This window comes from Stegostoma tigrinum, chromosome 14 (assembly GCF_030684315.1).
Source record: "Stegostoma tigrinum isolate sSteTig4 chromosome 14, sSteTig4.hap1, whole genome shotgun sequence".
NCBI lineage: Eukaryota > Metazoa > Chordata > Chondrichthyes > Orectolobiformes > Stegostomatidae > Stegostoma > Stegostoma tigrinum.
The window spans coordinates 24,446,410-25,023,125 of record NC_081367.1 but is presented as its reverse complement, the minus strand read 5'-3'; the positions used below and the strand labels follow the sequence as shown (position 1 = coordinate 25,023,125).

The 576,716-nt window shown below is 40.2% G+C and overlaps 4 protein-coding genes across 11 annotated transcripts in view; 3 read left to right on the top strand and 1 right to left on the bottom strand.

Annotated features, from left to right (window-relative positions):
• LOC125457983 (uncharacterized) overlaps positions 1 to 26,475 on the top strand; it is a 347,795-nt gene extending 321,320 nt beyond the window's left edge. The window contains exons 8-10 of one of the 3 annotated variants that reach the window (XM_048542816.1): positions 15,172 to 15,296; positions 23,180 to 23,298; positions 25,808 to 26,475. In XM_048542816.1, coding sequence (XP_048398773.1) covers positions 15,172 to 15,296; positions 23,180 to 23,298; positions 25,808 to 26,071 — 508 coding nt within the window. In that variant the 3' untranslated portion in view covers positions 26,072 to 26,475. Of the gene's footprint in view, positions 1 to 15,171; positions 15,297 to 21,508; positions 21,608 to 23,179; positions 23,299 to 25,807 lie in introns of those variants that run through there. The other 2 variants (XM_048542817.1, XM_048542818.1) reach the window with 2 other exon arrangements.
• Positions 26,476 to 93,032: 66,557 nt separating this feature from the next.
• Positions 93,033 to 413,307, top strand: dock10 (dedicator of cytokinesis 10). Its single transcript, XM_059651053.1, has 56 exons — positions 93,033 to 93,338; positions 214,781 to 214,900; positions 226,163 to 226,252; positions 262,256 to 262,338; positions 263,009 to 263,081; positions 264,228 to 264,353; positions 265,854 to 265,988; positions 280,633 to 280,828; positions 281,278 to 281,354; positions 285,301 to 285,384; positions 294,445 to 294,600; positions 296,510 to 296,743; positions 301,514 to 301,636; positions 301,928 to 302,010; positions 304,897 to 305,019; positions 305,126 to 305,205; positions 307,784 to 307,971; positions 309,320 to 309,385; positions 310,519 to 310,611; positions 311,955 to 312,078; positions 314,538 to 314,659; positions 315,941 to 316,027; positions 316,290 to 316,382; positions 316,740 to 316,858; positions 318,268 to 318,337; positions 319,829 to 319,948; positions 321,636 to 321,710; positions 322,060 to 322,206; positions 323,292 to 323,375; positions 324,489 to 324,597; positions 324,927 to 325,105; positions 325,622 to 325,738; positions 325,973 to 326,090; positions 326,640 to 326,761; positions 329,551 to 329,668; positions 331,971 to 332,037; positions 333,555 to 333,602; positions 336,164 to 336,265; positions 336,881 to 337,005; positions 338,792 to 338,907; positions 340,426 to 340,563; positions 343,202 to 343,384; positions 348,659 to 348,769; positions 350,294 to 350,509; positions 353,767 to 353,824; positions 356,197 to 356,295; positions 358,864 to 358,970; positions 364,770 to 364,892; positions 366,669 to 366,782; positions 385,625 to 385,771; positions 390,080 to 390,290; positions 390,883 to 391,073; positions 393,261 to 393,361; positions 400,553 to 400,691; positions 406,004 to 406,079; positions 412,115 to 413,307. Exons 1-56 carry the CDS (start codon positions 93,231 to 93,233, stop codon positions 412,183 to 412,185), a joined length of 6,585 nt encoding a protein of 2,194 aa, XP_059507036.1. The 5' UTR covers positions 93,033 to 93,230; the 3' UTR covers positions 412,186 to 413,307.
• Positions 413,308 to 465,713: 52,406 nt separating this feature from the next.
• LOC125457434 (guanylate cyclase soluble subunit beta-2-like) lies at positions 465,714 to 530,048 on the bottom strand. Of its 6 annotated transcripts, none has more exons than XM_059651052.1 (16): positions 529,793 to 530,048; positions 528,838 to 528,911; positions 527,859 to 527,953; positions 520,841 to 521,001; positions 517,042 to 517,141; positions 496,941 to 497,161; positions 494,072 to 494,174; positions 493,633 to 493,736; positions 489,717 to 489,933; positions 487,376 to 487,696; positions 484,919 to 485,067; positions 484,565 to 484,711; positions 484,250 to 484,404; positions 483,850 to 484,055; positions 475,279 to 475,389; positions 465,714 to 465,807 (listed from the first exon to the last, which is right to left on the bottom strand). In XM_059651052.1, the coding sequence occupies exons 1-16, from the start codon at positions 529,793 to 529,795 to the stop codon at positions 465,728 to 465,730; spliced, it is 2,247 nt and encodes a 748-aa protein (XP_059507035.1). In that variant the 5' UTR covers positions 529,796 to 530,048; the 3' UTR covers positions 465,714 to 465,727. The 6 variants fall into 6 exon arrangements, with proteins under 6 accessions (XP_059507035.1, XP_048397574.1, XP_048397575.1 ...); XM_048541617.1 differs by lacking the exon at positions 465,714 to 465,807 and adding an exon at positions 475,006 to 475,196; XM_048541618.1 differs by lacking the exon at positions 465,714 to 465,807 and adding an exon at positions 475,006 to 475,196 and having other exon boundaries at positions 528,838 to 528,884.
• Positions 467,304 to 470,989, top strand: LOC125457989 (putative coiled-coil domain-containing protein 195). Its single transcript, XM_048542824.2, has 3 exons — positions 467,304 to 467,880; positions 468,994 to 469,261; positions 470,473 to 470,989. The coding sequence occupies exons 1-3, from the start codon at positions 467,643 to 467,645 to the stop codon at positions 470,603 to 470,605; spliced, it is 639 nt and encodes a 212-aa protein (XP_048398781.1). The 5' UTR covers positions 467,304 to 467,642; the 3' UTR covers positions 470,606 to 470,989.
• Positions 530,049 to 576,716: the final 46,668 nt, after the last annotated feature.

Sequence of the window (576,716 nt, the reverse complement as noted above, 5' to 3'; positions counted from 1 at the left end):
GAATATTGTGTTCAGTTCTGGTCACCTCATTATAGGAAAGATGTGGATGCTTTAGAGAGGGCACAGAGGAGATTTACCAGGATGCTGCCTGGACTGGAGGGCAGGTCTTCTGAGGAAAGGTTGAGAGAGCTAGAGCTTTTTTCATTGGTGTGAAGAACGATGAGAGATGACTTGATAGAGGTGTACAAGATAATGAGAGACATAGATATGTAGATAGTCAGAGACTTTTTCCCAGGGCAGAAATGACTATTACGAGGGGGCATAATTTTAAGCGATTGGAGGAAGGCATAGGGGCGATGTCAGAGGTAGGTTCTTTACACAGAGAGTGGTGAGCGTGTGGAATGTGCTGCTGGCAGCGGTAGTGAAATCAGATAGTTCAGAGACTTTTAAGCGACTCTTGGATAGGCACATGGAGGATAGTAAAATGTAGGGTATGGAGGATAGATTGATCTTAGTAGGATAAAAGCCGGCACAATGGTGTAGGCCAAAGGGCCTATACTGTGCTGTACTGTTCTATGCTCTATGTTCTATGTTCACGCTCAGGTTTGAATGATGATAGAAAATTAAGCAACTAACAGGAAAAGGAGTTTCTACAAATAATGTGATTCTCAACAATGGGGGAAGTGTAGCACACTAGCACAGAAAACAAGACAAAGAAATTGGTATAAAAAGCAATCACATTTTGGCAGGAAGTACCAAATAGATGATCCATCTGGAGTATTTTTGTGACTGGAAGGTAGTTCCTCGTGGGGTACTATAAGGATTATTCCTAGGTGTCCTGCTTAGTGCAGTCATTGAATCATAGAATTGTACAGTACAGAAGAGGCAGTTTGGCTCATTGAAAGTGTATCAACAAAAGTATACTACAACTTACATTATTCCTTCACTTTCCCACACTAGGCCCATAGCATTGAATGTTATGACACTTCAAGTGCTCATCCAAACACTTGTTAAACATTGTGAGGTTTTCTGCCACAACTACCTTCTCAGACAGTGCATTCCAGAGCCCCACCACTCTCTGGGTAAAAAAGCTTTTCCTCAAATCCCTCTAAACCCTCTGCCCTTCATTAACATTATGTCTCCTTGATGACCCTTCGACTAAGGGGAATGCTCTTGATTCATCCTGAGCCTGTCCCTCATAACATTATACACTCCTGTCAGGTCCCCTTCAACATTCTCTTCTCCAAGAGAAACAACCCGAGCATATCCAGCCTTATAGCTGAAATGCTCCATCCCAGGTGGATATCCTTGTGAATTTCCTTTGCAGTCCCACTAATACACCACATTGTTCCTAAAATGTGGTGATCAGAACTGCACGTAGTCCTTCAACTGTGGCCTAACCAAAGTTCTGTGCCACTCCAACGTGACCTCCCTACTTTTATAAGGAGCAATATGTATGAATCTGGAGGGAAGGCTGGGAAGGGGTACTGCTTGTATTGCTCTTTAGGGCAAATGTGGACTCAAGGGACAAATGGCTTTATACTTTGCTGTATGAATTCTACATTCAACGAGTATTCATCTCTTGACTCCTCAAACGCTGTCCATCATCTACAAGGTACAAATCAGGAGTGTGTTGGAATACTCTCACATTCCTGGATAAATCCTGGAGGAGGTGGCATAGTGGTTGTGTCACTGATCTAGCCATTCAGACTAATGAACTGAAGTCATAGGTTCAAATTCCACCATGACAGATGGTCAAATGAATTCAATAACAATCTGGAATTTAAAAAAAAACTTGGCTAATGGCAGTCATGGAATCACTGTTTTTTTTAAAAAAAGAAGCTTTTGTTTCACTAAGATAACAAAGTGTGGAGCTGGATAAACAGAGCAGGCCAAGCAGCATCTCAGGAGCACAAAAGCTCCTGAGATGCTGCTTGGCCTGCTGTGTTTATCCAGCTCCACACTTTGTTATCTTGGATTTTCCAGCATCTGCAGTTCCCATTATCTCTGATCACAATTTGATTCACTAATGTGCTTTAGGAAAGTACTCCACTATTCTTGAGATAATGGGAACTGCAGATGGATGAAGGGTCTAGGCCCGAAACGTCAGCTTTTGTGCTCCTGAGATGCTGCTTGGCCTGCTGTGTTCATCTAGCTTCACACTTTGTTATCTTGGATACTCCGCTATTCTTACCTGGTTTAGCCTGCACATGACTCCAGACCCACAGCAATGTGGTTCATTCTTACCTACTCTCTGGGAAATTAGGGCTAATCTTGTCAGTAATGCCTGTATCCCACGAATGAATAGAAACATGGAGTTCCAACAAAACACCATCAAGAAGCAGGTGGTGAGGTTTCAACTCGAACTGCTGCAGTCCTTGGGATGTAGGACACTGTGATACTGTGAACTCCTTTCCTAAAATCACTTTAGATGTCCCTGCAACAGATTGATTGTAATGGTCCAAGAAGGCAGGTCATCACCCCCTCCTCTGGGGGCAATTATGGATGGGCAAAATATATTGGCCTTATCAGTGACATCCACATCCCACTATAAATTGAAAAATAAATCCAGGACAAAGCAGCCTGCATGATTTGCACCCATCCAGTCCATTAGAAATTCATCTTTTCCACCACTGATCCACAATAGCTGCAGTCTGCATAGTCTGCACGATGCACTGCAACAACTCACCAAGGCGTTCTTAGTAGCATCTTCCAAATGCTCAGTTGCAACCACCCAGAGAGACATAGGCTACATGGGACACCACAGCCTGCAAGTTCTCCACCAAGTCACACACCATCCTGATGTGGAACCATATTGCAGTTCGTTCACTGTCATTGGGTCAAAGTGCTGGAACATCTTTTGTAATAGCGCTTCGGTGTTTTTGCACCATGTGGACTACGATAGTGCAAGACATTGTCTTGCCATGATCTTCTCAAAGGCAGCTAAGGATGGACAATAAAAGCTGACCAAGTTAGTGACATGCACATGCGTGAAAAAAGCATCAGGCATGGCTGGACCTTAAGAGAGTAGTACCATGGAGATAGACTATTAAGGAGAGGAGTTACGCAGTAGTCTCTTTGAGAGATTACGAATGAGCAATTCACTTGTGCTTTTGAGCTGTAACTCATGACCCTAGGAACTTAGTTCAGAATGTCCTATCTAACTTAATGTAAAATCTTTTGCATTCTTATAATACTCAACCAGAAAAGGCATGCATATCAATTGGAACTGAATTTGTATTTGATACCAAAGTTGAATTTAAATGCCCTGCAGTTCAGAATGGCACGTTATTGTACTTCGCTAAATGTTCAATGTAAGTATCAACATGTGATAAAATAAAAACAAAATTCAAAACCATTTATCTATTGTTACTGATATTAAAAAGTGGTTACTTCTCTAATGAATGAGAAAGTAATAAATATCCTCTGTTAAATTTAGCCTTGCAAGCTGGCACTTTCCATTATAAATAGGTGAATTAGTACTTCTATGCCAAACCATTCAACATCTTGTATATTATGAAAGTAATCATTATCAGGCAGTAATTCAATATGGGGATTCTGCCATAGTTCAAAATGTTGTCAGAATCATTCAATTGAATTTTTATCTGTTAAATTGCTACCAGACGTCTATTATCCTAGATACAATACGAAGTTGTTGATATTTCATTGGCTGTATTCTGCTGACACTATAAATTGCTATTGTATTGCCGTGGAAGCTTAATAGATGTGTACATTTATAGCAATATCTTTCTGATCACTGATTAAAATCTACTAAGTGCAACTGTTCTGAACATTGCCAGCTATTGAAACACAAAAAATATAGTGTGATGCTCAAATTTGAAAATGACCATGAGGCTGTGGAAACTGAGTGACGTGACATGTAGTAGCTATTAAGATAGAAATAGCTCACAGCAACATTATCAGGTTAACTCTTGATATACTTGGACCAAATTTCTGGAGGTATGAACCTGTTAATGCAGTATCATTAAAATGACAGAGAAAAGAATCTCAATGGCCTGGCCACATTAAGTATTGCCATCCATGAAAGTAGAAGAAACTACTCTGGAAGACTTGTGGGACTTCACTTCATAATGATACCATATTTAGGATGATATCCATCATGCTGAAGATGAGTTATTTTTAGCATATTTATCAAAATTGTGTTTGAGTTAAAGATTTAGTGGTACACTTTGAACAGAGCAAAATTTCCTACTTTGTGAAATGAAAGCCATCCTTACTGAACTCACCCAGTACCACATTATTTTAACAATTGTAGCACAGACCAAATGTCATCAAATAATGTGAACCCATTGATTTGTTAAATAACTAAGGGTATTGACTTATCTTGGGAGCACAAAATGACTATTAAAGGCAAATACCGAGGATTGATGAGATCAATCTTTTAAAGTGAGCAATTACTTAAGTTCAAATTCTCCGTTCTCTCATGTCTCACAGTATTCAACTAATAAGATCAATAGAAAATAAAAGAACTCTACATTCTTATTTCAAAGATTCCTCTGTAACACCAAAATGGAAAGATAAAAATATGGAAACTGCTGTCACTAGCTTTGACTAAATGTGCTCAAAATCTAGTCAGTATCTCTATGGATTATTTTTCAAATGGAAGTAAGAGGCCCTAAACGTAGGCTCAACTTCAGTATTTTTGGGCACAGGCTGTCTATGTTTATTGTTTATTCAGCTAATTGTGAGTTAAAATGGACATTTAAAAATATTTTATTAGTTAATATTTTAGATGTGTAACTTTTTATTTTTTAATCTTACTTTGCACAATGATCTTGTATCTTACACAATAAATCTTATTATCTTCTGCAACGTATGTTTGTCCAATCATTCTTACAGTGAAAGTAATATTTCACATTAATTTCACATCATGAAGTATTTTACTGACCTTTGCTAATTTAGTAGTCAAGATACATTGTCATTCAATATGCATTATCTGTTTACACCTGCAGACTGGTAGCTCTACATAATGGTGAGTCTGTGTATCTGGAATACTCCTAATTATTTTGGGCAGAAGATTTTAAAATTGGTTTATACCTACTCAGCAATGCAGCTGTGGATATTTATAGCATTAAAACATCCTAATATTTTGAAAATAATGTAAACCTTATCGTATATACTTACCTTGCAAACAGATTATCCTTTGTTGTCTTAACATTGACTTCACTTTGGAAGAATAATCTATGACACATTTTTAAGAAAAGAAGCTAAGGGAAACATATGCCTGATTGAAAAATAGATAGTGAAACAGATAGCTAATGCTCATGGAACTATTTAACAAATTAACCCAGGCCTCAGATGTTTCTTGTCTCCGTTTAGTAATGTTTACAGTCTTTTAAACATCAAAAAGCAGTAGCCTGAAGTTAAAGTACTGTAATTTAATACAAAGTTTGCAATTTTTTTCGTGATGTAGAAGTTTCTGCAGTCCTAAGATCATGATCATTAAAGAAAGTTCATGTCTGTATTTCCTCAATCACACACAAAAGGAAAGGATAACCAATTGACTCTGTTTAAACTAATCTTATGATTGGATTGGTGATGAACTTTTGAAAAAATATATGTTTTGGTTAATTAGTACAGCAAAACCGACTTTCGGAATATTTTACTTGCTGTGAGTTTTAAAGGACAAGGTTAATTCTATCTTGACTGTTGACTAATTTCTGAGATCTATACTTGTGATATTATTTGGTTGATGACTTACTACATAAAAAAATGAAGCCTTAAATATTTCTGCTCCATATTAGCAAAGCAAAGGGGATCTGAAACAAAAGATTTCCTCTTGTCAGTTTCACTGTTACAGTAATTTTAAGCTGCCAAATCACTGAGCAGAATTTAATTAGAAGTAACGGGGTACGGTATCTGCTCTGAAAATAATTGCAATCACTGAAATGAGTGAAAATTGTGCCAATGTCTGAGCTAGGTTTTGGAAATCATTCTTCTTCTCATGTTCCTGCTTGTCATGATTCATAATTTCCAACATAAAACCTGTCAAATACCCATGAAACTGGGAAATTCTTTTAGAACATAATCTTTTCAAATATGCATTTAAAATTATTCATTGATAGTTTTGAGGTCAAACTGATTGCAGTTTGCTTAGTACAGTGAATAATGAATTTAAAGCTCATCTAATCACTACCTGTGTAAATAGCGAGTTTTGAGAAGATTTGTAGCTCAGGTTGAGGTTCTGGATGTGAGTTTGCTCGCTGAGCTGGAAGGTTCGTTTTCAGACGTTTTGTCACCATTCTAGGTAACATCATCAGTGAGCCTCCGACGAAGCGTTGGTGTTATGTCCTGCTTTCTATTTATCTGGTTAGAAAGCGGGACATAACACCAGCGCTTCATCGGAGGCTCACTGATGATGTTACCTAGAATGGTGACGAAATGTCTGAAAACAAACCTTCTAGCTCAGCGAGCAAACTCACATCCAGAACCTGTGTAAATAATTGAAAATGATCTTAAAAATCTATATAAAACTATTTTCTAGTTATATTGGTTTACAATAGTGAGTTTCTCAAGTAAATTACACTATATATATATATATAGAAAAGTTTTAAAATACACCTATTAGTGTTTTTCTGCCTAAGAAGACGTTAATTTTAAGAACTTCTTGAGTGCAATTTAGCAGGACTGCACAGTAGTAATTAGTTTGATTTGGGGTCATGTTCATTTTTAAGAAGGGGTCAGCTTCAAGCACTTTAATGAAGCACAATGATTATAGAAACTGGAGTTGCTCTCAATCTAAGTGGTTTCAACCATTTTGAGTGACTTGTTCCAATAGAAGCAGCGTAACTCAGCAGTAACTGTCTGGTATTGATCAGATAATGGTGGCAGTAAAGTTGTGAAATTGTGAGGGTGTCCTGAGTGGAAGAGTGGAATAAAAGTATTTATAAGAGACACAAGTTTGAGAAAACAATGTAGAAAATATGAGATAGAGAGGAACAACTGTGTGAATAGATGTGCAAGAGAAGGAGAGAAAGCTATACTAATGAAATGCTTGTTGACATGAAGTACAAGAACATAAGATGCATGCTATTGCTCAGGAGAATTGCTAATCCCATGGAAGTGAATGTTACATATAGTTGAGCTGTGGCTGCCCTTTAGTAAAGTTGGGAGTAGAGGAAGACTAAGTAAGTTCTGCACTCTGCCTTCACTGCAGGTACAGGTCAGTGTGATTGCTTTTAAAAAAAGATTTTGTTCAGACATTGAATTTCTTCATATGGGTCCAAATCATGATTCTGGCCAAATTATTTACAGGTAATCATGGGATTTGGTCAGAACAGCACCTTTGTATTTCTCTTGGTTAAGTTCATTTATCAGTGAAATTGCGCAAAAATAATTATTTCTCAACAACTGTGTTCTTGTAACTTTTTGGTCACATTTCTCTTGCTTCAAATATTAAGAAAGTTTTTTCCATAAATTGAAACATATGGCCATCCAGTTCCCCAGTATCCAGTGATATATAAAATTTCATACTTGTCTTTTGGCCAGTTACTTTAACTTCGTTTGTTGGTATTGGAAGTACAATACATCAATATGTTTTTATAGCAGTAGGTTGGTTAATTTAGAAAAGGATTATGAAGTTACTAGTTTCACTCTTTCACATAAACGATTTAGTCCCCAATTCGCCATTCATCTGATAAATATTGTAAATTGAGCTTGGAGTCGTTCTCATCTTGCACATATGAAGAGGTCTTGGTCTGTTAGACTGAGCACTTGTATGTTAGAACACTGTGAAACAACAATAGATGGAACAAACGTGGGTGCAGAGCTACATTATTTAATCACCAGACTTTTCTTTATTTGTGCAGGGGATATGGGTGTTGCTGAACAGACCAGCATTTATTGTCCATCCTTAATTGACTTGCAAAGGTTTGAGATATCTTTTTAAACTACTGCAGCTCTTGGAGTATAGGATCACTACATCACTATTTTGAAGGGCATTCTGGGATTTTGATTTTGTGATAATGAAGGAACAACAATATAGTTTCAAGCCAGGTTGGTACAGGGTTCAAAGGGGAATTTGCAGTGGTGATGTTCCCATGTGTATGTTGCCTTTGCCCTTCTTGGTGGTAGAGGTTGTGTGTATTGAAGGCACTGTCGAATGAACCTTTGTATTGAAAGAACTGCATTGCAAAGTCTAGATGGTCTATACTGTTGCCACTGTTTATCAATAGTGAGGAGAGTGAATATAAAAGTAGTGGATAGGACGCTGGTTTTTTTCTAGATGGTATTGAACAACTTGAATGTTGTTGCAACTGTACCTATTGAGGCAAGCTTAGCATATTCCACCTCCTCCCTCACCTCCATCCCCAGGCCCCAAGATGACTTTCCATATTAAGCAGAGGTTCACTTGCACATCTGCCAATGTGGTATACTGTATCCATTGTACCCGGTGTGGCTACCTCTACATTTGGGAAACCAAGCGGAGGTTTGGGGACCACTTTGCAGAACACCTCCGCTCGGTTCACAATAAACAACTGCACCCCCCAGTCACTAACCATTTTAACTCCCCCTCCCATTCTTTAGATGACATGTCCATCCTGGGCCTCCTGCAGTGCCACAATGATGCCACCCGAAGATTGCAGGAACAGCAACTCATATTCCGCTTGGGAACCCTGCAGCCAGAGGTTTCAATGTGGACTTCACCAGCTTCAAAATCTCCCCTTCCCCCACCGCATCCCAAAACCAGCCCAGTGCGTCCCCTCCCCCCACAGCATCACACAACCAGCCCAGCTCATCCCCTCCACCCACTGCATCCCAAAATCAGCCCAGCCTGTCTCTGCCTCCCTAACCTGTTCTTCCTCTCACCCATCCCTTCCTCCCACCTCAAGCCGCACCTCCATCTCCTACCTACTAACCTCATCCCACCTCCTTGACCTGTCCGCCTTCCCTGGACTGACCTATCCCCTCCCTACCTCCCCACCTAAACTCTCCTCTCCACCTATCTTCTTTTCTCTCCATCTTTGGTCCGCCTCCCCCTCTCTCCCTATTTATTCCAGCACCCTCACCCCATCCCCCTCTCTGATGAAGGGTCTAGGCCCGAAATGTCAGCTTTTGTGCTCCTGAGATGCTGCTTGGCCTGCTGTGTTCATCCAGCTCCACACTTTATTATCTTATATTCCACCACTTTCCTGACTTGGTGCCTCGTAGATGGTGGACGGGGATTAGGGAAACTAAAGATGAATTACTTGCCACAAAATTCCAAGCCTCCGGTCTGCTCTAGCCGACTCAGTATATATTTGGCCAGTCAGTTCAGTTTCTGATCAATGATAACCCTGAAGATGTTGATAGTGTGGGATTTCAGTGATGACAGTGCCAAATGCCGTTGAACATTAAGGAGCTGTGGTTATATTTTGTCTTATTGGAGATGGTCATTGCCTCACGCTCGTGTGACACACATATTACTTATCAGCCAAAGAGTGGATGTTGCCCAGATTTTGTTGCATATGGACGTGGAAAACAACAGTGTCTGCGGGGTCATGAATGATGCTGAATTGTGGAATCATCAGCGAACATGTCCATTGCTGACCTTATAATGGAAGGAAGGTCATTGATGATATAGCCTACAACATTATCCAGATGAGGTCCTTTCACTATATCTTTGGTCTGATGTCAGAGGGTATCATATAGATAATGTACACCAGTCTGTCAGTATAACCTTGAATATTGATTGTGTCCAGTATTGGACACTAACTTGTACAGCAAATAGAAGTGTTTTGGAAGATAGGTGGAGGATATGGTAATGTGGTGGTTACTAAACTGGAGCTTTGGGGGAGTTGGGGAGAACATTAATTTAGAGAATGAAAGTCTGAAAATTTGTGTTAAACAAAACTGGGAAATGTTTTTTAAAAAATCAGTAAAAGTAGCAATAAAACTGTTCGATTGTTGTACAAACAAATTTGGTTCGCTGATATGCTCTGGGGAAGGACACCTGCTTTTCTTACATTGTTGGGATAATATCAGTGCCCTTCAAGTCTGCTGAGTGTCCCAGGCAAACCATTCAGCTCATTACAACTATAATGATTTAAAAATTGAGGTTGATACCCAGAAATTGAGAATTGAACCAAGATGGAAGGTGAGAGAAACCACTCTGATTTATCTTTCAATTATTTTTCAGAGCGATGACTCTGATATATTTAATGGTATTAAAAACAAATTCAAAGCAATATTATGGCAAGTCATTATAATAAACAATATTTGAAGGTTGAAGGTTCTGAGCAAATTTAAAACTGGCATCAAAGTAGTTCATTTCTTTTGATGATGAATCTATGCTAAATGCACCAATTCTTCTTGGTTTAAATTGTACACAGAGGCACTGCTCTTTTCAGAGTGTGAAGTCATATCATTAAATCTTGCCCTTTTGGGTTTAATAAAATAAGGTATTCATTCCAAAAGGAATAAATTGCATTTATATAATGTCTTTCACTTCCTTAGGACGATATTGGTTCAACATCTCGTCCAACAGTGCTGTACTCCCTCATGACTGCGCTGCAATATCATCCAGGATTATATAGTCAATACTCTGGTGGGGGAACTGTACCCACTACTTTTTGACTCAGAGTTAAGAGCTCCGCCAACAGAATGACATCTGCTACGTTTTGTTTTCCAAGGCAACTTCTTCAGTCATGGCTTCACTATTCCATCTGACCTCAAATTAATATCTCCTATCTCATTGATTGAAGTTCAGTCCAAGAAGTTTGTTCATTTTTTCGTGCCAAATTCCCTTTTCTCAAATTCCCCCACCATTGTGCTATGGTGGCACAGTGGCTCAGTGGTTAATACTGCTGCCTCGCAGTGCCAGGGACCCAGGTTTGATTCCAGCCTTGGGCAACTGTCTGTGTGGAGTTTGCACATTCTCCCCGTGTCTGCGTGGATTTTCTCCAGGTGCTCCGGTTTCCTCCCACAGTCCAAAGATGTGCAGGCTAGGTGGATTGGTCATGCTAAACTGCCTGTACTGTTCAGAAATGTGTAAATTAGCTGGGTTATAGGGGGATAGGTCTGGGTGGGATGCTCTGAGTCAGTGTGGACTTGTTTGGCCGAAGGGGCTGTTTCCACACTGCAGGGATTCCATGATAATTCAGTACTCCTTTTAGAAAATTCATGATTGTGTATGATTGGAGTACTGTTTTAATTTCTCTTGATTAAAATTATGCACTTGAACAAACCTATCATCTGAGAGAGGATTTTGTTTTTCTCTCTTGTCCTCCAACTTGTCACAATCTTTCATTCTGTCTCCTTATTTTATAATTACTCTTAAGGCTCGTGCTCCTCTGTTATATTCTTCATTTCTTCTAACTTCAAAATATATGCCATGTATGCTGTTCCTTGCGACATCTCCATTGTGGGGAAATGAAGATTAATTTTTATTTCATTTCTGTAATTCCTTATTTTTCAGCATCTCACAACTGTGAAACCTTTTAGTTCCCTTAATCTCTATTTCAACAACAATCTTCAAGAGTTTAAAACCAGTGCTTGGCATCAACAATTTAATGTTGTGATAAACTATTTTTTTCAACCTTGACAGTGTCTCTTTACCTTCGTTCCTTGGTAAAATTGATGAGGTTAAGAACTACATACAAAAGTAAATGGTTTGATTTTACTCAGACAGATGAAATGAAACAAAGCTATATATCAATGGGCCGGAGCTGAAGCTGCTGTATATCATGAATTCCCTGTAGGTGGATAATTAGCCAGGATAAAAGCATCCTGATAGACTCCTGGGAAGCGATATTGGCATCACAGACTATCTGCATGTTCACAAAGTAATAGTTTTTCAATTGCAGAATTGAATTCCAACAGCGTTCATGGTGTGACTTATATAGAATCATTAGTTCCAGGAACCAAGTGAATGTTAAATACTCATGGACAATTTCTCTGGGTGAGAATTGGGGCACTTTCTTGGTATGATGGAGGGCGGGTAAGTTAATCAGGCCCACTTTTCTACGTTCCTTGAGAGTTGTTACAGAGCCACATTAACTGGGATTGGAAACATGTTTATCCTCTTAGTCACAGATGTATTTGAGAAAGTGTATACTGAGGAAAATCCAAAATGAAAGAGGAAAATATTTTGTAACAAACATATAATTTTAACTGCGTCAATCAGAAACTTTCCTCTATAATTTTGTTGCTTGTAGTTGCATAATAAACAGCTTTTACGATTTTCCATCAAGGGCAACATAATTCTATTTTGCCCATTTGTCAAAGTGGGCTTGATAATCCATGGATTTGAAAAATATTAATAAGCAAAGTAGGTATTGGTGCCTTAAATAACATTGGTCAAAGGATTCTCACAGATGAATGTGGTCTATGTTATATCACAACTGTTGACAAGTCTAAAATTCATTGCTTATTTATCTAGTATCTCTCTTGCTGCATTTTGTCTCATTTTGGAACAAGTAACACTTGCATAATATAATTGCCATGTGAGGAGTGCAGTATGAATATATACCACTTGGCAGGAGCTGCAATACTGAAGAACCTTGATACAATTTGAACGAGACAACCAAAACAGACAAAAAAATACAAATTCACATGGTGTGTGCAATCATTTCCCTTGACAATTGCTAAGAGGCGTAGTTGGCTGATTTACATATCGGTAATGTAGAAGAACATCTTTGTAGTAAGGAACTAGATATTTCAATGTAACAGTAGAAACATGTCATCTGCAAAATTCTGGGACAAATACATGTTATTTGTGAAATAGCAGAGCAACTGAAATTTATTTGACCAACAGTCACATCTGCATCATTTGTTTAACAGCAGTTACACACTCTAGATGGAATCCCTTTGCCAATGGGAAATGATTTTACTTTTGTAGGTTAATGGTGGACCAGAAGCCTGGTAACCTGCCTGCCAACTTCCTACTCTTTCCAATGGTAAGTTTTAGGCAGGCAGACCCAAACTCCATTACCTGTTCTGCCACCAATTAAGGCCCATAACTGCTCAATTACTGATCACTTAATATGCTTGTCCTGCCTGAGCTGGACATAGTTGCTGAAAGCCACCCTTTAGCCCTTGCTTCTAGCCTCCTCTCCCAGTGAACTCCAACACAAGATCCCCCACTGAAGAACATTGTCTTTCTCATGGCACATCCTTCATCCCAGGAGAGAGGGAGATTGTTGTACCAGCAGCAGCCAATGCATCTGCTGTGGTGATGCTGGAGCTCCTGCGTATTTATTGATGGATGGGCAGCTCTGAAATCTCTCCCAATTTAGCCTGAAAGTGACAAAATTCTGCAATTTCTTTTTCCAATACCAGTCTACTTTGTGTTCTTTTCTTCAGCCAACCCCTTAGCAGCACTCATTGACGATCATAAAGAGTTAGTGATTGGACTCCAAAGACACACCACAGGTTAACAGGGCACTATCTAAACGATGCAACTTTGTCAGTCATAACAATGGTTCAACAATGCCCCCACACCCACTGAGTCTGACATGAAGAGGAACAATGTTTGCCGTTTTACACAGCCACCCCTATATTGCCCTCATTGACTTGTACATGTGTTGCCCCTTTTATTGGCACAATGTCAAAATCCAAGAATTCTCTATTTGACAGTAAAAGTGTCTTTAATACATGGACTGAAGCAATTCAATAATAAGGCACAGCCTTTTGATTCAACATATGGGCAATAAATACTGATCTTGCAAGCACAGTTCATATCCCAAGAATGAATTTAATACCACATAGACAATTAGTTCAGGAAACTGGGCTGGAATATTCTTTATACTAGGCAAATAGTATGACTTGGCTCCTTAATTAAATGAATGAGGGAACATTATCTGGGTAGAAATGCTTTGCATCTGCATGAATATCAATCAAGATTTGTACAGTATGAATGCTAAAAGAAACTCAGTGTCCAGAAACAGCACTTGCTCGTGAAATAGATGGCAGTATTGATTTAGCAGCACATTACGAGAATTTAAAACGGTAATAAATGCTTATCATATTATACAGCACTAATTTTAATGAGGGAGACATCTTTAAAACCTATGTTAATCACATGGATAAGTTTGTATGCGTAATCAGATGTTTGAACTAACTGCTGTGTATGTACAAAACTGTGGCTTGGCTAAAGAAATCCTTGTTCAATTTTTCAGCCTTTATCTCAGTGTTAAAGGCTATGCTGTTGTTACTAACTATCACAATCACAGAACAGAAACATAGAATGGCATCCTCCTTGCTCAAAACAATCAGCGCATGATCAGTCATGGGCTGTCCCTCTGCAGTAGCCATTAACCAAGCATCACTCCCCTGCCTGCACAATTACCTTGCCAGATAATAATCTAAACACCTTTTCAACTGCTCGGTTGACTCTGCCTGATTACATGCTGAAGCAGTGTATTCCAGATCCTAACTACATGTTGCTTGAAAAAGCTTTTGCTCATGGTACCATTGCTTCTTTTGCCAATTACTCAATCTGTGTCCTCTCGTTCTTGGTCCTTCAGCAATATGTACAGTTTCTCTTTATCTCCTCTGTCCAAATTCCTCATGATCTTGAAAACCTCTATCAAACCTCCTCTCAATCTTCTCCAAAGAGAACAGATTCAACTGCTCCAGATGCTCTGTGAGAAACATGTCAGACATGATCAGATGATAATCATAGGCTGCATGGCCCAAATCCACACCTATGTCTTACGGTAGCTAAAACTCTTCATAAATGGTATCATTCTTGAGATTCTTTTCTGCATTGTCTCCAATGACTTTACATCCTTCCTAAAAATTGGTACCCAGAACTGGATACATTATTCAAGAGACTGAACCAGAATTTTATGTCAGTTCACGGAACTTCCATATTATGTGCACTTTATCCCGTTTTACAAAATCCAGGATGCTGTCTGCTTTATTAACTGCTATGTCAACCTGTCCTACCATTTTCAATGATTTACAGCCATGTCTGTCAGCTGTCATACCCAGAAGAGACCTGTACCGTTTGTTTTGTATTGCCTCTCTGTGTCCTTCCTGCCAAAATGAATCGCTTCACACTTTTGTGTGTTAATTTTGATCTGGTACTTGTTGATGCTTTCCACAATCTGACTATTTCCCTCAAAGTTCTACACTATCCTTCTGGCAGCTCACAGTGCTTCCAGGTTTGATGTTATCTTCACAATATGAACAAATTTTGTGACATCTATAATGAAATAGAATTTTTAGCACTAAGTTTCGAAATGACTTCATTTAATGGGATTTACTTCTTTTTTGATTTGAGTTTAGAACAAATTACTTGGATTCTAAAGCTGTAGAAAGACATGGTCTATTCATCTGTCGTAACAAACCATACATTCACTTTATCGTGGATCATGGAAGAAAACAAAATAAAAAGATACAGACACAAGAAGGTAAAATATACTTACTGTGATATTAAACTGGATTAGGCTATGTCTGCAATGCAGGTAGATGAAATATGAATTAATTTCATGAGCAGCAAAAGCTCATTGGACCCCCAGAAACCAGTTTGCTAACATGACATTGTCTACCCATTGCACCCTTGAGTTTGTTATATCTCTAGAAATGTACCCAGTTCTTTCTTGAATTCATGCTGCCTGCTTCATTTGACCAGCATGGTAACTCCATTGGGTGAAAAAAAAATCTGTATGACTGACTTTATTTAGACCGAACTTCAAACTTTTGCCCTTGATATTTGAATCAATAAAATTGGGTGAGCTAGTTTAACATTTAATTCAGATTTCAAATTTCTAAACTTCGAAACTATATTGATATTTTTAAAAGGGAACACAAATCAGCTTCCTTAAATCCATGTTGATTTAAGATTTCCAGGTTCTTTTCCTTTCTATCCCTCCAGGAGCATAACTTACTTCATCCGATTTAATATCCAAAACTGTGCTCATTAAATGTGCAGGCTGGATGGATTACCTAGAGTAAATGTGAGGGTTACAGGGATAGTATTGGGAGCTAGGTCGGGGTGGGATGCTCTTCGGAGGGTCAATGCAAATTCAATGGGCCAAATAGTCTTTCTCTGCAGTGTAACGATTCTATGATTTGGAATTAACATAAGATTTGTCTAGTAGCTTACATACCAACAATGCAATCTCTTCAGAATATAGGACTTTAATTAAACTATATTTTCAAAAGTAATTAAGGTAGGCAAACAACTGTTATTCTTTCGAATCATAGAATCAGCTCAAAAAGAGGCCATTTTACCCATTATCTCTATTCTGGCTCTTTAAAAGATCAATCCAATTAGTGGTATTCTCCTACCCTTTCCCCATAGTTATGCCAATCTGCCCCTTTGAGTGTTGAAGATTATTGCATTTACTTCTGCTACCCTTGTAAAGACCATATCTCAGATTGTAGAACTTCTCATCATTCCACCACGGTTCTTCTGCCAATTGCCTTAAATCTGTGTCCTCCAGGTATTGACCCGTCTGCTCTCAATCTTTTGTCAGCTCAACTCCCCAGGCTGTGTGTGTTGTCTTCTGAAATTTCCTACTATCCTCTGTACTATTTCCAACATTGTCAAGTTTTACATAATCTGAAAATTTTGTTATTTACAATCAATATTCCAACCCATTTACATTTCCATAACTTTAGTGGTCCTAATACTGGTTTCAGGGTAACACCACTGCACACTTGCCTTCACTCTGAGAGATATCTAACTATTATCTCTGTCTCCTACTAAAATTAGTATCCTGCTGTTATCTCCTTTCTAATTCCATTGACTTCAATATTGCAAACATGTCTATAATGTGGTACTTTATATTAAATGAAACTAAATTATGGTTAAAGAGGCATTCAAAATCACTGTTAACATGACAAGTAAAAAGTGCACAGAGGCATTGTTGCTTTAAGAATAAATTTTAAACAAATATTAAACAATGAAAATATTTCATTAATTCTTTTTTTAAAAAAACTAACAGCTCTGCAGTCATAGAACATAGAACATTACAGCACAGTACAGGCCCTTCGGCCCTCGATGTTGTGCCGACCTGTCATACCTATCTGAAGCCCATCTAACCTACACTAGTCCGTGTACGTCCATATGCTTATCCAATGACGACTTAAATGTACCTAAAGTTGGTGAATCTAATACCATTGCAGGCAAAGCGTTCCATTCCCTTACTACTCTCTGGGTAAAGAAACCACCTCTGACATCTGTCCTATATCTTTCACCCCTCAATTTATGGACACCAAGATCTCTCTGCCCCCTCGTGCTCGCCGTCCCCATCCTAGGAAAATGGATCTCCCTATCCACCCTATCTAACCCTCTGATTATTTTATATGTTTCAATTAAGTCACCTCTCAACCCTCTTCTCTCTAATGAAAACAGCCTCAAGTCCGTCAGCCTTTCCTCGTAAGACCTTCCCTCCATACCAGGCAACATCCTAGTAAATCTCCTCTGCACCCTTTCCAAAGCTTCCACATCCTTCTTATAGTGCGGTGACCAGAACTGTATGCAATACTCCAAGTGCAGCCGCACCAGAGTTTTGTACAGCTGCTCTTGGTTCCGGAACTCGATCCCTCTATTAATAAAAGCTAAAACACTGTATGCCTTCTTAACAGCCCTGTCAACCTGGGTGGCAACTTTCAAGGATCTGTGTACATGGACACCGAGATCTCTCTACTCATCTACACTACCAAGAATCTTACCATTAGCCCAGTACTTTGCCTTCCGGCTACTCCTACCAAAGTGCATCACCTCACACTTGTCTGCATTAAACTCCATTTGCCACCTCTCAGCCCAGTTCTGCAGCTTATCTATGTCTGTCTGCAACCTACAGCATCCTTTGTCACTATCCACATCTCCACCAACCTTAGTGTCGTCTGCAAATTTACTAACCCATCCTTCTACGCCCTCATCCAGGTCATTTATAAAAATGACAAACAGCAGTGGACCCAACACCGACCCTTGCGATACACCACTAGTAACTGGTCTCCAGGATGAACATTTCCCCTCAACTACCACCCTCTGTCTTCTTTCAGCAAGCTAGTTTCCGATCCAAACTGCTATATCTCCCACAATTCCATTCCTCCGCATTTTGTACAAACAATTCCATTCCTCCGCATTTTGTACAATTCAATGTTTGTAGTATTATGAACACAACATTGCAGCTAACACTGCCTTCAAATGGAGTTTTCATGAAAAACTTTTTCATGATTTTATAAGGTGAATGAGAATTTGCATGTGATAACAACAGTATTTTATCAATCATGGTGTTCTAGGTTGGAGAAACTATATATCTAATGACATCATTCTGAATCAATTCAAAGATTTCTTAACACTAGAAACAAAAGGAATTAAATAAATGTCAGAGAGTAATACAGTGCGGAAAAGAACCATTCAGTCCAACTCATCCACGCTGATTAGACATCCCCATCCAACCTGGTCCCATTTGCCACTGTTTGGCCCATATCCCTCCGAACTCTTCCTGTTCATATACCCATCCATGTGCCTTTTAAATGTTTTAATTGTACCAGCCTCCACCACTTCCTTTAGCAGCTCATTCCATACATTTATCACCCTCTGCGTGAAAAAGTTACCCCTCAGGTCCTTTTTACATCTTTCCCATCTCACCTTAAACTTATGTCCTCTAGTTTTGGATTCGCCAACCTGGAGAAATACGCCTCACGATTTTATAGACCTCCTTACGATCACCTCTTAGTCTCTGGTGCTCCAGGGAAAATTGCCCCAGCCTATTCAGCCTCTCCTTACAGCACAAATTGTTCAATCCCAGCAACATCCTTGGAAAACATTACTGAGCCCTCTCAAGTTTAAAGACATGCTTCCTATAGAACGGTGACCAGAATCGTACGTAGTATTCTAAAAGTGGCCTCACTAATGCCCTGTACAGCTGCAACATGACATCACAACTCCTATACTCAATGAAGGCAAGCATAACAAATGCTCCTTTGCTGCCCTGTCTACCTGCAATTCCGTTGTCAAGGAACTGTGCACATGCACCCCTAGGTCTCTTTGTTCGGTCACACTCCCCAGGGCCCTCCCTGTCACTGAGCCATTTTAGATCCAGTTCAACACATTTCCCATTGGATTGTATGCCATTGGCTTTAAATTTTCTGATCAGTCTGCCTTTTAGGATTTTGTCAAAAGCATTACTAAAATATATGTAGTCAACACCCATGGCACTACCTTCCCCAATCCTTCTTGTTACTTACTCAAAAAATTCATTTAACTTATTAAGACAGTGAAATAGCACGTCATGAGGCTGACCTAGGTCCTAGATACTGTTCAATTGTTAAGCATTAAAGCTAAAATGATTGCATCATAGCATCATATGTAAGATATGGGAGTCATCAAATAAATGATGAAGGTATCCAATGAATGCCAACGTTTGAGAGAATTTAAAAGTAAAGTGACTATAGATCAAGAACAACATAAAATATTCATAGGGCTTGTCATGTTTTGTTATTCTAAGTCCACTCTTGTCTTAGCTGATAGATTCACTCGATGCGCCACTGCTCAAAAATGAGAAAGATTGACGGTGCTCTGTTACGTTTCAGAAAGGTTTTGAATTTATGAAAAAAATACAGAACAGTGATGCTGTTTTGACACACAGTCTCCCAAAAAACACCTTGGTTTTAATATGTGGTGCCTCACCAAAGGGGTTAGGTGCAGTTTTATCTCATATAATGGAAGGAGGTGTGGAGAAACAGAGACATTCATGATCATGTATAGTGTTATGAAGTTCCACAAGTACTTCTATGGTATGAAGTTCACTTTGTTAATTGATGACCAAGTCCCTAGAATCAGAACAGCAACACAGCGTCAGAGATGTGTATTGATTTTGATGCCTATCAGTGCAATAAATGTTGAGAGTCAGCAGATCAAGGAAATAATAATGGAAGCAGATACTCATATGCAGCTGGGAAGATAAAGAAGGTGGATACATTAATTATAAGCACACAGGATTAAAGAAAGATCAAGCTTTTTTTTAATTTTTTCTTTTCAGATCTGTTTTATTTTTTGTTAAGCATATATCAGTGTTTAGGAAAACTTTTTCTTTTACATGTAAATTACTTTAATAGTATTGAACATGTGTGTTTTGGTTATGATTACTGTAATGACAAGCAAGCAGCATAACCTGTTAATTCTCAGATATTGGATTGATGTTGGTATAATCATATCACATTTTGGGAAATTATGTGCATGTATCATTTTTAATGTAATAAAATGTGAGGCTGGATGAACACAGCAGGCCAAGCAGCATCTCAGGAGCACAAGATGCTGCTTGGCCTGCTGTGTTCATCCAGCCTCACATTTTATTATCTTGGAATTCTCCAGCATCTGCAGTTCCCATTATCTCTCATTTTTAATGTACCTGTTTTTTTTAAATGGAAGCTGCCCATCCGCTGCCCTCTCCCTGGAGGTGTCAGTAAAGTTAGTTCCACAGTAGTTGTTTGGACTGAGTCCACGTAAAGTGTCTTTGCTTGGTGCAATACACAATACAGACGGAGATCTGTAGGTAGGGAATTCTAGAGCTTCATGCCTTGGCTGCTGACGGCATAACCACCATCGGAATAGAAATTAATATTAGGGATGTTCAAGAAGTAGAATTAGAGACACACATATCTCAAAAGATTGTGGAGCTGCAGGAGATTACAGAGAAATGGAGTGGCCAAATCATCGAGGGATTAGAAAACAAGAATGAGAATTTTCAAATTGAGATTTTGTTTGACGTAGAGACAGTGTTAATATGTATAAGTATAGGGGCGATAGGTAAATAGCTTTTTCTGAAGAAGGGTCTAGGCCCAAAACATCAGCCTTCCTGCTCCTCTGATGCTGCTTTGCCTGCTGTGTTCATCCAGCTCTACACCTTGTTATGTCTAGTCTGGACATAACCATGGTTTTGTTTCAACAGCAGTAGATGAGCACAGGCGGGGGTTGGAGATCGATTATGTTATAGAGAAGGAAAGAGGTGGTCTTAGTGATGGTGCACAAATATGACTGAAAACTCAGGACCAAATGATGCACAAGATTGCAAATAGTCCAGTTCAACCTTCAAATGGCTGTCAGATAGCACGAAGGACTCAGAGTCAGGAAATGGAGTTGTGGCAGGAAGCAAAGATAATGGTTCAGTTTTTCCAATATTTAATTGGTGGAAATTTTGGGGCATTCAGCACTGGATGTCAAATAAGCAATCCAACAATTTGGAACCAATTGAGGCATTAAGGGATGGTGGTGAGATGGAGTTAGATGTAATCGGTGTTAATGGAAGAACCATCGTAATATTTTCCACTGGTTTGATAAAGGGCAAGCATGTATCTCAGAAGTAAGATTGGTCTAAGAATGGATCATTGGAGACCACCAGAGGTTTCTGTGTAGGGACATAAAGGAAGACTTCTCAGTATCCTTGTCAAAATTTAATTGTTCAACAAATATCAAAATTAAAAGAGACCTTCTGATCATTGTCTCATTGCTGATTGTTGGACCTCACTGTGCAAAAAGTTCAGCAGTTGTGTTTCCGATGATAGTGACTGCTCTCTGAAAAGCATTTAAATGGCCTTAAAATGCGTTGGGTCATCTTGAGGTCATCTAAATTTCTGAATAAATTACAAGTCTTTCTTCAATTTGCAGAACAACATTAGCAGAGACGCAGTATAGAAATTTACACAAAACAAGGACATTCAACCTTTCATTCTTGCACTAACTATTTGAAGATCTGCCAGTGATGAAAATGGAGGGTGAACAAATGAGAAATAAGGAGGAGGAAACAACTTGAGGAAATGGAGGAATTCTCATCTTCACTCAGTGGTTACAAGGTCAGAGGCTAGGAATCCTCCAACACCTCTAACCTCTCTAACAATCCTCCAACTCACCTCCTGACCATCCCTCTTTCCCCCCTCACCCCCGAGTATGTCTACCATCCACAAGGCACAAGCCAGGAGTTTATTGGAATACTCCCCACTTGCCTGGATGAGTGCAGCTTCAACAAGACTCAAGAAACTTGACACCATCCAGGACAAAGCAGCCCACTTGACTGGCATTCCATCCACAAACACCCAGTCCCACAGTCCAAATAATATGATAAATTAATTGCTGTCAGGGCTGATGCGATGACTAGGAGGGTACCTAGGGTGACTGAATTTGGGAGAGGGTGGGATCAATAAACTGAACTGTGACTACCTACAGCTTTTAAGTAAAACAAACAACTGGTTACCAACTCCTAAATTTTCTACAGGTGAATCAAAACCAGATGCTTCTGAATCAATGCTTTCCCAAACTACCCAAGCCCTGCTCATTAAATCCCTAATGACAGCAACCAAATCAGTGACTGTTCATTGTCATTGTTCGCAATAGCTTCTTCTTTCCCAGCTCCACACCAAACCCTTGGTGCTTTCTGACTCTCCAATTGCAGACTCCTACTTCTTTCCAATGTTTGCTGACCATCCATTCAAAACTTTCTCTCCATTTGCTCCCAACCTACAATAATTTGAGTTTACCCTCTCCACCCTTACCCCTAGTCCTGTGACCCGTTTTCTACCATTGCTTGTGATTTTTGAATTGCTCATGCTCAGCAGTTCACTGCTGTCCTTTATCCCAAACACTCAACTTCATTCAATGATCTGCAGTGTGATAACGTTGTGCTCCTATGCTCTGCAGCTCAAAGACAAGCAACTGCCTTTGATCTGGGAGGAACCTGAGAATAAAAGGAAAATCAGAGGGGCAGAGGTTTCGCTTCACAACCTGGGGTAGGGAAGTGAGATGATATAATTTTATTCATACTGATGCACAGTACAGATCATTTCAGATATTCGTTATGTGTGAGCAATGGGTAGTACCAATTAATCAAAATGCCAGCTACTTAACAGTTCCAGATTTTCAGTGAACTGGAAAACTTCTGCGTGTTCTCATAGTGATGTAGATTTTAGGGTGAGAGAGTTGACCATGCAAATCTGGCAAGCAGTGCTGAGAGAATGTGGTGTAGTAGAACAGGGGAAAGCTGAAACTAGAACAAGGGCAGGTTGCAAATTGCTATCTGAGAGTTTAACACTTTTCAGCATTTATTAGAGAGTGCATTTGAATTTCCACCTGTATTCCTTTTAGAAAATTCAGTGTGGTGGGGGTAGGCAGGCTGAAGTTTCACCAAAGACACTATATGCTCTTGTAGAGGCCGTGGTACATTTGCATTGTAGCATTTCATCTTGACATTTTAGCTTATCAATCAAACTGTAAAAATAGCCACACTTGAATATTTGCATTATGCTTAAATAATATTAGTTATTTCTTGTATGATAATTCCCACAGTATCGACATTGCTAGAAGAACCTATTGTACAACTTAAGCAAGGCATTTCACCAAAGTACAGAAGTGAAAATGATGTCCCTCCTGTCCCTGAGATTGACCGCTTAAACAGCAAAGTCAAGGTACCGTGGGGAATTTCAATCAAAAAGTTAAATAGTGAAATCCATATATCAAATGAGATACTGATGTTAAAGTTAGAAAGTTCAGCCACAGTTTTAAACAATTGTCTTTTTTAGTATTTGATCTGATATCTTTATTTTCAGCAATTTGTTTTAGCAAAAAGATTTTTTCATGCTTTTTAATTATTTTTGTTTTTAAAACTTGATAATGTTTAATAAAATTTGTTACAATATTTATACTACTGGATTTCAGATCATTCCTTATTGCTTGCTACAAGAGTATGAATATTTTTTAAAAATCATATTATAATTTATTACACCCTTAAACTGGCAATACATAACAGGAATTTTTGTTATTTTCTAATTTGGCTTTCATGTAGCTATTGTCAAATTACTCATCATTTCTTTTTGATTAGAAAGACTTAGCTTTGGCACAGTTGAAGAGCTCATTAATTGAATGTTGTGGTGTTAACAGCACTGCAGTTATTTCCTTCCGCACATTCCAATGGTAATCTTTGCAATATATGAGCCTAAATTTCATCAATTCTTATCAATGTCGAGTTGCCTGGAAGAGTTTGTAGCCAAAATGGTTGCACCATCTGAAACTAAAAATGGAAAACTTTAATTTTCATCAGATCTAGCCATGACGAACAAATATCCACAAACAGAATTCTTAACAATGGATTGTGCTGTTTTCTTTCTGATTTATTTAACAATGAGATTAATATTTGGGTTTGACATTCTATTTAGTATTTGTTTGTCTCCCAGGAATAAATATGCATTCAAAGCATTCTTTTACTCTTATTGCAGAGCTGTCACATACTAGCAGGACTGCTTGCTTTGTTAGTTTTTGGGTTGACAGTGACTGGAACACTGTAGCTAGCTCCATGGATCTCAGAGTTCAGCATTTATTCAATGAATTGATTTAGAAATTGTTACCTGCCAATTGTCTGATGAGCTTAAATGGCAACTAGCGTTGGCAGCCTGGAAGGGAGTTGAATATGCCAATAGTATTCTGCCATGAAGAAAAGTGCCACAAAGTGAAGTCCAACAATTGTGCAGCTCCTGTTGATAATAGTATTCAGCCTCAGTGCACCATTCAACATGTACAAAGTGATTTTAATGTAAGATTCACATATCAATTGGTTGCAGCAAAAGGCTCATTGTCTGAAGTTGCCATATTCCAACATTAAAACATATGAAAAATGTGGGAGCTGTTGTGGGGGATTCAGATGTTCTTTTATTGTTGTTTTCTTGCCTAAAAATTAACAGATAATAGGGAAAATTTTCATAGGTGTCTTTTGGAACATCTGTGATTGCACTCCAAAGACATAGTTGCTTAAGTTATTTTTCTGTCTGTTGTGCTTTTTGTTTCACTCACTTAATTGCCCACGTAAATGGGAGGTATGTGCATTGAGTCCAGAGCAGGTCGATTTAAATTTTCAATGCTGCCTCATTTCTGTTTTCCTCAGCATTTGGAAAATTGAGAGTGAACTCATTTATGATACAATGAAGCACATCACCATATTTTCCATTTTTTTGTGAACTCAGAATATGTGGGCATTGTTTTGCCGATTCATAATTGTCCTGAGATGGTAATAATGAGCCATCTCCTTGAATATATGTGAATTATTTCATCAGCAGTTTCAGAGGGTAGTGAAGAGTCAATCATATTGCTGTGGATCTGGAGTCGCACCTAGGTCAGAACTGGTCAAGACAGTGTATCACCTTCAGTATAGTACATCTGTGAACCGTGTTGATTTTACTATTCAAGGGTTACAGACCACCATTTCTGATGAACATTTTATTTCAGATTGAATTAATCAACAAAATTTAAATCCTCCAACTGCCTTGGTGAGATTTGAACATGTGTATGCAGATCACTCATTCAGACCTCTGGATTACTCCTGCAGTTCCTCAGGAACATGAGAAATATGTAAACCATAGGTCACTTTGCACTGCTAATCGATGGTCCGCTTTCTGCTTTCCACCAAACTGCCTGCTGGTGTGTCCCAGATTCCCCAAGAAACCAAAATTTCTATTGTTCTCAACCAATAAAGGGATCCAAGCTCTAAGATAGAGAATTTAACAGATTCACAACCTTCAAAATAAAGAAATTTCTCCTCATCTCGGTCCTAAATAATTGGCCTCTTATTCTGAAACATTGCTTCTGCATTTAAGAATCTGTGGCTCAGGGAAATGCTGTTAAGACCCTTCATATATGGTATATTTCAATGTGATTCCCTCTCAACCTTCTAAGCATCAGATAGCATAGGCCCAATCTCCTCTGTCTCACCAGGAAACAACATTAGCCATCCGGGAACTGATTTGGCTCTTCTTTTTCAAGGCAAGTGTATTCTTCTTTAAAAAATGCCCCCATTACCACTAAGCTATTGTGTCCTTAAATTTATCATTACAATCATTAATCATGCCATGACTTTTTGTCATATGGGATAAATGTTGTTCATTTTAATGCTACTCAGAATATTTCTTCCTTTCTATTTTTATTCAGAAAATGAAGAAAAGTAAAAATCAGAAACTGGGACATAAGAAGCCTGCAGAAATGCTCACCAGAAAACTTTCTGAAACCTCCAAAATGCCTAACCAGATGTACAAAAATAATAATTCAGTTATGCACATGGTTCCGAACAAATGTCAGTACAGAACAATTGTGTGTGCTGCCGCAGATTTGAACCACTCTTCCAGCTTGTTGGTAAATGCCATGAAGCCTTTAGTCACTTGCCTAGTGCCTCCCACAACTCGTTCTTCAAGATAAAATCCATGGAGCTGTTCAATTGCTGATGAAATATGTAAAGAAGTTAGAACAGGTGGCTGTTGAGCACTGAGCAAAATCCCATTAATCTAAGAGCAAATGATGGCCATTTTGCAGAAGAAAAGGATTCCTTTAGTGAGAGACAATCAGTAGAGTCTTTGGAAAGGTTTTAAATCAAGTGAAGAACATGTAGCAGAAAGCAGTCATCTTCATTTTCCACAAGAATCATATTTTGTGGTATGAAGCAAGAGATTATGTAAGTCTTTGTCCTTTTGAACAAGCAGATCTAGGACATGGTTAACTCAATGAATGGTAATAACAGTGATTCCAGGGACAATTAAATAGTGCCATTTGAAATCTTTTAATGAGTTGTAATCACATAATAGCTTTGGTATATTTTATTTCGAATGAAGGCATACAAACACATGTTTGTTTGTTTGATGTGAGGTGGGTAATGTTAATTAATCCATCATTTATCCACATATAAAAATATCAATGATTATATTATTGTACATGATACTTCTACTAATCCATTTGATTCAAAACCATTTAAATCCTTACCTATCATGGAAAAAAATGATGTGCAAATGTATTTTTCAGAAACCTAAAGTGACTTTAAACTAAATTCTCTTATTAAAACTCACCTTTACTTTATTAAAACCATTATTGTCTCAGTTTATTACAGCACAATAATATTTTTACTTATCAGCATGGCTGAGTTAGTAGTGTTCTTACCTGAGTTCAAGTCCCACTCCAAAGACTTGAGACAGTCTGAGGGAGTGCTGTGCATTTTGAGGTGCTACTTATCATGAGATGTTAAATCTAGGCCCACCTACCTTATCAGCTGGATGTAATTCATTCAATGACACTGTTTCAGCGAAGAACAGGACAATTAGCCCTGACTATTCGACCAATACTTATTCAGTCAATATCACCAGAAACAGTTTATCTGGTCATTGCTGTTTGTGGGGAATTTGCTGTGCATATGTTGGTTGCTGCATTTTACAAATTGCAACAGTCATGACACTTTAGAAGTACTTGATTGACTGTAATGTGCTTGGGAATGTCCTAATGTCCTAAGGATGTTCTATAGATGTACAGTTTTCTTTTTTTTCCTTACTCATTGTGTGGATATGTTTGCTTTGGAGTCTCCTAAATGCCTTGTATGTTCAGCTTACTTTCTGGTGACTTGTTCAGGGAAGCTCATTTTAACTCCAATTATGAGATTCAGGTAAAACATAGGCACTCTGAGGGAATTACAGACTTTGGGCCATAAGGATGATGGACAACTATTTGCCAGTGGTAGGTCAGGACAGAGGGTGTGAAGTTGAAGCTGAAGAAGTCCAAGAACAACCTGCAGTGTTGCTGAGGAAGGTTATGCTGCTGTTCCTCTTGGTCTCAGAAGAATAATTTTAATTTTCTATTCCAAGGCAGGCCTATCACCAGGGAAACTAGTTGGAGGATGGTGACTTTTGGACTGTATATATGGCCTCAGCTTTGCGAGAGGTTTTTCACTTCCACTTGGGTCCAGGGTGGATTTTCATGCATGGTTGCATACTTTTCAGCACATCATATGTGAATTGGGTGGGCTGGATGTTCTGCTCCTAGCCAGGCCTTCTGAGGCCAAAGGTCCTGGCACCATATTTAAACGCCACCCTGATGGCCCTTCTGTTACTGCAAGCCTGAAGCATAGCTGAACCCTGTTTCATCCATGCTTCATGCAGACCAGACTGAACCTCACTCCAAAGTTCAGTGATATCTCGCTAGATGGCTGTTTCAGGGCCTTTCCTGAAAGAAGGAAGGTCATCTTCCACAGGGAGGACAGCTGAGTCCTATCAGCCCCGGATAGTGTGACCTGGGACGTGGATCCAGTGCAGGAGTAGGACAAACAGTCTCCTACAGACCTTGAGGTTCAGTGACACCATCTTCTTTGTGCAAGCTCACACACCACGGCAGCATCCAACCTAACTGTATCTCTGAGCAGGCATATCATGTTGGATGATTGCCTGCAAGCCCAAGTACCACATGATTGTAGGGCTGACAGACACCTCATCTGAGCAATATCAGGCTGTGTACTTGCAAATCAGTTACTGGAGAGTGCTCAGGACTTGCCTTGACTGAATTCACAGGAAATGCTCATACACCCATTGCCATCACACTGAATCCTTCTCTTTCTGAGCCCACAACAGGAGGAAAAGGGCTTGGGTTGGTGGAGGAATGCCTGATGTACATGTCTACATCCCAGTACAAAGAGCAGGGCACAGAGCTGGCAGGAGATGACTTTGGACATATCCTGTGCTAATTGGAGACATGGAAATCTCAAGGAAACCTCAAGGATCTGCAGTGAAGACAGTATCTGCCATTTGCCCCAAAACGATGGTATCTTTACCAACTAGTTCTTTCTTCACTACAAATGCCAGTGGCTAACAGAAATGGAAGAAACACAGAGTGCAGCAGTCTTCCCCCAATAGCAGCAATGACAGCACCACCACCTCTGAAGATGATGTCACTGACACCTCATAAAAGGCACCATTACAGCCTTCACCTGTACCCTCCACCAGCACAGGCATTCACCTTGAGTGGTGGTGGGGGAAGGTGGGAGGTGGGGTGGGTGGGTGGTTAGTGTCTGGTTGCCACTGCTTTTGCTGTTGTATGTTGATAGTGGGTCGGTGCATTGAGCAGATAAGTTAAATCCTTTAATACTTTCTTCAAAGAAAAACTTTTCTGAAAAGAACTAACAAAGACTTCACAGTTGGCATTACAGTCAAAAAGGAAAGCAAGATGCAGGATCTCTTCCTCCAAGAAATCATTTGCATTTTCAGCAGCTTAATTCTCTTTCACTCTTCCCTGAATGAGGAAGCCAAATTAAGGTTTAAAATGTCATCTTGCAGCTGTTCACCAACATTCTTGGTGCAAAGCTTTCCTGCATGTTCTAGTTGTTCTGCAAAGGGAATTGGAAGATCTCCAAAATACTCCTGTGATACAAAGATCATGTTTCTTCAGTGAAGACTGACTCATGGTACAATGAGTCACTTTCAATATCTAATGCAGCTGGTAAATAAAGAAGATTCAAGACCACACAACTTCTCTGCTCATTAAACAACAATGTCGATTGGGAATGACATGCAAAACAGCTCCCATTTCAATGAAATGTAATACATGTATGCCCTGACGCTTGTACTGGAATTCATCCTCTAACTTGAAGTTAATGTAGGATAGTTGGAGACATTCCTGCTTCAACCCTAGTGTTATTTCTGAAAACATGGCTAAGCATGCTCCTGTATCCAATTTAAAAAGAGATTTCTTGCCAGCAACCATACCAAAAATCCCATGGTAATTCTGCAATCTTCTCTAAAAAGATTACAGCTCATTTTTTAGTATTCTCCTACTTCTTGGACAATTGCAGCTTGGAATACTTTCTTTAAGTTTTAAAATTTAGCATAGAGTTATTAGTCCCATATACTTGGGCTAGTCGGAACTGCAGGTGCTGGAGAGTCTGAGATAACAAGGTGTAGAGCTGGATGAACACAGCAGGCCAAGCAGCATCAAAGGACCAGGAAGGCTGACGTTTTAGGCCTAGATCCTTCTTCAGAAATTTCTGAAGAAGGGTCTCAGCCCAAAATGTCAGCCTTCCTGCTCCTCTGATGCTGCTTGGCCTGCTGTGTTCATCCAGCTATACACCTTATTGTCTTAGAACTTGCGCTCTTGTTTTCTGAGTGGATCAGTTCAAGTAGGTATATTGTTATGTGGATGAGGAATAAGCTTTTGAGTGGTCTATGATCAGTTAATACTTCCAAACCACTTCCATTCAACGAGAGCTGAAAGGATAATAGATGTTGTGAGATTCAGAGCATTGCTCTCTCTTTGTGAATAATGTTACTTTGCAGGTTTGAGTGATGTATTTGTTGATGCTACAATGAATAGGTTGCTTTTCTCATCTTTCTGCATGAAAATTAAATTAGATTTAGATTTATTGTCAGACATATATAAAAATACAGTGAAATGTGTTTTTTCACATGCTATACGCAGTGTTGCTATGCTCCGGCACCATCTTGAAACCCTGAATATAGTGGAAAATTTTACCGCAGATTGAGTTCATGTTTCTCTTTTCTTCTTATTCCTCATCCATTGCTCCTATTGATGCTGCTTGACGTCAGTACAGGTCTCTAGGGTCTCGGTTACAGGTTTTTGCTCCTGCCACTCCTGTGACCACTTCGTCTGAGCTGGAGCCGTGGGCATGGGGATTTGTGGATTCCGTTACTCTTCTTCCCCATCCAACACTCCTCCACATGATGCTGCTAGTCCACATCCATCCCTTTCACCCAGGTTTCTGTTCCTCCAGGCACCTGGGCCTAGCTGGGGACCTTGGAGCCTTGGCCAAGCCTGCGTGCCTGGGCCAAGGTTTTCTGCCTGAGAGCTGCTCCTTGCTCGCCGGGAGACCCCAGGCTGGGGTGGAGCCATGTTCAGCTCATCCTGGCATTGCTACTGCTGCCGCTGGTGGCCTCTTCCTTCACCCGCCATTCTCCAGGTCTCAAAGAGAAGCAAATCAAGAAAAAAAAGACAAGAAGGAAGAAGAGCAACAGTAAAAAGAAGGAAAGAAAAGAGAAAGAAAGCAGACGGGAGCAGACAAGCCTTGGGTTCAGCCCTACTACTCCGCTGCCATCTTGAAAGGTGACATCCACTTTACCCAACCAGCTGGTTATCCACTGAAAGATGGGTGATTTTCTCAGGGTCATGGAAGACATGTGTCCAATTTTCTAGCAACTGATATTTGCTCTGCAGTATGCCTGTTTCTGTGATGTAGTTCACTCTCATTTGGAGACTCTCTTATATCATGGTGTGGTTAGATAGAGTAACGAGGTAAGGAGTGAGAAGCGATTGATGCATGATGAGTGCTAGTATACACTGGACATCCTAACCATTTGTTCAAGGTGAGGTTGCACTCCACAACATTATAGCGTATAGGTATGTCTTTAGTTCAGCTGTAGTGCAACAGTAGATGAGAAGCTCATTACTGACATTCAGACTTTAAGTCCACCAAGTGCAAAAATCTGCTTTATTCATTAGTTATCTTTCTAAGTTCACCCTTCCCATTTCTATGCTCACTAGCACATAAGACTGTGAATAATCCCTATATTTACGGACTCCGAGGTCCTGCTTTTCAATCTCCTTGCAGCTCCCTGAAATCAGCTTCCGGGGTCTCATCCAAAATGGACCATGACTTTTGGCTATTCACCCTGCCCCAGAAGAATGACCTCCATCACCTTTCACCCTGAGATGTCAGAGGCAATGTAACGCTCTGCAGTCATTATTACAGCTGCGGAAACTCCTGCCTGCTCCCCTAACTAATGAATCCGCTGCCATTTCAAACATCCTTCTTTCCTGAGCAGCTGGCCTGTCATACCACTGAATCTGACTGCACTCCTCTGATCAATCCCAATCTGCATCAGTGTCCAAAGCAGAAAACGGATTTGCAAGCAATAACATTTCAGGGGATTCTCGCACCACCTGCCTGGTTCTTTTGGTGTGCCTGGTAGTCATCCATTCCACAGGTGACTCTCATATCAGCTCAAATTCAGAAACCATGAGTTCAAACTTGTACCAGCGGTAATATTCCTACAGATAGGATCATATCAGACACATGATGCAATTTGAATTTCCCACATTCCATAGGCTGTGCAATCCACTTGGCCAAGTGCTCTGCCATAGATGAACTGAACTGGCTATTTATTGCATTTAGATTAGCTTAATAGTTATTCACCAAATAGCTCCTCCCACAGCACTGAGTAAAGATCTAAATGCTGGGCGATGAATAAAGTAGGTGGGGGGGTCTGGAGGAAGAACACTTCCTCTCCCTTTCACACAGTTCATCAGCAGCAAATTCACTCTTCTCAAAATCCACAGTCTGGTTGCAAGCTGCACTGAGACCTCTGTATTTGCACTCTGTGGAGCTATGCTGCAGTAACCAGACTGAAGTGGTTTCCTGAATTAACTAATCAGCCATGCTGCATTGGAATTTTATTGCAGTGGAACTTGTTTACCTGATTTAAGGCTGAATGGCATTAACTTTGTTGAAGAAGTAAGGTCTTTATTCTTCAGTCATCTATGATTGCAAACCTGCTACATACCTTTGAAACTTTGCAGACAATTTTGGAAGACAGATCATTGCTCTGAATACACATCAGCTGTCTTATACTAGAAATAGAGAACACCATCTTAATTTGTAATGCAGTGATTAGTTAGGGATTGTGGATCAGGAATTGCACTCCTTTGAATAAAAATCATCTTTGTAATAATTTGACGGAAGGTTTTTTTCTTTGGATATTTATTTTGGTTAAATCAGTGTACGTGTGTGTACACTGTGTCTTACTGTGTCCAATGCTGAGCTGGAGTATCTTGGGTTTGACCCTAACAGCTACAATGTATTTCATAAATCACCAACATAAAATGCTGTATGCATAAACAATTGCCTTACGAAAGTTTCAACAGCTGAAAGAAATGTTTCCTATTTTTCGCCCTCTTCATTGCTCTAGCAAAGCTCTTGGGAAGAAACAGGAAGACACAATCTGTAGCAGAACTGCAAGTGCTCTTAACACACGGGCTAGTTCATTCTTCTTCTGGACTCCATTTGCTGGTTTATCTGTACAGTACCCCTAACTATACAAAATGTGCATTGCAATATTTGAAACACTAATATGTTCATCATATGGCATTAGTTTGGTGATGGAATAACTCGCATAAAGGAAATCCGAAACAAAAAGACTCTTTGGCCAGTCAGTGTTAGGCATCTATGAAATTATCAATGGTCTAATTTTCAGGCTTAACTGGACTGAAAGTCTACCAGTTCCATTTTTTAGGCTTTTACCAGCTTGCTAACATCAACTGTGGCAGCTTTAAATCAATCCTTCTGTACATTAAACCGATAATGATCTGAAATTCTGCTTGGCAGTGAATAAATTTAACATTAAAAAAACAGGCATTTGTCATGACTATGGTTGTTTGGACGCACTTCTTCTTTCTCCAGTCCCGGTCCTCCACTGGTCACAAAAAGTCTTCAGTGTGATCAGATTGAAGATATGGCTAATTTAATTTGTTTCAAATTGTGTCAAGTTTAGTATGGGTCTACCAGATGCATTTAGGCTAGCCATGTATAATTGTCTTATTATGAAAACAAGCTTACTCAAGCAAAGATGCTAAGATTTTTGACAAAGAGTTTGGACCGTGCAAATGTACATCTCTACTCTTTAGAAACGTGTGCGCAAGTGTGATGAGATATAAAATCTGCAAACTCAGCAATGCGTTAACTTAATATACTTTGCCTAAATAATAAGTGAACAAGTGAAGAATAAGTCATGGTTTGCCCCAAATGGTGTTTTGATTCCAAAAATATCATGCACACACAAGCTGCTGGCAGTAGTGTGTCTTCCTGGAGCAGTTGCACTTGGCTGAGTATCTTTTGCAGGAGATGGTGAGGAATATTCTGATGAATCGTCCTTAGGAATCCTTTACGAGTGGTGAAGATGAATCCTGGCATGTCATCAGCTTACATGCTTTGCTGAAAGGAGGTGCAAGATAGGGGAGAAGGAAAAGTGGGCTGGTTTTCTTGAGGCTGGTCAAATTTCCTCCCTGAATTAAAAAAAGGTAGGTTATACCACATGCAAACACATGGATATTTGACCTGTTTCTAAATGTTCTTCGGACGGTACGATTCCATCTGAGCTGCTTGTTTCTTGCAGGTACGTTTTAGCAGTTGTACAAAGTCCCTTTTTACTTGCAGTATCTTTTGCTTAAAAGTTCAAAGTATACTTATATAGTTTATATAATAGTTTAAAAATTATATTTAGATTGCATGTCATTATGACAATGTTTATTTGTCACAGTATCTGCTGTCAATTGTTTTTTATTTCCATTACATTGAAGCATAGGCCAAGATTTACCAGGCCTCTGGCTGTGGGCTGGAGGCAGCAGAGCTGGCAGAATGGAGTCAGGAGGGAATCCTGAAATCTTTCTATCACAATGGGATATTTTGAATAACAGTTCAGCAGCCCACCGATGAGAGTAGGCTAGCAAATTAATTCAAGTAACTGGCCTGTGGACAGCTATGTTACATCCCTGCCAACGTTTTATCAGCATTGGAGCGACCCTCATTATGTGCGGGGACCATCAGCTACATCAAGGCTGCCTCCCAGGAGCTTCTCAAGGTGAGAGCTCTCCTTCCTTCCTGCAGGTTCCGCATCTCTTCATTTCAACACCACTGTTTCAACCTCCATACGCATGCCTGCCTGCCCCAGCATATTGAAAAATTTCTTACACACCCATCAGGGGTGCTTCAACATGGAGGCAACCTCTTGTTCCACCTGTAATCCCAAACATGTCCACCTTTCATGATGGCGCTGCTGAGCTGTTGGAGCAGACTGGGCTAGCAGCTTGGAGAGACAGGCTTCTATTTTTAGTTGGAAGGTTGTCACACTGACACCCTCTTAATAGACTACGACCCATAAAAATCTCCTCTGTTCTTCCATCGCTCACCCAACCACGCTTGGGACCCATATTCATTTCATTAGAAGAGCCTATGGCATGTCAGTAAAATTCCAGGCATGGTTAAAAATGCAGAAGTGCTGAATTCTATTAACTTCTAAACTACACAAACTGAGCCATCATTTATTTTTACAGCTTACTGGAGCAAAAGCCAAATTTGTGAGTCATGATTTTGTAAGCTGTGTTTTAAACTCTATTTCGTAAATGGGATTTAAACAATCGATCTTTAGTACAGTGTTGTGTCTCCACCTTGTGGCGCCAGCAGGAAAGCACCTACTAAAAATATCCGGAAGGGAGATCGCTTCTTGCAGAAGGTCATTACCAGAAACACCAAATTCCTCAGCGTTTCACAATATCAGAATTGTCATTGTTTATTTGGATGTTGGGCTTGACTATTAGTTTATGAAGTTGCCACATTGCAACATTGCACCCAGATTTCAGGTGAAAAATAGGAAATATGCCAAAGTCTGAACAGCCATTATTTGCAGATATTATGCAGGATCTGTACTGAAACGAGGTATGTTTAAATTAGTCATACAGAAATTTTAGAAAATTTTAACAATGCTGCTTACATTGTTGCTGTTGTGCTCTTCAACCATAAAAGGATGCAACTAAATTTTGAATAATAAAGGCAATAGAAGGGTCATTTCACCTGGAGCATTTTTTTTTCAAATTAAAGTCTACAAAGGAGCAGAAATGTTGACAAGTAAGTTTCAAACTTGTAAGGAAATTCTTCATCACGTCAAGAGTGATAGGTACATGGAGCGGACTATCAGACTTGGCCCACCAGATAAAAATTCTGGAGCGAGCCAATTCTGTTAAATGGGAAAGCAAGATTTTTAATGGGTGGATGAATTAAGAAGGGAGAAAGTGCAAAACAAATCACAAGCATGATACCAAAATAGGATAAATTCTCAGGTAAGACAGAACCGACTGGGTCTCTATTTTCTAGAAAAAGATATTTAGGGTAAGCTGAGGGGAATTTATAAAATTATGAACAAGATTTACAGACTCAATAGACTGTGGATTTGTTTTGGGTGCAAAGTTTAAATGCCCGAAATCACAAACAGCCAGTCCACTGGTCCTGAATATACTTGGGCTTTGGGCACCCAGGGCAGGTGACCTGGCACAGGAGTAAGCTATTCAGCCCATTGAGTCTGTTCTACCGTCCACTGAGATAATTGCTGATCCAATAATCCTCAACTTCACACCTTTGCCTTTTCCTCATAACCTTTGTTATGTTATTTGTGACCTCAACTTGTCCATTTTTTCAGCTTCCACCTGTATATAAAAAGTTCTGCAAGCCTGCATGGGATAAAATTTAATAGGAATAAACATATATCCATAAAATCGTCAAACTATCTCTTGGGAAAAAGAATAGCAATCATGCCTAGATAACAAGGTGTAGAGCTGGATGAACATAGCAGGCCAAGCAGCATCAGAGAGGCAGGAAGGCTGACATTTTGGGCCTAGACCCTTCTTCAGAAAGAAGGGTCTTCATTTCTGAAGAAGAGTCTAGGCCCAAAACGTCAGCCTTCCTGCTGTTCTGGTGCTGCTTGGCCTGCTGTGTTCATCCAGCTCTACACCTTGTTATCTCAGATTCTCCAGCATCTGCAGTTCCTACTATCTCTGAAGCAATCATACCTAGCAGTCCCTTTGTGTGTGTTTTGGCTTACCACCTGTGTGCAAGTTTTACACAGTGGAGTTAAAATAATTACATTGGCATGAAAATGTTCCTGAAAAGTAGTATTTGATTATTTAGTCCTGCAGTATTTCTTTGGTATTGTACAAGTTGAACATAAAATTTATTGAGTAGAATCAATTAATGAGATATTAATACTGAACTGAAAAACATTCTACATTTAATTAACAATTTTCAAAGGCTGGGTCTCCTTGCAGACACTTAAATTAGTTGAACGAAGAAAGTGCGAGAAGACTATAGACTATAAGACTATAATACTGAACTTTAAAACTAAATTTAGGAGTCAAAAAGTAATCATTTCCATTTACGAAGAAGATTAATCATAAATCGAAAATCACAATCTCTTTGCAATAATGCATCTGACCAGAAATTAAAACACATTATTAAAACATTGGAATGTTGGTGTATGGCTTCACAGAGTTAAATCGACTGTACTACAAAGCTTATGATCAATTTAATGTTTAAAGTAACATTTCTGTGCAAAACATTAGAAAAGTTAAATGTATTTTGTTTCAGTTGGAATACTTACATATGAACTAATTCGGAGTTCATCATATTTGGATATATTGTGCTGCATTTCTTCACTATTGTTTTTTGATAACTGTTTATTGACAAGTTTGATAACACCTGGGTGGACAAAATAGTTTATTACAATATTGTTGGCTTTTGAATAAGCTGGGAAGAACCTCTAACCGAATTAAAAGTCTAAAGCACATTCATGGCATGCTAAGATTATGCCGAATTCTCGATTGAATAGTTGAGTTAAAATCATCAAAATCTTTTGGTGCTCTGTGATTTAAAGATGCTGAAGGGTCAAACAGGTGTCACCATGCATATAAACATAATTTCATAGTAGTTGCAATTCAGCCTGCAACTTAGCTTTGCATCTGATGTTATTACAAATGAAACAATTATGTTCAGTCAGTACCCAACAAACAACAATGTTCACATTTTACCCCTCAGTTTAGCACACCATCTGCACATTTGTTGAATGAAATCCCTCTCTACTGATTTAAATATCTTGTTCCACGCAGAACCAGAGAGCAATGCATTGCGCCTTTGACACAGAGAAATCTAGAAATCTGTTAAGATCAAATTTGAGGTTAAATAGTTGCTCAGATATTGTATTTTGATGAACAGACAAGCATAGAAATTTTAACTTTGGCAATAGCATGAACCTCTGAAATTTTATTAAACTGTTTCTTATCTCAATCTCTGGTGAAAGTTTCCAAGCATAAAAGTTAAGCATTACAGCTTGACATTATTTCTTTCGGCCTTTTTTCCAATACACAAGGTGGCTAAGATGTAAAAATAAACCTTTCAGGAAATCTATGTTATATTGCCAAACATTTAACATAACTTTTGAATCAATAGTATTAACATCGAAGCTTTCACAAACACAATGTATTCACAATCATAATCACAGAAAGCAGTTTTACAAGTCAAGCGGCTCAGTCTATTCCAGAATATGGATATGAAAATTATTTTATGTGAGCGAAACTGTTGATATTTTAGACTTTAATTAAATATGAATTCTAACTCAATAATCTGATTGTAAAGGTAGCTGAAAAGAAACAATCGTCATTTGGAAGCACAGAACTTGAACGTTGCTGCAAAACGATACATTTTGACCAAAGCTTTTATCTTGTACTTCCAGCAGAATTCACAAGAACACCAATTTCAAGGAGAAAATCAACATTTCTACCTGCTTGAGTGCTGAGGATTGGCAAGTGATCTCTGACTGACAGGGGAGCTGCCATGGATATTGCATCAAATTTGAAGTTTAAACTATTTAATAGACAGTTGGCCTCATCATTGGTGTATTCTGAATGACAGCTTCTCTGATGAATGGAGTCCGCTTGCCAACTGATCAGCAGTCTCCTCTCAAGAGGTTGAAATATGAGTTGTCCCCTTGATTTTGTATTCTTGTGAATTGTCCTGATGAATGCAAGATGAACAGCTCGCTCAAACTGACTAAATGCACACTGATGAATAAGTGTATGGCTGTATAAATATAAATATATTATATAAATATATTTGTATTCTTGTGAATTGTCCTGATGAATGCAAGATGAACAGCTCGCTCAAACTGACTAAATGCACACTGATGAATAAGTGTATGGCTGTATAAATATAAAGTCTGTAGCTGTATAAATTGGCTTCACAATGCGATAGTCAGCATTCAGTCAATTTTGCATAAAAACAGAAAAAGCTGGAGATCTGAAACAAACACAGAAAATGCTAGAAAAGCACAGCAGGTCGAACAGCACGTGTGGAGAGAAAAACAGACTTATTGTTTTGAGTCTAGAGTGACTCTTCTTCTGTACTGAAAGGTTTTGGAAAAAGGTTTGTTTTTTGTACTTTTGAGAGAGGTCGATGAGGAGCAAGACAGTAGACAGTGTAAAGGCCCAGTGCAAAAGACAAATTGGTTACTGTGAGAAACAGTCCCTGCTCACAAATTCAGCCTGCGAAAAGCCTTGGAAACAAGACGATTTTATTCTGTACGATCTTGCAAGAAAGTGTATCTGCTAGACAGGCACACGCTACAAAGCATGTTAAACATTCTTATACTGTTTACAAGTTGCGGAATCACGCCTCCCTGTTCCCATTGGTCTTCTCTTATCCTATCATTCCCCATCCTATCGGACCGCCCTTGTTTATTGTTCCCTTTACTGCCGGCCGAAGGCCCCATTCCCTTGTTTACTGCAATCCTTATTTGCTATCCTAAAGAGCGCTAGACATGCTGTACGTGCGAATCATCAGGTTTGCAGAAATAAGCCTCTGCTATAACACCCTTATCTCTACCATGTCCTTGTCTGCAGAAACAATATTTCTGGTCATGCTAACTGCCGCCTTTGCAGAACCTAATCTCTGGTTAATGATAAACTTCTGCTACAAAATCTTGTGACCATAATGTTCTTCTTTTGCAAGACCCCACCATTCATCCTTACCTGCAGAAACGACATTTCTAATCTCTCACAGTTACTAATTGCGGAGAAGGGAAACGACAGACGTAAAATGCATGTAAATTAAGGTACGAAAAGGAGAAGAGTCCTCTCTACTAGATGCAAAGCAAACAAGGCACAAACAGATGTGTGTGGAAGGAGAAGAGAATGTAAGAAAAATGGGGACCAAACATGCCATGGTAATACCTGAACTTGCTGATTTCAGTATTGAGACTTTGAGGCTGAAGTGCCGAAGCAGAAAATTAGGTGTTTCTTGAGCTTGTTCCAATGTTTTGTTGGAACATTGCAACAGGACAGAAATGTTAGCATATCTATTTTCTACCACCTTTTAGTTCTGAAGAAGAGTCATACCAGATTCGAAACATTAACTGTATTTCTCTCCACAGATGCTGCTAGACCTGCTGAGTCCAGCATTACCTTTGTTTGTTTCTATCAATTTTAACTTGATAATGGTCGTAATGCAAAGATATTGTGATGAATTAAGCTTGAAAAGTGACACATTTGCACTACAATCAAATTATTTGATCTTGTGTATTTCGTGTGCCTAACAGGTGAGATTTGGTGTCACCATCAACATCATAAAGCATTTAACCCATTATATTAGCTAACAGCATTTAGCCAGCTAAAAGGTAATTTTCGAAGACAACCTATTTTTATTTCTGTCCTGTATTGGAAAGTACCCAGTTTCAGAAACCATATTAGGCTGTGTCATATGCTGAGACCATTTCCTCTGCCCGATGTCGTTAGACAATTCTTTTCATTACTCAACATAGTTTGAAATAATTGTTGTGACCATCTGATTAGGCTTGATAGAGACCATTGGAAAAAAGATTTGGCACTGAAAAAAATTAGCAGAACGCAAAATGGGTTGGTCACCGTCAAAGTTCAGGAGGAATAACAAGAATGGGAATATGCAGTCTGCTGAAAGCTAAGGATGAATAGGGAGTTTTCAGAATTCAAATAAATATTTCTGTGAAAACTAGATAAAACCAAAATGGTTAATAGAATTCATTTTTGCAAATAAATGAGTAGAAAACAGAAACAATAATTAATGATACATTTGCACAAAGCAGTGATAAGGCCTGAGATAAATATGCATATTTTTGAGGCATCATTACTGAAAGGACTTGAAAGCCATAGGGAACATGCAGTATGAAATCAGCAGGATAATAAGCATGATGTGAAACTAAGGGCTTAATATTAACCCCAGTCAAGAGGGATGTCATAAAAAAAATGCAAAATATGACCCACAACCTGACATGTACACACCTCCTGCCATTTTCATCCTAGTGAGGCATATGACTGTCCTGTCTTGTATTTAAATCAGGCTCCTGCAGTACAGTTGACAACCTTATTTAAATTTAATGCTCCTGGCCAGGTTTCTGAGGGCTTCAAAAACACATCAGCAAAATGGGGAAGGGAGATGTTGCCTCCAGAAAATAAGTTCATTTTTATAGCAATTCTTGTGGGCCAAGAAGAGCAGAATGTTATCCCTTGAGGCTATCGTCTGCTGAGTGTGATCCCTCTCTCCCCACTGGCATAGTAGATGGCCTCCCTCTTACCAAGACTTAGTTGGTAGTCTGCCCACTTCCCAGCAACAGCCAGTTCTTCTGAGGAAAGACTTGAGAAACTGGAACTATTCCATGCTGGTAGTGACAACAGTAATTAGAAACTGAAGATTAAGTGGGCTGACATCGGAGGAGAGGACATCTGGCAGCAAGGCAAATTGATAGAAAGTTTAACAATGGCCTCACTGCTGGACATCAACAGGCTGAAATGTCATCATGGTCTTGCATTTCTTGGGATGCCGATTTGCATTTATTGCACTCCAATGAAACAATTATTAATTGCTAATACCAGAGGTCTTGAAATTGCATAGGAGTAGCAACAATGTGTAAAATGGAGGTGCTGCATTTTAGCTAATTCCCCATTCATTTCCCACGAATCACAAAGTGTCGAAATTCCTCACCAAGTGAGAAATTCTGAAGGGTATTGTTACATTAATGTTAAGAGGAATTTAAAATAATAACACAACTTGCTGGAGAAACTCAACAGGTCTGGCCGTCTCTGTGGAGAGTGAGGAGAGTTAATGTTGAGTAATCGTTAAATATTAATTTAAAAATGGTCAATCAGAAAATTAAGGAAATAGCTTGCCACATATTTAGTTGCACGGAATTCAGAATGGAGTCTTTTGGATCATTTTGTGATCGAAGAAGAGACCCTTACCTCGGGCAAGAAGTGGTTCTGGATTAATCTCAAAATGTGACAACGTGATTGTGATGGGCTGATATGCTTCTTTCTAGAATAAAAAGAAAGGATCAATTTTATGGTTATGCATTTTTTGTGCAAAATGTCACATGGTTATGTCACATAATGGAAATTCGGGCATTGAAACCTTGTCAGTTTTCTGTGAAATTGTGATGGAAACATTCAGTCATCACTTACACCCCCTTAGAGTTTTACTTGTTGAATGCAGCTAAATAAATAAATGCCAACTAAATAAATGATAGATTTATTAATCAACCAATTTGTATATATTACATGGGAACAGATGTTTTCTTTATTGCTTTGGGACATCTAGTTATGAAAACTAAATACACAAAAATAATCTGCACAATTATTTTCTTTGCAAAATATCGCTGCAGGCATTCTTATTAATACAAAGAACCTGCTTGAATAAATGTCTTAAAAATGTAATCTCCTTTTCTGAACATCCTTCAAGGCTTAAATTATTGTTAAGTGAGGACAGAATGAAGAGGGAAGTAATTCCAACAAGAAATTATCAATGGGGAGACTTCAGGGTCATTTGCTTCCTGGGACCTATCGCTGCCAGACTTGTACACAGTGATGCTGGGAAATGGCAGCAAATGGAATTGATGGGCTGGTTTTCACCAGAGACTTCAGGAACTTGACATCTCAACCTAATGGAGCTTGTCAGCCCAGACTTACCAGCAAAGTTCCCAACTGATCAGTCTTTCTTCTAACTGGCTGCCTTCACACAGAGCATTTTACTAAGATGGGCAGCCTCACTGTGACATGTGAACACCACTGAGGTAGGTTGGTGATCATGAGGGTGGCTCAGCATAGAGGCTCACTAAGGAGGCATTCACTGAAAATAAAAAATTCAGAGTACCAAAGACATTAAGGGCCTCATAGCTGAGGAGAAACATCTCCAGGGGAATCATTTACAGATGGGGCTGTTCTTGCCCTTGACCTCTTTTAAGACCTGGAGCCTCCAGCTTTAATAAATCCTCAACTGCCTGCAGGAAGACAACGTCCGCTGACCCGTTGCCTCCACATGAAGTTGGAAGCTGCTCCACCAGTAGCAAAATGCTGGTGAGCCTTCAGAAGGGCCTTGTAAGGCCGAAAATCAATATAATCCTACTTCCTACTCATCCATGGAAAAGTTCCACGACCTCAGGAATGTGTTGAAGAGCTGTTCCATCGTGACCCTAATTTGCTCCCCTTTCTGCTCCAAGCTCACCGCCACAGAACCAACCAACCTCAATAAAATCCGCAACAGACTTGGCTCAGGCAATATCTGCCTTTGTCCTGGTGTTCTTTCTTAAAGCAGCCAGGGAAGCAGAATGGTTCGTAGAAATAGTTCCAGAGGGATTCAAGGGAGTAAAACCAATGGAGGATAATGAGGCTGCAGTCAGTCATTTTCTTTCAATCAGCAAACTCTCCCCCCAATTTCAGTGGCATCACAGTGGAGAATACAGCTTGGGATATCCAATTAAAGTCTAATATAATGAAACAACATGTGTCATGGCAGGCAGGTAGATATCTTGAGATTTATGTTTGATTCTTAATATCTTATTTATTTGCTAAATTGATTTTTTTTATCTGTTATGTATTTTCCTTTTAGCTCTATTTCTAATTCTCCAAACAAGACGTTGCTGGATAACTGAGCAATTTCCATAATTGCAGTTCTCACACAATTTTCCGTTCTCCTTTTGATGAACTGCTTCATGTCTGCTTATGTTTCATTAATAGCCCTGCAAAATATCAAGCAATTGGAGTGTGAGGAAATGTGTATATAAACTCACATGTAATCATTTTCACTACTGATGTACTAATGAACTGCAACATTGCACCATTAGAAAATGCTATATTTATTTTCACAACTGTTTGGATGCTTCATGTATTTGATGAAATTTCCTGGCAAAAGTTCAATAGATATCAATAAGTGGGACCTAGAGGTTCATTTAAATTTACAGCATCTCCACAGAATGACAAATCCTGAAATTGCAGACTGTGGTTGTACAGAAATCAAAGAATTCTCATGAATCTGCTTATTACAAATGCCCATTTCTCTTTAAAAACACAGTTGAGAACGTCCATTAAAGAAAAGATGTTTTACTTTTTTATTGCACATGAATATTCAATGTACATTTTAGAAATTCCCACGTTATTACAGACAGTTGTGTATCACCATTTATGAAGTTCTTTTATAAATCATATAAACTGTATAATTGAATAATTGTATGCAAAAAAAGAGTGAGACTGGTGTTTGGTTATTTTAAGAAAATTTTGTGAAATATTTCTCATAAATCAATGTGCTTCATTTCAACATTTGATCGTTTGAAGTAACATACCAAAAGACATTCATCTGGTTTACAATCAGCCATCTTGACCTATTAGCCTCCTTTTTCCTTCCCCCAGTATAATTTTTTTTCTGCTACTTGCTGCTAAATATTCATCACTACCTGTCATGAATACAAGAAAAGAGCAAATTAAAATCTATAAATGACTGATTTAAGCGTGAGATTAGAGAACACCAGCCACAGCTACTTTCTTATTGGGTATCTAATTAATAAAATCCAAAGGCTTTGTATCAAATGGTTGGAGATTTGTCCAAGGAAGTTTTGTATGTGTATCTCACAAAAAAGGCAATTGTTTGTTTCCGGCATTACAAAAATATGCATTCATATACACAGTGGTGAATAGTTGTGGCAATGTGTCACTTATAAAACAGAAGGTGAGATTAATTTTGTCATTGCCAATTATCATCTACACAAGTATGGCCAAGTGATGATTCTGGGTTATATATTAGAAAACAACAAATCTCTGACCTTGTTTACAGCAGCATTTCCTATCTATTGTATTCATATTTGCATTTGTAATATTTATGTGTCTTTTAGATTCCAATTTGGGTGAGCAGCTTGCAGTGGAATTGCTATCTTGTTTTTGTCTTTACAAATTCCAATGTGTAGTTTCAAAATTTCAAGCTTTACTTCCAATTTTTAATATCTGGTAGCTGAGCACAATTTATGGTCAGATCAATTGCAATGGAAGACCTGCCAGGGGGAAAAGCTAAACAAAGCCATTTCTTTTAGTTTAAGAATACAGTCAGTTTAAAGGTGTTGCAGCGAGGGAATGGCATAGGAAGGCATACTGGTGGTACCAGCACAAAAATATACTGGACTTATGCCACTAAATCTGATTTCAGAAACCGATATTTCTTCATCTTTGACTGAATTTAGTGTATAATTTCTATTTCATTCTGCTGAAATTTTAGCCTGCTTTTCAGAAGTGGGGAAAGTGATCTGAATATTTTCTTTTTATATTTGTTACAATTTTGTTATCATGCAAAGCCATATTTACAAGATATGACAGCTGTGAGATAAATGAATAACTAAATTGATTTGAACATGTCCGTACATTTTTAGGAGGTTAACATGAGAAATGTTTAAAGCGCATTGGTTCCTTTTTAGATTACCATCCAAATTCATGTTTGTTGGCAATGCACAAATGATTTGTAACTCAACAATATCAACTCCTAGATTTGCAAAGGTAAATATATTGTTAATTTTTTTGCAATCTCCTTCTTTTTCCACTGCTTCTTCACAACTCAGGTTCTGTACAGCTACAGGATGTAGTATCTTAATCTATTTTTCCTCATCAACCTATTCAGAGATATTCGTACATACCCCTGGAACAGGTGGGAAGTGAATCTGGATCTACTTGGTCCAGGGGTAGGGACACTACCATTGCATCACAAGAGGGCACCTGTAGTATGTTAAAACATTTTGTGATAATAGTTATCAGGTATTCTAGTTATTTCAAATGAAAGCAAGTTCCTGCCAACAAACTCTTTACAACTTAGCAAGGCTTTAGGTTAGTGTGTGCGGTGAAGAGTCATCACAAGCTAACTTATGCAACACATACACAGTCTATACTCCTCGTGGAACTAACTGAGACAAATATCCCGTCCTGATATGGGCCAAATCACATTGGCAAACACAAGCATGGGACTCCTACTCTCATTTTGGCACCAGCTATTTTGTTTGGAAATGAAGGTGGGGTGCAAGTCTAAATGCAGCTGTACGAGCCCCTTTGTGGAAGTAAACATTTCAGAACCTCTGCGATTTTTAGTCAGTCAAGTCTGGAAGATAATCCGTATCGGTGCTTTTAGGTATTGTGAATTATGGGGACATTATGGATTTAATGGGGAGCCATTAGAAATGTAATGTGATGATTACTTCAACAGTGAAGTACTGCGTCATAAGTTGGATATGTTTTTGATAGTCATTAATGATAGATCTGTGTTTCAACTGATAAATGGTCAACAAATTTAATAACAGTGAATGTGGAAAGATGCTTATGTGCATTTGAGTGCATAATCTTGATATTCCATGATTTTGCAATGCACAATAGGGAAATCCAGATTTTATTGTGTGAATGTTTCCTTTCTTTTCACGACTTTCCCTTGAACTACAGTTCAGTCATCTGCTTGGTTTCTCGAACCTTTGATGAGCCTTCACTACCATTGAAGTTCAGCTCAATCATCCTTTTAAGTCTCTCTAAGTGTTAGCATGTGATTAAGCTCCTGACTGTCTTTTAAATGCTAAATTGTATTCAACACTTGAGATTTTGTTGATACAGGTGTTCACTGTTATCTTATTATAACCCTTTTAGCTGAGTTCCAAATGACAAATGAAGTCAGCTCAGTAGGAGTTGTAGGCATAGCTGGACTGTGGTTAGTTATTTTGAAAGGTCTGTGTGTTATTTTGAGGAGTATTACTTTTTGAGTAGATTTCCAGTACTGTTTATTTATCTTGATAGACTGATGAGATGATAAGATTATTTCAAGTCAATTTTCATGTCTAGTTTGTTTTGATAGATTTATGTGTTCCTCAAAAATGTCCCAATGTTCTCCAGAGTTTGCACATTCTGTATATAGATGATAATGTGTAAGTGTGTTTGGTTAAGAGTAGGAATACAGGTGAGGTTGTTTTTTAATTCATTTACGGGATGAGGATGTTGCTGGCTAAACCAGCATTTATTGCCCATCATTAATTGCCCAGAGTCAACCACATTGCTGTGGGTCTGGAGTCACCAGACCAAGATGGCAGTTTCATTCCCTAAAGGACGTTAGTGAGCCAAATGTTTTTTCTGACAATCGGCAATGGATTCATGGTCACCATTAGACTCTTAATTCCAGATATTTATTGAAGTCACATTCCACCATCTGCCATGGTGGGATTCAAACTCAGGGCCAGAGAACATTACTTGAGTCTCTGGATTAACAGTCCAACAATAATACCAGGAGGTCATTGCCTCCCCCTTGCATTGGTATGGGTGGGTATTGGTTAATGAACGTATGAGATTAAGGAGGTATAGGGTAGGGGCTGTGGAGTTGAGGGTTATGATGGATTCATGTTATTATTACTGTCGGGGATGCCTGAGACCAAATCAAATGAAGGAACGGTTGATGTCTGTAAGTTAATTTCAGAATATTTCATTGAACTCATGAAGGGTGAACAAGTCTTCTATTCATCCAAGGAATGTGAGTAACACTAGCTGTGGCAGCATTTAATGCCCAACCCTAGGTGCCGTTGAGAAGATGATGGTGAGCTTTCATCTTGAACTGCTGCAGCCCATGTGCTGTAGGTACCCCCACAATGCTGATCGTGGACGCATTTCAATAAAAAGAAAGCAGCAAAAACCTTAACTTAACTAAGTAGGTACAGTCAGCAAGGAAGTAAATAGAATTCACCCCAGAGAGAAAGGGAACAGTGCAGAAGAAGCTTGCTGCCTGCTCTACCTTGAAGGAATAATGTAAGTAAAGAGCACACTACTCAGAGGAAAAGGTTTTGAGATAGGGACTTGGTTGCGGAAAGAAGCAGGCAGCTTCGGGAATATCTTCTTCCCAACAGAAAAAAACAGAGTAGTACTAACATTTTTGTGGTACATTGTGCTGTGCAGGTCCTTCAGATTTGAAACAGAAGGCAGGAAATATGAGTGCTGTGGGAACACATGATGAAAATACAGAGAATGCTGACACAGAGAGATTCTATTGTGATGTTCAAGTTAAGAAACTTGAAACACATATAGTTATTCCCACATTCCTGAGTATTATGAAGTGAAAAGCTTTTCACCTCCTGAGGACTGGATATAGGCAGAGAAGTTGGGTTCCAAAGTTTATGAAGAAATAGTAGGAATCCAACCACCTTTCACCAGAAAAATTGATGATTGTTGAAAAGTTCAGATTCCATAAATGCAACCAGCACGGTGGTTAATCTATCTCCCAGTTTGTAGCAATTTTAAGGAAGTTAGTAGAATTCTGCAAATTTAGTGACAGTGTAAATGATGTTCTCAGAGTCAGACTGGTATGTGGTTTAAGACATGATGCAATTACTGAGAAGAAATACAGAAGAAATTACAGAGAAAAAGGAGCTGAGACTTAAAATAAAGCACTGGAAATAACAGTCTCTATGGAACAAACAGCCAAGGAAGATCATTAGCTAAGCTCGAGCATGAGATTTCAAAAAATGGCACAGGACAGTCAAACACCAACGTAGAGTCAAAACTGCCGTCAGTGTGGGAAAACAGGTCACGCAGCAGAAACTTGCTGATACAAAGAATCTGTATGCAGAAACCATGGGGAAAAAATGGTCACATTGAACAAGTCTGTTTGAAGAAGGATCATAAATAACACACCATAAATGTACAGAAACCAAAGAGTAAGAAGAAAATTTACAAAAAGGGCACGAGAAAACTTTACACTCACTGTGTGAACAGGAACTGTATCAAATATATTCACCATTGCTGCTGACACCAACTGTCACTCCCTTACTGAATGAAAAGCTGTGAACTATAGAAGTGGACACTGGAGCAGCAGTTTCACTGATATTCGAAAATGTGTCTCAGATGCAGTTGAGTCACATTGCATCGCAATCTTCAAAAACTGTACCAAGAATGTACACAGCTGAAGTGGTGCCTTTAAGACACTGTATCAATATAAATGTTCAGTTACACAGTTCATCTGAAAATTTCTCCTTACATGCTACTAAAGGAAATTTTCCGGCTTTTTTGTGGAAAATCATAGTTGGAGAAAATCAAATCATATTTTGAGATTGATCTGTCACAAATTCTAAAGAAACATAGAATTGTTTTCAATGAGGATATAGGAAGCATGGAAAAGACCTCTATCAAATTGAAAAGGATGAGAATGAAAAAAAATGTTGTAGGGCTAGATTATGCAATCAGGGCAAAGGTCGAGACAGAATTAGAGAGGCTGGCCAGGATGAGAGTCATCGAACTCGTAAATGTGAATGATTGGGCAATGATTTTCATACCAGGGATGAAAAAAAAAGGATAGCTACACCTCTGTAGTGATTTTTAATCTCATATTGTTTTTAATCTAATACTGTGACCTAAGCAGTGTACTTTACCTTTCCTCAATGACCTACTTACTCTATTAGCTGGAGATAGTAGGAACTGCAGATGCTGGAGAATCTGAGATAACAAGGTGTAGAGCTGGATGAACACCGCAGGCCAAGCAACATCATAGGAGCAGGAAGCTGATGTTTCAGGCCTAAATGACAGCTTTCCTGCTCCTATGATGCTGCTTGGCCTGCTGTGTTCATCCAGCTCTACACCTTGTCACCTGTATTAGCTGGATGTCAGCTTTTCCGTAAAATTGACCTTAGTCAAACCTACCTCCAGACGAATGTGGATGCTGAGACACAAATATTATAATACCCAAAGGACTATTCAAATACAAGAGAGTTCCTCTTCAGAATGCATCTACATTATTCCAATGTGCCATGGATCAGGCTTTAAGTGGGTTGGAAGAAGTCCAGTATTACCTAGATAATATTTTACTCAGTGGGAGAAAAGAGAAAATGCATCCTCCACAATTTAGATGCTGCTTTGCAGTGATTTGAAGATTATAGTCTAAGAGTGAGGAAAGGCAATTGTGAATTTTCTAAATTTTCCATTGAATATTTCAGTTACGTCATTAATGCAAAGGGAGTATACAAGTTACTATAAAAAGTAAAAATCATAACTGAGGCACCAGCACCTAAAAATGCAAATCAGCTGTGGTCATTTTTGAGATTGTGAAATTACTGTGGAAGGTTTGTCCCAAATCTTGAAATCATTCTCAAGCGGTTATTAGAATGTACTAAGTCAAAACAAGAATTGGAAATGGAAAGATCAATGTGAAAGAGAATTTACACAAACCAAAGGGACTCTATACAAGTCAGAAGTCCTGACTGGTTTTGAGCCCAAAAATATTACCATTTCAACTAGCATGTGATGCATCACTGCAGGGAACACAAGCAGTCATTTCTCACATAATGACCAATGGTGAAGAGAAGCCAAAAGCTTTGAATCAAGATCATTAAACAAAGTAGAAATGAACAGTGCACAAACATAAAAAGAAGGTTTCAGAATCACTTTTGGCATTAGATGAATCTACCAATACCTGTATAGTCAGGAATTTACCCTACCGACATTCCACCCTAGTGATACAATTACACAACAAGTAATGACTTCAATGATTTCAATTTTTTCCAGTTCCTCATTAGCTGACTGTTTGTTTTTGACAAGTTTCATTCCTTCCCTAACATGCTCCCTCACTCTCCCAACTGCCGCTTTATTGGTACCCAGGAAAAGTTAGAGGATTTTAAAAGCCTGTTCTAACTCTTAGTTAAGCAATAAACTGAACCTCTGACTCATTGCTGGTCTCTGCCCATCTATACCCACTGACACCTGACATCCTGATTACAATATCAGCCCTTGAACTGACCCACATCCCTCCCCAACCCTGTTAACCTTCTTCCCTCTCACTCCCTGACAATCCCATCCTCCAGACCCACTTGGAACTCAGCACTCCCCCACACCCAAATGACTGAACATACTAGAATCCCCCCTGTCCCTCACTTCCACACCTGATATACCCTCCACCCATCTGCCCTTCTGCTGGACTCAAACTGAGACACCTCCAACCTCCAAACCACCCTGATGGTACCTCCCTCCTCCACTGGACCTGACACTCCCTGGACCCAGCATTCACATCTGCACACCAGACTCGAACCTGACTCACATAACTCCCCATGGGACTCAGAAATACCCCCACCCAACCACAACCTCACCTCAGCAAATCCTGTGCCCCACCCTCCCTGCACCAACTCAGCGTTCTCACTGCCCAGGCACACCCTAAGCTGCTAATCATTTAACACACAATCAAGCACCCTACTTCATACCACCTTGCACACAGCATTCACGTGGCACTCATCCACCTTCCACCCACTTGCTTTGAGCCAAATGGCACCCTACCACCTTCCATGCCTTACTCTAGTAAGTACTCACCTGGCATCACACAACCATCACCTACCTGGCCCCCTACCCTCTCACCCATATAACTCCCTGGCACTCCACCCAATGGGCACCTTCGGCACCTCAACCCTCTGCAACTCCATCCTTCCATTTTCCAACACCAGCCCCTTTCATACTTCCCCTTTTGCAATCTCTTTTTAAATGTCTGGTGGATTTTTAGACATCCGAATACAGCAATAGTTTATTAAATTTGTGGTTGGATTGCTGAAAATAGCAACATTTAGCAAAAGGACTTTCACTGAAGTGCGGTGCCACATAAATCAATGTGAAAGCTCGGTTCCCTGGGATATTTCTCTGTGGAGATAAACAAAAGTAAAGGCTGAAATGCTGTACCATACGTGGGCAACATTGAATTCCTACCTGAAATAAGTTGCAAACTTAAATATGAAATGAATACAATTATGAAACATGATACCTTTATTGTGCACTGTTCGATTGGCCAAGCTCCATCTAGTGGCAGTGGTTGGTCAGTGCAGCTGGACTTACAAGACGACCTGAACATAGAACATAGAACAATACGGCGCAGAACAGGCCCTTCGGCCCTCGATGATGCGCCGACCTGTGAACTAATCTAAGGCCCTCCCCCTACGCTATTCCATCATCATCCATATGCTTATCCAACGAACCAACTTTTGCCACTAGACAGAGCCCAAGACTTTGGCTCCGATTCAGAATGGACATGAGGACCAAGGAGTGAAGCCAGCAAATAAGAGAATTTTGGATGTGATATAATGCGCAAACTTCACAGCAAGGCTGACTCAAATGAGTTCTCAGAGTGGAATAAATTCCAACCAAAGGGTGAACAGCCTATCCGCATTGCGAACATAACACATTGTGTGGACAAAGTCAGCGAACTGAAAAGTTTAACATCATTTCTCCAAAGAAAATTCATAAGCAAGGCCTCAAAACCAGGATCTACACTGGAGCTGGTGCATATATTCCACTAGTCCACTTTCTTAAGGACATGAATCAGGATTGTTGGGATGCAATAGTACACTCAACAACCATTAAAATAACTGCATCCAATGGGTTGCCAATTACTCTCATTAGTACACTAGCAATACATTACAACATTGGGAATTTGACATAGAAACCACAAATATTTTACATACAAACCAGCAGTGGCAGGACTACAAATGAGTAGGGCCTTCAACATCACGATTAACCAAGAGATAACCAAAACACTCATGGCAACAGGAGAGTCCAATAATGTCTGCAGAGAGGCAGTCCAGGATTTATAACAATTACATCTGGACATAAACATTCACTGCATGACAAGGGACACAGTGGAATCATTTACCCTGCGGATTCCCAGCAGATTGGTGTAATTCATTTACATACACACTAAAGAAGAATGGCATAATAAAAATGTCTGAATCCAAGATGTCTAAAATGCTCTCTAAAGAGATGCCCACACAAGATTCCAGCATGAGAGAAGTTGGAACCTAAGTTCACAGGAACCAAATTTGACTCCAAGCTAGACACCAAGCATGCATATTGATCAATACGCATACGTGAAGAATCTAAGGATGCCCCTATTTTCAGACGACCATTTGGAAAATATTGCTTCCAGAGACTACCTTTTGATTGATCTATCAGTCATGATGAATTCTAGTAGCTTGTGGAAAGAATTACAGAAAACGTGCTTGGTTGCGTGCCCACTGCCAATTATATTGTGGTAATGAGCAAATCCGAAAAATAATGTTATTAATGCTTGGTCAACAGGCTATATTGCTCATTGTCTTGCCTGATTTCTGACCATATGCCTTTGATGTAATTGTGAAAAGTACCTTGGGGGACAACTTCAGTTACAGGTATTCATTTGCCTTTGAAGATCCCATTCTTAGAGGGACCAAATTCATCCCTACAAAGCCGAAGGCATCTGAGATTGAACTCCACTCAATGATGGCAGTAATTCATCACAAATAGCTTGTTTTGAATAGCAAGAAGTGCTGGGTAGATTAAGACAGATCAATTTCTTTGGTTCCCCAGACTGAGAAATATGTCCTAACCCCGGTAAAATCAAAGAAAAGAGACAAATGATGTCTTGAATTTTCCAACTTCTTGGCACTATATATTCCAAACTTTTCTGTCAAAGCATCATCATTGACATAGCTTCTCGAAGAAGATATAGCATACATATGGCAGGAGGACTATCAATATATATCACCTTAAAAATGCACCCTAGTATGGTATGATTCAAGGAAGAAAACAATGCTGAAAGTTGACGCTTTGCAAAATGGGATCTGAGTGTATATTATGTAAAATGGTAAACCAAACTGAATTTGGATCCAAATGTCTATTAAAAGAAAATTCAATCATGCAGAAACTAACTATGCACAATTGGAAATTATTTGCTGCACTATCTGGACTACTCCAATTTCTTGTCGAAGTCCAGGGATTTGAATTTGGCAACTGCTAGAAATGTGAAACCAGAATAGTCACCTCCAATACACTGAGCAGATTGCCAAACTCAAACAAGGATGCAAGCTTTCCATTGCATCCATGTATCAATATCATGGACATCTTTCTTCTAGATGTGTTCAAGATCAGTCTGATGCATTTTGGTCAGCATAAATGTGACCGGCTTCAATCAGAAACCAGCTAATGACCTGCATCTGAAGGTGCTTTGGAAAGGTGGCTTGATATTATAAAAAAGGTGCCAGATACACTCAGATGCTTTTGCCCTTTTAGAGATGAGGTTGGTATCTTAACGGATGGTATCTTCAAAGGCAAATGAATGCTTGTTTCTGAGGTTCTCCACCATGACATTTTATCATAATTACGCCAATGGCATATGGACATAAATCAGATGGGACAATTAGCATGTGATATGTCCTATTGGTCAAGACCAAGGACCAATTAACAATGACATTGAAAAGTTACTGAGGATGTAGGAGTCATGCCAGAGCTACCAGTTACATCAATGAAGGGAGAACCTTTACAGCAGTACAAGATTCTGTGTGTCCCTTGATTGAAAATTGGCACTGACCTATTTACTATTAATTGTGATGACTTCATATTAGTCACTGAATGTCCAGTTATCATTGAGGTAAAGATAGCTCCAAGTGTGTCCGTAACAGACGCATTTGTGCTATATACAGTCTGTTTGGTGCACCCGGAGAAATTACTCCTTACAATGCTCCAGTGTACATGGGCAGACCTTTCAGGGATATGTGCTCAGCACATTACCCTAGATCAAACAGTCTCACTGAACTGTCAGACTGAGCTATCTTGAAATAGTTTTAACTTGACTAAAGAAGGTAAAATCAACACAATTCTAGGGATCATAGGACTGCTCTGTCATTAGAAAGAGATAACTAGTGGTGCTTAAAATAAAGGATCACCACACTCCTGGTGAGGGGGAAAGGACTCTGAGAAAGAGAGTCCTTCATGGTAATCTGGCTTGATTACTTGATTAAGCGTGTGGGGATTTAACTCCTGTTCTGTTAAATTGTGGCTAGATGTAAACATTTATAGTAGAGAAGAATAGAGAAATGACTCATGTCAGAAGTTAAGTAATGAGTTTATGATATAATGATTGGCTGAGCCATAAAAACGGTGTAAACTTAGGCCACTAAACCTTAAAATACTTTGAGATAAAAGGCTTTTAAACAAACATTTTTGAATTGTACCAACTTTGTAATGTAAAGTAAGGGTAGGGAAAATGTCTGTATATTAGTTAGGAAGGTTATTTTGACCCTTAACCGGTTGTAGACTTCAACAATTATTGTGGAGTCACACATGGTCCTTTGACCTGAGGACAGGTCACTTGACCTAAAACGTCAATTCAGATTTCTCTCCACAGGTGCTGCCAGATGTGTTGAACTTTTCCACAAATGTCAGTTTTGGTTCTTTGAGCTGTATTGTTACCGAGTGCACTCTGTCCTGTATTTGTTACTAAGTGCACTGTGACCTATATTTGTTATTGAGTGCACTCTGTCCTGTATTGTGCACTCTGACCAAATAAAAACTGAAAGAACTGTGGATGCTCTAAATCAGGAACAAAAACAAAGTTGCTGGAAAAGCTCGATGTTCTGAGAAAGGGTCGCCAGACCCAAAACATTAACTCTGATTTTTTCTTCACAGATGCTGCCAGACCTGCTGAGCTTTACCAGCAACTTTGTTTTAGTTCCTGATCTACAGCATCTGTAGTTCTTTCGGTTTTTATTAGGTCAGAGTGCACTCTGTAACAATACAGCTCATTGTCTACTCAGTCACAATACACAAAACTTTGTTTTTGTTGCACTTTGACCTGTGTTGTTACTAAGTGTTCTCTGTCCTGTATTGTTACTAAGTGATCTCTCCTGTGTTGTTACTGAGTTCTGTCTGTTCTGTACTGTGACTGTATTGCACTTTGATCTGTATTGTCACTGAGTGCACTCTGTCCTGTATTTGTTAGCGAGTGCACTCTGTCCTGTATGTGTTACCAAGTGCACTCTGTCCTGTATTTGTTGCCGAGTGCACTCTGTCCTGTATTTGTTGCCAAGTGCACTCTGTCTTGTATTTGTTACTGAGTGCACTCTGTCCTGTGTTTCTTACCGAGTGCACTCTGTCCTGTATTTGTTACCGAGTGCACTCTGTCCTGTATTTGTTACCGAGTGCACTCTGTCCTGTATTTGTTACCGAGTGCACTCTGTCCTGTGTTTGTTACCGATTGCACTCTGTCCTGTGTTTGTTACTGAGTGCACTCTGTCCTGTATGTGTTACCGAGTGCACTCTGTCCTGTGTTTGTTACCGAGTGCACTCTGTCCTGTATGTGTTACCGAGTGCACTCTGACCTGTATTTGTTACCGAGTGCACTCTGTCCTGTATTTGTTAATGAGTGCACTCTGTCCTGTATTTGTTGCCGAGTGCACTCTGTCCTGTATTTGTTGCCGAGTGCACTCTGTCCTGTATTTGTTAATGAGTGCACTCTGTCCTGTGTTTGTTACCGAGTGCACTCTGTCCTGTATTTGATGCCGAGTGCACTCTGTCCTGTATTTGTTGCCGAGTGCACTCTGTCCTGTATTTGTTACTGAGTGCACTCTGTCCTCTATGTGTTACCGAGTGCACTCTGTCCTGTATTTGTTACTGAGTGCACTCTGTCCTGTATTTGTTGCCGAGTGCACTCTGTCCTGTATTTGTTACTGAGTGCATTCTGTCCTGTGTTTGTTACTGAGTGCACTCTGTCCTGTATTTGTTACCGAGTGCACTCTGTCCTGTATTTGTTACCGAGTGCATTCTGTCCTGTGTTTGTTGCTGAGTGCACTCTGTCCTGTATTTGTTACCGAGTGCACTCTGTCCTGTATTTGTTACTGAGTGCACTCTGTCCTGTATTTGTTACCGAGTGCACTCTGTCCTGTATTTGTTACTGAGTGCACTCTGTCCTGTATTTGTTACTGAGGGCACTCTGTCCTATGTTTGTAACCGAGTGCACTCTGTCCTGTGTTTGTTACTGAGTGCACTCTGTCCTGTCTTTGTTACCGAGTGCACTCTGTCCTGTATTTGTTACTGAGTGCACTCTGTCCTGTATTTGTTACCGAGTGCACTCTCTCCTGTGTTTGTTACTGAGTGTACTCTGTCCTGTATGTGTAACCGAGTGCACTCTGTCCTGTGTTTGTTATCGAGTGCACTCTGTCCTGTGTTTGTTACGGAGTGCACTCTGTCCTGTGTTTGTTACCGAGTGCACTCTGTCCTGTATTTGTTACCGAGTGCACACTGTCCTGTGTTTGTTACCGATTGCACTCTGTCCTGTGTTTGTTACTGAGTGCACTCTGTCCTCTATTTGTTTCCGAGTGCACTCTGTCCTGTATTTGTTACTGAGTGCACTCTGTCCTGTATTTGTTACTGAGGGCACTCTGTCCTATGTTTGTTACCGAGTGCACTCTGTCCTGTATTTGTTACTGAGTGCACTCTGTCCTGTATTTGTTACCGAGTGCACTCTGTCCTGTGTTTGTTACTGAGTGCACTCTGTCCTGTGTTTGTTACCGAGTGCATTCTGTCCTGTATTTGTTACCGAGTGCACTCTGTCCTGTGTTTGTTACCGAGTGCACTCTGTCCTGTATTTGTTGCCGAGTGCACTCTGTCCTGTATTTGTTACCGAGTGCACTCTGTCCTGTATGTGTTATCGAGTGCACTCTGTCCTGTATTGTTATCGAGTGCACTCTGTCGTCTATGTGTTACCGAGTGCACTCTGATCTGTATGTGTTATCGAGTGCACTCTGATCTGTATGTGTTACTGAGTGCACTCTGTCCTGTATGTGTTACCGAGTGCACTCTGTCCTGTATTTGTTATCGAGTGCACTCTGTCCCGTATTTGTCATCGAGTGCACTCTCTCCCGTGTGTGTTATCGAGTGCAATCTGATCTGTATGTGTTATCGAGTGCACTCTGTCCTGTATTTGTTACCGAGTGCACTCTGTCCTGTGTTTGTTACTGAGTGCATTCTGTCCTGTGTTTGTTACTGTGTGCACTCTGTCCTGTATGTGTTACCGAGTGCACTCTGTCCTGTGTTTGTTACCGAGTGCACTCTGTCCTGTGTTTGTTACTGAGTGCACTCTGTCCTGTATTTGTTACCGAGTGCACTCCGTCCTGTGTTTGTTACTGAGTGCACTCTGTCCTGTGTTTGTTACCGAGTGCACTCTGTCCTGTGTTTGTTACCGAGTGCACTCTGTCCTGTGTTTGTTACTGAGTGCACTCTGTCCTGTATTTGTTGCCGAGTGCATTCTGTCCTGTATTTGTTACCGAGTGCACTCTGTCCTGTGTTTGTTACTGAGTGCACTCTGTCCTCTATGTGTTACCGAGTGCACTCTGTCCTGTACGTGTTACCGAGTGCACTCTGTCCTGTATTTATTACCGAGTGCACTCTGTCCCGTGATTGTTACTGATTGCACTCTGTCCTGTATGTGTTACCGAGTGCACTCTGTCCTGTATGTGTTACCGAGTGCACTCTGTCCTGTATTTGTTACCGAGTGCACTCTGTCCCGTGTTTGTTACTGATTGCACTCTGTCCTGTAAGTGTTACCGAGTGCACTCTGTCCTGTATTTGTTACTGAGTGCATTCTCTCCTGTGTTTGTTACTGAGTGCACTCTGTCCTGTATGTGTTACCGAGTGCACTCTGTCCTGTATTTGTTGCCGAGTGCACTCTGTCCTGTATTTGTTGTCAAGTGCACTCTGTCCTGTATTTGTTACTGAGTGCACTCTGTCGTGTGTTTCATACCGAGTGCACTCTGTCCTGCATTTGTTACTGAGTGCACTCTGTCCTGTATTTGTTGCCGAGTGCACTCTGTCCTGTATTTATTAATGAGTGCACTCTGTCCTGTGTTTCTTACCGAGTGCACTCTGTCCTGTATTTGTTACTGAGTGCACTCTGTCCTGTGTTTGTTACCGAGTGCACTCTGTCCTGTATTTGTTACCGAGTGCACTCTGTCCTGTATTTGTTACCGAGTGCACTCTGTCCTGTGTTTGTTACCGATTGCACTCTGTCCTGTGTTTGTTGCTGAGTGCACTCTGTCCTGTATTTGTTTCCGAGTGCACTCTGTCCTGTATTTGTTACTGAGTGCACTCTGTCCTGTATTTGTTACTGAGGGCACTCTGTCCTATGTTTGTTACCGAGTGCACTCTGTCCTGTATTTGTTACTGAGGGCACTCTGTCCTGTATTTGTTACCGAGTGCACTCTGTCCTGTGTTTGTTACTGAGTGCACTCTGTCCTGTGTTTGTTACGGAGTGCACTCTGTCCTGTGTTTGTTACCGAGTGCACTCTGTCCTGTATTTGTTGCTGAGTGCACTCTGTCCTGTATTTGTTACCGAGTGCACTCTGTCCTGTATGTGTTACCGAGTGCACTCTGTCCTGTATTTGTTACTGAGTGCACTCTGTCCTGTATTTGTTTCCGAGTGCACTCTGTCCTGTGTTTGTTACCGAGTGCTTTCTGTCCTATATTTGTTACCAAGTGCACTCTGTCCTGTATTTGTTGCCGAGTGCACTCTGTCCTGTGTTTGTTACGGAGTGCACTCTGTCCTGTATGTGTTACCGAGTGCACTCTGTCCTGTATTTGTTGCCGAGTGCACTCTGTCCTGTATTTGTTACCGAGTGCACTCTGTCCTGTATGTGTTACCGAGTGCACTCTGTCCTGTATTTGTTACTGAGTGCACTCTGTCCTGTATTTGTTGCCGAGTGCACTCTGTCCTGTATTTGTTACTGAGTGCATTCTGTCCTGTGTTTGTTACTGAGTGCACTCTGTCCTGTGTTTGTTACTGAGTGCACTCTGTCCTGTATTTGTTACCGAGTGCACTCTGTCCTGTATTTGTTACCGAGTGCACTCTGTCCTGTATTTGTTACCGAGTGCACTCTGTCCTGTATTTGTTACTGAGTGCACTCTGTCCTGTATTTGTTACTGAGGGCACTCTGTCCTATGTTTGTTACCGAGTGCACTCTGTCCTGTGTTTGTTACTGAGTGCACTCTGTCCTGTCTTTGTTACCGAGTGCACTCTGTCGTGTATTTGTTACTGAGTGCACTCTGTCCTGTATTTGTTACCGAGTGCACTCTGTCCTGTATTTGTTACCGAGTGCACTCTCTCCTGTGTTTGTTACTGAGTGTACTCTGTCCTGTATGTGTAACCGAGTGCACTCTGTCCTGTGTTTGTTATCGAGTGCATTCTGTCCTGTGTTTGTTACGGAGTGCACTCTGTCCTGTGTTTGTTACCGAGTGCACTCTGTCCTGTATTTGTTACCGAGTGCACTCTGTCCTGTATTTGTTACCGAGTGCACACTGTCCTGTGTTTGTTACCGATTGCACTCTGTCCTGTGTTTGTTACTGAGTGCACTCTGTCCTCTATTTGTTTCCGAGTGCACTCTGTCCTGTATTTGTTACTGAGTGCACTCTGTCCTGTATTTGTTACTGAGGGCACTCTGTCCTATGTTTGTTACCGAGTGCACTCTGTCCTGTATTTGTTACTGAGGGCACTCTGTCCTGTATTTGTTACCGAGTGCACTCTGTCCTGTGTTTGTTACTGAGTGCACTCTGTCCTGTGTTTGTTACCGAGTGCATTCTGTCCTGTATTTGTTACCGAGTGCACTCTGTCCTGTGTTTGTTACCGAGTGCACTCTGTCCTGTATTTGTTGCCGAGTGCACTCTGTCCTGTATTTGTTACCGAGTGCACTCTGTCCTGTATGTGTTATCGAGTGCACTCTGTCCTGTATTGTTATCGAGTGCACTCTGTCGTCTATGTGTTACCGAGTGCACTCTGATCTGTATGTGTTATCGAGTGCACTCTGATCTGTATGTGTTACCGAGTGCACTCTGTCCTGTATGTGTTACCGAGTGCACTCTGTCCTGTATTTGTTATCGAGTGCACTCTGTCCCGTATTTGTCATCGAGTGCACTCTCTCCCGTGTGTGTTATCGAGTGCAATCTGATCTGTATTTGTTACTGAGTGCACTCTGTCCTGTATTTGTTACCGAGTGCACTCTGTCCTGTGTTTGTTACTGAGTGCATTCTGTCCTGTGTTTGTTACTGTGTGCACTCTGTCCTGTATGTGTTACCGAGTGCACTCTGTCCTGTGTTTGTTACCGAGTGCACTCTGTCCTGTGTTTGTTACTGAGTGCACTCTGTCCTGTATTTGTTACCGAGTGCACTCCGTCCTGTGTTTGTTACTGAGTGCACTCTGTCCTGTGTTTGTTACCGAGTGCACTCTGTCCTGTGTTTGTTACTGAGTGCACTCTGTCCTGTATTTGTTGCCGAGTGCATTCTGTCCTGTATTTGTTACCGAGTGCACTCTGTCCTGTGTTTGTTACTGAGTGCACTCTGTCCTCTATGTGTTACCGAGTGCACTCTGTCCTGTATTTGTTACCGAGTGCACTCTGTCCTGTATTTATTACCGAGTGCACTCTGTCCCGTGATTGTTACTGATTGCACTCTGTGCTGTATGTGTTACCGAGTGCACTCTGTCCTGTATGTGTTACCGAGTGCACTCTGTCCTGTATTTGTTGCCGAGTGCACTCTGTCCTGTATGTGTTGCCGAGTGCACTCTGTCCTGTATTTGTTGCCGAGTGCACTCTGTCCTGTATTTGTTGTCAAGTGCACTCTGTCCTGTATTTGTTACTGAGTGCACTCTGTCGTGTGTTTCATACCGAGTGCACTCTGTCCTGCATTTGTTACTGAGTGCACTCTGTCCTGTATTTGTTGCCGAGTGCACTCTGTCCTGTATTTATTAATGAGTGCACTCTGTCCTGTGTTTCTTACCGAGTGCACTCTGTCCTGTATTTGTTACTGAGTGCACTCTGTCCTGTGTTTGTTACCGAGTGCACTCTGTCCTGTATTTGTTACCGAGTGCACTCTGTCCTGTATTTGTTACCGAGTGCACTCTGTCCTGTGTTTGTTACCGATTGCACTCTGTCCTGTGTTTGTTGCTGAGTGCACTCTGTCCTGTATTTGTTTCCGAGTGCACTCTGTCCTGTATTTGTTACCGATTGCACTCTGTCCTGTATTTGTTACTGAGGGCACTCTGTCCTATGTTTGTTACCGAGTGCACTCTGTCCTGTATTTGTTACTGAGGGCACTCTGTCCTGTATTTGTTACCGAGTGCACTCTGTCCTGTGTTTGTTACTGAGTGCACTCTGTCCTGTCTTTGTTACCGAGTGCATTCTGTCCTGTATTTGTTACCGAGTGCACTCTGTCCTGTGTTTGTTACGGAGTGCACTCTGTCCTGTGTTTGTTACCGAGTGCACTCTGTCCTGTATTTGTTGCCGAGTGCACTCTGTCCTGTATTTGTTGCCGAGTGCACTCTGTCCTGTATTTGTTACCGAGTGCACTCTGTCCTGTATGTGTTACCGAGTGCACTCTGTCCTGTATTTGTTACTGAGTGCACTCTGTCCTGTATTGGTTTCCGAGTGCACTCTGTCCTGTGTTTGTTACCGAGTGCTTTCTGTCCTATATTTGTTACCAAGTGCACTCTGTCCTGTATTTGTTGCCGAGTGCACTCTGTCCTGTGTTTGTTACGGAGTGCACTCTGTCCTGTATATGTTACCGAGTGCACTCTGTCCTGTATTTGTTACCGAGTGCACTCTGTCCTGTATGTGTTACCGAGTGCACTCTGTCCTGTATTTGTTACTGAGTGCACTCTGTCCTGTATTTGATTCCGAGTGCACTCTGTCCTGTGTTTGTTACCGAGTGCTTTCTGTCCTATATTTGTTACCGAGTGCACTCTGTCCTGTATTTGTTGCCGAGTGCGCTCCGTCCTGTATTTGTTACCGAGTGCACTCTCTCCTGTGTTTGTTACTGAGTGCATTCTGTCCTGTATTTGTTACTGAGTGCACTCTGTCCTGTCTTTGTTACTGAGTGCACTCTCTCCCGTGTGTGTTATCGAGTGCAATCTGATCTGTATGTGTTACCGAGTGCACTCTGTCCTGTATGTGTTATCGAGTGCACTCTGTCCTGTATGTGTTATCGAGTGCACTCTGTCCCGTATTTGTTATCGAGTGCACTCTGTCCCGTATTTGTCATCGAGTGCACTCTCTCCCGTGTGTGTTATCGAGTGCAATCTGATCTGTATGTGTTATCGAGTGCACTCTGATATGTATGTGTTATCGAGTGCACTCTGTCCTGTATGTGTTACCGAGTGCACTCTGTCCTGTATTTGTTACCGAGTGCACTCTGTCCTGTATTTGTTATCGAGTGCACTCTGTCCCGTATTTGTCATTGAGTGCACTCTCTCCCGTGTGTGTTATTGAGTGCAATCTGATCTGTATGTGTTACCGAGTGCACTCTGACCTGTATGTGTTATCGAGTGCACTCTGTCCTGTATTTGTTATCGAGTGCACTCTGTCCTGTATGTGTTACCGAGTGCACTCTGTCCTGTATTTGTTATCGAGTGCACTCTGTCCCGTATTTGTCATCGAGTGCACTCTGTCCCGTATTTGTCATCGAGTGCACTCTCTCCCGTGTGTGTTATCGAGTGCAATCTGATCTGTATGTGTTATCGAGTGCATTCTGTCCTGTATTTGTTACCGAGTGCACTCTGTCCTGTGTTTGTTACTGAGTGCATTCTGTCCTGTGTTTGTTACTGAGTGCACTCTGTCCTGTATGTGTTACCGAGTGCACTCTGTCCTGTGTTTGTTACCGAGTGCACTCTGTCCCGTATTTGTTATCGAGTGCACTCTGTCCTGTATCTGTTATCGAGTGCACTCTGATCTGTAAGTGTTATCGAGTGCACTCTGATATGTATGTGTTACCGAGTGCACTCTGTCCTGTATGTGTTACCGAGTGCACTCTGTCCCGTATTTGTTATCGAGTGCACTCTGATCTGTATGTGTTACCGAGTGCACTCTGATCTGTAAGTGTTATCGAGTGCACTCTGATATGTATGTGTTACCGAGTGCACTCTGATATGTATGTGTTACCGAGTGCACTCTGATATGTATGTGTTACCGAGTGCACTCTGGTCTGTATGTGTTACCGAGTGCACTCTGATCCTTATTGTTACCGAGTGCACTCTGACCTGTATGTGTTACCGAGTGCACTCTGATCTGTATTGTTCTTGAGTGCTCTCTGACCTGTATGTGTTACCGAGTGCACTCTGATCTGTATTGTTCTTGAGTGCTCTCTGACCTGTATTGTTACTGAGCGCTCTCTGACCTGTTTTGTTACCACATGCACTCTGACCTAATGTTGTTACCTTGTGCTGTCTGTTCTTTGTTGTTTCCTGATCATGTCTGAATCTCATGGATTCCTCATGTTCTCTGACAAATGTTGCTTAGCAGTGTGTGAACAGCTCAAACGTAAAGCTTGTTCTCTTGCTCAAATTATTCCCTCATCCTCCCCCAAATCTCGATAGCTTGCATGAGCACTTCATCCCCCCAGGAACTCTGCATTTCACCATCTGTGACTCCTTGCACATTTCCTACTTCTTTTTTCTCATCGTGCTTGCCTTATTGATCCTAAAATGTAGTATATCATCCCTTAGAGCTTCTGCATAGCAATCTGCTTTTACCTTCCTTCAATACGATTTCTTCGATCATGTTTTTAATTCCTTCAGGTGTAAGATTTCTCTCCTGGAATCAGTGTCAATGTTGAGCCCATCTCACTCCTGCAAACTGGCTTGGTTTTTTTTTCTGATGCATTAACTGGCATAGCTAATTAATTGCATGTCTTTAATGTACCCATGTTTTACCATGTGGTGCTTGCATGGGCAATTATGTTCTGTTACTGTGTGCAGACGAGATGCAGTGTTGCTCAGGCAAAAAAGGATGAACTATATCATCCACAACATCAATTCATCACCGTGTCCTCATTTGAATACTCTCAGGCTGTCTGCTTCTGTCTGCTTCTGGCAGTTACTATCACTTCCTGCTGAAAATAGGTCAGATGCAGATGTAAACACAGCAGGCCCTTGTGCATTTTTTTTTTGGTTCACTCATCTTTTTAGTTCCAAACCAAGCAGTTGAAACCATTTCAGCTGCTAAGGGTCAGTTCTACTCAATGAAGGTGGGTCAGCTCAAACAGAACTCTCCACTCCATTAGTGTGATATTTTTCCATGTGTGGCCCTCTCAAACAGGTTGTCACCCTCATGAAAATCTCAGTTGAGAATCAGTGAAGTGTTTGCATAACTTGAGCTCATTTTGACACTAAGAAGATGAAAGTGTTACATTATTAATCTCATTGTATTCAAATCGAGGTTCTCTAAAGATTTTACTGGACAATGGCACAGACCAGCCCCCTCATTCTTAGCCAGGATCAATTGCTAACACAGTTCTATTAAAATTATTTGTGAAAACCTTCTAGACAGAAAAATTTCAATGATAGGATGTAAAAATTATTTGCATCTGCCAGTAAAAAAATAACAGCGCGTAGAACGCTATACTTCAGTATTTATTGTTAAACATTTGACAGCCAGATGGTGAAGTGGGAAACCAGATCCCAATCTTTCACTTAACACTAGATCCCTTTACAGAATGCCCCATTTCAAATGTCAGCCTCCTTCTAACCAGACCCAGTGTCCCAGAAGTCTCTTTTCATTCACTTTGGAGAACACTGTGAACAATAAATGATGAACTGCTATTAAGGGGGCATCTTTACATTATTGTAACTGTTCAAGTTCCAGTTATGGGAATATTGGACCAGCTGATATTAGTTAGGATCTGGCTTGATAACCAGAATCATTTGACCCGTAGAATGTGTTGAAGAACCAAGGTTAAGAAAATAAGTTGGAGAAATTCTAGGATTAAATTGGAATGCCAAAAGAACTTTTAATATACAAACTTGAACAAAATAGACAGAAGCAGTAATGACTAAATGGATTTGAATAGATATGATAATAGTTTAAAACCATATATAACTTAAAATTTAACATTCAGGATCAACATGAGATAAAACAGGACTTAACAGGCAAATGTGGTCAAATGTCCTAGAGACTCCACTTTAAATGGCAGTATGTCAAGTCACTCCAGGACTAGATGTTACACTATGGCAGACAAAATCACATTAGAACTACTGTCTTCTTTCCATGGGTTTCAATTCTTCACTTTTGCAGATCTCCCATTGGAATACTTTCAAAGCATCTGTGGCTCATACTGAATCAATAACTGTTCACACCAGAATAGTTCAATCTCTTTTCCTTAGAACAAGTTCCCCAGGCCTCGCAAATCTGTCCCCAAGTGTAAGTTCCATTCACAATTTTAGCTTTTATCAAATGCCTAGCTTCTCCCAGCTGCTGCTAAATATTTACGACTTTTAGTCTTTCTCAGTTGCATCAAATAACTACTGTTTGCATACATCCTTTGTCCCACTCTAAGCTCTTGTTGATACTTATCCAATTAAGATGCCATTCTTCATTTTGATGATGCACTCCAGTTTATGTGCACCTACGAGCAGTGGAAGGCCTCAAGCCTAATCTTAAAGACCATCAGCTTTCTTTGGGACAGCTTTGAGCATACATACACATGATAGAGAAGCAGATAGTCAGAATGAATGATGTTCCAGACATGTTTATGGCCACATAGGCCAGGCCCAGGTGCAGGCTAACAGAGGTTCTGTGCTCTGCTATCTGCTCCTAACCACTTGCCTCATGTGACTAAAGATCAGAAGTGTGGACCTGCAGTGCAAGCAGAAATGGAACAGCAGCCCCCATGAGATATTAGTATAGGGATGCAATCTCCTTAAGGCTGCAGAAATTTACAGGCAACCTCGGAGCCCATGAACTAACTTAATCTTTTGTTGCACGAGCCTTCAGCCTTAATCACCTCCATAGCAAATCCCCAGTGGTGAATGGAAGTAATCTAACTTCTAGACTCCTGCACCATGGCCACATATTCTTTGAACTGCAGATGGAGCACCACTCATGCCTAGACTGCTGAGGAGGATGAGGAAGTGGAGAGCGTGCAGCAGAAACCATACAGGAAATTTCTCTGTATAAAATGGAAATGTAACGGATTTCGAGAAATGCTCAGATTGTGGGGTTGAGGCTCCTAAAGGAGTTTTCAGCTCCTGGACCAATGTGAAATTCTAACCAGTCATGAAATGAATCTCTTATCATTTGTGTTTAATCAATCAATGACTGTCATCTGTATATCCTTAATCTTAATAATACACTACAATTAACATCTTATTAACACATATTATTACGTGGTTATGCTTTCTCTAATATTACCCTTCTAATTGTCAGCACTTACTTTCTCAGCAATGGAGAAGTGTGTTGACTGATGTAGATGTAGAGTTACATTCTGATAGGAGTGGTCCATGAAGATTTACACTGTACATGAAATTACTCCTTGATGAGAGTAATCAGATCATATCAATTGCCTCATATTTTGACTTGTACAAAGAGAAGATTCTAGGGGATCGAGATATTAAGAAGCAAGTAGTTGTCATCTCACCAATTTGAATGATTACTCATACATACCAAGGATAAAAGACCAAGACTATTAATAAAATATCATTTCAGCAGCTATCACTGAAACCTTTCTTTTAATCATACAAGCATTGGTTTAGAAAATCCTCAGAGTATTGAACCAGAACTAATGAATGAGAATGTAGAAAGATTGCATTTTATTTATTCTGCAACTTGCAATATATTACTTGTCAGATGACTGACATAATTGTTCATAATTAAGGACTTGAGTTGCCCAGCCTAAAAGCGAAATGAGTCAAGAAAGGCCAAAAACCTTTTGGGTCCAAACTGACTTATTTTGAAAAGGTTTGTATTTAACAAGGAGAAACAAAAGAGCATGTTTCTTGGTTTGTGGCAGACCTGTGGAAACTGTAACATGTTCTTTGCAATGCTGTTAGAGACACTTTGTCTGTGGTTTGAAGGAAATATTGATACAGAGGAAACTGTTGGTAGGAGACAGACCCACATTTGCAAGCACTCTCTAAATAGCGCTAAGTGATGGAAATTGTTGTCAAGAGTGTTTATGAATTTCAAGCTAGAAGTTCAGCAGCTCTGAGCGAAGAAAATCACTTAACCATATTTCAGCTATATCTTGCAGACCAATGTTTTTGTAAGAAGTTGAAATGGCATATCGGCAGTGTTTCAGACAATATAACTCAGAGTTGATGGAATAATAGGTTCTGCTAGTTTGGGAGTAATGACAGGAAATAAAGAAAATGGAGAGGAATTCATATCTGAAGGCAGTATAGTAGACAGTAAGTACATTTCCTTTTCATTTCCAACCTAAGAGAAGAACAGCTGAAAGCAATAGTCCCTGACAGGAGAAGGGGTTGTTTTATCAGTGTTAGGTAAGAACGCAGAAATAGGGTCACAAGCAGACTGAATTGACTGGGTTTGTAATCATTGGAATTTAGAAGAATGAGGGGGGATCTCATGGAACATATAAGATCCTGATGGAAATGTACAGGCTAGATGCAGGAAGAACGTTCCTGATATTGGGAAAGTCCAGAACTAGAGGTCACAGTCTAAAAATATGGGGTAAGTCATTCAAGATGGAGGTGAGGAAGAATTTCTTCACTCAGAGAGTTGTGAACCTGTGGAATTCTCTCCCACAGGAAGCTGTTGGGGCCAATTCATTAGATACATTCAAAAGAGAGCTGGACGTGGCCCTTGGGGCTAAAGAGATCAAGGTGTATGGGAGAGTATGGTAATGGGAGACAGAGATTCTATGATTGTATTGAATGGTGGTGCATGTTCAAAGGGCTGAATGGCCTATTCCTATGCCTATTTTCTATGTCGCTACGTCTATCAAAGATATAGAGGGATCATTTTGAAAAAAATGTCTAACAGCTTGACATTTTCCTGACAGTTTATTCCATAGACAGGTTGCTGGTTCTTGTAAAAATAAACATTCAGGTAAAATGTGAAATTCAAAAGAAACAATTGTCTCTAGTTATAATTTAAGGATAATAGTCCTTCATTTCTGGGCTAAGATTGGGTTTTCTTCCTAGATGTTAAAATGAGTCAAGGTTAAAGCTGCCACCCAAAACCCGATGGAAGAGTAAAAGTCTTTATTCAGTGCTTAGTACAATATACGGGTTCCAGATGCACATTAATGTCAGGAGGCGGCAAATCCTGAGCAGATTTTGAGCCTAGATTAACATCCTTTACTTGAAAGGAAATTATCTCAGTGGATGCTACATGGAATATATTTGAGAAAATTTACCATAATGCCAAGAAAAGACAAGACCAAATGTGCTTGTGGTAAACCCTGAACAAGGATATTTTGAGATGATTTCTATAAACGAAAGCACCTTAATCACTATCAAAGAATGCCCTCTACAAAGAAGAGTAATGGACAATAGTAGATGTTTCTCTGTATTTGTTGGAATTTCTTCTTAGATTCCAGTGCATGCTAGGCAGCAGTCAAAGATAATCTGTTTCTAATTAACAGTTATTTTCCTGTTAAGAAAGCTGGAGAGTAAGCTTTAGATAGGTTGCTTAAATCTTTTCAAATTTGTGACAACTTCAGACATATGGACCGTGACTCCAGTGCGAATCATGATAAAGTTTGGGGGCATTCATCGAGGATTTTGGAACAAAGCAAGTGGTAAGGGAATGAAAAGAAACACTAGGTTTTGTACTATAACAATAGGATGACATTAGAAACTGCTATAACTTCTTGCAGGTGGAAGTGGAATTCCTGACAAACATACAAGAGAGTACAAACGTGAGGAGGATTGAATTTACAAGTAAACTAAAAGTGGTACTGCTGACAGGCCTAAGAAGTTCGTAATAATTGAAACACTATAACATGGACTCAAATACAAGAGAAACAAGGTACTCCAAGTTGTGAGAAGTTGGAATCAGTTTGTAAGAGAATAGAAATGAATATGAGAAGTTTGAAACTAGATATATAAAAGATAGTGGGGGTTGGTTAGCTCAGTTGGCTGGACATCTGGTTTGCAATGTAGAATGAAGTTAATAGCATGGCCTCGCTTGCTGCACTGACTGTGGTTCTCATGAAGGACTCAATGTTCACTTTCATCTGATGTGCAGGAGCCCTGTTAGTAACCAATCCTATGGTCTAATAAGACTATGGCAATTTTACCTTTTACCTGGCTTCCCTTCTTTCACATAGCTTCTGTTTTGCTCTTCTTGCCCTCACCCCTCTTCGATGACTTAAAAACTCTTGCACTTCTGTCTTTCCTCAGTACTGCTGTAAGATCGTCTTAACCTGAAATGTTAACTGTGTTTCCCTCCACAGATGTTGCATGACCAGGGTATTTCCAGTGTTGTTTTTGCCACAGGTGACTAGGATTTCTGGGACCAAGCCTGTTGTGTCAAAGTTCGCAGATGACAGTAAGGTGAGTGGTGGAGCAAAGTGTGCAGTGGATACTGAAAGTCTGCAGAGGGATGTCGATAGGTTAAATGAGTGGGTAAGGATCTGGTAGATTGAGTGTGCAGTGTTTGCAAATGTGGGGTCATCCATTTTGGTAGGAATAACAGCAAAATGGATGATTATTGAAATGGTGAAAAATTGCTGTATGGTGCTGTTTAGAGGGACCTGGGTTTCCTCGTATAGGAATCAGAAAAAGTTGGTTTGTAGATGCAGCAGGTAATTAAGAAGGCAAATGAAATAATGTCCTTCATTGCTAGAGGGATGGTGTTTAATATTAGGGAGATTCTGTTGCAGCTGTATAGGATGCTGGTGAGGCCACAGCTGGAGTACTATGTACAGTTTTAATCTCTTGACTTGAGAAAGGATATACTGGCACTGGAGGGGGTGCAGAAGAGGTTCACTAGGTTGATTCCAGAGTTGAGAGGGTTGGCTTGTGAGAAGTGACTGAGTAGACAAGAACTATATTCATTAGAATTTAGAAGAATGAAGGGGGATCATACAAAAACTTATAAACTTATGAAGGGAACAATAAAATAGAAGCAGGTAGGTTGTTTCCACTGGCACGTGAAACTAAAGCTAGGGGACATAGCCTCAAAATAAGCTGGAAGAAGATTTAGGACCAAATTGAGGAGGAACTTCTTCACTCAAAGGGTTATGATCTGTGGAATTCCCAGCCCAATGAAGCAGTAGAGTCTACTTTAGTGAATGTTTTTAAGGCTAGGACAGATAGATTTTTGAACAGTAAGGGAATTAAGGACTATTGAGATTGGGTGGATAAGTGGAGCTGATCCATGAAAAGATCAGCCATGATCTTATTTGAATGGCTGAGCATTCTCAACAGGTCAGATGGCCTACTCCTGCTCCTGGTTCTTATGTTCTTATGTTGAATGTGGTCATCTTCTCTAAGGATGAAAAAGAAATTACTTAGTTCTAGTATTGTTTTAGTAACATGCAGGCTGAATCATGGCAAATGGTCATCTCAGTATTTCACAAATTAATAATTGCCTAATAAGTAAGGATAGCACCGTATTTTGTATTCAATAAAAGTAGGGATTTATTTTATTGCATTCACGCTGGGAATTGCTGTTATACTGGGCCTATATCCTTGTTGGTAGCATTAATTTCTGATTATCAGGACAAATATTGTGCATACTAAATGTAGTCATGAAAAGCGGAAAGATTTGACAAAACTTAGCTGAGTTGCTGCAAATGTGGTCTTTTCTGTGATACTCTGCATGCTGAAGTCTGATCAGTATCTGAATCTTCATCTTGTTAATTTGCATGTGACAGTGACAATGGTTTTCTTGTCATTAATTCTGTGCATGAGGATGTGAAGTCTGTAATCTTTTCGCAGCCAGTGTTTACTGCTTGAACTCCTTATACATTCAAACATCAAGCTTTGCAGTAAAAGTTTCGTAATTTTATTTTTTGTAATCAGCTGTCTGTGATTGGATACAAATTTGAAATTGATTAATCCAGAAATTTAAAATGCAGAAATGCAAACTTTTTTCCCTCTATGCCATTATCTTTATTGTTACCATGTATAGAAAATCTGAAATCTTTGTTGAGAAACTTGTTTACTATTTATACTTTCTTGAAGTAACTGCTTGTATTTTCATGGTCTTGGTGACATGCTAAAGTGATACAAAGTGGTACATTGATTTATGATTTTTTTCGCTGCAGAGAAAGAGTGAGCAGTTGAAAGAGCAACTTAGGGCATCAATATTATATAAGCATTTGGATTTGTTCAAATCCCTCCTCACAAATCATCATGCTGTTGCTTGCCCTGAGTCCCAATATTGCTTTTTTCTTTTGGTTTCCTGTTGCAAACAGAAGGAAACAAAATTTGGATTTAAGTTCACACATCTTGAATCCATGAATAATTTATATTCAGTTTTCTGAATAAAATCAATCCACGAACACACACTGCGACCATTAAATAGCTCATTTTCTTTCTGCGAATACAATTACAGAATGTGTTATGTGGAAAGTCAATGTCAGTAATATCATTGAGTACGACTGTCTTAAGAGGCAAAGCCAAATACTGCAAATTGGAAATAAATTCAAAAATTGTTGGAAAACACACAGCAGATAAGCAGAAGGAAGAAACAAACTTAATGTTTCATCTGACCTTTTACCCAAAACTCTCCTTACACTTAATAAATTTTCAGAACTTTTCATTTTGCATTGACTTCAGAAAGTAGTTATAAAGTGAGCAATGAAAATGAGGACAACATAGTATTCCGACAGTTACTGATTTGAATTACTGTTATTATTTTATGCATTCTCCTGCCTGCTCCTGAACAGATGTGATAGAAACTTGATTCTGTATTCACTGAGCTGGCCGAGAAATAGAGTAGGTGATTGGAAGGACGCAGCTGCATGAGGAACAGCCCACCCTGAGCCAAAACTGTAAAGTAGCAGCCGTGCTAGTTTGATTCAAGCTTATTGTATTTTTAAATGATGTGATTTTATCTTGCAGAACATTGTTGATGGAACCACAATGTCCCAACGCAAGTACAATTCTTTTATACTTTCATCAGTTCTTTTATACTTTCATCAGCACTGAGGATTGGTATTTAATTTAAGGTTAAGATTTGGAAATCTCAAAATTTACCTCTTTTGCCTCAACTCAAAGGTTTCTTCCATCCATGAGCTCTGCCTCCCTCTGCTGCTCCTGCAGATAGACACCCACTCTCTCTTCATTCATTATTTTTATGTGAACCATGCGCAGTGCTCAGCAGAGAAATCCAAGCCTTCAATTCTTCCATTATTATATTTTTGATTTAACTATTCCAACAGAAACAATATTTTGCTGTTGCCATTATTGAATAATTCACTGCTGTACATTTTGTTCAGGAAAAGATCCAGCATAACTGTGTGGAATTGGATGTAGAATGCCATATTTTAATCATTTGTTTCAAAAGCAATTTTAATTCCCCTGCAAAATTAGAATGTGCATGTCACATGAATTGTGTCTTGACATAGCTTTAAGTTACACAAGTTTGTTTTGTTCAACTTGTAAACAAATCTTTGTTACATACAGTGTAAGTTAAATCATTTCAAGGTAAATTATTCCATTGCTAAAACTCAGCTAAGTTTTTGAAGTAACATTTTATATTCACCAGCACAGTAATTGCAGCTTTAATTGTTCCTTTCCAGGAATTGATGATTAACTACACTCTCCTGCAACTATCAACATTTCTTTTCTAATATCTATTGTTAGAAACATGATATACAATAAAAATCATAACTTGGAAAGTGAATGCAATTATTCCAGCTCAGTTTGGCATAAAATAACTGAAGCAGTTTCTTCTGGATGCCACAAATCTGAAAGCTAACCTGCCCATTATTGAACTGTTGTTTTTAGTAAACTGCATTTTAGATTGTGATATGAGCGTGTTGCTTTCTATTATATAAGTGGAACTTATATAATCTAGTGCAATGGTCTGACAAATCTAACTTTTATAATTCATACTACTGCCTCTTACAAAATCTTATTTAATTGCTTTTCCTTTTGATCGATGAACCAATGTAGTCCCTGGTGGGGTTTAGAATACTCAGCTGAAATAATGATGGTTTAATTATCAGTAATCATGACAGAATAATGTGTGATAATTGAAAAAGAATTCAGCATGGGCATAATTATTAGTTATGATTCATAGCCCCTGAACATAATGCATGAAAAGTAGGCATGGCTAAATTTGATAATTTCTGAAAACAGGTATAGATATCATGATGCTGATTAAATTAAACCCATTGACAGTAACACAGGCAATACACCAACTTTGTATTGCCTACTGTTTTAAATTATATCAGAATTTAGCCAATACCAATCGCGCTATTGATTGCCTGGTTTCTTGAGAAGGGGACCAATATTGTGAGTAGCCAACGCCAGTTAAAGTTTATCTACACCCATGAAATGGGCATCTGCTGGCAGTTGTGTAGGAAGTGATTCTGACATTGAATGATGGCACATTATGGGAGAAAGGAGGCACCAAGATGTTTAGAACCTGCACTGGAGGACTTGGTGAAGGAAATATTCGATGGGGAGACATCATGCATCTATAGAAGGAAACCCAGAGACTGGCTGAGAAGGCTGTGGGAGCAGAGAGTTGTGGAGGTCAATGCCTCAAGCCAGGAGAATTTGATGTAATGTTTAAAAAGGTTAAATGATCTTGCACAAGTGAACAAGGTTAGTGTTGAATCTTTAAATGCTATAGCTCACCAATTACACCATCGGCCTCAGAAACTGTTCAGTTCATTACAGACTAATCATTCATCGAGCAGCACTGCCTATGAATTTTGACTTACTTCATGCATTTATGTGCTCCACTGAATCCTTATAAGACTGAGCATTGTTGCATGCTTTACGGCCATTTTTACAACCTTCACTATCAGCTGTTCAATATTAGTAAAAGGATTACACAAAGTGATTTCAAAAAATTGCCTGATACACTTCTCTCTTTCTTGCTGGGCTAAGTGGCATGTAGCATGAGATAGCAGGGGTTAACCAAATAGGGACTGGCATGCCTGCATGCCCTTAACCCTGTGGAGGTAATGTGCTAGCCAGCTTTGGGACACTCATTGCTGAAGCTGGTGCAGAGTGGCTGAAAATTGATAGCATCCTGATATCTTATTCTCCATCTTACTTACCTTCTACTCCTTTTCCCCTAATAATTATAAATTTCAATTGGTTTCCTCCTTGGACTGCATCTTTACCCTTAAACCTTTTCTTCAAATACCCAAAATGTCAAAAGCTTGCCAGGCCATAGAGGAACATCAGGAAGGCAGAGACAGTAATGTTGATGAGACACAACTATTTTGTTTAACACTTAGCCACCAAATCAAATTCTGGTAATGTGCACAATTTAGAGAATAACGTTGAGGCAGAATATGCACATAGAGAGCCACAGGGCAAGCATAGCAAACACCAGGTTGGGAGTCAAAGCTAACCCAGGTTTCAACTGTGATGGGGCTGAGAGCTCATCTTTTCCAGTGTCAAAGTGGTAGACAACACCATCAACAGACATATGGACTCAATAATAAAGTGTGAAGCTGGATGAACACAGCAGGCCAAGCAGCATCTCAGGAGCACAGGGACCTCTGATGAAGGATCTAGGCCCGAAACATCAGCTTTTGTGCTCCTGAGATGCTGCTTGGCCTGCTGTGTTCATCCAGCCCCACACTTTGTTATCTTGGATTCTCCAGCATCTGCAGTTCCCATTATCTCTGGACTCAATAATGATTTCTCTTGATTTACATTGCAGCAGAGGCAGCTTCCACCAGATGTTTCAGTGCTGAAGTGGAAGCTGAACTTGCTGACATGCAAGCTTATAATGCTGCCGTAATAGCTGTGCACAGTATTTGCAACAATCCACAGTAGCCTATTCATCTGTTCTTCCGACAGATTACTGACATTGCTGAGGCACTGCCCTGAGGGAGATTGGCAGGGGCCGGTGGAGCATGAGCCTACTGTCTTTTCTCAGGAAAACAGCATTGTTCCTTACACAGTTGCCAGTCCGTTAGCGTCCTTGCTGTTTCTGGTCAGCTGGTCAGGCCAGATTGCTGCCATTCTTGCTATGAGGATACAGTCCTTAGCCAGCCTTTCACATTCCAGCACTCCACGAGGTTATATTTGAAGTCTGCTGTACTAAAACTCAGACATAGAAAGAACTACTGACACTGGAGTCAGAGATAAGACAGTGTGGAGCTGGAGGAGCACAGCAGGCCAGGCAGCATCAGAAGATCAGAAAAGTTGATGTTTTGGTTTGAGACCTTTCTTCAGAAAACGTCAACTTTCCTGCTCCTTTGATGCTTTCATGGCCTGCTGTGCTCCTCCAGCTCCACACTGGGTTATACTAAAAGTCAGTCGCTTTTCATCAGCCAGGTTCCTATGTTAGTGCCAGGTAATAGTACTGTGACAGACAAAAGCAGATACAAGACAGGCACCAAGGAAATGCACCACAGTTGAAAGTTGATTGTTTTGTATGAAATGATTTTATTTCCAATTTAGGAATGGAAAATTTATTTTAGGGTGGCATTTATTAGTGCAATCCAAGCTGATGCTGTAGTGCTCAGAGACGGCGGGGGGGGAGATAAGGTTGCAGACTGATGGTGTCTGAAATTGCGGTAACTGGCATTTCAGGGAATTCTGAACTTGGCCAGTTAGGTGCTATCTAGGTTGTTTCCTCTCTTCCTGTTCCTCCTTTTTCTTCTCATGCTTTTGTTCCTGAGCTTCCCACTTTCTTGTTTTTGGCAAAGGCTGTCACCTCATGATGACAAGGTTGTTCAGCATAATACAACAAATCAGAATACCTGCCCTGCCAAATTCTGCAGAGCCCCTCCAGAATGATCTGGGCAATGGAAGATTTATTTCAATGCATCGATGGTTTGCTCTATCCCACTTTGTATGATAGCATGTCTTTCACTGTATGTTTGCTGTGCATATGTGTATACATTGCATGCTGGAGTCATCACCCGTATGGTCAGTGAATAACCCTCTTTTATAGTCATTCTTGGTTTTGTCATAACGTCTTTGACATAATTGCCAAGTGGAGTGCTGCAGAATGAAGGCATCATCCATAGTGGGCATTGCTTGTATGATGGTCTGTGGTCAGTAACAAGCTGGATGTTGAAGGAATGAAATCTTTTTCAACCCCAGTGTATGGCAGAGTTGACATGTGACACCCGTATAGTGATGCACATGCTGTCTATAGTACTGCACCCCCTGAGGAATCCTGAATAGTAAAACCAGGTACTCACACAGGCTGCTTCTTTCTGATAAGTGAGCATAAATTGGAACTGAGTCTCTATAAAAAACTGTCAGCTATCTCCCTTCTCCTGTACTGAGCAACAAATTGTGAAAGCATACAAGTATCTTGATCTTCAGCATGGAAGGAGCCAGATATATTAAAGTTCATTGATTATGGAGGTAGCCTTAAATTTGGTCATTTTTTGTTCTGACAGTGCAGTTATATGTGCAGCCAGTAATAGGCTACATTGAGAACACCTTCGTGAAGTTCAAACACCATTCAAAATAGTTCTCTGTACAGTGTATGTTGGAGAACTACCCTCTTAATACCCTGGCAGAAACGACTGCTTGATCAGAGTCCTTTAATCTATTTCTCCGCCTCTTCCCTCTTTATGTAGCTAATCTTGATCAGCAGGGCTGCTGTTCATTCTCCAAGGCCTGCTGTATTCCAAGTGTAGTGTTTTCTAGTGCAGCACTCTCTGTGAGTAACTGATTTGTGCAGATACCTTAAGGTCAGCAAAAGATCGTTCAGCAACTGGCACACCAGTCCTCGTAAACCTTTTCAGTCAGTGCATATTCTTTGATATCTAGTGCAGCACTCTCTGTGAGTAACTGATTTGTGTAGATACCTTAAGGTCAGCAAAAGATCGTTCAGCAACTGGCACACCAGTCCTCGTAAACCTTTTCAGTCAGTGCATATTCTTTGATATCTTGACTGGCCTGCTTTTACAGACTATTGTGCTGTTTGCTGAGTGTATGATAGCATTGTCAAAAATATGGTATCCATTTTGGTACACTTTTTAAAAAGATTTGATTCAGTTGGTGTGAATGTTCTAGGCCTGAAATGAATTCTGCTTTCATTCAATTCCACAGTTAAACGACTTTCTTACTAAAAGGGTTAAATTTCCAAAGTTGAATAAAGAAGCAAAAGAAGAAGCAGTAATCAGGTAGGTTGTGGCCAGCTTGTATTCTAAAAGGAAGAAAATATTGCATTAGTATTTAATGTCATAGAATGCTATTGCTTAAATTAGTCTAACTCCTTGACAATGTTTGGATGCAGTTACATTGGTAAAAAACATTTAGATGCTTAGCTTTTAAATTAATAGGACAAGGTATCATGTGCACATATATTCTACTGTGTTCAACCAGTCTACAAGTTAAATGTGTGATATTGAACTTTAAAGATTCAATACATTTGGAAAAAAATATATAAGACAGTGAAATGTAAATGCTATAAGTAGTGAAATCATATATGACAAACATGTTACGTTTTTGTACAATGTTGCTTTGTATAAGTTCCAAGCAGCTATATTTCTAGATGATTTGTTTGGGTCATATTTGGTATACCAGCTCATCATGACTCCTTAAGAAGAATTATGGATGATCCAAAGATGCTTGACATTTCACATGGAATGCATCACATGAAGATTATTCCTTTTGCAATCTTTCAAAATGCAACAGAGTAGTCATTAACAGCACATTCAACTGAGTCCCCTTTAAAGTCATCCTTTCTCCACAGCACATCTTAGGTGGTGTGAGCCTACTGCCTGTTGACTTCAGGTCAACTAAAAGATCTGAGCTATGTTGAATGATGAATGATACCTACTCATTCTCCAAAGATTCATCACAAAATTTAAATTGGTTACATGAGTAATAAGGTCAGATAAAGTAAATGGCCCAGAAAATGTGACACCATTCACTGTCAGCAAAAAGCTGGTGATTGAAAATGGATATGATGGAGACATGTTTTCAGAAGACCCACAAAGTACTATGGCCTAAAATTTGATTGTGCCCAAAATTGGATGAGCTTAGGATGGAAAAGTCATTGCAATGCCAGCATATGGTTTTTTGAGAGGATGGACGAAATCTGTGTAATTAATGCCGGCAGTTCAAATAATGATTTAGATTATTAGTCAGCAGTTCCCACATTATGCACTAGCTGTCTATGAGAGATGTGGAGAAGCTGGCATATCTCTTTGCACTTAAATGGCACTGTTTTTAATGGCTCAACGAGGTCCACTCAGAATACATCTCATTTTTCTGATCTGCATAACAGACCCTGAACCAGGAAAAATCTGCTGTTCTCACCAAGCTCAGAAGGCCTCCAATGCATTGCTTGTAGAAAGCAATTGCAGAGGAGGCTACTGTCAATAGTCCAGATTCAAGCTGGAATGCCCAAAGAAATTTAAAGACCTCACCAAACTTTAAAAAATATTCATGGATTCTCTGCTCAGGTGGCCACCTCTGCCAGCTTCCCTTTTCATACTTTCCTCCCCTCTTCCCTACAATCACTGCATCACATCTCACAACTTTTCCATATGCACACATAGACATCAAAGTTACAAATCTCACATCCTAACATGCTCCATACCAACTATTATACCAAAACAGGCATGCTTCTAAAACTGAAAACATGTAGGAGCAAATTATGGCAGATTCTGGAATCTGTACTGAAAATAAAAAGTGCTGGGCATCACAGCGGGTCAGGCAGCATCCATGGAGAGAGACAGACAGAGCAAGCTAACGCTTTGAGTCAGATACTTCCGAGATGGTCAGTAATACACACGATTCTTCCTTGATGGAGAACATTGTTCGCACTGACAGCAGAAAGAGGAGGCCTATTATAGACTAAGTCTGCTGCCTTTGTAGAGTTACTATGTGTGAGCACTCAGGGTTCTGAAGAAGATTATTCAAAATGTACAACGGAATGTGAGGGACATATTGTGAGTAATATGACTAGAGCTGGTATTCCATGTAGAACAATTTATAGTTGCTTCTAGCTTAAAAAGCTTTTCTCTGATAAATCTCTAATTTAAAAAATATTTAACAATATCTACTGTATACTTTGAACAATCTATAGTTGCTTCTAGTTTAGAAAGCTTTTCTCTAATAAATCTCTAATTTAAAATATATTTAACAATATCTACTGTATACTTTTTACCATGTTATTCCTTATCGTAATCCTAATGCTTCCAAATGTCGACTGCTGAGCTTGGGTGGTGTATAGTCACGATGAAAATATCTGCAGGTTGTGTGATAGCCTTAACATGCCGTAGAAAGAACACATGATCGCAACCCTGTCTGTTAAGGGATGAAAGGGGCAAATCCCTTTGCAATCCTACTTGCTTGCAGACTTGCTTGAAAAGAATAAAACTCCTTTGCTTCCATCCCTGTTTCTCAGGGCCCAAATCTGCTCATATTGACAAACCGAATCAAGCAATGCTTGTTCAAAGAAGACACTGGCAATGCATATAAAACAGTAAAAAATGTGCCTCACAAAATCATGTTATTCAAGGTTGTTCCTTGCTATATGGTACTAGTGTTCACTATATTTTCTGTTATTGATTTCTTGTTACTAGCAGTCACTGAATAAACAATTATTATCTAGTAGTGGCATCCTTCCTTAGGTTTGGGACTTTTGTATACAAACAAATTTGAGGAACCTAGTCATTCTGACATTGTGTAACTCTGACTCCACTCTGTGTTTGCAACCTTTCTTATTCGCTATGATCCAATTTTCTGCCCCTTTCCATTCCTCTTTATTTGGATCCACATATATATGTAATTATGCTATTCTGTGTGGCTAGTTGTTTAGATTGACTGTCTACAAATAAATTGTCAGTTTGATTGTATCTTTCCTACTCTGTAAGTCTATATTGAATGCTTTGCTGATGACACTGGTCTTTTAACGATATAATAGTATGCTTACATTTGTTATTCTTTGTGATGTTTTCTTTGGCAGCCTACAAAGATTTACATGTTGCTCTCATAAATAGTCTTAGAGTTTGGTTTCAGTCATGCAAAATTCTACAGGTGGTAAAAACATCCTCTGGGACAATTGTGATTTAGACATACTTTCTATTCTAACTGAGCCTATAGTTTCTGCTTAGTAGGTAAAGATTAAATCCCTAAGATATGGATTACTCAGCTAGTACTCTCTACAAATGCAAACATATTTCACAGTAATTCCTTTCAAATATTGCTTATAGAGAAAGCTTCTCATTTTCTCCCATCTGTTGTACACCTCTACTGGGTGCCAAGTAAGATATCTTGCACAACTGGTGAATAATTATGATTCATTTGTATTCCAGGCATAAAGTCATAGATGTATACAGCATGGAAACAGGCCCTTCGGTCCAACTTGTTCGTGCAGACCAGATATCCTTTATAAATCTAGTCCCATTTGCCAGCATTTGGCCCATATCCCTCTAAATCCTTCTTATTAATATACCCATCAAGATGCCTTTTAATTGTTGTAATTGTACCAGCCTCCACACTTCCTCTGGCAGCTCATTCCATACACACATCACCTTCTGCATGAAAGAGTTGCTCCTTAGGCCCCTTTTATATTTTTCCCCTCTAGCCTTAAACCTATGGCTTTGAGTTTTGGACTTCCCCACCCCAGTGAAAAGACTTCACCTGTTTGCCCTATCCATGTCTCTAATGATTTTATAAACCTCCACAACGTCACCCCTCAGCCTCTACTCCATGGAAAACAGCCCCAGCCTATTCAATGTCTCCCTATAGCTCAAACCCTCCAATCCTGGCAACATCCTTGTAAATATTTTCTGAACTCTTTCTAGTTTCACAACATCCTTCTTATGGATTGGAGACCAGAATTGCATGCAGTACTCCAAAAATGGCTTAAACAATGTCCTGTACAGCCACAACATGACCTCCCAACCCCTATACTCAATACACTGACTGATAAAGACAAGTATATCGAATGCCTTCTTCACTATCATGTCTACCTGTGACCCCATGGTAAACATATGCTCTTTTTACAATCTACAGACTGTATAATTCTAAATGAAATGTCTTCAAAGTCGCAGGTTAAATTTGAGTGGTATCACAGTGCAGTATTTGGCATCTTGGAACTGACATGGCCATTTAATTGTCCTATCGAGTGAGAATCAATTGAAATATGACTACCTCTCACGTATAAGTAGTTTTCTAATATTAAAACCCATTGAACAGAATCTTCTAGCAATTTGAATGATATGAGCTAATCAAGGCATGCGGCAAAAATGGGCAACGAGTGTATGTGTGGCCCATCTTGATATTATGATCATCTTGCTCCATCTTTTATGCTTTTCACAAGTGGTGTTGAAAGATTCTGGGCTGGGCAGTGGTCAGATGTAATTGACAGGGGTTAGCACCTGTTAACTGCTGTGTAAATGCCATGACTTACCAATATTCAGCTTTCTTTCTTACCATACTCACCAAACAAGCCTGACATCAGGAAAGCTCAAAAAGGAAACCAAAGTGAGCACCTGATGGATTCAGGAACCTGCAGCCAGCTCATGGATTGAATCAGACTGCATCTCTGGGCTCATTACTTGATGCCATGGCACCAACGTACTCTGGCCCTACTGAGATGCTCACAGTATTCTTGCCTTACATTGTATTTCCTTGCCTTTCTCCAATTTTCCCCATCAGTGAGAGTTATCAGGCTCATGTTACTGCTGTCTTGTTGTTTAGTGAAGATACAAAGCCAACAGGCTTGTCATAGTTGTCAGCAATCAACAGCCAAGTTAAGGGGAACAGCTTTTGTACAGGGATTTCAGTCACAGTGAGTCAAGGGTAATACGTGATGTCAGTCCAGGCCCTGTTCAGGGGCACTCAGTGTCAGGGTTCCTCCTCAAGCGGGCTGAGGAGCCAAATGTCATGCAGCCACCAGCTATCTGGATTCTTTCTGCATTACTGGAGGCTGTTTTCCTCCTGGAATGAGAGAGAGCAGGTACTAAGGGAGATGCAAGTAGGTGGTACCAGTGTTACTTTTGGTACAGATGGGGAACTGGCCCGAGCAAGTGAACAAGCAATGCAGGGGTTTGTGTGGGTGACAACGAGGGGGCAAGATAATGCAGCCAATAGTGAACGTGTTGGAACATGGTTATTGTTGGGAATTTGGTTCAGTAAAAGAGTTAAATTGAATGTGAGATATTGAAGAGTACATGGTGGAATTTACACCACAGGAGTTGCAAAGGACATTGACCTTCCTTCTACATTGCTGGGCATTTCTCCAGATGGCTGAGAGCACTTTAACCTAGGTGGTTACTTGGACCAGGCTGGCTTGGTCTTGTGTGGCCTCCACTGCTAGTCCTGGGGTGGTGTAAGCTTTACATTGGCACCATTTGATCCAGCAGGGCCTCCAGAACCCTGTCTGAAAAGGGTGCCAATTTCTGCCAAGAGTGGGGCGAATCTAGGAACTATGCAGGGCAGCTCCAACTAACAGAGCTTATCTGGATGCTCAACAGCTTTTAAAAATAGTAAGGCATGGCAAGGTATACAGGACAAATCCAACACGGCCAATTACTAACTCATCAGTCTACTCTCAATCATCGTGGTAAAAGGTGTCATTGACGGTGCTATCAAGCAGCAACTGCTCAGCAATAACCTGCTCAGTGACGCCCAGTTTGGGTTACCATCAGGATCACTCAACTCCTCATCTCATTACAGCTTTGGTTCAAATATGGGCAAACGAGCTGAATTCCAGAGGTGAGATGAGAGTGATAGCCCTTGACATCAAGGCCACATTTGACTGAGAGTGGCATCAAGGAGTCCTGGCAAAACTAGAATCAATGGGTATTGGGGCAAAATCTTCACTGGCTAGAATCATACCTGGCATGTAAGAAAATGCCTATGGTTGTTGGAGGTCAATCATCTCAGCTCGAGGACATCTCTGCAGGAGCTCCTCAGGGTAGTGTTCTAGACCCAACCATCTTCAACTGCTTCACCAATGACCTTCCCTCTATTGTTAGGTCAGAAGTAGTGATTTTAGATACTGAAACATTTGAGTTCAGATGCAGCAAAATCTGGACAATATCTAAGCTTTTGCTGACCAATGGAAAGTAATATTTGTGCCACAGATATGCCAGGCAATGACCATCTCATCAGTGCCCCTAGACATTCAATATTGCTACCATCCCTAAATCCTCCACTTCAACATCTGGGGGTTACTATTGACCAGAAACTCAACTGAACTTCACAAAAACATAATGGCTAAAAGATTAGGTCAAAGGCTAGGAGTACTGCAGCGGGTAATTCATCCTCCGACTCCCTAAACTCTGTCTACTAGCTTCATGACACAAGTCAGGAATGTAATGCAATACTTGCCTGAATGGAGGCAGCTCCAGCAACACTCCCCATGCTTGATAACATCCAGGATAAAGCAGCCTGCTGATTAGCATCACATCCACAAACGTCCACTCCCTCCATCCCCAATTTCAGTAGCAGCAGTATGTGAACAAAGAACTAAGAACAATACATCACAGAAACAAGTCCTTCCGCCCTCCAAGCCAGCACCAACACATTCTGCCCTTCTATACTAAAAATGGCCGCACTTACAGGATTCTTACCGCTCTATTCTCTTTTTATTGGTGTATTTGTTCAGGTGCTTCTTGAATGCTGCTATGGTGTCTGCTTCCACAGTCTCCTCTGGCAGTGTGTTCCAGGCACGCACCATCCCTTTGTGTGATAAATGTACCTCACATATCTCTTTTAAACTCCACATGCCCACACCTTGAACCTGTGACCCTGAGTAATCGACCCCTCCACCCTGGGAAATAGCCTCATACTTTCTATTCTATCCATGCCATTCACAATCTTATAAACTTCAGTGAGGGCACCCCCTCAATCTCCTGTGTTCCAGTGAAAACAAACCCAGTCTATGCAACCTTTTTCCATCACTAAAATCACCCATACCAGGCAACGTCTAGTAAACCTGATCTGTACCCTCCCAATGCATCCACATCCTTCTAGTAATGTGATGACCAGGACTGTATGCAATATTCCAAGTGAGGGCTAACTGAAGTTTTATAAAGCTGCAGCATAACTTGCCTGTCCTTATTCTCAAGCCCCTTCCAATGAAGGCAAGCATGCCATAGGCCTTTTTAACTACCTTATCTACCTGTGCTGCCACCTTCAGTGATCTGCCAACCTTGAGACCCAAATCTCTCTGCATATTGATGCTGCGAAGGGCTCTGCCATTCATTGTATAAATTCCACACGTACGTGACCTTCCAAAATGCATCACTTCACATTTCTCTGGATAAAACTCCATCTTCCATTCTTCTGCCTATACGTCCACTGATCTATATCCTGCTGTATCCTCTGACAAACCTTCTCACTATCCAAACTCCACCAATCTTTATACTGTTCGCAGGCTTACTTATTGGAACAGCCATGTTTTCCTCCAAATCATTAATGCAGACCATGAACAGCAGATGTCCCAGCACTGACCCCTGTGGAACACCACTAGCCACAACCTTCATTCTGAAAAGCATCCTTCCACCGCTACCCTCTGTCTCTTATGACTAAGCCATCCTATCTACAAGATGCACTGCAGAAATTCACCAAACACCACCTTCCAAACCCACGACCACGTCCATCTAGAAGGACAAAAGCAGCAGATACATGGGAGCTTCACCACCTACAAGTTCCCCTTCAACCCACTCATCATCCTGACGTGGAAATATATTACAATTCCTTCACTGTCACTGGGTCAAAATGCCAGAATTCCCTCCCTAAGGGCATTGTGGGTTAACCAACAATATGTGAACTGCAGTGATTTAAGAAAGCAGCTCATCATCGCCTTCTCAAAGGCATCAAGGGAGGGACAATAAATGCTGGTCAGCCAGTGATGCCCACGCCCTGTGAGTGAATTAAAAAATGCAGTCATGTTAACCTAAAAAAAACATAGACTAAATTGTTTTGAAATTAATTGAGTGTGAAAGCTAACGTATAAATTCAACTTCCTTCTATCGGTACTTCAAAAAAATTCTTCTTTCAATCTTTGTTTGCAAACTTTCTTAAGTTGTAACTTTAGCTTACTTCAAAAAGGTATTCATGTCGGTTGTTTCACATTTCTACGATACAGTTATGCATGAACATATTATTAGCATGGATTTATAATCCCTATAATGGAGCATTGACCTCATATGCTCTTTTCTTAAGGAATCAAGATAACCAGTCAGATATTAACAAGTAACACCAGAAATATTGAATGCAGAGAAAAGAGAATCTTGGTTGGTTCCTCCATTTTTTTCTATTTTTTATCACAATAAGTATACATCTGTACATGTTTAACAAAGTTCCTCAGCATTATGTTTTAGGAGATTGAAAGTGTTGGTGGAGGTCAAGTGAGGCCAATTTTTACCAAATATACAGATAGTTAATGCTTAAAGGACTGATTAACTTTTTCTGCTTTAATACTTTTGTTATATTCTTAGAAGGCATGCTGTGTTAATGCTGTGATAACTGCATTGTCAATGTGAAGGACTCACAGTGAAGGGCATTGGTTCCCTCAGTGCCTTGGTCACATCTGTAGTTCTAGCTGAGTTGTAGAAATGCTAGGTTGGGCATCTGTTGCAGCCTCTCCATGCCTGTTCAAATCCTGCTGATTATGCTTCTCCTCATGCCTGATTTTACTGGGTGCTCTGTTGCAACTAGGTGAGGAAGAGCTCACAGCTCTTGGGGGTCACAACAATTTTTAAAACTGTTTTGGAATGTAATGATCACACTCCAATTAACACTGTTATCGAAACCTAAAATGAAAATGAGCCAATTCAAGCATTTTTGGTAAATCGGATAACAGGTAATCAGCTAACAAAAGGGGAGAGGGGTGTTTATACTGACATGAAAATAAAGGCCAATGCAGATACAGAGCTGAAGAAAGTACCTTGAGTAGTGAAAATTAAAAGACCTGAGTCCAATTATTTAGTTGTTGACCTGCACTTTAGCATTGGTATAGTTTGAAAATCTTGAGTTCTCAGAGTACAATATTTTCTCCAAATTGGTTCTTCACTGCCGTTGGTTTCTGTGTTTGAGACTGAGGCAAAGAATGAGAAAAAAACTTCCAGTATCCTTTCTGTTATCAATCCATGTCACTTTCTCTCTCTTTTTGCTCAAATGCTGCTGATGATATATTGTTCCTTTCTGGATTCTGATGTTTGTGTCATTGTTTCATTAGAAGCAGGATGATGATTGGCAATCTTTCATCTCTTAATATGTACAGTTATAATGCAAGTGTGAGTAAAACAAGAGCTATGAATTTCTTGACACCTCCCTGAGTCACAGAATCTCTTGAGTAAAATATTAGTTCCAATGGAATTAGTTACTTATATTCCCCGTAAGTTGCCTGAACTTGTCAGGTGGTCATAGCAGATAGCTTAGGTCAACAGTGTCCATTTAAAACTAGTTTTAGTTAATGAAACGCTCGAGCCTTAAAGTAAAATGATGAAAGTTGAATATTACTAGTCCATTTTCACTCTGATTGTATGAATTAATTATCAGTTAAATGTAATGGTAAAGTTTTGAAATACCCCTGTATTAGAGTGCATTATCCCTACAGCAATGCTGTCATCCAATGTTAATCTAATTTTACCACTAGCCAGATCCAGAGGAATCCTGAAATTCCTCAGAATAGACTATCATCTCCACACTGACGACATTTTTGAAAGGCCATTGTGCACCTGGACAGGAACTACCACCCCAGGGCTGCAAGGTAGTTGATAAGTGCCCCGAACATATCAAAGAAGGGGATATTGTGCATCACTTTGTGAACAGGGTCCTGGAGGACAGGGTGATGTGGAGAGAATCTGTCCTCCCCCAGGACTAACAGTGGAGGTGATAACACCAGACTCTGCCAGCCAGGACTAAAGTTTCTATACAAGTCAGTGCAGTCTGGAGGAATGCCCAGCAATGTAAGCAGAGGGTCAATGAGCTTCTCCAGTCCATAAGGCTAACAGCCACCACCTTCTCTCTGCTACCTCGTGTTCACTCTATCTCTACTCACGCACCTACACCCCACTAAGGCTCATGCTATATCGTTCTCACTATGGTCTGTAACATCTCCCCTCAGTTACCCTCAGCTACCCCCAATATGCCCTCACCAACTCAGCATACCCTCAGTGATGATTATGGACTTGTTTGGGGCCGTTTGCCACTTTTATCTCATTTGCACCAACACGAACATTTTCAGCTCACTCAGTCCCTCTTTTTCTTTCATTCCAGGAGAATATATCCCACATTGGGGCATAAAGAGACAACACACAATGTGCTGCCTGACAGATGAGAGAGGAGCCTGACCCCAACAGTCCTAAGTGGCCAATGGACTGTGCCCGACCCTCTAGACTGACATAGCTGGCTGCTCTTGACTTACAGTACTGAAGGCCGTCTCCTTTGACTTGACTGATGACAGCTTACAACCCTGACAAGCATTCTAGCTTCAAGCCTGGACTAAATACCAAGACAAAATGGAAAGTAATGTGATCCACATGTTAGTTCCAGAATGCACTGTTCTTAGAAACTCTCAATAGCATTCTATGAACTATTCATACAGGCAACCATTTTCCAGTTTACATTTAGATTAAAATCACCCAAGTCATCACAGGAACCATTTATTTATTTAGAATTTAAAATTTATTTATATGGTTAATTAAGAAACACATTAAGGATGACAGGATAGCTAATGTATTAGGGCTGCAGCATGTTGGAGCTCCTGGATACCACTATGATCCATGCCAAACACGTCTGCTCATAGTGGTTACAGTTCAAGTACCTTCAATTCAGAATTTACAAGCTGGAAATTGAACTATAGAAAATACAACACGTTAGGGAGGGGTAAAGTTAACTGGATATTTTGTACCAGGATGTGGGCATACCACTTATGACAGTGTCTCCTGATTATTCCTGGGGTTCTTTTCTCTACCACTCCTCTAGGTGCTGCTGACTAACTGACTTGGGTTCCCTCTCTTAGCTGGTCTACTGTGAGTTGCTGACTGCTTGCGTTAGGATTCTCCTCTCAACTGTCTAGGTGCTGCTATCTGCCTGATTTAGGGTCCTAATCTTGCCTGCTACTTTATGTACTGCATTCTGTCTGTCTTAGGGCAATGTCTCACTCACTCTTCTAACTGTTGTTGCTGATGCCTGTCTCAGGGTCTGCCTCTTGTTGATTCCCCCAGAACTTCTGGGCTTTTCTTCAACATTGCCATTACATCTTCGGCTGACACCTCATCTAAGCAAAGTACCTCTGACAATCTGGTGCTACACTGAATCCACAATTGAAAGTTTATATGTCAATCTTGTCTTTCTGGCTCTGAGACAGGAATACAATGTGAAGCATATGCTGACAATTGTGAGTAGCTGTAGCCTACAATGAAGAGTTAGGTTATGAATTAGCACTGTCTTTGATGTCTACTGCAATAATTCTCAAAATGTAAGATAGAATGCAACTGTGGATAAGATCAACTAAAGTATACTCAGCAAAACAGGAAAACTATTTTACACAACCTAATCACTACATTCTGATTGAGCGTGTACACTTCACAACTTCCACTGATTAGGCGTCAGCACCACCCCACCCCCACCCTTGCAGACGGATAAAACTTCAGGCATTAATATAATTCTACAAAAATCGATCTGCAACAATCGATCTGGTTTAGAGGGGCTGCATAATGAAGTCCCATGGGATGTAAGTTACAACCAATGAAAGGCCCTGATACCTCAAAACCTCAAAAAAATGATATCATGCTGGCCTTCAAGTTGCATTCACTTTACAAAACTGTGTAGAGTTGTCCAAGTACAAAGGCAAAGTGTGGGTATAATTATGGCTTTTGGGCAGTGGAGGCAGCACGGATGCAATTACATTAATCTTATATGTTGGCTTTTAAAACAGCTAAATTTTAAGTAGTCTCTTCACATGCCAAGGCAAACAAAGCTATGGGCCAATTGTTGGAAAATGGGATTAGAATGGTTAAGTGGTTGCTTTTGACTGATATAAACTAATTGTTTGAAGGGCTTTTTCTATACTGTTGACCTCTATGACTCTGTGAATAATGCCAACTCAGTCAATTTCAACCTCAAGTACTGAAGTAGAATTAGTATAGTACAGTAGAATCATTGTAATCTGAACTCTGATTTCAAGAGAACATTTTCCTCTCAATATTAATTTAAATTTTAGGAGTTTATTTAAGGCCTTGAAGAAATTGAATGTAAAGATGATTGAATATTCTATGTTGGGGACACAGAAATGCTTCTTGAGGAATAGAAATGACCAGAGATTGTTGTATAAAATAAGAGTTGATTGATCCTGTGATATTCCCACACAAATGTCTCTGGGTTGAAGGAGAAATTTGCAGCTTTTTATCTATTGTTATTTATATTTCTTTGTTACTTGCATAAAGGCAATGATTTACATGAATTATTTTTATCCATGATTTTATTAGTAAACTGCTATGTTAAAATATTTTTGACAGTTCATCATACTACAACTAAAATATCCAGTATTAATCCATTTGAATATTAATATATTTACTTTTATGTGCATTTGACCTGGATTTTACTGCATGATGCCTTGATATTAATGACTAAGAACATTCTGAAATGACGGACACAATTAGGAAAGTAGGAACAGGAGGAGGCCATTCAGCCCACTATACTTACCCTGTCATTCACTACAATCATGGTTCAATGTCTTTTAGCCACCCCACATTCCTGTATGCTACTGGTAATCAGAAATCTTTCTCTACTTAAACATACTTATAGACTGAGCTTCACAGTCTTCTGTGGTAGGGAATTTCAAAGATTCACAACCGTCTTAATAACACTGTTTCTTTAGCATTCAGACCTAAGTGGCATTACCCTTATTTTAAAATTGTTCCCCTTGTTCTCGGCTCCCCAGCCATAGAAAGAAATCTTAACTGCACTGATCTCCAAAATCAAAATTGAACAATCTTTATAAATTGAACCATCTATCACTGTTCTGCAAACATACGAGATATCGGCACATTAGTCAATCTCCTAATTCAGTGATAAGGTAAAAGTTACCAGATGACTCAAATATCACACAAAAAAAGCCTTAAAAGTAGCTTAATCCACAGTCATCCCCAAGGCTTCCCAGAGAGCGGATCAAAGTGAAGGAGTCTGAGCCCTTGCAAGGACTGCACTTAAGAAAGACGGTTGAACTTTTACCTTTATTCCTTTATTCCTTTATTTTTCCACTTACTACTTAGAAGGACTGTAATATTAGCTTTTAACTTTAATTCTTTCACGTTCTACTTATACTAAGCACAACATTAATGCTTGACTTTTAATTATCTGTCTATGTTACGACTTGTACCTAAGTTTTGTCCCTGGGTACCTTTGTACCTAAGATGGTGTTGTCTGTGGCAGCATTGTATACTTTTCATTGTACTCCTGTAGTTCAGCACTATAAAGCTTAAATTAAATCAAAGCAATTTGTAAGCATCAATGTCAATGCTAGGTAGTGGAATAATACAGAATGTATGTAATAATGCACACCATTTGTGCTTTCATTTATGCCAACTTAGCTCTTCTTGACTAATTCCTGAGCTTAGTAAGTAGATATAAAATATTCAATTAAATCATCCACTACATCTTATTCTGAAATGTGATGGCAGGTATTCAGATATGAATGAAGCAAGCTTGTGATTATACACTTTAAGTTATTCTTCCAGTTTTGGAGAAGTGAATCCCCAGCCATGTATAAAAACCAAAAGAACTGTGAATGCTTTAAGTCAAGAACAAATACAGAAGTTGCTGGAAAAGCTCAGCAGGTCTGGCAGGATTTGTGAATTAAAAAATCACAGTTAACATTTCGGATCCGGCGGCCCTCCCTCAGAACCGTATATAGCCATATATAGTGGACTTAAGCCGACAGTCTGAGCCAAGGAATGAGGGAATGTACTTTAGTGAATCACAAGTATCAGCAGTGGCTCATTGGTCCTCCATTCAAATTAGAAGGTTATGATTTTTGGTCGCACCCCAGAATACAGGCCTCTTATGAAGTATTATGTCCAGTTCTGGTTGCACTGTTATAGGAAGGATAATATTAAACTGGAGAGGGTTCAGAAGACATTTACCATGAGTTGAGCATTTAAGTAAAATGGAGATGCTGGATAGGTTGGGATGTTTTTCACCGGAGCATAGCAGGTTGAGCGTGACCTCATAGAGGTTCATAAAATCATGAGGGCGTGGATAAGCTGAGTGGCAGGCATCTTTTCCCTCAGGTGGCGATTTCAAGACGAGGCGGCATATTCTAAGGTGAGAGGAGAAAGATTTAAAAAAGACATGAGGCAATTTCTTAGCACAGAGAGTGAATCGTGTGTGGAATGAACTTCAAGAAGAAGTGATGGATGTGGGAATGGTTACAATGTTTAAAAGAGATTTAGATAAGCACATAACTACGAAATGTTTGGAGGGATATGGGCCAGGTGCAGGCAGGCGGGACAAGTTTAGTTTGGGACTGTGGTTGGTATAGACTGGTTGAACTGAAGGGACTGTTTCCTTGCTGTGTGACTCTATGACAATGGGATAAACTGTATGGCACATGCTGAGAGCTTTCATGTTTTTCTGACAGCATCTTCTATTCAAAGCTTTGAGTGTCCTCTTGGAGCCTAGGCATGGGCAACCACTCTGCCGAACTGTATAGCACATCTTTGGCTATGTTCTATCTGTGCATTTATCCAACCCGACAGAGCCTTTGTTTGTTTGATTGGCAATAGCATGTTCAGCACTTTTTCCTGAAAGGACCAATTCATTTGCGTCCTTTCCTTCCTCGAATGATAAAAGGTCCGGAATGGAAGTTATTGAGCCTTCATGGAAGTCGCCCAAGTTTAACTACCAGACAGGCAGTGCCGGCCTTTTAACTGTGAGTCAGTTCGCTGCCTTTTCACGTCCATTGCGTTCCTCAGCATATGTTGGGTGGCTGCCGTTGCGATAAATGCATTGAGGCTTTGGGCAAGACTGTCACTGGAGCTTCATGGTAACAGAATTTGCTGACAACTTTCAGTGATGCGTTCAGCTAGTCCCCAGAGAATATACACAAGATCCACGAACTTAGAAGTAGACTTTGGACTACTTTAGGCACATTTTAAAGTATGAAAAGAGACCTGTCAGCGCCAGATTTTGAACTCTTCCAGATGCTTCCTTCAGGCCGTATTGAAACAGCTGTTTCGGAGCCATGAGCCAAGGAGTTTGCACTGAGCTGTACTTGGGGAGTTGGGGTCGACTGGTTCGTCCATGCACTGCTTACAGCCAACAGAACGCGTCCAGCACAATATTCTGCGGAGTGTAACACGGTCTGGGCTATTCCTAATTTCTATCTAATCAGATGAACACGCGACGTGTTTAACATTGTTGCATTTTTCCATTTCTTTATTATTTAAAAAAAAACAACCCGCCAACAAGCCCGGGGCTATGTGTGTGTGATTTTTTTAAAAAAAGATTTCCAACTTTTGCAGTTATTCAATCATTTTAACAAGTGATTTTGTCAAAGTTATAAAGCGAACGGTCGCCAGGTGGTGCTAACCATTCAGAAACTGGAAGTGAAAAAGTTGCGAGAAATTGAATTCCACAATTTCCAAATGTGTTCTCACATTTCTCCCTTACTGTAATTGCACCAAGTACGATTTATGACCGGCTTCAGTGATTTAGACTGGATTATGGAGGAGCTAACTGTGAGCGAGCAACTTTCCCCATTGGTATCTTCAAATATTTTCGCACCGTCAGTGGCAAAAGTAACAGGCATGCGCCATGTGCAGTGGGGAGTCACGAATTTCATTTTCTTAGTAACAGTTGGGTGAAGTGATGTTTACTTGAAAAATATGAAACGATTGACGCTGGTAGAAAAGGACCCTGTTGTCACTTGTGGCTAGAGTTCCGTTTCCTGGTTGACTGACGCTGGTGAGAACGAGAGATCAGACAGTCAGAGTGTGTGTGGGAGAGAGAGACACACTTCGCGTGGTTTCAAAGCTGTCAGAACGGCACTGTTCTGAACTGGAAATGGGAGAATCTACTCGCCGCTTCACCAGAGGGCTGTTCAAACCCGGGACAGCTGCAGAAATCCGACAGAGTGCCTCGGTAGCTGTCAAAAGACCATCTCTGCTTGTGGTCAGTGCTTTGTTTTTGTTCTAAGAAATCAAGTTGTTGCTTTGTTGGAGATACATGAATGCGATAACGTGTAGATGATTCGCGGCATCTTTGGAACCTTGTAGTAATATTTTGCTGAAAGGGTTGCGTTTAAAAGCGACGCAACTAAACAGGAGAGAACGCATTTCATTCACATTTCTTTTAAAGGCGGTTTAAGGGTACTTTGTGCCTTCTGTTAATATTACCGTTAAGCCGCAACATACGTGCGTTATTTCCCACGATTTTCAAAATGTTTACTATTTCTCATTGCTATCGCTTAAGTGATTTCCACGGGAAATTCCTCGATTATGACTAAACTACTAATTTGCGATAGCAACTGAATTATAACAAGATACGAAACGGACTTTTTTTTTGCTTTCCCAGTGAGTTTCGCATCATTTCTCGGAAACCATTTGTTGATCAGATTGTCGGGGGTGATTCCAGACCCTGTGAAGTTTATGGGTGAAGAACCTTAATCAACAAGAGAGTTGCTATCTATTTCACTGAAAGCAGTTCACAGGTTCAGCTCTGTTACATGCTCCTACATAACGTCGTCAGCTCGGTTGGCTTTTTAGTCTGTAAACGATCTTAAAACAAAAACAAATGGACGGATTTCCATTGAAACTTGGTACACATATAAGGAATGACCCAAGGAAGGGGGATTATTTTTTGATGAAGATCCTGGATTTTTTTTCAAGGATTTTTTTAAGAAGACAGCTTGCCACCACCTTCTCAAAAGCGGTTAAGAATGGGCAGCAAACGCCGGCCTAGCACACATACCTTGAAAGATTTTTCTAATAAAAGTTAGGGTTAAGGTGAATGTTTAGTCAACATTCATATTAGTCAACATTCTGGGTTGATTGAGTTAGAATGGTGTCGACCATTTCGGAACATTGTATATTGTCACAGCTGCTGGTGGATCAATTTATCACAGTTGTCAAAATGTGAGCAAAGTTTTCAGAACCAGTTACTGAATGTGGATTGACCTGAAGTCTCCTTACTAAATTAATAATATCGATACAAAAGTATTTACAGCTTTGTAGCACATTGACCGGGAAAAGCTTGAAGGAAGAGCTGAAGAATTGTTATAACGTAAATGCACTTTGCCAGAGGGAGGTTCCATATTAATTGGCCGCTTCACCTGTTTTAGATGAGATGGGGGGGGGGGGTGGCCAGAGGTGAATTAAAATATAATAGTTGTGCTTTTTTACACTTTAGACGTAATAGGAATTTATTGGAAAGAGCTTTCTAACCATACCTTGTAAACATAAGGATTTTCCTTGAATAATTGCGGGCAAAATATAAGTTCTAACATGTTGGTAGAGTCAGTCCACTGAAATCATATTGATAATCCTTCAAGCACTAATAATCTTGCCTGCTTTTGGATTGTTAAATAATAGAGGCATAGGAAATCAAAATAGTAAAATAGTCAAGATTCACACTCCTCCCATTTAAAATCAGTGCCAAGCACTTTTTCCTCTGTTTACACAATTGCTGGACGACACTTCAAAGTGGAGATTTGTGATTTGTTCATTGATAGCACCGTGTAATTGCTGCATGATTTTGTTCTCTCAACATCCTCTAAAGTCACATTTGAATTGTGCAATGTATCCTCTTCTTGTTGTCTGTGATTGCAATCTGTTATTATTGCACTTAACATCCAAGTACAGCTGCATTGATGTTTAACCCGAGAACAGTAGAGGAGATCATTGAATAAGAGACTGCTACTGTTAATTACTCAAAAACAATATGCAAAATGTCCTTTTTGGGATAAAACATTTACTTTCTGAAGTCATTGTACAACATTGAAAGGTGCTAGATTTCATCTAGCAGAGTTCAACATACTTCCAAATGAATGTGTTAAAACTCTTAAGTAGCTGCACAGTTTTTCAAAATTTAATAGGGTGATTTGTTTGCTGGGTTTGTCTCATTCCTTGATGAGGTTACATCTATTTCCGGTATAACATTTGATTGCTGCAGGAAACATCAGCCCAAATAGATGAGGTATTTATTTGAAGTATTTATTCTTGTTCCAATAACCTCCTTTTGTCAGAGATATCAAGGATTGCAGTTGCTGGAGTCAGAGCAGACCTGATTTAGGGTGTAAACCCAAAATGTCAATTCTCCTGCTCCTCTGATGCTGTCTGACCTCTGTGAAACTCCATCTCCACACTGTATTGACTCTGACTTCAGTATCTGCAGTTCTTGCTATCTCCAAGTGACTGAAAACCCTAGTGCAAAGCCTCTGCCATAGATGCCCACCTTGAAGAAGTTGTCCTTCTCCCTCCAAAAAGACGTCAATGGATCTTCTCTCCCACTGCAACCCTCTGTTGATCTCCTCTGCCATGAAGCTCTTTGACCACTTTCTGAAACAAACCCAATACAACTGCCATGTCTCCATTCTCAGTACCTACCTATGCAACCGGCTTCTCCTGTATGGACTCCAGACAACTTTTCAGACCATCCCAGTTTGCACCAAATTGTGACAAATGGTACCTATAGTACCTCCAGGGTCTCAGAAATCATTCTCCCTGTGGATCCTCAGCTCCACACTTGCAGCCATGCACCAACATCTTCTCTCACTACAGTCAGTCCTACCTCAGTGCCTCTCGTTCACAGACCCACAAAGGACCTCTTCTGTTTTTCATTCTACATAGGATCCACAACCTCAAGCAATACTTTTTCTCTACCCAATCAGTCATCAAGGATCATAACACCTCAGGTGCTCCAGCTTATGCTGTTGACAATGTCACTTCCACCAACGCAACTGACAACACTGCTTCCACTGTTGACGCTGACTACATCACTTCTGCTTCCACCCATGTAACCATTCCCATATACACACCCACTCCAGAGGTAGTCTCCACCCCCACTCCCACCTCCAGCTGTACATCTAGCCCCAGCCCCAAGCCCTGCCAGGTATTCACCGTCCCCCCCACCCCCAGATCTTCCCCTCACTGAGGACAAGCAGTTAGTTCTCAGCAAAGGGCTCACCTTTCATTTCCCTGTGCCCACACGTCAACAAATTCTGTACACGTCTGGATGTTGAACTCTTTTTCTGCTGCCTCTGCCTCAGCACCTATTTCTTTGACCAGGCATCTAACCTACCCTTCTCCCACCTCCAACAAACCCTATCCTCCTGGACACCACCCCACGGCCTCCTACTCTCCCTTGACCTCTTCATTTCCAACTGCCATCAATCGCCTGAATCTGTCCACTCCTTTCTCACTCACTCCAGCCTCTCCCCAATGAATGAGCAGTCATCTGCTCCAACCCTAACCTCATCATCAAACCCACTGATAAGGGGACTTGGTGGTAGTATGGCGTACATCGCAGAAACCAGGCGCTAACTCTCCGACATCTCCTCCTACCACCTCCTCGATTATAACCCCGCCCCTAATCACCAAACCATCGTCTCCCAGACCTTCAGTGACCTCAGTGGTCCTGATGAAGTGTGTAAATGCAAAACGTCCACTTTCCTGCTCCTCTGATGCTGACTGACCTGCTGTATTCCTCTAGCTCCACACTGTAATGACACCTTCTTTTGTCAGTACCTGCAGCTAAAATCATCTTCACACACCTCTTGAAGGTTATATTTCTGGGCCACTCTAAGCTATCACAGCACCATCAGACATAGTCATCCATACACTGAAGATATGTAGCAAGTGATGTGCATACAACCAATTTTCTATTCTTCTCCATCAATAACTAGTTGCACAATATGTAGATTATGTAATAGCAGGGTTTCTGAAATTCTAGTGCATAATTGAGTGTAGCCATATGTTCGCTTGCAGACTGCTGTTATTGAAATGAATCAGTCTGAGATAATGCAAATTAGTTGATTAAGAAAGCCATTACTCACTTCCCAGATAATTGTCACAATGCCTTTACCTTAAGGTGGTCGTAGTATTTGACTCACCAACAAGTCTAATCCTCTAGAACTATATTGTATCAATATAGGCCAGAAAGATGAACAAACATTGTTGTATATACTTTCATAAGAGAAGATACAAATTACGTGCCAGAGGAAGTAGGTAACCAAGGATCTAATGTGAATAAGAAACTTAAATTTATTAATATTAACAGTAAAGTTTTTGGAGAAACCTAAGGGACTTAAAATTGATAAACCTTCAAGATCTGTTGACTTACAACTTAGCATTTAAAAGAGGTAACTGCAAGACTGGGGACACAGTGATTATGATTCTGCAAAATTGCCTAAACTCTGGAACAGTCCCAGCAAGTTGGATATATCAAATGCAATTTTGCAGTTCAGGAAAGAATGGAAACTGAAATTTGGAACTACAGACTAGTTAACCTGATGTAAGTCATTGAGAAAATGCTCCAATCTATTATCAAGAAAATCTTAACAGTGAATTGGAAAATCATAGTTCGATTAAACGCAGTCAACATTGTTTTTCAGGAAAGGGAAATCATATTGGACAAAATAAAGATTTTTGAGAATACAGCTCGTCGTCAAAGTAAGGAGGACTAAGCACATGTATTATACTTGGATTTCCAAACTAGTTTAATAAAGTGACTCAAAAAAGGTTCATTTTCAAGATAAGGATTCATGGTGTGTGGGATAATTTATTAGCATGCAGTCTACCAAGGAGCATGTCACAACTTGAAAATGCTCTTTTTACCCTTATTTTCTGCTCCCTGTCTTTAACCAAAGCCTGCATCCATTCTGTCAAGAAGAATAAAAAATAAGAACTTCAGTGAAGCATACAAGACTCTTAAGATGCTTAGAAAGGTAGACGCTGTAAGGTTGTTGGCATATGGGCAATAGTTGAGAAAGTGGAGTTGAAGCAAAAGATTAGCCATGATTGTGTTGAATGGTTCATCAGATTCAAGTGATGTTATGGTCTACCCCAATTCATATTTCTTTTGTTCTGATGGAGGGAGAGCAGAACTAATTATATCAGTGAGATCAGTGCAGCTTTGACTCACGATTCTCTGGAGCTGTTCTCCAAGATACTGTACAAGAATTGGATTTTCTAATTGATCCTGAAACTGTGGACAGTTATGGTAGCATTCTCAGAATTCCATGGAGGACAATGATTGCCCTTGGAACTTGTAGTTTACAATGGAAGCTCCAGATATTGCTGAATTTGTCACATGCTCCATGCGCTGCAGTATTGCAAAAGTATTATGTAATCCTGCACACAATTAGCTGATGAACTCCCACCTATGAACTACAATCTACAACATTATTGTCTGTTTTATAGTGGGCGCTTGAGAGAAGTAGATTGAATGCTGGCGTCTTTGTAAAGTATCCAAGATTCCAATGGCCTGGATTTCATGCCTTTGGTATACTTTGAAAACCAGAAGAGGAAGTAATATTGGTATTCATTTGAGAATCCTTCTCTAATTGCTTCCAGAAAGTACATCTTGATAAAAAGCTTTATCGGGTACTTTGTTGTTCCAGGATATAAAGACAAAAGTGTGCTTTGCAAATCTTGCGTTGTGTGCAGATGAAGTGATCATTGCCTCGGTGGTTGAATTCCTGCCTCTAGTCAGAAGGGTTGAATTTGATCCCTACTCAAGGCAGCCCTGGAAAGTGGAGACCTGAACACCTGTGTTCAATTCTGGATTGGCTGGCATTCAGTGAGAGATACAGATGTTCCACTGCCCTTCCCCCCGCCCCCCAGCAATTAGTACAGATAGGGCACTTTATTTTTGACAGTAGCCAAATCGAAGAAGATACTGCTGAAGATGAAAATTGTGAAGGAAATGAAGAGAAACCGCCATTTATTTGTCCAGGATTGGTGGCTGAAGAATCTCACCTGCAAGACTTACAATAGGACCTACTATAGGGTCAATCACAACAAATGAATAGATTTGACTCATTGACAGCAAATAAAGACAAGGTTGATAGGAGAAAAGGAGCAGATGAAAGTGTTCTACTTCCTACATCCTCTAAGTGTATATGCATGAAAGATACCCCTTATTTACGTTTATTTTCTCTTTGCAAAGAATCTCCCTGTGTAAATAGAAAGTGAATGATTGCAATTTGCATTTTGCTTGTTACATCAGTAGGAATCCCACTGTTTATGATAGTGCTGTATATACCGATCTCATGCAGTTATGTTAGATAGGGTGGTTACTTTGACTTGAATATATATAACTTAAGGAATACTGACAGAAAATTAGTGTTTGTACTAAATGGCATCAATGAGCAGCACTGGATTTCATTGAAGACAGTGTGAAAGGGTGAATGAAAAGGAACATGCTTTGTAAATATACGTTCTGCTGCAGTATGATTAAGTAAGGTAGGGATATGTGTTAGTCAGAGATAGTAAGAACTGCTGATGCTGGAGTCAGAGATCTGTGAGCATTTTGGTAAGGTTACTCGGCTTGTGATCCAGAGGCCTGCACCAGTGATCCTCAGAGACATGAAATCAAATCCCATCGTGAGAGCAGGGGTATTTGAATTTGCTTATTTTTAATTGTTTTAATTATCAACTTACCTGGTTCAGTAATATCCCTTATGGAAGGAAATTTATGATCTGATATGTGAGTTCAGAGTCACAGTAATGTTGTTGACTCTTAGTTGCCCTCTGAAAAGTCTGAGTAGCCACACAATTACATTCAATAGATGCTGGGCTTGAGCAGCTCACAACTGATGAACAAATTAAGAAAATGAAAGCAATAAGTTTATAGAAGAATGTGGATATTGGCAGAAAGAGGAGAAAATCTAAAAGGAAGATAGAGAGTTCCATAAATCTGAGGTGCTGGAAAGAATTTTGCAGCTGAAAGATCTTGCTGGCTGCGTACCCAATTTAGTTTTGACCGGGTTGTCTTCTGAAATGCTGTCTGTCTGAGACAGGATGTACAAGAGTTTTGTTAAGCATTCAAATAGGAAAGCCAATGATTTATGTGTTTTTCCACAGAGAGCTGAGCTCATCCAATTAACATCAGCATGAAAAGCCAGCAAACTTAGTGCCTGGAGCTTGTTTTTCTTTCTCTTTTGTTGCTCCATTGCAAGACCTGAGTTTGAAAATCAGTTCTCATGCATAAAAATGGAAATAATTTTTTTTAATGCTGTTAGATGATATTCTTTCCTAATGTTGATGACCTTGCTGCCTTTTTAATACTGAGCATTTTAGCATTACATAGGCAAACTGCGAGGAGGTCTTCTTGCAGAGGCAAATGTTCTCTTCGCTCCTTGCTAATGACTTCCTTGTACTAACCATTAGCCTTTAAAAGAAACTATAAATAAAACAAAATCTATCTTGTTACCAGAATCCAACAGAGCATATTCTTTTCATTTTAACGTTATGCTCCAATATAGCATGCTAGTGTTTGTTCAGGGTTACCAAGACCAGCGTTGTCCACATTCCTGTGTGCAATTCTGAGTGGCATCATCATAAGGAGCTTAGAGGTGCAACTGATCATTTTCAAAACTGACAACTATTTCCCATTCAAAGCTAATGTTATAGTCCCAACTGATGGTACTACAAGTCAAGTCAGATCCCAGAATTAAAACAGGCTTGATGGACTTTTGATTTGTCTCGATAGTTGCCCTAGTGCTTAGGCACTGAAACTGTTCATACGAGGCTGCAGACTCTCTTTCATCACAGAAATTTATTAATTTAAAAATAATCTATAATCCAGAAGACAAAAACTTAAAGCAGACAGCAAAACAGAATCTCAATCTGTTTCCCAAAATTATCGATTACTGAGAATCAAGTTCGGGGTAATTACACTCTTTCCTCAGTTCTTTAAAAGTTTCTGTTTAACTGACTCCTTGTAGTTTGTTTGCTGTGGACTGTGGAGATAATTTGTTGAGTACTTCCCCAAGTTTATTCACATGAACTCCTCAGATATCTGAGAACCTACATTTTCTCAGTTTTAATAATTGGCAAATCCTGAACAAAACTTTCCTGGTTTGGAAGCTATGCAAACTAAACTCCTATACTGAGAAATCTGGTTCCTTGAATTGTCCGAAACTCTTCTTAGGAGAGAATGCTAAACTTGCTTCTGAATTCAACTGTGACGTTTTCTGAACTACGTTTTTAGAAAAAGGTTCAATCCTAGATTCCTCTAAACTGAAAACAAAGCAAATAGCCTTAAATGTTTACTCTACCTTTCCTAAACCCAGCAATGTAAACATATTATTAACACCACAGGAATCTATAGTCACCTAAATTTGGAAAATGATGGCTTGGACCTATGTTCTAGCAGAGCTCTTTGTCCTCGTTTTCTTTTAAAACTCAATCTTTGCAGGAGTAATCAACACTCATCTGCCTCTATTTTGAGATACAAATTCCAAAAATGATAATTCATATAATACTTATGCAATCATTATTTATCTTTCATCACATTAGTGTTGTGCCTTCTTCAGCCACTAACAGTTCCATTTGGTTCAATTGCTTACATGGAGCCTTCAGAAGACACTTCAGAGTCACTCACATTCGTGTCAGCCTTGGGTCATGTGGTGCGAATTGGTGCAAAAATGAGTCATTTCACAAAAAAGTGCCATTCTGGATCGTGAAAATGTACAAGATTCATGTTGGAGATTGATAAAAATATAGGACATGTATACAACACTCATCTTATAAATGCTTAGATCCTGCCTACATGCTGCACCTCTAAACTGATAGGAAGAGGCTTATACCATACTTCCTGTCTGTTGACCTCTATTAGACAGCTTGCAATAATGCCCTTTGGCATAAACCTTTATGACTGTGCTGAAATAACAATGTTGAAAATGAGCACAACCAAGGATAGCAGTAATGAACATTCTTGAACAGTTGAATTTTGACATTGGTACTGCTAATCAACTGCTTATTTCTGCATAGATATTGACCAGGATGATGCTGGGAATGGAGAGTTTGACTTATAAGGAGAGGCTGAATAGGCTGGGACTTATTTCACGAGAGCGTAGGAGATTGAGAGGTGACCTTATAGAGGTTTATAAAATCATGAAAGGAATAGATAAGGTGAATGGCAGGTATCTTTTTCCTAGGGTGATGGATTTCAAGACAAGATGGCATATTTTTAAAGTGAGGAGAGAAAAATTTTAAAAAGACACGAAGGGCAATTTTTTAAAGCAGGGAGTCGTTCATGTGTAGAATGAACTTCCAGAGGACGTGGTGGATGTGGGTATAGTTACAATGTTTAAAAGACATTTAGATATGTACACAAATAAGAAATGTTTTGAGGGATATGGGCCAACTGCAGGCAGATGGGAGTAGTCTAGTTTGGCTTTACAGTCAGCATGGACTGGTTGGATCGAAGCATCTGCTTCTGTGCTGTATGACTTTAAGTCTGAATTCAATTTGTCAAATTCCTTTGGCAGAATTTATAATTATGTTCTCACAATCATTAGACTATGCCTCTGAATTATTTGTCCCGTAACATAACCCTCTTTATGTTCATAACTTAAAGCTGTTATAACTTAGCAGTGGCACAGGGAATTATTGGGTAGCTCAGTTTGACAGTTTACTCAGACATGCTATCTTGCACATTTATTTACAAATTCTGTCGGTTCCTTCTCCTGATTACCAACCGGCACCTTCATTGTGGACTGCTGGTGAGAACAGATTGGGCTTGGCTATAATGTATCCTGTGGTTAAAAAATTTGCTGACTCATGCTACCAAATATCTCGCATTCCTATGATACTACAAGGAAAGCAGTGCTCAAGAAATTATATTTTCACAAAGAATGAAGTAAAGAAATTGGTGTGAAAATGAGTCATTTCACAAAAAAAGTGCCATTCTGGATTGTGAAAATGTACAAGATTCATGTTGGAGATTGACAAAAATATAGGACATGTATACAACACTCGTCTTACAAATGCTTAGATCCTGCCTACATGCTGCACCTCTAAACTGATAGGAAGGGGCTTATACCATACTTCCTGTCTGTTGACCTCTATTAGACAGCTTGCAATAATGCCCTTTGGCATAAACCTTTATGACTGTGTTGAAATAACAATGTTGAAATTTGGATAAAATAAACCATCGTATCAGTAGTGCTGCCTTTATAAACATGACTTCTAATATCTTTGTGCTCATGAATTTTTCAGAATCAAACTGATTCAATCAACTGTAACAAAATTTTGTTGTTTATTCTCTCTGACTCTGAAATAGTTCAAGCTAACTTTTGGATTCAGTAGCATCGAAGCAAAGTATGTACTTTCAGGCGAAAGCTGCAAGCCACTACCTTGGTTATGAGACTTTTAAAATAAAGGTGGTAGATTGGATTGCCAGTCTATTTCTGCACCAAGCTCTTAAAGATGGATATCTGGTTTATGGGTAAATTATAACTTGAGCATTAAATTTCTCAACAACTAATTGCAGGCTCTTTCTTAAAGCAACATAAAATGATAGCACCTCAACTTGTTCCCTTGTGTGAATATCACACATTACAAATTTACTCACAATTTGTGTCTGCAGCAGCATTGTGGTTGGTGAATAATCTTGACAAAGAGCTCCACATGCATGTATTAACCAACATTTCCTCCATTGCTTAATCATAGTCTCATTTGTATGTTGTAAAATAAAGATACAGATTTATTACAACCTTTATCCTTCAGGGACTGTTGCCTGCCTGAGCTTTCCCAAATCTATTTCTTAATTTTGTCTATCATTTACTCGAGAAGAGTTCAATGAATTCAAGGAAAAAATGTTTTTTTAACGTTTTGTTCTCTATTATGTTAATTGTCCAATGAATTTCACTTAGAGTTCCTTGATGTATTACACTGAAACATTTCAATTTAACTCAGTGTCAGTTTGTTCTTTCTGACATTGAACATTCAAACAATCCCCATAATACCAGCTAAACCTAAAATCAAGGCCTCCTGTTAAATAAAGGACAATTTCTTCTTTGGGTTGACTTTGTAATCTGAGCCATAGGGCTGGATTTAGCCTACTCCCACCAGTGGGCAGGGAGCCCATGGAAATCCTGCCAGTGGTCTTCCTGCCGGATACCTACCAATTGTTGGCCTTTCTGAAATTGGATGGGGGATGGGAGAGGCATCAGGCACTCCATCTCCAGAAGTGGTTAATTAAATCATAAGCACCTTGGCATGTCCCTATTAGTAACATTCCTTTGTTGAGGGGATCTATGCTAAGTGTGCAGGCTTGTGTTGGACAGAGGTGGGGGGGAACCTCCTTTTCTGAGCCCCTGGGAACTTGGAGGCCCCTTTCCAAAGGTCAATCTCACGTTTCACCTTCCCCATGATCTCCCTAACCTGGCCTCCAACCTCCACTCCCCCAGCTCCTCACTGAAAACTCACACGGTTAAAATATCTGGACTCCTCAGTGGGGCTTTAATGGTGCACTCTCCTGGCAAGTGCTTATGGACAGAAGAATTGCCGGTCACCTGAGAAATGGGCACACATCTTGCCTTAAAGCAGTTAGTGCTGCTCTCAGCCTTAAAATATTTTGGAGCAGCCATGAGGATCATGGATGATTTCTCCTCTACTTGATGTTTTAACCAGGGTGGGATGCAGCAGCTGTGACGCCCAGTAAAACCCAGATGATGGCAAAGTAAGTGAAACTGAAATATTTCCATCCTCTCAATGTTACATGCTAAAATTCAAGAATTTTTTTTATTGCCTGAAGCAATCAATTTGGTGTTCTCCTGACTTCAAAATGTTTAGAGTAATTATAAATTATTAAATAGACAGGTAGTTGAGTCACATGCTTTGGTAACATGAAAAGCCGGATGAATATTTCTCAAGTGAACATCAGAACAGAGATAGGCACTTGAACATGTTCCATTATTTGATATGGATCTTTGCTGACCTGTACCTTCAGTCCCCCTACCCAAATTAGTTCCATTGCTCTTTTACGGTAATCTGTTGATCTCAGTGCCAACATTTTAAGGAAGCCTATGTTTTCAAACGTTTTGGTAGAGAAAGAGTTCCAGATTTCCACTCACCTTTGTGTGAAGAAGAGCCTTATGTCACCACCTCTGATAGATTTAGTTCTCTTTTCAAGTGTCTGGAATCTATTGCCAAACTGAACACTGAACTGCACCCTTTTCGGATGGTTTAGGAGGCAGGAAGACTGGCAAATTGTGCCTGGAACCTGGCACTTCTATTTTCCTCCTATCATGCCATCTTTCCGATGAAGGGGAAAGTGGCAGATGGCACTGCTACTGGAGTCCGATAAAGCCACTTAAGTTGCCAAGTAAGCATTTCTTCCCATCCCTGTTAGCATCTTACTATTGCTGGGATGGAAAAGGGCCATGGTCACTTTTGGGGAAACCTTTGGGTAAATCCATATGGCTTTCTGGCAAGCTTCATGTTGAGGAGTACCTTGGATTTGGGTTTTTTAATTTCAAAAATGTACTGTATTCATAAAAAAATCATTATATAACTAAGCACTTCAATTCTGTACAGCCTTTACATATGGAGAACAAATAAATGTATTGCTTATTTATACAGTGCTATATTTACATCCATTTGAGGCATAGCGAAGGCCCAATAGCTGAACAGACCATCATTTAAGAGACAGCAAGAACTGTAGATGTTGGAGTCAGAGAAAACACAGTGTGGAGCTGGAGGAGCACAGCAGGCCAGGCAACATCAGAGGAGCAGGAAAGTTGACATTTTGGGTTGGGACTTTTCTGAAGAAGGATCCTGACCCAAAACATCAGCTTTCCTGCTCCTCTGTTGCTGCCTGGCCTGCTGAGATCCTCATTTAACTTTGGCAGGAAAATCTTAGTTGGTGGTCTTTCTCCAGTGCATCTTGGCAGCAGCTATCCCAAGCTTTAGTGCGTCCCTCAGCACATAGCCCTGGAAATGTGCTAGTCTGCAACATTCAGTCAAAGTAAACTCCTTGCTCAAAAATACCAACGTGACTAAAGAACATATTTCGCTAACTTGATGGTCCTCAAAGTGCAGCTGATGTTTGGGTCAGTGTGTGTCCTAGGGAACAGACCATAGAGCACAGAATCCAGCATCATGGAGCTGCTTAGGACAAACCTTGACAAAATCCACTGCATTTCTCTCCAGACTTACTTTGCAAAGGGACAGACCAGAAGGAGATGTGTGACAATCTGCGCCCTCCTCCCACAGCCGCTTTGAGGACAGCCTGAGGTAGCACAGACAGTCCGGGCTTGCGTGAAGGATTTCATAGGTAGTGCCATCCTCACCAAAGCTGAGTGATGTCTTGGTGTTTGTTGGAAAGTTCTAGTGATGAGGCATTGTGCCAAATGAATTTGGTAGTCTTCTCAGGCAACCGACAACAGGATCAATCATCCTTTTCCTGTAGGGCCTCAAGGACAATACATGCTGACTACCTCCTGATGGACAGTGGCTCAGTGGTTAGCACTGCTACCTCACAGTGCCAGGGGCCTGTGTTCAATTCCAGCCTTGGGCAACTATCTGTAGAGAGTTTGCACATTCTCTCCGTGCCTGTATGGGTTTCCTCTGGGTGCTCTGGTTTTCTCCACATTTCAAAGATGTGCAAGTTAGGTGGACTGGCCATGCTAAATTGTCAATAGTGCTCAAGGATCTTTAGGTTAGATTGGTGAGACATGGGAAATGGGCCTGGTGGGATAATCTTTGGATGGGCAGAGTGGACTTGTTGGGCCAAATGGCCTGTTTCCACACCGTAGAACTCTATGATTCTATGACTCGTGGTCAAAGGTGTTTTTCTTTGCAAATTTTTCCACAAAGAACAGGTGAAATGGAATGATCCAACTGCTTGGAGTGTTCTTTGGCAGTGAGGCCAGCCCTATCCCTCGCAACTCTGGGTACAGGTAGAACCTCAGTATGCAGAAACATGGTGTTTGCATACCAAGGGTCTACGCACAGCTTGAAGCAGCCATACACGAAGGTGGCCATCAGGATGAGGGCAGCACTGGGAACCTTCTTCCCTCAATTTGTGCAGGGCTTTGCACATGGTGTCCTTGCGGACATGGTCTACCTTAGACCTCCAGATGAAGTGGAAGATGGCTCATGTGACTGCAATGGCGCAGGTTCTGGGAATGGGCCAGACCTGCTCCATGTATAACAACAGAGAGAGTGCCTCACATCTCATAACCAGCTTTTCGTCTGCAATGGAGAGGGAGCAGTGCTCCGAAAAGCCGAGTTTCTACCACGCTTTGCCAATACGCTTTGCCAATTGTGCAGGCCTAGGCCCCTCCAGACCATATTCCCAGCACCTTCAGGGAATCTGCCCTGACAGTGAAGTGATAAAAGATCGGTCAGCCCAGTTCCCAAAGAACATGGCTTCACTCTTGCCGTGATTTACCTTGGCTCCCGAGGCTAGTTCCAGCTGGTTGCAAATACTTATATGTCTGCACACTGACAGCAGAACTGAGCAGAAAATGGTAACATCATCCATGTACGGGGAGGCTTTGACCTGCTGGATTCCACTGCCTGAAATGGTTTTCCCTCTCAAGCTCACATACTTCCTGATGGACTCAGCAAAAGGCTCTATACAACACACAAACAAGGCAACAGAGAGTGGGCAGCTGTTCCTGACTCCAGATCTGATCAGGAAGCTCTCTGTTGTTTGAGACTGCCCTGCTGCTGCACAGCACTCGGATCCAATTGCAGATTCCCTCCCCAAAGCCTACTTTGGAGAGTATAACCCACATGTAGATATGTGATATCATGTCAAAGGCCTTCTCCTTGCCCAGGTTGATGAGGCAGGTGTACACCCCACTGTCCTGCATGTAGGAGATCATAAGCTTGCGGAGCATGAGGCTCTCAGAGATCACTTTGCCCAGTACAGCACAGGTTTGGCTGGGGTGAATCACCAATCCCAGAGGAGACCTGACCTGGTTAGTGATGACTTTAGACAGGATTTTGTTATCTGCATCAAAATTTGTCACCAACTCTTAATTTCCTCCCTCTCACACTTCTTTTAGCTTAGGATGATGATAATTTTCCTCCTGGATTTGCACATGCTACCTGCCAGAAGCACACTGTTGTACACCTCCAACAGGTCCTGGCCAATCAAGTCCCACAGAGGTGAATACAACTTGGCCGGTAAGCTGTCGCTTCTGGGAGTTTTATCCTTTTCTAAGGACGCGAGGGCCTTGGTTAGCCTGTCAGAGGTAACACTGGTCTAGTCTCTCCTGTGTGCTAAGACCTCCAATACAGAGGACAGGAATGACTAGAAGGCCATGCTTTCTGTAGGCTTTGTGTTGTACAACATGGCATGAAAGGATTTGCTGACCCTCACGGTGTCAGTCTGAGATGGTGTTACTGAGACATCTTCGTCCTTCAGGCTGCTGAGCGCAGAGCACACCTTGTGCAGCTTCTGGAAGAAAAAACATGAACACAACTCATCCTGCTCCATGGTGTGGATCCTGGACCGAGAAATTATTTTGGAAACCGCTGAGGCAAAGGGCAAGGCTTGCTGGCTTTTTACCTCCTGGTGATCCTCCATGACATTATTGGCCAAAGAAGAATCCATTGGTGCAATGGCATGTGGCAGTGGTTCCAGTTGCACTGACCACTGGCTTGTGACCTTGCCCCCATCATTTACCTGTTGGCCTGCCTGGCACTGATATCCTCACACCCAGCTTACTAAAATTGACCACTGCAAGCAGCTGAGGCTGCTGAGCTACTAGCCTTAAGATTGGTCAACTACTCTTGAGGACAGGATGATGTCCGTAATATGACAGCAGGCTGCTGCTGATAAGGTGCAGCTCCATTCCTTCTGATTGCCAAAATCAGTTCATCCTTTGGCCACTGCAGAAGTACCATGGCTGTCTCCACAAAATCCGGGAAACTTTCTATCGATCTGTCTTAATGCCTGCTTTAATTACTTTAAGCACACAGTTAATTCAGCCTTCAACCTTCTATACTCCAAGGAATGCAAGCATAGTCTATGCAAACCAACCTTCTAATTTAACCTTTCTAACATCAATAACATTCTTTGAATCTGTACTTCAGCCACTTGAAGTAAATCCTTCTTGAAGCACAATCCCCAGAACTGAGTACAGAACTCCAAATGGGATCTCGCTTGAACTCCGTACAGCTACTTTGACCTATTGCATTTCGGTGCTCTTGATAGAAGAGCCATAATTGCTGTTAGTTTGTAAATTATTTATAGACCTGTCCAGCTACCGTCAGTGATTACATACCTAGGTTTCCAAGTGTTTCTGCTCATCCACTGTTCCTAAGTGTTGCAATTCAGAAAATATTTGGATCTGACCTTGATGCGTTCAAAGTCACTGAGCTCACAGCGATCCAATTTCACGTAGTTAAAGTCCATCTGCCAGAATTTTGTCCAGTTGCCGAATCTGTCAGTGTCCGTTTATTATGTTCTACTGCTGTTAACTCTGTTTACTATGTTACCTAAATTATCATTCTCAACAAATTTAGAAGTGTACCCTCCTCTTCTTTCTAATTCATTTATAAATATCAGATTATAGTTGTGTGATTTTCAGCTAAATGAACGGTTCAGATTGAATGAACGTTTACACAGTTGATCTGTGATTATCAACTACACATTATAGACGCCAAATAAATTTTAAATGTATAGTGTTTTCATATTTTATGAGACTTTGTTATAACCAAATAAGCACCTATGAGGTATTGTCATGTTAGAACAAATTCAGAAAGCTAATAAGACCCTTGAACATTTTAGCTGGATTCTTTAGCTTTGTGTTTGGTGTCTTGCTCATTTGTTCAAGAGTTGATGGGACCATCCATCATTATTCTTCAGAGGAAGACCTACTATACCTCCTTCCAATTGGGAAACTTACAGGCCTCTCCCTGAAATCAGCTCCTTGAGGTGAAAGTCCTGCTTAATGGGGGTCACCAGAAGGACAACTAAGCTTATGAGGATTAAAGTATTAAATAAATGCTTTTCATGGTTGGGAGGAGCAGTGGTTTCTGGAGCTGGGATTCATGGGACAAGAAGACAGCGGTTTAGACACCAGAGAGGTGCGATGACCAATTTCCAAACTATCAATTGTACGTAACTTAAAGCAAAGTGAGGGACCAAACTCTCTCCCAACTAACATATTGCCCACACTGATTTTGTTTTCATATCCAGAAGTGGTCTTGCACATAACTGAACACTTTCTTTCCCACCACCACATCACCTTTTTTTTTCATCTATTAATCACCACCAGTAGATCGCCCATATTTTCCAATTGATTAATATGTGTGCAATCCATACTGGTTGACTAGTCGGTCCCATTATATATCCCATCTGAAGCTTAGAGAATTCCAGCCCAGGCAGGAATAGGCCTTTAATTTGTTTTAATTTACATGTAATTAACCACCTCAATTGTGGGCAGGGGAGGAAGGTTGCACATAAGCCTGCTGTCTCAGAATTTACTCCTGGTGGAGGTGGGAATATGGTGGGATTGTAGAAAGCTACCACTGCACGATTAAGTTGCTCTTCTGTATCCAGGTCCACCACCTCTGGGACCAGAAGATTCTGCCTGTATCGTTCAATAGGTTAATAGCTGATCTGTCTCCTAAACTATCTTCAAAGTTCATGTTCCCTCATGCTGTTGACGAGAAAAGTAGTTTGATCTCAGATTTAGAACTTCTAATTGAGCATTTATTGTGTTTATTGAATGTGTCTGTCCCTCCTGCATGATTGTAACAGCAGAAATTAAAAAAAAATTCCTTATCTACGTTAGTAATTCTTTTCAGTATCCTAACAAAGCTAAATCAATTGCTGCTTAATGCTTCATTTTCATAACACAGAAGTCAAACTGGACCATTTGGTGCAGATCATGGCTGTTCTGCCACATCAAATCTAATTTCTTGTTGTCACCCGATATCCTTTGATTCTCTGAATATGCAAAAGCTGCTTGTTTTTCATGGCCTCAAATATGCTTAATGACTGAGCAACATAGCATCTGAGGTGGAGAATTCCAAAGATTTGCAACTCTTTGGTTCATTGAAGAAATTTCTCATCATGTCAGTCCTAAATTGTGAACTCTTTATTCAGCAAATGTGAGCCCCAGTTTTAGGCTCACTAGAGTTAAACATCCTTTCAGTGACTATTTTCATAAGCTTTTTAAACATTGTACATATTTCAATGAGATTACGTTTAATTTTTCTAAAGTCTGAGCTGTATAATTTCGACAAATCAATCTCCTCACTGAACAACACTCATATAATTGGAATCAGACCAGTGAATCTTTACTTCATGCTATCTGAAGTGAATATACCTGGTTTATGTAAGGAGATAATACTGCAAATTGTGTCCTTGCTAATTTTTACCAGAGCCCTATATAATTGGAATAATGCTTTTTTATACCACAATTTTTTTCTCCAGTTCTGAAGAAGAATCATGCTGCATGCTCTGTTAACTCGCTTTCTCTCCATAGATGTTGCTAGACTTGCTGGATTTTTGCAGCATTGTTTGTGTTTGTTTCAGATTTCTGGCATCAGTAGTATTTTACCTTTATTCTTTAGAAAGAAGGCTAACATAGTTTTTGCCTTCTTAGTTTCTTGCTGCGCCTCCATGTTAACTTGTTGATGTTCATGTACAAAACTTGCTAAGGTCCTTTTGAAATCAAGTATCTTCCAGTCTCGAACCATTTAAATATATTTTGTTTTAATATTGTTTCTTCTGAATTACATGGCTACATGTTTCTCCAACATGGAATAGGCTGGACATCCTAATCAGGAACCAAAATCCTAGCAGGATTAAGTTCTTACTGGATTTTGGACCATAAAATCAAGCAGCTTATACCAGGCCAAATTCAATGCATAAGAAAATAGTGTGAGTACAATGACAGCACTAAATGAATGAACCGAGGTTGGACAGGTCAGACTGGGTAAGTTTGCAGTCATTTAGGTCAACTAGAAACTCGGAAATTAAACCAATTCACTATTTCAAAATAATCAAATATTTTGTTCAGCTGTGCCTTGCACATCAACTGGGAATTCTATCTGCCATGCTCTTGTCCATCTACTTATGCTGAATTTATTGCATTACTGCCTCTATATGTTCTGCACGTAGCTTATTTTCCTCAGTCCTTCTTCAGGTGTTAGTGAGAGAGGAAGTATCAGACACAGAATTTATTAAGTAAAAGATCAAAGGTTCACACCATTGATCAGGATGTACTAAACAAACCTAAGATGTTGTTAAATCTTTAATCAGTTAGAAGGTTTTTGTTGATTAATATGCATATATAAATTCCTGAATTCCTATCAAGTCACGGCCCTCAGAGAACTAAAGGTTTTATCAGTGTAAAGAAGAGATGACATTTTTGGTCAGACAATGCATGTTAGGCATGAGTTCTTATTTAAAATCTGTTTGTGTTTTAGTTTGGTGTCAGACTGGTTTTATTTCTAAAGTAGGAATTTATAAGACACCATATTGAATGACTGTCTATAAATTGTGTGCTTTTTGAACGTGTGCGTGTGTGAGGGAGAGAGAGAGAGTGAGGGGGGTGAGAGTGTGTGACAGCAACGGGGGTAGAGAGAGTGTGTGTTGAGTGAGGGGTTGAGAGTGTGCGTGTGTGTATGGGGAGGGGTTGTGTGAGCATGGGGAGTGTGTGTGTGTGTGAGATGGGGGGAGAGAGAGAGTGTGTGGAGGTATGGGGGAGAGAATGTCTGTGTGTATGTTTGGGGGAGAGACAGTATGTGTGTGTGTGGGGTTAGGGGAGAGAGAATGTGTATGTGTAGTGTTGGGGGAGAGATAGTATGTGTGTGTGGGGTTAGGGGAGAGAGAATGTGTATGTGTAGTGTTGGGGGAGAGATAGTATGTGTGTGTGTGGTGTTAGGGTAGAGAGAGTGTGTGTGAGGGTGGGGGAGAGAGAGTGTGTGGTGGGGGAGGGGGAGAGAGAGAGAGTGTGTGTGTGTGTGTGTGTGTGTGTGTGTGTGTGTGTGTGAGAGAGAGAGAGAGAGGCAGGGAGAGTGATTGTGTGAATGCGTGGCTCAGAGTGTATAGTGTGGTGGGGCTACCTGTAGCGCGACATGAACCCAAGAGCCCAATTGAGGCTGTCCTCATTGGTGCCGAACTTAGCTATCAGCCTCTGTTTGGTGATTCTGCATTGTTGGGTATCCCAAAGTCAGCCTTGGAGAACATTTACCCAAAGATCCGAGGTTGAACGTCCTTGAACGCTGAAGTGTTCCCCCACTGGGAGGGAGCATTCCTGTCTGGCGACTTACTTTGCCAAAAACATGACAATTAGAATAATGGGACATCAAATTTCAATAAAAAACAACAGTAGCTTAATTGCATTGTCTTAATTTATACAACCTAAATTCAGTAATTGATGAGAATGTAATTCGTGATGGTTTTGAAGTTCAAGGTGTCAATTTATCATCTGCGCAAAGCAAATAGCATTTCTGCTCAATGCTGGATGGTTTCTCTTGTTGACCTGTGTATTAGACAAGTTTCTTTTTTTATCCTTTGTTGCTTTGCAGCATTGAGGTCATGTGTTTTAGCTTGGGGCAAGAATATAGAAATCTTAAGAGACAAACCGGAAGACCCACATTTTGTCTGGTAACTTTTAGAAAATATTTGACAAACGCATACTGAAATTCTTTTAGAACCCTTGAGTAGATTGTTCATCGCTGTCTGTACTGCTCTGAGAATTGTTCCTATTCAACAATGGCCACAGGGCAATGAGCAATAAAGTGAAAAGAAACAATCTTTCATTGAAAAGCCTTGTTAAAGGCCATACATAAGCAACTACAGTAGAATTGCTGTGGTGAAGGAAACAAAATAGAAATGAAAGATGAGTATTCAAAGCAGGTTCTATCCTGATGTTAGTAAATAGAATGAAGAGTAAGGTTTCGAAGTGCCTTATTCAAAAGACATAAGTACCACATCAACTCAAAAATTCATTTTTCTAATCATAATCTAATCAGGACACGCCCTATCAGAGAGATTTAACTGAAAGATTAGAGATAGTGCTTGTCTAAATATGTAATTTTAGTAGACAAATTAGCAGAAAACAGTAGATAAGCCTACAGAACAGCACGCTATAAACCACATGGGGAAATAATTGTTTACTCTGATAACTGGCACAATTCTTCAAGTTTACTTGTGGTCATCTAAAGTTCCTGTAAAAGTGGACATCACTCACACTTCATACAAAATGAAAACATTCAACTAGGGAGTCTCATTTACTGTGTCGTAGTCTAACTCAGATTATATCAAAGCTTAAAGTTAAAACATCGTAACAGAGTAGTTCAGATATGTATCTGGGAAGCTTGCAATCATATCTGAAAATGTCTTAGAGGTACAATATTAAGTAGCGTGCTGTCTGACATACAAGATTTATTGTCAGGTTCCACATGTAGCTGTATCATTGAAACCATGGAAGGCATCATACTGTTGTTTTTTGTGGCTTTTTATAAATTCAACCTTTTTTCTTGGTTGACATTGGCTAACAGTAATCAATTTCCTTCCTAAGGGCAATGTGGGTCTACCTACAGCACATGAAATGGTTCAATAAGGCAGCTTGCCACTAACTTCTCAAGGATGACTAGGGATGGGCAATACTGTCTGACCAGTCAACCAGCAATGCCCACATCCAATAAGTGGATTTAAAAAAGTCCAATTTAAACCACCAGAAGTATACATCACTGTAGTGGCCAAACACCCATTTCATTTGACAGTTTTGCTATCAAAGGTAAAAAAGAAAAAACAAAAAAAAATTGAAGGTTTGCTGATGGCCTTGCACCTGTGGAGAGAAGAAAGAAATTTAATGCTTCAGATGTTACATTTTCCAAAAAGTTTTGCTTAGGCTAATGAAAAACCAACTTGCCTTCTGGTGCAGACTTAATGGGCTGACTAGCTTCTTTTCCCACTGCAGGGTTTCCACAATACATTCTTATGCAAATTATCAGATTGGTGGTACCTGTTTTATTTCCCAATGCTAAGTTTATACTCGTTTGTTTTACATTGTTTATCAATTATATCTTATTGTACTGTTTTGCGCTTGAATTGCTTCCATTCCCTTCTTCCTTCAGTTAAGTAACAGGACATTTTGTTGTTTACTATCAATACTATTTGGTAGTTGATTGATAGAAACAATGTGGAGTGTGATACTTGATGACCTTCCCCACTTTGAGCTCCCCACTGCCGAACGTACAACCAGACAGCAATGGTCCGGCCAGCACTGCTTGCCAGTTAAATGTTCTTGAGTTTAAATATTTGTTAGAGCTAGAGCTTGAATGTCTTCACATTTATTAAATGCCCTGTTGAATTAAAGATGAGTAAAATAACTTTTATAAATGCAAACCTATATATTTACCAGTTGACATAATGTTGCAGTAATTCCTTCATTCAAAACATACAAGAAAGTTATTGCATTTTCTGAGAAATATAAGTTCTGAGGAAAGGCCACTTGACCCAAAATGTTAACTCTGATTTCTGTCCACAAATGCTGCCAGACCTGCTGAGCTTTTCCAGCAATTTCTGTTTTCGTTCTCTCACAGTTCTCTCGGTTTTCGTTTTAGTCAGAATCAGACTTTTCTGCATTGTATGAACTTTATTCCATTTATCCTTTATTGACTGATGAAGAAATGATTTACAATTATCAGGAATGTATGAAGCAATAATAAGCCATAAACTGGTCAAAGGCTGACAATGGATTACCTAACGGAAATAGCTTATTGGTTGCGTATTCTTGCATAAATTGTTCTGAGGATTAAAAATATAGCTTTGAGATGTTCGGATAACAAGATGGCTTTTAAATTGATGACTGTAGGTGGTGATGATCTCCACAAGTGATATATTGATCAGTTGTATATTATGATTGAGTGAGTGATTCTAATTCACTATTTGTCACTGTACTGTCAGCACTTGTAAATGACTCATGCTCCAGCAGGTAGTAGGAACTGCAAATGCAAGAGAATCTGAGATAACAAGCTGTAGAGTTGGATGAACACAACAGACCAAGCAGCATCAGAGGAGCGGGAAGGCTGATTTTTCGGGCCTAGATCCTGCTTCGGGCCTAGACCCGAAACATCAGCCTTCCCGCTCCTCTGATGCTGCTTGGCCTGCTGTGTTCATCCAGCTCTACACCGTGTTATCTCAAACACTCTGGCAGGTGTTGGATGTTGCTAATCTCCACAGCAGACTAGAATATAATGTCTGTGTTACAATTTTCTGTTGTTTGGGAAGATAAAGGTAAGTGATATAGATAACCAAAGTAATAAAATGTGAGGCTGGATGAACACAGCAGGCCAAGCAGCATCTCAGGAGCACAAAAGCTGACGTTTCGGGCCTAGACCCTTCAACCAAAGTCCTGTTTTTGTTAAGTTTCCTGTCCTTCTAATGGATTCTGGAGGCATCTACGTAAAGTACAATCTAAAAAGATGTTTAGAAGTTGGCATCTGTTGAAGACACGCTCCACAAATGCACAAGTGTCAATTTAATAACTACTGACTGTTCAGCACAATTTTTCAGATGTGACTAGTTTGTGGTTACATCCCAAAGTATAACAGAAGCTATGATTGTGGGTTTATAAAGTTGATTTGTGACTCTTGTTTACATGTTTTGCATTTGAGATGCAGGCTTTCAAATCAAATGAAATTGAAAACTGCCTGAAGCTGGTTGACTTGGCACAAACCCGAAGTTCCTGAAGCAGCCTGGAATCTTCCATTTGTATGGGTGAAAGCATGAGGGCGCATGTGCTTTCACTCATTGAACTGGAAAGGGCATTCAGCTACTGACTGTAATAAATACATTGAGGGTACTTTTGGTTTCCCATGGTTGTCAGATTTACGTGAGTTAAATTTTTATATGAATGGTGCAATGCTGACATGCCTGATCAGCACTCGAATAAAAGTAATTTTTCAGCAGTTCTAGTCATATAAAGGATCATCTTGAAATTTTGTGAGACTGGTAGATTTTATATATGATAACTAAAATGTCTGTATTTTCTGTTGATTGACAGTTATATTTTCACTTGCCTCAAATAAGTAGAATGATTTTGCTCCTTGCTTTACACTGGTTCTATAAACAATTCATACTGCATTTTAGACTGAGTGTGATGCATTGAGAAAAGGTAATAATTTTGTTGTCAAAGAACCTTTAGGGAATAGTGCCCATAGTGTGACAAAATATTCCATTGAGTTTGAAAAATATATAGTTTGATCTGAACGTAGAGTCTTGAATTTAAACAAGAGCAAACATGAAAGCATGAGCAGGAAGTTGGTTGTGGCAGAAAGGGAAATACGCTACAATGTTCGGCAGATAGTTAACAGCTAATATTCAAAGAAGTAATGCTTGGTTTACATTCCTTCAGCGAATTGAAAGTGTAGGGGATTGAAGGTAATATACTCGCATGGTTCACGAGCAGAAGACAAAGAGTAGAACTAAATGTGCTATTCTTCATTGGCAGGCTGGGTACTGTCAACATTGGTGGATGAGCTCCAGCTGTTCACAATAAATATCAGTGGGGAGGGGATGGGGTGTCAGTTGTAATATTCCCAAATTTGCAGATGATACATAATTGAATCGGACAAGTTTGGAGGGATATGGGCCCAATGCAGGTAAGTGGGACTAGTTTGGTTTGGGAACATGGTCAGTGTGGAAGTTGGATCAGGTCTGTTTCCATGCTATATGACCGTATGCCTCTACAGCTTGGTGGGAATCTGAGTTGTGGCCAGACTTGAAAGCGGTTTCAGAGGGATATAGCCAGACTGAGTGAGTATGCAGTTACATGGCAAAAGGAGTATTATGTTGATAAGTATGAAGTACTTCACTTTGGTCAGAGAAGCAAAGATGCAAAGCACTTCTTAAGTGCAGATAGATTTGAAAGTGTTGATTTTCAAAGGGACCTCGTTGATAAGTCACTGAGAGGTAACATGCAGATCAGCAAGCAATTTGGAGGGGGAAAATGTATGTTAGCCTTTATTACAAAAGGATTTGAGTACTACAGCAAAGAAATGTTGCTCCAATTACAGAGAATACAATTGGGGCCACATACAAAGTATCACGTGCAGTTCTGTTCCCTTGCCCAATGAACAATATACTTGCTATAAAGGGAGCACAATGGAGATTAACCAATGAATTCTGAGACTGTCCTATGAGCAGAACTTGAGGATTTTTCATGCACAAATATCCATATATTGAATTAGACAGTGAATGACTTTCAGAGATTTAGAAAGGTTTTATTGTAAATCTACAGTGTAGTGCACACACCACTGTCAACCTTGTCCAGAAGGCAGCATCCCCTGGGGAAGAACTCAGCTCTTTGTTTTAAAGGAAAAACATCAACTTGATCAGGCGATCTTGATCATGCCATACCTCTGGACTAGGTGGAACTTGAACCTAGTTCTTCTGGTCAGAAGCGGAGTTGCACCATTAGAACCCTGAAGTGTCCAGCTCCTTTAATAATCTGTTTGGAGGTGTTTTTACGCACCTCTGAACCCTTTTTTCCACACGCCAAATTGCCTGTGTACTAATTAAGTGACCGATCTGCACACAAAGACCATCAAGTCGGTGCAAAAACAGCAAAAATGCAGAAAAGGTAGGTAGGAAGGGAGAAGGCTAAATTAAAATGGATTTAGAGAGAAAATAATGCAGTGTTTTTGTTTGAGTTTTATTTAGAGGTATTATCACCTATAACTCTGTAGCAAATTTTCCCCAACTACCAAAGGAATAACTCAGAGGTTTTAAAAAAAAAACTGATGAGGAAGAGCCTTTTCACTCAGTTTGGTGACTGTTTGGAATTCATTACTCCAGAGTTCTGTCAAAGCTGAAGAAAGATAGAAGTGGATAGATTCCAGTTAAAGTGGGAAGAATGCAGAAAAATGGCATTGAGGTAAATAATCATCCATGATTCAGAATGGCAGAGCAGACTGAAGTGTCTCAATGTTCTCCTCCTGCTGTTGTGTTCGTATTTGCAACAGCAGTCAGGTAGGGGTGCACCTTTTGCACAATGCAACAGAAACATTTTGTGGCTATTGTTACACCTCTCTTGATGACTGAGCTGGAAATCAAGCTCCACTTTTCCTGAAGTCATCACAAAAGTTTAAGATCTTAAAATGTACACAAACTCCCCAATTTACTGGTGCTTTTTTAGGCCCAGGTTGACAGAAAACATAGACCAGGTTTCTGTACTTAATGAAAATTGCTATGTGTTACATTTATGGAACATGCCATATAACTCTACTAGTTAAAACTCTACACCACTTGTAAAACTTCCCCTGTACAGATGGATGCTGACACAAGCAGACAAATACACAAACAATGAGTGGATTGGGGGAGAGACTGGGGAAAGGCAGTTCAGTAGTCCCTCTCCACAGGGTTTGCTGAGATGATTCTTTTGCTAATCAGAACGCTGTTTCTCAATCTCCCTTCTCTAGATACTTTCACAGGGTGACTGGTTCACACATATAAAAATCTATAAATTATTAATTAAAAAATACGGGTTACAGCAACTGAGAAGGAGGAAAAATGGCTATATTCAAGCTTGAGATGCTTTTTACTGCAGAGTAGAAACACAGCTCCTTCATTTCCAGGGATTTGATGGCTTCTTCCCAATCATTCACAGCCTGAAGGAGTTCAGCTATCTGGGAAACAGTTCAAATGTTGTTGGCATGTAGAAGGCCTTTGTCATTGATAACTAGTCCACAGGCCAATTAACTGCCAGTTGCTGGCCAACTCTTCCTTTGGACTGACCCTTTGGCTCCAGCTGGTGTGCAACTAGACCTTCTCCGAGAACTTGCACAAACAACTGTGTAAACAACAGTTAAAATGAGTATCAGGCAAATGGCTCTTTAAAACCCTACAGCAACCCTTCAGTAATCTTTGGGTTTTAAAACAGTTTTGTTCTCATTTTAGCCCTCAATCAAAAATACAGAAATATAAAGAAGTCAAGGTCTTTATTACATGATGACAAATTTGATTTCAGAAATGCAGCATTATTTCCTTTCTCAATTCTTAGGTAATGTACAAATAACTTACTATCATTAATTTTACTAATTAAAGTACTTTGATGTTAAAAATCTTGAAACTGTTTGTGGTTGTAACCTTTTGATATTTTTGGGACTCCTTCCCAAGGATATGTTTGGCATCACAGTTTAATGAGACAATGGGCAAGATATGAAGTCTCCAACTAAAGTAAACAAGGCTACAGAACCCAGAGTAAACCATGTGTCTCATTTTTGTTGAAATTGTAATTAATGTTATATACTCAAGATCCTATCGCTAGCCTGGGTGCCTATGGCAGGGATTTGGCTCTTTGTAATAAGCAATATATGATTGTACAAGTTACATAGATCTGCTGTTGCCACTTTAGGACTCAGTTGAATGAAACATTGGAATCCAGACAATAAGTTTTAATTTATTTCTGTGGCACCATATTTGAGTTTGTACCCTATGCTCCTGAAACACTACTCCCTGTACTGAGGTCAGTTACTAACCTATTCCTCTGCTGTTTAGAGCCCTCCTCAAATACCAGTTTACCTAACCAATTTCCACGTATTTGCCTTCAATATCCTCCTGACAGTTTTTCTTTACTGATGCTATCAGTTCTCCCCAACATTGTCTCTTTTTCTCTTGTTACTTTTTCTCCTTGTAAAATGTACTGAAATGCCATGCTTAGAGTTAGTTACCTGGCATATCGCTGAAGTACCATTCTCTTGAGAGATCTAAATGCTGAAAACCAGGACACCAATGTACAATAATGGGAAGACGCATCTGAACCAAAGTTAAAATTATAATTAATGGATGGTTTATATTTTAAAATATATATTCAGTGCAGATTACTTTACTTTTTATCAATAGTTTAAAATACTCAAGATCTGTTTGTTGCCACTGCACACCTCTCCTGTTTCTTGTTTCGATTGAAGTCATCAAAATTAAAATTGAGGGAAATGCCTCATGTGTTTAGAATAGAGATTCCTCAATTTACACTTTCACCTATCATAAAAATTGCCCTCAATGTCTTGTTCAGAAAAGTACTAGCAGTTTCCTCTTGAACAATCCTGGGAGTCACATACCGAATGCTACGTATTTCTGGATCTGTGGACCAAATAAGAAAGTGAAATTATAATTTTGTTTAGGACCTATTTGTTGCTACGCAATCACTACCTTTCTAGAAATGCCATGTGTTCCACAGCTTTCAAGTTTGGCATCTATTCCCACTGGGTCAGACTTCAACACAGTACGTGATAGTTGTCATGTGAGTGACAGTGAGATGCACTTATTAGTTCAATGTGCACTGTCTGAAACTCTTCCAAGATCAATCGGCTGTCTTCTGTTTGTCTTTTTGTCTAAGTATTAACATCATTTGTTGGTGCCCTTTTTACATGTGAAAGTTGTCCTCCTAGCTAAACAAGCGTCAGACAACTTGTTTTGTGCATTGAAGTATATATGAGGAAAAAAAACCAGAAAAATATGCTAAAAGCACTAGATAACATTGTTCGTGTGGAGCATAAATGCTGGCATATTTCAGTTGGACAAATAACTTTCTGGGCAAATAACCATTCTGCTACCTTCCTCTTCCATCTCTTTCTCTACAGCTCCCCCTACCCCCACATTCAGTCCTGAAAGAAGGTAATACCTGAAACATTGACATTACCTTTCCTCCAGATGCTGCCTTGCCTGCTGTGTTCTTCCAGTCTCCTGTTTGTCTGCATCGGATTCCAGCATCTGCAGTATTTTTTTGTCTCTAACTTCTTTTCTGTGCTGCATAATTCTTTGGAAGAAGAATCTGTTTATAGACTAGTTAGATTTGTGGGGCAGATAACACCATGAGCTTCTGCCTATGTAGCACAGTGAATTTAGAGGACTTTTCTATGCTACAAAATGTGAAGAAAACTATTCACTTAAGGACAATCACAACAAAGGTCAGTGTAGAAGTAACTCACCGCCATTTGCCCACCAACCTGTTGGGCTAAGTGGGCTTTTACTGGGCTGTATATTCATGATAGTAAGGTAGTGTAACTTGAATCCTTACCACATCATTCATCATGACCTGTATCTCATGATTTATAAATGCTTACTTTCCTGTCATTCAGTTGGTTCATCAGTAATTTTAACAAGTGCTGAACAGTCCATGCATTCAATATTAGGATACGCTAAAAGCTATTAAAACACTTAATTACCATAAGTACAAGCATTTTGTACTTCAGCAGCCCTTCACCAGCTTTAGTATAGTTAGATGACACTATTTGGCCAATACTAACCAGCAACTGTTACCCGAAATTGGGTAATTTTCTTGTGAGACTGAAATCATGTGTTAACTGTAATGTAATTTCTGAAGGTAAGGATTGGGTATTCACAAAACATTCTGTGTTCCTAAATTGGTAGATCTTGCTGGTGGTGTTGCTATAGACCCATGTTTGTCACTGAGTGGAGGGTTATATTCAGGTGAGAGTTATTTTAGTTTACCATGTAGACTATTGAGTGCAGATGAATTCTTAATCGAGGTTATATTGGCTGTAAGTGTATAGAAATCAAGCCACCATTTATCATTTAAATGCTTTGCCTCCAGCATGTGATTTATTTAACTATTTGCAGAGTTGGAAGAGAAGGCACAGGAAAGTGGAAGCATACTATAATCTAGCAAGAACTTTGAAGAGAATGAAAATGTTTATTCAGGTCTGAGAAATACATTGGGCCATGTCAGCAATCAATTGACAATGTCTTCTGACAGACATCTTGCCACTGTAGAAACTGGCATTGTGTTAGTTTACTGGAGGAAAATATATTGCTTTGACCAAGATGTTGGTTATCTACCCTAAAATACCCTTTGGTTTGATGTGGAATCTTACTTTATAATATTCTTGTGAAGGGCACTGTCATGCTCCATTATGTGAAAGTATATGTGTAAGTCTAAATTATCATTGTGGGAAGATTTGAATTCATTTCACACACACATACAAATATGCAATTGCCCTACCACTTCATGCAGTTTTCCTCCATTTCTTTAAAGCAACATATTAACAGTGTACAAATGTCTTGGTAACAAAATAAATCAAATTATCTATTTTGAAACTTCTGTCTATGCTGCCAGTGTATCCCTGTGCTGTTGTACAAGAAAATTCATTATGAGATTCTGCAGTGGTTAATCAATCAATTAAACTTATTTAGATCAAGGTGTATGAATAACAAACAGGGGCGTTCTTGTAGCTCAGTAGACAATGCTCCTGCTGTCAGACAGAAGCTCCAGATTGGCTTCCAAATCCAAGACTTGATATCTACCGAAGGAGCATTCTTGATGGAGCTAAACTAGTCAATAATTAATGTGTTAAACTTCCAAATGTGAATGCCCATGACAGGCAGTTTCCAGTCAGCTGTGTCTGTGGAATTGTGCCCCTTTATGCATAACCATTTTTCAGAGAAAGATGTTTATGGCCCTTTGTGGACTACGGCTGAGAGAAAGAGAGTAACCAGATAAATATTTCATATATCGTTATACATGACTTGTTCATTCTGAGCTATTGAATTGAATGTGAGTTATTAAATTGAATGACTTGTTCAGAATCGCATCCAGGAATGGGAAGCCTGTGATCTCTGGGTCCATGGAGATTACTATCATAAAATGGCTACTTACTGTGGAATTCAGAAGGATAGAATGTATCATTTTACATTTCAAGAAATGATTTACATATCAGTGCTTTTATATTAATGAAATTGCTGGCAATTGCTCACACACATCATTACAACACACAACCTCTGCAGCTCCTTACAAATATCTTTTATAGATTTAAATGAGGCAATTAACAACTTAATAAAGGCAAGTCAGAATGGTTTTCAAATACTAGCACAAACTGAATTTCCATCACTCAGATAAAACAGTGACGGATTAATCAACTTACTTTGCAGTAGTTACTTTATTGCAGTAGCTAGAAAAATTATTTTGTCTCTCAAATAATATGAATTGGTTCCATTTTATAATTTCCAGCAGAGCAATACTTTGTCAACAGCTAAAAAGGACATTAATTAGCCTTCAGGGCCATAACTTTACTGCTTCCAAATTTGTTCATTTCCAGTCAAAAATAGATGCTAAAATAATGTATTTCATGGTCTCATTTTGTCCAAGTTTCATTTGGAGTTCTTCATACTTCATGAAAAATAAGTTATCCCACTGGACATACATATGCTCATCTTTTGTCCACAACATTGTCAAAAGAAGCGAAGCCTCTTTCAAAAACAGCTTTATTTCTGTGTGGCAATGCAGAGTTGTTTTCAAACCGATCCAGGATCAGATAATTTGACTGGTGCTCCTCCTACTGGGTTTAACATGTATCCACTGCACCATATTTTGGCTGCAGTGTGTGATCCACAGGATTCCTTTGAATAAATTTTCGAGGTTTGTTCAGTGAAATCTCTCCCCTTTTCACATCCATTACCAAAGAGTGCAAGAGCAGCAATTTTGTAGGAATGTACAATTAACTTCAAATGCTCCTGGAAGACGCATAAATTTTTCACTTAGAAATAATACGGTAATGTCTTCAGCAGGGCAGGAACTCTCTACCTAACACCTCACTGAGCATCCCACCTGGTCCCACATTTTCAAAGGCTAATCCACCTAATCTGCACATCCCTGGACAGTATGGACAATTTAGCTTGGCCAACCCACCTAATCTGCACATTTGGACTAATGAGAGGAAACTGGAGCACCTGGTGGAAATCCATGCAGACACGGAGAGAATGTGCAAATTCCACAGGGACGGTCACCTGAGGCTGGAATCGAACTTAGGTGCCTGGTATTGTGAAGCAGAAGTGATAATCACAGAGACACCATCCTTCTGTACTGTACTCAACAAGACACTATTGGTTAGACCAGAAAAGTAAATAATATAATGAACACGAGACCACTTGAGCCAGAAGGAACCCACACACAAAGTGGAGACAATGGTGGGCCTCTGCCAAAATGCAAGGGGATGCAATGACCAGCAGTGTGTTTAAATGGTGCCAGGGGAAAGTCATGTGTTGATGATGCAAAAGGCAACAGGAGAAACTGATCCTGCTGATTGTTGATAAAGATGAACGTCACAAATCATGTGGCAACTCTCAACATGGAAGAATACTTTGAAGACCAGCAGAAAGCATTTCAGAGCCGATAGGGAATGCCCAGCTGCAGGAGAAATCTGAGGCAGAGTGGATATCTTAACCCAGGGCACTTTAGGCTTGAAGGAACACATGCACAAACAACACATTGTGGGGAGAGGGTGAGGTATGGAGTGAACACTATAAGGGGGGAAAGGGGAGGAGAAACAATGTCGAGGAGTGAAGGATGGGTGTGAAGACTAAACAATGAAATGCTGGCCACTGGGTAACTATTCATTGCACATACAGTTTAAAAAAAACTTCCTAATGTGAAACAGAGCTGGAGACACCACAATTAACATAACGTTTGAGAATTTCATCTCATTCCCCCACTTCCTGCGCCATGATGGAACAATTGGATTTCAGTGGATTACTACTCCTTGGAAGATTCACACCATTGAGTTCAACGATGCAACAGTTGTTTCAAGGCTGTTCCTTATATTTTACTTCTCTCTGAGCAATAAGCCCAGTGAAGTGGAGAACATCAACATAGTAGCACGCGGGAATATTTTTGGGCAATTTCATTTCACAGCACTGGCAATGTAATACTATGAGGCTTGCTCTGGACTAACTATCAGCTGAGATTTTGTATTTTTGAGACTAATGTTTCCAGGGACCAAACCAGATCAGTCTCAGAAATTGAATTTTGCAAGTTATTAGCATTTATATAGAGTTGAGCGACGAAAATAACAGTAAACTGGTTACAAATCAACATTTATATTGACAAGATTTGCTTTCCCAACAATTTAAGACTGCAGCTTCTGCTTATTTTTCAGTTTCTTTTCTGACTTGACTCTGCTGATATTTTTCTCAATACTGCTGTAATAAATAACCTCTTCTTTCCTAAGTTCCTCATACTGTTGATTTTCAGTTGACGTTTCATTACTTTATTACTGTGGATATTGCTGCCCAATCCTTGTCCTCATTTGCTTCCTTTTTTGGGTGCATTAAGAAATAATTATGTATTGCACACATTCTGTGCGGGGAAAGCACCCTCTGTGCTTCCTACTCTCAAAGCTACCTGACCCTTCGGTTTTTTAAGTTCAAACTTCTGTTTATGTCTGTCAACCCTGGGGAATGCATGAAAATGGTCGCCGTATTAGCAGATATTATAGACAGATACAGACAACATATTCAGCATAAGCCGAAAAGACTGCAGATGCTGTAAATCAAAAACAAAAACAGAAACCTCTCGAAAAGCTCAGCAGGTCTGGTGGCAGCTGTGGAGAGAAATTGGAGTTAACATTTCTAAGGAAGGGCCTCTCAACCTGAAACGTTAACTCTGATTTCTTTCCACAGATGCTGCCAGACCTACTGAAAGTATTGAGCATGTTCACTTGACTGAAGCTGAGTCAACTTAACAGACCTGTTGGTAGAGCACACCTTCAAATGTTTGACATGTTGCTGGGTCTGAGTGGATAGCAAATTTTTTTGAATACAGCCAATGGAGACCCACCCACTTGTGTCCTATCAAAATACTTTTATTGAGTAAAATCATTATTATACGTTACTTCACTAATGTTTTGACAAATGTGATCTCAATGTGTGCCCTCCATTTAAGGTGGAAATTTATTAGGGCCTGAAAAATGTGGGCTGTTGTGAGATTTGTGGCAGAATTGGACGCGAAGTCCAGTGAGAACCCTCTTAAAGTCAGGTGCATCCCACTCCATCTTTAATACTTTTGACAAGGAGCATTGTGAGCTTCTCATTAGGTAGCAGTGAATCGCTAATGAAAGGGGATTATTGCTTGTTAGGTGATGTTTTGATGGCCCAACTCGCCCTGTTCAGTTTTCTATCTTAGATAGAAATTCTATCTTACCAACTATCCAAACAAGCTACTCAGCATAGAAATTAGACAGGTTCAGCTCTCCAGAATGCAGAGGGGAAGATAACAAAGTGAGAATCTGGATGAACACAGCAGGCCAGGCAGCATCTCAGGAGCACAAAAGCTGACGTTTCGGGCCTAGACCCGCAGAGGAGAAGAGGTGCTTTCTGCTTGCTTTTTTAGTTTTAGTTTCTAAGTTATTTTTAAGCAGGATTGGCGCCTAGGATCAGGGGCCAAGCACAAAACAGTTGCATCACAGGAAAAACATTGATTCTTTGGCTGGTAACAGCTACTACTTTGAGTATCTAGTACAGGTTACTTTCAAATTGAAGGTAAATAGTTGAAATACTTGCAGGTTACAAAAAGACCAGTAGGAAAGTTTTAAAAATCAAATTAGGATCTAAGTAATTAAAATAGAGATGCCAGGCCAGGGAATGTGCCTGCAAGGTGTGGGAGCTGGTGGACGCCATTGTGGTTCATTGTGACCACATCTGCAACAAGTGTTTGTTGCTTGAGGAATACCGAACGAAGTTGATGAGCTGGAGTCTGAGCTTCGAACACTGCGACACATCAGGGAGGGTAACAGTTACCTGCACCCTTTGTTTCAGTAGACAGTCACACCCCTTAGATTAACTGCCTCAAATCTGGCTGGTTACCAGGGACTAGTAAGTGTGACTATGAGCACGGCAGGTAGAGGGATCCAGAAGGTAGTGCTGAAGGAATCTCAGCCCTTGCGCATGTCTAACAGGCTTGAGACTCTTGTTCCCTGTGTGGATGAGATTTGGGTCTGCGGGCAGGATCAGTAAACTGACCGTAACACGATGGTACAGGGAGCCATAAAAGAGGGGGGAGCAAAGAGAAATGTAGTTGTCATTGGGGTTAGTATTGCCAGTCTCTGTGACCAGGGTCAAGAGTCCTAAAAGCTGTGTGGCCTGCCTGGTGCCAGGTTCAGGATATCTCACCTGGGCTGCAGAAGAACTTGGAGTAGGAGGGGAAGGTCCACATTGGTACCAACAGCATAAGTAAAAAGAGGAAAGAGGTTCTGCTGCGGAAATATGAGCTGGATACTAAACTAAAAAGCAGGACTAAGAAGGTAATAATCAGGAAGGCACAGCAGATATGGAGACAACTATGAGAAGGGCTGCAATCAGCACAGTACTGAGGGTTTTGTACTTAAATGTACACAGTGTATGAAACAAGATAAATGAGCTTGTGGCATAGATTGAAATTGGCAGGTATGATGTTGTAGGCATCACCGAGATGTAGCTACAAGGGTCTCAGGGCTGAGAACTAAGTATCCAAAGATAAACATCCTACTGAAATACCCTATCCCTACAGGCAGATGGACAGAGGAGGGGGTTGGGGGTTGACTTGTTAGTAAGAAATGAAATTAGAAATAAAAAAATAAATTTCTGGAAAAGTTCTGAGGAATGGTCACTCGACCCAAAACGTTAACTCTGATTTGTCTCCACCGATATCACCAGACCTGCCAAGCTATCACGGAAATTTCTATTTTTGTTTCTGATTTACAGTATCCGCAGTTCTCTTTGTTGGAAAGTGAAATTAAATCGACAACAAAAAATGCTGTAGGTCTGTGTGGGTATAGTTGGGGAACCATAAAGGAAAAATGACCCTGTTGGGAGTTACATACAGGCCTTCAAGTTATAGTCCGTATGTGGGGAAGTAAATAAGTTGGTCGATAGAAAATAACCGTGGACACTGGAAATAAGGAATCAATCAGAATTTGCAGGAATAATGCAGATCTGGCAGGTTTACTATCTCTTTTGACTTCTGGCCCTCTGATGCACAACATGGTGTTGAACTTTTCACTGTTGCTTCCACCTCTATGCCCACTTCTTTGGACAGGAGTCCTCTCCCCATCCCACAGACCCTTTCAGCTGCCTGCAACATTCTCCCTCCACTTAGACCCCTTCCTCAGGCCTTTTACCTGCACTCGACCTGTTCTTTGAGAACTGTCGATGTGACATTCGGGTTCACCTTAATTCCTTTGCCCATCTTACACATTCAAACCTATATTCTTCTAAACTGGTTGTAATCCATGTGCTCAGATCCAACCTTGATTTTGTAATCAAGCTCACTGACAAGGGTGGTGCTATTGTTGTCAAGTGGACTGACCTTTACATTGCAGAGGCAGAGAGCCCTGAAAGGGGATGAGTGTATAAAGGGATTGCATGTTTATGGTAAAGAGAAGGCAGCTGGAGCCCGCGAACTGGAATTTCTGAAACGGATGTAAAGAGTCAGAAGAATCACAGATGTAAGTGAGAAGTGACTGGACAGGGGATGACAAAATCCAATTGAGGTAGGAAGAGATGAGTTCTGTGGGGCAGGCAGAGACTATCGATTTTGGGAAAGAGATAAAAGCAGACTGTGCAGGATTGGGAGACTATGAGCTGTATGGGGGTGGGAAGGGAGATCACCAGATGTAATAAGGTTAGTGACTGTTGTGGACACAATGACCCGATGTTCCATGTGGGACCATGGTCCAGGGGAGATAGGAGGAGGTATTTGAGAGCTGGTGCTCAGTCTCCAAGCTCATAGTCTCCCAACCCTGTATAGTTTGCTTTTACCTCTTTCCCAAAATTCACAGGACCTCCTGGGCAGACCCATTGTTTCTGGCTGCCCCACAGAACTCACCTATTCCTACCTCAGAGATAGTAGGAACTGCTGATGCTTTCTGAAGAAGGATCTCGACCTGAAATGTCAGCTTTCCTGCTTGTCTGATGCTGCTTGGCCTGGTGTGTTCATCTTCCTATCTCAATTTTGATTTTGTCATCACCCGTCCAGTCACTTCCCACTTACATCTGTGATTCTTCTGACTCTTTACATCAGTTTCAGAATTTATAGTTTGCGGGTTCTAGCTGCCTTCTCTTTGCCATAGACATGCAATCCCTTTACACATCCATCCCCTTTCAGGGCTCTCCGCTCTTTCTTGGAGAAAAAGACCTGAACCGTCACCATCCATCATCACCCTCCTCTGCCTGGCCAAGCTTGTCCTGAATTTGAATGACTTCTCCTTTAATTCCTCTCCCCTTTTTCACGTCAAAGGGGTGGCCATGGGTACCCAGGTGGCCTCCAGATATGCCTTATTCCAGTCCACAGTGCTTCCTCTGATATATCAATGATATCGCTGGTGCTGCTTCCCTCTCTTGTCCAGAATTGGAAACATTGATCAATTTTACATCCAATTCCTGCCCTCTCTCACCTTTATCTAGTCCATCTTTGGCTCCTCCCTTTATGTATTTGTTTCCATTTCTGGGGGTAGATTGGCCACCAATATCCAGTACAAATCTACTGACTCCCACAGTTTCCCAGGCTATACACCCTCATACCTTGCTTTCTGTAAAGACTCTATTCCATTCTCCCAGCTTTTCTGCCTCCATTGTATCCGCTCCGAAAATTGCAGCTTCTACAAGTGTCCTCTGAAATATCCACTTTATTTCTCAACCAAGGATTCCCCATTACCATGATTGACAGGACCTTCAGCTATATCCAACCCACCTTCTGCCCTCACCCCTTCTCTTCCCTTCCACAACAGTGATGGGGCCCCCCTTGTCCTACATACCTATCAGCTCACCAGCATCCACATCAAAAAGATCATTAGCAGCCATTTTCACCACCTCCAGTGGGATACCAACATCAGACACATATTTCCCTCCCCTCCCTTGTCAGCCTCCAGTAGGGACCCATCCCTCTGGAACACTATGGTCCACTCTTCCTTCACTCATACACACTGCCACAGCCCCATTGCACCTTCATAGAAGGTGTAACACCTACCCCTTTGCTTTGTCCCTCCTCAAGATCCAAGGCCCTAAACATACATTCCAGGACCAACAGTGGTTAACTTATACTTCATTCAATCTAGGCTACAGTATTTGCTGCCCACAATGTGGTCTGCTTGACGTGGGGGAGACGAAATGCAGACTGGGTGACCGCTTTGTAGAACACCTATGTTCTGTTGCAAAAAAGACCCTGAGCTTCTGGATGCCTGCCACTTCAACACATCACTGTGTTCCCTGGCCAACATCTCTGTCTCAAGACTGCTGCAGTGCTCCAGCGAAGCTCAGTGCAAGCTGGACGAACAGCATCCTATTTTCTATTTGGGGACGTTGCAGCCCTTAAGACTCAATATCGAGTTCAATAATTTTAGGGCCTGAGCATCTTCTCTCAAGTCCCTACTCCAACCTCCTCAAACACCACACTTTGTCATCACATGGGCTGCTACTACAAACAACCTATTGTCAGCGACTAGTGATTCCCATGAGCAGCTATTGATTCTCCCAAGCTGGCCATTTCCCATTCCTTTGTCTCCCTAACCGTTTTTCTCTCTCTATGCTTCAACTCCATCTATTGTTTACTCAAACCCCCATCCTCAATCCTATCTTCAGCAGATATACCAACTGTTTCCTCGCTACAATCAAGCCTGAAGAAGAGTCACTGGACCCTGAACATTAACTCTGATTTCTCTCCACAGATCCTGAAAGATGTGTTGACTTTTTCTGGTAATTTCTGTTTTTGTTACTATTACAACAATCATGGAGACTTCAACTAACTGGCGGGCTGGGAAAATCGGGTTGGTAGCAGATCCCAAGAAAAGGAGTCTACAAGATTGGTTTTTTGGAGCTGCTTGTGGTAGAGCCCACTGAGGAACAGGCAATTCTGGATTTGGTCATGTTTAATGATTCATATTTGATTTGGGAGCTGAAGATTAAGGAAACCTGAGGGGACAGTGGTAGAATATGGTAGAATTCACCCTGTAGATTGAGAGGGAGAATCTGGAATCACATCTAATAGTATTACAATTGAGTAAAGGTAACTATAAAGACATGAGGGAGAAGTGGGCCAGAGTTGATTGAAAGGGAAGCCTAGTAGGGAAAGACAGTGGAACACCAAGGGCAAGAATTTGTCATGTTAGTTTGGGAGGCACATTAGTAATGCATCTGAAAGAAAAAGAAACATTCTAAGGGGAGGACAAGGCAACAATGACTGACAAGGGAAGTCAGGGCAGCAAAAAAGCCACAGAAAAGGAATACAATGTGGTGAAGATTAGTGGGAAACCAGAGAAGATGAAAAATGATGGTAAATCAGCTTGTAATATAAAAGAAGATTGCTAGGGTATTTTTAATATATATATTATATATATATATAAAGGTTAAGAAGGAGGCTAGAGTAGACATTGAAATGATGGATAATGAGGCTGGAGGAAATAGTAATGGGGAACAAAGAAATGGTGAAGGAACTGAATAGGTACTTTGCAACAATTTCCACAGTAAGGTTACACCAGTAGCATACCAGAACATCAACAGAGTTAGGAGGCAGAGTGTGAGTGTAGTGGTCATCACTATGGAGGAGCTATTAGGAAAGCTGAAAGGTTTGAAGGTAGATGAATCACCTGGACCAGATGGACCAGCTTTCTGAAGGAGATTAATGGTGTGTGTAGATGGTGTGTGTGAGATTCTGTGTAGATTGATGATGATCTTTCAGGAATCAGTGGTCCCAGGGAGGGTGCCAGAGGACTGGAAAATGGCTGAAACTACACCCCTGTTTAAGGACGGAGTTAGGCAGAAGACAAGAAATTAAATGTTGGTGAGCCTAATCTCAGCTGTTGGTAAGATACTGGAGTCCATTATTAAGGAGGAGATTGCAGAGCACTTGTAAGTACATGGTAAAATATGGCTGAATCAGCACAGCTGCAAGGGGAGGTCATGTCTGATAAACATGTTAGAATTCTTTGAGGAGGCAATGAGCAAGTTAGACAAAGGAGAGCCAGTGGACGTGATGAATTTGGATTTCCAGAGGACCTTTGATAGGGTTCTGCACAAGAGTCTGCTTAATAAGACAAGGCTCCTGGGTGTTAGGGGCAAGATACTGGCACGGATAAGGATTGGCTGGCTGGCAGAAGGCAGAGAATATAGATAAATAGGTCTCATTCAGGAAGGCAGCTGGTGACGAGTGGAATTCCGCAACTACTTGTGTTTTACATCAACACTCCACGTGAGTGAACTGAGGGCTTTGCTGCCTAGATTGCCGATGGTGCAAAGTTAGGCGAGGGACAGGTAGTGTTAAGAAAATAGGAAGGCTGGAGAAGGTCTTGTACAAGCTCAGAGAGTTGACAAAGAAGTGGCAAATGGAGTACAATGCGGAAAGTGTGAAGTTATCCACTTTGGTAGGAAGAATAGAGGCATAGACATTTTTTTAAATGGTGAAATTCTTCAGAAATCTGAAGCACAAATGTACTTTGGAGTCTTTGTTCGGGATTATCTTAAGGTTACTATTTGGGTTCAGTTGGCAGTTGGTGTTCAATTTTAGAGGGCTAGAATCCAACAGCAGAGATGTGCTACTGAGGCTGTTTAAAGCTCTGATCAGAATGAATTTGGAATACTGTGATCAGTTTTGGGCCCTTATATTTCTCAGGAAGGATGTGTTGGCATTGGAGGGGGCCGAGATGAGGTTCACAAAATGACCCTTGCGATGAAGGGCTTATCGTATGAGGAGCATTTGAGGACTTTGGGTCTGTACTCAATGGAGTTTATAAGGATGAGGGTAGATCTCATTGAAACTTACAGAATACTAAGAAGCCTGTTAGACTGGTCAGGGAGAGACTAGTGGGAGAGACTAGTATCTGAGGGCACAGCCTCAGCATGCATGGATCACCTTTTGAATCTAAGTGGAAGAGGAATTCTTCAACCAGAGAGTTGTTATTCTATGGAACTTATTGCCACAGAGGGCTGGAGAGCCTAAGTCACTGACTATATTTTAGACAGTTTTTGATTAATAAGGGGATCAAGGGTTACAGGGAGAGGACAGGAAAATGAGGTTGAAAGACACGTTAGCCATGATCTAATGACAGAATAGACTGATGGGCAGAATGACCTAATTCTCCTTCGACATCTTATGGCCTTATGTGATAAACGTCTGTTGCTTTTCCAATGCTACGATATCCAAAACCAATTTCTTTTACCGGAGATAACATCAACATTGTTGAATTAGGTAAAATTCACTTTTAGAAGCAAATGCATACAGGTAGTTCTCCTATAACGCGATAGTTGCATTCTTGCATAACTTGCGCTATAGAAAACTGCCTTAGAAAATTGCGTAATAGGGAAATCGCTATAGAAAATTGTTATACCTGTACAGAAGAAAGTTCACGTTATCCAAACAGCATCCACTATTCATCAATGACGTTACAACCAATTCGCATTAATGAAATATCACAGCTACAGAAGCTTCCATTGTCGAGGAAGATCTGCCTACTGAGTCAGTATGGGTGGAAATTAGGAGCAGCAAGGGAGTAGTCACCTCGTTAGGGGTTTACTACAGGCCCCCCAATAGCAGCAGGGAGATTGTAGAAAGCATAGGTCGACAGATTTTGGAAAAGTGTGGACGCAGTAGGGTTGTTGTAATGGGTGACTTTAACTTTCCTAATATTGATTGGAACCTCCTTCGAGCAGAAGATTTGAATGGAGCTGTTTTTGTAAGGTGTGTTCAGGAGGGTTTCCTAACGCAGTACGTTGACAGGCCGACGAGGGGAGAGGCCATTCTAGACTTGGTGCTCGGAAACGAGCCGGGGCAGGTATCAGATCTTGTGGTGGGAGAGCATTTTGGTGATAGTGACCATAACACTCTCTCATTCTACATAGCTATGGAGAAGGAGAGGATTAGGCAGAATGGGAGGATATTTAATTGGGGAAGAGGAAACTATGATGCGATTAGACACGAGTTAGGAAGCATGGACTGGGAGCAGTTTTTCCATGGTAAGGGAACTATAGACATGTGGAGATTGTTTAAGGAACAGTTGTTGGGAGTGATGAGTAAATATGTCCCTCTGAGACAGGCAAGACGGGGTAAGATAAAGGAACCTTGGATGACGAGAGCGGTGGAGCTTCTAGTGAAAAGGAAGAAGGTAGCTTACATAAGGTGGAGGAAGCTAGGGTCAAGTTCAGCTAGAGAGGATTACATGCAGGCAAGGAAGGAGCTCAAAAATGGTCTGAGGAGAGCCAGGAGGGGGCACGAGAAAGGCTTGGCAGAAGGAATCCGGGAAAACACAAAGGCATTTTACACTTACGTGAGGAATAAGAGAATGGTCAAAGAAAGAGTAGGGCCGATCAGGGATAGCATAGGGAACTTGTGTGTGGAGCCTGAGGAGGTAGGGGAAGCCCTAAATGAGTTTTTTGCTTCTGTCTTTACGAAAGAAACGACCTGTGTAGTGAATGAAACCTTTGAAGAGCAGGTGTGCATGCTGGAACGGATAGAGATAGAGGAAGCTGATGTACTGAAAATTTTGTCAAACATTAAGATTGACAAGTCGCCAGGCCCGGATCAGATTTGTCCTCGGCTGCTTTGGGAAGCGAGAAATGCAATTGCTTCGCCACTTGCGAAGATCTTTGCATCCTCGCTCTCCACTGGAGTCGTACCTGAGGACTGGAGAGAGGCAAATGTAATTCCTCTCTTCAAGAAAGGAAATAGGGAAATCCCCGGCAATTATAGACCGGTAAGTCTCACGTCTGTCGTCTGCAAGGTGTTAGAAAGGATTCTGAGGGATAAGATTTATGACCATCTGGAAGAGCATGGCTTGATCAAATACAGTCAACACGGCTTTGTGAGGGGTAGGTCATGCCTTACAAACCTTATCGAGTTTTTTGAGGATGTGACTAGTAAGGTTGATGAGGGTCAAGCTGTGGATGTGGTGTATATGGACTTCAGTAAGGCATTTGATAAGGTTCCCCATGGAAGGCTCATTCAGAAGGTCAGGAGGAATGGGATACAGGGGAACTTAGCTGCTTGGATACAGAATTGGCTGGCCAACAGAAGACAGCGAGTGGTAGTAGAAGGAAAATATTCTGCCTGGAAGTCAGTGGTGAGTGGGGTTCCACAGGGCTCTGTCCTTGGGCCTCTACTGTTTGTAATTTTTATTAATGACTTGGACGAGGGAATTGAAGGATGGGTCAGCAAGTTTGCAGACGACACAAAGGTCGGAGGTGTCGTTGACAGTGTAGAGGGCTGTTGTAGGCTGCAGCGGGACATTGACAGGATGCAGAGATGGGCTGAGAGGTGGCAGATGGAGTTCAACCTGGATAAATGCGAAGTGATGCATTTTGGAAGGTCGAATTTGAAAGCTGAGTACAGGATTAAGGATAGGATTCTTGGCAGCGTGGAGGAACAGAGGGATCTTGGTGTGCAGATACATAGATCCCTTAAAATGGCCACCCAAGTGGACAGGGTTGTTAAGAAAGCATATGGTGTTTTGGCTTTCATTAACAGGGGGATTGAGTTTAAGAGTCGTGAGATCTTGTTGCAGCTCTATAAAACTTTGGTTAGACCGCACTTGGAATACTGCGTCCAGTTCTGGGCGCCCTATTATAGGAAAGATGTGGATGCTTTGGAGAGGGTTCAGAGGAGGTTTACCAGGATGCTGCCTGGACTGGAGGGCTTATCTTATGAAGAGAGGTTGACTGAGCTCGGTCTCTTTTCATTGGAGAAAAGGAGGAGGAGAGGGGACCTAATTGAGGTATACAAGATAATGAGAGGCATAGATAGAGTCGATAGCCAGAGACTATTTCCCAGGGCAGAAATGGCTAGCACGAGGGGTCATAGTTTTAAGCTGGTTGGTGGAAAGTATAGAGGGGATGTCAGAGGCAGGTTCTTTACGCAGAGAGTTGTGAGAGCATGGAATGCGTTGCCGGCAGCAGTTGTGGAAGCAAGGTCATTGGGGTCATTTAAGAGACTGCTGGACATGCATATGGTCACAGAAATTTGAGGGTGCATCCATGAGGATCAATGGTCGGCACAACATTGTGGGCTGAAGGGCCTGTTCTGTGCTGTACTGTTCTATGTTCTATGTTCTAAACACGTTATACCAGAACTACCTATTTCAGGGTTCATATGGGTGCTTGGATTGTAATAGCCTAAAAGAGGATCTGTTTGGATTCAATAGCAAAAAAAACTGGCTTCAAAAACATAAAGTTACAATTACCCACAGTACAATTTTCTATTATCTGTACAATTGTATCTCAAATCACACTTTTATGCACCAATAGTCCAATTGCAAACAAAACAATTTTTTATCTATATATTAGTCATAAATTGGATTGAGATTGTTCTTTAGTATCAGAGATAATGGGAGCTGCAGATGCTGGAGAATCCAAGATAATAAAATGTGAGGCTGGATGAACACAGCAGGCCAAGCAGCATCTCAGGAGCGCTCCTGAGATGCTGCTTGGCCCGCTGTGTTCATCCAGACTCACATTTTATTATCCGAGATTGTTCTTTGTTCTTTTTTCTTTCTTACACATGCATTAGGGATCCTGACATTAAAACTGAAAATGTTGCTAATTCGGTGCCGAAAGCATTTGCTACTTAGCTGCTAGAATCATTTTTAGATTTAAAATATCTGTATATCTTTATGATTTGTAATACTGACTTGGTTCCAAACCGAAGGTTCAATCTCACATTGAGCACTAGGTGGCAGGAGGTGCACAACTTTCATGATAATAATGGGTAGTGCTTTATTTCACATTGTTATGAAGAGATGGAGAATCATTTTAATAAAAACCAAAAGAATGGTCACTGGACCTAAAACATTAACTCTGATTTTTTTCTTCACAGATGTCACCAGACCTGCTGAGCTTTTCTGATTTTGTGGAAGAATTGTTTTGTTTGATTTGTACTTTAGAACAACTTAACTAATATTTGACCTCTTACAATATTTTGTGCAGCTTCAGAATAGCATTTAATTTACAGAAAATATCTATTCAATGTTCTGTTATCCTGTAATCATGGCAATGACAAAAGCTGCAAATATCTTGGAAAGGAAATTCTTCAGGTATGTTTCGTCCACAAAAAATAGAATGAATCCAGTCGAGCCATTTACTGTCTCTGGGAACAGTGAGTCTGACTGACAACACCTTCCCCCCGCCATTCAATGATATACCCATTACTAAAGCCCCGCTACCAACATCTTGGGGTTTACCATTGAGCAAAAAGTGAGCTGAACTAGTTGTTTATATATTGTGGCTACAAGATGAATCATATGAGAGATAAATTAATGTATTCTTGATGAAAGATTAATGTTACTTCTAGCATTAGAACAGAGACTTTCCACTCAACCCATTTGGAGATGTCATTACATCTAGCAAGAATACACCATTTCACATTAATTCTAATCAAGTGTCCCCTGTGCCACAATATGGAAAGTGAAAGAAAGATTGGATTAATCAAACAGCTGATGCTATAGCGCCATTGTTCTCTCTTGAATGTAAAGCTGAAATGATACTTTACTCCAATAATAACGCACAGCAATTTATTTCATTCATGAGATCTGAATGTTGTGAGCCTGGCCATCTCATCCTTAACTTTCTTTGAAAGGTGGTCATGGGCAACCTTTTCTAACTGCTACATGTGGAGTATGTTCACGCACGTCATGTTAGGGAGAGAGATCCAGATTTTTTCACTCCACAATGGTAAAGAACCCGGAATACCATTCTAATTCAAGATGATGTGAGATTTGGACGGGATCTGGGACGGGATGGTGTTCCACGGCCTCTGTTCTTGTTATTGTAGGTGGGAAAGATCACTAGTTTGGATGATTGAAGGACTTTTACTCAGTTGCTGCACTGGATCTTGTAGCTGATACACATTATTGCCAGAGAGGGTCGGTGGTGCATGGAGTGACTTTTTAAGATGGCGCTTGGTATGCCAAACAAATGGGATGCTTTATTCTCAACACTGTCAACCTTCTTTAATACTATTGGAATAGCACTTAACCAATACTTAAAGAATACTTCATCAAACTTCTGTCATGTTCTTTATGGCTGGTTGACAGGAGGCACAAGGTGAATTATTCACTGCAGAATTTCCAAAATCTGTAATACTCTGCTGTGTCATTTTTAATATTGTCAGCAACAAAAGCTACTCTTAGTATTCTGCCAACATTTTCAAGGGCAGCGCTTGTTGAACCAGGCATTATCTGCTGAAATGTTACTCCCAATAATGAGAACTTTTAAATGGAAATGATCTGAAGTTGGATCTTGTGGATTTCAAGTGACAGGGCTATTCAATTTTCTTTGGCAGTTTGTTCCATTGGGATGTTAGACATGGGAGAAAGAATGTTGATACACCATTGTAGAAACAAAAGGAGTTTGTCGCTTATGTGAATTTCTACCATTTGTTTTATCATTGCTGGAGATCACTAGGTATTTTTTTCCACTAATTCCCACCAGTCCATTGCATATTCCATAAAACAGTCAGTCTACATTTTCTCCTTCTTTGCTCTGGTGATTGATATTCCATTAATCACAAAATGATGTGCATGAACATACTCCACATGTAGCAGTTAGAGAAGGTTGCTCATGACTGCCTTTCAAAGAAAGTTAAGGATGAGATGGCCAGGCTCATGATATTCAAGTCTCATGAATGAAATAAACTGTCTTGTTATTGGAGTGAAGTTTCATTTTAACTTTACATTCAAGAGAGAACAATGGCGCTATAGCATCAGTTGTTTGATTAATCCAATCTTTCTTTCATATTGTGGCACAGAAGGTACTTGATTAGAATTAATGATTAGAATTACTGTGAAATGGCGTATTCTTGCTAGATGTAATGATGTCTCCGAATGGATTGAGTAGAAAGTCTCTGTTCTTGTGAGAAATAACATCCATCAGAAGCTTCACAATATCAAGCAAACTATCTGGAATGCTCATATCAAAGTACAAATAACATAGAACTGTGAAATAGTGGAACATTGCCACATACCAGGTATAGGCTTGTAGCACATCCACGGGAGGTTACTGAAAATTAGCTGTTTCTTTGAGTATTCTGTGAACAAATTTACAGGACCCTAGAGGTCTGATTTCATCGTTTGTGATTGAATGAATGTGGCTGTGAAAAAAATTAAATAAACTGGAAAAAGAGAAAATCGTCAATGAGAAATGGAAAACGTTCTCCTCATTGTCCTAATTAACTTGTTCATGAAATTTTCTAAATATAAAAAGCACCTCTTTGACCAAACGTTTGGCAATGCAGCGTAACATTCGCCTGTGTGGCTCAGTCTCAAACTTTGTGAAGTGCCTTAGTATATTTTATTACATTAAAAGGTGTATGTATATAAATAAGTCATTGCTGGTGTAAGATATGTCATTTAAAGCCACATATTCCCTTTGCAATGGTTATGATGTTAGTAAGCTCTCTTCCTGTGCGTGCATGTGGTTCTGCCTCTGTTAAAGTAACCTTTTCCATTCCCGCCTCTGTGTTCTAGTTATCAAGCAGCTCAGATGATTGCCCATGATGGATCTATACACATGAAAACAGTTGTTGTGTAGTAATTATGTAAATACATTGACATAGATGCAACAAATTGGTCAGAAGTAGATTTTAGCACAAGTAGGCTTTCTCAAAATATGAGTAATGTAGTCTTTTGCAACACTTCTGTTTTCAGTTTCATTTTATTGTAACTTGTATTGGGGTCCTTAAAAAATACCATTAAAAATGGATGCACAGTTTAGGCAATTACCAAATAATTCTGCTTACATTGTACTTAGCCAAAACATGCATTAAAAAGGTTTTATTTTTGATATAATTACTGAAATGTGATGTTCTAGTGTAATCACTTTCAGCCCACTCTTGTTGTGAAATACACCCAGTATATTCATTTGTCTAAACAGTAACATCAGTTGGCATCGAACCTCCTTTGAGTATCGGAGCTGGGAAGTCGTTTTGAGGCTGTACTGGACATTGGTGAAGCCACTTTTGGGATAATGTGTCCAGTTCCGGTTGCCTAGTTATAGGAAGGACATTATTAAGTTGGAGAGGGTTCAGAATAGATTTACCAGAATGTTACCGGAATGGAAAGTTTGAGTTATAAATAAAGACTGGATAGGCTGGGACTTATTTCACTGTTTGTAAAATAATGAGGGGTATAGATAGAGTAAATGGTAGTCATCTTTTCCCCAAGATCTAAGGGGTACATTTTTAACAGGGGAGGAGAGAGATTCGAAAAAGAGACGAGGGGCAAATATTTTACACGGAGGGTGGTTCGCGTGTGGAATGAACTTCCTGAATAAGTAGTGGATGTGGGTACAATTATAACATTTAAAAGACATTTGGATAAATACAAGAATAGGAAATGTTTGAAGGGATTTGGGCCAGGAGCAGGCAGGTGGAACTAACTTAATTTGAGACTATGTTCAGTCTGGACTTGTTATACCGAAGGGTCTGTTTCCATGCTATATGACTCCATAACTCTATGTGTGTAAGTTATGATATCATAACATTGTAAGTCGTTGGGATTGTAATTATACTTTAAGATATCTGACTCAACAGAACCGAACTATTTGTGGTTTATGTCAAATGGGCTGACATATATAAGTAACCTTGGATTTTACCCATTCAGCTCTGACCTCATTTTAGCCTTGGTTTAAGCATGGACAAAGATCTGAATTCTAGAGGTGAAGTAATAATGGCTACTGTTGATGTCAGGCCACATTTGACTGGCTGTGGGCCAAGGAGCCCCAGCAGAACTCCTAAAAGGCCAGGTAAATAACAATAACACTATAAATAAATGGTTGCAGATGACAGCTCTGCCCTCAAATGCACTGAACCTGCCCAATTAATATACATGAATCCTTTCCCCACCATTTCTAAAATTGACTACTATAAGAATTCTGTAAACCAGAGATGATCACTTTTTGTGAGTTCTTCAATTCAGCATCAAAACCAACCAAGCTTCCATCTTTGTAACATGATAATTGTGCTGGCAGCAAGAAAGCTGCATCTTTCACGTTTAGTTGGAACTAACAGTCTGTAGAACTGTTGATTTAATGTTTCAGCACAACCTTTTATGGCACCGTAGAAAGGAGCTGGAGTAGCAGAAGGTAACACAGTGTGGAGCTGGAGGAATACAGCAAGAGTAGGAAGTTCGACGTTTTGAGTTGGGACCCTTCTTCAAAAGAATGTCTTTGTTATTCTGAGTGTCTCTCAGCTTGAGATGTGACAGCGATGACCATGAATCCATTGTTGATTGTCAGAAAAACACATCTGGCTCACTAAAGTCCTTTAGGGAAGGAAACTGTCATCCTTCCCTGGCCTGGCCTACATATGACTCCAAACCCACAGCAATGACTCTGAATTGCCCTCTTGGCAATTAGGGATGGGCAACAAATGCTGCCTAGCCAGCAAGGCCCTCATCCCATTACTTCCTGAAGTGACTTCTTTGGCTTTGGGACCAATTTGCCATCCATGTGGTGATTTAAACCATGACCAGTAGCAAGCAGCTCGTAATGAACTGGAGTGGAACGGATTTCACTTGTTGGGTTTTAAGAAATCTGTAAAATCCTTACACTTCCCTGGAAATTTTTATGCTCCTTTGATACTTCTGCCTGGTTCAGTTTCCAGTATCAAGCTGAGATGGGCAGTTCATAATGTGAAAGGCTTTTTGAAGCAAACTCACATTTTGCATAAATGTCGATAAGCTTGTATACCCTTGTAAGGTAGCTGAAAATATTTTATCATTGTGCTTAACTCCTACAGTTATACTGTCATAAGCAAAATATCCTTTTTGTTTCTACACAATGAAACAGAAAGGTACTACAGGCAAAAAATGCATTCTAATAAATGAGAATTTTTTTGAGAAATTAGGATCCCATAGGAATTTTTTGTGGCCAAATGCTTATTATTGTTTCATAAATATTGAAGAAAATAAGTTTTATTGATTATTTGACAATTTAAGTGACACAATTTTAAACACTGCAGTTTCTTTTAAGTTCCAGAACAGATGATAACAGATGATAACCTTCAAGCAATATCTGTGCTGTGTCAATTAACATTATGCAGATATTTTTATTCTGAAAAGGTTTTGTGATCGTAGAATTATACAGTGTGGCAGAGGACCTTCAGCCCATCAAGTTTGGACTGACAAAAACTAAAGCTACACCAGTTCCAATTTCCAGCACTTGGCCCATAGCCTTGAAAGTTATGCCATTTCAAGTGCACATCTAGGTACTTTTCAAAAGCCCTGAGGTTTCTTGCCTCAACAACTTTACCAGACTCTGCATTCCAGTTCCCCACTACCCTCTGGGTGAAACATGTTTTTCCTCAAATCTTCTCTAAATCTTCTATTTTTCACCACAAAATTAAGCTCTCTAATTACTGATTCTTCAACTAAGGGAGTCAGTTGCTTCCTGTCCATCCTATCCTTATCTGTCTCAGGTCCTGCCTCACCCTTATCTGCTGTAAAGAAAGCAACCAGAGTTTATCCAACCTCTCTTCATAGCTAAACTGCTTCATCCTAAACAACATCCTGGTCAATCTCCTCTGCAGGCCCTCCAGTGCAATCACATCCTTCCCTTAGTGTAGTAACTGGAACTGCATACAGTACTCCAGCTGTGGCTGAACAAAGTCCAGTTAAGTTCAGACAAGACCTCCCTGCCCTTGTAATTTTTGCTACAACCTAAGACCTTCTTCCGCATTGTCAACCTCCTGGCTAATCTTTGTGTCATCCGCAAACTTATTTATTATGTCTCCCCAAATTCTCTTCTATATATATCATGTGTATATATATGTCACAATACACCACTGGAAATTGGCCACCAACCACGCAAACAGCCTTCTTTCTTTAAACCAATTTTTGATCCAGCTTGCCAAGTTACCATGGATCCCATGTGCTTTTACCTTCTTTATCAGTTTCCCATGTGGGATCTCGTCAAGTGTTTTGCTGAAATCCATAAAAACTACATCAACTGCAGTACCGTTACCTACTTCCCTTTGAGGGATAAAGGTCATCTCCTCAAAAAAAATTCAATCAAAATTGTTAGGCACGACCTCCATCTGCTGAAGCCGTGTTGACTATCCCTGTTCATACCTGGACTCTCTGAGTGGCAATTGATTCTTTCCTTCAGAATTTTCTCTATCACTGATATGAGACTCACTGGTCTGTAACTCCCTGATTTATCTCAACCACCCTTCTTGTAAAATGGAACCACATTTGCTGCCCTCAGTCTTCTGGCACCACATGGAGATTATTTGAGTGTGACTCAAAAAGGTCAATTATTGATGAGGATGAGTTTTTTTTTGGTTTACAAGTATAGGGTACTTTTTTAAATTTAAAAATGTATTTACAAGTGCAAAGTTACCATGTTTTGTTCCAATGTTACTGCTTTAAATGTCGGTGGTAAGCTGAAGTTATGATTATTTTGATTCTTTTTAGATACTGTGAGCTTGTTTTAAATCCTATGATACTTGAGTAAATTTACTGGGTCTTCTTTCTTCCCATTGAATTTTAGCATGAGTAAAAATGCATTTGTCTTGAGTCTGTACAAAGCCTTGCTGGAATTCTCATTATCTCCTACAGGTAACAAATAAGTTGTCCCGCCCCTGAAATTTATAAAGATGTTATAATGTTTTAAATTAGCATGGGGATTTCTATCCACACACAACAACCATTTCATAACCTACATAGACATGTAAGCACAACAGAGACCAAATCACATCTTCTTTGGATGGCCACAGAACCATGGATTCTGCTAGGTTAATGTACATTTTCATCTTTTGTGAACTGAATGTTTTCCATTCGTTATGTGATAAAATTATTGACATTTCCTGTCTGGTTTGTGGACTTTGAACAGAATTGACTGAATTTTGCCAGACATTGGTTAAGGGTCAATTTAAATGAGTTTTATAGACGGTTTAACCTCTGCCAAGATATTTAATGCTATTCTCTGAAACTGACTTCATTAGTTATGCACCGTGCTACTTAAGAAACAAGCTACACAGCTTAGCTTATCCATCCTTGGCCTCATCCCATCTTAGAATCCTATCTAAGGGAGTTTTACTATTTGCTGCATGCCCATTTAGCCCAATAACCTTGTATTCTTCCTCATTTGACTATCAAATACTGGAAAATCTTCAAATGGTTGAAAACATTCACTTTTACTCAGCAACAAAGCAAAGGAAAAAAAATCAAACCAAAGCTTTATTTGGTTCTGGTAACAGCAGGGGCTGCTTGCCTTTCAAGCCACAACAAGCTCACAGTCAATGTGTGAGCATTGCACCAGCTCACATCTTCTCCAATTGGGTGCCCTGCCTGGCTTATCGTGTTTATCAGTGCTGTTTTCTATCATGCAGAACATGACGTTCTTCTTGTTCATTGTCTTCATCTTCCTCAGAAGATTGCTGTCAGTCTCCCAGTCTTCAGAGACCATTACAGTTGGGTAGAGCACAGCTTGCTGTATCAAGTTTACTACAATTTCCCCTGGACCAATAAGTATCCAAATATCATCAGCAGATCTGTCATCTGCTCCATGATGGCTAATGAAAGAATGGCTGCATCACATCTACACTTAACTTCAGTAAGGGCTTTTGTAATAAGAGCCATCAGCCATGGTCACAACCCTTGTCTCCCAGGAACCAGCCTTGTCGGGCATCCAGCCCTTGAAATGAAGGAGGAACCTGAGACTTCTCAAGGATATAGGTGTCATAGGAGCTCCCATGGTCGCTGGTACTGATGATCACAGATGGCCTGTACGTTGATAGAATGGAACTCTTTTCTATTATAGTCATCCATATTATGGAATGGATCTTTCAATGTAATGTGTGTACAGTCTGTAGCACCCTGCCCTGGCAGCATTCAGCTAAGTTACTGAACCCTGCTGCCCGGGCTGCAGCTTTGCACTCATTCAGAACAAAGTGGTAATGATCTGGCACAATTTATATTTGTAAATACCTTATCATATTTGTGGGTTGAGGGTTGTGAGATCCGACACACTTCAAAGCTCATGTCTTCTCTGCCACCTCCCCCCCCCCCCCCTCCGCAACACTCTTATATGTGGAGTTTCTACCCTTCACAATTATTTACCCCTCTACATCCTGGTATGTTGCCTCCAATCCTGACTTGCCAAATTTCTCCAGCACTGTAGTGGTACCTGATAATCCACTTGAAATCTATTGAGCTTGCTCAAAGGAGGCACTGAGACCCATCCCCAAGATTGACTGGCGAGACGACTGATTTGTTTGTAGCTCCCCGACTGGCTTATCAAGACTCCCTGCACTGGTTACACTGGATTTATAGGGCTGATATGGCCCAGCTTCTGGAATGTGGAGATAATGAACGCTTGACCCAGACCAGTCCAAGTGGCTGACCGACAATATTGAAGCATCTGGATTGATAGTGACATTGCCCTTAAATTACTGTGTTGGCACCTTCTGACAGAACACCTTCTGCCTTGCTAAGACTAAAGACTATGCCTCTTAGAGTTTCTGCCATGGCCATTTGGTTCAAGCACATTGAGTGTGTTTGCTGCATTTATTACTGCGCATGCTTCAAATATTATATTAATGTACCACGGAGCCACACAGCAATATGTCTACCACCTTGACTGATCGCTGCCTGGCTTTGTATCTGTGTCAAAAGGAAAGTCAAGACAGAAGTACAGTGAGCCAATTAAACTCTGCCTGAGGGGACAAAACACAAATAGATAAGACATGCACGATAAGGCAGGCAGAGATGTTTTGACAATTGAAGTAAAGGGTCAAAGTGAGTAAAGCATTAACATAGCAAGTGAGGAACCCTGAAATCCACCCTGGTCAAATCCATGATCTGTGTACCCACCCCGTGTCCAACGTGTCCTGGCAGCAGCATTGCAATGAATGGTGCCGATGTGCTCCAAAATGCAGCCTGACGTGCAGAACATGGACGTTGCATTAGAAAGCGGGGAGGCTGGTAAATGCCTGATGCCAGTGTCCATGGACAGAGCAGACTTGGCTGTTGCTACCCATGGATTGGGCACTGTGATATTAGTGACTGCTGCTGAACATGGAGGGGGCCAGAGGAGCAAATGGTAAGTTGGAGTCACCAGGTAACCAGTCTGACTTTCGAGTTGGGAATTGTTGCTAGTATCTATCCAGCAGGTGGGAAAATGGAAAATGGCATATAGGTGAGCTGAGGTTAGATGGTAATGACAGGATAATCCACACAATTGGATGTAAGTGGACCTCTCAACTTGGTTGGATAATCGGCAATTTTGCTCTTGACATGAGAATCTTATTACTGGTGGTCTTACCCTATTTTTCCAACTTTCTTGCCAATGATATTCAAGGACTGGGAAGATTTGACCTGATGGGTGTTTCCCTTTTTGAAACAATGTGAAATTTCTAAGGACACAAAGACATTTAGCATTATTTCTACCTGGAATGAAAATTGTTTCATAAAAAATGATGGGCTAAAGTGTTATCAGCAATTTTTTTAACCAGCATTTTCCAATTCTGTGGATTACAAAAAGAAACCAATTTACAATTAAATAGTGCATTATGACATGCTGATGAAACCTTTTAATGGGAGCAGCTAAAACAGCAAATTATTCAATTTATCTCGTTGTTTTGGTTAATCAGAGACAAGATCCTATGGGGAGTTAATTGGTGCCTGCGGTAGTGTTCTTTATAAATGACTATTCTCATTGACAGGATGCCATTACCTGGCGTGCACTGAATTATCAAGCATGTGTCTTCATTGTTAGTGTTCCAAAAAAAGCCTCTAATTTCATTCTTGTGTTCAATTGCTTTGCATTTAGAAAACTGCATTTACATTCCAGTCTCCAAGGGAGTTTGTAACTTGTAGTATGCAAACAGAAGCTTTCTGTAAATGCATTGTGCATTCAGGCAGTGGGGCTCATAGGCTTTTGAAGAACTACATTCATTTATCAATCTTTGGCCTTTGAGATTTGGAATACATGTTACATGATGGAGTAAATGCTGGTTGTAAGGCAATATTTTCATAAGCATGAGGAAAATATAATGATAATACTTGAACTTGTGAACTGTTTCTACCACTAGTCTATCAATTAGATGAACTACTGTATATTTCAAACAAGGCATCTATTTATGTTGTATTCATAAAACCTCATAATTCCTACCTGATATATCACACCTGAGGAAAGCTGGCCAAGAATGGGATCATGTTAGGATCGGAAAATAATATAAGTGACCGGGCTTTAACCATCACACCAATTGGCAACAGCCTGGAAAAGTTCCACCAATATGAAATCCCATCATATATTTCTTGAAGTAGCTAAACCAACTATCAACCAAGATCAAGTAGGCCACAAATGCGCCACTTACAGCAACGTTACCTCTCAATTTCTTTATCTTGAACAGGTAACAGATGCATCTGAGGTCAATTTTCTTCTTGGTATGGGCAGATTATGTTTTAAAAGTCACCAAACTTTCACCAAGTTGTGAGCTGCCTACTTATTTCGATCCATGGTACAATCCAGATTGATATGTTGCACTATATGCATGCACCTCATGGAAGCTAAGCTATTTTCCCTCCTCACTGGTCCTCCTCAAACTCCACACACCCTGATCCCAATTTACTGTTTCAATGAAAGGTCAGATTATACTCCTACTTGTCCCATGTCTGAACACTCCCAGTGACCCTAGTCTTGCTCCATTATCACTGATTTGATTCTGTTTCTCTCCTGTCATATTCCATTTGTGTTTTTTTTGTTAGCTGTCTACTTCTGGTCCCTTGTGGTATTTGCCACCTCTACTGGTATGCGAAATTGGTTGTTTCAGCTGGTTTACTGCCACCAAACTTGCGTTTTATTGCTTTTTCTACAGAATAGGCCCTGTTCCTCAGTAACAAGAAGTTTTATTATATGACAGCAATAGATGTAATTACGTTTGGTCCGGCATACTTACTAGGACCTTTGGGAGCTTGTACAGATATATTGGCTTCTTCTGAAAAGTAAAGTAGAATTTTTTGCTTCAAGCAACAGCCTATGTGTAACATCAGGAGAATGGATGGAGCCAATGTAACATCAACATCAACATTTTAAGAGCCATCACCTTATTCAACACTGTTTCCCCTCTCCTCATGTGTCCTACAGTGAGATTTTCTGGCACAAGAGCAATGTTTTTTGGAGAGTGAATAAAATGTGAGATGAATGAAAAGAATGCACACAGGTTGAAAACTTGGAACTAGATCACAAACCTTAAAACATTTATGCAGCTTACCAAACAGTGAAATAAAACTCTCATAATATGGTCTTTTCTACTTTATCTATGAATCTATTGATATGTAAAGCTCTGGCTGCCTCAACCAAAATGCACTCATTATTCTTATCTTCACTTTTGCTGTGTGCCAACTTGTTCTGCATAGAGGTAAAGGGAAAGATTGAGTGTTTAATGGGAATGGGTGTAGCAGAACTTTGTGAGCGTCCAAAACTCTATGAGGTGGTGAGCTACCCCAATAAGTGACCAGAATGTGCAGTGCCCACAAAGAATTAGAGATTTGAGAGGATGAGATGAGTGTGAGCCCTTGAGCGCATCATGTTTGTGATACTGAGGCTTGTAGGATATATCAGACATGTCTGGCAGCCAGAGTTAAACTGAATGATGCCCCCTTGATTGTGAAGTAGCACAAGGAAAATGGTGCCACTCACCCTTGTAGAGTGCAGCAAGATTATTCATTTTTTTATGCGGCACTGTTTGCTGTTCATTTTGTGTAGGCCATTGACACTTGCGCTGCTATTTTCTTCTGGCCTAGACCGGTCTAATGAGGTGGCCTTTTGGTGCCATTCCCAGCAAACAGGATAGCCCTTCTGGGACCTGCTGGCATTTCTGGGCTTAAGGAGGTGATCACTGTATCTGTCTCACAGTATACAGACACTTTTCTTTGTATTTAGCCACTTAAGCTATTGACCAATGGTTATGATACAATTGAAGGCTGTCAAACTTAAATGGTTGGACATCTAGTTAGTAAAATTAAGTGAAGTCAACAGCTGGGGTTCAATTCCTGCACTGGCTGAAGTTACCAGGAGGGCCCACTCTTCTGAACACTACCCTTTACCTGAGGTTTGGTAACCCTCAGATTAAACTCACCACCAGCTGTCTCTTTCTAATTCAGGAGCAGCTGTATGAAACTATGAGGACTTCACCTCTGAAGCCAGTGATATTTCATTTAATCTCACACAGTCCTGCTCTGTGTTTTGCATTTTAACAAACGTATGTGTATATAAATGATAGTCCCCATGTAAAATATATTTCTCAGACACAGCAAGTTAGAATGCCCCCAAGGTTGATAACAAATATGGTTATGCAGCAAATAGAATCAGGTATTGCAATCTATTTCAATCTTCAAAATCATTTTTCCAATTTCCGGTTATGCCGTCTGAACAGAGTAAATGCGATAGAAGTTCATATTAAATTTGTTGATGAAGTTCAGCAGAGTTTATGCCCTTGTTACTTTTGCTTTACCAACCATTTTGCATTTTTGCTTTACTTAGCATATAAAATACCTTAATATCAATTTTACAATCTTGTCTTTGGATGTATCCAATCCAAATTACTATATTAACCATACTCACGTCACTGTTATAAATGGAACAGAAAAAAATACTGAGAATGTACTGTGTTGCTCGTTACCATTCATCTAAACTGATGTTGGAACAATGATACATTAAATAGTGATCTCTAAAATCACATAAGTACCATTACAAGGTTGAGAATTGCAAGGAGTCGTTTATGTTATTCTTATCATAATTGATGTGTCAAAATACCTCTGCCTAAGTTGCATTTTGCTCAGTGAATTTTCACAGCCGTTGAAGTATTTGAAGTGTGATACTGCTGTAATATAGGGAAATTCAGCACCATTGACTCCGTGCCCATCAATTTTAAATTCTCATCCTGATTCAAATCCCTCCATGGCAGGTGCCTCGCAATCACTGCAACCTCCTTCAGCTCTATTATCATCCTCCAATTCTGTTTTCAACCAACTCTCATCTCTTGTGCAATGTCCCAGTTCTGCCTATCCTTGGCTATTTTTCCTTCAACTGTCTAGCCTCTATGCTTCAAATTCCATCCTGAAATCTCTACACCTCTCTATCTTGCTCAGCTTCTGTTAAGGGCTTTCCATTCCTGGAAAGGATTGGGTAAATTCCCTTATTAATCAGTCACAGAGGCTGCACTTCAGAAAGTGATTAGATTTGCTTTTAAATGTAATTTTTATGCATATAATGTGATACAATTTATCCTCTAATCCATTCATTGACACCAGGAATTAATTAAATGACACACTGTTGTAAATGGACACTGTACTTTAAGACACTGTACTTGCTTAAAACTTGACTTTTTGATCAAACCTTGGTTGCTTGCCCAATCTATTCTTCTTTGGCTTGGTGTTTGATTTTAACTGTCTATACTTCTGTGAAGTATTTTGAGTCCTTTGGGTTATTTTACTATGGTTAAGGCACCATATGAATGTAAGTCATTTTTGTTAAATACACACAAGTAAAAATTCAGTCAGGATTGTGATTTCTCTAAAGGAATGATAATGTTACAGGAGGTACTCCTGCAAGCTCTGGTATGCCTTTGACAATGTAAAATAAAAATGGTAGTGTTCACTGCTTCAGATCTTAATCATCACACAACTTTTTAGCATCTCATTAATCCCATAGGCTATATTCCTAAAAGCTTTACAGTTGTAAGCTGTTAACTGTCAGTGATATCTTCCAATAATTATGCATTTCTTGGCATTAGCCTATCAAAGTCTTCCGTCTCTGCTTGTTTGTGAGAGAATGCTGTGGCAGTTCACTGCGAAATTTAATTGGTCTATGCTTCACGGAAGAGAGCCCTCTGCATTTACTTAAAATTGAGTAGTCTGCAAAGCATCTGCATGTGTGGGCTCAAAACAACCGATCCATTGAAAAGAAATTTGCACAAGTAACACCAGAGCTGTTTGTTTAGGAATATAATTTTCTAACATGGAACTGTAGAGTTCAAAATGAGAGAAACAAAACACTCATAGAACCTAAAGCACATTCTAATGTTAATGTGAGCAACTGCATCAGATGCCCACTTCATCAACATTATTATCATCATCTTGTGATGAATATGATCAGTTATAATTATTTCAATTTTATGCAGTAGTCATTACTTGATTAGATATCCTTTTGCAAAATAAATCCCCACATGATGAAATGCTTTAAAAATTCAGATACCCTAGTGTTAGAAACACTGATTGAACCTTGGTTATTACGGAATGGAGTGCACTTTAGTACACCATATTCCAGCTGTGCCCTGGCATTACTTTATAGTGCATCAAAGCAGTATAGTTGCTTGTTGTCAGCTGACCTGAAAGCTGATCTGGATTGGAAATCTGTGCTTGCAGCTGCAATGTAGGCTGGTTTCAGGGACAAGGTTCCAGTGTCTCTCAGACATAGCATGAGCATTGAAAAAGTAATCCTGTAGGCTTCAGGATGCAGATATGGGTTGCACTGCCAGCATTGTTCTGCTTGAAGCCTTTCGTTCCGTGGTTCATAGGAACTGTGCACATATCTGCACCCGGCACCAGGAGCAATTGTCACTTGAATTTTTGCCACTGGATGAATCTGACGGAATGAGCAGACCCAGAACTCTTCTAATTATGGTAGCGTAACCTTTTATGTATTATTAATTTTAAAATCTTTGAAATATTGTTCTTATTTTGACTTTTGTACAAACAAGAAAAATCTCACAATCTTAATGTTATCATGAAAAGTCAAAGCCAGTATTAAATTATGTTTTATTTTGAGCAGCAGATAAACTGAGTTCTAGTGCTACAGTATATTACATTATAAATCGATGCAAATGGAAAGCTGAAGTCTTTCATTTTCTTCAGTTTTACAGTAAATAAAATGGTACAAAGGGAAATCATGTTGTATCATTATCCAACAGCGTTTCAGAGTGCCTGTGAGGAAAAAAATCACTACGTTGTATCTGTTTTCTTTTACTTTTGTTCTTATAATCAATTTGTTTATGGTCTTAATTCATTGAAAAAGAATTCACCTATCTTTTACCATTATTCACACATGTTTTGATGTCAAATTATGTGATACGCTTTAAACTATATTGTGATGGTCAACTTATGTATTTTGTTACATTGTGGCAAAACAATGGCATTGGAGTACTCAGTGGATCATTCTGATAGAAATGAAGAATTTCTTGTAAATATTTCTCATCTCTCCGGACTGTATGCCTAAAATATTTTTGAGATCATTTGATTAAGGCAACCCAATATTCACTGAAGGAGGTAGAAACATAAATCTTTTTGTACTTTGATGTGTTTGTGATATTCACCATGTAATGATTAATGTCATTAGTCTGTTTAAAGTCATTGGAGCCATTAAATCTTTTTGTTAGAGTGCGGTGGTAGAAAAGACAGTAAGGACGTATTGTGCTTGGATCTATTAACCAGTTGTGTTATATAACAGCTGTTAACCCATGCGAAACATCAACTTTCCTTATTCCAAGGCATAGCCATCTTGAACATTCAGTGTCCAATTCACACTCTCTTGAGTTTAGGTCAAGCATCCTTAGACTTAGCCAAGTGCTGGGTGACCTCGTGGCTAATTGTAAATTTAGGTCAGCTACTCTGCTTGAATCCAACCTGGATGGCTCCTTTCTTATGGTCCTGTCTAGTCTGTTGAACACTTGAATGCTGCACAGACCATATATGTGAAATAATTGCCATATGTTTTGGCAGTTTGCCCTATGAACTATGAAGACTGTGTTAAGACATGGCCATTGGATATATTGAAGAAAAATCCACAAATTCCATTTCTTGAGTCAGGTTACTGACGGTATAGAAGAAGCCACCACGAGTTTAGGCAGAATGAAGGTCAATGAAGGGCTTAAAAATACCTCACCAATAATTTTGGCAGATTTGACCTCTGTTTTCCCTACTTAGAATTAAAAAAGTGCCACTTAGAGTTTCTTTTCTTTAGGCTGGGAGGTTACCTTTGTTTCCTCAATATAAAAAGAGGCATCTTCTCCCAAAATATACATAACTCTGTCCTTGGGACTTAAGATGGGATCAAAATGAAAATCAATATGTAAGGGGAACTTCCATCCTTCTTGTAATACACAAAGTTTGGCTGAAAGGCAACAAGAAACTAATAATGTACCTTCAGAAACATTTAAGATTTTGGGAGTGTTTTCTCTCTGTCGTGGATGTATGTGCTTAATATTGTGTCGGCTAATGTTAAAAGAAATCTACTTAATTAGTAATAAGCATAACACAATTTTCACAGGGATAATTGTTGACAGAAATAAATGCGTGCTAGGATTACATTATGCAAAGGATGCTGAACTGTGAAAACCTAATAAAAGAGAAGTTAAAGATAGATAGAGATGTGGCACTACTTCTGGAGTTGATTTCTTAAGAGGAGAAATTTAAGGCTGTAGTTCTATTGAACTATTAGTCCGACACTGTAAGATATAAGACCAGAGTTATACTGCTCGGCTGCAACTCTCACTATTTTCTAGGACAGAACTTTGCATACACATGGCTGCAGCACTTGGCTTTGTCATGGACTGCAAGCAGTTTAGAATCTTACTCCTATGATTTTTTTCATAACTGATAAGTTCTTCATAACAGTGAAAGTTATATTTGCAGCCTGACAGATTAATGGAGATAGCATGTGACTTTGCAAGTTACTGTTCTCACACAGAGCAAACATTCAGGATCCTATGACCTATTTGATAAATTACTTGGATTGGATTGGCTGAGCTTGGTTTATGGACTGATACTGGAACTCAAGAGTTACTAGTTTATTTAGTGATATGTCTAAATATACCCTTTGTAGCTAATTTATGCTAAAACATTTGCTGCAAGATCTGTTTCTTGTAAAAAAAATTATCATAGGGAACAAAGCACTGAAATATGTTAATCCCTTATGCAAGAGGAGAGTTTCAGAAGTGTTTTTATTTGTATCGCTCTTTTCACATCCTTGTGGTATTTCAAAGTGGCTAACAGTCAAGCTTTATATTGGAAGTGTCGCCTGTATGCGATGTAGATGAACAGGACATCCAATTTCATTTCAAAGACTCTTCCTTCTACAGATTATCAAGGCTTTCTACATTCAGTTTGCTGGAATTGGATTTCATAGCTTGACTGTAGGTTTATTGATCTACATTTTCCCGGGTGTATGCTGTGATCGGTTTGACTCTAGAGTGCAGCTGACAGCAGGAGGACTTCCCACTAAGTTGGCAATGACCAAAGTCATTTTATATATGAGAGATAATGGGAACTGCAGATGCTGGAGAAACCAAGATAATAAAATGTGAGGCTGGATGAACACAGCAGGCCAAGCAGCATCTCAGGAGCACAAAAGCTGACGTTTCAGGCCTAGACCCTTCATCAGAGAGGGGGATGGGGAGAGGGAACTGGAATAAATAGGGAGAGAGGGGGAGGCGGACCAAAGATGGAGAGAAAAGAAGATAGGTGGAGAGAGTATAGGTGGGGAGGTAGGGAGGGGATAGGTCAGTCCAGGGAAGACGGACAGGTCAAGGAGGTGGGATGAGGTTAGTAGGTAGATGGGGGTGCGGCTTGGGGTGGGAGGAAGGGATGGGTGAGAGGAAGAACAAGTTAGGGAGGCAGAGACAGGTTGGACTGGTTTTGGGATGCAGTGGGTGGAGGGGAAGAGCTGGGCTGGTTGTGTGGTGCAGTGGGGGGAGGGGACGAACTGGGCTGGTTTAGGGATGCAGTAGGGGAAGGGGAGGTTTTGAAACTGGTGAAGTCCACATTGATACCATTAGGCTGCAGGGTTCCCAGGCGGAATATGAGTTGCTGTTCCTGCAACCTACGGGTGGCATCATTGTGGCACTGCAGGAGGCCCATGATGGACATGTCATCTAAAGAATGGGAGGGGGAGTGGAAATGGTTTGCGACTGGGAGGTGCAGTTGTTTGTTGCGAACTGAGCGGAGGCGTTCTGCAAAGCGGTCTCCAAGCCTCCGCTTGGTTTCCCCAATGTAGAGGAAGCCACACCGGGTACAGTGGATGCAGTATACCACATTGGCAGATGTGCAGGTGAACCTCTGCTTAATGTGGAAAGTCATCTTGGGGCCTGGGATAGGGGTGAGGGAGGAGTTGTGGGGGCAAGTGTAGCATTTCCTGCGGTTGCAGGGGAAGGTGCCGGGTGTGGTGGGGTTGGAGGGCAGTGTGGAGCGAACAAGGGAGTCATGGAGAGAGTGGTCTGGATGAACACAGCAGGCCAAGCAGCATCTCAGGAGCACAAAAGCTGACATTTCGGGCCTAGACCCTTCATCAGAGAGGGGAATGGGGTGAGGGTTCTGGAATAAATAGGGAGAGAGGGGGAGGCGGACCGAAGATGGAGAGAAAAGAAGATAGGTGGAGAGAGTATAGGTGGGGAGGTAGGGAGGGGATAGGTCAGTCCAGGGAAGACGGACAGGTCAAGGAGGTGGGATGAGGTTAGTACGTAGATGGAGGTGCGGCTTGGGGTGGGAGGAAGGGATGGGTGAGAGGAAGAACAGGTTAGGGAGGTTACGGAGACCACTCTCTCCGTGAATCCCTTGCTCGCTCCACACTGCCCTCCAACCCCACCACACCCGGCACCTTCCCCTGCAACCGCAGGAAATGCTACACTTGCCCCCACACCTCCTCCCTCACCCCTATCCCAGGCCCCAAGATGACATTCCACATTAAGCAGAGGTTCACCTGCACATCTGCCAATGCGGTATACTGCATCCACTGTACCCGGTGTGGCTTCCTCTACATTGGGGAAACCAAGCGGAGGCTTGGAGACCACTTTGCAGAACACCTCCGCTCAGTTCGCAACAAACAACTGCACCTCCCAGTCGCAAACCATTTCCACTCCCCCTCCCATTCTTTAGATGACATGTCCATCATGGGCCTCCTGCAGTGCCACAATGATGCCACCCGAAGGTTGCAGGAACAGCAACTCATATTCCGCCTGGGAACCCTGCAGCCTAATGGTATCAATGTGGACTTCACCAGTTTCAAAATCTCCCCTTCCCCAACTGCATCCCTAAACCAGCCCAGTTCGTCCCCTCCCCCCACTGCACCACACAACCAGCCCAGCTCTTCCCCTCCACCCACTGCATCCCAAAACCAGTCCAACCTGTCTCTGCCTCCCTAACCGGTTCTTCCTCTCACCCATCCCTTCCTCCCACCCCAAGCCGCACCCCCATCTACCTACTAACCTCATCCCACCTCCTTGACCTGTCCGTCTTCCCTGGACTGACCTATCCCCTCCCTACCTCCCCACCTACACTCTCTCCACCTATCTTCTTTTCTCTCCATCTTCGGTCCGCCTCCCCCTCTCTCCCTATTTATCCCAGAACCCTCACCCCATCCCCCTCTCTGATGAAGGGTCTAGGCCCGAAACGTCAGCTTTTGTGCTCCTGAGATGCTGCTTGGCCTGCTGTGTTCATCCAGCCTCACATTTTATCATTTTATATATGATCCTGAGCAGTATTTATTTTAGAGCAGAAAAGGCATTTTTGTTTTCCATTGTGCTTTGTAGTCACCATGCAAACATTTTTTTTGTATTAATTAATATATTTATTTCAATTCTGGATAAATTTGTGTATTTTGTTTCTGAGGCTTGTGTCAAATCTACTCCAGAGCCATGTGAAAAATGTTTCCTGGATTTAAACACTGAATGTGTTGCTGAAATGAACCTGAATGAATTCCTCATGTGCATGAGCCACACCACTAAAATATAGTTTGGTACTAATTTTGACTTCATATTAATTGTCACTAAAACAGCAAACTCCTTGGACAGGTCACAGGCTCTTGTAACTCTGTCTCCCAGAGGGACACTACAATTTTACTTGTTTTGTGGTTAATGTGATAAATAATGCAAAATCTACAGAAATGTAAAATGCTCATTTGCATCCACAAAAGCAACAACTATTCTGTCCCTGAACAGACGGAAAGCTGGTTTGTTTTTCAAATCAATGCTCCTTTGGTTATTATGCATGTCTCAGTGCTTCAAACATTTTTCTTCCGATTTTGAAATGTACTGTATTTCCCTTCAGTGAATGTTTATGACCAGCTGAAATGTTCTGTGAGTTTTGACAATTCAAAGTATAGACTGTTACATTTGGTGTGATCACATCTTCTGAAGAAAGTGAATGTGTGACAAGTCTGCATTTCTGCAGAAATTTACACTTGTCTTTTCAGGTAATCTTTGGATAAAGGAAAAAGCAATTGACAAAAGTGCGCATAGTTTGTGCAAGATAAAAAGATGTATTACAAATATGTGAACAAGTTTGAAGAGACAATTTTATTATAAGTAACTGGCTCTAACAGTGTTCATCACTGTGTCGATCAACAAAGAATCTGAAAAATGTCTCACCTGGAATAACGTTGTTCCAGTTTTGATGTATAGAAACATAGAGGTTTACCAGCACAGAAGGAGACCATTCAAACTATCATGTGTGAATTGACATAAAAACAACATGCTGGAGAAACTCAGCAGGTCTGGCAGTATGTGTGGAGAGAGAAGCAAAGTTAAAGTTTTAAGTCCAAACATTTCTGAGGAACTGAACTGGCTGCTGAAACAATCTGCAACTAATCAGTGTCTCTGAGCTAGATTTTATGTGTGATCACCTGGTGTTTTTCAGTGGGAAGGGGGCAATTAAAATAAGTCAGGTGGCTATCTCACCAGCTTTTCATCCATGTCCATCATACAACAGATGGGCAGGTCCTAAAATCGACTGTCCCTTGCTGTTCTAATGGTAATTAAATGCCAATTAGGCTTGTTAACAAGCTTATTCACTTGAATAATGCACTGATCATTTCCATAACATGGCAGAATGTGGCAGGCAAATTTTAAAGGATTACAGGGACAAAGTCAGAAAATAAAAGGCACTTCAGTCAGTATGTGCTGTTATGTTTTGTGGCATCCTGCTTTCAACATTGCCTGCCTGATTAACTTGGCTCCCTACATCACTCACCTTCCTCCTTGTTCTTCAGAAACAATAAAATTACCACCATACATGGAGATATAGCTTAACATGAAGTATCACCTCAGGAAGTGTCTGAATGAAAAATCAGAGAGTAAATACGAAAAAGAAATTACAGAAGAGGTAGTTGAAGTTCTTCTATTATATTTAATACAGTGGTGATTTTATACCAGAGAATAACATTTGTTTAAATCCCCCAGATTTACCTTTTCATGGCAGCCATGATATTCTTTGAACATCTTCCTGAAGTCTTGAACAATGGAGCTGCTGAGGCTGATTGGATTGACTGGCAGCTCCTGAGGTTGGGAATTGGTCCTGACTGAGAGGCAGTAGTCCCACCATTAGCCAATTTAGTTTGCCCTTAGCACGTTTGTAGTTTGGGCTTGCAAGGAGCCCAGGGTTGTGAGCTTCTAAATTCCGTAAAATACAGCCCTCTGGTTCTTCCCTGACTTAGCAACCCTGCTTCATTAACATAGGGTTTGCAAAGGTCACTATTTTGAGTAAACCAATGCTGATACAAGACTTACGTGCTTTCTCACTAAAGGGGTAACACCAGCCCGTTGCTACATTGAACAGATGCAAATATTCCCATGGTCACCTTTTTGAAAGCAAAAACAAAGGGATTCAATTATTCACTCTCTATTCTCTGATATAAAAGCCATTGTACTTAATATTAACTGGCGAATTCAATTAACTTTTCTGAAGGTGATGAACCATGTTAAACTTTATGTGAGATAATAAAGTGTGGAGCTGGATTAACACAGCAGGCCAAGCAGCAGCTCAGGAGCACAAAAGCTGACGTTTCGGGCCTAGACCTTCATCAGAGAGGGGGATGGGGTGAGGGTTCTGGAATAAATAGGGAGAGAGGGGGAGGCAGACCAAAGATGGAGAGAAAAGAAGATAGGTGGAGAGGAGAGTATAGGTGGGGAGGTAGGGAGGGGATAGGTCAGTCCAGGGAAGACGGACAGGTCAAGAAGGTGGGATGAGGTTGGTAGGTAGGAGATGGAGGTACGGCTTGGGGTGGGAGGAGGGGATGAGTGAGAGGAAGAACAGGTTAGGGAGGCAGAGACAGGCCGGGCTGGTTGTGTTATGCAGTGGGGGAAAGGGATGAACTGGGCTGGTTTTAGGATGCGGTGGGGGAAGGGGAGATTTTGAAGCTGGAGAAGTCCACATTGATACCATTGGGCTGCAGAGTTCCCAAGCGGAATATGAGTTGCTGTTCCTGCAACCTTCTGGTGGCATCATTATGGCACTGCAGGAGACCCATGATAGACATGTCATCTGAGGAATGGGAGGGGAAGTTAAAATGGTTCGCAACTGGGAGGTGCAGTTGTTTATTGTGAACTGAGCAGAGGTGTTCTGCAAAGCGGTCTCCAAGCCTGCGCTTGGTTTCCCCAATGTAGAGGAGGCCACACCAGGTACAATGGGTACAGTATGTGTGGTGAACAGTATGTGTGGGCCAGATGTGCAGGTGAACATCTGCTTAATATGGAACATCATCTTGGGGCCTGGGATTGTATTGAACAGGAGTTTGGCAGTTGAAGACTCAGCCTCTGTGAAAGGAATATAGAGGAAACTAGAGATGTGGGCTTATGGGATATTGAGATAGAGGAATTTGCCAACTTAGTGTTTTGAGATTGGTCAAATACATTTAAGTGTGAGAAAGTTTATATTGCAGAGTTGGAAGGAAGAAGGCTGAGAGACATCACATTGGGTTACAGGAAAATAATATTCTCTCAGTATATTGAATATTTCTTTGAAGTCTGCTTTGTTGACAATCCTGATATAACACTCACTGAAGCATCAATTGAGTCATTTAAGTGGGTCGGGATGGTCTGGTATGATACATCAGTTGTTATATCAAGTAGTCCTTTTGATGTGGAGCAACTTTGTGTTCTGCATTTACCATTGAGAAGCATGGCAATATTCAAAACTCTGCTTTAAGACGTTTATTCATGTTCTGCTGGTCCTAGCAGCAGTGGCAGCGACAGCCATAATGTCAACTCAAAATCCACACATGTGATATGATTGGCACATGTTAACATGAGGGTTCATGTTATAGGTAGTCAAAGAGTATGAGTGGGTGGGTGGGTGATAAATTATAACAGTTGGTGAGATTACTTTGTATCATATTTGTACAAAAATGGTATCAGAATAAGGAATAGAATGTATGCCTACTTGGAAGAACTCTCAATTATGGGAGACAGATAACACATGCAAATCCTTGTACATTTAGCTCAGGTGCAATGTGACCCACTGAATGGGATCTTCCTAGTGTCTGAATGATATCGGCAATGGTGAGAAAGTTGGGAGGAATGTGTGAGAGCAGCAGTAAGGGGATTCCCAGCGTCAAGAGCAAAAGATCCCTTTTTCCAATTAAGTAGTGAACAGTGAGATGAGATGCTTGCTAATGAGCAGTGAAAGATCGACTTACATCTGTAACATGCATTAACATTCTCATTGTTAAGTCAGGCAACATCATAGAAGTGGTATTTCTCATTCTCCCACCTGCGTAGAAATCTTGAGGTGCAGCCTCAACTACATTCTGACCAGTTGTACCAAGACTTCTCTGTTTTTAAGCTCCAGCTCCCTTTCCAAGAAATACAAAATTTTATTGGCCTTCCCAATTCCCTGCATGCTGATGTTTTAAGATCAAGAACATCCAAATCCTTCTGTAATGCACTGGTTTGGGGTGTCTCTCCATTTAAATCATATTCCCATCATATTCATATGACTGATCGTGGCGAACCACTGGCCTGGAATCAGACCTGTCCCCAACTGTGGTTGTACTCCTTGATTGACTACAATCCATCTTGGCCCCCGTAAGGATGGGTCCCCTTTGACTTTCAGAGGTGTCTGTTTGTTTGAAGCATATGCTGTGCTGACTGTATAAGCTGCAGGTAGAAGCTATAGGTGGGATATTAATGTAGCATGTTTCTGTACAGCAACATGCTCATCCCTTGACTGTTCAGTGTCCCAAACTGTGATGCGTTGCTGCCTCTTGGTATGCATGAAGAAACAATACTAGCCACAGAGGCTGAAAATCTTGAAGTAAATCCAACAGAGTTTGGCAGAAGCAAATCTTAGATGCCCTGAGTGCCAAAGTGAAGTACTGAACTGGTGTGAGAGTTGATTCGACTGCATGCACGAAAATGCTGGTGGTTTGCTGTCGCTGATTTACATTGATGAGGATTGGAGGAAGACAGTGTCATTGGAGCATGTGGGGACACTGTAGCGAAGATAGAATTGGATGAAGATCCCAAGAAACAAACATTGAGCTGCTGCTATCATATTACTGTTGTAATGTTCATGTCAGGAACTCACATTATATACTTTCTTGAAGAAGGAGAGGAGAATTGAAAGTTGTATGGAAATTAAATGAATTTGGCTATTAGTGACACACTAACACACAGAAATGAAGTAGCTGCCATTCATTAACAAGGTTCTGAACTTGTGATTAAACCTTCAGAAGAAAATACATTGCTTGGCATTTTGATTTGTACACTGTGTTTTCCCACATTTCCCACCAGTGCCCACGTCACTTAAAGGACCAGAAGATCATAAACAAAGTTGCTGGAAAAGCTCAGCAGGTCTGTCAGCATCTATGAAGGATAAAACAGAGTTAACATTTCGGGTCCGGTGACCCTTCCTCTGAGGAATTCCATCAATTTTGTTTTTGTTCCTCATTTACAGCATCCACAGTTCTTTTGGTTTTTATTTGACCAGAACATCATATTTATTTGCAAATACTTATTGCATTCTGGTTTCAACATTGTAATAGACTGACAACATAAATTTGTGATGAGGCTATTCTATATTCCTAAATTTCTTCCATGTAAAAAAGATCTTCTATCTTTCCATTTAGCTGTTCAATTGCCTCCTTGGATACGACTTCTAATTCTCTTCCCTGCAGCAAGAATGATGGTTGGCAGGAATTAAATTCATTCAAGTCCACTTCCTGGCTGAGGCCCCAGTGACCTTTTAGCTTACCAGTTGGCTAATGCCCTTGTTGCAGACAGACAGGGCCTGATTGAAAATTGTTTTAGTATTCTGGGATGCATACAGTTCAGGTCTGGTAACGCTTCTACTTTTAGCTCCTTTTCTTATACAGGTCCGTCTTAAATTAAGAAAGAAAGCTTGCATTTATGCAGCAGATTATTGCACCAAGGATGCCCAAAGCTCATCACAACCAGTTAATTAGATCCTGGTGTACTTGATCATTATTGTTGCTTTGGCACATAAGGCTACAAATTTGAAACTTTCTCCAAATTTTGCAAGAAAACTTTAATGTAATTTAATGAGCTTTTTTTTCTGGGCTCAGGAAAATGGTAGCTAACGGGAGGTTTGAGACAATGGATCCACCAACTTCGCAATCCCTCGCAGTCACTCTTCCTCTTACTCCCAGCTCACTCGTAAATGTAGGCCTGTGAGCTCTCTCACCCCTTCCCAGGAAATTGACTGTTAAGGTCCAGTTGTTTCAATCAGCAAGCACTACACGTTCTAGGAAACTTTATGGTACTCCTCATTCCCTCCCCTACCCCAAAGCTTCCTTTCTGCTTGCAAATATGCAGGGCCTGTAATGCAGCATTTTGCCCATCGCCTTTGCAAATTAACCAGCACTTCACAGATCATTTTGGGCAGTTGTTGGTCACATGTTCAGCAGACATTTTGGGAGGTCTTCCTTTTCTGATGGTGTAGCAAGAAATAAAACATAGCTTAAGCAGCAAACTGAGAGACAGGTCGGGAACAAAGCCATGGGGAATTAGAATAGACAGAGGTGCGGTCAAACTCATTTAATTCAAATTAGGAAACCTGCTGCTTAAGGGAGGGATTGCATAATTAATTATTTTGTACTAATACATGAAAACAAGTGTACAATTGGAACTCAATTAATTTTGTCCAGGCTGTCGCTCTCAATGTTACTGGTTACAAAATGAAGCAGCACAACAATTCATCTCATCTGATAGTTTCTGGATTCACTTTGAAGAGATTCAAGAAGCAAGTGCGGGAAAAAGGGAGCTTTCCAGTGCAGATGATAAACATGCCTTTGTAATTAGATATCAAGCAACGGGAGCCAATTCCAATGAAAGACAGATGTTCTGACTATTTATTAGAGAGACTAATGCCATGCCTGTTTATTTTATTCACTGTTTTTCCACTTAAAGTCTTTTATCTGCTGAAACAAAATGTCTCTATGACTTTTCAGATTATACGTTTAGCTTTCATTGATCTTCATTCTTTGGCCTCTGCAGTGTGCTGTCTCTTTGCTTACATTAACAAGTTTAAGTTGTTGATGAAAGAACAAAGTTTGGAAAATAAAGCATGGGGTGAGAAAGGACTGATTCATAAAGTGGTGATTGGTTAGAAATGCAATATAGGGAGTTTAATGGGGTGAAAGAAGAATGGAGAAATGGAATTGGAGTGAGGGGTGGGAGGTAGTGAGGCACTCATATTTAGACCTCATGCGCTTCTGCTTTTGCACTACTGTTTCATTGGAAAATGCATATATTCATGTATAGACATGATTAACAACATACCTATTTGATGCATTGTTAGAAATGCCTATAAAATTCTGCAGAAGTGCAGAGTTTTCCAAAAGTAGTTTGGATCATCAGTTACTGTTTCGGGTCCGGTATCCTTCCTCAGATCAAGGTCTGCTGCCCGACCTGCTGAGCTTTTCCAGCGACTTTGTTATTGTTCCTGATTTACAGCATCCACAGTTCTTTTGGTTTTTATTTAGATCAACAGTTATTCTACAGAGGCCAAATCATAATACAGTTTCTAAATCCTCTGTGGAAACTAATGTTAAAGTCTCATGGAAGAGTTTGAGATGATAGCAAGAATGTTAGCTTTCAGGTTTTGCAAGCAACTTGTGAAAGATAACGTTATAGTCTTAAAATCATGAAACAGCATAATAAGTATAAAGTTTAGTAAATCATTGAGCAAAATTCAAGCATTGGTCCGAGAGCCCAATGATTTGGCTCTTTTCTCATCACTTCACCAAAAATTAATTTCTTATGTGGAGGCCACCCCATAACTGCTGCACAATTATACAATCGACCCTTCCCTGATTTCAATTACTGTATTTCATGAGAATAGATTTCCATATTTGAATCCCGGAACTGCTGTTAGTTATGATGGCACTCCTCCAACATAAATGTAAACCTCAAATAAGTAACATCAGTATCACCATTTACAAATAGGAAGATAAGCAAAATGTGCAGAGTGAAAATGATAATTATTTCGAAGCTGCAGACAGAGTATTGATCATATATAATGATTACAAAATATATAATTTATTACAGGTGACAAAAATGTCCTATTTAACTTAACTTTTTTCAATTTGCTTTGAATTGCATCAATACTTGTTTTGGCTTCATCCCCAAGCAACTAGATCTCTGTGACGATGCATTACTAATAAAATGATGGTGCATTTTAAACCTGATTTAATTCCCAAATGCTTCTTTTGTTAGTGAACATGTGACTGTAGAAAGGGTAATAAGGTTCATTTCTAGTTCAGTAGTAACAGTGAGGTAACAGTGAACCTATAACAAAAACTTGGCTCAGCCACACTGAAAGTATTCTGTGTGGGCTACTGTACATTCTACAAAAAAATCCGAGAAAATGCAGAAAATATTTACAAGCATGTTAGTGGAAAGAGAGCATGCAATTATGAGGGAAGGTTGAACATGTTGGTTTAATTGTCTGCAACAAAAACTAGTAGAATACTACTTTTAAATTATTGATTGGGCGGATGTGAAAAAGATTGAAGGTGCTTCCAGAACAAGAGGCATACATACAAGATGGTTTCAGATAAATCACATAAAGATATAATCAGAATTATGTTTACAGAAAGAGTGGTGAGGGTGTGGAAGTTGTCACATGAAGTGATTGAAGCAGTTAGCATTGATGTATTTAAGGTAGGGCTTCCCAAACAGGGGACTGGGATTACAAGTGAGATCAGGAATTAAATTATTTATGTTGCAAGCTGTGAAGCAGAAATGGCCAGTGTGGCACACTGACCAAGTTATAACTGCTGTGTAGATGTCCTACCTATCTTACTGTTCGCACTGAGAGCTGTGACAATTTTCAAACCTCACTGCTCAGTTAAAAAGGGCAAATGTTTAGAAAGCAACAGTTTAAGCGGTAATGACACATTGCTGAGAATGCAAGAAACAGAAGGATATTGGGGCAGGCTGGGAATAATTCATTGAAGTGGTTGGAGGTTTGTGTAGAAATCATCTCCAGCACAGATCACTTAGACAAATGACCTGTTTATATGTAGATCATAATATCAATGAACCTGCGAACACAAACTCAGTAACAGAAATGCGCATTGTCAATTTTACAGTAATTTTGCAGTTTTTTGTTGTATTTATCTGGTGGCACGGTGGCTCAGTGGCTAGCACGGACGACTGTCTGTGTGGAGTTTGCACATTGTCCCCGTGTCTGCGTGGGTTTCCTCTGGGTGCTCTGGTTTCCTCACACAGCCCAAAGATGTGGGGGTTAGGTGGATTGGCCGTGCTAAATTGCCCGTAGTGTCTAGGGTGGGAAATGTAGAGTTATGGTAGGGGGTGTGTCTGACTGGGATGCTCTTTGGAGGGTCAGTGTGGACTCAATTGGTCAAATGGCCTGCTTCCACACTGTAGGAATTCTATGATACTATGATTATTTAGATGACGGACGCTGGCTTTGGAAAACTGGAATATTTTCAATGTCAGACTTATTCTCAGCTTCAGTAAAGAACTTTACTACAGCTGCAAGGTTCCTGAACTGGATGGGAAGCTTCTCTGCTGTAAAGTAAGTAGCAAGAACGTAATGCTGTACTTTTACCCATAGGGGGTCCCCAGCAAGGCTACCAAAACAGGCAAATTGTGTACCACCCAGGTCAAGTGGCAAAGTTACCTAAAGAATCGGGTTTGTAATAAATTAGTTCAAGAATGAAGAATTGACACAGCTAAATTGGATCACTGCTCCAAAAGTAGCCCCAATTGAGACAAAACTCCAGGCATATTATCACCATTATCTCTTGTATCACAGATGTGGATGAATGGTGGGGATTGAGGTGGTGCCCAGCTCCTTATTTGTACTGGTATTTTCCATGAGTCCCAGGTAATCTATGGTGGATTACCCATGTTGGGATCTAGATCAGTCAGGTCTTAAGGAGTTGGAAGATTGATAGCCCTCATTTCTTAAAGTGCTGCCTCTTGGTAAATCACCCCTGTTCCATCTCCCAGGGCTGGAGTTGGCCTCCCCACAGTGGATACAATCCTGGGAATCACAGCACACAGGTAACCTCAAGATTCCTCATTATTATCCACCTCTACTGCAGTCACACATAGACAGTTCCAGTTCTGTAATCTGCTGATAAGCTGCTTGCTTCCACATCATCAAATTTTTGCATCAAACAATTCCCCGCTGTGAGCCATTTTCCAAGGTCTCTTTCCAGCTATGGTGCAACAGCAGAGACCTAGCCACCTGTGCCTACTTGCTTGATAACTGTGGGGGTTCGGGATCCCAGTCATCTTGCACCTTATTCCAACCCCTGAATAACTTGCACCAAGTGCAAAATTCAGTCCTGTCATCCTTGTGATCATTTAGTGTTTTCCTTCTCAGTACTTCTGTGTCAAATCCTCATCAGATGCTCAATTTTCATGTGGTGAGCTGGCCATCGCCGTCACAAGGTGTGGTGAGCCCAAGGAGATGGCCCACAGGGGTCAGAGTAATGACTTTCAGATGGTATCTCTCTCCAAAGACCTCTGCAGGTAATCCTAGTCTTCCCCCGGTGTTGGAATGGGACTTGACAGTAAGGAACCTTTACTGGATAGCCATCTTTGGTTACATTCCTATGGCTTACCAAGTCACCACACTCAATACCATTACCACCGTTACTGAAAGCCATCCCTTGTTTGGTGAGGGTAGAAACTGGCTGCCTGTTCTGGTTCTTCTACAAATTACCAACGTCTAACTTTGAAATGAAGTTAGAGACAACTCCTTCAGTTGGTCTATTTTGCATGATAATGACTAGTTTAGGACAAGTATGGGTATCCTTGTTTGAAAGTATGCACCTTTGTTGCTGAGCATAGTGACAAGGAATTGCCTTCTTTGTCTGCCTGATGGCCGTGGTTGTTGAGTCTAGTTTGTAGTGCTCAGCCCTGTCACAAATCCAAAATCTCTTTATAGCAAACATTAGTTGGGATCAGCCAGAAGGTTTATCATGAAGATGTAGGAGAAAGGATGGATCTGTTCTGACTGCCTCTACCTCTTCAGCCTGAGATTTTCTACCCATCAACACCAGCAGTCATTGTTCTGTTAGTAGCCTTTGTCTGGTCTGAGGAGTCTAATCTTTCCCTGTGATCTGGATGATAAGATCCTGTAACTCAAGAGGGAAGGTTGAGGTATATCTCTATTAGGCATTCTCAACTCCATTCAGGCATTCGTATCTCTCACTGCTTCAGCTAGAATGTCTTTGAGTTTCATGTCTCTGATGGACATGGAGGAGGATTCTAAGAGGCCTGTATAGTCAAACAACTTCATTGGTTCTCAGGACACAGAGACAGTGTCCTCCCCTTTGGCTTGCTCGTATTCATGAAATCTCAGCTGTAGCTATGCAATGTTACTGCTGCCTCCAAAAACTCTCAGATCCACTGTAAGTTTGTTTGCACATCTATGCTGCTTCCCAGTATTTCCTGATGGGTTTTCCACACAAATATCCTGCTGGGAATGCCACATACTTGCATTTGTTGAAGCTACTGGATGTCATAACCAGCTGCATATCCTCAATCCTGTCTTCAATTCCTGGATCATAGGGTGTTTCTGGTCAATGTTTTAAAGTAAATACTGCCCTTTCCAGATGGAGATGAGGGGCATTTCTTTCTCTGGATAGTTTGCAACTTTCGAATTTTCTGCCTCAGAAGGAACTGCAGACAGAGTCATTGAACATTTTTAAGAGAAAGGTGGATAGGTTCTTATTAGGCAATTAAATCAAGACTTATTTAGGTTTCATGGATATGTCAAATTTGTAAGGCAATCAGATCAGTTGTAATGTTGTTGAATGGTGGAACAGGCTCATGGATCGAATAATCTATGTCCATATGAATCCACCCAGATTTCTACTAGTTAGCAAGTACAATATCTGTCTGGCTCTACTGCCTCCTTTCTCCACAGCATCAAGAGAAGCCTCCATTTGGAGTTGTCCTCAAAATGGGATTTTGTCTGCTGATGCCCAAGCCTCCAAATGGATGAGGAACACCTCCAGCTTCCCTCATAGGCATTACTAGTTTCAGCTCCTTCACCATTCGCTCCACCTTGGACAGGCACATTTCAATCTCACTCACTGTGACTTGATGCCTACACCGGTGGTCCTGCTGACTACACTTGAAATGTAATGTGTGATTTAAATACATGGAGGCTTGAAGATCATGAAACAGGGATTCCTTACTTTACTAATGTCATGTTTTTACAAGCATGATGGGAAATTAAGGTTAAACTATGAAAACAATTTTTAAATGGAATTAAGCCTGTTGTTCATTTCCGTTTGAGGAGATCCTTTATCTGTCTCTCCATCTCTCCATGAGGACTTTTCCCAACAAAAAATCCTTTTCCTCCATAGAAGGTCAGCTCAGTGTCTCTTGTTTGTTGCCCTCCCTGACTGTCGCCCCTGTTGTTGGAGTTCTTGTTAATTGAGGCAGCAAAACGCTGTGATGCAAAAATATGATTAAAAATAAGTATGAGATTTGTCTTTTGATTATGTCCCAGTGAAATAGCTTGGAACTTGTTGGAGTCATTTGTTGAACCTGCCATGGTTTGCAATATTTGAAGCAATATAAGAAAGTGATCTCACTTGGAAAATTGGAACTAGATTAGGAAGTAAGCAATAAGCTCTGACAATGTTGGGTGTACAATACACCCGTGCATTATGTAAGATGTTTAGTACAAGGCCAACCATAAAACAAGCATCTGTCACATTTGTATGGTGTCATAATCATGTGATCTGAGCAAACTCTCGAAGGCAGTTCAACCACTCAGCTGAAAGGATCATTGTTGCTTTAGGTGTCGAATGACTTTGCAACAGGAAAAGCAGAAGTATAATGCAGTTAAAAGATTTACTCCAGTGTAGCTTCCCTTTTAGAAAAAGATAAATCTGTCACATTATTGTATAAGCAGTTATTTTTGAATGGTGCTAATTTTGCTGCCCGGAGAACAATTTTCCTTTATGTAATCTTCTATCAATCCAAAATATTTGTTGCCATCTTCAAGTCTTTCCTTCTCTTTCAATTAGAATGGTAGGCATCTGGACCTATGATTTATTATGGGGCCACACAGCCAGGCACTTCTAGTAGATTGTATTTGAGACGAGATACCATTTTAACTTGCCCTCGACGTTTGACTTCAAATGCGGCAGAATATCATTATAATTTCTTTTAAAAAATATTTAAGAAGGAAGATGAAGAAGAAAACTTGAAAATGATTCTGTCTCCTTTAAGGCATGAGCTCACAAATTAGTCACCGTGAATTTCACTTGTGATGTGTTCTTACAATTCAGCCCAACTGCAAAGAGATGAGAAAGAGCCAATCAGAAGGATGCTTGTAGCACAGTAGTAGTGTCCTTACCTCTGAGCTAAGAGGCCCAGATTGAAGTCCCACCTGGTGTATCATAACACGTGTGGAGAGGTTGATTGGAAATATTTTCGGAAATGTTCACTTCAGAAATTACTTTATTTGCCCTGATGAAAGTTGCCTCGGGTAATGTCAGATTGGAATGCCAACACACCACGGGTTGTCTGGTTAATTGCCATGTAGATCGAAAAGCAGGTTATTTAAGGCTATTATTATTAGTGGCTGAGGGCCGAGTGAGGCCTGTCTCAATTTTGCAGAAAGCACACAGAGGCAGTGTCAGATCCCTGGCAGATCTTGGGAGAAGTTAAGGTTAGTGCTGTGTTTGGCAGTCATTGATGTGTTAGCCTGCTTTCGCAGGAGGACTGGACAAGCACAGCCATAATGATTAACTGCAGGACATAGCAAGAACTGCAGATGCTGGAGTCAGTGTGGAGCAAGAGGAATACAGCAGGTCACACAACATCAGAGGAGCAGGAGAGTCAATGTTTTAAGTTGGGACCCTTTATCATGACTGGGGAGGGGGAAGGGAGCTGGGAAGTGAATTGAGAGAGGAGAGGTGGGGTTGGGGAATGTGGGTGAGATGGTGGTAGGTGGATGCAGGTAGGGGTTTTGGGGATTGTTCAGTGGGAAGGGTGGGTCAGACAGGTGGGGAAGAAGATTGGACAGGTGGTGACAGGTCAAGGAGGCAGAGATGAAAGGGAGGGTTGGACATGGGATGAGGCTGGGGATGGGGAGAGTTTGAAATTGTTGAATTCAATGTACAAGCCATTGGGCTGTTGGATCCCGAGGTGGATTATGAGCTGTTGTTCTTCCAGTTTGCGTGTGGTGTCATTGTGGCAGAGGAGGGGGCCCACGTTGGACATGTCACCCAGAGAGTGGAGTGAGAGTTTCTATGAGTAGTAACCAGAAGGTGTTGTTGATTATAGTGTACAGACAACAGATGTTGTGGAAATCAGTCACCGAGTCTGTACTTGGTCTCGCTGATGTAGAGGAGGCCACACCAGAAGCAACAGACAGTAGACCAAGTTGGAGGATGTACAGGTAAACTCGTGTTGGATGTGGAAAATTTGTCTTGGGCCTTGGATTAAGGTGAGAGGGGAGTTATAGGGGCAGGTGTAGCACCTCCTGTGGTTGCAGGGAAAGATGCCAGGTGTGGCGGGGTTGGAGAGATATATGGAGAAGAAGAGGGAGTCACAGAGTGATCGGGCCCTCTGAAAAGGCAGATAGTGGTGGGGAGGGAAATATCTCTTTCCTGATGGGGTCGGATTATAGGCCGCTGAAGTGGCAGAAAATGATATGCTGGATGTGGAGGTTGGTGGGGTGATATGTGAGGACCAAGGGGCTCTGTCTTTATTTTTGTGGGGGGAGGGCTTTTGAAGGCAGAATTGCTGGAAATGGATGAGATGCAGTTGAGGGCAGTTTTGATCAATGAAGGGGAGATGTTGCGGTCCCTGAAATAGGAGGACATCCAGGATGTTTGGAAATGGAACGCTCCATCTTGGGAGCAGATTTGGCAGAGGGAGAGGCATTGGGAATAAGGAATCGCATTCTTGCAAGAAGGTGAGTGAGAGGAGGTGTAGTCTAGTTAGCTGTGGGAGTCAGTGGGTTTGAAATAGATGTTGGTTTTGAGGTGGTCACCAGACACACAGACAGAGAGGACCAGGGAAGAGAGAGAGGCATCAGAGATGGTCCAGGTGAATTTGAGGTTGGGATGAAATGTGTTAATAAAATTGTTGAACTGTTCAAGCGCCTCATGGGAGCACAAGGCAGTGCTGATACAGCTATCAATGTAGCAGAGGAAGAAATGGGGGATAGTGGCAGCCTAACAGCAGAAAAGGGACTGTTCGGCATATCCTACCAAGAGGCAGTGTAGCTCAAACCCGTGCCGGTGCCCATAGCCACCCCTTTAGTATGTAGGAAGTGGGAGGAGTTAAAGGAGAAGTCATTCAGGGTAAGGACAAGTTCCATTAGGCGGATGAGGGTGTCAGTGCAGGGGGACAGGTTGGACCTGCGGGAGAGGAAGGAATAGAGGGATTTTAGGCCATCTGCATGGGGAATACCAGTCTACAGGGGTTGGATATCCATGGTGAAGATGAGGTTTTTGGGGGCCGGGGAATTGAAAGTTTTGAGGAGCAAATGGAGGATGTGAGTAGTGGCCTGAATGTAGCTGGGAGTTGCTGAACCAGGGGTAAAAGACAGAGTCAAGGTAGGCGAAGATGAGATCACTGGAGCAGGAGCAGAGATAATCAGTTGATTGGGACACTCAGGTTTGTGGGTTTTGGGAAGGAAGAAGAACTGGGTGCCGTGGGGTTGGGGAACAATGAGGTTGGAGGCTGTGAGTAGGAGGTCTTCTGAGATGATGAGAGTATGAATGATCTGAGAGATGATGCACGTTGTGAGTTCAGGTACCCAGGTCTTTGGAATCAAACTTCTATATTGCCAGCTGAATGTTTTCCCAATCACTTTCAAGCTGTGCCCCGCACTAAGCATTTTTCTTGCTCAGATAAAAATGTTTTCCCTGTCCAGTCTATCCAAGCCCCTCATTATTTTACAGATCTTGGTTTAAGTCACCTCTCAGCCTCGTACATTTGAAGGACAACACCCTAGCCTATCAAATCTTTCCTCATTACTGCAATTTTCAAGCCCAGGCAAATTAATGTCAACCTCCTCCATAATTTCTCTGAAGTAATTATATCCCAACAAAATTCCAGCCTTGGCCTAACCAATGTCTTATTTGTTCTGATATTACATCCCTGCTCTTGCATGCAATATTTCGCCCAATGAAGCGAAGCATTCCATATGCCATTTTATCCTTCCACGTTCAAAGTCCTGTCGACATGAACTCCGAGATCTCTTACTTGCTCTGCCCATCTGAATATCCCCACATTTGTTGTTCATTACATTGGCTTTGTTTGTACTCCTAGAAGTATTACCTCATATTTTTCCTTCTTGAGTTCCGTTTGCCATTTTTCTACCCATTCAACCCATTGATTTCTTATTGAAACTGACAGACATTCTCTGTCACCAGGGTAATTTTAATGCCACCTGCAAGATAATTTGTGTTGAGGGTATGAGAAAGCTACAAGAAAGATATTGATAGGCTTAGTGAGTAAGCAAAGATCTGGCGAATAGAGTATTATGTGAGAAAATATGAAATTCTCCATTTTGGTCAAAAGAGTGATAAAGAAGGATATTATCTAAATACTGAAAAATTTTATTACTCTGAGATAATTAAGGATCTGGGTGCATAAAGGGCATAAATCATAGAAGTTAGGATGAGGTACAGCAAGGAATAAGGAAAGGTAATAGAATGCTGTCATTTACTGTGAAGAGAATTCAATGTTACTCTATGAAGGTAGTATATAATTGATACAGGTTATCGGTGAGATCACATATGATGTATTGCTTGTAGCTTTGGCCTCCTACTTAAAGAAGGATGCAAGTTTGTTTGAAGTACTTTGGACACCACTTTTATGTTTCTAATGGGTGTGTTGCCTTATGAGGAAAGGTTGGGCAAGTTAGGCTCGTATCTGCTGGTGTTTAGAAGAATAAGATGTAATTTGATTGAAACAAATAAGATCCTGACTGGTTTTCACAGAGTGGATGTAGAAGGTTAGTTTCCACTTCCAGCAGAGCATCCAGGACTAGAAGTCACTGTTTTAAAACGAGACTTTTAAAGATAGAAATATTCTCTTCTTAAGATAGAAATCAGGAGAATATTTTCTCATAGAGGCTAATAAATCTTTGGAACTCAGTCCATGAAAAGGAAGTTGAAACAGAGCCTTTGAACATTTTTGAGGAAGATCCTCATTATGGCAAATTAAGGATAGATTTAAGATGAGGAAGGTGATGAAAGGTTATTAGGGAAGGAGGGGAGGCTGAAAAGTAGAATAATCAGACAAATTGTATTGAATTTTGGAGCAGCCTTGGTGGGCTGAGTGGCCTCCTGTTCCTAATTTATATGTCCGTTTGATTCATTCCAGGGGCTTACAAGATTTCCCAAATCATGGCATTATAAACAGCATATATGTGGCTGTGAATCTTGTATGGACCTATCAGTAACCTTCACTAGTAAGGTCTACAGCCTTTGCAAAGATTCCTGGAGATATTTGAGCATTAACCTGGTAGCAACCACGAAACCCACATACTTTGACACTCCCAGGTGCCTGAGCTTTACATTTTCCTGCGTCTCCTCGCTGTCTGCCTTGAAAATTGAACTCTTGGTAATAAGAGTGACTCATTAAAAAGATGTCTACTAATATCAGTGAGGAGCCTCAGGGCCAAAGCAAAAGAGATATAAAACACTAACCAATGTGCAAGCTGAGCCACCATCAGGAAGACTATAGATCTTCTGAAGGTGAGATTCAGTTGCCTGCATTGTTCTGATGTGAAACTTCGATATGACCCGGTGAGAGTCTCCTTGTTCCAGATTTATAGAGGCCTGCCACACCCTGTGTAACTGGGTGCTGAGAAAGAGGAAGGCCCTCATGAATGAGCATACAGTGCAGCATGAAGTATCCTCAGATAAGTAGAATGTTGAAGAAGCTGATGATCATCAACAGTATCCTGAAAGATATGATGGGCCATATGGAAGGCTTAATGACAGAGTTATTAGGGAACTACAAGAGGTGCTAAAATATATTTTCCAGATGACCTTCCTCACATCACATGAGCAATCAAGGTCCTCCTTCCCCGCTTTGTTGCCATTTATCTTTGTTCAAAGACCATGTTCTTGCACTGAAGATTTTGAAACCTGCGCCACTTCCTCAGTAGCTCATTAGCCTGTCCTATCCTCCTATTTATAGCCTTGCTAGTGCATGATACAAGTAGTAACCTTAAGACTGAGATAATGGGAACTGCAGATGCTGGAGATTCCAAGATAATAAAATGTGAGGCTGGATGAACACAGCAGGCCAAGCAGCATCTCAGGAGCACAAAAGCTGACGTTTCGGGCCTAGACCCTTCATCAGAGAGGGGGATGGGGGGAGGGAACTGGAATAAATAGGGAGAGAGGGGGAGGCGGACCGAAGATGGAGAGTAAAGAAGATAGGTGGAGAGGGTGTAGGTGGGGAGGTAAGGAGGGGATAGGTCAGTCCAGGGAAGACGGACAGGTCAAGGAGGTGGGATGAGGTTAGTAGGTAGCTGGGGGTGCGGCTTGGGGTGGGAGGAAGGGATGGGTGAGAGGAAGAACCGGTTAGGGAGGCAGAGACAGGTTGGACTGGTTTTGGGATGCAGTGGGTGGGGGGGAAGAGCTGGGCTGGTTGTGTGGTGCAGTGGGGAAAGGGGATGAACTGGGCTGGTTTGGGGATGCAGTGGGGGAAGGGGAGATTTTGAAACTGGTGAAGTCCACATTGATACCATATGGCTGCAGGGTTCACAGGCGGAATATGAGTTGCTGTTCCTGCAACCTTCGGGTGGCATCATTGTGGCAGTGCAGGAGGCCCATGATGGACATGTCATCAAGAGAATGGGAGGGGGAGTGGAAATGGTTTGCGACTGGGAGGTGCAGTTGTTTGTTACGAACTGAGCGGAGGTGTTCTGCAAAGCGGTCCCCAAGCCTCCGCTTGGTTTCCCCAATGTAGAGGAAGCCGCACCGGGTACAGTGGATGCAGTATACCACATTGGCAGATGTGCAGGTGAACCTCTGCTTAATGTGGAATGTCATCTTGGGGCCTGGGATGGGGGTGAGGGAGGAGGTGTGGGGACAAGTGTAGCATTTCCTGCGGTTGCAAGGGAAGGTGCCGGGTATGGTGGGGTTGGAGGGCAGTGTGGAGGGCACCTACACAGGCCCCAAACCCCACCTCTTCCTCCGGTACATTGATGACTGTATCGGCGCCGCCTCTTGCTCCCCAGAGGAGCTCGAACAGTTCATCCACTTCACCAACACCTTCCACCCCAACCTTCAGTTCACCTGGGCCATCTCCAGCACATCCCTCACCTTCCTGGACCTCTCAGTCTCCATCTCAGGCAACCAGCTTGTAACTGATGTCCATTTCAAGCCCACCGACTCCCACAGCTACCTGGAATACACCTCCTCCCACCCACCCTCCTGCAAAAATTCCATCCCCTATTCCCAATTCCTCCGCCTCCGCCGCATCTGCTCCCACGATAAGACATTCCACTCCCGCACATCCCAGATGTCCAAGTTCTTTAAGGACCGCAACTTTCCCCCCACAGTGATCGAGAACGCCCTTGACCGCGTCTCCCGCATCTCCCGCGACACATCCCTCACACCCCGCCCCTGCCACAACCGCCCCAAGAGGATCCCCCTCGTTCTCACACACCACCCTACCAACCTCCGGATACAACGCATTATCCTCCGACACTTCCGCCATTTACAATCCGACCCCACCACCCAAGACATTTTTCCATCCCCTCCCCTGTCTGCTTTCCGGAGAGACCACTCTCTCCGTGACTCCCTTGTTCGCTCCACACTGCCCTCCAACCCCACCATACCCGGCACCTTCCCCTGCAACCGCAGGAAATGCTACACTTGTCCCCACACCTCCTCCCTCACCCCCATCCCAGGCCCCAAGATGACATTCCACATTAAGCAGAGGTTCACCTGCACATCTGCCAATGTGGTATACTGCATCCACTGTACCCGGTGAGGCTTCCTCTACATTGGGGAAACCAAGCGGAGGCTTGGGGACCGCTTTGCAGAACACCTCCGCTCAGTTCGTAACAAACAACTGCACCTCCCAGTCGCAAACCATTTCCACTCCCCCTCCCATTCTCTTGATGACATGTCCATCATGGGCCTCCTGCACTGCCACAATGATGCCACCCGAAGGTTGCAGGAACAGCAACTCATATTCCACCTGTGAACCCTGCAGCCATATGGTATCAATGTGGACTTCACCAGTTTCAAAATCTCCCCTTCCCCCACTGCATCCCCAAACCAGCCCAGTTCATCCCCTCCCCCCACTGCACCACACAACCAGCCCAGCTCTTCCCCCCCACCCACTGCATCCCAAAACCAGTCCAACCTGTCTCTGCCTCCCTAACCGGTTCTTCCTCTCACCCATCCCTTCCTCCCACCCCAAGCCGCACCCCCAGCTACCTACTAACCTCATCCCACCTCCTTGACCTGTCCGTCTTCCCTGGACTGACCTATCCCCTCCCTACCTCCCCACCTACACCCTCTCCACCTATCTTCTTTACTCTCCATCTTCGGTCCGCCTCCCCCTCTCTCCCTATTTATTCCAGTTCCCTCCCCCCATCCCCCTCTCTGATGAAGGGTCTAGGCCCGAAACGTCAGCTTTTGTGCTCCTGAGATGCTGCTTGGCCTGCTGTGTTCATCCAGCCTCACATTTTATTGTAACCTTAAGACTACTCCTTTTTCTGGAATCCTGCTTTTTTTTAGCTTCTCCCTTAACTCCTTGACAAGTGGGCACTCTTCTTCCATGTGTAATTGGTCCCAACATTGGCCATGTCTCTCACCACTTCACTTTATTCCCTCAGAATATTCTGCACCATTTCTATTATGTTTCTTCATGTTTCCCAATTAATATTGTATTCCTACATGTCGTTTTGCCACTGTATGTTGTCTTTAGCTTTGCTGTGCCGGACTCAGTACGTCTATTCACTAATGCTCAATGCTAAATAGCAATCTGAGAATGCTGTACTTTTGGAGGATCCCTACACTTCCTCTTCCTGTCCTTCTGGGTGTGCAGTGGGTGCCAAACACTGGTCTGAACTCTTTCTGGTTGTAGTGGGACCTGTAATCCAGGAAACAGTCATCCATGCGCATAACCTGCACTAAGTCAAGTGGCTTCTCAAGCTTAGAAACCCACAGAGCCTGTTTGAGCAGCTTGAAGCACTTCCTGAACACGTGACACTCAGTTGTAACTGTTAGTCCATTTTAATTAGAAATGTATGTTGACCTTATATTGAAGAATATATTTTTAATGTATTCACTGGTAGATAATTCCATTGCTATTTTCCTTCCCCAAACTGAACTAATCAAAGACAAGTTAATTATTTGCTTGAGCTTAATAAGAGCCACTGATATACTAAACACAAACAGCCTAAATATTAGACATTTAAATATTTTGCTAATCTAATGTCTGCTTTGAGTTCGGCATAACATGTACCTCTCTCCTATCATCAAATCCTCAGTTTCCACTTGAATGCAGTCTATTCTGACTATGATTGATGCAGTTTTGTCCTTGTGTACCTACCTTAAAATGGATGTAAAATGAAGAGCATTTTTTTGCTGTACTGTTTCAGCTTGTTATCTTAGATGATGGTCAAACACACCTAAATTTCCAGTTCGACTGTTGAATCTCAGTATATTAACAATTGGTTTAGTGTGGAATTCAGCAGTATATAATAAATAATTGGGAAAAAAGTCTCAACCATGACTTGCTGATTTTCAATGTTGTTGTAAGTTTACTCACAAACATCTAGATCCTCAGCATTGATCTCCAGAAGAGTTATAACAGTATGCTTGCTACAAATTTGAGGCAGAGACAAGCTATGCTGTCAATTAGTTCATCTCCTGACATTCAGTTCCTTTTTATTTTCTGCAATGCTCAAGTCCCATATGTGATGACAGATTCGCGTTCAACTGGACCCACTCTAAAATGTTTGACACCATCCAGAACAGCGCAATCCATTTGCTTAGAGTCCTTGAGATTGAACCAATTATTAATGTTATTTCTCACAAACTTCAACAACGCCCCAAACCAGCTGCTGAATGAAATCTAAAACCTCACCAAATTTACTCCATCAGGGCCTTCTTTAAGCATAAAACCTACTTTGAGAATGAGTAAAGCACAAAGATCATCACAGCACCTGCAATACCCATCCAAATTATATGGCATCTTGATTGAGAGATTATTACTCATCCATCATTACTGCGGGGTCAAAAACCTGGAATGTCTTATCAAACTTTGTCATAGAAACAGTATTGCCAATAAAGTTTAAGAAAAGAGTTTATCAATCATTTTATAGGCAATTTATTCCACCATATTGTGAGATCCAATAAAAAATGCTTTAAATTGCTCGGGTAACTATGATAAAAAGATGCCAGATTTAGATCGAACTGGATCAGTATGCAGTTATTATTGAGAAGGCAAATGACAGTAAGCAGTAAATATATGCATTATGCAGATTTAAGGGGAGTGCATGCGAGATGGATTAGCCATGGGAAACGCAATTACAGGGATAGAGTAGGAGTTAGGTCTGGGTGGGATGCTGTTCGGAGGATCAGTGTGGACTCAGTGGGCCTGCTTCCACACTGTAGGGATTGTATGATTCTATGAAAGTTTGTCAGCTGCAAAAACAATGTAGCATAATTATACTTGAGATGCAAAGGTTGATGCTGATATCAGATAGTTGGAATGGATGATGTTTTGTTCTTGACTTAAATCATCTGCTTAATGAACAGAAAATCTTCAAAGGATGCAAAAAAAGGAATACACTAAGTGGTTTCATTACTGGGCAGTTTCTACCTGGGAGACTGTGCATTTCTGACCCCTTAATGACAAGTTAGAGAGGTTGGGTTTATTTCATTTAGAAAATGTAATTTGATGTGATTCAAGTTAATTTTTAACGTTAAGATGGGAATTGACAAAATGATTGCAAACGAGTTGTGCTCAAGCATTAAAAGGCTCACACCATGCTTCATTCCTGACCAACATTTTAATTTCAAAACATGGCTTACTTTTTTAGTTTTAAGATAAGCTTTATTTTCTTTTGTTTGATGGTCAGCTTGTGTTTTATGCTCACTAGAACTTATTTTGCATTTGCATAATTCTAATCACTTCTTCTAAGAGTGGACGAAGTTGCTGTCATTTTGTTTTGAAGATGCGGAGAGTGCTGTTGATTACTGATGCCTTCAATCTTTAGGTCTTTAATTGATTACATAAGGCTATGAGAACAGATCAAAAAAAATCTGATAAAAATTGAGGGGTTTCCAGCATGGGACCATACTTAGCTTGGGTTTGCACTGAAACAATAGACAGTGGGAAAATAATACAACACACTGTAAAATAGAATACTTTCAAAATTTATAAAATAGATTACTAATAAATGTTGCCCCTTTAAGGGAATTGATTTAAGATGCCTTCCATGAAGATAATTTCTACAATTTTAGTTCTGGGTACAAATTATTCCAGGCCTCGAGGCCCAGGTTCAAGTCCCACCTCCTCCTGAGGTGTGTAATAATATTTCTGTAACATGTTGGTCTGAGATCTACAAATATCTACCATTTGGTCCATTGTTATGCTGATAAACATAAAAGTTTCAAGTTCTGGGCATTAGAAGTAAAGATGGAATTAAGGAACTGTGTCATTCAAGGGAAATCGACTTGTGGTATATCTTACTATGGACACAATATGAATGTCTTTGCAGAGAAATAATGAGGTAGATACGAGTTGTAAGAAAAAAAAAGCCGTACAGTCTGAGATGTCAGTGTGTGCATTTGTAGTTGTAAGTCCCCCAGTAAATCCCCAGCTGCTTCTATGTTGCTTACTCAGAGAGTAGTAAGGGAATGGAGCACTTTGCCTGCAACGGTAGTAGATTCACCAACTTTGAGTACATTTAAGTCATCATTGGACAGGCATATGGACGTACATGGAATAGTGTAGGTTAGATGCGCTTCAGATTGTGCCGACCTGTCAAACCAATGTGGACGGCCAAAGGGCCTGTACTGTGCGGCTATGTTCTATGTTCTATGTTCATTGCCACAGGACTTAAGCCATGATGGATGACAGATGAAAGAATGCTGATCAATATGGCTTGCAAGGTTAAATTGGATTAGAGCGAGGGAGAGTTGTACATTGTCTCGTTCTCCCATCCCAGCCTATCTTGGGCTAATGGCAAGACATGTCTGGGCAGTTGAGAAAAATCCAGATGTCATCAAGATATCTGCTGCATCTTGTCAAGCTCAATGTTTTCTGTAACATTGTCTTCAAGACCTTTAAACCTTGGACAGGGCTGATGAGACTGATTCCAGCAGATCGGTCTTCTTGCGCCAGGCTAGACAAATCAGTTCTGAAGAAGGTCACTGGACTCAGACCATTAAGACCATAAGACTAAAAGACATAGGAGTGGAAGTAAGGCCATTCGGCCCATAACTGTGCTTACACTCCACAGATGTTGGCAGACCTGCTGAGTTTCTGCAGCTGTTTCTGTTTTTGTGGTTGCCAAATCACTAAGTTTCTGAAGGGAGGAGATCTGATCGCTACTTTTACTCGGCTTGGTCCAACCATTGAAGTGGTATATTGGGGTGTGCCCATTGTCAGGTGTTGACAGTTACATGGAGCCACGGCTGAGAGTTGGGTGGAGGTACAAACCAATAGGAGATTAAATTAGTAGTAAATTAATAATATTATTAAATTGGAGAGAATACAGTAAAGCCTTACAAGGATGTTACTGGAACTGAAGGGTTTGAATTATAAGGAGAGCATGGATTGGCTGGGACTTCTTTCACTGGAATGTAGTAAGTTGAGGGTGACCTTACAGAGGTTTCTAAAATCATGTGGGGCAAAGATAAGGTGAATAGTAAGGGTCTTATCCCTACGGTGGGGGAGTTCAAAACCAGAGGGCATAATTTTAATGCAAGAGGAGAAAGATTTATAAGGGACCTGAGAACAACATTTTCACACAGAGGGTGGTTGGTATGTGGAATGATCTGCCACCAAACCCCAGGATGTCCCTCATATCCCATTGTTGTCCCATCTTACTACATACTGAAACACCTTGCTATCATCTATAACCTTCACTATAATCCTATTCAGAAGGAATCTCTTGCTATCTTTGCAGGACCACTCTTCACCCAGACAAACAATGACAATCTGGCATTACCCCTCACTGGAAGGATAATGCCACAGGAATCATAAAGCTGGCATGACTGACACTCCCAAACAAATTCTCTCACATTAGCTGCTGTTTAATGACCATATTTCACAATTTACCTGTCCTAAATTGTATCCCATCTGAAAGAGCTTTCTAAGTCAATGCTACCTTCTCCCTAATGCCCACTCCACATATGCATCTTGTCATCGTCCAGTAAGGGAACATCACAGGAATCAGACAATTTCAAACACAAACATGAGCTTTTATTTACAGAAAGGAAAAGGAAACAGAAATGAAGCCACCAGAGGCTGAACTGCAGCCCCATAATACCAATCAGATTCTGGCATTAAAAATGAACAGAAATTAAGTCAACGATTGTATGCAGCACCCAATTCTCTTCTGCTGGAAGTGGGTTTCGATGAGGCTGTGATCAGAGATAATGGGAATTGCAGATGCTGGAGAATCCGAAATAACAAAGTGTGGAGCTGGATGAACACAGCAGGACAAGCAGCATCTTAGGAGCACAAAAGCTGATGTTTTGGATTAGACCCTTCTAGGTCTGAAATGCAGGCTTTGTGGTCCTAAGATGCTGCTTGGCCTGCTGTGTTCATCCAGCTCCACACTTTATTATCTTCAATGAGGCTGTGTCTGGATTGTAGCAACTATTGCAGCAGAGCAATGTCATAGACAATGCCAGCTTACTCCTCCCCAGGGGTTTTATTCCTATCCTCAGCTCCGGTTTCCCTAATTTCTCAGCACCCATGTACACATATGAAGCTGAAAGGGCCATATGACAACTATACAGAATTCACCAACAGGATGGTTAGTTTAATTCCTTCGTTGCCTGCTTCAGTTGCGCAGAGCACAGTGCAGCAAGATGATGCAGCTCATTCTGTTCACACTGTTCTGGAGGTCCTCTACTCCAAAGAGCAGAACAACATCTTCAGCAGCCCTGCACTGACCTCCATCATGGCCTTTGTTGAGACATCAGCAGCATTATACCAGTCACCTTTCTCTAATGAGAATGCAGCCCTATGTTCCTCTGGGATTATGGTGACTTTACCTTTACCTTTATTATATCTTCACTCCAATCTTTCAGGGATAATGCATGGTTGTCTGAGTCATGGTTGCAGTGGGCATCCATTGTCCCCCAGTGACCAGCCTTGTAAGGCCCTTAGATCCTCAAAGGCACCAGGTGCATGACAATGCTCTGGAAGGCAGCTGCCAAGGTAGTTGGCACAAACCTCCACAAAGTGATCACAGTGATCTCTTGAACAGTCATTAAACTAACCTTCCTGTAGATGAATTCTGTATAGTTGTCATGCGGCCCTCTCAGTGTCATGTGTTTACACACTTCACTTGGGGGAAGCCATCTATGATCCTGAATTCCACTGCTTGGTCTGCAGTACTGATCTCATCTTGGGGGAGCAAACTGATGTGTGATCTTGCACATCGATTACTGTCCTGATGCTTTTGTAGGTGAACATTTGATAGAATCCACACAGGTCAACCATCACTCCCTGAAAGGAGACATTCTGATAGAATTTCCAAGTCTCAGTAATCTTCACAACCACCAGGAGTGGACAGCCTCCCACCGCTGCAGCCCTTCGGTCCCACTCCAGTATCCAGCACAATTCCATCACTTCTTCCTGGGGTGGAGGGACCTTCCATCAGCAGTGTGCTTCTTGTATTCCAAGGAAATGGAGATGGGGCCAGAAATCTTTGTGCCTCCCACTGAGATTGCAGATCCTCAGGGGCTCTATGGCTGCAGCCTCTCCTTTAGCTGGGTGCTCTTCATCCTTCACACTGGCCTGCTGCTGCCGTCCCCTGGGCCTGCAGCGGCCCCCGAGCCCTGCTGCTGTCCCCTGGATCTACTGCTGCCTCCTGGGCCTGCTGTTGGACCCTCGACCTGCTGCTGCCTCTTGCACCTGCTGTTGGCCCCTAGGCCCGCTGCTGTTCCCTGGGCCTGCTGCTGTCATCTGGGCCTGATGTCGGCCCCTGGGCCGGCTGCTGTCCCCTGGGCCGGCTACTATCCCCCTGGGCCTGCTGCTGCCCCTGGGCCTGCTGTTGGCCCCTGGGCCTGCTCTTGGCCCTGGTCCTTTGAAAAAGGACTAAATGGGGCACAGAAGGAGTGAAAGGTTTTGTACTACCTGAGTATAGCCAGAGGTGGCCTACCCTGCAGATGAGTGTTGAGTACACTTCACCACACAGTGAGACATGGTTAATGGGCAACATGGTGGTGCAGAGAGTGGCTCAGTGGTTAACACTGCTGCCTCACAGCACCAGTAGCCCAGGTTTGATTCCACCTTCAGGCAACTATCTGTGTGGAAATTGCACATTCACCCCATGTCCGTGTGGGTTTCCTCTGGGTGCTCCAGTTTCCTCCAACAATCCAAAGGTTTGCAGGTTAGCTCGATTGGCCATGATAAACTGCCCATGGAGCAAGTTAGGTGGATTAGCCATAGGAAACGCAGGGTTACCGGGATAGGGTTGGGGGTTGAGTCCGGGTGTGATACTCTTTGCGGGTTGGTTTGGACTCAGTGACTGAATGGCCTGCTTCCACTCAGTCGGGATTCCATGTTCAAGCTGCATCTTGCAACAGTTTGGGAAGGCGTTGCATCTACCCAATGTCACTGAGAAGGGAGTGCCTGCAATGCCGTACCAACTGTGAACCCACATGAAACACTAAACCACACACAGCATTCAGGACAGACCATCATGGCATTTAATATTGCAGTTGAAGAAGCGAAGTTGTGTGGCTTACATGGGACCCTTGGAAGTTGCACAAAAAGTGTCTTCCCTTCTACCAGCAGTGACCTTTCATGCAGTTATTGCCGATCATTTCAAAATAATTGAGACACCTGAGTTCGATCTGCAAGCACCATTAACATGTAGCAAATTGCCTTTGACCAGCATCTCACCCCTAAATACTCTCACTCTACATACATAGTAAATGGACAATTAAATGACAAATTAAAAGTAAATGGGTTTTGCAAATGGCTCCTTTATGTTTTTGTTGCTCCAATCTTGGTGCGTCCAACAAACACCTTCACCCCTCAAACTGATACTTATCCTCCCAACCGAGATGTAGATGCCCCTAGATGTGATTGCTGATATGCAATTCCACGATTGCTTGTGCTGGTTCTACAGGACAGACTGCTGTCACCCCTTGGACTGTTCTGGGATATACTCAGTGATGAGCATCCCAAGTGGATGAGTGACTGTGTCAAAAGCCCTGGACTGTGTGTGGGCTGTGCCCATGACTGATTATACTAAGACACTCGATCGAATGTGCACCCCCTTGACTGGACTGAGTACTAACACCCCCAATTTCTGACATGGTCATTTTGTTGAATAAACATGCAGCGTGTTTGCCATGCAGGCACATGGCATATACTGTGGATGTTAAATTGATATCTCAGTATTCCCGTCACCAAGATTTGTCCTTTTCAGGATTGTTCCACTCAGGTAAGCCTGTCTCTGTGTCTGCTGTAAAGATCACCTCAAAACGACAGAGATGACAGCCTCTGGCTCTGGCTGAAGCACCAACATGTTAACAGGTGTAGTACAGCATAGCTTGGCAAGGCAAAGCATGGATGGTGAGAGTATGCAGGTAGGGATCATGTGCGTGAGCATTAATTGTGCAGATGAGCAGCACTGAGTTGTAGCCTAGTCACTGCTTGTAAACTGTTCCTGCTGCAGCCTTCTCAATGTCAGTCGCCTGTTTGCCTGCAATGCATATCTGTGCTTCCTAAGTTGGCCTACCAGTACTTTGGAGAGGTACCAGATGGTTGTAATGGGTAGATGCCAAATGCCAATATCCTTGGACAAATGGCGCGTGTGGCTGGTGCTCATGGTTGGTGTCCTGAGATATTGTCGCTCACTGTTCAAGGTTGAGGTCATGTGGAACAAGCAGTGAGTAAAATCTTCCAAGTACCCTTTGGTTTAATTGTGGCATTAATAAGGTGATTAACAAATGTTAATCCCTGTAAATTGGCATGTCACTGCTGTCTGATGAGGAACACAGCACACTGCTTGTGGAAAACTCAGCTTGGAGTGATGGATTTCGCTGGACTTCTCACCTGATTCTGTCACACGTTTCGCTATAGCTCACATCACAGCCCGCAAGAAGATTCAAGTCTACAGTTTAATATTCCAAAACACTGAGAAAATTTGGCCTTTTGGAAATCAGTGCCCTAGCATTTCAGTTTTTCATGTTTGTCAGATCAGCCACCATGTTGTAGAACAATTATGCTGTGATAAAATTAACTTTGCCACAGAATATTTGCAAGTTTTTCATGGAATGTTTATACATCACTTTGATCTTACAAAATGGAGAAAAAAGTATTGCTTAACTTATTTTGAGGATTTTAGTCTACAATTGTTGTTTTTTACTGAGATAATTTTTTATTGGATGGTAACTTCACCTCTTAATATATATTAAGTGCCATCAGTGATGACTTAAAATATATAACATTTTTGCATTTAGCTCAGTGAAATGGAGACACAGGAAATGCCAAATTAGTGATGTGCATGATAATGGACAAAGCTCAATATTTCCTGTATACTTGCATGGTATTAAGCAAAATATAATGTGGTTTGTGGTATTAATCCCTGTCATGATTTAACATTTATAAATGTACTCTTAGTTCTGTACGGTTATTTGGAAAGGTTAAAAAATGTGCAGTTGTCCGGTGTGGAATCAAGCTTAATAATCACACAGGTTGTGTAGCCCAAGAAATAAGTGTATTTGAATGCTTTGCAATTTACTCTAACTCACAGTATTTTTGGATATTTCAGTAAGTTGTATGCTTATTCTGTATGTTCCATTTATTAAATACTGTAATGTGATTTCTCATTGAACTTCTGTCACATTGATTAGTTCAATAATATTAGCTGACTGCAATCTTAATAAGTCTGTACATGCACTAAGAGAGGGACTTGGTAGCAAGCCAAGTCCCCATTTGTAATTCTATAATTTAGATACAGTATTAACGTACTACATTTAAGTTTCCCAGCCAGTCGGGTAGGGCAGACATGATATTGCTCTGAATCTGTCCAAGGAATGATCCCGAGAAATTCTTTCAAGGTCTGAATAGCTGAACTGTATAATGATTCCTGAGGCTTCCTTATCCTGAGGAAAAGGGAGGACACCTGTGATGGATGCTATCCAGTCTTTTATGCTTAACTGGGAGTCCTCCTGTGGGAGCTATGGGGTTAAAGTGACGTTTTCCAGTAGTGGCAGGAAAAAGCCAGCTTGTCTAACCAAGCAGAGTTGGATGGGAGGACTGCAAAAATCTGCAGGACAAAGGGAATTTGGGACTCTTGTGCATGAATCACAAAAAGTTAGCATTCAAGTTCGGTGGGTAATAGGAAAGGCAAATGGGTGGTTGGCCTTTACTTAAAAGGGAATGGTGTATAAAAATAGAGATGGCTTGCTAATACTGTATAAGACACTGGTCAGACCACAGCTGGCATACTGTGAATAGCTTTCTTCCCCTTCAGTAAGAACAGAAATACTGATATTGGAAGCAGCCCAGAGAAGGTTCACTAGATTGATTCTGTGTATGGAGGGATTTTCTTTTGAGAAGAGGTTGAGTAGATTGGACTTGTGCTTATTGGGATTTAGAATAGTGAGACAAAACTGCTGGGCATATAAGGGAACTATAGCATTCTTAGGGGGCTTGGCAGTGCAGGTGATGAAAAGTTGTTTCCCCTTATAAGAGTACCTAAGACCAGAAGTTCTCAGAGTAACTGATCGCCCGTTTAAGACAAAGATAAGGGGGTATTTTAGCTCAGAAGATGGCAATTCTGTGGAATTCTTTATTCCAGAGGGCTTCTCATTGGTGGGTCATTAAGTATAATCAAGGCTGGGATTGACAGATTTTAAGCAGTAAGTGAATGAAGAGTTATGAGAAAAAGGCAGGCAAGTGCCGTTAAAGATTATCAGGTCAGCCAAGATCTCATTGAATTGTGGAGTAAATTGAAGATTCCGTTGGGCAATTCCCCTGCTCTCTGGAATCCTGTAAAAATATTGAAGTCTGAAAATTCAGAGGGTTCCACTGAAGTTGTTACCTAAGAGAAGTTAGACCATTTGAAACCTACTCTAACTCATGGGGAACTATTAAACTGGTCCTCCAACTTACCATTTATCACCCAACTACATTTCCCGTGAACCCTTACTTTCCCAAGTCCCTGACCCAGTACCTCCCCTCTCCCCTACTGCAGGACCCAACATCCTCCTGGGACATGTCACATTCCCTCCCCGTCACCCAAAATGTCAGATACCCTGCCCAGAATACTTACCTCCTGCTAGCCTAAATACTGAATCACTTGCCTAGCACCCTACTGACTGGAGCTGAAAATTCACACAGGTTCTAGCAAACTGGCCATGCTGCTGGATATTTCGCTCACAAAATGCAGTGACCACTGCTGTGTAAAAAGGTTTGACTTCCTCTGACGATACTGCACTTTGAGGACACTGTTGGATTGAAGTTATGCTCTGCATTTCTGCAGCATCTATGAAAGAAGTCTCTTTTCTAATGTAAATAACCTGTGGTTGCCACTCCTCAGAAAATGCAGCCATTCTCACACCTGCACCCAAGCCTGCCCCCTCTTGACAGTTAAAATTCTGCTTAATATTATTGCTCATCCATATTCTGTACTCAGTCTTATGGCCTTTGCTTTCTTTATTCCTTAATTGTTCAGAATATATGGAATAGATTCTTACCAGAAGTATTTTCAATGGAAGGCTAATGAAGATTTTAAAAGCACAACTACTTTATTCAGCTTAGAGTTGTATATTTTGGGAATAATTATTTGTCTGGAGAATCAAACCCACTGTGGGACTGACTAACTCTTGTGCCACTATAGATACTATACAGAAATGCTATATGTGATTTGCAAATATTCAGATTAGATTTCAGAAGTTCGTATGGTGAGATTTAAGACTCTAGAATATTGATGGATTTTGTGAAAGAAAGCTCAATGGAAATTTTAGCCACTTTTCTTCCAGACATCATGTCTAGGCAGAAGAGCTGAATGATATATCATAGCAGTGATAATGGGAACTGCAGATGCTGGAAAATCCAAGATAATGAAATGTGAGGCTGGATGAACACAGCAGGCCCAGCAGCATCTCAGGAGCACAAAAGCTGACGTTTCGGGCCTTGACCCTTCATCAGAGAGGGGGTTGGGGTGAGGGTTCTAGAATAAATAGGGAGAGAGGGGGAGGCGGACCGAAGATGGAGAGAAGATAGGTGGAGAGGAGAGTATAGGTGGGGAGGTAGGGAGGGGATAGGTCAGTCCAGGGAAGACGGACAGGTCAAGGAGGTGGGATGAGGTTAGTAGGTAGGAGATGGAGGTGCGGCTTGGGGTGGGAGGAAGGGATGGGTGAGAGGAAGAACAGGTTAGGGAGGCAGAGACAGGTTGGACTGGTTATGGGATGCAGTGGGTGGAGGGGAAGAGCTGTGCTGGTTGTGTGGTGCAGTGGGGGGAGGGGACGAACTGGGCTGGTTTTGGGATGCGGTGGGGGAAGGGGAGATTTTGAAGCTGGTGAAGTCCACATTGATACTATTGGGCTGCAGGGTTCCCAAGCGGAATATGAAGCAGAGGTTCACCTGCACATCTGCCAATGTGGTATACTGCATCCACTGTACCCGGTGTGGCGTCCTCTACATTGGGGAAACCAAGCGGAGGCTTGCGGACCGCTTTGCAGAACACCTCCGCTCGGTTCACAATAAACAACTGCACCTCCCAGTCGCAAAGCATTTCCACACCCCCACCCATTCTTTAGATGACATGTCCATCATGGGCCTCCTGCAGTGCCATAATGATGCCACCCGAAGGTTGCAGGAACAGCAACTCATATTCCGATGGGAACCCTGCAGCCCAATGGTATCAATGTGGACTTCACCAGCTTCAAAATCTCCCCTTCCCCCACCGCATCCCAAAACCAGCCCAGTTCGTCCCCTCCCCCCACTGCACCACACAACCAGCCCAGCTCTTCCCCTCCACCCACTGCATCCCAAAACCAGTCCAACCTGTCTCTGTCTCCCTAACCTGTTCTTCCTCTCACCCATCCCCTCCTCCCACCCCAAGCCGCACCTCCGTCTCCTACCTACTAACGTCATCCCACCTCCTTGACCTGTCCGTCTTCCCTGGACTGACCTATCCCCTCCCCACCTCCCCACCTATACTCTCCTCTCCACCTTCTTCTTTTCTCTCCATCTTCGGTCCGCCTCCCCCTCTCTCCCTATTTATTCCAGTTCCCTCTCCCCATCCCCCTCTCTGATGAAGGGTCTAGGCCCGAGACGTCAGCTTTTGTGCTCCTGAGATGCTGCTTGGCCTGCTGTGTTCATCCAGCCTCACATTTCATTACCCTGATATATCATAGCACTTAGTTTACAATGTCAAGAACAAAATGTAACAATTTTACCAGCTTTTTCTGGCAAAGAACTCGGATTTATTTGTCTATTCTTAATAAAAAGGTGTCAGGATTATTCTGTTGGAAGAATTAACCATCTGCAGTATGATCTGCGTTGCGTCACCAGATAATGATGTGAGTTTTGGTTTTTGTTTCCTTCTGTACATTTGTGCTGTGACATAGGTTTCTCCTGTACATTTACGTACTTCCCCTTCCACAGCAACTGTCTATGTAAAAGCAGATTCTGTACTGTCTTCAACCTGAGAGGCTGCAGCCATTTTTTTAGATCAAATTGCCATTTGGCTTTCCTGTGGATGTGTATACAAACATGAGTTTCAGAGTTAAAGTTTTCAAAAGAGATCACAGCATTGACTTTCGGAGAAAGCGAAGAACTCGCAAGAGAATAGGCCAAGTTGAGGAACAGAGATTCAGTACAGTATGTACTAGCCTTAATTTTCTGTAGAGCTGTAAGAATATGACACTGTAGTTATAAGACATGTTAATGTGACTGCAGTCACATACCTTTGGTCCTTTATATCTTTCTGGTGATCATTGTAATTTGAAAAAATGATTTTGGTTTATTATAGAACATAGTGCTAAAATTGCTTTATGTGTTTACAAGCTATAATTCAATCTGGAGCTTAAAATATAGGTGAACCCGATTGCACGAAGAAATTACATGGCGAGAATAATTGCCACATAAAAACAATTGCCACATAGTTTGGAAGAGAAATCTGCACCAAATGCAAATCTGTGGATAGCTGCTTTCAAGGATTTTTTAAATGTTAAAATCAAATGTATGGGGCATGATTCTCATACATGTAAACAATTTGGCACGTTGATTTCAAATTGTGGTGACCAAGAATAAAACTGTACAAAAGGTTTGTTGAAATGTCGGTCTATTATTTTAAGCAAGCAGCTTTGTATCACAAAACAGAATTTAGTGCGTATTCAAGCAATAGATTGGCACCTGAATATCTGTAGAAAGAAATTTATCAGACTGAATTATCTTCACATAAATTAACATAAAATAGAAAGTTAAAGTATCTGATAAGTTGTCCTTGTGTGTAGACTTTGCTCTGAAAGAGGAATCAGTTACTACAAAGTATCTAAAGTCACTGATTTTTTTAAACTTTCCATATATAATTTTGCACAACAATGTTACTTTAAAAGTTTAATGGTTGAAGCAATGGTTGAAACAAATGGGGATCATCATGTTGGCAGAACAATTTCATCTTGTGACTGAAAGACTTCATTAATATGGATAGTATTTTCTCTTAACATGGCTTCCTGTGCTATCTTATTTGTTTTTAAGCTGTAACTAACAATTGTGTCCTTTTGGTTCTAACTTGTTGGAAGTGTAGGGCTAATGCATAAAATCTAAAGTATGTTATTGGTCATGACATAAAGCTTAAAATTGTTATGGTTTCTGACGAAAAATAAGATAATTAAATTTGTTAGATCCGAGTGAAGCACTCCTGGATCTCCATTTCAATGTTTTAACTACAATCTTTCTGGTTGTGTTGATTGTTCTCATTTTGATTGTGTGCATCTTTCGATAAAGAACTTGCACTTCCGGGTAAACACTTATTCAGGAAAACAGTTTAATTTCACCTTCACAGCAGATTATTTTTGAGAAAAGTTAATTACAGATTTTTTCAACTTGATGGAAGTAGTTTGGAAGAAAGCACTGGCTACATAAATATCTGTGTGCAAGCTGATTCTTTTTAAATCCATGCCAAAGGAAAGAAACATCATTGACCATCTGAAGATTAATGCAAAACTTGCAAAGTGCAGCAAGTATCAACTTCATGTTGGAAATGGGAGGAATGTAACTCGGAGTGAATCTTGGTACACAGCAGGCAGGAGCGCAGGCCAACAGCCCTCCACCTGTAACATCAATTTGAGACATGGGCTGTTTTAATTCTTGAACCTCTTTAATGTTCTACTGGTCAGCGTCTGATGTGGATATTGCGTCAAGCAGGTAAAGCATAGGTATATGAAGCCGCTTACTGGCACTCAGGTAAATCATGGGAGATGGGAGAGTTGGGAAAGAGGGCGGACAGTAAAGTCGGCAACCCAGACTTTTCTGTTGCATCTCCTACACCTTCTGTGATAAATTTAACCCTTTAATTTTTCAGGCCTTCATGTCTTCCATGACGGATTTAATTGATTCTATGGCTGTGAGCCATTTGGGCGTGATAGTGCTCCATCTGAGTCTTAACCACATTCCAGGATCTATGCATTAATGAAGATAGCAGCTAAATTAGGCTAGTGCTTTGGCCACTAAAAAGTCTAGTTAATGTAGCAGTGGAGCGGAATGAAACAGGAATGGGGCTGTAAGAATTTCCACGATGATTTTACCTATGTGATAGTGCTATATTCCAGCAGTTAAAATGCTCCTACCTTACAGCATGGTGACCCAGAAACAGAGTCATAGAGTGGTATTACATGGAAGCAGACCCTTCGGTCTAACTCGTCCATGCCGAACAGATATCGCTAGATAAATCTTATCCCATTTTCTAGCATATACCCATCCAGATGCCTTTTAAATGTTGTAATTGTTCCACCCTCCACCACTTCCCCTGGCAGCTCATATCATATATGCACCACTACCTGTGTGAAAACATTGCCCCTTAGGTTCCTTTTAAATATTCCCCTCTCACGGAGGCTACATAGCACTGACAATGCCACTGACGAGGGAGATGATACATTTGCATGAAAACTAGTCAGCGCAACAAACCAACCAACAACTCCAGCAGCAACCTGTGCTACAGATTCTTGTTAAGACATTTCCCCTCTCATTTTAGGTCTGTGCCCTCCAGTTTTGTACCACCCCACCCTGGGGAAAAGACCTTGTCTATTTACTCTATCTATCCTCTGATGATTTTATAAACAACTATATGGTCACCCCTCAGCACCTGATGCACCAGGGAAAATAGCCCCAGCCTATTCAGCCTCTCCCTGTAGCTCAAACTCTCCAAACCTGGCCACATACTTGCAAATCTTTTCCGAACCCTTTCTAGTTTCACAACATCCTTCTTGCAGGAGGGAGACCAGAATTGCATGCAATACTCCAAAAGTGGCCGAACTAATATCCTGTATAGCTGCAACATGACCTCCCAATTGCACTGACCAATAAAGGCAAGCATATCAAATGCCTTTTTCACTATCTTGACTGTCTGTGACTCCACTTTCAAGTAATTATGAACCTGCACTCCAAGGTCTCTTTGTTAGGCAACACTTCCCAGGGCATTACCATTAAGTTTATAAGTTCTGTCCTGTTTTGCCTTTCCAAAATGCGGCACCTCACATTTATCACAATTAAACTCCATCTGCCACTCGTTGACCCATTGGCCCACTTGATCAAGATCCTGTTGTACTCTGATGTAAACCGCACTGTCGTGTTCCTGCGATATAGTTAAATGATCATTTATGCCTCTGATTTGATTATTGGCTTTTGCTGGAGATTTTAAATTTCTTCTCCCTGGATCTTCCCTGCTGGGTTCACTCTGATAATAATCAGCATATTGAACCTGAAGTGAAGTTAGGAAGGGGAAATTTCCATTAAAATGTCAAATTTCAATACTGTTTGGAATAACTGTGTCAAGCATAGAATGGGATGGTGACTTTGCTGGATCCATTAGTCTTGTCCATGAGGGAAATTTGGCAGTGATATATACATATGGAAGATGCACTACTTCTCACCACAGTCATATCAGCCTGTATACTGTACATTGTTCATAAAATAACTTTTCTGTTGAAATCTATGTGGTCAGCCTGTCATTAAATTCTCATGCAGCTAAAGCCCAGTTTTATTTTGGCAACGTGATTTTTATGTTCATCATTGGGTCTCTTCATTAACAGTTGTGGTGAGATTTAAAGATTCAGTTTGAAGGGCCAAAGTTTAGTGTTTTGTTCACCCAACTAGAGGAACCTGTTCTCAGTTTCGGTGGCTAACTCAAACAAGTCTGTGCTGACATCTTGGAAAAACTGGAAATGTTCACTTCCTTCCCACCAAACCGCAGGAGAAAACGCATGCTCGTTGCATTTCTTTACAATGTTGCAAACTGGTGAAGAGGAATGAATTGGCTCCCTTCTTTAAACCCCTTCACTTTGCAGCAAAACAGATTTTCAGTATTTTTGCTTCGCGGATGTAAAACACTTAAAATGTAGTTTGCTGGTTCAACAATGAAGGAGACAATTGAAAGGTTTTTTTAATGAGAGGAAGATGAAATGAATTGCTTACTTGAAGAAGAGTAATAAAAATGTCATCAGATGCATCCACAAGCTCAGGAAATTTTTTTAGTGTTTAATGCAAAAAGAATATGCAGTTTAAAAGTGCTTTGAGTCCTAGATGTACTGGATTTTGATCATAGTTGTTTAATTTGTTAACTTGTATTTTTCATAGCAACAACATTTGTAGGCACCGTTGAGTTCTCAGTGACTGAATGTTCCTCCAATGTGCTTTTTATTGGGTATTATCTTCTGCAAGGCTGAAAGAAAAACACAAGGAGAAACAGAGTGAAAGCAAGCCTTCCTGTTCTGCTGTTCTGAATCTATCATTATTTTGTCTGTTCTGCCTAAAATATATTGTCTGAAATGCACCTTATTTGTGTATACCTGTGTCAGGTTTCATTGTTTTTATTTTCAATCTTGATAATCTGAAGGTTAGTTTTTCATCTCAGTATGTGAAGCCTCCAGAAAAATAGAAATCAATCAGGAGATACAGTCTTCATGACTGTTTTAAATATTTTAATGACATGCTTTAAAAACACTATAGTGTATGAAACTTTCCAGGTATCAAAAACTAGATAATAGAAATCAAAAATTGATTTTCTTTACAACTATTATAACAACAAAAGAGTATATAGGACCAAAATCACTTTGCCCACATATCTTGCAGCAGAACAACTTGAAGCCAATTCCACTTTGCACTGTACAATGAACAGAATTAAACTTTCTTCTGTTTGTGTAATTGTCATATGTGCTGGTCTAAACCTGGCTTACTTCTGGGTAAATAGCGAGTGAAAGTTGGTCATGTATAAAGTATTCTGTAGAGGTTATGAGTTAAGATTCCACTAAGATTTTAAATTAGGAATTGTTAGATATTGTTGTCTTTGCATCTGAAAGAATTAATACTGAGGAGAGCCATAAGTACCACCCACTAAACAATTAATATATTCAGTTAATGTTCAAGCCCAATGAACCTTTTTCAGAATGCTCTGAAGTGTGATATCACTAAATGAAACAGAATTCGTCTATCTTGTAATAGCAAGTTGAAAAAAAAATTTTCATTATTTCTTACATGTTTGGTTGAATATTATCCATAGTGGTGAACTAGAAATATGCATACCTAGCTTCATTTTGATCTGCTTTATCAAGACATGTAAAAATTAATTATATAGGTTGCATATTCACTGTAACTGGAGGCAATGTATTCTTAATCATGTACTCTGGTCTTGAAATTTGGAAGAATTTTACCTTTGAGAATATGTCCAAGAAAATGTTTCAATTTTGTTGGTCCCTCAGAATAATGCCCCAAGTAATGAAACAGTAAGGGACTGCTGAATCTACTGACGGTGTTCTTAGACATATTTGAATTTTAAGCACATCCTTTGACATGCTAATCAAAGAGATACATTTCAGGCTTTATACATCATAGAGTAGTAGAGTTGTACAGCAGACAAACAGATCTTTTGGTCCAACTTGTCCATGCTGACAATACATCCAAAATTTATTTGGCCTCACTCGCCAGCATTTAGCCCATACCTGTCTAAACACTTCCTGTTCATAGATCCATTCAGCTGCCTTTTAAATATTGTAATTGTACCCGCCTCCACCACTTCTTCTGGCAGCTCAATATATAAATACACTACCCTCTGCATGAAAAAGTTCTCCCTTAGGTTTTTTATCTTTCCCCACTCACCTTAAACCTATGCCCTGTAGTTTTGGATTCCCCTACCATGGGAAAAAGACCTTGGGTATTCATTCTATCCATGCCCCTCATGATTTTATAAACCACCATAAAGTCACCCCTCAGCCTCTGACACTCCATGGAAAATACCCCCAGCCTATTCAGCCTCTCCTCATAACTCAAACCCTTCAACCCAGCAATATCCCTGTAAGTCTTTTCTGAACCCTTTCAAGTTTAGCAACATCTTTCCTACAGCAGGCAGACTATAATTTCACACAGTATTTCAAAAATGTTCTAATCAACATCCTGGACAGCTGCATCATGACCTCCCAACTCATATACTCAATACAGTAACCAATTAGGAAAGTGTACTAAGTGCCTTCTTCACTATCCTGTCTACCTGTGACTCCACCTTCAGGGAACTATAAACCTGCACCCCAAGGTCTCTGCATTTTTTTTTTCTGAAAGAAACCTTGCTAAGAGCTGGTCAAAGTATCTCATTGTACCTCTTTTGTTCTGACCCCCATATAATCTGAGCGTCTGCACGACCTATGACTTTTGCCTGTTTTTTTTGCTTTCTATTTCCAATGTGCCCCAATTGAATTTCCCTAAGGAGTCCGAGACTGTGGATTACTGATTTTGGTAGCGTACTAACGCTTCCTGGTAGTATAAGGCCCAATGCCAGGCAGTGCTAGCAGCATGTGACTGGAAGTTTGGTGTTTTTGGTTGTGGTCAGTACTAAGCAGGTGGAAAGTCCAGGAAAATCTTTTCACTAATGGGGCAGAGCAATGTGACTGTCATGAAAGCATGCTAGAATTAAAGAAGCCGAGAGCCTTAGTAACTTGTAGAAACTTTGCTTCCAAAATAAAAGTCCTTGTTCAATCATTAATATGAGCCAGAGGCATCACGCTGGAATAAAGGGACGAATGGAACAAGTATGGAATTAGTTAAGCTTCTAGAAGTTTCACTATGATTACTTAAATAATATAATTGCTGGACTACTATGGACGTCAGAAGAGAGAGTTGAGTTAATAATACTTAAAGATCAGAGGGAGATTATAAAGGAGTCAAGGCTAAATTGGCTCTATGAATTGTGTTGTAAGAGAGCAAAGGCAAGTAATATGTGATGGTGGATCGGAAAAAAGACATAAAATAAGTTGTAAAACATCGTCTGTATGAGTTCACTCCAGTTTTGGCTACAAACCATTCTCTAAGCAAATGTATTACTTTTAATATCTATTTATATTTTTAAAATTTCAATTAATTATGTTTTGAAACAATATTCTAGTAAATTCCTGAAAAAAACAAAAAAAAATTCCTGTGGAAATGACTGGGGATCAATGTTGGTCTTGCCATTTTCCGTATTATTGAAGCAAATGTGGAACTTGTATCCCCCCGATATGACCTTGGCCATGATGAAACTGCAAAAACCTTCTTGGTGTGAGTCCTGTGGGAACTCCCCAGAACTCTCTTAGAAATAAGGGTTGAGGCAATGACCCAATCCAACTCTTTCTTTGTGCATTTCTAGACAAACTGGCAGCCCACCAGTATCCCTTCTATATAGAAATTTAAAGTTATCTGCTTTGAATATGAATGGTAAAAATATGACTGACAGTCAGATGTTTTCTGTTACCTAGCTTAATAATTCACATATTAAATATTACATCCTGTCTTTGTTTCCCAATCATCTGTGAAGTTTCGTGTCTGTTATTTTCTATTGCATTTTAATGTAAAATAAATTGTACCATAATTGAATACTTTTTAAAAAAGATTGAACTTACCATAAAAATCAATCTTCTGTCAAAATTTTTGATCACTTTTCCATTTTCGACTCTATGATTTTGTCTTTTGATTTGATTTTGATTTCTCTTCTCTCTTCTACATCTCTTATCTAAATAAATGTTAAAGGTATTGTTGTACTTCCATTAAATGGAAACTGCATTTAATATTCATGTAGTATTACATTTGTTATATACAGCTTTTTACAGAACATATTGCAAGATTTGATTTTGAATATAAACTATGTTTGAAATATAATTCATGCAATCTTTCAGTCAAACAACTGGCTTAGCTCAACAATAAGAGTCTACCCTTAATTGTTTAATCAGTTTCTCTTACTCTTTGAGACATTGTATTGTACTACTGGTTCTTTGTAGCTTCTAAAAATCAATACTGCATTGCAATGACGCTGACACCAACGCAGTAAGGGAAGTAATTAGCTGACACTAGCATACATTACTGTTCATTATTAGGATATCCAAAAGTAGGCCTGATTGTTTGTAAATAAAACACATACATTGAAGCTTCAGATTCATTTCTGATTGTGACTGTGGTGGACAAATTTTTCATGATTTGAACTCTTCTCCTGTCCATTACTTGGCGTCATATACTTTCCACAGGCAGTTTGAGAAGAGGATTCATTTGTGCACCATTGTGGCAGGTTACAATTTAAACTACTTAAGGCTCCAATTAAGGGTTTTTTTAATATCCTCCTCAGCTACTCAGCATTTTGCCAGCTGAGTGCTCACCTCCTACTATGTGCTGCGATATCAGCTGAGTAGAGCCACCCCTCCTTCCCCTGTCTTCAGCAGGCAGGAGGTAACTTGGAGCAAGAGACTCAATACATCGTTGATTGGTGCCTCAAGCAGAAATGACTAAAGCTGTGTCCTAATCCCAAAGAAAGAATTTTTTCATCCAGCCCAATTGACCTGCTCAATGTTACTAATTTCCAACTGGTGTGCAGGCCAACAAGGCCACCTACATGTTGACCTGCCTTGGGTTTTTTACCCCCTGGAGGTTTTCACTGGTTTGTAAGCTGTAGAGAATGACAGATTCACTTGGAAAATATCTCTAATTTATCAATTCAAAAGTCACAGCTCACAGCAATTACTCTAGGAATGGCAACGCGTTTTCTTCAGTGTTAAATTGAGTTTTTCTCTACTGCAGAGAATAGACAGCTTCTGCTGGAGAGAACAACAGCATACACTTCTGTCTTTTTCGTCTCTCTGTGTCTACGTGTCCGTAACTTATTTCCAGTTTCAACTTGCTCAGTAGGTGAAAGCCACTCAGCTTCACTTGTAAACAACTCCTCAGCTCTGAATCATCAGCATGTTGGATGAACCCATATTCAACATTACAGTTTACATCAGGTCTCAAATTTCTTGCTGTGAAATTATGTAACCATCCTAGTAAATCCTTGTCTTTTTTTCTAGAAGAAAATGGTTCTTCCAACTTGCAGCCCATGGTTTTTAAAGACACAAAACAAAAGAGTCAGTTTCTTACACTCTGGGTCTGTAGCATTGAGAGTTTGAAGTAAATTCAGAGGGAGCTAGTAAATGAGGCCACCTCCTGTGAAAGTTGCTCAGTTAGTTATCTGCTGTTAAGTGTGGCCTCAAGACCCTATTTGATCTTGTCAGAAAAGCCAAACCTACCCACATACATAAATGAGAAATACTTTTGATTCTGCAACTGGTGCCTTTTGAATTGATGCTAGAAACACAAAAATTATTTATTAACAACTTCTTTGTCTGAACGCTTGAGTTTATAATAATGGTAATTTTGGGAATGGATTTTTCTTGGGGCCACTGAATGTCAATTGTTCCCAGATTCCTAAACTCTGTTCCAAATAATGTGTCTTAACTTAACCTCAAAAGCACATCCTTTATAACAGAAATACAAAGTTGTAGAGAAGCTCAGCAGATTTAGCAGATCTGCGGATAAAGAAACAGGATTAACATTTCAAGTCCAATATGACATTTCTAGTTCAAAAGAAGAATCATATCAGGTTTGAAACTGCTTAGCTTCTCCAACATTTCTGTTTTTAATTTAGATCTCCAGTATCTGCAATACTTTTATGCTTTTGGAAAATTGGAATTTATCGGAAAATTGTAGCATTTTCTCTTGTGTCACACTGATCATCCTGTGGCTTATCTGAGTAACATTCTCAACATAACGGAAAACGTCTTCCAACTTCTGCATTGGCAGAGACCAGATGTGTGACTAAAGATACATGGTGGAGTTCTGCAGAAGTTCTGACACGTGGAATTATGTGGGAATTGGCAGAAATTTCAGTTTCTCTATTTCTCTAGTTATTCAGCCCGCTCTGAATGAGCTATGCAGGGATTTCAGACAGTTCAATTTTTACTCACCTGGGGAGTTACCCAGGACACGTAACATAGATTAAAGCCTTGTCTGATACCTGGGTAACTATACGATTGACCCACCCATTACCCCTCATCTACACTCGACCCAAATGATCATTCCAAACCAACTACATCCTTGATCTATCCACCACCCACCTACCAACCCCACAGTCTGACCTATCTACCCTCCTGACCTGACTATGCCTGTAGCTAACCACCTAATCAGCTGACCACCACCCACCTCACAAGTGCCCACCTGTACATCTCACCAATGTGCACCTTTTTACCTGTCAGCCAACTACTCCCTCAACCACCTACCTACTTCACTCACCCACCTTCTTACTTGTCACTCATTCTAATCACCCCACCTGCTAACCATCCTTTCCAAATCACCCATATACCCAATTATCCATTCTCTCATCCACTTTCCATTCATTAGCATTCCAAATCTGGATCCTTAAGCATATGATACAGCAAGTACTGCCATAAAAAGGGGATATTTCCTGTCTTCACTTCACGTTACTTTGCTCCGATGGAGTTTCCTGAGGGATGCTGAGCTGTACATTTCTGTGACAACAGGGATTGGAAGACTTTGGAGAACTGTTGAATCTAATGAAGATTTTCACTCCTCAGAAGGTCTGAGCTGATAACACTTCATGTCCTACCCTTACTATGGACTACATTGAGATAATCCAAAATATCTTTATGTGAGATGTTTGCAGATAATGAAGGGTTTAAATCCACATTTCATTTGTGAAAGGTCACTGTGGTTCCGATTTCCCATATCTCGATTGCTTATTATAGTAGACAAAGAGGAATTTGTTTGTTGGGTGGTATGCTTGTTCATTTAATGTGAAAGCACAAAAGGTGTTTTCCAACAAGGGGAACTTCTTGATATTTGTGTTGGGTGGCAAGCAAGTTCAGCATTGTCTGTATGTAATGAGAAAATCATATATGAATATACAGCTCCTGCTCAGAAGCCTAGAACAGGTCATTGTACTGCCCACTTAACCTGCAAGTTACTTGTTTGGTAGCAAACAAGTTGGAGAAGACAGAACACATTGTTTGAACTGAATTTACCACAATAAATGTGGTAAAAACAAAGGTATTTTCAGGATAGTTTTACAAAAAGAAAATCACAGCATTATCTTATTTATCATTTTGACGTGTTTATTTGACTTGACGTCACTGTCAAGACCAGCATTCATCAGCTATCAGCCTTAAGAAGCGGTGATAACCTGCCTTCTTGATCCACACTAGTCCACGCAGTGTCGGTAAACGCAATGTTGTTCAGAAGTTCCAGGACTTTGACCCAACAAGAAAGAAGGAATGGTGGTATTGCCTATTCTTTTGGAAATGATACATTTTGGTTAGTGGTAAAACATTTGGATGGTATTCAAATGAAAATCATGCTGCCTGTGTCCCAGTTAATCATTGATTGAGATGGGGAATTTCTGGGAAAACTGAAAAGATTGTAACCAAGAATATTGTGACATATCTGTGGTTTAAGAATCAAACTGGTTGTGTGCGATTGATTTATAGCCGTTTTACAAGATCAATCATATGCCCAATAATTTCCATGGTTTATGAGAACATCAACTGAAACCTTCTGCCATTTATTTACTTAGAACCATTGCCCTGGCTCCACTCTCTCATGCAAAAGGCCAGTTTGTGCGAAAATCCTGCAATTATGTAATGCATGACTTGGATTTACTCCACAAGCTCAAACACAACATGTCTTATAGCAACCAGCAATTGGTGTAACAAAGGTTTCTGAGGTTTAATTGATTTTCCCAGCGTTTTAAAAAAATCTTTCTGAGATCTGCTCTTAAAATGATACCAATTTCAGTGAACCCAAAATGTTTAACTCTATTCAAATGAATTTCTTTCTTCATAATTGTATTTCTTTGTAGAAAGCAATGGTATCTTTATCTCAGTTAAGGTGGAACTTGGTTTGGCTTCTGCGCCCTCAGGGCTTACTTAGAAATGTTGTCATATATGCATGACAAATCACTTGTTTTGAAAGAAGAGGTTTGAACTCACTGTGACTTTTTAGCTGGGCCTGCTCACCACCTAATTGGGAATAAAACAGCTTTTCTTGATGCATCGAGAAAAATAAAAGTCATCGTAGTGTATCATCAGAACAAGCATATTGTCAAGCATATTTCAAAATGCAGTTTTATACATTTATAATAATTATGGCTGCTTTGTTGACAAGATTACTGGATAATTTAAGTAGTTGTTACAGAATTCAAACAATGTATGCAAACTGTTCTGTAGCCGTTTCTCAATAATACCACAATGCTGCCAGGTGCCTGTAACTGCAGCTTTTTTAGGCCTGACTTTCAGACTTCTCGCTTTCTCTTCTTTTTCCATTTAGTTTTTCCTAAAATGCAGTTTACATTACAAACGCACAAACTTCATGTGTCTAGTTTGGAAATTGTCTTTTATTTTGTAGCAACTTCTAATTGGCCCACCCTTTACAAATATTTTCCCCAAAACATACTTTCTTCATAACATTTATAAATGCACAGACCTTGAATGTTCACAGTTGACATTACATCAATCAGGTTTGTCAAATATAGTAGGTCACTCATTACATTTACAATTTCTTTTAATCTTTCCAGTGCTTAGTAGATATCAAACAGAGGATGACTTTTTTTTCAGTCATTCGTGTATATGCTTTTCCTCAACATTCCATTCTACAACTCTGCCTGGAGGATCTTCAATTTGATGAAAGATATTCTTTGGACTGCCACAAAACTTTCTGGTCTTCCAGTGTTCTATAGTTGCAGACCAGCACATTTCCAGATGCAGTGCAATGTGCTGAGAAAAAAGCCGAAACTGTCACAGACATTACAGGGAGAGACCACTCTCTAAGGCCCTTCAACTGCACAGTATCCAGAGACTGGAAATTTTGAAGTAAAGAGGGTTTTCAATTATTTATAATGTACGTGCATTACCTCAAGTCTGACACACACTGCTAATGCTGAACTACTCACTGTGAAGTTCCATTTAAGGTAACTATTCTGAAGAGGAAATTGAAAGTGGCTGGAGCTGATGTAAACCTTTTGAGACCATCCATTTCCTCACTGAGCTTATTTTACATCAATGGCAAAGATTGTATGAGTTTGACCTAGATTGTGATAGATAAGTGATAGATGCAGAATTTTTGGGTACTTTGAACAGATAAAGGAATAACGCGCATGGGAATAGATCATTCAACCTATTGAACTTGCTCCACCACTCAATACAACCGTGGCTGAACAAATGCTTCAATACCCTTTTACACTCCTCATCTGCAAAAACCTATTTGCAATTGGTAATCAGAAATCTACCAACCTCTACCTTAAACATACTCAAAAGACTGAACTTCTCAGCCCTCTGTGACAGAGAATTCTAGTTCACAACCCTCCGAGTAAAAATAAAACCTCCTCGTACTGAAACTAAGTGGCATCCCCTTTATTTTTAAATTATGTCCTTTGGCTCTACGTTCTCCAACCAAAGGAAACATTTTACTTGCGTCTACCCTGTCCATCTGTCTAAACTTTTTTTACGTTTCAATTTGATCACCTCCACTTACGCTCATGGAAATATCTTGAGCAGTTGTTGGTTTTGGGGGTGTTGTTGGGTCAGTGCAAGAGGAAGGTTGAAGATCTATTGCCAATCTAAGTCTATTTGAACTTCTATGTTTAAAAAGGTGTTACATGACAAGCAGGTATTTCTTTTGCTAATTCACCTTGTCACCTTGAAAGCTCCTTGAGAGGCTTAATCTCTTCTGCCCTGCATCCGATGGAGAAGAGTGCAGAAGCAAGTCTGAGTAGAAGGAATTATAGAAAGGAGTGGAATGGTGATGGCCCTGAGAATGACATTGGCTGCTTCTGCTGCACCACTCACTCTCCTGAAATGTAAAACCACCGACAAGGGCTGTTTTTGGGATGGTGTAAGGTGGGCTTGCCAAACCTTGTGACAAACTATCCCTGCAACATTTACACAATGTCACTCCAAGTGACATGCACTCTACCGACAAAAGTTCACATCCTGAAAATCAACTGGCACGAACAGATTATCCAAGTTTAAAACTTTAAGCTCCTTTCCTCCAAGGCTAGCTAGTTTCATTTCATTTATTTTGTGATGCTGTCTCCTGAACTTGCTAGATCAATAGCTTTACCTACAAAAATTGTCTAAAGTTTTAGTTTTCTTTGATGTATCAGAGCTTTTAAAGCTTATGTTCTGGTTAAATTTGTTGGTGAGTGTTCAAGTGCAGCTCCGAAAACAAATGGCTGCCTGGCCTGTGAATTAATTCAGTGTAACTAATTACTCGGTTAAGAAAAAGGCCTTTTCATTTCATTCTTGATAATGCTGATTGTTTCAATTAAAGCAAGACAGGGGATCTTGGGCTTTACTGCCATAAGCCTTCTTCCCTTTTACTTAGAGGACTTATCTTGGGAATCCATGCTACCACATGCCTTAAATTAAAGGAAATGACAGCATTGGTATAAATGGGAAGTGGGTTTTGGCATAGTTTGCTCAAGTCAAGGAAGCCACATCTCTGTCTGATTCATTCATTCTCTATTCAAGGGTCACGCATGAATACCAGAAATGTTTCAAAGCAGCTTATTTTTGATTTGAAGCGCTCAGCAGGTATTTTGAAATTTGCAGTCGGTAGCTTAGATTTATTAATCTCAGCAGGGATACTTCTTCTTTAACTGATGCACCATTTTTAAAAACAAAACTAAATTTATGACACTTAGCACATAAAACAGTTGAATCACTTGAGATGGCTGCCTAATAATCACTTCCCTTTGCAACTAACACCTTCAGTTTCCAAATATATTCCCACTTCTTATTTATTCTTTTCTGAGTACACCAGATCCCATTGTTTGTCTTGAAATTTCACATTGTATTTCATTCCTTCAGAAATCTTCTTGAGTGGGTTGAAATAAAGAAGGTGCTTGCAATTACTTGCAGAAGGTTGGTTACAGTGTGGCATGGAATAATCAGAATGAATAGGTTTTATCCTCATATTACCTGTGACGGCTCATGGTGGGCTGCCTCTTTGCCCTGTCCCTTTGTATTATGTGGAGTGGTATCCTTTAAGCTGCATAACCAATTGTCCCACTCGGACAGTGATCTCTTGCTTGAGCAATATGCTAATTACATTTCAGTTTGTTCCTTGTGCTTCGCTGCTGCTTTCAGGATATCCCAAAACACTCTACCAGCAATTAAGTATTTTTGAAGTACAATGTTGTTGTAAATCAATGTGCAACTAATGTCACACAGCAAGATCCCATAATCAGCGATGAAGTAATGACCAGATGTTTCTTTTAGTGGATTTGGTTGAAGGATAAAACATTGGTTAGGACAACAAGGAGAACTTTCCTAGTCTTATTCAAATAGGACTGTGGGATTTTTATGCCTACTGAAGAGAACAAATAAAGTCTTCATTTAGTGTTTCATCCAGAAGATAGCATCTGACAATACAGCTCTGCTTCAATTTTAAATTGAGGAACAATTTCAATAGTCACGTGATAGAAATATTCTATCCCTATTTCTTCCCTTATTTGCAGCAGCGTTAAAGAGATATGCAAGAGCTGTTGTAATTCTGGTTCTCTTATGTAAAAACAATAACACTAAATGTATCTATTTTCCAAGTATCGTCCCTACAACAATTTCACTTGCCTGGATACCTTCTGCCTTGACAATTACCTGAGGGAGACTGACACTCTAATGTGTAATTGGAAGATAACCTGACTATCCATTTGTATCATCACTAAAAACATGATTTCCACCTTCATACCATTGTCACTGGGAGTGATGTTGAGGGTGAGAGGAATGGAATGTCAGCAAGGCACTGCAGTACAGTTAGTATTATTTGAACAGCCTTTTCTGGTGTTTTAGAAATTACTGGCACAATGTGTATGATGCAAGCAAATAGCAGCTTTGCCATTTGCTGCTGTAGGGCTTGTTCTCAATCTAAAAGACTATGAGGCACAAATCTGTTGCTGTGAGGTTACCCACTCTCACCTTCCTACATTGACATGGCAGAAAGACTGTGCTGTTCACTAGATTTCACAGCATTTGGGTTAACTTTTCACATTGACACTTAAACTATCTTACCTGACCACCAGCTAATGCCAGATTGGGCAGTCATTCCTGATTTTATTTCAGCCTGTCTCCTGAAAAGGTACACATAAGTGGGTATACATTGAGAAGCCAGCCTTCCCAAACTTAGACAGATTCCCTTCCCTCACCACCGCTCTTCCTCCAAAACCACCTCTGCAATGCTGTTAAGGTTACATTCATACGTTCATGACCCTGTCACTGACTGCAGTGAAAATACCTTCCTAGAAAATTAACCCATTTAATTCAACCATAGAAAATTAGGTTTGAGAACAATTTGCTGTTTAATTTAGTCATGGTTGCAAATTACAAAGGTTGTGACCAATTTTTTCACTGCCTATTAATTTTGTTTTCGCATTTACTTTTGCCTTCTTTGTTCAAGCAAATGGATAATGGTTTTTGGAGCCACAGATGATGTCACTTTTTGGCCAGTCAACTCTGCTGATGCCACAATACTATATTCCTGTTTCTTCCCTTATTTGCTGCAGCCTTAGATGGATATGGCTTTTACTGAAGAACGTTAGCCAAAACGTTAACTTTGACTTCTTACCACAGATGCTGCCAGACCTGCTGAGTTGTCAGTCCTCATTTGTATTTTAATCAATAGCCGATTTAAGGTCTGCCCCTGCCTGAACCCACTATACTGATTACTTAATCACGGCTCCCAGGTCACTTCACCTTCTCATCACAGCCCTTCTCACTCTCAAGGCTGGCCTCCAGCAACAATCCCAACTGATTTTAGTTACAGCAGGAGCCACTGCTCCCAGCAGCACTGCCGAGTCTGGACAGCTCCCTGCTCAATTTTTGTTGCTTCCCAGGCAACTGGGGATGTGTTTGACCCTGACTGGAGGGAGCACGATTTTATCTTCCATCTTATGCAAAAGCTCGATTTAAAATTTTCAACCTCAAATTCTTCTATGTCCTCACTTCTCTATGCCACTGTAATCCTGTGCATTTCTCACATGCTCCATGATATCTATTTTGTTTGATGGTGCTCTTATGAGATACCATTGGTCATTTTTACTGTATTAAAGGCTCTCTGTAAATACACGTTGTTGCTATTTTTTTGAAACTTGTTTATATTCCCCTGAGAAAGTAAAAAGTATTTTGATGTCTCCCACTCTGGTGAGATTGTTTAGCTCTCAGCAAAAAAAGTTTATTTAAGTTGCCACTGTCCAATATTCTACAAATTGTATGATGGTTTCTTATCATAAAAGCAGATCATCTGACTCACCCTAAGCAGCGTAACAGATCCTTTACTAATACATAAATACTTAGGGGTGAATGTCCTGCCTATGCGCTCCTGATGCAAAGAAATACACACCACAATCAGCATACATGCAGCCCTGACAATGTTCTGAAATATGTTCCCAGAGTGCATTGTTCTGTGCCACAACCACAAAAGCAGAAAGTGACAGAAGTTTTCAAACCATACCTTCGTGTAGTGTAACATGTTGGCAACAGGAAGTGAAGGCTAATGTTTAAGTTGCCTACTGGAGCTGCTGATTTGTTGGATACAAATCAGTTGAAAACTATCAAGATGCTACTCATGTAATGTTTAAATCTTAGTAGGATGAAATACCTTTATAAATGTGCAAATGATATGTATTTCATTAACATGTAGTTTGTTTGGTCTTTTATAAGCTCGAAAACTACTGATATTTTAAACAGTAAGTTTTAAATTCTGCATAAAACCTCACAAACCACATCCTGTCACTCCATTTTAACTGACTCCTTGGTGTTATCTGCTAGCGGTTGTTAAAGGTATACTTCTCCATTCAAATCTGAGTAGACTTCTTCAGTTTATATACCAGCTAACATTTTGTCGAAGGCAGTTTGAATGCTGTGGTTTAAATCAATGAGAAATATTGAAGGATTCAATTTCGCAATGTGGATTTATTTCAAAATCTTTGATGCAGGTGAATTGTTAGCGACAAAAGAAAGGTGTTCTTAGGTCCTTTCACAGGATATTTCCACTTCATCTTGGAGTGGAATTCAGTATTAGGCAACATTTTGACACATAAAAAGTATTAATATTTTCTTCAAGTGCCTGATCTTTATTTGGATACTGGTTAAGCTGGATAGGCACATTGAATACATGATTCATGTCTTTTAAAAGGAGCTACAATAAAGTATTTTTGCTCTACAGCTTGCTTTAACATGACTTTGGTAACTATATTGTGATGTTGTAACCGCTGATGTGAAGTATAGATAGATTTGAGTCTAAATTGGTTCGGTCGTTAGTAAGCCTAACAATTAATAGAACAGACTGTGGTCATTAGACACTAAACAAGCAAACAAACTGTCAAAACAAACATTGAAGAAAATTTAAGATATTAAGGAGGCAGTCAAGTCAAAAATGAGAGAGAGCAGGAACTGCAGATGCTGCAGTCAGAGACAACACAGTACAGAGCTGGAGGAACACAGCAGGCCAGGCAGCATCAGACGAGCAGGAAAGTTGATGCTTCGTTCAGGACCTTTCATCAGAAAAGTCCCTTCTGAAGAAGGGTCCCGACTCAAAACATCAAGTTTCCGTCTCCTCTGATAGTGCCTGGCCTGCTGTGTTCCTCCAGCTCCGTACTGTGTTGTCACAGTCGAGTCAAAAATGGCTAGATTTACAATATATGAAAATCAGTAAATACCCTAAGATTACATAGGGTTTAAATTACCATAAAGCTGTGGCTCCAAATCTAGTCAATGAGTGCTGGACACACATAAAGCATGCAAGGGTTCAGGTCATGCTGTCATAGAAAAAGATTGATTTTTGACTTTTTATTTGATGGATTTGGAATCTGCAATGAATCAAAAATAATTCATGGCCTCGAACAGAAGCCAAATACCAGGGATGGTGAGTCCTGAAGTAAAACCAGAATGTGCTGGAGAATTGTAGTAGCTCTAACAGCATCCGTGGGAGAGAAACTAAGTTAATATACCAAGTATGCTATGATTCTTTTTCAGAACTGAAGGGAACTGGAAAATAGTTGGTCTTGGGCTGTTAACAAAGGAGGAGGAGGAGCAAATGGAACAGTGGTGAAGGTGTCAGATCAAAATGCAAAGGGAGTTCTAATGGTAGTAGAGGAGGATATAAATATGAAATAGGTGTTGATGGTAGGTGTGAACAGAAGAACACAGGTCAGCTCTGCTGGGAGTGAATCATGTAAACAGGACATTGGGGGAGGAGTGTGGGAAGGAAAATCAGCAGAATGCAGGAGCGTTCATCCTCTGAAGATGTTGAATTCAATATTGAGTTTCGAAGGCTGTAAATTACTTAAGCGGAAACTAGGGGTGTTACTCCAGTATGCATTTGGCTTCATTGGAAGACTGTAGTAGCCCTTGAACAGAAGAACAAATACTGTGATAGGACATACTTTTGGTGTACAATGACCTTTTATTAATGAAAACAGGTATGTGTCTTATATATCAAAAACACTTTGTATTGTTTTGATCCTAAATCATGGTACTTCTGAACAAGTTAGATCCTGGAATATCCTTAATTTGATAGTTGATATGTTTTGTTTAGTTAATTTATGTGCTAGTTAGTCACTGAGACACTCTCACATGAGATTGTAGATTTTCTTCAATGACAATTGAATTTTTTTTCCTCTATTCGTTAATGGGATGAGGGCATCGCTAGCTAGGCTGCATTTATTGTCCATCCCTAATTGCCCAGAGGGCAGTTCAGAATCAACCACATTGCTGTGTGTCAGGAGTCATATGTAGGCCAGACGAGGTAAGGATGACAATTTCCTTCTCTAAAGGATATTACTGAACCAGATGGGTTTCTCCTGACTTTGGACAATGGCTTCATGGTCATCATTAGACTCTTAATTCCAGATACTTATTGAATAAAAATTCCACCATCTGCTGTGGCGAGATTTGAACCCAGGTCCCCGGAATGTTATCTGGGTCTCTGGATTAACAGTTCAGGGATAATACCATGAGGCCATCACCTGCCCTTAGTGTGTTTCGGGTGTGTTTATTACACAAAGTAAGAAAAATCAATTCAAACCAAGCTAAATATAGAAAATTAAAATGATATTAAATACACAGTTACAGAGACTCAAAACCAGACAAATTATCCCATTTCTAACTGTTTAAATTTTGACTCAACTGGCTCCTTGTTGTTTCTTTGCTGTTGACTATGGAGAAAATTCACGGAGTCTTTTCTAAGTCTGTTATCATGAACTTTTCACAAGTAGAAGAGCCTAAACTTTTTCAGTCTTAATAACCTGTAGATTTCTGTCCATATTTTTCTGGGTTGGAAGCTTTACCATCTAAACTTTTCTGCTGAAGTAACTGGTTCTCTGAACTGCTCTGAACTCCTCCTAGGAGAGAAACAAAACTTTCTTCTAATCTCAGAATTACTGATTCCTGAAATGATTTAAAACAAAAATAACACTTTCTCAATCCTAGATCTTCTGAACTGAAAACAAAGCTAATTACCTTAAGTGTGTACCTTGTCATCAACTCAACAGTAGAAACACCTTTCTGCTAACACCACAAGGGATCTACAGTTATCTGCTTTCTGACAAGTGTTAGATTGGGGGTTGCTGTTCCAGAGGCACTCTCTGACCTTTTTCTTAAGAGAAAATAAATAACCAACACAATTCTACCTCTGTTTTGAAGTACAAATGACAAAAAAATGATGTTCATGCATTTATAGACCTCACATTGGTGTTTACAGATTCTTTTTAAAGAATAAATGCCCTCACTGTTACACCTTTTAAATAATCATGATTACATTTTTGAGATGTTATCAAGTTATCACCATTCCCTACTTAAGTTCATATATGCCGATCTATATACTATTGCATCTTTTATAAGTGTCAGCTGTATCTCAGTTGGTAGCACTCTCACCTCTAAGTTAGAAGGTTTCAATTTATATCTTACTCAAGAACTTGAGAATAAGGATTAGGCTAACATTCCAATGCAATATTGAGGGCAAGCTGCAGTGACAGAGGTGCTACCTTTTTGAAAAGATGCTAAACTAAGGCTCTGTCCTGGTTGGACATGAAAACTCCTGAAGCATAATACACAAATGTAATGTTACATAGCACAGTCTGAAATATTAAGTACTTGTAAGAATAAAATAATATAAAGTATATTTGACCAAAAATGACATGTTCATAGAATTACAATCCTTGATTGGGCATACTTGAGTTGACATAAAAGGATCAATTTCACACTGTCAAGATGAAAAAATAGTGTGACACAGAGAACAGTGTTGGTCCCTTAACCGTTTGCATATATAAATGATTTAGATGAAGGTATAGTTGCCAAATGTGTTGGTGACAGAAAGACAGGCAGTAATGAGGAGGAAATAAAGAAGCTACAATGTTACAGTTAGAGAATGTGAATGGCCAAAGATATGGCAGATGGATAATACTATACAGAAATGTATAATTGTCCATTTTTGGTGGAAGAATAATAAAGAAGTTTATGATCTAAATGGTGAGCAACTGCAGAACTCTGAAATGCAGAAAGATCTGGGTGTCCAAGTGCATGAATTGCAAAAGACTTGCACGCAGGTACAGCAAATAATTAGGAAAGCAAATAGAATATTACCATCCATTGCAAGGGGAATTTGCATTCAAATATAGGGAGGTAATGCTTCAGTTGTACAGGGAACTGCGGCAACTACATCAGCAGCACCATGTTCAGCATTTCAGAGAAGATTTACCAGACTGCTACCTGGAATAGACATGTGACATCATTAAGAAAGGCAGGACAGGCGAGCCTTGTATCCAAATTGCAGTTAAGATACAAAGAGGTGACTTGACTGAAACATAAAGACCCTCTGGAGTTCTGACAAGGTAGAAGAAAAGAGGATGTTTCCCCTTAAGAGAATCTAGGACTAGGAGTCATTATTTAAAATTCAGTATTTGTCTATTTAAAAGGCTCATTACCTTTTGTATAGTGACATGGGGTCCTACCTCAGAAGTTAGTGGAAGCTGAATTCAACAAATGACGGAGTTTTTTTTCAAAAGCTAGTCTAATGGCAGCCCTGTCACCATTGTCAGTTATCATAGAAATTCCCTGAATCATTATGTCCTTTAGGGAAGAAAATCTTCTGATATCATTCTGACTGGGTCTTAATGTAGTTCCAGACCCACACTCTTAACTGCCCTTTAGGCAACTAGACAGGTGCAGTAAATGCCATCCTTGTCAGCCTTATCCACATGCTATGAAAGAATAAAGAGGAAAGATCAGATCAGATCAAGAATTCTGCGGCAAGTAAATAACCTTGTGTCTCCTTAATGCCTACCCACCATTTACAGTTGGTGCAAGTTAGGATTGTGATAGAATACTCTTCACTAGTCTGAATGGATTTAGCTCAAAAAAGAAATTCCATTCAAGAAACTTGACACTATCTAGGACAGAGTAGCCTGCTTGACTGGCATCCACCACCTTCATCATTCATTCCCTACACTACTGACATTCAAAGCAGCAGCATGTTCTCTCTACAAAATGCACTGCAACAGCTCCTTGTGGCTTTTTAAACAACTTCCAAACCCATGATCACATGCATCTAGAAAGACGAGCAGCAAATGCTTGGCAACATGCCCATTTGCAAATTCTCTCCAAGCACCACGCCATGCTGAATTGGAACTGAATCACTGTTCCTTCACTGTTGTAGAATCAAAATCCTGAAACTCCCTCCCTACCAGCACATTGACACTCGGTTCGCACTGAACAACTGCACCTCCCAGTTGCGAACCATTTCAACTCCCCCTCCCATTCGGTAGATGACATATCCATCCTGGGCCTCCTGCAGTACCACAACGATGCTACCCAAAGGTTGCAGGAACAGCAAGTCATATTCCGTTTGGGAACCCTGCAGCCCAATGGTATCAATGTGGACTTCACAAGCTTCAAAATCTCCCGTCCCCTCTACTGCAATCCCAAAACCAGCCCAGCCAGTCCCCGCCTCGCTAACCTATCCTTCCTCCCACCTATCCCCTCCTCCCACCACAATCCCCACTCCCATCTCCTACCTACTAACATCATCCCACCCCCTTGACCTGTCTGTCCTCCCTGGGCAGACTTATCTCCTCCCTACATCCCCACCTCAGCTCACCTTTACTGTCTCCATCCCCGCCTCTTTGATCGGTCTGTCTCCTGTCCACCTATCTTCTCCTCTATCCATCTTCTATCCGCCTCTCCCTCACTCCCTATTTATTTCAGATCCCCCTTCCCCTCCCCATTTCTGAAGAAGGGTGTAGGCCCAAAACGTCAGCCTTCCTGCTTCTCTGATGCTACCTGGCCTGCTGTGTTCATCCAGCTCTACACCTTGTCCTCCCTACCAGCACTGTTGGTGTCTCCACACCCAAGAACTGCAGTGGTTCAAGGGGCATCTCATCATCACTTTCTCAAGGGAAATTGGGGAGGGGCAATAAATACTGCCTTAGCCAGCAATGCCCACATCCCATGAGCAAACAAAAATAAATTATTTGGCACGGATTTATTCAAATATTTTCCTGCACGTACTGATGAATATTTAGCAGAGAATTCAGAAATGTGTCACAAAGCTTAACTGCGTCATTGTAGAGTGGATCAGTGTATGCATTCACAAGTAGACATCAATTCACTATCTTTGTGGACAGCTTTTACAAGTGAGAAGAATTGAAAAAAAAATTAGCTGTTTTCAGATGGTGGAACTTGTCAGGTGATATTCGATAAACTTGAAATCAATAAATTCAAAACAAAAAAAAGGGTAAGATTCATTACCTATGTGCCCTAATTAACAATTATATTGATGCACAGTAATACCTGGTATGTATGTGTGGTGCAGTGTGTATGTAAAATTATTATGGGTGGGAATCATCAATGTTTAGGTGCAACTGGATTAACGCTTCCTAAATTTTTTTTCTCTGTAGCAAGAGAAGCCTAAAATCATTGAACCGCTGGACTATGAGGCAATCATTGAAGAATGTGAGAGCCAAATTCAGGATCATCCACTAAAAGATATGCTGCTCTTCCCAGACGATGATTTCTCAGTGAGTAAAACTTTAGTATTTTTACAAGTTTTCGCCTGTGTTCAGGTATAAAAAAGCACATCTTTAAATAGATTTTGTGGGAAAAAACTGGCTGAGTTAAGTGCAAACTCATTCCCTACTTAACATATTTGGGACTGAGAGGAAGAGAAATTTCTTTACTCAGAGAGTTGAGAGTTTGTGGAATTTACTGTTACAGGCAGTGATTGAGGCCAGAATATTGTATGAAGCATTATATGGTGCAAAATAGGAGTTGGATAGAGCATTTCAGTCTAAGGGGATCAAAGGATATTAGGGAAAAGTGGGAATAAGCTTTCCAGTTGGATTATCATCCATAATCATGATGAATGAAAGAATAGGCTCTAAGGGTCTATTCCTGCTTCTATTTTCTGTTACTATTATGCTATGGTTTCAGTGTATAGGTAATTCTTGACTTTTTATGACAATTTTACCACATATTAGACATGTGTACTTTAAATTATCTTCCAATTTACTATATATATGAATTTGTAATTGACTTGTAACTACAAATTTAAATTTAATTTGCTCCGAAAATTAATCTGCAAAGGTGCTCCCAATTCTGCAACTGAAAGTATACCAGCAGATAAATGGAGTACAAAAGTCACTATAAAGACTGAAATTGCTGGAGAAAGTCCGAAGGTCTTGTAGCAACTGTGGAGAGAAAGCAGAGTCAATGGTTTGGGTCCAGGCACTGTTCTTCAAAACTGGCTCATCGAGTTCTGCAAAGGGACAGAGCTGCTTTAAATAACTTATATCACTCTTGCCACACTTACCTACTTATCTGGAATAGCAAGGGAAGTAAACGTTGGAAGGAATATAGAGAAGCTGATTTCAAGTTGTTTATTAAAACTGAATTGTTGACTAATAATGTATTTTATCAGTCATAGTGACCACACCTTTATCAAATTTAGCCCAGTGATATAAACTATGTATGTCTTACCTTGCTAATAAACAAAATTAATGTTTTCTATGTTTCAAAACCCTGATAAAATGGTACATACTTAGATGTTTCTGAATGACATGGTTCCAGCGCAATTAGTATTTCATTCAGATCGTTACATTCTGTTAAAGTTGAGTAACATAGAATAACTGTAATACTACACCAAAGCTACTTATAAACATCTGACCAGCTATATTCACCTTGAGGCAATGCAGACATCAGTGACCCAATTTTAGCCACCTGGTAGGAAGTGTGTAGATATGTAGGCTCTGGGTGGGGGCCTTCACATCTGGCTAAAATTGCTCCATGGCCTCCTTCGACATTAATTTAGCACATTTTGGCCTAGGTTCAGTTGCTTGCCCCAGGCCATTTTAACTAAAAACACAAGAGTCCATCCATATTCAGGCCTGCGAGAAACTGTGGTGGAATTAGTGTTTGAGAACTACCAAAACAGTAGATATATTTTGAGACCACTGTTAGCTGCAACTCACTTGAAGACAGGATCTGTTCCTCATCGGTTTTCTAGCTCCCAACCCTATGTTACTGAAACAGTCCTGAGCAGGCTTTCTCTACTTATTACAATTATTTTTGATCAAATTGTTTTAACATGTTACCACATACCTGTAGAGCAGGTGGGACTTGAGCCAAGACCTCCTGGATACGTTACCCTTTTGTCACAAGAGCCCTTTCAGTTTGTCATATTCTGGGCGCACAATATTTGGAGAAAGACCAGTAACTGTGTAAGCCTCAGTAACTACCTCCCCGAGCCCTCTGCTGCTCAAGCCACAACAGGTTGATAGCATGGTGTGCAGGAAATGATCCTCTGCACGTATGTATAGGCACAAGTATAACTAGCTATAAGGATTGAATTGATGGTTAAGGCTCACTTGCTTTGGAGCAGAGGAGGTTAGAGCGACTTAATACAAAATAACGCAGGATAATGAGCTGTCAGCACAGAATAGACAGGACAGACCTGTTTCCGCAGCAAAGAGGCCAACTCTTACGGAACACTGATTTAAAGCGATTGGTAGAACAGACATGAGGAAAATGCTTTTCACCCAGAGGGTGATGAGTGTGTGGAATTCATTGTCAGGTTTGTTGGTGGAAGCAATAACCACCTACTCATTTAAAAGTACCTTGGGTCTGAAAGTGGGTGCTGCAGTTTGTAAGTCTAGAGACCAGGTGCTGACAGGTGGCATTGGAATGGATGGCTAGTATTTTTCTTTTGGCCATGCACACATGATGGGCTGAGTTGTCTCTTTCTGTGCCCTAATGCTCCTATGATTTTCACCACATTTTTCAATTTCTCTGGTGATCAGTGCAGGTGGAGTTTCATCTTTAGGTGTATTTGCAGAGATCTGTTTAGCTGGCTGGAGCAGCATCTGTTACTTGCTAGACGGTAAGTTGCCATCCAAGTCACTGAAAACCTGAATTTCTTTGCCACTAGATTCTCGTGGTCTGCTTCTTGGGACACTACCTGAGTATAACAATCTGTTGTACAGAGATGCTTTAAGCAAACGTACAACGCTGTCTTTGCAAGGGCAGAATAGGGCGTTTTCCTAATAACCTCATCAGTTAGTAAAACAGAACTCTGGCTTAAACGCTGGCTTTCCTGTCCTGCAAGGTGTTATTAACCAAGTGTGTAATGCCATCAGGCCTCTGAGACAAGATCCAGCAACATACACAAACAGAAAATGATACCACTCAATCATTGAAAAGTCAATTGCCTGAAAACTGAAAATAAGTGGTGCACAGGCAGGAGTACAGAGTACAGTTTTACAGAGTAAAAAAAAACAAACAACATGCTGACTCTGGAAATCTTAAATTGCTGGCAAAACTCAGCAGGTCTAGCAGGATCTGTGGGGCAAAAATAGTGTTAATGTTTTGGGTCTAGTGGCCTTTCTTCAGAACTAAGAAGGTTGGTATATATGAGACAACGTAAGACATTGTTGATGGGAAGAGAGATAGTTAGAGAGAGTGCATATGGCAACGCATGGCACTGAGTGGGGTTCTCAGGACTCAACAAGAAGCTTTCTACCCAGACAAACATTGTACATCATGGAGATTTCAATGATCCTAGGTGGATTCAAAGCACACAGGTTGAAATTTGAGTTTGAATGTGTGTGGGCTGAGTCTGAGCTGGAGGCAGCTGCTGAGGATTGTGACGTGACTGCGGACATGAGTTTTGGCAAATACCTTGTCAAGCACCAGGAGCAACAACAAAAGTAGGGAAGTTGAACAAGAAGAAAGAAAAAAAAAGAGTCATCCTAAATGTTCTCAGCAATTCTGGATACAACAATCTTAATGACAGCCAGCCCAATAATGGGGAAATTTTATTCCAGAGGGCCTTGCCACTGCTGCTGCTCTCTGCAGTCATGTGCAAACTTGTGCTACTTAAGTGAACAAGAATGGCCTTGTTGCAAATGATAGAGCTATCCTTGGTTCAGGAGGTGAGCATGAAGAATAGTAGCAGAAACGAGTCATTAGCATGAGTGGTCTACAGGTCCCTAAAAGCAACTACAGTATGGGACAAAGTAACCAAAAAGTAATTTTGGGTGCTTGTGATAAAGGAACAACAATAATTGTGAGGAATTTTAATCTGTATATTAACTGGAAAAATCAGATTGGCAATGGTACTCTGGATGAACAGTTTATAGAATGTTTGGTTCATAGAGTACCACTTTCTCAGGGGTGTACCATAACATCACTGAATGAGCTGATTGGAAAATATGTACAGACAGGCCTAGGCTGGTAGGAGAGGGTGAGTGCAGGAGAGACTTAGTGAATGTACTTACATTTGACTTGGCAGTTCGTAAGGAATAAATCATTAAGGCACTTCCAGGTAGCAGCAACCACACTATGATTGAAATTTATGTTCTGTTTGAAAGTGAGAAGATTGGGTCTGAAATGAATATTTTAATCTTAAGCAAGGGCAATTATGTGCATATGAAAGCTGAACAAATTGCAGTTATTTAAGGGGATATTCTGAATGCTCAGAAGAATACTCCTACCATCCTATCATCATTAGAAGCTAAGTAGAGCAGCAAACTTAAAGAAAATAGATAAATTTCCACAAAGGCAAGTTACGAGTCAGATGATTGGACAGAATATATAGAATGGCAGAGAATTACAAAGATTAATTAGGAGGAAGAACGTAGAGTGCAAGAGAAAGGTAGCGAGAAATGTAAAAATAAATAGCCAGAGTTTCTTTAGGTATTTGAAAGGGGAAGAGTTAACAAGTGTTGGTGCTCTAGAGAGTTTGAATGGGGAGTTAATAGTATATATCAAGGAAATACTGGATAAAGTGGACAAATGTTTTGCATCTGCCTTCACTAAAGAGGATACCAAAAAAACTCCAGGGAAAGCTGATAATCAGGAGGTGGAGGGAGAGAGGAACTTAATGAAATTACAATCACCAGGGCAGCTGCAGTAAGCAAACTTATGGATTGTGTGCTGGCAAGTCATTGGATCCTCAATGATTTAATCCTAGGTTTGTTTTTAAAATCCAGAATTGGTTTTACATACAACTGATTTTTCACCTCACCAAATCACCTAAGAAGTAAGTCATCCATATTTTCCAGTTGAATACTTTACATGGAAAGCCCATTAAAAACAATACAGATTATCAAGTTGAGGAGGAGGTAGGGAAAGGGGGAGGGGGGGCAAAACAAAAATTGAATTGAAATCCTTAAAAGAGGTGGCTAATGGAGTATAATTTAATGGGTTAATTTTTGAAAATGATCTTGATTTGGAAAGGTGTTCATCATACTGGAAAGTAGCAAGTGTAACCCCTTTCTATTCAAGAGGAAAGAGGACAGGAAACTATAGGCCAGTTAGCTCAATGGTTACCATGGGGAAAGTGTTAGAATTGATCATTAAGGAGGTTACATAGGTGTATTTTGAAAGTAATGAAGAAGTATGGCATTATTTTGTGGAAGGGATATCATGTTAAACAGGCTTAAAGGAGTTCTTTGAAGGGTTAAAATGTCCTATGGATAAAGGGGAGCCTGTAGACCAGTGTTTGAATTTCCATTAGGCATTTGATAAAGTAGGACATAAGCAGTTATTCTGCAAAGTTGAAATCCAAGATTCAGCATGGATAGAAGATGGGCTGTCTAGTAGAAAACAAAGTGTATAAAAGAATCTTTGACTAGCTGAATGCGATGAATGGAGTCCCCCAGGGTTCTAGGCTGGGGCCTCAAGTATTTTTTTATGATTTTCTTTTGTGAGAATAGTGAAATTTGCAGACAACACAATAGATAGGAAAGCATGTTGTGAAGAAGACAAGGAGAGGAAACAGATGATAAGAGATAAATTGACTGTGGAGAATACACAGCTGGAGTGTAGTGTGGAAAAGAGAATGACTGCAAATTTCTCTGGTAGGGAGGGATTCAGGTGTTGCAGTGCATGAATCAGAAAAAATCAGTGTGCATGTATAGCAATCTAATAGAAGGCAAATGGAATGCCATCCTCTATTATGCAAGTAATTGTAAAAGGAAGGATGCTATACTTTAGTTATACAGGGTATGGTGGGACCACATCTTGAATAATGTATGCAAATGTGGTCTTCTTATTCATGGAGGCAATTCAGAGGAAATTTACCAGCTGATACCAATGTGAGTATTTGTCTCCTGAGAAGAGGTTGGACAGATTAAGTGACTTGACTTAATTGCACAAGGTTCTGAATGATCTGAAAGAAAGATGATGTGGAAATAATGGGACTGATTTTGTTTTGTCCAGACAGTTGTTGTTTTAGTGGAGGTTAGAGTGACATATGAGGACCATGTGAAATCCCCATCATAACACACTCTAAAGGAGTTACCCGGGAAATTGAATCTTTTGATTTGGCAATTCAATGACATCTGAAATCCTCTGAAAGTCCCCATAAAAACTGAGGACTTCGGATGATTCTGTTGAAATTAAGTAAAATGATTTCTCAGGAAAATGTAGACTTACGGTCGTAACTCCTCAATCACTATTAAACTGAACCCATACTCAACTCATTCACATTCCCAAGACTCTTTACATCCTCAGACCCCACTCTCTCTCTTGGGACTTGCCAATGTCTACCCTGGGAACTGGCACTTCCATCCCTGGGACCCAACATCCTGTCACCTTAATGCCTGACAACCGCACTTCCCCATGACCCACAGGGATCTTACCACCGATTCTAGGTTAACCCGCCAAAGACAATTACTCATTAATGATAATAAAATGTGAGGCTGGATGAACACAGCAGGCCAAGCAGCATCTCAGGAGCACAAAAGCTGACGTTTCGGGCCTAGACCCTTCATCAGAGAGGGGGATGGGGAGAGGGAACTGGAATAAATAGGGAGAGAGGGGGAGGCGGACCGAAGATGGAGAGTAAAGAAGATAGGTGGAGAGAGTGTAGCTGGGGAGGTAGGGAGGGGATAGGTCAGTCCAGAGAAGATGGACAGGTCAAGGAGGTGGGATGAGGTTAGTAGGTAGCTGGGGGTGCGGCTTGGGGTGGGAGGAAGGGATGGGTGAGAGGAAGAACCGGTTAGGGAGGCAGAGACAGGTTGGACTGGTTTTGGGATGCAGTGGGTGGGGGGGAAGAGCTGGGCTGGTTGTGTGGTGCAGTGGGGGGAGGGGACGAACTGGGCTGGTTTAGGGATGCAGTAGGGGAAGGGGAGATTTTGAAACTGGTGAAGTCCACATTGATACCATATGGCTGCAGGGTTCCCAGGCGGAATATGAGTTGCTGTTCCTGCAACGTTTGGGTGGCATCATTGTGGCAGTGCAGGATGCCCATGATGGACATGTCATCAAGAGAATGGGAGGGGGAGTGGAAATGGTTTGCGACTGGGAGGTGCAGTTGTTTGTTGCGAACTGAGCGGAGGTGTTCTGCAAAGCGGTCCCCAAGCCTCCGCTTGGTTTCCCCAATGTAGAGGAAGCCGCACCGGGTACAGTGGATGCAGTATACCACATTGGCAGATGTGCAGGTGAACCTCTGCTTAATGTGGAATGTCATCTTGGGGCCTGGGATAGGGGTGAGGGAGGAGGTGTGGGGACAAGTGTAGCATTTCCTGCGGTTGCAGGGGAAGGTATCAATGTGGACTTCACCAGTTTCAAAATCTCCCCTTCCCCTACTGCATCCCTAAACCAGCCCAGTTCATCCCCTCCCCCCACTGCACCACACAACCAGCCCAGCTCTTCCCCCCCACCCACTGCATCCCAAAACCAGTCCAACCTGTTTCTGCCTCCCTAACCGGTTCTTCCTCTCACCCATCCCTTCCTCCCACCCCAAGCCGCACCCCCAGCTACCTACTAACCTCATCCCACCTCCTTGACCTGTCCGTCTTGCCTGGACTGACCTATCCCCTCCCTACCTCCCCACCTATACTCTCTCCACCTATCTTCTTTACTCTCCATCTTCGGTCCGCCTCCCCCTCTCTCCCTATTTATTCCAGTTCCCTCTCCCCATCCCCCTCTCTGATGAAGGGTCTAGGCCCGAAACGTCAGCTTTTGTGCTCCTGAGATGCTGCTTGGCCTGCTGTGTTCATCCAGCCTCACATTTTATTATCTTGGAATTCTCCAGCATCTGCAGTTCCCATTATCTCTGATACTCATTAATGATCTCTGTTTCCTGCACTAAGCCAGCTTTGTATCCACCGGACCCTTTACTCCATTGCTCTAACTTTGCTGATGAGCATGTTATGTGACACTTTATTAAATATCTTTTGAAAGTCCACGTTTACCACATCAATGACATTTCCCTCACCAACCTACTCTATTAACTCATCAAAAAATTCAAGCAAGTTACTTAAACATGATTTGCCCTTCATAAATCTACCCTGGCTTTCCTTAATGAATCAACATTTGTCCAAGTAACTGCTACATTTGTCTCAAATGATTGTTTCTGATGCTTTCCCACCAAAGTTAAACGGATTGGCATACAATATCCATTTATTCTTTTGTAAAAGAAGGGTGTGTAATATTTGCAATTCTCTGGTCCCCTGGAACAATCAGAGGTAATGCCTTTGCAATGTCCACTCTTACTTCCCTCAGTACACTTTTTTTTGCATTTCATTTATTCCTGGTCATTTATTAACTTTAAGAATGCCCAGGCTATTTAATACCTTGTCTTTAACAATTTTCAGCTTCCCTTATACCTAAACTACTTTATGGCTGGGATTAGCGCAGTGGAGAGGGTGGGGAGCACAAGAGAGGAAGTGAGGGTCTCAATCCTCCCAGACCTCTTATGTTCACTGACCTGCAGCTGCTGCAAGTACCCTACAGGGGTTTCCCTCCCACCATCATGGTTAGGCAATTGCAGCATCTTAAAATGCAAGAATCAACTTACCTGTGTCTGTCTCTCACAGCCTTGCCCTCTAACACCCACCTTGACAGCAGAGTTGTCAATCATTGACTGGTGGAGAGCTGTTCTGTTGGTCCTCCAACCCTAGGAGCTCGTTCACTTTCTCTGACTGGGCAGGAGGCTATTCCCTGGCCTTCAGTGAGTTGGAGCTTGCTGTGCAAAGCGTTCAGCCTGACTGTGATATGCTAATGAGAGTGTGTATTATCATATAGAGTAAGGCAATGTCACATGATCTAGCCCTCTTTGGGAGCCTCATAGCGTGATGAAGCCAAAGTAAGATGTTTCTTAAATAAGGTTAATGTTTTCAGTCCCTCACAATTCTGTAAATATAGTTTGGTAATGTAACAAAACCAAGAAAACTAATCAGCCTTGAGCAGTGTGATGGGCAAGCCCACTTTCATGCCAAGCAGTTTTGGAATTTGGAACCATCCCCCTATCCCAGTTCTCAATCCTTTTAAAAATATCCAGCCGTCTGTCCCTGTTTTCTGGTAATCATTAAGTTTTCTGCCTTCCATGTGTTGTTTAATTAACCACTCCATGTGTGGCTGCAGACCTTCAGAGAATCCCTACAGTGTGGAAGCAGGCCATTCAGCCCATTGAGTCTACACCACCTCTCTGAAGAGCATCCCACTAGACCCATCCCCTTAACCTGTCCCTGTAACTCTGCATTTTCCACAGCTAATCCGTCTAGCCTGGTGAACATCCCTGGACACAATGGGCAATTTGGAATGGTCAATCCACTTAACCTGCAACATCTTTGGACTGTGAAAGAAAACCACAGCACCCAAAGGAAACCTATGCAGACATGGGGAAAATATGTAAACTCTTCACAGACAGTCACTCAAGGTTAGAATGGAATCCAGGTCCCTGGCGCTTTGAGGCAGTTGTGTTAACTACTGAGCCACCAAGCTACCCTATGCTAAGTGCGTCGCGTTCAGTATGTTAAGTACATTTTGTATTGCTACCCTCTCTCTATGATTAGTCCACTAAAAATATCTTCTTCAAAGCTACATCTTGTTCATGCCTTCAGTTGCATGAAACACTTCTCTCAACTGTGTAATGTCTTGTTATTTTCATCTATGTGAGGCGCTTTAGGATGTATTATTTACATTAAAGTCACAGATAATTTGAGCGTTATTGTCATTATTACCTTCATTTTTTATGTTTAAAATAGTAAAATTTCCCCAATAGTCTAGTTTATAAGGTATTAAGCAAACTATCATAGCCAAACTATTTTGACAACAGTATGTGGGATTTATATTTTGCAAACATTTTTGCTGGAAATATAAATTTCATACTTAATGTATTTGTATTATTTTGGGATTTGTTTGTGGAGCCCAAAGAGCTTTGCTGAATACTATGAAGTTTTTCTCCGATCCAGAGAATTAAAGTTGTGTTGATGGGAGCCATTCCAATAAAACTTGGCACTCATTATTAATGCTGGAGTGTCTCCCACTACATTGACTGGCAAATTTAACTTGTTTTGTTTAACACTTTTGTTTGTGAACTGTTTATTTTTATGGGTCTCATATAAGTCAATGCCACATGACATGCCAGGCAAAGCAGATTACCAATCTTCCTCATAATTGTGTATGACGGTGAAATACAAAACATAGAAGCAAGACTATGCTATTCAACCCATCAAGCCTGATCCACCATTCCACATGATTATGGACAGTACAATGGCTCAGTGGTTAGTACTGTGGCTTCCCAGTGCCACAGACCAGGGTTCAATTCCAGCCTTGGCTGACTGTCTGTGTGGAGTTTGCGCATTCTCCTTGTCTTGGTGTGGATTTCATCTCATAGTCTAAAGATGTGTAGGTTAGGTGGATAGCTATGGTTACCCATTGTATGTAGGGTTACAGGGATAAGATAGAGGGTCTGAGTCTGGGTGGGATCCTCTTCAGAGGGTCAGTGTGGACTGAATCGTCTTCAACAGCGTAGGCATTCTATCATTCTACAATCGTGGCTGATCTTCCATTTCCAGACCATAGCTGTGCTTTCTCCCCACTCTGTTTGATATCTGAGCTTCCAGAAATCTAAATATCTATTCTTTTTTAAACCGATTCAATATCTTTGCCTCCTTAGCCTTCTGCGATAGTGAATTCCACAGTGAAGAAATATCTACTCTTAATGCAAAATGGTTCACTCCACATTTGAGACCAGGCTAGCTGAATTTCTTCAGCATTTTAAGTTTTTTACTTTAGATTTCCAGCATCTGCAGTACTTTTAATTGTGTATTTATTTTTATTTCTCACAAGAGTTGCCTACAATGCATACTAGACCCCTCCTTTACAAATGTAGGATACCTTGATGCTTATGCAGTTATCAGTGCACCTAATTATGTGACTATTGAACTGCGGACACTGTCAATCAGGAACAAAAACAGAAGTTCTGAGGAAGGGTCACCGGATCCGAAATGTTCACTCTGATCTTTCCTTCACAGATGCTGCCAGACCTACTGAACTTTTCCAGCAACTTCTGTGATGTGATTATTTGGTCAGGTTTTGAAATGCAGGAATTTTGTTCACAAGGTTGAAATCTCATTTGTCCATTTTGTATTCAGAAAATCTACCTTCATGTGCTTTAACGTTGACTTTGGTTTTGTTTTATTTTATGAATCCAATGCAAATCTTTTCATTTTAAGTTGGAAGTGCCGCATTAAAAATGTAGAAATTAGTTACCAAAATAATCTACATGGACCATAGTAAAAAACAATTATAGCACCACAAAGGAGAGTTGCTTTTGGTGGTGACACAGCTTGCGTTGGGAAAAGTAAATAATAAAATGGTCTGCAAACATATGAGGAAGAAATAAATGGAACTGTCACTGAAATCAGGCATGCAGCAAGTTTTCAGACATACATTGTTTCCATTTATGTGCTTATGAATGGGCATTCAAAACACAAGGGCCCCAAGCCTGTCAAACAAAATCTGACAAAGAATTACTGTTTCTTTCTGTCCAGATATCATCAATTCCAAGGGAAAGACGTACCGTATGTTCCACAGTGCCTGAAGGGGCGGAAAATGAGGCAGAAAATCTCCTTGTAAGACAGGTAAAGACTGAAATATATATTGGAGTTCACTACTAGACTCTGTCAATTGCTAGACTTTATTGAGGATAGCAGATTAGCTTAAAAGACAATTGATGAATTGCATGAGTGTCTGAGTGTCTTCTTGTTTCATGCTCACTCACTAATGTAAATTGTTTTTAGTTGCATTAAAATGGATGCAAGATTGGCCATAATTGACTCGATGATGATATTTGTAGGCTTTTACTCTTGGTCTTGGACTCATGTCAAACCTCCAGTATAGAAATTATAAATAACAATCAAATTAGTCTATAATACAACAAATCTATCAATCTGCATGATTTTCTTTTCTCTTCACCTCAGTAAATTTTCATGTGACAGAACAGCTTGTGCCAATGACATTGGAAGGAGTACTAGCAAAATAAGTCGGCTCCGTTTAACTGCACAGTTTCTGCCAGTATAGAGTTTCGCTGCAATGACAAATTAAAACCATTCAGCCCAATTGATTTAAGCAAGTGTTTATACTCCAGAACTCATTTCTTCCATCCTAAATACCTCAAACCACAACTCTGTAAAGGTAAATTAGCTCTACCATTTGGTGTTACCTTGGAGAATGTAATCAGCACCTGCCACTGAAAGCAAAATTTAATTTAAAATTAACATAATAAATGTAGTAGACCTTATTATCAATTTGACTCAAATGTGGAATTATATGGGAGCCCAGAAATACTGCTCGGGCATGATGGGAAGTTAGCATAATGTGGATGGGGGAAGGGGGAGGAAATTGTGACATGCGTTCTTATTTTCATTCCATGTGATTTTGCTGTGTATTGTTGGTTTTCCCACAGTAAGTCCATTTGTACACAAAAAGTGGCCAGTTAAGGGTCACTAAGGCCTTAGCCTGTCACTGCTACTATTTTACCAGCAGTGGCTGACTACTTTCCTACATGAATAGACTACTTGGTGCACCTCTTGATCAGACATTCTGCAGCCCATGAAGGGCCTATCCATTACCAGTGGGTTCCCCTGTAAAAATAACTCCTTCACCCTTCCAAATAAACTCGCTTGCATCCTCAACCTTACAAGGGCCTTTCTGCTGGGGCCCAGCAAGCCAGTCCCAACAGAATTCCATTCCGGCAATGTCACCCAAGATTTTCTGGCTAGTGAATAGAGCCATTGCTGCCCTGTAAAGCCCTGCTCAAACTGCCTGAGCGGGAGGTACAAGCCATAATCTTCATTGAAATCCAAGACATTTGCATTGGTACTTGAGTTGCTATAAACTACTGGGCAATGGACCTAGAGCTGAGAGGAATGATAACACTGGTCAGCTTTTTAAGTTATACAGACCTGATAGACCAAATGGGTTCCTTCTTTCTGCAAAATGGTATGAATCTTTCTATTTTTCTAAAAGAGCTAAATTCTAGATATGAAGTGAGCATGATCACTGTTGGAGACAAGCATTTGACTATACATTTTAAGCAGACCTTGTAAAATTGAATTCAGTAAGGTTTAGAGGAAAACTCTCCACTGGTGGGTTCATAGCAGTACAAATGATATTGGCTATGGCTGTTAGAGGCTAATCATCTCAACATATTGCCGCAAGGGTTGCTCAGGATGTCTTGACCTTTCTTAAGACAACGTAAGGTTAGAAGTGGGAATGTTTGATGACGATAGCACAGCATTCAGTTCAATTTGCAACTCCTCAGAAAATGAGCAGCATGGTGGTTGAGTGCTTAGCATTGTGCCTCACAGCACCAGAGACCTGAATTCAATTCCACCATCGGGCGACTGTCTGTGTGGAGTTTGCACGTTCTCCCCATGTCTGCGTGGGTTACCTCTTGGTGCTCTGGTTTCCTCCCACAGTCCAGAGATGTGCAGGCTAAAAGGATTGGCCATGCTAAGTTGCTAAATTGTTCAGTGATGTGTAGATTAGGTGGGCTATAGAGGTCCAGGTAGGATGCTCTGAGGGTTGGTGTGGACTTGTTGGGCTGAAGGGCCAGTTTCCAAACTGCAGGGATTCTGCGAAATTTCCACAGGCAGCACAAACTGGATGACATCCAGGCTGATAAGTAGCAATCTACTTTCATGTTACAAAAGTATCAAGAGTTACCAATCTTCAACAAGATAGAGTCTGTTTCTCCATGACTGTCAATAACATGGTCATTGTTAAATCCACTCCCCACACCTCCAATCAAAATTCTGCACAAATACTGTGGCTATAAGAACAGATAGAAACTGATTATTCTATGAAGAGTAACTCATTTTCTGGTTTCTAGAGCTTTTCCAAGACCTTCAAACGGTGAGCCAGAAATGTGATGAAATCAGTTTCACTGCCAGGATGAGTGCAGTTCCAATAATGCTCAAAACAATGTCCAGGACAAAACAAACCACGTGATTAGCAACCTGTTCATCAGAGACTCTACCACTAGTGCACATTTTGTACCATGTACAAGATACACTGCAGCAGCCCATCAATGCTTTTTCTGCATGATCTGCAAAACCTGCAAATTCCACCAGCTAAAAGTAGCGGACAGCAGGCACATGAGAATGCCCCAACTCCAATTTTTTTTTGCCATTTATTCCTGTTCCCCGCTCTCTTTTTCCAATATCCTTATAGCACTTTGACTTAAAAGGGGAAAAAAGTCTCAGGTCTTTGGGAGAGAGGGACAACTTAGTTTAATAGAGCTTAGCACAAAAGCAGTAGGCCGATCCGACCACCTGTGCTGTTCTTTTCTATGAAGCCAAAGACCATTCTGTTGGGTCAAAACCATGGAACTCTGTATCTAACCACAATGTGAGAGCAACTTCACATTGATTGTAATATTTAAGAAGATGATTCAAGATTATATACTCAAGGTCAATTAGGGCAGGACAATAAATATTGATCTTGCCAGTGATGTTCTTATCTTGTAAGATTATTAAAAAGTGGGCTTGGAGTAGTTGAAAAACTAACTAAGCCTAAAACTATCAATGACCTGTATTCAATATAGTGGGCTTCAAGAAACGTAATGGATCTTGAAGATATATTCTCCATAAATACTCTCTGATCCACAAGGGTTACTGATCAATATTCAATAGTTTACAGTACTCTCTAGCATTCCAATACACTTCTTTGGCCTATCACCATAATTATTTCCAGGCCAAGTAGCACAAGTGTCATTGTATACCATGTAATTGATGATCTTCTTCGAATGTTATAATCTTCACTTTCATTCTATGTGGTTTTGCTATGTACTACAAATGAATTATATAATTGAAATTATGTGGTGTTTCTAATTCTTTTAAACGTTTACCTTCCTTTATATTTGTTCAACAGGTGAATGGTAATGTACAAACTGAAAGAACTGCAGATGTTATCAATCAGGAATAAAAACAGAAGTTGCTGAAAAAGCTCACGGTCTGGCATCATCTGTGAAGAAAAAATAAAAGTTAACGTTTCAAGTCCAGTGACCCCTCCTCAGAACAGTTCTGAGGAGGGATCACTGGATTCAAAATGTTAACTTGGATTTTTTTCTTCACAGATGCTGCCAGACATGCTGAGCTTTTCCAGCAACTTCTGTTTTTGTTGTTGAATGGTAACGTACTGTATCTTTAAGAAACCATATTTCAATCCTGCAGCACAGAGTTATTGGTATTGTCAGGAAGTGATGGTTGTTTATTTATTTTGAGAAGGAGTTGATCAAAACAACTTCAATTGTTTTAACTGGCACTGTGTTCCACTGAACCAATGTTCTGAGATAATTGTAAAACATGATTTAAAACATGATATCTCAAACCTTCAATTCTTACTCGATTTTGGATAACTATTAGTAGATGCTGTGTCGCTTTGTGTCTGCATTTTAAGTTAATTGACTTTCTTACTTGTTAGCCTCCTCAGCCCTCAGTGTTTTCATCGCTTGAACGTCTTCCTTGAATCTGACTCTAATTATAAAAATGCAGAGGCTAATCAATTCTTGTTTATGACATGTTTCAGTTTTAAAATGATTTCAATGATTAGAATATCAGTTTAAGTTCCTAAGAAAGGTGTGGATTTTGTTTTGAGGGCAGATTGAAATTTTAAAAAAATCTCTCGAATTTAACGGGCCCCACATTGACCAACTTTTAGTGGAGGTGGGATGGGAACAAGAGAATAGGCAACCAATCTGTCCCAGCAGGTGGAATGTTGAATAAGTATTATAACGAAACTGCCTATTTTGTACTATTTGTCTTTCAGTCTTAATGGTAACTGGCTGGATTTCCCACTTTTGCTTCACATAATTGGATCTCATCTCCTTAGCCACTCCACCAACCACACGCAGTTGGACTGCACTCATCCCCTACCATCCTATTTTCACCTCCATCCCATGATCTCCACTCCAACAGAGGGAAATGATCTTCTTTCTGGCTGCAGTCTGTTCTGCAGTGAGCACACCCCCCCCCCCCCCCCCCCCCACCTAACAGGAGGCAAGCTTCCTAATTAGGATGAATTCTGGGTGGAGATTATGTTGGAAAAACATTGTCACTCAAAGTCTGGATGAACTGAGATTTTCTGATGATGACAACTGTGGCCCAGGATTAAAATATGCTCCCTTAAAGATACAATACATTACTATTTGCCTGTGGAACAAGTACTAAGGACAATAATGGGAAGGCAATGGCCTAGTGGTATTATCGCTGGACTGTAAATCCAGAGATCTGGATAACATTCTAGGGAACTGGGTTCGAATCTAATGATGACCATGAATCCATTGTTGATTGTCGGAAAATCCCACCTCGTTCACGAATGTCCTTTAGGGAAGGAAAATGCCATCCATACCTGGTTTGGCTTGCAAGTGACTGCAGACCCACAGCAATGTGGTTGACTCTGAAGGGCAGTTAGGGATAGACAATAAATGCCCCTAGCCAGCGACGTCCTCATACCATCAATGAATATTAAAAAAATCTGTTAAGGAAGTTAGAAACAACTCATTTTTCAATGACATAATCCATTGGTAGTACTCAGCAAAACTACATTCATAAGCCCGAGATAAAAAGAACTGCAGATGCTTGAGAATCCGAGATAACAAAGTGTAGAGTTGGATGAACACAGCAGGCCAAGCAGCATCTTAGGAGCACAAAAGCTGATGTTTCGGGCCTAGACCCTTTCTGGTGAAGGGTCTAGGCCTGAAACGTCAGCTTTTCTGCTCCTAAGATGCTGCTTGGCCTGCTGTGTTCATCCAACTCTACACTTTACATTCAAAGCCCGATTAATTCTTTGTGGGAGTATCCAAATAAAACCACTTGCAAGGGCATGAAAGGGTCAGAGAAGTGACAAAATTAAAGTCAAATAGTTAAAGAAGATTTTCCAAGGAGGAGGTAGCAGGAACAGAAAATGAGGAAGGATGTAGAGAGAGAGAGATCAGAGAGTTGGTAGGAATAATTGTTGGTTGAAGAATTAAGGAAGTAGGAGGTGAGCCTTACTGGAGAGATGACCTTTGAAAGGGCTATGAAGACAGATTATGGGGATAGATGGGGAGAAACCTTAAAAAGTGAAGTATTTATTATATGACAGATTCACAGATTATGGAAGGTTAGAGTTTAAGGACAGGATGCAGTTTTATAGAAAGACTTCACCTGAGATTTCAAGAATAGTTTACAAACCGGGAATCAGTGGCAATGGTGGGGGAAGCCGGATATAAGAATTTGGGATAATGGTTAATGAGAAATGCAAGTCTTAGAACATAGAACATAGAACATAGAACAGTACAGCACAGAACAGGCCCTTCAGCCCACGATGTTGTGCCGACCTGAAGGATGATTTTGGAATGACCTCGTGCTTTTGGCCATAAAGAGTGAGATATGGTAAACCTTGTCATATTTGAATCAAAGCTGGCAATTGATATCAAGGCTAATTTATTTTTATTCAATTGTGGGATGTGGGCATCGCTGGCTGGTCAGCAATCTTTTGCTGCCCATCCCCATTTGCCTTTGAGAAAGTGGTAGCAAGCTGCCTCCTTGAACTGCTGTAGTCCACATTGCTGTAGTTGACACATTGATCTTACGGAGGCAATTCCAGGATTTTGATCCAGCGACAGTAAAGGAACAGCAATATATTTTCTAGTCAAAATGGTGAGTGGCTTGGAGTGGAATTTGAAGATCATGTGTTGCCATGTATCTGCTGCCCTTGTTCTTCTGGATGGAAGTGGCCATGGCTTTGGAAGTTGCTCACTAAGGATCTGTGGTGAATTTCTGCAGTGCATCTTGGGGATTGTACACAATGCTGGTACTGAGCATTGGTTGTGAAGGGAATGGATGCTTGTGGATGTAGTGCCGAGCAGGTGGGCTGCTTTTTCCTGAATGATGTCAAGCTTCTTGAATGTTGTTGGAGTTGCACCCATCCAGGCAAGTGTATTCCATCACTCTCCTGACTTATGGCTTGGAAATGATGGATGGGTTTTGGGGAGTCAGGAGGTGAGTTACTCACCACAGTAATCCTGGCCTCTGACTGGCTCTTGTAGCCATTATGTTTATGTGGTAACTGCAGGTGAGTTTCTGGTCAATGGCAACTCCAAGGATGATGATTATGGGGGATTCAGTGGTGGTAACTCCATTAATGTCAAAGGCAGTGATTAGGTTGTCTGTTATTGGAGATGGTCATTGGCATTTGTGTAGCACAAATGTTACTTGCCACTTGTCAGCCCAACCCTGGATATTATCCAGATCTGGTTGCCTTTCAACATGGACTGCTTCAGTAATTGAGAATTCAGAAATTGTGTGAAATATTGTACAATCATGAGCGACATCCTATGTCTGACCTTATGATGGAGGGAAGGCAGTTGATGAAGCAGCTGAAAGTGGTTGGGCCAAGGATACTAACCTGAGGAACGCCTTCGTACGTGCCACATATATGCAAGTTTGTGTTGCCTTGATCTGAGGATTCAAAAATGTCCAAAGATATGCAGGTGGATTGGCAATGCTAAATTGACCCATAGTGCCCAGGGATGTTCAGGCTAGGTGAATGAGCCATGGTATATGCGGGGTCACGGGGATGGGGTCAGGAATCTGGGTCTGGGTGAGATGCTGTTTGGCGATTTGGTGTAGACTCAATGAGCTGAATGACATCTGTGCACACTGCAGGAATTCTATGATTCAAAGACGTAAACTGCGTTAAAGAATTTACTGGGATGGAAGATGGTGATTGATTGACTGGAAATAAAGATAGCAAAGCTGAGAGGGTCTTCTTGAGATGATTTGTTACAAAGGTATTGATTGGTTGAGCTTCCATTTGGAACCTCCTCCACAATACGATAACTGATATAATTTGTGGGAAGGTAGAAATTCTGCAATTAAACCAATCATGCAACTGGGGCAAGGGAGTGGGACGTGGGCAGTAAGAGCTATCAAGGAACAGCTCCCGTTTGCTTGGAAGGAAATAATTGGTCATCCAATGATTTTATAGTTACCTTAACCAATGTTCAGGCATGTTACAACACATAACTGAGCCAGATGCCACTGCATCAGACAAGCTCTAAACACCAGCCTGATGTTCTGGATTACCAGCTCCGTGGCATTGCCACTACATCACTGGTTAGGGGTTAGTGAAAAATGTATGTAACTCAGGAAATTCAAACATTGTCAATTTAGCTAAAACATCATATTTTAGTTTTGTATGATAAATGTTGACTAGATTAACAAACAAAACCAGTTTGCAGACATGAAATTAGACTACCTGAAAGAAAGTGCTCATAGCCTTGTCATTTTTGGAAATATGCTGCAATTGTTTGAAAGAAAGTAAGTAGAGGCCAAGTTAAACCATATTTTATTAGCCAGAAATGTCAAACAAGGATCAAGACAATGTCTGGCCCTTGTCCACCCTCATAAATAATTTTTATGCACAAAGTGTTTGTCTTTCGGGGACAAATACAAAGTACATGAGGAAATCGGAACTTGAGTAATCCTATGCTTTGTCATTGACAATTTATATATATAACAATGTCATCTATTTACAAACTAATAGGAACATCTAGAACTTATGGTTAACATCAACTTTCACAGTTCATTAGATTGTGTAAGAGTAATAATTAAATTATTTTCATTTTAGCCATCAGTTATACTTCACTTGGAAATTGATTGAAATGATAACTGTCTTCCTTGGCTAATGCACTACACATGGCTTGAATGTGCACTGCGAGAGAGGATCAAACTCAAGTGTGGTTTTGTAGCCAGGACTTTCAGTAGCGTAGTCAGTAAATACACAACCTTTCAAATTCAGCACATCAATACTTCCTCATCAACCTGTTCAGAGATGTTATTATACATTTCTGGAGCAGATGGACTTGATCTTGGGCCTCCTGGTCTAGAGGTAAGGGCACTCCCACTTCACGACAAGGTCTCTAAAATTCAGCACATATGATGAGATGAGAGTCTCCTCCTGCTGTCAATTGTAAGTTCTTCAACTGAAACAGTTTTTTTTTGATAAGTCTCTGTGGGTGCAGGTGCATAACATAAAACCATCTATACTTCCACAAGTTTACAGAGAATGCTGGTAGATTTCTGATAGGATCTGTTCTGTTTCCTTTGCTATTTTTGATAAATAATTGAAGGTTAATAAAAGTAGTCATGTAAAATTTTATTTAACCCCCAAGCTACATGGCTAGTGATGCTTGCAACAAAAATGAATGACATTCAAAGCAATTTTGTCTAATGGCCTGACAGATTTTATTCGTGTTAATGTGGACTAATGTAAGTTACATACCTTAAAACAGGAAACATTAAACCACTAAAAGGCTTCAAACCTACAAATGAGTGCAGTTAGAAATGTGAGTAAACAATTTTTAGGTATGATTATTTGTTGTTCCTTGTCAACATTGAGACAACTTGATCATTTTTGTTAACCTCAAGAGATTTGATTTGTTGGAAAGTCTAAGAAAATATAATCTTACTTAAATAATTTAGAAGCTAAAGATTCCAATGTGTTCCTTTCAAAAGAGTATTGATGCCTTGCACAGATATGAAATAGTAACAACAAGGATGATGGCAAGTTTCAGTTTGTAACATAAAGAAATTAAATCTGTAATTCAACTTATTTTCACTTGTCAGGAAAAAAAAAGAGATTGTGTTAAGAAAATTGATGGTACAGACAAAAGCAGGTTACTTATATCAACACAAGTGCAGAAATAAAGGTGATAAATGCAGTGTTTAATGTCATGATCACATAAAACACACACTATGAAATCTCATTGACTAATTTAAACATGTTGGACTTGGTTTTAAAGAAAACAATTGAAAATAAGCTAGGACACTTTTTAATATGGCCAGTGAAGTCACTTGAACTGAAGCCAGACTCTCAGATTTACAAAGAAATGTCCAAATAATTTGGCCAGAACTGGCTGCCACTTGTAACAGTTTGGAAAGATGATTACTTAAGTGAATATATTCTAGATGATGAATTTTAATCTTACACTCACGTATTCACATGTCTTGAGGTGAGATTTCCTGACTATAGGTACTTCTTGAACAAAGGATGTCCTCTGAATCTTGCTAATCAGAATCTTGCAAGGAGAAGGATTGAAACCCTTGTGTCTTAACTGAAGAACACTGACAATGGATTAGCAAAACATTTTGTTCAAAAGCAGATTGTCCCTATTTCAGGCCAACAGCAAGGATACACAAATGAAAAACTCCCCTTCTATGAGAAGTCATGATGATAAGCTTGTGGTTGTACTACAGGAAGAATATACAAGAAGAATAACTCCTTTCAGAATGTAATATCACCTCTTACTCTGCAAATCTCATGCTGAGGCCTTATCCCTGTTATAAATTGTTACAAGAAAAACATCCCAGCTACCATCAGTTCTGAGGAAGGGTCACTGGACCCGAAACGTTAACTTAGATTTTTTCTTCACAGATGCTGCCAGACCTACTGGGCTTTTCCAGCAACTTGTTTTTCTACCCTGCAGTTCTTTTGTTAGCTTGAATGCTAAAGTACGTGTGTGTGATGAAATTTAATCTAGATTTTGCCTTTTTAAGGATTTTTATACCTTAATGTGAGCATGTTTACAACAAAACTATTCAATTTGATTACCAAATTACCAATTTCATCTGAAAAATACATTGCAAAATAGATATTTGGATTACTGTGCTGCAGGAAAAGAATCAATTGTTCATTTTTATACGTTGAAGCAAAAGCGAAAACGTGATGCTCATTCATTGAATACACAAGAATATATAACTTTTGCTGCAACTGGATTTGACACTTTGGAGATACATACTGGCAGCAGGTGTCTTTAAAAATGAAATTGCCGAGCAACAGCATTACGATTGGCTCTAAGCAGCAGTTTATCACAGAACTGAGAGGAGAGAGAGCATTTATGCTCTCTTTATCACTGTGCGTGAAGAGAAGTAACTTCCAAAGATTCTGCATTGATGAAACCTGGTACGAGATTCTTTTATCTTAGACAGTGGTCAGAGTTGGACATGAACCACCCTGGAGATTAAACTGGTCATTTTTCAGAATTGTGCTGACTTGCTAAGTGGTGGGGCTTGATTCCCTCACCCATTTCCCCTCAGGATCATGACAATTAATTTGGGAGATCTGTATCGTTTGAATGTTATACCAACCTCAGGAGTGAAAAAGGGGAATGTTTTCACACTTCTGGATTTGATTGTTAAACTTAAAAACTACTAAGGACGTTTGCTTTATTAAAGTTAGCATTTTGAATTGAGTGACCTGTCATCTGTGATAACAAAGTGTGGAGCTGGATGAACACAGGAGGCCAAGCAGCATCTTAGGAGCACCTGTCATCTGTGCTCTGAAGAAGGGTCACTGTGTCTTCTCTCTTCAAATACAACCAGACCTGTTGAGTTTCTCCAGCAATTTCTGTTTTTCTTTCAAATTTTATTTAAGAGTGCTTTTCAAATTACTGTCTGGGTATTTAAATATGGGAATACACAGATCACCTTTCAAAGAAAGTGCCTGATTATCATTTCCATTCAAATAAGGGGAAATAAAATGACATTCTGCAATGTGCAAAATATCCATGGGGGAACCTTTCCCATTCCTGAATGACAAGCGTTGTGACAAGAAATTCAAGGTAATTGGGTGAGATGTCTAGCAAAGCCCTTGTTGACTTTGAGACCAAGAAGACCCATTTTCCAATCAAGTTTTGGATGTTGAGACAAGATTTTCACAAATGAGTGGCAAGTGACCTATTATCATGGATGTCCGCATGTTAATGTAATTAATTATTACTTAATCCTGCGTCATGAATATGGAGTCTCCTATTTTACCACCTGCCAGATAGAAAGTAGATACTGAGAATTTCTGACATGAAAGTCAAAGCAATTACCTGGCTACTCCCACTCATCACCCATTCCTCTGAATGTTTGCCTTACACACCATCAGCCTCTCAGGGCACTCGATGTGGGCATGACTGCACATTTTACATCTACGGGTATTTGCATTCAATATGTACCAGCCTTGCTGCATCATCAAATCACATCTTTGATCTATTTGTAATACAGTCCTGCATTATGAACACACAAGCAACTTTCACTGTGCTGTATGTTGCTGTATGGCACTGTACTGCATCAGTGTCACTTCTGTAACATGTACTGGCTGCATTTGCGCTAACAACACTGGATGCAGTTCAAGCAAGCAGCCATGTCTCAAAGTCAATTCCAGGGAAGGGAGATCTGGCACAGCCAGACAAGTGCAATTTAGGGGTGGCACAGTGGCTCACTGGTTAGCAGTGCTGCCTCACAGCACCAGGGACCCAGATTCGATTCCACCTTTGGATGATTATCTGTTTGGAGTTTGCACATTCTCCCTGTGTCTGCGTGGCTTTCCTCTGGGTGCTCTGGTTTCCTCCCACAGTCCAAAGATGTGCAGGCTAGGTGGATCGGCCATGCTAAATTGCCTGTCGTGTTCAGGGATGTGTAGATTAGGTGGTTTGGAGATTGGGTCTTGTTGGGATGCTCTGAGGGTTGGTGTGGACTTGTTGGGCTAAAGGGCCTATTTCCACACTGTAAGGATTCTCTGGACTATGGATCTCAATCTAAGATCTTTGGCATGGACATAAGCCACGCGGGCAATTAGGGTTAGGAGATCTATACCACTGGGGAATGGACTATGATCAGCCTTTTAGGTCCTGTGCAACCAATCCAGGGCATTGCAGGAAGACAATTGGGGAACTATACAGATATCAGCCAGGGAACTCATCGTTTGGACTGTCCAGCTAAGTTGCTCAAGTGATGGGCCATGGTCAGTCCTAAGTATCTGGCCACTAAAATGAAACCGAGGATTGTGTTATCAGGGCCCACTACTGTGGGAAGGAGGTTAAGCAACTCAGTTGTGGGGATTGAAGGCAGAATGTTGGGATGAATAGGGGATTGTAATTGTGAAGGAGGGGCAACTCAGTTTATAAAGGAGGGAATTGCAAAACGGAATGCATTTTCCCTTAACCTACCATGTCAATGGGCAAGTTAATCAAACTGATCAGAGCAGCTCTGGAGCACCAGTACATGACTGGATGCACAACAGCCTTTTACAGATGGCACGGGCCCCAGGGGTCCCAGTATATCTCGAGTGGCGCGTGCTTCCTTTACAGTGAAATCGACTAGCATCAGGCGAGCGTGATGCTATACGGACATGGTACCCCCTAGCTAGCGGTGGAAGTTTAGGCCACAAGCACAAGAACATTTACTAGGCCTCATGGAGACTGACTACCCATGAAACTCATTGAAAATTTCACTAAACTGATATCTGGTAAAGTTCAGCCTCTATTTTATACATTGATGGTGAGTTTAAAAGCTGCTCCAAAGGATAGCCAATTTTTTTTTGTTTTCTTACACAAGACATTATGCATTCATTGCATGTTCTTTAAAAAATGGAAATGCATTGCTACAATAAGATTTTACTTTCTGAAGTTAGCACTGAATGTTATGATAGAGTAGATGGAATTGTCTCTGCTCTGTGCATACTTGATCTATTTCCCAGCATGAATCTTTCGTTTTAATTGGAGCAAAATGTAACTTCCTCAACTAATTCTACCTCCTATACAATATTTCAGTTGACATTTCTTTGATTTTAGAATATTAGCATCAAAACTATTACTATATGGACAATTTCATTTTGTTATGTCTGGTGGATGCAATGCATTTATGGTGACAGAGAACTGAATTTTAATTCATAACATGTCAAACGGATCAAACCATTGCACAAAACAAAGCAATAAAACCTGAATTTTGGTTCTAACCTCGAGATATACAATACTATTCAGATTTTTGTTTTTATTATTCTTTATTCTTTACATGAAACATATTATTCTTTGTATGAAGCTATGAAACTTTATATGAAATTATTCTTTGTCAGAATTGTGACATTTAGGTGACTAATTTTGATCTTTTTTTCAGAGATCTGGTTCTGCTAATGACATATGATTTAAAGCACCACACTTGTTCATTTTACTGCACTTTTCAATGGAATATGTATATTTGGCAATATTTAATTTATGTTGAAAAGGGGTGTGGTTGTTGTTGGACTGAAAATCTGTGCTGAGGAATATATGCCCCAAATCATTAATGTGTAGTTTGTGGAGAGTTGATGCTTGGCCCTCATTGGTACAAAACTGGCAAACTGTTGATGTCAGATGACATGCCGTTGCACTCCTTTGGTTGGAATCCTGAAATTTGCAAGTGAAATGAATGAGAGTGGTTCATGTTTGCAATGGTGAGAATCCACGGTATTTCTGTTTAGCCAGGTGAAGCTGTTCTTTGCTCAAGTTAAAGCAAAAGCAGTCAAAAAAAGCCTTATCAGTAGCCTCCAATGGCAAGTTCTGGGGGTCGGTGGTTGAACTACTGTAGAATCAGAAAAACTAATTGATGTTTGCACCACATCTACTTGACCCAGTTTATGGTGAATTTGGTGTTCACTTCCTCAAAACCACTTGGATACTATATTGCACATTTGATCACGTTCCTATTTAAGATGAAAGCTGTGGAGACTTCCTTGCTGCAAGCTGCTGCACATCAAGGAGAGAGGAGATGCAATAGCCTATACTTGCAGATTCCACCTCCCTCAACCCATCAATTGTATTTATTTGCTCACAAAATGACCATTTTGGGAATGTTGATGTAATGTAGATCAAGTCTTCTTAAAGCCTTATATATTCCAAGATAACATGATAATTTCTTAGTATGAATTACGAGAAGCAATTTAGATTGCTTTGTCAGAAATAATGATGACAGCAGTGAGCTTTCCTCCTCATTTAATCTAGTGGAACTGAAAGGAAAAGCAGCTAATTTTAATTTCTAATATTCACAACTGCAAAAATGGGTTTTCCCATGACTCAGTAAGAGTTCCTCTTTTATATTTTCACTCTGAATAGAAGAATCTCTGGGGTTTTAGTCTGGATTTTCCCTTGAAGTGGGAATCAGAAGTCAGGCCAATTCCTGACTCCACAACCATGCCTTCTGGTTGACCAAGGGACCTGTCCTCCAAACATTCCCCCAGTTGGATTTTTACCAGAGTTGGTGATGGTTAGAATTGATGCCACTGGTTTACAATGCAAACCGTAGATAGGAATGGAGGCAGGCAAACATGGGTGTGGAAAGCTAAAAACACCCATGTTGTTAGAGATAATGGGAACTGCAGATGCTGGAGAATTCCAAGATAATAAAATGTGAGGCTGGATGAACACAGCAGGCCAAGCAGCATCTCAGGAGCACAAAAGCTGACGTTTCAGGCCTAGACCCTTCATCAGATGATGAAGGGTCTAGGCCCGAAACGTCAGCTTTTGTGCTCCTGAGATGCTGCTTGGCCTGCTGTGTTCATCCAGCCTCATATTTTATTAACACCCATGTTGTTTGCTGGTTCTGTCGAGGAGGTAAAGAGACAATCTGAGATAACCTTGGCAAATAATATTATGGATAATTCAAAGAGCTTCTACAAGTACATAAGGAACAAGAAAGCAACTGGAGAGAGAGTACGATACCTTAAAGATTAAAGAGGTCATCCTTGTGTTGAACCTGAGGAGGTAGGAGAGATATTAAATGAATAATTTGCATCGGTTTTGATTGTGGAGAAAGAAATGGAGACTAGAGAACTCAGGGAAAGAAATATTGATGCTTTGAAAACATAGAAGAGGAAGTGCTGAAAATATAGAGGTGGATAAATCTCCAGGACCTGATCTAGTGTATTCCAGGACTTTGTGGGAAGTTAGGGAGGAAGTTATGAGGCCCCTTGCAGAAATATTTGTATCATTGATAAATATGGCTGGAATGCTTAATAACTGGAGAGTGGTGAATGTTGTGCCTTTGTTTAAGAAGGGATGTATAGACAAGCCTTGGAACTATAGACCTATGAGTCTGACTTTGGTGGTGTGTATGTTGTTAGAAATGATTCTGAAAGATAGGATGTATATGCATGTAGAAAGTCAAGGAATGATTAGGGATAGTCAACATGGTTTTGTGTGAGGGAAATTGTGTCTCACACACTTGATTGAGTTTTTTGAGGAAGTTACCAGGAAGATTGATTGAGGGCAGGGTAATAGGTGTCGTTTACTTGGACTTTAATAAAGCCTTTGACTAGGTTCCAGATGGTAGATTAATTAGTAAAGTTGGATCACATGGGATTCAGGATGAGCTTGCCAATTGGATACATAATTAGCTTAATGGCAAGAGACAGAAAGTGATGGTGGAGGGTTGGAGGTCTGTAACCAGCAGCATTCCAGAGGGATCAGTGCTGGGTCCACTTTTGTTTGTCATTAATATAAATGATTTAGATGAGAATATGGAAAGCATTGTTAATAAGGTGGCACATGACACTGAGATTGGTGGTATAGTGGACAATGAAAAAGGTTAAGGTTACAAAGAGATCTTGATCAATTGGCTCAAAGAGCCAAGAGCTTTTTAATTCTTGATGGACTTTAATTCTGATAAATGGGATGTTTGCATTTTGCAAGGCCAAGACTTATACAATTAAAGGTAGAGCCTTCAGTACTGTTGTAGAACAGGAAACCTAGGGATTCTGGTACATAATTCTTTAAAGTTTCCATCATGTATAGATTGGGTTATTAAGGAGGTGATTAGTACACTTGCCTTCATTGCTCAGACCTTGATTATAGCATTTTAGACATTATGTTGAGGTTGTACAGGACTTTGTTAAGACTTTTTCTGGAGTTAATGTGTCCAGTTCTGGTCTCTCTGTTATAGGAAGGATATTACTAAGCTGGAGAGGGTTCGAGAGAGATTTACCAGGATATTGCCAGAAATGGAGTGTTTGAGTTATGAGGAGAGGCTGGATAGGCTGGGACTTTTTTCCATTGGTGCGTAGGAAGTTCGGACGTGAACTAATAGTGGATTATAAAATCATGAGGAGTATAGCTAGGGTGAATGGTAGGTGTCTTTTTGCTTAGGATAGAGGTTTTCAAGACTAGAGGGCATATTTTTAAGCAGGGAGGAAAAAGATTGAAAAAAAAGGCCATGGGGCTTTTTTTTTGACACACGGTGGGCTACATGTGTAGGATGAACTTCCAGAGGAAGTAGTGGATGTGGGTACAATTATACCATCTAAAAGATATTTGCATAAGTGCAGGAATAAGAAATGTTTAGAAGGGTATGGGTCAAGCACAGGCAAATAGGACCAGTTTAGTTTGGAATTATTGGCCCATGGACTGGTTGGACCGGAGGTTCTGTTTCCGTGCTTTATGACTCTGACTCTGAGTGTGAGAAACCGTCTCCCAGCCACCCCCATATCCCCTACACTACTCTTCATGACCCTTTTGCTCAATGCCCACTCACCCACCCTCCATGCCTCTCACTCCATCCGTTCCCTCTACCCCAGGGCCATTGTCTTGCCTAGCAAAGGCATGTCATACTCAAAACTTTAAAAAATAAGCTGTCATCAGGATAGAATATTCTAAGACATTTCTTTTTTTGAGAATGGATACTAACAGGTTTTGTAGGGTGCTCACTGAAAGTTATCTCACTTAACCTGTGGAAAGACATATTCAGTCTAAACGTGACACTACCCAAGACCTGAAATGAACCCATGGTATTTCCCAACCTGAATGAGTCATACTGAAACCAAGAAAATGATTATCTCAATCCTCTGAGGCAAATACCTCTAAATAATAATTCAGTTTACAGTCAATCAACTTAGCCCAACACAATATTTATAAATGAGGATTCTGATAAACCGCATGGCAAACCAGCCATGTTGGCCTCCCTTTCAAGTTTTCAATTGCAATATTAAAAACATATTTTTCATTAAGCCTATACATGTTTTCCTTTTAAAAATATGAATCAATTGCTGACAACATGGACGGTAGCAAAATTAACATTTCTGTCTCATCCCTGTTTGTAACTTCATTCATTCATCCCATGTATGCCCTCAGCATCCCCACTCCCACTCCCATGCCCACTAACCTGGTAACCACTACACACAGAATTGTTAAACTCCATAATAAGATTGGAAAGTCTTTGAGATGATCATGAAATAAACACTTATTCAAAAACCCTATGAGAATCCACTATAGGATCTGAGAAGATAGTATTCAGTATTCAGCTGTTGAGTTCTGGTGATGTTAACCTCTGACTGACCAGCAACTCCAGGCAGGTGAGACTTCCTGATTAGGGTTTGTAGCTCCAGCAGAAAGCCTGTGGCAGCCAATCTTCTGCCTGATTGATGAAGTATTGGGTGAGTTTTCTGACCAAGGTTAGCTTTAGGTTTCTCTACGTGCAACTTTCCTGCTTTTGGACTTCGTCTGAAAACAGGACAGTTTCACCCTTTGAGATATAAAATGCACCAGTATAGTTTTGAACAGAAGCAACTTAGGCAATATTATTTTCTAATGTCATGAGCAATTCAACATTTCCAAATTATACTGCAGCAACACCAGAGCTCCTTTTTTCTAACTTGATTCTTAATGGAAAATGATTATGGCAATGATGGCTAAAGAGGCAAGTGAAATTCAAATTGTTGACTCAGCAGTTGTACTGAATGTTACTTATGGCTTGTGCAGTTCTGTTCTTTTTTTAGAGAATTCAAATCTTGTTAAATTTCTTTGGCAGATATTCTTCCAATTTCGCTGCTAATACACTGGTCATTTTAAAGCTATATTGATGTCTGCTTTGCATTTATGTAGATTTTTATTACTACTCCATTCTTGTACTTAAAAATATAACCATGTGCAGTTCCCCAATAATGTTCATTTTTAGTTAACTTCATGAAAAAATATTATTGATCAGCTGAAATTTAGAAGGTAGCATGTGGATTGTGCATGAAAATCAAACATACAAAATTGATGGTATTTAGAAAGATGGCTTTTGAGAAAAACTAAAGTGAAATTGAGGAGAAATGTATCAGACTGAAATGTGTGGAAACGTTTGTCCATTTAGGACGAATGATAATAGGAGATGTCAGATGTGATGTGGATATTAGGAGAGGGATGGAAATAAACAGAAATGATTTTGTGAAGATGAATGACTAGTTAACAACAAGAAAAGTGCATCTTGTAACTTTGCAAAAAGCACTTGTAAAATAATATTCTATACACTTTCCTTTATACCTCAGAAATCAGGAAGATAAGGCATTTGTGTATAGGGTCTTTTGAAATGTGAATGTTAAAACATATACTGAAACATCAATTTACAGACTATAAAACAAAGGAGAAAAGGATTTGAAAATGCAAGGGTGAAAAAAGAGGTGACGCCCATAAACAAAAATGGCATTTTTGACCTTTGATCAGAGTGAATAAGCACAGAGATCTCTTGTAGAGGACAAGTAGTGGATAACAAATGAGAAATTGACCTAAGTAGATCACAGACATTTGCAGATGACTGTGGAAGCGGATAGCACAAGACAGACAAGCATGGGATCATGACAGCAGATCACCTGACAGGACATGACCTATTTTTGAGTACAGTAGGACATTTTGGCTGTGACTAAAAGTATAAAAAAATTGACTTATACTTCAATTAAGACTTTGAAAGACTCTGGAGACCAGCTCTCCTGATGCCCAATTGCAGTCAAAACACTGATTATGAGCAAAGATTGATGGAACTTAAAGAGCACATATCAAAAGTATGTGTTCAATAGTGCTTGCCAGTATTCCTGTCATTCAGATACAGTTTCGAAGATAGACTTTATGTTTATACAGTAGAATGTGATGATCCCTAAGGGGTAACTAAACTGAAATAAGTACATTTACTGAAAGATCGTCAATGAAGAACTGACCATCAAGATCCCACTTTTTGTTGCTTCTAATTTACTATGGATCAAAGTCAAAGCAGATTATGCATGAACAGGCAAATGATTTGTCAAAGGAAGAAATAAATTTCACCTTAATAGTTGACACAACATGCAGCTTTAAACACAGGTATTCACATCACTTCCTGCACACGTGTAACACAAATTTACTGCACAGTTCCACAATCTACTATCTTTATTCAAACAGGATAGAGAAGGAGTGCTATACCACAGTGGTTTTATTTTGAGTTGACAATTATGATTATCATTAGCAAGACACACTTCTATGAATCCTCTCTCTCTCGGGTCGCTGATTGTTCCATTTTCAGCTACCAACCAGTCATGCTCCTGTTCATATAGTCATTTCCAGGAAATCACCCACTCTTTAATCTCCATGTTGGCTACACATCATAACCATTTAGGCCCATATTTTGTTATTTAAGCCTTTAACCTTTCTACTACTCCATGTCCTTCATCTTTAAGGTAACTCTTCAACATCATCACTTTGTTTACATTTTTGCTGGCATTTCTTTCTTTGTCTCACCCATTCTGGAATTGCTAATAAGTTTTAATATTTTGCACTCCATAAATCTTGATACAAGAAGCAGCTTTCTGGTACCTTTTCTAATGCCCTGATTCACTTAAGATGCTGCTTTTAGTATCTATTGAAACTAAACTCCAAATCTCTAAATCCCTATGCCATTGCTCAGAACTAAGTTTTGGCAATGTAAATTTTGAGAAGCCTTTTTTCCTGCTCATTTACTGTTCATTTACTGCTATTTACTGACATAAAACTTCCTCTGCCATATATTGCCCAGACCGCCATCTCGTTAATATCCACAATCAGCTTCTTGTGGTGCTCAGAATTCATTATTATTTCAGCATTATTTACAAATTTGGCCAATGATCCATCTAAACTTTTAAAAATCTATTAATTCTCCAGCAAAAAGCATTGGGCTTATAGGACATTTCCTCACTTCTTCTGATCTCACTCTTATCAATATACTTACTATACTTTATATTTCTCCTGACTTACCAGTTTTACATTTAATTTGTTAGTCTATGTCATAAACTCCACTTGTCTATACCTGCATCTCTCTGCACCTCTACCTCCTTTATGATATTCGTTAAATATCTCCTATTGTCACCATCACCATCCTGTCCTCAGATGGTTGCTAAGGAACACTAATAAAAGTGAAGTTAATGTAAATTGTGGGCAAAAAACACTGTCCAGTTGCGAGCAATTGTCCTGGTGCATGAAAAATGGCTGCTTTTTAAAAATTTCTTCAGTACTGGGATATGGTTGGAGGAGTTCCCCAGAGCACTGTTTCTGCATTGAAATATGTAACTGCTTCACCCACGACTTTCCTTAAATCCTGAGGTCAGAAATGACCAAGTAAGAAAGTAGATTATTGGAATTTTTTTTCTTAAATCCTGCCTTGTGTGTCATCATCTTCCGGTTTTGGACTTGGGAAAAGTTGAAAGTTATGTATCCATATTTGACATTTTACACAAAACCACACATCTTTAACAACAGCGATACACACACGTGTTAAATGGCTTGTGTAACCTTTAAATTGAATTGATTCTCTAATTTGTAGCTACTGTTGTGAAGCAATAAAAAGTAACAGCCATGTAGTAACATCTATAATGTTTTATGAAGATTAAATATCAGCACTGAAGCAACGTTGTAGGAATTTTTGATTTACTTGAAAAGAGCCTGCCTTCCGATTGTAGGCTTTGGACTGAACATAAATATGGCTGCGTGGATGTGTTTTTGATGCAAAGGCATGTAAAATAGGTTGAGTGCCCAGACTACCATTGTCATATCTGCCCGCAGCTTACCCCAATAATACAAGCGATGGGTGGGTATTGAAGTCACCAGCCCGCCCATGATGGTGCAAATAGATAATTGCGTCAGTTAAGCTTGTTAAATGCTCATTTGGTTCCAATGTTCCCCTGCCCATGTAATATACAGTTGGTGTGGGAAGGCAGGCAGGATCTGGCCGCTTAATTTTGTGAAAATAAAATATTCCAAGCTGTGGTCAGGAAGCAGGCACCATCTTGGGAGGATGCAAAATACAGCAGACCCCCTTCCATGCTCCACACATATTCTAAAATTTACAGGTCTCCCAGCCCAACAGCCCTGACTTAGCTGGATGTAGGATCCATTTGGGTTCCTGTGTGAACCCTGCCTGCAACCTCACTAGTACACACTATCGAGCTCCGGCACTGTCAAAACCAGCCAGTCTGCTTCATTCGCAACTCCAGGATATATTAGCTATTTGGAACCACTTTTCTGAAAGGGCTTAATTGAAAACTGTCAAAGCACTGAAATAAGTATCAGAGGCTAGGATTAGAATCTGACAGGATTTGACAATCAGATATTACTCCTTCACAACAGCATGTCTTTGAATTTTCTCATTGATGTGTGGGCCTGTGAGGCCCGTGCATGACAGCAACTTATGGAACTGGAAGTCAATGCTGTGATTGGTGTGCCAATACTAAACACTGTGCACAGACCATTGGAACAGTTGGTGCATACTCAGTCACACAACCCACAGTGAACGTAGCTTCACACTGATATTTATATTTGAAGCCGAGGCAGAAATGCTTGAAGACAAACTGATAGTTTCTGAACTCATAGTTACAGATATATTTATTAGTGGTCCCTGAGCAATTGTACATAATAAGTAAGAAGCTGAATTGCAGATTTTTTGAAATAGAAAACTTACTTTCCTTAAAGGATGTTTCTGAGGCATGACTGTTATTACCTGATTTATGATCATTTTTTTTTGCTTGATTGAAGGGATTATCTATAGGTAAATCAGGTATTCTTATGTGAATTCTTTAGTCTGTCAAATTTGAACATTCCTGTTATGACATATATGAAATTGTCAGTTTGACAGGTTGGTTTGCAGTTTTACCTCACATGGAGATTTCATCATCCTGGCCTTAATTACATTATTCTATTTTGACATGTTATTTTGGTTGACAACCAGTTTGACTGTTCAGGAGCCACAAATCTTGAATGTTGAAAATTGTTTTTACTTTATTAAGAATTCAGCTGTAGGTATTACTCGACAAATCAGATCCCAGAGTGAAAGTTGGTTTGATAGATGATTAGGTTTATTTTCTCAATTTCTTTAGCACTAAACATATTCACATTTGCATGCCAATGTACTTTGATGAAAACAACACAGGCAATTTGGAAACAAAAATAGTTTGGAAAAACTTCAGCCGGACTGTGGAGCATCTGTGGAGAGAAACAGAGTTAATGTTTTGGATCCAGTGACACTTCTTCAGAACTCAAAATAGAGAATTTGGAAAATTCTTATCAAAGAAAATGACTCAAGTCTTTATTTCAAATATTCTTGACAGACACTCAGAACCTAATGAAGTATCATTGCTATCTTCACTTTAAAATTTCTTCCTCAACTAATGAGGTCACTAGCTTTTCCTTCTGATGAATTTCTATGCATTTACCTGGTGAATACCCCCCATCTCTCCCTGAGAGAGAGAGAGACTGGGACAAACTCCATGAATTTTATCACTGAACTCCAGAAAATCCCTGTGGGCTTTCTCTCTTTATTTATCTTTTTGTGAGATATCTGTGTTTCTGTCAAGACCGACATTTGTTGCCTGTATTGCCTTTGAACTGATGACTCGCTAGGCCACTTCAGAGGGCAGGCAAGAGGCAACTTTGGCCATTTTGAGATGACATACTGGGTATCTGCATGTGTGGATCTTTTCTTCTACACTGAACGTGTATCTGGCATCTCTCTCTGAGTCAAAAAGAAACTTCAGTCATTATTTTACTTGGTAGCTTGCCTAGTCATTGAGCTAAATTCACATGATTTCATGAAAATGCTGCTTCAGTCCAGTGCTAAAAAAATGAGTTTCTGACCTTTAAAAAGTAAGTCACCTTTAGAGAACTAAAAAGCAAAAATCCATTTGCCACAACTTTAGAACTTAAGCTCAATCTAGTAATATATTATAAACCTTCAACTGAACTTAGTTTTATCTACTCATATAGGAACGATCATTAGAGATTATTTATTATTTTTCTTCCAGCAATCAGTTTTTGAAAGATTACGATCAATATGGTAATGGCATTATGCATGTTGGAGTCAGTTTGTTAAGCTTACCTAAAAGCACACACACAATGTCTTACCCTTTCGTAGAAAACCATATTTTCTTGAACACAAGTTTTTTTTTTAGTGATTGTAACTATTCTTGTTCTTCAGGAAGGAAGGTAAATCAGTTCGGAGCAAAAGAAATTACCAGCTCAAAGTTACTACTGAGAAAATTGAAGATGATGAATGTATTTGGAAGACCTCGTCTACTATGTTAACTCAAGCATTGACCCATTTGTGTTATAGACTAATGTTTCTGTCAAATTGTGGACAGGCAGAATTATATGAAGACGTCCAATATTTGTTCACCCTTATTGACAGCACTGATTTCAAACTGACTCAGTGGTTAGCACTGCTGCCTCACAGCACCAGGGACCCAGGTTCGATTCCACCCTCAAGTGATAGCCTGTGTAGCGTTTGCACATTCTCCCAGTGTCTGTGCGGATTTCCTTTGGGTGCTCTGGTTTCCTCCCACAGCCCAAAGATGTGCAGGCTAGGTGGATTGGCCATGCCAAATTGCCCGTAGTGTTCAGGGGTGTATGGGTTATAGGGGGATGGGTCTGGGTGGGATGCTCTGAAGGTCAGTGTCGGTTGGGCCAAAGGGCCTGTTTCCACAATATAGGGATTCTAAGATTATGTGTATGAAAATCTGAAAATGCAGGAAATATTAAATCTGTAGTTCAATATATTAATGAAAAAGCAATGAAACCCAAACAAACCTGTTTTTTTTAATGTAGTCATCATTTTCCTTTAATTTTTCTTCCACCTCTGTGGATCTCCAAGTTCCATGTGCGACAGTGGCTTCTAGAAGTGAACATCATGCAGTGCTATGGCGGTTGACTTGAGCATGCTTTCCAATGGTTGTGTGGTTAGAAAGAGCATTACTAATCATATCAGTTCCTAGATGATAGCATGAGGATTCAAATACATTTTTAATGGGCAGCCTCAGAACCCTGAAGGAAGAACTAGTGAAACCAGTAAATGGGACATGGTGGTCCAACACATTCTTTTATGTTTCAAAATGGAGCTCAAGAACAACCAGAACATTTATTTCCAGGAATCATTTTTTTTAAAAAGGTGTATCATACAAACCAGACACCCCCCAACCCAGTCGGAAACCGCAGTGTCCTTCTCACCAAATAGAGAACAGGGAAGAGGCTTAAGATCAGAAGCCCGAACAGATACAACTTTCTTTCCCCAGCCAACTCAAGGGAAAACCTAGACCTCCACTTAAAAGGACTCACCTACTTTCAACCCCATTAGGAATCTTCAGCCCTGGGTGATACCAAAATGTAGAGGAAGTCAATTTGGCTGGTTTCACAAGGGGATTGGCTACTAAAATTGATCAGGTTGTGACCTGGCCTGGAAGGGCAAGAAATTAATTTGTCAGCTCTGATTTTCTAAAGGGTCACTAATTACACTTCTCCCTTCTGAAATACATAGGCCGGCAAAGGTTTTGAAGCCGCAGAGAATAATTACAGCCTGCTTTAGCATTGGAGTTAAGGCTATCCCACCTTGGCCCAGGGCCGCTGTGCTTATCAGGAACTGGGCAAAATGTATTATCTAGTCTTCATTTTCCAAATAAGTGTTTGTTCTAAAATGTCTCTTACTCTTTGTAAAATCAAATGGATTATCCAGAGATTGATTGAGAATGATAGGAATGGAGCCCGATTAAACTATTATTAAAGTCAATGCAAGTATTCTTATTGCTATGGATCCTTAATAAAGCCGAAATTGGTGTAGGTGTGAAATACTTGCATCCTAGATGCCAGATCATAAATGTTTTTGAGAGGATGAGGGAGATCAGTGTGTTGATGGATGCCTTGGGACAGAAGTTAAAGTTTAACATCATACCTTGAAGTTTCTCCCTCACTTTATGAAGCTGGGAATTGCTGCAGTCTGCTCTTTTGTCCTGTGACAAAAAAGATTCACAGTGGATATACATGCAGGTTACATTATGAAAGGCTCTGTTGCATTTTTACACAAAATAGTTGGCCTGGAAATTGTGCCATAGGGTACCAGTAGATGAATGTTTGCATATATACATGAAATTCCTTTCTCTGTTATTTCGGCAGAGGCATCAATCAGTTTAAAATAAATTGGCTGGCGTGATTCATAAAATAGCAAAGAGAACACTTCCAGGCTGATGTGCCTGTTTCATAATCTGATTTTTAATAGGATTGTTTTTGAGTGGTTAGGCTTTTGAAGGCGTTTGTCAAGTTTTGCTATTTTATGAGGTTTTTACAAATACACTTTCTGATATGAAGCACTGACATGAGATCCTGAATGTATGTGTTGGTTGTTTTGATGAAGAGATGAGTGGAAAATTTGTAGTTGAAGATTTACAGGTCTTGTTTCTTACGTCAATCCAACGTCAATGTGTGTGATGTGGCAGAAAGGGGAGGGAATAATTCAATAAACCCTGAAAACAAATGTGATGCAAGATTAACCCATTCACATTTTTTCAGATATAGGCAACTTGCCAAGGTTACATAGCCTCCTAATTTGATTCATTGGTTTATGAAGTTGGCACGAAACATGCAGTTAAATGTTTGAATACATCAACAAGGGGGCCAGGTTTTTTAAGCATTGTTTAAAGCTTGCCTGTTCTGCACTTAGAGCCATGCAAAACTCTCAAAGGGGAAGTATACTCTGGCTGCAGCAGGTGCTGGAATTGTTTGTTCCTAAGTCTAAGCAGGAGGCAGAGTAAGTTATGAGGCTGCATTCATGACTCATTCTTAACATTCAACACTTAGTCTCATCCTTACGCAATTCTCACTGCTGTAAGCCTCAAACCTTCATCTCACACACCAGTACTTACTGTCAACCATTGAGTTAAGGCAGCTACATCACTTAAAAACACATTGCACCATATTAACTGACACTCTTCCTCTTGCAGGTCAAATGGCAGCATTGCTTCACCAGAAAAGTTTGAAACTACATAACACCAAACCAATACAGGGAATATTGGTCAGAGATAATGGGAACTGCAGATGATGGAGAATCCAAGATAACAAAGTGTGGAGCTGGATGAACACAGCAGGCCAAGCAACATCTCAGGAGCACAAAAGCTGACATTTTGGGCCTAGACCCTTCATCAGAGAGGGGGTTGGGAAGAGTGTTCTGAAATAAATAGGGAGAGAGGGGGAGGCGGACCGAAGATGGACAGAGGAGAAGATAGGTGGAGAGGCAGGGAGAGGATAGGTCAGTCCGCGGAGGACGGACAGGTCAAGGAGGCGGAATGAAGTTAGTAGGTAGGAAATGGAGGTGCAGCTTGAGGTGGGAGGAGGGGATAGGTGAGAGGAAGAACAGGTTAGGGAGGTGGGGACGAGCTGGGCTGGTTTTGGGATGCAGTGGGGGGAGGGAATGAACTAGTTTTGGGATGCGGTGGGGGGAGGGGAGATTTTGAAACTTGTTAAGTCCACATTGATACCATTGGGCTGCAGGGTTCCCAAGCGGAATATGAGTTGCTGTCCTGCAACCTTCGGGTAGCATCATTGTGGCACTGCAGGAGGCCCATGATGGCCATGTCTTCTAAAGAATGGGAGGGGGAGTTAAAATTGTTCGCGACTGGGAGGTGCAGTTGTTTATTGCGAACCGAGTGAAGGTGTTCTGCAAAGCGGTCCCCAAGCCTCCGCTTGGTTTCCCCAATGTAGAGGAAGCTACAGCGGGTACAATGGATACAGTATACCACATTGGCAGATGTGCAGGTGAACATCTGCTTGATATGGAAAGTCATCCTGGGGCCTGGGATAGGGGTGACGGAGGAGGTGTGGGGGCAAGTGTAGCACTTCCTGCAGTTGCAGGGGAAGGTGTCGGGTGTGGTGGGGTTGGAGGGGTGTGTGGAGCGGTCAAAGGAGTCGTGGTGAAAGTGGTCTCTCTGGAAGACGGACAAGGGTGGGGATGGAAAAATGTCTTGGGTGGTGGGGTCAGATTGTAGATGGCAGAAGTGTCGGAGGATGATGCATTGTATCCGGAGGTTGGTGGGGTGGTATGTGAGGACTAGGGGCATTCTCTTTGGGCGGTTATTGCGGGGGCGGGGTGTGAGTGATATGTTGCAGGAAATGCGGGAGACACGATCAAGGGCATTCTCGACCACTGCGGGGGCGGGGGGAGGGGCTGAAGTTGCAGTCCTTGAAGAAAACAACCATCTGGGATGTGCGGGAGTGGAATGGACTTCACAAGCTTCAAAATCTCCCCTTCCCCCACTGCATCGCAAAACCAGCCCAGCTCATCCCCGCCTCCCCAAACTGTTCTTCCTCTCATCTATCCCCTCCTCCCACCTCAATCCGCACCTCCATTTCTCACCTACTAACCTCATCCCCCCTCCTTGACCTGTCCGTCCTCCCCGGACTGACCTCTCCCCTCCCCAACTCCCCACCCCTCCTCTCCACCTATCTTCTCCTCTGCCCATCTTCGGTCTGCCCCCCCCTCTCTCCCTATTTATTTCAGAACCCTCTCCACATCCCCCTCTCTGATGAAGGGTCTGGGCCCGAAACATCAGCTTTTGTGCTCCTGAGATGCTGCTTGGCCTGCTGTGTTCATCCAGCTCCACACTTTGTTAACAGGGAACTTTGGTCACCACTTTGAGTGACCTTGGTTGAGGCCATGTCTGTCACAATGGCTGAAACCATTCAAGAAAACAATATCTTCACATTTAATCATTCTTGACTGATACTATGGCATTTTAAAGGATAACTAATAGGCAGGATTGCACATGATGAGACACTCAGCATGAGTGTTCTACAATCACCTGAGAGCAAAGTATACCACATATTCTACAACACAGGACTTCGGCGAGAACTTCAATGGGCTAAGCTGCAGAAGAGGATGAATGTTGTATGTAATGAAGTGTGCACTGGGAGGCCTCCCAAATCCTTTACTGAATGTTAAAAGTCACAGAGGCATCTGAGCCACCTTTGCACAGAGCTTTGTGCAGATCTTGGAGCTTGTCCTTTCCAACGTGCATCCTGCTTCACTCAACTGCAGACCCAAACATTTCGCAGCACCTCAAGGCTGCTCTCTCAGTTTTCAAATTCAGAATTGTCACATGCAAGTTTGGATTGATACTATACAAACTAATAGTTACTATCATCACTGCATATAGCAGTGTTTCAAGAAATTGCAGAATGTCACAGCAGTCTTTCAACAGCTTAGGTAAATGAGATGATCCCTGTAGGAGCAACAAAGTCTCCATGGAGTATTGTCTCTCAGGATGAGGGCATTTGTTTTCCTTTGCTGTTAATCTGCACTTGTTACTGCCTGTCAACTCAGATCATTGCTGCCCATGCTGAGATGCTATAATGAGGATTGGGTCATCTAGGCCCAGAGTTAGTTGAGCAGCCTTCTGTAAGCCATGCTGGTGGAGCGGCACTATGTGAGCCTGTTATGATAGGTGAAGACATAGGAAGATATGCACCAAGGGAATATTGAAGTTCCGCTTAACACTCATTTATAGGCTGGCTTTCTGTAATTGTAGCCTCCAGCCATTGTAGGCTGATCCATTGGGACTTTACTGTCATCTTCACAATGTGGTGTGCTTGTTCAACCTACTTCTCTCTGGTAGGATAAAATGAAATGCAGAACCTCAATCACCTCTCTTATTGCACTGTTGCACTGTGTAGTCTGGGAAACAACCTCAATCTCAGCAGCTCTTGCCAGGAAGGAGTTCAATGCCTAAAAGTTCATGCTATGGTCACCTCATGTCACTGACAATATAACCTTTATCCTGCTCTGATGTTATGGTTTAGCAGCATTTGATAATTTCCATCAGGAAGTCTTCACTGAAACGCATTTCATTACAGGACCCAATATTGATGGTCAAGCTAACTAACTTCCTTTGATGATCTGAAATTTCTCTCATTTGAGGTTTAACTGTGTAGGATTACCTTGCTGAAAAATAAACATAGTAAAGCAATTAATGGTGTGATCTCTGCAATTTCTCCCTGGCATCTTGCCCATAATGGATAGTACCAACTGGACTGCAGCCATGTCTGTAAGCGGAATTGCTGAAGTTAGAATCAAGTTCACTAACATATCACATTGCTTACAATGATGGTTAAAAATGGTGGAAAATCTCCAGACACCACCAGAGACTTCCATAATGCTACAATACCAGTACAAATTAATTAGTAATTGACCTGTAAATAATTGACAATCCTTTTAAATAATTGACAATTCTTTTAAATACATGTAGTTTTGATAGGGACATCTCACTGCTTCACTGGTTTTCACCTGCTGAGGATTAAGAAAGAATGTGAGCTAGATTGTTTAAAAATGGTCGTGCTGGCATTAGATCGATATTATTTGCTGATCGATATATTGTTCTGCCTCCTCTGGATATTTTCTGTGAATGGTCAATGCATGCTCCCAGTGCCTTCAAAATATCATCTGACGTGGCCTGCATCAGAAGCATGTGTGTGCCCTACTATCTTCTTTTGGAAGCAAAAATGAGTCTGAATAACTCAGTACTGAGATGCCAAAGTTTGCAGCCAGGATGCCTAATATAGTGCTCAGAGATTTTTAGAGGAAATATTCGATGTCTAATTTTAAAAACCAGCTGTGACTATATGAAGCTTTGTTAATCATTTTTAAATACATATTTGTTTTAATAAGTCATGTCAGACATTGTTCTGAATTAATGACATTTTAATATTCTACTTTCTGCAAGAATGGGAATGGTTTTGACAATACAAATACAATGGAGAAATCTGATATGAAATCCATAAAGTTCCGTCATCAAATGGAAGTATTTTTGAAAAGAAACATTTTCCTGGAATGAAAGTAGAAAATAAATGCTTAAGTATTCCAAGAAAAGAGTTTGCTCAATGTAGTCCATAATTTTCAGTGTTTTATTTATTAGTTTTGCTGAAATAATATGAAAAATGGAGAAAATTTCTTTGTACACTGGGCATGGATACGAAAATTAATTTAAAACTGGATTGATTTTTTTAGGTGACCTCCAAAGATAATTGAAGTTTGTCCAATTTTCCGTGGGACGAGTGATAGGGAGCACATAGTTTCTATCAAAACCAGAGCTAGTTAGTGGGTTGGGTTTTGAAATACCCCTAATAATGAAGAATTAGCCTCATCTGTTGCTGTTCACTGGGAGGGGAAGGCAACCCTCTTGACGATTGTTGAGGAGAGTGGAGATTGACTTCACAATCCAGTGGCCCTGACCTTGTATGCCTATTTTTGAAGAAGTGAAATCAACAGGCGAGATGAAACAGTCAAATTCACTACAATATGAGCTAAACAAGGTGTACAAATTATGATGGTAAAGCAGGTTTCATCAAAATTCCTTTGGCTGTGTAATAAAAGTGAGAAACACCTCAATCCTTCTTGTCCCTATGAGGGAGAGAAAGGAAAAATGTGCCACATCTCAGTAGATACCGAGAGATTTTTTTTTAACTCCAAGCATGGAATATGCAAACAGTAGGTGGAATGTTTGCTTTTTCCTGTCATTTTGTGAAATGGGTTTCATCACCTTTAAAACATGCATTGTAAATCTCAAATGTAGATCCTTTCATCAGCCACCCTATTATCAGATGGCCCACAAACCAAACTGATTCTCACTAAATTGTCACATTCTGTGTTCTACAAGAATGGTGACAACTTCTTCTGACCTCAGAAATATCAATTCTGAACTCAATGTCTCTCTGCCATGAAGAACATTCTATCCAGTTAATTGTTGACAGTCTTATGGAGGTCAGTCAGCTCCAATTGCAACAAAAGCTACTTATATTTAAAAGAATGTTTTTAATACATACAATAATAAGGATCCTGCCCAATTGCTACTGCATCAGCTCCCCTGCAAATAATTCAATCTGGACAGGTTTCATGTACCTGTGAAGTCACTTAAAATTGGCCACCCCTGCAAAAGGCCCCATGAATTATTACAGGCTACAGGATTGTATGGAAATGGCAATGAGTGCAGTAGGTGTATTTAAGGGTTGCTGGTGTCTTTTTTTTATCGGGCAGGTGGAGATCTTGTTGGCTGTTTATTATCTCATACAATCATTCCTTACCCCTTACCACCTCTGAGAATTCCCACCATGTTGATTATAATAGGATCCTGGTATATTGACCAACTTGATTTTTGAAATATATAGTGTCTCCAAATTTTGCAAAAGGGGAGTATCTATCACCCTCAGACACCTAGTGGTGAACAAGGTGGCTGGTGAGGAGACAGCACACAGGTAACTCTGATTTAGACTTTCCTCCTTGTATGCTTGCATTGGTTTGCATTGTCAGTGAATATCACATTTCTCCATAATCCAAGATAATCCCGTTCCTCTATGACCCACTGGCGTTGTCAGCTATGAAATCCTCCGTGATGCTTTGTTTCCATTGTCCTGCGTCTTGGAATTGGCTTTTCTTTGTTCCTAAAACCCTAAAGAGCGCAGGCATGACTTCAAAAGAATGATGCATGCTGTAAGAAGCTATGGTTGTGAATAGAGACACGAAATATCAGAACTATTTTCATTGTAGCAGAGAATGTTAATTGATCATTTAGTAGAATTTTTATAACTTTCTTTGGCATTTTGATGGAGTAACTGTGGAAAGACTATTTCCTCTGGTTTGGATGTTATTGACAATGGTATCATGAATTTAATATTATCATTGAGAGAAGGAACTGTCAGCCATGAAGTGATTCTTTACATAGAGGGTGGTGGGAGCATGGAGTACTTTGGCGCTGGTGTGAGTGCGCAGCATATTTTAGGAGAATTTTGATAAAATTTGCAACAGAGGAAGTTACAAAGCAAGAAGGAGAGAAATTCAATGTTATTAGTTTTGGAAACCACCAGAAAAGTCCATACATTTTCACAGTTGGTTGTGTGAAACATGATGGCTTTAACTTTAGCTTAAAGGCTTCTGTTTATTGCCACTGCATTTTCTCCTGATCTGACTCATTTTAAATGAGCAATAATACAAATTAACAATGGTTGGTTGAATATCAGATAATGGTGGAGGTTTTCACCATTTGTAATTTGCTTAACCAAGAGTCTGTGACTTTTAGGTGGCTATAAAAATCACAATTCCCCCTTGGACATGTCCTACTATTGAATCATGAAAGTAACCAGAGAGGGCAGGGAAGATATTTTGTTTTGAAAGTATGACTTGGCCAGTGAGGTGATTTTAAATGAAAAACAAAAGTTTGGCGGGTGGGCCTAGCTGGGTCATACTTAGATGATCAATCAAATAATTCATAGAAAACAAAAAGAAAAGCTAAAACATACAAATTACATATTGCCTAGCTGACAAAATATATTAAATGCAACTTATTCCTTTCACATAATTCATGGAGAAGTATTTTTGGTATCACAAGAGAGTTGTGGAAAGATGTTGTGCTCAGTTGACCTTATGAATAATCAACAGTACTGCATTTGTTTTAAATTTCCTTTAAAATAATATTTCAGGTGTAAACTAATGAATAAATTGAAATGTTATACAGTTACAAATAATGCCCAGTGTTGCTGCAATCTTACTGATTGAAAATTGATCACTGAGAAAAAAACACAAGTTGCTGTTGGGGAGTGTGTAAGCATTCTGCTTATCTTTAATTCAAATCAAAATAATTAATAGGAATGCTTCTCATAAGGACTGATAAATGTTGTGCATTGGGACATGAATTTCAGCTTTTGGAGTCTTGTTCTTTTATAATCTTACCATCAATAAAAATATTTCACATTCATGAAACGTTTCCTAAGTTCCCCCACAGGAGAACTGAGGGAAAACATAGCTGTAAAGTCACAAAGAACAAAATGATTTAGGCATAGACATAGCAACAGTCTTGACAGAAAACTGATCAAAAATTGGAATTAAAACATATAAAGAGAAGACATTCAACATCTTTAGGGTTATTGGGCATTGGCTGCCCATTATGTGACCTACCTTACTTTCCTTTCCATTTGGCTACTTCTTCATTGAAGTTGGATAAACAGCAGGATCTCAGATATCCAATATATAATTTCCTGATAAGTAGCTATGGGTAACTAAACCCTCTAAAACAGAAGTTGAATTTTGGATGGAAAATGAATGGACAGCAAGGAAAATATAATTAACAATTAATTTGTGCAAAAAACTTTCCCAGGACATCACAATAAGGGAAACATATTTTAACTCTGGTTACCCCAGGATATAAATGACACAAAAGCCATTGGGAATTTACAGCATGGATTCAGCAAGATGATAAGGTAAAGAGAAAGTAGCTGTAGTCCAACTGGACCTAAGGGCTGTCCTCTCATTAGAGAGAGAGGTGATTATTAGTGGTCTAATCTGAGGGCCATCACACGTCAGGTGAGGGGAGAGGTTGAGAATGAGAGTCCTTCATGATAACTCAGCTGGTATGGGAATTGAGCCCACACTGTTCGCCTCAATCTGCATTACAAACCAACCATCCAGCCAACTGAGCTAAGTTAATTTCAAAGGAATGAAAATTGGTGGATTCTGTAACCAGCTTTGCCATATGACTGCCTGAATTGTAAAACGAAAATTTATTTTGAACATGTCTTGCACACGTGGACTCCAATTTTGGTGTTTTACATTTTGCAGACGATATGACACTATGTGAGAGATCTTAAAGAAGAATTCATAGAAACACCGTCAACAAAGTTGGACTGCAAATCAGAACAAATAGTGGGAAATGAATTGTGATGTTCGTGGTGGATGACACTAATGTTCACATTACCCTCTGAGAAGAGACACAAAAGTACCTAGGCCTCCTCTCATTTCTCCAAAGTTCAACTTTGCAGCAATGTTTTTATTGGAAACAACTTATTATTTAGAGTAAGCCAAAATCTCAGACAAAAGGGTGTTACTTAGTTTGGTCATATGCTCAGGATGTCAAAATCCTGGTTACTGTGCCAAACACTGAAAGGGCAGCGTAATAGAAAAGCAAAGTATTGAAGGCCAAGAATTATTTGGCAGATAAATTAAAGACTTTCTGAAAGCTGCTTTCACCTAGGAAAAGGCACTATGATTCGCCAAAAACAGAGGAAATTAGAAGTGACTGCTGCTGCATTTAGGCAGTACTCAAAATATACCTTACCCTTCTCCTGTCCCATCGTCCCTGCCCCCACATCTCTTCCTGCTGGTATCCTTCACTGGTGTGATCCTGTAGTTTAGAAGGCTGATAAAATGCTAGTACCAGATTAATACTGCTGTTAATTGAGAGTAGTAAAGGTCTGGAAACAAAATTATTTAAAATTTCTAATCAAGAGTAAAACAGTGAACCAGTGTATTGTTTGAGAATAGGTACAGCAGTGCTGTTAGAGTACTAGATATGGTGTGCTTGGTGTTTGTTAACTGACAAACCTGTAGTTTCTTTTGTAAGCAACCAATACGCCTGGCTGTTCATCCCACAATGGACAATACACTGAATAATATGTGCATTGTCGTTAAATGCAAATTTACAATAAAATACCTCTGTACCTTAAATAATGTGCTCAAGCAGCTAATTGATATAATTTAGGTGCTGAATCCTGGTTACATTCAATAGAGGCATAAAAAGGATATTATACGTTCTGACAAAATAAGCTATTCTTTTGGTGTTCACAATTGCTTTCGTTAAAACTAGCATGAAATGAAATTTTTTGGTAAGACGTTGAATAATTAGATTAAAAGAATTAATATCTGAATGGTATATTATGGAAACTGACATTAGAGTAAGGTGTTACAGAGATAGGAGGAACTGCTGATGCTGGAGAATCTGAGATAACAAGGTGTAGAGCTGGATGAACACAGCAGGCCAAGCAGCATCAGAGGAGCAGAAAAGCTGATGTTTTGGGTCTAGACCCTTCTTCAGAAATAAGGTTTGTTTTGTTCAATGTTTCACTCAAGTAATGAGGAGTGTGAAGACTCGACGTAAAATTTCTCGAGCACGTTGTTGATTAAAGAAACTCATTTTGATCTACTTAGATGTCTAATTCTGCTAAAGAGCACACACACTCCATGATTATTCATTAAAAACTTGATAAGCATGGAACACTTTTTAGTGGGCCATATATGTCAGATTCACTTAAAAGACACAGAAGAAAGAAACAAATTGAAAGTAAGAAAAATGTAAAGCCAAAAGTTTAATTTTGTTCATGTAATTTCTTCCCCGTATCAATGTGACTCAGTAGTTCAAATTGCTCACATTTTCTAGGCTGAAGAAATTGATTGCCCTTTAACTTTTTCCTCATTAAAAAGGGATTTTTGCTGTTAATTATGATAATTTTCTGTGGTGAGTTAATTTGGCAGTTAATGTACAAATTCAGCAATTTTGTTATGTCACCTTTATGGTGCTATACAGTTCACGAACTATCTCTTCTTTACCACAATTTTCAGGATGGTTTACATGTTCCCAATGAGGAGGGCCATTAAAGTTGGTAATTAAAACAGGAGTGCTGAAATTAATTGCCGGTCTGGCAACCTGTGTGGAAAGGAAAATGATAGTTAACATTTCAGGTCACTGATTCTTTTTTGAAGTTCTGATGTATGATTATTGCCCTGAAACACTAATATTGATTTTCTGTCTTTGGATGCTGAATAGTGTCAACATTTTCTTCTGGTTTTCATGTTTCCAGAATCTGAAGTATTTTACCTTAGAATCAAACTCTGATATTTGGGTTGGAAATGCTGGGATTGTAAGGAATTTTGGACATGGTCTTGCAGGCTAAGTTTTTTTTCTTGCATTCTCAGGCTTGCAAATACTACAATTCAAATTGGAATACAGTGAACTACAAATATGAAGAATATTCAGGGGATCTTAAACAGTTACCTCGGTAAGTTCTTTTTTATAAAGAGGTCTAATTTTAATCTTTGCTCAGATTGTTGCTTATTTTATCTTGCCTTGGTCCACAACCAGTTTCACTGCTGACCATCCGAATGTCACTGTAGTATTATTTGTTTATAATTAAGGAATGTTTGGTATCTTAATTACGCCTTAGGACAGAAATGAATACATTTTTGACTGAGGATGTGTCAATGTTAAAGTATTGTTTGATATAAACTTACGTGTAGTTGAAAGTTACAGTGCTACCAGACAAAATATCATTTCCTTAAAATGGGAAGAATATTTCTGTCTGTCCTACAGCTTTCCCATTTATTTTGACAGAATTCTGCAGGGAGCTGGCACTGATTGATTATCAGGACAGTTAAACTGAGGGTACTGTAAGGATTAGGAGGGAATGGGACTTCAATCCTTTTCCAACCTAATCAACTCGTTAATCCATTTGAGTCAAAAATATGCAGAAATCTAATAATATTATACTAAAATTATATGCAAATGCCACCATTTAGTACAACAGTACATCCTTAAAAACCTAGTGCAATATTAATTAGATATTATTACTATGGATCCAAAAAGTTGAGAGAAGTAAAACTGCTTAGAGATTCTAAATTTGTATAGTTAAAAAGATGACTCAGATAACCAGAAATGTGTTTCTTTTGTAGGAAACAGTTTAGACCAGATAAACTGCCTTCACATACATTTGAGATTGACCATGATGATGTTGAGAAAGATGAGGTAGATATACGTGACAAAATCATGAAATATTGTTCAAATGATATAAATCATTATTGTTAATATATGCCTTGTTGGATTTATTTTTACATTTGATGAAATGTTGACTGCCAATGTTGTAATTTAACATTTATGTTTGCTTTTCACTTTTGTGATTGCAGATTTGCTCATTAAATCTCAACCTAAACATAAAATTCAGTCTGCAGTTAAATTATAATTATCAACAATTAAAATGTAAATAGCAGCACTATGATCAGACCAGACAACAGAAAGCATTTCCCCTTGGTTAGGAGAAAGTTAGTTCATTCCTATTTAGTGAGATTTCTGTTATTACAACTCAAAAGTAATACAACAGGAATGTGTTGCCCAAATGCAGCCTTTAATGGCCTGGGAAAGCCTGGCAGCAATTTTATTTCATACACAGTCGAGAACAGCATTGCTGAAATGCAACTTTTTTTTGGTCACATTTTTAAAGTTGTATTACTTCCTTTTCCCCTTTTGACACCTTACGTCATTCAGCATTTTTGAGTGATGTTTAGCAGTCAGAGGTGCAGACTAAACCCCTGACTACTAAGTGTCACCCTCAATCAACCCTGTTATAAGAGATATGAGGCATTTCCTTTCTGCCTTTCTAAGGTGCATTGGTGAATTTAGGAATTCATTGTCTGGACAATTGGGAGCGCAGTGTATGAAGCATGAGAACTATAATCCTTTCATAATAGGAAAGTCTCTGTGGTAAATCTTAGAAGCCAGAGGAAAATGTGGTACTGTGTAAATAATTTGAGTTATTAGATTTATTTATAGTAGAAGAATGCTGTTTCAAATTGGCGTTAGTAACTTCAATTGTACAATTTGAAGATGTTTTGCTGTTAATGTGGCCAGAACTCATGTAGATATCTAATTATGTCATAATTGTCACATTACTGTGTATTAGGGGATCATTGCACCATCTCTGTAGTGGGTTGATATTAAGTTATCCTGAAGTCATTAGGATGTCTATGTCTCACTTGTACATCCTTCAAACTGCGTGAATGCAAGATACAGTACAAACTATAAATATAATTTGCTTGGGAGAGGAGGTGAAGAAAGAGAAAATTTAGTTAAGTCAGAAGTAAAACATCAATGTATTCCAAATTTTATCATTTATAGGACACTACATCTCTATCCTCTTCAAAAGGAGGGGGTGGTGGTGGAGGAGGAATGAGCATTTTCAGGTCTGGCTGGCTTTACAAAGGGAATTTCAATAGCACTGTGAACAACAGCATTACTGTCCGAGTAAGTTGTTCTTTCCTTAATTGATTCCATTAATACAGCAGGATTTGTTTAAAATGTTACAATGCATAACAGTTCAAAGTATTAGAACACAAGCAAATTGAACAAACATTGTTTTCAGCAGCATTAGTTTGCAAATTTTACGTTCCTGAAAAGGTTAAATGTTCAACATTAGTTCCAGCTAATTTTTAGTTTTGGTGTTTTAGCAAATGTTAGGTTGTTTTTCACTCCAAAGTGTTGAAATATCAAGCTGACTCGTGCAAAATACTGCTGTAAATCTAGTATAAAAGCAAGTTGATGATCAACATGTCGTTCTAATCTGGGAAATCTAAACCTGAGACTACACACGGGCTATATGTGAAAATTGTAATCTTTGGCCTCAAACTACCTTCTGCGTCATTCAGAAGTGTATTGTCCACAATTCTGTTTATTTTGCTGAAACTTTCATTGCATGTCATGCACCTCCATGTAATAATCCTCCTTTCAGTCTGCTGCTATATCTCTAAGCACAGATTTGTCTCCACTTCATACCTGTATGCAACAATGTCTTGTTCATATACAATCAACAACCAACTTTGTTGTAATGAACCTCAGAGGAGGATGGAGCAGCCTCCACATATCTTTCAACATGGGCCTCCAGATCCAACAGTCACTTCAACAACTTCAGGCCATAACCTCTACCCCATCTTTTGGGACAGAACGTGAGAGTGAAAATTCTGGTTGCCTTTTACACCCCCACTGGATTTATCATTTGTTTCTTTATTGCCCCACTCTTACCCACTTTTGCTTTGTGCCACCACCTTCATAATTTCATCTCACCTCCCTTCCACCCTAACATTTAACTTCCACATTTTTCTGCTTTAAACCTGTTGCCTTTCTAACATTTTACAGTTCTGATGAAAAGTCATTGAACTGAAACATGGAGGATGAGAATGGAAGTGAGCTGATCAGTGTATGAGTTTACTAGCACCATCCAGGCCATTGTCTGGTAAGAGTTTGAGACATCCTTCCTGACCTGGCTATACCTGCGGCTATGGGTTGCCCTATGGAGAGGTGGCCCTTTGGTACTGATGGTCCTGTAGCAGTGGCCATTTTGAATTTCACGCCATGTTTTGAGAGCATACCTGAAGATGAAGCTCTCCTCTCTCTTCCTTTTCTGCAACAGGAGGCTGCAGTTTCTTCAATACCTTTGACAACCTGCCTGTCATTCCTTAAGTGCTGGCAAATCTCTGGCCATTGATTGGCCAAACAATACAAAATCAATGCTCAATGACTGCTCTTACCAAAGTATTGGGTTGAGACCTGCATTTGTCTTTGATATCAGGGCTCGATGTAGAATGGCACATTTGCTGACTAACTGTAATTCTCTCTCTTTAGATACAGGCTGATCTGCTGACGTGTTTTTTGCATTTTCTGTGTTTAGAGCTGGTAGTTTAATGACCTTGCCTTTGATCAGATTTTTTTTTATCTGGGTATAATATTAAAATTTACTCTGTTTTGCAGTCCTTTAAAAGGCGTTACTTCCAGCTAACACAGTTATCAGATAACTCATACATTATGAACTTTTACAAAGATGAAAAAATCTCGAAAGAACCTAAAGGTTGTATCTTCCTGGACTCTTGTACAGGTGTCCTTCAGGTAAGAGTGTGGTGTCAACTATCTGTGGCACCTTGCAAAATTCAAAATGTTAAAATCTTAAGCTAGTGAGTTCTCTGCTTTTTAATTGTCCTATTGTTTTTCCATAAACTTTTTAAGTATTTCTGGTTATTACATGTTTAATCAATTATTACATACTAAAAACTCTGCAGTGGTAATGTTAAAAAGGCATTGCAGTAGGTCACCTGTGAGCATATCATGTGATATGGGTGGAGAAATTCATCGCTATAGTGCCACTTTCTTCAGAGCTTTGAACAAGGAAATGACTGAAGAAGCTAAGCAAATGATTGACCTCAAAGCAACTTCAGGCAATCACAGCCAAATCTGATCTTACATCAGGTTGAGCTGTGAAATTTTCATCCAAAGTGAAAAGATAAACTATTCTGCTCAAACTATATAAATGCAGTTCAATAGAAAATCGGTGCAATCACTTAAATAAGCAAAGGCATCCTTGAATTCAGCTCATTTTGTTTTCCTTTTATTCATTCATGCCAGGTAAATATTGCTGGCTGGGTCATCATTTATTGCCCATGCATTGTTGCCATTATGAAAGTGGTGGTGAGCTGCCTCCTTGAACTGCTGCAGTATACTTAGTCTAGATTCATCCACAGCAATGTTAGGGATTCAGAATTTCAGAGTTTCAGAATATTGCTTCAAGACAGAATGATGAATGACCTAGAGTGGAACTTGTAGATGGTGGTCTTCCCATTATCTGCTGCCTTTGTCCTTTTATGGAGAAATGATTGTGAGTTTTGGAAGATGCTGTTTTAGGAGCATTGGTGAATTTCTCCAGTGCATCTTACAGATGGTACACATTGCTGTGACAGATTGTGCAACAGGTGGAGTGAGTGGATGTTTGTGGATGTGGTGTCAAATCAATGAGCTGCTTTGTCTTGGATGGTGACACGCTTCTCGAGTGTTGTTGAAATTGCTGTCATCCAGACAAGTGGGGAGTATTCCATCACACTTCTAACTTTTGCATTGTAGCTGGTGTAAATTGGGAGTCAGTCACTTGCTGCAGGATTCCTCTGACCATCTCCTGTGTTTATATGGCTAATCTAATTCACTTTCTGGTGAATGGTAACTGTCAAGATGTTCATAACACAGGATTCAACAATGGGTAATGCCAATGAATGTTAATTGTTGTATTCTGTCTGATGAGGTTGTTCTTGCCTGGCACCTCTGTGACACGAATGTTACTTATCACTTATCAGCCCAAACCTGGATATGGACCATTATTTTGATGCATTTGGGCATTGGCTGCTTCAATATCTGAGAAGCTGTGAATGTTGCTAATCTCAGTATACAGATAGTGAACATCCCCACTTCTGACTTTATGATGGAGGGAAGTTATAGATGAAGCACCTGAAGACATTTGGGGCTAGGACAATGCATTGAAGAACTCCTGCAGAGATGTTCTGGAGCTAAGGAGCTGACCCGGATTTTCCCCTGGCCAGATAGCCATTATTCCAGCGTACATTGGATCCTATGGAATCCCCATCATTAAAATCTCTGAAAGAAATGTTTTATTAAATTGAATTTTTCATAAGGCAATTCCACAAAGCCTGGAACCATCTGAAAATCTTCACTTAGATCAGAACTTTGGATATTTCTGATGGAATTATGTAAAATTATCCGGAAAAGTTATACTGTTAAATACATAATCTAACTCCTGTCTAACTATTAAAGTGACCCCCATACTTACCTCACACACCCTAAACTACATGACCAGCAGTCCATACACACCCTCCATACTACGACTCTATTCCAATGTTGAAACTTGCATCCCTCTTCCCCTCCCCCCAACCTCTCCCAAACAGCCCAACCTGTCCTGACACCACTAGCCCCCTCTCCACGTAACTGGATTCACCAGAACTGATCTGACCCTATCGTTCCCTACCTGGATCCAACTCAACACTGCGCTCCCCTTCTTCCTGCTGGACCCAACTCAATTTCCCAGCTCCATCCAAACCCCACCCCTCCCCCCCAACACCAGGGGCACTACCACCACCGCCTCACTTTCCCCATGTCAGACCTGACTTCTTCCACCAACTGCATTAGAACATAGAACATAGAACAGTACAGCACAGAACAGGCCCTTCAGCCCACAATGTTGTGCCGACTTACTTACCTTGTCACCTTGTACCTTGGCACTCTATCCAGTTGGCTCCATGCCCCATATACCATTTTGTGAGATTGCCACTCCTCAGAAAATCCAGAACCATATTTCATAACAGACAAGGGAATTATGGATCTGGGTGCAGGCAGGAAAATGGATCTGCGACTGCAACTAAATAAATTATTTTGTTATTTTCTGACAGAATAAACTCAAAGGGCCAAATAGCCCACTCTTGCTTCGAGCAAAGGAACAGGCTCTTTGTCTGCCATGTCTGTGCTGACCATAATGTCATTCTAAAGTAATCCCAACTGCCTGCACATGGTCCATATCTCTCTATTCCCTTCCTGTTTTAGTGCCTGTACAAACGTTTTAAAACTTTACTAATGCATCTCCTTCTCCCATCCCCACTGGCAGTGTGTTCCAGGCACCTACCACCCTCTGTGTAAAAAGGTTTCCTCGCACATCTCCCTTAAATCTATGCCTCAAATTCAACTCTTTGGTCTATGTTTGGACCAAAGCTATAATGAGGACAGGGACATACTGGACCTGGCAGAGCTGAAGCTGTGCATTTGTGACATGGTTATTGCTGTATAGGTGTTGCTTAATTGCGTTGCTCTGTCCCTTCCATCATTTTGTTGATGATTGAGAGAAGGCGGATGGGTGATAATTGGTTAGATTACATGTGTTCTGCTTGTTTGGGTAGGACATAATGGGCAAGCTTCAGGTAGATAGGCATCAGGTAGATGTTGGTGTTATTGTCCTTTAATGTAACTGCACATTAAGTTATGACAAGCTCATGCCCATTGCATTGTGTTAGCAGTAAAGGCCAGTCTTTAGATTTGTTTTTGAGCTTTTAACTTTTGTTTTTGAAATTGTAGGTCAGCTCATGCTAATGCCATTCATTTGCAATTGAAATTGTGCATTCCATTGTAAACTTTTCCACGGGTGTAAAGTGAAAGGAAACAGGGTTTGAAACAGCAAATATTTGGATTGCTGTTTATTAACGTACTAAGCCCAAAAACATGGCATTTATCTTCTAACATGTGGGTTGGCTGAACAAGCTGTGACAAACCAACCGTGCAGAAGGCCACAATGGAAAAATAACATTGACAGTATAACCACAATTTACCACAATTCAGGCCAAGCACATTTGCGTATAGCTCTCATTTGAACCACACTACAGGGGTGAGAATAAAGCTGCTTCAAACAATAGTTTCCGTTTCCTATTAGAATTTTTTTGTTACATTTTGTATTTGTCTTATGTGCTTGGAAATATCCAGAAGTAAAATAGTTATATGTTTTGTTTTTTAATATGCTACAATGCATAAGTGTCCAATGTTTATCTCTAAAACATTTATAAGTAGGAACAAAGGTTTTGTAGCTATAACAAAAAAAATCAGAAATACCAAGGCCTTCATCTTTCATGGCATGCCTTACTGGAAATGAAATGAGAACAAATTATTTTCTTTAATTTGTTCCAGTAAATATCATAGCTTTTAGGCTGAATTTTCATATTAGAGGTGGGATCATCTGGTGGGATTAATCCTAACATTGCAATCATGTTCAGAGATTGCTGGCTGGTGAGATTTCCAGGCCAAGCCCTAAGTGGCCAGATTGATGTCTTCTGAAGCAATTGTTAGCTCATCCATATACAGTTTCTAGAGTTTGACCTCTTGTTCTCTTCAAGCCATCACCTCCGCTACCTTCACGCCATCCAACTCCTCTCCCCCATTGTCCTCATCCACCACTTGAATATTGTCTACTTCGTGAACAGAACACAGCAGCACTTTCCCTTAAAGACAGTAAAAACTCTTTGCACAAACTGACAGCACTAACAATGGCAAGTGGTTCTAAAATGATTATGTTGCTGGATTGTAGCCAAGAGCCCATAAAACTTCCTGAATAAATAAGGCTTTAGAACTGTGATCTCAATTGCTTTCTACACTGAAAGAAATAGGAAATAATTAAACAACTTGTATTATCATATAAAACCTCACTTCCAATAATGCAAAATGTACTCTATCATTTTCTGTATTAGATGCAAATGAGTCTCACTAATTTAAAGATATTGATACATTTTTGAGGTTGACTTTTCTACTTACCCACTTGCTAGTTGATACAAGTAACAGTTTGACAAACGCTTTGGGCAGAGTCATTTTTCAGCCACATGCTTGAACACAGATACAGCTGATGATCAGGCATTTAATAGTGAGGTAAAAAAGGAGAGAAATTCATTTTCACAACTTATTAAGCTCTTCTCATATCCAATCCATGTTCAAACTACCACGTAGCTGATGTAAGACCCAACAGCAAATGAATGCCTGGCACTTCCATGAAATATCCAGGCCTTACCCATGTTATGTTCTCAATAAGTCCACAATATTACTGGTTGTCTTCAGATCGCATTTAAGTTGGAAATGAAGAAATTGCATTGTTGTAGGTTTTTTTTATAAACACTGTTCTGAAAATAAAATACTTAAGCTTCTGATGAGGAGGAATGAACTGGCTCCTCTTCCTTATGTACCTGTTCACTAGATTCACTGCAGCAAGGTTAATTTGAAAAGGATCCCTTCCATTGTGAATACTTACATCCCAGACCGAAAGAATGGAAGTTTTGAAAGACGACAATTTAACCAGACCTTTCTGAATTAATGAAAGATTGTGTTTATTAATAAATAAATGTGAGAAGAAATAACAATACAGCACACATACACAAATTAAAAATGAGCAGTGAGTCCAAAAAAAACTTCGAAGTTATGCAGAGATAGTAGGAACTGCCGATGCTGGAGTCTGAGATAACAAGGACTGGAGCTGGATGAACACAGCAGGCCAGGCAGCATCAGAGGAGCAGGAAAGCTGACATTTTGAGTAGGTATGCAGTCAATCTCTGGGTTGTTTATGATGAGTAGAAAGTGGAATATTGTTAGTTAAGCAATTGATTTAGAAATTCTTGGCTTTTCAGGTTAGCTAAAATTCTTGTCTATTGTTCCCTTTTCACCAGGCTAGCAAATTAACCTTCTGCATTCAGAGCAAGGGAATATATTACCTGCAATGTAGTGCTGACTAGTAAATGCCTCTTCAACTGTAACTTTTGCAGCACACAGGGATTGAACCCAGGCTAGCACACATGAGTGTTATGGCCTTCCAGCAAACTCAGATCTTGGCTGACACACTTATAACCCCAGATATTTACCTTCCTTGATTGCAGTCTTTTCTTCTATCACAATCATACTTTGAGATACTCACAGGTGTTTACAGTTCAGTGTGTAGTACATCTCTCCTTTAGAAGCTTCTTAATCTCTTAAAGTGTAACTTCCCAGAACTCCGCTCCAGATAACCATTCAATTTGCATCAATGATCATCCGCTGCCTCGCTTTTAAAAAAAAATCAATTGCAATTGGAGTTCATTGTGATCATAGGTTTCGGAAAGTGACTCTTGATTATGACAGGACACACAGTATTATAGCTTTAGGTTAGTAACAGGAAGTCTGCACCATACGCAGGTACACACTGATCTTGCAAAAAATAAACATTTAATCAAAAAAAATCTCAACTTATTACAGATAAACGTCTGTTTGAAAGAAACATGATCCCGGATCGTCAATGACACAGTCTTGCTATATTGCTAAATAGTATGACATTTCTGACCCCAGTCTACCAATCTTTTGATGTGCATTTAGAGCCCTCATCTATATTAGCAACAACAAAAATTACAAAGAACTGGGAGAGCACCCACCTACCTTCCCCAGCCCCACCCCTCCTCTCTATTTATTTCAGAGCTCCCTTGCCCCTCCCCCATTTCTGAAGAAGGGTCCCTATCGAAATGTCAACTTTCCTGTCCCTCTGAAGCCGCCTGGCCTGCTGTGCTCCTCCAGCTCCACACTGTGTTATATCTTAATCAGAGAACTGGGAATGCTGGAAATGTAAAACAAAAAAAAAGATACTCGACAGGTCTGGCAGCATCTATGGAGAGAAAGCAGAGTTATCATTTTGGGTCCAGTGATCCTTCTTCAGATCATTAGCTGTATTCCCATGTTAGAAACATGGCTGCAGTGCTTCAGAGGTGTGATGGCAGTCCTTGCAATTGCAGATGTCAAAACCTGCAATGTCTTACTGCTCCACTGGGAAGTGAAGAATTAGGAGATATTTATGAGATAGCTATGGCTGAGCAAAATGACTGTGATGCATCAGAAATCTATTAATGATCTATTTCATGCCCAAATAGAGTACAATGTGGAAAGCAATTTTCTTCTGATGCACTCAACAAGAAGCAAATGAGACAATTAATTAATATTGTATGCCATTGAAGCGACAAGTAACCACATGCAATTTTGCTGAAATAGGAAATCAAAGCATAAATAATCAAAGGTTGTATTTCTATTCGATTATACTAAACAGCAGTAGAGGAAAGACAGAAGCTGTCAGAGTTTTCCAAGTTAGCATGATTACTGTTACCTACAGGGCCTAGAGCTTTTGCATGCATACCACACCAAAATGGCCAGAGAATGTAGCCACTCTACAGGCAGGTAACCCTAAATATGTGTTTTTGTTCTCCGCTTGAACTAACAGCCAATCAGGGACTTATGTCACTGTTGTGATTGTAATGAGGTCAGTCAGGTGGACCTCCTAGAATATGAGCTCTCAGATTGTGGCTGTTAAGCTGTTCCAATCAAGGAGCTCTGACTCACACGTAAGAACAGGAGCATCAGACATTCTGTTCACCCTGAGAGTTGGCTCTGAGGGAGCTGGATCAGTGTCAAAGACACTCCACAAGTAAATAAAGGATGACTTGGTGAAGGATATCGGCCTCTGTGGTGTTATTTTAACTGTCAATAAACTTTAGTATTTCTCCATTCTCTATAAACCAGAGAGTACACGAATGTTCCCTTAAAACAGTGATGAACCCCTGAAAGTTCCCAGGACTTTGGGAATCCCAATCTCACCAAGACATAAGTATTGTGTTTGACATCATAGCTGGAAAATGTAACGTGATTTTTGGCTTCCACTCATCAATAAATCTGCATGGAGTTGGTGTTTCTATGTGATTTCTATGCGCGTCAGCAAAATTCATTGGTGTTGCCAAACTGAAAGCTGATACATGCAAGCAGAATGCACATCCTAAGTTGCTCTCAGTCATGCATCAGTGGTGGCAAGTACCATTTAATGTCCGAAAGCATACAAGAAAGAATTATGTGAAATTAAATGCAGAGTGACATGTGCAATTCAGAACTGCACTACCACAACAGGGAGATAAAGTGCTTGTGAGATGTGATGGTCATGTTTGAAAGCAAACAATCCTGTACAATACAGCTATTTCCTGTGATCAACATGAAATGGTTAATGATCACTCCTCAGCACAGCAGCAAATCATCTCACAAAACATATTATTCCTTGAAATGCTGAAAATGCCATTCATAGGCATTGAGTCCAAAATGACCTCAACCTCTCACATAAAGAACATGAGTTAAATGACACCACACCTGATGTCAGATAATGAGACAAGATGCCAAGCGTACATCAGTGGGTTATGTTTCAAAGTGAATTATTTTCAGTTATTTAAGAAATATTTCTTCTCATTAACAATGTGCTTGGCCATAAACAAAGTAATTTAAAAAGTTTTCATCTGTAATTGTGTTGCTGATAGAATTGAATGTTCACATAATATTTAATATTTACAGTTTTGGAAATTAGTATTGGAAACATGTCAATATTTTTCTGTACTAAGAAGGGATGAGATGTAATGTATTGAGAATAGTATTATATGTTTTGTCCACTTAGGGGTATCATACGTACACTGACTAGCAAGGAAAGAAAAGAAATTAGGAGGGCAAAGATGGGCCCAAAATATCTTTGCCAGATAGGATTGAGGAACCTCCCAAGGCATTTTATAAGCATGCGAAGAGTAAGAGAATTACCAGTAAAATAATGTACCCTATTTGAGAGCAATGGAGCAATCTGTGCGTGGATCCAGAGGACATGGATGAGGTCTTAAATGAATATTCCTCATCTGTATTCACAAAGGAGACAGACACTGTTGCTGGGTCTTTCGATTAGGCTGGTGAGGCCCTCGACCAGGTTAAGATTAGTAATGAGGAGGAGGAATTAGATGTTTTAGAGTCCATAAATCCCAGGCCTGATGAGGTGTATCCCACACTGCAGTAAGGGAGAAGATTTCTGGGACGCTGTTGGTGATATTAATATTTTGCTGGGCATGGTGAAGTGCCAGATAACTGCAGGATAGCTAAAGTGGTTCCCTTGTTCAAGAAGGGCAGCAGGAGTAGGCCAGGTATTTACAGACCTATTAGTCTGATGTCAGTCATAGGTAAATTATTGGAAAAATAATTCTGAAGGACAGGATTAAGCAATACTTGGAAAGGCAGAGATTGATCAGGTACAAATCAAAGATTTGTTAGTTGGAGATCCCGTTTGACTAATTTAACTGAGTTTTATTTGAACAATATCTAAATATATTGATGAGAATAATGTAGTTGATGTGGTTTACATGGACTTCAGTAAGACCTTTGACAAATCCCACATGGAAGCCTGGTCCATAAGGTAAGAACTCATGGGATCCAAGGCAAGTAGGCAAGCTGCCTTTCAAATAGGAGGCAAGGGGTGATTGTGGTGGGTTGTTTTTGTAATTGGAAGCCTGTGACCAGTGGTGTAGCACAGGGTTCAGTGCTACATCCATTGTTGTTTATTATGTACATTAATGACTTGGATGTGAATGTAAAATGTATAATTGCTAAGTTTGCAGATATTGTGAAAATTAGTGGTTTTGAAGAGCTGGTAAATTGGCCAGAGCAATAGTGGATAGATTTTAATCCCATTAAGTGCAAGATGGTACATTTTAGGAGGCCTAATGAGGAAGAATATACACAATAAATGATCATTCCGAATGGGTACTGAGAAACAAAGAGATCTTGGTGTACAAGTCCAAAAATCCTTGCAGGTCTCAGCATTGGTAGACAGGGTGGTGAAGAAGGCATATGGGATGTTCGCCTACATTAGCCAGGACATAAAATAGAAGAGGTAGATAGTCTTCTTACAGCAATATGAAACATTAGTTAGGCCACAGATAGAATACTATGTGCAATTCTAGTCACTAATCTACTGGAAGGATAGGATTCCATTGGAGAGAATGCAAAGGAGATTCACCAATATGTTGCCTGCATTGAAAAATCTCAGTTATAGAGAGAAAGTGAATAGGCTAGCTTTATTTTCCTTGGAGAAAAGGAGGCTAAATGAGGGTCTGATTGAGGTATACAAAATTTTGAGAGGCACAGACAGGGTAACTCATGAGAATCTTATCCCCATGATAGACCTGTCTAAGACCAGAGGGTACAAGTTTAGGTGAGGAGTAAGTGGTTTGGAGGAGATCAGAGGAACTTTTTTTTGCATCGAGGATGGTAGAAAATGAAATGCGCTGCCTGAGAGGGTGGTGGAAGCGAGCTGTTGCAACATTTAAGGAATATCTGGATGAGTACCTAAAATGCCGGGACACTATAGGCAATGGACCAAGTTCAGTTAAATGGAATTAGTGTAGTCTGGTATTTGTTGATCAACACAGATATGGTGGGTGAAAGAGCTTGTTTCTGTGCTGTATGACACTAAAGCCAAGAAACAAATAAAAAGAATCCAAGGTGGAATATTACGGTCCTCTCCCTTTCCAGGTCGGGCTCATGAAATGCAGCATGTAGCAATTATTAGAGGTAGAAGAGACACTTAAGCACTTCATTCTTCTCTCACTGCTATGTAGCTGATGGCAGGTCTGTGCCAAATGAGAAGCTTTTGTTGAGTAGGCCTGTGTCAGACAAGGGGAAAATCTACTCTGGGATCCCCTACACCCACTGGAGGCACAACCTCTATTAGGCCATACTCTTCCTCCAACATTACCCATCATTGGCCTCTCAAAACTGGTTCCCTATCCCTGTTATCACATTGACAGAGTCAGCCAACCTGATCCTTTACTACCCAGGGCCTACCTTCAGTTTATCCTCCATGATCACCTCCCCTTCAGGGATTGCATGTAATCCTATTTGCATTTCCAACACAGGAGACTGTTGTTACCTTTGTGTCACTTTTTTGCTTTAATTGCATTACTCTATTGCCTGTATTAAATCTCATCTGCCTTCTCTGCTGCAGTCGAAGTTGGTCCAGGTTTTCTGGCCACTCCTCCCAATTATGGTTTCCCCAATCCTGGCATTATGCTAGTAAATATGAACTCAGAATCAGAGAATCCCTGCATTGTGGAAACAGGCCCTTCAGCCCAACAAGTCCACACCGACACAAAAAGCATCCTACCCAGACCCATACCCTACTCCACACATCTCGGAACACCACGAGCATTTTAGCATGGCCATTCCACCTAACATGCACATCTTTGGACTGCGGGAGGAAACCGGAGCACCTGGAGGAAACCCATTCAGATACAGGGAGAACGTGCAAACTCCACACATAGAGTCGCCCGAGGATGGAATCGAGCCCAGGTCCCTGGCACCGTTAGGCAGCAGGGCTAAGCACTAAGCCACCATGCCACCCACTCTCCATTGTCTCCAGAAATAACCTAAAAAGGAGCATCCAAAATGTTAATAGTTTTCTCCAACTGCTGCTAACCAAATGAATCAATCCATAATTCATCATGAACTTCAATTTATAACACTGAAAGACTTATTGGCTTTTTAAAGGATTAATCTAACTGCATTTGGACTTTATGGGAATGGTGTATTCAAACCCTTGGATCTCCCTGCTTATCATCATGCCTCAGTACGTTTCTCCTATTTGCACTCACATTCCCATTTTCTCAAAAATGAGTTACCTACAGTTTTTCATGTTCTGTGACTCTACTGAATCTTTGCCCATTCTGCTAACAATTCTCTTGTTTTGAGGGCTTTTGCACCTTCTAAAATCTTCCTTGAAGTTAAATCATCTAATTGTCCTGAAAATAAAAGTGTACTGAATACTGTCTCATAAAACAATACTGCTACCGTCCATGCAGCAAAATTGCAAGATTGTCTTTAATTTTGCATCGACAATTTGAAGATTGTTTTAGATATGTATTGCTTTATTGCCATATCTGATGTTCAAATTGTTTAAAAAGTTATTCGTATGGTCGCCAATGCCACATGAAGGTATTCTTCTTTCCCTATTCCAAGCTCATGACACTTTTTACGCTGTAGCTATGCTTCTCATGCACTTCCCTACACCCATGTCATTTCACCAGTCATGGTTTCTGTCTGCTTGCCTCCAAAGAACTGAGCATTGTTGCAAAAGGACAGGAAATCCTGACAGTGTCAAACTATGAGTTGAAGTTCCACTGATGGTATGAAATTTCATTAATTCGATTCTGTCAAACAGGAAGAACAAGAATGACATTGAGTTTAGAACTGGGAATCAACGTGATGTTGGAGAATTTTTTTTTTGTCTGCAGTGCAGTCAAGTAGACCCAAATTGGCAAATAGAAGGCAATGACTATCAACTTGACTCACTGCTGTTTGGACAGTATGCAAGATTGTTGTATCATTTTAAGACAAAATACAAATCTCACATTACAGACTTATGGACAACAGCACAATAACTGTGGTTAGCTTTCTTAAACCAGCACAGATGGTGGAAACAAAATCATGGCGGGACAAATGTTCAAATTAAAATTGACACTTTATAATGTATATGAAAAAATCTGACCAGAAATGGCCTGGGATATTAATTTTTTTATTCTGAAGAAGGGCCCCAACCTGAAACATCATCTTTCCTGCTTCTATGATGCTGCTTGGCCTGTTGTGTTCCTCCAGGTCCAAACTGTGTTATCTCTGACTCCAGCACCGGCAGATCTTACCATCTCTGAGATATTAAATATTGTTACTTTCAACTTTGAAAATGTGAATCAGACATCTATCAAGATTAGCTTTTAATACCACTTGACACATGAGAAAGATTCTAACAGAAATGAGAGCAACATTAGAGAAATTATAGTTTGGATCAATCTGATTTTTAATTGGATACAATTTGTTAGAGTGGAAGGAATTATCTAATGACATTAGTAAAGGGCATTAACCGGAAATACTTTAAGCAAGCTTAACCTGCTTTCTAATAGAAATGAGTCCATAGTGGAACATTTCATTATGGCTGAGAAAACATGGGAACTCTGATTTTGCTTTTGGATTGTTGAATTGTCAGGAAATTGGTTAGTCAGGAAATTCATGCTGCAATTGGACTCTGGTTTCTGGTACTCTCATTTGTAGAATAAGCCTTTTTTTAAAAAAAACCCTTACTGTCATTCTCTACAAGATCCATTGAAGGAAAGAAAATCTAGTTATAATGATCTGTAAAGCACGTATTTAAAGGAGTATGTTCTGGATTGCATAATCACATCTAGTTCATGCTTGTCAGATACCTCTACTGCCCTTTCCCCTTGTGTGAACATTTCCCAATGCCATTAAGAAGTATTGTAGCTGTGGATCTTCTCTCCAGTATCACACTCATTTATTATGTTACATGATGATTGCATTAGTTGCTATTTAAAGTGTACTTACTTCACACACTTGTGTTTAACAAAATATTTTTTTCTGTTAAATGTTACTGTTAACAGAATTGTAGAATGTTTATGGAGGTTAAATGGAATCTAAACAAGAAAATTTATTCTCCAGCCTGTAACATAGCAGTTGAAATCGCTTTTTATGTTAATATTACATGTATTCACATTGCAAGTTATATAATGCACTTTCTGTTATTAATGCGAAAGTAATAGTGCTTCGCATAAAATGATTGGATATTGATCTTCACTCTCTGTCAAACTCCAAATGTTGAGGGAAGAATACTCTTCAGGTGGAGGGGATTGGACATGCATTCCTGTATTTCTATAAGTACTTGAATTTGTCAGCAGTCACACTTTCTGAAACAGGTGCTGGCCCCCCAGATGCTTGGGATTTCTGTCTGCAGCCCTTCTAGGTTCAGTAATAGGATCAAAATAGTGGAACTCTTACCTTAACACTGTTATGACCACACTCTGGATGAGGTTTCCCAATTCGGGGCAATTCCATGAGATGCCCAAATAGTTAAAGTGAGAAGGAATAAACCAGCTCTCCTTTTTATTTACCCAACTCCTCTGTTGGTTGCAACAAGGTCAATTTGAAAAAAGGATCCCTTCACATCTTACAAGACTCAAATGATCTTATGTTTTATAAGGAGCCAGCTTAATCAACTTTCCTTAATTAACAAAGAGTGAGTTTGGTAATTCCTGAATATGAAAAGAAATAGTAATGGAACACACATACACACAGGTTAGAAATGAGGGGTGAGTTAGAAAAGATAAAAGTTTTTGAGAAAAGCAGATATTCAGATCAATCGCTGAATTGTTCACAAACAGTGGATTGTTAAACATTGTGGCCCTTGCAGTGGAGTTGCTGGCATCATTGATATTGTTAGGTGTACAGTAAACTTCACAATCCTTAGGTTGTGTTTTGGCTTAGATTCAGTGGCTCTGATGCCATTTAACCGTGATTAAATTCCAGCAATCAGAGTGAGAGGAAATCCTTTGTTTCCTTTTTAAATGGCCTGCAGCTTTCGGAGTTAGAGAGGATCTTTACCTGCGGCATCATCCCAAGATGCGCAGGTTATGTGGATTAGCTATGCTAAATTGCCCTGTAGTGCTGAGGGAATTGGGTGAGCAATGGTAAATGTGGAGTGGGTGGGGGCTGAGTCTGGGTGGGATACTCTTCAGCAGTTCAGTGCAAACTCAATGGGCTGAATGGCCTCTTCCTGCACTGTTGAGATTCTGTGATTCTAGCGGATAGTTCTTTGATTGTGACCTTCACAGCATGTTAACACCCGAACCCAGCTTGGGATGCACAAGTCCATGCACTCCTACTAGTCACTTCAGTAGAGGTGAAATTGGCCTTTAACCCATATCCTTCCATATTCCTGGGCGGATGAGTAAAACAGACTGGTTATAAGAGATGGCTTTCTGCTAAGAGAAAAGAGATAGTCAGCCGCTTGTTATCTCTTCTTGTTCAGTCTTTCCTTCTTTGGAAGTTTTGCTGACAAGTTACAAGTATGGCATTTCATGGGTTTCACACAGGTCTTCAGCAGGTAGTCAATTAAAATAAATCCAGATTTTCTGCTTTTACAACAACGCATTGTGGAGTTAAGAGTTTTACAAAAAGCCTATAATTGCTTTAGGGTTCTGATCCGTCATAACGATAGTATTGCGGGAGTGTTTTCAACAAAAGGTCTGCAATAATTCAAGAAGCAGGCCCACTACAACTTCCTCAAAGGTAAGTAGTAACTGGCAATAAATATAGAGATGCCTCTGTCACAAGAAAGAACTAAATTATCCCAGCACAACATTCTATCCAAGCAGAATACCTCAATTGCTGAAACAACTTAGCCCAATGTAAAGTTTATTAACAAAAACATTCTGTTTGCTTGTCTTTGCCATTTAATGCTAACATATTTGATCCAAATGACTAGCTTGTGCATTCTTTCCCACTTCTTTTCTGAAACTTGCAGAACAGTAAACTTCGTCGGTATGCCTTTGAGTTGCAAATGAACAATGTGACATACTTTGTGCTGGCAGCCGATAGTGAGCAGGATATGGACGATTGGATTTCCACCTTGAACCGAATCCTCCAGATCAATCCAGAAGGATCTGTTCAGGAAAGAAAAAGTGTGGACCTCACAGATGTCAAACATGATGAAACTCTGGGTAAGTTGATGCACTGTGTATAATTTCAGTTCTTTTTAAAAACACATTGCTTTAAAATTCTATAATGTACAATTATTTTGCTTGATGATCAAAAGTTATGAATAATTAGTTTAAAATTAAACAAAAGCAAGTAAGTACTTACTTTATTTCAAAATGCAGAACCATATTAATGTAATCCGCTCTACTTTGAAATTAGCAGTGAGCTAATTTTATAAAAATTGTTGTCTGATACGTTTAATCTCATATTCATGCTCCAAATATAGAATCCTTTGAATGTGTACCTTAATGATCAGTTTCTCTTTCATTCTATTTGCAATTTCTTTGTAAAATGCATTAACTGGTTACGCATATATTTTAGTGTAGTTCAGCAAAAATAAGTTGAAGTTTGCTAAACTGATTAAGTCAATACATGACACAGACCATGTTTGATTGACTTCATTATTCCACAGAGGATGAAGTGACAGATGTTGGCTCAAATGATGTAATTGATTCTACAGAGGATGCCATCCATCCAGAATTAGCAAAGGTAAAGTTAATTTGGGACAAGGCTTGATTTTTCTGACCTCCAATTACTGAATTGACAAATCACACTAAATCCACTAATAGGCAAGAATCAAATAATAAAAACTGAACATTTTACACACAAAAATAATGATTACTTTAGTGCAGAGAAAAATACGTTGAATTGGAGCTGGTTACCGAATTGAGATTTGCAGATGCAATTTTTTGCAATCAGAACTAGGTGCGTCCTTTAAAGTCCTTTGACAAAACTGGGCACCAGCTGTATATTTTTAACAGCCATTCATGGGCCCAGAATTCAAATCCAGCCATGCAAATTTGGATGATTTATTTTTAAGAATAAGATTTTTATTAGTGCTCCAAAGCTGTATGTGTTATAGATGGAATTTTTTTTTGTCATGTATGCTATTACAGTTAACATAATTAATTCCACAAAGAGTCTTAAAGATGACCTCTTTATATAATGAATATGTTAGGCACGATATAGTGATGAGCTTTAATTTTGGATCATTATTATCCCATTGGATAGTGAGCTCTATCTTGCCTTGTCAGAATTTGAGCATTTATTGGCCAATTTATGGCATCAAAATAAATATCTTTTAGGTTTACGTGGTCAGTAATTTACATGGACACCTTCTTCTCTGTTAGGAACTGAGTCCACAAGAAGTTCAGAGGTGCCAGAATTTTATTCACAGTTATATTCAATGCAACTTGACTTTAAGACGATAAGACCATAAGACAAAGGAGCAGAAATTAGGCCATTCAGCCCATTGAGTCAACTCTGTCCATTCAGTCAAGGCTGATAAGTTTCTCTACCACATTCTCCTGCTTTCTCCCCGTAACCCTTGATCCCCTTGAAAATCATGAACCTATCTATCTCTATCTTAAATATACTCAATGACTTGAGCTCGACAGTCTTCTGTGTCAGTGAATTTCATCGATTCACCACTCTCTGGCTGAAAAAGTTTCCCCTTATCTCCAATCTAAAAGGTCTTCCATTTATTCTAAGGCTGTGCCCTCTGGTCCTAGTCTCTCCTACCAATGGTAAAACTTGCCAACATCCACTTTACTGGACCATTCAACATTCTGTAAGTTTCAATTAGATCCCCTCTCATCTTTCTAAGCTCCATGTAGTATAGACCCAGAGTCCTCAAACATTCCTCACATATTAAGCTTTTCTTTCCTGGGACCATTCTTGTGAACCTCCTCTGAACCTGCTCCAAGGCCAGGACTTCCTTCCTGAGATATGAGGCCCAAAACTACACATTAGTCTAAATGTGGCCTTACCGGAGACTTTTAGAGCCTCAGAAGTACATCCCTGCTTTTATATTCAAGTTCTCTCAAAATAAATGCCAAAGTTGCATTTGCCATCCTAACTGCCAACTCAAACTGCAAATTTACCTTGAGAGAATCCTCAACGAGAATTCCTAAGTCTCTTTGTATTCTTCTGAATTTTCTCCCCATTTAGAAAATAGTCCATGCTTCTCTTCTTCTTACCAAAGTACATGACCTCACACTTCTCCAAGTTGTACTCCATCTGCCACTTCTTTGCCCACTCTCCTAAGCTGTCCAAATCCTTCTGCAGCCTCCCCACCTCCTCAATGCCACCTGTCCCTTTACCTATCTTTGTGCAATCTTTTGCAGTAACTTACAAAACCTTTCCCAGAATCAGGATGCACCTCAAAAATGGCCAAAACACCCCCTCATCACGATTAACATGAACACATTGAGACTGACTATTAATCATGCTTTTTTGCAAGCTTTAGTTGAGGTTCCAAAAATTAAGTGTATTTTGGGAACTCTTGAACATGCGTCTTAAATTTTCTAAGCAACTAACTATTATATGCCAGTATAATGGTAAATGTTCTGCATAGGCTTTTAAAATCATTTTCAATAATTTAAAATCAAGATACTTATAGGTGTTGAGCAAGACAATTATAGACCATCAAAATTGTACTTTTTGTAACAAGCATTTACATATTGCTTTAAGTTACTACCCTGAGCTACACCAAGAATTAATATCAATGCAGAATCTTTTTAACAGTCATCAAGTTAAATAGTGCTATTTAATTAGAAAATTGGTTTATGGCAATATGTTAATTAATTAAAACATCAACCCAAGGAAAAAAAATTTAGAAAATAAGCAAATGTTTGGGCAAAATTTGGATCCAGAACATTCAAAGTCTTTCTCCAAAAATATTTTAGGGGGCCAACAAAGGTTCTGAATATTCCTGGGCTCCATCCCATCCGTGGAGCAGAGCAGATCTCAAGTAAAGCTTTGCAACTGTGCCAAGTTGCTTAACAGCAGTTTAAAAATTTGGCCAATGTAGGACACAATCTGGGCTCACATGTAACGTTCCACAACATCTTCCCAAGCCACCTTAACATTCAATTTTTTTTATAACTGTTCCTAATTGCCCTTTGAAAAGGTGAGGTAAGCGGCCTTCTTGAAGAACTGCAGTTCATTTCTTATCAGTATATCCATCATGTTGTCTGGAAGGGAGTGCCAAATTTTTGAACCAGTAACAGCACAATGGTTCAAAGTCAGATAGTGTGAGGGTTGGAGGTGAACTTTCAGGTGGTCCTGTTACCTGCTGCTGCTTTTCCCCTTAGACGTGCCAGAGGCCCTGTGTTTGAAAAGTTCTGTTAAAGGTGTCTTGCAAAATAGCTACAGCATAATTTGTTGATGTTACATGCAGTTGCTGCTGTCATGCATTAATGGACTAAGCAAATATTTAAGGTAGTGCATGGAAAGATCTTTTCTAGATAGTGTCAAAGTTCTTGAGTTTTGATGGATCTACACACCTTCAGAGAGTGGAGACACTCACATTCCTGATATGTATCTTGTAGATAGTGAACAGCCTTTAGAATAGTCAGGACGTGAATTACTCATTGCAGAACACTCAGCCTCTACTCCTATAACAACAGTATTTAAATTTTGGGTGAATTTTTCTCATTTCAAAAATATACCTAATTCACAAAAATGTATTTATATACATGCACAGAGCACTTCAGTTCTGTACAGTAGCATATGCAGAAACAAAAAAAAATTGGATTTTGACTATTCAACAAACAAACCAAAGGCTTTTGTTACTTATACAAGAGTCCATTTACATGTATTTGAGGCACCAGGAAGATCTGATAACTGAGCGAACCACCATTTAATTTGAGCAGGAAGACCTCAGACAGTGGCCTTTCTCTATTGTGTCTTGGTGGCAGCTGCCCAAGCTTTAATGTGCCCATCAGCCCATAGCCCTGGACCTTGGCATGTGCCAGTCTGCAACACGCGGTCAAAGTCAACTTCTTGCTTTGGAAGACCAACAAGTTTTGAGCAAACCAAAGAGCATCATTCACCAAGTTGATGGTCCTCCAGACACTGTCGATGGTTGTCTTGGTATATGCCCCTGGGCAATAGACTGTAGAGCACAGAGTCCTGTGTCACTGAGGTGCTTGGGATGAGCATCGACAAAAAAAACTGCATCACTCCTCAGACCTCATTTGCAAAAGCACATTCCAGAAGGAGATGTATGACTGGCTCTTGCAGCCGATTTGAGGTAATTCTCTGCGTTTGATAACCCCCTGGATGTTGTTGCTATTTGAAGGATTCAGCAATGGTAATGCCTTTAATGTCAAGGGTTGATGATGAAATTCCTTCTTGCTAGCGATGGTCATTATCTAGTGTGTGCATGGACTTCCTTGCTATTTTATATTAATGACCTCTAGTGTTGTTCTCTGTGAAAAGTGTGGAAACTTCACCCCACTTCAATATCTGTGTCTTTTCATAATATACTGACCAGGACTATGCATATTATTCCAAGTATGGTCCAACCAATATTCAAGTAACATTTAATGTAGCAATCTCGACCTTTCAATTCCTTTAGAAGAAACCTTTGTTGATTTACAAATAAAATGTACTGACTGTTACCTTTTCCTCTCACTTTTATTGTATACAGTACATTGCAGAAACAGAAGAGACTATTAAGATGTCCAGAAATGAAGAGCGATTGAATCTGTTTTCCCTTGACCCTGATATACCAGTGAGTAATTAATATTTTTAGTGCTGCAGTTTGATCTCAATTCATAATATAATTTGTTTGAAACCCTGGAAATTATGCAGCAAATCTGACTGTGTCAATCTCAGTTTTCCAAGTTAGGGGGCAGCCAAGCAACTTTTTTGTAAGCACCGACTGTATTTCTGTTGAATTAGTCAATGAGTTACTGCAATTAGTTTTGGTAAATATGTAATGAAATGGTAGTCAAGTCAGTTTGAATTCCAAACTTTGCCATCGTGTTTTCCAACGTATTAGGATTCTAGTTTCTGGCCGTATCTACAAAAAGGAAAACATTCAGTAGACAATTTAGCCTGGATAAATCTTAAAGGTCACTTAATTCAAGAGTAGTAGAGCTGAGATGTTGGAATTTATTTATTTTCTGCAATGATCCTTAGTAGGGTATAGGAAACAAAATCAATGTAAAGCAAAGAATAGTTTTAAAAGTTTGTGTAATATACCAAAATCAAAGGACAACATTGACCATAATTAATCATTTTGAATAAACTCTAACATTCTTTTTCATTCCAATTAAGAATACTTGTTTATATATTAGACATTCTTGTATTATTGTGGGCAATAGTATTAGGAAAACACAATGACAAAGTTATTGCAGTCTGTAAAGTAATGTTTATTATTAATGTTTCATTTTAATAAATATATTGTTTAAACGCTAAACATGATGATGGGAAATACACCAGCCAGTGTTCAATATGTAAACCATCTAGTTTATATATTTTAAAATGTAGAAACAGATCTAAATTGCTACTCTGTAATATGTATCGGGTTAAGATGTGATCATTGTTGTTTGGTGTTTTTGTAATGGAGTAGTTTTCTGAAGCTGCTGTCAAGACTGAAGCATGAGATTTAGTCATTTGGAAGAAGGCTTTCACGATTTTTTGGGAGGAAGTTAAGAAGTGAAACTTGTGACCATGTTATTTCACCTTGAACTTCCAATTAAAGTATTTTTCTTCATGGGCATATGTACTCTGGGCTCTCTCTTTCTTTCCCCTCAAATACTGTTTGACCCTGTTTTCTTGTCCGTCATTTGATTATCCTTGCTCATTTGCTCATTGCATCTTTGTTTTGCTATCTTTTGATCTTCATGTATGTATCAATTACACTGAGACACACTACGTTTTTTTAACCTTGAAAGTCTCACCTTCAAGTTTCTTTCTTTAATTCAGGCTCCATTTAATTGTTTCTTTAATTGGCCACTTCCTCACATGTATTTGCATTGGCTACCAACAGGAAACCAAGACCAGATGCGCAAAATGTTTGCATGAATGTGTCACCATTGTCCATGGTCCATTTCAACCTATACTACACTACTTGATTGTTTTATGTACATGTGAAACATAAAATATACCATAAATACAGCTTTTGCCCTGAAGACCAACTTTTAAAAATTTCCTTTTAAAAAATTATCATCCTTCTTTCTTCTATTTTCTTGTGTCTCATTTATTATATATTTTTAAATATAATGCTGATGACAAATGCATTGTAGCCAACAATATGAAGGAACTGAATTAGTATTGCTAATTGTATTATTATTTAATATGCTATTTGGGCTTCCTTTATAGTAATGGATTGGTAGCATTATCCCCCTTTTCAAGAGGACAAATTTCAGTGAATTTTTATTCTCATTAGAGTGCAGGGTTGGATTTTTTTTTTCGAGCACTAATTAATATCATTAGAAACTCCTTTGTCTGTCCAACTGTCTTTCTCTCTCTTTGAGCTCTATCCTATCGTTTACTCCCCACACCACCCACCTCCTTATTTTCTGCATATCAACTGATACTTTCCTAGCCACCATCAGTTCTGAGGAAGAGTCACTGGACCCGAAATGTTAACTCTGTTTTCTCCTCCATAGATATTACCAGATTTGCTGAGCTTTTCCAGCAACTTTGTTTTTGTTCCTAATATTTTTGAAAGTTGTCTCTTAAATGAACAACATCAATTAACTTTCAGCCTCAGGAGAGCACCATCTACTGCCTAGAATGAATTTTCTTTTAACACTCCAATCTGTGTGTGAAATGCAAAACTGTGAATGATACAGAATTACGAAGGGTACATAAAAAGGCCGATCTGTCCAACTTGTCTGTGCTGCCACTTACACTGTATGTGTTACTTTCCATGCTTATTAATTGAATCTGATCAGCATATCCTTTAATTTTTTTCTCCCTCATGTGTTCATTTAGTTTCTTCTTTAATACATCAATACTATTTGACTTAACCATAGTGTGTTGATAAGTTTCACGTTTTTGTTGCATATTAGAAAAAGAAATTTCTCATGAATTCTGTACAGAATTTAGCAATGCCCATTTAAGAATGGCAACCTCTTGTTGTGATTTCTCGCACAAATGGAAACTTGATCTGTTGGTTTATCTTTTTAAACAATTTTGTCATCTTAAAGACCTCAAACAGGTTAAAACTTGGAATTTTCCTCTCTTGAGAAATAGCCTCCATTTTGGTCGCCCTTTCTTGAGAAGTGTGTGCCTTGAGTCTGGTATTGTATTTGCAAAATGAGATAACACGGTGTGAAGCTGGATGAACACAGCAGACCTTTTTCTGAAGAAGGTTCTTGACCTGAATCGTCAAACGTTTCTGCTCCTCTGATGCTGCTTGACCTGTTGTCTTCATCCAGCTTCACATCGTGTTATCTCAGGTTCTCCTGCTTCGGCAGTTCATACTATCATTGTATTTGCAAACCATTTTTTTTATCTTCACCAATGCTTCTAAACACTTTTTATTGTATGAAGACCAGAACTGTACTCTGTCCTCCAATATGGTTTAAGACAAATTTAGTACATTTTCCATACTTTTCAATTTTATTTCTCTAGAAATTAACTCTCAATCTGACTACTTTGCTGTTCAAAATCACCTAAACTCCTATTATCTGTGCAATATGTGAATCCCTTATTCCTCCTGTCAAAATATATAACTTTGCACTCATCCATATTAAAATTCACATTTCAGCTACATACCAATTCCGCACATTTAGTCATGTTTTCTTGTTTTTTCTGGCAGTCTCTCTCAGTTATTTACCATGACCTAAATTTGCGATTTTCTGCAAGTTTTGAAGTTGTAATTCTGATTTCTAGGTCAGAATTTTGCATGTAAAATGTGCATGATGGTAGTTGAAGCACCTTTCTTTGGGGAACACCATTCCTATCTTTTGCCAGTCAGAGTGGTTATCCTTAATGACTGGTTCAAAAACAAATAAAAACTGCAGACGGAGGAAGTCTGAAATAGAGTCTGAAAATGTTCAGTAAGCCAGCCAGCATTGGAGAGGAACAGAGATGCAGCATTGGATTTTTGTGCAGACTGTCACATTGGATACTATAGAGAGCATACCCATCAGTCTCCCAGCAGCAGAATACTTTCCCAGTTAAGTCAGAGAACAGAAGGGAATTTCTGCCTGGCAGTGGTATAGATAGTCAATTAAGGTCATTAATGAGCCAGTTGAACCCATTGACAAAATTCAGGTCAGTGATAACCCTTCATCAGATAAATGCTTATCATTCATCTGAAACATCAGGTTGAATATTCCCATTTGTTAAGCTAATGGCTATTTTCAGAGTTTTATGGAGAGTATCCCTCTGTGTTCCATGCTAACTGTTATTAGTTATGCATCCGGGCTCCACCATGCCCTTTTCCTTCAACCAGGTAGCAACAGAGGTTGAATTTCTTGCTGCTGCCAGGACCTTACACTGTTTATGCCATGGGCACCGTATGTTGACCATCGCTGTGCATCTCTTCAAATGCTCCAAGCCAGGAACTGCCCAACATAACCTGCTGCACCACTGTCTTTGTAAATGAGACCTGGCGGGAAAGGAAATAGGTAGCCCACTGCAAAAACAAAAAAGACCTGGTTGAGCTAGTGGACAGCACGGTGAAGAGAATTGTAGTTTTAGAGAGTGCAGAAAAGGCCCTTCAGCCCATCGAGTTGGCAGACAATAATTACCACTAAAAGTGCACTAATCCCAACTTCTTGCATTTGTCACATATCCTTGAATGTTATGATGTTTGAAGTGCCCATTCAAACGTTTTTTAAAGGCTGTAAAGTTTCTTGCCTCTGCTACCATAGCTTGGTGACAGCTGCCATCACAGAAACATGAGTGAATTAAAAATTTTTGTGGGAGCTTTTGCAATTTCCTGCCTCACCTCCCATTGCAGTTTGGACTGTAATTCATCTAACCCAGGGATTTGTCTATTTTTAAGCCCAACAGAGCTTTCAATATTTTCCAATTTCTTATGTCAAACCGTGCAAGTTCCTCAAAGCCCTTTTTCCTGAATTCCATACCTAGATTATCCTTTTCCAGAGTGAAGACTGAAGAGAAGTATTCATTCAACACTCTTCCAACATCCTGCGGCTTCACTCACAAGTTATCCCCTTCGTCCCTAATGGGTCCTTCTCCTTCCCTGGTTAACCTGTTCCCTTTAATGTGTTTATAAAATATCTTAGAATTCCCCCTATCCTGTTTGCAAGTGCTTTTTCATGCCCCCTGTTTGCATTAGTTTCTTAAATTCTCTCCTGCACTTCTTATATTCCTCTAGGGCCGCAGTTGAGTTGCACCCTTTGGACTTACTAAAAGCCCTGTTCTACTTCCTATTCAGTCTGGAATTATCCTCGCCATCCAGGGTTCTCTGAACTTATTGTTCCTACGTTTTCGTCTAAAGGTCCAATGTTGGAACTCTACTCTCCCCAGCTCCTTTTTGAATGCTTCACAATGCTCCACTATACACTTATCAGAAAGGAGCTGTTCCCAGTTAACTATGGACTGATCCTGCCTTATTTTAATAAAATGTGTCTTCCCCAATCCAAAGCGATCTTTTTCCTTGTCCAGAATAAATATGAACCATATCATGTTATGGTTGCAATCGCTAAGATGTTTCCTACTGCCACATTGAACACTTGTCTGGCTTCTTTCCCCAGAACTAGATCCAGCACTGTGCCATCCATTGTTGGGTCTACTACTTATTGACACAAAATCTCCCCTAGGTACATTTCAAGAATTCAACCCCCTCTAAACCCTTAATTCTGTGACTATCCCAATTATGTTGGGAAAGTTGAAATCCCCTAATATATTTACCTAATTATTACTTTTACATACCTCTGTAAACTGTCTACATATTTACTCCTCTACTTCCCAATGACTCTTTGATGGCCGAGAACACAGCCCCAGTAAAATGGCTGCTCTCTTAACATTCCTAAGCTCTATCTACAGAGCCTTGGTTGAGGACACTTCCCAGATATCATCACTCATTATTGCAGTAATTAACTCCTTAATTAATAGTGCTATACCGCTAGTCTTTTTACACCGTCCTCTGTCTCACCTAAAAAGCTTATACCCTGGATTGCTGAGTTGCCAGTCCACCTCTTCCCTCAACCAACAATATTATACTTCCATGTGTCAATTCCTACCATTAACTCATCACTCTTACCTACTACACTCCTTGTGTTACAGTAAAGACCATCCAGACATGCCTTACTCTCTTAACACTCAACATAGCTGAACTCACTGTGACTTGCTTCCTTTGCAGTAATATATGTCTCTGTTTCATTGATATGCTGAATCGCTCCCTCTGCCAAATTAGTTTAAATTCCTCCCAACAGCACTAGAAAATGTACCTGTGAGGATGTTGGTGAGTCTTTTTCCCCATGGACCATCAAACCAGTCACAGTACTATCGCTGCCAGCCCAGACCTAGACAGCGGCTGGGGTCTGTGTTGTTTCACAGACCAAGAGAAATGTTCAGCAACAGCACAATAAGGTTAATGATCTGTGCTCTATTAAGGTGCGTGCTGACACTTTCTGCCTGCCTCCTCACACTCACTGTAACTCTGTCACTGCACAATAACATCATCAAGACTAATAATCTGTAACTCTTAGCATTTCACATAGAATCTCCAATCAATGGCCCACACCCACCTCACCTTCCGAAACAACTTACCTTTTTGCCCACTGCTTTTTATACACACATACCAGGGACACCTCACCACCTCAGCTGCCCCTGCACCACCACTGACAGTACTTCCATTCATTTCATCTCTCTCAATCAGCATCATTAAAGAGTAAGGTGCTGCTGGGAAAGCTGAAAGGTCTGAAAATGGATAAATCATTCGGACTGGACGCACCACACCCCAGCATCTGAAGGAGATCGCTGAGGATGTTATAGAGGCATTGGAGGTGATCTTTCAGGAATCACTGGAGTCTGGGAGGGTCCCAGAGAACTGGAAAATGACCAATGTAACGCCCGTGTTTAAAAAAGGAGGGAGGCAGAAGACAAGGAAATTATACACCAGTTAGCCTAATCTCAGTCATTGGTTAGATTTCAGAATCAATGTTAAGGATGACATTGCAGAATACTTGAAAGTACTTGCTAAAACAAGGTTGAGTCAGCATGCCCTCATCAAGGGAAAGTCATGTCTGGTGAATCTGTTAGAATTCTTTGAGAAGGTAATGAGCAAGTTACACAAAGGAGAGCCAGTGGATGTGATTTGTTTGGATTTCTAGAAGGCCTCTGACAAGGCAGTGAATAGGAGACTGCTAAATAAGATGAGGGCACACGGTGGTCAGGCAAGGTACTGGCATGGATAAAGGATTGGCTGATTGGCAAAAAGCAGAGAGTGGGGACAAACGGGTCCTTTACAGGAAGGCAGCTGGTGACTAGTGGTGATCTGCAGGGTTGAGTTTTGGAACTACAACTATTCATGTTATACATTAATGATCTGGATGAAGGAGGTGAGGGTAATGCTGCTAAGTTTGCAGATGACTCAAAGGTAAGTGGAGGAACAGGTAGTGTTGAGGAACTGGGTGAGCTGCAGAATGACTTGGACAGGCTAGGAGGGTGGGCGAAGATGTGACAGATTCAATACAATGTGAGAGAGTGTGAGCTCATGCATTTTGGTAGGAAGAATAGAGGCATAGACTAGTTTCAAGTGTGGAAAGGTTTTGGAAATATGAAGCTCAAAGCAACTTGGGAGCCCTAGTTCAGGATTATCTTACGGTTAATATGTAGGTTTATTTGGCATTTAGGAAGGCAGATGCATTGTTAGCACTCATTTCAAGGGGGCTAGAATACAAAAGCAGAGATGTGCTACTGAGGCCCTGTAAGGCTCTGGTCAGACTGCATTTGGAATATTGTGAGCTGGCTTGGGCCCTATATTTAAGAAAGGATGTGCTGGTATTGTAGATGTTCCAGAGGAAGTTTACAGGAATGATCTCGAGAATGGAGGGCTTATCATTATCAGGAGTCTTTGAGAACTCTGTGCTCAATGAAGTTTGGAAGGATGCGGGGGAATCTTATTGTAACTTACAGAATACAGAAAGGTCTAGACAGAGTGGACATGGAGTGGGTTTCTCTCCTAGTAGGAGAGACTAGGACCTGAGGGCGCATCCTTAGAGAGAAGTGATGTCCCTTTACAAATGGGGTGTGGAGGAATTTCTTCAGCCAGAAGGTGGTGAATCTGTGGAACTCATTACCACAGAAGGGTGTGAGGATCAAGCTATTGTGTATATTTAAGACAGACACAGATATATTCTTGATTCGTGAGGGGATCAAGGGGTTACATGGAGAAGGTAGGAGAACGGGATTGAGACAAGTATCAGCCATGATTGTGTGGTGGAATAGACTCAATGGGCTGAATAGCCTAATTCTGTTCCTATATCTTATGGCCTTAAGGCACCATCTAGTTTCTCACTAGTACATGAGAAAATCACAAGTTGTCTATAAATGGGTTGAGATTAGCTAATAACGAGATGCAAATATGTGGAAATAAGATACTTACTTCTTAGTGTGAAGATTCTCATCCAGCTATTTAACCTTAAGAGAAAAATTAGCCATTTTTTCTTGATGTTGAAAATCAGGTTTTTTTTTCTGTCTTGCACTAGTTTTGTAATTTTTTTTACCATTGACTCTACTACTGAAGGCCTGGGGAGATTCTTACATAATATCAGCCTATGATGAATTTGAATTTGGACTGTTGAACTGAAAGAAGAATATATAAACTCCCTGCTTTTTGCTTGCCTTTATTCAATTCAATGAATTATTTAAAGAACAGTTGTTCTGGTAATACCTTTTTCTAACAGTGGTCGGCACACTAACATTATAATCTCTGCAAGTATGTAACTTCAACTCTGTTTCTCCAAAGGTGCTTCTTAACCTGCTGAGTATTTTTGGCATTTTCTGTTTATTTAGTGATTTGTAACTCTACTCTTTGGCGTTGTTTTTGGGCTAACTCGTTTTCTGTGCTCTAATCTTAGTCATAAATCTAGTTCAAAAGCCTTTTGAAAATCCAAAGATTGGCTGCTTCTTATTCAAATAATTGAATATAGTTGTTCAAATGTGTCTTTTCTTTTTCTATTTGTACAGATGATTTTTGACTTTATTTTTTAAAAATATATTTTCAACTTCAATTTTAAGCAATTATGTATTTATCTTCTCTACTACTGGTGTGTACATAATACAGTGGCTTTGGCATCTCTACCTTCCCTGAATATGTGAAAATGCAATCCATCCGAAACAGGGATTCTAACCTACCAACGTTTGATTAGCTTATTAATTTTCTATGAACCCTTTTAGCTTAAATGTCTTTAAGTACATCTTTTAATACTCTGTGTTCAAGGTTGTGCCCATGTTATTAGTTTCCTTGAAAAATAATGAGGCAACATAATTATTCTTTTTGTTTCTCATTGCCTGGATGTTATTAAGTTACTGGTGGCGATGTTAAATGTGATGATTTAATTTCGTATTGGATCATTGCCTTCAAAAGAAAGGAGACTTGTATTATATCAGCCTGTGATGAATTTGAATTTGGACTGTTGAACTGAAAGGAGAATATATAAACTGTCTGCTTTTTTCTTTCCTTTATTCATTTCAATTAATTATTTAAATATTTGTTGTTCTGGTAACACCTTTTTTTAATGGAGGTCAGTACAATAACGGTATAATTTCTACAAATATGCAAGTTCTAATGCATCCTCTTTCATTTTTAGAGGAGAAGGAAATCTCTACATACTGTTTACATACTATCCCTTTACAGATCCTCAAAACGCAGAAATCAGACATTTCACTCAATGAATTGCAAATGAAACCATCTGATCAGAAGCTGGGCAAGCGAATTATGGTTGTGTGCAGATCTCTTGCCTTAAATCTTCAGGCTTGTGTCAGTGATATAGAGGGTGATCATCCAACCAATGTAAGCATCTATTCCATTTTTAATGATCATTTTGTTGTGGAGAACTTGATTGTTGGATATATACATGAAATTACATATGATGTACTAGTAATTATTTTTACATATACCTAATTTTCAACATATTTTATACCATTTTTCAGCAAAATCTCCATTATTACTGAATTCAACTAATTTTTATCAAATTAGTTTTCTGTCATTCAAAAAAAGAAGTTTTTTATTCTAAATTTCTGTTCCTTTTAAAATCTATTCTGTATCATTTAGTCATACAACACCAGGTTATAGTCCAACAGATCTATCTGAAATCACAAGCTTTTGGAGTGCTGTTCCCACGTCAGGTGATTTCAAATAAACTTTTTGGACTATAGCCTGATGTTGTGTGACTTCTGACCTTGTCCATTCCAGTCCAACATTGGCACCTGCATATCACTGTATCCTGTAAGTACATTTTCACAAATCATATTCTAGCAGATATTTCCAGGCAGAAAGATTTAATTCTGTAAAACCTATACCGAAAAATATCATAAGCAGTTGTTAGTCGTTTATCTCCTCTGATGACCGACTGGATAAATATGCTATCTAATATCTTACTGAGTCATTCCAAGGTTCAGTTCTTGATCTTTCTGGAATCACTTCACAAGCTGGACAGATATGGAGGGGTTGAATTTTCACTTACTGTTAAGGTTGGGATTGGGTGTGAGCAAGATATAAAAATCGCATCTGGGACCACAGGCTCTCTGGATGCTGAATGCTCCAGCACTCATTCTGTCTTTTAAATTGGCAGAGGGTGAGAAATGGGGACACTGCCTGCCTCCAAATAAGGTCCTTAAGCATGTTAATGGACCACAGAGGCTGACAGAGCAATTTTCAAATATATTTTAGGCTAACCTGAATTGTCTGGTGCGTGATGGTGCACGTCTGTCAGGCCCAAAGTAGGGTAAAGTGAAAGATTCGTTTCTGCATTGAGACTTATCAGACCTAGAGAATGTTGTGCCACACTGTGTTCATTATTGCTTATTTGGCCACATAACTCCTTCCCTAATCTTGTTTCCTACTAGCCGTCTGAAATGCTACCTGCGCTCTTTGGCAAAGCAGTGATGTTATTGCTGGTGTTTTGCCTTTGCCACTAGCACATTGCAGGTGGCTCCTGGCAGCACTATGTGCCACTGGAAACTGCATTTATCTCTTGTCTGATTAGGGCATTTATATTTCAGAACAGTATATTGTTAACATCACAGTTGCAGTGTGGGGTTGGGACCTAGAAATGATCCAGCAATTAGGTTTAGGACTGATTTTAAAATGTCTCTGCAGCCAGAATCGGTGCGTTTAAGGCTAACAAGGAAAATGCAACTCATACGTCCATTTCTTGTCACATTTACACAACTCATATTCGCAAATTTATGTATGTAGAACCAAGTGTAGGATAACAATTGAAAATAGTGTGGAAGCAAAAGCTTTTAAAACAAAAACATTCATAAAATTAGTAATTTGTCATAAGTAATTAATTGTGTTTGTACACTACTCTGACGGTTTTAAAGTTGTCATCCATATAGTTGGCCATAGTTCCTGTTCTTTACCTCAATGACCACTGCTGAAATTCCATGCTTGGGGGTGCAGATGCAGACGGGGTTACTGTATGCTCTGATGTTCCTCACAAGACTTTAATTATCTGGTCTTGGTGGTGCCACAACAAAAAAAAAATCCAATCTTGAACTGTATAAGTTGACAACTGTGGAACTATTTCCTAGCAAAGATTCTGTGTGACAAGATGCCAGCACGAAAAGAAGATAAAAAAAGACAAGAACCAAAAACACAGCAAAGCCTTTCTTGATTGTTTTTGACTTTCAATTATATATTTCATGCTTCATATATTATAATCAGAAACTTTTAATTTTGTTTATATTTTGTGTAGATTGAGCCATTCTTCATCAGTCTTGCCCTGTTTGATGTTCGAGAAAATAGAAAAATATCTGCAGATTTTCATGTGGATTTAAATCATGACAATGTCAGGCAGCTGATTGCTGGTACAGTGTCAGTGAGAGAAAATGGAGGGAAAAATTCTCCTGTGAAAACATCTGAGGAAGACAAATCAGGGGAACCTCAATTAAAAAAGATCCCGGAGGGGTGGTTGCAGTACCCTAAAAAGGTATTAAAATGTGTTTCATTTTCTTTAATTGCTGAATTTTACTAGATTGTTTATGAATTGATTCAGGAGCTGAATGTTGTAAGCCAACTGAAACTACCTTAGAATTAAGGTCTACTTAAGTGTCATTGCCTTAAAAACTTCCATATATATAAGCATTGTTCACAGCTTAAATTGATGCATTCTTTACGCAGAGAGTTGTGACAGCATGGAATGTGTTGCCAGCAGCAGTTGTGGAAGCAAGGTCATTGGGGTCATTTAAGAGACTGCTGGACATGTATATGGTCACAGAAATTTGAGGGTGCATACATGAGGATCAATGGTCGGCACAACATTGTGGGCTGAAGGGCCTGTTCTGTGCTGTACTGTTCTATGTTCTATGTTCTATGTTCTATTATGTTCCAACGTTTGCACATTACAAAGAGCCTGTGTGTCGACATGACATGCTCTGAATTTACTGTCGGCTGAAATAAGAGTTCCTATGCCAAAGATTTTGGCTTTGGTAGTATATGAAGTGTCATGTGAATAAATAAAATTGAAACTTCAGGTAATGTTGTCTAAAAATTTTCAAAAATATACTTCTGCATCTTCAAATTCAGAGCTCAGGAGAAATTAGGGATAATGGAAATTGAGTATCAAAACAGATTCATTTGTTGTGGAGGTACCATGTGTTTGATTGATATTATAAAATTATACTCACATTGTGAGGCTGTGTAAAAAAATAATATTGAGATTGACTAATGCTTTATCTGATTTAGGATTGCCAATGCTTCTGAATTAAAAGTGGAAATGCTTACGATCCCAATTCAACCTTCCTTTTTCTCTACCTAAGCACAATGCAGAAAATTGTGGAAGCCATATGAATTAGTCACAGAAGTAGGCTATTCAATCCCTCAAATCTGCTCCACTATTCAGTAAGGTCATGATTGATCTGTTTGCTCCAAAATCTTCAGGCTTGTGTTTGTTTGCTCCAAGTTCTACATTCTCGCCTACACCAGATGCAAATGTGAAACTTGAATCTGAGATTGATTCCCTTGCCTAACAAAAATCTACGACCACATTTCAAAATATTCAATGTCTTTGTCTCACACTACTTTCTGTGGTAAAGAGTTTCAAAGTCACACAATCTTTAGAGAAAATAATTTTCCTTATTTCTGTCCTAAAAAGTATGAACACTAATTTTTAAACTGTGACCCCATTTCTGACCTAGCCATAAAAGGAAACAATTCATGGTATCAAGACCATTCAGGATCTTGTATTCTTCAATTAAGTCACCCTCATTCTTCTAAGCTCCAGTGAAAATAAATCCATTCTGTCCAACCTTTCCTTGAAAGGCAGCCAGCGGATTCTAGGTATCAACCCAGTCAACATCCTCTCAGCCACCTCCAATGCCATGTATGTCCTTCCTTAAACAACAACCAAAATTATACTCATTCTATAAAATGTGGTTTCACCTATACTGCTATTGCCCTATAGAACTGAAGCACGGCGCCTTACTTTATGTTCAACTCTTCTCATAATATGAGACAACATTCTAATAATCTTATTAATTACTTGCTGTGACTGTCTACCAAATTTTAGACTCCTACTGAACCTTCTGAATTCCTCAGCCACTCAGAATTCTGAAGTGTTCTCCATATGAAACAATACTCCGCTTTCTTATTCTTCCTGCAGAAGTGAATAGCTTCACATTTTGAGCACTCACTCAACCTATCTTTATCCATCTCCACCTTCTTATGTCCTCTTCACAACATTCATTCATACTACAAATCTTTAGCTACATTGTTATTACAAATAGCTACAAATCTAGCTACAGTGCCTTCACTCCCTTAATTTGTGTTGTCGACATAAATTGTAAAAAGCTGAGACCCCAAAACAGACCTCAGTGAGGCTCGACTTGACTTATCCAATGAATTAGAAAAGGACACATTTATGCCTCCTGTCTGTTTTCTGACAGTCACCCAACCTTCAATCCATATTAGCAATTACTCCAGGAGTTCATACTTTGCATAATGTTTTATGTTACCCCTTGCCAAATGCCTTCTGTAATTATAAGTGTAGTTCGTCTACATAATGTATGCTACTCTTTCAAGGAACTCCCATGAATTGGTTAAACGTGATTTGGTTAAACCAATTAGCCAGGTGTAACCTCCTTCATAGTCCAATCTGGTCCCTTCCCCATGACAGATGTCAAGTTGCTGGCCTATAATTTCCTTTGCTTCTCCACTGTTCGTGCTTGTATAGACAGGTTAGATTTACTACTTTCCAAACTAACTGAACCGATATCTTCCATCTCATTAGCAACCCTTTTTTTTTAAGGCCTGGGATATGTAGGATTGTATGCAACTGTCCAAGCTTCTCGTACATTCAATGATTACTCTGTAGATGTAATGCTGCAGGGCACTCATGTCATGTTATTTAATTATTTATCTAATTCACAAAATGGGAAATTAGCTAAACAAGTTGAAGGTTCCAAATTAAATTGACATTGCTATTCACCTCACTCACATACAGTCTTAATGATGTGCTTGCGCTGGGCCTGGAATTGAGGATTTTAATATAATTGTGGTCTAAATTTGGTTGTCACCTGATTTTCACATTATGCATGTGAGAATACTTTCCAGTACTGTCATCTTTTGTTTAAGTACAAATAATAGAAGACACTATGGGGATAAAATTCAACTTCAGAATGGGCATAAAATACACATTGGAGGTCTTAATGTTTTTACTTGTCAAAATCAATTTCCTTAACATCAGCTTCTCTTTTAGCTGCACAATAGTAATTTAAAACTTAATTTTTTGGGATCTCTGCAGGCTACAGCCACAGGAATACTGCCCTAAATGATTACAGCACATCCTCTGATCAGTCTATCCTACAAATACAAAGAGGGTTTCCTGGACATCACACATTTCAGATTTGCATATTTAAAGGGTCATCCAGGCTGAAGCAGACAGACGCTTTGATTGCCAAGTGCAGTTATTAATAGATCAGCAGGTGTACCAGCTCCAAATTAGGATGGATTCCCTTTCCTGAATTTCTATTTTTTAGATGCTGAAATTGACTCCTGAGGGTTTTAAGCTATTTGTAATTGTTTTTTCTTGCATTCATCAAAAAACATATTATAAAAATGATTTCTGGTACATTAAAAATATTTTGATGTAAAAATATAATTGAATTCTAACACCTCTCGGGTATTTTTATGGTGATATGCAAACATAGACAATGATAGATGACTTCTGATGGAGGGTATGCAGATTTCTGTAACATTGAAGCAAAGAAGTGCAATTGTGAATCTTCTTCAGGGCAATTGTCAGAGAAGTCTGTGATTCATTTAATGTACACGTCAGTGATGCATTTTTCATTTATTATTTGCTGTTTTTATTCATCAGAGGCAAACAGTGTTACTTCAATGGCATAAGGGCTTGTTATTGTGTGACTTATGTTATCCTGTTCTAATGTATATTAAAGTACATGGGAATAATTTGATAATTACTCAACCATGTGATACACTTTGCCAGGTATTACAAGGAAGAGCTGATTTTTACTCCTCAGAGCTGGAAAAAAAACACAAGTGTTGAATGTCTGTATGCACAAGAAATCTTTGGCTAGTGAGAGCTTTTCGTCGTGAAATTATACAAAAACTCTAACTGTTATTGGAAATGACATGTGGCAGAAGAATTTCTTCCAACGTACATATTATGATGCTTGATGAAGGAGAGCTTAACTGATCTTTTGAGCATGTGTAAACCTTGGCAGATTGTGCTGTCATCTTTGAATGCTGCATCTGCCAAGATATTTTCCTATGTTGGTTGCCCATGGAAACAGACAAAAATCTGGCAGTAAATGTCTGGCCTGTCAGAATTATTGTCATGGGTTCAAATGTTCTGTCTTGCTGTTTTTCTATTTCAAGGAAGTACAAATTGTCGACAAACATTATAGCTGTATTGCTGAATTTGAATTTTGAGTTAAATCCATTTTAAATAAAACATGAGCTTCTTCTTCTCATGTCTGGTATGATCCCATTCCAAATCTTGAATTTGAATTCTTATCTTGATTGGCTGCTGACCTAGACTCTGAAGCAATTTATGTTGAATTAGGGAAGGTGGCTAGAAAATGTATCTTCCAACATGGATCGCAGAGTAAAGCGTGTCCCCTGTTACTTGAAGAAAGAATTCAACCATTCGATAACATTTTTTTCTATTTTTGTAGCACTCTGTAAAATTTTCACCATGCTGTTCAAATCTACCCATCATCTCATCTCTCTGTATGACTTATCTGCTGGAATTTCTGGCTCCTTACATTTGCCCCAGTCCTAAACTCTGTCTCGATGGCTCTCTATTGGCAATTTAGACCTTAAATATTTCTACCTCCCTTTCCTTTAAAATTGTTTTTAAAACCTACTATTGGTTCAAATGTTAAGAAATCCCTCCAAATATTTCGTTCTCTGGATTACTGTAAATTTTTGTGAACTGCTTGCAGTATCTTGCCAACTTGAACAGCGTTATAAATGCAGTTTTTATTGGTCTGTTAGGAACTGAAGAGTTGTGTTAAAGATGCTATACAAATGCACATAATTTTGTTGTACCATTTCCTAGAAAGTTTCTTTTCTTTGTTTGCCGAACTGTCCAAGACTAACAAGCTTACTTATTTCTGATCATAGCAATGTAAGATTTGAGATGTGTCATGAACCAATGGCGAAAGTTTGATTGATAGCTGTTATGTTTGTATCTTTAAATCAATGTGTAAATTTACAAATGATACTTTGCATGTAGGCTATTTTCTCCGTATCAAACCCACATATGGACATTGTGCTGGTGGCAAGAATAGAAAAAGTATTAATGGGAAATATTTCCAGTTGTGCTGAACCCTACATTAAGAGCTCGGATTCCAGCAAGGTACCTGTTTATTGCTGTACTGTGTTCATTTCTTGCGAGATATTCTTTTACATTATGCAATAGTCCATTAATGATTGGAGCAATAAGCAATCAAACTGTTTTGGCATACCTGTTAATTTCATGTCATGACCTAAAAATAGTTTCATTTCCTAAATGAGTGGATCTACGGCAAAGCCTAAGGAAAATGTTAAATAATAAGCTGTTTAATTCTAATGATGCCAATAAAATCAAATGCTTTAGTTATATTTCATTACAAGTTTTTGTGATTATTTTTAATTGTTCCTTGTCAAGACTGCACAGAAGATTCTAAAGACCAACAAACAGTTTTGCAATAAATTAGCCAAGTACCGGATGCCATTTGCTTGGGCAGTGAGGTATGTATATGTTGATATATGCTAATGAATACCTGGTTGAGTGATTGCTCGTTAGCCATTTGTTTGCATACGTGTTGGTGTTTTATGAGCATTTTAAAACAATTGCTTTCTTTTGGCCACGCAATTTAAGTAGCACAATGTTCTTTGGACACCAAAGGTATAATGCTCTTACACAATGCTTCAGTTAAGAAATGTGCACTCTCATTCTCTTTGTTTAAAGCTGGGCAGAATGCATCACCTAGGATCTACTGGAAGGACACAGAGGCACTGTCTATAGGGCCCCACTGGTCTCAGCACAGCAACTGAAAGATTTTATGAGGACTGTCAGTTGGCTGCAGACAGGGTTTTTCCCTTTCATTTGGGCAGATTTTCAGCAGCAGGAGTGCTACTAGCCAACACAGCTCTGTTGTCCCAACAGTGCCAGTGACAACAGTGGTCAGAATGTGACTGTACATTGTCCCAAGATTCTAGGACCTGGACTCCAGGACCAGATAAGTGAGGGGAGGAAATGTGAGGCACATAGGGATGAGGAAAGGAGGTTGGGTGTTTTGATAGAAAGCTCAACTAGGTGAGGAAGAGCTGAATGATGAAACACGAATGCCCAAGGTTGTTGCCTGAGTAATATTCCTCCATTGTGACCATCATGAGTGTGGATCTCACCCATAACCTTCCCATTTTCTTTAGGAAGTTTCTATACTTGCCCACTCATTACCTATGAAACTCACCATAGTCTTTTTAATGAAGCATTAACTGAAAATGACACATAATCAACCTTTCTTGCACTGAAAATTAACTATTACAAGTGCGAGTTCACAAACCTTCAGATTTTAAATTCTTCAGGTACATTTTAAACGTCTAAAGTACTTTTTTTTACATTTCCTGTAGTCTTTTCTGTCTGTTTTATTTCTCTCGTAGAAGAGAGGTTTCTTTTCCTCTTTTTATTTCTCTTCCTGTACTTGATTTAGGATTGATTTCACCTCTTTTTATTCACTCCGCCTTAGGCCTCTCTGTGTTCAGTTCCCAAATCTTAAGTTTTTTATTTCTTCATTCATGGGATGTGAGCACCATTTAATGCTCATCCCTGATTTCCCGTGCAAAGATGGAGGTAAACTGCCTTTTTGATTCACTGCAGTCCATTTGCAAGTAGACCCATAATGCCTTTAGGGAGGGGGTTTCCATGATTTTGACCCAGTCACACTGAGGCGTGGTAATATTTTTTCATGTCAGAATGGTGAGTGATTTAGAGGCAAACTTGCAGGTGCTGGTGCTCCTATAATTAATGGTAAGACTCTGGACAGTGTTGTCAAACAGAGATGCCTAGGGGTGCAGGGATATAGTTCCTTGAAAGTGGTGTCTCAGCTAGACAGGGTGATGAAGAAGGCATCTGGTATGCTTGCCTTTTTTAATCGGAGCATTGAGTGCAGGGTGTGAGATTTCTTGTTACCACTATACAAGACACTAGTAAGGCCACATCTGGAGCACTGTGTGCAATTCTAGTTGCCCTGCTGTAGGAAGGATATTTTTAAGCTGGAAAGGGTGCAAAAAATATTTACAGGTGGATTTGAATTATGAGGAGAGGTTGGGGCTTTTTTCCCTGGAGTGTAGGAGGGTGAGAGGTGACCTTAATAAGGGTTATTAAATCATGAGGGGCATAGCTAAGGTGAATAACCAAAGTATTTTCCCAGGGCAAAGGAATCCAAAACTAGATGGGGTAGAAACCATTGCTGAAGAAGGGTCCAGGCCTGAAACATCAGCTTTCTTGCTCCTCAGATGCTGCTTGGCCTGCTGTGTTCATCCAGCTCTACACCTTGTTATCCCAAAACTTAGAGGGCTTAGGTTTAAGGTGAGAGGCAAAATATTTAAATGTGACCTGAGGGGCAATCTTTTCACATAAAGAGTGATACATATATGGAACAAACTGCCAGCGGAAGTGGTAAAGACAAGTACAATTGCAACATTTAAAAGACATTTGGACAGGTACATGGATAGGAGAGGTTTAGAGAGCTATGGGCCAAACACAGACAAATGGGACTATTTCAGTTCAGGAAACTTGGTTGACATGGATAAGTTCAGCCAAAGAGATGGTTTCTGTGCTGTATGACTCTGTGACTCTGTGTATCTGCTGCCCTTGTCCTTCCAGCTGGTGGTAGTTGTGGGTTTGTAAGGTGCTATCTAGAGAACTTTGTTGAATTTCTGCTGTGCATCTTATAGATGGTACACTTGTAGCTTCCGAACATCTATGGTGATGAAAGTGACTGATTGTGGATGTGGTGTCATTCAAGTGGGCTGCTTTGTCCCAGATGGTATCAAGCTACTTAGCCATTGTTGGGATTACTCTTATCTAGGAAAGTGGATAGTATTCCATCACACTCCTGACTTGTGTCTTGTAGATGGTGGACTGATTCTGGGGAGCCAGGAGGTGAGTTATTTTCTGTAGGATCCCTAGCCTCTGACCTGCTCGTGCAGCCACAGTATTTATATGGCAGGTCTCATTCAATTTCTCATCAATGGTAGCCATCAGGATTTTGATCGGATTCAGTGGTGTTCATGCCATTAAACGTCAAGATGTGATGGTTGGATGGAACAAGATGGCTCTCATTGGAGATAGTTGGTGCCTGGCATCTGTGTGGCTTGAATTTTACTTGCCAATGGCCAGCTCAAATCAAGATATTGTCCAGGGCTTGCTGCATTTGAACATGGATTTTGATAAGAATATATTCTGTTAATTTTCCTGTGTTTCGCATGTCAAATGGCACTTTCCCGTCACTGTGCTTCTTTCAGCTCACCTTTGAGTAACCTTTGCCCTGCTGCAGCAGATTGGAGTCCATATTACCTTCGTTCAAATGATTTACTATAATCCTTGCTTTGTTATGTCGTTCTTTTTAGGTCAGTATTCAAAGACAATCAGGGAACAATAGATCGAGACTCTCAGTTCTCTGCTCTCTTCAGGCAAGAGAGCAGTAAGATTTCTACTGAGGACTTACTAAAATTAATAATGGAGTTCAAAAGGTATCAGTGCCATTTGCCTGTAATTTGACTATTAGAATGCTTCATGGGCTAAATAACTACATTTAGTTTTTGACCTAATTGGATACTTTATTTTTCATGCTTGTAGAGCAGATAAAATGACCAAAGTACAGACCATTCCAGGCAGTCTTGATATCTCGGTGGAATCTGTTCCCATTGAGCATCCAAGTATGAGATTTATTTTGTTTATTGTCGTTTTAGAGTCATATTTAACTTTGCGCTTTTGAAATTCAACTATAACATGGTTCAATCAATACTTCATGAAACACTTCATATATATCATCTCCAATACAAATAGAAAAAGATATCTACCTCTAGAGTTATGGTCACACACCAATAAGTTAAGAAGATGTTCCGACTCAAAAATAATATAATGTGCAAATTTGGAAGTAGAAAGAAAACAAATTAAATTCCTTTTTGCCCACCAATTCCATGGCAAGATAGTTTTTGGCCAAAGGACAAGCATCTATCAGCACGGCTCTCCAAACACCAGCTGGAGGCGTGCAGTGGATCTATTGGGTAACTAGGTTGTCAATTTTCTTTCATTTCCTGAAAAGATGTGCTTAACATCTTCCTCACAATTAATCAACCAATGTTGAGGGCTTCTTGCATGCAAAATTCCAGTCTGGGAAACATACCTTACTTTGGCATGAAAAAGCCATGTGACAGCCATTTACAGGCCACCAGATATAGACACTTGGGGCATTTGTTCCACTCAATCTTCAAAGGAGCGACAATCAAACAGATTTCTAAAAGAATGCCTGAGCGCCTTGCTGATGGAAAACTTCTTTGGAAAGGCTATTTGGATAATTTAACTACAAAAAAACATTTTCAGAAAATATTAAAGATGAGTTTAACAATGGCAAATCCTCCCCCAGGGAGTTGAAAGAATCCACTGTAACACTGCCATGGGAATTAATTTGCCACCATAACTAATCAAAGAAAATTGCGAATTGACATCTATTTTGTTGAATCCCATGGATTTCTCTTATTCTTCATTCTTATTGCATAAAATTTAAATGGATCCATTTCTCCACATTCGAAAAGCTTTTACAATAAGTCCTCCATTATCTATCCCTGTGTATAAAGCCTCACGCAAGACATCAATTCTCTACACTTCCCCTCCCCCCTGACATGTCAGTATCTCAGTTCAAGAATGGTTGCATTTAAATTGTTATTACGTGTACTTACTATTACTCCCATAAATCATTTTTAAACATAACTTCATGATTTTTAAAACTTGTTCTTTGACTCTGAGCATTGCTAGAGATGCCATTACTTATTGTTAATCCCAAATTGCTTTTGAGGGTGACAAACCTCATTTAATTATAATTAACCTTATAATTCATGAGATGTAGTGATGTATTGCTCTGTTTCTGTTAAAGGCCCAAAATGTGAGCACTCAAAGTAATCACCATTTTCTAACATCTGCTTTATAATATCATGGAGATTCCACTGAACCTTCAAAGTGGCCGCAGAAATCTCCCCTTCCCCCACTGCATCCCTAAACCAGCCCAGTTCATCCCCTCCCCCCACTGCACCACACAACCAGCCCAGCTCTTCCCCCCCACCCACTGCATCCCAAAACCAGTCCAACCTGTCTCTGCCTCCCTAACCGGTTCTTCCTCTCACCCATCCCTTCCTCCCACCCCAAGCCGCACCCCCAGCTACCTACTAACCTCATCCCACCTGCTTGACCTGTCCGTCTTCCCTGGACTGACCTATCCCCTCCCTACCTCCCCACCCACACCTTCTCCACCTATCTTCTTTACTCTCCATCTTCGGTCCGCCTCCCCCTCTCTCCCTATTTATTCCAGTTCCCTCCCCCCATCCCCCTCTCTGATGAAGGGTCTAGGCCCGAAACGTCAGCTTTTGTGCTCCTGAGATGCTGCTTGGCCTGCTGTGTTCATCCAGCCTCACATTTTATTATCTTGGAATCTCCAGCATCTGCAGTTCCCATTATCGCAGAAATTTGTTTGTCTGAATTCTGTTGATAAATAGATAAAATAAGTATTTTGAGGTCTTCCATGATTCAGACAATGCATTATATGCAATAAAATTCTCTAATGCTATAGCTACAGTATTCAATAAAGTAACAAAATGTATAATATTGAGACAAAAGAGAGGTGTGTGGAAGTTAAATATACTTCTAGAGCTGTAAGAATCAATTGAAAGTTGACTTACAATTTTCCATATTTGGAAAGTAATTGACATGTATCCTTGAAGTATTTGTTGAATTTAAAAAAAATGTGAGTATGAGTTTATTCATATTTCTCCCTGTCTAGTTTTGGTTATTTCTCTTCCCTGCTCCTTAATTACTTCCTTTGCCTCAAGTACTGTCTCCATTTGACAAGACAAGGGCTTATCATTATGATTCTTAAGTAAATGATAGAGTGTGACTGCCTTGTTGTAATTCCCTATCTCCTTGCTCCATTCCTAATTCCTTTTTGTAATAATCTGCCTGGGACCAAGAATTCATTATTTACCAGTTTAATTTGACTAATCAGTACAGTTTGATATTTATTTGTTTGGTTTTGGTAAAACTTGAATGATTGCTGAGAAAATATGATATATATAAAGTGAGGAGATGTCATTGCCAACATGTATATGTATGTTTTGAAAAATTTGTTTTAAAGCCATGTTTTTAAATGGAGCAAAGAGACATGCAGTCACTAAATGTACTGGATTCTTAAAATTACATGAACCTTGGATAAAATAAAATAAGAATTTGTTATTTCTGTTTCAGATTGTGTTAACCCATCATATGTGCCTCTTACACCATTCAAAGACCCAAATACATATGAACCTACCATAGAGGTGGAAGAGTTTGTGCAAGAGTCTGCAAAATATTCTCAACCACATACAATATACAAAAACCATGTTTATATCTACCCTAAGCATTTGAAATATGATGGTCAAAAGTATTTTGCCAAGGTAAGATACACAGCAAAAATTGCACTGTTTTAGACCAATACTTTTTACATCAAAATCTACTTTAGGGGACTGCGATTGGATGGTTTTTTCATGGTTTCAAACAACAGGATCGTTGTCAAAGAAAAATTGAATGCAGAAAGCCAGACTTTCCCTTTATAAATAGCAGACAGGACTCAGATCCAAAAGCCATGTCCCTATTTTGGAAGGATCTGAGCATCAATGTATTTCTCCTGCAATGTGTGAAACCTGAGATTGAAGTCTTTGGTTATGTTCTTGATCGTTTGCCTCATTTTCTTACATCATGTACAAGGAAGCATTGATTTGTCACAAGAACTCTGCTGGCCTGTGCTATTTTGGTTTTGGAAGAATAAATCCACATATCAGTATTTATTCCATATGGCTATTCCAGTGACCTGTAAATCCTGGGCTAGAATGTGAGGGAACATAATCTCTATTATTTCTGAATTAAAGGCATTGCTTCCACACTCTCCAGAATGTTGGTATCTTCTGGGTAACGTTGCTAAGCTCTGTTGATAATGTAACGTTCTTACTATGCTACCCTAGTAATTGAAATGTCAGTCTTTAATCCATTTTGTAGCCACAGTTAAAGATAGACTGGCAGATGGCCGATGTCTCAGGGGATTTTATTATTATTTTGATGTCCAGTTGAAGGATTTACTGCTTGAAATCTGTGTTTTTTTCCAGAAAGCTATGCTAAATCAATACAGTTCCATGTTAATGTAATTTCTTGTCATTTTCATCAGCGTCATGTTTCTGACTAAGTACTCCCTCATTCTGTAACTGTAAACTTTTTAATCTTGTTAAACATTAGATTTACTTTCTAGAGCATCTAACTGCTGACTTTAAAAAATGTCTTTCGGGAGATCTGGGTATCCCTGGCAGGGTTAGCTTTTGTTTCCTATCCTTAATTGCTTTTGATCTAATCCACTTCAAAGGGCACGCAAGATTCAACCACCTTCCTGTGGTTCTTGAGTCACAGGTAGACCAGATCAGGTAAGAAAGGCAAATTTCTTCCCTAGCGAGCATTAGTTTTTACAACAATCATTTATAGTTATCATGGCCGAGACTCACTTTACATCTCAGATTTATTAACGTGATTCAGATTCCACCAGCTGCTGTGAGAATTTCAAACTCATATCCCTACAGCATGAACCTGCACCTCTGGATTACTGCTCCAGTGACATTGCCACCTTGTCCTTGCAAATACCCGAGATATTTTCCGGAAGAGTCTTTGTCGCACACCATGAATTTTCAAGAGAAGTCATTCTCATTTTGTGTATGGAATCCATTTTTCTGTGAAATACTCATACAGAGTCCATTTCTGCAGGCAAGAAATCTAGCGGTGCGTATTGAGTTCAAGAGTTCAGACGGAGAAAGTGCTCAACCATTGAAAGTAAGTTTTGTTGGCAGTGTGTTTAAATACTGTATGAAATGCGCAAAGTCCCGTAAGTGTGAGACACAGTGGTTTGATTTTCCACAGTACTGATTTATAGGTCTCAACTTCATTGCTGTATAGAGGGACTGAGTGTGGTGTTCATGCCAATCTGTCAGCTGGAAGAAAGAAAACTGAGCAGTGAGTCATTTCTGTGCTAAGAGAACTATCATGCTTCATGGTTACAGATGGTGCATAGCCAGGGATGATTGTCAATGAACGTAAAGATTAGCATCATTTTTACTTCTGAAGTTAGTGTGCCATAGTTGACTTTTTGACGGTAATGGAAGTGAAGCTGGTGGAAGGCCATGAGGGGAACAACATCCTTCCCACTTCACTTCCAATACCCCCAGATTCTTGGTATCAGTGTGACATTTAAAGTATTTTGATATCTCGACCTTATTCAGTAACAGATCAAAAAATGACGGGCACGAATGGAGGGAAAAGATCGCACTGCTGACCGGCAGCTTCAGTCAGGATTATAGAAACAAGTGATTCTTGGTGGGCCCCGAAGGATTGGCAACTGGCCTGAGGTTTGCCTGTGCCCGTGAAGACAGGGCTGCTACTTTTGAGTGTTCCAAAAACTTAATACAGTATCAACCCCTTGGACTATTTTCTGAGCAGTATCAAGCAGTCCTGTTAATAACTGTTCAATCGCTTGTCACAATCAAAGTCCGAGAACATGTTCAGGTCTTTATTGGTATGCTAATGCAGCTTTTGAACTGTTCAAGGCAGATAGGCTGCTTGCCCATTTACAGGAATGTATAAAGCACACCTTGGGAAGCAGCATAATGGCTGTGGCCTTCGTAGATATTTTAAATAAATGGTTTTACATGAGAAGTAGATGTCGGCAATTGGAAATAATCGCAGGTTTCTTTATTGCGTGGTTTTAAAAGAGCAGAAAGATGAAAAATTTCTGATCTGAGCTTCAAATCCTATTTTTATCTATTGAATGAATCAAATTGCATTATTATGAACTGCAGAACATAACTCTAAAGAGTCACTTGGTGGATGAGATCCATGTATCTGTTACCCAGAGTGGTTTCTTTTATTTTCAATAAAGCAATTCACATTGTTTTTGCTTTTTGTAACAGTGCATTTATGGAAAACCAGGGGGATCACTGTTCACTACTGCAGCACAGACAACAGTCCTACATCATTCCCAGAACCCTGATTTTTATGATGAGGTACTTTCATTGAAAATATTTGATGAAGATGTATTTAAATTAGTGATAAATATGTTTGAAGAGCAAACTGAAGAACTAAAATACATTTGTTCACTTTAAATTTGCAACAACTGATTATTTACAACAGATCTTCCTGAATTTAGAATGTGGTTTCCATCTAGTCTTAACAAAATGTTTCAGCAAAATATTGTAAGAAATCTGCACATAAACAATAAAACAGCACACCTTTTGCAATTGTTAATTAATAGGTCATTGTAAAATCAGGAAAATCACATGCACCAAATTTTACACTGAATGGGAAAAAAATTATCATTCTATTTGATCTCAATTTTTAATTTTGATTGTAATGCATGTAATTGTGTAACTTAGATTTGCTGGTGAGCTTTGTATGTGAAGTCAGTGTAGAGAATTAACAAGTATTTAAGTCAATTTTAGGAATATGAGTTAAATGCTCCACTTTGACCACATCTGAAATTTTGTTAGTTCTTTCTAATACGGCAGAAGTTAATTATTTGTGCCTTAGACTAGTGTTTTATGGTGATGAATTAGAGGTCATTTAGGGAGTCTGAGTTGCTGTGGTAACTTACAGTAGTACATATAATTTGTAGTCAGGAGCCATGTTGGCTGCATCGCATAGCTCGCCAGGAATCTCTCTCGCTGGTTTTGCCTGCTATTTGCATATGTTGGAAAGATTTGCAGTTGATACTTGACCTGTTTGGTTGTCGAGTTGTGAGGTGGGACTCGAATTCAGAACTCCTGGCTCAAGTGCAACTCATTACAGTGCATAGCCACCAAACAAATGAAGTTTAGATCCGGCTAATTCTTAGCTTTAGAAAACTGAGCTGTGAGGATAATTTAGAGAAATATTAACATTTCATGCTTGTAAAAAGACAATTAAGAGGAAATTGCAAATGCACATATGACAGTTAAATGTACATGAAATGTAAACCTGGAAAGCTAGTTCACATTAAACTGCAACAATTGGTAAAGGAGTATTTTGAAACTGATATCAATTCATTCTTCTTCAGCCAAATAACAATCAGCTTTTAAATAGACTTTTTGAACTGAGAAAGAGAAGTAATATCCTCAAATTATTTTTAAAAAGTTGCATTTGGCTTATGCGAAGAACTTATTTGATAAGATTGAGTTGCAATGGAATGATTAGTCTTCCAAAATTGTATGTACTTTGTGATGTAGTAAATGTTGCATTCCTGGTTTGATAGTTTGAGCATCAGTTCATTGTACAATAAACTGTAGACCTAAGTAAAAGCTGCTTATCATGGAAATGATTTGTACCATGGTATTCACATGTTGAACTCTTTTTTGGTATTTCCGTTACTCAGGTGAAAATTGAGCTTCCTACTCAACTGAACAAGAAACATCACATTCTTTTTTCATTTTATCACATCAGCTGTGACCTTGCTACAAAAGGTGGTTCCAAAAAGAAAGAGGTGTTAGAAACACAAGGTAAAACATAATATTGTTTAACAAGCTTATTTTTCCAGGGATTTTTTTGGTACTCTTGTGAAAGACGTTTCACCTAAAATCAAAGCTTTTGTAGAAATGTTGTTTTGTTTCAAATCGTCAACAAAAATGATTGCCATTTGGCAACATTATGCAAGGCAGAAATTCACCAAAGCTCCTTAAGGTAGGACCTTCCAAACTGATGACATGCTTCCGTCTAGATGGACTAGGACACGAGTTCTATGGAAACACCACCACCTGCAAGTTCCTCTCCATCTCTTTCCACCCTGACTTGGAGATATATTGCCATTCCTTCAATATCATTGGGTCAAAATTGCAGTGCTCCTTCCCACCAGCAGTGTGAGCAATGGACTACAGTTGTTCAAGAAGACAGTTAATTACTACCTTTCAAAGGGCAGTTAGTGATGGACAATAAATGGACACCCAGCAAGCAATTTCTGAATCCTTTGAATGAATAAGACAAATCTATTAAACATTCTTTGAAAATGGCATCGGGTTGTATTGGAGAGAAAATAAAAGTTCATGAGTTTTAGCAAAAGTTCTTACGCACCAGCTGTACATAATATTGAGACAAGGACTCAATTTTATATAGTGCCCCATGGACAGCTCCACATATAAAGATATACATATCTTGGTAGCTCTGACTCAATTTTGATGTAGGCTAGAGATGATGGGTGAACAGAATTTGATGCGAGTTAGGATACAGGAAGCAGGGTTTTGGAGAGTGGGTGGAATATGGGGGGGGGGGTCAGTAAGAAAACATGAGAATTGTTAAATCACGAGGTAATAAAATCATGGATGAGGATTGCAGCAGCAGTAGGAGGGTTGATATTAGTGAATGGGAAGTTGGTGGCGTTTGTGATGGAAGCTCAGCTAAGGTGTGAAAAGTTAGGTTCAGCATGAAACATGAATTAGGGAAGCAGAGGCCATTCAAAACTAAGGAAAGGATTTGTTGTGAGACAGGAGACATCATGTTGTGATTGTAGTGAGGTCAGCCAGCTGAAGGTGATAGAATATGAGTTCCCTTATTGTGCCAGGTTACCAGCCCCACAATCAGAGGGCCCTGGCTGACAGATAAAAAGAGTTAGTGACTTTGATGAGGCAGTGCCAGATCAAGGATTTTCCATATGCAAATGAAGGGTGACTTGATGATGGGATACTGGTTTCTTTGGAGTTATTTCACAATAGCTTCAATTTTCTCAATTTATAATTAAAAGAATTTTAAGCTAGACCAGGGTTGAATGTCAGATGTGGAGTCATAAAGTCATAGAGATGAGCAGCATGGAAATGGACCCTTCAGTCCAACTCATCCATGCTGACCGTATATCCTAAATAAAGCTAGTCCCATTTGCCAGCATTTGGCCCATATGCCTCTAAACCCTTCCTATTCATTTACCCATCCACATGCCTTTAAATGCTGTAATTGTACCAGCCTCCACCACTTACTCTGGCAATTCATTTCATGCATGTGCCACCCTCTGCATGAAAAATGTTGCCCCTTCGGTCCCTTTTAAATCTTTCTGTTCTTGCCTTAACCATATGCTGTCTTGTTTTGGGCTCCCCCACCAGTGAAAAGACTCTATCCATGCTCCTCATGTTTTTATAAACCTCCATAAAGTCACCCCTCAGCCCTCCAATGCTCCACAGATAATAGCCCCAGCCTATTCAGCCTCTCCCTGTAGCTCAAACCCTCCAACCCTCGAGACATCCTTGTAAACCTTTTCTGAACCATTTCAAGTTTCACAACATCTTCCCTATTAACAGGGAGACCAGAATTGCAAGTAGTGTTCCAAATGTAGGCTTACCAATGCCCTGTACAGCTGCAACGTGACCTCCCAACTCCTATGGTCAATGCACTGACCATAAAGGCAAGCACACCAAATGCCTTCTTCACTATCCTATCTACCTGTGAGTCCACTTTCAAGGAACTGTGAACCTGCCCTCCAAGGTCTCTTTGCCAAACAGTGTTGAGGGTGTGAGTTGGTGAAAAGAGGTGGTGTTGATGTAGAGCTGGGTGATGACACCATACAAATGAAACCTGATGTTATGAATTCGTAAGGTTACTGAATGGCAGCGTGTAGATCAGAAAGAGGAGGTGACCAATGACAAATTATAATTGGAGGCTTGATGTAATCGAGAAGGGGAAGGGAAAGAAGGTGGTTGTTTTAAAATGACTCAATATAAACCTAGAACTTTAAGTGCTGGGGTTGGTTCCCTAAGTCCTTGAACAAAGGATTACAAATTTTCCTCACCTCTGCCTTTGAGGTGAGAATATGTATCCATTTCCTCTGTTATAGGATCAAAAGCATAAAATGCAGCATAATAAAGCCTTGTTACTATTAGAATGCCTTGCACAGGTAATGAACCTAAATATGTGGAACTTGCAGACATCTTCTGGCTGCATGAAGCATTACAATCTTGTTTGTTCTGTTTCCAAATAGTTGGATACGCCTGGCTACCTCTCATGAAAGATGGCAGACTTGCATCTCAAGAGCATTCGTTACCTGTAGCAGCCAGTCTTTCTCCCGGTTACCTTGGTAATCAGAATGTAACACCAGGAAAGGTAACAGCACTGAAAATATACCAATCATCCTGACCCAAAAGAAGTAAATGTAGGGCCCTCTTGTGGCACAGTAGTAATGTCCCTACCCACTCCCGAGGTATGTAATAACATCTCTGAACAAGTTGATTAGAAAAATAGGAAGAAGTGGTCAATTGTGTTTTCTTCATTATAAGAAAGAATTATAGAACTGAATTTTAACTGGGTAAGGTTAAAAAGTCAGAAATTAGTTACCCCATCCCAACCTTCCCATCTCTAGCTTGAAAATGGGAGCTGGTGGGTGACTGACGTAGTCCAAGGAGGTTGGTTGAAACTTAAACTCTGATCATAAGGTTGTGGCCTTTTCTTTTGTCATGCAGCTTTACAAACTTTATTGCTGTCGGCCAGATTTCCTGAGCTCAGTAACACAGCAGCTTTTGTAAAGCATAGATTCAGGAGGCAAGTGCTTTCACTCTGACCCCTTGGATCCGTGTTTACCAATCACAGCCTCCTCCAACTCCTCTCCCAGCTTTTCTCCAGGCTTTTCACAGCTTCTAATATCTAATAGCTACCTTCACCCAACCCCAAATGACAACCAGCCCTGATTCCTTGCCCCATCAGTCTCTGAGGCCTCCAATACTCGCACTCCACCATCCCACCTGGTTTCCACGTCCCTGTCTTCAACCAATTTCCTTCCCGCTGCCTGTTGCTGTGGCCATCAGTGACTGGCTTCCTGACTAACTCAAGGCTCAGCTAAACAATCGAGTTGGGCCTCTGGGTGGGGAATTCACAACTGAAGTCAACATGGTCTGGATTAAAAGCCATTGTTTGAGGAACTCCCAAGTGGTGAATTCTACCTGCCTGTCTGATCTAACTGCTTCCTGACAGTCAGGTCAATGAAAATTCTGCCCTTAGTGTCACCTTTGAATATTTCCAGGAGTGGATAGGGAAATGTGCAACTTAAAAGATATCCTTTTGCCAGTTCATTTGACACCACGTTTCAAGTTCTTGACCTTGGTTTGTGTCAAACTACCAGCATATGTTGAGCATTTAGAATGATTTCTGTGCGGAGCAGTTAAATCCAAGGCCCTCTTGATGTTGGACCTTGGGCTTCATTGACATCAGACCAGTGAGCCACAATCATCCCAGAAAAGGCATGGGCAATTTGTATGTTGAGCCAGTTTGTCACTGGCATTATCATTGAGTTCTGCCCAGGTGGGGAGATGAAACAGTTGGGAGTGAGGGGGTAGTTGGAAGAGGAAGCAGCATGCCTGTAATTTACGTTTAAATTTTATTTCTCTACAGGCCAGTGGATCTGATGTTAAGTGGGTTGATGGAGCAAAGACACTCTTCAGAGTCTCTGTGCATGTAGTTTCCACAATCTATACTCAGGTAGGACTAATCTATTTGTTTAAAATTTGGGTGTAATGTTTTACAGTTCTGCTCCACATTTAAAAGCAAGGAGAAGCAAATGTTGATTTACTTAAGGTCCCCTAAATGAAATTAAATGGATAAAAGATGAGTCAGGACCAGTATGTTTTCTATGTCTATGAACCTTGTCTCTGCCCAAGACTACCTGACTGGGGAATCAGCTTGCAAGTTGACTGACATATGAGTAAATGAAGCGTCCATGATTATTTTTGTTTTTCATTAGGAGGAAAGACTGAACAACTTTTTTCAGGAGTGCCAAAAGCAAGAAAGTATGGGATTGCAACCTTCATCCTCAGATTTTGTCAACTGCATAGAGGTTTGAGCATTTGAATCAGTTTCAACATAAAATACACACAAAGTACGATGTTTGAAATGTTAAATTCTGTTTATTACTTTATCCAATGTTTCATTGCTGGGGAACTTAAACGCTTAATTTACAATAAGCACTGCTTCTGATCAAAAGTGAGCTGCAAAGTTGTGTGTTAACTGATGGATTTTAAAATCTAATTGGAGTGCTTCAAGGTAGACTGTGACGCTAAACGGTAACATTAACATCTGGTTAAATATTGTAGAAATAATAATCCGAAGTAGACCTCTGTTTAATCAATTGAGGCTTTTGGCTGATGGCTTGTCAGAAATATTTTGATTCTTAAGCTGTTTCTGATCATTTCAGGGTCTACTTGGCATTGAAAAAATCCACGTGATTGTACGTTTCCTTCCTGTTCTTCTAAATCAATTGCTCTGCATCCTGGTACAGCATGATGAAAATCAAGTTACTACTGCCACCATCAGGTAGGAATGTTTGAAAAATATCAATTTAGAAAATATCAGTTTGAATTCAAGCAAGCAGTGCATTCAGTTTATCTGGTAAGCTTTTTAATGTTTAAAATTCAGCTTTGACAATGCACTTATGCACCATGATCACTCCATGTTTGATGAAACCATAGCACTTATATAGAAATCAATGACAGTTATTTCAAAATCTGACATTCAAATCTGGTTGTAGTTAGATTTCAAAAATTACACATTCATTTTCACTAAGTCAGAAATCACACGACACCAGGTTGTAGTTCAACTGGTTTATTTGTTGGACTGTATCCTGTTGTTGTGTGATTTCTGATCTTGTCCAGCCCATTCCAACACCGACACCTCCATGTCAGTTTCACTATGTTTGGAAATGCTTCATATTTAATGTTTTTGTGGACCTGAGTTTGAAGGCTTTGAACCTTTTTTTTAAACAAGGCCTTTCTTCGAAATCATAGTTATTGGCCCTTGTCACTTGACCTCCCTGCAGGGAAAACACCTGACTGCCTTAAAACTGGGTTTTATGGCTATTGTGTTTGAAAAGTATTTGGAGGCTTGGAGTTTATGTTTGGATATTCCAATTAAGGAAAGCCTGCTATAAAACAAGCAACTCATTTTATATTTCTGTCAAGGAAATATCTTTGCTGTGAGATCAGAGATATCTGATTCTTCTTCTGGAAGAGTAATTGCAATGTTGTGTTTTCTGAGCAAACTATATGTCATATGGCTGCAGGGGCAACTTTTCATGATTATTGAGTTGACCATGCATGCAATCATACCAGATTACAGATTGAAAGACTTCAGACTCTTCTATGCCCAAGCTAGCGCGAACATAATGATCCAAATGGCCTCTTGTACCCTAACTGTTCTATGATTGTTGCAAGTCAGGGTGTGAACATTGTACAGGTATCAGCAAGATATAGCGCCATCATGTGGACTTAGTGATTGAAAACCTGTTAAGCAGGAAGATTCTCAACAAAGTTTTAACTTCTTGCAGCAAAAGGTTTAGACAATTCATTAAAAAAACAAACTGTAGTATTGATTTATGGACTTTTCATTTGTGTCAACACTTTTTTTAAAGTTCCTTCAAGAATGTATCATAGTGAGCCTCTGCAAAGAGAGATCTCTCTCCACATATTTTTGCCTTAGATTTGCAGTGTGTTTGTGACTGTGTTTTGGGTTATTTTGAGGGGTAAACATTTATGTCATGAATTGCATGTATTAATTAATTTTGCATATTCATTGAATAGATTTTGTTTCATAATAAATTTTAACTATTTTGTTCACAAGAGATGTGAAATTAATGTAGTAATTCCTACATGGCAGAAATATGTGGTTGAAGAAGCCTTGAAAAAGACTTGCAACATGTGCTAAAACACCTCTTCTCTATTTTTAAGGGCAATTATTAACATTGTTGCTAAGTGCCATGAAGAGCAATTAGACATTCACCTCCACTCATATATTAAGGTACAGTTAAAAGTTTTGAACCAATACATATACACGGTGAGACAGTACCCCCTCATTCAGAAAGCGCAGCCAGGTATATATCTGCATGTCCACACCATTTAAACATAACAATTGTGCAGGCTTAGGTGGATCAGCCGTGCTAAATTGCCTGTAGTGTTCAGGGGTGTGTGGGTTATAGGGGGATGGATCTGGGTGTGATGCTCCAAGGGGCGGTGTGGACTTGTTGGGCTGAAGGGCCTGTTTCCACACTGTAGGGAATTTAATCTAAGATAATTCTCCAGTTTGCTTGGGGATTGTCACTGAGTGCTCACTCAAAGGGGAATTTGAAAATTACATGAGTAGTCATTAAATTTAACTCTAGTTACAGAAAGAGACATGGTTGCAAATTGAGGGAGCAGAAGTGTTCTTCAAGCCTTTGAAAAAGTTGCATTTGTAGCGTGAGTTTTTGTTATATTTTGTAACAAATTCAGGGCTGCCGTTGACACCTTGATGAATTCTGTACTGTCGGTTGCTCCCAATACAGTCAGTCTCTTAGGCGTTTTATTCTTTTATTTAAGTGCTGACTCAGATCAGCATACATTGTACCATAGCATAACTCAGAGTTATAACAATAATACTTACCGCTGATCCAATATATCTGGGGGTGTTTATGGCAGATTTACTTATGCCCTTTGCTAATATTTTTAAAGTTTGGCAAAAAACTATTTGAAAATCCTTGCCTTTAAGAGGAAGCTAGCTACCAAACTAAAAATAAACAAGGTCTGGCTGGCATTTAGAAGTATTTAATTTTCTAAGCTAATTGGTTTTTTAGTAGATCCTTTGTAGTTCATACACGAAAATGGGCTTGGATTTTCCTTCTGTACTTGCTATAAAGTTCTTTGCCATCCATCAAAATGACTGGGCAGACAACTACTTACTGGGAAGCAAAGAATTGTGAAGTCTTTGCCCTGATGCCTTGATATTCTGATAACAAAGATGCAGGAGTGGCACGGATGTTACATGAGTTATATAAGTCTTCAAAAATAATGAATATGCTGGGCTAAATGCTTTTATAAGCATCAAGGATTAGTAATGAATGTATGAGGAGCAATGGCTTAGTGGTATTACTAATCAATTATCAAGCCAGGGAGTCAGCTACTGTTCTGGGGACTCAGGTTCAAATCCTGCAGAGGTGGAATTTAAATTTAATAAAGAGCCTGGAATTTGTTGTTTAACAATGACTGTTGACAATTGTCAGAAAGCCATCTGGTTCACTAATGTCTTTACCTCATCCAGCCTACATGTGACTCCAGTCCCTCAACAAGGTTGTTGACTCTTAAGTGCCCTCTGGGAAATTAAAGATGGGCAATAAATGTTGGCCTAGCCAGAGACACCCACATCCCATGAGTGAATAAAAACATTGTTAATTTTTTGAATTTTGTTGCCCTTATTTGGTGCTTGAAGTTAACAGAAGGTGTCACGATTTAACTGCTGCAAATCTTTTCAATGCAGTTTGTTTTCAAGGCTGAATTTTCTGAAATGAAGCAGCAAACAGTTCATGAAGTGCTTTTGAAAGGCATGACTAAGGTCCTGACGTCTGCTGATGCCACTGATGTTAAACATTTGCTAAAGGCAAGTCTTGAATTGTGACAAATTATATTTCTGGCAATGTATTTATGTCAAGATTATTTTATCATGTTCAGATATAAACTACAGATCAATATTGTTAACAGCAGACTGATTGAGTGCTAAATATCTTTAAAACAAAATGATTCTTACGTATTAAACAAATATTCAATGCATCTTGCGTGTATGTTGACTAGAATTTGGAAAAGTCCTATCTGAATGCTGATACCTTTGGCAAGGTTACATGGAGAATAGATATATAGCATTAAATTCACTTCAGTCAATTCTTGGAATTAAAGAATTTTCTTCTTCCTCTGCAGAGCTGTGCAAATGTAGAATTAACATTCAGCAAATGAAGCTATTGATAAATCAAATAATTTCTTTAAATTGGATATAGTTTTCTTTAGAAATGGCAGTGTAGTTTTGTTAGGGAATGAGTTGATTTGTTGAATATATTATTTCTGTAGCCACTGATTACTCAATCTTTGAATGCAAAGAACCAGAAACAATAGGTATGGATCATGAGGTTGGCGATTTTATTTTGCTAACTTGCTGGCAGAACATTTCTTGACTTTTATTTTGTTTTAGCAAGTTTTCTTGAGTTTCTTTTTCATAGCAAATTGAATATCATTCATAATCTGAGAGTAAACTGAATAGATTACTGCTATCTAGCCTCATCCTGCCCCCTTGACCTGTCCGTCCTCCCTGGACTGACCTGTACCCTCCGTAACTCTCCACCTACACTCACCTTTACTGGCTCCATCCCCGCCTCTTTGACCTGGCTGTGTCCTCTTCACCTACTTTCTCCTCTATCCTCTTCTATCCGCCTCCCCCTCTCTGCCTATTTATTTCAGAATCCCCTTCCCCTCCCCCATTTCTGAAGAAGGATCCAGGCCTGAAACGTCAGCTTTCCTGCTCCTCTAATGCTGCTTGACCTGCTGTGTTTATCCAGCTCTGCACCTTGTTATCTCTTACTATTGTCTTATTCCTTTATTTTAAAATTAATGACATACATTAAGTTTCAACTTTTAGATTAAAGATTAATTTAATTTTATTGAGCATTCTTCTGGTATTATGTGTGTAATTTTTTTTAATAAATGGGTTTCTTTGCCCTTAATGTAATTAAATTAATTCAGCATTTTTTTTATCTTGAGCACCCTTTTGTGCATCTGTTTTCTTTTGATAGTTTGTTTCAAAGCAAAAGCCATGCTCTTAGTGGGTTTCAGGTTGGTTGACATTTCTATGGTATGTCAGTATGAGAGGAGCAGAATTAACTGCCTGTAAAAATGGTGATCAATTCAGTTTTATGTCACCTGAACTCTGCACATTCTAATTTGCTGCATTTACCTTCACAGTCCCACATCTGCAAAACTGTGTTTCACTGTTGCTCAGCATCTAGTCAAAAATAGAAAGCCAACAAAAGTATGATCAGGATTGAGTATTCATCAAATTTCACATAATTACAGTTATGAGTTGATTGCATCAATGAGAATAAGCGATATGAACTTTACTCCCAGAGTTACATACTCAGTTTTTTTGGGGGTATTTAATGAACTGCCCTTGATAGCTTCTAGGTTGGATTTGACCAATTTTCATGTTTCCAAACTGAGGTATTACCGTCTCTCAACTTGTCTGTGTTTTCATAATTCTGCCAGTTATTTGGATTTCTGATTATGCATCTATTGTTTTATAGCATTCATGGTTCTTCTTTGAAATTGTTACAAAGTCAATGGTGCACTATTTGGTTGACGATGACAAGAAGCTGCAGGTAAGACTGTATGAATGAAATACACACTCAGAAATCATCAGTTGCAAAAGATTGTCTAAATATAACTTTCCACTTTTGATTCAGTTGCACAAAAGAACTGTACAGCTATTCATTAGCCTCAGCTCTGAAGTCACAAGTATCTCTATTATGACAGTAGAGTTTATCATTGAGCCAAATAAAGCAAGAGGAGATCAAACTTCCATGAATGTAATCTTTAGCATGGAGATTAATAAGGAGAAATAATTTGACATAACTTCAGATGTTTAAAATGTAAAACATCTATAGTATTACTGACTTCATGTTCAAATAAAATGAAAATTTCACCTTTGTTTTTCTTTACAATGTATAGGTGAAGCGGGCTGAAAGGTTTCCATCATCCTATCTTAACGTAATGGAAACGCTGGTGTCAACTCTGGGTGAACTAATTTACAAAAAATTCAAAGACGCAGAAGACGAAACCAGGGAGGCAAACCATTATCTTGCCAAGTTTGTAAAGGTACATTCTTTTTGAGTCTAAAATGCATCAGAAATTCGATCCAGACAAAATTCACAAGTTTTGATGAAAGGAGAAACATAATTAGGAGCAGAAATCAAGTAGAAATGTTTTTTTTCTTGAACAAAGATAGTCTTGGCTCTCTTGTCCTGGCTTTTCCTCACATGTATAGCCTTTTTTAATTTTTCTTTTCAAAGAATTTTTCTTTTTTCATTTGAAAGCTGTAGTGAACACTGATGCTGCTTGGGTCTTATGGTCTTGAAATTCATCCTCATTCATTTGTACGCATGTGTTCTGTGATATCCTGTGGCTGAATGGTGGGGCCTGAGATTAAACTAATTTTGAGCCATGGGTGTGACTTTTATTGGGCTTAGTAGCAATGACAGGCAGCTCGTACAAAGTAGATCATTCAGCTACACTCTATCAATCATGCAGCTACTTTGCTTTCTGTCCTTTTAATCAACTTCCCCTCCCTGTTACCACATTACCTTTAACAGCCAGTGCTTCAGTTTTAACAACAACCCTTCTGAGCAGTACTTGATCAATCAGAATTTGAAAATGCACATTCACAAGATTGCATTTTGTTTGCAGATACTCCACTTGTTAAAATGATCAATAACGTTCTCAGTCATAAGTGACTTTTAAACATTCAAACTGAATGTCTTTAATGATCCAGAATCATACATATGTAAAACTTAACTTATCTATAAATGGTCCCTAGAAGCTTACCCTCTGCTACTTTTAGTTTGACTGATCTACATTTCACCATTTTTAGAGCAGAAATTGAAGAGTTGCCAAACCCTGATATCCAACATTCTTATTTTAACAGACAATCCAAGCATCCAAAATGTTGACATCCATTCTGTCTGCAAATGAATTTCTTATTATTATCTGCTTTATGTTTCTAATCTTTTCCTAGTCCCATATTTCATGTTTGAAGATCTCATGTCAAGAATTACATAGGTTTTGCACAATAACAAGCAAATGTGAAGAATGTTAAAACCCATAGGTCTGATTTTAATGATGCTGAAGAAGCCAGTTTATTAACATTTGAAACATTAACGTAATATTGCTTTTGATTTTTACAGAAATGTTTTACCTTTATGGACAGAGGATTTATACTCAAGCTGATTGGTAGTTACGTGCACATCTTCAATCCTGGAGACCACAAGGTAATATTCATGAAATTCCATAGTATGTAAGTGTGATTGTCTCTTTGCCAAACATTCTCCTCAAAAGACTGCTCCCATTCTCCCAGATCTTAAGCATGTATCATATCACTTCATTGCCTGCTCCAACGTTTTGGGGCATGACCGACCTGGATGGTGCAACTCACTCTGTTCTAACAAAACTGGAGGACCTCCCACCAGTGACTCTGACTGTCCAGAGTGTCCAATTGAGCAAATCCAAATCAAAGTTTCTGGAAAAGCTCAGCAGGTCTGGCAGCATCTGTGAAGGAGAAAACAGAGTTAACGGTTTGGGTCCGGTGACGCTTTTTCAGACCCTTCTGAGGAAGGGTCACTGGACCTGAAACGTTAACTCTGTTTTCTCCTTCACAGATGCTGCCAGAGCTGCTTAGCTTTTTCAGCAACTTTGTTTTTGTTCCTGATTTACAGCACCCGCAGTTCTTTTGGTTTTTATTGAGCATCTGCAAATGCTCATGACTGCTATCGGGTACTCCCCTTGACTTAATGAGCCAGTAATGCCTCACTGAAGGCTGTCTCCATTGAGTTAAATGAAGACTACTCCCCTTAGACTTTGTCACTTGATCATTTGGCTGAAGCATATGCGTGTTTTGCTATAGAAGCTGCTAGCACATGGTGCCATTGTCAGATTGATGTTGAACACATCCACCCCCTTAACTGATGACTGCTGATAATGATGTCAAGCTGCCTCACTTTGTGTCTGTGCTAAACAAAGCAGAAATAAGCTCTGAAGCACAGAACTGTAGTGTAGGTTGGTCGGAGATGTGCCATGGGGATGTGGGGAGGCTGGTATATGACTGATGCCAAGTTGAGGGGATGGGTTTTGGTGGGGTGCTGGGGCAAAGGTAGGTGATGCAGGCCATAAAGAGCAAAACAAAAGTGGAGTTTCAAAATGCTGCATTAAATAAATCATGTCTGATTATGATCTGGCACTTTTAAATATGTTGTTTATTTATATCGAATGCTGAGGTAAGTCACTGCCCAATTGAGCTGAATAACTGACTAGCGAGTGCAACATTAGGAAATCTTGCTAAGAAGTCCGAAGGAATAAAATCATACTTTACAACTTTCTAATTTCAGACTCTGTTTGAATACAAGTTTGACTTTCTTCATGAAGTTTGCAACCATGAGCACTTCATTCCTCTTAACCTGCCAATGCTGCTTTTGAAAAATAGGTCTGGAAAAGAAGGTCAGTTAATTGTTTTCATTTCATGGCTGTGGGGCTGGGTCTCGTTTTGTGGGGAGTGGGGGAAATTGCAATGGGGAGGGTCCATAAGTTTTTAGAGTGCTCAGGAACTCAAGAATTTATTTTGATTAGTTTAAAGTTGTTAATATTCTGCAAATCCAGCTGCTTTATCATTGCCATATCTATCTAATATTTTCTGGTTGAGACTAGCAGCAGCCAATGGGAAGTAGGTGAGATGGGATAAATGCTATTCTGTCATCTCTCTAACCTTCAGGCATTAAGTGAGATTTACGGAGATGGAAATTTTGATTTTTCTTTCAATCCTGTTATAGGCATGCAACCAGAATACACCTTGACAAATGAATTCTGTCGTAGTCATTTTCTCATTGGGTTGCTACTCCGTGAGGTTGGATTTGCACTTCAGGAAGATCAAGATATTCGACATCTGGCTATTGCTGTTCTTAAAAATCTGATGGCCAAGCATTCCTTTGATGACAGATATGCAGGAAAGGTGAATAATCAATTTAGTTGTAGTTAACCAATAGTGCAGCTGCCATTACTTTGTGGTGCCTCGAAATCTATGACTTTTCAGTTGAAGTTGAAGGCTTGGATGTCAATTAAGGTTATGTTTCTCAGCAATGTGAAAAATAGGTTTAGAGGATCAATTGATTTGGTCTGTTTTTACAATGTCCTAGCACTTGGTTAACTTATCAGATTGACAGAGTCTGATTTTCGAGCCATGTGTTTAAAAGACAGAAATTTATTCATCCATTCAATCTCCCACCAAGGGCAGATCCTTGCCTCATTACCTGATGATGTTTCCTCTGAGCTGCTTTCCTTAATGCTAAGCTGGGTAATTGGAAGTTTAAACTTCAAAGGCATTTATTGCTTATTCAGGGTTTGGGAGATCTTAGTCAGAATACCTTAAAAAAGCAAAACTTAAAATGTTTCATAAAATTGCCGAGGCTTACATTTATTGTGTCATTTAAAGAGATGTGTTTGATTAACAATTATGCTTTCTTTACAGAGTCAGCAGGAACTGATAGCAACATTGTACCTACCATTATATGGAATAATTCTTGACAACCTTCCACGAATCTTTATGAAAGATATGTTCCCATTCAATCTCAGTTCTTCCAATCAGGTTAGTATGGTACTAAGGAATAATAAACACTGGAAAAATAATAGCGAGAAAATTGGTGACTTACCATCATGTAAACTCAACATAGTTCCTGTATCAGTATTTGCACATTATTTTTCCAATGTTATTAATTCATTGGTTATTTAAAGCTTTATGACAGAAACCTATAGTTCGCAGTTTATATAATTAATGATAACCAGAAGTAGACTTTTTGAAAAAAAAATCTGTCAATTTCAGGGTTCCAGGGATGACTTGAGTACCACTGGTGGATCACAAAATCAATCAACCACACCAACAAGAAATACAAATTCCCTGGAAAGTTCAGTTTCAAAAGATGTTTTGAATTCAATAGCAGGTACATTGTAAATTATTTCAAATCAATGCCTATATTTCTCTAATACTTATTCCCTTAAGTATTCCCATATATATCTTAGCAAGTTTTCTCCCCCTGGTTTTCTTTACTATTTATTTATAATTGGTGTTTTGACATTAGATTCTTTTCTTATTCCATTTTAGGATGTGAGTGACACTGGCAAGTTGTCCATTGTAAACACAAATTTGCTTTTGTTGTCTAAGCTTAATTGCTTTGAGAAGGGGAGGGGTAAGCCACTTTCTTGAACCATTGTAGTCCATGAATAAGGTACATCCACAACATTGTTACGGATACTACTCCAAGGGCCAACTCCAGGAACAGTGCAAAAGATCAAAGTCAGGATATGGCTTGGCTTGGAAGGGTACTTGCTGTTGGTAATCTCTCATTGATATCAAAAAAGTTACAACCAATTTTCAAAAGTATATAATTAACATTAAGCAATTGTAATTAATCTGAAAATGCAAACTCTTCTTCAGCATTGTTTGAATTAATTTAATCATTTACAAGTAATATTAATGGTACTTTTTTTAGCTTTCTCGTCTGTAGCTATTTCGACGGTATCCCAGACAGACTCCAGAGGATCCCTTGGCAGCCTGGATTCTACCTCCGGTGCATGTGAGAAATCAAATGAAAAGCTTGATTCTTCTGAGAAGGTATCATTTAAGATGTGAATATCATTTTTTACGGTATTTGGGGGCTCAATATCAGCTTAATCAGCTTAGCTCTTTACCATACTTCATATTGAGCTGCCTAAAAGCAGCAGAGGTTGTATGTCTGAAACATGTTGGGCTTGTTCCCTTTCATTATTTGCTGGTTTCGCACTTCATGTTGTCTCCTTGCCCTGGAGAGTAAGCAGGCTTAGTAATTTATTGTTCCTTCTTGGTTATTTAAATGGTGCACTGCTAAATGGTATAGACTGTCTGATAGAAAAGCAAAGTACAACAAATCCTGGAGCTCTGAAAAAAAACAGAAAGTGCCAGGGAAACGCAGCAAGTCTGACAGGATCTGTCAAAGGAAAAAAACAAAGTTGACATTTTGAGTCCAGCGTGGCTCTTCTTTGGAACTGAAGGGAGCTGGAAGAGTAATACGTTTTATGCTTGGAAAAGCAAGGAGGAAGAACAAGTGGTATAGATGCTGAAGGTGACCGAGGAAAAAAAGCAAAGAGAGTGTTAATGATAGTAAAGAAAAGATACAAAGAGAAGAAAAGTGTCAATTGTAGGTGTTACTGGTATAAAACAGGTCAGCTTGACTTAGATCAAACCCATACATACAGACACTGGGATGAAATGGAAACAGTGTCATCAAAATAGATTACAGAGTTTATTGTCTAAAGTTTTTGAAATTACTATCGGGTCTATAATGTGCCTAAATGGAAAATAAAGTGCTATTCCTTCAACCTATGCAGGGCTTTCCTGAAACACTGCATCAGGCAGAGGATAGAAGTGTCAACATGAGCATACGTTGGTGTATTAAAATGGCAAACGACCAGAAAGCTGGGGTTAGAGATAGTGGGAACTGCAGGTGGTGGATAATCCAAGATAACAAAGTGTGAAGCTGGATGAACAAAGCAGGCCAAGCAGCATCTCAGGAGCACAAAAGCTGACGTTTTGGGCCTAGACCTTTCATCAGAGAGGGGGATGGGGAGAGGGTTCTGAAATAAATAGGGAGAGAGGGGAAGGCGGACCGAAGATGGATAGAGGAGAAGATAGGTGGAGAGGAGAGTATAGGTGGGGAGGTAGGGAGGGGATAGGCCAGTCCAGGGAGGACGGACAGGTCAAGGAGGTGGGATGAGGTTAGTAGGTGGGAAATGGAAGTGCGGTTTGAGGTGGGAGGAGGAGATAGGTGAGAGGAAGAACAGGTTAGGGAGGTGGGGACTAGCTGGGCTGGTTTTGGGATGCAGTGGGGGGAGGGGACGAGCTGGGCTGGTTTTGGGATGCAGTGGGGGAAGGGGAGATTTTGAAGCTTGTGAAGTCCACATTGATACCATCGGGCTGAAGGATTCCCAAGCAGAATATGAATTGCTGTTCCTGCAACCTTCGGGTGGCATCATTGTGGCACTGCAGGAGGCCCATGATGGACATGTTGTCTAAGGAATGGGAGGGGGAGTTAACATGGTTAACGACTGGGAGGTGCAGTTGTTTATTGCGAACCGAGCGGAGGTGTTCTGCAAAGCGGCCCCCAAGCCTCCACTTGGTTTCCCCAATGTAGAGGAAGCCACAACGGGTACAGTGTACACAGAGTGGAAGTATTTTGCTAAGAAATCACATAGCCTGTGTTTGTTCTCACCAATATAGAGGAGACAGTCTTGTGAGCAGTGAATACAGCTGACCAGATTAAAAGAAGTAAAAGAAAAAAACAATGTGTGAATTTTCTGTCAGACAAGCTGACTACTTTCTGCCTGTTTCCACAAGTCACTAGCACTGAAACTCAACATTGAAGTCTAATCAACATAGGGTAATTCTTGCAAACAGCAGAAAAGACATTTATATCTTCCACAAACATACTTGTTTACTGTCAGACTCATCTTCATGTTGTTAGGTTCATTTTCGGAGATCCTCACGGACTTGCTGCAATAACGAGACACTGACCTGTTTAGAAGAACACAAATCCTTTATTACAAAGCAAGTACAAGCTGTGGAGGATCACTGTACCCAACAGAGTGCAGAGTCTCATAAGCAATTCTCCCTGAGCAGCGGACAGTCCCCGCTTTTTATACCTTATCAAGTACATAATACATTAAGCAATTTTACATCTCACAATGGCATGATACAAGAAACAATCACTACAACAGACATTGACATGATACAAAACAATTACTACATCGAAAACATAGAGAGCAGGATATAGTATTGATCGTTTGCGAAGTGACTGCTAATGACAGGAGGTGATTTTAAGTTGCCGAAGTGGCAGAATGTAACTTCAAGCCACTGAAGTGTTTGGCTTGAACAAAAGTCAGTGCCCTGGCCCCTTTGTCAGAAACAGAAGTTCCATGCTTCAGAAGTCCCACACCTTTACAAATGCTCCTCACAACTTTATTTGAGACAGTTTCCGCATACCCCCATGCAGGAAGATAAAGATGTGCACAGTTTATCTCTAAAAAGCAGGAAGCTTAAGGCAGTGTCTGCATACCTATGTGTGGGAAGATAAGGAGTTACAAAGTTTTACACCTAATTCTAATTGGGCAGGAAGTTTTAAGGTAGAGTCTGCATACCTCTGTGTCAATGGGATGTTATCCCAATAACACCTCAACGTAAGACAATACTTTGTGGGCCCCTAACAGCTCAATCACTTTTCAACTTTTGCAGATGATCTGCTCCATGCCTTGCATTTCACAGATCTTTGGGATTCACATTCAGGGAAGATAAGAAGTGTGTATTTAAAAAGAACACAAATGCTTAAAGAAATGCCTAAAACTTCAGTCACAATGCTTTTATCTCTCCAGGCTCATTCAAGACCATTGTCTTTAATTGGCTCAGCTATTCGATTCGACAAATTAGATCAAGCTGAAATGAGAAGTCTGCTTACGTGTTTCCTTCACATTATGAAAACTGTTTCTGAGGGTAAGACCTTTCTTCCTGACATCATGCACCAGAGGCCTGGACAACTGACTCCCTTTTGTTAATCTGATAATCACTGATTAATCTGGTGCGGTAATTTAAATGTCATAGAACATAGAACATAGAACATTACAGCACAGTACAGGCCCTTCGGCCCTCGATGTTGTGCCGACCTGTCATACCGATCTCAAGCCCATCTAACCTATACTATTCCATGTACGTCTATATGCTTGTCCAATGACGACTTAAATGTACCTAAAGTTGGCGAATCTACTACCGTTGCAGGCAAAGCGTTCCATTCCCTTACTACTCTCTGAGTAAAGAAACTACCTCTGACATCTGTCCTATATCTTTCACCCCTCAATTTAAAGCTATGCCCCCTCGTGCTCGCCGTCACCATCCTCGGAAAAAGGCTCTCCCTATCCACCCTATCTAACCCTCTGATTATTTTATATGTTTCAATTAAGTCACCTCCCAACCTTCTTCTCTCTAATGAAAACAGCCTCAAGTCCCTCAGCCTTTCCTCGTAAGACCTTCCCTCCATACCAGGCAACATCCTAGTAAATCTCCTCTGCACCCTTTCCAAAGCTTCCAAATCCTTCTTATAATGCAGTGACCAGAACTGTACACAATACTCCAAGTGCGGCTGCACCAGAGTTTTGTACAGCTTCACCATAACCTCTTGGTTCCGGAACTCGATCCCTCTATTAATAAAAGCTAAAACACTGTGTGCCTTCTTAACAGCCCTGTCAACCTGGGTGGCAACTTTCAAGGATCTGTGTACTTGGACACCGAGATCTCTCTGCTCATCTACACTGCTAAGAATCTTACCATTAGCCCTGTACTTTGGCTTCCGGTTACTCCTACCAAATTGCATCACCTCACACCTGTCTGCATTAAACTCCATTTGCCACCTCTCAGCCCAGCTCTACAGCTTATCTATGTCATATTTTTATATTATGTTTGACATTTTTGAGATTGCTTTTTCTTGGCGAAAAAGGGGAAAAGTAATTTATTTCGTGACTCGGGATCCACAGGCTCTAAGTAAGCTTCGCTGGATGGTATTACACAATTAGAATCTATTTAAAACACTCAATGCCTTTGCCCAAAGAGCAAAGTTTTACAGTCAACATTTTAAAAAAATGTACTTAGAATATGAAAGATTTCAATGGTTATTGTCTGGAGGTGATACAGATGTCATAATGGAGTCATAGAATTACACAGCACAGAAACAGACCCTTCAGTCCAACTCATCTGCGCTTACCAGATATCCTAAATAAATCTAGTCCTGTTTGTCAGCATTTGGCCCATATCCCTCTAGTCCCTTCCTATACATATATGCGTCCAGATACCTTTTAAATGTTGTAAATGCACCAGCCTCCATCTTTTCTGCTGGCAGCTCATTCTATACACACACCACCCTCTGCATGTAAAGGTTGCCCCTTCGGTCCCTTTAAATCTTTCCCCTCTCAGTTTAAAACTATACCCTTTGGTTTTGGACAGTATCACCCTGGGTAAAAGATTTTGGCAATTGACCTTATCCATGCACCTCATGATTTTATAAATATCTGTAACTCACCCCTCAACCTCCAACATTCCAGGGAAAATGCCTTTAACCTCTCCCTGTAGCTCAACCCCTCCAACACTGGCAACATCCTTGCAAATCTTTTCTCCAACCTTTCACATTTAACAACATCTTTCCTATAACAGGGAGACCAGAATTGATTGTAGTACTCCAAAAGTGGCTAAAAACGGCCTGTACAGCTGCAACATGACATCTCAGCTCCTATATTCAGTGCACTGACCAATAAAAGCAAGTGTACCAAACGCCTTGATAACGAAATGTGAGGCTGGATGAACACAGCAGGCCCAGCAGCATCTCAGGAGCACAAAAGCTGACGTCAGCTTTTGTGCTCCTGAGATGCTGCTGGGCCTGCTGTGTTCATCCAGCTTCACATTTCGTTATCGTGGATTCTCCAGCATCTGCAGTTCCCAGTATCACTATACCAAACGCCTTCTTCACTGCCCTGTCTACCTGTGATTCCACCTTCAAGAAACTATGAACCTGCACCCCAAGGCCTCTCAGTTCAACCAGGACCTTACCATTAAGTGTATAAATCCTGCCCAAATTTGCCTCACCAAAGTGCAGCACCTCACATTTATCTAAATTAAACTCCATTAGCCAGTCCCCATCAGATTGGCCCATCTGATCAAGGTGCCATTCCTACTCATCTTCACTATCCATTACATCACCAACTTTGGTATCTTATGCAAGTTTATAATGAAATTGCCTATTTCTTTCCAGTGATTCTTAAAGCCTATTGGTGCAAAGCACCATACTCAGAACTAATGGATTTCTTCAATATTTTAGAGTAAGTGGAAACTGTTCAGTTGTTTGTTTCCTAGTTATCAGATCTATAAAAAAACTCTCAAATTGAAAATGAGTTAAAATGCCTCTGAAAATGTACAAAAATTGTTTTTTCAATTATGTGTAGCTTTGCAGCCATGTAATAAAGACAACTCGGAAATGGTACGCTGGCATACTACATTGCTGTATCAACTTACAATGCCAGTGGGATGTTATCTGTCTCCTCTGTTTCTCTATGACTAGGCTGAGATCTTCTCCCTGTCAATATTTGTCATGTTAAGAAGAGGTTAAGGCTGCTTCTGCAAGAAAGGAGAAAAATCTCACATTTGCAGAATGTCAAACGTTAAAGCCTGCTGCTTTCCCCTTATTTATCAAGGAATGATGTTCAGTGAAGTCAAAAATCAGATGGAGATGAAATTCCACGGGCAAGATGTTTTAGGTGGGGAAATTTTTCCATCCTGCCACCCAACTGGGAATGTAATCCTGCCGATATTACCACCACACAGCTGTTTAGTCCAAAGTGGGGCATTAGGCTGCTGAGGATGAGAATTCTGCCTGCAAGCCACCCTTCCCCCAATCTAGTTGGCAAGCTCTGGGTTTTCAGGAGAGATGCTGGCCGTTGAAAAGGAGGAGCTAATGCAGGCCAAACTTTGTGTAAGTCCAGGGTATTAACTCTTGGGCTTAGCTGGAATGCCCTAGTGAACAGGGTGAGTGATGTGGGAATTTAGGGGTCAAGTGGGGGGAGGGTATGACTTTGTGAGGTGATGCCTCCGATTGACACAGGGAATCCCAAAAGGAGGTCTCACCCACCACTGCAACGTCATCTTGCCCAACATCAACCAAGAAAGCCCACCAGGCTCCCTACCTGTTGTGGGCCTCTCTCTGCTGCAGATAAAATGTGGTTAGAGCCCTCCACTACCTGTCAGAAAATAGGAGGTGAGTTGATCCTGGACAGGTCATGTATTGCATTTATGAGCCCACCAGTATCTCAATCCTCCACCCAACCCCAACGTACTTTCAAACCTGCTGACAAAGGATGTGTCAAATCCACGTCATATTTAGTTATTGTCAGGAAGTGTTAAATATGTAATTGAAGTCAATAGCATTGAAATGTCCAGACATAAAAGTGTTATCACCTTTTATTGCATTCAATTTTCTACATTTATATATTTTAGAAAAGGTTAAATGCATGATCTAATTTTTTTTAAATTCTGTTAGATGTTTTTCAAAAAATTAAGTATCCAGTTTAAATTAATGATTCCTGATCGTACAATAGGGGTGTAGGCAATTTAATTGCTGCGTTCAATGTTGAACACTCTCTAAGGTACTGCTGTGAATTACATAGCACTGATCTCATCAAATGAATCCAGACAGACAAGATCTGGATTCATTTGTCTCTTCATTCATGCCAGATCCTTGACCTAACACTTGGTTTCCAAAAGAAATTACAAATGAAAACATTAGGCAATTAATTTGCATAACATCAAATGCAGTTACAATTTCTGCTTTGTCTATTTTCAGAGTTTGTATTCAACATTTCAGATTTCTAGGCAAGAGGCACGTGGCAAGGTAATGATCTTTGCAATATCATGAATTTGAAGAACAACTAAAAGTTGCCTTTATATAGTATCTCAATGTAATAAAATGTTCCAAGGCATTTCACAGGTTCATGATCAAAGAAAATCTTACACTTAAACCAAATGAGGAGATTAGAACTGATGATCAAAAATTTTGGGAGAACGGTGGGCTTGAAAGATCAAAGGAGGAAAGAGAGGTAGCAAGATGGATAAGTTTAATGAAGTAATTCCAGGACTTAGGCCAAGGCACAGTACCAGTAGTGGAACAATTAACATTGGGAATGCAGCATTGGCCAGATTTAGAAGCGTTCAGAGATCTTAGATTTGTTGGGATGGAGAATGAGCTGGTAGGGAGAAGGTAGGCCCTAGGGAACTTTACAAACAAGAATGACAATTTTTAACTTGAGGAATTGTCAGATGATTTCAGAATTTGTATCTTTTGTATCACTTATTTTTGGATCCATGTATGGACCAAGAGTTAATTCAATGCATAACTTAGCCAATAGAATCCTGTTTTGTGTTTCTTAATTCGCCTCTGCCAGATGGATTTTTCAAGTAGCATCAGGAATTCCTAGGTTACTGAGGAGTAAGTCTTAAAAAGTAAAGTTGGACAGGGCTTGTAAAGGACCTACGAATTACCATTGACCAGAAACCAATTCCAACTAGCCAACTGGTTGTGGCTGCAAAAGCAGATCAGAGACTAGGAATACTGCCGTAAATAATTCATCTCCTGACTCCCCAAAGCCTGAACACCATCTACAAGGCACAAGTCAGGAGTGTGATAGCATACTCCCACGTGTCTGGGTGACTGCAGCTCAAATAACAGTCAAAAATCTTGACGCCATCTAAAACAAAGCAGCCCACTTGAACGAAATCACATCCCCAAACATTCATTCCCTCTACCACCAAGGCTCAGTCACAGCAGTGTGTACAATAGCTAAGACATGTTGCAGGAATTCACCCCAGTTCTGTAGACAGTGCCATCCATACCCATGATCACTACTCCAGAAAGACAACAGATCCATGGAAACTCCAATACCAGCAAGTTTCATTCCAAACCATTTACTACCCCAATTTGAAATATACTGCTGTTCTTTTACTGATGCTGAGTCAAAATCCTAGAAATCCCTCCCTAGTAGTATTGTATCCACATCAAATGGACTACAAGGGTTGAAAAAGGCTTCATGGGCAATTAGGAATTGACAATAAATAATGTTCCAGCCAATGACATCCACATCCCATGAATGAATAAAACAAAGTGTGTTTTCAAGAAGGTGTTAGATATAGTTCTTAGGGCTAACAGAATTGAAGAGTCTGTGGAGAAAGCAGGAACAGGGTTTTTAAGTTGGATGAGCATCCATGATTATATTGAACTGCAAAGCAGGCTCAAAGGGCCGAAAGGTCTACTGCTGCTTCATAGACCATGTTTGGAAGGAACTATTGAGCACAACATTCTTAGTGAAACATAATCCTGTGAACTCTTTATATTTGATTTTGGAGGCAGAGACAGAAGGAATGGTCTACAGTATTAAAGGAGATGGTTAATAGTAAAGAACAGAAACAGGGAAGTATCTTTTCATGTCCAGATTAATCCTGGAATAATAGAAGATTTTGGCTGACAAGATTGATACCTAATGATGGTTAGTATGGTCAACTAGATCTAATGATGGATGACTAAGCTAGATGTCTCTGTTTTACACGTGTATATACTGCTTGATCTGTTATGGCCATGTCAGAAGTGTAGAAAAGAATACACTTTTAATGATATATTATAATGAAACTTGAAGCTTTGTTTCAATACAAAACATATGCTCTGTGTATTTCTATCACATGATAACTGTCTTGATGTGCATTTTGTGTTTTTTTAAAATTCCTGTTAACATTTAGAATAAGGGCAGCTGATTTAAGACCATAAGACCATAAGACATAGGAGTGGAAGTAAGGCCATTCGGCCCATCAAGTCCACTCCGCCATTTAAATCATGGCTGATGGGCATTTCAACACTACTTCCCTGCACTGTCCCCGTAGCCCTTGATTCCTTTTGAGATCAAGAATTTGTCGGTCTCTGCCTTGAAGGCATCCAACGTCCCGGCCTCTACTGCACTCTGCGGCAATGAATTCCGCAAGCCCACCACTCTCTGGCTGAAGATATGTTGTCTCATTTCAGTTTTAAATTTACCCCCTCTAATTTTAAGGCTGTGCCCACGAGCTCTAGTCTCCCCGCCTAACGGAAACAACTTCCTAGCGTCCACCCCTTCTAAACCATACATTATCTTGTAAGTTTCTATTAGATCTCCCCTCAACCTTCTAAACTCTAATGAGTACAATCCCAGGATCCTTAGCCGTTCATCATACGTTAAACCTACCATTCCAGGGATCATCCGTGTGAATCTCCGCTGGACACGCTCTAGATCTAGTATGTCCTTCCTGAGGCTGAAGCTATAAGATTTTCACAACGTATCTGCACGTTCAAAGCTGTTCTGGACTTTGATTTTTTTTCTACTTTACTACGTACAGCTGCATTCATCTTTACCTTATGTTTATTTGAAACAGAAAATTAGCTGCTGCAGCTAAACTCGCACAAGCCAGCCAGGGGAATGGAACTCTGAAAGGGTCTAATCCTACTCATCAAAGTACTGGTCTTCTCTCTCAATGGTAACTCCTATCAACAAGTTCAAATAAATAATGCCCAATGCATTTTATTGACCTAGCATTGGAGTCTTATCAGCTAATTAAACAAGGGATACAATTGACTTGAGGTGGCACTATGAGTATCTGTTAAAAGAGATCATTGCTAATGCGTCTGTTACCTATTGATGGTGATAACATGTACCTTTAACATGTTTTATCCTAAAAGATTATCTTGAGTTAGTTGCAGCATTTGTATTTTTTCCATTGGGATGTATCCAGTCTTCTCAATATCAAGTTTAATCATGTAACATGTAGCAAGTCTCAATTTCAATCAAATACGAGTCAGTGCTTTGAATAACACAATCACTCAAATTAACATTCATCTTTACTACAGAACATGATGATATCTTACTCACCATGTATTTCAAGCATTTGTGCCAGTGTGCTTGCAGAAAATTCAAAGTTTAGTTGAAATCTATAAACAGGAGGAAATAATGTTTTTTCTTCCTAAAGTAGTGAAGTTTTAACTTTAGCAACTGTTTTAATTTTATTTACATGAATATAAATAACTCAGTATAATCAGAGAAAGTTTAAAAACTGAAGTTTTTGTACTTTATATTTTGCCTTTTTATTTGTCAGGATACATTCAGGCCATGATGGACATAGACATGGGAGGTCTCAGACAATGCCTATAATACGTGGAAAGAATGCACTTTCAAACCCCAAACTGTTGCAAATGATGGATGCTTCCAACATAATGTCTAGTATGTTAAAAAATATTCAACATTGAGTATTCATTCTTTTTGCAAATTATTACTTTTCAATATAATCAAAATCGTGTTGAATTAATCTTTAGATACATTCATAAAATGTTAGCAAAATCACTCAACAGCTTATAAAATCCACAACTTGAAATTATACATAGCTTGTAAAGTTGTAAAACGTCTCAATATACTGATACACCAGGATTAATGGTTGATGGTGATAACATGTAACTTTAACATTCTCTATGCTGAACTGATCAGCTTAAGCTGGTTGCAGCAGTTTTGCTTGTTACATTAGTTGTATACAGCCCTGTCAGTATCGTTGTTTATCATGTAACACGCTGCAAGTCTCAAAGAGAAGGTATTTGGGAGATAACTGAAGGTATGTTCAATAGAAAAAGATTCTAATGTACCTTCAGATAGCAAAAAAAATTCAGAAAAGTTGATGTGTTAAAAGGGAAAGTTTCTGAAGTGCGTGATGAAGGCATCTGTTGGAGAACAGATGACGCATACACGCACCTTCTGAAACATGGTGCGTAGAACATAGAACTGTATAGGAAACAGGCCCTTCAGCCCACCATGTTGCGCTGAACATGATGCCAATTTAAACTTATCCCTTCTGTCTGCCCTTGGTCCATAACCCTCCATTCCTTGCATATTCATGGGCTTATCAAAAAGTACCTTAAATGACCCTATTTGTGTCTCCCTCCACCACCACCCCTGGCAGCATGTTCCAGACTCCTACAGCTCTTTGCATAAAAAAAACTTGCCCCTCACATCTCCTTTGAATTTTCCCCATCTCATCTTAAAATGCACACTCCATAGTTTTAGACATTTCAGCTCTGGGAAAATTATTCTGACTGTCAACCCTATTAGTGCATCTCATCATTTTATAGAATTCTATCAGGTCTCCCCTCAGCCTCTACTGCTCCAGAAAAAGCAACTTGAACTTTTCTAGCCTCTCCTCATAGCTCATACCCTCTAATCCAGGCAGCATCCTGGTAAAACTCCTCTGTACTCTCTCCAAAGCCTCCACATCTTCTTGTAATGTGGCGACCAGAATTGAACAAAGCCTTAACACCCTGTTAAAAATTGCTGCAAACTTTAAAACCAGCTGAGTCTTAGGATAGTGCAAATAGAGGTTAAGCACAGGATGATCTAACTGAGGGATAGACTCCCAGAGAAGTAGTGAATAGAGAATTGGATAGATATTTTAGGGACTGAGCACTTCAGAGATCATAATTTCTGGCACTGATCAGAAAGACAACAATCTCTTATGTTCCTGGACTCAGCCAAACTGCCTTATGTAAAAATTAGTCATGAAGCATGTAAATGGATTCTAGATGATGTATATAAATTCTCAGTAGGTGGTGTTTTTGATAAGATTTTATTATCTAATAATTGCATGTGAAGTGCAATTGACAGATGAATGTTTAGATTTATATCCAAATTTTCTGAAGAAGGGTCTAGGCCTGAAATGTCAGCCTTCCTGCTCCTCTGATGCTGCTTGGCCTGCTGTGTTCATCCAGCTCTACACCTTGTCATTCCAAATTCACTTCATGGTTTTGAGCCTACATTTCTAGTGTGGAGCAATGGTGAGCAAGAAAATAGGTTACAAATTCATCAAAATACTGTTTTTGGCCTGTGTTTGACATGTGCTCCTCCAGTGGTTTTCACAAAACAAGTTTCATATAAATGTACATCTTTCCGAATAAAAGATGATACTAACTTTGTAGTATCTCGGTGGGATTAATAACTGACTGCTTTCGACATTGCATTCATTCAGATGGTTCTCCAACTGAGATGGATACCTTGCTGCTTATAGATGTAGAAGCAAATATCGCAACAGAAGTTGGCATTACAGTGCTTGAGATCATCTGTCTTTTTACTCAGGCCCAACAGGTAGTTATGAGGACATTGACTTTTCTTTTGCAGGTAAAATACATTAATGAATGACTTTGAGACTGCAATTTTAGATTATCCTGAATATTCTTTTATACAAATTATAATGTTATAGCGTCACATTCATACTAAATGTGACACTTCATTGTAGCTTACATAAATACCTATGAACTGTTGCCTAACAGTGACAATAGTTGGTTTTTACTTTATAATGGCATTAAAATATTTGATGATGTAATTAGATAGAAAATATATTGTGTAAGTTTAAATGTTGGGTAACTTGTTTTTTTAAAAGTAAAGAAGCGCTAGAGATTTGACTTCTAAGGCCGTAATTTTCAACAAAAAAAGAAATGTTCTCCGTTCTGGTGAAAATGGTTGAAGTGACCTGAAATAGCGAGACCTTGTCCTAAACACAGTACATCCGATTCCAGTAGGAGCAAGAGCAGGGTCATGCCAGGTTTGTGGTCATGTCTACTTTACTGAAGCAGTAGTCATTTAAATCACCAACTGCCTGCACTGACATGAGATTTGGCTTCCCTGTGGCATGAAACCCAGAGTGTAGACACTAGAACTGCTAAGACTCCTGAAGTTTTTATGATTTGTTTGAGTAGCCAAACTAGCTCTTTGAGTTGTAATGTGTCCCTTTTGAGATGGTCCTGAGATGTCTTTAAGGAGGGGTGAAATTACTCTTTAATGGGGTCACCAGGTACTCTTCACGATTCTTAACATGAAGGAAGATTGTACCTAAAAGGTGCAGAAATTTCTTGGAGACATCTATGAAGAAGTATCAAGATCTTCAGTAAGTTTCAAGTCTGCCAGGAACCATCAAAATGTCTTTTTTTATGAATTAGACTGATTTACTCAAGACAGTTAACAATATAGAAATGTAAATAATAGTCCTTTATTGTTCTGCTGTGTACATGGGGACCTAGTGGATATTAAATGACTTGGCATGGTAGGTAGATGGAGCCATGGGTTGGCATGAGTTGATGCTAAGTTTGTGTAGGGTTGTTAAGAGACTGTGGGGTATCGGTAAAGGATGTAGAGTGTTATGGGTGGAATGAGGAGCTATTGGAGATGTATAGAGGTTAGTGCACTCCATAGTGAGTGCCTGGGGTAAGGGAAGGGTGAGAGGGATGAGGGCAGGAGGAATTTCTTATGTTTTATTCATTTATTTTCACTTTTGGGCACAGAGCTATTGACCCCAGGCAGGCTTTCCATCTAGCTCACCTTGGACTGCAGACAGTTTCCTCTGTTCTTCATGGGGGTCAGCCAGTCCCACTTCCAATCTAGCCCCCAACCTTGGCTCAGTCTGAAAATTGGGGACGAAGGTGGCCATTTAGAAAGGTCAGATTCATGGAACTGGGAGTTCTCCTAAGTCCTCCCGCTCTTCCAGGAATGAAGACCGGAACCAGAAAGTCCAGTTTGAATCAATGTGAGACTAGAGAAGGTAGTCAACAAAACTTGTGATTTTTATTAATATATGGCAATTAATCATCTTTAAATCTGACTTTGCAGAAACAATTGCAACAGGATGATGGACAGAATTCCACAATGAAGAGAGTTTTTGATACCTATTTGCTGTTCCTGCAAGTTAATCAATCATCAGCCGCTCTGAAACATGTGTTTGCAGCTCTTCGACTATTTGTTTTCAAGGTACAATAAGTCGTGCCAAATATTCTGCATTGCTGTGTGCATCCAATGGGTGAATCACTGTAATTTATCACACCTGACAGTATAGCAATGAGAATAAATAATAAAAATGATGCTGTAATGTGCAGAGTACATTTTGTGTTCTGCTTCAGCAGTCTCTTGGTTTAATGATAATTTTGATCACACTTCCAGCTGGAGAGATGGTCAACATTTGCCCTAATCCAAGTGTTGTCAAACCCCAATGCTCACAAATCTGATATACCTAACTCCAGAATCAATCTTTGACCAATGGTACAGCTTGCCTACCATCTTGTTTTATTTCCAGACATGAAAAGATGTAAAATCTAAATTATATACATATATGCAGTGTACATGGATTTTGTTACTCTGTTCATTTTACTAACATGAAAATTTCAACAACAATCCCAAAATACCATACAACAATTTCAACAATTTTGGCTGGTTCAAAGTGCCGGACTCCATCCCGAACAGCATTATGGTTCTAGCTAAACCTATGGATTTCAAATGTATGTGAAGGCAGCTCAGTATCACCTTCTCCAGGGCAGTTAAGAATGCCTGATGATGCTTAGCTAACCAGCAATGACTACATCTCACAAATGACTTAAAAATGCTTTAATAACTGTAAACCACTGCTTCTGCTAGGACATTTTACAGTCTTTAGCACAATGCCACTTTATTTCAGTGTTACTTCCTCAGCTTGCTAAGATAAATTTCACAGAGATCTACTAGAACTATTTAAAAACAACTCCTAACAAAACAACACAACACAAGAATTAGAAGCGGGCAAAAGCTATTTGGTCACTAAACCCCTGCACTGCCTTCATTAAGATCAAGAATCATCAATGTGGCCTTTGAGCTACTTTCCTGTCTGTCCCCAAATCGCTTAAAATACTTGAAGTTTTGTTCTTGTACTAACTGCCCACACGGGATATAAACTCCTAGTCCGCAACTCTGAGATCCTTAAACAATTTGAAATGGATTATGTTGTCATATTTTTTGGAACATTTTGTATCTAGGACCTCATTTATGGTCAATTTGTAGCAGTGCTAGTGATCTTAAAATGCCTATGTAATTCAGTGTTCATTGTATTCACCAGACCAGTTTTTTCTGCTCTGTTAAAAAAATTTCCACTGACCTCTGGTCTTCTGACAGAAAAAAAGTAACTGTCACAGTTTTAAATGAGAGACTTCTAATGTTTAAACGGTGCCCCTCCACCCCTTTCTACTCTGCCCTGTTCCCATATTTCAATAAGATCACCTTCTGTTCATCTAAACCTCACAGTGCACTGCTTAATCATGTTTTATGCAGCAAACTTGTTATTAACTGGCACCTATGAGACCAGGAGTATACTGGTTGATCAAATGTTTTGGTTGAACATGAAGTCCACATAATCAATGTAAAAACCCACACAATAATAATAACGCAGGGAGATACTCATCACTGTTATACTTTATTTTCAGCATAAATTATTTAAATAATAATGTACTTTGCCTTAAATAAAACTTACTGACAGAGACCCTTCTCCCTCACACCCTCAACTGACTACTCAGACATCACAGAGATCATAATAATACAGCAAACTTCTAATGTTTAGGGCATATAATTTTTGCTGGTTTATTGAGAGTCCCAGTTCAGAGGGTGCTGGATAAAACAAAGTTTGCTGTATTTCTAAATGCTCTACTACTGCACTCTTTATAATCAACTGTTACATTTTCCCCTTAACAGACATTAAGCTAATAGGCGAGATTTCCTCTTTTTTGTTTCCAAATAAAAATGGCACAGTGTCAATTTTTCAATCTTCTCAGACTTTTGCAGAATCTAAAGATTCCTGGAAGATTACTACCAGCAAATCCATTATTTCTGTAGCCACTTCTTTTAATATCCTAAGAAGCATCCCACCAGGTCCTTGTAATTAACCCTTTCATTCCAAGAAGGCAGTTCAATGAATCTCTTCTGACTGCTTATAATGCAATTACATCCTTTCTTGTGTATAAGGAGACAAAAACTGCATACGTTACACCAGGCGTGGTCTCACACTGCAGTAAGACTTCCTTGCTCTTGTGCACACACACCCTCTTACAATGAAGGCCGCCATACTATTTACCTACCTAACTACATGCTACAGCTGGATGCTTGCTTTCAATGACTGGTGTATAAAAGACAAGTAGGCCCTTTGCATTCAATGTTTCCTAACCTATCAACTTTTCTGTTTTTCAAGTTAAGTGGGAGACTTCACACTTATCCATGTTGTACTGCATCTGCCCAGTCACTTGTTCTTTCTAAACCACCTTCAAATCGCTTAAAATACTTGAAGTTTTGTTCTTGTATTAACTGCCCACACTGGATATAAACTCTCAGTCTGCAACTCTGAGATCCTTAAACAATTTGAAATGGATTATGTTGTCATATTTTTTGGAACATTTTGTATCTAGGACCTCATTTATGGGCAATTTGTAGCAATGCTAGTGATCTTAATATGTGTCATAGATCAAACTTTATGCAATGTCAGAACTGTTCTAGTGGCAAAATTGAAGTATCCTGTTAATTTTGAAAATATATGATGTTATTCAGCATCAGTTGTGCAGGACTTAAAAATTTCCTATCTTCTACTTCTTGCCAGTTCCCTTCAGCTTTCTTTCAAGGTCGTGCAGATCTCTGTGGAATGCTCTGCTACGAAATCCTAAAATGTTGCAACCACAGGTCAAGTTCAACTCAAAGTGAAGCTTGTGCCTTGCTGTATCTTTTTATGAGGAAGAACTTCGAATTTACGAAAGGAAAATCAATAGTTAGATCTCACCTTCAGGTTTGTGACACTATTGTGATTTTATAAAATTAAGCTGCATATTTTTAAAACATTGTCCTCCATGTAAATTGAATAAGTGAAAACAGATTGTCTGAAACTAGATATTTCAAAACGCATCTGTACCACAGATCATCTGCTTGATATTCATGTGATATTTACCAATATTTTCATGCATTTCTGTTAAAAAAAGGCAGCTAATTAAGGCTCTCAATGAACAGTGCAGCTATGTATCCCTCCACATGGAATTCTTGTTTTGTGATTCAGCAAAACAAGACAGTATTGTCAGACATCTTGGAGAGGATTTTCCCTCCAGGAAGAAAACTGAGCTTGGGATTATTTTTGATTCCAGAAACCTGCTTCTTTTGAGGGCGGGGTGGGGGGGGTGGGTGTGGTGGTGGTGGTGGTATGTGGGGGTGTGGTGTGCACAGTCACTGAGCCTGATTTCACAGCAACATCCCCTTTACTGACTTGGAGATGGGCTCACCATCCAATTAAGCAGAGCAGGCAAGTACTTGAAGCTGAAAGGCCAGTCAGCTTTAAAGGGACAGTAGTAGGTCAGGAAGGAGTGGTCACTGCAAAATAGAGGGCCCCTTGCTCTAGTATTCTTTTGAGCAAAATTTTGCTTTAAAATGGATCTTGCAGAGCCTAGTGGCCCTCCCCGCTCTAGAGGCAGGGTGGGCCACTAGTCTTTGCTGGATTATGGGCCTTCCAAATACCTAACCGTGCGGCCTTCGCCTCAGATACTGACTGGACAATCTCCATTCAATCACACACTGCTTGTGGGTGGACAGCCCTGTTTCAGGGGGATGTGGCAGCGTATAATAATGTCATTGGACATTAGGCCAATCCAAGGCCCAAGCTAATGCCCTAGTGATGTGCATTCACCTTTGTGGCTACTGATGAAATCTGAAGTTTAAAGTTATTTTAAGTAGCGGTGAACATGCAACTAACCTTTATTGTTGTCAAAACCTATCTGACTTAGGGAAGGAAATCTTCCACCTTTACGCTGTTGTTCTATATGTGATTCCAGACCAAGAACAATGAGGTTGACTCTTTATTCCCTCTGAAATGGCTTAGTAAGGTACCCAGCTCAGGGGATATTGGGGATGGGTAGAAATGCTGGATATGCAGTAGCATCCACAAGAAGGGAAACAACCTAGGGTGGGAGGCTCAAATTCTGCCCCTTGAATGGCAACTTCTTCTGCACATTAAGTGTGCCAAAAAAGGAAATTTTGTTGCATGCACTAGATAGAGGAAACAGTTCCTCTTGTATAAGGCAGCTACTAGATATTAAATTTACTAGTAATAAAACAATATGGCAGATAGCATGCATTGCATATTCTTTGTCAACAGCACACTGCTAGTCGTCTTAATACAGACACCAAAAAGGGGCATCTGAGTTGTTATGAGGTGTCAAACACCAAAAACATCAATTCTTTTGCTTGTGCAAGTATGGAGCTGCATGCCATGAAGATTCTTTCTAAAACTGAGCTGCTGTGATTCTTCTGAACCTGGACCAGTTGTGGTCTGGAAAATCATATCTATTTGTGACTTAACCAATGATCCTGGTGTTCAACAATTGGTATAGAATCAAACTGAAGTATAGACCATACACCATTGGCAGCCATTACTTTCCATCACAGGCACTATCACTCTCTCATTCCCAGTCACTGCCTTTCTCTCTTTCCCCCATCCACCTCGCACTCACAATTGACCAACACACTCCTGATCTTTCCCCTGCTTGTCCACAACCTGCCTGATGAAATTTAAATCCAATGTTTACTAACAAGTTGCCTGGAGGCCCAAACAAATTGCTGCAGCTGTTGGCCTGATGTAAATATCTGGTGAGCCTTGAACATGTATGTTCCGGCACAGCAGCTGTTCCCAGTAAGCCTGTATCACACAATTAGGAGGCCAATGGGTGGAATTTTATAGAGGCCTGAGTGACACGGGCTATGGTGAGATTTGTGGCAAAATTGGATGAGAAGCCCAGCAAGGCTAAACTTAGCATCTGGATCATCTCACACCATCTTTTATGCTTCTCACAAGCAGCATTGTGTGTTTCTCATTGAGTAGCAAAGGCCAGTGGCCAATTAAGTGGGATTATTGCTAGTTAAGTGTCTCATAAATGGCACAAAGTACCTTATTAATATTCAGCTTCTTATCTTACCAAACAAATAAGATGTTGAGAAAAATCAGCATGGGTACTTAGTGAACTCAGCTCACTGCAAACAGCCTCCGTATTGCTTAGAAGCAAACAACATCTCAGGGCTGGATCCACAGGCACCAGTTATATGCCATCATCATCCATGGGCAGTGGCATCCAGCATTCACCAGCTGCTCATGACCATCATGGTACCTTTCAAATTCACTGGCAGAGTGCTCTGGACGTACAGACTTACATTGCAAAGTACACAGGCAGCTAGCAATGAAAGGCTTGCTGCAGACACACTTTGCATGCACAAATTGGACCTGGGTGCATCTCATGGTGACTGTCTTGGTACTAGCTCCTTTAGTGTCTATGTGCATGCTCGTGACATCCATGCCTTGCCCTTTCTTACCTTACCATGCTAATTAGTACATTCACACATCAGGCAGCTTGCCTTGTTGGTCAGCAATCTTCAGTCTAGAAGGTGGACATCTTGTATGGCGATGTTCTACATCAGTCTCACATTTGCTCAATGTACCGGAAGCTTACATGGCAAACACACTGCACGTGCAGCATGCAAGAAATCGTGTCTCAAAGTCTAAGTGATGTAGTCCTCATCAAAGTCCGTGAAAGCATCCAATAACCAGAGAGTGCCAGCACAGTACATCAAGGGCAGCCTCATACTTGTCTGGGAATTGGTGATGGTCAAGCATTCACTTGTGGTCAGGACACTGTGACGGGCTGGAGGGTGTAGAATGTCTTGAAGAGGGAAGGAATATTGCACGCAGACCCATGTACTGTAGTGGACACAGATCTCTGGAGTCTGAAGCACACAAGAGACCAGGTATCACCATCAGTAGTTGGAGGTGGGGTGCAATGAATGAGGCTGACAATGGGCTTGATGCAGTGGAATGAAGCATGGCACTTACTCAATTGGTGCAACATTGATGGTTTGGCATCACTGGAGCAGTCCCAGTCTTCTCCTTTGATGTACAGAATTCTCTCCCAGTAGGAGTAAGGAGCCTAATGTCAGACACACCTACTCCCACACAGGCTCTGTCCACCCTGGCGGGGCCTGTTTTCCAATGTGATGAGAGGAACTGAAGAACTGAGTGAGATGAAAGTGGGTCACAGGGCTGTTAGTGCTAATGCAGGTGAGCAAAAGGCTGTTCCAAACAGTTGAGTAGATAGCAAAGAGAATGTGCAGAATTAGTTGTATGGGAGGTTGGAGGAGTGGATGTGAGTGAGTAAGGGAAGATTTTACAAGCATCTTCTTTGCACCAACCCCCAGTCAAGACCCCCTGGTCACTTTCAGAGAGGTGCAGACCCATTTTTCCTTCTTCGACATCTTCTGCAGAAATAGATTCTCCATGAATGAGCAAGGCAGCTTTGGAATGCCAGTACTTATCTAGGTGTACAGCAGCCTCTTAAAGATAGTGCGGATACGAGTGATGGCAGTCTTTGGCAGTTGAGTGGCAAGGTGTTCTGAGAACAGCATGTGGTAAGGTGGAGCTAAAATTGGACATGTCACACACCACAGAGATGGGGTAGTTAGTTAATGAGGTGAGTTTAGCAAGATATGGCAAGAAAACTCACTAAACGTTATGGCAAAAATTCCTTTTTAAAATCTCAGCACAATCCAGACTTAGCCAAAATAACACAAGGTTCAGCCCAACGTTTCTTAAGTTTTCATGTCAAGAGCAGGTAGTGTGTTAGTGGCGTGCTAGCTATTAAATGTATAACCGCTTTGTTTGTGTCAATGACATGTACAACAACCACTATTTGATATAGACATGACTGCTAATTCACGGCCTGCAACTATATTTCAAGATTAATGTAAATTCTGGCTTCTGATGACCAGCATAAAACTCTCTTATTGACATGTTTATAACACCGATTAATTAAATCTTCCTTATTATTTCATTTGGTAGGCTTAATATCTTCCAATTTACAGTTGTTTTTGCAAAAGATAAAATTATAATTTACTGATCAAAATTCTTATTGTGGTTTTAACTTGTTGATAATTGAATATTAATTGTCCTTATTTCCTGTGCAATTAGTAATGTAAAAACAGTTATGTTTCTCACAACTCAATCAAATTCTCAACCTGAGTAAAACTAAATGTCATGTCCAGATTTTAGATTAAATTAGATTCCCTACAGTGTGGAACAGGCCCTTTGGCCCAACAAGTCCACACCGCCCTTTGAAGCATCCCACCCAGACCCATCCCCCATAACCTACACAACCCTGAATACTACGGACAATTTAGCATGGCCAATCCACCTAGCCTGCACATCTTTGGACTGTGGGAGGAAACCGGAGCACCTGGAGGAAACCCACGCAGACACGGGAAGAATGTGCAAACTCCACACAGACAGTTGCCCGAGGCTGGAATCAAACCTGGGTCCCTGGTGCTGTGAGGCTGCAGTGCTAACCACTGAGCTACCATTAGCTTGTTTAATTATTCTATCTAATCTTTTGATATTTTTCCGTCCCCATTTCAGGCTCAATGCCTTAAACATTGTGACACTTCAATTGCTCAACCAAGTATTCTTTTAAGGTTGTGAGATTACCTGCCTCAGCTATCCCCCCACATAGTGCATTCTAGATTCCCACCACCCTCTAAGTGAAACAAAATCCTCAAATACCTTCTGAACCTCATGTATTCACTTTAAAAGTGCACCACCTTGCTCTTGACCCTTTGACTAAGGGGAACAACTGCTTTCTGTTCACCCTGTTCATGCCCCTCATAATCTTTTGGACTCATACCAGGCCCTCCCTCAACCTTCTCTGCACAAAAGACAACAACCCAAGTTTAACCAGCCCTTCTTCATAGCTGAAACACTCCATCCAACGCAAACCCTGGTGAATCTTGTCTGTACCCACTCCAGTGCAATCATATCCTTCCTGTTGTGTGGTGACCAGAATGGCATGGTGTTCATTGTGAGGGCTAAACGTATCCAGACATGCCCAAAACGTTTCAGACTGGAATAAAACAAAAATACAGTTAATTAACAGATTAATTAATATATTTAAAATATTGATGTTTTGCATTATAATGGCTGACTATATTCCCATGCCTCTATGCAGGGCAATTTTGAGATGTATTTGCATTTCTTTTCCAGCTTATCAAAGCTGTAAGTCAACTGATAGCAGATGTGGGAATGGGAGGCACTCGGTTTCAACAGTCACTGGCGATAATTAATAATTTTGCGAATGGAGATAAGGCCATGAGTGTGAGTAATGTTTAGAAAAGCTCCTTTAACATCTGTTTGTAAGCAAAGTATTGAATGCTGCTTCCATGTATGAAGCATACTGACCTATGATCAGAACAACAGTGCATCAGTCTGAAGTTATTCTGCTCTGTGACTGCAGAGATAAAGTTGCAACTGCCTGTGTATCGTCTTGAATTAAACAACCATTTCTTTTCTGCCCCCATAATTCCCTAGCTTTTGGGCCCAAATTATGTGATTGAAACTTGACATATGTGGAATTAGTGGCAAATGTTCTACCATTTTAGTTGGTGTTTCTTATACCCTAGCTTCAAGAAAAAAAAATGATCGTCCATCTCCTGAGCCATAGTCTTGCTAGGAGCAGTCATTGTGGAAATGGCCTCCTCCACACTCACCATCCTATTAAGAGCAACAGATGGGCTTCCGATGCTGCCACCCAAAGAGGGTGAACAACTCTAAAGCCTGGTATCCACACCAGGAGAGATGGGCACTGCTGAAGCAGATCGGGGACCTTGAGGGTACCTCAAAATGGAGGTATCCTTGCAGGCACAGAGCTAAAACAAACTTATAAGGGTTGAGGTTATTAAGCACTTTAATGCAGAGAGGAAATCCCTCCAGAAAAATTATCCAAGGTGCCCCTGTGCCCCTTCTAGCTCAGGATGCTGTCATTGGTTTTTGAGGCTGCCAATCATCTCCCCACCTGCTGCATTTAGATGGTGACCTCTGCGCTTGGTGCGGTGTCCATTCTGTCAGGGGTGAGATGTAAAATTTACCTTATTTAGGGCCTTTAATATCTTAATTGGTGCCCAATCCATGGAATGTCCAGTCAACCCAACACCCACTCCAACCCTGGACCGTAAGACAAAACAAACAACTGCAGATGCTGAAGAACTGAAGCAAAAACAGAAATAGCTGGAGAAACTCAGCTGGTCTGACAACATCTGTGGAGAGAAAGCAACGTCAACATTTCATTTCCTGTGATAATGGGAACTGCAGATGCTGGCGAATCCAAAATAATAAAGTGTGAAGCTGGATGAACACAGCAGGCCAAGCAGCATCTCCGGAGCACAAAAGCTGACGTTTCGGGCCTAGACCCTTCATCAGAGACCCTCTTGGGTCTAGGCCCGAAACGTCAGCTTTTGTGCTCCTGAGATGCCGCTTGGCCTGCTGCGTTCATCCAGCTTCACACTTTGTTATCTTATTTCATTTCCAGTAAACCTTTTTACAGCTGAACTCACAAAGTTAACTGCTTTCTCTCCACCGTTGCTGCCAGATCTGCTGAGTTTCTCCAGCTATTTCTGTTCTTGTTCTAAACCTGGCTTCCAGCTGGAATGTGCAGGGATATATCTGAGAATGGTTCCTCCCGACCTTCACAGCTTTGCACCTCCAGAACAGCCATTTTAATGTCAAGAAAATTTAAGCCTTTAATTTTATTGTGAATGTCAGATGTGAACATAAGTCAACAATCGTTAAATACTTGTGAAAATTGACTCTAAAGTAACCTTTCCTTGGTTTCATATCCTGTAGAATACTTTATTTCCTATGGAAGTGAAGGACCTGACTAAGCGAATAAGAACCGTGTTAATGGCCACAGCTCAGATGAAAGAGCATGAGAAGGATCCAGAGATGCTGGTTGATCTTCAGTACAGTCTAGCAAATTCATATGCCAGTACTCCTGAACTGCGAATGACTTGGCTTGAGAGCATGGCAAAGATTCATATACGAAATGGAGATGTGTCAGAGGTAATTTACACTACCTTATTTGTTTAGGCATTGATTCCTGTTTCTGCCAAAAAAATTAAATGTATTATAATCTCCAATCAAAGCTTTAAGAAAGGAGGAGATGAAGAAATGTGAGGAATCTATATTTGAAGTTACTTAATACAGCATTTGATCGGTTGTCCCAACAGGAAAGCTAATGATTTAAATCTGACTCATTTTGGTTGTATGTGCAGTTAAACCAACTTAGCACCACATCATGGGATAGGCTTACTCACCATCCTCTTTCAATGTAGGAATCTACAGTCCCTGCTTGGTTGAGTGGTGTTTGAGGGAAGCGACTTACTGATCGAGTGAGAAGAGGCTCTATAATTGAAGTTAATAAAATGTGAGGCTGGATGAACGCAGCAGGCCCAGCAGCATCTCAGGAGCACAAAAGCTGACGTTTCGGGCCTAGACCCTTCATCAGAGAGGGGAATGGGGTGAGGGTTCTGGAATAAATAGGGAGAGAGGGGGAGGCGGACCAAAGATGGAGAGAAAAGAAGATAGGTGGAGAGGAGAGTATAGGTGGAGAGGTAGGGAGGGAATAGGTCAGTCCAGGGAAGACGGACAGATCAAGGAGGTGGGATGAGGTTGGTAGGTAGGAGATGGAGGTGCGGCTTGGGGTGGGAGGAGGGGATGGGTGAGAGGAAGAACAGGTTAGGGAGGCAGAGACAGGTTGGACTGGTTTTGGGATGCAGTGGGGGGAGGGGAAGAGCTGGGCCGGTTGTGTGATGCAGTGGGGGGAAGGGACGAACTGGGCTGGTTTTGGGATGCGGTGGGGGAAGGGGAGATTTTGAAGCTTGTGAAGTCCACAGTGATACCATTGGGCTGCAGGGTTCCCAAGTGGAATATGAGTTGCTGTTCCTGCAGCCTTTGGGTGGCATCATTGAGGCACTGCAGGAGGCCCATGATGGACATGTCATCTAAAGAATGGGAGGGGGAGTGGAAATGGTTTGCGACTGGGAGGTGCAGTTGTTTATTGCGAACCTCCGCTCGGTACGCAATAAACAACTGCACCTCCCAGTCGCAAACCATTTCCACTCCCCCTCCCATTCTTTAGATGACATGTCCATCATGGGCCTCCTGCAGTGCCACAATGATGCCATCCGAAGGCTGCAGGAACAGTAACTCATAATCCACTTGGGAACCCTGCAGCCCAATGTTATCAATGTGGACTTCACCAGCTTCAAAATCTCCCCTTCCCCCACCGCATCCCAAAACCAGCCCAGTTCATCCCCTCCCCCCACTGCACCACACAACCAGCCCAGCTCTTCCCCCCCACCCACTGCATCCCAAAACCAGTCCAACCTGTCTCTGCCTCCCTAAGCTGTTCTTCCTCTCACCCATCCCTTCCTCCCACCCCAAGCCGCACCTCCATCTCCTACCTACCAACCTCATCCCACCTCCTTGATCTGTCCGTCTTCCCTGGACTGACCTATCCCCTCCCTACCTCTCCACCTATACTCTCCTCTCCACCTATCTTCTTTTCTCTCCACCTTCGGTCCGCCTCCCCCTCTCTCCCTATTTATTCCAGAACCCTCACCCCATCCCCCTCTCTGATGAAGGGTCTAGGCCCGAAACGTCAGCTTTTGTGCTCCTGAGATGCTGCTGGGCCTGCTGCGTTCATCCAGCCTCACATTTTATTATCTTGGATTCTCCAGCATCTGCAGTTCCCATTATCACTCTATAATTGAAGTGTTTCCTGTTAGCTGGTTAGGAGTTACACTGACAGTGGCATTGTTACAGAGACTCTGAGCAGTGCTGGGGGCGTGCAAGGTGGGTGGAGGTGCGCATTAGTAATGCTTTGAAATCCTAAGCTGTTCTGGCCATAGGGCCATATAACATCATCATAGTAGGGCTGTTTATGGCAGTCCTCAGTGCTAATCCTTTCAGATACATTAAAAATCACCCACAAAACAGTTAACTCTATTATTAATCTCATACATTTGGGAATCTAATTACATATCCCACTACCCCCATATTTCTGACTTTAAAAATTCAGGCAATCAAGAAATCTCACTGTTCACTTGGAATGCATTCTGTTTGAACTTGGGAGACTGTATCTTTCTGGGCAGACTATTGTCTTTGATTCTCTTGCTGACAGTCAGGCCTAGACACTTCTTTATTCTGGTGCACTTTTAATTCTTGGGTTTCCTTCTCTGAGGATGCCTTCCATGCTGAAACAGGTGATTATTTCTTTGAAGTATCTTAATTTATTGGACACCAATTGTCCAATCTCTGTGTTGGCTCCCATGACGTTTTGTGTCAGCAGATTTTTATTCTCAATCTGTGCGCAGAGCTGTGCTGAAAGATGTAGACTTTTGACTTTAACTTTAGTCTTCTCTTCTGTCATACACTATTCAACCTCATTAACTTCTATCTGTGGATAACTATTCAACTGGGCCCCTCTTTGCCACACTTTCTGGAAATGACCTATTTCACAACAGATAAAATATTTGCTTTTCATAGCTGAACACTGTCCAAGGAAGTTTTAAAGCTGAAGCCTCACCTACAAGGGCTCTGCAAGACACCTTCCCAAACCTGGGAGACCAACAGGAGTGGTATTTTGGCTGCAGGAGGCCACAGTAGAAATCTAAGTGGTTAGCAAGGACTTAGGTAGAGCTTCACAGGTATGGGAGAATTCAGGAAATGCAGGTTGGAGGAGGCCCCTAGGTTTCCTCGTTGAGCCCAGAGAAACAATTACACTCCTGGGTTAGAAGAAAGCCAAAAGTTAAAACAAAAAGTAAATCTTCTGGACATCTTCACACCATCGATGCACCAGATCGGCCTGGATTCACTGCCCAGGTTAAGGTTACAATGAGGCCTGATGACCAAATCAGGGCCCATTCTATATTTTTAAGCACTGACTACAATCTCCAGGCTGCAGTCCTCTTCATGTGTTCAAAGGAGCAGGTTAATGTGGGAGTAATAAAACTAGGTTATGAAAAATTAGGGGAATTGAAGGAGGGAAAATTACCTGAGCCTATTTTAACTGCCTAGTCTCTGCCAAGTGGGCAGAGTTAAAATTGACCCTTGTGACATCAGAGAGCAAAATAGGTTTGCTCGGTGACAAGGTGGATTTTTTTTCAAAGTTCTGAATGTCAGTAGAAAGGCCAGCATTTATTGCGATCTTGAAATTGTCCTTGAGTAAAAGGTGGTGAACTGTCATCTTGAAACTCTGCAGTCATGTGTAGTAATATGTACTTTTTAAAATAACATTTGTATTTCTGATATTGCAGGCTGCAATGTGCTACATCCATATAGCTGCTCTTGTATCCGAGTACCTGAAAAGAAGAGGTAAGTAAATAAACAAGTGCAAAGCACAAGCTTGTAAAACAAATATCAATGACATCCATCCTAGAAGGGTTACTTTGATGGAAGGGGGACAACAGACTGCAAGTATAATAAAACACATATTTGAATGGCTGGATTTGTGTGCAACCTTGGTCCTAATTGATTAGACCATAATTTGAACGTGCCTGAAGATGCTTAAACAGAGACCCCCACAGATTTAACATTGAAGCTCTGTTCAGGTTTCTATAAGAGTCCCTTACATTAGGAAGGAGAAAGTAGTGAATGAAACCTTGCCATTTAGGAAGGAAAACAGAGGGACAATGGAAAACTGCAAACCCATCTGTTTGAAATCAGAAGTTAGAAAAGTGTTAGAATCTATTCTAAAGGATGAGATGACTGGATACTAAGAAGAGTGTCCAAATTTGGCAGAATCAGGATGGGTGTATAAAGAGGAAACCATGTTTGACAAACTTGCTGGCATTTTTTGAAGATGCTACTTGCAGCTTTGATAAGGGAGAGCAAGTGGATGCGGTGTATGTGGTCTTCAGAAACCTTTGGAATACATCCTGCGCAAGGAATTAGTAAATAAAATTAGAGCACATGGCTTTGGGGGCCATATACTGCAAAGGATTGAGAATTGATGAACAGACAAAAAGAAGAGAATAGGAATAATGAGATCATTCTGGATGGCAGACTATTACCAGTGGGTACTGCAAGGATCAGTGCGAGGTCCAAAACTGTCTACAACTTATCTAAATGAATTGGATATGGGGGCTAACTGTAATACTTTCTAATCTTCTGATGACTATAAACTGTGAATGTAAAAAATGGAGAGGATGTAAGGCCGCTTCAAGAGAACCTGAGCAGGCAAAGTGAATAGGCGTGAACATGACAGATAGAACTGAATGGAAGTAAGTGTGTCATGCTGTTATTTGATCCTGCAGAACTTGTGTATTACTGACAAAACACACATTTTGTTGAGGGTTTTCAGCAAAATTCAAATGTGATGTTGAAAGTTTATGAGGCTCATTTGGACCTTCATTGAGGGTCAGTGATGTCCCGACAATGAGGCCTTTGTTTTAAAATCATAACTGGAGCACTGTTCAGGGTAAATCTCTGATTGTCGTTCCCCTCTGTGGCTGTGTCTGGGTTTGTGAACTTGTTCTTGGCAATATAACTTATCTCCAAGCATTGGGACAGTTACCCAGAGGTCTGGGTAGTCGTGATGGGAGAATTGAAAATTGGCTCAGGCTGAATATGTTATGACGGCTGTCAGGAATCCAGGCAAAGGACTGCCTGTGGTCATACACAGGTTACATGTTCATAAATGGAAAGTCTTCCTGTTCTCGAACATTGCTGAATACAGTGTATGGTCTACTGTTGAAGCTGTGAAAATCTAGAACATAAAGCATTTTACTCATTTGCTTCTTGCTAGTGGTCTCCATGAGAAGTGATAGAATGTAGGGTAGCATATGATGTCTTGCTTCATACAACTGTACACTGAAACCTGACTTAGACAGGTTGGGCCAGACTTTCATCCCAGAGATCTAATCGAACTGTCACGATTCTGCATCTGTTGTGCTGGTAGGAAATGGGTGTCTTTTTTCCATAGCAATTGGCTTTAGAGGCCTTTAGCAGCAAGGTCAAGGTGGAGAAATGGAATGATCCTGAAATGGGCATATTAAAATACCTGTCTCTATTTCCAACAAAACTAGTTCTTCACATGGAATCAGTGCCAAGTTAAGCTGTATTGGGAAGAGCTTGCAAACAATAGAAATGTAAAACCTCTGAACAATTTAAACCCCTTGCCTCACATCCTTCACTTCACAGCACCATGCCTACCCATTATGAACAGAACTCACTGGCTCAATTTATGGAAGCCTTTGAATAGGCCATAAAAGTCACTGAGTAAACAACTTACTTCAAGCCAGTCAGAGGCAGAACAAGTGCCAGAAATCCAGGCCTGATTTTTGGTAAGCTGTTCACTTGTTCTTTACATAAAAGCTGGGCTATTGCTTCTGGTGCCTTCATACCCTTTACCTGGGGGAAAACATAGGATAGAGTATTGGAAGAACCTCTAAACTGATGGCAACCTCATAGCTCACATCATGACCACTTCATTGGTGGCCAATTTTAAGTACTGGAGTGGGACTTGAACTTGTTACTAAATCTTCCAAAAAGCTGAAGAAGCTATTGTTTGGTTCGTTACCACAAAAGCTTTATTAATGACAACTTTCCAAATTAATATAATGCAAATTTTGTATGGGCTTCTTTTGACAAAATTTTACGATCTAGTTAAAGTACTTATCAAATTTAATATCGTTTGTGTTTCTTTAACAGTACTATCATATTATTCTAATACTACCTTGCTATAGGTTATTGGAAATCAGAAGTGACTCGTTTATCAACCACCTTCTCTGAAGAATCAAATAACCCTGACAGTAACCAATTACTAACATCAAATGAAGGAAGAAGTGAGTGATCTAACAATGCTTAGTGATGTGTGTAAGGGCAACTCCATGCATATTTCATTAACTCTATAGTGTTTTACTGTCTTTGATGATTACTTCTTGCTAATATGTTTAAACATATCCAAGTACTAATTCATAATTTACAGCTTTAGCAAACAGAACTCTAAACTTTCATGTTTACAGATTTCCTTTCCTGGAAATTCATGTGCCTTGTTAATATTAATTTTTTTAAGTATTTCTTTCATATGTGAATATTACATACTCAATTTCCTCCTCGTTAGACTTTGTAAGGAGGAGGTGGGCCAATAGTCAGAACATGTCAACACTATACCAAAAATAGATTTAACTTTCTTAGTCAACTAGTCATGGAAAGTAATTTCTTTCGTCTCCAGATTAAACTTGCAAAGCATTAAAATGTAATTACTTCCCTACATAACTTCTTTAAAAATCTGCTATTGACCTAAAAAATTCAATTTGGTAATTTGCCGACTTTTATTTCCCAATTTAAAGCTGCTGCAGACTTTTTTTTATCCATTATCATCTGTTTTGTTAGGATCACAAGCCCCTGAAATGCTAATTATTTGCATAAGTACAGCATTTATAGTTTAGCTTTGTATTCCCCCTTATAGTGAGTCAGTTATGCTCTCTTGCTTACAACTTGGCTTTTTATGTTAATGATTACTCCGATATCTGTGTAAAATGGGTCATTAATTTCTCAATTTGCTTCTGTACCAGTGAACAGCATTTTTCAAACAAAAGATATTGCCAAGAATGGAGAATTTTAACTGTGAGGAATGATTTAGCTTGCTGGTATTGATTTCTGTAGACCTGAGGATGTTGAAGGGAGATTTACTGGAGGTGTATGCAATCATCAGAGGCATAGACCTAATGGATTGAGGTGATCTATTACCTTTATCAATGTGTTCGATAACACTGGGACATAGCTTTAAAGCAACTTGCAAAAGTAACAGAGTTGAGAAACGTTTTCACGCAGAGAATGGCAGAGGTCAGGAGTTCACTGCCTGCAAAAGATGGTGGAGGCAGAAATCCTTATCGCATTAAAGGAAACGCTTGTACATGTACATAAAGTGCTGCAGCCTACAGGGCTTCAGGCTAAAAATTAATGTGTAATATTAGGCATGTTGCCTTTCTCAGCCAACACAGACATGAAGGGCTGAATGGCTTTCTGCTGTGGTGTAATTTTTTCAATGTTTCTGTATATCTTAACCTGACTTCTTCTGCATGGTTATTAGTAATAACTTTCATTTGTATAACCCATTCAACATCCTAAAATATCCAAAAATTCCGGCAATGCTCATGTGGCCAGAATTTGATGACTATACATATCTGAAGCTGAAGGAGATTACAAACATATAGATGAGTGAGGGTTTTGAAAACTACAATGAGAATATTAAAATCGAGACTTTGCTTGACTGGGATTGTAAGTAGAAAGTAGATTGTATGGGATGGTGGACAAGTAAGAATCAGTGCAAGTAAAGATAAAGTCAGCTGAGTTTTAAATGACGCAGAGGTTTACAGAGGATAATGAATGGCAGACTGGTCAGGAGTAGAGTGGAATAGTAAAGGAAACTAAGACTGTGCATGTGGGTTTCAGCAGCAGATGAGCTAAGGTGTGGGTGGAATTGCATTATTGTTTAAGGTAGAAATAGGCAATAGTAATGACGGTGCAAATATGTGGTCAGTGGCTCATTATGTGGTCAAATATGGCATTAAAGTTGTGAACAATCTGGTCCAGCCCAAGACTGCCAAGTCTGGTCTAGAGGAGTCACTGAGGATGAACTAGCAAGCAAACAATCCCTTGCCCCCACCTTGTCAGCAATTTCCAGCATTTTCTGCTTCTATTTCTAAGTTTCCAGCATCCACAGTAGCTCAATTCTATAAAGGTGTCTTGTGCATATCTGGTCCACTTTGCTCTGATGTCCATAATGAACCTCTACCTCATAAAAATTGTCAACTGAAGAATTCATTTAGGTGGACATCACTCTATCTTATCATTGCTTTTTCAGGCCTTAAGACATACCAGGTTGCAACATAAAGCCCCAAATCTGAGGATACAGTTCTTCAGAAAGACAGCAAATTCCCAGAGAGATTATGTGGCTTTTTTGAGGGCTGAGATAGAGAGGAAAGCTATCATCTCTGATGCAAATATTAAGCATGTTATGATCAAAAGGAGTGCCATGGTGTCCAACCATGATTCATGCATTTAATGGAAACAGTCACAAGTTTTTCATCTGCTCTGTTCTGAATTCATTTAGAGTTTTTAAACTCTATATCTGATGCACTGGTGTTTTATATTCAGGCAGAATAAAGTAATGGCCTATAAATTATATATTGTTTTGTTACAAAGTTAGTTCAATAATGCAGAAGGTTAACAAAGGTTTGTTAAATTAGCAAAAAATTGTACATTTAAGATTATTGACCAAAACAAGTAAAAATTAAAATATTGCTTTGCAGAATAGTCTTGTAATCCTTAATTGAAATTCTTTTGTTTGTCAACATGTTTATCAATATAAAATTGCATGTAATTGAGTTTAATGCAACTTTTCTCAGGTTTGTTTTCAATGGGATGGTCAGCTTTCCAAACTATTACTCCCAATGTGAAAGAAGAAGGAGCAATGAAGGAAGACAGTGGAATGCAGGACACCCCATATACCGAGGTTGGAATTATTGCCACTTTAATCGAATGAATCGTATAAGTTAATGAAAAATAGCTATTGACAGAATACTGGCTTGTATAGCAGTGGTGGCATGTTTCAGTTTTCTGAAATGTTTGGCATGTTTGTTTCTTTTTGTTGTTGTTTGAGAGGCTTGTGATCACACTTAGCTAATATAGGCAGTCAATGACTTGTAAGTTCTGAAACAGCAATAGTAGAGGCTAGATAAGAGAATATTACATAAACTGAATTAGAAAGTTCAGCCCAAACAGTAGGCTTAGAGTAGGGGTAAGCATTGTTTGCATCATGTCATTGTTTTGGAAGCTTGGCTCATTTGACCCTGCTGGACTCAGTATGTGGAAAAAATGTGTTATTTTTTTCTGGGCAATGACATTGGGGCAGATGAAAAGCTATAAGCAATTCTGACTGCTTCTGGACCCACAGCTTTTTCAGCTATTAGGAGCCTACCTTTATCTGAGGCACCAGATATTAGAACCTTTCAAGAGTTGGCAAATTCAGTTAAGGAATGTTATGACTGTTAAGCTTCCTCTAATTCTGAGATGCTATCATTTTTACTCAGCAATTCAAGAACCAGAATAATCTATATTGGGATTTTTGACTAGGTTAAGATATCTGACAGTGACATATGATTTTAGTTTTATCCATAATGAGGTGCTTAAAGACTGTTTGGTATGTGAGATGAATGATGTAACCATGCAAATGCACCTACTAGCTGAAGCCCAACTGGACTTCAAACAGACACTACAATTAGCTTTATCATTAGAAAATGTGACTAGTACAGCATCTGAGTTGTAGGGTATTCCAATGGAAGTGGACATCCTCACCGGTTCACCTGAGCTTTGGGAACAAGCAATTGCGTAGCTTCATCAGGACATATCTTGAATAGGGAGACTCTAGAGCAAAACACTAAAACAAAGCCAAGCCTTGGCCAAATGGTTGGAATTATCTTCGGGATCCAGGCCAGCAATGTATTGTAGTTGCTGCCAGCATGCAAAGTCAAGACAGCAAGGAATCTTACCAGACCTAATCTGAGCAAGAGAATTCATAAAATGGTATCCAGGAGAGTGCACACCCAGCAAAACCCACCTACATCTGGTTTGGAGTTGCTTAGCAACATCCAAAACAGAACCAATCAAAACAAACATCTGGTTAAATGACCACCCAATTATAATAGAGGTTGACACTTTTGTAGCCATTTCAGCAATTACAAAACCAGTCTTTAATGAAATTTGCTCTGGGCTCCAACCCTTAAATTTGTGCAAGATTTCAGCTAGACTGAGAACCTATACTACGGAACTTTACAGATTAAGGGTACAACTTTGGTCCTGATCTCTTATGAGCAGCAGTTTGTGCATTTACCACTGATTGTGTTAAAAGGCTCAGGCCCAAACTTGATGGGATGAAATTGGTTGAGAAAGATTCACCTAGATTGGCTCAAGCTTTTTTCAGTCAGGAAGCGGTTGCCTGAGTGAAGTCTTAACTAAATATCTGGAAGATTTTCAGGAAGATCCAGGGACTATCAAAGGAGCCAAGGCCATGCTGAACAGGAAGCAATTCCATGATTCTGCAAGGCCCCCCTGGTGTTGTGTGCCTTACAGGGTAGAAATCAGAAGGCTGCAAAGTGAAAGAATCATCAAACCAATCCAGCAACAGTCATACCGATTGTGAAGCCCAATGGATCGGTTCGCCTTTGTGGGGATTTTAAACAAGTAATAACAATTTTTATGGCTGGGTAAATACCCAATCCCTCACATAGAGGATTTATAAGCAAAGCTGGCAGGTGGCTACCCTTCACAAAGCTGGTCGTGAGCCATGTGTACATGCGATTGCGCTCTGAAGAGGAGTCCCAGAAATATGCTACAATTAATACCCATAAGGATTAGCATCAATAGATGAGACTACCATTTGGGGTATTATCAGCCTGTGCCATTTTTCAGTGGATAATACAGAACATTTTACAAATTCTATCCCAGATTGCCAATTATCTAGATGACATGCTAATAACAGGGAGGGCCAAAAAGGAGCACTTGGAGAAATTGGACATGGTCCTTAGATGTTTCTCACAGGTGGGTGTATGACTTAGAAGGGAAAAATATATGTTGTAGGCACCCCCAAGTGACCTACTGGGGCTACAGAGTTGACAAGACTAAGTTATACCTTTTGGAAGAGAAAGTGAGGGCAATCAAAGGTGCCTTGGCTCCCATGTCTGTAGCCACATGTAGGTGAGACCAGGTAAAGATAATAGTTTCCTTCCCTAAAAGACATTAGTGACTCAGATGGGTTTTTCTTGACTATTGATAACAGATTTGTGATCGTCATTAGACTTTTAATTCCAGATTTTTATTGAATTCAAATTCAACCATCTGCCATGGTGGGATTGGAACCTGGGACCCAGAACATTACCTGGGTCTCTGGACCATCCAGCAATAAGAACACTTAACTATTGTCTCCCCTTGATATGCATTCAGGAATTTGGCTAATACAGAGCATAACTACACCCAGCTAGAGAAGAACTATTTGGCTGTCATATTTGGAGCCAGGGAAGTTCCTCCAATACCTTTACAGATGTAAATTTGTAATAATAATGGACCACGAAGCCCTGCTAGGTCTACTTAAAGAAGACTGGGCAGTGCCATCCATAGCTTAAGGCTGAATTTGGTGGTGGGCTGTAATACTAAATGCATATAATTACAAGTTGGGACACTGTCTGGGCGGCAAGTGGCAAATGTGGATGCTTGAGCCATCTCCCACTGGCAGATACACCACTGGTAGTACTGCCGCTGAGGTGTCCATAATGGTTTTAAATTTTCTGGACACACATCAAGTCACAGCTGACAATATCAGACTTTGGATGTAAAAGATTTTGTCCTAGCAAAACTGAAATAGATGGTGCTCTTAGAAACAAACTAAGGGACGCCTCAAAATCTCATTGGACCCAGAGAGATCAGATCACAGTATGGGACAGCATATTATTATGGGAATGAGGAGTGTCTGTACCAAGCAAAAGTCATCAACAGATTCCATCTGAACTCCACCAGCGTCATCTCCAAAATGAAGACATAAGGGAAAAGTAATGCCTTGTGGCCAGGATTGGATGTAGACATAGCTGCAATGGTGGACCAATGACTAGAGTGCCAATAAGTACAAACATTATCACCAGCAGCTCACTCACATTTGGGGAAATGTCTCAGTACACCCTGAACTTGATGGCATGTCAACTATGCAGTCCTTTCATGGGCTCAAAATCCTTAACCATTATCGATGTCCACTCAATGTGCTTTGATGTGAGTAGAGTTCATTTGCCAAACACAGGGACAACAATAGAAAAACTGTGCACATCTTTTGCAATACACAGACTCCCTGATATATTGGTCATAGATAATAGGCCAGCACTTAACAGTGGGAAATTGTGTATCTGGACATAATAGAACGTCTCTGTGCCATCCATCATCAAACGGTCTGGCAGAAAATTTGATGCATAATGATATAAACAGCCTACAGCTTCACTAGATACCAAACTGGCCCAGTTCCTATTTGATTGTAGAACAACCCCTCATGCAACTACAGGGATAGCTCCAGCAGTGTTGCTAATGGGGAGAAAACTCAACACTGAGTTAAGTGTGATCTTCCAAGAGCTGGGCTGTGAGAAGAGGTATAGGGAGAGTGAAACGGCATCAAAACCACTTTTGCCCAATACTAGACTCCTAAGTTTATTTCAGGAGACGAAGTTTGGTGTAGGAACCACAGGAATGGCCCTGCATGGGTAAGAGGTACAGTTGATGCAAGGTTAGGCCCAGTGACACATAAAATTCAGATAAGTACAATGGTCCTGAACAAGCGCATGGGCTACATGAAAGCTGCACGTCGCAGAAGGGCAGCAGCAAAATATACCTGGCTCCTTGGAACAGTCAGAAAGGCTCATATATAAGAGAACAGGGAAGGGTCAACAGGGGAGAGGGGCATCCAGCTGATACTGGGGGCTTATGAAGGAGTAAGCATCCCTTTTCACTGACTAGCAGTCTGCGGGATTAAATGTGCCAATCTACAGATTGGGCACAGGCCTTCCTGCAATCTGTGATAATGGATGATGATGGAATAGTTCTCTTAATTGGACATTAATTGCCCACAGAAAGACCTTTAAATGGGCCAAGGATGGGCAAATTATCAGATCCTTACCTGGTTGTCTGTCAAATAGTGCAGGAGGTGGGAGGATCAACAGTCGATATTCCACCAATGGCATAATATCTTAAATTACAGGTCCACCTGACCATTTTGGTGGCCATAGATAGCTCGTAAAATTCAGCCCTTGGTTTACATCTCATGACATCTATTAAATTCTATCTATATGCTATCTAATTTTTTCTATTTGTGTAAGATTGTATCTTTATATCTGCATTGTTCTTAGGACAGAATTTTTGGTAATTACTAGGCAGAGAATTTCAATTAAGGGGCATAATGGAGTATAAAATTATTTACCAGTCAATCACAGCCTTTTTCCAATTTGGTCTTAAATGAAAATTAATCTCTTTAAAGACAGAAGAAATAAAACAATTTTGAAAAAAGCTGGGCTAGAAACTTCTGCAAGACAGTTATCCATCCTATAAGAATCACAAAAATCAAACATTTATGTTCAGCAGAGAATAAGAAAGACAAATGGACTGTTGATACAAAAACAAGGAGGGGTCTTGCTAAAATGATACAGGGCTCCAGCCAGATCATACTTTGGAATACTGTGAATATTTTTGTTCCCTTCATCTCAAGAAAAATATACTGGCATTGGACACAATTCAGAGTAGGTTCACTTGGTTGATTCCAGGTGTAGAGGAACTGTCTTGTTCGGAGATGTTAAGTAGGTTGGGCTGATACACATTAGAGGTGAAATGAATGAGAGGTGACCTTATTGAAACATATAAGATTCTTAGGGAGCTTGACAGGGTGGATGCAGAGGGGTTGTTTCCTCTTTAGGAGAATCTAGGACTACATAGAACAAACTCAGAATAAAGGATCACCAATGTAAGACAAAGATGAGGGGGAATTTCTTCTCTTAGAGCGTAGTGAATCAGTAGAATTATGACCACATATGGCTGTTGAGGTTCTGTTGGTAAGAGTATTCAAGATTATGTTCGGCTTTTAATAAGTAAAGTTATCAATGGTTATGGGAAAAAGGCAGAAAAATGAAGCTGAGGATTATCAGGTTGACCATGATTGCATTGAATTGCAGAGTTCACTTGATGGGCTGAATGGTCTATTTTTCACTTCTACACCTAAATTCTTATGTACGCTGTGTGCAATGTGCTGTGACGTAAACTTCAATTAATCCACAAACATAATAACATGCTAAACTGATAAATTGCATTAAAATATCTCTTTGAGAGACCAAAGTATTAACAGCAGATGTAGGGAGCAAGAAAAGAGTTGCGTCCTATGAATAGAAATCGATCAGTCTAATTTTAGCCATGTTCCAGGTTACATTGGATCTGTAAAGAACCATCAGCTCTGAAATCATGTAATAGTACCATTCGAAATCATAGCTTGTGCAGACCATTGTCTTTAGACATTCACTGTAATTTCCCAAGGATGTGTTAAGTGCTAATTGTAATCATTCTCAATGCATACTTGCAATGTTGATGTCTACTTTACTTTCTGTACCTGAACCAAGGGAAACAAGGGCTTAAAATATTTCTCTACCTCAGTATTATGATATTTCATAACCCTGCAGTGTTATTATAAATAGCAAGTTCAAGAAAACTTTAATTCTTCTTTATTCTTGTGTGTGAATAGGATACTCTTGTGGAGCAGCTGGAAGCATGTGTTGAATACCTGTGGAAATCTGAACGGCATGAACTGATTGCCAAAGTCTACAAGCCTGTTATTTTGGTTTATGAAAAGAAGAGAGACTTTAAGGTACGTAGCCTTTGTTGGTATTGATAAGACCTGCAGTTTTATAAAATAGGGCAGTTTCTCACTAGTATGCATCCATAATTAGGTTTTTTTTCTTCCTCAACACAGTGTTGCTTATTGTTGTTGCAATCCTATGAAAGCTGGATATTGCTTGACATAAGAACTTAATGCTTTAATATATTAAAGTTGATAATATTTCCCTGGGGGAATTCTCAGAGGTTTGAGGGTTTAATCCTGAGATATTTCAGTTAAACTGCAAAATAAAACAAAATCCAATAACTAATTTGTTAGCCTAAGGAAGTTCTTTCGAAAAGTCAGCTTAACATGTTTATATATTGCTATTAACACCATAAGACTGTAAGACATAGGAGTGGAAGTAAGGCCATTCGGCCCATCAAGTCCACTCTGCCATTTAAGTCATGGCTGATGGGCATTTCAACTTCACTTCCCTGCACTCTCCCCGTAGCCCTTAATTCCTTGCGAGGTCAAGAAATTATCAATCTCTGCCTTGAAGACATTTAACATCCTGACCTCTACTGCGCTCCGTGGCAATGAATTCCACAGGCCCTCCACTCTCTGGCTGAAGAAATGTTCCTCATTTCCGTTCTAAATTTACCCCCTCTAATTCTAAGGCTGTGCCTACGGGTCTTCATCTCCCCACCTAACAGAAACAACCTCCCAGTGTCCACCCTTTCTAAGCCATGCATTATCTTGTAAGTTTCTATTAGATCTCCCCTCAATCTTCTAAACTCTAATGAATACAATCCCAGAATCCTCAGCCGTTCATCATATGTGACGCCTACCATTCCAGGGATCATCCGTGTGATTCTCTGCTGGACACTCTCCAGTGCTGCTATGTCCTTCCTGAGGTGTGGGGCCCAAAATTGGACATAGTATTCTAAATAGGGCCTAACTAGTGCTTTATAAAGTCTCAAAAGCACATCACTGCTTTTATATTCCAACCCTCTTGAGATAAGTGACAACATTACATTCACTTTCTAAATCACTTTCTAAATCATGGACTCGACCTGCAAGTTAACCTTTAGAGGTTAACTATTGTTTGAGTACTGCATACTGTTTCTGTTTCACTTTTGCTGTTTCTCTTTCCTTAGCTCTCTATACTACTCAGCAAAATTTGACCCCTTATCTTGAGTATATATCTTTAAAATTTACTAAACCTAAATATATGACATCAATCTCAGATAGATAATGAAAACAAAAGGAAGAAAATCAGAAGATTTTTACGATCTGGAATATACCAGGATATGATCTGGAGAACACTGCCTAAATTTGATGTAATCTTGTAAACAAAATGGCTGCAGGGATATTGAGGAAAGAAAGGGAAAGTTAAGACTAATTTGTGGCTCCTTCAGAGAGCTGGCAGAGGTATGATTTACAGAATGCCATTTGTTAATGCTGGCTGATTCCATGAAGTTAGCACTGTGTAGATGGGTGGAAAATGAAGTTTGTATGTTTAACATCTAATAGCTGCTGATCAAAGGAAAGGAAACCATCCTTTTCGCATGTGCAACTTCTAATACATTTCCTACCATTTGGTATGTTTGTTTGCTCCTAATTAGATTTCTGTCATTATTAAACAATGATTGAAACATCTGAACAGTTTCAACATAATTCCTATCAATTTGTCATGTGTTGTCACCTGTTACTTGTCCTGAACACCACACTGTTGTCAAATCACTTCGCAGGTTATTCTTTAATGGCAGAACACAAGTTCTTTCCCCCAATTAAATATTTACATAAACATTTTATTCATTACAGAGATTGTCTGAACTCTACTACACCATTCATCGATCCTATCATAAGATCACAGAGGTTGTACATTCCGAAAAACGCTTGTTTGGAAGATACTATCGTGTCGCTTTTTATGGACAGGTAAGTGCAATGTGATAATGTAACATTTACAATTATACCTTGCTCTGAACATTGCTTTTAGTGTGCACGAATTGCAGGAATCTATAAATGTACTCTGTACCAAGCCTGCCTCAAACCCAATTTTAAACAGTTTCTAAAAAAAAAGTGAATTATTCTTGTTGTCTTATTTTACATTCAAAGCAGTAATTTCGTGATTATCATGTCATATCTGCCTGAATTGCTTTCATAAAAATGATGAGCAAATTTGATACATTTACTTTTGATTTTGAAATACCTTATGAAGCACTGATCTTGAAATATATTAAACAGAATGTATGATTGGTTTTTAATATATATGAGACATGTATATTTTCTGATTCCCAAAAGCAATGAGCATTGTAATTTTACTGACACTATAGGTCACAAAGGCATCAGAGGTTCCAGGCATCCAATTTACACTGGTCTGTCAAGCACTGCAAACTTCTTAAATTCACTATTCCTTCACTGGGTGCAACAAATGAGAGTTAGATTTCTGCATTAGTAGTGCATAACCCTTGTAAATACTCCAAGCTATAGAAATCTAAAATGTACATGCTCATTAAATTGGGAGCAATGTTGCTGAATTGTTTGATGAACTTTGGCAAGAGTGTATATACTTAATGTGGATTTTTCCTTTCTTCCACTTCTTCAAGGCTGTGGTAAGTTCTCTTCTTGCTCTTTTTTGAAGGCCCTTTCATTTCTGTTTGTTGATCCCTCTAGCCATATTTTAACACTACAAACAAACAAACTAACATTGTTTATTCATTAATTATACTGTTGGAAATTGTGATCAATCAATCTGGGATATAGAAACATGCAGTGTTTCATTGCAGTGTTATGTTTCTTTTTTAAAATATTAATGGAAGAGATGTGTTTTCAATAACTAATCATGTTTGGCACTGATCTCGATCATCTGCAACACACACATTACCACCGACTATCTAAGTAACTACATTTACCATTAGTTTGGGACTACCATCTCCTGAGGCTTATGCAGTGAATTGCCCAGATGCTAAGATGCAATTCCAACCCATTGATTGCATAAACAATTAGTCATTGTTTACACGATTTCGTACAAAGTCAGATGTAGAGGTGGAACTTCTTTGTACCAGGGCAGATTATTAGTAAATAAAGTTGTGGCCTTTGAATTTCCCCTTATGTCTGGTTGTGTTCATGTAAGAGAAGAGTAAATCTATGCTGATGTTCTGTCACTGCCATTGAATAATCAAGTGATGTTAAAAGGTGGCACATTTATAACAGTTCCTGACTGTGGGTTAAATTTAGCCTCTGATGGAATGAACTTCTTTTCCTTAAGTCTCCAATGATAGGAAAAGAAAGATTTGCATTTATATAGTGCCTGACCTGATCCCGAAGCTCCAATAAATGTTTAATAAATATTTTCAAGAGTGGACTTGCTTGCAACATGGGAAATGTGGCAGCCACTTTACATGCAAAAAGATCTCTCAAACAGCAATATAATAAATAAACAGATCTGGTTTTTACATGTTATTCAAAGCACATATTTTAGCTAGAACATTGGAAGAATTTCCCTGCTTTTCTAGAAAGATGTCTGTCAATTCTGATGATGCCCCTGTGGGCTAAATGTTATTAAATGTACTGTTATTTGCACTGTCCTCCTCAACCACATCTGAATGATAGCACCAGTTCTTTAATGCTCGAGTCATACTGCAAGTGACAATAAACAGTCCAGCTCAATGGCACCAACCATGTTTTGCCTGTGTAATATGGAGCTAGAGGTAAAGAATCACACAAAATATCTGGATGCTGTGGACTGCCTTTTTTTCTGCTCCTTACTTATTTAGTTCCAGCAATATTTGTTTTATGTGTTGCTGATTTGTACAGATCTTCCAACACATTCTGCAGAAACAAAGTTATTATTCTAACTAGTTTTTTCAGCTTTTACCTGCCATTTTGCATGCACGTAGCGGTCATTTAATATTACAGCACATGTTTTAAGTTCTCCTCTTTGCTTCTCACAGTTTGGATGGGCCAAGTTTTAAATGCATGGAGCTGAGTTATAAATGGAGATAACAGCTTGATCCTGGAATCGTAAAATATTAAACACAGACCCTCAAGCCTTCACCAATGTTTTACTGCATATGAAGTAGATAGTCTAAATTGACTTATCTCCTTACTTAGTATCAGAAACATGAAAAGTCTTTTGTTTGGCCCACTTACAAACTACAAAACCTTAGCATCAGTGATATTTTTGACATACTTTAGTGTCTTTTCCCATATAAGTTACTTTTTGATCTAAAGTTGTTACTCTGTCATTCTATCACCCACCCACCCCCATAAATGGCACTGAATTAAGAGGTAATTTTGTTTACCTGTTTCTATGCAGGTAGTTATTGCAGTATTTCAAGCAATGATTAAATTCTAAGTAGTTTACAGTTTGCTCACTTAGAAAGAGAGGCTTAATGTTTTCTTGAGCAGTTAGATGAAGTCACAAGTCCCACAGACAGATTGCCTCTAACGTGAGCAAGTGAAAAAAATTGACCCAAATGATTATCCATGTTTATCCAGTAGGTTTCTCTTCTAACACTAACATCATTCACTTAGATGCAGTTTTACACAAACTTTAAATGTGTTTTATGTTTGCTATTGTACATGATAGAAAATGCTCACTTATATAATTTGCAGAGCAATTTAATGCAAATGTTGATGATATTAGTCCAGTTCGAAGAAATGTGCGCAACTTCAATGAAACAATATGAAAGAAAATAATTTCTTGGATTTGAAATTATTCAATAATTAGTAACTAATAGAAAATTTCTAAACTAGTCCTTTTCAGAATAAACATTGTTATTTTTGGCATGGGGAAAAACAATTGTGTTGATATAACAACAAAAAGGATCCAATAAAATTATTCAGCAGCCAATACCAAGATCTGACTTATTAAATTATAATTGCCTTACTTACTTCACAAAATCCTATTTTTCAACTGTTCCCTCAATTATTTCACTTAACTCCAAAACCTGTGTCTGCACACTGTATATTTTTCACTTTTTATTATATTGAAAGTGCAGGGGTTATTTTTACATAAAACAAGGATACTCTTATTCTTGAAAGGGCATGTGGCAATGTCAGAAGGTGATGCAAAGTAATAAGGTAAAAAATAATATAGAAACATAAAGCTAAATTCTGCTCACTGATTGTGGCATACTCCTGAGTTTGTTAATCCTGCTGTAATATCACATGGTACCACATATGGCTATTTAAGCCCTTGTGATCTGTAATGTAGCCAACCATCAAAAGGATTCTAAATACCACACTGTAGTCATATCGACAATGTTAAACTTCACCCATCTGGACTGTATTAAGTGCATCAATAATGCTTGTGATGAATAGAATATACAACTGGTGGAATTTTCCATTGCCTTGGGTAGTTTTAGGAATATATTTCAAAAATGAATAATGTCAGATTTTCAATGTCAGAAAATAATTTGCAATTTTTCCTTCAGGGTTTAACCAGTAAGTTCAGAACCTCACTAATGAGCAGCAACTACCTTAAATCCAGGCATTTGCTTTTCACTAGCTAAACTCACTTCATTTCTTTGCAGCTTCTAATTCTCTCTTCCTTCCCTGAGAAACTAGATGGGTCAAATCCTTGATATGAAAGTCAGAGTGCTAACCTGGCAGCAGCAGCTCACCACTTGCTTCTGTCTTTCATTCAGTTCTTATTGCTCCTACTATGTCACTGCATGCACTGTGAAGGGCACTACCCTCCTCCACCCTTCATCTAAGCAAGTCAGCAAAAACAAACCATTAGCTTCACCACTTCATCACAGCTGTTCTCAGACCAAATTACAAATCGCTTCAAGCCCATCAGGACTTCTTTTTGGAGCTAAGGGACTCTAGCAAAGAACAAAGAAAATTACAGCACAGGAACAGGCCCTTCAGCCCGCCAAGCTTGCACTGACGTGCTGCCTGTCACAACTAAAAAGAACAAAGAAAATTACAACTTGTGTAATTCTGCCAAATTGCATTATGTATGGGCGCACAAACACAAATCATGCATCCACACAGGGTGCCTCTTAGGCCTGTTATACCTAGCCTCATGTGTTACTACTTACTCACTTTGCACTTACTTAGATACTGTCAGCTTCTGTGACTTGCATTCCTTTGCAGCACATAAGGAGAGGCAGCATCGTGACTTGCAGAACTGGACAGTCAAAGGGTGAACATGTTGCTGTACGGCACCATGCTGCATCAATTTTGCACCTGCAGCCTATGTGGCAAATACATTGCTTAGGCTTCCAGCAAGCAGTCGAGTGTGAACGTCAAAGGGGAATAATCCTTAGTGGGATCGTGAGCCACTGCCTGTTAGGCAGTACCATCCCCATCAGTCGGGGTACCATTACTGTCAGTCGAGGGCTTATATGATTCCAGTCCAGTGGGTTGGGCACCATTATATCTTCAGGTCAGGTGTGGCAAGTCTGGGATTACAGGCACATCAGTTGGACACATCAGTTTGGGAGTGGGCTAGTTTTTTTTCTGTTTTGAGCTAAAGGGAGGGACAAAATATGACAACAGTGGATGGAAAACCAGTGGCGATGCAGGATCAACAGAGGCAGGAGTGTGTGTGAGTCTCCAGTGATTGAGCAGAAATCACAGCTGGCAGGAAGTGTTCATAGCTTGAGGTGGGTGAGCACCGTTGAGTGGACATGGTACTGGGGGTCTAGTCCATGAGCCTTGGTGAAAGGTGTACACAGTAGCAGAATTAAAGCTGTTACCAATACAAATTTCTTTCTCTGTTCTGCTGCTCAAAAATAACTAGTGAAATAGAATTCAGTTCTGTATTCCTAAGTCTGAACCCATTGTCTCTCCAAGGTGGCAACTTTGTACATCTAATATCTGTCACTAATCAACTTGTGCAAATCAGAACAGGTGTTGCCAGTTTGTTGCTGCCTTATTCAATTTCAATATTATTTGATAACATGGTAATTTCATTTTGATTTTATGAACGTGCCTCAATCTGATCAATATTGCCATTTTAGTTTTGTCATCCTTTTAAAGCCATTTTAGTACATGAAAGGTTTCAGGTATTAAAATCAGACGATGAAAGTTGAATATTGGTTGTTCATATATTACAACAATCAATATCACGGTATCTTTACTCTCAGTTCACTTGTCATGCTTGTGCTTGCTGAGCTATATTAGCTATGGTCAAGGTAACATCTTGATTTTAAAATGTGCACCCTTATTTTCAAATCACTCTATAGTCTCCTCCCTTTTTATCTCCTTAAACTTCTCCAGTCCCCTAATTGTCCAAGATTTCTGTTCTCCTCTAATTCTGACGCAATTTTAATTACTCCACTTATCATGAGTTTGCCTGCAGTTCTCTGAGTGCCGAGCTCTGGAATGCTGTCCTTACAGCTCTCGAGCTCTCTACCATTCTTTTGTTCTTTAACATAATTCTTAAAACCTAACTTGTCAATCAAGATTTTAGTCATTTGACCTACTTTTGTTTTTGGCACAGTGTCATCCTTGGTTTTATAATTCTCCTGAAGCATCCTTGGTCATCATATAACAAAATCTCAGCAAACATGTAAATTATTGTTGAGTTACAACAGTTATTGCGGCTTCTTTGACTATTTTTGCAAACTGGGTTGAGTGATGTTTCAAAAAATTGAGTGCACAATTGTTATACAATGTGGTACACTATGTCTTTGCTGAGGTGATAGAATGAATTCTGTAACATAGGGGATTTCAGTGTATATCTTAGGAGTTACAAGAATCAAAATGGCACACCTAACCAGTGCAGACATGATGGGCTGAAAGGCCCCTTACTCAAGTCTACCAGCTTTTTGAAAGAGAGAAAAAGCATTAGTGTATGTAGTCATCAGAACTGAATGCAGATGGAAAATGATAATATTTATGCTGATGACTAGGGGAGAGGGTTACAGTGGTTGGGGGAATGGGCTGATGGTGGAGAAGAAAGAAGTAAGACAAATAGATAGAGACAGTGCTGAGAGAGAGAAAAAGCAAAACAAAGAAATAGATTGCTGATAGGAAGCCAAGGATGAAGTAAATATGAGAAAGTGATAATGGTAACTGTGCATGTTGAAAACTGATAGTGTTGAGTATAACCCCATATAGAACTGAATCTGGGATTTGGGAATGGGAACATGGAAGGACTGTTCACTCTCTGAAATTGTTAAACTCATTGTTGAAGCATGAAGGCTGTAAGATATCTAGATGGAAGATGAAGTATTGGTCCTCATCCACGCATTGAGCCTCACTGGAGCACTGCAGCAGGCCTGGGACAGAATCATTGGCATGGGAACACCGTGGTGTTTTCAAGTTGCAGGCAACTTGAGCGGACGTATTCAGCAAAGTGGCTACCCTGTCTTCATTTCATCCCCTCAACATACAGCAGATCACATTGTGAGCAGCAAATACCAGACTGGATTGAATGCAACACAAGTAAATCACTTTTATTGTTGAGCCTGGGGCCTTGGGCAGTGATCATTGCACCTTCTGCTTTTGCAAGGAAAGGTGCCATGGTGATGTAGGGTGGTATTGGGAATAGAAGAGGTGTGGACAAGGGTGTCCCTGATGGAATGGTCCCTGCAGAATGCTGACAAGGAAGGGGAGGGGAACGTGTGTTTGGTTGTGCATCCCAAAAGAGTTGGAGGAAATGGCGGCTTATGATCATTGTTGTGAAAGGAGAGCAAAACGGTCAGGGCAGAGCTGTGGGAAATGGCTTGGCCACAGCTCAGGGACCTGTGAACCATGATATCAGGGAATCCTTGGCTGAGGACAAAGATGGACATGTCTGAATGATCCCCCACACCATCCCGTACTCGTCCCTGTCCCCACCCCCAACAGCAGAGGTCGCATCTTCCGAACAGATGTGAAAGAGTCAGAGAAACTGGGAGAATGGAATAGAGTCCTTACAGGAAGCAGGGTGTGAGGATGCACAGTCAAGGTAACAGTGGGTTTGTAACGAATAACGATGGTCTGCCTATCCCTAGAAATGAAAACAGAAATATCAAGGAAGAGAAAGGAGGAGTCAGAGATGGAAAGAAGGATTTTTTTTCCAATTCCAGATGAGATGTTTGTTTTTATTTTTATATAAAGCTTGCTCTTGTAATTTCTTGAAGACTCCACATGGTGACACTATTTGTTAACAAATGACTACAATGCTATTGTAACATGCTGTCAGTATTCTGATGCATTAATATGTAATTCTTATTGATTATAATATCTTGTACAATTAAAATAGTTGCCCTGAGTAGAAATCTTAATCTTGTGTTACACCACAATAATATGATCATCATTTTAAAAATAAATTGCTCACATTTTACTAGAATTTTATTTGGTTTTAATATTCATAAAGTAAAGTTGCCATTATCCCAGAGGACCTTACAGCTGCTCTCTCTACCTGAATATTGACACATAATTTGCAGATATAGCAACAATGGTTGATTTTTTGAATAAACCAATGTTTCTCAGGCTAATATTAGTGTCAATATTAAACAAGGAAAGGATTGTGCTTGGCTATAGGTCCCCTACAAACAATTAGGCTATTAAAATACAATGCAGGATCTTATAAAAACTGAAAACTGGCATGAGGTCTCATAAAGCTTTTGTCACCGGTGCAACCATACTCAGAGTATGTCAATACTGGAAGAATTGGTAAAGAGGAAAACATAGTGGAGCAGCAAAGTAAAAATATTTCTTCCAGGCTGTGGTAGTAATTAAACAAGGTTACTGAATTCCATTATTTTTATGTTTCAAATTTTAGGTTTTACTTCGATGTTAATTTTGGAAGTGGAAAGAAATTACATCATAACATTCCTGTAAAAACAGTTAAGGTGTTAAGAGAATTCTACCTGAATTAAGACATCAAACCTAACTCATAACTTTATGTAAATGCTATGGAAATTTTGATGAAAATGCTGATTCCACATAAATAGAGTAGTGTTGGTGAAGAACATAGGTTGATTCTTACCATATTTTAGTCAAGTTTCATGGAGGGTTCCTCTCTGCAGGGCTGAGGAAACCTTCTCACACTATCAATCCAAACTTGCCTCATTAACTCCCTACCTTGCCACGGTGGTGGCCCTCTTGTCGGATACTAGCCCGAACTTCCCACTCACCATAGCTGAAGTACACCAGTGCTGGGTCATCCCGGTATATACTGGTACCCCTCTAGTACAAATGCTATCTTGGAACCTCAGGCTCAGTGAAATGTTGGCAGTCAGAATTGCCCTTTACCGTCAATGTATGACACAAATCACAGCATTTTGGTGGCATGGCTGACGCATTCTTGCTTGTACAAGTGTCCGTTCCTATACCCAGGGTACTTTAAGTGTCAGGCGACACAACTCAACAGTCTTCAACCACATTGCATTTTACAAAGCTACCTAACTCATTGCTACACTTGCCCGAACGTCCACTGTAGCCCAGCGTCATATCTTTGATGAATGTGAAGCCGTCACGTAGAGGACAGTCTTCAAAAAATTAACTTCTTTTTATGATCAGCTAAAGTGAACAGAAGTCAAAGAGAAGCAGCATTTTCACAAACAAATTGCTCACATGTTGAGTACCAACAATTTTACATTCAATAATTGATCATCATACCCAGATCTAATCTATTGGAACTAGGTATCAATTAAGTCCAGTCTGTTTGTAGTAAGGGATGCTGCAGCACAGGATCATGTTACAGGTGATGCTCCTCTTAATCAATATCCTCATCCTCTCTCTCAAGAGGAAGTCTGCTTCAGTTTTTTAGATTCTATGATATCCCTTCTTTGCTTGTTCTGTATTGTGCACAGCCTAACATGCAATGATTATATATGGTACGCACTACCCAGAGAATACTGGTCCAATGAGCAGATCCTCTGTCTGGACACCATCTGCTCCACCAGGCCCCTGATTGAAGAATGAGCTGCACTTGACCCCAGACAGGGAGTTATGGAATGAAGTTATCTGCTATAGCTTCAGTGGGTAGCCCTGGTCTCCCAGGAACCATCCTATTGATGAGCAAATGATTTCAACCTGCACTCTGGAGGTCCATCATTGTTAGAAATGCCCCTTGAAGAGCTTCCCATTGCATCAAAGTGAAAGCCACATTTTGGCCATCAAGCAAAGAGTGACACTGCTCACTCTGCCATGGTTAAAGCCATTTTGATTCATAGGGAACTCATGGAAGGCAATGCGGATCGCGCTGAATGTGTGAGTATCGGGCTTCTCCTGGTCATCAGGTTCCATCCACAGAACCTTCAGGCCATACCCCCGCAGCATCCCACATGCTCCCACACCCCATATATTAAATTGCCCCCTTCACCATTGTTGTACCCCTTTGTATCCCATGCTGCTGCTGCCTATAATCCCCAGTGTTGAGTCCCACCATTTCCCTACTTCTACAGGGTCTAGGGATACTCACTCATGACATTCATTATGCTAAGCCCTAAGACTGACAATATTCCCATTCCAACCCCAAATCTCACACCCTGTCCACCCTGACCAACTTGGACGGACAGCACTGAGTAATGACAGACCACACCATGACTGCCATCCATGAAACTCTTTAACAGATGATCCATGACGCCCTTGTCTGTTTTCACCGGACCTACAGGACTGACTGTGGCCCATCCCCAGTGAAACTACCCCCCTGATCCTGACTAACCTCGTCCAAGCCTCTGGAATGAGATTGGATGATGCCATTGACTGACTGACAGCCGTCCCCTCTTCACCTGATTGAGAACTACTGCCCATTTAGTATTTGCACATGCAGTATGTTTGTCACACAGACTGCTGGCACATGCTGTAGGTGCAAGATTGATGTAGTGCTGTGCCATACTGTAATATGTCCATCCCCTTGTCCCATTACCGCTGACAAACAAGACAAGCTATCTGGCTTTGTCTTTAGGCTAAACAGCAAGGCAAAACAGAAGTACCATAGGCCTCTAAATTGCAGCTGAGGCTACACTAAAATGCAGGGTAAGATAGGGATATTATGCGCACCCAAGTCGATGCTGAGTGAGTCAGTGCTAAGAAAGGAAACAAGCAGCCCAGCCTTGAGATGCAGCCTAGGCCAATCAGTGACATGGGTGCCTGTCCCTGTGTGTAAAATGTCCTGGCAGCAGCATTGCAATGAAAGGTGCTAGGTGGTCCAAAGTGCAGCATTAAAGTGTTGAATTGTACTGTGTGTGGATCAGACATGGACCGTGACAATGTGGTTAGGCTGGTTCATGGCAGATGCCAGCACTAGTTGCTTGGGATGTATGTGGTCACTGCCCATGGAGCATAGCCTGAGTTGTTGGTAAAAGGTGTCCAAGATGGACTTCCAGAAGAGAAAATGGTAAGCTCCACTCACCAGGTACACACTTAAGACTTCAATGTTAGTAATTCACAGCGTCGAATTTCTATTTGGCTGATGGTAGGATGAGAACCTGCAATGAAGCCAGGACTTCAGGGGTTAAGTTATGAGAAGAGCATATACAAATTATGGAGATAGTAAGAACGGCCGATGCTAGAGAATCTGATAGAACAAGGTATAGAGCTGGATGAACACAGCAGGTCAAGCAGCATCAGAGGAGCAGGAAAGCAAACATTTTGGGTCCAGACCCTTCTTCAGAAATGGGGTAGGGGAAGGGGATTCTGAAATAAATAGGGAGAGAGGGGAAGGCCTTTAGAAGATGGGTAAAGGAGAAGATAGATTGAGAGGACACAGACAGGTCAAAGAGGCGGGGATGGAGCCAGTAAAGGTGAGTTTAGGTGGGGAGCTAGGGAGGGGTTAGGCCATTCCATGCAGGACGGACAGGTCAAGGGGGTGGGATGATGTTGCTAGGTCAGAGATGGGGGTGAGGCTTAAAGTGGGAGGAGGGGATAGGTGAGAGGAAGGACAGGCTTGTGAGGCGGGGACGAGCTGGGCTGGTTTTGGGATGCGGTCGGCGGGGGGTGGGGGGGGGGTGGAATTTTGAAGTTTGTGAAGTCCACATTTACACCATTGAGCTACAAGGTTCCCAAACAAAACATGAGATGCTGTTCCTGTAACCTTCAGGTCGTATTGTTGTGGCACTGCAGGAGGGCCAGGATGGACTTGTCGTCCAAGGAGTGGGAGGGTGAGTCGAAATGGTTCATGACAAATATCTGCACCTCCCATTCATGAACCATTTTAACTCCCCCTCCCATTCCTTAAATGACATGTGCATCCTGGGCCTCCTGCAGTGTCACGACGATGCCACCGGAAGGTTGCAGGAACAGCACCTCATATTTTGCTTGGGAATCCTGTAGCCCAATGGTATCAATGTGGACTTCACAAGCTTCAAAATCTCCCCTCCCGCAACCGCATCCCAAAACCAGACCAGCACGTGTCCGTCTCCCCAACCTGTCCTTCCTCCCACCTATCCCCTCCTCCCACCTCAATCCCTCCCCCCATCTCCTACCTACCAACCTCATGCCCCCACCTTGACCTGTCCATCCTCCCTGGACTGACCTATCCCCTCCCTAACTCCCCGTATGCACTCACCTTTACTGGCTCCAACCCTGCCTCTTTGACCTGTTTGTCTCCTGTCCATCCATCTTCTCCTTTATCCATCTTCGAGCTGCCTCCCCCTCTGTCCGCATTTATTTCAGAATCCTCTTCCCCTCCCCCAGTTCTGAAGAAGGGTCTGGATCCGAAATGTTAACTTCCTGCTCCTCCGATGCTGCTTAACCTGCTGTGTTAATCCAGTTCTACTCCTTAGTTATATACAAATTAGGCCTGTTTTTTATTTCTAGAACTTGGACGGTTAAGGGATGATTTAATCTAAGTCTTCAAGATTGCAACATTGCCACTTACCTGATGATCTGCTGATTTTAACTCAGTGATTGAAAGCACATCTTAGAAAGAAGCTGTTTGGTCCGCTATGTCTCAACTGTTTCAAATTTCAATCATTGTTTGTTCTCTTTCTCTTTGTAGTGATTGAGATGAGGTCAGCCAGGTGGATATTATAGAAAATGAGTTCCTTGAATGGGGCTGTTAACCTGGTTCAAGCAGCGAGCCCTGGCTGACAGATATAAACAGGAGTGTCAGGAGTTCGGTTGACTCTAGGAGCTGGCTCTTGAGCTAGTTCGGTCAGTGTGTAAATAAAGGGCCACTTGGTGACAGGATACTGGGGTCTCTGGAGTTATTTCAGTGGCGACAAGAGAAAATCATACCCCTGAATAAGTTCACTCGCATCAGTCGTCTTTGAGTTGGAATAAGCATTTCTGGCATCATGCTGCTATTTGGGAACCTTCCCTTGTTCAGTCCTGCCATCAAAGACTGGGCCCTGTATGTGGAAAGAATGCATTATTTTTCCAGGCAAATGACATTGGGGCAGACACTAAAGCAATGACTAATTCTTGTGACAGCTTGTGGAGCCCCAGCTACTTTGGTTATTAGAAGCCCAGATGCTAAAACCTTTCAAGAGCTGATGGATTTAGCTGAGGAGTACTACAACACCAAACCTCTTCTAATTCTGAGATGTGATCTGTTTTACTCGACAGTTTCAGATCCAGAGGTTTGAGGTTAGGACAACTGGCAGAGACTTTTGATTTTGGTTTAACCCTAAATGAGATGGTGAGAACTTGTTTGTTGTGTGTGATTAATGATATGACAATACAAAAGTGCCTAGATATGGATACGAACATAGGAGGTATTGTTAATAAGGTTGCAGATGACACTAAAATTGGAGGTTACTTCAGAATACCATTGGGCCAATGGGCCGAGGAGTGCCTGATGGAGTTCAATTTAAATAAATTTGAGGTGCTGCATTTTGTAAAGGCAAATCAGGGCAGGATTTATACACTTAATGGTAAGGTCCAGGGGAGTTTTGCTGAACAAAAGAGACCTTGGAGTACAAGTTCTTAGTTCCTTGAAAGTGGAGTTGCAGGTAGATAGGATAGTGAAGAAAGCATTTAGTATATTGTCTTTATTGGTTACTGCATTGCGTATAGGAGTTGGGCAGTCATGTTGTGACTGTACAGAACATTCATTAGGATACTTTTGGAGTATTGTATGCAATTCTGGTCTCCCTGGTTTAGGAAGACTGTTGTGAAACTAGAAAGGGTTCAGAAAAGATTTATGAGGATATTGCCACATTTGAAGGGTTTGAGCTATTGGGGGAGGCTGAATAGGCTGGGGCTATTTTCCCTGGAGCATTGGATGCTGAGGTGTGACCATAGGGTAAATAGGCAAGGTCTTTTCCCCAGAGTGGGGGAGTCTAAAACTAGAGAGCATAGGTTTAAGGTGAGAGGGGAAAGATATGAAAGGAACCTAAGGGGCAACTTTCATGCAGAGGGTGATGTGTATATGGAATAAGCTGCCAGAGGAAGTGTTGGAGGAAGGTATAATTACAACACTTAAAAGGCATCTGGATGGTTATATGAATAGGGAGGATTTAGAGGGATATGGACCAAATGGTGGCAAAACGGACTAGATTTACATAAATAATGGGAACTGCAGATGCTGGAGAATCTAAGATAACAAAGTGTGGAGCTGGATGAACACAGCAGGCGAAGCAGCATCTTAGGAGCCATCTGGTTGGACTGAAGGGTCTGTTTCCATGCTGTATATCTCTATGACTCTATGATTCTATATTAACAGAAAAAAGCCAGGGTAGATAAAGGTAAGCCATGTTTACTATTTGGGGATTCTAGAACAAAGGACCATAGTCTGGGAATTAGGGCCAGACCATTCAGTAGAGATGTTAGGAAGCAGTTCTACACAGAACAGGTGGCAGATGTCTTCCACAAATTGCAGTGGATGCTGGTTCAGTTGTTAATTTTAATTCTGAGATTTATTTTTGTGAAGTAAAGGACTTAAGGAAGATGGACCAAAGACAAGTGTATGGAGTCAAGCCCACACATCAGCCATGATCTCATTAAATGGTGCTATAGATTTGAAGGGCAGAATGGCCTACTCCTGTTCTGATGTTTCTATTATGAGGAGTTTAGGTAGTAATGCACAATGATTCCCACAAACAGGCCTTTTGTCACTCACTACTGATAATTTCATCACGACACCTGGAACTTAGTTGGAAAATGAGACTTTGTGTTCCTAATGTTGCTAAAGGCCTAGTTTGACTTGTGACGCGAACCCCCAAATTCCTGGTCATAGCCCACATACTAAATATGCGAATAGATCTACTGCATGTAGAAGGAGTTACATACTCAAACAGATCATGGAGCAGCTACCAATTTTTGCAATAATAAATAAAACATTTGTCAGTCTTCTCCAGTGAGTCATTAATCAAACTCCAGAGAAAACTAAAACTGGAGAATATACAAAAGACCTATTGATGAGGGCAGACCTCAAATAATAATGCAGGAGTAAGCTTTTGTTATTTCACTAGTTCTGCCCTTTGAATAAATAACACATTTAAACATTTTTGACATTTTCTGACATTTTTCTATATTACATTCTATAAAGGCAACCTACAATTTGTAAATGCCTTTAATGTTGGACAATGTTCAAAAAAGGACTTCACAGAAAATGTGGTGAAATAAAATTTCACCACAAATGTCAAAGAAGGGGTGTTTATTAGTGGTAAGTTAAAGCTTAATAAATGAAATCAATTTCAGGAGGTTTGGAGATACAGAACTTGAATATTGCTGCAAAATATAAGGTATAACATTTGTACCATATGATACATTACTTTACGGTAATGGTCCTACAGTGTTAGACCATTATTAAATTAACTATTAAGAATTGTCTTGTTAGGGCCAAAATGAAAATCTTTAATAAATGTCTTTTTATTAGCAATGTTCAAAAAGTGGATGTTAAAGAAGTATGAATTGTGAGGTGTTGCATTTTGTTAAAGCAAATCAGGGTGGGACTGAAACACTTAAGGGTAGGGCCCTGGGGATTAAGTTCCTTAAAAGTGGAATCACAGGTAGACAGGGGAATGAAGGAGGCATTAGACACTCTTTCCTTCATTGGTCAGAACAGTGTGCAGTGGAATTAGGATGTCATGTTGCGGCTGTACAGGACAATGGTAAGGCCACGTCTAGAATACTGCATTCAATTCTGGTCGCCCTTCTCTAGGAAAGATGTTGTTAAACTTGAGAGGCTGCAGAAAAGATATACAAGAAGTTTCTGGGACTGAAAGGTTTGAGTTATGGGGAGGGGCTGAATATGTTGGGGCTTTTCCCCCTGCAGTTTCAGTGACTGGTGACTTTATAGAGGTTTAGAAAATCATGAGGAGCATGGAAATAGTGAATAGCCAAGTCCTTTTCCTAAGGTGGGTGAGTCCAATACTAAAGGGCATAGGTTTAAGGTCAGAGGGGAAAGATTTTAAAAGGACCTAAGGGGTAACTTTTACACACAGAGGGTGGTGGTGCATATATGGAATGAGCTGCAATTACAACATTTAAAAGGCATCCGATGATTACGTGAATAGAAAGGGTTTAAAGGGGTATGGACCAAATCCTGGCAAACAGGTCTATGTCCAATTGGGACGTCTGGTGAGTATGGATGAGTGGACCGGAGGACCTATTTCCATGCTATATGATTCTATGATTCTAATTCCAATGTGCAAATGTTGTTATTTGAAGGCACAAACATCAGTGGGGAGGCCTGGGTGACAGTGATGCAAACTTGAAGAGTGGAGAGTTTGATAGGGGTGACAAGGCCCATTGTTGCACTGAGATACAGAGCGATGAGATTGTAAAAAGATTTAGATATGAGTGTCTCGCTTTCCGGTGTCCTTGATCCTCGGGATGTCTCACTGTTGCCCAGTTAATGCACTGGCTGTTACTGAAGACAGCCACCCATTATTGAACTCTCACCAGCTCTCCAGCTCGTGGGAGAAGCCCCAGTCACTTAGATTCTACAATATATCGCACCCTGTATAAACAGCGTAAAGACATTCCATTGATTTACTGACATCAATCAATCCATGTATGATTATCAAGGCTGGAGGTAATGTGCAAGCATTCATTAACTGGGGCAGCAATGCCTAGAAGAAGTCATTTCATGGATTTCTGAGAAACAATTGGAAATTGATTAACATTGAAGGTATAGAAGTATTACTCAGCTTCACAAAAAGGTAACGCATGACTGTTTCAGTTTAGAAATTGCCACAAAGGTTACAAGGGTTTGTTATGGGAGGAATGTGTTGGCAGCACAGCTTGGAGAATATATTGTCTTGCTGCAGTCAGTGAGATTTGTGGGAGGAATGTGGGATGAAATCCCACCCTCTGGAGTTGTCAGTCGATTTGATTAGCCAGCAGCTTCCGCAGTCTTGGCAACACCGTGCTCAATGGGAGGTGATGCTAGAGCTGCAGGCAGGCCAAATTGATCCCTTGATCCAGATAATCGAGGGACATTAGACAAGGAAGGTTTGATAACATTAGGGAGATTGGGACAAGAGGAACATGGTACTATTTTTGATGCATATAGGATGCCTTCCAAAGACAGTAAATCATCTTTCTTCCCACAGCTGTACAAACTTTAAAAGATGGACTACTCACACCAACCATATTATGGTGTAGGCTGGGTGATATTGAGCACAGCTGACTGTTAATTATTTATTTGCACCCTCCCTGTTATTGTGGTGAGTTTAACAATGGGAGGCAAAGTGGGACCTGGTACCTCTCTCCATTTCACGCGTGCTTCTTATTGAAAACACATAATATTCAGATCCTCATTTCTGGGATGTCTTGAAATTCAACATGATGAATATAGTTGAAGGAATCAAAATAGTGGCTTCTTTAAAAGAGTGAGAACATAGTGATCCATTATTCTGCAATGATTCCGTGCTATTAGATTGCTTACTTGAAAAAAAATTGCTGAGTCCAGTTAACACAAATTGAACCTGAATGCTATTGAGGGAATTCTTCTTGGTTTCTTGCAAAAAAGATTTGCTCCTGATTCATTTACTCCTGATTCCCATCTAGTTCTCTTTAGCAGTTGACTGGAGCCAAGCAAAATGGTTCACGACATTGCTTATTTGACCCCGACTCAAGTTTTTTATCATCAAAGTCTCCTAGTTCCGTTCAAACAACAACATTTACCTGAATGATTTCTGCATCCTGACTGCCACTGTTCCAGTTATCCACACGTATGCTTTCTTCAGGCACTTTTCTTCAAGCGTACCTCTTGCTGGTCTCCAGTGTTCATAGAATCCCTACAGTGCAGACAGAGTCTATTTGATCTATCAAGTATGCACAGACCCTCGGAAGAGCATCCCACCCTAACCCAGCCCCCAACCTTATCTCGATATCTCCATGTGCACTATGACTAATTCACCTAGCCTACACATCCCTAGACTGCGTAGACAATTTAGCCAATCCACCTAATCTGCACATCTTTGCGCTGTGGGAGGAAACTGAAGCACCCAGCAGAAACCTGTGCAGATACAGGGAGAACATGCAGTCTCCAAACAGACAGTCACCTCAGGCTGGAATTCAACCCAGGTCCCTGGTGCTATGAGGCTAACCACAGTTCTGCCTTATAGCCAAACTCCTACTTGTCCAAAAGTGTGCTTTCCATGTTCTGTTCTTCACTCATTTTCCATTACATAACAGCACCTCTCTATTCTAATCTTAAAAACATAGAACATAGAACATAGAACAGTACAGGCCGTTCGGCCCACGATGTGGTGCCAACCTATTAGCCTACTAAGATCAGTCTAGCCTGCATACCTGATGTTTTACTATCCTCTATGTGCCTATCCATGAGTCATTTAAAAGTCTACAAAGTTTCGGTGTTAAAACAATTATTTTAAAATCTTTGAGACTGATGTGAGCTACTTTCCGCCTCTACATTTGCAACTTCCTCTCATCTTGTGTTCTAGCCCAGACCCTTTGGTTTTCTGATTCTAACCTCCCACACATTCAATGCGACTTGTTGATGCCACGCGTTCAGCTACTTTGACCCCATTCTCACAAACAGCCTCCTCCGTCTCTTGATGCTGTAAAATGTTTCCTCACAACCCATCGCTCCAACCACACGGGGACATTTCTTCGCTCTGAAGTTTCTTGGGTGTTCTGTGTTAAAAAGAAAATTGAAAACAGGGCTGTTTTGATTGATATGAACTTGGGTTTAATGGTTGAGCCATCATAACATACTTGGATTTTGTTGAATTTGTTCTGTATAGTTTATCCAAATAATGTAAACTAACATATTAATATTTTAACAACATTATTAAATACTAGGGGTTTGAGCTCAAATTTGCGTTGAAATTAAAAGTTGTTTTTCTTCCAACTCTTTTAATGCAACTGTTTGCACCTCCTCCTCCATACTGTTTGTTTCCACTTTCATTTATTGTCTTCTGAAATTCTTTTGTGATTTGAGGCATGATGGGGGTGAGGCTGGGGGACATATTAGTTGTGTGTTTTTGCACAATGAATGTTAATCTTTACTCCCACCAGCAAAGTTTTGAAAAAATTTCATGCTATTTGCAGTTAACAGATGAATAGAGGTAGTTAAGTGATGGCCCAATAGTTAAAATTGTACGGTGCAAAGGCTGCCCATGAGCTGGAATCTTTGTGATGAGTTATTTCAGCAGGGTTTTGCTGTGATGACCTGGAGGCTCCAGAGGCTGATTAATTTCTGTTTGGATTCTGCAGAAATATTCCATTTTTTTCCCTAAAAGGAAAGTTTAACACTTACTTATTTTGGCCTCATCAAGCACTCCACCAAGGTTGTGTTAAAATGCTATTATGGCATGTCGGAACCAAATTTTGACTGAGAAAAATACAAACTGGAGATTAGGCCTCAGCCCTTCTAGCCTGTGCGATGCCGTCAACTACTGTATTAACCAATTGAATTATTGTATGAAACCTGTGTTTTGATTTCTGTACTTGTTTTTATTGGTCAGGCATTTTTTGAAGAAGATGACAGCAAAGAGTATATTTATAAGGAACCCAAACTAACTGGGCTATCAGAAATTTCTCAGAGGCTATTGAAACTGTACTCAGACAAATATGGAACAGAGAATGTGAAAATGATCCAAGATTCTAACAAGGTAAAAGCTGCACACACAATTAATGAATTAGTTTTTTTAAAAAATATATATAAAACTAGAGTTTAATAATATTTAATTGTTTAATCATGTGTCTGCTGTATGTTATCAATGAGCCACTTGAATTTATGACTTTTTGAAATGCAAATGAATTTGAATTCAAGTGTCATTAATTCTCCAGAGCAGCACGTATCATTGGCCTGGCTAATCTGATTACCAGATTGGAGCAGTGCAGACTTGTGTTGTACATCAAGACCCTGAAGAATCCCAAACTCAGCTTATTCCATGGGAATTGTCAGAAAGCTGAAGATTCTGAGAAAATCCTATGGAACCCTCCTCAAGAATCCACTAAAGCTGGAAAATTTGGAGGGTTCGGCTTCTGTTAATCTAATAGTCACTCAAGGAAGGTTAGACAATTAAAAACTAGTCTAACTGTTGGGGAACTATTAAACTGATGCATTACACCCTGATATGGCAGACATGGTCCAAATATCCTTCCCCTGACCCCTTACACTCCTGAATCTCTGAACCAGATTTCTGATGTTAACCCAACATGATTTTACCCCCTGTGACTTGTCAGTTACCAACACCTCCAATCCCCAAACCTTCGTCCCATCACCACCAGCACCCCCCACCCCAGCCAACCTGAGCCCAACATCTCCATCTGCCACTAGTCCCGACAAGCCCCTTCGTGTCATAGAATCCCTACAGTGCAGAAAGAGATCGTTCATTCCATTGAGTCTACACGAATCCTCTGAAGAGCATGTCATGCAAACCTAAGCCCCGCCTCCCCATCCCCATTACTCTGCATTTACTCTGGCTAATTCACCTAACCTGCATTCTACGGGACAATTTATCATGGCAAATCCACCTAACGTGCACATCTTTGGACAGTGGGAGCACCTGGAAGAAGCCAATGCAGATGGTTGAGAACATGCAGACTCCACAGAGACAGTGAATCAAGGCTGGAATCAAACCTGGATCCCTGATGCTGTAAGGCAGCAATGCTAACAACTGAGCAACTGTACCCACACAACACAATGCTTCCTTAGATAACAAAGTGTGGAGATGGATGAACGCAGCAGGCCCAGCAGCATCTCAGGAGCACAAAAGCTGACGTTTCGGGCCTAGACCCTTCATCAGAGAGGGGGATGGGGAGAGGGAACTGGAATAAATAGGGAGAGGGGGGGAGGCGGACCAAAGATGGAGAGAAAAGAAGATAGGTGGAGAGAGTGTAGGTGGGGAGGTTGGGAGGGGATAGGTCAGTCCAGGGAAGACGGACAGGTCAAGGAGGTGGGATGAGGTTAGTAGGTAGGGGATGGAGGTGCGGCTTGGGGTGGGAGGAAGGGATGGGTGAGAGGAAGAACAGGTTAGGGAGGCAGAGACAGGTTGGACTGGTTTTGGGATGCAGTGGGGGGAGGGGAAGAGCTGGGCTGGTTGTGTGGTGCAGTGGGGGGAAGGGACGAACTGGGCTGGTTTAGGGATGCAGTGGGGGAAGGGGAGATTTTGAAGCTTGTGAAGTCCACATTGATACCATTAGGCTGCAGGGTTCCCAAGCAGAATATGAGTTGCTGTTCCTGCAAGCTTCGGGTGGCATCATTGTGGCACTGCAGGAGGCCCATGATGGACATGTCATCTAAAGAATGGGAGGGGGAGTGGAAATGGTTTGCGACTGGGAGGTGCAGTTGTTTGTTGCGAACTGAGCGTAGGTGTTCTGCAAAGCAGTCCCCAAGCCTCCGCTTGGTTTCCCCAATGTAGAGGAAGCTACACCGGGTGCAATGGATACAATATGTATCCGGAGGTTGGTGGGTGGTATGTGAGGGATCCTCTGGGGGCGGTTGTGGCGGGGGCAGGGTGTGAGTGATGTGTTGCGGAAAATGCGGGAGATGCAGTCAAGGGCGTTCTCGACCACTGTGGGCGGAAAGTTGCAGTCCTTGAAGAACGTGGACATGTAGGATTTGCGGGAGTGGAATGCCTCATCCTGGGAGCAGATGCGGCGGAGACGGAGGAATTGGGAATAGGGGATGGAATTTTTGCAGGAGGGTGGGTGGGAGGAGGTGTATTCTAGGTAGCTGTGGGAGTCAGTGGGCTTGAAATGGACATCAGTTTTTAGCTGGTTACCTGAGATGGAGACTGAGAGGTCCAGGAAGGTGAGGGATGTGCTGGAGATGGCCCAGGTGAACTTGAGGTTGGAGTGGAAGGTGTTGGTAAAGTGGATGAACTGTTCGAGCTCCTCTGGAGAGCAAGAGGCGGCGCCGATACAGTCATCAATGTAACGGAGGAAGAGGTGGGGTTTGGGGCCTGTGTAGGTGCGGAAGAGGGACTGTTCCACGTAACCTACAAAGAGGCAAGCATAGCTTGGGCCCATGCGGGTACCCATGGCCACCCCCTATGTCAGTAGGAAGTGGGAGGAATCGCAAGAGAAGTTGTTGAGGGTGAGGACGCGTCCGGCTAGGTGGATGAGGGTGTCGGTGGAGGGTGATTGGTTGGGCCTGCGGGACAGGAAGAAGCAGAGGGCCTTGAGGCCATCTGCATGAGGAATACAGGTGTATGGGGACTGGACGTCCATGGTGAAAATGAGGTGTTGGGGGCTGGGGAATTGGAAATCCTGGAGGAGCTGGAGGGCGTGGGTGGTGTCACGGAGGTAGGTGGGGAGTTCCTGGACCAAAGGGGAGAAAATGGAGTCCAGATAGGTGGAGATGAGTTTGGTGGGGCAGGAACAGTCTGAGACAATGGGTCGACCAGGGCAGGCAGGTTTGTGGATTTTGGGAAGGAGATAGGTTTGATCTGTTCCAGTGCTGTACTTCTCTTTCGTTCTTCTTGCTCTACCTCACATTCAGTCCGAGGTCAGGGGCAGGAGGGTGTGACTGTGAGCGGGGCAGGTCAAGAGGTCCAGGAAGTAGTTCCCTGGGTCAATCAATCCATAACTCATCTGTCCTCACATACCACCCCACCAACCTCCGGATACAACGTATCATCCTCCGACACTGCCGCCATCTACAATCTGACCCCACCACCCAAGCCATTTTTCCATCCCCACCCTTGTCTTCCTTCCGGAGAGACCACCCTCTCCGCGACTCCCTTGTCCGCTCCACACTCCCCTCCAACCCCACCACACCCGGCACCTTCCGCTGCAACCGCAAGAAGTGCTACACTTGCTCCCCACACCACCTCCCTCATCCCCATCCCAGGCCCCAGGATGACCTTCCATATCAAACAGATGTTCACCTGCACATCTGCCAATGTGGTATATTGTATCCATTGCACCCGGTGTGGCTTCCTCTACATTGGGGAAACCAAGTGGAGGCTTGGGGACTGCTTTGCAGAACACCTCCACTCGGTTCGCAACAAACAACTGCACCTCCCAGTCGCAAACCATTTCAACTCCCCCTCCCATTCCTCAGACGACATGTCCATCATGGGCCTCCTGCAGTGCCACAATGATGCCACCCGAAGGTTGCAGGAACAGCAACTCATATTCCGCTTGGGAACCCTGCAGCCCAATGGTATCAATGTGGACTTCACAAGCTTCAAAATCTCCCCTTCCCCTACTGCATCCCAAAACCAACCCAGCTCGTCCCCTCCCCCCACTGCATCCCAAAACCAGCCCAACCTGTCTCTGCCTCCCTAACCTGTTCTTCCTCTCACCCATCCCTTCCTCCCACCCCAAGCTGCACCTCCATCTCTGTCCTACTAACCTCATCCCACCTCCTTGACCTGTCCATCTTCCCTGGACTGACCTATCCCCTCCCTACCTCCTCACCTATACTCTCCTCTCCACCTGTCTTGTTTTCTCTCCATCTTCGGTCCGCCTCCCCATCTCTCCCTGTATATTCCAGTTCCCTCTCCCCATCCCCCTCTCTGATGAAGGGTCTAGAGCCGAAACGTCAGCTTTTGTGCTCCTGAGATGCTGCTTGGCCTGCTGTGTTCATCCAGCTCCACACTTTGTTACCTCGGATTCTCCAGCATCTGCAGTTCCCATTATCACTGATACAATGCTTCCTTAGCCAGCTCTCACTCTAACGCCTCACTTCAATATTATACATATCCTTTTGCAGCAGCTGTCAAAATGTTTCACTATGCTGCTGGATATTTCAATCTCAGAAAATCGCTCACTGACTGTTATAAAATGGGGCATGGTTTGATCATCCCTGACTAGCTGTGCATTGCATTTCTGAAGGAGCCAATATCAGAATTACCACCTTGAAATGCAGAGATAATTAGCAAACCAATTGTGACTGCAATTCCTGGAAATATCTGGGCCAATCTGTTCGTGTTATGCATTTCAGAAATACTGTTCTTTTCACTCAGGTCAATCCCAAAGATTTGGATCCAAAATTTGCCTATATCCAAGTTACCTACGTCACACCGTACTTTGATGAAAAAGAACTCACCGAAAGGAGAACGGATTTTGAAAAACATCACAATCTCAAACGTTTTGTGTTTGAAACCCCTTTTACTCTGTCTGGTAAAAAGCATGGGGGAGTAGAAGAACAATGCAAAAGACGGACAATTTTAACAAGTGCGTAATGACTTTTGAACATAGAGAGTAAGCTCCAAGTACCTTATTGGCTTTCATGACAAAAAAGGTGCTTAATGTAAATTAAGTAGGCTAGCACAAATAGAATTTCTGCATATTGACCAATCCAATTCGGTAAATTAATCATTGGCCACAAATGACCAAAATTAAAATGAATAGTACTATCCTATTATCTGCATAGATCTATTTATAACAAGAGTAGAATTTCTATCGAGCTTTCCCATTCTTCAGTTCCAATTTCTGTTTATCTGGTGTATCTCTAAGGATTCTGTCAAAGTTGGAAAAGTAAATCCTCTTGGTTTTCCAGGTGAGAATGTTGTCCTAACACAGACATTTCCTGCAGATTTGACCAATTAGTAGAATTGAGAATGTGGCCAATCTTTTCCCTACCCTACCATGACATGCCAAGATCAGTTATAGCACTCAACTATTGTCACGAGAATAAGGTGCTGACTGAACTTAAACCAAGGATTGGCAGTGAGAGAATAAGTTTGCATTTATTCTGTACCTGTAGAACCTACCATCATTTTTATTATGTCTTCATTTCACACATTCTTTTCATTGGTTAACACAGCTGGCCAGACATTTCCGTATGTTAAGAAGAGAATTCAAGTTGTTAACCAGCAAAGCACCGAACTGAATCCTATAGAGGTGGCAATTGATGAAATGTCGAGGAAAGTTTCAGAACTAAATCACCTTTGTTGTATGAATGATGTGGACATGATTCGCCTACAACTTAAACTGCAGGGAAGCGTCAGTGCCAAGGTACTTGTATTTTTTGTTGTAATAATTTTTTTAAATAATTAGCGACTAAGCCTGACCATATGCTGCTGCATGTATTTCTCAATGAATGCCATGGTCAAAATCATATCCCATTTTACTGGGACAACACATTCTGAACTAATTTTGGAAAGATTGTAACCAACACATTCATTTACCTTATAACAAACCTGCAATCATTTTCATGATATACAATGTTTAGTTGCTACTTTAACAAGATTAAAGAGATGTGTTATTTGTGAGAATTAAGAAAAGGCATGTATTTATGTAGATCTGTTACATCCTTCAGGACATCCTGAAATACTTCAGGCATTGCTGGCAAGGTGTATGTATTCTGCAATACACATGGAGGTGATCATAGGATCTCTCAGTGGTTAGCTGTGATCCAGAGTGTTCCAGAGTAGAAGCCAGTAAAGAAATCCAAAATATTGAATCAGTGATAGATGTGCCAAAGTCACCAAGATGTTTGACTTGGAAGAGTTACCCAAAAAGATAATGTTCCAGAAGCATTGCTCCACTAGTACTCAGCAGAGGAGAAAGATATGGCACCTTAAACATTCTAGCCTTATTTCAGTGCTACATGGGAGTGTCAGCCGAGGCTAATTTCCACCTACTGACATTAGACCTATTCTCATTCTTCAGTCCTTCCATAGCATAGGTGTGTATATGACATTACACAAATGCGGCAGTAAGCCACACCTCGTAACAGTACTTGAAATAAATGCATCTTCAGTGTAGGAATAAAGCAAAGTAGACAGGAGCTGACATATAAATACATGGGCCTCATTACATGAAGTAGGATTTCTGTAGCATATGTCCAGATGTAATTAGTTAAGTAAATATTAACAGATGTGAAGACATGCATGTATGTTGCAGGGAAAATAGGCCACCCACAAATTAGTGAATTAAGTAATAGGGCCATAATGACTTAAATCTAACAAGGAAGAATGTGGGAAAGGCCAAAAATTAATCAGTTAAATGAACGTAACCTGACTAAGTGAAATCTAAATTATACTAGATTGAACTACAACATGATAGCTTGTGCATTACATCTGCTTTGGTGATTTAATGCTATTTACTCTCCTTAGCCCATCTTTTTGAAGAAATAAATAGTCAAGTGAATGAAGAATATCTCAATATACAGCAGGATTATTGATTTTTCTTGATTGTGTGAGAGGTCAAGGTATTTATTTTAACAAACTTTCCCCATCGATAATTAAACAAACCAGATTAATTCTCGGTTATGGGAAATTAGGAATTGTGCAAAAAAAAATAACGGCAGCGTAGGCAGCTCACATTCCTGGAAGTAAAGTCAGCGGTGAGCCAATCTGCCAATAACAAGGCCGTCCTACAGACAGAGCGAGACAGCCGGTGCTGAGAAAAGACTAAGTTGAAGCGGTGTGGGACTTTCACTCCACTGCCAGTCAATCTAACTGGCTGGCAGATCCTACTGTCCTGGCAGTGCCAGAGCTCTGTATCAGGTTGCAGGATTAGACGCTACTAAATTCTGAAGCAAAGTCAGTTGAGAGTGTCGGGTGGGTGTGGTTGGGCAGCAGTTTTGTTGTGCGCCCCTTTGAGGGGTATCAGTGTGGATTTTAAAGTGAATGCCAGTAGGAAAGAAGGAAACCTTGACTTCTTCAGGAGTACTCCTGATGGGCAAAGGGCACAATCATTGAAGATGTTACTCGCTTCCTGCTATTTTCAATGCGTTTTAAAAATGAAGACAAGAATCCTGATCCAACCTGGCTGCGCACGGCAACAACCTTATCGCATGGGTAACATAATATTGGATTTCATTGAGCTGCAGACATGCTCAGCTGATGTGTAGTTATTTATTAACATTCAGTGGGCTGATATTAGCCCCTGCCTTCTGGGAATGAACTTGAGAATGGGCAGGAATGTGGTGTTCTCACACTCTGACTTATATCATATATCTTTCTATCATAAACACACCTGGAGGGGTCATGTGAAATCAAACCCATTAATTTGGAAGTATGAAATTGCTGATCCATGCAGATTTTCCTGTTTGCTGATTTTCTGTATAAATCTAATGCAAACAATGATTCCAATATTTATACTCTGTTCATAACAATGTATTTAATTCTCTTGTTCTTGTGCCAAGTTTACTAACTGGTAGTAGTGCTCATTTTAATTAAATCTTTGTTTGTATAGGTAAATGCAGGACCCATGGCTTACGCTTGGGCTTTTCTAGAGGAAAAGAATGCAAAAAAATATCCAGACAACCAAGTTAAACTCCTCAAAGAAATTTTCAGGTAAGAATGTGGGAAATTTAAACTAAACTGTATTTTTTAAAATCCTGATATGTGTGTGGATCTAAAGATTTCTTGCATGTCCTCTTCTTTAAGATGTTAGTAATATGCAAACTATGTTGTCATAAAGCATAATCCATTTAATTAAAGATGTTACATCTAACAGGCTTCTGTCGTTCTGTGACATTCAAATACTTTTTATATCTGAAAATTTGCACTTGAGGCTGTCAAAACCTCAAAGCACCATGTCGACTGCACATGAATTTATAATGAAAGAATTTGCTTTTAAGTTATTAATTGAATACCCTGTAACGGTGAACACTCAAAGTTGCAAATGAATAATCAGAACATGGAACATAGAACATTACAATGCAGTACAGGCCCTTCGGCCCTCGATGTTGCGCCGACCTGTGAAACCAATCTGAAGCCCATCTAACCTACACTATTCTGTTATCATCCATCTGTTTATCCTGTCTCAATCTGTCTAGTCTGATAGCCTGTATTTCAGTATTCTCCTTGACAGCACTATCTTTTTCCTGTACAAATACTGACGAAAAATATTCATTTAGCACCTCTCTTATCTCTTCGGACTCCAATCAAATCCTTTGATTTTATCCTAACATTCAAAGAGCAGTAAGAGTGATGAATTGTGTTGCTCTATTTACTTAGTATTTTTAATCATCGCCTTGCTTCTGTGTATTTATTAGACAGTATATTCAATTGTTAACAATCTTTTCAAAAGTGATGAAGGCTTAACAATAGCAGCATTCTGCAAAGTAGGTCACTCGACTTACCAACAAAATTGGTTTCTCAGTGTTAGAAATATTTGTAACAAGTTTTCTTCAGATCTTTCCATTTACCTTCATCAAGATTCTGGGCCATCAGTCTGAAATTTCCACTGGCTAGAGTGCTAGCTTTTCTAAATGCACTTGTAGGGGTAATTTTAATGTTCATTATCAGAAGAAAATGGGCGATAATAAACCATCTTAAACCTCGCCTGATTTTTTTTCAATCACCCATTTATCTCCTGGCAATGAAAACGGTGTTGACCTTCTTTGTGTGTTTGATTTGTTGTGCAAGAACTAAGTTTCTTTTGACACCTCCACAATTATATAGAGTTTGTTATCACAGCAAATCATGTCACAAGAATCTGGTGTAAAAAAATGCAAATTCTAAGGGCCTGTGTGTGAGAGTGAGTGAGCGAAAGAGACTCATCAGAGGAGTTTCAGTTTTTACTCTTGAGCTGCAGAACAGTAAAGCCCAGCCATAAGATGACTAATGTTCCTTCCAAGGCATCAGTTGAGGAAATGCCAATGTTGAACACAGAGGTCAAACAAAAGCAATGTTCTCTTCAATGCATACACCTGTGTACAGCCAACATTAATCTTAAAGTCATTTCAACAAATGAACCATGATAGCAGTCAGAATTTGAAGGAAATGTTGGCTATAGCATGAAATAAAAAACTGCAGATCCTGAAGATCTGAAATGAAAGCAAAAAGTGCTGGAGATACTCAGCCGATCTGGCAGCTTGACTGAAATGTTAATGTGACAATAACAGCAAGCTAGAAAAAAAAGTATTAACAATTTTGTGAAATTTTGACAGTGGAAAGTAAAAGCTGGAGTACATGACAAATGGGAGCTGAAGTATACCATAATTGTGGAATTCTCAATCCCAAAAGGGATGTGGGTGCTCACTCCTTGAGTTTATCCAAAAGTGATATTGAAGGGTTTTGTGTTCAGGAGAAAGGATGGAAAATGGAATTGAGGCAGAATATTTCCATGATTTTACTGAAAGGTGAGGTAGGTTCAAGGCACCCAGTGGCCTATACCTGTTCAAACTTGCCATGTTATTATATAGCCCTTTATCAGCTTATGACTGATCTTGTCACTCAGTTATGCTTTCATATCATATCTTGATATCCCCCAATCTCAGTTGTGCTTTTATCCAATGACTGGGAGGAACACTTTCAAGAAAGAGTTCCAAGCTAGAACTTAGTTAACCACATTCTCCCCAGATGATGATGTTTGAAACAGTATGTGGGATATTTAGTTTTGGAAAAGAAAAGAAACAAACAAAACGGCTTCTATTGAGTCATCTTCCTAAAATGAAAGGTAAATATTATTAAGACTTGTAACTTTCAACATCCACAAGGCACTTTAGAAAAGGTACATTCATAGTCTTAAAGCAAACCAAATGGAGCTAGTTTTGACTTGTGGATACACTCAAACAAGACAATTTATCCAATGAAAAATACTAATCTTAAGGTGCTTACCTCATTGTCTTTGGCTCTAAATAGTACCCGAGATAGTTGGAAAGGGGAGGGAATTTCAGTTGTGACTGCTAATAAGCTAGAGGGAGCCTACAGCTTCTCTTGGTTCCGAAGCACATAATTTCTCAAATATTTACATTTGTTATAATGATACCATCAAGTTGGCAACTGCTGAGTTGGGGCTTTTAACAGTCCTGACCTTCCTAATTTTTATGTTCAGTGAGACTAATGAGTGTTTCAGATGTCTGACTGAACCATGAAGAACACATCTATATCATAAGTATTCAATTATAATTTGGTCCCCAGCAATCTTGCTGCCAACTTGGCGTACCTTACATCACTTACATATCCAGATGCAAGATCTCCATTCAGGAAACCAAAGCAACAATTCTGCAGACTGTGGTAGAAATGGCATCCACTGTTCTTCGCATAAAATGTTTCTTGGCCCTCCTAGTTTTGTCTCCAAGTAAATTTTACAAGTTGCTTTTATTATGCGCCCTGCTTTTATATCACCTTTGTGACAAATAGGAAAACTGTATCTTTAGCTGGATGTTAATTTCTCTATCTCTACCTTGCTTCGGTCCCCAATTTTGTTTCTTGTCCAAGCTCAAGGAAGACAGTATCATTAGTGGTTCTTGCTCCTTGGCCCATATCCCAATGGCCAGTTGGTAGTTTAGATTTTGAAGTTCCATTGTGCCTGTGCAATTATATTATATATTTTCCCAGTAGCTCCTGCTTATCTGCTAGATCCTCTTCAGATTTCGCTTTCAATACTGCTCAATACTTGATTGATAAAAAGTTCCACATTCAATCATGAGCCTGACCTTGAACAACACTGCCACTATTATCAGCAACAATTCTAATCCAGGGATAAATGTTCACCCTAATACCCCAGTCCTGAACTATCCACTGCTGCTGTGCACCCTCAAGTTTGGCTTCCACATGGACACCCACTTCTTTGACCTCCTGTTTACTGATGTTGCATCATTACTACCTGGAGCTCTCTCTTCATCCATCAATGATCTGGCAGTTTTGGGATTTGCATCCCCTCAGGATACAGGATCTCAGCAAGTCAGATGTTGGATTGTTGGTTATGTCCATCCACCCCTTAGAAGGAGGCCAGATGTTAGTAGTCACTAAATGTCTGATTATCATTGGGCCCGGGAATGGAAGCAGAAACTCAAGTTGCTCACTGGGCAGTGGATCTTACTGTACTTGTATGGAGGCTCGCTGGTTGTTCTACAATATTCCCCTTCTTCATGGCATTGCCACCTGTGTCAGTTTGTAGATCGTGCTGGAAAATCCAAGGGTACAGTTTAAGGTGGTAATAAAATCATACATGGCTGTCATCCCTATCTCTTTGGAATATGGGCAGACATTCTTTACACCCAAGCAGCAAGCCATTTATTTGAATGCTGGGAAGTCTTAAATTGTTACCTCCCATCATCCCTGTATGAGTCACAGAGATGTATAGCATAGAAACAGACTCTTCGGTCCAATTCATCCATACAGACCAGATATCCTAAATTAATCTAGTTGCATTTGCCTGAATTTAGCCCATATCCCTCTAAACCCTTTCTACTCACATACCCATCCAGATGCTTTTTAAATGTTGTAAATGTACCAGTCTCCGTCACTTTTTCTGACAGCTCATTCCACACACACACTACCTTCTGCATGAAAAAGTTGCTCCTTAGGTCCCTTTTAAATCCTTTCCCCCTCACCATAAACCTATGCCGACTCGGCTACCCTGGGGAAAAGACTTTGGGCCCTCAAGAAATCCACGCCCCTCATGATTTTATAAAATTCTATAAGGCCACCCTTCAGCTTCCGGCGCCCCAGAGAATATAGCCCCAGCCTGTTCAGCCTCTCCCTACATCTCAAACCCTCTAACCCTGGCAATATCCTTGTAAATCTTTTCTGAACCCTTTTAAGTTTCACAACATCCTTACTATATCAGGGAGACTAGAACTGACTGCAATATTCCAAAAGTTAACCAATATCCTGTAGGGCCACAAAATGGCCTCCCAACTCTTGTACTCAATTGACTGACTAATAAAGACAAGTGTACCAAATGCCTCCTTCACTGTCCTGTCTACCTGTAATTCCACTTTCAAGGGACAATATATTCTTAAGTATTTTGTGATCATGTTTGTAACATTCAAATTGGACCGAAAATTTTATTTGAACATTGTCTTGTTTACTGTCATTTTAGAAGTCAGCAGCTCACTCTAACTAATTCATAAAAAGTACTGACTGGCTCTCAATTATTTCTCTAGCAATTCCAGATTTTATTTAGCCAATTAACAGTTACAATTGAGTGAGTAATTTTGGTGGAGCAGTTTAGCTACATAGCTAAACCGTGTGATCATGCACATTTGATGGTGTTTAGCAGTTTCTTTCATGCTACAAACATTAAATACATTGCAATTTGACAACAAATAATTTGAGTGATATTTAAACTGACAGAAGTGATGATAGATAGCTATAATACAGGTTATAAAGTTTACCCTACAATGTTTGATACTGAATCCAAATTTCTACATGACAGCCTTAAGTTTAAAGGAAACCTTCAGTGCTACACTTTGGTACCTTGAGCACAGCTATTCCCATTCCCAGTTGTCCTGAGCTATACCTCAGGCTTAATAGTTCATTAACCGTGCCATTTAATGTTCCATACACACAATCACAAGTGGCATCTCTTGAGTTCTTATAGAACAGGCTTTGTCAGGCCCCTCAGTCAAACAGTTTGGTTCCTTTCTCCATTTGGGTTGCTACACATATCGGCAGTGTTAAAACTTTCCAAAGTCCTGTAAAAGAGAGAATGTAGTGGACGCTGATTGTCACTGATTAAAGTTTATTGTTCTTTGTGTTTCCGTACATTTTGATCTGTGTCCAGTGTTTCTACCAGCCTTTGCTTTCCATCCCCACACCTGTAAGTGTCACTGATACCAGGACCCTGTAAGGCCCTTGAAGTGTTTAGCTGATTTTCAAATTAGAACACAAATAATATTTGATCCTGTTACACTGTTACAACTGAGACGATTGGTAAACCTTAGCTCGGAAATTGCATCTTCCTGCTGCCCTCTAAGATTCCAGTCACCTTTTCAAGTTGGATATGAAATCCCCTCTGTTAACGTATATTCTTGTCTGCTTCAGGTGATCATACAAAGATTTATCTTTCTAAATACAAACCTACTATCCATGTGTATGTAGATCCATTTTCTTTCCCCTTAAGTGATTTGGCTAGTGCGACAGATTCTGTGACCCTGCCTGAAACTAGCTTTTAAATTTATTAGAGATATTAGGAACTGCCGATGCTGGAGCCTGAGATAACAAGGTGTGGAGCTGAAGGAACACAGCAGGTCAGGCAGCATCAGAGGAGCAGGAAAGCTGACGTTTCAGGTGTGGACCCTTCTTCAGACCCGAAACGTCAGCTTGCCTGCTCCTCTGATGCTGCCTGGCCTGTTGTACTCCTCCAGCTCCACACCTTGCTATCCCTTTTAAATTCATTAGCTGGGGCCAACGTTCAGGGCAGTCAGTTTGGTTAAAGTGCATATTGTTTACCCACGTACAATAACCATTTCATATCAGGAGATTGCGAGCCTTGTGTTCTTCTGTTCCCTGGGAGTTGCCCACATTTCAACAGCTACTTCTTTAATTCGGTGTGAGAGTTTGAAATTTAAAAGTGAGAGCATCACCCTGGTTTGTGGCAATATGTTTTAGTCTTAAAGTCATATTGTCACGCTTGCCCAGTAACTTGAATCTTTAAATCTCGATCATTTCCCCTGACCCATAAGTTCCATTGCAGGATTTTAGATTAATCCTTAAATCTCTCCAAGCCTCTCCATTTCTTTTTTGTGTTTGGAGCTCAGGTCATCTAATATGTTTGTTCATTAATTCCAATTCACAACATCCAAGACTAAATTAAAATCCTCCTTATCTTTTGAGAACTGTGGCAAGAACAAGAATCCTCAAATTTTTAAACTTGGCAGTATGTTTTTGCTCTCAGGATCCATCCAATCCAACACAGAATTCATTAAAGTTACTTTAAATACTTTTAAAAATTATATTTGTTTCACATGCACAAAAAGTGCTATAAAACAGAAAGAAATCATACCACTGAGCAGAAAATTCCTTCAAACTGCATACAAAATAGACTACATGGGGTTAAACCACTGTTAAGTGACACAAACACTGGCTGGCAACTGACAAAACTGCATGGTCTGGTTGTCTAGCCAGACTCAAAGAAATTGTCTCAGCAGTTTTATACATTCAGCAGCAGCCTTTCACAGTCTGTCTCTGGCAAGTATTCACAAAGCACAATTGATCATGGTCATCTCCTGTAACTTGCCTTAAAAACTAGTTATGATTCTGTCACGTAATGAAAGGTTTGCCCTCGTATTCTTACTTGCAAACCCCAGTGGACGACTTTAATATCAGCTTTCCTGCTCGGCTTCATTACCCCTCTGCTTCAACCATCTCTCATCTACCTTCCTCTTTCCCCTTCCCTTAATATAACCATACAATATTCCTTTGGGAATTTAATGTTTCCAGCCCACTTACCTGTTCTAATCTCTGCATCATCCTGGCCTTTTCTTTCTGCAGCAGATTCTCCAGTTTTTGAATGTACAAAGAAATTCTATTTACTTCAATCATTTCTCTATCAAATTAAACAAATCCGTGCTTTATACCTTTTGTAATGGTCCTGGCCTCCTTCATAATTTTAAGCAGATCTTCTTTTTGAGTTGGTTGTCTTGACACCTTTTGGTACTTATAGTCATGGTCACTGCTCCATGCAGCTGGCTATTAATTTCTGTATCTGTATCTTGCATCACTACTAAAAGCTTCAATGATATTCTGGAACTCATTACAAAATATTCAGTGATTTGCTTATTATTATTCTTGACTTTATTTGTGCAGACAATTTGCAGCTGCATGTGGACATGCTCTCGAGGTTAATGAACGGCTTATTAAAGAAGACCAATTAGAATACCAGGAGGAGATGAAGTCCCATTACAGGGATCTGCTCAGCGAGTTGTCTACAGTCATGAATGAGCAGGTTAGCATTTCTCGCATACTTGCTGCCATCATGAAAGTTGCACAGTTCTTTTTGTTTGTTTGCCTGGACTTGGATGATGTATGTTGCCCATCCAGAGGGGAATGCAGAAGGCATTCAAGGCCCTCATTGTATTGTGAGCTTGAAACCTGCTTTCCAGCAGACAGCTTGGTGCTGCGGCAGCAGGAACTGATTTATTATGGTGGCATTTAAAGGGATTGCAACTGCATGTTAAAGGGATAGAGCAACAGGCCTGGTGGGAGCATTAAAAAAACAGCTACTTCTGAGTAAACGGTAAGATTGTTGCAAGACCTATAGAAACAACTGAGTTGAGGTTGGAAGGCTTTGAGTTTCAAAACCCACAATGTAACCATATGTACCTCAGATGTGCGGTCAGTTTCCCATGACTTCAGCTGTATGAAGATCCCACGTATTTATTCTGACCATGTTTTGGTTTGTGGGCAGGAGCAGAAAATGGTGTTAGAGGTCTACAGAACAGAAGAAGACCCTTCAACCACTGTACAAGAATAAACACCTGTCTATTCTAACTTTATTTACCACCAGATAGTGGAGGACACTCCTCAAAACTTTAATACCATTTTGCACTTCATAGAGAGGCTGCCATCAGTTTTCAGTGGGAAATCTGGTCAGATGGACTGGTATTGCTGAAAGATCACCCCCAAGTGACTGTTTCCATCTCATGCATCATTTTTGGATTCCTGTAGAACCCTTTCTGAATTACAAACGTGGAAATTTGAATACTCCCGCACACCATCCATTACCCATACCATATCCTGTTGCAGTCAGTTGAGGAGAGAGAAAGAGAGGGAAGCCATTCTAATTCCTACTCCATCAGAACAAAACAATGTGATAGCCATACGAGGTAATTTTCAATGCCAGACAGGCTAACAGCCAGTAATTATATTTAACAGGTTGTGAAAAGGTTACTTAGACTAAAATGGATAAGACTTCACTTTCTGTAATTAGTTTAGTATGTATCCAGCACACACATACACATGACTCTGGTCAGTATATTTCACTGGTAACCCAGAAAAGTAAATTGCTGTTCTTATGAATTTAACTGGTGGATGGTGCATTTCAAAGGCATATTTGAATTCCTGCAATAAACATCTGACTTCTTTTGCAGTTAATGTGGCAATTGTACATAAATAATGTGAGTACTGTTAGCACCCTGCTTACTTTGACAACCAATTAGGAACCAGTGTGTTTTTATGAATGAGACTGCAATTTCTGCAGTTCACACCTGAAATCAAGCTGAGAGATAGCAAAGAACCTGAGATATCAAACATTCATGAAACTAAAAAATCTGAAATATTAGGCAAAGAATTTCTAATCTCACTCATCTCCTGGTTAGTTTTCACTTGAACACTATGTTGTCTGAAAGAAGGATAACACATATTACTTGGCTCAATTTTGTTCTCCGCTATCTTTGTCACATCCTGGAAATCGATCCCTACTATTTCTAGATTTGTCACAAAAATCAAACGTTTTAAAATAAGTATCTAATTTCCTGATTTTCAGACCAAGGTTGATGGAAAATACAGGCTAGGTATCTGCATTGAACAAGAATTTCTATTTATTACAATCAGACTCTAATAACGGGTAAACAGTTATGAACTACTAATTAATTAATGACCTGTCCCTTACATACATAGACAGATGTACAGACCAGGGGAAAACACATGGACAGAGAGAACTACTGGAAAGACAGTTCATGGCCTTAATGCACAAATTCTGTTGAGTTTGTTCTTGCTGATCCAAAGGTTTCTTCCTGGCTTCCATTTTTTGAATGCTTCCACTGGTTTGCAAGAGGCACAAGGTAGCTGGTTCATGTGTGAAATGTCTTTGATTTATCAATTACAAGTCACAACTGCTGAAGATTTAATGTGAGTTTTGACTGCAGACAACAGAGAGACAGCACTTCAGCTGGTTGAGATCAAAACTCTCCTGTGACTTGTTTCCAAATAGTTCAATTACTGGAGATCCAATCACATGGTTTGATTTGATTTATTGTTGTCACATGTACTTAAGTACAGTGACAAGTTTTGTTTTGCATGGTGTACAGTTAGATTATACTTTACAAAGTGCATAAGCATTAGACAACAGTGGGGAATACAATGTTATTGCTGCAGAGAAGGTGCACAAACAGTAAGATCAGCATTAAATTTCAATTTTGAGAGGTCCATTCAGAAGTCTAATAACAGTGAGGAAGAAGCTGTTCTTGAATCTGTTGATACATTTATTTAAGCTTTTGTATATTCTGCCTGACAGAAGAGGTTGGCCACACAGTCTTGCGTGTACAGGGAATATAATAAGGGGATGAGTACACAGCCTTGCTGGGCACTGGTGTTGCGGATTGTCATGGACATGCTGTAGCCGATTCTCACTCATTGCAGTCTGAGTTCAAGGAAGTGAAGGATCCATTTGCAGAGAGGGGGCAGTGGCCTAGGTCTTAGAGTTTGGTTGTAATTATAATGTTGAAGGTGGAGTGTAGTTAATAAGTAGGAGCCTAACGTTGATACCCTTGTAATCCAAACATTCCAAGAATGAGTGTAGAGCCAGGGAGGTGGCATCTGTCATGGGCCTGTTGCAACAGTAGGCAAATTGCAAAGGATCGAGGCAGGCTGGGAGGCTAGATTTGATATGAGCTGTGACTAACCTCTTGAAGCAATTCATAACTATGGAGATCAGAGCCACCAGGCAATAGTCATTGAGGCATGCTGCATGAGTTTTTTTTAGTACCAGAATGATGATGGTTTTCTTGAAACAAGTGGGGACGTCAGGCCATAGTAAGGTTGTTGCCAAGCAAAAATCATTAGTAGCTGGTCATTATTCCATAGACCAATAAATTCTTATTTCCAACCATAGCTGTATCTAAATACAGAATGCCTCAGCTCCTATTCATCTGCAACCACTTCAATTATTGCTGGTTTAGTTATTTACAATATCTGTCGTGAGTGTAAGTTTCCTGCATTCAACACTTGCAGCCATCCTTTCAAAACATTAATTTAAAAGCAGTTCTTCCTTGTTTCAGCCCACAGTTTTAAAAAAGCACAAAATAAAAACACATGGTCTATGTGTCCTGTTTATTTATCTGTAAAATTCATGGCACACCTGCAGATTTTTTTTAAAAGCAACTGATCCTTTATTGTTTCTCATCAAGTTCATTAATTTATAGCTTAATTTTGTCTTACGAAGCACAGCATAAATATTGGTGTTCACCCTCAGTCCTTCTCTGAATTTCACAGCAGTTCTCAGGTTCCCACAATTCACAGTTAACCAACAGAAATCCAAAACTTTCCGCCTGTAACTTCCCAGCAGGGTGTGCTGTTGAAGGAACAATGCCTCCCCAACAAAAGTATGATTACAAGTCACATGACTCCAGGTTATAGTCCAACAGGTTTATTTGAAATCTCAAGGTTTTGGAGCACTGCATCTTCAATAAAAACACAACCATAAAGAAATCATTGAACTGACAGGAACATAAACTTCTATGCTGTTCATCTCACTGTGAAACTCCTGTAAAACTAGTGGCTTGATTAATTATGTGTAATTTGATTTTTAACTATCTTTTACATTTAGAATTACTGCTGGACAGCCTCAACGCCTCTGAAAAACTAATTTTGTATTTGTGGAAGTTTGAACTTCTCCAATCTGACAAAAATTGTGTTTTCCAAATAGATAAACAAACATACAAATGCATTAGATATAGTAGGATTTTATTTTAGGAAGAATTTGACTGTACTGGAGAGGATTCAAAGAAGATTGAGTGGATTCTGTCTCGGCTGGAGGGTTTGAGCCTTGAGGAAAGATTGGATAGGCTGGAGTAGTTTACATTGGAACTGTGGAGTTTAAGAGGGGACCAGTTTGAGGTGACACAAGTTTGAGAGACGTAGATTGAGTGGATAAAAAGGCATCTTTTCTGTTAGTCGGGGGGGGGGGGTGTCAATAACCAGGAGATTTTGATTTAAGGTAGAAGATAGAAGGAGAAGAGGAAATATGAGTTATTTGTACTCAGAAGGCAGTAGGAGTTGGGACTCAAAGCCTGAAGGAGTATTTGAGTCAGAAACTCTTGTATAACATATAAGCAGTATTCAGATATTCACTTATGTTTTATTAGCTTCAAAGGCTATGAAAATGAGTTTAGTATAGTCAGATCTTTGTTTACCGGCACAGAAACAATGGGCCAAATGGCCTGCTTCCATGTTTTAAATGGCTATAATTCTATACTTTTAAGTTTGCTTCTGGTATGTGAGCCTTTACCTTAATAAACTGTGTGTTGTAATCGTCTCTTTCACTTTTTCTAAGAATTTAATTAAAAGTAAGAAATTAGTGCATTTTATTTCCTGATTGGATATCATTGAGAAGGCTTCAATGTGATTGGTTGCTTGTACTACTTAATGATGTCACTGTTGCTGGATCCCTGGATATCTCCTTGACTTGGCACCAGCCACAAACTATTATCAAGAAAGGGATAATCTCACCACAAGAGATTGCTAATTTGTTGTCGGCGGGATTCTTTGAGGTCTATGTTGAGAGGCATTACTTCATCACAGACTGCGCAATGTGGTCAGGAATTGTATATAAATAAATAAAACCTTACACGCTGTTCCTTTGTACATCATTGCTAATTGACATCCCTTCATTGTGTATGTTTCCTGTACAATGTATTTAACTTTATATTCATCTTTGTTATAGTGCAATCCCACAGGATTTGATGATGCCATGTACCAGGATGCTACATTTTAGTTCTGCACTTTTTAGTGAGACTGAGCCTCAATTAAGGAGGTGTTTGCTGTGAAGCTCCTGTGTACAATAAGTTGCATTACTGCAATGTAGTTCAAAATTGATATAGATTTTCTCACATTGCTCCTATTTGGCATTCAAGTACATTGTGTCTTTTTCATAAATAAAAGCATCAGCCTTGTGCAGCAAATGTGCTATTTTGAGGCAAAAGGTATGTTTCTGGAGCAGAACAAAAGAAAACCACACTGTAGCTAGTAATGATATTGCTGGTACTGCAACGACAGATAATACATTGTCTGGGATCAAACCAATCACAGCAATGCAGAGGAAAAAAAACACAGCAGAGCAGCAGTTATTGAATACATCATCTGATTATTATAACCCAGATTTCTTGAGCTCTTTTGATAACTGATAATACAGACTTTGAAATTAATAGCATTGATTTTAAGATGAATATTAGATTGTTTGATTACTTATAATGGTTTGATATTTGAGCATTGGATCTTCCACAGAATATACTCACTATTATTTTTGTTTTTCTCTGGCAGCTGAATTATACTTTCACTTCTTCCAACTTCTACTCTTCTCAGTCTATTACCTCCTTCAATACTGTTACCAAAAATGGTATGTCTAGATCTCTATCAATGATGAAGTTCTGCTCTTCACTGAATTTCAACTTCTATTTTCATTTTTGTTAATTTATTAATTTGTTGTGAAATGGCTTTCCAAAGGTGTTAAATAATTTGCACAAGTGTGGCAGTTCTATGTGTTTGTTTTCTAGTAAATTTTCTGTTTAAATCACAAAGATTAAAACTCAGCATTTGGATTATATGTTTGCTTTCATTTAGAAATCCAGCTATCAGCAAAGAAACATGAAAGATATAAGAAAGAAATTGTGCAACTTATTCAATTTTTATATTTTATTGTCTTACACACCAACACAAGGCAACACAAGCGTGCACCTTATTTTATGAAGTACTGGGTGGGCCTCCATAGTCAATATGCTAACCATTCATTGTGTGGAGAGTCATGAACTTCTCTTCCTCCCTGATAACGAACAACACTGCACCATTGTATTTTGTGTTAATAATCATGTTAAACAATCTTTGGTTGCGATCATTACTATCAGTTGCTCATGTGGATAATGTTATTCCTTTTCTCAGAAGATACCATTGTTTCTACAATCTGAATTTTAACACATCAAATTTTATAGTCACAGTTTTGCAAGAAATATTTCTGGCAGCTTCCTTTAAAGGATACTATCTGATCATCCCTAAAAGTTTCAAAAATTAACTTAGTTTTTAAATTAAAAATTAACCAATTAAAGGATAAATGTTCTGTGAAGTCTACTGATAATATTATTTTGTACTGATAGACAGGAACCAAGTATAAAATGTCAAGGAGAATATAGAATTACAGCTTTTATAGTAATAACACCTGAATATTTGCTAAATTGAATTTATATGTATTTTTCTATCATGTTACAACATTTGAACAATTAGAATTGTTCAAAATCACATTTAAGTCTGTTTTACACCTATTGTCACTAGCTATTGAAGTAGTCTATAATTTAATGTATTTTGCACACTTCTAATTCTGCACTTATAGTTGTGCATCTTTTATGTCCAGGGACAAAATATGTAATTCATTAACCTGGTAAACCTGTAGCTTTCTGACACAAACAGAAGTTACTGGAAAAGCTTAGGTCTGGCAGAACTGAGGAAGGGTCACCGGACCTGAAATTTTAACTCTGATTTTTTCTTCACAGATACTGCCAGATCTGCTGAGCTTTTCTAGCAACTTCTGTTTTTGTTCCTGACTTGCATCGTCCACAGTTCTTTTGGTTTTTATTTCTGTAGCTTTCTAAGTTGGTTTTGCTTGGGAGAAAGTTTACTTTGTGGTAGCTTGCTTCTTGTCTGAATTGCCTACAAATATTTTTGCTTTTAATCAAACAAATCTAAGTAGTAACTTTAAAGTAAATAATTTTTACCAAATCATGATCAAACAAAAAGTTATAAGCCGAACCCTAATGTATCAACAATACTTGTAGCATCAGATCCATCTGTACTTGTCAGACAATCCTAAATTAACTTTAATCAAATTTCATTTTCCTTCTAGCCAGCAAACTACCAAACAACATTACTCAGCTAACAATTAAAGCTGGTGACATGAGAGCAATAAAAAAATGATGACCAACAGACAACAGCAGAAAATATATTGTGGCACAAAGGCCAATAACAGTCACATCTTGTTATCACAGCAACATACAAACTTGAGTACATTTAACTGCCACTATAAATGCAAACTTTATTATAATATTGAAGAGACCTTTGTCTTTCACATAATTAAGAATCAATACTGTTGTCTCAGATAAATTGAACAAGAAATACACCAAAATTCCCTCAAGAAACAAAACACATGTTGCTTTGTGATACCCAGAAACCATATAATTGCAAGGACATTACACAATTCATTTGTACCTTAAGAGTTTGAAAGCAATGAAATAAGTGGTTGAAGAAGTAATAGCTTACTCAGTCCATGTAGCATGGTCATGTGCACTATTATGACTGTAAGTGAAAACTACATAGTTGGATTTAAAAATGCACTTCTCTCTACATTTTCTAAAACCTTTAGGATTCCATACTCTGTTGATTTGAATAATTTCTGTTGATATTATGCAACTAGAAGGTATACACTTCTGGATATCCACTGGAATGTATACTCACGTGAACCTAGAAAGACTTGATTAACATCACTTTATGTTTTTCTTTCATAGAAAGTACACCTGATTATTTTGCTGAATATTATAACATTCCAAGAACCCAGAATATGTTAATTTTTTTTGTTGCTGTGTGTTGTAATTATGACTTCTTTTTAATTTTATTTTCATTCAAGACTTAAGAGTTATTTTGATACACAAGTTCCTTTCCAATTTTTGGGAGCACTGACATCACAGTACTTATAGTACTTAATTAAATATCTTTTCATTCATTCTTATATGTGGGCATCACTGAAAATGTTAGCATTTATTGTCCATTCCTTTTAGAATTCAATGGGCTTGCTATTCTGTTTCAAAGAGCAGTTAAGAGCTCATTGCTTTGGACCTGGAGCCTACAGGCAGACCAAATAAACAGATTTCCTAAAGGATATGAACAAACCAGGTGGATTTTGACTACAGTCTAATAGTTTCATTGTCACTATTGCTGATAATAGCTTTTTATTCCAGATTTATTTAATTGACTGAATTTAACTTATCCAGCTGCCATGGTAAAATTTCACCTCATGCTTCCATACACATGGATGGCCTAACCAACAGCAAGGAACTCTCAACAGCAACACTCAAAGAGTCATCAGTGTACCCAAGCCTCCCTGCCTCATCAAAGTAGTGATCCACAGGTTGAAGGAATATTGCAGAAACACTGCAGTCCAATATGTCTGCAACCCAAAATGTCGGTCTTCAGTGCTTGTGACCCAACAAAGATGTTTGGAAATTTCTATTCTGTTGATGATGAAGTCCTCACTGTTCTTCAAAAAGAGTAAAGGTGATCTTTCTGTTGGACATGTCTGTGTGTTAATGTCCAGAGCAGAAGCATTTGAAAAAATTTTTGTCCTTAACAGTGTAAATCCTGACATACATTATCCTAATTTGTTTACTTCTTGTGACTGAGGAAGTCCTCCCAGAGACACACTGTTTAGATCTGACAGACGCACCTCTGGCATAGTCTTGTCAGCGAAATCCAAGAAAATGTCAAGGATAGCACCAGCGACTCATTAAATAAATTGTCTTGACCAAAGTATTTGAAGCAATGAAATATATGCTCTGTAGATGGTGCTGCACAGATTTGGATATCTAAGAAACTTCTTCACAATCCTGCAGTTTCTTCATGATGAAATGAGGATAACAGAAATCTGAACTTACTGCCTGCAATGTTTAGACCAGGGTCAAGGAAGGCTGTGTGATAGCTAAACCCCAAGCTATTTACTGAGCAGTGGCTTTCACCTGAAGAAAAATCAATTGCCCTCTGGTCTCAGCCTTAAATAATTGGAAGTTTTATTTTAACTTCAGTTATCTCCATGCCAAAACTGAATGAACCGAGACATAGATTATCTATTATTTTCAGATGATTGTGTTTCATTGCCCACGCTGCACTAGATTTTCAGACCTCCCTCGCTATCTATAGTTTTTGGAGACAAGAGAGTCAGTCTGTCCTTGAATGTTGCTCAAACAAAACTCACATATCCACCCCCATTTGGTCACCTAAATATTTCACCTCCAAAATACATTAAAGGAGAATCTCTGGAATATGTCACGAACTTCCCATCTCTTGGCAGCCACCTGTCTCAAAGTTAATGAGGAGACCCTATACCAGCTCAGCTGCACTAGCTCAGCTTTGTACAGACAATGGCAGAGTTTTTTTTTGACGACAAAGATTTCTGCAAGTCAGTGAAAGTCCTGGTGTACACAGCAGTTATCATTTCCACACTCCTGTACTGCAGTAAGACTTGGACTACGTAGCAGAAGCATATAAAAGCACTAGAGAGATTGCATTAGTGAAGCTTCGTCTTGCAGATTCAATGGGAATAAGTTGCACATGAGTTCAGAGCAACTCTGAAATGTCAAGTTTGATGGACTAAACACTCTGCTGTTCATATGGTCAAAAAGTATCTCAACTGATAGGACATATTTTCTCAACTTTCAATTGGCCAATGTTCCAGAGTTACCAAAGAAAGCACTATGAAGACACACTGAAATTTTCCCTGAAGCATGCCACTACCAGCACTAATAAATGAGTAGTGTTTGCCACTAATTGCTTAAAGTGCTGACAATTTAAACATCAAGTTGTGCCATATTTTCAAGAGGCAGAGCGGTGGCAGAGAAGAAAAGAAAAGGAAACAAATCATGTGCTTTGAATCTCCCTACTCTCTGTGATAAACTGCCCCATGTTCTCAAAGTCAGTGGGTCAAGGATCAGCCTGTTCAGTCAAATGAAGAGCCCCCTTATGAAAGAGATAATGGGAACTGCAGATGCTGGAGAATCCAAGACAACAAAATGTGAGGCTGGATGAACACAGCAGGCCAAGCAGCATCTCAGGAGCGCTCCTGAGATGCTCCTTGGCCTGCTGTGTTCATCCAGCCTCACATTTTGTTGTCTTGGAGCCCCCTTATGAAGATCACCCTGAATAGTCATCATCCTTGAATCACCAGTTGATGACCACATACATTGGAAATTTCTGAAGCTGGTAACTAAAGTTTTATTAGAAGCCTGTACCATCTAAAGGAGGAGAAATGCTAACCTTTTCAAAGAATATAAGGAAGAAGACAATATGCAAGTCCTGTCTCCTGCATTACTCATGATGAGATGAGAAACATAAAATCAAGTTTGCAGCTCATACACAATGGCTAAATCCATTTTGTATTTTGTGATGAAAACCTTTGGGATGCGAGGCAAAATGAACAGGACTAGATTCACTAGATAAAAGAAATTCATGCACGTACTTGCTTGATTTCACATTTTTGGAGACACTTCATTTCCAGTTTCATCCTGTTATGAAATGGATGAAGTGTTGATCTAATTATATTATAAACAATATTACCACTGCTCATTTCCTCTCAATTTCAATGCAGATTTTCATTCTTTGCTCAATGTTATTGTTGTGCTTACCAGAGAGTGATTGCCTTGGCCAGTATTCTCTAAACGCATGCTTGGTTAGTACTGCAATTAAGAAGTGGATGAGGATGGGAACTCCTTTGGGGTTTTCAAAGTACCGTATGATGGAGATAAGACATAAATGTCGTGGGAGACAAAGAGAAATATATGCAGATAAAAATCTGAAGCATCTGTGACTATTGCAGGATAAGGGTTTGTTGATATATCTCCTTTCATGTATCACTGCACTGCTAACTTTCTTGCCCTACTTTGTAGAGTGCTGTATCAAGCTGTCTAATGATAAATTCTAACTCTGCTTACTCACCCAATATTTTCAATTGCATATGCAAATTAGCATGTGTGATATAAAATGTCATGAAAAAATCCACTTTAGTTAACTGTGTAGTCCTATTATATATTGTCATTTTTTTCTTTTTTAAGCATTTTTTTGGTTTTTATCATTTTTTGTTTCAATATAATTCAGAGATTTCACTGCTATAATGCATGCTTCTGGGTTGTTGCATTAGCTATCATCAGCAGACAAATTGGAATAGCTTTATCCCATAGGATAGCATTAAAATCTTACTTTGCTGGATCATTCCAAGCAACTGTATGCTAGTTTCATCAGTTAACAGAACTTAAAGATATAAGAGTAGGTCGCAGTGCATTTTAATGTGTGTACATTTCATCTCAAACATGTGCAGCACTATGTCAACATTTACACATGTTCTCAACGCCTTTTTGTTTGTTTGCTAAAATATATTTTGACATTCTGAATGCAATTTGGTAAACACCTTGTTTCCACTTGTCAATAATTCATTTCCACTCAGCTAATAACACTGTCACATTGATTTCATGTGCATCTTGCCATTTAGTTAAATACTACAGGTTCTCTGAATAGTAACAACGTATCCACTCACCCTCATGCTCACCCCAACTGTTCACCTATGATGCATGAATTTAAGAAATGTGCCTCTGATTAAAATTTATTTTATTTTTGCCAACAAAACAGGTTGCATACGGGGAGGACACGACAAAGCAGCAAGGAGTGGAACGACAGCACGTGTTCCGAACAATCAGTAGAACCTCCACTTCGAATAACTTACCAGTCACATCAAATTCAGAATAATATCACTCTCCCTTCAATTGGTTGCCGTGAATTATAACTGTTGGCAGATCTCTGATACTGGGAATGTTACAAGCTGCAAAATAGATGTATCTGTGAAATAAAGTCAAATTATTTTATTGTACTGAACAGTTGCAACAATCCCAGCCTGAAATTCAACTTTGCAAAGTACCTGCAGTATCTGCACTATTTACTTGACATTTTATTGTTCTGTGACCTTTATGACACCAAGTTGGATATGTGTAATGCATAAAATATGAATGTACAGTGCTTGCAGTTAGCAGTATACTACCTAGCTTGTTCTTCACTAGTACAATTTTAAATGGAAATGTTGATATTTTATAACCTTTAAAGATCTTGAAATGCTTTTATTTGCTATTTTAACTGTAAATATTGACATTAATATGTAAAAAAAGATATTTTACAATGAGATTAAATGGATATACTGATGAGAGAAATTTAACAGCAAAATAACATTTTTTTTAAACAAAATAAATATGTAAAGTATTTGTGTACATACATTGGAAACATCTTAAAATTTATTTTTACAAACCTTTGTTGCTGAAAATACCATGAGTACTATCGAAAGAAAATGGTACCGAAAAGCACAAAACACATATCTCACTTGAAAGTTCAGACTCCCTTCTGAGTGTGTATATATAAAGGAGTAGCAGATAATGGGAGCACTTTCAAAGTTAAAATTTAATGCATACTTTAGCCAGCACAATAAATAAGCAGCCATGAACTATTGGCTCCTGAATGCAATCTGAAACCCACAAATTCATTATACGTTTAAACATCATGGCTTTCCATCTGTTAATATTTGTTAAATATCCCAGACAATGCAGAAGTATTAGTTTAGTTTTCTTTTAATAAATAATTGTTAATAACTATTTTCAGCTAAGGCCCGGTGTCTGGAAGCTATGAGAGGTTCTGTGAACATGCCCTTATTTTGTGCTTGCACATGGCATCGTTTTATTTTTGTCTAATGCTGACGTGGTTCTTGTGTTCATTATTAACTATTTCTTCTTACCAGTAAATGTGATGTTTAAATAAATAAATTTTTGGTTTTTTTGTTGCACAGTTTTCAGGCTCTTATTAGGATTTTGCAACTATATTGCATTCTTGTCCAAGACTGTCTAGTGTATTGTGTGATTTGCAGCAACACAAGCTCTGATACCCATCTGTGAATCAAACTGTATGGCCGCAGAGCTCAGTCTGTGTGCTTCCAATCATGTACATTTGAGGATGTTAATATTTGGTCATCAGAAGTGGTGGCTTTCTCAACAGTTTGTTTTTTAAGTTAAAGGCAACTGTATATTGTTGAGACTTTTACTTACATTTACCATATACTAATTTTTATATCTATCATAACATCACACAAATTGTTTTCTACACACTGCCAAGCCTAAATTATGTGATGATTTTTTTCAAATATCTTCATCAATCACAATCTGCATTTAAATCAAGACTTGACTCGAGAATTGTTTCACCATATAGCCCTAATTGCAAACCAGAAACCACCTTGGAATAACACAGAAATGGTACCAGAATGATGGAGTATGTAATCAACGACAGACCAATATCAGGGGGAAAGGTTCATAGAAAGGCATATCAGTGGTATAGTAGGTAGTTTCTGAGAAGGACAGTGCATCTGATATATCCAAGTATTTTTGGTGCTTGCAGAACTATGAATCCAATTCAAAATTATTTGAGTCACAGAGCTTTTGTTTTTGTACTATGTCTGGTTTAAATTAAAAAATCAACTTTTGTTTCTCTTTGCAATGTCTGCAGGTTAACCCTTCTGTATTACTGCAAAAACAACCTAAAACTCATACTGTTATTTAGCATATTAAAGTCTGTTAAAGCTGAGCAGGCCTTTCATGTCAGTGACCAAATTGATTTTCAGTAGATTTTGAAAAAGGCATCAACAATATGCTACAAGATTAGCTATTGCGAAATGTACCACAATATGGTGTGGCGGCAGTATACTGTGCTGGATCGGAAATTGGTTTGGATTGGGTAGATTGTCATCCTCACTGGGAATGGATATTTGAAATAGCAGAGGAGAGAGCAGAGACTGGGCAGAGGGGGTGAAGGGGATGGTGGTGGCGATGGTGGTGAAGTTGTGGGGAGTCACAGTTTTTCTTTTGCACAGGTCAGCTCAATGGGCTCTAAATTTGAGTTGTAATGTGCCTGTCCAAATGTAGTGAGCCTCCTATTTTTGTTATGGTTGTAACAAGCTGGGTAAATTTTTATAGCTGTTTTAAATATATTCCAAGAATGGTGTTAACATTTTTTATGGGCCCTACCTTTCTACAAAGAACCAATAATTTTCAACGTAACTGTTGTTTTAACATGTGGTAGTTGTACATGTGCTTAACTTCGTGGATATGAAAATATAGCGCAACATTCTAATTATGTGTCACTCAGGCAGTAGTTCATTTATTAAACATCTTTTCCCTGTATAAATATAGCTATAATTAATGTGGATAGTGATTACTGTTTGATTACTAGTGATATACTGTGGTTAAAATAACTTGATGTTGGGGATAAAATTTGCAGCCCCCTTTTGCACACGAAGTACGTTGAAGTGTTTATTTGAAACAAGAATAGACAGTAACAATTGGAGTGCGATCTATTTGTGACATCATCCTGCTTTGGTGGCGTTTTATTCTGGTAAATCTGCTCTATGTCCATGTCATTGTTTTGCTTTAACAGCACTTGCTTGACCAAACAGATTTCAGTCCTCTGAAACTCAACATAGAAATAAAACTGTACAAAACCTTTATTTACCAATAGGAAATAACTTATATTCGGATAGAATGTAGTTATAATTGACCCTAATGTAAAGCTTTTATATCATATTCACAACCCAAGCTCAATTACTAAGATCAGTTTATGTTTACATTTATATTTTAGGCTGGTGTGTCTTTTTTATTTGATTTGCTCTTATTAGGAAAATGATTGATAATTCTTTATAATGGTTGATAAAATGAACTAGAATGTTGCCTTTTAAGACAAAAATGGAATCAGAGATGGAATAATTAATTTAAGAAGTTAGTAGTGGTCTTTGTTGTAATAACATTTTACATCTGGTGAAAAATGTGCCTGCATTCATTCTAGAATGGTACCATTTTAATAGCCTTTCCGAAATGCAATGGCAGTTCAATGTGGGTTTGCAGCTGTAAGCTGCACATGGTAAATTTTCCTCTGTTTGTACAGTGAAAGTATGAGGACATTGAAATAATTATACCTAATTGCTCAATTCTTCACCCCAACAATGGAAAGAATAGTGAGAATTGCTCAGCTGCAATGAAAAATCATGCTTTATTCTGTCAGATTCAACGACGTTATATAATCAAGAAACAGCTCGGTTGTCCTCTTTGAAATTCTAAAGAAAGCACCTGCTTCTTCTTTTAAATTTCACACTCTTTGAAGTCAAATCAGAGCTGTCTTTACTAACCATTGTTAAAATACGAAAGCAAAACATTCTCTGTGCTTGTTGCAAACTGTTACAAAAATTACGATTCATATTTTTAGTTGCTATTTCATTTTCAAATTTACAACTTTAATCTTCTCTATATCTTAAGTTTCTTTATTGTCCAAACCAAAGCTTCTTTTCATTTCAAGAGAGACCTGGGAAGCAGCTACAAAATAAAATCATGTTAAAGTTTAAGCCCAATAATATTTTACTAAATGTAAATATTTAAGACTTGTTACTTACAAATAATTTTCAACTCAGTATGCACGCATTTTAATCCTTTGCAAAAGATAATTCTGTTTAACTGTTATATCTAATATGAAGTAATTTTTTAATGCTTCTATTTTAGTTTTGCATTTTATGCTTGTGTTCTTACTTCCACTCAGACGAGGGTATGACTTGTGAAGCTGAACAAAAGAATATAAATTTGATAGTTATTTTAAGGATGGTGGTGATAAGAGTTGTGGAATATTTGGTCTTTTGGAACAGGAGTTGTTGTATAATTGCATAGATCCCAGGCCAGGCGGCCTGTACATTTAAAATAGTTTTAATACATCACAATATGATGTTCTAATGTAAAAGGTATCCACCTTGCCTTCAGTACTCTTTGTGTCATGGAGTCATGGGAGTGCTGGATCGAGGAGAGAAAGAGAAGCTGTTCCTGCTTGTAAAAAGGAACAAGGACAAGAGGGTAGACATATTAAGAGACATGTAACAGAAGAAAGGGCGATGTGAGAACAAACATTTTTTCTCACAGCTAGTGGTTGTACTTTGATGTCCACTGCCTGAAAATATAGCGGAGGTGTTCAAGAGGCCGTTGAATGATCATTTGGATAGAAATAATGTGCAAGGATATGGGGAAATAGCAGGATCGGTGCTAAATAATGATTCTCATTTGAAGAACTGGTGCGGGCATGATAGGCTGTCTGGCCTCCATACCGATTGTCTGATTCTGAGTCAGAGTAGCATGTTCTGTCAGTCAGCTATGTGTACAAAATGTACAGTAACATCAGTAAGCAAAGAACGCAGACTATGTGTAAGTCTGATACCACTCTGGAGCAACATCAATTCACCCTCTCTCAAAGCTAAGCCCATCCCCAGTTTCACTTCATCCTTCAACTCAACAAATGACTTTTTTTCTTTCTTATGGACATCAAGGCAAACAAGCTCCAGCAACTTACTGACTCCCACATCCATGCTGCAGACCGTCCCTTAGCACCTACCCCATCCCCGCCCTCAGATGACATCACTTTCTGTCACCCTGAGATCACTCCCCAGCCCTTGCTGTGTGTTCACCATACCTCCTGACATTCCCCTCCCTAGATGGAACGTTCTGTCCTCCACAAAGGACTCAGCTTCACACTTTCATGCCCCCACATTAATGAATTTCAGGCTTGTCATGATGGTGAACTGTTTTTCTGCCACCTCCGTCTCCACACTCACTTCTTTGGGCAGGAGCCCCCCCCTCTCGTTCCACTGATCCCTTCACCCACCTCATCCTCCACTTGGACCCGTTCCCCAGCCTCTTATCTGCCCTTGATCGCTTCATTAAAAACTGCCGACGTGACATCTGCCATCTCAATTTCTCTGCTCCTCTCACCCACTCCAACCTGTCCCCTTCAGAAATTGCCACACATTGCTCTCTTAGGTCCAATCCTAACTTTGTTAACAAACCCACCATCAAAGGTGTTGTTTTGTTGTAGCCTGGCACACTGATCTTTACCTTGTGGAGGCTCAGCATTAACTCTCTGACACTTCTTCCAACCACTCCCCGGACCATGACCCCACATCTGAACACCAAGACTTTGTCACCAGACCGTCACCGACCTCATTACCTCTGGAGATCTTGTCCCCCCCGCCTCCAACCTTACTCTCTCAATCCCAGAAGCGCGCTTCTACCTCCTTCCCAAAATCCACAAAGCAAACTGTGCTGGTGGGGCCATAGTATCCACCTGTTCCTGCTCCACTGAGCTCATTTCCTCATGTATTGACTCCATCCTCTCTCCACTTGCCCAGACCCTGTCAACCACATCCACGATTCCTGTGTTGCCTTCCACCATGTTGACAATTTCCAGTTCCCTGGCCCCAAATGCCTTGTGTTCACCATGGATGTCCAATCCCTCTATACTTCCATTCCCCTCCAGAGTGGTCTGAGAGCTCTCGGCTTCTTCCTCGGCCAGAGGCCTGAACAATCACCATCCACCCTCCTCTCCTATGCCTGGCTGAACTTGTTCTCTTACTGAACAATTTCTCCTTTAATTCATCTCGCTTCTGCCAAGTCAAAGGAGTGGCTATCGGCACTTGCATGGGTCCCGGTTATGTCTGCTTCTTTATGTGGAATGCTCCTTGTTCCAGTTTTACACTGGCCTTGGCCTACAACTCTTGTCTTGGTAAATCGACAGCTGCTTCAGTGCTGCTTCATGCTCCCATCAGGACCTTGAAAAATTTGATAATTTTGCATCCAATTTCCAACCCTCTATAACTTTCGCATTGTCCATTTCCGACACTTCCCTTCCTTTCTGTGACCTCGCCGTTTCCATTTCAAGCAATAAATTGTCTCCTGCCATCCACTACAAAGCCTCTGACTCCCATCGCTACCTTCATTACAGCTCGTCACACCCCACATCCTGCAAGGACTCCATCCCATTCTCCCAGTTCTTTCACCTACGTTGCATCTGTTTGGATGATGCCACCTTCCAAAACAGCACTGCTGACATGGTTTGCTTCTTCCATGACTGTGTTTCCTGACCCATTGTAGTTGATAGGGCCCTCAACTGCATCCGACCTATCACCCGTGCTTCCGCCCTTGCCCTTTCCCATCACTCACAACAACGTGATCGGGTTCCCATTGTCCTTACCTTTCATCTCACCAGCCTCCACATTCAAAGGATCATTCTCCATCATTTCAGACAGCTCCAGTAGAATGCCACTACCAAACCCATCTTTCCCTCACTTCCCTGTCTGCATTTCACAGGGATCATTGCCTCTAAGACACCCTAGTCTATTCCACATCTACCAACACCACACCCCCTTTCCACAGCACCTTCCCATGTAACCGCAGAAGGTACAACACCTGCCCCTTCACCCCCTCCCTGCTCACCATCTGAAGCCCTAAACCGTATTTCCAAGTGAAGCAGCATTTCACCCGTACCTCCTCCAATCTTGTGTGTTGTATTCGCTGCACCAATGTGGCCTACTCTACATTGGAGAAACCAAATACAAACTGTGTTACCACTTTGCAGAAACTCCTTTGGTCTGTGCACAAGCACGATCCCAACGTTCCGTAGCTGGTCATTTTAATATAGCATCCTGCGCTCATGCTCATGTGTCTGTTCTTGGCATGTTGAAGTGTTCCAGTGAATCACAACACAAACTGGAGGGACAACATCTCATATTCGGCTAGGGTCTTTACCATCTTCTGGACTTAATATTGAGTTGAAAGTCTTCAAACTGTGCACTAACTCCCATTTCTTCCCTTTCTTTTAGCTTGTTACAGTCTGTTATCATGTCAAAGAACAAAGAGCAAAGAAAATTACAGCACAGGAACTGGCCCTTTGGCCCTCCAAGCCTGTGTGATCGAGATCCTCTGTCTAAACCTGTCTAATCCTCTGTCTATTTTCTAAGGGTCTGTATCCCTTTGCTCCCTGCCCATCCATGTACCTGTCCAGATACATCCTAAAAGACACTAACATGTCTGCGTCTACCACCTCCGCTGGCAACGTGTTCCAGGCACCCACCATCCTCTGCGTAAGAACTTTCCATGCATATCTCCCATAAACTTTCCTCCTCTCACTTTGAACTCATGATGCCTAGCAATTGAGTCCCCAACTCTGGGAAAAAGCTTCTTGCTCTCCTCTCTCTCCCCAGTCTCCAGTCCAGTGGGACTGTCTGTTTTTCAAGTCTAGTAGTTAGACACATTATTGTTCCGCCATTCTCACTTTCTGATCACTTAATCTGAACTATCAATATCTTTTTTCTACCAGCACCCTACACCCACGACCACCACCCCAACTCCCAACAAACAATAATGTAAGTGCCATCCCCTCCACACTTCACCAGCTTTGATGAAGTCATCTAGATTTGGAACATCAGCTCTCTCTCTCTTCATGGACCCTCTCTGACCCCCTATGACCTCCAGCATTTGTCGTATGCATAACTAAAAAGTGCATCAGCAGAGATGGTTTTGTGGAAATACTCTTGGATAGTACTGCACCTGTGCTTCATCCTCCTTGTGCTTATATAGATATTTCATGGTGTAAAATCTAAACGGATACCACCCATATTTTAAACTGCGGTTGTAGACCTCAACACTGCACCCATGGCCCACACCTGAACTCTGACAAATGTCATGCTGCTAAATTGTAAGCATGCTCCTTGTGATCATCTGCTGGAAGTATGCAGAGAAAACGGACCACTATGTCAATCTGTATATAACAGCGAATTTGTCCCTATGCTGCCATTTTGGGCTCACATCCCAACCTATATCATCTTTTAATTGCACTTGGCTGAATATATGATAAGGAGTAGGGAGGACTTCTCACCAGAACTATATAAAGTGATGATGTACTCTCTTCAGGTCAGTTGCTGATTGATTTCTATTAACTATTGTTATAATTGTATGTTTGGTGCTTTCTGGTGTTAAAGTTTCTAAAGTCTATAGAAAGTAATGTGGAAAGTGATTCATGACATCAGGCTTTGAGTACAAACCAGTTCTTCCCAAATGTAGGTGCAGTCGTCAAGATTCCCCTTGGAATTTGGCAAACAAGTTGCAAAATGTGGAAAAATTTGCAGCACAGAGAGCAAAGCAAGATTACAAAAACTGGGAGGAGGTGGAGGAACAACGCAAACCTGGAGACTAAGGTTTTCAGGGAGCATTTCTACAACTGAACCTCACCCAGGAATAATGTGTGAGGGGTCTCTATTTCAGTAAGAATGTACTCAGCGAAATCTGTGACCTTCTGCAGCTCAGCTGTAACCTAAGGGCATGGCATTGGCAGCAGTTTGGAAGTTAGCTGTCACTGTGAACCTATACCTGTTCCAGACTGCCGTTTGAGATAGTTGTAACATCTCCAGAATTGACTCACTGATAAATAAGGCAGATCATGAAAGTTATATTTTCAAACAGAGCTGCATATTTTAAATACTCTCTTGAAAAAGAACCGAAGACTTTGGCAAGATTTTAGCCTCTCCCACAATGCAAGGTTTCAGTGAAAATATGCACTGGGCTTTGCAAGCACCACTTGTCCACTCCCAGACTTAACTAACCAAAAGGGATCCCTTTCCTCTAAGCTTTAAGGATCTTGTCGCTTAAACTCAAATCCCAAAATTAATTTGTTCATTTGAATCTTTTAGCAATAAGGCAAGCTGCTTAGGATATAAATAATACCTATTAAGCCAGGGCAGCAATTTTACAGGAATACTACGGTTCTTGTTTTCCAGTTCAGTTTCGGGTACAGGTCAACGCTGGGTCTCTGTTTCTTTCCAAAACTTCAAGGGACTTCCTGTCCTGAATCAAAACAGTATAACGTCAAATCTTTTGCCCTTTGTTAAACTAAAAGGGAGGCTTTTGTGGTTAATACCCAAATATTACTAGCCTTGATCTCATGTCTAAATGCTGCCTAACTTGGCAAAATTCCTAAGAAATTAGACATTTACTTATAATTACTTAGACATTTACTGACATCATCCTTCCTGCATTATCGCTGCATCAACATCCCAGAGCTCCCATCCTAACTGTGCCCTGGAACCATTTGGTTTTTATCTGTTTGAGTGCTTAGAAACAAATCATGCTACCCTTTGTGGCAAAACTAACACAGAAAGTACTAATCTCTACAAATTGTTACACAGGCTTTGTTAAAGTTAAAAAAGATTATACAATTGTAAACTCAAACACTTTAGCTCAAAGTTAATTCTAATTCAAAATCTACATTTCACTGCTTGCTATATTTCTTACACATCAGTCTAAGGACAAAGCTGTGGTTATGACTTCTTGATAAAATCTAACAAGTCTGGGATTGTACTATATCTGTGTTATTTGACCTTGAAAGTCTAAACAGAGTCCCCACCCTGACGGCTATAAGATCTAAACATTAGAAATTTTTCACTCTGTTCACAATCCTATGGCTCGCTTGTTTGCCAAATGGAGCTACATGGAGTCACGTGATGTTACAGTGCTCAGAACTGCATTCACTCAGCAAAATAATACAATATTAGATTAATCAATGAATATACTTTATTTTGTGACTATACCCAAGCTAAGGTCAATTATGAAATGTTAGTTTCCTTATTAATCCTACACCCTGACCAATACCTATGAGCCACGATTGATAGAGGCGAGTATTTTGGGAGTGTGGTGAAATGAACAGAGTGTGAGGCTAAGGGTGTAGTTGATTCAACATGAAGTTACATTCATTGACCTTGAGCACCAATGTGAGGTTGCTGAACATTTTGTGATGCCATACCAGGCCCTCAGTCTTTGGCCCCTGATATTGACTGCTGCTGCTGCTATCTGGTTGCACTCTTCCTGAAAGCATGCTTGATCATTTTCTGGCTCCTGATATCCAGGTCCTCAAACAGGCCATCTAGCGGAGTGTCCAAATGTTTTAGAGTCTGATCCCTCCTATGTTGTATGATTCTTGTCTTTTCCGAGTCACAATCAGTTCATGAGCAATCATAGAATCCCTACTGCATGGAAACATGCCATTCAGCCCAACAGGTCCATACTGACTCTCCAAAGAGCATCCCACCCAGACACAGCCACCCCTCCCCAAACCATATGGCTAGAATCTGAGATAATGGGAACTGCAGATGCTGGAGAATTCCAAGATAATAAAATGTGAGGCTGGATGAACACAGCAGGCCAAGCAGCATCTCAGGAGCACAAAAGTTGAGGTTTCGGGCCTAGACCCTTCATCAGAGAGGGGGATGGGGAGAGGGAACTGGAATAAATAGGGAGAGAGGGGGAGGCAGACCAAAGATGGAGAGTAAAGAAGATAGGTGGAGAGAGTGTAGGTGGGGAGGTAGGGAGGGGATAGGTCAGTCCAGGGAAGACGGACAGGTCAAGGAGGTGGGATGAGGTTAGTAGGTAGCTGGGGGTGCGGCTTGGGGTGGGAGGAAGGGATGGGTGAGAGGAAGAACCGGTTAGGGAGGCAGAGACAGGTTGGACTGGTTTTGGGATGCAGTGGGTTGGGGGGAAGAGCTGGGCTGGTTGTGTGGTGCAGTGGGGGGAGGGGACGAACTGGGCTGGTTTAGGGATGCAGTAGGAGAAGGGGAGATTTTGAAACTGGTGAAGTCCACATTGATACCATATGGCTGCAGGGTTCCCAGGCGGAATATGAGTTGCTGTTCCTGCAACCTTCAGGTGGCATCATTGTGGCACTGCAGGAGGCCCATGATGGACATGTCATCTAGAGAATGGGAGGGGGAGTGGAAATGGTTTGCGACTGGGAGGTGCAGTTGTTTGTTGCGGACTGAGCGGAGGTGTTCTGCAAAGCGGTCCCCAAACCTCCGCTTGGTTTCCCCAATGTAGAGGAAGCCGCACCGGGTACAGTGGATGCAGTATACCACATTGGCAGATGTGCAGGTGAACCTCTGCTTAATGTGGAATGTCATCTTGGGGCCTGGGATGGGGGTGAGGGAGGAGGTGTGGGGACAAGTGTAGCATTTCCTGCGGTTGCAGGGGAAGGTGCCGGGTGTGGTGGGGTTGGAGGGCAGTGTGGAGTGAACAAGGGAGTCATGGAGAGAGTGGTCTCTCCGGAAAGCAGACAGGGGAGGGGATGGAAAAATGTCTTGGGTGGTGGGGTCGGATTGTAGATGGCGGAAGTGTCGGAGGATGATGCGTTGTATCCGGAGGTTGGTAGGGTGGTGTGTGAGAACGAGGGGGATCCTCTTAGAGTGGTTGTGGCGGGGGCGGGGTGTGAGGGATGTGTTGCGGGAAATACGGGAGGCTAGAATCTTGTAATTCCCATGTGAGAATCCATCAAATCTGCACATCTTTGGACTGTGGGAGGAAACCAGAGAGGATCCAAGGAGAATGTGCAAACTCCACACAGACAGTCACTTGAGGATGGATTGAACCGGAGTCCCTGGTGCTGTGGGGCAGCAGTGTTGGTTACTGTGCTGCCTAGTTTACTGCAGGTGCTAGAAATCATCCACAGTGCAATTTCACTTTAAAAGGTGCATGTTGGCTTTAAGTAGTGTTAGCCTCTGACCCCTTCAGCCCCTGCTGAGACATGTAGCCATAGAACAGTGTGGTTGATGCTGGCTGCATACTATAATTATGTAAATTAGAAGGCATCAGAAAATTGATGTGCTGAAAGCTTTTGAAGAAACATGTCCTCGTAATCCCATATCGAGATTTTTGCACCCATTTTGAAGAATCATTCAATTTAACTTCTTTTAATTATCTTCCAGAATAACTGTTGAGCATTAAACTTCATCTTTTTAATGTTTAAGATGATAATTCATTGAACTTAATAATAATCATTTATTTTTGTTGTTATGAATTACTACATCTTTGAGGCATGAAATTATGAGCTTATTGAGCAAAAGCTTAGGAAACATACGCTAAGATAATGCCTGAATAAAGACATATAAATGAATACTTTTATGCAATCAACACCAAGACCAAAATGGTAAAGTTTGATAAAGATTAATAGAAGGCTGCAAGCTCTTAAAGTAAGGTGACATATTTTGTCTGTAAAGTAGCAGCAATGGAATTCTGTCTTTTCAAATTCTGCTGATTCTTCAAATGTTATGGCATCATATCACTTTTCTCAAGGAGCCAAGCCCTGATCCTGCCATCCTTGTTGTCTACTGCTCCATCTCCAACCTCTTTTTCTTCTCAAAAGTCTTTGAGTGTGATATCCGGAATATGGTGATGATCTTTTCTGGAACTTCATGATTGAACCACATTAATCAGGTTTCTGGCCTGCCACAGTACTAAACAGATCTTACCACAGTCACAAGTGGCAGTCTCAGTGGCTTTGGCAAAGTTGCTCTTCATTCTTCTCAACCTGCCTGTGGCCTTTGCAATGAAATGCTTTTAGGAATCATAGAGTCATACAGCACAGAAACAGACCCTTCAATCCAACTAGTCCATGCCAACCAATTGGCCAAATTACACGTCCCTTTGGCTGCATTTGGCCCATATCTCTCTAAACCATTCCTATTCATGTACCTTCTAAATGTCTTTTAAATGTTCCAACGGTACCTGCATCTCCCACTTTCTCCAGCAGTTCATTCGATAAACAAGCCACTCTTATGTGCAAAAGCGTTGTCCCTCAGGTCCCTTTTAAATCTTTATCCTCTCACGTTAAAAATATGTTCCCTAGTTTTGAGCTCCCCTGCCCTGGGGAAAAGACTTTTGCTGTTTACCTTATTTCATGGTATTAAAAACCTCTATCCAGCTTTTCCTAGTAACTCATACCCTCTCGTCCCGGCAACATCTGGTAAATATTTTCTAAACACTCAAATTTAATAATATCCTTCCTATAGCAGGGAAACCAGAATTGTACGCAAAAATGGCCTCACTAACTTCCTGTACAACCATATGCACAAAGATTTGGATAAAATGCAGGCTTAGACTGATAGGTGAAAAATAACATTCATACCACACAAGTGCCAGACAATTTGCACCAAGAGAGAATCTCGCCATGTTTCTTTAGGACTCAGTGGTGTTATTAGTGCTAACTATCCTGCTGTCAACTGCTGTTCAATATCATTGGCCGGAAACGCCATAAATACTGGACCTAAACCAGCAGGTCATAGTCACAGAATTTTGCATCAAATAATGTGCCCTGTGACTTCTGCAAAGCCTATCCACATCTAGAAGCCAAAAGTTAGGAGCGTGATCGAATACTCACCACTTGCCTGGATGGGTGCAGCTCCAATAGCACTCAAGAAGCTCAAAACCACCAAAGACATAGCAACACATTTGATTAGCCTCCCACCTATCAGTCTGAATACTCACTACCACTATTGTGCATGTGCAATCTACAAGATTTACCGTCACAACTCATCAAGCTCCCTTGAACAGTACTTTTCAGCCCTGTGACCTCTCCTCCTCACGAGGACAAGGTCAGAAAATGCTTAGGAATACCACCACCTGTACATTGCATCCAAGCCAAACATCAACATAACTTGGAATTACATCATCCTTCCTGCATTATCGCTGCATCAACATCTCAGAACTCCCATCCTAACTGTGCCCTGGGTACTCCTACACAACATGACCTGTAATGGTTCGCCACCAATTTCTCAAGCCAATTCAAGATGGGCAATAAGTATTATCTAGGCCAAGAACATGTACATCCTGTAATAAGTTATGAGAAATGTTCATACAGTAGCATGGGAAGTACTATTGAACCTGGAAAGACAGGAGCAGGAGTCAGCCATTTGACCCCTCGAGCCTGGTGTGCTATTCAATATGATCATGTTGAGTTCCATAGCCTAGTATTTCCCTCTCCCACATCCCTTTATCTCTTTATGCCACAAGAATTACATCTACCTTCTTCTTTAAAACACATAACATTTTGGCCTCAAACACTTTCTGTGGTAAAGAATTCCACAGGCTTATTACTCTTCGGATCAAGAAATTTCTCCTTATTTCAACCCTGAAAAGTTTATACCCTATCCTTCAACTATGATTCCTCATTTTGGATTCTTGCATCATCAGGAACATCCTTCCTGTGTAGCCTGTCTAGTCCTCTTAGAGCTCCATAGGCTTCTGTATAATTCCACCTCATTCTTTGAAATGCCAGTGTATACAATCCTAACTGATTCAGTATCTCTATTTACATCACAGCTGCTATTCCAGAAATCAATGTGGTAAATAAAAACCAAAAGAACTGTAGATGCTGTAAATCAGGAGAAAATAAGAATTGCTGGAAAAGCTCATCAGGTCTGGCAGATTCTGTGAAGGAAAAAATCAGAGTTAACATTTCGGGTCTGGCCACTTGTTCTCTGCAGGGGTCACTGGGCCCTGAATGTTAACTCTGAGTATTTCTTCACAGATGCTGCCTGACCTACTGAGCTTTTCTAGCAACTTCTGTTTTTATATCAATTTGGTAAACCCTCACTTCAATCCCACTGTAGCAAGAGCGTCCTTCCTCAGATGAGAAGACTAAAACTATACACAATATTCCAGGTATGGTCTCACCAATTTCAACAAGACACCCTTGTTCCAGTACTTGAATCCGCTCACTATGAAGACCAACATACAGTTTGCCTTCATTACTGCCAGCTGCTCCAGAATGACTACTTCTAGTGACTGGTGCATTAGGGTGTCTAGGTCTCGTTGAACCTTCCTCTCTCTCAATTTGCAGCTATTCAAAGTATTAACCTACATTCCTATTTTCCCACCAAAGTGACCAATCTTACATTTATTCACATTATACAGCATTTGCCATACATTTATCTATTCACTCAGCCTGTCTAAATCACACTGCAATATCTCTGCACCCTCCTCACAGATCACACTTACACCCAACATTGTGTTTACCTGTTTGTTTTGAGATGTTACATTTAGTTCATTCATCGAATCATCAATATATATTGTGAATAGCTGAGGTCCTAGCACTGTGGTACCCACTATTCACTGCCTGCCATTCAAAAAAAGGCCTATTTATTCCTCCTTTTTGTTTCCTGTCTACTAACCAAATTTCTATCCATCTCAATGCATTACTACCCCACCCCCATTCCACATACTTTAATGTTACACTTTAATTTTTTTTGTGCAATTTCATCAAAGGTGTTCTGAAAGTCCAAATAAACCACATCCACTGGTTTTCCCAATCAATTCTACTAATTACATCCTTACAGAATTTTAGTAGATTTGTCAAGTATTATTTCCCTTCTTTGAATCTATGTTGACTGTGTCTGATTCTGCCTCTGCATTCAAAGTGCTTTGCTATAAAATCCTTGATGATGGACTGTAGCATCTTCTCTACTACATCAGAACATCAGACTCACTGGTCTATAATTCCATGTTTTTGCTCTACCTCCCTTTTTACATAGTTGGGTTACATTAGCTACCTTCTGATCAGTAGGTACTGTTCCAGAATCCAAAGAATCTTGGTAGATGACCACCGATGCATCTATTATTTCTAGCGCCATTTCCTTAAGTACTCTGGGGTGTAGGTTATCAGGAAATGATAACTTATCTGCCTTCAAACCTATCAATTTCTCCAACATTTTTTTAAATAAATATAGATTTGATTCAGCTCCTTCCTCCCACTAAACCCTCCATTCCCCATTATTTCTCCTACAGTATTTGTGTCATCCTTTGTGTAGACAAAAATGAAACATGCATTTAATTTGTCAGTCATTTCTTTATTCCCCATTATAAATTTCCCCTTTTTGTCAATCTTATTCCTTCACTCACCTACAGTGAGCTCTTAGGTTTCCCGCAAGCCTACAATCACACTCCATTTTCCTGTTCTTAATCAATCCCTTGGTCCTCCTTTGCTAGTCTTTTAAACTATTCCCAATATTCAGGCCTTTTTTTTTCCTTGCCAACTTGTATGCCACTCTTTTGCATCTAATACTGTTTCTAACTTCCCTCATAAGCCCCGGTTTGGCTATTTATATCTTTCTCACTTGCACCAGACAGGAATTAACAAGTTTTGTCATTCACTGCTTTGAATGTTTGCCATTACTTATCCACTGTCCATAGATTTTCAGAAGGCTGGCAGATGTAATTCTCTTTTTTCCCAGACTAATGGTCAAGTTCTACTAAAGGCTACACTTGTTTTAGCAATTCTACCTGTTGCGATGTCAATATAGATAGCTTGAGAGATCGTGCTGATGAGTTAAGTAAAGTTATCCATTGTTGGAAGATTCTGGACATAAATTGAAACCTTGAATTGAGATAGAACTTTCTTGGAGCAGGATGGTACATTACTTCCTTTTTCTACATTGTAGTTATGAGACGTTGCCTGCATGGTGACCAACAATATGCTGCAATGCATGTCCAGCTGTGAGCCAGCACAATCATCAGTACATGGAAATCATGAACGATGTTCTTGGAGACCTGGGCTTTTGCCCAGAATGATCACTGTTGCACGGTGTCATCTCCTTGTGGGAGGCAGTGACATGTGGTAATTGTAATGATTGTAATGAGGTCTGCCAGGTGGACCTCATAAAATACGAGTTCCTATTAATCTGGTCCAATCAGAGAGCCTTGGTTGACAGATGTAAACAGGAGAGTCAGGGATTTTGTTCACTGTGAGAGCTGGCTCTAAGGAATCAATGCCAAGGATTTTAAATGTGTAAGTAAAGGGTGACCTGGTGGTGGGACACTGGCCTCTGTGAAGTTATTTCAGTAAAGCCATTGGACCACTGTCAAGTTGGCCTGGCTAATGTGTTGGGGCAATGGGTTCAAAGTGCACAATGACAGCTGATCAAATTTAAATTCAATTCATAATTCTTCATTCTCAGTAATGATAACCATGAAACCATTTTCAGTTCTTGTTTAAACAAATCAATCTGGTGTCCTTAGCAAATCTGATCTCCATGTGACTCCAAAATCCACAGTAACCAATTTCATTCATAATTGCTCTAAAATACAAGCTACAAAATTCTATCAAACCACGAATTACCTTAGTGGAAAGCGTCAGAAAAGCTAGTAGGATAAAAACAATGTTGAAGATGATTTGAGTAGCCACTGTCATTTTTTTACACAACAGATGGGAGGCTATTCTTCCTTATCTGTGACCTATCCTGAGAGGTTCCACAGTAGCAACAGGGCCTCACAAAATTACACATGCGATGAAACATTAGTTGTGGTTGATGTGTGGTAAATGAGTGATCGAGGAGCAGTTCGCTGATTAACAGAGCCGATGTTATACTGCTGTATTTCACTTGAATCTGTGGCAATTGTGAATGATAAAGCAGGTAGTCTTTGGAAATTCTTTCTCCTCATTGTATGACCTAAATATAGTGTGTAGTTCATTACCAAGGAAACTGATCTCACTCCACAAAGTAACATAGCTGTACGATCATGTGATAAAAGGGTCATTTAGCATAAGAGGTGGCTTTAACGGATTGATAAGAGTAGGATCACTGCAACAGAGGTGGAAATAAGTGAAATAGAAGAAATATTTAAAATTTTACAAGGGTCATATACTTTTTAGCAACGTGTTTGCCTTTTGTGCTCTTTGGAGTAGTTTGGAACAATTTTAGAAACTTTGTTATATTTCTTTATCTTCGATCCACCTGAATATTTCTTCACATTTTGTTTCTTTCCAGGACTAAACAAAACTACTTCTTCATATCACTGAAAGCGGTTACATTTCTGCAGTTACTGACCAGGTTGGCAATGAATGATAAAGCTTGCTGCTGGGGCTTAGGTATGTCCATGGTGTGAATGCTATAATGTCCCTGCACTGATGAGCACTTTGCCATTGCTGACCATAAGATAGCTTGTAGAGTAGCACAGTAGAGGCATGCAGAATACGCGCTGAGATGAGCTCTAGAAAACTGTATGAAAAGCGTCATTAGGGCTCGTAACGGGAAGCACTCAGTGAAACATGCTGACATTTACACTTAACCAAATTTTGGGAAAATTCAGCCCAAAGTTATATATAAAATACAAGGCACGTGTCGAATTAATGAATATTGATTCCCATGCAATATGGAAACTAGGAAGGAGCTAAAATTGATCCTCATTGCACTCTTAGTGAGTAAATAACACAAAGAGTTTGGGGTGTCCTGGTACATGACTCCCAAAGATTTAGTATACACATCCTGCACGTGATTAGGAAGACAAATGGAACACTTTTGTTGATTGAGGTTGGTCAGACCACTTCTGGATTATTATGAACAGATTAGTCTTCTTGCTTAAGAAAGGATATAATTGCATTTAAAGCAGTTCAGAGAAGGTTCACTTGAACAATTCCTGGGATAGTGAAGTTATCTCATGAGCATGGGCTTGATTGGACCTGTATCATTTAGAGTTTAGAAGAAAGAGGGGTGACCTTTTTGCAACATATAAAGTCATGAGGGAATTTAGCGAGGTTGGTATGGAGAAATTGTTTCTCCTCTTTTAGAAAACTGAGTGCAGTTCTGGTCTCCCTGCTATGGGAAGGATATTGTGAAACTCGAAAGGGTTCAGAAAAGATTTACAAGGATGTTGCCAGCTTTGGAGCGTTGGAGCAATAGCCAGAGGCTAAATAGGCTGGAGCTGTTTTCCCTGGAGCATCAGAGGATGAGGGGTGACCTTATAGAAGTTTATAAGATCATGATGAGCATAGATAGGGTGAATAGACAACATCTTTTCCTTAGGGTAGCAGAGTCCACACCTGAAGGCCATAGGTTTAAGGTGAGAAAGGAAAGATTTAAAAGGGGCCTAAGGGTCAACTTCTTCATGCAGAGGGTGGTGTGTGTATGAATTGAGCTGCCAGAAGAAGTGATGGAGTCTGATACAATTACAACATTTAAAAGGCTTTTAGCTGGGGATATGAATAGAAATGGTTTAGAGGGATACGGACTAAATGCTGGAAAATGGGGCTAAATTCATTAAGGATATCTACAGACAAGTTGGACCGAAGGGTCTGTTTCTGTGCTATACATCTCTATGACTCTATGAATGTTTCATTATGGGAACAATGAGGACTAAGGGACACAGTTTAAAAATAAGCTGTCTTCAGTTTGAGACAGGCATCATAAGTTTTTACTTCTCTCTGGTGTTTATCAATCTGTGCAATTCTCTTCTCCAGAGAACAGTGGAGGCAGGATCACTGAATTTATTTTAAGGTTGGGTTATATTGGCTCCCTTGTCAATCAAGAAATTAAAGGGCATGGGATAATCGGCTGGTAAGCAATTTCGATTGTGCAACGAAACAAAAGTGACAGTATCATGAGTTAAAAACTAGATTGCGTAAAAATCTTATATTACCGATAATGCAGTAATACCTCCTAAATGTCAGTCAAGAAACATTTTTTCATTCTGCTCAATTAATGAAGCGCTGCATGTGGGAGCATGGCTTGACATGGTTGACTGAGGAAGTAAGAAAAGAGGATGTGAGGGATGAAAAGAAAAGGTTAGACCACATAAGGACTAACTGAAGACCTGTGTTCACATACCCAACAGCCAAGGCAGGTCCTCAAATTGACCGACTTTGGCCCCTATACTCCTGTCTTAGGCCTGACCAGGAAGATATTAGGTCCACATCTTGCCATGCATGTCTCTTGGTGTTGAGGGAAAGCCAGATATGTAATGGGTTGATAAATTCAGATAGGTAATATCAGGAAACAGCCCTGAATTGCAATTTTCCAAGATGAAAATTCAGCCCAATATCTCTATATACGACTCGGTGCCATTCTATGCTTAATTTGTGGACACAAGAAGTGCCTTCTTGATATATAAATATGTTTCAGAGATATTAGGAACTGCAGATGTTGGAGGATCTGAGATAGCAAGGTGTAGAGCTGGATGAACACAGCAGGCCAAGCAGCATCAGAGGAGCAGGAAAGCTGGCGTTCCGGGCCTGGACCCTTCTTACTCCCCATCAGCCCCACCACACCTGGCACTTTTCTCTGCAACCGCAGGAAGTGCGCCGTCCTCCCTGGACTGGCCCATTCCCTCCCTACTTCCCCACCTACACTCACATTTACTGGCTCCATACCTGCCGCTTTGAACTGTCCGTCTCCTCTCCACCTATCTTCTCCTCTACCCATCTTTGATCCACCTCCTCGTCTTTCCCTATTTATTTCACAACCCCCTTGTTTGTTACATATCCAAGACCATTGTTGTACCAAAATATTCTTTCAAGAGTACAATAAATGACTAAGAATTGTAATTGGGAACAGTAATTGGGAAGGTTTAAAAGCTTATATAAAATAATAGTGGCTCAATTGTTAGCACTGATGCCTCACAGCACCAGGGATCCAGTTTCAATTCCACCCTCAGGCAACTGTCTGTGTGGTGTTTATCCATTCTCCCAACTTCTGCATGGGTTTCCTCTGGATGCTCTGGTTTCCTCCATCAGTCCAAAGATGTGCAGGCTAGGTGGATTGGCTGTGCTAAATTCCCATAGAGTTCAGGCTGTGTAGATTAGGTGGGTCAAAGGGGGATGGATCTGGGTGGGATTCTCTGAGGGGTCCATGTGACAAGATGGGCCGAAGGGCCTGTTTCCACACTGTAGGGATTCTGTGGATTTTTTTTAATGTGTATTTTCCATTTTCTGAAACACATCGGCTTGTGCAGCCCTTTCTTTTTATATGATTCTTGTTCAACTATGATTGATGGGGAATTTGCTTTATGAATCTAGCATTTGAAGTCTCCTTTTTTGAAATGGAATATGTAACCTGTTTGGTACTACTCACTCATTATCATTTCAAAGCTGAGGTAGAAGGACAGAGCAGTCAATTTATACAGCAAAACTCAAACAACAGCACAAAAATTGTTGCTAAAACCCTTTTAATTTTCTTAGCATATTATAGTTTTTCAAAGCTTTGATGTTGACAGCTCATTTTCTCCTCCCCCGTTCTGAGTTTAAAATAATATTGTGCAAACCATGGTTTACTGTAATGGCGACAATATCAAGGTGGCAGTGGAAAATATCTTCACTACATTAAATTGTCTTCCCTCAATCCATAACTGTTTCATTGCATCAACAGAAATAAATTAGTCAGCTTACCATTTTCAGAAATACATTTCTCTTATGTGTATATATCTGCTTGTCTTCCACTGCTACTTCTCTGGTGCTTACAGCAGTTTTAAATTTGTTAGGTGATGATATGTCCATTTGTATAGTTTTTAGACTCCAATATTGGATGACACAGCCATGTTTCTTTAACCATCCAAGAATATTGGTTCAATTTCAAATAAAATCTAAACAAGCATGCAAAATTAATTGACATAAAAAGTTTAGACTATGCAAGAATAGATATGGCATATGTTAATAGAATCCCTACAGTGTAGAAACAGGCCATTCGACCCAACAGGTCTACACTACCCCTCCGAAGAGCACCCCACCCCGACTTATTCCCCTACCCCTGCATGTCTAACCCACCTGACCAAAACATCTCTGGATGGTCCAGGCAATTTAGCATGGCTAATCCGCCTAATCTCCACATGTTTGGACTGTGGGAGGAAACCCATGCAGACACAGGGAGAATGTGCAAACTCAGGTAGCCAGCCACCTGAGGGTAGAATCAAACCTGTGTCACCGGCACTGTGAGGCAGCAGTGCTAACCATTGAGCTACCATTTAATAGAAACTTGGAAAGGGTGGAGATGGCAGAGCAACAGTTTTATTTTCAAAGCAGTTAGTATTGCATCAAAAAATTTGATTAGATTGATCAAGTAACAGAGAAGGTGGAAGAAGTGAATCAGTGGATGTTGGGTATTTAGATTTCTAGAAAGTGTTTGCAAAGTATTAAATAAAAGGCTAGTTAGTAAACTTAAGATGTATATATTACCCTTACCTGGGATCATTGTTTAACATAAGAATGATCAGTACACGTTTCACTTCAGCTCTCATACTGGCAAGACTACAAATTCTTCAACAACTAGTACTGTCCCATGATCCGTTAAGACAATTGTTGTGGTTATAACCATTTCATTACACCAAACACTGCACCCAAAACCAACTTCAAAAGTGTGTATGCCAATACTGAGTGAAGAGCAATTGTAGCAGGAAAAAAGGCTGTTGTCCAGGTTTCATTTGTAACTTCTTCCCATTTACATTGTAGGAGTTCTGAGAAAAGCCAGTTCAAATTGCAAGTATTAAAATGCATTGAATAATCTCCTTGACATAATTCACAGCACACAGTTTTGTCATTAGGATTCCTGAAAAAGAGCATAGATGTAGTGATTGAATTCAATCTCCATTTAACTTGTAAATACTCAGCAGTATAATTACATGTTTTCACCTTTCAAAAGTGAGAATCTGGAATTTTGAGCTGTATAGTAGTTTACCAAAGCATTGGAGACTGCAGCTTTGAATAGTATAGGACAGTGGTTCCCAGATGGTCCACAGGCTGATCCAAAATGCAAATCACTACCAAGCAAGGTTATAGGCCAGAGTCCTCATTCCACCACTCATAAGTCATCAGAAAACTATTCTAGCTCCTGCATAAGCAACACCGATGTTTTATAAAAATTTATGTTACTGTTACAACATACAACTTAGGCCAATTTTTCAATATTTGTGGGATTGAAAACAAAAGATCAGGTATTGGCTAAACAAGGAGCAAAACGCCAGACTAAACTTAAGCAGGCCATGAACAAGTTGGCATTGCAAAATAAAAGTAGCAGCCTTCCCATTAATTTTGTTTACGGTATTTTGCAGTGACAACCAAGAGAGGGCTGGGCAGGACTAGGTGGTAGTAGCCTTTGGATTTTTGCCCCATTTGAGAGGTTCCTTTATAACAAGTCTTTGAGAACCAGTAATATTGGAATAGGAGGAAGTTAAATTTGAGGGAACGAATCAAGTGGAACAGAAAAGACAACAGTCTCATGTTTGAACATTTGGGCTGAAAATTAATTTAATTTATAACTTAGTATTGTGTGTTAGAATATGAGGCAAAGTCACCAAAGTATTACCCTCTCATTAGTGAAAAATGACTGGTGATGGTTTAACCTGACCACAGCTCAGTTAAGGGGAAGACATTGAACTCTTCATGGTAATCTCAGCCCGTGCAGGAATTGAGTCCACAGTTTTAGCACCATTGTATATCATAAGCCAGCAGCTAAGCCAACTGAGCCAATATAAGGCAAATGTTGCTAAAGCACAAACCATGGTTGAACACCCACAGAACACATCAAATAACAAATGTGATAGATATCCAAGGATTACTCGATAATCTTTCTCAGATGTTATTGACACCAAATCCTATTAAAACTTCATATGGGATTCTAACTGTTTACTTTTGTCAATTTGGCCTTCAAACTCTCTGAAATCCCATTACATCATGGACTGTCTCAATGATTGTCCATGTTCTGTTGGTTCACCTTCCTTTCCTGGCACAACACTCCCCTGAAATCCTGGAACCTAACAGTCACTCACAAGTACAACTGCAGCTTTCCACAAGCAGTGTGCTTTACCAAACAAACACTATATTTTCTTCTGCATGCAAATTTATCTGTCTGTAATTAATTCCCATTAACAATAATACCTGCAACTCAGAGATTCTAATTTGTGATTAAAGTATCACACCCAAAAAAGCAGACACCATTAGTATTTTTTTCAGAGTCACAGTAATACGTAAATCTCTGTAACCTTATCACAGGCTTCCAGAGGATTACAGATCATGTCCAAAAAAAATTTATATTCACATTGTGGCTTAAATCAGAAACCTTTCAAAGCACTGTAAATACATGAAATTACTTTTGACATGAAGCAACTGTTTATGCTAACAACGATGCATAAACTATTTCCTACACTGCATATCTCACAGACAACAAGAAGATGATGAACGCATAATCTGCTTCTGATAGCAATCCTTTGAAGAGAAATGCAACTAGGACAGTTGAAGAATTTTCTACTTTTCCAAATTCTATCATCTTTAATATCCATTTGTTCAGCCCAGCAGCTAAACAATAACAAATATTATGAGATAACATGCACTCTCAAAGTGAGAGCTAGTCACAGCTAAAAGCATCTTTAGCCAAGAATGACTGGCTAACCAAAATACTATTTTAATTATTTGAGGTAGAGGCAGCAGCATAGACTCCAAAAGTTAAAACAAAAATGACCATTCTTCAGGTACCGAAATGCATAGTCATACTCCAATGCTGCAACGTTCAAAACTATGATGATATAGCCCTTTTCCTCCCACACCTGCCCAATCCCCTAACCTTTGCTAACCCTCTAACAATTTTTTTAAGCTTGCAGGGATCCTAGATAATTCAACACAGGCTATGAGAGAGCAGAAAGCATGATTATTTGCTGTATAAACTTTACATTAGGATTTTACAAAATAAGACATTTCTTATCTCCCTAACTTTGCCTTGTTTTTCTGTAACCCATTCCACTAGTTTTAATATTTTCTGTTCAGTTCCTTAAAACCTATCTTCACTGTTTACTTTAATAAAGAATACCTTTTCTTCCAAATCTACCTGGTTCCATTGCAATCCAAAGGGATCGATATAGAAAAAATCTGGCCTTTACAGTTTACAGACAGAGGTCAAGCTTTCAGTCAGTGGATTCCCAGAGCCTTAAGATTGTTTTTGTTTCATCTATGGCATGGCTAAATCAGCAACTTAGTTATCAATATCCTCAGTGTATCATAAGGTGGAACTGTGGAGTATTTTTCTTCAGGGAATTCACCTTAAGAAAGAAGTCTTCCAGTTCATCGAAAAGTAGCTGACAAAAGTAGTATGATAACAGTGACAACTTGTCTTAGAGCAGCTATTCCTTCAGGATTTCTTTATATATTTAAAAGAAAGGATGAGACTTGTTCACAATTCCTCAGGATAAAACCTCACTGGACTAACCTTTGGAGATTTAACAAAACGTGACAGACAAAAAGATTATTGCTAAACATATGTTGCTGCTGTTTAATAAACGAAATGATGTGTATACTCAAAGCATTTCTTTTGTTTTCATAATTATGATTTATTGTGATCACAAGCAATTATCCATAATAATGGACAAATATAAAAGTTTGCTTAAAACATATCAGCTTTTTAAATGTGTTATGTACTTCAGTTTAAAATTAAAGCCTTGACTTAAGACAAGGCAGTCAGGATAAGATTCAAAACAAGGGATTCCCTATCTCTGCAGCTGTTACCTCCCACAAAATGTTCATTCCCATGAACCCATATAAGAGGATTCTAGTCACTGAAATTGAGGAGTGATTTTTATAGTTTTCTTCCTGTGTGCTTCTAATCTGAGTCTACCTGGTGATTACTATGTCCAAAGTAAAAACATTTTCCACTATATAGATGGATCAGGCCAAATGAGGTAGAATGATTAGAACACACATTTGTATCCTATATTCCATTTCTGAAGATTTTGCTCCATGCAGATCAATCAGGAGTCAACTTGATCTCTGTGCCAACAAGTTTCTTTTTATACACTGAAAGCCCTTACTTAAGTGGGTACAGTTTTCTGAGACGATGGATAGTCTTGTATAATTACTTCTTGTGGCACGATCACAGCTACTGGCATTCTTGGCTTTCTTTACACATTGGAAAAAAACAGTGGGATCCTTAAATTCTAAAAGGTCCCTGTTGCTCAATAAAGGCTGCAATATACTTAACAATTTACTCTGCAGGCAAACATGAGTGCCTGCCTGCTGAAAAGTCCTCATTGATGACACAGTCAGAGGAAATAGGTTTTCTTTTTATTTATTTTCTCTTTCCAGTGAGACAATATTCTATAATACACAAGCAAGTAATTTCATTTTTATAACATTATTAGGTGTGACACTTAATAGAATAAGAGGTAATTATTTTTCTACAAACTATAATTGTATCATATTTGGGTACAGCTATTACTCTGAGTCCATTAGAGACTTTTAAAAGTTAAAGAGAAAACCGAAAACCTCACTCAATTATCTGACAGAATTATGTCTCAAGATTTTATGTTCTTATGAATTAACAAACTTTGGTATGCATAAAAATCTAACAAAACAAGCTATATTATTTTAAAAATGCACTTTATAACTCATTATGCTATGAATTCAGTTTAACTTTACACACACACTTCCTGAGCTCCTTTTATACATTACAAGAATCTTGTTCATCCATTTCTACAGAAACTGCCCCAAATGGAATTCAACAGCCCTCCAGCATTCACTTTTCTTAGTAGTCCAACTATTCTTCAAGGGGTCGAGACCCTTTCCATTAGCTACTCAGCTAAAAGGCTAACTAACTTTAACAGCCTTAAGGCTGTGCATGCCTCAGTGCCATGATCTGTTATCCAACTCCTTTCTCATAGCTTTGAATGCTAACTCTGGTGATTGCTTCCTGCCACAAGTGAGACTTTTCTTGTAGCTGAAAACTAGACAAAACTTCTTCCTGTTTATCTTGTGCTGGCCCTCTTAGTCCAAAGAGATACAGCGTACAATAAAGCAAAACAGCATCTCTCTAAGCAAATAGTCAGAGAAGTTAAACAAATAAACTTTTACCCACAGACACCTCCAAAGAGCAAAGCAAATTAATTACCTCTCCTTCGACACAACTCTTCATTTCTGTAATCGCTATGAATGATTAATGTCTTGAATGAATACACTTGCCTTTCTCCAGACTTAAGAGATCCAAAAATTAAGACACCCATTGTACAAGTTATTTTTGTCATCAATATTTCTGAGGCTAGTTTAGTTTGGATGGAAAAGGCCATTGTGATACAATGAGAAGTTAATAGTGACATTGAGCTTCAATCTTTCCTTTTTCCATTATGAAATATTGGGCAGAGTCTTTCCATTTTCCAATATTGTTTTCTCCAATGTGATTCAAGGTACCCAAGTCACCATGAATCAGATTGACTTTTCTCAGCCAACTTTCCCCTCCTCATCTTATTAGTTGGGCAACCTGGGTTTTCAGCAGTTTTCTCATGAAAGTGTAGGCTGAAGGGGTGGAAGTACTCGCCACAATTGGGATCTTGAGGCATTCATGCCACAAGCGCCGTATTTAAAGCCCAGCTGCACACGACTTCAGCTGTTGAAAGCCAGGAACTGCCTGTCACACTATGGTTCTTGGCCATTATCACTGATGCCCAGAAAGGAAGGCTTTACAGCCAGGGACCTGGAAGTACTGCTCAATGCAATGGTGGAGAGGAGAGCAGTACTTTCTTTGCTGACTATTGTGGGAAGCCACCCCACTTTTCAGCACTGTAACCATAGATTGTTCTTTAAAATAATGTGCAATATACAGGTATTATACTTGGCCTGCACATATCATTCTGTACTTCCACTTAAATTGAATGAAATTATGGAAACAGTGATAATCCTACACATCTCTGGAGGGAAACATTCATTCTATTTGTCAGCTTTTCCAGGGAATGCACCACCATTCAAGGCTAAGAGTTATGCAATGGATATTTCATGTTGCAGAGCAGTAGTGTTGCAAATTCAGCAATGTCCTGCGGAATGCTCAAGCTTGTCAGCACAATCTAACATTCTAGAAGCACTCTGAAACATTGAAACATTACCAATGATGGAAAATTCAAAAGGTAATTCTGGGTGGAATTACTCAATCTGTGGAGGCATGATTAACTGGGATGCCCCTAGCAAAACCTCCAATTCTGGAAATGTTCCTCCATCCCAACGAAATAATCGGGAACATAACCTGCTCACCTGAAGCATGGTGTCAGTTATTACATAGTCATTTTTTGATCTGACACAGCAACTTTTAAACTTTGCGCTTGTGCGTGAATTTTCGGCTCCACCCATGATGTAAGATTTTGCTCCATTCTTCATATTGCCTTTTGTGTTGCTGTTTCTGTGGCTTTGATGAGCTTTTAGCATTCGTCCTCCCTCCCCGCCTCTGTTGAGCCCCTTTATATGACAATTAATGTGCCCACTTGACCCCCAAAATCCATGACTTTGCAAATTTCCATGACCTTGAAGGCCCTACACTCTCCCCATGTCGAGATCAGAATAACATTTAATGGAAATTTGATATTGTCTGTAGGCCAAATGACAAGCACTAAGAATTGGTGTTATTATCGGTCATTGAGGTGTTCAGATCTCAGTTGGTTTCTGAGTAAAAACAGCCTCATTAAAACCCCTGATGATAAAATGTGAGGCTGGATGAACACAGCAGGCCAAGCAGCATCTCAGGAGCACAAAAGCTGACGTTTCGGGCCTAGACCCTTCATCAGAGAGGGGGATGGGGGGAGGGAACTGGAATAAATAGGGAGAGAGGGGGAGGCGGACCGAAGATGGAGAGCAAAGAAGATAGGTGGAGAGGGTGTAGGTGGGGAGGTAGGGAGGGGATAGGTCAGTCCAGGGAAGACGGACAGGTCAAGGAGGTGGGATGAGGTTAGTAGGTAGCTGGGGGTGCGGCTGGGGGTGGGAGGAAGGGATGGGTGAGAGGAAGAACCGGTTAGGGAGGCAGAGACAGGTTGGACTGGTTTTGGGATGCAGTGGGTGGGGGGGAAGAGCTGGGCTGGTTGTGTGGTGCAGTGGGGGGAGGGGATGAACTGGGCTGGTTTAGGGATGCAGTGGGGGAAGGGGAGATTTTGAAACTGGTGAAGTCCACATTGATACCATATGGCTGCAGGGTTCCCAGGCGGAATATGAGTTGCTGTTCCTGCAACCTTCGGGTTGCCACCCGAAGCTTTTGTGCTCCTGAGATGCTGCTTGGCCTGCTGTGTTCATCCAGCCTCACATTTTATCATCTTGGAATCTCCAGCATCTGCAGTTCCCATTATCTCATTAAAACCCCTTTTCTTTTCTAAATGACATTTTCAAACTTGACTGTCATTCTTCCCAAGCTGCTGTTGTGGCTTATCATGGTTCACTCTTCATTTGTTTAAGACAGTTTTTATTGACAGACATTATTAAAGGTGAATTAGTCCCTTTGCTGTGGTGCACGTGCTTGGTGTCCTCTGTCAGTATCCATTATCAGAGATTCCATTCCATCCACATAATCTGTACTGCATGTCATTCTTGATAGCAGCCCAGAGGGAAGCTTTTGTCTTCTCTTGGACATTACATTACAGTTTGCTGTTTATCGATTTCAGCAGTTTGTTTTGAAGCTAAGTCTAGCTGTTGTTTCCTCTACAGATATACACATACATTTGCAGAATCATAGGGTATTGAACTAAAATCTGAAATTATAAAAGTCTCATAATGCTAACTAGTCTTGGATGCATGACTACTCAGTATCAAAAATCTCGAGCTATCCTTATTGATAAAACAATTTGTCATTTTACTGAAACTACTGCTGGCATCCATCAAATTATCCAGCATGAGTCAATGTTTATTGATGTTTGTGTGTATATTTATGTATATGTGTGTGTATATATATATATATATATATATAGCATAATAAGTATGATGAACACCCCTGTATTAGACTAAAAAATATGAAAATTCAACCAGAAGGTTTTGATTTTCAGTGCAGAACTGGCAAACAGTCATAACAGTCACTTTGTCTAGATTTATTCTGAGCATTTTCAGTAACATTGGGCATTCTGCATTATAATCTTGTCTTATTTAGCTCATTTGAATCAAGCCTTTATGTTCTTTTGATTTTTCTACTGTCTGTCACAGTCTCAGGGACTTCACTATTCAGTGCTCTTGACTTCAGTGAGTAATATCTCTTTGTTCAATTAAGTCTGCTATTGTGACAAAGCAGATCTCTTGTAACAGTCAGCAATTCTCTTCACTAACACTTTTCTGTACAGTAAAGTCATACCAAACTGTTACTCAGATTTATTTACAAGTGTGTTTTGAAGCGAATCACAGAATCATATATAAGCGTTATGGTGAAGATTGAGGCCATTTGGCCCATCATGTTTGCACTGGCTCATTCAGTGAGCATCATTACATAAGGCTAATCTCCTGCATTCTTTCCATATCCTTGCACATTATTTCTATCCAAAAAATCTTTTGAGGTCCTCATGAAAACTTCAATTGAATCTGCCTCAGCCACACTTCCATACAGTACATTCCATTTCCTAACTACTCACTGAGTGAAAATGTTTCTCCTTTGCTTCTTTTGAAGATCACTTTAAATCAATGTCCTCTTGTTCTCATTCCTTTCGTGATCAGGAACAGTTTCTCCCTATCTATTCTATCCAGCCCATTTATGATTTTGAGAACTGAAATATGGTCTCCTCTTAGCTTCCAAGGAGAACAGTTTGATCTTTTTCGATTTATGCTCATAACTGAAGTCCCTCATCCTTAAACCATTCTTGTGAACCACAAATCAACCAATACATCCCCTTCAAATATGTCCAAATAATGTGGTGACACCTAGTATTCCGATGATCAACTATAAATGTATGGTATGTAAAAAGACTGAAATCTTGGTAACAATGATAATAACTGTGACGGTAATATTCACATGTACATGAAGAGAATGAAAAGCCTAAACGAAAGGTTTAAAATGGCAATATTAACCCTGTCTGCTTAGTGACCAGTTTTCTGAATGCACAAATAAACACTTGCTAATAACAATACTTTTCTTTATATAGCATTTTTAATAGACTAAAATATCATAAGTCATGTCAGAGAGTCATTTTAGAATAAAATGAAATACTGAGCTCAACAAAGAACAGCTAAACACCTGTATTCCGCACGCAGATGGCCTCAAGGCCCTCCGTTTCTTCCTGTCCCGCAGGCCCGACCAGTCCAACTCCACCGACACCCTCATCCGCCCAGCTGAACTCGTCCTCACCCTCAACAACTTCTCTTTCGATTCCTCCCACTTCCTACAGACTAAGGGGGTGGCCATGGGTACCCGCATGGGCCCCAGCTATGCCTGCCTCTTTGTAGGTTACGTGGAACAGTCCCTCTTCCGCACCTACACTGGCCCCAAACCCCACCTCTTCCTCCGTTACATTGATGACTGTATCGGCGCCGCCTCTTGCTCCCCAGAGGAGCTCGAACAGTTCATCCACTTCACCAACACCTTCCACCCCAACCTTCAGTTCACCTGGGCTATCTCCAGCACATCACTCACCTTCCTGGACCTCTCAGTCTCCATCTCAGGCAACCAGCTTGTAACTGATGTCCATTTCAAGCTCACCGACTCCCATAGCTACCTAGAATACACCTCCTCCCAACCACCCTCCTGCAAAAATTCCATCCCCTATTCCCAATTCCTCCGCCTCCGCCGCATCTGGTCCCACGATGCGGCATTCCACTTCTGCACATCCCAGATGTCCACGTTCTTCAAGGACCGCAACTTTCCCCCCACAGTGGTCGAGAACGCCCTTGACCGCGTCTCCCGCATTTCCCACAACATATCCCTCACACCCCGCCCCCGCCACAACCTCCCAAAGAGGATCCCCCTCGTTCTCACACACCACCCCACCAACCTCCGGATACAACGCATCATCCTCCGACACTTCCGCCATCTACAATCCGACCCCACCACCCAAGACGTTTTTCCATCCCCATCCTTGTCTGCTTTCCGGAGAGACCACTCTCTCCGTGACTCCCTTGTTCGCTCCACACTGCCCTCCAACCCCACCACACCCAGCACCTTCCCCTGCAACCACAGGGAATGCTACACTTGCCCCCACAGCTCCTCCCTCACCCCTATCCCAGGCCCCAAGATGACATTCCACATTAAGCAGAGGTTCACCTGCACATCTGTCAATGTGGTATACTGCATCCACTGTACCCGGTGTGGCTTCCTCTACATTGGGGAAACCAAGCGGAGGCTTGGGGGCCGCTTTGCAGGACACCTCCACTCGGTTCGCAATAAACAACTGCACCTCCCAGTCGCAAACCATTTCAAATCCCCGTCCCATTCTTTAGATGACATGTCCATCATGGGCCTCCTGCAGTGCCACAATGATGCCACCCGAAGGTTGCAGGAACAGCAACTCATATTCCGCTTGGGAACTCTGCAGCCCAATGGTATCAATGTGGACTTCACCAGCTTCAAAATCTCCCCTTCCCCTACCGCATCCCAAAACCAGCCCAGTTCGTCCCCTCCCCCCACTGCACCACACAACCAGCCCAGCTCTTCCCCTCCACCCACTGCATCCCAAAACCAGTCCAACCTGTCTCTGCCTCCCTAACCTGTTCTTCCTCTCACCCATCCCTTCCTCCCACCCCAAGCCACACCTCCGTCTCTGACCTACTAACCTCATCCCACCTCCTTGACCTGTCCATCTTCCCTGGACTGACCTATCCCCTCCCTACCTCCCCACCTATACTGTCCTCCCCACCTATCTTCTTTACTGTCCATCTTCGGTCCGCCTCCCCCTCTCTCCCTATTTATTCCAGAACCCTCACCCCATCCCCCTCTCTGATGAAAGGTCTAGGCCCGAAACGTCAACTTTTGTGCTCCTGAGATGCTGCTTGGCCTGCTGTGTTCATCCAGCCTCACATTTTATTATCTTGGATTCTCCAGCATCTGCAGTTCCCATTATCACTAAACAAAGAGGTACAGGTAGTTGACATTGACTCGGTCAAATGTGTTGGTTTTAAAGAGTTTCTTAAGAAGAACAGTTAGTTTACGTGGCAGTAAAGTTTCAAGAAGGGGATTCCAGAGCTTAGGACCTCACACCTGAAGACGTGACCATCATTTAAGATACATGAAGTCTTTAATTAAAATACATGACTTCATCATGGTTTAACTATTATTTTAACTCCTGATTTGAGCAGAGTAAACATTGTGGCTTTCCAACTGAGTAAAGTTAACAGAAAATGGCAGATCTGAAGAGGCTGAAAGATATATGCTCCACTGTGTTCTATCGTAAATGTTCAGGCCACCTCTGATTGTCACTTATCTGTGAACACAACACCTCCCAAAACACCTCCGCATGTCTTTACTGGCTCTCATGGTCTAGTCACCTTCCTGCTGTTTATCATACACTCCAGTTGTCATTCATTCCCTGTTGATACAGTTAGGAGATTGATTCCGGGCATGCACTTGAGGCCTGGGAGTTAAGATCACCTGGGTGTCATGGTACCAAAGTTTTGGTGATTGGTGTATCCCTTGCCCACCTGATACGCTCTCCACACTAAACTTGAAGTTTTAGTGCCACTGCATCTTTTAATTCAATCTCAATCATTTGTAACACATAACATTTTTAAATCAGTAGTTGAATGCACTGCAAAACATTTATCATATAAAAGGCCTCCAGTATTCAAAGTGAACCAATGCATGATTCTTTATATTTGCTACTCACTTCCAACCATGCTCACCTTATGTGACTGTTTGCATTCTTGAGACTGCACTGAATCCTGTAACAAAAGAAAGAGCTGCCAATGCTGGAAATCTGAAAGAGTTCTGAAGAAGGATCACTGGATTTGAAATATTAACTCTACTTTCTCTGCATTGATGCTGCCAGACCTGCTGAGTTTCTCCGGCAATTTCTGTTTACATTACTAAATTCTGCAGCCTAGTATCTTTGAAAATGTTTTTTTTTCTGATCCTGTTCACTCCATAGTCCAAATGATCATTTCTTGCATATGTACATTTGTGAAACTGTCAATTACACAAATGTGTTATATCATGACAGACTCCAAAACTTATGCAATCTGAAACACTTATGATTCTCTAATTTATATGAACAGAAAGAGGGCAATTAATCTACTATGTAAAGTATGCACTGATGCCTGACTTCTACATAAACTAAGATTTACATTCTTCTGTCAATTGACTCATTTCTGTACTATTATACTGTCGCAATTAGTACTGGTGCAAATTGCATGTTAAGAAAAATGCGATCCAGCTTCTAATAAAAAAGCATTACAGAAGTGACTTTGGACTCTGCCTTTGTTACTCTGTGGATTTCAAACCTAGAACTCCATCTGTGGGACACAATATAATCTGCAGATTACAATGATATTGCTGATTACACTTCTGTGGCTTGTATTCAGATCTGTGAACTAATGTCCTGAGGATGAGAATGCCTGCTTTGAATCAAAGCAAAGATTAAAATATAAATTCATCAATTTGTCTGATGATTAAATTGCAACTCAGACACACCAAACTGCTGTGACTTACTCTTCAAGATGATACTGGCTCCTACTTTTAGCTTGCCTCGGAGTCACATAGAGACTTTATGTGAGAAAGTGTAAAATGTCTTTGTCACCTTTTCATCTATTTCTGCCAGATCAAGTTCAAAAATATGCCTAATATATGTCATTAGGGAAGAAATTTGCACCTAAAAAGGCTAAAATGTGATTAATCCACGGGAAGGTCTCAGGCTCAAGGCAAGTTCAAGTTGGGACCCTTTATGAATGGAAGCACTAAATGGGTGCTCAGGAGCACTTTGTCAGTACTGGAGAGTTGCAGTTCTTTGAAATTTTTTAATTAAACCATACCAGAAGAACATCCTAGAGGAAAAGATGAGAATTCTTTGGAAGAAGTCAAGGCTGAAGTACCAATGGTCTTCAATATTTATGTGGAATCAAGAAGAAAAAAGATGTTTTTCACCTCTCTAAGTGAATCTCCAACAAATGCAGAGAAGTGATACAATCAATGCTGCCTACTCAGTACAACAATCATTGAGCAGCCTATCAGATCTCTGCGAAAGTGATTCTACTGACTGGATCAGTCAAGTGGTAGCCTCCAACACTGTCCTGTAATGACCGTCACCATTGTGGTACTATTTCCTCCATCCCATAGGCCTCCAGAGGATGTGAACCTCAGATTGGTAAGAACCTAAGAATGGAACCACATAGCTCAGGAAGAATGAGGAGATCCCTGGATTTGACTCCACCCTCAGGTGACTGTCTGTGTGGAGTTTGTCTGTTTCTCCCTGTGCCTGCGTCGGTTTCTGCTGGGTGGTCCAGTTTCCTCCCACAACTCAAAATTATGCAGTTATGTGGATTGGCTATGATAAGGCAAAGAGGGAAGTGGTGGAAATAAAGGCTTAAGGAAAGGATTCAGAACAAGGGATCTCTGCTACACTGGCAGATGATCAGCAATGGTGTTGCACCTGAAGGTTTTGTCAACATGACATGAAGGCCAGGGATCATTTGATTCAGGAATAGTTTGGCTGAAGGCTGTGCCCCAAGATGAAGGCCATGATATTGACGTCACTGTGAGATATCTGTGTAACACCTCCATGTGGTATACTGCCTGAGTATCAAATCATTTACTATTATTGAAGGATACACATTTCACCAAAGACTATTCCCTCATCATAGAGAAACCCTAGAGATTGTTTGCCATCTCCTACCATTTTTTTCTCATGTAGGTACTAAAATACATCTCAAATTTACTGCTTCAACTGTCATTATTGATACAGTGCAAAACCTTTTGGCCCTGTCTAATTGGAGACAGTAAGAAAAGATCCCAATGACCCACTCACTGATTCATTTTATGCTCTGAGCCATTCTGAGGGCTCATTGTGTCCTGGGCATGCACTGATCCCATGCTGAGAATCAGCATTTGCCCTCAGACTTCTCAGCCAGTGAGTTTGCTAAAGGCTAAGCATCCAAAGAATGATCTCAATGATTGGTGTGCCATTCAGCTTTATAGAATGTATAGAGGCAGCTGAAGTGTTTCTGGCACTGGGTTCAGCATCCATGGATAATGTACCTTCCACTTACAACAGCTGTTTCAACTTGCTAGGCCTTGTGTGTGTGTGTGTGTGTGTGTGTGTGTGTGTGTGTGTGTGTGTGTGTGTGTGTTGGGGGAAAGGGGGGAATAAGCCTTCTCCCAACCTCTGTGGCCTGCCCTCCTCTCTCTTACAGCCTTCAAAATTGCCTTTGCATCAGAGACTTGAAAGGAAGACCTGCTGCAGGTTGCAAACCTGCGCCCAGTTGCAGATACCTGGAGCATCTTGAAAAAAGATAGCATATTGAATTTAAAAACTTCCATGAAAGACTGCTGCAGTCTATTTAACTTCATAGAATGCCTACAGTGCAGAAGCAGGTCATTCAGCCGATTGAGTCTACACCATCCCTCCAAAGAACATCTTAGCCAGACTCACCTCACTACCCTATCCCTGTAGTCCTGCCTTTCCCATGGCTAATCCACCCAGCCTGCACACGATGGACAATTTAGCATGGTCAATCCACCTACCCTGTTCATCTTTGGACTGTTGGAGGAAACCAAACCACACAGGCAAAACCCACACAGGCATGGGGAGAACATGCAAACTCCACACAAGCAGTCACCCAAGGCTGGGATTGAAAAAATCATCCTGGTTCATGTTATCAAACCTGGATACAAAAATATAGCCCTTCAAATCAGAGCCAGATTGAGATAGCAGAGCAGCCTTTTTCTTCTTTTAGTTCTGATATGTTGCTTATTCAATTTCTTGCGATGCCTGAATCTGGCATCAGGCCCTCCCCAATTTTCAACTCTTGTCTGAAAGACGTTGCTGCACGATATGGTAGACATTTAGAAAAGCATATCACAGAAAAGGAGACTGAGATTTTCTGTCATTTTAATGCTGGCTTTAACAAGGGACATTATTTAAATGTATTTGACTAGAAGTCACAGCATAACACGTATTTAATATTTGAAGCAACTTAGAATGATGATTAACTGTTTTAATTTCCTACGCACCATAATCGAAGACTGCTCAAATATATTTTGGTGATGAAAAGGCAGTTGTTCCTGGAACTTGTCTACCTACAGGGCAAGAAGTAAGATTGATGTGTGTAATCAACCTTTTTCCAAAACACACAAATGTGATATATCACATTAATCCAGAAATAATTATGAACAGTTTCCCAGAATTTTCACAAACAACATTGAAATAAAGGTTGGGTTGAATACTTTTATCCTTGGGCTGTTGAAATGTTGCTTTTTTGAAAAGATTATACAGCATGTTAACTATGTTGAAGGTGGTTCATATTATTGAATCAAAGTGTGGATAAACAGATTGCATTTTCACATAAAATATTCTGAAAACAGTGTAGGTCTGTTCAGCCAATACTAATGTTAGCAATAACAGTACTTACATTAATTTTGTTGCACATCATAGCTAGGCATACTTAATAGCAAATGGTTGAAATTTATTATTTTTTGATGCTTCTTTTTCTTTCTACACTGAATAATTTATTGAATAAGGCGAATAGAAACAAATATTTATGCCTGAAATTTCCTTGGAGCACTTCCCACTTCACTGACCTGACTTTATTAGAACTTGCAGAGAGAATGTTGGGAAATTTTATAGCACAGTCACTGGTATCTGGTCTATTTGCATTTTATTCTCTCAAAGTCACATAACAGTCACTTTAATTGATGTGTTCGAGCAACTATGGTCTTTGCTGTAGTTCTTGAGAGAAATTACCACTTGTGCTTCGGACAAAACAAAAGAATTCACTGGTGACTAGATCTGATTACTAAATAGTTCTGAACTGTGAAAGTGCCAGCATAATGCCGAACAATACATAAGATGACAGAAAAATAAAAATAAAATGCTGTAAACAATTCAGTATGTCATGAGATGTTGCGCTGCAAATGTAAATATTGCAGCAGGAAATCAATGTGGGAATTTCAGTCATCTGAGCCATATTTTTATCTACTGCTGTGCCTAATTTGAAGACCTTTGACCTCCATTTGACATAGTTTGGATTTTCATGCAAGGATATAATACCATCATTTCCCCTCAATTCCTTTACAGAATGTTTTCTTTACAAAGTGATTGAACAAATTAAGGAAATCTCTGGAGATACCCACTTTATAAAAAGCCTTTCTATCAAATGTGTATTTCAAGTTGCATGAATATTAACATTTCCAGTCATTTTTTATTTATGAAATTTGTTTGCAAGAGTGATAAATGAAATATTCTATTCCTAAGGCTGATATATAGGGCCTGTCAAAATGCTGTGTTTTACATATTGGTGAATTCGGGGAGTCGAAATCATATTATACCATTTTCAGTGTGCTTATGAGCAGTAAAAGAAGCTTCATATTCTCCTTGACATGCAACTGTTCCAGATACTGTGTGAAGACAATTGCAGAAAGGCAAGGGACAGGAAAATAAATAGCAGCACCCAAATCATAAGTTTATTTCAAATGGAAAAGTGCCAAATGTAAAGTTAGCCAATTTTCTCTAAAAACCAGAAATTGTGCTAAACACTGTAAGATGTTCTATCCTTCAATTAATTTTAAAACAATTCAAATTTTGTTTCTAAATATTTATGTTTAAAAGATGTGTTACGTCTGCTCTAAAATGGGTTTCCACTTTTTATTAAAATTTGAATGGCTACTCAGAAATATTGGAAGAGAATTACATTTAGCCAAATAGGAACAATGATGACGCAGTTGCCGTTTATACATTAAGTAGAAGGTCCAATGTTGGTCATAATTTGTGTTTCAGTTTTATTCTAATGTCTAGCAAACTAAAAGTTCCAGTTGGTCCAAAGGCATCTCAATGATTTTGTTTAAAACAATATGAGCCACTCGCACCAGTAACAGCAACATTAGATACATTCTATTGTGATTGGGTAGATTTTGGGAGAAGAGAAGGATGGCGCATGAGTGGATACAAGCCAACAACAGTCACCAGTCAGATTCCTGCCTCTACGTTAAGGAAAATCTTTTTAAGAAACAACCTAACTTTTAGAAGCAACCTTTAATTGCCTGTCCACCATCTACAAGGCATAAATCAAGAGAGTGATAGAATACTCTCCACTTTCCTTGATTGGTGCAGCTCCAACAACACTCAAAAAACTTGACACCACCCATGATAAAGCAGCCTACTTGACTAACTCCACAGCCATAAAGATCCACTCCCTCCATCACAAATCCTTAGAAGCAGCAGTCTGTACTCTCTACAAGATGCACTGGAGAAGTTCACCAAAAATCCTGAGGCAGCATCTTCCAAACCCACGACCACTTCCATCTAGCAGGACAAGAGCAACAGATACATGGGAACATTACACCTTCAAGTTCTCCTCCAAGTCACTCAGCATCCTGACTTGGAAATATATCACCGTTCCTTCTCTGTGCTGCTTCAAAATCCTGGAATTACCTCACGAATGGCATTGTGGGTCAACCTACAACATGTGGACTGTTGCAGTTCAATGCAGCAGCTCACCACCACCTTCTCAAGCGAAACTAGGGATGGGCAATAAAATGCTGGCCAGCCAGCAATATCCATGTCTCACAAATGAATGTAAAAAAAGACAGATGGTTACAGCTTAGCCATACCTCAAAAACCCGAGGGGTGCAGTCCCACTGCATGTTATGCTCATTGATAAGGGATTTCTGGAGAAGTTTTTAAATGGGTATTCTGCCTTGATTTTCATGTACATGCACCTCACTATGTTTTTAAAGATGGCTCCAAGGTTCCCACAATGTTATCGCATCTAAAACGCTATCAGGTATTTTTCAGGTGTCCTTGGAATGTGACAAAGTTCGGTAAAACCAGGCATATTGATGTCACCAAGTAACAGAAAAATGAGTGTATTAAAGTCCAAATTTGCCAGGTTTTGTATGTTCCACAGCACCTCTTTGGATTTTCCTGACCAGAAATTGGTGTCAGTTCTCTGACTCTTTGGTCATATGAATTAAGCATTAAATTGTGTGAAGTTCAAATCGTGTCATTTTTAGGATATTTCTAATTTAATGTCAGAAATGTACAAGAATTCATGCTTTTGCAATGTGTATAATTAAAATTGATATGGAGAGTCCTGATGTGCCCACTTTATAGAGCTAAGTCATAGTCCATGGAGACACCTGACAGATATATGACTGTATTTTAGATGGGTGTTATGGATCAGACCAGACCCCCTCTAAATATTTCAAGAAGTTAGCCGAGACCCTAATGTCTTCTTGTTTTAAAGGCAACTGTAAAGTGCTGTGTTCCAGGCACAATTCAAGTGGTCAGACTACTTGATGTTCAGCAAAATACTATTTTGTCAAACACTATAGTTAAAATACAACAAAAGAAAGCTGTATTGGAAAACTTGACAGAATAATAGTTGCTACTTCCTCATTAATTGTTCCATTACAGTAATATCCCATAAACACAACCCTTGGCAAAAAGTCAGAGTCAGAAAGAGATTATCTCAAGTGCAATGCAGCAGCAGCAGCAGAGAGAGAAAAAGAATCACACAAAAACTTAGACCAGCAGCCAGGAGACATTTACTGCAGCTTCCAACCCTGTTGAGACTCCAACAGCAACTACTTACAGCTAAACCTACAAAAGTAAGAAATCTTGGTCTGTGAGAGTTGGCCATACCCACCCAGGCTGCTTGTATTGTTTTAAAAAAATCCCAAAGTCTCACAAGCTCATTTATGTTGCCACAGACTGCTTGGCACCTCTCATTCAATCTCTCTCTTAAAAGAAACCAGGACACATTACGCCTTTTAAAGCCACAGCATCATCACGATGAAAGTATTTAGGGAACCTTGGAGCCATCTTTAAAAACATTGCGAGCCACACGTCTATGATAATCAGAGCATAAAAGCCATTTTAAAAACCTCTCCCCTCCAACCACCTGTATTGACAGAACACTTTGGAAAGAGTGAAAAGAAGTTTTGATGCCACGTGGCCATCCTTTCACATCTCAGCAGGGCCATCACTGTTGTAACCCCGACCTAATTTTTCACTGCACCAGCATTTGTCAGATAGAGTTATAGCAGGTGCCCATTAGAATCGCACAGGGAATTACAGTTCTCACAAGCTCGAAACTGAGGCTGAAGCATTCATAGCCATCTTTAAGAAAAAGTGCCTAGTGGATGATCCATGTCAGTGCCTTCAGTTTTCACCCTTACTGAGGCCACTCTTTATGCAATTTGAGTCACTCCATATGGCATCAAGGAAGAATGAGTGATTGGATACAGCTAAAGGCTTCAGTTCCAGCCAACAATTCCTGGAATGCTAAAAACGTACGTTGAAAACAAACTGCACCTTTAGTCAAAGCGTTCCTGTCAACAAATAACTGACATATACCATCAAAATGGAAAATGATCCATAGAAGTCCTGTGTTCAAAATGAATGATAAATCCAACCTAGTCAATTACTGTCTTATCAGTCTAATATCAGCAAAGTGATGTAATGTTTTGTAGATAGTATTACCGTGATATTTACTCACGAATAACCAATTCACCAATATTCAGTTTAGGTTTCGCCAGGACCATTTAGACACTGACTTCTTTAAAACCTTGGTTGAAACATGGATAAAAGAATTGAATTGGACTCGTAAGATGAGAATGCCTACTCTTGACATCAAAGCTGTATTTCACCCAGCACTGTTGCTAGGCTAAACTCAGACACACAATCATATTTTTTCTCTATTTGTTACAGTGTAGGAAAATACTCACGTTTTTGGCACAAGTAGCAAAAAAGTCAATCAATGAACAGAGGGTAATGCTACTCCAATTCATGATAGCTGATTAATAACAGATGTGGTTCTCAGCCATATCAAGCTCACAAGCTGTTGTTGTAAGTGGCTCTTGAATAACATTCCATTCTGTTTTTCATCATTGTTTGCTAAGAGTTATTATATGAAATATATTACTCTAAATTGACTGTACTTTACATGTGCATCTGATAAAATCTTATAAAATAAGTGAATGTGGGAAATACTTAAGTTGTTATAATTTGATGGTGTGGTCCACAATGTTAAAACCATATTATGCTGCTCTAATTGAAAGATTTATTTTTTGTTTGAAATTCTATTGAGCAATCAGTAAATGCTGCATAACTTGGCTTTTAAAATGACATTTACCTTTTACCATTTTTGGGGGTTTTTGACATATTAGCAATGCAATAATGAAAACTTAATTATCTGCTTTCACTAAAGTAGACAATAAAATGGGTTTACACAATTGTGCAACCACTGAATATTGACAATAGACAAAAGAATATTGAGTGGCTTTAGACACCTTTTGAGCATCCATGCTGACTAGTCCATGATTTGCCAACATATGCAAAAGTAGAAAACTGTTGAGTGTCCTTTTGACTTATTTACGTGTCAATCAATATGAATTATATAAGCTGAACTTACTTTTACTGTATTTTAAATGTGATTTAACTTGCATTTCACTGGAGACAAAACAAAGTTTTTTTGGTCCAGCTTAACTTGAAATCTAACTAGTGCAGTGAACATCCATTTCTTCACTCTGTTTTTTCTTTTCAACCTGTTTCATTTCAGTTTTGCTATATTAAGAGAGGGAGGAAGAGAGAGAAGGCGGAAGAAAGACCGAGAAAAAATTGACAGAAGATATATTTTATGTTTAGTTATTCCTCAACACCATTTCGGAAATTTAATTCAGACATTTGGCAAATTTAAAATCTGTATTTACATGATGCTATTTATGCCTCATCATAAATACACTAATTGTTTTCAATACCATGGTTGAAGCCAACTCTATACTCAACATCCATGTACTTTTCCATTTGTAAAAGTTATGAACCAGCCAGGGACGCAATTCACAAGTCAACACCAAGGAATTGAACATTATGACTCTATAGCATTTGCTGCAAGTAGATTTAGTTTCTACACAGACACTGTTTCTATTAATTGTCTTTTGACTGACAATTGAAGTGTGATTATTAAAGTATTATGTTGTGATTTTTAAAAAATCAAATGGAAAAGGAGACTAAGATTTAAATCTCATAGTGTGAACAAATGTTATCGTAATGCAGGATATTCATAACCATTGGCAACATTTTCAAGAGGCCATTTGTATATGATATGGAAATTGCACCAAATTTCCCTCATTCAAATCAAAAATCTACATGGTCAGAGAAAGAACTTGCAAAGGGAATGGTGAATTTGCATTTAATTACAGAATGCTTTCTTTCCATTACTCAACTGACCATTCACTGGAAAGGTAGTACTCAACTCAAATGATGGAGAACCTAAACGGGCATTTCTTTATCACATCAGGTAACAGGGCAACATGTAATAAGTTGCTGCATTGTTAATAATCTTTTATTAATATTTAATTCAATTATTTTATAATATTTCCCCATAAACATGCAAAAGCTAAGGATTCATACCAAATGTTTGCATTGTCTGCCAACAGCTGTCTGACCAGCTTCCATTGGCTTTGCTAGTATCAAAGCTGCTCAATACATATTGATAAAGTGACATTTAAGAACCATTAACATGAGACGAATTTCACCATTACTTCTGCATCCTTAAATGCAGAACAGTGGTTAAAAATTGGCAAATTGGGTTACTTTACTATTGATTCATTTAATCCCACATTTTAAAAGTTTTTCAAAAAAAAGTTCAAATCTTCATTGTGCTCATTATCTGCACAGTAATATGTTATTAAAACAAAAATATATTCCAACATATAAACCACTCTAACAAAATACATTTACTGTTAGGTTTCACTCATTCCTCCATCACAAAATAGGCAGACTGGCTGTTGAATGTCAGCCGTAACATTAAATAACACCAGCTGGACCAAAATAACTGTTGGGGCAATTTTGAGATAGAGTGAAAAGAAGTCAAATCTTGAAATTTAAGAAGCTGTTCATCGCTACATGAATGATGAAAGCAGAGAGTTTGGCCAACCACCTACTTACATTTCTTGTAGATTTGCAAATTTTTCTAACATTAAGAATTTTTTGCTGGTTTTGCTATGTTCTTATTAAAGTTTCTGTATGTTTGCTGAACTATTGAGCAGTTAAAGGATATTTAGCAGATTTTAAAATAATCCTGTGGAGTATGTTGTGAGTTTTTAAAAATGAAATTGGAAAGTAAGGTCTCAAGCTTATTGGAAAAAATGTTTACCAACCAGATATAATACTTGTTTATAAATTGTACTGATGGCAATTCTGAATTTTCATAGTTTAAGGGAGTACACTGTATTAACAGTTATCCATTGTTTGAGAAAAAGCCCCAACCTTTGGAGTCATTGGTACTTTTCTGGGGAAAGTGCTTGATGGTAAGCTCTATAGAAAACACCCAGTGTCTTAGAATTGTCTCACTGCTTTTCATTATTTAAGAATGGTAGCATTCATCTTTCTGACAATTCAGAGTTTGTTTCTTTACACTTTTTTTTTCTGTTTTTCACTGTTATCTTTCTGTGTCACTCATCCAGGTGTAAATGGATATGGTTGCTGAGAAGCTAACAGCTTCTAGTACCTTCACATTGACTGTCTCTTGCTAGTGATGAGTAAATTTACTTGGTGTAAGAAGTCCTAAAACAAATGCTCCTTGGACACAGTAACATCAGAAACTCCTGTTCAAAAATCATGTCATTAGTGTGTTAGTGGGAGAACCATGACCAGATTGATTCTATCTTTCACCTAAAGGAGGTCAGAAATGGAAAAGAAAAACAATGTAAACTAATTCTCACAGAGGAAGTGTGTGCTGGGGGATGTTCATATTCAATAAAACAAGAGAGATATAAGGCAGTGGATATATTTAAATGTAAACAATGGGCCAGATTAAAAATAGAAATTTTTACGGCAAGGGTATTGTCTAATACATTGAGTTATCAATTATAATCAGATACTAGACACGTGATGCATTATTATGAGCCCAGCTACTGGTATTACTAGGAAATCCAAATCCCAGGCTGAAATTTGGCTTGATTGATCATATTTTATTTTGGTTTTCATAGGATGATCTGTCACTGAATGTTGTTGATATTGTTTTAACAATAAAACAGAAGTTTATTAAGTAAAATAAATGAAGATAGGATACAATAAATTGTACTATTTACTCATGGCACAAATTCAATGATTTCTAAAGATACAGTCAAAGTATAATCCCATTAATCCCCAAATATTCAAGTGCAAATTCTAATAAAAATCCCTTGTAGAACATCCAAAATAACCTCTTATTTATCTTTTGTAAAGTAGACCTCAGAGAATCTCAATGGGCTAAGATAACCGTGGCTTTAAACTTCTAGCTGTGAAGACTGATAGCCTCCTCATGGAGCTATTACATGCTTGAATATAAGCACAATCAACTTCAAGTAACCTCTGCAGGATTTTATCCTGACTCTTCTGGCAATCACTAACCGTTAACTCCAAAGTAATCTATTCTTACGATATCCTCCTTGCTTCAGGAGCACAGCTCTATTGAATCATTTCCACCCAAGAACATCACAGAAATGCCCAAAACAAAGCAAAACTAAAAAAAACTCTTCCTTTAAGATGTCAGGATTTGGCATTCCAGAAGGAAAAGAAAGTAAAACTTGTGGATGATGCATACTGGACTGACTTGTTTTGTATACCTCAGAACAGTGCTCCATTATGCCCAATACCCTCATTTCTAGACAATGCTGATTTTTGACTGTTTTATTCACTCTGAGATAGTATCAAGTCAAGTTTCCCCGTGTTTTAAACAAAAATCTAATTTTTAAAATTTCTAGTAGACTTTCATGCATAATAATGACTGATCATCCAACTCAGCATTGTGTTCCTGCTTCCTCCCCATACCCCTTGATCCTTTGAGCCCTAAGAATGTATATAACTCCTTTTTGAAAGCATTTAATGTTTTGGCCTCAATTGTTTCTTTTATAGCAAAGACTTCCAAAGGTGCACTACTCACAGGATAAAAGAAAGTTCTCCTCAACCTCAGTCTTCAATGGCCTATTCTATATCTAAAATTTGTGACTCCTGGTCCTGGATTTCCGGTCATCTGGAACTTCTTCCTGCATTTACTCTGTCTAGTTCAGTTAGAATTGTATAGGTTTCCAATGAGGTCTCTCTGTCAGTCTTCTAAACTCTAATTAATATAGACCTAATCAATCCAGAGTGCCTTCATACATCAAACTTGCAATTCCAGGAATCAGTCAGGTAAACCTTTTTCCACTCCCTCCATAGCCAGAAAATCCTTCCTCCGATAAAGGTCTTTCCAAGAATTATAAGAAGGATGTGGAAGCTTTGGAAAGGGTGCAGAGGAGATTTACTAGGATGTTGCCTGGTTTGGAGGGAAGGTCTTACGAGGAAAGGCTGAGGGACTTGAAGCTGTTTTCATTAGAGAGAAGAAGGTTGAGAGGTGACTTAATTGAAACAGATAAAATAATCAAAGGGTTAGATAGGGTGGATAGGGAGAGCCTTTTTCCTAGGATGGTGACAGCGAGCACGAGGGGGCATAGCTTTAAATTGAGGGGTGAAAGATATAGGACAGATGTCAGAGGTAGTTTCTTTACTCAGAGAGTAGTAAGGGAATGGAACGCTTTGCCTGCAACGGTTGTAGATTCACCAACTTTAGGTACATTTAAGTCATCATTGGATAAGCATATGGACGTACATGGAATAGTGTAGGTTAGATGGGCTTGAGATCGGTATGACAGGTCGGCACAACATCGAGGGCCGAAGGACCTGTACTGTGCTGTAATGTTCTATGTTCTATGTTCTATAAGATGGTGGAGGAGTAGGGCTCCTGTGCTCGACCTTGCCTGCTCTGACTGCTTTTCTTTTCATTCTCTCTTTTTCTCTTTTGTTTTCTTCTAACTTCTATTTTCCGTACTTACCTCTTGAGCTCTATGGCATTGGTGATGGACGACGCAGACTTCAAGCGAGCTTAGCACAGATCTTGAGAGGTCCCTGCGAGGAGGAGAGAAGGCCGTGTATGGACCTTGAACATTCACAAACCTGGAGCCTTGAAAGCAGTGGCAGCAGCAGACCATAGCAGCACTGGGGCCAAGCACATGCCCAGGTGACAGCTGCGGTGGTTGGTGGCCAGTGGCAAAGGATGTCTGCAATGGCAGTCAGCCATGAGGGGCCATGAGGGGTGGCGGCAGTGGCAGTCGGTGTTGATATGACAGTTGAGGCCAAAGACTTCCGAGCAGCGGCGAAGCCTAGTGTGGCTGCGAGGGCCTTAGCCCAGCATAGGTGAAAGCATGTCTGGCACAGGAGACAGCAAGCCCTCTTGGGGAAATCCAACTTGGAGCGTCTGCAGGCCCATGGCTCATGAAAGGACTGTAATGTTTGACATTTTAGCTTTATTTTTCTATTTTTCTGCTAAGATGACTTGTTGCACTGAACTTTATAACTTTTTTTTATTTCTCTACTTCTGTAACCAAGATTTTGGACATAAGATGATGCCATGCATGGGGACTTTGTACACTTTTCACTGTACACGTGCTAACCTGTAATTGACAGTAAAACCTAAATCTAAAAAAAATCAAAACTACATATAATATTCTAGGTGTGGTCTCATCAATATCATATACAATCGCAGCAAGTCATCCCTGCTCCTATCCTCAAATCCTCTCAATCTGAAGGCCAGTATACTATTTGTCTTCTTCACCGCCTGCTGCACCTGCACGCTTGTTTTCAGTGGCTCCTCTGGAAGGACATCCAGATCTCATTGCATCTCCACTGTTCCCAATCTATCACCATGCAGGTAACAATCCTCTATCTGCTACCAAAGTAGATAATTCTACATTTATCCACAGAGTTTTGTAATGGAGAATATTTTCCAGCTCCCACAAAAGGGAAGCATGATCTGCTGCCTGCAATTGACCATGTTCATTGTTAATAAAGCCCTGTTCTGTCAGTGGTTGATTTTTAGGTCAACACTAACAACTAAAGCCGGCAGAGTTTAATATACACTGAGGTGACATAATGAGTGTTTGTCTGGAACTAGGTAGAACCAAAAAACCAAAATGACTCCAAGACAACCAACTGCATCTCCAAGCCAAACTAGGACCTTCTGACTTCCAGTTGGGTCAGCAGATAAAGTTGCTATCTGTATTTTAAGTTCCAAACAGGTATACTCAGCAGCTCCAATTTGGGATTCATATGCCTTAATTTTTATAGTCAACGTGAAGTATGATATGGAAGACATTGGGTAGCCTGTATCATTATTTTTAGACATCCGATCTTGATCATCTGTAAGCACAGACTACACTTGCTCCACTCACCAATGCAGCCTTATAAGCCTGAACCTCCTAAGGCAATGTAAAAAATGGTTGTATACATCACCATCTCTTTTCCTGAACTTTTGAACCCAAAGGACTGAATGCTACTTGTGAAAAGGAGTATCAAAAATTATCTGAAACGTGCAGAATTTTTTCTCTGAAGAAAGGAGATTGTTAAAAAGAAAGCAGAGTATTAAGAAATTGGCTTCAGTTTGAAACCATTTAGAATGAAGATTATGGTTTTGTTTAACCAATAGCATTAGAAGCCTCCTGTTACTATAGTAACAAGCTTACTGCATAAAGACACAAACTCAGCAATGATTATTAGATAAGCAGAGGATCTCTGGAAACTAGCAATATGAAACAATCAAGAAGTTTGTTTCTGTAAAGGGTATTGATCCATAAGTAAGAGGGGACGTTTACTGCAATTTTTCTTTTTATTTATGGCTGGTTCATGTAGAATTTTCATTTTCAAATTTGCACTTGACCAGTTGAGGGATTCCTGGGCAAAGTGGCAGACATGTTAATAAACTCAGAATGTAGTAATCTATGTAACTGATGTGGACATCATTCTGCTGTCAACAAGCCAAGAAACAATCTCATACTAAATGACAAGCATTTTCATTCAACAATGCAGCATGGCAATCTTAATAAGCCTCCTTGTGATGTCCCTACAATCACAGATGCCATTATCAGGCCAATTTTATTCTCGCCTACATCTTGTTAAGAAATGATTGAATATATTGGCTGTGGAAAGGCTTCTCCTGTCTCACGTCACATGCTAACTGTTCATTGAGTGGTCTCCCCTTTCATTAGCAATTGATGGTGCTAGTCTTCTGGTTCCTTGATCGCTACATGACTGCAGTCCATAACCCTTTTATACAATGGAAGTAAGGCATAGCTACAATTCTAGAACTCTCTCATTTCAATTGTTAGCATCAGTGGGAAAGGCAATGCACTGCTTGCTTTTGGTGAATGGGGTGTTAGCTTTCTGCTTGATGCAACAGTGACATTCGGGTGATGTCCTCTCCAATAGCTTGGAAGGAACCAGAAGCAAAAGTTTTAAAGGTGATCCTGACCATGACAATGATCAACAAAGCATGGCTATCCGAGCCAGCAGATTACTGCATATATCAACAATCAGCTGCCTGGTAAATCTCAGCCCCTGGATGTAGTGCTGTTGCATCATAGAGAGGATTAAATGTCCTGTCCTAAACACCCTGCATTAGGATAAAATATTCTACCAACACCTCCCTGATCAGATGTCTTCCAACAGGTCCAGTTGCTGTTCCACCTTCATGGTGAAGTTGTGCTATTATCCATCTCTGCCAAAGTAATCGTACAACAATGACAAATTAATAAGCTACGAGATAAGAATTAGGGTGAATGCACCAAAATATATACAACCTCCAAATACAAAATTCTCTTGAAAATTCATTCTGAACACTGATCCTTATGAAGTGACTGTCTATTTGCTGTGACATCTTAAACAGTGCTTCTAGTCACTTGGTGCCTAAAACCAATCCATTAATGTTCCACACATTGAGCTGGCCAATGAGCAAAATGTCTATCTTTTGAAGTTAAGATTGTACCATGTCCATATTGCACCATGCAAAGCCAACACGCATACTTTCATTGTTTTGGCTGCACTTGAAATTCTTGCACTAAGACAGTATTTAAGCAGTGATCAATATGGGAACTGTAAGAACATCAAGATGAAATGACCAAATTTTAAAAATCACTGGGGTGCATAATTTTTCATGTCCTCAAGTTTCATGGTGGACTACATCCTGTTCAAAACTAAAAGGATGAAAGTCACTGGCCAGCAATTTCCTCAGTGCTATGTCTGTTCCAGAACCTTATCAGACATAAGTCGCAACACCATGTATGTGCAAGAGTTTTGACCCCTACCACAGATTTTGCCCTCATGCTGTTAATTTCATGCCCTATCCATTGGCAGCTGTGTTCTGATGCAGATCACATCAGTGCTGAATATTGGGAAGACTGAAGCCATTACTTTCAGTTGCCGTTCTAAACTGTTTGCCATTGATTCCAATGCCAATCATCTCAGGCTGAGCCAGACTGTGCATTCTTGACACTTCTAATTGACATTGACTTGAATTTCTTCCACATACACCCCAGCAATATTCTTTCCATCACCAAAATTGCCTCATTCCATCTTTACAACATAATCCATCTCTGCCTCTACCTCAGGCTATAAGCCTCATTTTGTGTTTTTGTTTTGCCTCAAGACTTCATTATTCCAAATCAATGATTTGACTCAAATGGAAGGTACTTTCAACAGCCACATAAAGACTCTATAATGAAAAAAGGTCTCAAGTGCCACTTCAGAACAGTACTTCGCAGCTGTACAGCTGAAAACCCCAGAAGTGTTAATGTATCTCAGTAAGGCCAAGGGAACAAGTGACTTTATGACTTAAATGGAGTGGAAATTTGTATGCATTACAGCTGGATAGTCTTCTTTTACCCATTTTCTCCTGCTGCCAAAATAGTTTGTTACTCCCTTTGGTTCCAAGTGTAAATAATAATGACAAATCTATGTTTGCTAAATGATTGAAGATATTGGCCCTCAAACTAGGTTAAGATTCAATCCTTATACATTTGGTATAATTACAAAATAATACTGGGAAAAATTGTCAAATGCCAAGTATACACCAAGCATAATAACTTTTTTCACTGTGTTTTTAGCATCTATGAATATTTGTTTTGCCTCCCTCACTGTATTAATTGGCATGCATATTGATGACTGGCATGATTTCAACTGTATCCAGGTGCTTATAAAGTTGAACAAAGTTCCCACTAATGTCAGTGTGATTTCACAAATCTCTTCCATTTTGATTCCTTAACAGTTGTAGCGCTTCAATTTTGATGCTCTTTCCTAAGTTAAAAGTGGACAGATGGGCCATGTAGAGGTGTTGTCTCCATATTCAGAATATTTCTAGTCACACATCCTTTTGCTCCTCCACACAGTTGAAAACAAAACTTCTCTCTGTGCTCTCTGAAGCTTCTCTTTGGTAGAAATAATTTTTATTTGTCTCACATAAACACCATGCCTTGGGAAAGGCTATCTTATTGGTAAATGGAAGTTTTTAATCATTGTTTCAATCACTGTTACATGCATAGCCTTCTTTACCAAGATGCCATATTTAACTAAAGATGGGTTAATCTGCAAACACTGTAGCTCAGCATGCTATCTTGGTCATCTCATTGACTCTATGGTGCACAAACCACTGAGGAAAATAGCCTAGTATGAAGTAATCCAACCAACTCTCTTCCTTCAACCTGAGCTAAAAGTTTATTTCTTGAATCATATATAAGGACTGGTCCTCGTAGTGTTATAGCTTTGGCTCTGAATTCCGTCCTTCTTCAATATTATCAAATCATTCAGATGGAAAAGCATTGTATGCCAGAAAATTATTTGAATCAATTCTATCTATGATAAGCAGTGCCTTTTTTTTCTGTACCAAGATGATATAACAAACCCAAATATTTGCAGCTTCTGAAATTCCCTCTGAAATTATTGTTATGGGCAATCCTTTGACATATGTTAGGCCAAGGGGCTGAAATCAATGCAAATAAAATCTTTACTTCTTCCTGAACATTAGTGAGATACTATCTAGAGTATTAGAAACAATTTTTGTCCACTTACTTGAGGAGGGATGTAGTTGTACTGGACACATTACAGTGGGAGTTTACCAGATTGATTTCAGTGATGAGGCATTTGTCATGTGAAGAGAGGTTGACCGATTCAGGCCTATATTCGCTGAAGTTTAGGAGAATGAGAGGAGATCGAATTGAGATATGTAAGTGATAAATGGAATCGACAAAGTAGACAGAAAAAGGATGTTCTCTTATGTGCAGAAATCAAAAATGAGAGGTTCTACAGTTTTACAATAAGAGTGGTAGATTTAAAACAGAAATAATGAGAAATTAATTCTTTCAAAGGGTCATAAATCTGTTGAATTCCCTACTCCAGAGTGCTCTGGTAACTTAAGGAGAAGATAGTGGTCGGGGCCTGAAATGCTTTGCCAGAGAGGGTAGTGGAGTCAGCCTCATTAGGAGCATTTAAGTGGCTATTAGATAGGCATATGGATGATAGTATAAGGTAGGTGTGGAGGTTAGATAGACCTTAGGATTAGGGCAAAAGCATGGCACAACACCATGGGCTGAAGGTCCTGTATAGTGCTATGCTCTTAGAGACAAATTTTGAATTAGTAATGAATTGAAGGATTACGGGCAGTAGGAAGGGAAGTGGATTTGAGGCCAAGATGAGATCTGCAGTGATTAGATTAGATTCCCTACAGTGTGGAAACAGGCCCTTCAACCCAACAAGTCCACACCACCCCTTGGAGCATCCCATCCAGACCCATCCCCCTATAACTCAGACACCCCTGAACACTACAGGCAATTTAGCATGGCCAATCCATCTAGCCTGCACATCTTTGGACTGTGGGAGGAAACTGGAGCACCCGGAGGAAACCCACGCAGATGTGAGGAGCACGTGCAAACTCCAACACAGACAGTTACCCAGGCTGGAATCGAACCTGGGTCCCTGGTGCTGTGAGGCTGCAGTGCTAACCACTGAGCCACCGTGCTTCCCCAGTGCTTGTATCAAATGGCACTGCAGGGTGGAAGGGCTGAATTGCCTACTCAGGATCTTAGTTCTTATGTTCTTGTACTCAATCTGAGGAACAACATTTTCTTCTAAATGTGAAACCACCCTTGATTCAATGAATTTTTGATATATTTCTGGAAAGAACAAAAGTTGATCATGTAAAGATGATTCTTCCCTTCTGTGTAAGAAGGCTAGGCATAACATCCCTGAAGGGACATTACCTTAACCATCAGTTAAGTTTGCTTTGGCTGTGCTAAAGTTCGCGTAAGTCGCCTTGCTGCAGATTTGCAGTTGTAGAGAAGCTCGTTCCTTGTCATTGCCACACAAATGTGTCTAAGTTCGTTCTTACAGGGCTTGATAGGCTGGTTCTAATGCCTGACCACCCTGACGAGCATTCTTTGATCTTTTCCAGCCCCTCGATGTTGTTGGTGCCTCCAAAAGAAATATCGATTTTGCAATGTGTAATCGAATGTTTAAAATAACATACCTTTAAGATTTTGAGAAGATTTAATTGTTAGAGACATCAAGTTTAATATAATAACTAATAATCAACTTTGAAAGGTTGCCAGGAAGTTTCGGAATTCTGAACACTCGCTATCGTGTCTTTTCAGTGAAACAAACAACCCCATCAAGCAATGAGCATGCTATTCCCAAATTTTCTAATTCCTTTCATCCACCGGGACCAATTTTACAGCAAATGTCTATTCCTGACATAGCAGGAGACATTTTAAGTGTTTTTTGGGCTCAGATCAATGATCATATTCTTTCAATTCTAGCGAGAGATTATAAAGCATGAATATGTGTCAATGTAAAGCCACATCAGGATTACAATAGCCAATTGACAGTAAAGGTGCCTTGACTGATCAGTTCTGTTTTATATAGGATACAATACTTGTTAGAAAACAAAGCAATAATTCACAGCAATTTATACGAGATGACTGGCTCACAGTTTCTGTGAATTTGTTGTACATTTTTTGTTATAGTAACATCCGTCATGTTTTGTAAATTAATTTCTTCCAAAAATTGTCCTCCAGTCCCACAGTTAGACGCTGGCATCTGCCTTCGACGCCAACAATACCGAGCCCTCCCTCGAGCGACAAGCACGGCTCAGGTTAAATAGACCTTAAAGTAAGTGAACCTAAATGATTAAGCGAGCTCTGTTAACTTGCATAAAATGTACATTTTTTTTCACCGAAGGTTAACATTTTAACAACATATCTCAAGCTTATTTTTCCCCAATAATAACTAAGCTGCTGATGATGGAAGACTGAATCGATATGGTACATTTAGTTGGTCGCATGTTGCTTGCGTTAATCTGGATCATGGGGGCACTGCTGCCATTATGTACGATGGATTACGCAGCGAATTGCCGCACAACCTGCAATATAGCAGGAGCATGAGAAAACTCAAGTTTCATTTCGTCGTAACACGCCGTGATTCAACACTTGATGCAGATTTAATACCTAACAAAGAGTATATGGCAGTTGTGTCCAGTATGAAGTTTGGAATGATTACGTGTACATTTCACGAAAGTAAATTAAGATTTTGTTTTAATAATAAGTTGTCAAGACTAAATTGTCACTGCGATATTTTGTTGTGCGATGATAGTTTTAGCGGAGTCACTTTGGCTACATTTCCACGCCCCTTATTCAAATTATTTGAGGAACTAGTGGTGCAGCTTTAAAACGTGTTCCCCTACAATTACATTCAATCAATATGCTTGGTACTAAGATAAATCGAACACTCTCATAATAGAGAATTCTTTAATTTGTTCCAACATGGGGCAAATTTTCACTGTTCCACTTCATCTCGGTAACTTTACTAGAATTCAGTTCGCATGCCTGAATGTCATTTTCTTTCTTGGTGTGAAATGTTGCACACCTTACATTATATATATATATATATATTGCAGGAGGTATTGTCTACTTCTAAGTTTTCAGGGCCGCGTTTCTTTTTTATAAAATAAGATTATATGCATCGTGCTACTTTTTAAAAAAAAAATGTTTTTTTTTCCTTTTTAACGTTTGCAGGTCTATCAGCAAAAAGGAAAGTGAGATTCCATTCCACCTCTCTGTATGCGCAGTATATTCTGCAAGAGACGTCAAGCAACATGGTTGTACATGGCAGGAAACAGGAATTATAGCCACTGACGTCTGCACTGCCGACAAATAGCAGCATGCAATATTAAGTACCTGAGCCTAGCAGCTCAGATATACCGATCACTTATCCATTCCTAGGTCTTAGTAAAAACAGTAGAATAGGGAATGTAGGAATGCTAATACTATCAACAGTATAAAGTTTATCAATTGAACAAATGTCAAAATATTTAGTACCAAGCGCGCTGCTTGTTATGCAACGGCAAATCCGAGAGGATTTGACTGGGTCCCTGTTGCCCAGAGAAAATATGAATAATTGAGAACGTGAGGTGGGAAAAAAAAGCACTGTTGTTAGGGGACTGCCTATTGCCCCCACAGGATCTCTATGTGCTGTGTGTGACAAGACGTGAAATCGAAAGAATATTGTGAAACATAATGGAAATTTACACGGTGGATAACGTGTATTTTAAGCCACGTGATTTTACCGTTGCAGTAAAGTCAAATCGCAGAAGAAATACATACAACTGTTACACGTTTTAAATAACTCATTAAAATCAACAATCTTGAGTATTGTTTTACACAAGTCATTTGGTTAAACTTACAAACCAGTGTTAGACCGAAAATTGAAACCATCTGAACTGACATATCAATTATTTAAAAGATCTTGTGTCTAGTCACCTGAACCTATTGATCATTAAGTGATAAATGCGACCTTTCTGCTTATGGTGCTTGATCCATTAAAAGGACGGACTAGAATTGAACGTTGTAAATTTGTCTCCGTGTGAACAATTGTCCGCAGCGTCCACGGAAATCCAACTGTGGTCCGTTCATTCAATTGCGGTTCTGTGAGATTTCAGCACCATGGAAAGTAACAAGCGCCTCATGCAGATCATCAAAGACATGCGTTCTGACATGAAGAAGCTGGAGTCAGAAAACAAAGCCCTACGGGTGAAGTTAGGTCAGTCTGGGAGAAGAGCAGAAATATTGGAAAACACAACCATTACCGCTCTCCAAAAGCAGCTAAAAACCGAAGATGCATTAACGCACGTTAACCTGCGCAGGAATATCTCCGCCCCTGCACTGGAAGAAGAAACGAGAGGTAAATAATGCAAGTGAACTGCAATGTTCAATAGTGTACACAGTCTGCTACTAATCGCAACGCTCAGCTAGTTCCTATTTATTCGGGAATCACTGCTGACTTACTGCCACTGACCTTGTTGCGTTGGCATCAAGCTAATCTTTTAGTTCACATTTCTGCTCTAAACAAGGCAGATGTGGGTAGGGGTGGGCGAGGTGGGAAGATGGAAAAGTGGGGATGGAAAAGAATTGTCCAGCAAGTTTACTTTTCAAAACAATTTGGGTGAGGAATAAGTTTTTTTTATCCCGATGCAGCTTCCACCTCGAATCATTCCCCACTCTGGGTCTATATTAAAGATTGGGAAGACAGGCGTACTTTTCTGGGCAACCTCAGGATTTCTAGCTCGTCTAAAATGGCAGGGGCAGTATGGGAGAAATCCGTGCAGGGTTCCGAGCAGTGCATTTCCGTTTATTGGAAGTTTGAAGTTTGCTCACAAATACCGCACGTGGCCGTATCGGGACGCGCAAACAGTGGACATTTAGCAGCTACTTGTACTGGAAGATCTGGCCCCTGTTTGACCTGAAAAGTTTTTGTTTAAATTTGCCGAATATATTATTTCTCCATTATAACTAAAACGAATTATATAAACATATGCATTCTAAATATGTTTCTGATATAATGCTATCATAATGATTTATTTCAGCGTCGGTAAGTCTAGAAGTTAATCAATTCGTTTGACTTTCTGCTTTGTTGACCATGCAAATACGTCGATGTAACATCACTTCTGTCGGATACCAGAGATCCTATAGACCTGGTACCAGTCTAAAACTGGAAAAGGGGAACGTCATGACACAGCGATCACTAAATCCTGACTGCAAAGCGTAAACTACTGAGGCAATTATGACCTGTTTATTCCAAATGACGTGGTTGGTATTAAAGGATTTACTACTGAAGTACATAACATTTGAGGCAATTAACATCTGAAAAAAATGCTGTTATGCTTGTATACAATCCCGCTGAGTATAATCTGACTTCTAAACGTGTGTGAAGTAGCTTTCTACCGAGTTTGATTTCAATGTTTTTTGTCTGAAAAGTATATTGAACATGCAACATATAACACAAATTAATTTGCAGATAATGCCATGACAGTGAGACGTTACTCCATATCATCATTACATGCCTTCAGTGTGGGTAATAATAAACATCAGAAATCTCCCGGTCAAAATCCAACCTCTCACACAAGCGAACAAGAGAATCCAGGAGCAGTGGCATCGACTCAGCCTTGCGCAATAATGAAATTCACCAAAAGCCAGAGAACGCTCGCTCAATTACCAGACACTAAGACTTCAGAAGAAAACTGTTCACAAAAAGCAACCTTCCAAGAATACGTCCATAAATGCAAGTAAGCAATAAAATAAGTCTTTAAAATCAAACAGAAAGTCTTCGTGCACAAAAATAACTTTTAAACAAGCTCATCCTCTCTAAAGTACTGCGTATTCGGGTTGAGAACATGCATGCGTACTTTTGATATTAAATCCATCAGTTTTCCAAATGCTAATATAAATAATATGGATGCTGGAATCTGAACAAAAACAGAAAATGGTGGAAACCCAAAGCTGATAACACTTAAATGTGGTTTTCTCTTTATAACAATGTAGACTGATCTACTCTTGAGTTTGCAACAACCTGAGCTATCAAGAAACCATATAATTGTGGAAATTGGATTTTAATTCTTGTAACAGAGGAAAAAAATGCATATGGTACTGAAATTAATAAATTAAAGCACTGCAGTGTCAAAAGTTAGCAAGTTATACCAGAAATTGAATAACTTATATCATTGTAACCATTACAATCCAATGCACAATGCCTTTGTATTCTTGTGTAAAATATATATTTTACATAATCACCAGTCAATTTTTGATTCAACCAATCTTAAGTTCCAAAGAAGGGTTATTTAACTCAAAACTTTAACTCTGCTTCCTCTCCCCAGATGTTGCCAGACCTGCTGAGCTTCAACAGCAATTTCTGTTTTTATTTCAGATTTCCAGCATCCATAGTTATTTGCTTTATTTCAGTCTTGGGTTGTTTTGTGAGACCAGGCAGCCTGAGGTATTCCAGAAAGCAGGCCAAAGTGGAAGAGATCAGGTCCTCGTAGGATGAGTGAGCTCAACATGGCTAAGCACTTTAGAAAGACGATTGAACTTATAACTTTTAAAAATTTTTTTCTGTTTGATACTAAGAAGGACTGTGATGTTTAAGTTTTAACTTTGTTTGTTTATTTTTCTATTTTGTACCTAAACATTGTACCTAGGTACCTTTATACCTTAGAAGGTGCTGGGAATGGCAACATTGTACACTTTTCATCATATTCATGTAATTGTGTACATGAGTACACATGGCAATAAAATCTAATTCCAGTTCTAATGAATTTTAATTCTAATATGAATTTGCTGCAATTCTACATTTGACTAATTAAACACATGCTACAATAGTATAACAACTGCTAACAATTTAGTATTATTTTAACATAAAAAAATTATGAGATACCATATTCTATGTAATACTCCAGATTATGTTGTGCAGTAACTACATTTCCTCCAATTCTCTCAACAGATTTAAAATGAAGTCTGTAACATTTCTTTTGCCTATGGATGTTGCATCCCATTCTGAAAGTCAAGGTTCTTCCCATCAACCAGAGAATCAGAAATGCAATCAACTATCTCCTATTCTGGAAAATGATTTCTAAGTGTTTTGCTTTATACTTTAAGACAGAGTTTCCATGATCCACATATTGCAGTCATAATGATGGGAAAATTGACATCATTCACTGTTGTTAATCTATGAAACTGATAATTGGAGCAAGTGCACGGACAGCGAATTGCAGAAATCCAGAAGTTATTAATCATACACTAATCTTCCACTGGGTGCTTGTTCAAATCTTCACATTAAAATCATTGAGATGACATTGATTTGATGTGAGCTTCCACTTTTTATATTATTAGTCCCCATGGAAAAACACTGAAAAAGTTAATATTTGTGAAATAAAGTACAGCTGGGGTGACATGTTAAGTTATAATTACTTCTGAACAACTTATCTGGCCCTGAAAAACAACTTTATATTTGTGGAATGTCAGAATCCTCTAATATAATTTTTAAAAATTTTTTTTGAAAGACAAAATAAAGCTTGTTTGTTATGTTTCTGAATCTAAATTGCTGTCAAATAAAAGTTCCAATTTTGTTTCGTCATCTGTAACTAATTAAAAATTGAAGGTAAGTCAGAACATTTTAAGATTATGAGAAAAGACTGGCAACCAACTTTAAGGGAAGTCCTGGATAAGCATATCAGTAGAAATAGGTTAGTAAAAGGATTTGGAGGGCCAAAGGGACAAAGAAAGGAAATTAAACATGTGTTTCTGATGGAAGTAGATGTTAACCAGTTCAAGGTGACAGAATATGAAGCTCTAACAGGGTATATTTGAATATGCTATTGATACTTAACGTTAGCAAGGCAGTGAAACTGGATAAAACATTTTCAAGGATATCGAAGGAAATGGGAGTGAAGTTTGCAGAGGCACTGGCCATAATCTTTCAGTTTTTCCTAGACTAAGGGGCATTGCCAGAGAACTGGAAAATTGCAGACATGACACTGTAACAGCCAGCATGCATGCCTAAAGGAGAAATCATACTTGCATAACTTTTTGAAACTTTTTCAAGCGATGACAGGAAGAGTCAATGAGAGTTATGCTGTTCATATGGTGGCTGTGAACTTTGAAAGGGTATTTAATACAGATGTATAGGAAAAGTTATTGTTCGTGAAACAAAGGGGGCATTGCAATGTGGATACAAAATTGATTGTTTTTTTAGAAACAGAGAGTAGTGGTCAGTTAATATCTTTGGGTTCTGGAGGAAAGTTTTCAGTGGAGTTCCTTGGGGTTGTTTTTAAGACCTTTACTTTTCCTGACATAAATTAATGATCTTGCTCTCGACGTCCAGGGATAATTTTGAAACGTGTGAATTATACAAAACTTAGAAGCATTGTAAACTATGAAGAGCAAAGTGTAGACCTTCAAAAGGGATCAGCTAAGTTGATGGTATGGGCAGATAGGTGGCAGGTGAAGTTCAATATGGAGAAGTGTGACATGATACATTTGGTTGGATGATCATCCAAATACAATATAAAATAAGGGGTATAATGTTTAAGGGGTGCAGAAGCAATGGGTCCTAGTTGATATGTGCGCAGATGACTTAATGGAGACATATAAATAATCAGAGGGTTAGATAGGGTGGATAGGGAGGGCCTTTTTCCTAGGATGGTGACGGTGAGCACGAGGGGGCATAGCTTTAAATTGAGGGGTGAAAGATATAGGACAGATGTCAGAGGTGGTTTTCTTACTCAGAGAGTAGTAAGGGAATGGAAAGCTTTGCCTGCAACGGTAGTAGATTCGCCAACTTTAGTTACATTTAAGTCTTCATTGGACAAGCATATGGATGTACATGGAATAGTTTAGGTTAGATGGGCTTCAGATCGGTATGACAGGTCGGCACAACATTGAGGGCTGAAGGGCCTGTACTGTGCTGTAATGTTCTATGTTCTATGTCCTATTACTGAAGGTAGCAGAACAGTCAGACAGATAAGTTAATAAACCATACAGTATCCTGGGCTTTATTATAAAGTGCACAGCATAGAAGATGAAGAGTTATGCAAGACATTTGTTAGACATCAGCTGGAGTATTGTTTATAGTTCTGGTACCAAAATATAGGAAGGATGTGAATACATTGGAATGCATGCTGAAGTACTTACAAAAAATGGTTCCAGAGATATGAAACCTCAGTTATGACAATGGATCAGAGGCTGGGACAACTCTCCAAGTACAGAAGAGGGCTAGGAGGAAATCTGATAGAAGTTTTAAAAATCATGACAGGGTTGAATCGAGCAGATGGGGACAAACTGTTCCTACTCAAAAAAGGATTCAGGGTGAAACAACGGAGATTTAACGTGATTTGCAAACAGGGAATTTTTTTCAGACAAATATGGCCCAAGTCTGGAATGCACTGCCCGGCAATGTGGTGGTAGCAAATTCAACTTAAGAGGCCATTGAATGATTGTTTGAATTGAAACAATGTGTAAAGACAGGAGAATGGTGCCAAGTCATAATGCTTCAATGGAGGGTCTCTGATAGTCTGAACTGAATAGCCTCCTCCTGTGTTTAATAATGCTGCAATCTGTGATTTTGCTTTTTTTAGTGAATGAGGTAATTCTTCAAAGTGATCAGCCATTAGCCTGCTGGATGACATCACAGTTGTTAGGCACCAGAGATCTCCCACTGTTCATGCCGATTTATTTTATCAGTTGATTATGTCAGTATCTCCGGCAGAGTAAACATTGATTGCCCATCCCTAAATGCTCTTCAGCTAATGATGGTGAGCCATTACTATGAACTGTTATAGTACTTGGGCTGCAAGTGCACCAAGAGTTTTATTATGTAGGGAGTTCCGGAATTTTGACCCAATAACATTGAAGTAATAGCAGTATGTTTCCAAATCACTATAATGTGTGAGTTGGAGGAGAAAATATGACTGATGATGTTCCCATGCAAATGAAATTAACTTTTGTAAGTGTAAAATCCAACACAGGGATCAGTAAACCTTTCTGGGCAATTTCTTCAAGGTCATTGCCATCACTTCCGTCTTGACATCGTAGTCGGACATACTCCTTGGAAAAATATATCTTCCAAGCATACAAATATCTATAAGTTTGTGCACAAAAGTAACTGTTGTATTTCAAACATGTACATATAACAATGGCATTCAATATAGTTTTAATCTGCCAGCATGAATTTTTACTTCACTATGAAACTGGTATGTGCATGTAGGTCCATGTCAGAGTGGACCTATAACTGCCAGTGAAAATAAGTTACAGTAAAATGAGATGTGCATCCAAGAAACATTGTTAAATGTAAGTAGATAGAATGGTGGCAGTTATACTTTCCCTTCTCTTTTATCATCCAAACAGCTTGTAGAAAAGTAATGTCCCTGGTTAAAAACATCAGTGGCTCAGTGATAGGCACTCCTGCCTCACAGCACTGAGGACCTAGGTTCAATTCCAGCCTTGGATGACTGTGAATTTTTGATGTTCTCCCAATATCTGCATATGCTCCCTCAGGGAGCTCTGGTTTCCTCCCGCAATCCAAAGATGTGCAGAATCGGTGGATTGGCCACACTAAATTGCCTGTAGTGTCCGGGGATGTGTGGGTTAGGTGGATTAGCAATGGGAAATGCAGGTTTAGAGGGGTGAGTCTGGGTGGAATCTTGCTTGGAGAGATGGTTGGACTCGCTGGGCCATATAGCCTGTTTCCATACTATTGGGATTCTGTATTAATTTAGTCCAATTTGTTTCTTTCCTCTGAAACCCTAATGCCTGAATGTATTTATTGAAGTGTAGAGTTTTTGGTAGCTCGGGTATTTGAAAATGGGTTGGATAAGGGAGAAAGTTTTTTTTAAAAACTCAGGCAGGTATGGTCTGGAACATCCTGCCTGAAAGGATGGTGGAGGTAGGTTCATTAGAATGTTTAAAAGGGAATTGGATAAATACTTGAGAAGGAGACATTTGTGAAGATCTCGGGAAAGAGCAGGTGCTTGGGCACAATTTCATAATTGCACACTCCTTTAAAGTACTGACAAAATCACGGTGAGCTGATTGGCTCCCAAATTTGCTGCAAGGTCAATTCACTTGGCATTTTTGAATTAAGATACTACAGCCAAGTTTAAAATTGGCATATGCTTAACAAAACATAAAAATGAACGTCTATTTTGTAACTCTCTTTCAATGGATATCAAGTACAATCTGCAATAGTATCAAGTGATATTGGCCTCTGACAGTGTCTGTTTGAATAAAGGCACTGTACAGTAAATGATTTCATTGTCAAAAAGTGGCATTCAATATAATTTGTTGAATTTCTGGAGATAACACATACATTTTATCTTACATTAAGTTAATAAATTAGTAATCAGGACTGTGCACGTGCTGCCAGTTTCCATTCTGCTTTCAATGCAAATTTAGGGCATTGTTGAAGCAATGACATCTGGGGCAATTGTGATGTTCATTTAGCACAACAACGCACAGCATTGTGAAAGCTGAAACAGAACTGATTTTTTTTTGTTTTTATTTAGAACATTTATAATAAAATACATAAATTGGATTTGGTGTTTTCCCGACTGGGTTTCCCCATTTCTTGCTCATCATGATGCTTTGGAAGCTGATGGGAGTCATCCTCTGATTTCTGAGGGCTATGGACACTGTGCAGACTCCCATAACTTTCCGAATCACGTGTTTTTCCTGTTTTGGGGGGAGAAATCCCACATTATTTCAATTGTGACTTTCCACCACCGACTTTACTTGTTTGAAAAATGAAGCACACCTGCTGTATCCTTGACTTCTGTACAAATGTTCTCTGTCACAATCCTGGATGTATCAGTGTACTTCATTGCAACAGTAGGTCGCCGATCCTGATATATGTTACACCCACCATCTATGCAAAACAAAATATTATACAATTTGTTCAAACATTTCAATTAGAATTTTTGATAATGTTTTATTTAGCTTTCAGTGAGATAAATAAAGAATTAGACCAATTAGCTTGCATATCTTTTTATGTGGCTTATGGTAACATAGTAGCTCTGTTACTGAACTAGTAATCCAGAGAGTTGCCCTAATGCTTTGGAGAAACTAGGTCACATTCCACTATAATAGTTGTGAAATTTAAATTTGATTAACTTAATCTGAAATTTAAAATGAGTATCAGTAATGGTGACCTTACAACTGCGAAACTGTGATTAAAATCCCACCTGGCTCACTAATGTTCTTTACAGATCGAAATGTGTCTCCTTACCCAGTCCAGCCTTGTAAGTGATTCCAAACACAAAGAATGCATTTGAACCTTAACTACCCTTTGAAATGGTCCAGCCAGCTGCTTAGACATATCAAATCATAATTTTTAAAACCCTCTAATTACAGTAAAGCCGGAAAACCATCAACCCAGGTATTAAACTTGACAAGGCACACTCAGTCCAGGCAATTTGACAAAATCCTCTACACTAACTTGTTTTTCAGTTCTTCCACAAGAAATTAGTGGCTAGCTCTCATTTTGAACAGGCATTCACATGTATCTGCTACCCTTGTCATTCTAGGTGATAGAGGTCAGAAATTTGAAAAGAGCTGTTGAAAAAGCCTTGGTGAGTTACTACAGTGCACCTTGTAGATGGTACGCACTGCTCTGACTGTGTATGGATGAAAGAAGTGAATGTTGAACTTGTTAACTGGTTATTCTGTCCTGCATATTGTTAAATGCCTTGAGTGAAAAGTGTTTCCCCACATCCTCATATGTGTCTTGTAAATGGCTTTGAGAAACACTGTGTGGGTTCATCACAGAACATCCACCCTCTGTCCTGGTGTTTTGGCCATAGTATTTATATTGCTGGTCCAGTTAATGTTTAATCCCCAGAATAGTAGGTTGCTCATTGATAGTAATGTCACTGAATGTCAAAGAGGCATGGATCAATTCTCTCCTGTCACAGATGGTCAGTGTCTGGCACTTGTGTGGTATTAAAGTTACATGCCACTGATTAGCCCAAGCATAAATATTGTTCAGGTGCTACTACATATGGACAGGGACTGCTTCAACAACTCAAAGGTTGATATTGATGCTGATCATAGTGCAATCATCAGCAAATATCCCACTTTCCAACCTTACAATGGAAGGACGGTCATTCATGAAGCGACTGAAGTTTGTTGAACAAAGTACAAAAATGATCCCTCTAATTGTTCTCCCTCCTGTGCAGACCCATGAGGTTGGTGCACCACAGTAACGTCTGCAAGCAGAAATCATGCTGCATCATGATAATCAAAATTATGCAGTGTTTGCCTGCACAACCACACAGCTTAGAGGGAACATTGGAGGACAATATCCTGAGGAACGTCTGAAGTGACTTCCTGGAACTGGGCTGACTGGCATTCAACATTCACAGCCATCTCACTTTCTACTAGGTAAGACTCCAGACACTGGAGATTTTACCCTAATGCTCATTACTTCACTTCTGCCAATTCTCCTTCATTCCATGCAATCAAATGCTGCTTTGATGTCGCTCACCTCCTCTATTGCATTCAGCTCTTTTGTCCATGTTTTGACCAAGGCTGTTTTGAGTTCTCATGATGAGTGGCCCTAGCAGAATCCAAACTGAGTATTGGAGAGTCAATTATTGCTGCCCAACTATCTTTTGATTATGTTATCAAAGGCTGCTTCCAGGTGTTGGTTGATGATCCAGACTAGAATGATTGAACAGTATTGGTCAGACCGGATTTCTCCCACACGTTATGGACTGGACCTATTTAGGAAATGATCTACATTGCCATAGAGATCCCGTACAGTTTTGCAAGGGGTGCAATTTATTCTGGAGCACAAATCTGTGTAACCATTGTGGGATGTTGTCAGAAACTACAGCCTTTGCAGTACTCAATGTTTTCAGACATTTCTTGATAAAACGGACCTGCTGGAATCCTGCACCAAAATTTGGAAGAACTGGATCATTGACCATTCAAACAACGGCCTAAGACAGTTGAACTCACAGAATCTTAATTTTTGACCAATTTACCAAAATCATCCATCACCATTACAAAAGCAAAATAACATGAATACTGAAAATCTGAAATATAGACAGACAATGGTGAAAATTCTCAGCAGGATAGCTGGGACATATAATTAATATTTCAGGTTTTCATTAGAATGAGAAAAGTTAAACAAATGAAAGAATGAAGACTGGAAACAAAAAACAAAAATGAAGGTGTAATAGAGTGGAAAACAGGAGAAGTTGAATAACTCATGGGTGTTTTTAACATTACCCCTTGCCATGTATTCTGACCTTCCTCTCTCTAATCTGAATGTTTTATCTTTCGCAAAGGCCCCAGCTTCATCCTCTTAAACTTTAAGAAATTTTCATCATGACATGACACTGAGCTGTTTTACTACCATCTTCACCCCCATTCCCACCTCTTTGGCCAGGTATCTCCCCCATTCCTCCATACATCAGACCTTCCAGCCAAACCTACTCATCTCTGAACCACTTCCTATGATCTCTTATCCTCTTACCTTTTCAATGTAAAGGTTTGGTAATGACATCAACTCTCATGAATTTGCTGGTCTCCCCAGTACCCCAAACCTATCACACACTGAATTTGCAATACTCTGGTGTTCTCTTAGGTACAATCCTAATATTGTCATCAAATGTGCTGATAAGGATGGGGCTGTTGTTGTCTGGTGTACCAACATCTACACAGCAGAAACTTAAGGCCAGCTCGCTGCCACTTCTTCTTCCTACCTCCTGGACCGTAAACTCTCCACCATTCCTTTTCCCGCACTATCTTTCCATACAACCCCAGGAGATCCAGCATCTGCCTTTTCACCCCTTCTTTTCTCACCACCCAGGACCCCAAACACTTCTTCCAAGTTAGACAGTGATTTATCTGTACTTCTTTTAATTTATTCTACTGTATTCACTGCTCACAATGCAGTCTGTTCTACACTGGAGAGACCAAATTTAGGCTGGATGCCTGCATTGTGGAACACTGCTATTTAAGCTGAATGAACAACTCTGAGATTTCAGTCACTGCCATTTTAATTTTTCATCTTGTTTTCATGCTAACTTCTCTTGCCCTTTCCTTCCTGTAGTATTCCAATGAAGCTCACAGAACCTCTTTTTTCAGTTAGTCACTTTACAGCCTTCTGGACACACTGTGTTCAACTATTTCAGACTGTAATCACTGTCCTCATTTTGTTTTCAGTTCTTTTACGGAATTTGCTTTTAATCTGTTGTCCCTGTGAACTGACTTTAGCTGTTTAGCTTTCTAATGTTCGTATCTCTTCTAGATACATCTTTTGTTTCTTTACTGCTTTTCCTGCCCCCTTTGGCTGAGCACCACCAACCATTTTGACAATTAATCTCTTTTTACCAATTTATGAAATACCTTCTGTTTTGTTATTCTACCCACCCTCACTCTTTTATTTGCTTAAAGCCTATTACAATGCAATTTTCTGGTTTCTTTTTACAGGTCATCAACCTGAAATATTAATGTTGTTTCTTCCCTGACAGATCTTGTCAGATCTCCTGAACATTTCCCAGCAAGTTCTGTTCTGATTTTGACAATCAGCATGTCTGAATATTTTTTGTACTACGGTACTGTTTTGGCACTTACCTGGCAATGTAGGAATTTGTTGAGATGTGTCTTATCAAAAAGAAAACATGTTAAAAGAAACAGAAAAGTCAAAGGTTCTTGCCTGGCATTCTTCAGGATTGCTTAGTTGACTCTGAACTTCAAATCATGCATTTGTGTTTGCGCCTTCTTTCCCTGTTGCAACTGTTGCGGTGTTCCACAGTTTTGTTGGTCACTTGTGTTGTGTTCTGGGGTTTAGCTTAGCCTTTGAATCCAGGTTTCCTGCCCATGCACAGCCAAGGTCAGTCCCCCTCCACCAACACCCTCATCCGCCCAGCTGAACTCGTCCTCACCCTCAACAACTTCTCTTGCGATTCCTCCCACTTCCTACTGACTAAGGGGGTGGCCATGGGCACCCGCATGGGCCCCAGCTATGCCTGCCTCTTTGTAGGTTATGTGGAACAGTCCCTCTTCCGCACCTACACAGGCCCCAAACCCCACCTCTTCCTCCGTTACATTGATGACTGTATCGGCGCCGCCTCTTGCTCCCCAGAGGAGCTCGAACAGTTCATCCACTTCACCAACACCTTCCACCCCAACCTTCAGTTCACCTGGGCCATCTCCAGCACATCCCTCACCTTCCCGGACCTCTCAGTCTCCATCTCAGGCAACCAACTTGTAACTGATGTCCATTTCAAGCCCATTGACTCCCACAGCTACCTAGAATACATCTCCTCCCACCCACCCTCCTGCAAAAATTCTATCCCCATTCCCAATTCCTCCGCTTCTGCTGCATCTGCTCCCACGATGAGGCATTCCACTCCTGCACATCCCAGATGTCCACGTTCTTCAAGGACCGCAACTTTCCCCCCACGGTAGTCGAGAACGCCCTTGTCCGTGTCTCCTGCATTTCCCGCAACACATCCCTCACACCCCGCCCCCGCCACAACCGCCCAAAGAGGATCCCCCTCATTCTCACACACCACCCCACCAACCTCCGGATACAATGCATCATCCTCCAACACTTCCGCCATCTACAATCCGACCCCACCACCAAGGGCATTTTTCCATCCCCATCCTTGTCTGCTTTCCGGAGAGACTACTCTCTCCAGGACTCCCTTGTTTGCTCCACACTGCCCTCCAACCCCACCACACCCAGCACCTTCCCCTGCAACCACAGGAAATGCTACACTTGCACCCACACCTCCTCCCTCACCCCTATCCCAGGCCCCAAGATGACTTTCCATATTAAGCAGAGGTTCACCTGCACTTCTGCCAATGTGATATACTGTATCCATTGTACCCGGTGTGGCTTCCTCTACATTGGGGAAACCAAGCGGAGGCTTGGAGACCGCTTTGCAGAACACCTCCGCTCGGTTCGCAATAAACAACTGCACCTCTCAGTCGCAAACCATTTCAACTCCCCCTTCCATTCTTTAGATGACATGTCCATCATGGGCCTCCTGCAGTGCCACAATGATGCCACCCAAAGGTTGCAGGAACAGCAACTCATATTCCGCTTGGGAACCCTGCAGCCCAATGGTATCAACGTGGACTTCACCAGCTTCAAAATCTCCCCTTCCCCTACCACATCCCAAAACTAGCCCAGTTTGTCCCCTCCCCCCACTGCACCACACAACAAGCCCAGCTCTTCCCCTCCACTCACTGCATCCCAAAACCAGTCCAACCTGTCTCTGCCTCCCTAACCTGTTCTTCCTCTCACCCATCCCTTCCTCCCACCTCATGCCGTACCTCCATTTCCTGCCTACCACCTCATCCCACCTCCTTGACCTGTCCATCTTCCCCGGACTGACCTATCCCCTCCCTACCTCCCCACCTATACTCTCCTCGCCACCTATCTTCTTTTCTCTCCACCTTCGGTCCGCCTCCCCCTCTCTCCCTATTTATTCCAGAACCCTCACCCCATCCCCCTCTCTGGTGAAGGATCTCGGTCCAGCTTCACACTTTATTATCTTGGATTCTCCAGCACCTGCTGTTCCCTTTATCTCTTTCCTTGGAGACATATGCTTTACAGGTATCAGGCAAAGCTGGGCAGCTTTTAAATAGGTATAACAAACCGCTTCTGTTCCAAATTTTGTTGGCTTGCAATGCTTTGATGACCATAATGATAGTATTGGCTGCACCTCAAGATGTAATTGTTATTGACTTGTCATGGTGGCTTCATACTTGTGTCAATCCTCTAGTGATGCACTAATGGTACTGTCTCTTCTCTTTGCCAGAAGATCCTTTCCAAAGGCTTTAATTAGTTTAGAGGCAATGGCTAACTCAATGAGCCTCTCTAATAATTCCTCTTCAAAAAAAGTCACACTCACGCTTTCTGTTTCAACATCTTCTAATAAACTAGTCATTAGCCTATTGGGTTGACGTCTGCATGGTATGAGTTGGAGTCTATTAATCCTGAAGTTAATTCTTACCTTGAACTGGCCTTTAAGAACCTCCTTTTGAATCTTTTCTGGCTCTTTCTGATCATTTTTGAAAAGAACAAAAATTTAATTCTGGATGCTCCTACAGTCCAATGGGAAACAAGAATTTTGGAGCTGTTTTCTTGAACTCATCTATTATTTGGTCTGTAAGATAGAACTGCATATGTTGTTTGAACAGTGATAATTCAATAAGGATGTCACAAAATATCCAATCTGAAATTAGGCTTCTGTTATCCATAATTCCACCCTAAAAACACTGCTCTCTACCACCATAATTTGTGTGTCCCTGACTCATGTCTGTGTGTGTTAAAAACTATTCCTTCCCTAAGAACATAGTTGTTGTGGTTCTGAGAAATTTACTTATATTCTGACTGTCAAGAAAAGAGTATTCTAGCTTCTAAGTTCTGTACTACACTGTATTGGCTTTGTGTTTCAGCTCAAAATGGTACTTTTTATATTTTCCTTTCTTTACATTAAGGCAATCTTACATATTGATTTTGTTTTCAAAAAACTTACATTCTAATCAAAAAGAAATTAATTTTGTTTTCTTGGTGGTTATTGTCCTATCTGCCAATCTGTAGAACTGTCTGTACTCACAGAAACTGTCTGCTTGGACTTTAATTAGTTTTACAAATATCTACCACTAAGATAGTAGAATCTTTAGCAGGTGGTCACTGATGCTACCATGGTGTGAGCTTGTTTCCAATAGGGTGTTGTCCCAGATTTGGAGATGCTTATATAGAAACAAAATGCTATAGATGCTGGAAATTTTAAACAACACAAAAACGGAATTAACATTTCTGAAGAAGAGTCATACCAGACTTGAAACTTTAAATCTACTTCTCTCTTCACTGATGATTTCAGATGTGTTGAGTTTCTCTACCACGTTCTGTTTGTTGTTTGTTTTCTGTTTGCATGTTATATCCCAGAATATAAAAAAAACTGAGATTGAATATTGCTGTATTGAGGAATCCTGCAGGAAGCCATTAGAACTATTATTATTTACAGACATTATATTCCTCAGGTTTGTATGCTGTTGGAGTAATATTAAACCGAAGTGTCATCACAGAGAAGCATTCTTCCACTAGAATGTCATGCTTTACGTGAACTGAGGTAAGATGGAGAATGGGATATTTATACTCTCATGTCACATTCGATGATGCAGTGATGGTACCATGAGTGTAGCTGAGTGTGCAACATAATACACAAACATTGATAAGAAAATTAACTGGACCAGTCACATAAATATTGTGGCTACAATAGTAGCTCTAAGGTTAGGAATTCTATCAATAGTAACTCATCTTCTGACTTCCCAAAGCCCATCCAACATCTATTCAGTACAAGCCAAGAGTGTGATGGAATACTCTTCACTTGTCTGGATGCTGATAGCTTCTAAACTACTTTGGAAGCCACACACTATCCAGGACAAAGCAGAATACTTGATCAACACTCCATTCACCATTTTAACTACACAGCTTCCAAGTCTGTTGCCCATATTACCTAATAGATCAAGGGCAATGGACTTATAGGAACATCACCTGCAAGTTGCATTCCAAGTCACAAACTGTCCTGACTTATTAAAAAGATCTGGATGCTCCTGGAAACGCATCTGAAGAGCCATTTGGATGGCTACATACTTTAATTCCATTCACTCTTCTCCAAAAAGTAAATTATGTTGACTTTTATATAGACTGATTTACAAGTGTCACTGTCAAACATCAGATGACAGATGGGCGGATCACACAGTGAAAAATAGATACGCACAACTCAATTCTACATGTAAGTAAGCATTCACATTGTTTTCCCATTAACATTTTTAAAACATTTCTTATATGCAGTACTTTCATAGTATGCATATTACGTAGTACTGTAGTATATAAGTGAGATCCTTCAACAAAGCAAGTTTCAGAACCAGCTTCTTAGTCCCTCTGCCAGCACTGCAAATAAATTGTTATACTAAAATATGGTTTCTTTTCAGGGCAACAGCTGTATTCTGTTCTTAGCGGTAAAATATGCTATGAAGTCAAATTAAACGGGTACTAAATTGCAATCCCGCTCCAAATTGCCCTCAGACTTTATTTTGCCTGAAGACTAAACTTCATCTGAACTCCTTGTTTGCAACACCACAGATCAGTTTGACCTGGATTCACACTTATAGATTTGCGATTATGAAAATAAATTCAAAATTAAATCCATAACTGACTTCTTTCATCATCACCATATCTTTTGAAAAGGCTGTATTTTTCTTGGAGAATTGAAGATTTGCTGCTTCAGTCCTCCACACACATCAGTACATTTAGCTTGCATTTCATCATTTGTGGGCTTTTGTGTTAAACCTTTACCTTTCTGGTTGACATATTCTGCCTTTGATTCAGGGAGGGACAGCAGAGATTCTCGGCCAGAATCAGACTCCCTTAATGGCCTGCCCAGGATTTCGTTTTCTGACGCAACCAGATTTCTAATGAGGAAGTAAGTGCACATCTTCCCTTTCCCTTTAACTTCAATTTCACCCCTTTCATGTATTTCAAAATTTTTATCCTTAAGTGCTCTGAAATTGAAAATAAGTGAGGTATAAATCTCAATTTATCACATAGCAAGAAATAAACAAACAGCCTATGTGAAAATTTTCTGGGGATAATAAGTCTTTCAACTGGCTGCTCTTAAAACTGTTGCAATTTTTCAATATAAGTGTACACATAATATTATGGTTCTGTTAACAAAACAACAAGCTGAATTGTTTACCGGAAAGCACTAGGACTGAGGTGGATCTTGTTTGGTACACCGTGGCTTTCCATTCTTGAAGCTGTGTTGACTGTGTCCCCAAAAAGGCAATATCGAGGCATCTTTTCACCAACTACTCCAGCCAGAACTGGGCCGGTGGTTACTCCAACTCTTATCTGTATAAAGAAGAAATAGAGGCCACTGCATTCTTTTAACTAATGTAATTATTCAAAACACAAAATGCATTCCTGGAATTTATTTCTTTGCACGATTCAATTTGCATGAATCAATAAACAAACTGTAATTTTTGATATGATACTATAAATAATAATATACCTGGATAGGTGATCCTGTCACAGGATTTGTTACACCTTTAGCTGCTATGATCATTCCCAAGCTAAAATTTGCTACTCGCTCTGCATGTGTAGAAACTGGCACAGGGACTCCTCCAACTACCATGTAGGCATCTCCTATTGTCTCCACCTTTACAATTGGTAATAAAGATAATTCAGTAAAATATTGAATTTGCAGAGACATGGAATTATATTAAACTAAATTATTGCTATTTTGTTAATGTTAATTAGCCTCAACATTTTTTGTTTTGTGGCAAACATTCCTTTCTTACTATACTGCATTCATCTTGTAGTTATATAAAGTCTTGAAAATCTATTCAATGAAGAAAATTGTTACCTTATAGACATCATGGACTGTGGTTAGTCTGTCAAACTTCAAGTACATGGTGTTGAGCATAACCACTATTTGAATTGGTTCACACTGCGCACAGATACTTGTAAATGTCACAACATCACTGAACAGCACGGTACACTCCCTAAATTCACCTATAGCAGAAAAAGTAATTTCACTCACGATTTAACTAACTTGCAAGAATCATTGTTAATATTACTGATCGATTGAAACCAGTCAGTTTGACTGTTCTGTTTAGGTGGCAAAGTGAAAATTTACAAATTTTATAATGGTTATTTTAAAATGATTTGGAACAGGTTTTTTAAAGCACAGTCATTTACTCAAAGAATGCTTTGCTGGGGCACAGTTGGAGCAGAGAACATTATGAGGATCAGTTGAGATCTAAGGAGCAGTGGACAAAATGATTATCAGTGAGGGTTTTGAATCATTTTCATAATCAAGCCTTATTTTAGTTCAACTGGAGAGGTGTCACCACTCAATAAAGGCAAATTTAACTCTTAATTCGCACTAGTGGACTAACAATACATGTTACATTTTGACAGATTTCACATATTCCACCTAATGATAATTAAACAGGGGTCCTCAATTTAAATAATTTACCAAGTTTCATACTTGATCTGGACAGGACACTAGCTATCCATTTCTAGGGTGGTTCAAAAATCAACAGGCTTTAGGTAGTGAGCAACAATTCTATTTAGAAATTCAAACATCTCTCTTTGTAACATGAACTCTGCAACAAGAAATATCTTTGAGGGAAATAATAAACATTTAAAGTGAAAGAGGATGAACAGCTGTGAGGAGAATTCACAACTGGCATATCATTTTTGAAAAAAATGAAAATAATTAATATAAGTTCAGGATGATTAAAATAAAATCAAAACCAACTTAAAATACACATGCAAAAAGCAAAATACTGCAGATGCTAAAAATCTGAAACAAACACAGAGAATGCTAGAGAAACTCAGCAGGTCTGGCAGCATCTGCGAAGAGAGAAAAACAGAATTAATGCTTCAAGTCCAGTATAACACAGAGATCAGTGAAGACATGTAAAGAGAAAGGACCATCATGTATGAGATAATGTCTTATTATTTTTGGCAGTAGAGAGTTGCCTCCCATAGTTGCTCAAAGGGTGGCTTTCCCAAACCTGACCACACAGTCAAGAAGAAAATATTCTGCACTTTCACTTTATTGACCTTCACTATGAAAAACTAAAGAAATGGCAGTAGGAGCAGAAGTAGATCATGTTGTTCTGTCAAACCTGCTCTTACCTACTTTCCATGTCCCTCACTTCCCTGACAGTTCAAAACATCCATCTATATCAGCTTTAGATATATTCTACATGGAATATCAACACCTTCTAGTGTACAGAATCCGAAGAATTACAGCCTTTTTGAAGAAGTTTTTCCTCATCTCAGCCCTAAGTGATCCTGAGATGGTGACTGATACTATAAATTCCCCAGCTAGAGAAAGCAACAGCTCAGTCTCTACCTCGTCAAATCCCTTCAGAATTTTGGTTGCTTCGATTAGGTCACCTCTTATTCATTTCAACTTTACAGAGTATTGGCTCCATTTACTTCACTTTTAATTATTGGACAATACTCTCAACCCTGGGGCCAATTTAGTTAACCTTCATTGGACTGCAAGTGTGTCTCTCCTTAAGCAGAAAATTACTGAGGACAGAGGAACACATAAAACACCCATGCTGATGTTTATAGTATTTAAATAACACCTTTGATATTGTTGTGCAGTGTTTTCTGTTCCACCCTCTAAACACAGAATGTAAATACACAGCAATTTCAAATTACTTCAAACTACAGATTAAGACGTGCAAATCTCAGGATTTAAACACGTGATGTCCATACAGGTTACAGATTGCATTGTGAATGAGGTGCTGTCTGTAAGGGAAGATCCTGTCTAGCACTTAACTAGAAAAGTAAGAAAATGTTTAAATTGAGGAAAATTTTTTAATTGCCCATCATTCTTAAGCATACTATAAAATATCATTGCTGATTTCTATGTTTTACTGAATGTATCATTATCCCACACTCGCCACATTGCAATAACATCAAAAACATGCATCAGAATATAAACAGGGTTTGGAGAAGTCAGTATCTACCAAATTTTCAAAATTGAGTGACTACCGAAGCGTTTTATTTCCATTGTCGGGAAGTGTGAAAGAGCTATTACAGAAGAACAGTACTGAAATTGCAATGTAGTTAAGCTTCAGTGGCTGAAAATTGGTTTAACTGGGCAGCAAATTCTCAAGTAAAGATACCATTCCTTCCAAAGAATGAAAATATGTTATCATACAATAACAGTTATCATTTTTCAAGTATCTAATCATCATTTTTGAGCTTCAACTTTGACAATGAGTCAATCTTCTGTAGTCAATATGTTCATATAATGTTCAATTAATTATTAAATTAGTTTAAGTTCATTCACCTGCCTCAACTTTTTTGCCTTCTTTGAGCTGGTTCGCCACATGCTTTGGTAGCATTGCATACAACAATGCTTCTGTTTTCTTCTTTTCTTCCTCCAAATGTTTGGACAGAATTCTCAGTTCTTCTTTCTTTCTTTCAAGCTGGTTAGATAATTCCATCTCAGCAAGTCTCTGCTGATTCAGAAGAATAAGGTCCCTGGTCACATCGTGAGAGGCGATATCAGAAATGTGCATGTGCCTCTCTTCCAGCTCATGTAAACTACGCAGCAAAGGAGAGCACAGATACAACATGCATTGTAAATATTCCATCCACACCATTTGACCTGGAGGAGGATGATGATTAATGTCAATGTGAGAAGCACATATTACATTCCACTGCAACAATAACATTTTGATAACTGTCACAACATTCTTTACCATAATCTTTAGTATATTTCTACCAAAGTCATCAGTATTTTAACTTTCACCGCATCTCATACCCTTAGAAATTGTTGAGATCTTCCTCTTTTTAGTAAATGCAAATAGATGCAGAACCCAAATTAAGCAATTATCGCCACAAAGGCTTTGGATGACAATGAAAAATTCTGAATTGACTGAAAATAACTTCTGGCCTCTGCTAGATCAATGGTACCATTATTCATCCAGTAAGTGACTCCTGTGCTAAGAGTCTGTCATTAAATTTTACAAGCACTAGTTTATCTATGATAGTAATGGCAGAAAATATGGCTTTGATGTGACTGCACCCATTACCACTTTATGTGGTTCTGGACACCCCTTGTGAGGCAGCAAGTTCATCAGAAGTGAGATTGGAAAATCATTACTTGGTCAGAAAATGACCAGAAATTCAGTGGTATATTTCCCTGCCCAATTTTCCTGCCTTTGCCTGAGTTGTTCTTTTTATGTCAGTCAAGAGTAAAATGGGGCCGCAACTGCACACATATACCTATAGCATGGTCTATTAAGATTGCACATGGATGTAAAAAGAATATATTGTGCAGACAGCAATTCTGATTCAACATCAGTGCCACCATTACCAACTATGCTACTCCAGTGAATGCCTCCTGTTAAACTCACGCAACCAAAGATAGTTGCAACAGCAAGAAGAACTTGCCTACAGTACCCAGCCCCCAACCAGTGCTATTCAAAGGAATCAACAACTGCCCTCCAGTAAGATGCTCATTAAATTCTATCCAGAGTTGTTTAAAGTTGGTGATTTGACAGGAGATAGTGCTGCACATGGATTGATTGTGACTTTAAGGCTTTCTGTCATGTCGCTCAGAAGAGGGAGAAGGTGAAGAAGGAATCTTTATCCACACAACACCTTCCAGGAACAGTGTGTGCATCAGTTCAGTTTGAAGGAAGAGATGCTCCTAGAAATCTGCCTCCTCTGCCATGCAGATTTCAGCAACAGCGGAGGGCAAGAATAGCATTCCCTAGGGCTGGAAAAGTTACTATAGCCATGATGCTTTGCATTGGGTTTTTCCAGGCTGAAACAGGTGAAAACTCTAATGTCTGTAAACTTCTCATCCCTTGCTGCATAAGGAGTCTTCTTTATGCCACATGAGGCATGTAATTGATTTCCCTCTGCCAAAGGAAGTGAGATATACACCTGGTGTCTCTGTGGTGCAGGGTCCCAGAAAATGTGTAACTGTGACTTTGCATGAGATGTTTCTACAGCTGCAAAAGGATCCAACTCCCTGAATGTATGGTTGGTGTGCGTTCCATACAGCACATCATGCTTTCGAATGCTCACAATCCGGTGCAACAAACATAATGTTTTTATTCTGCACCAGTATGGTATTTCTTCAGCACTGGACCCACCATATCAGACCAGACAGAGGAGGTTAGATGTTAAGTACTACCTGTGTGACAGATAGTTCATTACTCCACAACTATTCAATACCATTCAACAACAGCCATACCACTGCACAAAACATGATAGAACAGACTACTGGGATGCTCAGGAAACAGTTCTGCTGCCTGAAGGCTTCTCAGACAATGTGCTCCTTAAAGTCACTACTCTGATGAGGTCATTAGCACAATTTGAGCAAAATAAAATCATAAAATTGTTACTGTTAATTATTCAAAACATTTTTATAATGTAACATCAAGAACATTCGGCTGCTGATTTTCTTGAGACTGCATGGGATAGACTAACTTATAAAGGAGAACTGACTGCATTTGAGTAGGGAAGAATGGAATTGATCAAAGGACATCCCATAATGCCAATTAGTGGAAGGAATTACGATGACAAGGAATCATTTTGACTTTAGATAGATATATATATTATACATATACATATATTTTTAAAAATTAGCAGTTGTCTCACTTTTTTAAACATACCTCTTAGTTCCAACATTGGACGATGCTTCCATGATTCTGGCATCATTTCCCGTTTTGTTCTTAACACAAATAAGCTATTAATAAATTTCCGCACACTTGATATTTTGAATGTTACTTCCGGGTGAACAATGTTGAAGTATTCATCAAGTCGGATGTCCATTGTTTGAAGTCCTGGGACCAGCTTCTGTATATTTATCCCTGCTTGTTTTACCCTAAGCTTAAAAGTCCAACACAAGTGTTTAGCATAAAACATTTTACTAATCAACATTTTCAGAATAAATAAATTGAAACATTAACTTGCAAGGCATAAAATTGAAAGATAAGACATCTGCTTTTGTTCAGTTACATGGAGTTGATAATTGTTGCTTTTACAAAACTCTTTAATCAGTTTTCAAACTAGATACAGCATTAATTTCTGATGGGGCCTTCCACTGCATATTTAATTTTAGAATTTGGTGGCTTCTGATACATTTAGCATCAACCCAAAACTTGGATCGAGATTTAGACTCTTTATACTGTTATGAAATTCGACTGATTGTCCAGAGTGCTCTTTAAGATTTAAATTCTCTTTCAATGAAAATTTCTTGTTACAATTTAAGGACTTAATTGTTTGTGAAATCTTACAAAAATACAGTGGCAACGATTAAACTAATTAATCCAGTTACCAAACAATTGTTTTTTATAGTATTGTATCCATTATTTCAATATATGCAAATACAACTTTGCGTAATTAAAAATCATCAAAAGTATCAAATTTGGAAAGCACACAACACCATAGATCAATTACAAGTTTTGAGTGTAATCAATTGTTACTAGCCACAGATTTTATATGACACGAGACAAAGGGTGGATAGACATAACTGGTTCCTGTTTAATCATAATCTTATCGAAAGTAGTTGATTTAGCATGTGGGTCAGCAAACCTTTTACCTGAAAAGTCTATTTTTTTAAGAAATTAGTCTAAAATATAAGAGATACCAAGAACTGCAGATGCTGGAGTCAGAGATAACAAAATGTGGAGCTAGAGGAACACAGCAAACCAGGCAGCATCAGGGGAACAGGAAAGGTGATGTTTTGGGTCAGAATCTTTCTTCAGAAAATTTGGTTATCTGAGCTTAAAATATAAATTGCTTGGAGCCAGAAAACAAAAGACTAACATTAGCAAAGCATTGACTTTTTACCTGGAATGAAACAACAATAAGAAACGTACTTACAAAAATGAGAAAAAATCCTTGTCTTTGTGTTTTTATAGTCATTTTTGATATGTATGAGAAATGTTAGCCTTAAATTTCTCAGTAAAGTCATCTTTAAAACAGAATTTATGCTTAAAATCTTCAGAGCAAAGATAAAATTCAACCACATTGATGCTGATATGTAAAAACAGCTTAAAATAGCATTCAGAATAATTTACTATTTTTTGTTATATCAGAAACCTTAAGGCCACAACCATAAAACCTGACCTAGGGAAATCGAGGTTAAATTTGAAGGCATGACTACACAAACAGTGGTTTTATTTCCTGGAATTTAGAAGGGCCAATGATGATTTGATCAAGATTTAAGATATAAGGTTGATAGCGAGAAACTATTTTGGCTGGTTATGGAGCCTAGGACAAGAGGCCTTAGTCTAAAAATTAGACCAGACCTTGAAGAATTGGAAGTAAGAAATAGTTCCAACATGCAAAGTTGAGAAAAGTTTGAAACTCTTGTCTTGCAATTGGCAATTAACGGTAACCTGTTGGCAACTTTTAGCTTCTTAAGTCATCTGTGGCTCCCAACTTTTATTGGCTAGTTCCCATTTTATGAAAAGTCAACAGAAATATTAAATTGAGGAAATGTCAGCCAGAAAGTAACATAGCTTTTCTAAGGAAATCAAATCACAATAAATTTCATAGGTTCAAATGATTTTGTTGGAGGGCCAGCAGAGGAGGCTGCACCACCAGACCCTGCTGACCTGGTCTGGGTCACTGCCATCAACAAGCTGTGGGGGATGACTAGTGGTGCCATAAAAACCTCAGTGGCTTCTCCACTCTGCAGGGTTACTCCTTTCTCTGTCATTTCACACTGTATAACTGCCACTGTATCTACATCCGATCATGACTCTTGCTGCACCATCCTCACTATCCAGGCAACATCTTCCATCGCTGGCTCTCCCCACTTACCTTCATAAAACACTAAACCCACATGCCCTCTGATCTGTCTCCTCAGTCCCTAAGAACACCTCACTACAATTCCCCTAAATGCTCTTGTGCTAACAGCCAAGCCTCTGTCTGTCATGTCACTCAGTCAACTCCTTTCACTGATTACAGGAGGAAACAGCCCATAACAGGATGAAGACAGTCCGTATAGATAGCGGTGTGTCTGATATCAGACTCATCATCCCCTATGAGGACAGAATTTTGGCTTTTGCAGGAGAAGCTGGAGACCACTCTGCAGGGAAGTAGAAACCTCCATGTCCTCCCAAACAAGGAAGTACCATTCTGCACACCACTGCCACTCTCCCATTAAACCCGCTGTCACTCTCAGTTATTGGATGTCATTTCTAACCTCTGTCCCTGATACCAACTCTCTCTCAAAACTTGCAAGCTCTTAAAGTCTGCTCTCAACCTCTGAGGAGAAATGCTGCCTCCACCGAAGTTGACCGCTGAAGACAAGTGTACATAGCCGCAAAGGAAGTATCAACAAAGCTACTCCCTGCCCAGATATTGGCACCTTGGTGTGAACCGGCATGATGAAACTTGAGTGGCACATTCTGGTGAGCAGAAATGTCCCACGCCACTGACATAGAAAGGACTCCCAGAGACCAGGCACTGGGTCAGCCCCAGACAGAAGAGGACCCTGTAGGGCCAGTAATCAGGGCTTTTGATCACACGCACAGGGAGGAGCAACAGCAGCAGATGGACTGACAATACAGAACGCGGCCGTCCTTGGCCAGAAGCTGCAAACTGCCTGGCTGCCTCCATAGACGGGTTGGTAGCTGCCACACTGAGCCAAGCCGAGCACCCTCCAGGTTTGCTGGAGAGGCACACACACACCAGCTCTTTGACTTTGCTTGATTAGATTTTGATGTTTCAAATGTTCTGCTATTACTTCCTTAATAATTTATTCCAATACTTTTCCAACAATAGATGCTAGGCTAATCAGCCTATAGTTAACTGCTTTTTATCTCCCTCCCTTTTTGAATGGAGTTGTCAAGTTAGCAGCTTTTCAACCTTCTGGTACGTCTCCAGAACCTCATGATTTTTGGAAAATTACAACCAATGCATCCACCATCTCTGTAGCTACTTCTTTTAGGATCCTAGGATGTAAGCAATCAGGGCCAGGGGACAGACCTGCCTTTGGACCTATTAGTTTGTCTAATGCTATTTCTCTCATGATGGTGATGGTACTTAATTCTTCCTCTGCATTCTTTAGTATTAATGGAATGTTCACTGTAAAGACTGATGTAAAATATCTGGTTAACTCCTCTGCCATTTCATTGATCCCAAAAAAACTCCCCAGATTCATTTTCTAAGGGGTCGATGTTCACTTTGACCTCTTTCTTTTTATATATTTAAAGAAACTCTTATTAAGAGTTTTTTATAGTCCCCATTAGTTTGCCCTTGTAGTGTATTTTCCCTGTCTTTATTCTCTTTTGCTCTCAATTGTTGTCCAGTGACTTGCACGTGAGTAAATTTTTGAGTTCTGCTGTGGCAGGCAAATAGGTGTCAACATTTGCTAAAAAGCTTTGGATATGTATAATAGATACTTAGGCAAGTTATAGGATGGTTCACAACACATATGGGATCTATTCCAGCAAGAATTCATGGCTTTGGGCCAGAAAAGCAAAAACTGAGTGAAAAATACATTCCAATCGTCATTTACACAAACCTTGGTATTTCAACAGCACTTTTCAAAGAGCAAAGGGACAGGAGACTCACCTCTTCATTGAAGACAATGTGAAAAGGAAAAGAATTGCAAAATGTTTTTACATCAACCCACAATCTCTCTGGATAGACTGGTTCAAAGCCTCTTAATAACTTGCCTATCAAAACAAAGTGTAACATAAATTCCATAACTTTATATTCATGACTGATGTAAGACGCAATGAGCAGACATTTGAATTTAAAATTACAGGGATACAAAATTACCTCAGTCATTTAGGTACTTTATAAAATTATTAGCCAGAAAGCTGTCTGCTTGGTACTGAGAGGGATTTGATTTCCATCTGAATAGGAGTTGTTACTCTATCTCATGGGCTCATACTTTGCAAAAAAGCTTTCTGACACACAGAAAACAGTGAGTGACACAAGGTAAAGGTTTGAGCCATCTTATTATTTATATTAGCTGAACCAATTTCGGAGACGTCCCAGTGGTTACCTTTTCCCAATTTGACAATCCCACGAACTGTTTCCCAGTGTTTTTTCCTGACAGGGGATCCAGAGGCTTTGCTTCTAATCTTGGCCATTGCTCTTTCCAAGTCCTGAAACACAGGATTTTGGACAATGTCCAATTAAATATTTAGACTTTGCCCAACTATGCATATTGACAAGTCTTGTGACTTATACTCATAATGTTAGATGGTATCATATTGATACCAACACGTTTTACATTTATACAATGCTGACAATGTAAAAATAAATATAAATGTAACTTTCTTATTCAATCCTGGGATGTCAGCATTGAGGCTTGGACAGCATTCATTGCCCGTCCCAAAATGCACTTGGGAAGGTGGTAATGAGCAGCCTTGAACAGCTAAAGTCATACAGTGGAGGCAGACCCACAACACCACTATGGAAGGATTTCTCAGACTTTGACCCAGCAACACTGAAGGAATGGCAATATACTTCCAAGTCAGGATGCTTATTGGTTTTAAGGGATAATTGGCATTGGTGATATTCCCATGCATCTGTTGCCCTTGATCTTTAGGCAATAGTGATTGTGGGTTGTTTTATTCACTCATGGGATATGGGCTTTGATGGTTGACCAGCATTTATTGCCTGTCCCTCGTTGCCTTTGAGAAGGTGGCGATGAGCTATCTTCTTGAACCACTGCAGTCTACATGCTATAAGTAGTCCTAGAATGCCCTTAGAGAGGGAATCCCATGACATTTTTTTACCCAGACGCAGTGAAGAAACGGTGATATATTTCCAAATAAGGATGGTGAGTGGTTTGAAGGGGAGCTTGGGGGAGGGCGTGGCAATCCCATATAACTGCTGCCCTGTCCTTTTCAGTAGAAGTGTTCTTGGGTTTGGAAGATGCTGTCTGAGGATCTTTGGAGAATTTCTGCAGTGCATCTCGTACATAGTACACACTGCCGCTACTGAGTATCGGCCGCAGAAGGAGTGGATGTGGTGCCAGTCAACTGGCTGCATTTTTCCTGGAGTTGCTCTATTCAGCAAAGCAGGGAGTATTCCACAATGCTCCTGACTTGTGACTTGTAAATAATGGACAGGCTCTGAGGAGTCAGAAGGTGGGTTATGCTATTGTATTCCTAACCTCTGACCTGCTGTTTTAGCCATTGCACTTATATGGGTTTCTGTTCAATAGTAAAACATGGAATGTTGATATTGAGGGAATTCCGTGATGGTAACACCATTGAATGTCAAGGGGAAATGGTAGGATTGTATCTTGTTAGACACGGTCATTGCCTTGTGCAGTGTAAATGTTACTTGCCATTTGTCAGCCCAAGCATGGATATTATCCAGATTTTGTTGTATTTGAACATATTACTTCCCATCACACTTCTAACATGTAGATGGTGAACAGACATTGGGGAGGCAGGCGAGTTACTTACTCCATGGTTCATAGCCTCTGAACTGCTCTTCTAGATATAGTATTTATATGGCTAATCCAGTTCAGTTTCTGGTTAATTGTCACCAGCATGTTACTGATCGGGGAGGATTCTCAAATGTCAATCCTATACAATGACAAGGGACAGTTAATTTATAGAAACACAAAAGAAAAATAGATGGTGAGTAAATGGAGGCTTTAATTGCAGCAGGGGGTAAAGCCTTGCTTGGAGAGATAGATTTTAATTAGAGTTTTAAACAGGAAAAAGGGATTAGAGGGGCAGAAACATTTGGGGAGCAAATTCTAGAGCTTTGAGCCTAGATAGCCTGATGTGTGGTTGTAATTGGTCATGTTAAGGTGGGGGAGGGGGGTGGAAGTGGTGGGAAGGTGGGCAAGTTAGTGGCACGGATACAAAAGATGGCTGAGTGGCAAGGCTAATAAGTTCAGAAATGGCATTGTAGGGCTAGATAAGATTTGAGAAATGGAAGTCTCGATGATGAAAATGATGATAGTTTTAAATTGAACTACTGAGGAATTGAGAATCCATGTAAGTTGGTAAGAAAATAGAATTATTGACAAAATTGGATGGGGGGTGTTAGGAGCATAATTCTGAATCAGAGTAGCGTGCAGTATCGAAAGCATTGAAATAGTTGAACTTTAGGGCTACAAACTCACAAATTAAACTGTCAGCAGGAGAAATGGAGGTAAAAGCAGACCAGAATCCTGAAGTGCAAACATGTCTTCCTTGTACTTGAGGAGTTATGGCTTTGTAAGCAGTCTGGTTCGGCCGAAAGCATTGGACAATGAGGGGCATCAAACTAATTACAAATGTATGGAGTTAGATAGATAGCGTAAACAGAGTCCTTGTGTTGCGGTAACAGGCCAGTTAGCCCAAGAAGTCCACACCAACCCATCTATCCTATATTTTCAACAGTTAACACACCTAGACTGCTCATTTTTTGGATACATGGGCAATTTAGCATGACCAATCCACCTAACGTGCATATCTTTAGACTGTGGGATGAAACCAAAGCACCCAGAGGACACCAACACAGACACGGGGAGAATGTACAAACTGTACACAGACAGTTGCCCGAGGCTGGAATCGAACCTGAGTCCCTGGTGCTGTGAGGCAGCAGTGCTAACTACCGAGCCACTGTGGCACCCATTTGTGGTGGGGGGTAAATGTTTTGTTCTCAATTGGATGGGATTCTGGTTCATTCAAGCCTGGATGTCATATAAGCAGTCCAACAGCACAAAGGCAGGGAGGGAGTCAAGAAAGGCGCTGGACAGATACAGCTGGGTGTACACGGAGCTTGCCCCATGTGGATGACATTGCCAACCGGCATCAGATATATGTGGAAGTGGAGGGGCTAAGCTTACAGCATTTGAACTCATCACTTCGTTTTATCTATTACAATAATAGCAAGAAAATGTTTTACAGTTTGCAACATACCAGTTTATTTAACTGTTTTTCACTTTGTTTGCACGTATCAGACAGATACTGTGGCTTCGCAGATAACCTGCTGCGTCGTTTATGTGAATATGCTGGTTTCTGAGTTACCAGAAAAACAACATGTTCCTTTTTACCCGTTCGTTCTTCCTCTTCCATCTGATTCACAATATCCATCGTGATTTCACTATTAAAAAAATCCAGGGCCACTGCACCAAGTATACCTAATGAAGATAAATGGATTGATGATGAACTTTGATGAGGTTATTAAAAATGTCAAATATAACAAATTTTCTTCCTAAATTGAAAAAAAAACATTGAAAAAGCTGAATGAGCGTACTTACAAGCTGTACTGTAAAATGCAACAACTAATAAACATGGTGCAATACTTTAATCATACATCACATAAACCAAGCTTCGGTTTTTTATATCCAATCTCGGAAGGTGACCATTGCTGGCAGCATTTATCGACCATCCCTAATGGCCCTGGAAAAGGTGATGTTTTCTTTAACACCTGTAGTTTCTATGATGTAGATACTTCATGGTTCTGTGAGGAAGGGAGTTCCAGAATTTTGACCTTGTGACTTACAGAATGAATGACTGCACATGTATTCGCTTTGGCAGTTAATACAAATATACATAGTAATCTAAGGACTGCTCAGATTGAAATTTCAACAAGATGGACATTATTGACTGTATTTTCATAGATACTGTATTTGTCCTCTCTAGAGTACATGGTGATAGGGCATAGAAGTGCCATAGATTGACATGAAAGGTATGAGGGGCGATGGGGGCTCATTGAGGAGTGTTAGCCTGATAAGAAGGGTATAACGGCCATAAGGTGTGGGTTTGTGGTATGCGGTAGCGTGGATGATGCCCAGGGTATACAGGTGGTGAGGAGTAAAGGGTCTTATTATTTTCACTGCAACTGGGATGAAGCCCCAGAGCATCAAGACAGATCTTTCAAACAACTCACCTCAGGAACCTCCAGCCCCTACAGCTGCCTCCCAGCTCTTTCTGGAAAATTTCCCACCTCTGACTACCTACCACAGTGATGAAAATCCAGAAAATTGTGTCTCTAGAATAGAACAGTCAGATCTTATAAAAGGCTAACATAAGTAAATTGAAAACAAATTTTAAGAGTATATTCTGCTATGTATTACTCAATTTGTTTAAGTTGGCAGTCAAGTGCCACTTTATATAGCAATGGTTTCATAAACCCCTTGAGCAGAACGCTGAAATGTATTCTATGATTCCAAATCCCTCATTTAGTTTCAATTCAAATTTCATTAACCTAGAATTTTCTGAGACCTGAAACATGCTCCTGGGCATTTTAATCCATGAATGTTTCGCCCACAAAAGGTGCTGAAAGTGTGAGTGTGAGGCCAACACATCATCACCTATCACTCTTTATTTACAAATGCATAGCATTTGACAATAGAACTCCCTCTCGTTGAGTCAGGCATATCCCTGACATTCATCCTAAATGTCAGCCAGGCCTCCCTGATTGGGCCAGATTACCAGCCCTAATTGGATAACTCATATTTAGAACATCCAGCTGGTGGACCTCATTACAATCTCTACATCCCTTCCCCTCTGACTCCATGGACACAGGGTGGTCTGATTCCTTTGAAAGCCTCCTGGAGTGTTTTAACACCAGGTCAGGTTCCTCCTACTCAGAATCGGGCTTAACAGGCATGTAATGACCAGGAGTTCACTTCTCATGCCTGAACCCTCAGTAGACTTTCATTACCTTCTTTTGGAGGCAGAAGCATTGACACAGCTAATTCCATCAAGACATTGCAGGTTCAGAGGACTCAACAATGTTTGATGGAAAGGGTGAATCAATGGGTCCCTGAAGTATTCCTGAAGGTCAGAGCAAGTTTCACCCTCTCTGTCTGTAAATTTCCAGCTTTCAAATGATCCACATGCTTCTTCAGAACTGTCGCAACAACTCGAATTTTATAAGTCACTGGTGCCAATCTCACATTGACCAAACATATTATCCATGCAGGGATATTTCCATGATTCTTGCACCAAACCTTGTTCCCTGTATCCAACTCTCAGTCTCATTTGGCAGAGTCTTGAGATCGGCACTGGTGTTCCTGATGCCAGTTCACCTTTGCTACAAGGTCTGGGAAGATCAGACTTAGCTGGTGCACAGTCTTTTACCCATTAGCAATTCTGCTGGTTCTATCCCTGTGTGGCATATGGGGTGGTCCTATAACTAAACAAGAACTGTGACAACTTGGTCTCTAGTGAGGCTATATGCTGTTTCTTCAGTCAGCCTTCAAAGTTTGGTCCGCTGTTTCTGCCAAGCCATTAGATAATGGATGGTATGGAACTGTCCTAAAATGTTGAAACCCATTCAATTTTAAGAAATAACCAAATTGCCTGCTGATAAATAAGGGCCCATTATCTGTGGCCAATTCCTCTCGGAATCTGTGTGTCACAAAAGATGCAATTTTTCTATCATGTGTTTGACAAATGGACTCTTTGCATGTTCAACCAATTTGAGTAGATGTCCACAATGGCTAAAAGCATTGAACCCATGAGAAGTCCTGCATAGTGAACATGCAATAGAGTCCAAGGTTTATCCAGACATTCCCAAGTATGTGGGGAAGCTGCCGGTGGTAATTTCTGTCCTCATTGGCACTCTGGGTAATGTCCCTCGAATGCAGCTATGTCAGACTCCAAGCCTGGCCACCGGACATAATTCCTCCTCAATATCTTCATTTTGGAGATCCCTGGATGACAATGGTGGAGTTCAGCCTATAATTGATGGCAACCTTTGCTTGGCACAATCACTCTTGCTCCTTATAACAATATGCCATCTGCTATCATGAAGTGATGACTCCGTGTCCAAAAATGTTTTAATATCTGATGCCTCAGGAAAAGTTAGGCAACTAATGACAGAAAAAGCTGCAGCTCCATATGGTGTCAGGAGAATTACTCATTGTTTCTAATTTGCCGCAATGTTATCTGCCAGGAAAAAAAAGCACATTCTTTCCACAAAGAGTCTCATTTTTCTGAAGAAGGGTCCAGACCCGAAACATCAGCTTTCCTGCTGCTTGGCCTGATGTGTGCATCTAGCTCTACACCTTGTTATCTCAGATTATCCAGCATCGGTAGTTCCTACTATCTCTCTCACATTCTTTCCACATATTTGGACCCGGTCCACTGTGGCAGGGTCGTATGAGTCAAGCTTCCTAAATGGCATGATGTAAGAAAATGCTTACCCCCAACTTCAAAACATTGCAGCCAACTTACTTCTTCACAATTGCTGCCTGATTTCTTCACCACCGAAATAACTTTTCAGAGTTGGCATTCCAACACCAATCACCTTTTCTTTAAAAATGCATAGCATTTGACAATGGCACAGCCTCTCACTGAGTCAGACATTCAGGCAGCCTTGTCATTTATCCTTTTACATCAGTCTGACCTCCCTGACTCAATGAGATTAACAACCCGAATCTGGAAACCCATATTCATATAACTCATACAAAAACCAAAAGAACTGTAAATCAGGAACAGAAACAGAAACAAAAACATAAGTTGGAAAAGCTCAGCAGCACGTGTGAAGAAAAAATCAGAGTTAATGTTTCGGGTCCAGTGACACTTCCTCAGAACTGATGGTAGCTGCGAAAACATTGGTTTATAAGCAGAAAATAAGAAGGGAGGTGGGGTAGGGAGTAAACAAATAACAAATAACATTACAGCTCAGGAACAGGCCCTTCGGCCCTCAAAGCCTATGCCAATCCAGATCCTCTATCTAAACCTGTTACCTATTTTCCAAGGATCTGCATCACTCTGCTCCCTGCCAATTCATGTATCTGTCTAGATACATCTTAAATGATGCTATCATGCCAGCCTCTACCACCTCGTCTGGCAATGGGTCCAGGCACCCACCACCCTCTGTGTAAAGAACTTTCCATGCATATCTCCCTTAAACTTTTCCTGTCTCACCTTGAAATCGTGACCCCTTGTAATTGAGACCCCACTCTGGGAAAAAGCTTCTGGCTATCCACCTTGTCTATACCTCTCCTATTTTGTAGACCTCAATCAGGTCCCCCCTCAACGTCCGTCTTTCTAATGTAAATAATCCTAATCTACTCAACCTCTCTTCATAGCTAGCATCCTCTATACCAGGCAACATCCTGGTGAACCTCCTTTGCACCCTCTCTAAAGCATCCACATCCTTTTGGTAATGTGGCAGCCAGAACTGTACGCAGTATTCCAAATGTGGTCGAACCAAAATCCTATACAACTGTAACAAGTCCTGCCGACTCTTGTACTCAATACCCTGTCCGATGAATGAAAGCATGCCGTATGCCTTCTTGACCACTCTATCGACCTGCATTGGCACCTTCAGGGTACAATGGACCTGAACACCTCTCTCTGTGCATCAATTTTCCCCAGGGGTTTTCCATTTACCGTATATTCGCTCTTGAATTGGATCTTCCAAAATGCATCACTTCGCATTTGCCTGGATTGAGTCCATTTGCCATTTTCCACCCAACTCTCCAATCTATCTATATTCTGCTGCATTCTCTGACAGTCCCCTTCACTATCTGCTACTTCACCAATCTTAGTGTCATCTGCAAACTTGCTAATCAGACTATCTATATCTTCCTCCAGATCATTTATGTACATCACAAACAACAGTGGTCCCAACATGGATTCCTGTGGAACACCACTAGTCACAGTCCTCCATTTTGAGAAACCCCCTTCCCCTACAACTCTCTGTCTCCTGTTGCCCAGCAGTTCTCTATCCGTCTAGCTAGTACACCCTGGACCCCATGTGACTTCACTTTCTCCATCAGCCTACCATGGGGAACCTTATAAAACGCCTTACTGAAGTCCATGTATATGATATCTACAGCCCTTCCTTCTATCAATTTTGTCACTTCCTCAAAAAAATGGTAGGTGAAAGCCCGAAGAGAGAGAAGAGCAGTTGGATAGACAAAAGAGTTGACAATGATCTGGTTAGGAGGGTGAATAGCTGTTAATGGGGTCTGTTAGTGACTAACAATAGGCCGTGTGTAATGACAGGCTGTGATAATAAGGCCTGGTGTGTGGGTACAGGCTGGGACATGGCGGAGCTTAAGCCCTAAAATTATAGAACTCTACATTGAGTCTGGAGGGCTGTAGGGTCCCCAAGCGGAAAATAAGGAGTTGTTCTCAGCAAATAAAAACTACCTCCTTCCAAACTGACTGCATTCCATGTGCTTGGATCTAACCCTGACTTTGTTATTAAGCCACTCATCAAATCCAACATATCACCCGCTAAACTGACTGCAGTCTGTGTGCTTGGATCTAACCCTGGCTTTGTTATTAAGCTGAACAACACATGTTTTCCACTTGGGGACCATCAGCCCTCCAGACTCAATATCAAGTTCAATAATTTTAGGGCCTAAACTCTCCCATGTTCTAGCCCCTACCCACACGCCTAGCCTTGTTATCACATTGCCTGCCATTACACACTACCTATTGTTAGTCACTAACAGACCCCAAAAGCAAATATTCATCCTCTGAGCTAAATCGATAACAACTTCTTTGTCTGTCCAACTGCTCTTCTCTGTCTTCGGGCTCTATCCTATTGTTTACTCCCTACCCCATCCCCCTCCCAGTTTTCTGCATATGAACCGACATTTTCCCAGCTACCATCAGTTCTGACGAAGGGTCACCGGACCCGATATGTTAACTTTGATCTTTTTTCCTCACAGATGCTGCCAGACCTGCTGAGCTTTTCCAGCAACTTCTGTTTTTATTCATATAACTAATGGTCGGGTGGTCTTCAGAGTGTCAGTGTTGACGAGATGGGCCAAGTGCCCTCGAATGTTCCATGATTCTAAGAGTGAATTCAATGCTAAATCAGGTGCAGAAACAGAGAAAAAGAGACAGGGGTAAAATATTGAGTGAGAATGAGGAAATGGAAACAGGAATAGAAAGAATAATAGAAAAAAGAGATTTTCCATTTTTAACCACATTTTACACTGTGCAAGGTAAGTCTTTGCACGTTTATTTTCATTTATGAACAAAAGAGTTTGATTATACATTGTAAACACATTTAAAGGATACTTATTCTGTAAATTACTTGATTCAAATTTCTTTGGCAAGTCTAAAGAACAAACAGTCTCCTCCTGCTCTTGATTCCAATGCGAAATGAACATGCTTTGGCAGCAATGGCATTGAAGTCAGGTTTGTCCTGAAAGTTGTCTTGACTGTAGCAGTGGAAAATGTCCAGCAAATTGTGGTGATTCACAATTTTTAAAAATTTCACTCAACAGATGGGGGCGCCTCTGCCTAAGTCAGCATTTATTGCTCATCCATAATTACCCACAGGGCGTTTAAGAGTCAACCAGATTGCTGCGGGGTCTGGAGTCACATGTAGGCCAGGCCAGGTAAGGATGGCAGATTTCCTTCCCTGAGGAACATTAGTGAATTAGATGGGTTTTTCCCACAATCACCAATGGTTTCATAATCATTGAAAAATGCTTAAATCCGGATTCTTCTTGATTCAAATTGCATCATCTGCCATGGTGGGATTTCAACCTGGATTTAATTCCCAGAATATAAATTGAGTTTCTGGATTCATAATCAAGTGATATTACCAATAAACCAATACTTTCCCGATTCATAGCTTGTCTTCCTCATTAAACATTTCTGGGTGATTTGCATAGTAAAAATGTTTGCAAGCGTTTCTTTAAATTTTCAGCAATCTCTGGATTGTTGAATGATTTACTACAAAACTGGGCAAAGTGCAACTGAATTCATGACCAGAATTTTCCTGTGGACTTGCATCTTCCACATATGCACCTCTGAATGGTGCAAAAGAGAGAAGATATCACAAAGTAAGTGGTTTGCTCCATTAATTATGTCATTAAATATGCAACTTTCTGCTTTACTTTTATCAAAAGTAGAAGGAGATTTTCATAACTTGGGTTCAATTGAAATCAGTCCAGATTTCTGGTTTATCCCAAATTGCATTCTGCTACAAATTATGCTGAAAAACAATGGTGCTTGACTCCTGCCAGCAACAGTATGATGAGTTAATACATTCATTGCTATTAACTTACTTGTTTAAGTATGTTTACTGACTGGAACTTTACAGGCAGAATTTTCTTACTTTTCTGGCTGTGTTATTTATGAGGAATTTTGTGGACAGTTTGTTGCTAAGTTCAACACAGATTCATGGAACCTTCTCATGCTGACCACTAATTATGCTTTAGGGCTCTATGGCCATCTTCATCATTAATTCATGCAGCAAAGGGGCCCCACATGCTCACTACCAAAATCTTTGTGCCTTCCATGCCAGTAGTACCACATCTCAATCCCAGTGCTATAGCATTTCAAATGTTGCAAACCAGAAACCGCCTTTCATAGTCTCATTCTTTAAATATATACAAAGGAAGAGAAAAGCCAAAGTGAACAAACCTAACTACCCTTAGGCTGGGGAAATAATAACGAAAAACCAGGAAATGGCAGAGAAGTTAAATAAATACTTTGCATCCATTGTCACAGTATTAGACACAAATGCCATCCTGAAATTGACTAATTATTCAAGAAACAAAAGGATAAAAAAAATACAAAACAATAGGGAAGAATTAATATATTTGAGAGATGAACTTTAATGGATTACATGGCCTTTCGTTATTACTTACTTTCTTCTATAGTATGGCCAAATTGCAAAGGAAAACATCTACATTTATATTATATCTAATTTTTATTCATTCACAGGATGAGGGCATCACTGGCTAGGTCAGCTTTTATTGTCCGTCCTTAAATTCCCAGAGGGCATTTAAGAGTCAACTGCATTGCTGTGGATCCGGAGTCACGTGTAAGACAGATCAGGTAAGGATGGCTGTTTCCTTGAAGAACATTAGTGAACCAGATGGGCTTTTCCGATAATCGACAATGGATTCCATGGTCATCATTAGACTCTTAATTCCAGATCTTTATTGAATTCAAAGTCCATGAATTGCCATGGTAGGATTTGATCCCAAGTCCCCAGAACATTGCCTGGGTCTCTGGATTAATAGTCCATTGCTAAAACCAATAGGCCATCGCTTCCTGCAATATATATAAATCACTTATCATGGAATATGGTCTGCAATGTTTTTTTTAAAATATTTTAAACTTTCTGCAGCTTGGTTTTCTTGTAACATCAATGAGATCTTACTTTTTGCTTTGAAACTAAAACCCTTTGTATGAAACATCAAACAGTAACAATGAGGTTAATTGAATGGAAATAAATTCAAGGTAAAGTGTCTGTACCCATTATTTAATTCAGAATGGAATGTTTTTCATCAATAGGTTATCTAAGAAATGGTTTGCCAGAAGCTATATGGACTCATTAGAAAATAAAATGTCAAGAAGTTATCATTACTTTCAGTCATAATCTTTTTTTCAACTTTGCAACACCCCTGCTCCCCTCCATCTTCTCCTCTCTTGAAAGTCCAAAGTATTAAATCTTATTGGAACATTTGACACTTTAATTAGAGTGTGATTAACACATCCACATGCAATTAATTCATCTGATAACTGAACAGATACATTAACCCATTTATTTTAATTCCCTCTATTACAATAGTAGACAAATAAATTGCATAGAATGATATATTTGCGCCATGTAACTTCAAGGCCTCAAAGTATTTTTGCCTGTTCATGCAAATCTCCCTTATTTAAAAATAATCAACAACCTCAACAGCAATATCACTCAGCTTTATGTCATTATAATCATTATATCATGACAAATACTTTCCCTAGCTTGATTTAACACTTTAACATTATCAAATTTTCAATGCAGTCATTCCTTATAAATGTGTTTATAGTAGCTTTGTTTTAGTAAGAAACTTTTCAGTATACTTTCCCTATTACAGTCAAACAGTGAAGCTAAGGCACCTGACAAATGAATGCTTTCATTTTCGTATTGTAAGACCTTTAAATATTAACAGCACTGATTAGATCTGTAACTTGAAGTCAAGGGAAATCAAAAACAAAAGGGATGTATAATGTTTCAGAGATAGTAGGAACTGCAGACACTGGAGAATTTGAGATAACAAGTTGTAGAGCTGGACGAACACAGCAGGCCAAGCAGCATCAGAGGAGCAGGAAGGCTGGCGTTTCGGGCCCAGATCTGCTTGGCCTGCTATGTTCATCCAGCTCTACAACTTGTTATCTCAGATTCTCCAGCATCTGCAGTTCCTACAATCTCTGAAACAGAAGGGTCTAGGCTCAAAACATCAGCCTTCCTGCTCCTCTGATACTGCTTAGTCTGCTGTGTTCATCAAGCTCTAAACCTTGTCATATCAGGGATGTATAATGGGCTGTCAATCAGCACCAGTCAGTTTTCACTTGGATTGACAAGTTGAAAATCTGTCTCCTAAAGGTCAAGTGCAGATAGAATCTAAATGTGTGCAGGATATTATCAATCTGCTTTCCCAAACTAAAGTCAAAGGCATTGATAAGCTTACTGCTCACAATCAGAAGTAAATGTTTCCTTTAACTTCAACCCATATCTCTAACTTGACCACAGTCTGGATTTCTGAACATATCTACTGTTTTTAATCAAGGTGAGGGGGCACAAAGGCATGAATGTTATACCCATCCATTAATTGATTTCTTGGCCTCATCAGTATGAAAGATACAGCAATGAAATGGACAAATAAACGTAATAGGTTAAAAACTTGTCTTGAACAGCAAGGCAGAATGAGTCAACAAAAAGAAAATCAGGGGAATATGAAACAGGTTGCCAACTCACTCTTGACTGTTTTCCTCTCCATCCCAACATGACTATTTTCTCAATGATTATGGGAACTGCAGATGCTGGAGAATCCAAGATAACAAAGTGTGGAGCTAGATGAACACAGCAGGCGAAGCAGCATCTCAGGGGCACAAAAGCTGACATTTCGGGCCTAGACCCTTCATCAGATAGGGGGATGGGGAGAGGGAACTGGAATATACAGGGAGAGAGGGGGAGGCGGACCGAAGATGGAGAGAAAAGAAGATAGGTGGAGAGGAGAGTATAGGTGGGGAGGTAGGGAGGGGATAGGTCAGTCCAGGGAAGATGGACAGGTCAAGGAGGTGGGATGAGGTGGTAGGCAGGAAATGGAGGTACGGCATGAGGTGGGAGGAAGGGATGGGTGAGAGGAAGAACAGGTTAGGGAAGCAGAGACAGGCTGGGCTGGTTTTGGGATGCAGTGGGGAAAGGGGAGATTTTGAAGCTTGTGAAGTCCACATTGATACCATTGGGCTGCAGGGTTCCCAAGCGGAATACGAGTTGCTGTTCCTGCAACCTTCGGGTGGCATCATTGTGGCACTGCAGGAGGCCCATGATGGACATGTTGTCTGAGGAATGGGAGGGGGAGTTGAAATGGTCCGCGACTGGGAGGTGCAGTTGTTTGTTGCGAACCGAGCAGAGGTGTTCTGCAAAGCAGTCCCCAAGCCTCCACTTGGTTTCCCCAATGTAGAGGAAGCCACACCGGGTGCAATGGATACAATATACCACATTGGCAGATGTGCAGGTGAACACCTGCTTGATATGGAAGGTCATCTTGCGGCCTGGATTAGGGGTGAGGGAGGAGGTGTGGGAGCAAGTGTAGCACTTCCTGCGGTTGCAGGGGAAGGTGCCGGGTGTGGTGGGGTTGGAGAGGAGTGGCGAGCGTACAAGGGAGTCACGGAGAGAGTGGTCTCTCCAGAAGGCAGACAAAGGTGGGGATGGAAAAATGTCTTGGGTGTTGGGGTCGGATTGTAGATGGCGCAAGTGTCGGAAGATGATACGTTGTACCCAAACGTTGGTGGGGTGGTATGTGAGAACGAGGGCGATCCTCTGGGGGTGGTTGTGGCGGGGGCAGGGTGTGAGGAATGTGTTGCGGGAAATGCGGGAGATGCGGTCAAGGGCGTTCTCGACCACAGCCGGGGGAAAGTTGCGGTCCTTGAAGAACATGGACATCTGGGATGTGCGGGAAATGTCCACGTTCTTCAAGGACCGCAACTTTCCCCCCACAGTAGTCGAGAACGCCTTTGACCGCATCTCCCGCATTTCCCGCAACACATCCCTTACACCCTGCCCCCGCCACAACCACCCCCAGAGGATCGCCCTCATTCTCACATACCACCCCACCAACCTTCGGATACAACGTATCATCCTCCGACACTTCCGCCATCTACAATCCGACCCCACCACCCAAGCTATTTTTCCATCCCCACCCTTGTCGGCCTTCCAGAGAGACCACTCTCTCTGTGACTCCCTTGTCCGCTCGCCACTCCTCTCCAACCCCACCACACCCGGCACCTTCCCCTGCAACCGCAGTAAGTGCTACACTTGCTCCCACACCTCCTCCCTCAACCCTATCCCAGGCCCCAAGCTGACATTCCACATCAAGCAGAAGTTCACCTGCACATCTGCCAATGTGGTGTATTGTATCCACTGCACCCGGTGTGGCTTCCTCTACATTGAGGAAACCAAGCGGAGGCTTGGGGACCGCTTTGCAGAACACCTCCACTCGGTTCACAACAAACAACTGCACCTCTCAGTCGCAAACCATTTCCACTCCCCCTCCCATTCCTCAGACAACATGTCCATCATGGGCCTCCTGCAGTGCCACAATGATGCCACCCGAAGGTTGCAGGAACAGCAACTCATATTCCGCTTGGGAACCCTGCAGCCCAATGGTATCAATGTGGACTTCACAAGTTTCAAAATCTCCCCTTCCCCCACTGCATCCCAAAACCAGCCCAGTTCGTCCCCTCCCCCCACTGCATCACAAAACCAGCCCAGCTCTTCCCCTCCCCCCACTGTATCCCAAAACCAGCCCAGCCTGTCTCTGCTTCCCTAACCTGTTCTTCCTCTCACCCATCCCCTCCTCCCACCTCAAGCTGCACCTCCATTTCCTACCTACCACCTCATCCCGCCTCCTTGGCCTGTCCATCTTCCCTGGACTGACCTATCCCCTCCCTACCTCCTTACCTATACTCTCCTCTCTACCTATCTTCTTTTCTCTCCATCTTTGGTCCGCCTCCCCCTCTCTCCCTATTTATTCCAGTTCCCTCTCCCCATCCCCCTCTCTGATGAAGAGTCTAGGCCCGAAACGTCAGCTTTTGTGCTCCTGAAATGCTGCTTGGCCTGCTGTGTTCATCCAGCTCCACACTTTGTTATCATGACTATTTTCCCAAATGTTTCTGGACTCTATTCAATCAAACAGGACTTTTTGTTAAAAATAAAAGGTGCAATGATTACACCCTATTTTAACAAAGCACTTCATTTGATTCTTTTTTATTGCCCATCACCAGAAAGGAAGTCTGCCTGCAAGCCTGAGAACAAATTAAACTATTTAATGTTATGGTCATCATTGAGATAGATATCCTCCAATCTTAAAACATATTAAATAAAAATGTTTAAAACGATGAATACATATCATGCTCTTCAATGTTGAATGGACCAAAATGTCAGTATAAATACAAAATTGAACTCAAGAGCTTTGTGAGCGTGTGGTTTCCCACCTTGCCACTGGGATAGCAATATCCATCTGCCATTAACTGCTCCATGGAGTGTAAATTGGCTGGAGATAGGAATTCCATTTGTTGGAATTGGACAGAAGTTTAGTTGGGCAGAAGTCCCACCTCAGAGAGCTGCCAGCCAATCCGAATGGCCACCAGCTCTGTAGTCCCAACAATACTGGTAACACTGGTGGTCAGGGCTGGGACTACAAGCAGTCTCCAGATTCAGCGTCCAATACAAGGTAAGTGTAGGGATGAGCATCTGATCTGGGGATTGGGGCAGGGGTTTAGAGAAGGTGAGGCTCAGGATCTTGATTGAAATGCTAGAGAGCAGGTGCAAGTACCCACTGTGGCAAATTTTGGGGAGGGGCCCAATTTGGAAAGGCCTTTGAGGGAGACCACTCCGCTTTACCCAAGCACCTTTTTTGCACAGGCAGGGCAACTAGCTGGACTTCGGCTTTACCCCTGTTCCCAGACTCCTCATACCAGCTTCAAAAGAGAGTCTGGGTGGAAAGCTGACCATGTGGCCGATTGGCTATTTAAGGCAATCCTAGGGATTGCGGGCAGAGGGTATATAGGGGATTTGTCTGACGTTTCATCTACACTACATAAGTTTGTAGACCAGCCAAGACAGGCATGAGGAGGATGGGAAGGCCAGCTAGGGAATTTATATATCCTTCATCTGCAAATCATTAGAAGGTGAAGCCAAAAAAAGTCTGCTCCTTCACAGCAACACATTTTTAAGGCTTTAGAATTCAAATCGAGGGTTAATGTTGTATGTAAATCAGAAAGGGCTATGATACTCTGTTAAAAATTGGCGTCCCTTTAGAACTGAAGTTTTCTAGTATTTTCTAGTATTCTAGCATGAAGTTTTATTTAATTGTTGTTACAATAGTAATTAGCCTCTTCCAAACAGAAACAACTTTTATTTTACAGGAACACAGGAAAGCTACATGCATGATCACAAGAATCACCAGGACTACCAAATTCACAATGTTCCATTGAAATTACATCAAACATTTATCAAACATTAAATGTACCTTATTACCATCGCAATGACCGGGAAAACAAAACTTCTTCATTTTAGACAGAATGACAACAAGGGTCAAGGGGACAATGGTCATCTTGACATCATGAGGAGCTGTCTATGGTCTTTGGCTGCAAGCATTCAGACAAATGATTAACATGACTTTGATTGCCAGTTGCCTCAAAAGGCATATTAAGAGGGCAACTGGGAAGGGACAAGTGATTCAGAGAGGGTCCAGGGGCATGAGACATCACTTTCTTGGGAGAAGACTAAGAGTTCCCCTACATCTGATGAAGGGAAGAACAAAGACTGTTACCAGTAAAGACCACCATCAAAGACTGTCAAACAACAGGAATGAACATCCCACCACTCCAAATCATAGGTGTCCATCACCTCCGCCTCTCTATTTTAAGAAACAACTTTGGGATCGGTAAAGCATTCGCATTTGTCACACATCATATATTTCCTTCCTTTGTCTGATTAAATAATGCATCGTATCTAAACTTGCTGCTTCTTAACAATTTATAAGCTATCTGGAAATTCCTTGCAAATGGCTGACTATGTTTAGGTAGCTGTACTCATGGACACCCCCCCAAAATCTAACAATTCAGAAGCTCTGCAGGCAGAAACAGAGTGACTGCTTCAAGTCCAATGACTTTTCTTCAGATCATGTTGAATGTTAAAATTTAAAGATTTCAAACTTCCAAAATTTTAAACCCAACCACAACCTGCCTTCAATAGAGGTGTGATTGGGGAAGGGCAGCTAACATGCTCGCAGAAAGCATGGTGTTCCTTTAAATATCTCTCCGATCTAACCTTACAGTTCCAGGCTAACCCTGACAAAATGCGTTGTACAAGGGTGCCAATCAAAAATGTGTTAATCTTGAGAGTAGTGACCTTACTTCAAGCTGAGGATTTTTTGAAATTCATTTACAGGATGAGCGTGTCACTGGCTAGGCCAGCATTTATTGCCCATCCCTAATTGCACAGAGAGCTGTTCAGAGTCAACCACATTACTGTGGGTCTGGAAGCAAATGTGACCCAGGCCAGGTGAGGATGGCAGTTTGCTTCTCTAAAGGACATTAGTGAGCCAGATGGGCTTTTCCCCAACCATCAACAAAGGTTCATGATCCTTGTCAGTATTGTAATTTCAGATTTTTATTCAATTCAAATTCACCTTCTGCCATTTTGGGATTTGAACCCGGGTCTCCGGGATGTTGCCTGGGTCTCTGGATTACAGCCTAGTGATAATACCACTCAGCCATAGCCTCCCCTGGGATCAACTGCAATTGTCGTCACTGTAGTCCCAGAGGATCATGGGTGCACTCTCTGATTAGAGAGGGTGATGGTGGTGAACTTAACCTGACAGTGTCATGTCTCAGATAAGGGGTGAAAGTGAGAAGGCAGGATCTTCATGGTGACCTCCGACAGAGTGACAACTGAATCTATGCTGTTGGTATCATCAAGCAGCACCAACCAACCATCCAACCAATTGAGCTAACCAACTCCCCCAGTTTGAATCAATGAAAGTTGTTAGACAACTCAGCTCCAGGAAATGTTGATTGAAACTCAAACCAAGTGAACAAGCTTAGAAACTCCAAAGGGCAAGATGGCGGTAATCCAAGAAAGACAGAGAAAGAATAGAAGGTCTAATATATTGGGTGGTAATATACTGAAATAATAGCACGCAAGGCAAATGGAGACATAGGACAATGTATCTACATGAGGCAAATGAACAAGCCAGTGTTTATAGAATGCCACCCTAATATCACCTATAGATGATGTACTCCAAGAGCTGTCAACAAGCAAGGTGTTTTCTTAGTTGGACTTAAAGTGGGAAACCACCAGCTAAAGTCACTCGGACTCCAGAAAGGATACAAAGTTTGTCATTGTGACCAATGTGATAAGTCAATATTCTCAGACAGAGAAAGAGTTCTCTGATTGGCCTAGGGGACCTGAAAGATTTCATGCATTCCCATTTGAGTTGCTGACAGACATGATAATGTTTCCATGATGGGGGCACAGATATTTATTACAATTAAATGGGAGCCTCCAAAGAAGTTCATCTTGCTCTGTCCAATTGCCCATGTTGTTGCAGTGACTCCATGACTGTCATTATAGACATTCTTATCTCAAGCTGTGATTTGATAGGGTGTGATAAAATTATGAGCTGTGTATGAAGCGGTTTTCTCTTGTCACTGGTTGCCATCTGTGTTGCATCTTAGATGAACAAAAACAGTTGATATATGGATTATTGCAGGATAAAGCCATCACAGCTGCTGGCAGTGTAGTGGGGATTTACTGAGATGAAAATCTTTGGCTTGGTTGGACACTATATGCACTTTGGAGGGGATGCTAGCTCTAGATCTCCTGTAAACTGAAAGTAAAGCAACTTCTACTTCTTTTAAAACTGTAAGTCATGCTCCATTGATGCTGTCTCCATCAGGACAGGACAGGGTTAGATACAGAGTAAATCTTTCTCCACACTCTACCCATCAAACACTCCCAGAACAGGCATGGGGTTAGGTGTAGACGAAAGGTCCCTCTTTTAATCTGAAAGTAAAATAGCCGTTACTCTTTAAAATAAAGCTCCCGTGACACTGTCCACATTAAATACCCATAGGACCGGGACAACACTGGATTAGATATGTTGTATCTACTTTCAAACTAAAAGAAACTGGAAAGCAAAGCTCCCTCGACTCTTTTAAACTAAAAGAAAAGTTCCCGCAACACCATCTCTATCAAACATTCCTTGGCCAGGGACAACACATGGTTAGATACAGATAAAGCTTCCTCGATTCTTTTATCAAAATAAGAGGTTGAAAGTAATAATGCAGCTGCTGCTGGGGACTGTATTGAAATAAAACATAATTTAACTGTCGAGCAGAAATTTATAGCACGAAACATAAACTTACAAAGGTAAAATGGCATTGTCCAAACTGATGATGCATCCCAGCCTGTAGTGCCCACCAGTCTCTAAAGGCCTTTTCATGCCAGTGAGTAATGTGTGCTCCCTCTGCAGGAACACCCGAGCACAGATATAACCATGAAACAGGTGCAGACAGTCATAAATGATGAGCTCCTCCTTGGCCTGCTGTCTGGACCTGTTGGTTGCCACCTTGGCCAGGCCAAGGAGCAGAATGTACAAGAAGCCTCCCCACATCCCCCCCCCGACCCCCTGCCGACTTGTTCACCCCTTCACGCACCGGGTGCCAGTAGATCAGGATCATGGGACTGAAGTGAAGCCAAAAGTTAAGGAGCAGGGCCTTCAAAAAATACTAAAAATGGGTTGCAAACGGAAACATTACCGTTTCCTCCAGGTTACAAAAACCAAATGTGGCCCGGCACCCGGTGAACTTACTCAGTCTACGATCGCAAGAGACTGCCGCGTGCAGCACTCTCCACCCCAGACCTTCAAATGGAAAAGGGGAGGTCCCCTTCCCACTGACAGTCTATGCTGTAGAGCCACATGCATGCAGTCAACAGTGACCTTACATCATCAGGTAGCTGACAATCCTGGCAAAGCCAGGTGCCCTTTCATCATGGTCTTCTTGACTCAGGAAGAGGATAATACTCTTTCTTCTTCTTTGAGTTTGTTTATGTTATTTCAACTTCTGCCTTATTCGTATGAGTATGTAAGCCTCCTCCATTTTGCTTTCTGTAACATGTAATAAAAGGTGAAGGGTAATCATGGCATTCTATTTCCTGATTTGCAGACTTTGAAAGCAGCTCAATGTGATTGGCTGCTTACCCTATTTACTCTCCACCTGGTGCCTCCTCCAACACCCATCCCACTCTGGTTTACAGCCAGATTCAAACAAACATTATGGTCAGATCAATTCATGCCACATAGATTTTTAAATTCTTCTGGACAGCTTTCTTCAAGGTCAGCAGTGATCATGAAAAACAGGCACATATTTACAAATGTGAATGACTATGGCTGATAAAATTAAGTGCAGGTCTTGACATTGGGAGAAAATAAATGGGGTATACATTTGTTTAGTTAGTTTGATACTACTCATTAAAAGGAAAAGCAGGGAGGTATTTCAAAATACAGAATCTCAGTGATGACCTTGCCCATTCATTGCTTTGTGAAAATCAAGAACACTACAAAGGCAAACTGAATGTCGAGCTACATTGCTGGCACCATGCCACACATACTTAAAATCATCGTACCAAAGCTGTGTAGTACGTTGGTCAGAATGCACCATTCAAAACTGCATTCAATTCCAATTACCAATCACAAGACAATTGTTTGACAATGAATGCAGTGTAGAGTACTGAGCAGGCAGTTAGTACCTAGTGTTGATTGATATCATGAGGTAAGCTCCACTCAACAGAATATAAAGAACTGCTCCAGGTAGAAACTAACCAGTTCTCAGTATCAATTGTTCTAAGTTGCAAGGTCAGTCTAAGTGCTCAGTTCTATGTTGTTTATCGTACTGTTTACTGACCCTTAAGTCTAGCCCAAACTTTCACAAGAGACTATCATGTAACTCAGATGAAATGCAACTAGTAATCAAGTACAATGCAATAAATCTATGATCAGAGATAATGTGATCTGCAGATGCTGGAGAATCCAAGATAACAAAGTGTGAAGCTGGATGAACACAGCAGGACAAGCAGCATCTCAGGAGCACAAAAGCTGACGTTTCGGGCCTAGACCCTTCATCAGAGAGGGGGAAGGGGAGAGGGTTCTGAAATAAATAGGGAGCGAGGGGGAGGCGGACCGAAGATGGATAGAGGAGAAGATAGGTGGAGAGGAGAGTATAGGTGGGGAGGTGGGGCGGGGATAGGGAGGGGTTAGAACTGACCTGTCCCCTCCCCACCTCCCCAACTATACTCTCCTCTCCATCTATATTCTCCTCTATCCATCTTTGGTCTGCCTCCCCCTCTCTCCCTATTTATTTCAGAACCCTCTTCCCTTCTCCCTCTCTGATGAAGGGTCTAGGCCCGAAACGTCAGCTTTTGTGCTCCTGAGATGCTGCTTGGCCTGCTGCGTTCATCCAGCTTCACATTTTGTTATCATCTAATAAACCTATACTGTTTGTAAAGATTCAGCCATAGACTTCTTATTGATATATTTTAACAATGGCATCAGCGACTTAGATTTACACCAATAATAAGAATTGGTAGCAGTGAATCGACAGAAAGCATCTCTGATGGTACCAGTGGATGCAAACACAATATATACAACGGAGAAGGACTATTAGTTTAATCCTTAATGTGATATGCTTGCTTTAAGACCAAAGGTAAGAAAATCTTGCATGCCTGAACCTTTAAAGGAGGTCACAACTTTGAACATTGCTTCAAATTAATTAGTGATCATTAGTCTTGACGATATTAAGGAAACATGTCACACAGAAGCAATTGATACAATGCCCAGGGTGGTCTTACATCTTATGCAATATCAAAGTTTTCAACAAAAGGATGAAATACACAAAATAAATGGTTTCCATTAATTGTACCTAGCTTCTGCATGAAAAAAAATCGAAAGGATTTCATTCAACCAATAAGGTGGTTTAACGGTACAACAACAGCATAGTGATATGCTTTGGAATAAACTATGTTTTCTGAACATAAATGTGATACCAAGACAAGGGAATTCATAATGAATGGCAATATATTGAAAAGTGCAGAGGAGCAGAGGGTCCTTGGAAGGAATGTTCATAGATCCCTTCAGGTAGCAGGTCAGGTAGATAAGTGATTAAGAAAGCATAAGGTCTATTTTGCTTTATTAGTTGAAGCATAAAATAAAAGATCTATGTTAAAATGGTATAAAGCATTAATTGTATCACAACTAGAGCACTAGGTACAATTCTGGTCAACAAATTTGTCCATGTTAATATCTGTGCAGATTGTTTGTCCTCCGAAAGTGACATACCCCATACTTTCAGACTGAATTACATTTGTCACTTTTCTGCCCTCCTGACTAATTAATTGATATTTTCCCTGCAGTGTTCAGAATTCTTCCATGTTATCAACTATGCAATGAACATTTTCTTCATCTGCACAATACTTAATAAATCCCACTAGGTTTACATATTTTGGATAAAATATGAACAACATCTAATATTGAGCTCTGCATAACCTCATGGGAAACAGCCTCCCAGTCACAAAAACACCTGACAACTAACAGCCTTTGCTTCCATCTTCTGAGTCAATTTTGGATCTCACTTGCTACTTAAGCCTTATATTTTTGGATAGTCTGTGTTGTAGGGCCTTGTAGAAAGCTTTGTTAAACGCGATATAAATAATACGAAATACACTACCCAAACTGACACTTCCTATTTCAATCATGTTTCATCACAATCCATGTTTACTGCCTTAAGCGGAACCATGTATCTGTTTTAATCGTGGTTTATACTATTCCTCAGAACTTCTTCTAATAATCTATCTACCAGCAATATTAAGCTGACAGGCCTGTAGTTACATGATCTGTCTCTCAGTCCCATTGTAAACAATGGTGAAATACTAACAATTCTCTGTCCTCGGCCAATATCTCCTCACTATGTTTAGGGATTACAATTATAAAGTACAAAAGTTATAAAAGTAATCTTATCTACGCATTCTTACCAGGGACAATGTGACACAGTCCTCTCCTGTCGGAATAATAGTGCAGTAGCATGGAACTGTCTTCATTTTTTTCCACCCTGAAGGATGGTGCATTCATCTCCTGCATAATGCGAGTAAAATACTAAAGTTGAACATTTTGTTGGATTGCATTGGTTAATAGAAGACTACAAAATCAGTACATCCGTCTTATTAAAGGTAACAACTTAGCTTTCAAGATAGCTTTTGCTTAATTTACCAATTAAGATCTTCTTAAAAATGCTTTTTTTAAAAATGTTGTGATAAAGTTCGAACACAAAGCTTCTTGTTATTATATGATGGGAAATTATGGATGGGAGTGTCATATGGACTTCAGTTTTCAGAGAGGGAGGATGCATCAAATGCTTTCTTCCCCTTAAACTTGGTAAATGACAAGAAATATTGTGTTTGTACTCTTTATATTTGCCTGGATATAAACCACTTTGATTGTTTTGATCAGTTGGCCATGGTTTGTGCAGAAATCCATTGCCATGCCTAGGAGTCTCCAAGCCAAGCTACTGAGCAAACACCCACATAACATTCCTTTACCTGATATGTAATGCACACAATATTTCAATAGAGCCACACCTTAGCTGCCTAAGTCTATAGAACTTAGATATTGCTTAGAAAGGCCCATGGTTTAGTAACTCTCAAACGTGCACTGATGTACTGCCATAGTTTTACTAATGAAAACCATGTAGCTCACCAGTATGGAGCACTGGTTGGCTTCACTAACAAGGAAGCTGAAAACTGAAATAAAAACAAACAGTGCTACAAGTATTCAGCAAATTCAGCAACATTTGTAGAAAGAGAAGCAAAGTTAACGTTTCAGGTTGATGACCTATCATCAGAACTGGGAAGAGATAGAAATGGAATGGGTTTTGAGAGAGGATGGAAGGGTAAGAGACAAAAGGAAGTCTGCGATAGGCTGAAAAACACGAGAGATTGACGACAGAAGAGTTACCAGTTTTTAAAAAAGCATAAATGTTAGGTTCGCAATATTCTGACTTGCAATTGATGAATTCCATATTGAATGAAGGCTGTAAAGTTCCTAAGGGTAAGATGAGGTGCTGTTGGCTAAGTTTGGCCGAAACCTTCTGAGTAGCATAAATCATCATTGGATTGCCACTCCACTTGAACTTTCCTCTGGCTTGACGTTGCTGTTCTATGCTTTACCTGAACTGAGGTGATCAATACTCTCAGAGACCAAAACCGAAGTTGCTGGAAAAGCTCAGCAGGTCTGGCAGCATCTAAGAAGACAAATCAAAATTAATGTCTCGGGTCTGGCAACGCTTCCTCAGAATCCACCGTGCTTTTGGCTTTTGTTACTCTCAGTGAGTTCTTCTGAAGCAGAGTAGACTTGCAGAACAGGAAGGACTCAACCCCTTTTTAGGCACCGGATGTCTTATGGCACCTTTGAGCGTGTAGTATGACTGTTAGTGCATGAGTGAGTGAAAGGGTGAGTGACTGAATAGGTGATAAAATGGGTAAGTGAGTGAGTTAACTGGGTGTGTAAAGGGTGGATGAGGTAACAGGCTAGTGTGGGTGAGGTGTTAGATAGGGGAGGACATTGGCAGGTGAATCAGTGGGTACGGTGGGACGTAGTTGAGATCATAGGGGAGTATTTTGGTAGGTGGGTAAGGTGTCGGTGGGTGAGGCAGCAGGTGGGTGAGGAAGCACATGGGTGAGGTGGAAGATGAGTGAACTGGTAGTTAGGTGGGTTGGTAAATGGTATGGTGGCAGGTAGGTGAGGCAGCAGATCAGTGACAAGGCATGTGGGTGACAGGGCAGTTGGGTGACAGGGCAGGTGGATAACGTAGCAGGTGGGAGAGGCGGCAGGTGGGGTTGTGAAGTGGCAGGTAGGAGACGTCGCAGGGGAGATGTAGCAGGAGGATGCAAGGTGGCAGGTGGATGTGAGGTGACAAGTGGGAGACATGGCAGGTGGGTGCAAGGTGGCAGGTAGGAGATGTGGCAGGTGGGAGATGTGGCAGGTGGGAAATGTGGCAGGTGGGAGATGTGGCAGGTGGGAGATGTGGCAGGTGGGAGATGTGGCAGGTGGGAGATGTGGCAGGTGGGAGATGTGGCAGGTGGGAGATGTGGCAGGTGGGAGATGTGGCAGGTGGGAGATGTGGCAGGTGGGAGATGTGGCAGGTGGGAGATGTGGCAGGTGGGAGATGTTGCAGGTGGGAGATGTTGCAGGTGGGAGATGTGGCAGGTGGGAGATGTGGCAGGTGGGAGATGTGGCAGGTGGGAGATGTTGCAGGTGGATGCAAGGTGGCAGGTCAGAGACGTGGCAGGTGGGAGATGTTGCAGGTGGGAGGCGTGGCAGATAGATAGGGTATCAGATGGATAAGTTGGTAGGTGGGTATGTTGGATGGTAGGTTGGATAGGTACCAATTCTTTCAGTGTAGTATATTATAGCCACTGCTCAAAATGTTGTCTCCTCTAACATGGATTGGGTGACTGCATTACAGAACAGCTTTGCACAGCCTGCAAGTTTGACTCTGGGCTCCCATTGGCCTGTCATTTTAATTCGCTAACTTGCTCTCAGGCTGACATCTCTGTTCTTGGCCCACTGCACACTTCCAGTGAGACTCAACTTAAGTTCAAGTAAAACACCTCATTATTCGAGTAGGTAGTTTACAGTCTTCCACACCCAAAGCCGAGTTCAACAATTTCAGATCATAGCCTTTGCCTCCACCCTGTACCTCTTATTATTTACTTTTCTATCGGCTGTACCAGTTTTTTCTCTTATCTTCCCTTTCTGACAGCTGTGAATCTCCTACAGACACATCCTTTGCCAATTTTACTACTGCATCACAATTTCCTTCGCTTGTGCAAGGTGAACACTTCTGTCACCTATCTCTCCCATTTTCCTCCCTATCATGGACTTTCTTTTGGTGCCTTTCCCTAAATACCCCACAAGTTTCTAGCTTCTCCCAGTTCTGTTGAAAGATTATCAACCTGAAATGTTAAATGTTTCATATTGCATTTAAGCTACCTGACCTGTTGAGTCTTTTCAAAGTTTTCTGCCTGTTATTTTAGGTTCATGTTTTTTTTGTTCTCCCGTTATCACCTGAATGATTAGAATTTTGGATTGCAATATTATCTACAGCAAAGAATTAAAAATCACAGCTCTTTAATTAGCTTTGCTTTCGCCATCCCCCACTCCCTAATTCCTAACAGTAATCCACACTAGTTAACCACTAATTAATAATTTCCTAGGATATACAAAACCTGCCCAGCTGCATTATAGAATAGTTGAATTTGCAAAAGAGTACTAATTTGGTTCCAGCCTTCTACTGGCCAGCATAAACTGCTCTTCAGACAGCCAACACAGACCTCTGCTGGTCTCTATAGATGCTCTAATCAATCCATGAATCCAGCATGTCACCTTGGAACCCATTTACACAAACACACACTACCTTTCTCCGCCAAACTTTCAGAGCAATAAGAGAGTATAAAGGCTGAATTGTGGTAATTATAAGCAGGGTGAACATTCAAATCTGATGCCTTTATAATGACATGTCAAAATAAAAATTAATTGCACATAGGAATTGAAATTGTATTTACAGTATTGGCGTGTTACTAATATTTTAGTGCTTGTTTGCAAATGAATCACTCATGCAGTGCCAATGTTTCCCATAATTCTAAAACGAAAAGCTGAATCTACAGCTAAACAAAGGTAGTTAAAATTCCGGTAAATTGTCCACTTACTACAGTATAAAAACTTTTAGAATGTTCAACAGATCCTTAAAGTCTCAGAAAACTCATTTAAACTTGCCTGATAGGATAATGAAAGATAACTATGTAAAGCATCAAGGTTCTCAATGAACTCCATTAGGTTGCCTCCCAGAGTACGGAGCATGTGATCATATCCAGATCTCTTGCAAAACTCAAAAAAATACTCTCCAAATTGCTGTAACACCATAGCTGGCTCCACATCTGGAGGTCACAAAAAAACACACGTTACCAAGATCAAAAAATTACAGACTTTTGGCAACAACTGGCTTTTATATGGTGACTTTCATTCTGAACATATTCCATGGCACGTAAAGGATAGAGAAGGTGCAGTGAATAAGTAAAATAAAGGAACATCTTTCTTTTAAATACAAAAAAATAGAGTTTCCAAAAGAGACAAAAAGTTTAGTCAGAAGCATGACCCGTGAAAAGGTTTTGTAAACTAGAGAGGGACGGAAAGAGTGAGATGTTCAAAAAGGAAGCCTAATAAGGAAGGGGTGAGGTGGCTGAAGGCAGTGTTATCAATAGTAGCACAAACAGACATTGTCAAAGAACAATGTACGAACAAAAAATGAACATTTTAGGCTTGACGGCAATTCAAATAGTGAACATTTAGTCAATGTCTTTAATTCTTAAATAATTGCTCACTGCAAGTTTTTTTTTAGCTTTAAACAATGTACTGAATTGACAAGGTGGTGGTTTTGGATAAACTTTCAGTACTTAAAGTTGACAAGACACCAGGTCCAGAGCAGATGCATCTAAGGGTATCGAAGGTAGAGAGAATGGAAATTGTGGAGACATTGGCTATAATCTTACATTCTTCCCTAGACTCGGGAGGTGTGGAAGACTGGAGATTTGCAAACAATACAACTGCATTCAAGTATATTTATAAGGATAAGCTCAACAATTACTGGCCATTCATTTAACTTCAGCAGTGGGAAGCTTCTAGAAACAATTATTTATGTAAGAACTAATAGTCATATGGAAAAATGTGGGTCGATTAGAAAGTGTTAGCATGAATTCCCTAAGGGAAAATTGTGTTTAATTAATTTGTTGGACATTTTTTTCAAAGAGGTAACAAAGTGTCTCGATCAGAGTAATGCATTTGATGTGACGAATGTAAGTTTCCAAAAGGCATTCAATGCAGTGATGCATAACAGACTTGAGAGCAAAATTATAGTTCATGGAATACAACATCAGTAGTAATGTGGATACAAAATTGACTAAGTAACAGGAAGCATAATAATGTTTAATGGATATTTTTCAGCCAGGAAGACAGACTGCAGTGGAATCCTCCAGCACTAGTAATGGGACCCTTGCTTTTACTGAATTACATTAATGATCTAGGTATTAGTGTGCAGCAGTCAATTTCCAAGGATGTGAATGATACAAAACTTGGAAACATAGTAAATAATGAGAAGAGTGTAAAACTACTCAAGGACATAAACAAGTTAGTGGAGTGGGTAGCTAATGAAGCTCAATGCAGGAAGTGTGAGATGATACAAAGAACATAGAGCGACAAGATAAAATAAAGGGTTCCACTCTTAAAGGTGTGCAGAAGCAGACAGGTCTGAGTGAATGTGCACAGAATTCATTAAAGGGGTCGGGATAGATGAGAGACTCATTAATAAAGCATACAGTATATCCTCTGCTTTAATAATATGGATATAGAGAACAAGAGCAAGAAAGCAATGCCAAAATGGCACAAGTCACTACTTAGAACTCAGCTGGAGGATAGTAAAGTTCTGGGCTACACATGAGAAAGGATGTGAATGCACTGGAAAGAGTGCAGATGATTTTCCAAGACTGGTTCCAGAGATCATAAATTGAAATTATGAAGAAGGTCTGGGCAAGTTGGGGCTTTTAACCTGGAGAGGAGAAAGCTAAGGAGAAATTTGATCAAGGTTTTTAAAGTCATGGGGTATCCAGATCGATGAGATAGGGAGAAATTGTTCTCCCTCATAAAACAATCAGGAACAAGACAACACAAGCGAACTGGAAAAAACACAGAATCCTATGTGCAAAAAACATTTCAAAACAGCAAGTTGAGTTTGGAATCCATTGCCCAGAAATATGGAAGTGACAAATTCAATTGAATCATTCAAGCGATATGGGGGGAAAGGCAAGAGAATGGTGCTAAGTCAGAACAGTTATTCAGAGAGCTTGTGTCGAAATAATAGGCTAAATGACTAAATTCTTCCCTTCCATAACAGGTGAATGCAGGGTTATAGGGGTAGATTGGGGAGGAGGGGTGGTTTGTGTGGGATGCTTTTTGGAGGGTCAGTGTGGACTCGAGGGGCCAAATGGCCTGCTTCCATACTGTAAGGATCCTATGATTCTACGAAGCATGTTCTGTGAAGCAAAACGATCACAATGAAGCAGTACATATGTGGTAGGTACCTTTAATTTTCAATTTATTCACACGTTACAATAGCCTGACCTAGTACAGTTAAAAGCATCGATTAACATTGGTAATCTTCACTGGAAAAACTCAGTAACTTTTTCTGTTTGGTGTGCCATCTTTAAACAAGTGTGATATTGTCCACTACATCATCAATGCAGTCAAACATGGTTTCCTTGTCTGTACTGTGGTGTGGAATCCCAAAGCATCTCTCCAGCTTTTGTGGTTTCAGCTAGGAAGGTTTCAGCTAGGTTTCAACACAGGTGAGTGGCTGGGCAGTTCTCAGACTTATCAGAGTCATCAAGGTGACAATCTCCCTTTTCTTCCATTGACAGCATTGTCCACTTTTCTGGTCCATGTTTCAAAAAATGTTGGAGGTCACCCACACTGGTTTGTTCACCTTGTAGTGCATGAGTAGCAATGTAGTTTCTTGGACTTTTGTCTCACAAGGAGCTGTAGCCATCTATGTAAGTGCCATCTACATTGATGTAGTCCATAGCAGTGATATGTTCTTTACTTCACTTTCCCCCATTACATGCTTCTTCTTTAAAAATTAAAGCATGGTCTTGTAAAAGATGTCAATATTATGTGGCTTCAATCACATTCAAAATGTATCTTGGTGAATATTCATTCAGGATGTGGTCAAGATCATTTTGAAGCCATGCTGCACACACCTGTCATTTCACACTCCAGTGTGAACCAACTCCCTTCAATTGTTAGGCACGATGGTATGACATGTGACAAGTTCAGCTAATCTGGAGTCACCATTCTAGAACTTCAGTTAATCATGAAAAACACTCCATTGGATTTCCTATTCTTCTTGCAGATATGGTTGACAATTTTGCCAAATGGACTCTTGGGTTGTCTAAACTTAACTCATCATGATTTCACTTTTTAATTTGCTGTGGTTTATATAAATAGCATTGTTCAATGTACCTACCTGGCATGTTTAGGCCTTTACAACTTTTGGGTAGCACAACGCTGAAAGTATGAGCTGGCAATGTTGCAAAGTGGAAAACCAGGTATCTATGGTTTCAGTGAACCACACAAGCAACATAATTAAAAGCAAAGTTCTGCAGATGCTAGAGATTTTAAATATTTAAAAAAGTGCTGGAGAAACTGCAGGTTTGAGAGCATCTGTGGGCAGAGAAACAGAGGTAACATTTAGAGTCCATTGTGACTCTTCCTCAGAACTGAACGTGGCTTGAAAATGGTGGTTGTTTAGCTGTTGACGAAAGGACAACAGGAGAGAGTGGATCAGATGGCAAGGGTGCCCACAGCAACAGGCAAAGAGAGTGCTATTGGCAGTAGACCAGCAATATGGATGCAAAAAGATATTAACAGTACGAATGAATAGTAGATAGAGAGTCAACTTTGCTAAGAGCAAAGTGTGTGTGTGTGTAGCAGATGGGGTGCAATAAAAACAGAGGACAGTGTTTATTCTCTAAAGTTGTTGAATCCATTGTTGAGACCTGAAGTCTGTAAAGTGCCTACGGTGAAAATAAGTACTGGACCTCCAGCTTGCCCAGAGCAGAGGTATTCTGCATAGCACTTACCTAGTCTGCATTTGGTTTCACCAATGTAGTGGAGGACACACTGTGAGCAGTAAATATAGCAAATAGATTGAACAAAGTGCAAGTAAACCATTGATTCACCTAGAAGGTGTTTTTGGGACAATGAGGAAGGAGCAAGCAAAAGGGCAACGCTTACACCTACTGCAATTGCATAGAAAGATGACATGGGAGTGGGGGGCAGTGGCCCTGAGGAAGTTTCAGGAGTGATGGAGAAATGGGCCAGAATGTCAAGAAGAGAACATTCTTTGCAGAATGCTGACAGTAAGATGTGTTTGATGGTGGGCATCTTGCTGGGGATGGTGGAAATAGCATCAAGTGCTCCTTTGAATCAGGAGGCTGGTTGGGGATAAAATCAATCAAGGTAAAATCTATCATTATTCTGGGAGAGAGATGGAGGGCTGAGGGAACAAGTGTGTGAAATGGTTAGACCTCTGTCAACCACAATGGGGTGGAATCCCCGACTGAGAAAAAAGGAGGACAAGTCAGAGGGGCCTCTGTGGATGGAGGTTTTATTGAATAAGTGTGATAGAGACAGAGAAACTGGGAGAATGGAAGACAGTCCTTACAAGGACCAGGGTGTGAGGAAGTATAGTCATAGTATCTGTAGGTGTCACTAAGTGTCAACTGTCTGAGCTGTGCCAGTGGAGCCTACGCCTGACTCAGAAGAAGGGTGTTTGAAGACCATGACCTACAGGCCCAGACTAAATTACTGGTCTACAAAGCTGTTATCTCTCCCACAATACTATATGGAGCTGAAGCGTGGACTACCCACAGTAGGCACTTAAAGCACTAGAGCAACGTCACCAGAGATGTCTACAAACAATCCTGTGGATCACCTGGGAAAACACATGCGCTAACATCAGCATCTTGAAGGAGGCCAATACAGCCAGCATTACCACCACCATAATTCAGCAGCAACTCCATGTCATCCGAATGCCCAATTCATGCCTCCCAAAACAGATCATGTATTCACACTACAAGCTGAAGCTTAGGGCAGCTGTCAACAAGATGCAGTGGGGAAAGACCACTGTCTGAGGTCTTCCTGTAGATAAATGGGGGTCCGTTCAGTTATTGGACCCTCCTAGTGCCTCAAATATATGTAAATATTAGTATTGTACGTGTTAGAGAGGTCTTTGCTTTTTTGGATAGAGTCAAAGTCCAATGTTTTGTTTATTTACTTGATTTGCAACCATACAGAACCAAACTGTTTTTGTGACAATGTATGTATGCAAAGAGATTTGTTATGAATAAAACATCTTTTTGGAATAAAAAAAACTTCAGCATGCCCCTGATGGCCAAAAGGAATGCTTCAGAGATAACATCTGGACCAACTTCAAGAAATTACGTATCAACAACTGCTTTTTATCTGTTTGGGGAGGCAATGGCCAAGTGGTATTATCACTAGACTGTTAATCCAGAGATCCAGACAATGTTCTGAGGACCTGGGTTCAAATCCTGCCACAGAAGACAGTGAAATTTGAATTCAATAAAATATCTGGAATTAAGAATCTAATGATGACATTGGATCCATTGCCAATTGTTGGGAAAAACCTATCTGGTTCACTAAATGTCTTTTAGGGAAGGAAACTGGCCCACAAGTGACTCCAGACCCACAATAATGTGGTTGACTCTAAACTGCCTTCAAGCTAATTAGGGATGGGCAATAAATGCTGCCTGGTCAGTGTCACCCTCATCCCCTGAATGAAGAAAGGATAAATGAACATCAACAACTGGGAGGACATGGCTACAAACTGGAATCATTGGAGATACATTATCCAGCAGGGAGCTATACACCATGAAAGCAATCTCCACCCTGCCATTGAACAGAAGTGACTCTTACACAAAGGGAGGCACAATGTCAGGAAGGCCCACTCCAACCACCATTACTACCCACAATGCAATAGAATCTGTGGATCCTGGATTGGCCTCTTCAGTTGTCTGAAGACCTATCAATAGATGCCCTTATGCCAGTCAATCATACTTGACCTGAGTGATCGCTGATAAAAAAAAAGGTGAGTTTGTCATGAATATTAGCAGTCAACCAGAAATGTAAACAGAGGGAAAAGCAGGGGAAAAGTCAGGTGACAGTGAGGGAAAGGTGGAAATTAGAAACAGAATTGATTAACTTTTCCAATGGTCGACAAAAGAACAATGCAGCATGAATGATGCCATCAATGTACTATGGAAAACCGTGTTGGAGGGCAACCACGTACGACTGGACTGGAATGTCTACATACCCAACTGAGACAGGCATAATTGGTACCCTTGCAGGTACCCATGGATACACCTCTGATGTGGAGAAAATGAGACAACAAAGAAATTGTTCAAAGTGAGAATGAGCTGAACCAGGTGAAGGAGGGTGGGGGAATTCAATTCTGATCAAACTTCCATTAAACGAAGCAGGAATTGGATGTGTATAGGAATTGCATGTCCATGGTGATGATGAAGCAGCTGGAGCTTGAAAGCTAGAAATTGTGGAAGTAGTATAATGCATTGGAAAAATCTCCATTGTAAATGGGACGAGACTGAATGAGAGGAGACAAAGTAAGAGTAAAGACAAGAAATAAATTCAGTGGAGCAGGAACGGGCTGAAACAATGAGTCTTTCCTGTACGTGGATTTTGGGACGAAGGTAGAAAGGACTGCGCAGGGTTGGAGGCCTATAAGGCAGAAAGTTGTTGAGGGGTGATCTCCAGAATAGACAAAAGCACCTTAATTTCTCCTTCACCAATAAGGCTGAAAGATTGTGAAATTAACATACCAGGTCTGAGAAGGAAAATTAAGTTAGAATGTGTGAATTTAATGTCCAGTCAGGTACAACTTTAAATTAAATTCTACCATCTTGCATTTGCAGTGTGAACAAGACTTTTTTGGATGAAAATACATTGTAAGGATAAGAAAGCGAATCAAGACAGAGACCAACCTCAGTGTTCCTGACTGCGTATAATTCCTTTGCACTTAAGACCTAAATACTCGAGGTCACCTGGAGCTCTTGGGGAAATGGGTTAAATTGAGTAATAATTTGAATGCAACATGAAGTTAGAAATGCAATGTATTAATCTTGATAATTATAACGTGAAAACCCACCTAACAATTTGCAAGCTTCTTCCACCAGTCGCATTGTATTATCGTCCGCATATACTTTAAATGTCATAAAAGTGTCTGGGACTTCAGCAGCGATTCTGTTGAAACATTTATATTTGTTTTAAAACATGAAATCATATTAAATCACTGTAAATTCTTATTAAGATTCATCAATCTCCCATAATTGCTACTGTATTTTAAAAGTTGTCATTTTTGCGAAGTTGGACATTAAAGGACTCGGCTGCACAGCTACCAAGGTATTGAAGTGCGCCGCCTGTTGGACTTTTAAATTGAAATCTTCCCACTGCTATACGCACAGCATGTAAACACCAGGCTGCGGCTGGGGTCTCGCCCAAACATAGTAAGTTACTGCTGCATGTGCCTTTAAACACACAATCAATTAAAACAAAACAAAACAGAATTGTCTTAATTTATTCATCTCATTGCATCAAAGTGATAAACATTTATATCAATGTGAAGACTCAATGGGAAAAAAATCGATTTATTTCGAAGTTTTCTTTTACAGTAGGGGAGCGAATGCTAAGTGAGTGCTACCTATATCTTTGGACTAAGATAAATCATCCATTGGATCTATTAAATGTAAGCATAACATGTAACCTACAATTTAAACATATCGAGCATAAATAAGAGACTAATCGATTTTAAACGATGTAAATGTACATGTACATTTAGAAGTGGTGCCTGCAAATTATAAGTATAGGTGCATTAACCATAACCAGAAATCTGATCAACATGGAACATTTCATTTATTCTTTTGAAGTGGATTGATATTTTATTTTATAATGTTGCAATGTAAAGTTGCCTTGATTCTGCATTGAGGTTTAATACTGAGTCCATGTCTGAGCCCTAGTACCTACCGAGGGAGCCTGTGTTTATTCCCATTATCACTTGTATTCACATGTGCGCGGACATTCACTATTCGGAAACACTCTTATGGCTGAGGGGAAGTGTCAGAAATTACCTCAGTTTCTCCCATGTTTCTTCTCCGAATTTTTCTATAATCAAAGACTTCAAACATGTGTTAATAAATCCATACTACAAAAAGAAATCAGAATCAGTCAAAGTTCTATTTCCATTTTTCAATGGATATTTCAATTACATTTCCAACTTTTCTTTAAAACGTTCTTATCAAACTCAGCATTTTTAATGCACAGGAAACCACATACCCGGAACCCGTTCGAGACGCTATATTTTTCACACCAACATTCCTCATGCCAAAATATTGAAAATTTGAACCTAACTCGCGGTGTACTCTGACTTGCATCTGTGACACACATTTGGATATCTCGGGACCACAGAGTAACAATCAATTTTCCACATCATACATCTTCCTGGTACCTACTATACTAGGCTTGTAATTACACTCAAACTGGAATTTTCACACTGTGGCGTTTGTAATATACATCAAATGCTTATAGCAAGAAGAATGTTAATGTTCATTTTCTCCCCTTAAAGATGTTCGGCTCGCCATTTTAATGTTGCTCTTCCCGTGCACTTGTCTCTGGGACTGTACAATTATAGTTAGTAATTTGCATTCATATCATCACGGGTGACTGCATGAGATATGTCAATCTTTCTACCAAACAGTGCATCGTTGCGCTAGCACAAGCCAAGCATGACACAAATGTACCAGACTGAAACCAAGAAGCTGTCCCTCGTGCAAACAATACTGCGGTTTGACCTTTATGCTTGGTAACGCTTTAATATACTTTGAATAACAGCCGTCGTACCCGAATTGTCAATGTCACAGAAGTATATTTATATCGGCAGCGCAGTCGGTACAATTCGAACAAGCACAGAGTAGCAAGCACTCCATCACTGGTCTATATTATAAACGCAAATTAATGTAACTGACCACTACGGCCCTATGGCAATGACTGAGCTCTCAAATTTACCGCTGATTTATAAACACTTACCATCCTCAGTGAAAGTACTGGGGTCCAGCCAGTTTGGTCAATGGTACTGACACGTTTCCTCGTTCAAAAGTCACATTTCAATTGTGATACAATACACGACAGTTTCCAATTGCTGTTCTTCGGAGACTACCACGGCAAGAAACATTGACAGATACAGTTGATGGGTGGAGGTGGGGGGCGGAGAGGGGGACGGATTTTGCAGTTCCCGCTCGGTACTTCCACCTTTTCTCTGGATGGGCTTTTGCATTGGTGGTTCGGGGCGCCCTCTACAGAGTGACCGCAGGGCTTGTGTGAACAAAGCAAATAACTGATTGCTGTTTTAACCACGCGGACGATGCGAAATGTTTACGAGTAACTCCCTGTGTACCGGAAGATACAATATCGCGTTGCACTCTTCCCCCTCCCCCTACAAAACGGAGAGTTGAGTGAAGCAAAAAGTAGGGAATAACTAGAGACTGTGAGTGTCAAACGCGAAAAGAATGATTCTTTCACATTTCCAAATCCGAATGAATAAGCTTCCATATTTGTGAAACAAAATCAGAATGTTTGACAATAATTAAAAAGTTATAACATCTTTAAGAATATTTAAGCTAAGTTGAGAGAATCTCGTTTTGCTGACCGGCTTGGTGGATAGTAATTGAACATGTGCAGCGACTTTCTTTATCCTATGTACTTCAAAGGTTATTGTTTTGGTGAGATTCCAACGCAGCGCACCTTGTGAAGAAGCCGAATAAGTGAGACAGCAACTTCCCGATTTTTGTGTTTAAAAGCACATGTGTGGTTATTGGAATGTATCAACTTATTACAACAAAACCTGCCCACAGCATGCTCCTTTCATACATACTGTTGAAATTTAGTTTGGGGGCCAGCTGTTTTGCGTAGAATTAACAAGGAGGCTAAAATTATTCACCATGGAAATTGGTCAATTACTCCCACAAGCAAACATGTCCAGTTACATGCAGAAACCTAGAAGCTGTCTGAGATGCCCAGCTCCTGAGAAGCTGCGAAATGACTACACCCCTTACTGTCTCCCCACTTCAAGAAATTGAGAATGGAATTCTTCTGTTTACCTTGTTGAGAGAGACTAAAGTGACACAAGAGGTTGTAGTTGATCTATTATAATGTAAGTACCCATTTAGCGACATTTAAAAATCTTAATTATTGCCAAACAATTTCTATGGCATGGGGAGAAATAACTTTTACAAGCAGAGTCTCGCTCCTCCAAATTTTTATTATAATTTGAGATTTTAAATTAAATGTACATATTTAGGTACTTTTTCTTTCTGTTGCTTTGATCTGTCCATATCTCAATTCTATCTTTCCAACTCTGCAACTATTTTAATCATGAATTCCATTTGCAGTACAAATGATGGTGTGACTTTCAGTGCCCACCATCATTACAGGGCAGCTCCAACAGCAACTTCTGCTGCCCACACAGACCTGGTTAAACCCAATAATCAAGAATTTCATGCCTTTGATGCCCTGCTTCTCTACAAGTTGAGCTCCTCGAGCACCTTGACAGGAAACTCTGTGCTCAATTATGTGAAAGACAGGAAATTGTGATGCTCACCTAATACTTCCTCAATAAGCAGGCCAGAAATGATGCAATCAAGCCTCATGAGCTTCTGTCAGATTGAAAATACTTAATTACTATCACACAACCTTACTGGTCCTGAAAGTGAGCATTTAAAACTTCAAGGTTGCACATTAGTGGAGATTTTTCTAAAATTCTTAATTTTTTCTTTCTGTGTCTTTTATATCACTCTTTTAGTTCCATCATTCTTTTCCTCTCTTCATTTTGCCTTTTGTACACGATTTTATATTGTGTTGCCTGACATACCCTCATTTAGATTATATGAAACTCAGAAAGATTAGTTGATGAGACAATGTTCAGACTTGTCTGAGATCTCTTGTGGAGGGTACCAAGCTGAAATAGCTCTTTAATAACCATAACATGCAGTACAAAAGGCTTTGAAAAGTCACTGGGCAACTGTAAGCATAATGACTGGCAAAATCTGATGGTCTACCACTGATCACAATATCTGAGCCAAGATTCGAACCAACACTTTCTAATTTGGATTCTCTGCTGCTTTTAAGGATTCCCCAGTCTGATTGCTTAAGAAAAGGAGATACAAAGTTGCATGTCCTGTTCTCACAGGTCTCTTGTGAAGGGAGCTTTGCTGTTTTAGTTCCTAAATTTGCATTTGCTGTCACTGGTGAATGAAAAGAGATAGTTTTCATTACAAAAGCAGACAACTGCAGGTACTGGAGATCTGAAATAAAAATGGAAAATGAAGACAATGTTTATCAAATCCGCAGCATCAGACAAAGATAAACAGTTAACATTTCAGAAATGTCTTCCATTTTCTTCAACCAATGTTTTTATCCAGCATGATTCACTGGACCCCTAATCATATCCACTTTATTCAATGCACTTCCATCCTCATCCCTTCACTTCCCTCCCAGAATCAGGAGAGGTTTCCCTTTGTCCTCATTTTCCTTTCCACCAGTCTCTGCATTCAACAGATTGCCTTTCACCATTTGTACTACCGAACACACCTTTTCCTGTCCCGTTTATGCATTTTGAATGGAACATTTCCTCATGTAACACAGTGCTATTAGGAAAGATGCTACCAACATTTTGGACCAGCAACAGTGAAGAAACGGCAATACAATTTTGAATCTACAGATGCCCTGGAAATCTTGAGTGTATAGATAGATCTTGCGTTTTATTTACTCATTGAACGTGGGTGTTGCCGGCTGTGCCAGCATTTATTGCCTGTCCCCAGTTTCCTTTGTAAATGTGGTGGTGGTGAGCTGCCTTCTTTAGCCATTGCAGTTCATGACCTGGAGGTAGACTCACAATACCCTCAAGAGGGAATTCTACGATTTTGACCCAGTGACGGTGAAGGAATTGCTATCTTTATTTATATATTTGATTACCTGTCCAAGATCCAACTCACCAAAACTTTAAGGCAGCTTACCTTACACAGTTGCAGTTGTGCCAGATCTGTTAACATTTTCAAACTCTCCATAAAATCACAATCATTGGCCATTTGGTCACTGCCATAATCAGTCCCCTTCTGGATGAATCCTTTGCCAGATGGCTTCTTCCATAACTGTTCCCTTTACTGCAAGTTCATGTCAATTCTAGCCACATATTTCTATTCAAGTAGGGAAAAGTAATGGGGAACAATTAATGCAGTATATCAGGACATAACCATGAGAATTCTTATTCATCTGATGTCAAGAAATAACTTGTGAATATTGAGCTAGATTACATTTAAAAACAGTAAATATTAGCAGATAAGAAATGAACAAAGTTGCTAAGCCAACTTAGCCTGCTTATCTTGATAATTTGACTCAAAGCAATTCGAAAACGTACTTCCTGGCACTTTTCATGTTTTGTGCTCTGGTACTACACTCATTTTGCGTTGCATTTTGCTGAAGTTATTGGTTTGCTATGAGTGTGGGATATCAGAATATCAAAGTAGAAATAGATACAGAAGGACCTGTGATCATATATACCTTTCATAAGGCCCACTACTTGTATTTTGCATATTTTTAAATGCTTAGATCCAATCTTTTAAAAACTCTGAATGTTCAATGGGCAGGGTGGGGCAGATGGGGAAATGAGTGAGCAGATTAAGAGATAAAATAATGGCCCGAAGTTTAAATGCAAACAGAATTATTTACCAGCCAGTAGGTAAAAGACTTGAAACATGAAAAACAAGCACATGGGACATGATAGATTTAAAAAAATCAGAGATCAACAGTTCCCTCACAAATAAAACAATCTCCACTACATGATTTTTATGAGCCTGGTACTTTCATGCTACAATATAAATTTGTACAAGAATGTTTTACAATTTCAGTTCTAATTTGTCTGCATGTTGTTACGTTAAATGAAAATACATCATTATTGCATTTTTTATACTGACAAACTTTATTAATACGCTTACACTCTGTTTTAGAGTTGTTAACTATGATTGCAAAACCAAGATGTTAGGATATCAAATGATCAAAAGACTTGGAACATTTGAACTGTGAGTATACAGAAGAACATATGAAATTTTATTGGAAAGGAGCAGCAAACAATGCGAATATCCTAGAAAGAATGGAATCAGCGGAATCATTAAATCAGTCAGAAATAACATAAAGAGCAGAACACTGAGTGATTTTAATGACCTCCTTAAATGCAAAAATACATACAGAAACATTGCCTGAAAGAATGGAGACAGACTAAGGGATTAATCTTTAGATATTTTGGTGAAGTGCCAGTTTCATTGAGTTTCTCAGAGAGTTTCTCTCCATGATGTTTTGGGAGTTTTTCAGCTTATTGTTCCAAAATCAATCCTTGTTCCTGTGTCTGGCATTGCAAATGGTTCACTCTCCTCAGGTACAGTCTGTAAAATGATGTGTAATACTGTAAGTTAATTGCTCAGTTTAAATCATAATTGGTTAATTATCAAAAGGTGCTGCAGGAGTACAAAAGAAAGAGGGACAGAGATGGAGAATGAGAAGAAAAGACAATGTGAATGTTACAATTTTTGGCTAAATGTCAGTTTTTTTTAAGATTCATAGAAGGTTTCTTTTTATGAAGCCTAGCAAGTTTTCTCAATGCAGCATACTAAATTTGCCTCATTGACTACGATCCCAAATTTACTGTGTCCCTCTTATCTGATTCTAGCCCCATTCTACCACTCTGTGTACACAGAACAATTCAGCAGTGGTGGTATATCCCAGAATAGACTGCACCCTTGGACTGGCATGATCTTTAAAGGGCCTCAATACCAGAACATATCAGCCTGGCTTGAGGTTACAATCCAGTTTACTCTAGTCTTAGCCACCTGAAGGGATACACAGCACTGTAGAAGAAGATCATTGACCTTCACTCTGCTGGTATGAGTGACACTATCTTCTTTCCAATACCTCACATTCACTCTGTCTTTGCTATTGTACTCTGTCTTTGTATTGTACATCTTCTGTCACTCACTGTCACCTATCCAAACACCCAATACTACTAACTCTGCATGCCCTCTGCACTGTCCTGCTCGGGACATTTTCCCACCTGTACCAAAGTAACAGCTATGCCACTCACTTCAGCCTCCTTAATACCTTTCTCTGTCAGTCCAAGAGAAAACACACCACAGTGGGACAGAAATAGTTAACATGGTAATGGGCTTTTCAACGTTCAGCCCCTCACCCGTCCTGAGGAGAGGAACCTTAGTCTGACCACTGCTAACTGCTAACTGAATGTGTACAAGCCCCTGGACTGTTAACAGAGAGTTCTGTTACTGTGCTGGTCTTGCTGTGGTATGACCCCTGACTGAAGGCTTTCTCCATTGACTTAACTGAGAGCCATGACAAACATCTGTCTTCTTTCTTCATGGCTGCACTAAACAGTAAAGCAACATAGTGGTACATGACTTTGGTATCTTCAGCTGGCAGACAAGAGGGAAAAGGCAAGACAAAAATGCTGCATGCATCCAGGGAGCATCAAAGTGAATTAGCATCAAGAAAGCAAATAAACAGACTTGAGACACACTCTGGTCCAGTCCATGAGCTGGGGTGCATGACACTGACCACATAGTGCCCTTGTTGCAGTATTGCAATAATAGTTTCTGCCACAGCACAAGGTTCTCATTGAAGTACAGCAGCATTCTTTAAGTGGATCAAAGATCTGCCATGAAGATTCTTAGAAACTGGCATATATCAGATGCCAATGTCAATGCATGGGAGCATGTGTACAGTAACCGTGCCTTGAGGTGGTTCTTGCCTCATATCTAACAAGGATCTCCTTTAGAGCAAGTGGTGATCTGCAGTCACAAGGAAACCACTCTGACATCCATGTTAATATTTCTTGGCATCTAGTTTGATCATAGTGATGGCATGATAGAAAGCTGCATTTCAAGGAGGTAAGATGTGTACTTTACAAAGTAGTTAACAAACAGTGCTCCCCTTAATAGATAAGAATGTCACTTTGAATGCCAGAACTTTGGCCAAAGTGTGTTATTCCCAATGTTGTGATAGGCTTCACTAGACTTCTTGTTCGATTCTGTCACATTTCTCATCATAGCTCACATTGTTCAAACCACAATAAGATTCCACCCAGACAGAGAGAATATGAAGTTGCACTTTATGCTAAAACTGGCTATGTTAACGGTTTCAGATAAAGGAACAACCACAGGATGCTTGAGTGACATCATATCCTGTTATCATATGAAAGTGTGATACAGCAATTTTTTTTAAAATGCAGTACTCCTTCAGTGGGTAATTTTGAGCAAAAATGCTCTGGATTTCGGTTTTTCTTCCTATAAGTTTCCTCCTTGTTTATAGATACATTATTTTGCTTATAATTGTTTAATGTCACTGCAATATTCCATGTTCTTGCTTACAAAATTTGTGCTCGCCTAACTTGCAGTTTCATGTTTGCATCGATCTAATCAAGTTTGAGCCCTGACACTAGAACAGCCCTAACTGAAGTCTTACAAAAGTTTGGTCAAGTATCAATTTCATTGAGTTTCACAGAGGGTTTCTCTTCTTGAGGCCTGATGCAGTTTTTCATTGTATTATCCCAAACTCATCTCTTTAATGACCTACTACATTTACCCAATGCTATCCTGATTCTCCCATCCTGCCATAGCCAGAATTTGCCGCTCATCAGATATTGCGGACTGGGTTGGTATCCCTGATACTCATGTCATTTCTAAAAGGCCATTGAAAATTCTGATCAGTGTGGAAGGGTGCACACTACCTGGCATTCACCCTGGATGTGACAAATAAGGGAAAATTGATGCCCCACATTGTGGACAAGCACCTGGAGGTCCTACTAGACATAGTGGTATACGGCATAGATCCCTTTTCACTGCTGGTCATTCCTTGTTATGGCTAAAGTGCAATGACCCAGGTGGGTCTCTAAGACCAGGCTGTCAGAGTCTGGCGGTATGGTATGGCTGTTGTCTGCTGATTGTTTATTCTCCTTCCTAAGTACCTGCAGAGAACACCATGCCATAATGAAGGAAGAAGGTCAATGCACTTCTCCACTTGGCAGCAGTATATGCCACCATCTCTCTCTATCTCTCTCACTTACTGTATTTCTGCTACTACACCCACCTCCCATCAAGGATCATGCTCTATCCCTCTCACTATAACATGCAACATCTTCCAATGCTTGCTTTCAATGACCAAAACCTCTTTCAGAACACTGCATTGCCTCCACCTGCTCACTCACTCAGTGCACCTTATTACATTTCCCTCAACAACACAAGAATTACCAACTGTGCTGCCCCCTTTCATCTCACTCAGACTCTTCACTTCTCTCATTCCAGAAGAAAATTTCCCTGCAATCGGGCAGAAAGAACCAACATGGGGTCAAGTGCTGTCTGACTTTCGATTCCTTACCCCTTATGATGAGATTTTTTTTTATTCATGCATGGAATGTGGGCATTGCTGGCTGGACCAACATATGCTGCCCCTCCTTACTGCTCTTGAGAAGGTAGTGGTGAGTTATAATCTTGAACCATATGCAGTACACGTGCTGTAGGCTGGTGCACAATGCTACTGAGGTGGAATTCCACGATTTTGACTTGATGACACAAAAGGAATTGTGATATATTTCTAAGTCAGGATAGTGAGCGGCTTGAAGGGAAAATGCTCATTTGTCTGCTGCCTTTGTCCATTGAGATGGAAATGGTCACAAGTTTGGAAGGTAGCGCCCAAATGAATTTCTGAAACCTGTAGATTATAGATGCTGCTACTGCTGAGCATGGCAGAGGAGAGAGTGGATGTTTGCGGATGCCATGCAAAATCAAGCCAATCAACTTGTCCTGGATGGTCATGCTTTTTGAGTGTTGTTGGAGCTGCACTGCTCCAGACGAGTGGAAGTATTCCACCACACTCCTGACTTGAGTCTTATAGATGGTGGACAAGCTTTGAGGAAACAGGAGGTAAGTTAATCATTACAGTATTTCTAGTCTCTGATCTGGTCCTGTAGCCACTGTATTAATATGGTATTCTGATTCAGTTTCTGGTCAGTAGTAAACCCAAGGATGTTGAAAACAGTCAATTCAGTGAATATCAAGAGACTATGGTTAGATTATCTGGCAATTGTATTGTGAGAATGTTCCTTGCCACTTATCAACCCAAGCCTAGATATTGTCCTGCATTTGGACATGACCTGCTTCGGTGTCAGAGGACTTACAAATGGTGCTATACATTGTGCAGTTATCAGAGAACTGTGGATCTTGACCCTGACTGCTGTGAACAGTTGGCTGACCATGCCCAAGCCACTTGACTGATATTGGAGCTGCCCTTGATTTACTGTATTAGGATTACCTGACAGAAATCTGTCTCCCTTGACTTGATTGAGGATTGCTGACAACCATGACAAGCATCCTGTTTTTGTGTTTGCACTAAACAGCAAGGCAAGACAGAAATGATTTGAACCTGGCATCATTGATTTCAAGATACGGTGCAAAAAGGCAACGCAATATATAGCAAGGCAAGAATGCTGTGCAGTTCAATGTGAGTCAGCGCTAAAGGAGTGACACAAAGGCCCTGTGATGAAGCGTGGTCCAATCTGTGAGTTAGGTGCCTGACCCTGTGTACTGATTCCAACTTTAAAGGGTGGAAGTGTACTTCATGTGGGTTGGAGAGATGACATGAGGGTCCTGACAGGCTGGCATGTGTTGGATGCCATTGTCTGTAGATGGTTTGTGTTCAGCTGGTGCCCTGGCGTGTGCTCTGAGATGTTATTGCCAGCTATCCAGGTAGGCATTTTGGAGGAGCAAGCAATGAGCTGAGGTCCCCATGTCCTACTTTCTTGTCAGGAATTGACAATATCTAATTTCCTTGTGATTGTGACATAACATGAAGCTGCATGTTTGTGAGCTAAGATTCATTCTTAATAAGAATTATCCCTGTTAATAGGCATCTCCGTGCTCCTTAGTGAGAATCTCATCTTAATGTCTAGAATTCCATTGGAAAATATGATGAACTGCCCTTGCCATCTAGAAAAGCCTCATGCAACTTTTCACATGATTCTTGCCATAGCTCACATTGTTCTGGCTCCTATAAGATTTTGCCCTCAGTGTTGTGGAGCAAGTACCATCAAGAATAGGCAAACATGAACTATCAGGAAGTGGAAAGTAGATGCTACTGACACAGCATTGCTTCCAACCCTGGAAAGGAGGCAGCATTTGGAAAAAATGAAGAAATTTTCATGTCATCATTTGTTGTCTAATGGTGCTTTAAGAAGTAGGAGGAGATTGTTTCAAATTGCTGTTGACTTTTCTTCCTTTGTCTTTCCTGTTCTTCTGTTTATGTCACTAACAATGAAACCGTAGTTCTTTATGGTAAAATGTTTCGCTTTGCTGTGTGGCATTTTATTTGAGATGTTATGAAAGTTATTTTTGAATTCCTATGATATATCTGTATGATATGAACAATGAAAACATTGATGCAATTGACAGTTTGCAACTGTTTGTAGATTTGTGTTACTTTCTGTCACGGACAAAGGGGGAATAAGACAAATTTAAAATATGATTCCTTTTCCTCTCCGAAGCCTGAGACAGTATGGTGTTATTTAATTTACCGATTTCCCTTTATACAGCCGTCATTTCTGAGGCAGGCTGAAGGGTCTTCCCCAAACCCTTATTTTCAGATCCAAGTTTTTGAAATAAACCTGTCGTAAATTTTTTTCCAATGAAATTAAAAATAGGGTTTATTAATAGAATATTCAACATGCAGGAGAATTGCTTCACTACCTTACACACACAAACATTCAGGAAACTAAGGAAGATGGAACAGGAGAGAAGATTGGTTAGAATGTTGATAAGTCAAGCTTAGTAAAAATCACTTTATGTGAGTTACAACTTTCCAAAGCCCAGTAATAGATTCCAAAGTGAGCTGTGTCCAGCAGTTTTCCTTCTTGCAGTCAAAGAGTAGGCTTCTTTCTAGCCAGCAGCTTAGAGACAGAGATGGAGAGTCAGGACAGACTGCCAACTCAGACTGGAGCCCTGCTCTCCCTCTGGAGAGCAAACAGCATCTGTTTTAGAATCACAGATTTGTACATTTAAGCAATTTGACTGGTTCAGGTTTCAGTCACGTGGCAAGAGCAGCCATTTCAGATGATGGTGGACAATCTTGGTGCCAACTCTCAAACTTCCTTTCTCCAAGGAAAACAACTCTAGCCTAACCAATCTTTCCTTATTGGTCAACTCTCCAGTCTAGGCAAACTACAAATTCAGAGTGGTGACTATCTTATTTACGTATATTTGCATCTCATCAGTAGCAAAGCTTTCTTCATTTCTATGCATCTCCACATTCTCATCTCCTTCCCCAGGTAATTATTTGGCACTAATTCCTGATATGAAAAACAGAGCAGTTACCTGGCAGTGGCAGTATGGCTTCTGTGAGCCTTTGTCCCGTTCCACTATCAACAATATTTCCCTCATCCTCTTCAATGCTTGCCCCCGCAAGAGTGGGCATCACCAAACCACTAGCCTCACCAAATCATCATGGCTGCTTTTGAACCATCTCTCACACACTATTCAGCCCTTCAGGAGTTCATTCTGGAGCTCATGGATTTTTATAACATGCATGTTTCTGCCAGGTTTTATTGTATGCTGAATTATAAGTACATCTCATTCATGCATGTGGGATGCATCTTACAGATCTTCGTTTGCTTTCTTAGGGCTCACTGATTTCAAACTCATTTAGAGGCTGCTAGCCTCTGTCACTTGCATTGCTTTTTAGCAGAGAGGCTACCCAGTCCTAACTTACAGGCTGTCAGCCTCTGTCAGGCAGCAAGGTATCCCCAGTCAATGACTATGAAGTACAGAGGGCAGGTAGGGTTAGTAATTAGAGAGGATGAGAGCCATTCAGTGGATGCTTAGCTGTGAGAGTTTGCCATCCAAATCTTGGTTTGAGATGTGTGAGGAGAGTCAGTGGCAGAGTTAGAGTGAGTGGTGGCCCTGACAGTACGAGGCAACAGATACAAAATGATGGTACTCACCCTTGCAGACCACAGAAGATCATTAACATTCTTTCTGCATTGTTGTGGATTAAGCTTAACCCAGGAGACCATGTTGACCCAGGCTACTAGCCCTGTCCAGACAAGATGCGTCTGGTGGGTGGCCTCCTTTGGTAGTCTAGAGGAATCAGCATTGTCCTTCTCCATTTATAAGCCACCCCAAATCCCTGTCTGAAAACTAACGAGTCAACTTTCCTCTCTGGGCCATGTTGGTGATAATAACTGTGGACCATCAGAGTGTGGAGAGTAATTGGTGATTTTGTACTATGGAGTTGGGGTTTAAGCATGGTGCCAATGGCATGGACATTGCAAAGGCCCAGGAGCAGCAAGCACTTCTGCCATATGATTGCAGGCGCTCATTACTGTAGGGGCCAGTTTCATATTTAAAGAGCTGAAGAGTGGAGAGTTGCGTGAGAAAGATCACCATGGGCATGGAGGATTATCTGCTATGAATCTCACTGGAAAACCTTGCTAAAAATCAGGAATCTCAGCCCTTTGTATCCAACAAACTCTCCTGATAGACCTTACAAGTTCCACCTTCCAAAATATTGCTGTTTGTTATCTATCCAGGGCCACCCTTCCATCACAGTTGAGTTTTGCTTTGAGTTTCTAAGCCCCAGAAGCCTTTAAGCCTTCATCACTCAGATATTTATTCCAGTAAATTCCACTTTGAAGTCCTGCATTCTGTTTCTGGCCTGTTGTGCAATTGTCATCCTTTTGTCACACCAATGGCAGTTTTGTCTTTCACTGCCTAATTCTTAAAGACATGAAATTCCTTCACCAAATATCACCACCTTTCCACCTCATTCCTCTTGTAAAATGCTTCTTCAAATCTTTAGACCGAGCTTTTGCACACCCCTTATAATATCTCCATCTTTGGTTTAACATGCATTTTTGCTTGATCACGGATCTCTGAAACCTCACAGGATCTGGTTTTTACCTTTATGGATTATATAAACATTAGTTTATCTTTGTTCATAATCATACATTCAACATTATTAAAATAAAAGAATCTTTATACTTTGACAAATATGTTTATTCACCTGCCGAAAGACCTGTTATTACCAAATAATTTTTTTTTGTTATTTGAAATAATAAAGCAACATTTCACACATGGATGATATTATCAATTTCTGCATATTTCCTTGAATAGTATATAACAAGCTTCCCGTCAGAGCAATTCATAATTTCAATATTGAGTTTAACCAGGTTTAATATTTTTCTTTTGACATTTAAGGATCAAAAAAGCATTTTCATTTATACAGTGATTTTTTTTGACAAACTATCAAATACAGCACTCTTTAATCTTGGTATCATGATAACAAGGAGAAACTAATGATTTGCCCATTATTTGTGGAAAGTTTGTGGAAAATTCTTCGCTAGAAGTTTGAGAGTGTACATAAGATTTAGGCTCATTAAATGAGAGTCAGTTTCACCAATGAGTGGCACTCAATCTGGTGCCCCCTCCTGGTCATTCACAAAATAAATCAAATTCTCCCAAATTCATCTGTCAATGGCTCCAGTTGTAACAAAGGAGTGACCCTCAAGTTACACAGTTCAACTGCCAGGTGACGTTAATAAACTGCATGAGCCTACGTCCCAGAGTGCAATTTTGCCATCCCTGGAGATGGAGGAAGAGGCGGTAAAAAGAGAAAATAACAGAGCAAGTTGACCTTAGAACATAGAACATTGAAAAGTACAGCACAGTACAGGCCCTTCAGCCCACGATGTTGTGCCATGGAATAATCCTAATCCAAAAATAAAATAACCTAACCTACATTCCCCTCAATTCACTGCTGTCCATGTGCATGTCCAGCAGTCGCTTAAATGTCACTAATGACTCTGTTTCCACAACTTCCACTGGCAAAGTATTCCATGCGCTCACAACTCTCTGTGTGAAGAACCTCCCTCTGATGTCTCCTCTATACTTTCCTCCTAACACCTTAAAACTATGACCCCTCGTGGCAGTCAATCCTGCCCTGGGGAAAAATCTTTGGCTATTGACTCTATCCATGCCTCGATCAGGTCACCTCTCTTCCTCCATCTCTCCAGAGAGAAAAGTCCGAGCTCAGTCAACCTCTCCTTGTAAGACAAGCCCTCCAGTCTGGCAGCATCCTGGTAAATCTCCTTTGCACCCTCTCCAAAGCCTCCACATCTTTCCTATAATAGGGTGACGAGAACTGGACACAATATTCCAAGTGTGGTCTCACCAGGGTTTTGTAGAGCTGCAGCAAAATCTCGCGCTCTTAAACTTGATCCCCCTGTTAATGAAAGCCAAAACATCATATGCTTTCTTAACAATCTTATCCACTTGGGTGGCAACTTTGAGGGAGCTATGCACTTGAACACCAAGATCCCGCTGTTCCTCCACACTGCCGAGAATCCTGCCTTTAATCCTATATTCGGCCTTTAAGTTCGACCTTCCAAAATGCATCACTTCATCCAGGTTGAACTTCATCTGTCATTTCTCAGCCCAGCTCTGCATACTGTCAATTCTCAGCCCAGCTCTGCATACTGTCAATTCTCAGCCCAGCTCTGCATACTGTCAATGACCTTAGAGAGAAATTCACCCCCCTTACTGCCACCTCAGCCATTAGACTGCTGGGTGAGATTCCTCAATTTGCTCTTCAGCAATTACAGCCTTTAAATATTACTTTCAATTGCGCTTGGTTATGCTGTTAAAATGACAGTAGTGGAGCTGATGCTTAAAGTTTGAGAAACACCAAGAACTTAACATCTGGGCCATTTGGCACAGTGTAGCCACAATGTCAATACAGTGTGGAGCTGGAGGAACACAGCAGGTCAGGCAGCGTCATAGGAGTAGGAAAGTTGACAATTCGGGTTTACACTTTTCGTCAGGACCGGGGAGAGGGAAGGGAGCTTAGAAATAAATAGAGGGATGGGTAGCGGGGCTAAGGGAAGGTACGCGGGGTATAGAATTCACCTGTTTCAAAATCTCCCTACAGCTGGTCTCATCCCATGTCCAACCTTCCCTCTCTTCCCCACCTCCTTGACCTGACACTACCTGTCCACCTTTTCTCCTACCCATCTGCCCCAAGATCAACATCAACCTCCAGTGGATGTGCTACAGCTGCCTAATGCAGAGTTTCCAACCGAAGGTGCCCTCATGATGCACTGAAAATGCAATAGGCCCACAGAATACTGTGCAGATGAGAGAGGCAAAGAGAGGCAGTACTCTATTTAGAGGTCATGGTCAGAACGACCTGTCATACTGTCCAATTTATCTGCAATGCAACACCTTCTTCCATTGGGACTAAAGGGGGCCATTAGTTGTCTCCTCCATTTCAGGAGGATTATTTCACTTCTGTAATAGAATTAAATGGTATTTTTAATATTATTTATTCGAAATTTGGGATTCTGGATTTTGACTTCATAACTGGGTAGCATGGTGGCTCAGTGGTTAGCAATGCTGCCCCAATAGTGTTAGGGTCCCATGTTCAATTCCACACTCAGGCGACTGTCTGTGTGGAGTTTGTACAATCTCCCCACTGATTGGAATATAGCTAATATCACTCCAATATTCAAAGAGGGAGTTAGAGAGGAGACAGGGATTATAAACCAGTAAGTCAATATTGGTAGTAGGGAAAATTCTCAAATCCATTGTCATGAAATTTATGGCAGAGCATTTAGAAAGCTTTATCAGACAGAGTTAGCATGGATTTATGAAGATGAAATCATGCTTAATAAATCTGTTGGAATTCTATGAAGCTGTAACTAGTAGAGTTGACAAAGGGGAGCCAGTCAATGTGGTATATTTGGACTTTCAGAAAGTGTTTGACAGTCCTGCATAAGAGGTTTTTGTGCAAGATTGTAGTGCATGGGATTGGGGTAAGTGTATTGAGGTGGATGGAAAACTGGTTTGCAAAGAGGAAACAAAGAGTGGGAGTTAATGGCTCCTTTTCAAACTGGCAGACAGAAATTAGTAGGGTACCACAAGGAGCAGTGCTGGGACCCCAGCTAGTCACAATATATTTAATGATTTTGATAAGCGAACAAAATGTAACACCTCAAAGTTTGCAGATGATACCAAGTTAGGTGGGAGGGTGAACTATGACGAGGATGCAGAAATCCTTCAGCATGATCTGGACAGGTTGGGTGAGTCGGCAAATCAATAGCAGATGCAGTATTATATGGATAAATGTGAGGTTATTCACTTTGGAAACAAAAAGAAGAAGGCAGATTACTAGCTGAAAGGCTGTTAATTGAGAGAGGGGAGTATGCAGAGGGACCTGGGTGTCCTTGTGCACCAGTCACTGAAGGTAAACATGCAGGTGCAACAGGCAGTAAAGAAGGCAGATGGTATGTTGGCCTTCATTGCGAGAGATTTCGAGGACAGAAGCAGAGATGTGTTGTTGCAGTTGTGCAGGGCCTTGATGAGGTCACACATAGAATGTTATGTGCAGTTTTGGTCTCCTTTTCTGAAGAAGGATACTCTTGCACTCAGGAGAGTGCAGTGAAGGTTTACCAAGCCGATTCCAGGGATGGCAGGACTGATGTATGAGGAGAGATTGACTAGGTTAGGATTGTTTTCACTGAAGTTCAGATAAATGAGAGGGGATCACATAGAGACATATAAAATTCTAACAGGACCAGACAGGGTAGATGCAGTGAGAATGTTCCTGAAGGTGGGTGTGTCCAGAGCCAGGGGTCACAGTATGAGGATTCAGGTAGACAATTTAGAACAAAGATGATGAGATTTTTCTTCACCCAAAGAGTAGTAAGCCTGTGGAATTCATTACCACAGGGAGCAGTTGATGCCCAAACATTGAGTCAATAGGTGGCTAGGTATTGTACTTGGGGCAAATGGGATCACAGGTAATGGGGAGAAAGCAGGATTACACTATTGAGTTGGACAATCAGCCGTTATCATGATGAACAGCAATGTAGGCTAAAAGGGCTGAATGGCCTCCTCCTGCTCCTATCTTCAATGTTTCTATGCGTCTGCATGGGTTTCCTCCGGTTGTTCCAGTCTCCTCCCACAGTCCAAAGATGTTTAGATTAGGTGGATTGGCCATGCTAAATTGCCCATAGTGTCAAGGTGGATTAGCCATGGAAAGTGTAGGAACTCAGGGATATGGTAGGGGAGGGGTGGGTCTAGGTGGGATGCACTTCAGTGAATTGTTGTGGACTCAAAAGGCCAAATAGACTGGTTCCACACTGTAGAGATTCTATGAATTCTATAAACTGCTGGATTTTCTGTAGATCTGAAGTTGACAGTTAACTTGTAAATATTTCTATAGACATGAAAACAATTTTGAGGCCTGGCTTTAGAGTAAATGGATTTTGTGCAGTACTAATGGACTTTATGTTTATTTTAGATTGTTTGTAACCCAGTAAGGTAAATAATGTGTCCGTCGGATTTTTTAGGCTTTGGGAATCTGTCGTTCTCTAAGCTTAAGGGAAACATGCATAGCTGAGAGAGAGAGCCTTTTATTTTCACTTTTGACTTTGTGTAGGGCCATCCTGTCAAGTCCTTGGAATAGGATGGCTGTGCACAAAAATACTCCTGAGAACTGAAAGATATGTAGTAGAACAGGTTATGTTAGAATGGGGTGTTCACGTTAGTCACAGACCAAAGTGTTGAGATGAAACCATGAAGAGGTTACTTGAAGCTAAGTATTGTGTTTCCTGTGTATGATAGCTCCAGCAAGTAGCTAAAGCATTTTCAGTTCAAAAGTTGAAATTAAAAATAACTAAAAGATACTGATGTGTTTGAGACAGTGACCCTGATGTGAGTATTGTACAAGTGGTGTTTGGTAATGTACAAATAGTGTTTTCGGAAACTATATAAAAGCTGTTCTGTTTCTTTTCTATTTATGAAGGAATTTTGAGATTAATGGGATTATACATTTTCTTGTGTGTTAAAAATCTATCAATTTGTATCAAAAGTAGAGGTCTAGATTATTTTATTTTAACTTCATTTATTTTATAATAAGCTTTTGTTCTGTTGTTTCTGCAAAATCTGCAACATTACATGCTTTTGTTGAGAAACTCCATTGTTAAAACCAAAATAAATACAAACATGTTTTATCAAGCCAGATTCCTGACTGGCATCTGGCTTGTCTAAGAAAACATCAGCTGGGATCATGACATTTGTGGACTCACTGGGATTTTTGAATTCATTGGTTTTAAGAGAAAGCTGTGTCTTTCTTGTTAAAGGAACACTTACAGGATGTTTCTGAGCATAAAATAGTTGTGGTAAAGTTTATTGCAAAGAATTTGAAAATGGCTTCATTGTTGCTAAGACTTTTCTGGAAGTAGAAGATATAACAATGGGTTATTTAACATCTTTGACTAAAGCTAAGCTGAGGAACTTAGCAGACACATTGAAGGTAGGTGTAAAAGCAGGATCTTGTAATGGTGAGATACTTCAGAAGATTATACCATCTTTACAAGTGGGGGAATGTAAAACTGAAGCAAAAAAGTTGCAAATGGAATTGGCTAAAATACAGTTGGAAATTAAAGAAAAGGATTTATAGAAAGAAATTAAAAGACTTAAAATTGAGGAGAATTAATAACTAGACAATAATGGGCAGAGATGAGAGAAAAATGCAAAGGGAGATAGAAGTAAGGAAACTTGAATTCCACAGTTATAAGGAACTGAGAGACACGAAATCACCAAAGAAAAAGACAATAATTTAGAGGAATGATTGTAACTTCAGTGCAGGATTTGAATTTCCCAAGCACCATGTTTAGTGCCCAAATTTTATAAAGAAGGAGTTGAGAGGTATATTTATCTCATTTGAGAAGTACAAATGAAGTAGGCAAAAGAGGTTTGAACTTTAACATTGTACAGTGTTTTGACAGGCATAGGTGTGACTGTATACACCTCATCTATCTGAAGTACAATCCGCAATGTATGAAACTGTCAAAGAGGCATTTCCCAATGCTTACGACCTTGTATCTAAAGTTTATCAATTGAAATGCTGGACAAGGAAAAAAATCTCATCAAACATTTGTGGAATTTACAAGGATGAAAGCAATGCTGTGGAATCAGTGGTTTATGTCACTCATTCTGGACAAAAAAGGTTTGAGAATGTCGATGAAATCACAGTCATTGAAGAATTCAGAAGTACCATTCCTGCAAATTTTAAAACTTATTTGGATGAGTTGCAAGTATTCAAGATCAGAGAAACAACAGTTTTTGTAGAAATTTGTGATATCTCTTACAATGAAAAGTGGGGAAATGGGCACATAAGAAAATTGGAAGAATAGAAAACCTGTGAATGAAAGAAGCATTAGAGAAAAGGCAGAAGTGATGTCAAAGTAACAAAAGAGAAAGGCTGGAATAAAAAAAATTAATGTCTCCCAATTAATATGCTTTCCTTGTAATAAGGTTGGCCATAAGCAAAGCCACTTGCTGGAAATGAAATGTGAGATTGATTGCAGTTTTGGAAAGTCCAAGGAATCTTTGGTAAGGAGATATTACGAAAGGAAAGAGGTACAAATAGGCTATGTTTCTTTGGGATATATTAAGAATAGAAAGATGGCTTAGGACAGTCATGAAAATTTCTTTTGGAGATTGTTGGAGTTTTTGAGTACTTTATCTCAAAGAGGAGATATCGCCTTATGCTCAGAATCAAGGAGGTAAGCCAGTTAGTGGTATTGAGAGACACTGGAGGAAGCCAGTCACTATTTTCTCCCATTAAGGCTAAGATTCTCTTCTTGTAGTGAGTGAAGAGACAAATGTTGGGCACCCCATACCCATTTTGGCTTTCTTCCCTATTGTGGGCTGCATTTCTCCTAGAATGAGTAACGAGAGGAATTGTATGAGATGAAAGTGTTTGGTTCGGCTAATAGTGCTGGTGCAAGTGGGGGATAGATTTTACTGTGTCCCAAGTGAATGCAGACAGTGTGCAGTATTAGTAATCTTGGAGAGGTGGTGGGGATGGGTTTGGTCAGACTGATTGAGGGAATGATTGGAGTGGTCTGCCATGTGCTCTGGTGGGATTTTATACAGTAGCTGAGTTATGGTGAGTGTGGAGCAAGAGAGAGATGTTGGTACTTGCAGTTGCAGAGTGCAGGAGGTAGTTAATGTTCTTCGTGCATGTTGGGTGCTGCTCTGGAACATGGGCATTACACTGACCTAGGTAGCAACTTCAGGCCAGGATGGCAGGGAATGGTCTTGCAGTCCTGTGCAAAGAGAATGAACTTCCTCTCCACCAGCCCATCCACAGATCCTCTAGATTCCTTTTGGCAAAGCAGGGTACCAACTTCCCTTTGTCAGCCATGTCCTTTAGAATTGGACAGTAACGCACTATGAATGGCAACTTCAGACTTGCAGGGATTGACCCGTGGCATATACTGAATTTAAATATAGCACCTGCAGCATGAAGCCCAGAAGGTTTTGGCAGTGGAGAGGACTCCTGCCCCTGATGAATACAAGTGCACTGACAAAGAGCAAGACTCAAAATGAGCAGCAGAGAATTACATAAGATAAATTTCTAAAACTCATGGAGAGAAAACCTTTGTGCTCTCCAGAATTGACACTTAGCTGTGCTTTGGTAAAATTCAACCAATGACTTGGAATTTCATGCAGAGGGAAGAAGAATGGTTATTACATTTATATCACAAAAATCTGATGTTTGAGTGGTTACTTTGATTGCATCACATCCAAGTTTCCTGTGGCTCCCTTTCCTTGAGTATCACTGGCAATTTTCATAAATCCCAGTGGCATGGCAGTCTAACTCTGAGATATCTCCCATTCCTTTATATATCAAATAAAGTAAAAGTATTAACTATCATATCTCTCTTTGTATGAGTGCAGTACAAACAATCAACAAGTTAGAACAAGCCAAAAACTGCATCTAGTTGAGCAAAAAGGGATGTGAAGCAAAGGCAGGAAAATGAAATTAAGGACCTGTCAGCTTTGACCTAATTATATGGTGAAGCAGATTAAAGGGGTTGAATAATCCACTCTTGTACTAACGTCCCTGAGCTATTGTAGAGAACTGCAGGATATAAATTTAACTTAATTAATAAATGATCAAAAGTATGGAAATTTTTTAATGCAGCAAGTGTTTACAATTTGGAACACCTGAGAGTATGGTGGAGGCAGATACATTCAGATCTTTTAAAATAAGAGTTGAATAATTTTCCTGAAGGGAAAAAAACAGTGGGTTGGGACTAACTGAGTGGCTCTTGCAGAGAACTAGTGCAGAAACATTGGGCTGAATGGCCACCTTTCAAATTCCACCTTCCATGATTCCACAACTAACAGGTCTTGTCAAACTTGAGCTACTGTGCCAAAGCATGTCAATCAGTGCTGGGGGTTTGGGGGTGATGGTGTAAAAAGCACAGTAGCTACGTTACTGGGCTAGTTATCTGATGAAAAATCATTGATGTGAAACAACGCTTTGCTACTGCTAAGATGCTCCTTGAGTTGCTGAGTATTTCCAGCGTTTCCATTTTGATTTTGGATTTCCAGCATCTGCAGTATTTTGCATTATTTTATGATAATCTCAGGTTTGAACTAATGATTTGAAAATAAAATCAAATCACAACACAGCATTTGGAAATTTAAATTCAGTGAATAAATAAACTTGAAATGAAAGAAAATCACCTGTATTAGTAATGATGACAATAAAATAGTTTGATTATGAATAAAAATCCATCTGATTCACTAATATGTAACATGCTTATGGGCATCTAGCCGATATGTGATTCCACAAAAATGTGGCTGACCATTAAATGCCCCCTGAAATGGCTTTATAAACCTTTCAGATCTAGTCAAGCCTGCAGCTAAGCATCATCTCCTCAAGGGCAATTAGAGGTGTGCAATACATACAATACTTGACTGCAATGTCCACATTCTGTGGATACATTTTAAAGAAGTCCAACTAAAATTTATGGATGCTGAAAATCTGAAACCAAAGCAAAAATTGCTGCAGAATCTCAGCAGCTTTCTTTCTACAGATGCTGCTGGACCTGCTGAGTTTCTCTAGCAATTTCTGCTTTGGTTTCATTTTAAAGAAGTCTGTTCAGCGAAGAATATCAATCACTAAGAAGAAGCTGTTCAACAAATGATGCATTAGAACCAGTATGAACTTGTCATAATTAAATAGTTTGGACCGTCTTCCACAGATGAAGAAAGGCAAGACAGGACAAGACAAAGTCACATATTAAATCATTGTCATTCACGTGCAAACAAAGTTTCATAAACAGGCTCTGTGGAATTGCGATACGAGCAGACTTTTTAACTATTGAGTGACTTTTAAAAAGTGTCTCATTTGCTGGATAGTTAAGGTCTGCCTAACTGTAGAGCCCTTCCAGAAAACTAATACATCAACTAAAACAACCAAATCTATTTTAACTAAAAGAAATTTGCTACTTATCAAAATCATGTAAGTCAGTTGAATTGCAAGTGAGTGATAATAATAATGAAAACATCAAGTTACTTTCAAAGAGATGTGATTTCTAAAACTATGGAAATTAAAGTATACTTCCACTTTTCCCACAAAACGTTGAACACTTTTAAGATGAAGAGAAACTTCCAGAGATACGAGGAACTGCTGATGTATTTCCATATTTTTAGGTTTAAATTTTGCTTATTTCATGGATGGACAACATTACTAGATTCAAGAAATTGCTAAGACTGATCATGTGACCATATTGCTAGATGTTACTAAACCTCTGCTATGCATAGACATTCCAGCTAAAGCTGACACAAAAAAAACTGGTGATAAGTCAGTTGTTTCCAAACACTTGTGGACAAAGGTAGGCATGTCGATCCATTATGCTAAAATGGGCACAAATATTTTTGCAGTTATCCCATTATCTCTCAATGGAAACTCTTACGGCACACGTAAAGATACATCATTGGTTCTGGATGTGAGATTGCTCGCTGAGCTAGAAGGTTAGTTTTCAGACGTTTCGTCACCATTCTAGGTAACATCATCAGTGAGCCTCCGACGAAGTGCTGGTGTTATGTCCCGCTTTCTATTTATCTGGTTAGGTTTCCTTGGGTTGGTGATGTCATTTCCTGCATTGTTGATGTCATTTCCTGTTCTTTTTCTCAGGGGATGGTAGATTGGCTCCAAATCAATGTGTTTGTTGATGGAGCTCTGGTTGGAATGCCATGCTTCTAGGAATTCTCATGTGTGTCTCTGTTTGGCTTGTCCTAGGATGGATGTGTTGTCCCCATCAAAGTGGTGTCCTTCCTCATCTGTATGTAAGGATATGAATGATAGTGGGTCATGTCGTTACCAGATGGATCCAACACACCACGCTTCTATGGACTACCAAAAATTCACAAACCAGGAGCCCCCCTCAGACCCATAGTGTCGCTACCTGGAACACCAACCTACAGATTAGCCAAGGAACTACACCAAAGACCGAAACACCTCGTAGAAGACTCCCACCACTCCATTCACTCCACCCAAGAATTCCTGAACACCATCAAAGACACCAAAATAGAAGAGGATGAAATAATGGTCTCCTTTGACGTAACAGCCCTGTTCACATCCATCAACATCAACCTGGCCAAAGAAACACTGACTACACTATTAGAAGAACAGAAGACACATACACCAGACACCACCAACCTCATCAGCAAGGACAACATCAAGCTTGTGGACCTATGCCTCACCACCCACTTCACTTTCAATAACAAAACCTACAGACAAACCAACGGTACACCCATGGGATCTCCGATATCAGGGTTCTTAGCAGAGGCAGTAATGCAGAGACTCGAACAAACAGCTCTGCCAATCATCCAACCCAAACTTTGGGTCCACTATGTGGATGACACCTTTGTCATCACTAAACAAAACAAATTAGAGGAAACCTTCAAGACCATCAATAATACCCTTTACTGGCATAACATTCACAAAAGAGGAGGAAAACAACAACAAACTGCCATTCCTAGATGTCACAGTAGAGCGAACAGTCAATGGGGAACTTCAAACCAGCGTCTACAGGAAAACAACACACACGGACCAAATACTGAACTACAGGAGCAACCATCCCAACACCCACAAACGAAGCTGCATTAGAACATTATTCCAACGAGCCACCACACACTGCAGCACAGAGGAACTACGCAGAGCAGAGGAAAATCACCTATACAGCGTATTCAAAAAGAATGGGTACCCTAGGAACACAGTCCACCGATTCCTCAGCAACAAACCCAAACAAACAGACAAAACGGGCTCAGAAACCATAAACACTCTCCCCTACATCAAAGACATTTCCAAAATGACTGCCAGACTACTCGGACTTCTTGGCATCAGGGTAGCCCACAAACCCACCAACACACTAAAACAGCAGCTCATGAACTTAAAAGACCCTACACAGACAACAAATAAAACGAACGTCATCTACAAAATACCTTGCAAGAACTGTGACAAACACTACATTGGACAAACAGGCAGAAAGCTAGCCACCAGGATACATGAACATCAACCAGCCACAAAACGACATGATCCACTATCACTCGTATCCTTACATACAGATAAGGAAGGACACCACTTTGATTGGGACAACACATCCATCCTAGGACAAGCCAAACAGAGACATGCACGAGAATTCCTAGAAGCATGGCATTCCAACCGGAACTCCATCAACAAACACATTGATTCGGAGCCAATCTACCATCCCCTGAGAAAAAGAACAGGAAATTACATCACCAACCCAAGGACACCTAACCAGATAATTAGAAAGCGGGACATAACACCAGCGCTTTGTCGGAGTCTCACTGATGATGTTACCTAGAATGGTGACAAAACGTCTGAAAACTAACCTTCCAGCTCAGCGAGCAAACTCACATCCAGAACCTCAACCTGAGCTACAAATCTTCTCAAAGCTCGCTATACATCATTGGTTTAACAGCTGCCCAATTTATTTGCTGAGCTGAACTATCAACACTTTAAACAATTGCCCATGTCACTCGACTGTAAACAGAACTGGTTAAATTTCTAAATTGAAATAAAGAACTGTAGATGCTGGAAATCTGAAACAAAAACAGAAAGTAATGAAGAAACTCAAACAGGCCTGGCATCATCTGTGGAGAGAAAGCAGAGGTAATGTTTTGCATCCAGTGACTCTTCTTCTTTCTGTCCACAGATGCGGCCAGGTCTGTTTGAGTTTCTCCAACAACTTCTGCTTTAGTTAAATTTAACTGTACAATTCATAGATTCAATGTCAACTGTTGTTTGGCGTTCAGAGTTAAAACAGGATTTTAGATTCATTGATGACCTGCTCTGTGTCCAAGTTGCTAGCTGGAAAAAAGGGTACATTTCACTTGCAAGAAGAAAAACCTCTACACTCATCTCAACAAGGAATCTATTATGGAACACTGACCACCAGATCATATGAACTGATTTTGTAATATCTGATTTTTTCTCTCCTGTCATCCTTAACTGTGTGTGTGTGTGTGTGTGTGTGTGTGTGTGTGTGTGTGTGTGTGTGTGTGTGTATACAGAGTAGCAAACCTATTCCCTAGCATTAAAAAAATACCCTGAAAGAACTGCAGATGCTGTAAACCAGGAACAAAAACAAAGTGCTGGAGAAGCTCAGCAGGTCTGGCAGCAACTGTGAAGGAAAAAAGAGATTTGATGTTTTGGGTCCAGTGACCCAAGTTTTTTTATTTCATTTTAAAGTATTTTCCTGTGGTTTATATTAGACATTAAATTCTGAAAGACAGGAACATCTTTTGGCTTATTTTAGTAAGGCACGGCAGTGAAACAAACAATAACCTTGTTGTCTTGGGTTTAAGGGAAAATCATTTAAATTCACCGCCATTTCTTTTTTGATCCTGACAAATCTTTGTGGTAGTTTTACTATTGTTTAGAATATAGCTCCATGTTAACATCAGATGGCTCAAAAATTAAGCTCGGCTACATTTTCAGATAGTTTTATGACATGGTTGTGGGTTTTTTCAATGTTGGTCAATAATTGTCTCAATAATACTAGAGCTGACATTAAACTGAAGAGACGTGCAAACCCTGAAAAAAATGCAAGACGATCAATTCAGAAATTTCTCTTGGGAGTTGACCTGTACACCATTTGTAAACATAAAAATGCAACTACTTTGCATTGATACAAAGTTAATTGCATAACAAACTCAGAAACTAACCACTGGTTCTTGAAGGAGAAATTTGTTGTTTTTAAAACCTTAGAATGATACAACACTGAAGAAGTCCATTCAATTCCGTTGTGCTTGTGTCAGTATTTTGCAAAAACCACTTAGACTATAAGACCAGAAGAAATAGGAACAGAAGTAGGGTGTCTGGCCCCTAGGGCCTCATCTGTGATTCAACAGGATCATGGCTGATCTGACATTCCTCACATCCACTTTTGTGCGCTTTAAGAAGAACAAAGAAAATTACAACACAGGAACAGGCCCTTAGGACCCCAAGCCTGCGCCGATCCAGATCCTCTATCTAAACCTGTTGCCCATTTTCCAAGGATCTGTATCCCTCTGTTCCCTGCCCATTCATGAATCTTGTCTAGATACATCTTAAATGACACTATTGTGCCCGCCTCTACCACCGCTACTACTAATGCGTTCCAATCACCCACACTCTCTGCGTAAAGAACTTTCCACACATATTTCCCTTAAACTTTTCCCGTCTCACTTTGAAATTGTGACCCCTTGTAGTTGAGACCCCACTCTGGGTAAAAGCTTCTTGCTATCCATCCTGTCTATAACTCTCATGATTTTGTAGACCTCAAGCCCCCCCTCAACCTCCATCTTTCTAATGTAAATAATCCTAATCTACTCAACCTCCCTTCATAGCTAGCGCCCTCTGTACCAGGCAACATCCTGGTGAATCTCCTCTGCACCCTCTCTAAGGCACCCACATCCTTTTGGTAATGTGGCGCCCAGAATGTACGCAGTATTCCAAATGTGGTCGAACCAAAGTCCTATACAACTGTAACGTGACCTGCCAACTCTTGAACTCAATACCCCGATCAATGAATGAAAGCATGCCGTATGCCTTCTTGACCACTCTATCGACATCCATTGGCACCTTCAGGGTACAATAGACCTGAACACCCAGATCTCTCTGTGCATCAATTTTCCCCAGGGCTTTTCCATTTACTGTATAGGTCACTCTTGAAGCGGATCTTCCAAAATGCATCACTTCGCTTTTGCCTGGATTAAACTTCATCTGCCATTTCTCTGCCCAACTCTCCAATCTATCTATATTCTGCTGCATTCTCCGACAGTCCCCTTCACTATTTGCTACAACACCAATCTTAGTGTTATCTGCAAACTTGCTATTCAGACCATCTATACCTTCCTCCAGATCATTCATCCATAATCCTTGATTCCCTTACTAATCAAGACTCTATATATCTCAACCTGTTCTTCCCTGGTCTTTCTCCATACCCCACCATTAATTTAAAAGAAGTATCTGTCCACTAATCTTTTAATCTTACTCAATCTACTTCTACCAACCTTTCAGGCAGCAAATTCACCTTAACTCCTTGCATAAATGTTCCCTTTTTTTGCCTCAATTCTTTTGCTAATGACCTTTAATTTTTTGTCCTCTGACTGCTGACCCTTCTGCTGCTAGACATACTGTCACCTGATTCACTCTATCAAAAGACGTCATGCTATTGATCACATCCATTAAATCTTCCCTTAACATTCTTTGCTTTGAACAGGAGAACTCCAGCTTTTTCAGTTTCTCCACAGTATTCTCATATTTGATCCCTGACCTTGCTCTGTTAAGTTTTCTGCACCGTCTCAAAGGTTTTAATATCTCGGATCAAGTGAGGCAACCAGAATTTGATTCCTTACTCCAGTTGGCACCTCACCAATGTATCGTAAGCATTCCAAATAAACTGTATCACTTCACACCCTTCTGCTTTCAATTTCATCTGGCACAGTGTGCTTATACCACCAGTCTCTCTCTGTCCTTTTGGAGTCTACCATTAACCTCCTCGTAAGTCTTCCAAGTTTTGTGTCATATCAAGTTTTGAAGTTGTGCCAAAATTTAGTTTGTATTTCCTGTCCTCATTCTTTATACCAATTGAATACTTAACACTTCTTCATGTTTCGTCTGCCATGTGTCTGTTCATTTTACCAGTTTGTCCCTGCCTCCTTTATTATCCTCATCATTGTTTACTGATTTTCGAGCTTTGCATCATTCTAACATTAGAATTAGGCTTTGTGCAACTAGATCCAATTTACTAATGTATATCAAGGAACCAAAGGTTCTGACATCCTCCACAACTGGTCAAGGAGGGAAACACGGCAGCAGCGGTGGGGGGGGGGGGGGGGGGGGGGTAGCTGCTAGAGACTAGGCACCTGCTCAGTCCCAGGCAGGAGATGATCCCTTGGTGTCACCATTTCTAACTTTGTTAAAATGCATGGACAGACATAGGTGCAGAGCCTAGTTTGTCAAAGGCATTTTGTGAACTGGAATAAATGGTGAGGTTTATCAAATTACATCAGTACACTGCTGGCTTTGGCCTGTATGAGCCTGGCTGTTTCTGCGGAAAGATTGGCAACCACCGTGGGAACCCAGGTCCAGCATAGTCAGTATCTGCATGAGCCTCCATTCCACCTTTCTCACCACAGATCATTGAATTATAGAATTCCTACAGAGCAAAAAGAAGCCATTCAGCCCATTGTATCATCACTGACCCTCTAAAGAACATCTCACTTAGATTAAACCCCTCACCCTATCCCCATTACATTGCATTTCACATGGTTAATTCACCGAGACTGCATACTTTTGGACTGCAGGGGGAAACTGGGACACTTAGTAGAAATCCATGCAGGCACGGTGAGAACATGCAAACTTGACACAGACAGTCACCTAAGGCTGGAATCCAGCCCAGGTCCCTGGTGCTGCGAGACAGAGTGCTAACTATTGAGCCAATGTGCACCCTGAGAGAGGAGAAGCCTCACACAGGATCCCCAAAAGCTACATCTCAGCACATGTCAGAGGTGCTCAGCATTTCCACCGTCCCCTGCCATTGATGCCAAAGCCTGCAAAAAAAACCAAGCCAATGAGTATGAGCTTGTACGACAAAAGTTCACATATCCAATGTCATTGGCTTGCCAAGAGAAGCATCACAAATTACTGCCGCTTTCAGATTAAACTGCGTCCTGTAGGATCCTTAGCCCTTCAGAGCAATTAAATTCAACAGTCTACACGCACTCTGGAACACTGAAGGCTGTCTGATGATGGAAGGATAAAAGAAGATGCCTCAAGATTCTTCTCAAGTTGCTGCCTATTATGAGAGACTTCACTATATAGCACTCAGATATCATATGTTGACTGAAGCCTTATAAGTTATCTAACCTTAATGCCATGTGACGTTAGAGCCCCGTCTGGCTTGCTGCTGTTTTCTCCCAAATGGTCAATAGCACCCGTAATCTGTATATACTTGAAACAGGAAAGAAAACAGAGTTAATGTTTCAAGCTCAGTTATTGTTCGTTGTAACTTAGCCAAGTCACCAGGTTTGAAAAATTAACTCTGCCTTCTTCCCACAGATGCTGCCACTCCTGCTGAGTTTCTCCAGCAATCTGTTTGTGTTTCAGATCTCCAGCATCCGCAGTTCTGTGTTTTCCCTGAAAGAGAGATCAGCTAAAAACAAGAGGCATATAAGCTTGTGGATAAGGAGAAATATTTGCTTATTCAACAACAGCCAAGTTCAAGGGCTGTGAAAAAATCCAGTCCACATGTTATTTGCATTAAACAGAGGCTGCATGCTGTATAACCATCAGAAAGTTACACAGTTGAAGGAAGTCTAGAACCAGCTCATTCTTCCTGAAAGTGATTTTCAAACATGTTCTGTCTAGCTTCTCTTCCTCAATTATGCATTGCTGTATCATGCTGTCATGGTCAATGTCTTGATCCTCATCTTCAGAAGATTGCTGCCAATCCCCGATTTCCTCTTCATCCAAGATATCCCCCACATGTTGGCTCCAGTTGTGAAGGGTGCAGCCTGCTACAATGATGCAGCACACTATTTCTGGATGATAATGCAAGGCTGCATCCAAGACAATCATGCCTTGACACTTCAACTTAAGGAAGGCTATGGTTTGTTTCATTATGGACCTGGCTGAATCATGAACAAACTTATATCTTCATTTTGCGTCGATCCGACGTTTTTGCAAAGGTATCAGGAGCCATGTTTGGAAGGGGTAGCCCTCGTCTCCCAGCAGACATAAGGCCATAATACTTAAAAACAGAAGCAGGCCATTCAGCCCCTTGAGTCTGCTGTGACATTCGATTAAATTGCAGCAGACCAGAAAATCCTCAACTCCACTTTCTTGACTTTTCCCTATACCGTTGATTCAAGTTCAATTCCCTCTCCTGCTTAGGTTACTTTGAAGCTCCCACCTTTTCAAACTTGCCCTTTGCCAGAGGTGTGGTAACCCCCTTAGGTTTAATGACCACCAGCCATCTCCCTCTGATGAGTGTGCCCCCTTATTCTTTGTCCTTAAACTAAGAGGAAAAATCTGATTTTTATCCACTTTTCCATGTCCCTCATAACATTATACTCCTCTGTCAGGTTACCCCTCAACCTTCCAAGCTCCAGAGAAAACAACTCAAGCTTATACAGCCTTTCTGAAATACTCCAACCATGCAATAGACTGATGAGTCTACACACCCCACCCCCTTCCAGTGCAATCACATCTTTCCTATAGTGTGATGACCAGAACTGCACACATTACTCCAGATGTAGCCTATCCAAAGTTCTGTGCAGCTCCAACATATCCTCCCTGACTATGCACTATAGTTTCAAACCATTGTCTGAGGAAATAAATGTATATATCACTATATATCTGTGTGTATCCTGAAGTTTCATGAAATTATCAATAAACATGTAATTCTTAGTTAAATATATATATATATATATATATATATATATCAGCCACGAATATAACAGGAATTCAGAGAAGCTTTGAACCTGCAAGGCAACACCTTGGAAAGGGAGACTTTAACTTGTGGATGAGTCTCAAGGACAACACTGGGTTGGAGGCGCAAACCATTCACCTGCAAGCTAGTTTCAGGATATTCAGAAAAGATAGGAAAGAAAGAAAAGTAGGAGGGTGACAATGTTGGTTAAGGAGGGCATACAGTGCTGGAGTAAGTGATCATCCCAAAGTCTTCATGGACAGAATCAATCTGGCTAAAGCTAAGTAATAAAAGAGGTGTAATTACATTGCTTAGTGTAGTCCATAGACCACCAACTGGTGGGAAACATGTAAAAAAACAAATCTGCAGGAAAATTACAGAAATGTGTCAACATTATAGAATAGTCATAAGTGGGGGCTTCCCTACTGGAGACTGGGACTGTGATAGAATTAGGGGATGAGGGGGAAATATTCTTAGATTGTGGTCTGGAAAATTTCCTGTAAAACAATGTGTTCATTATAACTAGAAAGAATGCAATGGAACAAGAAGGATCGTTGGACCAAAAATGTTTAGTCTATCCTCTCTCTCTCTCTCTTTGTCTCTCTGTCTCCACAGATGCTGTCAGACCTGCTGAATTTCTCCAGCTGCTTCTGTTTCTGTTTCAGATTTCCAGCATCTGCATTGCTTGTTTTTGGTTCTTCAAAATGGGGTGGGCCAATTAGATCAAGTCTCAGTGGGGAACATTTAGGAGACAGTGATCATTTAGGAGATAACTTTAAGATGATGGTAGAAAAGGACAATTGACCATAGAATAAGAATGATATAACTGGGCACAGAAATGATGTCATGGGACTAGAACGAAGCTGGGCCAGATGGACTACAATGAAAGATTGACAGGAGAAAATGTAACTGATCAGTGGGCTGCATTCAAAGAGGAAATGGTTGAGGTACAGTCATGGCATATTGCCTGAAAATGAAAATGAATGTCAAAAAGACTTAGAGATTCTTAGACGAGGGAGAAAAATTAAATGTCAATGTTGTTGAGGCTATGGTGACCAGGATGAAGCTCTGTCACTAGAAGACAAGAGACCAAGACTGGTTGAATTGTATCATCAAGGAGATGAAAGAAAGTGCAAGTGGAAGTTGCAGGGCCACTGGCCTTAATCTTCCAGTCTTCCTAGACTCAGAGGAAGTGCGAGACAACTTCAGAATTGCAAACAGTGTACCCCTGTTCAAAAAAGGTTGTAAGGATAGGCTCAGCAATTACAGATCAGTAAGTTTAAATTCAACAGTGGGGAAACTTCTAAAAACAATTATTTGACATGGAATTAGGAGCCACATAGAAAAGAATAGATTTTGAAAAATATTCATTCAAAGGATGAGGGTGTTGCTGTCTAGGTCAGCATTTATTGACCAGCCTTAATAGCTCAGAGGGCAGTTAAGAGTCAACCACATTGTTGTGGGTCTGGAGTAAGTTTTGGCTAGACCAGGTAGGATTGCAGTTTCCTTCCCTAAATGACATTGTTGAATTGTTTATGAAGATAGGCTTGGATTTCCAAAGCAGAAATCATGTTTTACCAGCTTGCTGGAGGTTTCTGAAGAGGTAACAAAAAGGGTTGATGAGAGTTATGATGTTATGAGGTGTACATTCATTTTCATAAGATATTCATTCATTATAGTGCTGCATAACAGACTTATGAGAACCAATATAATTCACGGAATAAGAGGGATATGGATACAAAATTGGCCAAGTGATAGGAAATAAAGAATAGTGGTCAATGGATTGATTTTTGTGTTGGAGGTAGGTTTGTAGTGGAGTTCCCATAGGGTCACTGTTGGAATCTTTTCTTTTTCTGATTCATATTAATGATTTAGATTTTAGTGTGCAGTAATTTCAAAGATTGTGATGCTACAAAACTTGGAACCATTGCAAACTGTGTGGAGCACTATTTAGAACTCTAAAGTGACGTAGACAAGCTGCTGGAGTGAGAAGATAGTAGTAGGTGAAGCTCAATACAGAGAAACATAATGTCATACATTTTGGTGGGAAAAACATGGACAAACAATATTAGGTAAAGGATGCAATTCTTAACAGGGTGTAGGAGCAAAGGGGGCTTGGTGCATATATGCATGGATTACTGAAGGAGGCAGGACAAGTGGTGTGAAAAAATTAATGATGTATACAGTATCCTGGGTTTTATGAGTAGGGACATAGACTACAAGAGCAAGGAATTACGCTGATTTTATACAAGTTACATGTTAGACCTCAGTTAGAATATCAGCGCAGTTCTGGGTGTCACACTAAAGGAAGGATGTGAATGCTTTTGAGGGAGTGCAGGAGATGTACAAAAATAATTTGAGTTATGAGGATAGCTTGGGGATGCTGGGACTATTTTCTTAGACAGAAGGAGAAAAGGAGAAGATTAGCCAGAAGTTTTCAAAATCATGAGAAATCTTGATAGAATAGGTTGGGAGAAACTGTTCCTACACTTAAAATAATGGAGAGTGAGAGGGCACATACCAAAAGTGATTTGCAAATGGAGGATATGTGATGAGGAAAAATCTTTTCATAGGTGTGTTGTTTGAGTTTGGAATGCTCTGCCTGATAGTTGGGGAAAGACAGAGTCAATTGAGGCTTTCTAAATAGCATTGGATGAATATTTGCAAAGAAACAATATGTAAGAGTATGGGGAAAAGGCAGGAGAATGGCACAAAGTCAGAATGCTTGCTGGAGAGCTAGTGCAGGCACAATGGGCCAAATATCTTCTTTTTGTGCTGTAACAATTTTGTGACTGTGATTCTATTTGCTCCGCTGGAAAAGAATGGCAAAATATATACAATGATGCCTGTCACGTTTCAACTGTGTACATTTTGAATGCATTTAAGATACTGAGAACAGTTGGGCAAGACCTCTGTAGCCTACTACTAGAACTCTTGCTGCCAACTTGACCAAGCCATTGTGCCTCCAGTATTTGTCAAAGTAATCACAACCCTTCACTTATTTTCTAATAGAATCTTACAGAAAACATGACCTCTCAGTCTGCAGCACACAACTGTATTAAACAGCAGGTATGAGGGCAGCAAAATATTAATTTACTCACCAAAATGAACTAGTTGCTTAGATTGCACATTACATGCACCATTTTAATACATATTATGTGATTGACACAGTTTAGTGATGTCCTTGGAATGTTTTGAGATTATAAAACCCCTCCTATAGGCTGGTTGACTGCTACACCTAGTAAAGTATTAACATGTTTGCCTTCAAGCGACTTCTTTCCTCTACTGATTGACTTCGCTTTAGTGATTGCAAACATTCCATGAATAAGGACAAACAATGTAAAGTGTGTTTGAACACACTTAATAATTGAGATTTATCTGCATCTTTTCGTACAGACTACAAATTATTTGCTTAACAAATAATTCATATTTAGACTCCTCCTGATGCTGAATTTCTTATCTGCGGCTAACCATCAAAAAACATGTGGGTCTGAGAGAACTCGGTGGCACAGGAGGGGTTAACAATGCCTTCTATTATTATTTCGCTGATTGGTTCATTGACCAGCAACCGAGCAGTTCTCCAACTCAGACTTACAGTTCCTCCATTGTAGGAATTATAACACTTTGCAGACAGTAAATATTGTAATCATGTCAAATTTAGTCTAGTCATTCATGTTATTTTATTGAAATTTTTTCCAAGAACGCTGATAAAATTATCTCATTAGATCATCAGTCAGTTAGACTGAGTGATGGGCTGCCTCGCGCACCCATGCAGTAAGTTTCAGGATTGATCTTTGCTCTGGGCTGACCAGACACATATTAAAGGGGTGGTACAACTGACCTCAAAGGACGGGAAATACTAAGCAAAGTTTCTGCTCCCTTGTACTATCCATGACACATGGTAGAGGGTATATTAAGCCCAATTGTAACAAATTCATGCTCAATCCCTATTCTCTTCTGCTTGTCAAGTGTTTTGGAATTTATGTTTAGTTTCACACCAAAGAGTGACCACTTGTATGAAATAACAATCGTTTTCCTTCACTCACAGATTTATAGACAGCAATTTTAAACCACCACTTTGGTAGTCAACCAGAAAAGATGACAGCGATCAGAACTTGAGAGAATTCATGATAACAAGGTGTGGAGGTGGATGAACTCAGCAGGCCAAGCAGCATCTCAGGAGCAGGAAAGCTGACGTTTCAGGCCATGACCCTTCATCAGAAATGGGGGAGGGTGAGAGGGTTCTGAAATAAATAGGGAGAGGGGAGAATGTGGATCGAAGATGGATAGAGGAGAAGATAGGTGGAGAGGAGACAGAGAAGTTAAAGAGGCAGGGATGGAGCCAGTAAAGGTGAGTGGGGGTGGAGGGGTGGTAGGGAGGAGATAGGTCAGTCCAGGGAGGATGGGCAGGTCAAGGGGGCGGAATGAGTTTAGTAGGTAGGAAATGGAGGTGCGGCTTGAGGTGGGAGGAGGGGATAGATGGCAGGAAGAACAGGTTTGGGAGGCGGGGACAAGCTGGGCTGGTTTTGGGATGCAGTAGGGGGAGAGGAAATTTTGAAGCTTGTAAAATCCACATTGATACCGTTGGGCTGCAGGGTTCCCAAGCGGAATATGAGTTGCTGTTCCTGCAACCTTCGGGTGGCATCGTTGTGGCACTGCAGGAGGCCCAGGATGGACATGTTATCTGAAGAATAGGAGGGAGAGTTGAAATGGTTAGTGACTGGGAGGTGCAGTTGTTTATTGCGAACTGAGCGCAGGTGTTTTGCAAAGCGGTCCCCAGGCCTCCGCTTGGTTTCCCCATTGTACAGGAGACCACAACAAGTACAGTGGATACAGTATACCACATTGGCAGACGTACAGGTGAGCATCTGCTTGATGTGGAAAGTCATCTTAGGGCACCACAGACACTACCATCACGGCTGCTGCTGCCGCCTACCCCGTGACCTCTTCATCTCCAACTGCCATCGAGACATCAATCGCATCAACTTTTCTACCCCTTTCACCCACTCCAACCTCTCCACTGCAGAACGTGTAGCCCTCTGCCCCCTCCGGTCCAATCCCAACCTCAGCATAAAACCCGCGGACAAGGGAGGCACAGTTGTAGTATGGCGCACTGACCTCTACATCGCTGAGGCCAGGCGCCAACTCACCAACACCTCCTCCTACCGCCCCCTGGATCACGAACCTACCCCCGAGCACCAAACTATCATCTCCCAAACTATCCACAACCTCATCACCTGTAATGACCTCCCACCCACGGCCTCTAACCTCATCATTCCCCAACCCCTCAAGGCCCGCTTCTATCTCCTTTCCAAAATCCACAAACCCACCTGCCCTGGTCGACCCATTGTCTCCGCCTAGTCCTGCCCTACGAAAGTCATCTCCACCTATCTTGACTCCATTTTCTCCCCCTTGGTCCAGGACCTCCCTATCTATGTCTGTGACACCACCCACGCCCTCCACCTCCTCCAGAACTTACAATTCCCCGGTCCCCAATGCCTCATTTTGACTATGGACGTCCAGTGCCTAAACACCTGTATTCCCCATGCAGATGGCCTAAAGTCCCTCCCCTCTTTCTGTCCCGCAACCCAACCAGTTCCCCTCCACTGACACCCTCATCTGCCTAGCCAAACTCGTCCTCACCCTCAACAACTCTTTCGATTTCTCCCACTTCCTACAGACAAAGCGGGTGGCCGTGAGTACCCAGATGGACCCAAGCTATGCCTGCTTCTTTATAGGTTACATGGAAAAATCCCTCTTCCGTACCGACGCTGGCCCTAAACCGCACCTCTTCCTCCATTACATTGATGACTGTACGGGGCCGCCTCGTGCTCCCAACAAGGAGCTCGAACAGTTCATCCACTTCACTCCAACCTTCAGTTCACCTGGACTATCTCTAACATCTCCCTCACCTTCCTGGACCTGTCTCCATCACCTAGAAACGGATTCCATTTCAAGTCCACTGACTCCCACCCACCTTCTTGCAAAAATTCCATGCCTTATTCCCAATTCCTTCGCCTCCGCCACATCTGCTCCCAGGATGAGGTATTCCACTCCCTTACATCTCAGATGTCCTCGTTCTTCAAGGGCCGCAACTTCCCCCTGCAGTGGTCGAGAACACCCTCGACTGTGTCTCCTGCATTTCCCGCAACTCATCCCTCACACCCCGTCCCTGTAATAACAACTAAAAAAGAATCCCCCTTGTCCTCACATCAACCTCTTGGTCCAACACATCATCCTCCGACACTTCCGCCATCTGCAAACCGACCCCACCACCAAAGACACTTTTCCCTCCCCACCCTTGTCTGGTTTCCGGGGGGACCACTCTCTCTGGGACTCCATTGTCCGCGTGACACTCCCTTCCAGCCCCACCACACCTGGCTCTTTCCCCTGCAACTGCAGGAAGTGCTGCACCTGCCCCCACACCTCCTCTCTCACCCCCACCCCCATGTTCACCTGCACATCTGCTAATATGGTATCCTGCATCCGCTGTTCCTGTTGTGGCCTCCTCTACATCGGGGAAACCAATGGGAGGTTTGGGGACTACTTTGCAGAACACCTACGATCGATTCGCAATGAACAACTGCACCTCCCAGTCACGAACCATTTCAACTCCCCCTCTCGTTCCTCAGATGGCATGTCCATCCTAGGCCTCCTGCAGTGCCACAATGATGCCACCTAAAGGTTGTAGGTACAGTAAATCATATTCCACTTGGGAACCCTGCAGCCCAATGGTATCAAAGTGGACTTCACAAGCTTCAAAATCTCCCCTCCCCCTACTTCATCCCAAGACCAGCCCAGCTCGTCCCCACCTCCCTAACCTGTTCTCCCTCTCACCTATCCCCTTCTCCCACCTCAAGCCGCACCCCCATTTCCTACTTACTAACTTCATCCCGCCCCATTGACCCGTCCGTCCTCCCTGGACTGACCTATCTCCTCCCTACCTCCCCACCTACACTCACCTTTACTGGCTCCATCCCTGCCCCTTTAACTTCTCTGTCTCCTCTCCACCTATCTTCTCCTCTATTCATCTTCGATCCGCCTTCCCCTCTCTCCCTATTTATTTCAGAACCCTCTTTCCCTCACCCATTTCTGATGAAGGGTCTAGGCCCGAAACGTCAGCTTTCCTGCACCTAAGATGCTGCTTCGCCTGCTGTGTTCATCCAGCTCTACACCTTGTTATGTCAGATTCTCCAGCATCTGCAGTTCCTATTATCTTTGACAGAATTCATGTTCATTTTGAATGGGAGCAATGTGAGTACCTGACTAGTATTTTAAATTTAAGCCAAGGTGTCTATGAGGGGTATGAAGGCAGAACTGCCTAAGATGGCTGAGAAAATAGGTTAAACAGTAGGTCAGAACAGTTGCAGTGGCTGACATTTGAGGACATATTTAATAAGTTTCAGCGAAGATTTATTCTGGTGAGAAAGAAAGGCTCTTTGAAGATAGCACTAAATTGAAAGAAATGTGACTGATTTGTTTGGTGTTTCTTTCAACTTTGTGTGATTCACAACTTCCATACCTAATCATAGACCAGCCACCTTAGCAGAATGGTTTTAGTTCATGAAGACTCAAGGCCAGGAGTGTTTGTGTAGAAGTTTTCATGTTGTCAGGACCAAAAAGATGTTTAGGCCAGTGAAACTGAATAAAAATTTAATGTCGGAAGACCTGGAAACTGCTTCAGCAATCCAAGACGAGAACTAAGAAGAGCGATTTAAGTTAGAAAATAAAGATTGGACATAACAGTGATATTTCTGTATGATTGATTACCTGGAAAAGATATTATTGAGAAACAGGTAAAAGTTTTGTTTTCTTTGTAATGCTATAATCTTTCAAATATGTATGTCTTTTTATGTATATAGCTTTGATTGTTTTCTATTTCTTTTGTGTAAAAAATTGCGCTCTTTTAAGAAACAAAATCTGCAAGCTTTTGTAGATATGTTCAGTGACTAACCATCATGGTAACTAACTGCAAAAATGAAACCTATGAGCCAGCAAGCCAGATTTCTGACTTGATCAGTACTACCGTCAGTTGCGATCATAAAAAAATGTGGCTTTTTCCAGGAAAAGAATTTTGTGAATTTAAGAGGGATCAGTATCAATTTTAAAGAAATGAGAATGTGCTTAGTGGTCATAAAACAGGAGAGTGGCGTGACATTTGCTACATAGATTAGATTTTCAAAATGGCTTTGAATGGAAAGATTTTTCTGAGAGCAGGAGATGTAACAGTTATCACACCTGACTCAAGTAGTGCAACAGGAATCAAGCTCTGCTATTTCCAGAGTCATCCTATCAATTAAAAAAATTATTAAAATATGCAAAGCCCCTAAGTAAACTGTCAAAAAGCCCAGGCCAACAGAAAACATGGAATGGTTTTCTCTACGTAACAAGAACTACTACTTATTAGAAATAAATAGGTAAAAAACTATGATCTGTCAAGATATAACACTACTAGTTGAACTCTAACCCTACTATAAAATCCCCTGACACATACATACAGACGGACAAAAATAAAGGTGTTATGATGAAGGAAGTAAAACTGGAAAGCAGGTCAATGGCACCAGTCCACAAGGGTCACTGGGATGATCCTTTCTCCTGTCAGGATTTTCTGTTATTCAGTCTCACAGTTTCACCTGAAGTAGGCATGGTTTCTGAAGGAGGCATGGACAATTAGGAAGCTAATTGAAAAGTCTCTGCATTGCTGGTTAAATCCCATTTTCTTGCTGTCTGTGAGGTAAGACAATATTTTAAAAACTGAAAATGGGATAAAGTGTATTATTACATCTGTTTTTTTCTAAATGGCTGCAACTGATACTTTTTCTCAAATGTTTAATAGAAAAAAAAGAGGATTGTGACTAGAGCAAAGTAAACTTTCTGACTACTCCCAGATGTGGTTAGAATACTGAACTCAAATAAGCATTGCACCCTGGAAGTTTCACTTCTAACACCTGTTTTAGGGCTACCAGTTTGAAACCTTAAATCTCAAAGATTCCCTCCAACCCAGCTTGGAAATACTGGTAGATTTCCATTCTTTCATCATCGCTGGGTCACATTCCTAACTGAACAGTCCCCGGCTACCAACCTGAAAAAGACCTGTATATCGTTGACAGTGTAGAGGGCTGTTGTAGGCTGCAGTGGGACATTGACAGGATGCAGAGATGGGCTGAGAGGTGGCAGATGGAGTTCAACCTGGATAAATGCGAGGTGATGCATTTTGGAAGGTCGAATTTGAAAGCTGAGTACAGGATTAAGGATAGGATTCTTGGCAGCGTGGAGGAACAGAGGGATCTTGGTGTGCAGATACATAGATCCCTTAAAATGGCCACCCAAGTGGACAGGGTTGTTAAGAAAGCATATGGTGTTTTGGCTTTCATTAACAGGGGGATTGAGTTTAAGAGTCGTGAGATCTTGTTGCAGCTCTATAAAACTTTGGTTAGACCGCACTTGGAATACTGCGTCCAGTTCTGGGCGCCCTATTATAGGAAAGATGTGGATGCTTTGGAGAGGGTTCAGAGGAGGTTTACCAGGATGCTGCCTGGACTGGAGGGCTTATCTTATGAAGAGAGGTTGACTGAGCTCGGTCTCTTTTCATTGGAGAAAAGGAGGAGGAGAGGGGACCTAATTGAGGTATACAAGATAATGAGAGGCATAGATAGAGTTGATAGCCAGAGACTATTTCCCAGGGCAGAAATGGCTAGCACGAGGGGCCATAGTTTTAAGCTGGTTGGTGGAAAGTATAGAGGGGATGTCAGAGGCAGGTTCTTTACGCAGAGAGTTGTGAGAGCATGGAATGCGTTGCCAGCAGCAGTTGTGGAAGCAAGGTCATTGGGGTCATTTAAGAGACTGCTGGACATATATATGGTCACAGAAATTTGAGGGTGCATACATGAGGATCAATGGTCGGCACAACATTGTGGGCTGAAGGGCCTGTTCTGTGCTGTACTGTTCTATGTTCTATGTTCTATGTTCTATGTTCTATGTTCTATAAATTGACTTTCTTCAGGCATATTACAGAAAAGAAAGTCTGCTGCTAGTATTGAGCACAGCCACAAGCTGTTCAGCCATCCAGGAATCAATTGCATAGTGTTTGTCAGGCTAATTTACAACTGGTCACTACTCTACAAACCAGTCAACAATCTGTTGCTAGAAGAATCTCACTAAGTATACACCTAGCCTTCCCCCCTGTTTAAACAAAGCTGAGGGCAGTAAGAATCAACCACGTTGCTGCAGGTCTGCAGAATCACATGTAGGCCAGAATGGGAAAGAGTATCAGCATTCGTAAACCAGATAGACTTTTACATCAATCAGCATGTGGCCACTATTAAACTAACATTTTAAAAAATTTAAAAGACCAGATTTCACAAAAATATTGAATTCAAGATTCATCATCTGTCATTCTGGTATTTAAAACCACGTCCCCCAGAGAATTAGCTTTAGGGTCTCGTGACATTACTACCTCCCTGTTTCAGTAACTTTCTTCTTTAAAAGTGCTGCAATTACTTTCACAATCATCGGCCGTAAAACAGTCCCTTCCTTATTTTAGTCCACAATCAAAATTAAAGAAAAATAAAAAGATACAGTCTTCACACAATGGATATACAAAATCTGACTAAAAATTAAACTGAGAGAATTGGCAGATAAATTTCAGGTAAAATAATTAAAGAGGGATCTTGTAGGGATGAAATGCTGAATGTAATTACAAGCATTTAAATTCAGAACAGGGGAAATGTAAAGATGAGATGTCCTACCAGAATTAGCTAAGATTCACGTAGAAATGAAAAAAAAGAGAAAGAGAAAGAAAGGAAAAGACAAAAGTAAAAACAACAACAAAGATAAAAGAGCAATGGAAAGGGAAATAGAGTAGGGAAAGTATGATTTCCAAACAGCATAAGAACTCAGACAACTTGCCTTGGAGACAGAAAAGCTTAAGATTGTAATGATTGTGATGAGGTCAGCCAAGCTGAACCTCACAGCATGTGGGTTCCCTGATTGTGGTTGTTAATTCAATCCAATCAGGGACCCCAGTTTGACATATATAAAAAAAATCAGAGAGTGTCAGACACACTAATATCTCACTTTGAATGAGGCAGTACTACAGTCAAGGACTGTTTATGTATAAATAAAGGGAGACTTGGTGTCGGGATACTGGCCGATGTGTGTTATTTCAAAGATAACCGACGAAAGGAGAGGCAGTATGTCAAAGGATGAGTTTGATTCCATGAGGGATTTGAATGAACAAATAATCTATCTTTAGCGCCTAAATGTAAAGAGGATGGATTTGCAAGCTATTTCAACTTATTGGAAATGGCAGCTGGGAAGATGAAGTGGCCCAAAAATGTTTAGCATTAATATTTTAGCAGTTATAGCAATGAAAATGTATGCCATTTCATGTCTATATCAGAAGAACTATGTGCAGACTGTGAAACTTGATGTAAGTTTGCTGTTTAGATAAATAGAAAGTGGGACATAACACCAGCGCTTCACCGGAGGCTCACTGATGATGTTACCTAGAATGGTGACGAAACATCTGAAAACGAACCTTCCAGCTCAGCGAGCAAACTTACATCCAGAAACTCAACCTGAGCTACAAATCTTCTCAAAACTCGCTAGACTGTGAAACTGTTAAAAAAAACTGAATGCTTTTTGAGTTTGAAACCAACACCAAGAATGTTGGAGAAATGCAGCAGGTATGGCAGCGTCTGTGGAGAGAAGGTGAGTTAATTTTCCGTGTCTGGTATAACTCGTCGTCTGTATTACTGTTCTAAATAAGAAACAAACCAGACCGAAGATGTTGACTCTATTTCTTTCTGCAGATGCTGCCAGATTTGTTGAATTTCTCCAGCATCCTGTGCTTAGTTCAGATTTCCAGCATCTGCAATAATTTACTGATGAGTTTGACGCTGAAGCTTATCTGTTAAATTTTGTGACTATAAGAAAGAAACTTAATCAAACACTTGTAGAATTTGCAAGAAGAAAGGTCCTTTACAACCAGTGCTTTTGTTCATTGAAGTTAGACAAAAATTTTGAGCCTGTAAGAGAAACCATGATTATGACAGAATTTTAAAATAGTATTCCAATTAACCGTAACATTTATTTAGATGAATATCAAATGTCAAAGTCCAATAAACAACAAACAAAAAGGTGTCAAAATGTTAAAGGAGAAAGACTAGAACCTAAAAATGGTATAAATAACATGCTTCCATTTTAGTCATTTTTTTATTATTTAAAGGCAACTGTAATGGGCTGTTTTCCACATGTAACTTGATTCATCATCGTACTCAATTTTAAACAAACACACACTTTATTCTCAACCCAACTAAAATACAAACAAAAGAAAGAAGAATTTGTATCACTTTAACTCTATTGGAAAACAAAGGAATAATGGCTACTAAACAGCAACTGTTCCAATAAAGCAATATCCTGTAAACATACCCTTTGCAAAGGCAAATCCAGTAGAACAGATTGTTTCACATGCAAAGTTTCTCCAGTTTTTTTTCTCCCAGAGGTAACAACACCAACATAAAATTTGGCCGAGAGAGAGAGAACTTTATGTTTTTTTTGCTATAGCTGAAGGAGATGTACAGCAGCTTCCACGACAACTTTGAAACCCGAAACATCAGTTTTTGTGCTCCTGAGATGCTGCTTGGCCTGCTGTGTTCATCCAGCTTCACACTTTGTTAACTTTGAAACCCCCAACAGCTGAAAGCTAAACTAAAACCTTGGTTCTGTGGGAGCCTGACTCTATCAATCCATACTGCTTCTATTGTTCTAATTTAAAAAAAACATAGGGCCTCACAAGCTGTTTAATTTGTTGGCTTGGAAGAGACAACTTGGTACCTCGGCTCAAAATCTCTCTTTAAAAAAACAGAATAAAATACACCTCTTAAAACCATAGTATTATCACAAATGTTCACAGTACACTCTATCCAAATAACTTTGACATACAGCAGCTCACTGAATCATCCAGACAATGCTTAACATATGGCTTACAAAGCTTTCAATTTTTGTTTTAATGGTTTAAGGATGACCCTTCTTGCACCCTAAAAGTGACAGCACAAAGACCATCCTTCAAGGTTTCCTCACCCTGCTCTGACCTGATACTGTTTGGGTCAGCATAGGACTTGACTAAATTCCTGCCCTTCCAGGAACTTGTGAGCTACCATCAGGGGAGACCTCATAATCAAGACTTATTCCTTCCTCACCTGATGTGTACTTTCCAGCAGCGATCACCACCTAGTGATATGTTGGGAACTCCAAATTATCTCTTCAAAATTCCAGGCGTACTGAGGCAAACCTTATTAGTTTTGGTACTCTTCTGATGAAATCAACTAACCTAGCACAGGCCGCTGATTAGATCTCGGTCTTTCACTTTGTATGGCTCAGTTTCATTCTTGACAATTATGACAGAGAGACCAGAAGGATGATTTTTTTTTCATAATTGTTCAAAATATCTGACCCATTGCTGAGGAAGCATATTGATTTTTTTTGCTTGTAAATATGGTAAGCCATGACAAGGTGTTGTCTTCAGTAATGTTATGAGTCCAGCTGATGTTACAACTGGACAAGTCAAATGCCAGCTTGAAATCTGGCTTGATAGGCCATATTTTGCTTTTTTGTTATCACCAAGGTGATCTTTCATTGATACACAACACACATTGCTGCAAACTCATGTTTACTAATAAAACAGAAGTTATTATACAAAACAAATGAAGACAAAGTAGAATAAACCAAACAATGTAAAGATACATTGAAAGATTTAGAAACATGTAAAAACACAATACTATTAATCCCATCAGCATCCTATTACAATACTCAAAACACAAAAGAGAATGTCCTTCTCCTTTGGAATTCTCTGCCACAGAAAGCAGTTGAGGCCAAAACATTTAAAGTTTTCAAGAGAAAATAGATAATGTGCTGATGGCTAAAGGGATCAAAGGATATTGGACAAAAACAGAAAAGGGTACTGAGTTGGTGATCATCCACAATCATGCTGAATAGTGGAGTAGACTCAAAGGGCTGAATGGCCTTCTCCTACTCGTTCTCATTTATTCATTTATATGACTTGGGTGTCGCTAGCTGACCAGCATTTACTGCCGATCCCCAGTTGCCCTTGAGAAGGTGGTACTTTCTTGAACCATTCAGTCCATATGCCCTTCAAAATGGAATTTTAAGATTTGACCCAGCCACAGTAAAGGAATGACAATCTATTTTGAAGTCAAGATGATAAGGTCCTTGGAGAGAAACTTGTGAATTGTAGTGTATCTCCTGCCCTTGCCCTTCTTGAAGGAACTGCTCATGAGTTTGGAAGGTGGTGTCTAAGGATCTTTGGTGAAATTCTGCAAGACATCCTGCTGATAGTACACACTGCTGCAACTGAGTATCGATGGTGGAGAAAGTGGATGCTTGTGGATGTGTTAGCAATCAAGTTAGTTGCTTTGTCCCAGATGGTGTCAAGCCTCTTGAATGTTGTTGGAGCCGCACCCATCCAGGCAAGTGGGGAGTATTCCATCACTTTCCTGACTTGTGCCTGGTAAATGATGGATGGGCTTTGGGAAGCTGGGAGGTGAGTTACTTCCCACAGTATTCCTAGCTTCTGACCTGGTTTTGCAGCCACTGTGTTTATGTGGCAAGTCAATTTGAATTTCTGATCAATGGTAACTCAAGAATATTGATAGTGGGGGATTTGGTGAAGATAATACCATTGCATGTCAAGGGGCATTGGTTAGATTGCCACTTACTGGAGATGGTCATGACCTTGTGTTTGTGTGGTGTGAATGTTGCTTGCCATTTGTCAGCTCAAACCTGGAAATTGTCCAGATTTTGTGGCATTTCAAAGTAGACTGCTTCAGATTTTCTTTGAGTCTCTATTCTCATTGGGTTTGAGTTTTCTGTGACTTCAATTCACAAATCATGAGAACCTGGTAGCCTTTTCCTTGTTTCATTATATAACTAAGCTTAAATGTTCTTTGATTCAAATAACCCTTTCTGAGTTTTAACCAAACACTTCTGGTCTGGAACTTTTCATCTAAACTCCTTATGCTGACGTAACCAGGTTTTAACCAGTTATTTCCTTCAGTTAGTTATTTCCTTCACAGGAGCAACTGTTTTACACATTCACTTTCAGCCAAATGCCCTGCAGAGCTGATCCAAACTGAAACTAAAAAGTTGATTTCCAACCTAGAGGATTACCTCAAAGCCCAAAATAACAATTCCAGTATTTTCCATCTGGAAGTATTAAACACTGCACTGTTTACTTTGTTCGCATGTAAACTGTCCTAGAATAAATAAATTTCCATTAGCCGCTAAAACTACTACGCCCAGACAGTGTTTTTTTAAAGTCACAGGGCTACCAAAATACTCACAAGTTAATCATTAAACTCCTTGAGACATACAGAAAACACAAAATGAATTATATTAAAAATATATAAGAAACACATGCCTACATCATAATACATTATTCATTATTCATTGAACAAATTTTCAAATTTAAAATGTCATGCAATATTCTCCAAATTCCTCTAGGTGTTTGAACCTTGCACTCTTCATTCATATTTGTAAATGTTGCTTAACTTATAAATATTTGTCTTCCTTTCTTTCATGGGCAAAACTGAAGTTTCTGTCATTAAAAAATTACACATACAGAACTGTTGATGCGATGTTTGATGAGCATAACATCATGTCAGAAATACCTATACATTGGAGTTCAGTTAGATGTTACAATGTAATAATTGTACAACAATGAAACAAATTTTGATACTTGGGTACTGTTCCATAAAATCCAATAGTTTTAAAAGCTCCATTTCCTTGCAGGTCAGAGCAACACTCCACTTGACACCTCTGCTTAGTCCCTGGCAAAGCCTGATGTGGACAACTGTGCAATGCAAATCATGAGGTATGCATGCATGTTGTGTATGTGTTTTCCTCAAAATCATGCTTGAGGCTCTACAGATAATTGATAGTTGTTGATCCCTTGGCTCTTGCCAACTGCAAGTTCCCCAGATGATTGACAGCATCAGCTTACTGAGTGACTGACAGCTACAGGGTCCTCATGTGAATGGCAGCTGCAGGCGAAATTGTTCAGATGTTCAGTTGCTCAATTCAGTTGCAATCATTATTATCTTTAAGAAGGCAAATAAATCATGCTGTGGAAACTATTGACGTATGTCCCTCCAGTCCATAACAGGAGAACTCCTGGCATGCATTCTCCTGAATTGTCTACTTCCTGTGCCTGAGAAAATCTTCCCAGAGACACAGGATGGATTTAGATCTCTCAGAAAAACCTCTGACATGATCTTAGTTGCAACGCAAATTCAAAAAAATGGGCAAGAATAATACTAGGAAATTGTCATTGTATTGATCAACCTGAGTAAAGCTTGGACTCAATGAACTGTGAGACTTGAGTAAGAGCAAAATTCTGCAGATTCTGGAATCTGAAACAAATATTGAGAATACTGGAGAACCTCAGCAGTTCTGGTAGGGTCTGTGGACAGGGAAACAACGTTAAAGTTTTTGGTCTAATATGAAAAAATTGTGATATTCTGTGGATTGGTCTGTACTGATTTGCAAGTTCAAGAAACTTCATCATAATTGTGAAATTGTTTCTGTTGATATGACTGCAACTGTCTTCAGTAAGTGATCTTAACAAAATTTCCAATATTATTTAAAAGCTGCTTGACAGTGGCTATTCATTTCTTCAAAGTTCATTTAGACTCAGGTGTCAACATTAAAAACCACTGAGATGGAAACCTTTTAAGCTCCGCCCTCCTTGCCAAATTAAATTAACTATCATTGTTATACATGATCTACGATGTGGGGACAACTGCAGTATTGTTGCCCACTCTGCACCAGATCTGTCAACCACTCTCAAATTCTTCAATTCTGCACACAATAAACTCAGCCTATCTTTGAAACAAAACTCTTTTTTCAACCCAGATTTGGTCAGTCTCCCATTCCACCTCCCTTGTATGTTGAAGGAGATGGTCTAAAACGTATTATACAATTCTTATACCATGGCGGCTAACCTTCTCAAAAGCCCATCATTGG

Bases quoted from the DNA above. Each gene is read 5' to 3' on its own strand.
- LOC125457434 (XM_048541617.1), bottom strand. The intron at 494,175-496,940 runs GTATGTTGCAAA...CCTGTGTTTCAG, and splicing joins AAAAACAGTTAAATAAACTG to GACTTGGAAAGAGCAATGGC. The intron at 475,390-483,849 runs GTAAAGGTTTAA...TGTTTTGCATAG, and splicing joins AGAATATGTCAACCAGAAAG to ATGGTGGGTGTAACATATAT.
- dock10 (XM_059651053.1), top strand. From the start codon at position 93,231: ATGGGAGAATCTACTCGCCGCTTCACCAGAGGGCTGTTCAAACCCGGG. The intron at 264,354-265,853 runs GTAAGTTGTTCT...TCTGTTTTGCAG, and splicing joins ACAACAGCATTACTGTCCGA to TCCTTTAAAAGGCGTTACTT. The intron at 358,971-364,769 runs GTTGGAATTATT...GTGTGTGAATAG, and splicing joins AGGACACCCCATATACCGAG to GATACTCTTGTGGAGCAGCT.
- LOC125457989 (XM_048542824.2), top strand. From the start codon at position 467,643: ATGGAAAGTAACAAGCGCCTCATGCAGATCATCAAAGACATGCGTTCT. The intron at 467,881-468,993 runs GTAAATAATGCA...ATTAATTTGCAG, and splicing joins ACTGGAAGAAGAAACGAGAG to ATAATGCCATGACAGTGAGA. The intron at 469,262-470,472 runs GTAAGCAATAAA...TTCTCTCAACAG, and splicing joins GAATACGTCCATAAATGCAA to ATTTAAAATGAAGTCTGTAA.